General features: G+C 38.0%; 4 protein-coding genes and 1 non-coding gene across 5 annotated transcripts; 3 read left to right on the forward strand and 2 right to left on the reverse strand.

The window, feature by feature from the left end:
- Positions 1 to 33,366: 33,366 nt before the first annotated feature.
- On the reverse strand, positions 33,367 to 42,226 carry RERGL (RERG like). Its single transcript, XM_074826300.1, has 5 exons — positions 42,170 to 42,226; positions 41,984 to 42,040; positions 39,357 to 39,430; positions 36,589 to 36,737; positions 33,367 to 35,487 (listed from the first exon to the last, which is right to left on the reverse strand). Exons 1-5 carry the CDS (start codon positions 42,219 to 42,221, stop codon positions 35,205 to 35,207), a joined length of 615 nt encoding a protein of 204 aa, XP_074682401.1. The 5' UTR covers positions 42,222 to 42,226; the 3' UTR covers positions 33,367 to 35,204.
- A 91,517-nt stretch (positions 42,227 to 133,743) lies between these two features.
- On the forward strand, positions 133,744 to 346,129 carry PIK3C2G (phosphatidylinositol-4-phosphate 3-kinase catalytic subunit type 2 gamma). Its single transcript, XM_074825864.1, is given in 36 exon segments — positions 133,744 to 133,967; positions 133,970 to 134,204; positions 134,207 to 134,478; positions 139,960 to 140,042; positions 144,080 to 144,237; positions 147,522 to 147,604; positions 147,607 to 147,641; positions 156,003 to 156,105; positions 165,342 to 165,369; positions 165,372 to 165,411; positions 172,191 to 172,254; positions 176,825 to 176,947; positions 183,856 to 183,889; positions 191,815 to 192,010; positions 195,137 to 195,259; positions 201,293 to 201,374; positions 201,377 to 201,429; positions 206,990 to 207,104; positions 208,850 to 208,892; positions 208,895 to 208,979; positions 214,768 to 214,956; positions 226,223 to 226,316; positions 227,422 to 227,515; positions 257,601 to 257,782; positions 259,133 to 259,208; positions 259,211 to 259,239; positions 261,534 to 261,626; positions 263,787 to 263,916; positions 266,640 to 266,776; positions 269,447 to 269,508; positions 269,510 to 269,614; positions 286,893 to 287,049; positions 291,432 to 291,536; positions 340,134 to 340,224; positions 340,227 to 340,258; positions 345,977 to 346,129. Coding segments are annotated over 36 exon segments (3,834 nt in total). The 5' UTR covers positions 133,744 to 133,817.
- On the forward strand, positions 188,498 to 188,575 carry LOC141924894 (small nucleolar RNA SNORD36). The gene has a single exon (XR_012623695.1). It is a non-coding gene; the product is annotated as a small nucleolar RNA SNORD36 (small nucleolar RNA).
- A 2,931-nt stretch (positions 346,130 to 349,060) lies between the features above and the next one.
- On the reverse strand, positions 349,061 to 401,321 carry PLCZ1 (phospholipase C zeta 1). The gene is made up of 13 exons (XM_074825365.1): positions 401,308 to 401,321; positions 400,552 to 400,675; positions 396,459 to 396,693; positions 389,010 to 389,211; positions 387,241 to 387,385; positions 384,103 to 384,255; positions 373,488 to 373,715; positions 371,161 to 371,317; positions 369,409 to 369,525; positions 357,107 to 357,279; positions 353,946 to 354,078; positions 352,302 to 352,451; positions 349,061 to 349,143 (listed from the first exon to the last, which is right to left on the reverse strand). The coding sequence occupies exons 1-13, from the start codon at positions 401,319 to 401,321 to the stop codon at positions 349,061 to 349,063; spliced, it is 1,914 nt and encodes a 637-aa protein (XP_074681466.1).
- A 337-nt stretch (positions 401,322 to 401,658) lies between these two features.
- On the forward strand, positions 401,659 to 402,620 carry CAPZA3 (capping actin protein of muscle Z-line subunit alpha 3). The gene is given in 2 exon segments (XM_074825366.1): positions 401,659 to 402,136; positions 402,139 to 402,620. Coding segments are annotated over 2 exon segments (876 nt in total). The 3' UTR covers positions 402,537 to 402,620.
- The last annotated feature ends 125,530 nt before the right edge of the window (positions 402,621 to 528,150 follow it).

Below are 528,150 nucleotides of genomic sequence, written 5' to 3' on the forward strand. Positions count from 1 at the left end.
GTGTTTATTCTGGAAAAAAAAATATATTACAGAAATCAAATTATTTGTTGCTTGACATCACCATGGACAGATAATGTCGCTCTGGTTTTTGTTCATAGTCTCATGTATATATGTGGCTGCCCACTAGAAACAGAAAGAACATCAGCCATTCATTTCATTGGCTCGGAATTAACATGCCTTTTAAGTGATCATAGTCATTTTAAATGCAGCTTGATCAAAATACTGCTATTAATTTACAGTCTCAAAACAGAGCCTGAACTCATCTGGCATGTCTTTGAAGGAAGCAAACTGGGAAAAAAAGCCAGTGTTTTCAGTGCTAACAGCAGAAATGGGACTAATTAGTGAAATAATGACACTAGTTCTGTTGTGCTAGTAAAATCTACTTCAGATTTAATATCACAGGACAAGAGCAGAAAAATTCCAAACAATCTGCATGTCTCAGGCAAAATATTTTTAGATACTTGAGAATAAATATGTATTCTTATCTTCTCATTTAAGTGTCTTCTCATCTTCAATGTCTTTCACATTAAAATACGTATGTTCCTTCTGATATTTATCAGATTGAATTCCAGTTACAAAATATTGGTCTTCAAGGGCAGCCAAGGAACACTTAACACTCCTTGTGCAGAGGTACGGATCTGGTAATAGTCTCTGGCAGGTTTCTATCCCCTTTTCTGATCCTGTAGTCACCCTCCACTGGTGTCAGCTCTCCCCCACCCATGGAAGCAGATTGCAGGTTGTTCAGGTTTACCCTAGCAGCTAGTGTGCATAAGACACTTTTCTGGCAGCAATAATACAAGGACTATTTTCTTACACTTTCCATCAACTAGAAGAGCTCCATATTAAAAACTAAAACTTATTCATTGTTGGGGTTTGGGTTTGGGTTTTTTTTGGAAAATCAGCTTTCAAATAGTATATTTTATATATAACTAGATTCCGTCTTGTGAGGGACTTGTCAAAGGCTCTGTGAAAGCCAAATTGATTATTTCAGTGCATACCTTCACTGCCATCCTGCTTAAACATTCATTCTGAAAGATTTGAGGGACATGACTTTCTTGTACAGAATTGTACAGAATACTTGTAATCAATCTTAATATCTTTTCCGAGGGTTTTCCTTTGTAATTCTCTCTCATTGTTTCATCTAGTTTGGCTGATGATAAAATGACTATCTGCTGTTCCTAAATTCTCACCTAAAACAACTTTATGTACTGGAAATGAAAATATTGAATTTCTAAGTCTAAGATAACTATTGGAAATACTTAGCTATGTCCTTGGGAAGCTGTCAAAAATAAAAGATGCAAAGATAGTAATCATGGTACTAAGGTAAATGAAATATGGCTGAATCAACTACATTTTTTTTTTTTTTCTGAGCTTGCCCTGTCAATAATGCCATGTGTTTTCAATGTTGTTAGGACTTTATAATCTAGTTTTGTAAAACAGGAAATTACAGCCATCTTCGTTCTGAAACATTTTTTTGTGGTTTTTTTATGAAAATGGCTGTATCATTGATAAATCATGTTTGTACTTGTGTCTTCCATTAAATACACGCATCAAAATTTTGCTGACTGAATATAACTTACTAGCATTTTCAACATTAGAATAGGTGTATCTAACTACCAAATAAAATGGATTCTGGGTTAGATTCACATAATCCTTAGCTTAAATAGATCTTTGTATCAAAAGAACAAAAGACCATATACAAGATGATCTTTTGTGAATGAGGTATAGATGGAGAAAAGGAAGGCCAGTACTAGTGTCAAGACAGGGAGCCTCTCTGAGTCTGGAACCAGGGTCTAAACAAACCACACACATGACCACTGGTGTGGGATGAAGGGGGACATTGGGGGCATGACACTGGATGAGTGGGATTACGTGTTGATGTAGTGGGTTAGAGGAGAGACCATGAGACTTATGCATGTTGATTTCTTCATCATTACCCTTTGCAAATAGCCGGGCACTCTTCCAACTCCGTACTTGGAGTATGTTCCAACTCAGAAATGCAAAAGGAAAGTCCTTGTGTCAGACTGGAGTATGGATTTCATTTTCCCAGTTCATTCTCCTTCTCATGCAAAATTCAGTTACTTTAGCTTCATGCAGTTTAAATTAATTTCCTTCCATTAATATAAATAATGTCAGGGAGATATTAAACCATACATCTGTGTCTTTGCAGCCTGGGGATATTATAAGGTAGCAGTTCTCAGAGCATCTGAATGCATTCTGCAAAGGGACTTTTTAATGCGGTTATCCCAGATTGTCCTTGAAGACACCTCCAGGATCTTTCAGCTGAACCAGAACTGGCATGAATAATCAGTGTGGATGGGTGCAGAGAGGGAGAGAGGAAAAGGAAATACCGGGGTAAATCTGCTGAAGAATAAGGGCCCAAAGGCTCCTGCCACCAAGGAATTGTAAAAGCTTGTAGAGCTCCTCTGGTCTAAAGCACAATAACATGCCTGCTATTTTATTCCTTACTATTAGTTCACACCAGAAGTTACTGCAACACCTTTTTGAGAGGCACTGAGTTGATAAGGCTAGTCATCTCAAGGCAACTCATGTTACAAGCACAGGACATGAAAGTATTTCTTGGCAGAATTACCTTTTTATGGATCTCTTGTTCTGAAGTCTGATCCACTAACTTGCCATCCATGGATAAAATTTTAGGAATCCTTCTCCTTTGGATTAGTCCCTCTCATTACTGATTTTTTTACAATTTTTTATGATCAAATCCATCTTTTGATCCTGCTTCAAGATTCATGTTCAAAATCATATTTTATATACTGACAAAATGTTTTTATTAACTTCACTTAATACAACTTTCATGACTTAAAAGACTATAAAATAATTTATTGTTTGTTATAACATCTCTTAAGAACTGTCAGATCATACTATGCTTAGATAAATAAATACCTAGAGACATAGATTGTCTAATGCATGGGGCCTAATTTTCTGATCTTATAAATTATTTCACATTTTCATTTTATGAAGTGCAGATCTAATTCGTATTTGGAGGGGGAGTGTATGGATGAGTGACTTTCATGAACCATGGGCAATTTGGTAGCCACAACTGAACCGAGTGCTAACTTCTCCAAAGCTCATGGGCTTTAGATTGAATTCCATATTAGCAAAGCAAATCTAGTTGTGAAATGTAGAAACAGATTTGGAAATAGTCTCTTTCACTCTGCTATCTGGGTTTGCATTAAAAATTATGTCTAGAATAAATAAGGAATGAAGAAAGGTGAACAAACACCAGTGAATATATAGAAATAAAACATGTTTAGATTAAGATATAGATAGTGTTTGTGTCTGTCTCTTCGAATCAGGTGGTGTATGGGTTTCAGATCAGAACTGAAGTATATCTTGGGTTTGTGGGGTTTTTAAATCATTACCTACCTAAAGCCATCAACTATCATTGATCTCAACACAGGTAGTAATTCATCTCAGTTCATCTTACTACTTGTGGTAGTTGTGAAGAAATTCTTCTGAATGTGTCCTGAGAATAACCAATATAGTCTTGTCAGCCTGAGTCTTCTCACACAAAAATGAAAATCATTATAATGCAGTGCTAACTTTATGACCAAGAAATTCAAGCAGAGTAACTACCGCTAGTTCTTTCACCTGTAGCGCCAGAACGATCACAGCCTTGCCGTTTGCTTTCCAGTGGGGATGGTGTAGGATCGTAGCATAACAGTAGACACCTATATCATTACATGCCTTGATCTTTTAATTGCTTTAATCTACTTTCTGATGAAACATAGATGCCTCTCAAGAAGTTAATAGAGTTGGACAGAGATGAATTTGCTCTGAAATATTTATAAGAAATACTTGTGTACTAGGTACTACAGTGTGAATCTAAATGAGCCATGCACTGAATTTAGAGAAGGTGGTGCACAGCTGTATCCAAAGAGATGCTGAAGATGTAAAGCTCTTTATGTTATGGCTCAGGGCCCTAGTTACTGTAGCCACAGGATATTTGTCATACATTAGAATACCTATTACATTCATGTACTCTTCATATCTGAGAAAATAGACTGGTTTCAATATATTTTTATTATTCTATATATTCTGTATTAGGAAATAACAATTCTCTGCAACACTTCCAGAGTATTTGCTCAATAGACATTGAGCTGTAGAGGTTACTGAAAACATTGTTGAAACATAAATCAGACAAGAGCAGAGAGATTTGTGATGGCGTTGGGACAAAAAGTTTAGAGGAGAAATAATATTTTCATAGGTGTGGCCCTTTGATGTTCTCTGTATTACAGGATGAAAGACTTAGACTTTGTTCTCAGGTTTGATTTCTCACTCCATAAGTTTTTCAGATGAGTATGTTCAATTTTCCCCTCTGGATCAGATACATACAACAAGGATAAAAAAGTTTTGGATTGAAGATGCAAAACAAATAACATGGGTTTGGTCTAAAACTATTGCTTAGTTACAAAGTAGTTAGTAATTTCTGTGCATGTTCTTTCTATGTTGAATTATTTGATGGAAACATGACTGAAAGACATCACAGAAAGTTTGGGAATTCCTTATCTGTTGCATATCAGTGCACATTATACCTTAACATGGCATCAGATAAAAGTTTCAATATCCTCTCAGGTGAATGGAAAAGGGAAATGAATGCATGTATTCCCTTAGATCATATTGCTGTATGTATCTATCAAGTTTATCTAGACAGTTTTCAAAAGGCATGATGACTCCTTGGTTATGTCTTCAGTTGTTCACTAACGATTACGGTCAGATCAATTAATTTTAATAGTTTTGTACTTTTGCATAGGAAAGTTTCAGTTTTCCTAAATTAAGTTTCAGTTGAGCACCATGAATAAAGACCATGAAACATGAATCTCCATGTCTCATGACATGGAAGTAAGGCTTGTTTTAAAATTTTTAAAATCAGGCAGGTGACAAAAGATCTTAGAGTATATTTACACCACCCAATATATATATTAGAAATTCCAAGCTAGAATGGTCTGGTCTGTCTGTATCAGGAAATGCATTACTGCACAAAGATATTAATTCAGGTCCTGGAAGTAGTATCAAGAGTGAATTTACAAGCAGAGGAACGGAGAGGGTTGTCCTTTCCTTGACCCCTTAACACTGTCTGGTGGTTTTCTCATTGCTACTCACATAATACAGTAACAGATGTGTTTCTGTGCGCAGCCACAAACCTATTCCATGCAACTGGCACAATGTCTAGTTCTGCTTGTATGCAGGTTAACAGGAAACCATGTTCAGACAAATTAGCCTCACCTCACAGCAAAGCAAAATAGCATGCTGCTGTCCCAGTTAATGCTGCCTGTTCCAGAGATAGTTAGTTCAAAGCATTTTGAGGTTCTACCTCTGTTTCTGCACAGTCCTGCACTGCATGCTATAGGTACACTTAGCATTTTCTTGTGTGGATTTAGGCTCTTAAATCACTGTGTATCACCTGAAAAATATATTCAAGTCAGCCAAATATTTGTGAAGTACCATGATTGATTTTTTTATTATTATTATTTTATTTTTAACTGCTGACAACAAAATCAAAATTTCTGGAAAAATGAATGACCAGTCCCATCATCTTCCTTCTTGAAGGCTTTATTGAATAAGGCTTTTTTACCCCTCCCTCACCCCCAAAGTCCCCTCACATCCACATGTAGCTCCTGATAAATTCATAATTAGCTTAGATTTACTTTAAAGCTAAGCATGCGTGTCGTACTTCCTTGAACAGGATGTCCAAGGCTCTGATCTTCCATCACTTTGTATCTTCTGTATAATTTTCCATATTTATACCAGTCTGAATGCAGCAGAGCTATGAAAGGAACAAGGTTTTCCTGTTTATTTTCTGAGTGATGAATTGAGATTTCTGATAATTTAAAAAGCATTGCATCAGTTGACAGATCTTAATGAACTTGGACAAGTCACAGGAAACTGCAAAAAGTTGTCCTTTAGCACTTGACCAATTTTGGGGTCAGGGTAGGTAGAATCCTATCTACTACTTCCTATGAAAGCCAGGGAAGACTGAGCATAATTTAGGCCAGGGTTGACAAAGTAAGTCTACAAAGTTTGATTTAAAATCCCACAATGACTGACTCTCTTAGGAGCAGAAAATATTATTGTAGATAACTAGAGAAAGCAGATCCAACAAATTTGTTTTTTGAACTATGCTGAGAAATAGAGGCAATATTTCAAATATGAGAATGTTTTTTTGAATACTACTTAATTTTAATCCATCAATATGGATTTCAATTTGTGTGATTTCTTCTTGCATTCTGTCATCCACAATCACAATATTTCGCTAAAAGAGCAAGGGCAGAAGGACAGGTTTGAGCTCAACTTGGTTTCAGCATTTAAAAAGCTCTAAATCATCCAGCTATTCTGAGCCTTAGTGACAGACCAAACCAAATCTTCATACCTTGACATATTTGGGAATGTGGGAAAGTCCAGATCATGTATTGTAAGCTTGTGTTGAGGTATCAAAGACTTGCATAGGGTACTGCTTCTTCTATTTGTTACATTAATTGTATAAAATATCCCATATTTTCAAAACCCTTTTTCACTGAGCCCTGGTTTTGAGTTCAGCAAATTCATGAAGGAGAGTTGAGTCAAAAAACTTGGAATGTCCAAAAAGAATAGTCACCCAAAATACAAGTGATTAGATGATATTTTATGTGTCATGAATTAATTACCCTGGGAACTATATCTGAAATAAAACTCATGAATAGTTCAGAAAAATTGTGTCCTGTTGCCAGCCTTCTATGTGACTTCTTTGCAGCCTTACGAATGATACATCAAAATCTCAGTGCAAAGTAGTCTGTACAACTTTAAAAGCAAACAATTTCAAAGTGTACTAAAACTTTCACTGTATTCACTTATTTGCAGGCAGAAATGAGTGTTCTGTGTGTGTCCAAAGGGCAGTCATACCTATTATCAGTCTTAGCATATGTCCATGGAAAAGATCAGGCAAAGCTCAGCAAGTGAGCCACTATCTTTCTGGATGAGGAATAGCCTCTTAGTCTGCAAAGATTCCCTGGCACATTTCACAAAAGCAGAACTCTGTGTCTCGGGTCCCATCCTGATTCCTGCTTCAGTCAATGTACTCTAAAACCTGAAAGCCAGGAGGTTTACACAGGGTGAGCTATTCATCCCCTCTCCCATGTTACTGTGTTTCATTAAATTGCTGTGTTTTCAAAGGCTGTTTTACTACACTTTCATTTACGCAGCTGAAATTATTCCAGTTTTGCAATTGGATTTATAAAGTTTCTCAAATGTAGTAGGTCCATAGGATAAAAGATGTTTCATTAATGTAGCAATAAATATTAACACAGAAATATTGTTAACATGGTTGTCCAAGTTAATGATTATAGAAGCTTTACTGACTGGGAGTTAAGTGCTTGGAGTTGAGCTCTGAGGTTTCTCACACTTTTCCATGCACGTCAGCCCCTAGGAATAGAGTCTTACAGCATTTATTTTCAGCTTCTGCATGGTGGTTAACTGAAGTGCTGAGTTCTGCAGGTCCTCTTGTGATAGTAGGAGCTAATGAAGCTGCTCTATTTTAAAGAGCTTCTTAATCTATGTTAATACAGTGAAGATTATTATAGAAGCAATAATAATCATAGAGAAATTGATAATGACTAGAAATCAATGTCTGGCTTGTTAATTATAAAGCTTTTACTATAAAAAGAAATCATTTAGCAACTGCAATTAACCAGTTAGGAAGAATTTTTATTAGAAACTCCATTTAATGGGTCTTGTGGTTTTTAATGTACTGGCTGAACCATCGCTATTTTTATTCTAAATCCCTTTTCTATTTTGATGGTCGGGATGTAAAACCAGGTGAAGATTAAAACTTCCATATTTTTGTCTTAACAGAACAAAACATCTTTGCTTTCATGCACAGACATTCACCAAGACACATGGGTTGCACTCTCTCCTGCTTGGCGAGGGTACATGCTGACACATCCCACTTTCTCAGGATGACAACTCCAATTCACTGATTCCCAGGTCAGGATTAAGGCGAAACAACACGAGGGATTCTTCAATTCACAAAACTCTACTTTTATTTGTTCACAACAGATATTGGTATGAAACTGTCAGTAAGCCTTTCAGCCTCTGCAACAAGCAGTAAACTTCATCACATACACCAACAAACCTCACAACATACACCGACTAGCGGCAGATCTTATAACATGCCCTGACAAACCTTACCTTATACACAGGGATACAAGGATAGAGAATGGGACAGAAAAGGAGAGAAAGAGAGAAAAAGAGAGTGGGAAAGACAAAAAAGAAAGATTTCACCAGTACTGCTTCCAATGTTGGTCCAGCCAGCCTAGGGGTCCAGTTCTGGAGGGGCACCGCAACTCCGGGCTTTGACTCCTGTCCTTTTTTAATTACTTGCCCCTCATCTGGATGGGCACTTGGACTCATTAGGCTAATTAGGCATCATGCACAGTCTATGCTTCCAGAATTCTCTTTGCTTTGGTGCATGTGTAGTTTATACCTTCAGATTCTTCTAGAAATGGGTTGGTAGGCTTGGGGGTCGTTGGGGTGTTACTCCCTTCTCCCTGCAGGTATAAGCACTGTCTGACCTTTCTTCTTGGTGCATGCATTGTGAAAATGGCTCCTCTATTGGCTCTTTATGGAGTTGCTCAAGATAGGGAAGTTCAGCCCCAGAAAAGTGTGATCCCACCTCCATGGGACCTCCTCCTCTTACCATGTCTCCCTGCCATTGGCTGCACAACCTCAATGTGCTCACAGAGACTGTCTTCTTTACCAGAGTTCTTCATCAGATGTTTGAGATATATCTGTGGTTTCACTGGACTGTCACACATGCATAGAGATCACGTACAAGAGGCGTGCTTTTTCTTCCTGAGGAGGTAGGGTCTAGTATCACTGAAGACCCAACAGAAGGGCTTCCAGAGGCAGTCAAGCTCTCCAACCTCCCAGAAAATAATTCAAATAAAGGAAATGGAGGCTGTTGTAGGTCCAGATTATGTAAAGGTGTTTAAAGGAATCTCTGAGATTTTTTTTCCTCACTTTTTGGTGAAGCAAGAATAGGCTGTTGTTATGCTTCAGTTCCAAAGAAGGTCTGAGTGCCAAAAAGTTGATTGAGTTTTTCCAGCTATGCTATTTGGTCTAAAAAAAGATATTCTCTGTCTCTAAGTTTTGTCTTTAAAAATATATATTAATGGTTCTGCTACAAACTCAAAACGCTCATCAGATATACTTGATTCCTGTAATTGTACATATTGTTTTAATCACATCTAAGTTCCTTTTCCAAACTTATTTGAGTTCACTTATGTTGTTTATGCTGCAAAATTTCAGCTTTGACATGGAGTTTACATAAAATGATGAAACACAGAACTCTTGCTTTTGGTTTAGCTCTTCAGGTCTATTAAAATCTCCAAACTAACAAAACTGGACTGGTAGTAGCCTTGTTGGGTTGAAAATGTCTAAATGGGTTGCAAGGAAACTGACCTGCTATAGCATTGCTTGCATCATTTGGAATTATGACTGTGCTTTCTCCCCCAACCACACATCTTGGGTTAGTTAGGAGCTGGAACCAAGCTTGCCTAAAGTTTTAGTTTGCTCCAAAATAATCTGTGAGAACTTGGTGGGAGCTACAATTGAAATGTCTGACATTCAAGGCTTGGAAGCCTGGTCTCTAACAAACAGCAGTGCTCTTGAACAGAGGCTGAATGTATCCTACCATAAACATTGCCAAATTGGATACCATACTTGATAGATAGCATGCCCACAAAACATCCAGTTCCTATTATAGCTGCAAAGTTTTAGACTTCAAAGTCTTCACTTGAACTTCTGACTGCATTTCACAGTGACAATAAAAGATGCTTCTGCTTTGCTTCTGCAGAGCTGAGATGGGGTACAACTTCTTTTGCTTTCTGACTGAAGCTATTCATGCAACCTTGTTATCTCTATAACTTAAAGTTTAAAGTGTTGATTTGACTGCACACCTTTCGGTTGTGCTTGGATTCTGCTTGCAAATCTACTGAATTTTGTAGCCTACTTCCCTGTCTAACTTCAAGGTTTAGAAATACCCTGGATATGATTACATTAAGCCAGCAAATACTGGACTTCTATTGTATCTGTTCAGGGCTCCCTGCTTAATAGTGTAAGAGACACATTGCAGTACCTAAAAAAAAAACCAATCTGCAACATGGAGCAAAGGTCTAGTCATAAAAGCCCGTGTATTTAATCTAAAATTTTCATGTGCTTTATGACTCATTAATTCTTTTAATTTTTTTTTCTGGAAAAGCTAGTCATTTTTATTTACCCAGGGGATTCATGTAAGGAATTGGTGTAACTGTCAAAACTTAGTTTTCTAATAGAGAAATGGATGAGAGAATCTATGAGATTTCCACAGAAAAAGAAATTGCAATATGTGTGTAAGAGTCTGGTTAAGAAAGATAATGCTAAAGGGGTTCTTGCTCATCTACTGAAGCTATGAGAAATGTTTGTGATGAAACAAGAAGCTACATGAAACATTTCCAGGTCTTCTTTTTCATCTGTAACATGAAATTCACATCAGGTTTGACAAAAGGTTCATGAATCTCTCAAGGAAATCTGGTGTCAAGTGGCTTTTTTTTTTATTACCGACACTTTTAAACAGAAAAATTGCAAAAATTCAATAAGAAAGGCATCTATATAAGTGTAACAATTATTATCTAGTGCACAAAAAGGGAGACAAATATTGCCCTGGGCTCTCAACCTTTAGTGTTCTGTTGTTTGGGTTTTTTAATAATTAAAGATTGCCTATATTATTACAGGTATTTTCTTTAAATGATACCATACTATTTATACTTACTAATCTATTTCTATTTCAATTATTTTTCTCAAGCTAGAACATGTTTATAAGTATAAATATTTATCCCAGCTTAAATCAGATATTTAGAATAAGTAGCTGAATTAAATCTTCTAGGTAATGTCAACAAAGTATGTGTTCATATATTTGTTCAGTGAAAAGATATTTAGCCTTCAGAAAATGGGAATCTGACATACTCCTATTTTCTGCAAAATATTTTGAAAACTTGAGCCAACAGCAGTAGTAAGGCTGCTTATAGCAACCCCAAGCTGAATTTTGGCTCCTTGTCAGATTTCTGTTTCAGGTGGTTGTAATCTGCTATTCAATACTTTTCAATGTTATTTCATGATTTTTTTAATCAGAGAACGAGCACGGAACCAAATCCTAAATGATCATGTAAGTGATGATAATGATAGCATTCTTAACTTACAGTCTTTTGAGTGGAAAAAAGCTTAGTGCTTGTGTCTTTTTTTCTCAAACACTGTTTCAAATAAAGCATTCAGTTATCTTAAGTGTTTCTGATGAATTTGGAGCTGTAACAGTTTATGTAAACTATATGACAGTGTGCTTATTGGGACGCTTACTACCAAAATATTCTGCAGAACCCTGTCTGGAAGAACAGGTAGGAAATTATTAAAACTTTTTCAAATCATGCATCTTTCAGAAAACTCAGAAGCTTCTCTGAGTAGGTCTCAAAAACTTAATCCAGTTTTCAGGGAGGATGCTGCTACAAAATATGGAGGCAAAAGCAGAATAAATACTGGGAATGAGAGCCTGAAACAGAAATGTGTTCATCTGGGTTGGAAGTGAATAAGACAATATCAGGTTACAGGACTAGATAATCTCCATCCCAAAATTGTACAGGAAATGGTGCATGACAAAGCAGGTCCAGTAGAAAACAGTTTTAATAAACCATTCGAGCCAACAGTGGTACCATCTGACTGGAAAACAGCAAATGTAATATTCATACTGGGAAGGATTATGAAGGGATAATGCCAGCATTATTAGCTTTGAAGATTTTCCCTATCTCTGGCCAAACTATAAATCTGGTTTGGACCAGAGTAGGAGAAAGCCTGCCAGCAGAGAAGAACAGTAGACCCTAATGGGACTAAAGGGACCACCCTTCAAAAGGGGAATTTGTCTGAGACTGAGGTCCTCTTCAGGAAGTAGCAATCTGAAAAAGCTAGGACCATCAGTCATCAAGATATGATAAGGCTTTGTAAACTATGTATTTTGGAAAACTGCTTTTTGTTTCTAGGTAAATTTATCACTATTACATTAATTTTTTGCAAGAAAAAAAAAAAAATCCCAAATCTCAACCCTCTTAGATTTTGGAGGAGTCCTTTGACACTGTATATAGGTATTAAAACTTCCCAAAAGAAGAACCATGAGGTTCCAGACTCTCCCAGTCAGGTAGAATAACAACAATAAACTGCAGAGGTAGGAAAGGAAGCAGTGTGGAAAAGATCCCTGTTGTCTCAGCAGTGCTGAGACATGCCAGCTTTCTACTGTCCTGCGGCAAGGATGCTTAGAAGAGATCCTGTGACACTGGCTTTATGGATGTTATGATACACAAGAAGAAGGATGTCTTATGAGTCAAGCACTGAAAAAGTGACAGGCCAGAGCATAGGCGGTTCTTCTCTACTGCTTCCCTTGGAAAACTGTGGATGTTATTGAGGGTAGTGGCTGCACTGAGGAATTTTCTAATATACTTACGTTGATATAATCCTCTCTGTGGATATCCTTATTCTGCTGTAGTGGTCTCCACCTGCAACCTTACCTGCTGCTATAACTGCTAGGCAAGACCATAGTCTGCAATGTGCCTCAGTTACCCATCTATGAAATAAAAATTATGGCACCTCCATCCCTCACAGAGATGTCATTAGGATTAAATGCATTATAGACTGTGAGGCACTCAGGTATTTTAATGTAGTCCTAGAAGTACAATAAGGTACAGAGGAGAAAAAATGTGTGCCTCTGTAAATCATAGCTCTAGCAGTGGCATGTCAAACTCATGGGATGCAATCAATTGAGCTCAGATCCTGTCTTGGTCATTAGTGGTCTAGTTTAGGTCAGACCTTTTCATGAGACTTTTTCCATCTTTGGATCCTTCTCCAGAGTTTGGACAGTAGGGGAGTGGGGCAGAAACAAAGTTGGAATCAGCTTCCACTTGTATCTGATGCTTTTATTTCAATTCTTAAAGCGGGTGATGGAAAGAGTAGAATTCCCTGTTAGATGGGTGGCCAGATGAACTATAAGGAACTGTAAAAAACTGACTAAACAGAGGGATGCTCTAAGGACAAATTTAAGTCTTAGTGACTGAAAGGGTTTCCAGTCCTCTGAATGCTGTAGTGAAAAGTTTCACACAAGAACTCCAGTAATTCAAGATGCATGAGTTCAGAAGAGATACTGTAGACCACAGAGATAACAGTGTGTATCCCTGGGGGCCCTGGCTGGGCAGGCCACCACAAACAGATCCTAAAGATAGTGAATGTCACCATTCTGATAGTAACAACATTGAAAGAAAGGGAAAAGATTTCGTCTTCTTTTGGTGAGGTGAGACAACAGCTCAGGACCTCAGGATCTGAGGGGCCAGACAAAGAAAGGAGGAAGAAATTTGACTGCAGAATAGACAGGGAAGGTCAGAATACTAACCTCTTTATATAGAGTTCTCCAAAAGAAAAGGAGTGTTTGTTGCTACATGCAAAGCCCTCACTGTGACATACAACTCATTTACCCTTAATTTTCTCCCCCTCAGAGACCTGAGTTTGGTAACTCACTTTGGAGTTTTGAGGTGGGTCAGATCAGCTGCCAAGATGTTGGCTGATGAGCACTGGTTTTTGGGAAGCAGTTGATGCTGCAGAATGAAGCAGCGTGTGACAGGGGTGTTGTGCTGCCACCTTAGGGTATGTACTCCAGCAGCCCACTCATAACAACAGGTGCAAAAATGCTTCTTCAGAACATGTAAATCCCAGACACCAGGAGGATGTGGCCCCTGTGGAAGATGAGTGCACAGGTAAAATTGGAAGTACAAACCTAAAACGAGGATTATCAGAGGCAGATGAGAAAGCAGTAGCACATACAACTTCAGCGTAGCCTACTCTTCTCCACTGGTGTCACTCCATGAGACTTCATCTAGGTTTGGGACTTTCTCCTTGTTTTAAGGTTTTGGTGTAGTTAAGAATGTGCTGGTTGAATTTGGTTTAAAATATTTTAAAATTATGAGCAAGACCTATTAGAGAAAAGAAAAATCTGTGAGGCACTGACAAAACAGGAGAATATAGATAAGCTGTCCTTTGCTCTGTTCGATGGTCTCAGGGAGCAAAAGACTCAAAAAATATGAACTCGCACTGCAGAGAAGGCCTAAACCTCTACAATCTTCTGCTCTGTCCTTAAAGTTTTATTTTCTTCAGCTTCCTATTCCTATTTAGGTACCTTCTCATCTAGTTCCGATCTATGTAAATAAAATTTCTGTCTCTGCCTTATTTCTCTTTATTGTTTCTATGAAAATGGAAAGTCCATTTAAATTCACTGCTGTGCTGGATCTCAGCGCCCGCTGGGGAAGCTGAATGCAAGGGCTCAGCACTCCTGCCTGTCTTGAGCTCTGCAGATAATCCTTTTAAATGGAGGTTTGAAGAGACAGACTGAATTCTAAAGTGTTTGCAAGGGAGGAGGAAAGCATTTCAGGTCACAATCAAAGGGACCTGCTCGTTGTTGGGAACAGCAGAGGGGTTTGGCATTGCTTTCCATCCCTCTCCAGCAGCAGTCTACAGCCTGGCAACAGTTGTTCTATTTTATACGAAGGTTTTGGCCCTAAAGTTTTTCCCAGCCCCAGCTGGGAAGTTCAGCCAGAAAGATTTAGTCTGGATAAATGCAGGGTAAAATAGTTCCCATACCGGCACTTTTGGAAGCCTTTGGGAGCATGCAGCGAGAGTCCACTGGGACCCTTTGCAGTGCAAGGGGCCAGAGCATGTGCATTCACTTACCGCTTCTGAGCCTGTGTGGAAATGTGAAATGGTGCTTTAAGCAGTTTGTTCTGCACATCAGAAGTGGTTTCATTTCAGCTTATTGTGAAAAGATTCCAGTAATTACACTGAATACTCTTGAGTTAGAAGTTATGTATTTTTCTATGCTTATTGTAAATGCTAGCTACAATAACAAGTAAGAGGCTGTTCAGAAAGATGTTTATGCATGTGTGTGTTTATATATATTTCTGTGATTGGACAGTACTGTGTGTACTGAAAATAGAAATATATTAAAACAGAAGATGTTTTAGCCTTTGTAGATTTGATGCAATAGTGTTAACCTTGCTTTATAGGCTCCCTTTCTGAGTAGGCTGAAAAATTAAGTTTTATCCTGCTAAAGCATACTCTCTGCAACTCTAAATTAGAAAAAGAGACAGATTAATGAGGTGAAATATTAACCCTGGAGTGTAAGAATTGCTACCCGTGGACATATTTGTTCATTTAAAACCAATATTTTCATTCTATCAGCAGCAAAGAAACTCTTTGCCCTTTTTGTAACACTGAGGATGGGAGAGTTTGTTCAAATTAAACACTGCTAGTTTTTAAAAGACACTGTCAAGTGGGGGCAAAGGCCGCTTTGATGTCACCTTCTAAGTTTTCCGATTGCTGTAGAAACTTAATATAAAAAAAAAAAAAAAACAGAGAGAAGAGTATCAGCTATTTTCACCGCTGATAAAATTTCCTTGCTTTTTCGCCGTCATCAGTGTAGGAGCTCCCGCGAGGAGACGCGCGCTGGAGCAGGCAGGGAAAAGCCGTTTCCACCAGGTTTTTCCGCGCGGGCGGAAGGTCCGCGAGCGCGCCGCCAGGGGGCGCTGCGGGACCCGCCGGGGCGGGGCGGGGCAGGGCGGCGTGACCCGCCCCGGGGCGGGAGGGGGCGGCCGAAGTCCCTTATCTTCTGCTCCGTAATGGTAGTAGAGGGATTATTCCTGCGTGGAGAAGGGCTGCGGGTGTTCTTACGGCAGCTGCGGGAAAACGGCCGCCGTAGTGTTGGGGGGAATGGCACCCGAGACGTGCGTGGGGAGGAAGGTCGAACCGGCCCGCCGCGGCACCGGGTCCGCCGGGACGAGCGGCCACAAGTCCCGCCCGTGCAGGGGCGGCAGCCCCCGAGCCAGCGAGCCCCTGATGCCGCCTCTCCCTGGGGTCAAGGTTACCGCTCCCTCCCGTGGCAGCTCCTCGGCTGCAGCCCATGGAGACGTGGCGGGTTGGTTTTTTTCCCATGTTTTACTGTCCAGTCCAAAACGTACCCCTGAAATAACGATAACTTTCCCAGCTGTGTCGTCCACAAAAGTGTTTGCATTGGTATTTGTTCACAAATATTAGTTTGCATTAAATTTTGCTTTTCAGGAGTTCTTGCCTTTGAGTTTGTATTTAAATCAGGCACCCCACTTCCTGGAGTCAAGCAAAATTCATCTTCCCCAACAGCCCAACCTGAATATGCAGAATAATACAACCATTTATCGGCTTTGTCCCTACTCTCACCTGCCTCTCACTGCGCAAAAAAATTCTGGAGCACCCAGAGTTTCATTCATGTTACTTACAGGGAACAGATCCCGGCTTACAGTGTCCCCTGAATCATGTCCTGGTGCTGTCAGGGGCTGCTGTGTGGTGCAAGACAAAATGAGCCTGTGAGAGCTCTGACGCTACGGCCAAGCACAGTCAGCTTTTGCCTGAGCCTTGGCCCCTCTTAAGCTGCGGGTACAGGCATAGTGGCTGAGCCTCATTGTAAGTCACCCTCAGTGGAGTTGCTGGCCACTTATTGTGCAAACCGTAATGCTGAATTCAATTAGTGAAATATCTCAGTAGCTTATCTCAAGCGAGTGATGAACACGTGCTGTCTATATAGCTCATGTATAGCAAAGGAGATACATACAGCCCACTTCCACCTGAAGCACTTGCTGAGGTTTCCCAACAGCACCACGAAACTCTTAACCTGTGCAGAGTTTTGGATGCCACTAGGCCTTTGAACCAGCTATTTTCATTACATCTTGCTTCTGTAAATCTTTAGGGTCTTGTTCTGCTGGTGTCGGTGGAGGTGTACCAGCATGCAACTGGGTGTGAGAGCAGAATCAGCCCTCCGGACTTGTAAATTTTTTAGCTATGTGTTCAGAATTCACCGTAATTATACAATCAGAAGTAGTAGTGAGCATTTGCATGCATGAAAATTGTTAGGTAAGATGTCTCAGTGTTTACCTGATACTGTTTCATTTTATTTATGTCATGGAATAATTGAAAATGTCAGTGACGTGATGTACATAATGTGAGTAGCCAAGACATCTAGGGAATAACAGCTTTTTTTTAAAGATGTGCATTTTTTTCAGTTAATCAACCTAGGAGATTAGATCCCCTTCTCTTTAATTCTCTTTTCTGTTACAACATTTTTCTGTTTTTTCTGTTACAATATTTTTGTTTCTGGCAGGAGAGCTTCAGTATACTTATGCCTTGTATGTAGACAAATGTCTACAGCAGAGAGAGAGTGTGTATAGAAGTGATCAATATTTAAGCGCTTATATTTAAGAAGGAGGAAAAATATCCTTATCAGTTTTACCAATGGCATCCCCTCTTTCAAAAATGAAAAATACAGATAAGAGGTTTTCAAAGTAGCCTGCGGGCATCACGCACACAACTCCTGGAAGGTGATTCCTCCTGTAAGTTAAGGGGATTCTGTCAGCTGCTGATCCTACTTTTGCTTTTAAAGTTTGTAAACCAAGTCATGTGGGTTGCCCAGTACTTTTGTGTGCTTGGAGTGAATCACATCAAATGTTTGTGTGCTGTTGGCTTTTTTGTCTCTACAGTTTGGTCCAAACTTTCACTGTGTAGGGAATGTGTCGGTCCATTAAACTATTGCTTCTAAAGGACTTAGTGATCTGTTTTCTACTGAGTTACACAAACTGGGTTTTGTGGGTTTGAAAATAAGAGACCAAAAGGCAGTCTTTTGTTGAAATGAATTGTGTTTTGTTGATTTTAAGTCACGAACTGTTTGTATTCATGTTAATTTTGAAGAATAGCTATGCTTTTTCTTTGCAATGTGAAAGTGCAGAACTCAAATTTATTTAACAACATTCATTAAGTTACTAAAAAGACTGAAAGACTAAATACTAAAAAGTCTAAATATGCAAAAGATATTTACCCAGACATTTGGATTAGTGTTCTGAGAAGCTGAAAGCCCCCATGAACTGCATCAAGAATACAAGTTGTATAACTAGCATATTCCAACCTCCAAATGCCTTTCATGTCAATATGAGAGATACCATCAGGCCCTTTGAAAGCATCAACCTATTTATAAAGATACCATCAAAAAACCTGCCTGATGCAGGTGACTTATGAATCAATTATCTGGACTTCACCAATGATATATCTGTTCTGAATGTTAGAGCCATATGTTTAGAGCAACACTGTACACAGGTAGGCTATTCAGCATCCCAACAGGGTTCTTACCTTCATGTATAGGCCTGTCAAAAAGAGGGAGAAAAATGTCCTAACTATAGGACCTGTTTCCCAGAAACAGTTTGTTAAGGGAGAAAAAAAAAGTTGGTGGATATCAAGTTATATATAACTGAAGGTAGAGGAAAAGATTGATCAGGAGTAGTGTGTATGGGATTGGTGCTGACAGCAAACAATAAATTTAATTTATTTGAAAACTACTGAAGATGGTCAGTCAGATTGGTATTTTTAAAAAAGTTTGTCTTGTTTGAATGACTTAACAGGGAGACAATTTTTTTTAGCACAGAATTTAAGCTATTACAGGAAAGCATAAACAAACCTACTTGCACACTGAAGCAAATAATTCTGTAGATATTTCTGTGGACATTAGGTCCCAGTGAAGAATTTCCCAAAGGCAACCATCTAAACTGTTATGTTTTGGGTTTTCTCAGTTCAGGCACCTTCATTTCCTTGGTCCCAAATCCTCTTCCATTTCTAGATACATTTGTAAATTTAGTGCCTTTATGTTAGTGTGCTTATGCTCTGTTAGAGATTTGCTACTGGTTTGATAAAGCTGTACTGAGAAGGTAGCTAAAGGGGGTTTGTGAAACTCTTTACGTGCAGGACCTTATGCCAGTTGTTACTTCTTGCATTGCACTTACAGCCAGAGGCTCCAAGCTAACAGCCCTGCAAACAGCTACGTGCCTTGTCCTGGACTGCCTGCAAAATAAGGAGCAAGGCAGCTGAGGCTGGGAGTACAAAGTGGCACAGGTTGCTGAAGCAACTTACATAACATCACTCTCTCTCTGTTTCAGTTTAATTTGTTTACTTCTCTGAGGAGATTGCGATGTTGAGCTGTTGGACTATTAACATTTTCAGAGTTCTCATGGGAAGTCTACATTGTTACACATCAGCAACTACAAGTGACAAAGCTGGCAAATTGTACCAGCCCACAAGAGTCTACTCATCTTCCTTCCTATAAGAGTCATATCTTCACTTAATCAGTCAGAAAAATATCCTGCCACATTACATGACATGACTGGTGTTCTTCGCTGGCAAATAGAATAACTGAAGAAAATAGTGGGACTGTGTGGATAGTTGGTAAGTGAACTTAGGAAAATGTGACAAGTTTTAGATTGGGATTTCATATATGACACTGAGCTATAGTTTTCCAAAGTTACTGAAGATAATGATTATGCAGTTTGAAAGAGATTTTCAGAGGATCAGTCTTCAGAACTTTGGCAAATCAAGTCTCCTAAAAAGTGTAGCAAACTGTGTATCAGCCTGGTCCCCCTGCTTCTACTCACCCTCTCAAAAAAACCAAACACACGGAGGCTGTATCACCATCTTCCTGAAGATCCGAATTACTAGCTAGGTATAATTGGTGATTTTTTATGTCTTTTTATGATTGGTAACTGTATTTGGGACGGGACAAGAAAAACTACCTGAAAAAATCTGTAAATCTAAATTTCTTTGGCTAATATAACAGATTGCTGCAGATTATGAAATGGGCATGGGCTCACACTTGTAAATATGAACATACTGATAATTTGAGGTGATTGATATTTGAGTATGGATTAGAAAATGTGGCCTGAGAAAACTTGTTCTTTCTCATTAACTAAGAAAAGTCAGTTTCCTGGAAGCTGTATTCATTCAATGCTGGTGATAATACTGTCCCTAACCCCACAGAACAGTGACCTTATCAGCATGTGGAATTCATCATTTATGTTGAAGTAAGATTCTTCCCTGTGGATGGAGATTGTCCACTACAAAATCTATGGAAACTGTAGCTATAAGTAAAAGAGATCTGAAATGGTCCCCAGGTCATGTCTTGAGCCTTTCTACATAAGGTTAATTCTAAAACTGACTAATAACTTGGGATTTATAAATGATATGCATTGTTGTATGAGCCAGATTGGGTGCCTTCTTTCTGCAAGGTGCTCTGTACCCAAGCTCCCTCCAAAGTCAGTAGGGAGCTGTAAGGGCTTTAGAGCACCTCTGCATTCTGGCCATTTAAGCATTAATGGATTTGAGGAATTAAACAGCATCAAGCATAGCAAATATTGACCTCTCCTCAGAAAATATTTACCATCTCATTTATTGTTGTATGTCCCCTGCACTAGCATGATATGTTGACATTAGCAGCTATGATTTGCTAGGTGCACTAATGTTCTAAATTGACAAACTCATCTGTTTACTTAAAGGACCCTTGGACTGATTTCTAGATGCTTTGCTCATTGTAAAGGCATCTGTTCCATGCTAAAATGTCACTTTGCTTTAGGTATTTCTGGCTTTATAGCATAATTTTGAGCCTCATTTATTTTATATTAACAACTTGCCAATTTTGTGAGTAATAATATGGCAATGTTCGTATACATGAGGCATGTTGTAAGCTGAACATTTTCCAGCCCTGTTAAAAAAAAAAACATTTGAAGCAGCACACAAATTTTGCAAACTTGGAAACTGAGGCATACAGTTATAAGGGATTCACTGTAATAGGTTTTCACAGCAGCTAATACCCCTTTCCATGAAAGACTTAAGGACTTAGTCACTTAAAATGTGGGATGTTGGGCTTTCATGTAGTCAGGAGTTCTGAACCACTTATTTTCTATATAGAATCTGTGTTTCCTGATTTCCGGAACCTGGATCTGAAGTCTAACATCAAATGTGTATTTCCCACATCTCTTTCTCTGCCCATTACTAGAGCTCCTATGTATTTCTTTTGTAGAATAGTCAGAAAGCAGAAAAAAATTCTTCCCATTGTAACTCTTGTTCTCTGAGAGCTGTTCGGTGTTTGGAATTAGGATAAGCACCAAGCCCTTCATTTAACATTCTTATGTGGTATTTTGGCTCACCTTTACCTACTCATCTGTGACACTCAGAGGAAGCTGGAAGAATTAGGAAGAAGAGAAAGGGTCAGCTGACAGAACCTGATCAGGCTAATTACACATTCCCTTGCTGTGATTTCAAATAAAATGTAGCACAAATGCCAGATCTATCCTGCATTCTGGGGCTATCCAGCTTTAAAAGCCTGTCACTTAAGCTCAGACTATAGAAACACAAGAACTGGTCAAGATATCATTCATAAAATGCTTTATGCTTTGCTTCATAAAGATTGTCTGATAAAGAAAAATACACTAGTCAAAGCTCAACACAGATATTTACAATGAGGAAAATATTTAGACTTCTCTTCTCTTTCTGTCCCAAAGCCCTGAACAGAAAAGGGGTTCTTCCCTTAAACGTTTCCCCAACCGCCTGGAAAACACCTGTTTTCTTCTTTAAAGAGCAGCTTTGAAAAGAGTGTTGAAGTGATTCACAGAGACAGAATCAAGCACAAGTTGGTACACAGTGTAATTATGGAGAGCACATGTTTTAATGGTGATAGTCTATTAAGTTTTATAATCTGAAATCAGTGACATTTGCAATAATTATTATTAATAGCCCAGGTTCTTACCAGTCATATTTAAATTGGGCTTTATGGCTTGACTAACTAAAGTAATCAGCTACCAATGGTGTATTATATTAGCCTAAATCATAGAACAGTTGGGTTTTAACATGTGCGTTCAGTAGCTCTCTCTAACTACTTGTGCTGTAAATAAGGTAAAAATAACTCTCAACACTATTTACCCTAAGTTACTCAGAGGTCACTAATGGAAAGCCCCACTGAAACCCAGATACAGTTTTCCATAAAGTTTGGAAGGAAAGACTGTGGCTCTTTGTGACCCTCCATTGAACCTGAGTTTATGTAAGCCGATGCATAGCACCTTGATGCCAATTAAGAGATTTTCAGTGATTCCAGCACCTTGGCTTCAAGTCTCTCACCACCTAAATCTTGCATAACACATTCTCTAGATATTGTGCCACTTCTAATTTCTTTAGTGCTGAGATCTTTGCTGGGAAGATTGCTGCTAGTCATCTGAGAGAAAAATAAACAAGATTCAAAGCAACAAGAATAAAGCAGGTGAAGAGAGGCTTATGAAAAATGAGTACAACGAAGGACAATTTGGAAGGCTCCTCTCAGAAACGAGTGGTGGGTGGAAGTGCCTGTCTGCGTCCTAGTCATACCTGCTGGGGACTTGAGAACTTCATATAGTTTTAAATTGTCTGAGCATCCTACAAAAGCTCTTTTGATGCAGCAAGGGATGATATGCTTTGAGTAGCCACTGGGAAGAGTTTTTCTCAATAGAAAGGTGACACTGTAAGAGCCTTTTTTCTTTTTAAACTGTAATCATGCTTTTATCAAAGGCTTTTCTTAAAAACTGTTTTGTTTCTTAATACCCACACAGACAGCATTAGCTGGTCTCTTTTAGATAGTTTAAATGTTAAATTCAAAGTAAAAAGTTTTCTATTCTTTGGAGTTTGTTGTTGATGTTTGGGATTTTTTTAAGGACATAGCACATCCTGAACACTTTTCTTAAAGCTGTTTCTGGATTTGATGTAAGCAGAGAATATCCATTCACAGAGATAGGTCAGAACCTTTTGTAACAATAAGTGAAATAATTTTTAAGAGGTAAGAAACTAATTGACTCTTCAAAGCCACTTTTCTCAAAGGAGTTAATATCCACAGTATGCGTGAAATAAGCTTATTTTTTTCTTCACCATTACTAACCTGGCATCTCTTTCTTTTTAACTTGCCTGTGTGTTTTGCACCTAAGTGAATTAAAGATGAGCAATTCACAGAAGTAATGCATTTTCCATTGGACCATTACTGCTTGTTTTCTCAGCATGTTCTGCAGATCCATCTAAAGAATGGATCCTGTCATTGAAAAAGTCAATTGGTGTGCAAGGTGGTCAGAATTTACTGACAACAGATAGTTAGCACTATTGTAAATATAGAGTGTAAAGTGGGTATGCAAAATACAGTTTTGTTGGTCTAAATTTCAGTCTGTTAAATGGTGCTTTGTGTTATAGGTAGTAGGTGAATGTCAATATTTGCATTCATTCTAGATATTGCATGCTACAATGCCTGTTAGCTGTGTACCTGGCACATCTGTCAATTTTGTGTCTTGACCTCTGGGTCTGATACAAAAAATATGCTGTATACCATATCTAAGTGGAGTGGGACAAGACTCTGTTTGGAAGACAGATTTCAGAGCTGAAGTGAAGGCAGAGTTATCCTACCGCAATAGTTTTTGAATATCACATAATAATTGATATTCTAGCTATTCTTAATTTCGTACTTGTTAAGACATACTCATTTAGACCATTTTCATCTGGTTGTCTTAGCTTTCATCAAGAGTACACTGAAATTCTTTATAAATATCCTTGCAACGGGGTATTGCAAGGAAGAGGAAGAAATTTGTAACTGTCATGACCAGACATGTCTCCATGACTATTCTTAAGGACTTGCCAGTGATTGTCAGTACTGTCCGACCAAGTGGTCCACAGAAAGTGTCCTTCTAGCTCACTGGCTTTTTTTTTTAAGACAGGCGGAAACTTCCCACTAGCTCAGACCTTAGAAACTATGCTATCTCCACTGCAGCTTGGAGAGGTGAGCAAACGAAGGATGTATGTAACAAAACCATATGGTTGGAATAGCTGGAAGTCATCTAGTCCAATCCTTGCCACAATCAAGGCTAACTTTAGAGTTAGATCAAGTTGCTCAGAGCATTTTACAGTCAAGTTTTGAACATCTCTGAGGACAGAGGTTCCACAACCTTTCTGGGAAAGTTGTTTCAATACTTAATGACTCTCATTTTATTTCCTTATATCCAGTTGGAATTTCACTTACTGCCACCTGTATCTGCTGATCCATGTCCTTTTGCTGTGCACCTCTGAGAAGAGGCTGGTTCTGTCTTCTCTATAGCCCCCTAGTAAGTAGCTGATATGGGCAATTAAATCCCACTTTAACCTTCTCTTCTCCAGGCTAAATAAACCCATTTCCCTCAGCCACATCATGTGCTCTAGCCCCTTAACCATCTTCATAGCCCAGTGTTGAACTAACTCCAGCCTGTTTCTCTTGCACTGGAGGGACAGAAACTGCACAGTCTTCCAGAAGCAGCCACAGAAGTGCCAAGTAGACGTCAATCTGCTCTCCCCTTAATCTGCTGACTGTGTTCTTACTAACACAGTCCAGGATGCAGCTGGCCTTCGTAGCGACAAGAGCACACTGCTGACTCATGTCCTAGTGGGCCACCAACTCCTTTTCTGCAGTTTCCCTCTCACATGCTCAGTCCCCAGCCCATACTGTTGTATAATGCTATTGTATTCTAGATGGAGGACTCCACATTTGTTTTGCTGAACTTCATGAGCCTCCTTGTTAGCCCAGTCTTCCAGGTTGTCTCTGTCTTTTACCAGGGGTCTCTCTGAATGCTGGCTTCGCAGTGTCTCATCCCTTGCCCCCCACTTGGCATCATTCACAAACTTGCTGAGGGTGGGTTCTCTCCTGTTGCAGGGGCTGTCAATGAAGATGCTATGTAGTGTCATTCCCAGTATCAGCCCCTGACAAATAACTGTAGAAACCAGCCTGTTAGGCTTTGAACTACTGAGCACTGTCCTTTGAGCCTGACCATCCAGCCAATTCTCCATAGTCCTCCTGTCTAGTCCATCTTTCCAGTGTGCTTTTGACTGAGTCAAAAGCCTTGTGAAATTCAAGGTAAATTACATCCACTGCTCTGCCCACGTACACATAGATACCAATTTAATCATAGGAAGTGATCACACTGGTCAGAAACGATTTTTTCCTGGGTAAATATGTACTGTCTGTTCCCAGTCATGTTCTTACCCTTTATGTGTTTGGAAATGGCTTCTAGGGAGACTTGCTACATAATCTTCATAGGGACTGAGGTGAGGGTGGCCACTTCAGCCAGGTGTCCACCTCCCTGGTACAGTTCTTACTGAGGACAGCCAGGAGTTGGAAGAAGGGTTGGGATCTTAGAAGAGAATCTTACAACTGCAGAGGCTTGACCACAGTGCAAGAAATATGACAGCACATGCAGTTAGCTAAGCGGGATTCAAGTGTGCAGTTTCCTCAACAGTGAAGAAAATAGTTGAGATATATGCTAGATATGAAGTCAACTTTAGATAGTCATTTCAAATTGAAAAAGAAATATTCTCCAGGTTTACAGTCCATCTGATTTCTTTGATCACCTCTTTTTATGTACCTAGGGTGAAAATGAAAAATCTTGGGTAGCAAGAATTGCAGGTTCAATTCCTAACTTGGCTTTCCTTGCTTACAGAAGTATCTGTATAAAATGAAGATCATTTTGTGACAGTGAAATGGGGGAAAGCTGAAAATGTTAATATTGGATAGTTAGAAAAATTGCCACCAACAACTGATTATTTCAGTAGAACATTTTTTTTATTCATTGCTGAAAGTATTATTGATTTCTGCTGTATTTTTTTTTTCCATTTGGAAAGTACAAAGCCCTTAAATAATTTGAGTTTTCCCTTGTTCCTCAGAATTGCGGCATATGACTGATAACTGCCTTTAGAACTCCTAATAGCTAAATTACAATTATTATGCAAAGACCTACAATAGACAGTTATATGGATTGTTAAATGACTTTGCCTTTTTTGCAAACCATAATCATTTTCCTTTATTAGCTGAAGGATTTCATAATTTAAGGAAGATGAGAACCTATAAGTCACACTTTCAAATAAGGAACATGGATATTGCAAACATTAAATTCTCCCATAAAAATGTTAAGGCATCATTAAACTAGGATCAGATTAATACAATTCAGTCAACTCTAGATAGATATCTCCTGTAATAGGCTGAAACAATACCTAGTGATATAGGATGTATAAGATTTTACTACAACCAATTTATAAACCTATAAAACATACAGGTATCACTCAAAGCCATCATTAATTTTGTATGCCTTGTATTAAATCAAGTGAGTTTGGTAAGGAAAAATATTCCCCTCCCTAACTGTATCTCCCTTTCTGTATCTCCCTTTCTATTGTTAGCTGCTATCATAGCATCTTACTTCTACCGTAAGTCAGATGAGAGATTCCTTCTGGTAGAGGTTGACCTGAGAATCTGTGCTTGATTCATCCATCTGTTTAGGTGTCTGAAAGATTTTTAAATGAATTTTCAGGGCATAATTTAGTTCTCACTTGTACCACTGTAAATCTGGAGTCATTCTGGGTTTGTTCCAGAATAACAGCAAGTAGAATTTGACCCCAAGTTTAGTCAAATTAAAAACAAAGGCTTGCATCTCTTCTACTCAGCTGGGCAAAGGAAGGGAGATAGATGGGGGAAACGAGGGTTTGGACTAAAGGCTCTGTGTGTGTTCCTCCCAAAGGTACAAGGTAGCTCTGTGGATCCAGAGAGATGGCAATTTCAGAAAAGCAGGACAGAACCAATGAGTCAAGTGCTTTATTTATCATTGTGCCTTCCCAATCCTTCGAGTGCATACCTGCTCTGAAGAGTACAGCTGAGACTGGACTGGACTGCTTCTAATTCCTAACCTGCTCATTCAAATTATCTTAAATCAGTTTTCATGTGATTCTCAACAGGGCCCATGTGGAATATGTCTGTGTTACTTGGATGGTAATTTTGGCCCAAAGCATTGCCTAGTAAGCAAACAGTGACCAATCCTTTCATCTGGGGTAACAGGAAGAAAAAATGTTGGTTAATAGGAGGGGAGAGTGTTGCTGGCTACAGTGTCCTCTTATGAACAATCTTCAGAACTTCTCTTAGACCAGCATCAATCTCTCTCTCTCCCGTTTTGGATGGAAGCATATGTACTCTGTGGCCGAAGTGGAAATGCAGGAGTTCTGATACATGTTCTATTTGTCCTGTGACTTGTGCTTGACAAGTGCTAATATACACATTTAAAGTGTGGAATGTATTGCCCTACTTTGACCTCCGTTCGGGTATACCTGTATTTGAATATGTTAGCACAGATTTTGAAAAACAGAGCAGATTTCACATGTGCATTTGGGTGTGCATATGGAAAGAGAAGAGAGAGGGAAATGTTTCTCCCACACCCCCTGCTTCCCCAGAGATGTATCAGTGCGTTATGTTAAAAATAGATCAGGTCATCATAATAAGCCACACTGTATCTGTTCTATGTGTTAGTAATCAGAGTGTACATACCTTCTACTGCTAAATTTATCCCAATGAAATCCAGAGGTTGAAGCTGGACTGAGAAGGAAACAACAGAAAGGAGAAAGAGTAACTTGCTAAGCTGAGCACAGCTGGTGTGGCTCCTAGGAGGCTTATAGCAGCAGTACAGACAAAATCTCTTCAGAGGCACTGTTTAATGCCTAGATGGGAAAAAAAATAATTTAACTAGTTCTGTGAAGCCACACTAGACCATTCAGGACAGACAAACTTGTATAAACTGGCCTTTTATTTAACATAGGCTAAACTGCATGCACCCTGTACGTTTAAAGAGAGAAGCACCTACATGCACAGTAGTATATGTTTGTAAATCTGTATTAATGATCAAAAATGCAAGCAAACAGAAGGAGATTTCAAACATTTTAAAAGATGAGTATAGATTAGTTCCTCTGTAAAGCCTTACCATTTGCATCTAAGATAAGCTATGTGATTTATCTCAGTATTTGCAGTATTCCCTGAGGTCTGTATAGGACAGATCCCAGACTACCTCAGTCATTTATTGAATCATCTAATGCAATTGAATTCTGAGTGACAGCCAAAATTATATGTAGTTAGTAAAAAATGTTGTTGTATTTAATCATATAATTGTGCATCCATTTAGATCAGCCCAGCAGTCATAAGAACCCTTATACACAAGTAGCTTTACCTATGTGATTCGTCGTTAGTAAGTAGGAAAGCTCACTCAGAGGGCATTCTCATGCAGAGAATTTGAAGAATGAGGCCTAGCTATATGCCAGCAAGACACATTTCTAATAAACCGTTATTGTAGATGTGAACTGTGTTTAAATTAGGTTTTTTGCATGCAGCCATCTTGTTGCAAAGTAAAAGATGCTACCCTGGTGATATCTCACATGGAAGAAATTATGAAGCAATTTCTGTTATATTTTATCAATTTAACTGTATAAGGGGGAAAAAAGAAGTGTAAAATAATATCTCAGCCTAGATACCGATTGAACCTTTCCTGAACTGCCCTGTCAGTACATTCTTCCACTAACAACTTCTGAACCTGTTAGTAAATATCAGCCAAATTTGAAAGAAGAAGTAAAGTTTCAAAATGCATTGTTTTCCCCTGAGATTAATGAAAAAAAGTCTCATAATATGACAGAGATCCAGATTAGTGCTCTCAGTAAGGGGACGGCATTTACAATTCAGTTGCTGCATATACTCTATAGCAGCAGCCATCTGGTCCCTCGGCAACATGCATACTTCTGGGCTTCTCATACCATTGTTTGGATACTGTAGTGCTGTGATAGCTGGCGATGTGATGAGAAACTGGTGTGACTGTGGCCTCACAACAGTGGACAAAAGAAAGCTCACTGAACAACTTTGTTTAATTAAACTTCCTGTTTAATGAAGTATTTTAAGATTAGAGCCATTTGATGCAAATTCCTTCAGTTACAAAGACAAGGACATTCAATGGCAAATCAAGTCATAAGTGATGCAGAGATTTTATGCTGTCCATTTGCAAGTAATGAGCTTCGTTCATTCCATATGTCTAGTAATTTCTACCAGAATAGGTGACAAAGTGAGCTAATACCTTTGCTCACACACAAATTGTTGAAACATATTTTACAACTCAGAAAACAACTGATTAGTTGAATCACTACCTTGGGAGTCAGGAAACCTGATTTAACATTCTACTCCACCTTAGGCTTTTGGAGTTACCATAAGCAAGCATTTAAAACATGGCTTTGCCGCAGACTGCAGTGAAGCATCAAGGTCTGCTAGTTAGTTTTTAATGAGCTAGCTTGGAAGCGATCTGTGGCAGTATTCAGTTAACTTATCCTCAGCTTCATTTCCAGTTCATCCATTAATTTAACATGTGGCAGTTGGATTTCAGGGTGTTTCATGAAGTTCAGCAGAGATCAAATATAATCTAGCACCCTGATCAATCATATGAAATAAATTTAGCATTAAATGACCTAATGGTCATCTCAAGTTAGATGTTAATTATCTAACCATAGGGACTCAATTGACTTTGTAAAGTAGGACAGATGGGCTCTGTAGTGCTGAAGATGAAGGTCAAAACAGCTAGCAAGGAGTCCCAAGAGGCCATATTTGGAACACAATTCATCTCACCTAACTTTAGAGATCCCCAACCCTAATTACCTTTATAGTTGGTGGAGAGTTTAATGCCTTTTGGAGAGTGATTCATCTAAGTTATTTGAGGCATCACCTTGATGTGGTAGATTGTTTGGTAGAAAGGCATCTAGCTGAGATGGGAACCTAGAAGCAGACCTCTATATTGGGCAAGGTGAATCCAACCTTGGAGTCTTTCCAGTAAGTGACCTTCCGTATTTATAGATTGAATTAGAGTATCTGTACTACAGCTTATAGATAAGAGAAGAAACACTCTTTCCTAACTCTGCCTTAGCTCCCTGCCATGTTCCTCTGTCATGTTCTGGACATAATACCTTCGGGAAGCCGTAGAAAGACAACGTGGAGGTCCGACCTCTTATCAGACTAATAGGTGTAGCTGGGAAAATGATAAAAGCTTTCAAGCCCTTCTTGAGGATATTAATATGCATGGATGTTATGTTAACAGGACATCTTACACGAAATAGATGAACTTTATTTCAGTGAAACAGCTGAGCTCAGAAGTGTCAGTTGTGAGAAAAACCTTGTTGACGTTTGCAGTTTTATTAGTAAGGATACTGTCAAATGAAGCCTATGAAATGTCATATTGTTAAGCTCAGCATAATCGATATCAGAATTTTATAGTATTGGAAGGCAGGAGGGTTTTTACCTGTACTTTGTGAACAGCATTCTTGGGTTGATTAGCATTGATGTGTCGATCTGAGGAGAAGCTAAAACGCTTCATTGCTCACCGAGGAGGATGAAGTGTGAGCAAAAAGCCACGAGAGGGGGCTGTTGGAAGCAGTAAAGCTGTCGGGTTTCTACTCATTAAGCAGCGTGTTGCTTTTAAAAGGTACTCAGCGAAAGAATGTTAAACTTTCAAAGGCTCACAGTGTCTTTAAAATAAAGTTTCTTCTGGGAGGGAACTCGCCTGAAAAGTTAGAAATCGCTTTTGAAAAATAATAATAATAATAATAATAAAAAAAACTACACAAAGAAAAACCCGAGGGAAGCATATTTAAGAAGTTGTGTCTATTAAAAATGAAATCTTCACTAGATACCACAATGCCTATAATTTTAAGGTCAGGTGCCAAGTGTTTTAATTTTTGCTTCCTTTATATTTATTTCAAGTAGTAAAACATATCATGTAATATAGGTACAATGCCATTTTGCTGCTGAATATGAACATAGGAGTGTATAAGGGGACAGACCTGCTTAGATCATTTGGCTCAAGTCCCATAGTAACAGCTCCATTCTCCTCTTGTCTTGGTTGTATTACCTATTTCTCTGTACTGCTAGAGGCCTCCACTGGAAAAACTCTGGATGTTTTACAGAGTTCAGCAGGAATTAAATGCATATCTGAACTCCTAGCCAGTCTTAAAAAATGAGTGTAACAGTAAATGGCTCAAGTCATGTCAAATATATAGGGCTAAATGTGGATATTAATTATATAACCAGAGAGACTCAATTTACTTTGTAAAGCAATTAAAAGAAGACAAAAACTTACAGTCTGTTTCTGGAAAAGAGTAATGTCTTTTTAAAAATAACTTCCTACCCAGAATAGCCTGCCTGTCTCTCATAATACCAATTGCGGAAAAAAAAAAAAAAAGAAAAAAAACAAACACACTTAGGCATTTACAGCACTGTTTCTTTATGGAAAAATCAAACCCAAGTTTTAAAACAATAGAAGTTGACAGTTAGGTGCCCAGATCCACATTTAGGCACGTAAAGAGTCTTTGCTTTTCAAACTGGCTGAACAGGACATCAAAATTTAGCTTCCCCTTGTATTTATTCCCTGTGGGTAGGTTAAGGCTATGAAGAGGCCTGTGTTCCTGTGGACAGGTTTAATGAGGTACAGGGTTCATTTTTTTAACATAGAGTACAGCTTAATATTGTTCTGGATCATTCTAGTAGTCTGGTAGTCTGTCTTTTTTTTTTTTTTTTTTAATGTATTTCTTGCTTCAGAGTGGATAGGCAAGGATTCTCTTCAAGCATATTAATCAGAGCTGGAGTTTGTTCCTCTATCCATAAGCAAAGTAGATCTGTATGAAAACTTCATTAACATAAAGCACCTGCTCCAGCAGGCATCCTGATAGAAAATTAGCATATTCTTGGATACTTCCTGCACTTGAGTTTTGCTTTCAGGATATTCATAATACCCTCTTTACGGTGTACCCTCTGAAAATACCATTGAGCGATCTGGATCCAACTGCCAGTGAAAGCATCGTACCTGTTCAGGACGATAGCCACAGCATCTGTACCTCTCTGCCTCCTAGATGGACAGAATGCCAGGATCAGACATCTTCAAATACCTGCTGGTGCACCATCTTCAAAGCAGTGTAGTCAGAGAGACAGAAAGGAAAGCAACAAGACCATCCCAGCATGACTCACAAAGTCTTGGCACTTCAATATTCACCCTTCCATCACTTCAGAAATCAGCTTCTAGCAATGGGCTAAAAAAACTGGTAGCTACTTTTGTCTTCAGAGTATAGCACAGCATCAAAACTTCTGATCCACCTTTTTTATTGCTATCCTGATTTAACTATATTAGAAAGAAACAGCACGTTTAGTTGGTCTACTCAATACCACACTTAATTATTCCTTCTTCTGGGAGTATCATGCTTTAAGTTTTTCTGTGACGTTTTCCCCTCTGCCCTGTTGTGAATGTGTCTGTGGTGGGATTCACAAAAAGAAAGTTTAATGCATACAGACAGCAGGAAAAGGAGCCGAGGTTGTGTTTGTCTTGATTGTTTATTTCAAAACTATAGTGAGAAAGAGCTTCAAAAACCACCTGAAAGCTCTCTGAGAGACAGCACTTGGGAGCCAGGGGCTATTACCTTTATACTTCAGTAGAATTTCTTTGCTTTTATGTCACTGTTTCTAAAGTAAAAACAAGTTGAAGACAGGGAGAAAGAACATAAATTCTTCTGAGTGCCTTTCTCAGGCAAAATTTTACTGAAACTAGAAAGTTCATATAAACAAGGACTTCCAGACATGACAGCAAGAAACTTTTAACTCTTGTATGGCAATTTCAAAATCTTTTGGTGAGAAAGGATGGGGTTGTATGCTGAAACAATCTGTTGCCACTCTCTTCAATGAGTTCGATATGCTCTAGGTGATGTCACTGTCAAGGGTGAGCATCAAACATCAGTTACGTCATTTACTGTGTTATGCAAGCAGGGTTCTTGCTTCCATTTTCAAATGTGGCTGAGCCAGTAACATATTTACATTCATAAAACTCCAAGAACACTTTGCAATATTTATATATATATATATCAGTCTTTTAAGTATCTTATTTTTCTTTAAAAGGCCTTCACTTTAAAAAAAATAAATACTAATAAAATACTTAGAAAGGGAGAATATGTATCTGCTTTATTGCTTTAAAATTTAATTCCTTCCCAAATTCTGCACTCCTGTTCATCTGCACTTAGCATCAACAAAAGACAAGTGAAATCCTGATCCTAAGAACATAAAATTATGTTGATACTGCATGCTTTAATATGTTTAAGTCTAAATGCATCCTGCAGCTCTTCCAGCTGGCTTTCAGGTGAGTGCAACCTAGCACATGGGCCAGAAGACAGCCACTCCATGTTCCAACACTTAGCCGATCAGGACAAAAGGGTAAGGAAAACTGTGGGGTGTACTGCAGATTCCACCTATCTGGAAGACCATATTCCTATTAATATGAGCAAATCAAAACTAATTAGCTTCTCTGTGGCTGTCTTGACAAATTTTTAAAGGATGAAGAATTTTTAGGAAAATCTGTTCGCTGGATAAAGGTACATGAGGGCTTCTTCACTGGCTACAGGAAACACAGCCTAGAGGCTCTCTTTTGTGCAAATGTCTGATACCCAGATTTACTTTTTCTAATTTGAATTTCAGATCTGCACGGCGCTTCACTTTTACAGTAGTCAAAACAAAAAGTCTGTAGCTGTATACCACAGTACAGGAAAAAAAAACATTAATACGTTCATCTTATATCCAGTTTATTTGATACCATAGCAGTAAATACAGATAAAGAGTTCTCAAATCTGGCAATGCTAGAGCTGGTGAGATACAGCTACCTGACAGATCAACAGTCTATTAGTAGTTGCGGAATTCTGTGTGCTGGAAAGCTGAAGGGTGTCTATGAGTAGTCTTCAAGTTCAGCCTCATAAATATTGGCAATACAGTTAAATACACTACTACTGATATGGCAGAGCAACATCTGCATAGAAATAAAGCAACACTGTGCCTGTAGACACTGAGAACTATATTCCAACATTTGTAGTCTCAAAACAAGTGAAATAAACAGTATCTTTTCCTTAAAAAAAAAGAAAGTGATCTTTGGTCAACCCTTATTAAACAGTAAGGCTAAGATTATATAGCTTTTTTATGTTATCTTATGGGTGTGGAGATTTGAAAATCAGTATTCTGCTGTGGCTGCTAAAGTAATCTTATGAGTTTCAATGGAGGTAAAATTTCAGAGCAGAGGTAGGCTTCAACTCAGCAACTTACAAAGACTGAATCCCAGCTGTCCTCTGGAATGGGTAGGAGGCAGTAATTCATCTTCAGGTCACTTCTCTTCCCTTTCATAATTTCTATGAGCACAGCACTTTCAAACACACTGGGCTAAGCCCTTATTTAGTTGTCTACAGTATGAGCTCTGAATGTCAATTGACAACATATTTAGAGCTGTCTGATGTTTATTATCCACATTTGAAAAGTGTAGCTAACATATTCCTTAGTGCTCTCTCAAGTTGCATTTCAATACCATAGCGATGACTAGTTGTAACGACATTGGTCCTTAGGAAAAACACTCCATGCAAGATAGGAGCACAGGTCTTACCAGCAGGCTGACTTTTAAATCCAGGCAGACACCCTAAAGAACTTGTGCTCTTTATCAGTTCACATGCTTTTTGAGCTTCCACTCCCATCTAAAATTGAACAGGCACATCCACCTTACAGGTAAGGAAACTTTGTTATAGCTCACGAAAACTGCTCTGTGAAAGGGATCAGCCCAAGATGTTACCATGGCCTTACATTGGCCCTAAACATAAAATTATTTCACTAAACAATGATGTTGCCAAAACAGTCCAATGCTCACTGGCCAACATTTCACTAACATTTCAGTTCCCACCTTCCTCAACCCTCTCTACTTTCTTTCATCACTCAAAATAAAACAGGAGACAATACTGCTTTGTTTATCTGCTTCCCTATTTCTGGTGCCTCTGCAAGCCAGCTCTGCAGGTGAATACCTTTTGCAGATTTGGTGTCTAAGCATTTAATTCATATGAATTTCAGTGTTAGGCACCTTTAGGCTCATGAGGATCTGAGCCATCCTTCCTTGAGTTAAACACAAATACATTATCACATGAAGCAGCAGCAGTATTTTGCTTTTCTTTAGTGCAAGCGTTCTCACACAAAAAACCAACTACTTCTCAGAATTCTGAAGTAAGATTTTGATCAGCAAGGGTGAGTTTATTAGAAATAACTTATGCTTCAGTCGCACTTAGAAGCTCTCTCCAAGACCATGCTGGTGTTGAATAAATGTAGACTGAAAGTCTCATCTGAAGAACTTATAAAGGGTGAGAGGAGCAGTTTTGAGTTTAAGTGACATAGGCCTAACAGTAAATCTTTAGTAGAACTGGAAACAGAAGGTCAGGTCTTCTAGGTCTAGACCCTGTCCACTTGACCATACTATCTCCTGCCTTTGGTTTCTACTGTCTTACTCCTCCAGACATTGATCTTTGGAGGAAATTGACTGAGTCCCAAGAGCTGCCTGTGCTCTGTTATTTCAGCTTGTTCCTACTTGAAGACTAACCATCTTTTACACAGACTTCCTTCTCTTTCCAAACACATTGTTGATTAACTTGGCCATTGACTTTGATCCACTTGGTCGTCTCTTTTCCTTCGCTTTGAAATTTGAGGTGATATTCCTCAGGACTTTCATGAACATTGCCACAACTTCCTGATAATGTTCTGCTGCCGACAGTTCACAGAATTGACACTTGTTATCTATTGCCAGCTTCTGTCCTTCATCCCAGCCAACTTCCCTCATGTGGCATAAATCTTGTTTATTACCAACCAAAAATACTGATGTCTCGACCATTCTGAAATGAAAAGGGTTCCAATTAGAGAAAAGATATGTTACAATAGTGTGCTGTATGCTGTGCTATATAGAGTGTGTATGAAAAGTATTTATGTTCAGGATAATAGGCATTGCAAAAAACCCAAAAGACCAAACCAACCCCCTAACCTTGCCAAGTAGAGTTATAGTTTTCTACTTGCTGTAGTCAAACATCAAAGGATTTTCCAGATAAGCTATTCTCTATCAGTGAGTTTTCATTTTGGTTCCTCTACTCAGTGAATTCATGTATTTTTCATCCACTGCAGTTTTCATACTCTATACTGCCGAGTATATTGTTAGTTCCTGGACTTCGTGAAGAAGCAAGCTGATCATTATCTCCATTTGTAGATAACAGACTAGAGTCAAAGAGATCTGTCAGTGGCATAATTCAGAAGAAAACACAGGAATCCTAATTCCAAGCTTTTGCTAAAATTAGTCTTTCCAGAGAAACCTTAATTAAGAAAGTTCAGCAGTAAAACAGAGAGAAAAGTGTTGGTTTTTTATTACTCCACTTCTGATACAAAGAAAGGATTTCACTCTCATTTATTTAGAAAGCACCTCAGCTGATGCAAGAATATATGCCATCACATGTACCCAGACTTGCAATTTTGGTGATTCTTTTTGAAAGTAAGTAGATGTTTCTTACCCATGTGCACAATGTGCACAAATAACGTTGGGGTCACCACTAATGACAGTTTAGGAGACATTCATGGTATTATATTAATTTATTGTGGGAAATGCTTTCTTCAACCTCCACATTGGTGCATCTTCATTGGTAATACAGCGGGGGAGTAAAAGCATAGACTGCCTATGCCAGACTTTTACCCATGTAAATCACAGCAGACAAATTTATGGCATTTATTTAAATAGTAGCGCTGTAAGAAATAAGGCCAAAAATCCTGATGTACTTGGCTTTGGATACAGTGAAATAGATTGCAATTTGCAACACAGTTTACCTTCAGGTACCTTATTGTACCACTTGGATCCTGCTGGATTTTAATTGATACTAGGATGCCTACAGCTCACAGAAATGTTCTCAGCTTTTTTGTATGTTTGCTGAGAGAAAAAAAATAATGCCACTTACTTTTTATAAGCTCCTATATGAGACTCTCGGATCCTGTACAGCAATGCTTTTGCAAATGCAAATGATGCTCTGTCACTGATGTCGTAAACAATGATAAATCCATCAGCCCAGTGAAGCTCGTCTGTGAGGGAGAGTTTCCCCCGCTGTGGCTGAAAGAAGTTCAAATTCACATGCAAAAAGAATGTTACTGTTGTCACTTCAGAGCATTTTCTTTGTCACTGTGAATGTGAGAATGTTTTATCTTTTATTGCAAAAGATATTAATAGGTCTAGGTGCTGGCATTGAATTACGGTGAGTCCTGCTCCAAGAGCCTAATAAATAACCATCACTACAGATGGCACTTTGGATCACTGACAAATTCATTATGAAACATTTACACTTTGTTTAAGCAGTAAAATTGTGTAACCTGTACAGCCATTGCTTATGTTGAATATTCTGCAGTCACTTGAGAATGAAACATACAGGTGCCATCAATATTTGTATGGTTTCTGGTTATAGCTGATTTACATGTTCCTAATATTCTGACTACAGTAAGCTTAACCATTTTCTTTTTTTTTTCATTTGTTTTGGTTTTTCTTTGCATTGTTCAAGTCTGAAACAGTATTTACCCACAGGATAAATTTCTGGAGAGCTAGGAAAAGATCTCCTTTCAATCTGTAGTTGACTTTAATAAAACAAGTGATGAAAGTCACTCAAGTGATAATGGGGTTATACCAATCCTTGAATCCCTTCACCCCAAGAAACTGTCACACTTCTTATTTTCTAGAAATAACATCTGTCCCATTAAGCTAAGGAATGTAATTTCAAAACTATTTTAAATTAGCTTATCCCTGCAGATGATTTGGCAGCAGCTAGTAAGACCATGTAACCCAAGATAGATAAAATACTGGAAGCTGACCAGGAAAAAATAAAAATAAAAAATTGACTTTTGCTCTGGGAAAACACACCTTGAAAGTAATTTGAGGACTGTTTAAGTTTTTCCCTCACTGGTTTAGTATTTTGCTACTTGCAGTGTATAATCTTCACTGACATCCCATCCTGGGTGCCTTGATTAGCTCAGCATCAGGGCAGCGCTGTAGCATCATAAAGAGCTGGACTGGGAAAGCTGTAACTCACCATGAGGGATGGTAACTGAATGCTGGCAGTGAAAGGGGATGCATGAGAATGAAAAGATGTAACAAGTTTCCAGAAGTGTCTGAAGACTTCAGTATCTTTAATACAACAGTTTTTTAATGCTGTGGTGACCATGGAGCAGGTTTAGGGCCAGGAAAGGTGACTTGTGTGTGTCACAGCTGTTTCCTGGATGGATGAAGGGACAGTGAGCTTTGCAGAACAGGGATCCAGCTACTAGAGGGAAGCCTCAGAGAGCAGGAAGATTTCAGGAAGCAGAAACAAAAATGACTACTCTTCCTTCCCCAGTCTGGCCTCCTCTTGGGACCTGCTTTTCTTCCCCAGTGTCCATGGAATACAGGACCTCCATACCCCATCCACTTCTTTCTAGAATCACCAGTCCCATCAGACAAAAAGCAATACCACTACTACTCACTACATACTCCTCTGCAGGCACTAAGAAGTCAGGAAGAAAGCAGCAAACAGCTGGAAGTTAGGCCTTGTTCCTAAGGAAGAACTGGTACAAGACAGCTCAGTAGCGGTAGCAGGAGGAGTTGCCCTTAACACAGCTGATCTCTGGTCTCCTTAAAAGCAAAATGGTGCACAAACTGTAGCAACCAAAATCTCTACTTATAATCTAATCTGCTTTTCCGTAACTAGCTGCCACTCCCAGTGTTTCAAGTATCTTAATAAAGAGTCGTTCACATACCACAGGATTTTAATATGACAGTAAGTGGAAGCTATATACAGGCTTAGGAGAGGGGTCTGAGATAGGTGGAAGGAAGTCCACAGAACAGTAGCTTCTAACAGATTGTATGGCAAGGGAGAATTCCACAGTGTTACATGGCACAGTGGCTATTCCAGGATTCCCATTGCCCTGGGACAAGCAATGCTGTTGCTCGTCTCTAGGAAGGTAAATTTCTTTGGTGGTTCATTTTATGTGCTCACTGGGTTAAGTTTTTACATCCTTGAATTTAAGTCTGGGTCAGACTTTCACTGCTTTGGCTTTAGCATTAGCATTCATTATCCTTGTTAGTAAGAGGCAAGATCGCTGCCCAGAAGGGAACATTGCAACCGAGGTCTGCATGTGTTACACAGTACCGAAGGTTCTCTATTCCTGTAAAAGCAGGAAAGAAATTAATACTAAAAACTTTATTTCAGAGTGGTTTATTGTGATCAAAGTTCAGCTGTCAACACGTACAAGCCTGTATTATGGCTTTCCTTGGATCTGTTCTGTGCATGTGAGTCTTACTTCCAGGCCTGTCTACTTTGACCATTTCTGCAGGCATTCAATAAACTGCTTGCTTTATAAACTAAATTTCATGCATTTAGGCTATTTGAGAAAAACTGCATATAATCCTACAACTTATCTCTGTATTTACCTATATAAGACAGAAGTGGGAAAAGTTATTTCTGTTGGTAACATTCCAAAATGCAACAGCATTTAGAGAAAACTTAAGCAATGAAGGGCTCCTTCCATGAAATGGGAAAGTACTCAGCAGTTCTGAGCCACAACAAGTATGAAATTTAAGTCTTTTCAAAAAACCAACAAGCACAAATTCCAGGAACAAGACAAAAAGTTTGTAACCCCCCAACTCTTTCTACCATTACACAGGCAGAATGAAGAACAGCCTTTCTTTGCCCCCTAAAATTCTTACCTGTGAACAAGGGTCATAAATTTCCAAGTGTATCTGCCTCCCATCCAGGCATAAATGTTTAGTGTAGATGCATTCTAAAAGATACACGTTATCCAAAGAAAACCAGCATTAGTGACTGGGGATGGTGGTGAAAAGAAAAGGTGGCAAAGAGGAGATTGGTTAATACTGAGGGTTCCTTGAGTACTGTTTGTTTTTTTCAAGGGGTTTGGGTTTTTTTTGTTCGTGTTGTCATTTTTTTAGACAGGTAGGGGGTGTTGGTGGTTTTTTGTTTTGTTGGAGTTTCCAGGGGGTTTTTTCTTTCGTGGTTTATTTTGGCATTTTTTTCTTTGTGGAGTTTTTACATTTGTTTGGGTTGTTTTGGTGGTGGGTTTTTTGAGGGGATTTTTGTGGGGTTTTTTGGTTTTTGCTTTTTGGTGGGTTGGTTTTGTTTGGTTGTTTTTTGGTGTTTTTTTTTTTAAACACTGGAAACAAGCCTATTTCATTGTGCAACACCTGAACTACCCAATCCTTTAGGCTGACCAACACCATTTCACTGCGGCATTCCCATGGAAGTGTTGGTGCAATGAATAATTGTAGACCCCAGTTTTCCTCTTCCAAAATGGAGACAAAGGGGATGCACAATGCTCAGAATCAGCTAAATGCTGCTCACTACTCAGCTTGATACCAAGGCTCAGGATTATGAAAGTAGTAAACCAGCCTATATGTGAGTTCTGATTCTGCACAAAAGCTATTATTTAATAATAATGCTTATGTACTATGAAATCTGGTGTTTTAAGAGTTCTCATACTAAGTAGCATTAGACTAATAGTATTTATAGGATCATATCCTTAGACTAGATCCTAAAGTATTTCTGTAACATCAGTTCTCAGATTTAGGACTCTCTACCAGCACTAGCAACCCTGGGAACTCTACTGCAGACAGACCATCACTATTATTTTAAGCAGCAGGTTGTTCTAAGCAAGTATAACCAACTTGTGTTCATGGCACTAGTAGTCAACAGGCTGTCTTACAGTATAATTTCTCAGAGTTACTGAACTACAGAGACAAGAACTGGTGTTGGCACTACTGAAAATACACTTCAAACTGTGTGTAATGAGGTGATAGATAAGGTCTGTGATCTCTGGAACCCAGCATCTTCAGTTCAGCACCATGTTAATCTTAAGCATTCTCCATGCACATCTTAAAAGTTCATATGATGAACCAGTCCCAAGCTACCTCAGAGTATTAAATCTGCAGCCCCTTCGTGGTTTACATGATTAAACAAATTTTTAATTAATACTTTGACTCCACTAATAGTGGGATGATCTTTATTTTATTACACATATTCCCCCTTTCCTTCCCCTTCCTCCTCTCTAGAATAGAGCTAAACTTATCTTCCAACAAACGAAAGTGTTCTGAGGGTTTCATATGCCTTTTCTGAAACTTGCAGTACTGGAGGCTCAGAACAAGGAAATCTGTTTTAAATTGTAGGCAGCTTAGAACACACATGGAACACAGAGAGCACTACATAACTTACATGTGATAGTTTAGACCTAGATAAGCCATCTGGGACACAAACTGTCTTTTCAGTCTGTGTTTGTATAGTAACAAGTATTGGTAGAGGATTTATGTACAACTGTAACTATTTTCAGAATAAGTTCATTTGGATATATTCAATGCAATTCAGCTTAGTACTTCTATTTTCTTTTTTACGGAAATTGTGGGAAGGTACTGATTCTTGTAAAAAAGTGTTTTTGTAAAGAGTCCTTCACTTTAGCAGGGAAAGCGAGGTAGATAGCAATCTCTGTTCCTTGTTAAGTTTTGGGACTTCTCATGTCCCACCAGCTGGAGCAGCACACTTCCAAAGGGGTTAGTGTACCATTTAAACAGTGCTTCTACCCAGGATGTGAAAGTTCAAGTTCTGCTTTGCCATCTTCCCAGATCTTAGAAGTGTCTTATGGATCAGCATATTTGTTCTGGCATAAATGAGAAATTCTATCCTCAGTAGAGAGAGGCTTTCCACAAAGCTATCAAATCAGTGCATTCCTGCAAAAGCAGGGGGCTTTGCATTATGCTTTGATCAACCAGTAGCTGCTGATAAACAATCTGTTTCACCTCTCCTCTAGAGCTGAGAACGAGATATTCAGTAGTTGGGTTTTTTGGTTTGGTGTTTGGGTTTCTTTTTCAGTCTATTTCTTTATCTCCTCTCTGATTGAGCTTACTATAATCTACCCACGCTTCGCACATGCAGCCCGGTTATCTTTCCTTCCTAAGTCTCTTCACAGTTGCTTTGCGACGAGCACTTCGCCAGCCACCGTGCCCGGGTGCGCTACGGCAGTTTGAAGCGATCTCTCCACAGATAGCTGGCTTGCCCTTTCCCGTCTTCAGAGCTTGTATTTATTTCACCAGGAACTCCCGCCGATAAGCAAGAGAAAACTTAAATCTTTCTGAAAAGTTCTGTGAAACTGCGCTCCTACCCAACTTCTTGTTCAAATAAGCGTATGAAGCGCCGCATCTTGCGTTCCCCGGGGCACTCGCAGCGCCCAGCCCCGAGGAGGCCCCACACGGCGACACCCCCCCCCACCTCCCCTCCCCGCGGCGGCTCCCCCCGCCCTTCCCCGGAGCCCGGCGGGGGCCGCGGCGCTCACCGGCGTTAGACGCGTACTCTCCGATGAACCGCCTGGTCAGAAACCGCACCGCCAGCGCTGCGGGAGAGAAGCAAACGCCAGGTTTAGCGGGGTCCCGCCGCCCGCCCCGGGCCACGCCTCCCCTTCGGCCAAACCTGAGGTAAAGTCAGGCCGGGAGTTACCGGGGCCGGTCCCCTCCCGCCTTACCCGACTTGCCGGCTCCGCAACCGCCCAGCACGGCCACCTTCACCTCGGTCATACCGCCGCCAGGCCACGCCCCCCCGCCTCCATGTCTTTATAGCCGCCGGGGCCGGGCGCGGCCCCTCCAGCGACACCGCCCAGCAGCCCGCCTCCTCCCTGCTCCGCCCCACCGGCGAGGCCGGTAGGTACAGTTGCCCCCGGGGGGAGGGTCGGTAGTTTTCATCTTCTTTGACAGGCGCTCCCCTCCTCCTCGTCGTCCCCTCTGTCCCCCTGCCTCGCCCCCACAGCGCAAACTTTTTTCAGGCGGCCTTCCCACCGCCCGGCCCGGCGGCTTTGCTCCCCGGTGAGAGTGGCGGGAGGGTCCCTTGCCTCTTCCTTCTCGTCCCCTCGCTCCCAGCCCCGGGCCCTGCAGTGCACAAAGCAGTTAAAAACTGGGGGGCAAAAGGAGAAAAAAAAAAACAAAAAACAAAACAAAGAGATGGGGAAGACATTCTCTAGCGGAGGGGGGTGTTTATTTTTGCTCTAAGTTTGTTTTCAGGCTGTCATCATTTTGTACCAGGAATGTGAAAGTGAAGAAATGAAAGTGATTTTTTTTTTTTTTTTAAATTTTAAATGCTTCTGGGGTAACTTGCTAAAAATGTTTTGCACTTCCCTGGTGTTCTCTGCCCCAGGTTTCAAAACTCACTAAACATCTGTTCTTGCAAAAACTTAGGAGGGCGTGCCTTTTTATGTTTGTAAATGGTTTTATAGAATTTAAGCTTAAATGGTGAATGATGCTTAGCTGAAGCAGGAAAATATGACAGACGTGGAAAGTGAGGTACAAAGGGGCTAAACCCACAGAAAAGACAGCCTGCTGTACATCTGATTTTGTTATGAGGCTCCTCAAGTGCTCTTTAATATCTATTTAGCTCTGAAAGTTCATAAAATACTTGGGTGCATAGGTTTGTTTAGTTGGTCCACTAGTGAATTGCTCTAACATCCAGGTTACACTTGCATACTTACTCTGTTCATGTTTGTTTTATTTGGTTTATATAACTTGAATATCTATTCTGAAATTTTTACTCTCTTCTGATGGAACTGTTGGGTATGGTATAAATGCTTCAATAAAGCACTGCTTCAGTATGCTTGCTGGTGGGTATTACAGATACAACAGCCTTACATGAGCCCAAAAAAAGAGTCAGACAAGGTATGTGGATGTATGTTTGTGACAGCTGAAGGAAATGCTTTGTGGAGGAAAATGCAAAAATAAACACACAGATGCAACTTAGCTCCAAAGTCCCTGACTTACAAGTTGCTAATGGCTGGAGGTGTGTTCAGGGGATGCCCCTATCTTGCTCTATGGTTGGGTTTTTTTGTAGTTTTCTGCTATTGCTCACTCACAAGACAAAAATTACTGTCTAAAAAGAACTTTAGTCTGACCTTTTATGGCTATATTAACATTAGTTTTTGAAATAGAGGGATGCCAAGATCAGTAGGCTGGAGTCAATATTGGTATGACTGGCACAATTTAGTATTTTACTATTTCATATACATCAAAACCACTGCAACAGGAAAGTCTAAAAGTGCTTATCCATGTGCACCCATTATCAAGGTTGCGATTTTTGCAGGCGATTTTAAGAAATGGTTCTGATGTTTCTTTTAAGCAGAAGTGTGAGGTTTGAACCTGGCTGTCTCGCAGCTCAGGAATGTACTGTACTTTCTGTTGAAGTATGTGCAGATTATCACTACACCATGGAAAGGCTGATCAAGGCAGTTTTAACCCCTATAAGCAGTCCATGGTACAGGAGAAGAGAGGTTAACTCCTAAGAAGGAGTGGGCTGGAGATGCACTTCTCGGGTTGGCTTTTTCTCCTCCCTGACATTTTTTTACTCTTTGCTCATTCATAGCAACGTTGGCTTATTACAGTCCTGTCACTCATTCCCACCACTGTGGCATGGTGGGCCAGCACAGCTCTTTCTGCAGGTGTGTTGTGGAACTGAACAGGGAGACAATCACATTGTTTCAGCTCAATAAATTCTGAGATATAGCCATAGTGGATATTTCCTAGTAACTGGAGGAAGACTCGGGTCTGTTTCAAACACTCTTGCAGGCAAACAAAATGAGAAGGTGAAAGACTTCACTGTACAGGGAGTTTAGGCATCAATATTAAGGACATGGCAGCTTGTTCAAAATCAAATGCTCAGTACTGAATGGTGTACTTGGTATGTAAAGTATTGAAACTATTATTTTATACCCTTGGCAAAGTGAAAAACAGAATCCTGCTCTCCTGTTCCCTTTACTGGGACTTAACTACATGAACACTTCTCTCACCTAGACAGCAGATGGGATAACCAGGTTAGGGTGTTGCCTACATTAAAGAATATACTGTGTGGAACTTTTATTTCTTTTAGTAATACAAAAAAGTTTCTTAAGAAGACTGAAACAGTTTGTTGTGTATATTTTGTATGCGTATTCCGTAAAGCATTAGAGAAATTAAGTTTTAATTGAAGATTAAACAAGATGGATGTTTCTTTTGTGTAAGACTGTCTTTCTCCATCACTTCTCAGAACTAAATGGATTTGGGAAAATTTATAATGAAAGGAATCCCTGATTATCCACTCTAAAATAGTTAATTTTAATCTTATTCATAAACTTTTCTATCCATTTTCTGTTATTACTGCTGCATTTGTGTTTTACAAGTGTATATACAGAGATATTTCTTAATTCCTTCACACATTGAGGACAAATCTTTTGATTCTTTTACATGAACATCCACGCAAAACTCAACTGCAAATGTTGCTCACCCATCTAAACAATGCCATTTTTGACATTTCAAGTTACAATGAACACTTTTGTTGATCAGCTTATTGAAACACTTTGAATAACAGTAAGCTTGAAGGAAAGTATTGTCTGTTAGAAGAAATGTTGCAAAGTAAACGTACATTCTTTATGAATTATTTGCCTAGACTTGGCCTTTTATGTAAAAGCTTGTGGTTGTGATTGAACAGTGTGGCAGATGCAGTAGTAATGGCTCTTTAAATTGCTTCAGCCACTTGTTTTCTTTTCAGTGTGACTGTCCTTACCTACAATTTGTACAATTGTCTGTTTCAGTTCTTTCTAGAACTAGATCTGTGCTGGCCATCCCTCTGTACTGGAATGGTTTTGATTCCATTACCCACATCTGTAAATGTCTGTACAAGGGTAGAGGTGCATAGAAAGCAGTTCATCTCTCTAGTGAGCAGAAAGAAGCTTATCTGTTAGTTTTAGGTCTGGTGGTCAAAAATGAGCCTACTCTGTGCTGCTCAAGTTAGAAGTGAGGAAACTCTCTTTACATGTGTAAAGCTCTGCTATGAAAATAGTAGGCTTCTGATAGGTATAATGAAAATAAATTATTAACCAGATAAATTACTTTTGCAGTAAACAGATGGAGGATTGATTCTGAAGTGTTTAAGCTAAAAGTTTTCACAAGTCTTCAGATCACTGGTCAGGTGAGTTCACTTTGCATTTTATTCCCAGTTCTGTAGATTAGGACTTCTGTGACTTGATGTCAGACCTGTGGGAGGCAAAACTGCTTGTGAAGAATATTAACATCGGAAAAACATTTACTTTCCTTTTTAGCTTTTTCCATACAGCTTAGCTGCTGGAAATAAGGTGGAATTGGGAGTATATGACTATCTGTACTTTGTGTACAACCATCATGCTTTGATGCAAAAAGCACAGTTAGAAACCAGTGGCTGAAGCAGGTGCCAGCTGTTTGCTCTGTATGGCATACGATTTCTAAAGCTTGGTGAGGTTTGCATCCCTGCAGAATTAGTTCCTTTCTGGCTTATGGAGTAATGTTTTCCAGAGAAGATCTACCTTTTAAAGCCCACTTGCCACCAAATCTTCAGCTAGAGAACTGTAAATTTTACATCTTTAACTGCTTCGTGAACTGGCCTGCTAGAGGTCTAAAAGCACAACAAAGCTAACAAAACTAGAACAGGATTTTTAGCTAAATATGATGTTTTCATCATCTATAAACTTGGATACATTCCTCAGTGGGATACTCAAAGGTTTTATTCTTGACAGAAAGAAGACATGATACAGCATAATCCCACTTACGCTGTGTTCTCTTTGCATGGTGCAAAGGAAAAGATGAAAAATGCCGTTTTCCCCTTGAAAATGGTGAACTGCTCTTGGAAGCAAGTTGTGTTCAGTGATTGAAATCTTATCTTTGTTGGCCATGAGAAAGTGGAGGTTTTAGCAGAAATTACAAATTTGATCTATGATAAAGTACTGTTAGTACTCAAGAAAAGTCACATTGGATATGAAAAACAAAACTTCATAGCTTCTCACACATTTCTCACAGACTCTGAAACTACATATCCCCCATGGTATCAAGAAGGATTTTGCAGTCTCATGATATGCCTCCTAGCTGTTAACCCTTAGGAGTAAGGACAGTATGACAGGGTTAGTCCTGTTACAGCTGCCATTGCCTTACACCTAGCCACAGCAGTGCACGCAGGTGGTCAAACACTTGTAGAACTCTGCTCCCAAACAAAATTTGGACACCCACATAGTCTAGTGAGAATAGTTTATGGTCAGTGTTGTGGGAATGAAATCTGAGTCATCTAGACCTAAACCTTTATAGCATGTATCATCTATTGTTGATATGAATACATGTCTTTTCTTCATAGCATGAAAAATATGCTCAGAATCCTTAAAAAAGCTGGGTTGTGTGATTCTTGGGTAAACTGTACTCTGGGTTGTGAAAGTCCCGCACCGTTACATTAGTGAAAGATAAACTGTCAAGCTGATTTTCAGTTTCTTACTACAAGTACATAAACCATCTATTTGTTTAACATCTGTTCTACACTTACAACTTTGGGATATAGATTATCTTTTGAATGTGTAACTATGAAGGGACCAGCACATGATAAAGACCTCTACATTTCACTGTAATGCAAATATTAAAGCATAAAAATAGTCTTATCATATGGCTTGGACTGCCATATGGAAGCTTTGAAAAAATCTTTCTTGAATAACTAAGGTGTTAATGACAAGAGGCAAGGGATTTTAAATGGTATATTTCTTCCTTATATGTGATTATTGTAAATTCTAATTTTAGACAGAATTCTGCTCTGTTTGAGTCTCATGTAAGAGACTTTTCCCAGAAAACAGAAATCTTTTCCTGTGTAGTTAAACATTTAACTTAATTCAAGTTAGGCAAAATGTGAGTTGCAAGGCCACATGCTTGCAGAGGGTACGTATATCCAAGTACCAATATAAAGATTATACTTTTTCATTTTTAGTGGCATGGGAAATGTTATCTCAAGTTATGCAGGTCTATTTGTAACAAAAATACAAACCACATCTTTAACTATGTCTGTACTAAAATTTAATTTCTGTAATTTACATTAACAAATTAAACACAGTATACAGAGGAAGTTTATTAATAATATCAGAAGAAGTAAAAAAATTGAAATCTGTTTCTGTAATGTAATTGACCAGAAAACAATATTGCTTGTTGGAATAATTCAAAGTGTGGAAGATTTCCTCCCCCATTTGGCACTGGAAGAAAAATAGTTACTTTCCAGATAAGCTTTGCAAGAGTTTTAGAGTAAGATACGGAGTATCATCCTAGAGTAATTAAATAATCTTGTCATTGAGGAGTATTTGTTTAAGATTTAAAAAACTCAAGCTCAAGTCCCTGTCCTGAATCAAAAAAAGAATTTAAAATTCTATCCCCTGCATCCCAGGTGATTGCAATGCTCTTAGGGGATGATAACAGTTTTTATTCTCTGTCACTGATCTATTTATACAAGAAGTTTAAAAAAAAAAAGCTATTATAAAAAATACTGTAAGGAGCCCTCACATTTCAGGCAAGAATAACCTTTGCCACCCAGGTTATTGGGTGCATTGAGTTTTTTTTTAGCTCACCTAAATTTCCATGTCTGATTTGATAAGAATTTTGACCAAAGAAAATTGTTCTTTTTAAACTGTTTCTGGTTCTTAATGCTCTGATTGATATCTTAAAATAGTTGCCATTGGTTGTGCTTACAGACTAAAGTAAAAGAGAAGCATTTAAGCTTCGTGGTTGTATGGAGAAACTGTGAAGCAATGTTCAACAGTGGAAATATTTCGTTCAAATTTCCATACACAGTCAAAATTACAGAAAACCTATCTTGGTTTTCATAATGAGTCTGGACCTAGGGGTCAGAAGGATTGTTAGAAAACCCTCAGGGTGATCACTGTTGATTTTCAAAGGGCAGTTGCACTAACAGATATTGGAGTGTTCTGGCTAGAATAACATACAAGATTAGCATCATGTACCTTCATGATTTCTGTTGTTCTGCCTGTTTGGATGTTCACATTAAAAAAAGCCCAGAAAAACAAAAACAACAAACAACTAGTGAGCTGTCAAAAAAATCACACTCAGAAGAATACATAGTGAGAAAGTACTTATAGCATTTTCATCAACTGGAGAAAAAACCCCATGAACGTGCATCCTAGGAGCAATTAAGAATTGACTACATTCAGGAAAGAAAGAAAAAAAGATAGTCACCACTTTGTTTAATTAGTGTCTTTTTTTTTTTAATTCCTTAGGAAAAAAATGTGGGTTTCTGTCATGTGAAGAGGATTTAGCATGTTAGAAAAGCAATCCAACCTGTATTATATTATTTTCCCCACAATCTAGAAAAAAATGTCCCATATACAAAAATTGCAGGAACTGTAACTGATCTATTTTCCCCAAAGTATATGAAAGAAATAGGGCCCTGGAAACAGATGATACAAGCACAGCATTAGATTACAAGTTTTCACTGACAATGAAATAGGAAAAACAGACTGTAATTAACTTTGAAATTGATTGGAGAACCAGTCACTATTAAAGCTGAGGGCTGGAAATGATACCTAACCTATTTCTGCTGTGACTGCAAATGCTCTTTAGTGGTCACTGATGTTTGTTCAGTCTACATCATGATAAAAGTCCTACTAGAGTTCTTGAATAAGTTACAGGGAGATAAACTAGTGTTTGAATTTGCAGCATTTTAGTCATTCTGCAATAAAATGCTGACACGTGTTCTTATCTCAAGTAAACGTGAGATATATTGATCTGTAATGGAAGTAAGATCTTTCTGCATGGTAGTTAAGATGTCAGTGTTGAGCCATAATATTTTACCCTCTGCTTGGGGCCCTTCAAGTTTAATGTCAGCTCTTTCAATAGTCAGGAGAAGCTTGAGGTTGCTTCAATCATTTTAGAGATGAAGGAAGACTCCAGCTGAGCATGTTCTTTGTCATCTGCAATTCTCCCAACTCTCAAAATCACATCTGCATTTTTTGATTGTAGATATGTTCTGCAAAACCTGTGTGTTTGAACAGTATATATGAGCAGAGGATGGATTTTTTTTTTTTCCCAGTGAGGTTTATCTCTCTATAAATTCATGACTTGAATCATTATGGGATATGAGAAGGAGGAACTGTTTCTTTTTAAAGATTTTATGTTTTCTTATTATATATTTAATATATTTTTAATGTTTGCTTGTGTTATATGTGTTATAATGTTTGTCTGAGTTACATGGCACCTCATACTATCTTTTAGATGAAGTTTTTATTAGATCACAACATAAATAAGCAATTATTAATCTCCCAATTTCTGCTAGAATAGTACTGTGAAGTTCAGAGTGCTCTCAAGCTGAAGTTGTGGTATGTCCAACACATATTAGAGGAATAAAGTAGAAAATTAGAATAGTCAATGTTTATTCATAAGTTCTTGTTCTGCAGGAGATGTTCAGTTTCCAAATACATTGTGCTAAATGTATCAGAATCTAAACACTGCAAGAAACTACAGAGCTGTTTCCAGCACTGTGATTGCCATGGTTTGGATTCAGGAAAACACTCAAGAAGATTCGATGTTCATTTTAAGCTTCTAGAAGATTGCATCCAACTTTCCCCCTATTTCTCCTGTGTATTCATGTGACTTCTATAGTATTAAATGTTATGGTCTTGTGGCCCCTTGTTATTACATTTGGGTTTATGTTGGATCAATTAACTGACTTGACCCAACACCGGATCACAAACAGTGGTATAAAGAAGGGTGTGGGAGTATAGCCATGAGCAGCATGGAGAGCACACCTGCTACTTTCAGAAGTGGCCTGCAGTTGAAACAGCTTCAGCAGCGTTGGGCAAATATCAGCTGAACAAGTCCATGGGACCAGCTGGTCTGCATCCCAGGCTGCCGAGAGAGTTCTCTATCTTCTTTGAAAGGTCATGGAGAATGGGATGTCTTTGATGACTGGGAAAAGGTAAATTTTGCACCCATCTTCAGGAAAAGTACAGAAAGGACAATCCAAGAAACTGTAGGTCAGTCAACATCACTTTGGTTCTTGGGAAAATCTTGGAGAAAGTCCACTTGGAAGTTGTTTCTGGGCTCATGGAGGAGAGGAAGGTGACTGGGAGCAGTCAGCATGGATATCAAAGGTACTGTGATTTACCAACAGTAATTCACATCTGACCAGCCTGACTGCTTTCTATTAGAAAATGCCTAGATATGTGAATAAAGGGAGAGCAGTTGATGTCATTGCCTCAACTCCAGCAAGGTCCTCAATGCTGTCTCCCGCAGCATTCTTCCATCCATGCTGGGACATGATGGTCTGGATGGGTGTGCAAAGAGATGGGTAAAAATTAGGTTAGATGATGGGGCTCAGAAGGTAGTGGTTAATAGGTCACAATCTACCTGGAGGCCAGTAACAAGTGCAGTCCCACAGGGGGCTGAGCTAAGACCTGTCCATGACCTGGAGGAGGTGACAGCTTACACTCTTCTATAACTTTCAGATGACACTAAATTGGATGTACCAGTTGATACACTTGAGTGCAAAGCTGCCACTAAGGGGGACCCAGACAGGCCAAGGGAAGAGGCCACCTGGAGCCCAGTGACACTGAGCAGGGCCGAAGGCAGAGCCCTGCCCCGGGAAGGACGGGTCCCAGCAGCCACACAGACTGGGGGCTGCCTGTCTGGGGAGCAGCTCTGCCCAAAGGCCCCAGGGGCTGGTGGGCAGTGAGCTGGGCATGAGCCAGCAGTGACCCAGCAGCAGAGATGGCCAGTGGCCTCCTAGGCTGGCTGGAAGGGATCATCTCCTCTGCTCAGCCTAGAAAACTGCATTTGTTTTTATGACCCCTCTCCCCATGCAAGAATGCTGACTAACAGGAACAAGTTCAGCAGAAGACCACCAAGATGGCAAAGAACATGGAGCGCTTGCCCTGTGAGGAGAGGGACCTAACAACCCCCCAGTAACTGTGAGGAGATTACCGAGAAGTTGAAGACAGGATCTTCATAGTAGTGCATGGTGGGAGGGCAAGAAAGAGCACACTGGAATTGAAAAAGGAGTTTCAGACTGGATATAAGGGAAATCTTTTCTGCCACGTGGAGAGTCAGGCAGTGTAACATATTGCACATCCTCATAGACAAGCTGATGAAGTATAGGCTAGATAAATGGCCAATAAGGTGAACTGAAAACTGGCTGAACTCTTGGGCTTGAAGCATTGTGATCAGTGTCATAAAGTGCAGCAGAAGTCCAGTTGCTAGTGGTGAACCCCAGTGACCAATAATGAGGCCAATATTGTTTAATATCTTCATTAACAACCTCAGCAAGTTTGCAGATCGTGCAAAACTGGGACAAGGAGGTGATACACCACACAGTCGTGCTGCTATTCAGAGGGGCCTGGACGGGCTGGAGAAATAGGCCAGCAGGAATCTCATGAAGTTCAACAAAGGGAAAAGTCAAGTGTTGTACCTGGAGAGAAATATCACCATGCACCAGTACAGACTGGCAGCTGACCAGCTGCAAAGCTGCTTTACAGGAAAGGTGCTGGGGTCCTGGTGGACAGCAAGTTGAACATGAACCAGCAATGTGTCCTTGCAGCAGATAAAGCCAACAGCATCCTGGGGTTCATTAGGAAGAGATCTTATTACCTGATGGGAGGGTGTAAAGAAATGGAGCCAGATTATTCTCAGTGGGATACAGTGACAGGAAAAGAGGCAATGGGCACAAACTGAAATACAGGAAATTCAATTTAAATATAAGAAAAAAGCTTTTTTTACAAGAGTGATTGAATACTGGAATGGGTTGCCCAGAAAGACTGTAGAGTATTCATCCTTGGAGATACTAAACTCAGCTAGACAGAGTCCTGAGCAACCTGCTCTAGCTGACACTGCTTTGAGCAGGGGAGTTGGAATGGACAATCTCCAAAGGTTCCTTCCAACTATTTCTAGGATTTCCTGGGAACTATTAGTTTCTTCAGCTGTTCTATAATTCTAAAAGATTTGTTTTTCAAAAAAGTATTTTGATAGACCAAGGTGACAAATGCAAGTGAAGTGCTCTGTTACTTATGTTACAGGAAGTCAGTTGACCTGATTACATTTAAATTTGAGACTGCTTTTAGAAATTTATTTTTGTAATGTAATGCTATGTCTGTGTATAAAACTGTAACATGTAATAAGAGAACTTCTGTCCTTAAAATCTTAACTGTAGAAAAAATTATAATGACTTGGACCACAGGATGACTTGTTTCACTCTCTTTTTTTCAGGTAATATCGTGGTACCTGAAATTCTAAACCTACAAGACTATCCAAAGAGAAACGGTAATATTTGCATTAGTACAAATATCCAGTTTTGTAGAAGCATTTTTTATTTGATGGTAAACTTAGTTGTTCATTCCCACTGCAATTATGACTAAGCCACAAAAAACATCTTTAAAAGACCTTGGAAGTTCTTTAAGGGAGTGTTATTGCAAGATGTAATTCAGATGTAAAGGTGATGAGCACTCAAAAATCTATCAGCCAGAAAAGTCATAATATAGCTATGTGATTTTGCTTACACTCTCCAATAGGCTTGTGCACGTTTAAAATAGTCCCAGAGAATGTGCAAGTAGAGTATAATTAGAGTTATTTATTAGTGTATTGTAGTGTGTCATTCTAGGGAGAACACTCCAGTGGTTCTCAGTAAAATTGCCCTTGGAAAACTAGCAGTTAAAACCCTGTGGTTTTTTTAATAAGCCTTCTGACACTAAAGCTTACAATCAGGTTTAAATTTTTATGGTCAGTTTTTCTAATTAAATGCATAATATTTGCTACTCAATGTTTTACTGAATGTAGTTTTGTCGGAATAAGATGCTTATAGTCTAAGATAAGGGTTCAGATGTAGAGTTCTACTGCAGATAAAAATGGTAACAAGTAGTTATTTTGATTATGTTTTGTATCTAGAAAAAACCCTGAGATTCTGAAGTGATTTTTATGATCCAAATTACTATTAATAATCATATTGTTTATGTACCTTTTGAATTTTTCTCTGTTTGGGCAATGGAAATTTTTACAGTTTATCATGGCCAGCATTACTTGCAAGTTCTCACTAAGGGTTTTGTTTTGCTTGGTGCAGTAGAGAATGCAATCATTTCAGGGCTAGAATTACTAATTTAGAAGCATTGCCATTGGAATTAAAACAAAAGCCATGGAATATTTTTCTTGGTCTGAAATCTAGTAGGAGCTGGTCTGACTCAAAATTGACTTCATAGTGCCATGTTAAAAGTGTATCTTGTTGCTAAGATCTGAAAAGGACCTATTTTAATTAAAACTTGCTGTGCTGAAATATACTGAAAAACACTTTTTTTATATATATAACATAGGAGATCTTGCATCTTTCTGGCTTAGAACTGAAAAGTGGAAAACACAGCATGTTCACAGAAAGGTTTTGGGTTTGAGTTGTGGGGGTTTTTTTTTCTTTTTCTTTTTCTTGAGAGCAATGTGTAAATTTATTACTGAACCATTGTTTGGACTTTATTTGACTGTGAGAAGTTCTTGCACATAGACTTTCATGAGAAATTTATAAATTATTTTATTCTCATGCATATAGTGAGGATAATAGTAGTAAAAAAAAATAATTAAAGGTGGCTGTAGGATTGTGGAATGCCGGAATAGAAACAAACCCCAGGTATATACCACTACAGAGTGTATTGTAGAGACACTAGTGGGCTATATGACTGTGAAGAAAAAATACCTCAGGATTTAATATCTGAATCTTGAATTGTTCTAGATGTTTCGTGTGCTCACAGCTGTTGACTCTGCAGCTGAAAGAAGCAGGAGGGAAAAGAATAGAAATACATTCATCAGCAGGTATCTGCATGATGTAAATACCTAGTTACAGCCAGTTTGTTTCATACTTAATTTGTTGGATTTTTTAATTAGCTTAGGTTCTATATGAAGGTTTAATTAGTGTATGGAAAACTGTAACTGCTCAGAATCGTTGATATAGTGATGACATCTCAGTGTGTGGGGTGGGAAGAATCTCCGTTTCTGACAGAGCTTAGATAATTTGAAAAAGATGTACTAAAAGGCAGGAACCAAACAGACTGTTACTGAATGGATTTACAAGAGCAGACAAACCAAACAGGTGAAAAGACATCCCTTTTAGCATGTTATGCTGGGGACAATTTATTGTGGTAAAATGTTGCACTGAAGGTAATGAATTTTGAATTTGACACTTGCATAAGAATTGATTACGTCTTTCCTTGTCTTTTTGTTCTGTTTGCCTTTTGAGGCCTGTTGGTGTATCAGAATCAATCGTTGCCCAGAGGGCAATGAAATAGGAGAGTTTTAGTGGTGCTGCAACTTGATGATTTGCATTACAATGTTGCCGCTCCATTTAAAGGGCTCAAGTGTTTTCATGTAACTAGAGATCAGAGGGGAGTAGTCTGAGTTTGTTAAACAAAGTGTTGTGACTGTGAGCTAATTTAGAGGGTGGTGAGGGGTAGCCTCGGAGCACAGATGGCACATCCTAACACATTTTCCTTTGAGCATCCTGATAAACCAGTAATAATATTGCCAAAAATTATCAAGTCAGAAGGAAAACCGAGACGGCTCCCTTGCAATTTATGGCTTATTGTAAACCCATCACAGTTTATAAAATGCAGCCTTAGTCTGGGGGCTGTGCTTTCCTGCTAGATATGGCTAAGAGTCAGAGATTTTCTACCTTATTACAAAACTGATGTTCAGATTCCATCTGACACGGAGTAGGTTTTGTTTTCTATCATATCCTTGGCCTGGTCTAAAAAAAAAAAAATAATGCATAAACCCTTGTGTTTGTTGAACAGAAAACAAATGGATGTAGATCTCTAGTGATCTGAGTTGGGTCAACAGGAGTATTTTCTGTCTGTCTAAATCATACTGAGATTTTTTTATGATCATTTTGTGTGTCATAAGACTACCATTTATAAGGTAAATGCTATCAAGAGCCTCATCCTGTTCCTGTCGAAGTCAGTGGGTGTTTTTGCTATTGCTTTTCAACAGTAGTAGGATTGATGACTGAAACTGAGCAGCTGCTGAAAGGTTAGTTTTAAAGTAGAATTGTGGTCAGAAAAGTAAAGTGACCCTCTCAAGCTGATGTTCTGGGAGCATGTCGTGGTTTAACCCCAGCCAGCAACTAAGCACCACACAGCTGCTTGCTCACTCCCTGTGGGATGGGGGAGAGAATCAAAAGAGTAAAAGTGAGTAAACTCATGTGTTTAATAGGTAAAGCAAAAGCCATGCATGCAAGCAAAGTAAGACAAGGAATTCATTCACCACTTCCCATCAGCAGGCAGGTGTTCAGCCACCCCCAGGAAAGCAAGGCTTCAACACGTATAATGGTTACTTGGGAAGACAAACGCCATAACTCAAATGTCCCCCCTTGCCTTCTTCCCCCAGCTTTATATGCTGAGCATGACACCATACGGTATGGAATATCCCTTTGGTGAGTTGGGGTCAGCTGTCCCAGCTGTGTCCCCTCCCAAATTTTTGTGCACTGCCAGCCTACTCACTGGTGGGGTGGTGTGAGAAGCAGAAAAGGCCTTGACTCTGTATAAGCACTGCTCAACAATAACTAAAACATCTCTGTGTTATCAACACTGTTTCCAGCACAAATCCAAAACATAGCCACATACTAGCTACAGTGAAGAAAATTAACTCTATCCCAGCCAAAACCAGCACAGAGTACTACATTTATTTTTTTCTCAGTGACTTCCAGACCAAATCTGGTCTGTTTACAAGTCAAACTTTTTTTTATTGAGTTCCAGAACTGCAAAATCAGTCTCAGTCTGAAAAATCAAAACTGTTACTTCTGCTTCAGTCCACAGAAGATTCTGCATTTAGAACTTGGTTGACATGTTGCTGATACATGGCTGAATCCAGCCTGCCTTTCTATGTCTGTCCGAGGTCTGGAGGGTGAAAGCCGCCACAGTAAAAATGTATTTGTTAGGAAAGTAAACATATATGACTTGCAGAGGTAAGGAGACATACTGGGCAAGTAAAGGCCATTTTTATATCTTTCTTCTAGTTGTACCTACACTTTAATCTTTAACTTCTGCCACGATAACGATTTAATGTTTTCAAATTACTTTAGTCTGGGACTGCAGAGTCTAAACTGTCTTCATTGTAAAATATATTTTCCAGAAGTGCTTAAATTTTATGATAAAAGTAATGATTTCAAGATCAGTTTAAGACTTCAGAAACCACACCTGAAAGAGGTGATTCCTCCCAGGTCATGCAATTCCTTGTTTACTCTCAACAGTTCACCGAGTTACACAGTGATACAGATTGTAGAACTAATTCAGTTTATTATTTAAAAGTTTTTAACATTACATAATCACAAGAGAAGCTTCAGCTGTGCCTTAATCTGACCCTGACCTCAGAATCTTGATGTGGCTCCTTAGGCAACACATACATCATCTGATCTTAAATGTCTCGTTGGATTAATGTACTATAGGTGGAAGCTCTTACCTTCCATCACAAATGCACCAAGGGCAAAGAGATTTGTTTAAAGCTTCACAGCGATTAACAGTCCAGAGTAGAACATCATCTTTCTAATAAAGGAATAAACCAGGACTATTGTGTCGGAGTTAACAAAGTGAAGTAGCTTCCAGTCTAGTGTATTGCAATGCCCGAGGGCTGTTCTAGAAGTTCCTCTGGATCTTTACTGTTGATTATCACAACGAATAGTAGTCATTCCAGTGCCTGACTGTGTGTGTGCACACTTGTTTATGATGAAGTGCATATGACAGAAGCACATTTTTAAGATGTGCTAATTTCCACCATGCTTTATACCACACATGCTGTGTTGAGTAATGCTTTGTGGAACTTAAGTCTGCTCTCTGAAACTATAGCTATTTTTAAGGGCAGCCAAGTATTAATGGTTCTTCTGAACTGTGAGCATATGCTAATTGAACTCCTTGGATGCTACAAAAACTTGTCAGATTTTTACTGTGGGAAATTTTTTCATGCTTTCTCTAGATCTCAAATTCACCAGCAACAATAGGTCACAAAAGTATTGGTGATTGCCTTCATCTCTAGAGTTCTGCCTTTCTTCTGTGGATTGTAGAACTGTTTAGTGAGTTTATTAATCTACAGCCGGTGAGACTTTTTTTTTTAAATGAAGGTGTGCCTAGACAGGGGAAGATTGCCGCCCCAGAGAATGACTGAGCAAGCATGGGTGAGAGGTTTTTGTAAGATGCTGGGTGATATGAAGAATGGGATAGAGGAAGTGAGGAGTAGGGAGAAGGTTGGAGAGTGAGAAAGCCAAGAGGAGTAGAGAGCTTCCCTGAAAGGTGCTGCAACAGTTTTGGAGATGGTATAAAGAAAGAGGCTTTCTTGAAGATATGGAGGTTTGTTCCAGCTAGCAGTTGCTGACTGAGAAAGAAAGACTGTTGGAAAAGTTCTAGCCTTCAGGAACACCACCCTCAGAGTGCAGGTTGGTTTCAAACCTTTCTGTTTAGTGTCTTACCCTGCAGATGTGAATTTTCTGGGTTTGAGGCTTGGGTTTTGTTTGTTTTGTTTCATTTTTTTTGTTTATTAATTTAGGTACCCTTAAGAGCCAGTGTCAGAAACTGGAAGAATTTGGTATCTCTTGATGTGCTAGCTTTTTAAAGAAGTTAGGCGATTTGCTCTTACTTTTCAAATTGTGGTAAGGTGTGGTTGTATGTTCACGTGGTGGGATCCTGCTGTCCCTTTGTGCTGAGTCATGTAGTCTCTTCAGGAACTGTGATCTCTTTACCATTATGTAAAAAAGCCTGTGTGTGAACATGTAGTAAAACTGGTCTGTGCATGCATACAGTTCACTGAATCAAATCCATTGATTCCCCACTGTGTTCTACATTATTGTTTTGCTGTGTGTGTTCATAGTGCAGCTCTGTAGTACAGACAATGAAGTTTGTTTTCTGGAAATATCCAGGTAAAAAAAAAAAAAAAGGGCAAAACAAAACCAAGAAATAACTCAGCAGAAACAACAAAATCCTCTAGAATCCCTTCCTCTCCCCTCCGCCATTTGGGAAATCAAACAAACAAAACCACAACAGTGTAGGGAAGTACTCAAGTTAATGACATATTAACCCCATACTGCTTCTATGCTCTTGCAGTAGTAGAACATCCAAATGTTAAAGAACCTCCAGATCTTTCAAACAGTCATCTTATGGTTTAAAGACAGCCTCGTAGCAGAATCTTTTTGTGCTTGAGCTAATTGACTCGGATTTTTCTGCTTCTTCAAAGAAAGATAATGTGTAGTTAGTAGTGTGTAAATGAAGACATTAATCTAGAGGTATGTTGTACAAAACTTATATATGTCCTGTATGGACTTTCAGAAGTGGATGACCCCTAAGAGGCTGTTCTACATGATCAGATAAAAAACCTTTTGCAGGACAATTTGTTTTAGTAGTTTGTAATGACTCATCCCCTGTATGTGCCGTTAATCCAATTATGTTTGCCAAGAAGTTCTTATGAATAGGTACAATGAGGACAATATGATCTCATGAGCTTCCTGCTAAAATTATGTGTTTATAAGCAGGGACACTACATCGGTAAAGCTGAAGTATCATCATGGTTTAGGAGTGAAGACAGACATCCTCATTTTCTTCAAGGGAGATAATTAAACCTAAGGAGTCAGTGTTATTTTGCTTTTACTTGAATGTCATCTCTCTCTTTCTCATAGTACAGAGCTTGGATTTGTGATTGTGGTGTGGCTGATGTTAGACCAACACAGATAAATGATGTTTGTCTATTTCCAGTTTGTGCATTGTAACAGTAATATACTCTTCCTATACACTAAACAAATTAGTTTATCCAGTGTTTAGTTTACACCTGATTTAAGTCTTGGCTATCTTCCAAACCATTCATATACTAGAATTTAAGAAAACGTGTATGTAAATGACTGTATGGAGTTATGTGGGGGATGAGAAACCAGGTAAACAGGTTTGTACTGCATTTGTGAAAATTGTAAAATGAATGCAAAATGTCAAATGCTTAAGATTTAGGCCTGCTTACATGTAGCCTAATTCCCCAAAACATAGAGGATGTGTAGTTCTGCTGGGTTGCTTTTCAAGTTGTGAAATGTTACCTCTGCAAAACTGACAGTTTTATACAGGTGCCTAAATATGCAAGTAAAAGCCAAATTTTGCCAAACTGAGAAAAGGTTCTGTCCCTCTCCGTGTGTATCTCCTTCAAGTGTGATCTTTTAAAGTAATTCCTGCCAATATGTTTAATACAATATGAATAAATATAAATATTTTAATGTCATATTATGGCTATTACGAGTACTTGTTGATATAGCATTTTCAGCGAGTAATCTTGCTACATCAAGTGGCTGTTGGAATATTGACAGTTAAATTTCTCCTGTATTTTTTTGAAGGAATGTGTTAATATGCATTATTTAAGCTTTCCAAATTTTACTGATCAAAAATATGTCCAAATGTATTAGTTTAAGTTATAATATTTTAAGTTTCAGATTTTTTGCTTTTACAGTGGCTTGTAGTTTTCTATAACTAACACTTTATAAATCAGTAGGAAACATTGTTTTATAGTAAGAAAATTAGATAAAGCACAACTTGCCCAAAGTCAATGATACTTTTCATCTTGTTCCCTGTGGTGTTGATTTCTGTCAAAATCAATTGGATTTGCAGTTGTTTCTCAGCTCTATGAGAGCTTTCATAACTTCAGGGCATGTAAAACTAGAAAGGGTCCTTTAGTTTGTATAGTCTAATCCATATATAATTTATAAATCATGCTATAGTCCCCTCAGTTTGACACCGTTTACCTGTCCAATTAGGTCCCATGACTTCTGTTAACTTTATCTTTAGTCAAACAAGCTATTCATATCTTCCAGAAAGGTGCTCTGCCTAGGTTTTGAGATGGCCAGAAATGGAGATCTTGACTTCTTATGTGGTTAGCTGGTTCAAGTAAATAAATCTCCTTTACAGTTTAAAAATAATAATTACACATTCACTTCAGTCTGAAACTGACTGACTTCAGCTTCCAGTGGTCAGTTCTTATGAGGATTTTGGGTACATCTGCATTAGTACATCAGATTGAGGGTGCGTTTTGAAGAAGGTTTGCTGATCCTTTTTTATAACCTCCACCTCCCCCTTCTCCCTGTGCTGCCATTGTCATAGGAGAAGGTCCTGAAGCCGGTGAGCAGATTCCTCAGCGTGAGCCTCCACCAGCAGATGCATTCTGGGAGCAGGAGTGTAGCTAATGTGCTCCAGTTGCAGAGACATTTGGGACCAGGAAAGCAGGCTATGTCTGGTCTGAAATATCTCTTCCTTTACCTCCTTCCTCCCGCAAGCCCGTAATGGATGGGCATCAGGTCTTCAGCACCCTACCAATCCATTCCTAGTGGGGCTGTGCTGCCTGTTAATGTAAACAAATATTTTGTTAAAGGTCAGCTTAGTACATAGTAACTTCTATCTGTGAAAACATTTACATAGTGTGTTGTAGCATGATGATCTCTTGGATGATCTAGAAAGATTTCAAACACTTAAGTCTTCTGCTAAAAGAGGGGGATTTTACAGTTCATGTTTTTTCTGAGCACAATTTTCCATTTCTTCAAAGTTCTTTTTAAAAGTCTTTAAATACAGCTTAAAATATCTTTATTTTTAATTAAGAATATTATTCTTTTAAATGAGTGCTGATCAGAATGTCATGAGGTGCTAATTCAAATGTGATATGGAAGTAAAGGATATTCAGTTTAAATCTAGTTGTATAAACCACAATGAAACCAGAAACACTTCCCCCGCCCCGCCCCCCACCCCACCCCACCCCACCCCAGGTTAACATAGTTGTCTTCTGACAGGAATATAGCTAGTGCCAATTATTTAAGCCTTTATTTATTGACCTCTTCTCTTTACTTTGTTCAGGATTGAAATTCGGCCAGTCAAGGGGGAATTTTTTAGTGCGGGTTTTATGCTTGCATCCAGGCTATCCTTTTGGAATATAGGTAGACTTTTAGGTTCCTTCCAGTCATCTAAAATAGATTCAGGGCATAAATTGTGTTAGATTTGGATGCAGGTAGGCCAGAGAAATCAGCAGCAGATATATTTCTAATATTTAGTGTGAGTTATCTAGTGTATACTAATTTTAAGAGTGTTTATTTGTTGTAGATGTGTTTAACATACTCCTTAGTTACTAACAGACTGCAAAGTACTTCATATTGTTGTGATACTAGCCTGTCATCCTGCTTCTCTCCAAGTATACAAGAAAAATATACTGAACTTCTTGCCTTTTTGTACTTCATTAAAAATATTCCTGTCTTCGCATACAAATTTGCCTATTGCTAGGAATTCTTCTAGTTTTTCTCATTTAGTTTAGATTTACCAGCCAAGTTATAGCAGCAGAAGCTTAGATATTAAGAGGTCTGGCTCCTCCTCAGGCTCTCAGTTAGCTGAGACAATTAATTTAGAGTCAGATTTTGAGGGCATTTAAGTTGCTACAGATTTGGGGTTTTACATATTCGTATAGTGGTTTTCCTTCCTTCAACTTCTTGCAGTCTTGTTTAAAGAATAGGTCTTCTACCATTTGCATTAAATAAAACCAACAGTATATTGTTACAGGGGGAAAAAAAAACCCAACCTAAAATAGTGTTGAGATACTGTCATGAACAACTTTGGTAAGAAATTACTGTATTTGCTATAGCCTACTTAAGAAATAAAACTTGAGTTTGGTGTTACTACAAGTAGGAGAACAACAGTCCAAACTAACAGTGTTTGGGGTTTTATTGTTGATATACTGAACAGGAACTGAGTAGGCTACCTTGCTTGTCTGCCCATATAGCATATAGAATTTTGTATTTGTGTTACTACTTCTTAGGTGTATACTTTAATATTTCTCTTAGATGTACATTTTACAGTATCAGGAGATTCTTGTGGATAACAGAACTCAAAATACTAGTTCACCAAAGATCTAATTTAGAGTAATAGTGTCTTGTTATTGAGAAGCATTTAAAAAAAAAAAAAAAAAAGGCCAGCAAGCACCCTATCCTCTTAAAATCTTTAGAGAAAAGTTGTTGCACTTCAGTCTATGTGGTTTCTGGTTTTGAAGAAATGCTACAAACTGTGAGTCTATCCTATTTATAGCTGGCATTTTTTCTGCAGTTAACAAAATTGCTCATGCCTCCTTTCAAATACAGCTTGGCCACCTCCTCTGTATTGTTCTTTTCATGAAGAGCGTTCTTGACTTCATTGACATTCAATAATGTTGAGGTACGTTGCTAATTATTCCCAGCATGAATGCCTGCTTATAATTGCAATTTATCATGAATGCATAAGATTTGTTAATGATTTTTTTAAAAACTTTTTTTTTTTTTTGCCTCAAGTCTTGAGGGTTTTATTGTTTCTAAAGCTGCTGAATAACCTGCTGGTTTGAAAATAGTAGTTAATGCATACCACCTACTGGTAATAATTACATCAAAGCTTTTTGCCCCTTCTAGTGTGCTAATACTGTAGAGCTTTATGAATTCTTTCCAGCTAAAGAGCTCAATTTTCCTTCAGTGCATCAAACTTAAGAGAAGATTTCTACCAGAAAAAGTCTGACTTTCCTATATACCAAACAGGCATATATATATTTTGCATCTGACCCCCCAGGAAGTTCCCAGACATATTAAAGGCATTCTCTGGCAATATAGTATGTACATAACCTATCTCTTAATGTTAAGTAGGCAGTAAAGAGCCCTGAAACAGTTTTGCCGAAGCCAGAGCACTGCAAAGGAGATGGAAAAGTTGACTTCCCTAAACTAAATAGTGGCAATTTGCATGTGTGGTAGATATAGGCCTGGCTATGGACTTTTTATAACTTGGGCTTTCTTGTAGCTCAGATCAGGCCTGTACTAGACTCAGTTCAGTTTGTTCCAGCTGATTCCTGGAGCAGTTATTTAAAACTTGCTTCTCTCATGCTGCGCTCTGCACTGCAGCTCCACATTTCTCCTGAGAATGACTCCAGTTTGGTGACTGGCTCCACTGCTCTGGAGTTTTGTGTCTGGAACTGATTGCTTGTAAGTTTGGGAGCCAAATTTCAGGCTCGGAAGGAACTCTTTTGTGTAGTGGCAGAGTATTGAATTTGATTTCCTCCCCGCTTCATGTTTCTGAGTAGAGAATGTGTCCTGAGATGCAAGTGGCAGCAAATAAGAATATTACAAATTCTGTTAATAAAGATTATCTTTGCATATTTTAAACTGTAGACACTGGAACAAAATTCCTTGACTGTTCATGATACTTGTCACCGTGCTCTTGAGCTGTCTTTGGAGTGAAGTAGATCTCTCCAAGACTAACCAAAGGGATGGTTTTGGAAAGTCTTTACTTTCAGTTGCAGTCTGTGCTGGTAGTACGGATATGACTGTCCTAGGTTTGGCTAACTCTGTTTTATGAAATCCTCTAAGGCTATCTCTGAAGACCCTGGATTCTGAAATATCTCCACCTCATCAGAGCATGAAGTGCACTTGTTCTTGGCTTCAGGCATGGAAAGCTGTTATTTCAAGGCGAGGCCTATGGGAGACCCATACCAAATGTGTGGTGGTGATTGGACCTATCTGAACTGGAGGCTGTGGATGCTGAGGAGTACAGACATATGATCACTCCCAGGTGTGGCTGCCTTTGGCAACATTTGCTAATGCCTGCTGTTGCATCTGAATATAGTTTCAGTGCAGGTAGTGCTGCTATGTGATGAGGCACGTTGAGGTAATGGGCATCCCATTGGTATGTCTCTTCTGTACCAACCTAAATGCTACTTTCTATACTGAAATAAGCTAGACTTCAAAGTAAAAAGTTATGTTATAATCACTTCTAGAGGAGGAGAAAGCAAAAAAAGAAGATATTTGGATAGAACTTCATTCATCAGGAAACTCTCCAGTAATCCTATTATGCATTTTCGGCTCGCTGCTAACTATTGGATTCTTGATACTGCTAATTGAATTCAGGTCATAGGCTTTCAGAGAGCTTTAATTCCCATTGTATTGTCTGTATTTGATATTGTATGTGAAGATTCACGAAATGTGCAAAGCAGCAAGGCATATAAAAAAGGGAAATGGTGACATGAACTCGGAGTGACCAGACATTCAGAAAACAATTATGAAAAGGAAAGTTATGTTGTTTGTTCGCTGTAGCTTCTTATCTGGTCTGTGACCTTGAAAGTAGCATTTCTACTGCCTGCTTGCACAAAGCAGCTTCTTCCTCCACTGTGTTTCTCCATGCTCTGATTAGAAAAAGAGGTGGGATTTGCTGAGCAACCAATATGAAGTTTAAGCATGTGTCCCCAACAATTGCTTTAAATACTTTCAGGTAGTATAAAAAAGATGGGAAAATCTTCATGTTAATCTTAGATTATGTGTTCCTTTTGTGGAGGGGTGCTTTTCGAGGGATGGGCTGTGTGAGTGGTGGAAATATTTAGTATCTGAAGTTGTGTAAAATGTTGAAACAGTTCCTGCCTAAAAAGCAAATGCTACTATTAGGATGAGAGTCAGGAAACAGGGGACTCTCTACTAGCTGCCTAATCACTGTGTGCTGTGGAGTTCCCACCTGTGAGTTATAATATAGTTTGAGTACACCTAGACTCCATATTGTTGAGCCTTTGTCCAGTGGGACACAAACGTGAAAGGCCTGCAGGAACTGTTACCCTTAATCAAGGTGTAACAATAAGGATGGGGCAGCTATGCAATATGTAGAGAGATACAGGGCTCAGCTGTGAGGAGACATGCAGAGGTCTGTGTCATGTTGTCATCAGTCAGTTCTGAAAAGGTATTTGGAAGATCAGACATCTGAGCTTGTCTCTCTTCAGAGAGAAGGTGATTTTCTTCTGTTTTAGTTGGTAGGCCAAGTAGCATGAGATACTTACCTTCTTTCAGATATGTTGTGAATATGAGGGACGAATGTGGATTTTAATTTGAAATCTGTGCACATGAAGTATCTTGTTAACTGTAAGATTATTTTGAGTCAGTTAAAACAGCTGGAATGAGATAACTTTTTTTTCTTAAATGAAATCACAGTCTGAGACTGCAAGGCGTGCGAGTTGTGGCTTTTTCTTTTGTTCCCAGTTATTTGAGGTGGTTTTTAGCATTTTTGATGGCAGCAGAGGAAATGTCTTCCAGAGAGTAGTTGCCCTCTGCGCAACTCAAAGTAAAGTTGCATAAAGACTCTTTGCCTGTCTTGCTTCCAGGTCTGGGCATAATAGCACATAGGCACAGGGAAGGAAATGGGGGTGGAGGGTGGGGAACTGATGCACTGAGCACAGTGCACCCTTCCTGCAAGCTAGCGTCCCAACCAAACGCACAGCTGATCCTGTCCATGTTATGGGCCAAGCACACTCCTGAATGATTCTGGCCCAGAAGTCATGCCAAAATTACTTTTCCTTTCTTCCTCTTATTCCAGCTGCAATTTGATAGATGGAGGAAGACAAAACACAATAGCAAGTGATATATTTAGCATCATGGACAGCCAAAATATTTAAGCAGATTTATTGTTATCTTAAAAAAAACCAAAACACTGAAACCCACACTATTTAGACAAGTCTGTCTGCTGTTTTAATCTGAATCATATTTCTTTAAGAAAAGAGGGCATGTATTTTCCCAGAAATATGACCTTTATGTTGATATACTTCTAGTATCTGTAGAGGTGAAATGCAGGCAGATAAAGCAGTTAATACTGGCCTATGTTCATGTAAAACCTGTAGCGTCTTAGTAGGGAATAATTCATATGGCTAGGTGAAAATGGAGTTAAAACTTGAGAAGCTTGTACTCAGTGTTTTCAAGGGCCAAAGTAATTCCCATTTTGCAGCTGCAATAAAAGGTTCAGCAGAATGTCAGCTGGCTGAAGCTCAGCTTGACCAGGAAAAATTATTCCCAGTTTAGAAAACAAAACCAAACAAAAAAAGTAGTGTGCACTCCTATTACCACTTCAAGTTATTAGTATGATGGAAAAGGCTAGTCTGTAGTTCAGCTACAAATTCCTGGGATAGACAAAGATGATCTTGGTGCTGGTGCTTGCTGCAGCAGTGTGTGACATGAGATGGAGAGAGAAGGCTGTAGATCCCTTTGTCTAGACTGCCATCATCTGCCTTTCACGCCAGTCACCTCCAGGTCATAGAAAGGATTGCTGATGGATCTTCAGCATGAATTCCTTTGTGCCAGAGAGCTGTTTTAGTCGGAGCTCTGCATACAAACCTGAGCTCTGTCAATTCAGGATTAGCTCAAAAAAAAAAAAGTCTCTGGTGTATGTGTGTGGTTTATCCCTTGGTTATAGAGAAGACAAGGGGAAGAAGGTGCTTTGCCTGGGTCAGGACACATAGCCCAGGACCTCTGTTGGGTGCCATGGAGAGTTTTTTACCTCCAGCCACAGCCTGAGGAAGCATGAGTCTAATCAAATTTACTAATCCTGTCCCAGCAGAGACTGCCAGTCCCCGGGTGCCCTGCACAGCCCTGAGGGGAAGGCTGAGGTGAAGTGGGGCTGATGGCTTTTATTTCTTGGCCTGCTCATACAGGTATCACATTCAGAAGCTTTCTCGTTTGTTTGGAAACATCCATTGTATGTGGTTTATTTTCATCTAACTTTATTTATCATACTTTTTAAAAAAAGTACATTATCTACTTTTTCATTAAAAATGTTGTCAAGTGAAAAAAAACCCAACTTTTTCTGCTTCTGATGTCCTGCTGTTACTCCCCAGTGTTCATGTCTGACTTAAAGATTAATTAAAATAAATATCAAGTGCTACTGAAATAATTAATAAATTATACAATTTACATTCGATTGTAAGTGGAAGAATGCCTTACACTTCCCTTTAAAAAATCAGCATGGTTCCAGAAAGGAAGGAAGCATGCTAATTACAATGCCTCCATGAGACTTTACAATTCATGGATGAGGGTTGATCAGAAGATGCAAAGGAGGCAAAGCAAGCATTTTAATGTTTGATACTTCAGTTCTTCTAATCCCAAAGCTTGCTATTAAAATACATCACAAAATTTGTTGTGCATCTCCAGCAGTTTGATATTTCCTGAACTTTTCCATCTAGAAGAGTTAGAAACATTTGGGTTTGATGCTGGTCCCGTGTTACTTTTGGCACTGAGGTAACTTGCCTGGAGTTTCTCCTAACTTAGTGGTTAACGTGAAATCAGAAGTAGTCTCTTTTCATAGCTTTTTTTAACATATAACTCATGACCAGCATTTATGTACCTTTTCCTGGCACACAAGGAAAAGAGGAGAGGTTCTGCCTTTGATAGAAGTGGCAAATGTAGTATGTCCAATGCACAGTCATAATGTGTTGTTTATGAAACTATATGAAGTTGGTAATATATCTCTTAACGTATTTGTTAATTTGGAAAGTAATAGCATCTGTTAACAAACAGTGACAAGAGGAAAAATAGTGAAGTCTCTTCTACAGGGCTGGGTTTAAAGGTATCTTCTCTGAATCATAAAGTCATTTTAAATATACAATCATGAAAACAGCTGTGCAGAGTCAGATTGAACATCTAGCTTGGAGGCCAGGAGATGATGCCCAAGAGACCAGTGGAGGACCAATAAAAGCATGGTATTTTCCTCATATAGTCTCTTGGCCTCCAGCCCCGTGGCTCCTGAAACTAGAGGGTGTACTACCTTGTCTCTTCACTTAACCTTTGCACTGCCTCCCTCTTACGCCCATTCCTCTAGTCTTAACATTTCTCCTGTTCCTTCATGGTACCGAAGCACTAGTAGCAAAAGTTCTGAGAATATAGTGGAAGTAGCCTGAATGCTCATTATTTTTCTCCTGCTAAATGGGAGAGAGCCAACTGCAGTAAAAATCCAGCTCAGTTTTTGCCTGAAGTATGTTTATTGCTGTATGGGATTAGTCTGTGCTCCAAATGAGGAATTGGGAGGCTTGAGCATTTGCACTGCTGTGAGTTGTTGGAGATCTGAACAAGTCCTACACTTGTAAGTGTACAGATGTAAGGTTTTGGGGGGAGGGGGGCGAACTGTAATTTTTTCAGATCTGTGGGGAGTTTCATGGGAGCTATGGAAACTGCATTTCTGAAGTAGAGGCCTTTGTTGTTTCCTGCCAACCTTCAAACCCCTGTTTGATAGCATGGCAGGTTTACAGCCCCCATTAAAATGTTTTCACTTGGTGTTTTTTGTTTGTTTGTTTTACCACTCCTCATCTTATTAGTTGAAACTGTGAAAGCACTTTAAAAAAAAAAAAAGTGAATACCTGGAAAATATGAACCAAAATGGATGGTTTGGAAAAGTTTTATGAGTACTGAAGCTAGGATTTTGTAACTGGAGATTTTGGAGTTGGTCCTGTAGGAGTAGTGCTGTCTCTTCTGCCTTCTAGAGGAGCCTAGACAGGTTTCAAACTTTCATTTAAAAAAAGTCTTGAATTATGACCCAGTGTCCTGTGCTAGTAAATAGCTTGCCTAATACAGTGTGTGTTATAAATTCATAATGTTCTAGTTAAATCCTGTCACATGTTACTGTGTTATTTTAAGATTATTACCCTTGTAGTGCCATAGAAAGCTTTTCCTGGGGACAAAAAAACCCCCCCAAAACAACAAACCACCAACCAGCATTTCCTTGTCACTGTGATCTGAGTAAGAGCAGGGAAGTGTATAGTTGTCCAGGACTCCCTGGCATCTTTAGTAAATCTTGTGCCCTCCCATTCCCCATAGCATGTAATTTGATGCTCTAGAATGGTGAGATGTCATTGAAAATGGTTGTGTTTGTAATGTAGGCATTTAACAAATTATCTCAGCAGATGTGAGTAATTACATAAATTCAGTGAAGAAGGTGTCTGTTAATTGTAGTGGTCATTAATACACTTACTGCCCTGAATCTTGAACTGTTATAAGTATTGTTTTACTACTTAATTTCAGGCATATAGACATAAGTATTCAATTTACTTTCAGTGCCTGTTTTTGTCACATGCCTCTCTTCCATTACAAACGCTATATTTTTGTTTTAGTTGCCAAGCTCTTTTTTGAGGCAGGAAAGATTGTGCCTTTCCTAAGTATAGAATAAACTAACGTCTTGATTATGGTTTGGAAAAATAGAGACATAGTATCTAATAAATAGGTATGTGATTATACAGGGACTGTATAGTGTGTGTATAGCATTCATGCTCAGGAAAAATATTCTCAAAAAAATTTGGGGGGGTTTTCTTTGGGGTTTTTTGTTTATTTGCTTTAGATTTCAATTATCAACATTTATTATTTTTTCCTAGGGGAAGAAATGGGGAACACAACAAAAAGAATAACTGTTTAATTTGATAATGTTGATTACTATTAGGTTTTGACATAAAGACTCATTAACCTTTGTCCCCAAAAGCTTATCTAAATAATTCAGGATTTATATTGGGAGTGGGAGAGCAGAGGATGTGGATTTTTGAACTCTGTTGGAAGATCATTGGCTCTGCATTTAGAACAGACTTGACCTTTCTCAGGCTCAGGTCCTGGGTTCAGTGTTCACCAGACTTTCTCAATGCTTTTTTTTGTAAGGAGCGGGGAATCAACACTTGTCTGGCTTGAGAATGTTTTTAATGCAGGTTTTTAGTTTGTAAAACTAATACCTTCAGAAAACAGGATGTTTGAGGTGAATGTCATGGAAATAAAATGTTCTGTTCCATAGGCAATTTTGTGGAATATGTGTTGTTTCTTGCCTTGTGTGTGGAAGATAGACAGTGTTGGTGCTTGTAAGACTTCTTTGCAATTATTTAAATATTTCACTGCACTCTTGCACTGTGAAGAAAGACAGAATAACAAGATCAATTGAGGGGAAATATTCCTCTTCTGTCAATTTACTGTACTGTATGTCTGTCTTTGCAGCTAGCAGCAGTGTGGCTGACCATTTCTTATTCCATTTTCTGAAGAACAGAAGTGAACGTATCCATAGTCTCTTTCATTAGTTAAATCTTTAAATGTGTGTATATGTGTAATACATACACCATGCAGTTAAGTGGATTTGTTATAGAATGTAATACTTCATTTCTTATATTCTGCAGATATTGTTTTAAATAAGATAACAAAGATTAGTATGTTAGAGGGTATTTGTGCCTATTAATTTCTCTAACAAAAACTTACAAGGAATTTTAAGAAATGGAGAATATCATAGGTTTTAAAAAGGAAGTTTGTGTCAGGAACAAATACCAACTCTCCTCAAAAACTCTAAAGACAGACAAAACAAAATTCAGGCGTCAGTTATGCAAAGGAGAGATTCTTATCTGGAGTTTGAATTCAGTTCTTTGCACAATTTAGGAGAAGTTAAGGAATTATGAAAGTATCAGAAGTGTACATTCTTATTTCATCGCTATAAATTTCATATAAATGATTGCAAGGTCTGTATGGAAAAAAAAAGAGAGCATCAAACTGACCACCTAAAGAAATACATTCAGGCAAATTAGCCTTCACTGCATTAATTGCTGAACAAATTCAAACTTCAAAACAAGTAGTCAGAAAAGTGTTTCTTAGAAATAAACATGATCTGTGAGGAGAAGTTAAAGAAATAAACCTTTATTTTAAAAATTTAGATGGTGCAAGTTTCTTCATGGTTTCCTAGATTGGGTCTCATGTGCATCTTCCCTGATGTTAATTGGATGTACAATAACTTTGAGTTGTGAATTCTCTGACCACATGCAGTTGTAAAGAAGTACTGAATCAAGTTGACTACAAGTGAGCATCAAGCCAGCTACAGCACAGTTCGAAATGGGTGAAATAACCCATCTGCCTGAATAGCCTAAACTTCAAAAGGGAAAAGTCTGTTCTGTTCCTAAATTAGCAAGAGTTCAGTTTATATCCACTCTAAAGCTAAGCCAACAGTTTTTGCAAATAGCAATTGATTAGATACATTTAAGTGCTTCATTTTGGGGTAATTTCCAGGCTGAAATGCTCTAAGACCTTTTTAGAAGTGCTGCACACTCGAACATTTCAATTGATTGTGTGTAAATTGGAAAAAAATAAATCATGTACAAGGGATAGCTGGGAGATTCATCTTGCCTGAATTTAGGATTCTGCTTTGTAATTTTCCTTGAGTGAAGGCAGAGGTTGGATTCTCTGTGTGGTCAATAAACACAAGAGCTTGTTTACATTTGCATGCCAGGATTTCCATCCTAAACTCTGTTTCTTTCATTTGACTAAAAGTCTAGATGACTAGATCAGACCAGAATGTAGTTGTCTGAAGCTGGTTCAGCTGAGTCCTACTTTTTATGCCTAACTTGAGATATCTAAAAGCAAGGTCTCCAAAATATTTATTTTATTTGTTTTAAATGGTTCCTTAGAATGGCTTACCATGCTTGTCATAAAGATTCACTCAGATTAGTGAGTGAAGGTAGTAGAACAGAAATGAGAACAAACTGGTTGCCTTGAGTAAACTAGCACCTCAAAGGTTTGTATTAACTTAATCAACATTACTTTTTTTAAAAAAATACATCTGTTCAGAGTTAAAACTGTGAAACTTCCCAAAAAAGGGCTTTTGTTCTTGGCCTTCATTTTTTATTTTTTAATTTTTTTACTCCCCCGTCAGGCAGGGGAGCTTAACAGAGTGCCCCGGTGATATAATCATGAATGGTTTCATTAAATAAGGAGATTAGTAACTGTAGTGTGAAGCTTTGGGAGTTGAGCTCGCAGCGAGAACTACCAGGAAGTTCAGAAGATCTTGTCTGTGTAGGGTGGGATGCTGCCGAGCTTTCTGCCACAGAGCAGCCCCGGCGTAGGAAGGAGCTCTTGCTGGAATTAGCCTGAAGCAATGTGATCACTGAAGAACAGTCCTCTCTTGTCTGGGTGCTTCAGCCTTGCTGGTGTTTACCCAGTAACTGGTTTTCAACATAGTATTGGATTTAAGGATTTTTCACCCTGTAAATGATTAAAGTGTCTGTGTTTGCCATTAACAAAGGAAAGGGGGCGCGATTTGCAGGTCTGACAGCACAAAGCTGGGCTATTGGAAGGCCAATGCAACCCTTACCTACTCTTTATGCTATGCATCCTTGTTAATGTTGCTTTGAAATCTGTAGATGAGAAAGACTTAGAGCAATGTAAATGACTTATTTTGATTTGTCATAACACAGCTAAGACTTCAGAGAAGATGGGCACCACTCAAATGCTTCATTGAGCATATCAAAGGAGCACTTTCTTCTTCCATGCAGTGCACCTTTCTGACGTTTCCTAATTGCACAGATGTGAGTTTTTGCCAGGGACAGAGATGTATATTTAGTCCTACAGTCTCTCTTATTGCTTGGAACATTAATCAAATTAAACAGCGTAGTTTTCTAGTTTAGTTCCAAGAGAAATAGTTCACCCATAAAGAATTAAAATCCATAAATCCATGAAAATATAATTGAAATTCATTATAATTTCAACAGGAGAAGAGCTTCCCACTGGAAACAATGATTTTTATTTTTTGATGAGAGCAATTTTAAACCTTGGAATTGAGATTGTTCTCCAGTAGAGCAAAGTGACAGTGATATAACTTCACTAGCTTCAGTCATCTTTCTCTGTTGCAAGAAAGAAATTCATTGTTGCCATAGACAAGCTATAGTTTTAACTTTTTTTTTCCCCCCACAGGAGATTTAAATTTAAAATACAGCGCTGTACACAAGGTAACCAGAAACATGTGAAATGATACAATCAGAAAACAAAGCAAATGAGACTATCTTCACTTCTTGAAGCTGAGTGTTGAATGTGAGTGTGCTAAGCATTCTACAGAAGCCAGCTGAGATAATCTGTGCTATTACCTGTCTTCTCCAAGCTACCCTGGGAGAAGTTTTGTCTTGAAGGTTGGCAGGAAAGGCCCCTATTTTCTAAGCTGTTGACTATTGTTGTGATATTTGTAACCAGGTTCTTGATGGTGACTCTTCCTTTTCTGTACCATGAAAGTTGCAGGTTCCAGGTCTTTGAACTCATCCACGTGTTAGTTTATGTCTCCAAGAGCCTGAATACCATCCATTATATTTTTTTATAACACCCAGCCTTCCTTTGCTGTAGGTTAGAGAAAGAGAGGAAGGAGCTTGCTACAGTAAATGTCATCTTTGTATTTCTTGCTGTTTTAAGTTGGACATGATTCAGTATACATAGACACTGTCAAATTCCTAAAGTAAGCATTAGCCACTACTTATGGCTGAGAGATTGCTCTACTTCAATGTCTATATCGGAAAACAATTGTCATGGGGCTTAGTGGGTTTGCTCATCTTGATAGACAAATTATTAATTCTTAGCTTGGGTCTCTTGAAGTACAAGGAAGAAGGCTTCTTTCAACCTGAACTCTTCAACTTATGTCAAATGGACTGCCACAAATTAATTTTTCAGTGTTAATTAATATTCTGAAAAAAGTCGTGATCTGTCTCCAGTGAGACTGAGGGTTAGCCTCATAGAAGGACATGAGCAGATGATGCTGAAGACCTGTGTAATTTTTAATCATTCCAGAATTGCACTGGAATTCCAGTCTGATGGAACCTGTGCTCCCCAGAGTCACTGGGGGAAGAATTATGAAATCTATGATGGGATTCTCAACCAGCAGGCTGAGCATGAGGCTGCTTCAGGTAGCCATGAGAAAAGGCCAAGCTTGATTTCAGATAAATCCTCATTTCAGGGACTTGTATGGTCAACTCTGGGCTGCTGAAATCTGCCTGCTTTCACTGTAGTTCTAAGCCTTAAATCTTCTCTAAAGGCAAGAAAGTTAGAAATTAATATTCTTCCAAAAATTGCTGAAGACTTGGTTTTGTCTTTTCTTTTTTTTTTTTTTTCTTGAGGAGAACAGCTGTAGTTAGAGGTCATATTCCTCCTTTCTAATGTTGTATTACACAGTCCTTTCCTATTCCAGAGGATGCAAGCACATATCTGTTGCTGCTAAAAAGAATTCTGTGTCTTCTAGTCTAACACTGTGGAAGAACTTGTAAGGGCACACTGAGAAGTTGCTGCATTAAATACCTAAAACACTTCTTGCAATAGAAAGAAATAAATCCTCCTTCCAGAGAAGTACCCTAACCAGTAGGATAGAGAGATTCTTCCTTTTCTGACCCTATAACTTTTTAATTATTCTATGTAAAGAAGCATAGCTTGAAAAGTAGGCTGAAGGCTAGGTCCTTAGTTTCCATGTGTCTCAGGAATAATTTAGTGTTTATTAAAATTTATAGGCAATTTTCTTCTTGTAGGTCAAAAAACCCCTTGATTGGATTTTTCCATATTCACAGTGTGTTCCTTAATGGCTGTTATGCACGCACTATAGTACACCCTATTTTCCCAATCTCACTTAAACAAAAGTGCAGGATATGTTGTTCCTTGTCATGATCAGATTCCCCGTGTGTCTGGTAAATGTGCTGTACGTATAACAAGTTTACACCTCAGGAGAGCTGGGAAGAAAATATGCCTAGTTCAAATACACCTACAGTTTTTAGGAAGAAGGTGATGAGATGCTCAGGTTAACAGTAGTGAGGTAGTTCTGAGTATTTGCAGGCAAACTTTGGATCCAGTGCCATTACCTGGTGGGAACAAAAACACCACTTCTCAGGTCCCTATAGAGACATCTGATTCTTGCTTAAGCGCTATGTCTTGCTATAAAACTTCCTGTTCCTTAAGTGTTGGTGAGTAGAAGGAAAGGTAAGCCCAATTCAAATTGTCCACATAATATCCAGTTTCTCTGAGGTTTTGTGAAAATATAATTTCCGTGTTTTTTCCTGGTAAGGACCAGAGAGCATCTACTTGACAATAAGCAAAAGATAATTAAAATGTTCAAATTTATTCTGTCTCTGTGTATGTGTGAAATGTCTTTACTTGGCAAATCATGGATAAAGAGTGTACTTTTGCAAACTTTATATTTTAAAAACTTAGATTAGTTCAACAGAACTGATATTTTTCTGGGGATGTATTATATTTTACAGCAAAGCAGTAGTAGTGAGCAAAACATCATAATACAGGGTACTTCATCTTAATTCTGGAAAATTGTCCCTTTCTAACAGGAACATTCCAGCCCTGTAGCATGATCTCCCAACTTTTTGCTTCACCTCTTAAACTGCCAGAATTATTTGGATTGTAAGTGGTGAACATTACATGAGAAGAATTAAGGGGTAGAAAATGCCTTCAATTACCAGCTGGTTTTGCTGTCCTTTGGTGCCTGGAGGTAAAGGGAGCTTTCAGGTCCCTGCTGTCCTCATTAGTTTAAACTGAATCTTCAGCACCATCTCTGATCTGCCCTCACTCACCTACCTGTGATTGATCAGTCTGCTTCCAAAAAAGTAAGTCATGGATGGCACTGAAGAAAAAACATTCTATATGTACATCTGTACTGCTTCCACTAGCTGAGGCACCGGTGATCTTGAAACCAAGAGGCAACACGCTGGTGACATTAAACAGTGCATTTTTTTCAGAAAGCATTGCAAGTTTTGTCCTCTTCAATACAAAATTCCAGATCCCATTGGTCTGCAGGACAAATACAACAAATAATTAGATTAGATTAGATAATTCCATTATGATAATTAGATTATCATAGGTCAAGGACCTACTGGAAGAAGAGTATTAGTCTTTCAGAAAAATAAGCATTTTATAGCATCATTTTTTAGTTTTGTGTCTATAGCTTTATGCTGTTTCAGCATAGATATAAAGAAATCAATAAAGTAGTTATTATAGAAAACATAGATCCTGTTTTTCTTGGAATAATGCTGTTGCACTTTTCCTTGCTAAATTGGTCATGCAGAAGAGAGCATCTTTTAACTAGCCTCTTATATTCTACAGTGTTTCTCTGATCATTCTTCTGCATGGATTTCTATTTCTGAGTGTGAGTTTTTTGTTATTTTCAAAAATTACAAAAAAAAGCGCTTGTTGCAACTTTAAGGTATGTTTGTGCCTAATGTGCCAAGACCTTGATGAAATGTAATGTGACACATTTCCTTAGTTGCTATTTCTGTAAACAGAAAATCCATCTCTAGAGTGCATCAGACTTTTGAACAGTTTTAGCTCTGTACAAGGGTGCAAATGCCAAGTTAAACACTTCTCAAAAGAAGTACTTTTCTGTCTGTACAGGGTGTGGCAGGGAAAGGATTTTGTATCTTTTCTTCATATCACATATCTAAATTTTCTCTGTTTACCTTCTCCCAACCCCTGTGCAGAATCCAAAGAGGTGATTTTTTTCGGTGTTTATTTTCCTGAAGGCACATTTTCTTTTGAGTTCTGGTTTGGTTTTTTGTGGTTTTTTGTGGTTTTTTTGGTTGTGTGGGGGTTTTTTTGTTTGGTTTTTTTGGTGGGTTTTTTGGGGTTTTTTTGGTTTTTTTTTTTCCCTGTGCAGCTTTGCCTTAGTTTTCCTATCCTTTTTTTGAAAAGGGAACAATCATTGGGAATGAAAATCTATGAAGTGAGCCCAATCTAGCAGTATTTCTCTTCAGAGGAACCTGGTTTTCCTTAAAAAACCAAGGAGAAAAGAATTGAAAAAGAGCAAGAGAAAAATGAAAGGTCATTATTGCCTTTATCTTAACCAAACTTTTTTTTTTTTATGTGGTTCGCTGTTTGTCCCAGGGTTTTAAATGTAATTTAACCACTTCTGTAAATACGGGTTTGTAAAATCATTTTAATACATACATGCACACAGAGCAGAGAACAACTTGTGGGGGAGTTTGGGGAGTCTTAATGGGTCTCACACTGGATCTAAATGAGCAATATCACATTGATGTGATAAATATTGTCCTGGGATATGCAAAAAGGAGCATAACCTGAAAAGCAAGTGATGTGTTGTGGAAGTTTTAGCTGGATCATTTTGTCTAAGTTTAGGTTGGAGGACCAACTAAAGACAAGCAGTAAAAATGAGCAGAGATCTATTAGAATATTGAGTGGGCCTCAAGAAAGCTAGTTAGCTTTGAGAAGGCTACAGAAGGAGGACATCTATTCATCTATGTTCATCTATTAGCTGCTGCAGAGGGAGCAAGAATACTCTGTATGCTGGATGGAACAGAAGATAATAGGTTTTATTGCAGCAAAGATGATTTAGAATAGGCATTAAGAGAACTTGCAAGAATTTATAAAAAAAACCCAAAAAACCCCAAAACAAAACCAAAAACAACATAAACAACAACCTCCCTTGTTTCTTGATCTGATGCCCTGAAGAGTGAGACCTTTAAGAACAAGTTAAACAAATATCTGTCAACAATTGCATGAGATTGATCCATTGTTGGTACAAACAATGGATTAGATTATCTTCTGGGGTCCCTTTCAGATTTATGGTTTTATGATGATAAAGTTTTAGTACAAAACATAGATTTTTTTTTTTTTTTTTTTTTTTTAATATGGAAATAACTTAGACTGGGGCACATCAACTGGTGCTGAAAAAAACCCAATCATCTAAGTGTTAAGGGGAACTTGGTTTTAGTTAGTCATATGTTTTCAATGTTTGACATTCAGGAGCCTGTGAATGAATGAATTTTAATAGGATAAATATTCACAGAAAATAGATTTTATATTCTCATACAGCACTTTTCAAGAAATCAAATCTTGAGTTTGCATGCATATTGTATATATTGGCAGCATGTAAACAGAGTAAATTTTTTCTGAGTAATAACCAGTAAAACACATCTTGAATTTTGGCTGTCAAATAAACATAATCACTTACTAGTAAATTATCCACAATTAAAAACTATAAAAAAGAGAGACATAGTAATTAATAATGTCTGAAAAGGACAATATAATTAATAATGTCTGAAAAGGACAATATATTTAATGATGAGAAAGAAGCCAGATTATCAGATAAAATGGTTCATTCTGCTGTAGAGTATCAATCTAGTATTTGAGAGTGATTATTTTCTTTTGGAAAGCTAATTTCCACTGAATAGTGAGGACCAACAAAAAATGGTGACAAATAGGATCCAAAGAATGATGGAAAGGGAATGAGCAAAGCCAGTCAAAAACTGGAGAAGGAGCTTATATGTTGTCTCAATCCTGGTAAATGTTTTTTTCTGTAAGTATTCATGCTAATTTATTAGCAGTGTGTATTTAACTAGGAATTAATCTGCAGTGTTGAGAATTGTTTATCAGCTTTCCATAACTGCTTATCCAGTAGCTGAGTTAGGTTTGCAGAACTGATTTCATAAAGATGGCAGCTGACAAAGACTGAACCTGCAATGTAAACAGTCCCTGACTTATGGATTTAAAGTTACTGTTTGTTTATTTGTAGGTCTCTGCAAGATGTGAACTTCTCGTGCCTTCTTACAAATATTTTATGCTGTTGGATATATTAAGCTCCTTTCAGCATAGACTATCTATGCTGCAGTATTACATGCCATGATGAGTAGCAGCAAATAGCCAGACAGTTTTTAGTTGTAACTGTCCCAATGATATAGCAGACGTCCTTACATTTGAGTTACCTTGAATGTGCAGCGTTATTTACTTTTCTAATTCAATTTATTGCTGGTCATCAAAACAGTAAATTTCTATGTACTAGACATAGTAAATCAACATCTAGAGAATTAAATTAAATGTTTTGAATCAAGTTCTTGCAGTATCTCACAACAGCAAAACATATAACTAGGGAATGTAAAAAAAATAATGTTGTTCAACAACAGTTGCAAGCATGACAGGCTTCACTGAATGTCCAAGTTCTGTCTAACAGATCAGTGTTGTATAAAATTTGGAAAAACCTCTTAATGATAAAGTTGCAAAGAGCATCTTTCCCCGGGCAAACTGAACAACAATCAGATACTGGTACCATGTTCCCTTGGTTGTGTGTTTTGTTTTGGTTGGTTGGTTTTTAAGAATGTCAGAGCTATTGCTTGGAATTAGGTGGCTGATGCTCAGGCCAGTTTTGGAGATGCCTCATATTGTGTTGTGGATTTTCAAGTCTTCCCAAGATGTGTGAGATAGCAGTGTAGTTATTAGTTTGCACCGTTACATCCTTGAATTCGGCAGTTCTACCTGTGATGATGATGGGTCTGGAACCTTTTTATAACAAAAGAGGTTAGTCACAGTCTCTTACCCTGTTACAAGGAACTAGATAAAATATTAGCTTTAGAACTTTAGAGAATTTACCTGTAATTGGGAATACCTTCATGGCTACCATTTGGACATGGCTTCTTTTTACAATCAATGTTTTCTCTCAGGGTTGGCACAGCATTGCTTTCATGAAATGATGGCAGCTTCTGGGACCCTAAATGAAGCTGAGATTTTCATTATATCAGTATCCTCTGTTTGCAAAGCCTCAGTAATTTTGACGTAGGTTTTAAAAATGAAAATTTTTGTTTACTTTGTTCTGCTATAAAAGATGTCAGCATCTTGTTGCTACCATTCTGTATCTTAATAGCATAAGTAAAAAAAAAAACCCAATCTGACTGTGCAGTCTGGAGTAGACATTTATTGTGTTGATATGGTTCTCCATGAGGAAAAGTAGTGGCTATGTCTCTAAACCAAAGCTTTGATGCAGAAAGCTTGATGCTGTGCCTGCTGATCTTGTAGCTATTGTCAGGATTATTGTCAGATATGCTGTATTAGCAAGATTATATTTGATATATATGGTTATCTGTGTTTAGAGTATTTTATGAGACTGTCTGTGTACAGTGGGAATCACTATATAGGACAATGTAGTTTGTTTGGGGAAGTTATTTTCCTTCTCTGTCATGTAAGTTGAATTGTTTCTGCTTTGCCTAAGGGGATGAGTGTGGTGTCATGGTTTTTTTTGTTTGTGGTTTGGGTTTTTTTCTTACCCCATCACAAATATGGTTTCTTTTCTAGACTTGATCTGCAAGTAGTTTGGTCTTTATTAATTTGTACTTAAGTTATATGCTGCTATTCTTCAGCCACATCTCCTGTTTAACATCTTTATTGATGATCTAGACAAGGGGATTGAGTGCACCCTCAGTAAGTTTGCAGACGACACCAAGCTGGGTGGGAGTGTTGATCTGCTCGAGGGTAGGGAAGCTCTACAGAGAGATCTGGACAGGCTGGAGCGATGGGCTAAGGCCAACTGTAGGAGTTTCAATAAGGCCAAATGCCGGGTGCTCCACTTCGGCCACAACAACCCCCAGCAGCGCTACAGGCTTGGGGAGGAGTGGCTGGAGAGCTGCCAGTCAGAGAGGGACCTGGGGGTGTTGATTGACAGCTGGCTGAACATGAGCCAGCAGTGTGCCCAGGTGGCCAAGAAGGCCAATGGCATCCTGGCTTGTATCAGCAATAGCGTGGCCAGCAGGGACAGGGAAGGGATCTTACCCCTGTACTTGGCACTGGTGAGGCCGCACCTTGATTACTGGATTCAGTTTTGGGCCCCTCACTACAAAAAGGACATTGAATGACTCGAGCGTGTCCAAAGAAGAACAACAAAGCTGGTGAAGGGTCTGGAGCACATGTCGTACGAGGAGTGGCTGAGGGAACTGGGGTTGTTTAGTCTGGAGAAGAGGAGGCTGAGGCCTCATCGCCCTCTACAACTACCTGAAAGGAGGTTGCAGAGAGGTGGGGATGAGTATCTTTAATGAAGTAACAAGTGATAGGACAAGAGGGAATGGTCTCAAGTTGTGCCAGGGAAGGTTTAGACTGGATATTAGGAAGTATTTCTTTCCAGAATGGGTTGTTAGGTGTTGGAATGGACTGCCCTGGGAGGTGGTGGAGTCCCCATCCCTGGAGGTGTTTAAGAGTCAAGTTGACATAGCGCTGAGGGATATGGTGTAGTTGGGAACTGTCAATGTTAAGTTAATAGTTGGACTGGATGATCTTCAAGGTCTTTTCCAACCTAGATGATTCTGTGATTCTGTAAATTTTCCATCTTGAGGTGTGGGATCTGTATTAATAACTGAAAAGATATGGAGAAGCAGCACAAACATTTCCAGACTGCATCAGACTTGGGAAACTATCCATGTGTGGTACTTAATACTTTATGGCATAATAGTTGAGTGCTGGTAGGTCTGCCAAGGTCATTGACTCATGGAGGTCTGTGAAGCTGTATCTCCACTAGTCTCCAGGCTTGTTGCCATCCAAATCATCCTGGACAGCACTGTTGTAGATTCAGTGTTTGCTGAAGCCATAGATGGGCATGCACTCTCACCTATTACGTGCAACATTAGGGTCTTGCTACCAGCAGTGGGTCACAGACACCAAATGTATCAATGATGAATGTATTCTGGGACACTAGTGGCTTCCTCCTGTATCCCCTTCCTGCTCCTGTGCAGCCACAGGCACAACCAGGCATCAAAATGATTAGCATGTATGCCTCAAAAGTTTATCCCACTCCATCTCCTCCCTGCCTTTTTCCTTCATGTTTTCCAGAGTCTGTTTGTATCTTTTCTGACACACTAGTCCTCCTTTGTTTAGCTTTCCAATATAACAGAGTTTTGTGTTTGTTGCTGATCAATGGCAATGTGGCAATGATCAGTATCTTGTTAAAAAGGTTTGAAAACTTGCTCCTCAGCGGATGCTGTCTGCCTCTCACCCATATTTAACTAGTGAATGGAAACACATCACCCAACACCTACCTAGATGTCTTGGGTTAGTGTTCCTGCTCAAGAGTTAAGAGTTCACAAGAGTACACCCCATTCTGGAGTTCCCCATTGTTATACATGCAGGTGCAGGCAAACACCATTGCTCTAGTAGGAGGAAGTTTGCTGGCAAGACTGTGCATGCTCCAGGACCAGCTCCACTGGCACATTTAAACCAGAAGTGAGGATGTGTATCTATAGATACAGGATTTGGATTTTATACGTAGAAAATATGGCTCCTTTCTTTACATTGCCCCTCTCACCTCTCTCTTTTGTTGGTTGAGGCCATTTAAAGTCTTTTAGAAGTCACTCAGACCAAAACTCTGCTTCTGTTGGCTATGGCTTAATTTATTCAGAGAGAGACACAATGTAAACACAAGCTCTTAAGGTAGGAGGAAAAACAAGAAGCACTGTTATATGTCCTTATGTCTGTAGTAAACAAAAAATGAAAGTCATCAAGTATTTTTGTTCTTCTAAACCATGAGTCAGGACTGTTAGCTCCATGCATCTTCATGTTGGAAGGTATCTGTATAAGTACACTGAAGAATGCTTTTATAAAATACGGGGTGGGAGGAGATGTGAAAACAAAACAAACATAACCAAACCGCATTTCTGCATGGCCCTAAGTTGTTTCATGTGAGCTCCTGTGGCTGGGCCATGTCACCCTCCTTCCTACCAGGTCAAATTTATTAGACTATGGGGCATCTGCTGGCTGTTGTTGAGGTACTTTTGACCTATGCTTGACATGCATGATGGTCTGTGAGACTTCTCATAATACTGCTCAGTGATTCAGTGAGTTGCTTCTCTCGTGCCTTCAGCTGAACTAAACAGGTACCATAAAATGCTCTCTTCTGCCTTGTGGAAAGTATTGGACTTGGAGGCTGTAAGGAGGCCTGACTGTTAATGTGCCCTCTCCTGGCTAGTAGCAGATCTTGTTCTCTGGTTTTCTCCCCTCTGCTGTTTGGTAGCACTCTTAGGATCTTATCTTTTTTTAATAGTCTGTCTTCAACAACCAAGAAGCAGTTGTGTATGGAAACTTGAGCTATTCTCTCAAAAATTGAAGATGTTTGTCTGCAGTGGGAAAACTGATCTGAGAGAGTTCTTGGAGAGCTTGCTTTGCTGGTATCCCTCCTCTACCATGGCTGAGTAGGGCTTGCTCTCCAAAAGCTCAGACATTAGTACACTTTATTAGAACTAATCACACCAAAAGGCATTTTCAAAGACCTACAGAAACAATTATGTCATGGGAAGAAGTCAGGCCTGCAGTATTTAACTTAGTTGTTAGCCAGAAAATTTGTTCATGATATGGAAGAGACAAAGATGGACAAGGCAATAAGGTATAAAAAAAAGAGTGAGAAAGAAAGACAGGGAATGTCAAGGAACAATACTCAAGATATAGTTGTGGAGTGTGAACAAATGTTGCCTTTTTAAGCTTTTTTACCTCATTTATGCCAAAACATCAACATTTTAAAGGAAATTGTGTGGACGTGTGGTGTTTTATTTCAATATTTTGCTTGGAGTCCTTTCTGAGCTTTTAAAATGCATTTATCTTAAATGACAAAGTTTTCCAAAACAAAAATGTGTAAGTTTGTCTTCCTATAGCAAGAAAATAAGGAAAAGGGAAGTGTTAGAAATAGTCTAATAACATGATACTGGTATCTTGGGACTAATATCTGCTTTCCAGAATTTTGAAACCAAGACAGATGTTGCATGTTTCTGTAGCCAGAATACGCTCACATTTTATTTCTGTACAGCCTCTGTAAATTCAGTAAGGTTGCTCACGTGTAGCCGCTAGTAGAGCATTGTCAAGCTTCTGGATTTTTCTGACTTAAAGGATACAAGAAAGTGGAACTTGGGGACAAGGAAAAAAATAAAACCAAGATTTTAATTTCACAAGCCAGACCTGTAGGCTGAATCTGGAAAGGTTAAACTCTTAAGAAGGGGGTGTGTCTGTGTGTATATGAGTATATATCCACATATAGTTTGGTTTCAGATGTGGAACCCTTGCTCTTGGAAATTACTGACTTGTCTATAAAATGGCTAGAGCCTTTGGTATTGAAAGAGGCATTCTAGAAAAATAAATGTTGATTCCAAGTTTTCAGTTGGTTTTTGTTTTTTATAATGAACTACAAAATGCTTCTGTTGTTCCTGTGAGCAAGATGTGTTGAAACGGTGCAATGGATCACTACATAAGGAATGATAGTGGATGCGAATGCACAACAAAATGTAGAAAGGCACCACAGATGAGAAGCCAGTGTTGAGAAGGATATGCAATATTTGTGCAGATGTTTTCCAAGTCCACATCCAGTTGTGCTTCTGTCAGACTGAGTTTAAACTCCTTATTTTCTCCCTGCTTGTAGGTATTCTGGACTGGCCTGTGCCTGCACTGGCCGTTATTGCAGTGAGCTCTGCTGTGCATCTTCAGCACCTGAAGTAGAAAGAAATGTAGGTGCTGAAATGAAGTTTTAGTTGCGTTCAAGTTGGGCCAAACAAAATAATGCTACCATTTCAAGAGGATTGTTTGAAATGCAGAGTGCTGAAGTAGCTCTTGACTTCCCAAATGTTAAAATTTTATCGGTTGGTACTGGCAGGCCAACTATAAGTAGTAGTAATAACAATCATTTTATTTATTGGGCACCCTTCCATCGTTAATGTCCTGTTAGATGGCTCACAAAAGACATAATCAGCTGTTAATGTCCTGCTAGGAGCCTCATAAAAGAAATAAAATATAAATGCAGTTATATGCTTAATGGTTTATGCTTTTTCTTTCATGTTGATGTAGAAGATTACAGTAAAAAGGCCAATTTTGCATCTTCATTGAAATTAATGGAGTTTCAATGACTTATCCTGGATCTGAAACTGGTCCAAAATATGTTAATGCTTGTTCTTTAGGTTCAGTCAGCTGATGCTAGAACATTCCTGATTGATTTGCAAGGTACCCCAACTGGATTAATTAGAAGAGAAAAATACTGTTTCCCCTTCTAAATACTGCTTACTGCAAAACCCACTAGCTATAAAATGTCATGTTAGGGAGGCTCATTTTCCCCATCTTCCGACTAAATTGCTATTTCTTGTGCTCATTCTTTTCATCTTTTATGTTGTTCATTAAAAATGTTACATTTTATGCCCAGTATTGTTCACAGTCTACAAAGTTTTTATCACTTAGATAAAAGCAATCTACTTGATGCACAGCTGGTCTCCAGAGTGATCTGATTGCTTTTGTGATAGGCCTTAGACACCTAATGCTGTGCAGAGCACTTCTATGCTTTTTTCAAATAACTAAATTAAATTACTTGCAGTTGGACTTGTTTTATAACAAATTTGAAAATCTTTTTCAGATTTATGGCCAGTCTCTGTCATACTTTCTAACATTTAGTAGTATTGTGGTCTTTGAGTGGTCCCATTGATTTCTTGAGGAATGAGGTACAACTCAGCTTGAACATGACTGACTTTTCTCCCTTCTTGCACTCCACCAGAAGAATGAGAAAAAGGATCTCGCTTCTGGAGAGGAATCACAGTTGTACAGCCCAAGAGGAAATATATGCCTCTCTCTTAGTGTGGACTAATTACTTACTTAGATGCCTAATTACTTATGAAGTCTTAAGGTTGGTGCTGGGCCTCCACACTGGCTGTTGAATAGCCTGGCCACATACTTCTGTGAATCCTGTTCTGAGGTCCCTGATGATCTCCATGTCTGAGACACTGGCCACTCCAGTCCGAGCTCAGGATTTCAGTGGGTAACAGGGCACCTCACTATTAGGCATTAGAGTATGATGCCTAAGTTTTCTTTGCTGATTTAGTCCAAAAATGAGACTGGTGGTATCCTGCTTCTCTCCAGCATGATTCTGCTTTTACCATACATAATCTACTTGCTCTGAAAAAAATCAAAAAACTCTTACTGTAAAAAGTTAGTACGTTTGCCCCCAACATATTTTCATATAGTCTCAGCTTATAATAAAGCAAACAGGAGTCTTTTAAACAAACCTCTGGTATCGGTTAGTGCACATACTGAGACCACTTAACTGGTTTTCTTCTTTTTATTGAAGACTTTTTTTTTTTTTTTTTTTAAAAGCTACCAAACTGCTTCCAGATGGTATCATACATGGGTGGTAACAGTCAACTGGTACTAAATATACTTTCATCCACATTTCCCTAGGAATATATTACCTATTTGGCTTTCGTCCCAAGATAATAATATCATTGCAAATCACAGGTTATTAGGCTTCATCAAATTCTGGTTAAAGTTAGCCTTGGTCACCCTGTAGCCAAACCAAAGTTATCAGACTTCTTCGTCATGGGAAATGTAAATACCATTTAGATTTGATTCATTTTTACAATTTTTAAACGTATTTACTCTGACAAGAAATGTGTCATCCTCTGTGGGCTTGGAACTGTTTTACAGAGTCTTTTCTGTTGTTTCCTAAGCACTGTCTGGCTTTGTCCACACTTCATTAAAGGCATGTAGTGGCTCAAGAGGATTAGGATAACTCAAACCCAGCGTTTCTACTCCCAGTGGAAATTAATCTCTTCAAAAGAAAGCTGTGCAGGTTTTCTTCTTGCTTTATTTCTTAATCTGCCTGTAGCTCTGTCATCGTTTCAGATGGTGTTCAAGGACCCCAAGTGAAGCCCAGTATATCAGAGAGAGCCATAATCAAATATTTTAATATAGTCTTATATCAGCCTAATTACTCTATCTTTGGGCTTTCTAAATCTCTACAGTAGCAATGCCTACTGCTCTACATATTGCTGCAGGTGTATGAAATCTAAAAAGACTATGAAATTTTGCATTGCTATACGTGACCCAAGATAGGTTAAACTGCCTTTACAATCACTATGCATATAGTTGGCTACCTCAAGCTCTAGTCATTCTCAGTGGTGAAAGATCTTCTAGCACCAGACACTTGCAACCTGCTCTCAGCTGCTTTTGTGGTTCTCTCTTCCACTTCTTTCTTTCTCTCTCCCCCAGCAAGAAACACTAAATTGCAAGTCATTAAAGAGCTACTAATGTCTTTTTTCATGAGTAGAAATGTTGCACCCAAAAAGTGAATTTTCATGACCAAGCATAGTCTGTTACAGGAAGAACATCACTGCACTGTATCTTAAACAAAGTGGCCATAGATATAGATTTAATGGAGAGACTGAAAATAAGGAGGAAGTATACACACAAGTTTTGGCACTGTTCTCAGAAGCATATATGTCCAGAAAATTGCAGAGCTTATATTCCATTAGTCAGCAGCAGGCAGTTCTCAGCTTTGTAGTGTTATGAATGTGAGATCGCAGCCTAACCTAGCAGTGGAGTATACCTGTCATGTACAGATACGTGGTCAGCAATGGTCTAGGCTAACATGTTTTGGTTCACACTGACTGGATTGGCCTGTGCTCACGTGGAGGCAAGTAACAGTAGCACTGCTCTGGAGCAGGTAACTTCTTGAGACCTGGTAGCTCCTCATCTGTTTTTATACCTTGCAGAATTCTCCATTTCTAATTTTCATGAAACTGAAATACAATTCTTCTGCTCTAACCAAGAGAATATGCCTGACAATTCCCTGTGTAATTATACTGTAAACAACTGTAATTGTCCTTAATTTTCTTTTGTTCTTTATTTCAGTCTTCCCTACTAATCTGTGTTATACAGCACTGTATAAAGTAGTAATCAAAGAAATGGTAATATATTCAACATTTGCACTTAGTTTTGTTTTCCAAATAAGAAATAATTTCAGAGTGTACTTTGGTTGTACATGTTCATAGTCACCTTATTCTTTAAATAACCAGTACAGATTTTTGGCCTGGAATACTAGAGCATTGGGAAGTAGAAACCTTCATTGTTTGAGTTCTTTAATGACACATTTTATAAGCTTATAGAGAACAGATAAAAGCTGAGCTTAATAAATACTGAGGCTAGACCTGAGACTCAGCTGACATGATAGTAAAGCTATGCAAACTTCTCTTGTAAAACTTCACCAAGCACTGGGAAGCATCATGTCTGAGTGTGGAAGTGAAAATATCATAGTTTTGATGCCAAACAAACCTTTATATTTTATGTGGAATATTTTTTTTCTTCCCCAGCTGGAAATCATTAGGGCTATTATTAGTCATGAGGCAGGACCTAAAGTAAGATGCTAACATTTACAATAAATTTTCAGGTTTTTTTTAAATGCAAGTCTTTCAATTTTAATAAACCTGCTCCTTGCACTTTTCTTATCACATATATGTGCACATACACACCTTCTTTACCTTAGAAGAGGGCTTAAGGTCAACATTCTTTTTTTCAAATACCTTTATGGTAACTGCTTTCCACCACTGCCCCAGACACCACCATAGAGGAAATGTTTCATAATTCATTCATTATGTATAAGAATTTTCTTGCAGTTTCTCATGCTGCTTTTTTTCTGTTTTGTTTTTTAAATAAATCTCTCTTGACAGACATTGCAAGTAGAAGTCAGAACAGTGCCCTGCTCCGTGGGGAACCTAGTTGGGAAGGGTGGTGTGTAAGTCCATCCTACCATAGACCCCCCTTTTAAAAAACACTTCTTGTCAAAAAAACAAACAAAAAAACCCAACACACACACACACACACACCCCACCCAACAAAACAACCCAAAACTAAAAATGCTTGCATTTCAGAATTTTCATTAGGGATGGTTAACAGCTCTATAACTGTTCAGCTGTTGCCAATAGCATTTTCATATTGCACCTTCTGGGGGTTACTATCTTGCTATTTAAAAATAAATAGACTGATATATAGGCAGACACACCAAAAAGAGGTAGTATTACTGACAACTCCACTATAACTTTCAGCCCATTAACATAAAAGTCCACCACTAAATCTCTCAGAGTAAACTATGCAGAGATAGAAAAGCCCCAAGGTATTAAGAGTGATTTTGATATAAATTCCAATTTTATTTTATGACCATTTTACAGCTGCTTCTAGATATCTTCTCTCATAAACTACAAGGTATAAGGCAAATGTTACCTCTTTTTTTTTTTTTTTTTCCGCAGGGTTTCAGACAGTTGGTTTATTGTGACATGTTAGCAGCCTTTTCTTTGCACTGCACATTCATAAGAATGAATTTTAATGAGACTAAGCTAGCAGAAGACCCATAAAGAAGATGTGATTATGTTTTAAGTATTCATAAAAAAAGTTACATTAAATTTACACATTTTGATTTTTGTCTGTGACAGTCAAAAGAAATAGACTGATGGCATATGAGGCTGTGAAAATCCATACAATTGAAATGACTTTATTGTATGGGCTGCATATCCAGAAAACATTTCTCCATGCAAATAGGAAAGCTTTTTACTTGGGAAGGCCAGATGAAAAAAAAATATAATGCAGGAAGCCTCTGGCCAGTGCCAGAGTGCTAACTCATGTTAGCATCGCTGCTGGATGACATCACTCATGCACGTATGGTAATAGGATAAAACCTTTACTTGATCACTGAACAGGGATAACAAGTAGGAAAATAATAAGTTGTTGGTTTCCTTCTGTGGTTTAAAATAAGGATATATTACCCCGGCACAAGGAAGGCTGCTTTAGCATTGTATGGGGTGATGCCTGAAATTTGTGGCAATTCCTACTATGAGTGGGATCCCCATCTGCAAACTGGGGGGATACTTTCATATGTTGACAATAGGCTGTGAATTTAAAAATAAATAAATAAATTATCCATGAACAATGATGAATTACGGTGATGGGAATGTCACATTCTGTATGAGTTGTGTATAATGAATGAGTAGTAATTTCTCCAAACTGGTATTTTATTCTTACAAACTAATGTTGCTAAAAATATTCCTCCCCCATTTTTCTCATTGAAACTGGTTAAAATTAAATCTTGATGGGACACTTTGAGTATTGTGATGGAACTTAGTTTAAAAATTTAAACTCTTTCAACTTGTTTTACTAACAGTGCAATTCTAGGTTGCCTAGGTTTCTTCTCTTGTGCATCTTTTTACATAAAAATTTGTCAGTATTACCTGCTGCCTGTCAGCATAGGGAAAAAATATTGCATAAATAAAAAAAAAAATTCTACTACTTATATATAAGAAAAGTGTTCTTGCTCTACAAGAAATATTCTTGCTCTTGCTGTGAGCATGGTAATGCTACAAGATTTTTGATTACCGTGATATAGTTCTACTAAGCACCAGAAGATAACTTTTCATCTTCAGATAAAGACATAGTTAATCTTTTCATGTTAAGCAGGTTAGTAAACATTAAAAAATGATTTAATAGATGTTGTGTATAAGCTTTGTGAAAAAGCTAGCAGCATACTCAGTTATTCTTAAATTCCAGGCTTATGGCCAGGACCCTTGATGTGCAGAGGGAAAACAATTTTAATTGTACTAATGTAAGTTGGTAATGCCTGTCTAATAGCTATCTTCTCCTGTCCTAGTTGATACCATTCCCTACCGGTATGTTTAAAATATCTGTGTGAGCTGAAATCTTCCCCTCTTCAACATCTCCAAAAATGGCTTGATTAGAGCTAAATTTATTGTGCAGTTTTAGGTGCCTTTTTCCCCATATTTATTTTGAAATTTGAAGTAATATATTGTTAGGAATATCAAAAGCAAGCAGTTCACATTTTCTAATATTATTCTTTGGCTTTGCTCATCGCAGGTAGAAGATGAATAAACTTCTAATTTAAAAAAAAAATAATCAGCTGACAAAAAATGCATTGTTCAGGGAAATTAAGTCTTTGTTGAAAGTTTTGTTTGCCATTTGGGTCCTGGCATTTGATTCCTTGCTGGCCTGCCACAGATAGCTTCCTAAATATATACCATGACTCTTCTGAAGTCCACTGGAATGAAATGAGACTCAGTAGAAGTTAACAGTCTGATTTAATTTTCAGAGTATGTCAGTGGGAATATGGACCTTTTTTAATCCAGTTTATTCTTTTATTGCAGTTTTATTCAACTACTTAATTCTATCAGTCTATCACAGTACAGAAATTCTGCCTAATATTTTTTTCTTTCTTTCTGTATTTAGACATAATAGGATTTTTATTTGACATTTAAGACTTTAAAAAGTAAAAACACCCGGTAACTGATTTCTGTTCAAAGCCTTTTTAAGATAGCCAAAAAAAACCCTAACCCCTAATCAGTTCATCTTATTATAGATGTTCAGAGCCATATCATGCTGTGAACAACTCCAAGTTAAAAACTGTTTTGTGAATTTGAGACTGAAAGTCTAATAGCACATGAGTATTTGATATGGAAGTACTTCAGCTCAACCTTGTTCAGTCTTCCTAGTGGTTCAGTCAGAGGGAGTAGTTGGTGAATCCTGGTCAATCACTTTATTACCTTTGAAGTTCTTTGTTGGTCCCACATGGGACCCTGCCTGTTAGCAGGTCTAAATAGTAGTTTCCTGGTCAAATGGGTATGCATGCTCCCAGGCTGGTGATCTTTAAAATACCCCAAAAGATCTTTTTTGCAGCTAAGTGTGTATTTGTTCATAGACTGGACATATGAAGAAATAATAATTTTGTTTCAAAGTCTGCAAGATCTTCATCCCTTAAGCCCCATTAATGATTTTCAGTTTTTAGTATAGGATTAATTTCTCATAAATACAGATTAGCTCAGCATAAATATATTAATCAGTGTTAAATTATGGAAAGTTCCAGATAGTTTTATTCTGAAAGAACTAAGAGACCCTAGAAATGAAACTTTTCATGAATGGGTACAAAATCTCAGTTTCACTTTACAGTAAAATTTACTTGTCTCCTGCCAATCTGAGTGTCTAGATGCACAGTTATCTCAAATGTAAGCATCAGTTTTAGAAAATTTGATCTTGTATTTTGAAATCACTTAGCTATGGTTTAGATTAAGGATGTTCTTGATGATGCAGTCTTTCTACAATTTATTTACTTCTTGACTGAAAATAACACTTTACAAACAGTGTTGTAGAGGCAACAATAGAATAAAATTTTCCAGAGTAAGTAGTTGAAGGTATATACTAGTTATGTCTCAGATATCCAAATATTTTAGAAAAACTATTTCTATTATGTGTTGCATTCCCACCTTTCACAGAAAAAATAATCTATGAAGTACATGACATCATAGTAAATGATTAGTGATGTGTAGATCATTAATCTTCCACCGCCTATCAAACAAGAAAAGCAATTGAGCAATATTCATCATTGCAATACACCAAATAAAACAAGATGTTTCCTAATGTGCTTTATCCTAAATAACAGGAGAGTGTGAAATTATTCAGCATGGGAAGGGAACATTTAGTGCTTTTGCCCCAGGCTTACATGCCACTAATACCATCTAACTAAATTGATGTCGTTAAAAAGCGCAGACTCCTGGGGGGATGCATACTTGGGTTTAAAAAGTGGTTTATTTTGCTTACAGCTTTTTCCATTTATAGTTAATTTAAGAGGAGCTGAAATCTATTATTTGTGAATTGGAAGAAGATTGTCCATACTGGAATCTGTTTCCATTGGTTTAACTAAACAAGGTTATAATCTCAACTGAGTATTCAACTAGAGCATGTATAGATAACAAGGTAGACAAATACTCTGAGTTTATGGTACATTTGGATTTGTCTGACTTCTATTCTTTCTAAGATCCTCAGTAAATAAACAGATCTTTTCTTCCCCTGCTTCTCTTCGATAATTTTGACCATTGTTCTTTGGATAGGTGCGGTAATTCACAACAGAGTTTGAGGAATGCATTTTTGTATTTCCCTATTTTGAAACCAGACATAGCTCCTGAGGAAGAGGCTGTGGTGGTTTTTTTACTGTTGTGGTTGGGTTTTTTAATCTTATTTTTAACAGAAGTGCAGAACTGTCTGATCTTCCTCTTCTTGATATGTTAGCGCTTACACCTATTGTTCACTCAGGTCCTTCTGTCCCCCTGTTCAGCACTGTACTAGTTTTAGGGGGGGTCTGTCATGAAGGATTGCACAAAGTTATCCTTTATTTAAAAGCAAGCAAACAAAAACCCTAATCTGAATTACATAGAGAGCAGAGGTTGGCCTCTCCATTCAAGTTGTAGTGATTTGCTGTATGTATCTGGACTTGTTTAAGTCCAGTTTATGTTCATTTTATCATTTTGTAAATTTATAGCTTTGCAGTTTCCAGGTGCTACTTTAATTTGAGCCTCCAGCATGAGATACAAGTTCTGCTTACTCAATAGCTGGTTTCTGGCAACTGTGAAGTGGGGTTTTGGTGGGTTTTGGTTGTTTTTTTGGGTTTTATTTGGTTTTTTCCCTCCCTTTGTCCTTTAACATTCTTAACACCTAAGTCTGGCTCAGCTGTAGCTGAAAAAAACAAAACAAAAAAGAAACAAACATATCCATAGATGAGTGAAACAGCATTGCTGGAATAGACAACACAGCTCATTTTTAAAACTGAAACCTGATCCGAGGTTCTAACTACATTGTAACATGGAATCTGTGGCAGAAAATTTTGCATTTCCATATTTCACCTTACCCAGTGTCTTATGCTACCTTGAGCTCGTGGGCAATGGGGTGGACAAAGCTTCAATGAAGGGCAGTCTTTCTCCTGCACAGGTCTTCAGAAATCAGGACTTTAGTACAGGCTTCTCAGCTACTGTGCAGTAACAGGACATCCCTCCTGGTCTGGGACCCCACACATCAAACAGCCTGATGGTGAGTCCAGTGAGTGCATGAGGCACTTGTGGTCTATGTCTTGGGTGGGGAGAGAGCCAGGGCTCAGCAGGACCCATGCTGTTAATGTGGGGCAAACTCCTTCACCAGCTGTCACACACCGCCTTTATACAGCATCAGGTACCATCTCCTGACACAGACACCTCATCACAGGGTAGCTTCTTACTGGCATATGTTGATGTACTACTTCTGAGGAAACTGCTGTGATGGTAGCACTTCTCTTAAAAAGTCTTTGGTCAGATCTCACTTGTCTAAATTTTGTAAATATAGCTTTGTGCACATTGTCTGTTTAGCAAGGTGTACTTCTATTAGTATTTTGCCCAATTGGACTTGATCATTATGGTACCTAAATTACTGTTGTCCCTTCACATGTTGTCTTCAGCTTGATGAAGAACAGCAAGTTGAATGCATTATGTTAATAAGTTACTAGGGGATACTGCTATTCCTCTTGCTGTAACTGTTTGGAGAATAAATAGGATCTTTTGTTTTAAGTGCAGTAAATCTCACAAATACCCAAAGCATTAGAATATCAACCTGTTTCCCCCTGTAAAATAAAAACTTAAGTGTAGAACAGAAGATTTTTAGATTAGCAATTATAAGTTCATTTAGCCTATCCAATTTTCTGACAGTGTTTTTTTTTCAGTTTTCATGATGAAAAAAATTCCAGATGGTAAACAGTTTTTTCATAGACGCACAAGGTTGTGCTGTAGATCACAAGGATTAATTTTTATGTCTTACCGTAGGAATTTGGAACTCAAGAAAAACTGCAGTGAAATTATTGTAAAAGAAATGCTTATAAAGACTATGTAATGTCTGCAATAAATAATTTTATGATCACAATACTACATTTCTCATTACTGTTATCTATGAAAAATGGCTACCAGAAATATTTTTTCCCGTTTATTTTCTAATAGGGTCTTTTCTTTTTTGTTCACCCATCAGACCCACTCTTGTGGGTCTGTTAACTTCTGGTTTTGAATAAATTGAAACATGGTTTTGATAAAAGCTGTGAAGTATTTTACTTCACACCATCGAGTGGTAAGAACTTTTGAATTTTGAATTTTTGTTTTGGGGAAGAAAGGCCTCTTTGTCCGAGGAAAAGCACAAAACTAACTGAGACAATTTTTTATGTATAGTATATTAATATCCAGAAAGAGACAGAAGATAATGATGACTTATCCAAAGATGCTAAGAATAAGGTCAAAAACCTTTTGTACCATGAAGTGAAAAGTATCAAGTCAAACTTTGTCACTGTAACTAAATGCATATTCCTAACTTATTTTCATAGCTATGGGCACAAGACTTCCTTATTAATGCAGAGACGAAATATTATAAGTCACCTTTCATATCACTATTTTGTTCGTATTTTCACAGAATTATCTGCATGCCTATTTGTATGTAAACATGTTTTTATATGAGGATGGAATTTGCCTTGATTTCTGGTGCTCTTATTAAATACATCATAACAATAACTCTGACCTTGTTTTTTTAACTTCCTTATCTTTGCTGCTTTCTAACCTAATTACTGGAAAAAAATTTTATCAACCTCACAGTGTTGTAGTGAATGAAACTGTAATCTGTCCTTAATGACTAATGACAGAAAAAAAAGAAATTAGGGTCCTGTATGGTGTGGTTTTGTGGGTGTTGGTTGGTTGATGTGTTTTTTCCTCTTTTTTTTTTTTTTTTTTTTATTTTTCTTTTAAGTTCCAGCCTTCTTATTTAGTGATCAGTCTAGATCACTAATTTGGGAGTGGATGGGGAAAAGCTTGCAGTACCTGGTAGCATTGAAGTATTAATATCATTATGAAATTGATATGTGTAATATAGATAATGCACAGACTATATTTAATGATGCTCAGTCCAAACATACCTAATGGATTTTTGTGAAACAATGTCAATTCATAGGTTGTCCGTGGCTCTTGGGTTTTCCTAGTATGTGTATACACTATATAAAATATTAATTTTGAATTGTCCCTAAAGTAAATCTTTCAAGACAGTTTTGTCTGTGTGATTTGAAGCAGGCTAATGGAATACTATCCTGGTTTTGATCCTAGGCAAATTTAGAACCTCTTTATCCATTTTCACGTTTTCAGTAGTTTCGCTTTCAATAATCTATAGAAATATAATTAAATTTTTCTTAATAAGAAAAAAGGACTGGAGAAAGCAATATGCAGTGGTCTGTGATCTGTTATGCTAGAGTTGTTGATAAGAGGCAATTTTTTGTTTTCATTGCTTTACTGTTTTTAACTTTCGTATCATAATCAGTTTCATTTTATGGAGTCACTCCCTAACACTGATGCTATGCTTCAGTCAGTCAAATTACAAAAATTATGAATACATATGCTGTTGCTTCTCATTGCTGTATCTGTAGTGAATTGGTTTTTCAAAGTTAAACTGTATACAGTTGTCACTATAATGCTTGAAGGCCCCACTGGCCTGTTATGCATACCCGGACAACACCTTCCACCATGATACAATGGATGTGCTCAGGAAGATTAACTATAGGATGCAGTTACAGTTACACAGTTGTGCAGTACCATCACATACTAGGAAAGCATGATTCAGTACATTAATATGGATGTAATAAATGTATTAATATCAAGTCCCTCTATGACCGCACTAATTGTATAGTTATCAGTGCTTACTGGTACAGATAATATTAAATCAAGCTACTAATTTCAGTCCAGCAGAACAGGCCAACAGGAAACAGAAAAACAACATTTAACACTGGTTAGGTTTATAGACAGTAACTGAATCATGGAAGAACAAATACATTTATAGATTTTAATACTAGGAAAATAATACAATTGCTTCATATGATGGCTGATAACATAAATGATGTAAAGAAATATTTCTTAAGTCAGTCCATGATTTTCTTTGATAAACATAAGTTGAAATAAGGTTTTCAGCTTGTGTGATATGAACTACAAGACTTAAGAGTTCACACCAGCGAAGAGTCTATCCCACGAATTCTGAGATGTAATGCTATCAGAGCACATGTCAAAGACTAGTAGTTATCATTTGCAGAACAGAAATACATGTATTGCACTTAGACAGAAGAACAATTCCAGACTTCTAGTATTGATAATAGATGTTGTAGTTAAGATTAGAGAAAACTTTGAGATAAAATAATTTGTCTGCTGAAGTGAAGATACTAATTTAAGAATGAACAAAGAACGCATTTTCTAATTATATTTTTATAACTGAACTACTTCACACAAAATTGAAACATTGCATGCAGCGTCCTTACAAAGAGCTTTTAATAGTTAATTCTGGTAAAATCAACAAGGTAAAAACTGAAGTCATAAGGCGAGTGTTGAATGGCACTAGGTACTGGTAGTAGGATGAAGTGGGATCTCCTGAGTACATACTGTTTCCTTCCAGGGTGACATTGAGATATTTCTGTAAGGCAAAGCAAAGTATCTTGAACTGCTACTCACTGCATGGTTGTCGACTATCCTGTACTGGTTTAAAAAGTCTTTATTCCAGTTAGCGACTTCTGCCAGTTAACTGAAAATCAAATAACTATTCCTCTTTATTCTTAGTACCCACAGAAAAAGGCATGAAAATGATCCCAAAGTACTTTGTTCAAGCAAATAAGCATTAGAGATGTGAAGGAATCACTATCTTTTCAGGTTGACTTAGTTATTTCTTTATTTTTCAAGTAGTGACTAGATTTATAAATAAATAATAAGTAAGTATTTTCATTAGGTTTCTTGTGTAAACTACATTCACACTTACTAGATTCTGTATTCATCTTGGCTTATCCTGACTGTCAGGAGCAGTGCTGGTCCACAGCACTGCATTTGCAGGTATGTTCTCAGAGGGGAAGATGGGTAACTTGACCCAGTTGTCCCTCTGCCTCTGATCTCCTTTACTGTTATTAAAATGGTTGTGTCGGAGTCACCATTAGCCGGGGTCCTTATTTCTCCGTGCGGGAACAGAAACGACGCAACACCAATGTGATGATCAGGTCGTCCATCTTTTTATTATAGTTATTGTTCTTGTTTTTTTCTATTCCTTTTCTGGTTACATTTATACTCTACTAAGTTCCGTACACGCACTCATCTATCTTCTAATAGGCTACAGGTCATCTACACGCGCTGTTCACGCGCCTCTACAAGCATTTGCATTGGTTAATTGCAATTAGCACGTAAAGCCCAAAACTTGCCAAAACTCCCTTATCTCATACCCTGTTTTGCTCAGACTTGTGTGCTTTTGCTGACCACAGGTGTTTCTCACTTATCTGCTGTCTTGTGTGTTTTTGCCAGCCTTATTTTGCTGGCCTTGTCTTCGTCCTTGCATTCTTCTGTCTGCACTAACTTTCTCCCAGCGCGGCCCAGACTCCTACAATGGTTGTTTCTTATCTTTGAAGCTTCTGAGGCCTAAAGGATGATGTAGCAAATAATGAAAGAAAACGTGTGGGGTTTTGAGTCTGTAAATGACACTCAGAAGCAACTGTTTCTTTCTGAGTGAAGGGAGAGAGAAGAAAGAGAAGTAGGAAAAAAAAAATATGAGATTATTCTACCTTGCCTTAGCATCTTGTCAAGAAAAGATCCTTATGTTTTCCCCTGTTCAGGTTAGAAAATTGAGCCCTATTTTTAATCCCCAATTCACATCATCAGAACACCAGGTAGTTATTTCTAGCATCTGTTTGTCATAAAGTAAGGTATACCCTAAAGAGACACTCTTCATAAACACTGAGCACTAGAAATACTGTTCGTATTAAATTGGACCACATGAATAATACAGAAGTCATGAATTTATATTATTACTGGCATTTGGAGAAAATGGCAGTATTTCAGCCATTAAATAACAACTTTGCTTTATTTCTGGAAACAGAAAGTTATTAAATTGTAAATCATATTGGTGCTATGGCTCAGATATATTTCTGGTTCTCAAACCATCCAGACATATCTCAGCAATACTGTGTTGCACTAAAATTGTTTCCTTAAAGGTCTTCAGCCCACTTCTCTGAGATACTTGAGCCACAGCTGTACTATAATGGCATTATTTTATCATACTAGGTCTAGGTACCACTGTTTGTGGAGCCAAAGTATCATGGAGTTTTTGAGGTGGATTGACCCATATTGTGTTTGCTTCTGCAGTCCCGTGGCGTCAGAACAACTATTTAAAGTTAATGGGTACAGTATATTAAGTAGTATTGTCGCAGGAACTTTTTCTCCCTGATCTTTGAATTTTACCTATTTATGTATCCTTAAGAGAGTAGAACTTAAGCTTTACCAGATGATGACCTACATTGGTAAATAAATATCTCTGTAGTATGCACATAAATATCTCTAGTCTTTCTAGCTAGTGAAATTAAGTTGAGGTGAGTTAGAAAAATGTGTTGAAAAAGTCACTCCTTGTTGATGAGGTCTATAAGGGGCTTATGTCAGAATGCAGAGGAGGACAACAGGCTTAATTCAGGTAATTTCAGCACAGAAAACCAAAAGCTTCCCTTCTCTGCTTTAAGAAAGATGTTCTGAATGATCTTGAGAAACAATTTAGTCTTCCAGGACTTTGCTTTGTAAAGTACAGATGCTGTAGTTGCACAAGTGCCAAAAAAATGAGTATAAGAACTAGTAGACACTTTCAGTTTAAGAGGAGCCTCTCCAGTTCATATTGTTTTGGTGGAAAATAAACCAGATATGGTGACCATAAGAATAGAATGAAGAGGTTTCTTTGGACTTTCCATCAGGTCTTTTGTTGCTTTAATTGTTGTTTCAGAAGGGGAAAATGGAGAACATAAAGATCTGGTTAGAGAAGTCATCTGCCCTGAAAAACTCAGAGACTTGAATATGTAGGGGTTTCACACTTCTCTTCATCAGAGATACAGAAGACATCAGAAACCAGAATACTAGGCAGGGGAAAACAGTTACAGAAGAGTTGCAAATCCAGCATGACAAAAATAAGCTCCAAGAGGAAGGCACCTTTGGAGACTGAAAGAAGCACTGAGCAGCACAGGAGGCTACATGCTAGAGTTCAGGCTGTATACAGATAAGTTTTGATAAAAGTCAAGCTGACTTAGACCTTGTGAAAGAAGTCAAAGCAAATAGGAAAAGGTTTTCCAGGTATATGCATAAAAAGAGACTAAAGAAAGAAAAGCCTTCTAGGTTGTAGGATGGGATAAGATAAAGAGTAAAAATGGCAAAATAAATAATGTGCCTTGCAATCTATAAGGATGATTAGGCTGAGTGTGAGCTCAAAGATAGGAAAGAAAAAGGGGGAGAGGGAATGAAAGCTGAGACACAGAATATTTTGCAATAGGAATTTAATGACCTTGAAGTAATAAAAAGAAATTGAGGTTCAGCAGGAGGTAATTTTTTTTAAGGATTAAAACCATCCATTTCTGTTACAAAGTGCAGAATTTTTTTTTTAGAAAGCTGAGATTAAAAACTCAGTGGGCACTCATAGACTCTTCCTGAGCCGCCACCACTGTGGTGTGTCTGTGGGACAGGAAAATACAAACTGGACGTGAAATGAAGGCAGTTATTTCCAGAGAGACAGGATAGCTGTTGCCATTACATGAGCCATGTTGCAGAAGACACTCACCTGTAATATTGCATATAGTTCTGGTTCCAGGAACATAATAAACCTGGGCAGGGGTAGGAGAAGTACTACAGAGACGATGAAGGGAGATGATTTTTGGAGAACACGCCCAAGAAGGCAAGACAGAGCTGTTTTTCTCTGAGAGGTTTTTCTGGTAATAGAGAATTAAAATCAGAAACATCACTGCTGTAGAAGTTGTTATGCAGGGTTGAAAATCTGACATCGTTGGAATGTGTTTCATTTTGGGGTGTGGGAAGGGAGGTTATAATCCTATCCTGTTATTAGCAAATAAGCTGTCTATTTTATTTAAAGTCACAGGGATTTTTCTTTTTCCCCACACAAATATTCATGTAGTATTCATATCCCAATCTATTATGGCCACCAGTGCACCACAAATCATGTTAGTTGTCTTCTGCTATGAGGAGTGTTTTTATTTGAGGAAAGCTAGTCTTTCCACATTCCTAAAATAATTTACCCATTACCCCTTTCCTTCCTCACACATGCCTGAAATGTTCCTGGCTTTTGAAACATTAGGGTTGAAAATTAATTACTTTTTTTAAAGTTGTAATATTCTTTACTCCATGAAATAGATTTGTATGATCCACACGAAGACAAAAATAAGATTTGGGTTGTTCCACCGCAAAGTGAAATATAAAATGGAAATACATAATTAAAGCAATAGCAAGGCAGCCACAGTTTAGATTAAGACACTCCTCAGGGAATCAAATTTAAAACAGGTTAAGGCTCCTTTTTGGTGTCCCATGATGTAAAATATTGCTAAAGCCCTACTCTTTATACTTAGATTCCTTGTGCCACTTTAATCTTCTCTTCACAGAAATAAACATTTTAATAAACGTATACAGTAACACCAATCACTGATGGTAATTACTCTAAGTAAAATAGCAAATTTTATTGCAGCAAATACAAAATGGCAATTTAAATTATGTAAAGTCTCTAATGCCTTAATGATTTTAGCCCATTTTCCATGTTTGTACATGAAAGCTGGCTCCATATTTTTGCTGTTACCAAAGTTACAAGGAGATATTATTGGGCTTTAAATGTTTATTGTCATCTTAGCAAAGTGGCTTTTATTTTTTGTTTATGTTCTAAAAGCTTGGCAGAGTAGTGGCAATCCACACACTAATGGCTAATCTGGGTTTGTGCCAAAAGAGCAGTAATAGCTACAAGCACAGAAAAAACATCTGAAAAGTAAATGCCAAATTAATCCCTGATGTAACTCTTTTGCCTTAGTGCAGCTACACTAGAGAATACATTTTTCACAGTGTGCATCCTGTTACAATCCATTATCTTCTAAGGGGGCTTGCATATATCAGGAAAGTCGAACATACTGGGTTCAGCCTTTCTATCCAAAAGAATCCCAAATCATGCTGCCAGCTGTGGCCTGTGTACCCAGCTATTCAAAATAGCTAAACACGTTCAATCTCCCATTGAGAAGCCTAAATGAATTACACCTTTACAACTGAATTTAGCATGTTATAACTTCCTCTTGAATGCTGTAAAAACCTAAAGTGATAGGAAAGTCCCGCTGAAGTAAAAATAGTTGTATGTTTTAATGGTAACAATGTGATGATTTTTTGTCTTTGTTTAATACTGAATGCAACCATTTTGATACTTGCTGTATCTCATCTTTTTTTTTTTTTAACCTGTATGCTTATTTATTCCCACAAAATAAGAGAATAGTTTTCTTGGAGAGAATACATAAGGTTATTTATACTTGCTATGAGCTAAATCCTGTTCTGTAGAGAATAGCAGCATGCCTTTGCTCCAGCTGCGGGTTTTAAATTCATCATGCTCCACCCCGGCAAAAGGAGGAAAAAGGAGCATTTAATCTTCATACAAGGAAGTTTTTGAAAAATTTGAAAAAATGTTATTTCTTAGTGATGATCTACTGAAAAAAAGCTGCTAGAGGCTGAGGCACCCACCTCAATAGTCTATCATTAACAATTAATTTAACCAAATGGTAGGACACAATGCCTCACTGATTTAAAATGGATGACAGTAGAAAGTACCTTGGACTTTTTTTTTTTATCTCCCTTTCATTCATTCTGTATTCAGGAGTGTAATTTCTCCATGACTTTTCTCACCCTAGTCAGATGTATTGTCAGAGTATAGTGTGAGAAACTCTCGGTTCTTCTCTATCCACATGGGATTTTGTGTTAACCATAATAATTGAATAGCTCTGTTCAGTTCTCATCACTGGTTGTGGACATGGTGCTTCCCTGGCCAGGTGAAGTCTGTTAGATCTCTAGCAAGCTCTTCCTTTTTTTTCTGTCTTCCTAGTCTGCTTTTGATAAATTTTATCAATAGCACTATAATTTCTAAACAGAGGCACCAGAGCCTGTAACTGGCCAAATGTAATATTCATGTTCACTGTTTCCATTTTCTGTCTCTGTTACTGATTACTGCAATCAAGCTTATACGTTATCTCTCAGAAGTTTTATCCAGTCATAGCCTAGTCTTAATCCATCAAAATCCTGGCCAAATTCTTGTCTGGGTTTGCAATCATGCCTGTTTGATTTGGTTTTTATCAGAGTACTGCTGCTGTTACTTAAAGAATATTTGTGATCCTCTCCATCATTCACTGCAGATCATGATATCATGTATTTCTTGAACTGCATATTTTTTGTGGGTTGATGAGCATTTCAGCTGACCGATGCTGTTATTTTCCCCATGTAAGTGAATGACATTTGTTCCTGAATTCAGAGCCTTCATAGTGTCCAAAAGATTTTCTTTGGAGATATCTGCCAATACCACCTGGTTCAAATGCCGTTATAAACTCAGATTTCCACAGTTGTTCTAATAATTCATCAGGTCTATAACTGTATCTCTTGGGGAATGTAATCACATTTACCCTCTGGAAATCTATACATAACCCAGTGACCTGCCTGCTTTGGAAATCGTCATTGCATCTTTTTCCAGTGGCTGTATGACACTATTATCCCTTGTTTAAACATTTTTTTTCTGCTTTTTAAAAATACAATGATTTACCTATAAGACATTTGCTAAGATATGGTCAATATGATAGTTGAATGCAACTGATTTCTTGTTTTCCATAGACACGATGAAAATGTCCTGGATTATTTCCAATTACATTTTCTAGTTGTGTGGGGGTTTTGTGCTTTATCTGCTCCCTTGCTAGCAGTGATGTTCTTGATTTCTTATCTTTCAAGATTTCTCCCACCTTTTACTGTTTAATCATACTCATATTTTAAGTACAGGGAGTTTACAGCTCTACAGTCTTGTTGATGATTGTAGTCTAGATAGTCTACTAAGGCTGTCAGGCTCATTGTGTTCAATATATTCATCTTGCCACCTTGTTAGTAAACAGGAGGATGGCAAAAATTGAAAGTAACCCTTTGTTTTTATGCCCTGTACTCTGTGTGTTTTATTAAATTGTTACATTAACCCACCTGGGCTGCTTCATCCAGAAATCAGTTGGTCATTGACCCAGTAAGTGCCCCACATGTCCTAGGCTTTTCAGTCTGAGTGCTTTGTGTTGCTGTCTCTTGCTATCTTGGTCCTTCATGAAATGTTTGCCTTCATTCTTAGTCCACTTTCCACTGAATCCTACTATGTTGTTGTCATGAGCATAATTAACAATTGATCCAAAATCCTTGCTTGCTTCCTTCCTGTGGGGATGGAAGAAGCCATGAGAGAAAGCAATTCTTTCAGAACTTCCATGATTCCTAGCTCTATGCCATTGGTTTAGAAAAGGAGGTAAAAAAACCCCCTTCTGTCCTGGGTATCATTCTGAACAGAGAACTAGAATACGGTTCAAATAAAATTGATGTTGAAAGGGTGAGTTGATTTTAACTGTTTGAAAAATCATATGCAGAATGGCTCTAAAGAGTTTTCTATAAAGCCAGAAAAATGGAAGAAATGAAACTCTGAAGATCATCTTTCTAAAGATCTGAGTGAGAATAGCAGCGCTCTATGATAATCTAAATGGGAGAATAAGTGAGCATACTACATTGTCAGAATGAAATTCAAAATGTTCCTCATATTTTGTAGAAATCATCTAGAAGAAATTATCTGGGCCAGGAGATAAGAACTCTAGTGCTAATTGGCATACTTTGAAAATAAAACAAGAACATAAGTAAGAAGGTGGCCATGCAACAGTACTCAAGCTTAATCTGGCTGTTGTAGATTCCAAATAGTACTGGTCAATATTAGGTGGTTAAGAAAACAAAACAAAACCTTAAACATTATTTGATATTTATAAACAAGAATGGTGTGTTAGACCCTGGAGATAACTGCTCTTCTTCACTCCCAAATGGTCATGAGGCCTCAGCAGGACTAACACTGTGTTATTTTTGGATACTGCTCTTTAACAAAAACAGTGAGATTCTGGAGGAGGATAGAAAAGGTGAGGAGAAGTTTCAGAAGACACTAAAGTTAGACAATACCAGTCGATACATTTTGAGTTTGAAGACAAACATGAGCTTACACGGCTATGTGAAATCCTGCTCCAGTACATGCAGTTAAGATAGTGATAATAGTTGAAGTAAATTGGTGAACTTCCATCTGTTGCTTTTGTCTTATGACTAAAACAATGTCACATCAAAGCCATAAAATAAGTTAGATTGTTAAGGATATTACTATAAGAGTCTGCATACATTTTGCAGAACAGTATATGCTTTGCTGCAGAATTGAGAAAGTTTGGAAGTGTCTGATTTGCCTTCCACAACTGGAAGAGTAATATGTACGTTGAATAGTCCCATAAATAATTTCTAGAATTGGTTGTCTGTTTCCTCTTAGAGAACTATTTCCTTGGGCTGATCATTAGTAGGCACATAACTGACTCCTCAAAAAGGAATAAAGCATACATAATAATATTGAGCTGAAAAATCTTTTCTTTAAATGTTTTTATGTAATACTTTCCATCTGAGGTAATGTTAATGATTTAAGATTCACGTAGAGCTGAATACCAAACACAGTAAAATAGTGGTAATCCTTCCTCTGATTTCAGTGAGCTGTGGAGAGGGCACAAAAAGTGGACAATGTTGCTCCATATTACATCCGGAGCAAACAAACCTTGGCCATGACTGTTCCAATATTACTTATGGTTGTTTGTTGTTCCTCCCTCATCTGTACAGTGATGTAAGTGTATGTTTAGTGTCTGTTTGCAGGTTGCAGCACACCCTGATGATATGTGGTAAAATTAGATTAACACTAGAAGGGAAGACATCTTTTTAGGCTGACATTTCTGTCATGTCAAATATTGCATGTTCTTTCTCTGGGTGTTTGGCCCTCAACCATCTACAATAAGCTCTCAACTGTTTTACAACTCACATGTCTGTCTAGAGGCATTTGCTTTGTAATTCTGAAGTCATAACCTCAGACACTTTTTTTAGTACAGTTTATCATTACATTGATTTATTTTTTAAGTTATTATTTATTTCTTTTCCAAAATTATTTCTGTACCTCAGTATGTAACTCTGGTCTCCAGCACTGCATGTCTTGTGTAACCTCAATGTTGTCTGTCACACCGTGTTCTCAAAAATCAGCTGTATTTGCTGTAGGCCTGATACCAGTTGCTGAATTTTTCCCTTTCAGTTTCAATTGCATTTGAAAAGGTTTTTCTGTCATTGCCTATGATTTTTATTTTCTTATTCTCTTTGGTTTTTAGATTAGAGGAATATATTATCAATCTTCTTATTCAGGTGTAGTTGTCCTCTTTTCTAACAGTGTGCAGAGTGACACAAGTCTGTCAGGTGCCTCAGTTCACTGTTCTCTTTCTCCTCAGCAATTCTGTATGTTGGCTTGTGACTGGTGATGGTAGGGTCTGAAAAAGGAAATGCTTTTTTCTGTTGCACCTTCTGCCAGCTACTTTCAATTTACTGATGACTTGTCTCTGAGCAAAAACAACTGACCATCTTTGATCTGGTTGAGTGTAACACTTCCTTTTCCTGTTAGTGTGGTGATAGATAAATCTGTGTAGCTTTTGGGAAGCAGTTTTGAGAATGTCTGTCTCTGCTGCTGTGACAAAGATTCTTGGCTGTCCTCCACTGGTCTCACTTTTACTGGAATTGTTTTTTGTTATCTAGTAAAATGAGTCCAGCCTCCCTAGCTATTCTGTGGATGTTGTTCTTTACCTTGAACCGTCACTGCATCATAGAATTTTAGGCCATCTTCTCTCAATCTTCTAGAAAAAAAGTAGAAATAAATATTTCTCTGCTCTTTTCAGTTGCTTAAAACACACATGAAATTAAAAAAAAATCCATTTCCATTACTTTCAGCCACAGTTGGCACTGCATCCATGCATACCTCTAATTTCCTATGTTAGTCTTGGATGACTCTAAGATCTTGTGAGGGCACTCAGAGTAAAACAATATCTGTGCTGTTTGGTCCTCACTATTTCTGTTCTCCTAGAACCATAGGCCACAGATTTAGGATGGTTTTTTTCTTAGTAAAATGTAGAAGAATTTTGTTTATCAATTTAGGAAGAGATGTAGGAGAAATGAGGATGGCCTGCTGTGAAATGGTTGGATTCCAGCCAGAATTAAACTGAAAGGACACATTTCTAGCTTATGTCCAAAGCCACAGGCACTTGATGAGATACTCAAAACCTGAACTGGAAATAAGGTTGTTGAAATAAACTGGAGTGGCTCAGCACACAAGCTAGTTGTGCCACTGAAGTACACCCCAAGCACTGACTGTCAGATTTTTAATAAAATAGTTCCTGATCTCTCCCATCTTGCTGTAAAAAAGTCTGCGGGCCTAACTAACATGGGGAAGGATTGCTACTGCTCTGAAAGAAAAAACAAAGCTAAGCTGAAAAGCAGAGTTGCATTTTCTTATAATGATTTCTTCATTTGCCAGAAATTTGCCAGAAGGTATTCTTGCAAGTCTTGGACAAGTGTTTCTTTTTTTAAATCAGAGATCAAGTAGGGAATGAGGAGGGGGAAGAGCACTGTGGCTTCTCTGACAATTTGATTGTACATTAAGCTGTGATATTAATTCTTATGAAAGCAACAAGTCCTCTAGATAGCTTTATTGTTAGAGGTTCACACAGTTTAACAGTGCAGGAAGAAAACAGAAAATGAATTATGATAGGACTTTTATCACTTTAATAAACTTCTCTGGGGTACATCAGTAATCCACTCCACAACTTCTTCCACCCCCTCATCCCTTCAAATCCATGTATTCCACACTGACTGGTATAACATATGAAGAATGATACTACAAAGAGACTCAGAAATATGTAAAGATCCCTATGCCTTCCCTGAATATGTTAAAATAGTCAACAAAAACATGGTAATTTCAACTCCAGTTCATTTGATCTAATATTAAATTAGCTGCTCTTGGGATATCCTCTTTTTAATCAGTCGGAACACATTTGTATGCTCATATTTTTCTGTGGGGTTCATTAAGAGTTAAGAAATTGAACAGAACAGCTTCAAGTGCAGATGAGACACTTCCCCTTCCTCTCTTGCAGATCTTTTTGACCTTGTGATATTTTGGGCATCAAAAGGATGAAATCTACTTTGCTGTTTAGAACCAGGGCCATCACTGATGTCAGATCTCCAATATAGGGATGAAAACTCCATTTCTCAAACACCCCCTGAATCAGGCATATCAGAAACAGAATCAATTCAAGGTTTTAGTTTGGAAAAATGAGATGTAAAATTCTTGCAAAGAGGCAAAAATAATCTGAACTTTATTCTGAGAATAAGTCCATACGAGAAAATGAGAGGAGTGAGGTGGTGAGAGGAGCAAAGTAGAAGTGATGCATAAGTAATTGTGAGATTTTTTTTTTTTTCTAATTTAACAATAAGTTTTCTACCTCTGTAAAATATATGGTAAATTTCATTGGACTTTCATGTAACTCTGATAGGAGCAAAGAAATTCTGAAAAAGAACAGAGATATCTGTTACAGTGGTTCATCTTGCAAGACCAGAACCTTTATGGTAGTGAAGGTTGCTAGACATGCTCTTGTGGTCTTGTAATTTAATTTTTTGTGTGAAAACTAGAAAAAAGAAAATATTATGGACCTTCTTCTTTTAAAATAACCAAAACACCCAAAGCAAAAAAAACCCCTACATAGACACTGCAGGAATAAAAAAAGCCCCTTGAGTCCATTAACTTTATTGCATACAATTCTAAAAAAATAGCTTTGGATTAGCTGGCAATTGAAAATCCCGTAGGAATGGGTTAGCTCGTATACATGCTACCCAAGAGAAAACAAAATTGTCACATATTTTGCTTAAGGTGTGGGAGGAAAAATCAAATCAAATAGCATTTTACAAGTGCATATAATAACTTGAATTTAAAACAAGATATGTATTATTCAAGTAATTCTAAGCATGGTATAGTAAATTTTTCATGAAGGTTAAGAAAAAAATGACAGAAATATCATTTAAACTGAGTGTTTTTGATGCTGAACTTGAAAGTGGGGGATTTAATAGAACTTTTTTTAATATGACGAGTCTCAGATAACATCATATTTGGCAAAGTGCTTTATTGGTTTTTGGATTAGAGTTTTTTCATAAATTTTTCTCTTCAAACTAATAAAATTCATGTAGCTGTCAGTTTGGATTTGATCCCTATTTTGTTTTGCCTCAACAGTGTAATCTCAATCAGTCTAACTTATTTTTATGCTGCATTTATAGGGTATAAAGATGACAAATCATTCATGTCTCAGTGCTGGTATTCTATCAAAAGTTTGGATGAATATCAAGGCTGAGGACAACTGAGAAAGATGAGGCTCAGAACAACAGCAGCTGTGTGACAACACAGGCTGGGCAGATTCTTCCATCTTTACACCACTGCTCAGTAGCACATTGTGTTAACGGTCCCATACTAATCAGCTTTGCACTGGCGAAGTACCACCTCATGTGTTTTGAGCAAGGGTAGCACAATCCATGGGGAGGATGGATAATGGGGTATGGTGTATGGAAGTGGTGGGGTCTTTGTTTTAACCTTCCCCTTGCTCCTGACTTGAGTGTCTTTTCTGATGCAGTCTTTGCACCTTCTTTTGATGTTGGTTTCCTTCCAGACTTGCGACTACTGGCAAAAGGGGTGGTAGTGTTCATGAAATACATCAGAAATAACCTCAAGTATATGCCTAAACTAAGAGCAGGAAAACTCTATATAAAGTGCATTTACTCTGAGTACTTTCTATTGTATTGGTTTTATACAGATTTTAAACTCTTAAGAGAAGGGACTGTTTATTTCACCATGTTTTCATGCAGCACATGTCAGAATGAGGTCCAAATCTCAGGTGAGACATCTGAGTGCCACCGTAGAATGCTACAATAATAAGAATTAAATTCTGATAGCTTGAGAAATGTGAGTTTGTTTTCCTAGGAATTCCTATGCTTGTTTTTTCTTTTTCTTTTTTTTTTTTTTTTCTTAAAATAGGTTTTACCTCAACTTTCTGATTCAATAGTTTTTTATTTCTGGCATGTAAGATGATGTTGAGAAGACAGAAATCCCCTGAGCATCATTTGTTGACCAGGCAAAATGTTTCAGGGGAAGAAGTCACATTTTTCGATTACAGTTTCTTAGTCCCTAACTTGTGATGACTCACAAGCAGGCAGGAATGTTAGCAATGAATTTATCCTCTGAGGGTCCATCTCATGGGGCATTTGAGATGATTAGAGAATTAGGAGGAGGGATTAATGTGAAATATCAGGCAGAGAAACTTCTTGTTCAACCTTGAAATATCAACCTTTGGGAAGGAGTTGGAAGCTCTGAATCAGAATTATAATGGTCTAAAGGAGAAGGCTGAAAGGGCTTGGCATTTATGTGTAGCATTGGTAAAGGATACCCTGGGCCTTCACAGGAAAAGGGAAGTGATAGAAAATCAAATTAAAATGAAGAAATTGAGGTTGCTTGTCATGTGTCTTGGTTTCAACTGGGGTAGAGTTAATTTTCTTCCTACTAGCTGGTACAGTGCTGTGTTTTGGATTTAGTGTGAGAGTTAATGTTGATAGCACACTGGTGTTTTAGTTGTTGCTAAATAGTGTTTATCTGAAGTTAAGGGTTTTTTGAGTTTCCCATGGTCTGCCAGCAAACAGGTGCACAAGAAGCTGGGAGGGAGCACAGCCAGGACAGCTGACCCAAACTAGCCAAAGGGATATTCCATACCATAGAACATCATGCTCAGTATATAAACTGGGGGGAGTGGGCTGGGAGGGGTGGATCGCTGCTCAGGCATCTGTCAGCGGGTGCTGAGCAATTGGATTGTGCATCGCTTGTCTTTTCTTGGGTTTTATTTATCTCCTTGTTATATTCATTTCATCATCACATGAGGTTTTTTTGACATCACCTATTTCACTTCACGGAACATGCAGACTTGCCTAAGAAGTGAGGCAGAGTAAAAAAACCTAAAAGCACCACTGCCAGATTTCGCAGAAGAAAGTGAACAGGAATTGAAAAACTTATGGATGATAAATGGCAAAGAACATGTCAGTGACAGGAAGTTCTAGAAATAAATTTTCTGAGTGCGTGGAATGGAGGAACAGTAAATACATGTAAAGTAAGTATAACAATATTAAGACACGTACAAAATAAATACAGACATTTCAGTTATAAATAGTTAATGACAATAGTGAATAGCAGTGTAGTATTTGGGCTTATCTCTTAAAAATCATCACTTCTTACTAGTAAAGAATATCTAGTGATTCTTCACCAGGGGAAAGAGGTACCTTATCCAATACCATTTGGTTTGTGTTTGATCATTTACATGTTACTGATGAACTTGGGTTGAAATTTCTAGTCAAGTCTTTTCCCTTCTCTCTGCCCACCCTCCAATATGTGTGTTGTTCTAATTTTAAACTTTTGCACTATCAGCAGTCTCCAGAAATAAACAAATGGAGGAGTTGAAGCACAGAGAAAGTGACTTAAGTTTGCAGAGTAGATCCAACAGCTGAGCTCTGATCTCTTGAGACTCTGTCCAGTGCCATTGGGTACCAGGCTTGGATGACAACTCTTAAGCAGTTTTTAGGATTTCACCCCTTTATCCCTATGTGATTTGCCTTTCTCCAAAGGTAATACAGCACTTGGTCATCTCTTTACTGAGATTACAGAATCACAGAATCGTCTAGGATGGAAAAGACCTTGAAGATCACCTAGTTCAACCATTAACCTAACACTGACCGTTCGCAACTACACCATATCCCTAACTGCTATGTCAACCCGACTCTTAAACACCTCCAGGGATGGGGACTCCACCACCTCCCTGGGCAGCCCATTCCAATGCCTAACAACCCATTCTGTAAAGAAATACTTCCTAATATCCAGTATAAACCTTCCCTGGTGCAACTTGAGGCCATTACCTCTTGTCTTATCGCTTATTACTTGGTTAAAGAGACTCATCCCCAGTTCTCTGCAACTTCCTTTCAGGTATCTGTAGAGGGCGATGAGCCATTTCCAACACACTTCTACTTCAACTAGACCTCAACAAACCGTGTGAAAAGGACTAAGACTACTGAATCATTTTACTTAAGCTAAACAAACTCCTCATGGAAACAGACTGAAAGGATGGTTAAGACAACTACCATCTTTCCCAAAAGAGATTATCCTCAGCACTGGGATGAGTTTTATTGTCAATATTAAGGATATTAATAGTGTGTGTGTGTGTATATATATATATACATACTATATATAGAATATAGTCAATAGTATGGATATATTGCCCATACCAAGCCTCTTTAGTGGGTTGAAAGCACTTCAGCTCTTGGGCTGCCAAAGTGGCTGTGCTGGGTTTGTGTGGTGGGGTTTTTGGTAGCGGGGAAGGGGGCTACAGCAGTGGCCCCTTGTGAGAAGCTTCTTGAAAGCTCACCTGGCTCCAAGTCAGACCTGCCTCTGGCCAAGGCTGACCCAATTAGCGATGATGGCTGTGTCTCTGTGGTAACATATTTAAGAAGAGGAACCTGGGAGGGAGTTGAGACTTGTGAGGAGGAGTTAGGGGAAGGACACCTATGTGATCACTGAGGTCAGTGGAAGAAAGGAGGAGGAAGGGAGGGAGGGACACCAAAGCAGAGAGCCCCTCTGTATCCCATGGTGAGATGGCAGAGCCGCTCCCCTGACACCATGGAGGTCACTGATAGAGCAGAGATTCACAAGTGGCTTGTGAACTCCACACCAGAGCACACAGCTGTGCCTGAACGGGAGCCACGTGGAGCAGGGGGAAGAAATGCAGAAGAGTGCTTTTCCCCATCCTTGGAGGAAGAAGCAGCAGAACTGACCGCACCCCCCATTCCCTGCCCCTGCGCTACTGGGTGGAGGAGGTATTGGTATTGGGAATAAAACTGAGCCTGGGAAGAAGGGGGAGAGGTTGGGGGGAGATGTTTTTAAGATATGGCAATGCTTCTCATTGACCCATTCTGTCAAGTGGTGGCGGTGTTAGTGTTTTGAATTAAAGTGATGTTCTTTTTCTTCCCTTAATGAGTCTGTCTTTTGCCCATGACTATAATGGGTGATTCATCCCTCCCTATCCTTATCTCAATTTCCAAGCCTTTTTCTTCATTTTCTCTTTTCCAGTGCTGGGGTGGGGGGTAGGGGTAAGTGAACAGCTGCTCAGTTGCCCTCTGGGCTCAAACCACAACAGTGTCTCTTTTTTATACATGTTAAAGTTCTTTTAAATAAGAAATAGTTTAACCAATTTTTATACCAGCTTTTCATTATTTAGCATGAAAATTATTTTACTTCAAAAAAATCATCTTGCTATCTTCCTAAAGTATACTTTGGGTTTTTTTCTTCTGAGGCCAAGGCTGATTTATACTCTCACTAGCTGTGAAAACCCTGAAATCTCTTTCTAGCTGTATTGAAACTAACAAAGGAATTAAAATCCCTGATATTTATGTTACTTTTTAGAAAGTTGCTATCTCTGTATAATGAATTAGGCACAACTAATTAGCTAGGCACCACAACTGTGGAGTTTTCTGTTAACTGAACTTCAAAGCTTTCATACTGAGTGTTTGCAAGACAGTGTTCATGCTACGATCATCACTGTGTTTTTCTGTTGCTTTTAATAGTGTTGGCAGTAACATGAGGTATGCACTGATTTCCTTAATAGAAGCTGGAGGTGTGGGGATCCTGATGATAGCAATAGGTTTTCAAAACCTGCCTGAAGCATATACAAAACTTAACTAACACATAGATATGGTCAAATTTCATTAAAAAATTCCAGTTGTGAAAACTGGGTCTAAAGGTGCATTTTAAGTCAGATCCACAGGACAGACTTTTTAGTTTATCAAGGCTGTTCCTCTGGTAATAGGGACTTAATCTTCACAGAAGATTTAATGAAGGTACTATTGTAAGAAGAACCTATGTTCTGTGTTTTAGTGGAAACTTCATCACTTCTAATCATCTGTCAGCTTGTATTTCTCTCACAAATGTGATTTTCTAGATGAGGGATTCTGAACCTTTCCTTCACCACGGACCCCCTTTAAATACCTTTTGTGGCTGTGGACCAGCAAGACTTAATTCAAGATTTAAAGTCTAGACTGCATCAAATATTTATTTCAATTTTCTCATGAAGGGTCTTCAAATTTGGAGAGAAGAAGAAATAAGTTAATCTGTTAATGTGCACACTCCTATTATAGTATCTTTATTGCAATGATTCCATATGAACTTAAAATAATAGCATCAACACTCTTCTTGCTCAAATGGCTCATTTTTTGGTATTTGAATGTTCTAATTCCAAATTTGGTGCCAATTTTTACATTAAAATTTGATGATAAGTTTTTACAATTTTTCTTACCTCCCCCCTTGTTTCTCTGTGTTCAGTCACCATATATTTTTGTTTACAGATCCAGGGCCACCACTTGGAGGTACAGACTTCAGCCCTGTTGTAGCCTTAAAGAGGGCTGTTGGGTTAAGAAAATGTCTTTAAGAGGAAAAAATGCCTAGTTAAAGTGGGTCCAACCAACCATATTAGCACTAAATATACTAGTGTGTCAGGGCAGATGGGGAGTGTGGGGGGAGGGCTTGAGTATTAGAGGAGCATTGAGGGGAGGGGGCTGTGGAAAAAGGAGGTGCAGTGCTGCCGCGGGTCAGACCAAATGTTGCCGGGCTGGATGTTCCCCACCCCTGCTTTAAGCCTTCTCGGACCCTCTGTGACAACATCGTGGCCCCTCAGTGGTCTGCAGACCACACGTTGAGAACCACAGATCTAGATTATTCCTGCATGCGAAAAGGATTTTTAATTCATATTGTGGCATTTGTTCCTCTAGGGTGTACCCATACCTAATACTCCATCTGGGAGATAGAGACTAGCTTTCTGAGTCAACTAGCAACAAACAGGAGGGTAAGGGCTAACTGAGACGAAAAGGGCAAAGGCCTGTGTTAGCTTACATCCAACCAGGATTTCAGTCACCTTAGGCAAAGGGCTGAGAAGTTCTGGCAGCATGCTTCCCAGGAGCTCCATTCTTCAGCCAGAGGTAAAAACAGGTTGAGTCCCTTGCAAATAGTTGTTTGTTTGTTGTTTGGTTTGGGTTTTTTTTTTTTTTTCCAGTAAGCACATGATTTCATGCTTATAAATTGAAGATATACTATAACTTCCAAATTGAAAACTTCTTTTCCCATTTGATCAATTTCTTTAGGTTCTTCTGTACTCTGAATTTTTCTTAGGGGTATTTGCAACTTTTTCCAATGAAGTGTTGGTTGCAAGTTTAACTTGTTGCTTATTTTCCTTTCTGCTATTTGATTTGAATTTTAATATATTTAGCATTAATAATAGTCTCTGCCTTAAGGAATTTACAGTAAAAAAAATAGGGATCTGTACAATATGTGACCAAGAGCCTTATTTACAATTATAAACTCACTTCTTGCAGCTGTTGTGAAAGCACTTGTAGAATGGAACTTGAGTGAAAGGCAGTTAATAGCTTGGCTTTAATACAGCTTCTTCCTTATCATGCTAGTCAACACCTTCAGAAAAATATTATTGGCAATGGCAATAACTACTCAGTGTTCTCACAAAATTTCTGAAACATAAATAATATCTAAGGATGGTTCCCCCCCCCCTTTACTTTTTCCATATACTCTATTTTCTTCTGTACTTAAATCGGTGCTCTGATGAATGGATGCGCACAGAGCACTGATCCTTATCTTATTAGCCTCCTGGATCTGATCTTATCTCACTTAAAGACAGAATTTGGCTGCAGCTCAACACTTGCTGCTGTCATGCATGTTTCTGGGCATACTAAGAGCTACTTTGTCACTGTAATGGATTGTTGGATTGGGAACCAGCTCATCCCTATTCAGCAAAGAGCTGAGTAACGTGCATACTTTTAGGAAAGTGTCCAAGCTGTTGACCTTAGTGTTCGCTGCAGGGATGGTGTGCCCTGATGTGCTTTGCTGAACCTTGTACCCTCTTTGTTTTTTAAGCCTGTTTCTGGGATTTGTTCCATTCTACAGTACTGGCTGTGACCACTTTGCTTTCTCTTACATGTCTCATAAGAATTAAGTTTTGCAAAACTTAAAACATTATTAATAAGAGGACAGTGGGTTCCAAAGGGATTCTTTTTACCAGAATTTTAAAAACCTATGCCAGATCTAACCTATATGCAGTTGAAATATATGTAAATATACTAATTGTTAGAGATTAGTGAGACTTATGTGCACAAAAGAATTGCACTAACACAATAACTTTGACTTTACAGAGCACATCTTGGTGTATAGTTTTCATGCTTATCCAAACTTGGAAAGTGGTAATTTTGAAATTACTTGCATGTGGATATACAAACAGAAACTCATCCAAGATTAGGTGAACCTGGCAGAGAGGGGAGTACCTTGTCTGATGCTCAGCTGCCTAGATGGATTTGTTTCTACTGATAACCACTAAGAGCAGTTTATAATAGGTTAGATTTACACAGCCTATACTGAGGAGAAACTCCTTTTAATTTTATGTGCAACTCAGACTGTAAAGATGTGGTAGTTATTAAAGGCCTATAAACAATCTTGTTTGTTTGAACGTAAAAACTGTAACTCCTGATGTTTAAAGCCTTCCTCCTCTGCTCTAAGTCAAGAAAAGTTTTTAGCAATGATTGCTTTTCATGCTCAGCAGTTCCCTTTGACCATTGCTTTGATGGTTCACTGGTATGTTATAACTAGAAAACTGTAATATTTTTGAAGCTTACATTTTAAGAAGCATTAACTCAGAGGCCACATGTGGGTCAGCGGGACAACTTCAGTAGCACAAGCAGAAATAAGTATGAGTGGGTGCTGCATGCCTGGTTTTTTTTGTGGGAAAAAACACTCACTGAATCTTCCCTGTCAGGCAATTTGAGCAGATCTAGTTGCACAGTTGGACTCTCTTCTTGGACTTTGAGTAGTGAGGCTTACGTTGTGTCCAGCTGTCAGAATATTTTACGGATCAAGCTTGTAATTTTTCACTTGCCTGAGTTTTCTCCTGTTTAACCCTCAGTTCAGTGATCAGGGCTGAAATCTTTTTCTGGTTTCCTTTTCAGAAATGCTTACTTCATGTGAAAATGTTCAAAAGTATTTTCCTACACTAAGTTGAAATGCTTTTGTTTTCTTGTTTGCTTTTTAAAGCCCCCTAGAATAGAAGACTGCATTGCTGGTTCCTGCTCTGGCTCAGCACGATCATCACCTGGGGTGCTTTCTCTGTTTTTGGCTAGGAAACCCATCATAGAGTTTAGAAACTTTTCTGGTGGAAAAAGTACTCTATCAAGTTCCATATTCTCACAAAAGGTTTTGATTTTGAAAGATTAAGAACTTAAACAGAACAGAGATTGAGTTGAAAAATCCATAGTTATCTCCATCCTGGGATGTTCACTATGAGAATGGTGCAAGTTCACCTATGCTCAAAACCAAGGTGAGTCTTCCTGCTCTTCCAGAACAGTGCCTAGTGAATGAAACAGGTTTTATCCTATTTATAAAGCTGCTTTCACATAAGAACACATGAATTTTAGCTGTACTAATGGATAACAGATGTCACTGAAACAGGGAGCATCACCCATGTTGTGTGGACTCCCAGCATGAGTCCCCCCAATCGGAGTTTTATACAAGGAGGAAAGAAAGACTTAATTAGTTGCCCTCCTGCCCCTTAAATCTGCCCTATTATATACTAAATACAATGTCATAGTTAAAACTAAAGTATAGTGCACCAGTTGGTGTAGGATTTCTTAGCTCAAAATTCTGAACTGCAAGTGTCATGGTCTTGTCCCTCTTTTCAGCAAGATGTCTGCTAATCAGGAGCTCTAATGAACAACATTTAACAGCAACACATTCACATGCATACCATTAATTTTTGAAGTGTTTCATTAGTGCTCCAACTATGGTTTGCTTTCCTTTTTTTGCAACAAAGAATGGAGTGGGAAGAGTTCTTGCTAAGGGCCTGCTTTGCCAAAGCAGCTTGCTGAACTTCCTTCAAATTTTATTTTATTTTTTTTAATGTTACAAAATGCTGGAGTTCAAATTAAATGGTGTTGGAACAATAGAATCAAATCCACTCTCAAAAGCATTGAAGTCACTGGCCAAATATTTTATACTGAAATGGGACCCAGTTTTGCAGAACTAGCAGTGGAGTTGAAAGCTGTTTCCCAAATGCTACTTGCCTTTTGAGGGACTAAAAGAGCATAGTTGGGGTAGCATTACTGAAAAAGCTTTTTTTTTAAAAAAAAAAAAAAGGCAAAACCCCTCAAAATTAATTTTGGTTGAAGTTACCAGAGCTGTTCATTTGCACACTTCAAAGTGTAAGAATGTTGACATTTTTGCCCATGAGAAACTTGTAATACTTAGCATGTGGATGAGGATGTTTACCCAGAGATGGCAGTATAAAAGACAAAATACTGAATTTCTCTGACTTCTTGGCTTTGTGTTTCTTCTTGACATATTTTCTTTCCTTACAATTGTTCTATACTTTTTGTGGATATGCTGTCATCTTTCAGTCAGTTACTAGTGGTTAGAAACTAGCGCTCTTTATAGTTGTCTTTTTAAATCAAGGTGAAAAATAGCAAGCAAAAAAAATGTGTAGAGGGAGGATGATGCAGGAGGCAGCTAGGAAGGTAAAGTAAGGTCAGCAAAAATGTTGGAACAAAAAGAAGAAAGAAATCCAGTTAGCCCAGAGAAAGCCTAAAGGCATTGAAAGGCAGCTTCTAATGGTGTTATCTGGAACCTATGGTAGTCTACGGGGTTGGGGTGGTGTTGGGTTGGGTTTTTTTCTTAATTCTCTGGGAATTTGGTCAACTAAATGTTGGCCTCAAGTCACTTCCTGACTGGAATTAAACGTATTCCCAGAGGTGGTGAATTTTTCTATTCTCTTTCTCTGTTTCAGCTCCTTTTCTTTCCCAATTGTCTTTTGTATCCCATTTTCATAATTTATCAGTTTGCTCTCTACAGCTTTGTTTTCGATTTTTGTGATATCTCTCTGCTCTGTTTAAATTTTTTTTTTGCCTCTGCTGCACTTCTGCTTTATATAATGCCTTCTTTCCTCTGCTTATTTCTTTTTCCATCCTCTACTGCCCTCTCTGATGACTTTATCTTTTTTGCTCCCCTCCTTATTTTCTGTTCTTTCCTTTGCTCCTGACTTTTTTGATCCATTGCCACACAGCTTTGCCTGCTTTCTTTATTGCCCTTTTTCTTTCTTAATTTCCTTTCTTCCTTACATCTGGTAGTATTAAGACAGCCTATATCTTAATGTGTTTTCATACCACTGAGATCAAGGTAAAATAATCAGACCAATGAAATTATATGTGACTTGGAATTAAAGGCAGATTTCTTCTACACTTCTCATTTTCCTTTCTGAGGATAAGACAGAGATCAAAAATCTCTTGTACATCAAAACTGTTTTTCTAGTTGTCAAAGTGAGTTTTAGCAGTTGATAATTCCTTACTAAGTGATCAAATGTGCTTCCAATAAATTTGTGGTTGAGATATTTCGTGATTCAGATATTTTTTCTTGCTTGTGTTACATTAGTACCCTAAAATCTACAGTGAAGTTTGAGAGCACCATTATATATGACTCTTGTAAAACACATCCTTGAAACAGAGACAAGAAACACAGTAAGAAACATCCCCCTAGATACAACAACAAGTATCTAAGATAGATCTAGAGTCAAGTTTTCAGAGATTTTTAGAGCCAAATGTTTATTAAAAATCTTCCCGATGTGTAACAAGAAAGGGAGGTGAGCCAACAGGAAGCCCAGAGATGGAAATGGATTCACAACAAATCTCACAGGAGCTCTGATCATGGCAGAACAAAGAAAGGCTGCTGAGATCTTTAGTCTCCAGTCCCAGTGGCTGTCTATTTGACTATGGAAGATCTCAGTGATGAGGCTGCCCATTACACTATGTGAAACTGGTTTTCTTCTGCTGTGTTGCCATACCTCTGCTGAGGGAAACATGTGTTTAGGATGTGACAAACTTGGAATCTCGAGGATTAGGACTATTTGGTGTTGCTCAAGTGCCTTTCACCTTGAAAGGGATATGAAACCGTAGTTTGTTCAGAAGGCTCATTTTCCCTCTCCCTAATAGATTTCAATAGAGAATGTAGCTTTAGGGCTAACCCCTTCAAATACTTAATATCCTTAAAATAGCAATTTTTAGATATAGACTTAATTCCTTTCAGTCTTTCAGTAGAATATCCCTAATACCACACTCTTACATAGTGCTTTCCTTCTATACCTTTTGAGGAGTTTTACAAGCAAAGTCAGTATCATTATTCACATCTTACTACCACACTCAGCCTTACACAATAAATGTTTTAAATCTTGTATAACGTTTTTCTGCTCTGCTCCCCGAAGCAGGGGTAGAATCCTGGCCTACCTGAAGTCAGTGGAAGAAAGCCCCATTAACCTCCAGTGGAGCTAGAATTCCACCCTCAGTGCCTGTCATCTATTTTACTTTCTCAGTTCTTAATACCCTGGAAAATTGAATCCACTGAAGCAACATCCCCTTCAGGCCAGGCTCCAGGGAATTCTAGCTGAAATTCAGCCCTCAGAGATGTGGATGGATCATAAGCTTTTGCTTTCTGGCAAATGGAGGAACAAGGGGGCCCTGAAACTCCGCTATTTTTTCTGCAAACTTTCTAAAAGGTTATCACTCAAAGAGAGGAAAAAAAAAAAAAAAAACCAAACCAAAACAAAGAGTGTTTCTATAAGGGATCATTATTTTAAGTATTCTAGTTCTCTTTCAATAAGCTGTGTCTAGTTGCAAGAGGGTATCTCTTGCTGTGTCCAAATATTTGTGGTACAACAAAAGGGTTCAACAATATGGGACTGAGAAAGATAGTAACTGAACTTCAGCAGTTCATTGGAGCTTATAATTTCAGAGGTGAGGTAAAGAGCAATAAAAAGAAAAAAAAATCAAAAACATGCAATGCAAGATAGGTTTATTCACTGTCTGGTGCCTCTGTAGGCTTATCAGCACCAGCATGGCTTAAGCTGCTCTCGTGTTAGCGAAAAGGGGCACCATCTGCGATTCTATGTTTCTTCCTTTGGCATATATGTCTAAATAAATGTGTATCCAGTGCTTGACTGTAGTCTACTCAGTTACAGTCTTCTGACTGGAAAAGGCAAAGTGGTGCTTTGTGAAATGAAAGTGCAGGCTTTATGGTTAATCCTGCACGTTTTAACATTTTAGTTGCCCAATCTTCTAAACAATACTGAGGTTGGGACAACTTGGATAGTCAGAAGCTCACAATTTCTTAACTCCTTGTCATAAATTCTGGTTTCATGGCCCTTCCATGATTTTTTCTGCTTAAAGATTTTTTTGGGTACAAAAGCAGTGTCCATGATGGCTCTTACAACAGTTTTGAGCTCAGGAGGCAAGGGTTTGTTTCTCAATCACAATTATTTCTACTGTGTTAATAGCCCTCTGGGTGCTGCTCTTATGTGCAGAAATTTGCAATGGCATATGTCAACATGTGGCTCTAGGGCCCACAAAATTATCTTATGACCAACATAAATGCTGTAAAGTAGTTAGTAAATTCTACACTTTGCTTTTACTATTTTCTTAGCCTTCTTTATCTAATCTGTCATAATTGAATCTCACTAAATAGTTATTTTATGTTTAATAGTTACCCAGAAACTTGTATCTGAATGGCATTTTTTCAACAGGAAAAAAAAAAAAAAAGAAAAACCCCAGCCTACCCCAGAGAAATCTGATCTGAGTTTTGAATTTTGGGAGCGCAGAAGTTGTCTGGCTATGTAACAGCACAGCAAGGCCAATGCAAGTTTCCTTATCCAGGCTTCCATTTGCTTTCTCCTTCCCAATTTCTTTCAACAGTGAGCTTGAACACAAGTCACACAGGTGCGTTCTGAGAATTGTCCAGAAAATGTGGGTGGATAACTGACTTTCCATGTCTCTTCAGACCATTCAACTAATAAGAGGTAAGATGCATGCTTTTCGTTTTTTAGGACTGAAGAGTTTAAGTCTTTGATTATAGCTTGTAGATTTGTGATCACTTAACCCTAACCCCTTAGAGTTTACTAAAATTTTCGTGTATTGCTTAGTGCCTTGATTTAGGACTCACTAAAAACGCTTTGTTTTACTGCAGCCAGTTTTATTTGGCCTCACTGCAAGTTCTGTGTGGTGGTTTCCTGAACCACATCACTATGGAGGTTCTCTCTCTCACCCAAAACCACTATGTCAGCCACATTCAAAGCAGAAAGAAATGTATTAATTCAAAAAAGTGAATCTGATCAAAGTACTGCTCCCACTTGGCCTCATCACATGCACGCGCTTTGAACGTTATACAAGAACAACAAGATTTTCTCATACTCAGTGACTGAGTTAGAGAGGTAATGGGGGTTTGTTTGCAAGGAAAACTACATAAGAAAAAGAAGCTGGGGGGGGGGGGGGTGAGGCAGAGAAGGGGGGAAGAGGAGTCCTTCTGTTGCTTCTGTCTCTGTTTAAAATTGTAAGGGTATCACTTCTCATCATAAGGGTTCAAAGGGTTAATAGAAAGAGGGATTTTCATTGCATTGTGCACAGTACTTATGACAGTTTAAACTTTAAAGGACAGGTGAAAAGAGAGAGAGGGAGCTGAATGCTTGCATTATATATTGGCAAAATTGTTCATTCGTGTGAAATGCTGACCTCTGTCATCCTGCCAAGCTGACTGGGCCCTAGGGTGAGCGGCTGTTTGAGTGCTGGTTGCAAAAGTTAAAGCTGCCTGGGGAGTACTTTAAAAGGACAATGTCAAGGTTGGTATACCCAAAATCTGACCTATCATATTTTTTCTCCCTCTTACATCTATTTGAGAAGTTCATGTCATTCGTTTTTGTTTCTAAAAATCTTTTAACCTAAAACAAAATGCTTCAATTGCTGTTGAAGGCTAGTGATTAGGAGGAGAAGCTGTGAGAATTCAATGTTCAGTGTGGCGATGCAGATGTCAAGAAGGAGGAAAGATCCTGAAATAAAACACAAATTTGGTGACTGTCTTTTAATTAGGTGATAATTAGTAACAGAGAATTCAGGCTTAAATGGGTAAGGGATCAATGAAAAAGAGCAAGGATAATTTTTACAGATGAAAATATCAATGCAGATCCAAACAAGTTCACAATAAGTTAATTCAAAACCTTATTTTATTCTAATAGTTTTTATTCTGGTTCTATGTGCTGATTCTTTCTCGTTAATATTAGTTTGTTTTATATAATTCCTGCCATAACTGAAATACACCCTTCCCTCTTACTTTCTTTGCTTGATGGCCTAATTAAAAACACATTTTATCAGTATCATTTTCTTCTGTATGATATAGTATCTCAAGACCTTCATCGCTATTATAACCCTGCTATGCTGTTTTCTGTAAAAACTCTTACACATGTATTGTACCTACTTGAATAATTTCTAGTCTAAATGGAAAATAGGTGAAACTACATGTGCAAGACATAAAAGGAAAAAAAGCCAAGAAGTAGTAGTAAAATCAAAGTAATTTTTTTTTACATAATTATCATGTTTCCCAGAAGATGTAGGGTTAAAAAACCCCAAACAACTCAAAACCTGACCTGTAAGGATTGCAGTTCACCATGGGTTTACCCTACAGATTTTCAGAGCACTCAGATAAAATAATCATGCAATTTACTACATGATCACAAGAGAGCGACCGTATTAGAGATACACATTTGCTTTTTTGACCTTTCCAAGCTTTCATGAGTTTATCCTGTTTTCAAAAAAGTTTTCCAATGAACTGCAAGGCTCACTTCTGATTTCCCTCTCAGTTCTGAAAGACAAGCAGCTACTAAGAAACCCTGGTATGTCATAATCTCTTTACTATCCCCAAAATATTGTTTTTCCCTCTCTTTATGTTGGACAGACTTTTCTAAATCCTGGAGGAATAGATGATCTTGCTTTGCACTGTGGAACACAGCAGCTATGGTGACTGGGAGGAGAGTGGAGTACAGGTCTCACAGTAGCCAGTCCAGCCTCAAGGATACAGGAGTGGCCACAGAAAACAGGAAGAGTGTGCAAGATAATCAGTTCCTCCATCCCTTCCCAATCTAAACTGTCACAAATCATGCCATGCCTTGGGAATATAACTTTTGCGAGGCCTTTGAAGGGTAAACCAAATTCTAGTACTTGCTAACAAAGATGATGACTGGAAACCCCACACATACCATGCCACCTTTTTGCAAGACAAACCTCTGCAATAATAACTTCTAAATTCTCTTTCTCTTTGTAGTTCAGATTTCCCATATGCTCTAAAGCAGAAAAAAATCCAAGCAGCAGTAAAGAAGCTGTCTTGGTTAAAAGACACTGCCTCCTGCCAACAAGGCCATTTAGTGTTTATCTCTATTACATCCATCTGTAGCTAATTGTATAGTTATGGTAATAGTGCCCTCCAGAGGAATTTTGAAGGAATTCTAATACTCGGAGCTAATACAAAAGATGTTACAGGAAAATGGAATATTATTAAAATGATAAAATTCTTGAACCTCAGGGGAAAAAAAATCTCAATATCAAAGCTCTTTCAATTTTGCATGTGCATTTACATCTAAGAAAACCATATCCTAGTTACAATAGGCTGCTTTGTAGCCTGATAGCAAACATGAAGTTTACATAACTCCATTTGAATCAAGGATATAAAAGTAGATCAACCAAGCAAAGAATAAGGTATCTATTCCTAGTCTGCAGCAGACACAAATAATGTATTATGAGCGGACTCCAGTCTCAGTCTAGGATGTCTGGATTCTTCCTGGACTTGCTGCTATAATGTAGGCATGACAGAGTTAATTGAGGCAGTCAGAAGTAAGTGAAGATGTTCAAGGAGTTCTGTGGATGAGGTTTATTTTAATATCAACATAAACCATGCTTATATTCTCAAATTCCAGTATAGAGTTTTTTTCATGGCCATCAATTGTAACATGCTGTGACACTAGACCTCGAAGGAAGGGTATGTTACTGTGGTACAATGTGATATCTTATTTTAGACCCTATCCTGGAAGCCTGCAGTACAGCCTTCTGAGATGAAACCTCAGCACCTGAATGTCAGGTGTATTTAAATTTTCTTGGTTTTCTTTTTTTTTTTTTTTTTAAGGCTCTCAGCCTATAGGGTCAAATTTCTCTGTTTTACATTTTGAAACTCCTGTCCCCTCCTCCTACAGAAAACAACCGGCCCTTAATGAAAACTGAAATGACAGTGGGTTATGTATTCATTTGCTTTTAGGCATACTCCGGGCTCATGTTTGACCTGAACACTGCAGGTTTGCAGTCAGGTGTCTGGCCTCGGAACTTTGCATCAGGACAGCTCCCACACTGATGCTGCCAGAACCTGAAGGAGGAGTCTGGTGTTCCCATGCTTGGGATCAGATGGATCTGGTAAGCTCAGCATTTCCTTGGGAAAGAAGGGAGATGATTTGCTGCTTGTGACGTATCTCTCTGTAACAGGGTCACTGCACTCAGTTTAAAACTTCTTCTAAACTGAGGTTTCTTATTTTGCATGAACCTCAAAGGAGAGTGAAGTGAGCTAGGCATAGGCTGGTGGGGCATGGGTGACAAGAGATCACTGCTGAATGTAGGGAATGTACCTAACCAGAGCTTCCTGTTTTTTCCACTTTCCCCAGCAACTGTGGTGAAAAATGTGTGTCTCCATATCTGCATTCATGTCATCAGTGCACAGTGGTTTTGGCCATCTTGTAGGCCATAGTGGTGGATGGTACTGCTTGTTTCTTTTATAGTAGTTACCCACCACCCCCCACCCAAAAGTACCAGGAAATTACTGTCTATGTAGAGACTATTGAACTTTCTGAATGAGGGGTTTTCATGGGCTGTTGAATGCGTGGGGACGAGTAGAGCTCTCCCTTGCTTTCTTCTCTTCCTTTCCTAACCTAGTGCTTGCCAGATGATCTGATCTCACTGTGAGCTGGGAACTTGTCCCTGGAAGATACCAGACACCTGCAGAGGCCATTGCTCATGGATACTAACTCCTTCTGCTTCATCTTCCCCTGAGGTATCCCTACTTCATCACAATTTTCTCTTGCCCTCCCTGCCTGGGCCTCGCAGTTCCCACCCAATTGTATGTGTGTAGCAGCTCACCTCTGATGTGAAGCACTGTGCTGCTGACTCCCTTCTTGGCATTAATTTATTCTTGCACTTGAGAGGAAGACAGAGCCAGAGGAGCAGAAACAATAAGGTTTGGCTGGGGTCCCCAAAGTAGTGCAAGGCACAACACAAATCTAAGTCATGGTTACAGCAATGGGATGAGTACGTTTGGCATCACTGAGTAGGGTGTATGTTTATCACTGCAGAAGTGCTGCACTGCAAGTGTCTTGCCCAGCCCCAGTGGACACACCTCACCTGTTTAATTCTACAGGTCCAGTGAATAGGGTCTTCCCTGTTGCTCCCCTCGTTCATAAATACAAAAACATCATTAGCAAAACCACGAGCAGACTAGCGCAGGACCTGACACAGCAGTGAGCAGCTGCTATTTTAACAATAATCTGTTCAGGTACTACTGATGGGGAAGGTACTTTGGGATGATAGATGGAGCTGGATTCTCAGCGCTGCAAGTATCTCTTTGCCAGCCACTCATTCATGGCCTGGTCCAACTGTGGTTGGAGGGCTGCTGTGAGCTTAATTTCCACATAGCAGTTTGCAGAAATGTGTTTTATTGCAGGTAAGTAATCCCTTTGCATTATTTATGTGAAAACTCAAGTAAATTATTGTTGGCTTTCATGCTGCAGGTAAAGTTTTAATGAAAACAGTAATGAATGCTTTGCTGGCATGCATAGGCAACCTAAGTATGCAGCCAAATTAGCTATCCAAGCAGATGCTTTATATCCTGAATTACATATAAGGAATGCTGTTCAGTTGGTTTATTATATACACCCACGAACTATTTTTTTTTGTAAAAGGCATATGTGGGGTTTTTTTTAAAAGCAAGTGTTTCAGTCGTACTGCCAGCAATTATGACAGTAAAATTAAAGTCAGAAGAAAGATCTAAGAAGGTATCCATGTGTGAGAAGTTCAGGGAAAATTCAGAAATATTGCATTATTTAAGATGTAGTATTGCAATATATGCACTATTGCAAATATAAACAAAGCATCCTTGTGGAAAGGCAAATTGAGTCAAGGATGATACTGTGTAAGCAAGCTATTGTTTTGGCTTTAGATACCTGTATTTTTATGCTTGTGGAGTGAAAGGTCTTTATTACCATTTCCCCTTCCCTCTTATGTGGGTCACTTAAGTATGGCTTTAAATTTAAGTTAGGTCCTCTTCAAGGTAATCATAATATTAACAGCTCCCTGAGGCAGCATGGCTAGGCTAATATAACAAAGTCGCCCAGGCTCTATCACTCTGTCTCAGGTCTGCCAGAGTGGTCAAGCTCTGTGCATTGGGGTGTTCTCTGCTCTCCTGCTTTAGCAATCCTGTAGAGCCCTATGCACCATGAGCTGCAATGGGAGGGGGTCTTAGGAATGGTTTTGAGCCAGCACGCTAAATTTTCCACAGAAAAAAGCCTACCCTAGTGGCTAGGAAGCTTGTCTTAACAGTGTGCTACTATCACAGGTCTGTGGTTTTATATTTGTACAATCTATGATATAAACAGTTTCTGGAAGGTCAACAAACCCTACTGAGTACACGGGAATGACAAGGCTGAATTTCACAGGAAGCCATTGAGCAGGCACACTGGACTGGGATGACAAAAAGGATAGCATAAGAAAAGAGTAGAAAAAAATCACAGAGTAAAAGAAATGGAAGAAAACAGCACAAAGTGAAATTTATAAAGCTGTATGAACAAAAGCTTTGACTTTGAGCACTCCTCACCTTTGGGATGTTGGACTCTCTCAGCTGGAACATGTGGCTTGACTTCTTTTCTGAAACATTTAAGCTATTTTCTTGGGCCACTTAGTGTTTATTAAGCATTTATATGTATGTATACACCTATATTAGGCTTTTTTAGAGAGATCTATATATGCATATAATATACACACCTATATGCATGTATGCATATACATGTATGTCTACACACATTTATATATAAGCATACACATATGAGAGTGCATGTGTACATATGCATATATACACATGAAAATCTGCCTGCTTGTCTTATTTTAACTCTGTATTTTAAGATGGTTGTGATAAGATTGTTTTCCATTTCAGCACTTAATTTTCTCAGCAATTTGAATTTTAAAGGTGGAGTAATTGTTTCTACCAGAAACAACTGTGCTAAAGTGTGCTGTTCCTTTCAGAGGATCAAAGTACAAAAGGCATTCAAATAAAAGGAGAGATTAAAATCCGTAGTCTACATTTAGTCATGGCTAGTTTTGCAGTCTGTGCATGCCGACTGTGGAGGTTGATCTTTCACAACAGTGTATTTAAAACCTCAGGAGGGTGTTGGTAACTTAGTAACTTTGTATATTACATGTAGGTGTCAGCAGAGCCTGAGAGAATGTTTTCTATGTAAAACAAAATGTTTTCTATTTATTTTTCTTGGAAAAGTGAAACTTTGTTTCCCTCCCCTTCTTCTCTCTGTCCTTTCCCTGATTCGTTCTGTGCAAGTAGAGGGTGAGGAGTGTCTTCAGAATTGGAAAGTCCTTCTTGCCCTTCTTATGTCTCCTTTACAGGTGAATCATGTGACAGTGATTCAACCGCTGTATTGTGTTAGTTGCAACTTTTATTTTCTTTGCCCAGCAACATCTAGTCTGTTGGGTTTTACTAAACAGGTAAGAAAGCACAATCCCTGCTTGATGAAGCTTGTGAGAAAAAAATAAGGACCAGAAAACAGAAAACCAGATCTTAACATCCTTTTTTTTTTTTTTTTTTTTTTTTACCAGAACTCTTGTTCATCTGCTGCTTAAACACAACAAAATCTTGACATTTGTTTTCACCAGCACATGGAAAAAACCCTCTTGTACCTGTGTAGTTTTGCCGATAGCTTGTCACCACCTTGGTGCAGCAGCACTTTGAAGCACTGATCAGAGAGTAGTAGTATCACACCGTCTTCAAGCAGGATCTCAACAGTCACGAACCTTTCCCATAAAGAGCAGCCTTCTGACAGGGCCCATATATGTCAGTGATGATGATAGATATGGTGACATTCCCTGCAGCCAGACATAAAACCTAACAGTGATCTCTGGTCCTTGCCTCACAGTTTTGGGGAAATGACAGTAGGTGGCACTGGAGAATAGTAACACAGACGGCTGGATCTGTTATGAAATGGAGTAGTTTCCTTACTGGCTCTCTGTTTAGTCAGTTTTCTGGCCCCACTTACTGCTGAAACATTTCTCTGCATTCTCTTTGCAAGCCTGTTATTACTCAAAGCCTCAATGCCTCAAATGCAAGGGTGCGATTTGGGAAAGCTCCAAACTGTGTGAAGCAACAGTGAGAGCAAAAGCCTGCTGAAGATGCTGTGTTTCATCTTGGGGTGTGTTAGAGCACTGTTTTGCCAGCTCTTTACAGAATCACAGAATCATCTAGGTTGGAAAAGGCCTTGAAGATCACCTAGCCCAACCCTTAACCTAACACTGACAGTTCTCAATTGCACCATATCCCTAAGTGCTATGTCAACGCAGAGCTTTTTATCAGACTTAGCTCGTATGAGCACACTCACACATGACTAAATCGAACACATCTTTCTTTAATCTGAATGAGGTGTAGGTTCCCGCCAGTTGGTGGAGCATCGAGAGTATCTAACAGGAGGCATCCCAGGGAGTATCCAGTTTTCTTTGTCTGTAGAGGTTTTGTCCCACGCCAGCAAAAGAGGAGACGACAATTCTTGGTAGTATTAGGAGGAATTAGGGTAGAAAGTGACTCAGCAGTTTCCTGCCTATTACTTCGATGCCACCTTTAAAAGCCTAATAAAATCCTGAAAATGTTCAGAGTTTCCCAAGAAAAACCTTCATAACCTTCTCATGGAAATCACCATGGGGAGAGAGGGGGACGTGTCCCAGCTCAGTGCATATTACGCATACAGCCGTCTGTGTTTACTTGGGAATATGAGCTCTTTCCATGCATATTTCCTCTGTTTTCTTGATCGTCCTCCTTTTACTGTGTTCAATCACTGTCAGATGAAGCAACATCACACTGCCATAAACTCTGAAATGGCAGCTCCTAAAATTGGTGTGTTCTCTCTTAGGATTTCTTCACAGTAATCACTGGTAAGGACTACAGTAGAGCATGAATGCCACCAAATAGTTTGTGGAGCAAGTTGACATTTTAAGGGTTGGAGAATATATGAGGAAAAAAATGCATCACTTTCCACCAACTGAAATAAGTTTTGTCCTTGGCTAACTGCTTTTAAATCACAATTACATCATTGACAGCTTTTTGTTATAGTTTGAAGGGTGGCGTTTTCCCTGTAATGCATTATCAAATTATTACTAATTCAGTTTATCAGATATATCTGAGATTAATTATTAACTTTAAATGCTTTATCCTAATCTGTTCAGTTTTACTGCATAGCTTTTTATAACTGAAATACTGTTTTGCTGATACTGACTCCGTCACTATTTTTGAGGATGTTTTCCTGCTCACAACAACCTTGGTGTAGACTAGGATTGAGATTTTGAGAAATCTTGAGAATTCTGAATAGTCACTTCAGTGGAGCAATTTATACCTTTTTAAAGAATGGTAGGAAGCATGAAGGCAGATGGTCCCTGAGGAAACTCCCTCTGTGTTGTGCCTGGAGCAGCCTCTGCTGCTTCCTTTCATGGAGGATCCTGGGCTTCTTGAGGTCTAGGAAGATGTTTGTGACCAGTGCTGTATTTACTCCAGCTCTTCAGCAAGCCCTTTGCAGAAGGGCAAGGCTTCATCAGTCTTTGGGAAATATCCCAGCATAAGGATAGTTCTTCCCTTATTAGACTGTCCCAGCTCTGCACACAGAGGATCCAAAGCCAGTGGGCCTCTCTGCTGTGCAGGATTTGTACTGTTCCCTTATCCTGTGAGAAGAGCTAGGAACTCCTTTCAGAGCATGCACCACCAGCACAGATAGACATAAACTGTATAGAGTAGAGTAAAATTTCTGAATCCTGTTCTTTTGCAGAAGTCTTTCTAAGAGGCAAGTCTTTCACTTAGAGAACTTGTTATTTCAAGCATGTTTGATACTTGTACTGAAAGGGTGAGACCATCTACCACCATGGGTTTTTTTTTTGAAAAAAAAAGGGGTGGGGGGAAAAAAAGGGTTGGGTTCACAAATTGAGAAAGAGAACAGATAAAGTGTTACCTTTTTATTGTTACTGCTGTTTAAAATTTCCCTGAAGGAAGGCCTGGGATAGAATCATTACCGCAGTAAACCGGTTAAGCAGGAAGGAAAGTTTCTGACGAAAAAGTTACATCACCTTGATATTGAAAGCACATAGGTCATCTGAATGTGTCTGTGAACAGGAAGACATAGGAGACTGTATATTCTTCTAACAAATTATGTGTTTCAGGTAAGAGGTTGCAACAAATATTTTTACTGCTTAGCAAGTGGCCCAATTGTCATCTCCTGGGTTCTTGTAAAAAGGGAAAATTGAGCCCACAGTGCACCAAGCTTATATACTAGAATGCATGTGCATGCTGAAGTAAGGAAAGTATTGTTGTGTGCTTGGATGGCAACTACAATGTTGTGAGCATTGTGTTATGCTGTCCAATCTCTTGATTTGTAGTGTATATTTTACAGTATTTGTTGAGATTGTCCCTTAAACCCCTAATCTTAGAACCACATGATTATGTGAAAACACAGCTGTCATTTGAAAGGAAAAGGGGGGCTTCATAGCCCCCTGTAGCCCCCCATAGGAGAAAAAGCCAAACCCTCCAAAATGTGAATTTAGAAACCACAAGGCAAAGAAAATTAACCTAAAAACTTTTTTAAAAAAAGGTATTATAAATTTTACCTCATTAGTGATTTTTGAAAATTCAGTGTTATCAATGCACTTTGCACAATTCAAATGGGGTAATACTGGCTGGCAAAGGGCCAAATACTTTCCTGAACTTTGTATGCTGTTTTGAAAAGGATCAGGAGTTGGCCCTGCTAACACAGTGCTGTACGAGTGTGTACTCCCTGCCAGGCCCTCCCTCTGTCGTGACCCAGGCTGGGAGAGGGAGCCAGCTGCATTCTGCAAATCGTCTCCTTACTCGGGGGGACTTCCCAGCCCACTGAGGAGAACAGGGGAGCACAACTCACAGACCAGCCTTTGGCACTATAGCTAAACTGCATACTTTTAAAGGCCACTAGGAAAGCAATACTTCTCCTGAACAGTATGGAGAGTGTGGGAGATAGGCGTTGACATGTATAGATGGAGGTGGACTCTGTGTGTGGATATTTGTATGTCAGAGAAATATGGAATGCTACACATAAAAGCCTTAGTGGTGAATGAGCAAGGTTAGCTGTTAGACATTTATGTATCATTATAAACAGAATTTATTTGAAATGTTAAAGAAAAATATTTTAGAAACAATTGAAAGAGTGTAAAAGATACTCTATTTTCTGTGCCTCGATTAGTCTTCCAGGTAGCCAAACTTTATTAAGGAGATATCATTATTTTATTTCTCCTGAACCATTCCAATTTTCAAGACAGAAAAAAAGAAGAATAAAAGACATCATCTTTCTTGATTTACTGGTTATATCCTTTTCTTACTTGTTTTCTTTCTTTTATTTACCTACTGTAGAAATGAGAGAGGAAGTTGTAAATGAAAACAATGTAATAAAAAAATCCTTATTGCTATGATTATTTTTTTTCTGCAAAAAAAGGTGTCAATCTAAAAACATGGTGGACTTCAGGATTCACTCAGAGAAAGGTGCAGGGACTGTAATTGAAGTTGCTGAGTTGCTTAGCTCACCATTCAAAGCGGTATGCATCATTTTGGTTATCTGGCTTAGTGTAACTTCATAAATGCTTTTTTTAAAAAAAAAAAACATTTATGAATGCTTTATGGTTAAAGCGAATCAAAGCACACAACACATGGAATCACTAAGTTGAGTGCTTGAAAGAGCAGTGCAGCCTCTAACTCGGAGATTTCATTTCAGCCTATCTGACTTTTCATTTCTCTTCTCATTCCTCACTGTGAGTGACAGAAGCCTATGTCACCTAGAGTTTGACTTCAAATGAAACAAAAATAAAGTTGTGATGAATACCTTCTGTTTGTAATATAGATTTTCATTGCAAGGCACTATTATCTAAACTAATACACTATAGATCTTGGGGACATATTGGAAAAGCTATTTGTGGAGCTAAGCTTTAGCAATTTCTGAGCACACTTTTTATCTCAATAGTTGTTTGTTTTTTTTTTTTTCCTGCTAGGGAATACATTTTTTTAAATTGAATTATTAAATCAGACGTTTCTATTTCTTTTATGTGATAAAGTAGCCAGCACCACTGTGTACTTTACATGTAGTATTGCTCTTCTGTGTCATCTGTGCTTTTGGGCTACATTTGTATTGGTAAATGAAACAGGCCAAGACCTTGAGGGCAAGTGGCCTAGAATAGATTCTGGTTTTAAAACTAAACTCTATTCCTGAAAAAGATACCCTCATGCCTACTGATAGCAGTCTGCAGTACATGCTGCCCATCTGAACCATAAGACTACTTGACACAGATCAAAATCATATCAGGAAGTTTGCTGGTAGCAGGATGAATGATGGTGAGCTTCTGCAGAAGCTCTTGCCCTTGCCTGTTAATTTAATTAAAAAGGTGCAGCCTCAGGCTTTGAAGATATATCTGTTTTGAAAAATGAAGAAACAAAAAAGGCTGAAATTGATCTATTTATATTTGTTTTCCTTTATGCCATATCCAAGCTTTTGGGGTGTAGTTTTGAATATTAATTGGAGATCAGTGCCTTCTATGTTCTTTGACTTATGTTTCTGCACCTGATCACACTAGCATAAAAAGGGGTAGAAAATGAAGAAATTTGAGGCACGGAAAAAGAGGAAGGAGTGAATGAAACTGCCATTAAAGTGACCATTAATACGAAGCTTTCCTTACCTTCTTGTTTTAGAATCCTGCATTAAGTGTGCTATACGAGTGTAAAATAATGGAAATAATGTGGAGATTTTCTTAAATATTTGTCAGAATTACTATCTTAGTATTTAGATCAATTGTTTCAGGTATCCCGTTGCTGCTATTTAGGAATCCAGGATAATAATTTATTATTATTATTTAATAATAATATATTATTTTTTAATAATAAATATGCCTGGAAATAAGGATCAGGGAAAAGAATATTCAGGCTCTAGAGTAAGCAAATATTCCCACCCTGTGGAAAAAGCTCTAAAGCAAAAAAAGATCAAAGAAGTGTACTGCTTTCATTATACTAGATATTTTTGGGTTTAACTTTTATTCTGTGCTTCATTTCAGTGGGTATGTAGCTCCAGTTCTGAACATTACTCTCTTGGTCTTGGAACTATTGTAAGACTTCCCTGAGGATTAATAAGACTGAATAGAAGAATCATGGCATACTTTGGGAGGGTACCTTTCTCACACAATGTATTTCGTGAAGGACAGGCTGGAGACCAAGCATCTTACCCAATGTACCATTCTGGTTCTGCTGGAAAGGTCCATCTACGATTCAATAAAATAGTTGCTGAAGTCATCAATGATTTTTTTTTTTTTTCTTTTACGATTCATCACATCCACACCATCATGAAGAAATTTTTTTCCCATCAGATGTCTTTGGTCTGAATGTGCCTGACCAGCAGTTTTATGGTCAGCCTCTAGTTGCTTATGGTGAAATTTATCCTGAAAATTCTATCTCTCACTGGCAACAAGGCACAGTGTCACCAACGGTTGACTTCAGACCTTCTTTACTGTCTGATTACAGAAAGTTCTCTCTGCAGACCTCTACAGTCAAGAGAGAGAACTCTACGGAGGAAATAGTGTTAGTCCAGTCATAAATGCATTTGATTCAAATGTAGAAAGAAGCAACACAAATCTGAGTTTTCAAATAGGATTTGACAATATACATGCTCAATGTCCCATTTTCTTAAACAACTACCCATCTAGACAAGAAGTGAGAGATGGAAGTGGAAATGGGGAAGCTTGTTTAACTGACACTTCCAGAAGATGTAACATAGGACCTACCTGGCCCAACAGCTCTGGACGTGACAGAGAGGTATTTAAATTTTCTCATATTAACAGTCCTTAAAGTTCTTGATTTTTGTTTGTGTTTTTGCACTTTGTGATTTCACTCACACTGATGCAACATGGACTAGAAGCACTTGATTTAAAGACCTTATGAAAAATAAAACATTTATGCCTTGGGGGAAGCAAAAGCTTTTGCTTCTCTGTAGAGCTTTTGTCATGTGTCTTATGATTCAGCTGGCCAAAAGAGACTTCTTATTCACTTCTTTTTTGGTCTTTACTGCTTCCAAAGATAGAGATGCAGGGAAGTGTCAGGTATATTTTCCAATAATTGTGTAACCTGATTTCTTGTCAGAATTTCCTACAGTATTTTTATATCTTTACAAGGAGGAAGACCTCAAACAAACAGTACACGACTAGTTATGAGATTTTTATACAGTATGAAAACCTCCTAGTATCCTATTCCTTTGATTCTAATATCAGAAGAGAACCCAGCAAAACATAAAAAAATTGACATTTGAAGGGAAAGTGCCTATTCTGGCTAGCTAATGAGGATTTTATACTGGCAGAATCCATGTCCTACCTGTTTCATGTTTTAACCAACTTAAAATGTCAATGCATTTCTGCAACCTACCTATTAAAAAAGAATTAATTTTAAAATAATAGGGCTGGTTCCTCACCTAGTATAAAATGAATTACCTCCATTGACTGTAATGGAAACTTATTTTACACCAGAAGAGAATCTAGATTATCACAGAATGGTTTGAGTTGGAAGGGACCTTAAACATTATCTAGTGCCAACCTCCCTGGGCAGGGACACCTTCCACTAGGATCAGGTTGCTCAAAACCCCATCCAACCTGCCCTTGAACACTTTCAGAGAGAGGGAATCCACAACTACTCTGGGCAACCTGTTCCAGCGTCTCACCACTCTCATAGTAAAGAATTTCTTCCTAATATCTACTCTAAATCTATCTTCTTTCAGTTTAAAACCATTACCCCTTGTCCTATCCCTACACTCCCTGATAAAGAGTCCCTCACTATCTTTCCTGTAGGCCCTTCAAGTACTGGAAGGCTGCTATAAGGTCTCCCTGGAGCCTCCTCTTCTCCAGGCTGAACAACCCCAACTCTCTCAACCTGTCTTCATAGGGGACATGCTCCAGCCCCCTGATCATCTTCTCTGGGCCCACTCGAGCAGGTTCATGTCCTTCTTATGCTGGGGGCCCCAGAGCAGGACACAGTACTCCAGGTGGGGTCTGACGAGAGCAGAGTAGAGGGGGAGAATCACCTCCCTCGACTCGCTGGCCACACTTCTCTTGATGCAGCCCAGGATATGGTTAGTTTCTAGGCTGTGAGAGCACATTGCTGCCTCATAGTCAGTTTTTCATCCACCAATACCCCCAAGTCCGTCTCTGCAGGGCTGCTCTCAGTCCACTCATGACCCAGACTGTATTTGTGCTTGGGATTGCCTCGATCCATGTGCAGGACCTTGTACTTGGCCTTGTTGAACTTCATGATGTTTACATGGGCCCACCTCTCAAGCCTGTTGAAGTCTTTTTTGAATGGCATCCCTTCCCTTTATGGTCTAGAATGCTCCAATAGGCTCCTTTATGGGTCATTGAACCATATAACTACCACACAGGGAGAAGTACAGAAACATAGAATAATATGTGTTTGATAGAGATAAGATAACAAAGCTTTTATGGTCTGATATGAAACCTGAGGTTCAAAATAACAAAACATTATACTGCATCTGTGTTTCTGTTGAGCCAGATTATTGTCTCTGTGTCTAGTTTGGCTGACATATCCTGATCCTGAGATATGAAACATACTGTGTCCTGCCTTCACCATGTTTTGCATGCACTTTTTTATAATTATTTTCTAAAAATAGACCTATATAACTGTGGAAGCTGGACCCTATGACACACACTTTGTCTTTAGCTGTCTTTTTGAAGCAAATACTTTTATCTTTTTTTCATTCTTCCATCAGGTGTTCATAGCTCAATTCATGGTTTTTCTGTTTTTAATAACAATGTTGTATGGAACTCCCATGACTCTCTCTGATGCTATATCTCTCCTTGTTTTCTTTCTTTCAAAATCCCAACATAGAGAAGGAAAAAGAAAGTTCTAAATCCTCCTTTTCCCTTAGTCCTTGTTAGCATTCTGAATCATTATAAGAATCCTGAAGTAACCTACAGGATACCTCCACACTGTGAATATGAAAAGACAGTTTAGGTTCACCTTCTGCTTTTAACACCCAGTGATCACTGTATTATAAAGCAAAGGAGGAGACACTTGATTGACTTGTTTCTATGTCTGTGGATAGGGAGAACTATAGAAGTAAACATATATAGACCCAGACAGATGGGGAAGCAGGAGGAAGAGAAATATATCTGAGGATAAGAACTCTAAAGACTGATCCTGGGCACCACATTTTGGAAGCTGGGTTGAATATAAAAGAGGGGATTGAATAGGTGGAGAGACAAAAGGTTGTTGTTGCTTTTTACTTATGATAGGAAAACTAAAGCGTACTGACATGATGAAAAGAACAAGCCTTCTCAGGAGAAAAGTAGAAAATAGTGGGATACAAATGACCAGGAGGAGATTAAATTGTGGTACGGGAAGAAGAGGTTCTAGAGGAAGCAGGCATATGAGAACAGGCACAAACGCTTCTGTGACGGAGGAGGAGAGAATTATAGGGGAGGGAAGAGAAGAGAAAAGTGAGTCAAGGGCAGCTACAATCAAATGTGTGGGAGGATTTAAGTCAAGGAAATATTTGAGCTGTTTAGCTAGAAGAGGAAGAAATGGGAGAGACAAGATTTGTAGCAAAAATCAGTGTGGTCACAGGAATTTCTTCAGGGAGAAACAGCCATGTCAGGATAGAAAGAGAGCCAAGGCAAGGGGCTGACAACTGAACCCTGAGATGGTAAGAAAAGGAAAATTAGAGTTATTAGTTAATAACGTTAATGATTTAATTTTAAATTAAATTAAAATTTATTTAGTTTTAAATTATTATTTAATCACATTCTTCAAGCCATGAATTTGAGGATCCATACTCATGTCCTTGTGGCAAATCATCCTTTCCCAGTCTTGGCCATCTCCTTGCTTAACTGCTCTCTCTTCATTTCTCAGTTCCCAATTGCAGTTTTGTTCTTTTAATATCTTCAGTCCCATTCAATGTCATGTCCCAGCCTCACCTTTTCTTACCTGTGCCCTAGTTTTCTTAGCTCTTCATTTATCCACTATCTCTCTTTTTCCATGCACTTCTTCCAGGGCACTGTACCTGCTCTGTAATGACAGAACTGCAGGTGGAAAAGAAGCCCTTTTGTGTGCTGGAAGCAGCAGGTTTCCAGCCTTCCCTCCTGTGGGAGTCTCCATCCACTGCTCCTGTACGGTAGTCTTTAAGTTGTACCTCCTTTGCAGCACAGGGCCTGGGTGGTCCTCAACTCTGTAGAGTCCCTATCAATCTCCTTCCTGTTTGTCCTTCTGGCTCGTGGCTCCTCACCACCTCCTGCAGCTCCTTCACTGGCAGCTCAGCACTACAGCCAGAGCATAGCTTCCACCAGCAAGGCCACTGCAGTCCCCAGCCCCAGGGAGAGGCACCAGACGAGCCCTGCAGCCAGAGACCTGGGCTGCAGCATCCTTCCTCTGGACCAATGTGTCGGTTAAGTCTCTGCTGTTCACAGGGGCAGTTTCTGCTCCCCATGATGAAGATTGCACCACATGGTGTGTCATCACCATGACTGCATACTCCTCAGTGCAGGTTCTGGGCAACTTTAACACCCTTGCTGAAACAACTGCTGTAGCTTTACCTGCCTGCTGTGCTCTGCGAGCTATGCTCCTGCTCCTGACTGTAGAAATCACACACAAACACAGAATGCTTCTCTGAGCTTTTTCTGGCTTAGATTCCTCCATCTGGAATGTAGGGGTACACAACATCCCAGATGCGGACTTTCTAGAGCTTTGTCAATATACCTTTTTGTAAAACTGTTTAACTTAATGTAAGTGTGATCAGGAATGGGTGTTATGGGGGTTTTATGGCTATATAATTTTGGGAGGCCATTACTGTTACCAAATCATTCATAATTTCTAAATAGTGAACCTCCACCAGAAGTTTCTTATTACTGTCTGCTGAGGTGAATAGTAAGGTAGGTGTCTAACCAAGGTGGAAAAAAATGAACCAGTGGAGGTGCTATGTTTTCAGTGACTTTTGAAGGAGCTTTTTCAGCACTCCTTAGAATCAGGATGATGGGCTACTAATTTGTATAGCTAAATTTAATTTCACTCTCTTATTTCAACCCTCAGGCTCATCCATTGTTTTTTGTACCAGACATTTCAATTTTTCCCTTTATTGATGATGCTCTCTTATTATCTTTAAATTTTATAAGCACTCTCCTAATGCATGTGCTATTGTTGTTAATGAAAATACTACATACAATGAGACCCAACACTGATGTTATCTATAAAGGGTTTGTAACTTCTGAGCTTTCAGTTCTGCCATTGTGATCTCCCCACTAGCCAGCTCCCGACAGATCTTTCATCTTTTATACTCATCCTATCTTTTAAACTGTAACTAAAATTTCCCAGCCTGCATCTTTTCATGCATATTGCACTTCCTTGTCCAGAAGAAAAAGAAATCTTAAAATGGGTTTATTATTTATTATTACTTTTATAAATTTACATACTCATGTATAAATTATTATTAAAATGGTAAAATACACCTTTTGCCATATCTCAGTTTCCTCTTCTGTGACACGTCATTAGTTGCTTCTCTTTCTGAAGGGATTTAAAAGTTGGTGTCTCAGTTGAGCCTTGTATGTGTCTCTGTACAACAGTAGAATGGGCTTGCAGATACAATAGTATTAAGTTCTTTCCTGGAGGTAATGTTCTGACTGAAGGGTATTATGGCAAACAGAAAAAGGGGTGCTTTGACCCAAAATAGTGACTCAGACTTGTGCTCTCCAAGTTTAGAGAAAGTATCTGGGGATTTTTCATGTTCAACAGAATACACTAGCTTCCTCTTATCTGTCTTAGGGACTTTACCTGAAAGGTTTATGAAGTTTGAAGGGATCCTGAGCTTTCCTTCCAGGGCAGAAAGGGAGAAAATAAGGATTAAAACTCACTGCAGCATAAGCTTCATTTTGTCCCCTCTCCCTTTTGTAAACTAAGCATACATCTTCTACATTTAGAGTTATCTGGGCTCTGACACTAGGTGAATTTTGAAAGCTTTGTCTGGAATTCCTTATATTCTGCACAGAGAGGAAAAAAATAATTGTTAAATCCAGGGTAGCTGATGCTTTGTGACTTTGTGGGTTTTTTTCTCTGAAAGCATTTAGACTGCAGGCAAAATGGGGTTATTTGTGCTTATTTGGAGCTCTACCAAGTCAGGGGAGGGATGATAAGGTATGAAAGTTAGTTCTTATGGAACCAAATGTAAGTTTAACCTTATGCTCCTTCTGTTTCTGTTATCTAAATAACTGAGCTCTGTTTCTTCTGGTGTCTAGGTATTTTTAGGCTACAGGTTGGTCTATCCAGCTGGTTGAAGCAAATCAAGGAAGTAATGAAAACACTGTTGCTTTTTGCAATGCAGTGGAGAAGTAATGAAAAAAACTTTATTCAGGTAACTATGACATTTCACATATTTATATGAATTGAGTTGGTATCCCTGTGTATTGGGTCTGGCTGAGATGGGTTAATTTTCCCCATAGCAGCCGTCTTAGTGCTGTGCTTTGTAGTGGTAGCTAGAAAGGCATTGATAACACACCAATGTTTTGGCTACTGCTCAGCAGTGCTTGCACAGCATCAAGGCTGCTCCTCCCTTCCACCCAACCCCCCGCCTGCCAACAGACTGAGAGTGGGCAAGATCTTGGGAGGGGACGCATCCAGGACAGTTGACTTAAACTGACCAAAGGATATTCCATACCATATGACATCTGCTCAGCAATAAAAACTAAGAGAAAGGAGGAGGAGGGAGGGCATTTGTTATTACAATGTTTGTCTTCTGGAGCAACCACTACATGAACTGAAACCCTCCTTCCAGAGAAGTGGCTGGACATCACCTGCTGATGGGGAGGAGAGAATAAACCTTTTTTCTTTTCTTCCATCTGCATCCTTTGCCTTTATTAAACTGTCTTTATCTTGACCCACAAGTGGTTTTTTTTCATCTTATTTTCTCCCCCCTTCCCTGTCCTGCTGAGGAGGGGAGTGATAGAGCAGCTGCATGGGCACCTGGCATCCAGCCAAGGTCAACCCACCATATCTTCCATTCCTGAACAGTATCTACTTAAATATGGAAATGCTCCTCATTTTGGTTCAAAGATGAAAATGCACAAAGGCATGTTAATTCCAAAAATATTTTCTCCCTTAGCTGTCCCCTTTATCAGTGATAAATACATTTACCTCTTCAGTGTTGATGGTTTATAGTTTATAGAAACTTAAGATATATTTTCTGCCATTGTCTTGGACAATATTAGTGCCTGTGTAGCTCAAAGCAGGAAAAACGAATTGGAGGAACTGACTGAGAACAGAATTCCTACATACTGTCATGATGAAAAGTGAGACTTAGCAAGTGACAAAAAATCTTTTAATTATTGTTTACTGTTACAGTTAATATCATGGCTTAATGGGATAGAAATTTTTTTACTTTCTCAATCTTCTTTGGAAAAAGAAATTGTGTTAAAATCCAAGAGCACTAAGAAATACAAGTTTTTAGACCATCTGTGCAGATTCATTTTCCTTTGTAGATATGCACTGATCACACTATCAAGTTGTTAGCACAAATGCATGCTTTTTCCCCCAGAAAAGTAGTTGGAAAATGGAATGCTGCTTTTTTTTTTAATTAACTTTAATGAATTAACTATATTCAAGGTCAGACAAGCCTGCTTCTCTTAAAAGAAAAAAAAAAAAAAATCCAGTTTGTTGCCCTGAAATAACAGTGAATATATTATGTACTCGTATGGCATGGATGGTCAGCTTCAAAACATACTCATTCACATATATCTCAGTTTTCCTTTTTCCCCACAGTTCCTCAGTCTGAACCCCAACCCAATTCTACTAACACCAGATGCGTGAAGGCGCATTCCACATGACAGGCTTTCCTCTCAGATATTCAGATTTTTTTAATGTCCAAACATTCTACATTTAACTTTGCACTCTAATTATAGGAAAAGCTTTCTATTGATTTTTTTGTGAATAAATGAGTTTATTTACAGGGCTAAAAAGATTAATAGAATTAAGCCATTCTTGTTTTGCAGTAACTTGTTTAGTGTGCATCGCTAACAAATACTCTTAAAAAGAAAATAAGAGCAAACTTTGCTTTTCTTCTGTCAAATAAATGGGAAAACATTCTTAGGAAAAAATGTCATAAATTTGCCAAATAAGTGTCTTTCCCCAAAGAATCTCAGTAACTGGTTGTTTTATACATCAGAGGCAAGATGTATAATTCAAACTCTGTGTCATGCAGACTTGCACCTCCATCATGTAGCTCAAGTAGAAACCCATCATGTTTTTCTCTAGGTAATATTTGTACAGGTAGAAATCTATAATTGAAACATTTTGTTGTGTACAACTGTAAAGCAGTTTTCAAAATCCCTTTATAAGGTTACTTCTACAATTATGGCCATAGCTATAGTGAACATTCATCAATGAGTGGCTTCTGAATACGTTCTAAAGCGAGTTTGATACCAGAAGATGTCAAGCTGATAGTCTCAGGGTTCCGTGCTGCAAAATGCAGAGTTCCTCCACCTCCTACTGACTTCAAGAATGTGCTCTGCACTGCAGAGAAATACATAGCATTATGAAATCCTGTGAAATAACAAACTCCCATAAATGTTAGTACTTTCTACATAAGCTGAGTTGTTGCAGCACAGAAAGAAAGTAGCACAAGATTTTCTTCATGTAAGACTTGTGTAGTATTTCAGTTATACCTTGGAAGACTTAGCCTTTCAAAATTTTGTGATGGGCATGTTTTATCCACCTGCTCAGGCCAGAAGCCCTTTAATTGCTTGAAAACAATAGATAGCCATAAATGAGCAACACTTTCTGGAGCTGAATGTATTTTTATCTGAAAAGCGTAACAAGCAAATTTCTGTTCGCACATTATCCTAAAATATAGATAGTGTAGGAATAGGGAAGGAGATTAGATTTGCTTAGTTTTGAAATGACTGCCAGGAAGTTGAGGGGGTGATTTATGCCCTGTGTGTGTACATAGCCCATTAATTTGGTGCTGGAGAAAGGGTAGTGAAGTTTCCAGTCTTATTCAGTCCCTGGCCGCCTTACGGAAACAGGTTACAAGAGTGAATCTGGTGATAGGGGATAGCTTTATGTGTACCTTGTTTGCAAAGAAAATAGATTGACATCAACTACACAGGTCACAAAAGCAGCCTCTGTCGTATGATGATTTTTTACTATGGGAATAAATCTATCTCGTATTGGAGGTATTGTCAAGCCTCATTTCCTCCTACACCCACTGAAAGAAACATCCTGCCCCCTGGCTTTTCATTGTAAGAAACAGGCTTCTTCATTGGATTATTAATTTTGGAAGCCTAGGCTTTTTTCCCTTCTTATGCTGTAGAAATACATGGCGTAAAATAATAGTTCATACTGTTGTTTAAGAGGCTTGGGCAGCAGCCCTGAGGCAGGAGGTAACATAGTAATGCAGAACTTCATGTGAGAGAACTATGCTCAAAATACACTGTAATCAGATATGCTATAAAGTGCTACCAACTCAGAAGCTACAAAATGCTGCTTGAACTAACAAACAGAAAAGAATGCAGTATGCTTATTACTGGATGTTTGAGTTCAGCTGCTAAAATATTCAGGCCAATTAGTGAAATGTAAAGCTTCAGCTGGTACAATATGTACCCTTACCTGTAGCTGCAAAGTGTATTTTCTTAAAAAGCAAGTTTAATCTTGTTACGTAATGCCTGTGACCAGTGTTCATTAGGAAATGGTACCTCAGGAGGAATCAGTTTCTGCAAGTCTTTGGTAATTGGAAGGAAGAGGGGCAATATATTTTTACAGGTAATGGTATATCAGAGGGACTCAATGACTATAACAGTTACTGCTCTCTATAGACATCTACGTAAATACCCAGGGTTTTAGTAATGAGGATTTCAGATTGGGTTCTAAAAAGCACTGTAAAAATAGGGACTTCTAATATTTTGCATAGAAAGCATGTTCCTGTATTCGTTTTGACCAGCTGTCCTAGTCACAACTGTCTGTGCCTGTGCTTTTAGTTAGTTTTATGTTAAAACTCTTGTTATTTAAGCACACATTTGAGCACCCTCATTTCTACTGTGCTTGCTGTACATGGAAGTCTGTGTTTAAACTCCTTTTGGCTTCACTGAGGTCAAGCTCAGCACTGATTCTGTGAAGTTCATGAAGACTTTACTAATGGATTTCCTATTAAGTAAAAGCTGTAGTTATATGTATGCTATCTGATATGTAGTTATCTCACTACTGTACGAAAACAAAGTTTGAATTACTACCTCTTTCCCCTCTGCACAAAATTTTATTTCTAACAGCTCTTTATGTACTATTATTGTAGGTATCTTGTAGAACTTTTGTTTGGCTCTTATAAGAGAACTGAAATGCATACCTATTTAGACATAATTTCACCACATGTACTTTTCAGAATAAGAAATGCCTATCCTGCTTTTGACTTGAAGACAAACACTGGGAAAATCTGGAGTGTCGCAACAAGGTTCCCAGAACATACCCTTGATGAATCAAAATTCAGAATCTGCGTTTGGACAGATTCTTCACCATATCCTCTGCTTCTTACGCAACATGGTAAGTGATAGAGGTGTCTGTATCCTTTCACAATTCAGTTCCATGGAGATGATAACAAAATACATTTGTTATCTGGAAAGATACTTGGAGAGCAATCCTTTTGTGAGTGTTGAGTGCATACTTTATCAAACATGTTCAGTATATTTGCTGTAAAATTAAAATCATATTAAATATCAAACTTTGCTGTGTAGACCTCTGTTTTCTTTAATAACAACTGGGACCAATTCTGGCAGTCTCAAATGGGCCATAATTCCGATATTGTTTCAGAAGGAATTTAAGCTTGTGCCTAATTTAAAGTATAAGGGTAGTCCTCATATAGTCATGGAACTTTTCACAGCCTGGACTCTGTTTCCAAATTCAAGACTTAAGAGTCTGAAGTCATGAAGACTCCTCTGCACCCAAGGTTATATACAGGTTAGGGAAAGTACATGTCAGACATAAAATGAAAGGAGAAATTCCAACTGGGTGGAAAGAGAAGGAGAATAATTAAGATTTGGAACAGTTTGCCCACGGAGATCGTGGAATCTACATCCTTGGAGGCTTTTAAGGATTTACAGGACAAAAACCCTGAGCAAGCTGGTCTGAATTCAGTGTTGACCTTCCTTTGGGGAGGAGGCTGGACTAGATGGACCTACTGTGGTCCTTCCCAACCCAAATTATTCTGTCACTAGTGACTGTAGTAAGCTGCCACTGCCCCTGTGCATCCTGTATCTGTGTGAATGGGAGGATCCTTGATTCCAGCTCTAGTAATTTTTACTTCTTAAGGCACATATGCAAAAATTAAATAAATTAAATCTTGTTCCTCCTCTCTTCCTGTACTGTTTCATTAAGTGATACTATTTATTTTATTTTTTTCATGAATCGTTTCTTCAGTTGTCAAGTAATTATTTGGTTGTAGTGGACTGAATATTAATTTGACAGGTTGAAATCTGGAAATCCAAAGCTCTAAAGAATGTCAGTCACATATATTTAACACCCCCCCCCCCCAACTTCATAAAGAAGGTAGCCAAGACCTGCACATTTATTCATACAAGTTTGATTGCTTGATTTGGGAGCATGTATGCAGTTATTGGAAAGCCTGGAAAAGTAGTAGGTTGAATCATCTTGAATCACTATTTTGTGGATTCCCTGAAACAAAGGTCTGAGGATCTTGGGACACTTGAACCAGAAAGTAGTATTTCCAGCACTTCTGTCAGCTAGACGAGGGATCTACACTGAAGTTCTGTTTTATCATATAGCATCATTTACCCTAAAAATTGTTCAATTTTCAGTCTGCTTAACTTTATTTATGAAAATTCTTTAGAAGGCACAACTAAAACTTAAGAGGATATAAGAAAAAGTCCCTATCCTAAACTTTCTTACAGACTAAGTAAACAATAAGATATAGTTAAAGTGGGGAGAGGGAGTACACTTTTTTGTCCCATCTATATAAAGAATTGTGTAGTCATCCAAAGACATTTGGCATAGCAAGGAAAGGAAAATGGGTCTACAGAGTGCAAATGAATGATAGTAGCAAGTTTCAGATTTTTTTTTTCCAGTGAGTGACCTGAAAAAAATGCATGTTACAATTTTAATTTAGAATTCTGTGCCTTTTTTTTTCTGGTGTGTATAAATTTAGCAAACAGGTACTGCAGTTTACATGTCAAACCAGCTGTGAGGAGTTCCTTAAAACAGTGAGTTGTCAAAGGGCTAGATGTGTAAAACTGGTAGAAAATGTTCAATTGAACTGGCTTTCTAAGCAAAAGGAAAATGGAAAGAAAATGAAAATTTTCAGAAGGAACTTTTGAATCCATTGACACATTTTTTTTCCCTAGGGAAAATCAAACCAAAGCAAAACCATGCTAGCTATGGTAACCAGTTCTGTTTCATTTCAGCTTTGGTTTTATCACAGCCCCATCCCCTAGAAATGTCAGCTGTTCTCTGAAGGGTTTTTTCAGTATTACATTCCCTTAAACTTCCCTGCAACAACAATTTTGCATTTCTTGGTTTGTTCTAAAATAATAGCATAGCAGCTCTGAACCAGATATGCTGGTATGAATTGGCTGCTGTGGGTGGGAAATTCAGAATACCATTAAACCCAATGAAACTGATTGGTTAGGCTCAGTTTGAACCAGTTGTCTGAACCTATACCAGTGTAAAGTAGTCAACACACAAGTATGGGTTACATGTTTAGTTTCTGGGGATTTATATTTAAAAGTACGTAGTTTCCATTTTTATATCAAAAAGTTCAGTTAAAGCTTCTAATAAGAGCTCTTACAGCTGCTAATTTTGAAGCAATAAATACCATAAATGAAAATCTGAAAGGAAAATCTACTATGACTTTTCTATTATCAGCTACAGACAATGAGATTGCCTGAGAATTGTGGAGGAGTCCAGACTTTATTTTGCATTGTGAAACCAGTACATTACATGAAGACTTTTCACTGAAGAGTGAGATCTTTTTTCTGTTGAGAGGTATCTCAGATTTGCAGCATCAGTGTTGGTGCAGTGTGCTCTGCATGCCTGTAAAGACCAAACTTACCAGACATGTTTGCAATTTGACTGCCAGTTTATGCAGTTATTCTTTTACATTTTTTTCAGTTCTTCTAAAATGGACAGAGAGGAAGTGTATTGACAGGGTTGGAAAATGGCTTAAAAAGCTGACATAGCACTGGAGAAAATTCTCAAAATGCTAGAATATTTCTGAACAACAGATTGTACAAACTGACGTAGAGCTTCTTAGTTTATGTGTTCTAATATTATATATAATATCTTTCTATACTATTATAATGTGACTATACATAATATATTACATATATATAAAATAGGTATGAGCATTCATTTACTACTTGGTTATAGCTAAAAAGGTGTGCACAACAGAAACAGTAGCAAGTAAAATTCTGGAGCCTTCTTGTGTCATGAGCGGCAACAGAGTCAACTTTATCATCAGGCCATGTTTGCACGTAGGAAATGTAGCAAGATATCAGAGAAATGAAAAATAAATAAATTGCCATTTGTCTCTTCCTTTCTGCTTGGGAAAGTTGCTTAGCTCTTCATTCCCGCTACCTAACAAATTGCTAAATTCCTCTAAATCAGCACAGATTCGATGACTTGTAGAGTATTTGAAGCAAAAGTTTTTTAAAAAATAAAAATCAGGTCTGTCTTTATCTAATTGCTCTTGATGGAGCTAGTCTGCAGCAGTAGTTAGGAATTTTTAAAAAAATTCTGATTTTCTTTTCTCAAGTATCTAGCCTGGAATTCTTTAGCAAGCTGCTATTAATTTTTCCTGCTGTCTTTATTTACAGCTGGCTGTATCACTCATGATTTAATTGTAAAGATCCTCCATTGCACAAATCAATATCCAGTCCAGGAGGAATGCCTTCTAAGTCCAGGAATGCCTGCGAATCTGATGAATTCTTACAAAAGTAAGTATCTCATTAAACGATGGTATATTGAGTATATATTGTGTAATATAAGCTGTGCATTTAATGCACTCTGCTTACGTGCCATATAAACAGAACCACAGGGAGAGTTAGAGTATTACGTTCCAAATGCTTAATGTATAGTTTCTGAAACTCTCAGAACACACAGTGCTTATGTTCTACAGAGATGATGGTGTGCTCTAGTGCAAGGATTCAAATCCTGGCTCCTTCATACAAGCTTTGTGCAGCCTTGAATTATTTGTTTCACTCCACTGCTCTTCTGGTCCTTCTCATCTGTAATTCAAGGATGCTGCTACTTCCAGTATCTCATAGGAGTGTTATAAACGTGAGGGGGTATGCATATCCTCAAAGGGGGAAATTACCAAAGAGAGGAGAAACAGTATTATACAGCTGCGTACGAGGTGATTTTTCTTCATATCCAGTTGCAACAGTAGTAAAGCAAATGAAGTCAGCACTTTGATGATGACTGCAAGTTGAAGAAAAACACATTATACATACAAACACGTCTTTCTGAATGTATGTAGTCTATGCTCTGATTTGCATTCATTCAAGTAAAGTCGTGGTGGTTACAAGTACTACTGGACTCAGCTAGTTGTTTCTTGCCCTCTGGCAGCTCAAATTCAGCTGTAGTCAAAGCGAGCAGATTTTGTGTTGAAGCAGCTTAAGTGCAGGCTCTTAGCTATGCTGGAGGGACGGTGACTTTCAGCAGAAGGAGAGAAGTTGGCAGTTTTCTGTGGTAACTTGTTAAGCTGGCACTGCAGGAATCACAGCTCATCTGTTAGAGAGGTAAAGAGTTTTAGATAAAATAGTATATGTCTATAATTGAAAGGGAAATTTTTAGAAGCAGTTATATTTGCAGTATAGTGTAAACATTACCTGAACTAGCCTAGGGCAATTCAGCTTGATTAAGGAAAGTAATGTAGTTGTGAGAGCAAGTGTCACACTGTGTAAATTAGCTTTGTTCTATATCCAGCTTGGACACTTCTCTTCTTACACAGGTACACAGGTCCAATGTTCAGATGTTTATGGTGAATTATGGTTTGCAACTAAAGATGGAGACTTCAACCTTTCTAAGCCCACTCTTGTTAAAATCTCTGTAAAGCAGGAGCTGGTACAGCAGAGCACTGTGCAAAACATTACAACACTAGAATAGCTGAGCAGAGAATCAGGTCATACATAGATCTGTTAATTACATTAGAAGGACAGGGTGGGTTTTTTTTTTTTATTTTCACAACTCTCTTCTCATTTCAAACTAATTGCTAAAGAAAATGGAAATAATGAGTCATTTTATTGAGGGTGAGTTTAGTGTATTTCAGTACAGTGTACAGTATGTTCTAAACAGTTTTATTTTCACTGTATGGAAGAACACATCAATAGTGGACTGTTTAAATTCCTGCACTTGCAGAATCTCTGCACATCTCACTAGCAGTGAAACAAAGTCAATAATATTCTCATCTTTTTTGCTTTGCTCCTTCACTGTCATGCAGAAAGCACTGGGCTGCACTTCTGGCCTCAGCAGTTTGTAATTCTATACTATGCCGTACTTTCAGCTCCCTTTCTTCTGCCTCCTTATCAGAGTCCTGTATCTGAAATTTGAAACCCCAAACCATAATGATCCCTTGTGTAGCTTAACACAGCCTGCGGAGTTGCCTCAGGGTGAAACTTTTCCTATGTTTGGGCTATCTTTTAGTGCAAATTACTTTCCTCCAAATGTTGCTAACAGAGTGATTTGATGTACATGTGCAGAGTTCTTCCCCAGAAGAGTATTTGGAAATTGTTCAGGGATGAATTCTGATGGAAGTTCCCCAAGTTGAGACAGCAAAGGGAATAAATATTCTGCTGCTCCTGCTTTTCTGTAATCCAGAAAAACTAAAGTGAAGCCAAAATGGTGACATGATGAATTGTTCTCAGACCAGAGTGGTTGAGTGAAACAGACAACTTTGTGAAGATCTGTCAAAAGCTTTCATTTACGATGACATTTGACTGTATTAATGAGCACTTCACCCTGCCACCTACAGAAGCACCTGAAAGACTTGGTGATTTCTGGAATCCATTTAGCTTTGAATGTGATAGGGATAAAATACTTGTGTGCTAATGACCATTACACTCAGCACCACACCATTTCATCATCCATTATTTCCTTCTTATGGAGACAGCCTTGAGCTTACATCCTATCTGACTCACAAGTAGAATATCAGATCTCAAATATACAAGTTAAAAAAAACCCAGAAGACTGTGTATAGGCTGCAAGTCAATCTGTAATTAATAGAACCATCTGTGAAATTCTGATATGGAATCTCATTTGGTGTCTGGTCTTTCATTTTGCATATTGATCAGAAATCCTAGACTTGCCTCAACCTGCAGGCTTTCTTTCTCTTCCTACACTTCCTTTTTCCTCAAGTTTTTCTTACAGCACCTGTAGAGGCTATCAGGATTCATTGCTACCTTCTCCCAGCCCCTCTGTCATTGTAAGGTGTATGTTAGTTACTTCTCCAGCTGATTTGCTGCCGTTCCTTTTCCAGATGTTCAGTGTAAGTTCGTCTGGAGGCAGAACCCTGTCTTAAAGAGAGAGAGACTGCTTAAAAGAAGAGAGCAGTAAAACCCATATTTGTGTGTCATCAATTTTTGCCACTATTCACAGAAGTTTCTGATGTTCATATGCATCCATAGACTCTCCTTCTCTGGGTTTCCCAGCTGTGGGTGTGCTGTCCACTCCCATGTTTACACTTGTCCTGTTCTTGATCGTCTTTTATTTCTTGAAGGGTCATCTGCAGTTTCTAAAAATTCTTTGCTTTATCATCCTGTCATCCAAACCTTCTACATCTACCTTTAAATCTTGCTCTCAGTTTCCTATCTTTCCTTAGATTTAAAATGGATGCCTCTAAAAATGATTTTATGATGCCCGTCATGAAAGACATTATATAAAAATAAATTAAATTGGGGTTAAGCAGCTTGTGTCAAATAACTCCTAGCTCTCAATGCCAGCAGCAAGCCTTCTCATGTGACAGCAATGAATAAATCCTCCATTTAGACACTTTTGCCTTTAGAAGTACAGGCCGCAAACTCAGGTCATCCTGAAATGCCTAACAAGACAAAGAACACGAGTGTATATAAGAATATGGGGTGCTCTTATTTATTTTTTTATTGATCTGTCTGCTAGCAACAGATTGCAGTAATGTAGAACCTACAAAAGAATGTAGGATATTTATAAGATTTACTTCTAAACATGCCTTTTTATTTTTTTAATTGGACTTTTTAAAGGATTTTCTCATATATGTATTTAATTCCATCCACACTCTACCATGGTGTAATTTGCACAGTTACCTTACTGCTTTGCAGTTTAACCAACATATTGAACCAGGATATGGAATAGAAATGTCTAAAGGCTTATCATTTTGCTTCACATGCTTGCCTGTGACCTTATTGATGACATTTTTTTTGCTTTACTAATTCTATTGTCTGAGAATTGAGACCTAAATAAGAATTCCTTTTCACTCAAAGTGAAGTTTAAGCTATTAATTTTACACTGGGCAAAGTAATATCCATGCAGATTGGGATCATAAGAAGCAAGCATCTTTTGGAGGAATATGTTCTTTGTAAAAAAGAAACTTAATTTTCTCTTGTCACTGCAGATTAAATTTCTCATTCAGAGATGCTGCTCAGCTGAGTCCTTTTTTAAAAAACAAAAAAATCTGGTTGAACTTTATTAGGATTTGGAACTTATAGCACATCCGAAAACCTTGCTGTGGGGAAGCAAAATCATCTAGTGGTGAGGGAGTCTCAAGAAACAGAGGGATTTTCCTTTTCTCTGCTTCTGATATATTGTGGGACTACACAATGGCAGGGTAGAAGGTGAAAAACAAGTGTGAGGCAGTTCTGCAAGGATCATGAGAGAGTTCATCATTAGAGTCATGAGGCAGATGTGATTAGGTGAAATAAGGAGAGGAAGAAGTTTCAAGAAAGGTATAGGTAGGCACAACACAGATATGAGCTGAGGAGCAACAGAAGAGAATCTATGCATTGTTACAGTCCCAGGAACCAGGAGTCAGTTGCTTGGGCTTTTGCTTGTAAAGGGACTTGAGAAGATTTGAGGCATAACAGTGATACGCTTTCCACCAGTACAGATATTTCACTGTGTTGATGTTAACTTCTCTCATTCTTACATCTCTACTTTATGCTCTTAAAATCAAAGAATTTTGCAAATGCATGGCAGCGCTATCAGAAGACCTTGTTTTAGGTATTTGTTAATAATTCTTTTAAAAGAACAGTAGTCTTGCTCACCAAGTAATCAGAAGATAGGAAATGCCAGCTTTAAGACTGATATTTTCTGTGTGCGTGCTAATAGCTGTGCTTGGCATCAGAGATCCAAAATTTTTTACACCCTAGCCCAGACTCTTGAGACAAGACTATATGTCTCTTCTGCCATACCTTTATGCATACCTCACGGTGTTTACTTAGCAGTGAATGGGGAATATTTCTGGGTGAACTTTTTCTTCTAATTATATTAAAACCCACATCTTAAGAAAAAAACACAAAAAGGGTTGGTTGAAACATAATTTTATAAGTTTTGTATTTCTGAATAAGCACCCTGATATCTCTTTTTAAAAATACTGCAAAAAACTTTGCTATATGAAGAAGGCTAGAAAGGAAAATTATCACTAGGGCTCAGTCTTAAGGCTGTACATTCGTATCACCATATGGACTAAGAGAATAGCTAGCAGCAGAAACAACTTTTACTGAAATACAAGCCTTAGAAGGTGATGCCATTCACTTTTTTAATAGCTTGAATATCTATTTGCTAGTGGAATAGCAGTAGCCATCAATCTCTGGAGAGGAAGGCTAGCTAGGACAAACACAGAGCACAGAAGAAGATGGAGGACTGGCCCAGGTTCATTCTCAGAGACTTGGGATTTCTTCTCATTTAAACAAAACAGCATAAAGTTTTAGGTGTGAGTTGCATGATCTTTTTTTCATGTTATTATAGTTCTGCTCACAATAAAACCTTTGCTGATGCTGTCATGTCCGGTAGGTGGTTATTTCAGTATGGTTTGTTTTATTGGTAACAATTTTAATTGTGCACAGTCTAAGCTTGCTGACAAAGGGATTGAGAAAAATGCATTAGTGATATCATTCATGGCATACCGCTTGGCTGCCTTTGACTCCAATTAGTATTGAAATTCTAGCACGTCCAGCACAGAAGCACTCAGTGGTGGCGTGACTTCATTCAGGCCGCGATAGTCTACTGTTAGTCTCCACTCTCCAGTAGACTTTCACACTGGTCATATGGGGCTGTTAAAGGGTGAGCAAGTCCTGCTGATCACCCCTTGGCTCTCCAGTCAACGAATCAGTTTATGCATGGGAATCAGGATTGGTGTCATATTGCTGTCAGTGCACTACTGTGGTAGTGATTGACACTTGCTGTTCTTCAACCCTCAGCAACCCCACAAGAGAAGGGTCCTTCAAGAGACCAGGCAAGGTAGACAGCTGTTCAATTTCCCCTGTCTCCATTGTATTGTTCAATTTTCCCGGAGGCTGGTGCATGATAGAGAATGTGATATACCCACTCAATGTTATGCTCTTTGGCCCAGGTGTCTATGAGGTTGTGAAACCTGGGCTTCACTGCCACCACTGCTAGAAGTGCTCATGTGCCTGCTGCCAGGTACCAGGCACCAGAAATAATTATATAGAAAGTCATAGTTCCTGGTAGTTCCTAATAGTTCCTACCAGTAGACCAAAAACTATATGCCAAATTAGTGTACAAACTACTTCTAAGGACCTAAAAGAAAACATGGAGAGGAGTAATAGCCAGAGTGAATTTTATAAAAAGACATCATATCAAATCAAACCAGTTTCTTTCTACCACAGGGTAAAAAAGAGGAGAAGCAATACATGCCACATAGCTTGACTTTTATAAGACTTTTTGTGGGAGGCATCGGCCTGTCAGCCTTGCACAGCCTCTGAGAAACAGCTAGGCTTTCATGACAAACAGGCCTTGGGAGAAAGATAAGAGACTGCTGAGCTGTGCTAAGGTGGCAGAGGAAAACAACGGACAGCTGCAACACTAAAACTGTGGAAAAGTACTGAACTGTGAGAAGTTACCGCCGCGTGAACAGCACGTGAACGAGAAGATGATTGGTCTGCGCAGCGCGTGTTAGAGTGGTCTTATGCTGCTAGGAGAAAAGGTTGATAACTGTCTAATTGCTGATTTGCTGATTATGAAGTAAGAGCTTTGGCGAGAGCATAAGTATGTACTATTGGAAGAATAAACGGCTTTGCTTGTTACAACTCTCAGAGTTGTGCAGGTCCAATATCCTCCCGCAACAACTTTTGACACTATACTGCATAGAGTCCCAGTAACGAAACTGAGGTCTATTTAGATGAAAAAAAGCAGTTGCCAAAGTCATGGGAAAACTCTACTTGGGAACTCATTAACAGTGGTTCAGGTACATTTGGAAAAGGACTGAGTAATGCTCTGCAGAGATCAGTCCTAAGGAAGTGGTACTATCAGATATTTTTTTTAATGATTGAATAGAAAATGTGCTGATTGCGTTTGAAAATACCAGTAAGGTGATAGTGTACATTAGGAAACTGGATTAGAGTTCCATGCGGTCCTGATAATAGGGGCAAATGCTAGATGATGAACTCAAGTAAGAACAGTTCACTGCACAAATATAAGAAGGGGAACAAATGGCTAAGTTAGAGCTCTGCAGGTGTATATTTTTTTTTAATGGTTGGACTAGGTGATCTTCAAGGTCTTTTCCAACCTAGGTGATTCTGTGATTCTGTTATGTCAGATGGAAATGAGTTTGTCCTCTGTGACCTTTAATGTATTTGTTTAAAAAAAAAAAAAAAACAAAACCAAAAGCCCCTATATCTATGCTTACACCTTTTGTGATCTCTGATGGAATGTATGTATTTTACTTAACTACAGTGTAGTGTGGGTGCAGAACATTTACAAGATATATGAATTCCCTGTAATTGTGCTGAATGGCAGTTATGTATAGCACATTTATTTAAGTTTAACCATTCATTTGTGCTGGGGACCTCTGCTGCCTTGTGAGATATGAGTCTCTCTCCTAAGTCACCCTTTCCACAGTTTATTCATAGGATGAGTGGTTTTTTTGGAACTAAACCCAGCCAGTTTTATTCAGACATTCCATCAAAAGCCATTTTAGGTAGAAAGAAACATAGTTTACATCTGAACTCCGAGTTTTACATGTCACTCGACAAACCAGGAAAGAATCATCTTTCCTTCATGGCCCAGGGAGTTCTGAAACAACTTGCCATTCTGTAAATCTGTATAAATATGGAATATCCCTTTTGGCACTTGTGTGGCTGGAGGCTTGAAAAAAGCAACAAGAATCTAATTGAACATGCAGTAGAGTTGTAACTGATTATGCATATTAACTTGTTTTGGTGGTGAATTTGCCTTTGCAAAAACCAATGTCATTTTTCCTACCTATTAATCCCAAAGAATTTTTTTGAATGTAAAAAGATGTTTACCTTAACTCTGAAATAATTTTTTCATTACTTTCTCTGATTAAAATAAAAAGTAGAAGGGAAACAGTGAAATTATTTTAGTTCCAAGTAAGTTTAAGAGTGATAAACTAAGGCTGTATTATAACCTAGAAGAAGTTGCCAAGAGTGATGAGTGGACTAGAAGCTACTCTGAAGAGGCAAATAGTAATAATGAATTTCACAGTCATGGGGTGCTAGAGCACTTTGTAGGAACCACTCCAGCTGAGTGAGTAGAGCTCTGTGTCTGACCTTAACTGGCATATGATTTGAGAAGGAGGAAGACCAACTCGCAGATTCTTTTATCATCATTGTGTGAGCTGCAAAAGGTGAGAACTTTGATTTATTTGAGAATCAAGGGCCACCTGTCTTTCTGTGATTTTCAAACTTATAGTTAATATTTGATTTTCAGGATGGGTATCAAACACTACAAGTCATTCTGTAGTGGTGCATTCATAACCAAGATACTTAGTATAAATTGCACTAATTTGGGTTTGAAGAAGATGCATGAATAATCTCAAGGTTTGGGAGCATGTGCAGTTTGTTAAGGATATTCTTTCTCTGTGTCATTGTTCTGTTACAGAACTTAATGGTCAAAGATACAACTAAGCAATTATTCTTAAATTGTTTCACCAGAAAATATGCCAGAACCAAGCCGCATCAGTTTTCACGGAAGTAGGTGCCAAGTACAGGTTTTATATTATTCAATCTGCTTTGCACTTAACATTTAGTCCACTAGCACTTCTAGGAGAAGGAGAGAAGAAAGAAAGATGGAAGTGGTGAGCAGAGATAACCATTTGTTGTTTGGTTTCTTTTCCCAAACTGCAGTAATCATTCTTTGGGCAGCCATGAAAGTCTTCGCAAGGCAACCACCTGCATTCAGCTTCAACCACACAACACTAGTAATTTGAAGCAAAGTTTGGCTCGAAAGGTATGTTGGTTTTTTTTCCTCCTCTTTCTCTTCAGCATCCCTGAAGGAATAAAATTTCACCAATCCTTTTATGTAGCAATCTGCAGTAATAATCAAAGAGAGATTATTTGCTTTCCTGAGAATGCATATATTGCTGAACTCCAATTGAAACATACTGGGGAACATGTCTGCTTTGCTCCTTATATCTAGTGAGTTACTGGAGAGAACACATAACTGAAAAAGACCAAAGGTTACCTTTTATAGAAAAAAAAAATCAGTTTTGTCAGAATTTAATGCTATTTCAGGTGGTCAGAGAATTCTTATTTTGATTGGCCTTTCTAAGTTCTGAAATATAACGAGGGTAAAACCACTCAAAGTACTGTGTAAAATGAATTAGATCTGGATTACTTGTCATTATCACTGAGAACCAGGGTAGGCTGATAAAAACCAGACTCAGTCTGTGTTTGTGCATGTGTGATGCATACTTGTGTGTGTGTGTCTGTGTGTGTAGGTGCTTGTTTGTAGACATGCAGAAATGTGTGTAAGGACATTAGTCCTTACAGAAAACATTGTTTTATTATCATTTTAAACCCAGGAGATTCCTATTCAGATTATTTGAGTTTAAGCAACCTTGCAGTGGATTACTGAGCTTTAATGACAGTGACCTATGTTATTGATTTACCAATAAGTAGAAGAAATTGTGTTTGATTTAATAGAAATATAAAATCATAAGAAATATTTAGTAAAATTTTTGTTTGTTGTGGTTTGTGTTGGCAACCGATTGCTGCTTTAGAGTTACCTATACAGTCCCATACCAAGGCCGAAGAGATTGGTCATAATCATTTAGTAGAGACATTTGGAACCTAAGTAACCAAATACAAACTGATCTGCAAGTTGATTTATAATATATAGATAGGACCAGGAGAATACAAGTAGTTGTCAAAGTCTAGGATTAATAGAAACTTGGGGAAACAACCGTAACAGCTTACAAGTACTTGCCAAGGAAACTGTGTTTGTGTATGAAACTGTGTCCTTGGGAATTGTATATGAAAAGTTCTATATAAGATGAGTGATTTTAGTGCTTGGCGTGCGTTGTTGGTGAGAATACTCCCCTGCGCGCCCGGCCATCAATAAAAAAGTGTCTGCTTATCTGCATTAAATTGGTGTTGATAAGTTCTTTATTCCGGATATTCGGTAACACCTATGCTACTAAATGTGAGCTTTACTTCCAGCGGACCACACTGAATTACTTCCAACCCAAAGTTTGCAGTACAGCAGAAGCTTTGTTCTGGACAATGTTCACTGGCAGTGTGTTGACTCTGTTCACAGATAGTACCAATTACCTGCTTTGCATAGGTATGCTATCAGCCTGATACCAATATATGGGTCAGATGGGAGATTTCTGACAAAAAAACATAAGGGCTTTCTTTTAATTTCTGTTATGTGTCACCATGTGAAACACAAAGTTCAATATGTTACCTGGAACATTAAAAAAGGACTATAATGAGGCCAAATATATATGTATATTTAACATTTTAACCAGTTTATAGATAAGAGTAATTTAGTACTGATATGTACAGTCCTGGTTTATGTTATTAGCATTCTTCACTGTTATTATTATTCACTTAATTATTTTTTAAAAAACATTGATTCTTCTTGGTATAACATCATCCAAAAGAAAGTAAATTAGGAAACACGGAAGCTTTCATCACCAGGTCACTTCTTCAAAAATGATTCAGATCAACTTCTTGCTCTCAGTCTAGAGAAAATGAGTTGATGTTTGAATATACCTTCAGAAGGGGGTGAGCAAGTGTCCATCTCATGTCCTTTCTCACCCCATCCCCATATTACAGTAGCAAAAAGTACATGTCCAGTGACCATTGGAATAAGTTTTGTCTTGGGAAAGTATCTGTGGTACCTAGTTGTCATTTAACTGCAAGTTGTTAAGATCGAGACAGGAATCACCATGTGATTTCCATTGTCTGCATTAAATAGAGATTAGATTGTTGTCATAGTCCTTTCTGATGTTAGATCTGTGACAAGACATCCTGTGTTAGGAGATGGAAAACTTCATTTTTCCATATAGTGCTGCCAAAGAAGGGCTTGAGAAGAGTGGAGTGTTGGTGATTAGATATAACTATGGATGTCCATAAGTATGTTTAATGGTGGAAAAATTATTTACCTTTTTTAGGTCAGCATCTCTATCTTTTAAATGGAATAATATATTATTGATCCTTCTGCTGGACAGTTGCAGGTTTTCAGCATCCTCTGGCCTGTGAAATCAGTGACATGAATGAGAAGTTTGATACAAATGCATTTTGCTGCTTATATGCATATAGCATGCGATGAAGGTATTTTTTACATGCATATACTGAAAAGAGGGAGCCTCACTGTTGCGGATGAAAGTATTAACACGGTGATGGTTTAGCAGGAAATCTAGATTTATTAATAACTAACAGCAATTTATCATTACAAAATAATTCAGAAATGTTGAAAGAAAGAAAAGCGACTTATTTACAGATTCTAAAATGACAAGATTCACACTAACTTACTTAATGGTACCTTAATTTATACATATATACATGTGCATACACAAAACGTACAAACACACACACAGAGACAAAGTATTTGGATCCAGTAGAATGAAGTATGTACCCACACACCAAGAAACAGAGAAAGAACGGGTGAAAGAGAAGCTAGCTCAAAGAAAATTTCCCTCTTGAGTTTACAGTAAATACTCACAATGCCTTGGCATTCCTCAACAGGTGATAATTGAGACTCGAGCAGGTTGACTTTGCCCTGGCCTTCCATCAGCTCTGGCAGCAGACGACACCTTAAGGGTTTGGTACCTGAGAGGCATCCCAGCTCAGGGGAGATGCTGGTCACAGGCCCGCTGCGATCCAGGAGAGCTCAAAGGGTCTACCTTGTGGTCACAGTTTATAGGGTCCAAGATAATTGACTTTTGTCAAATACCTTCTGGTGCCTTCCAGCAGTTACAAAAGAATTTGATTAATGTGCAACTCTGTTATTGTTCCCATTTGACCACATCCCAGGCACAGGTGTGCCAGGCCCTTAGGAGTTGATGGGCCGTTATAGCTGTTTCCCAGCAATCGGGAGGGGCAGGAGCCAGGCTCCTTAACATTGTCAGTCCTTATCTCCACAGATTGGTGTATAGCTCGGGGGATGTGGGTGGAATCACACCTAGCACCAAACAGCCCAACAAGGAGGGGCAGGGAGGGGTGAGAATTGCACCACCACGTTCACACAACTTCCTGACAATCTCCTCTTCAAACTTCCAAGCCAATGATTGATTCTCTACAAGTTGCTCTGTCTTCAAACAGAAAAGCTAGAATATAGAACAAAGGACCTATTTGCTGTATATAGATCTGTTCTTACTATAAGACTTCAAAATTATCTGCTTTGGAACTTAATGATATGGTCAGGAGTCTATTCTGAAGCTTTAAAGCTTTTTGTGTGCTAAGGAAGCAAAGCCCTATGCCAATGCCATCTGGAGACTGCCTTCATGACTCTTACTTATATAACACTGTTGAAATCAGGGTACATAGTTAAAAGTATCTGTCTGTACATACAAATTACTATTATTTTACTATTATACTTAATAACCAATATAAGTGGTTACTTGTAAGTAATGTGCAACTAATTTGTATTTTTTTAAACTAGCCAGCTTATGAACTTTGGCCAATAACTAAATGTTCACAATTCTTTTGTGAATTCAGCCGAAAAACATTTTTTTAAGGTGAATACTTGCTTCCTTTCCTTTTGTGGGAAGCTGGCATTCTGTTATAAAATATTCAGAAAAAAAGAAATTGACTTGAACTGAGCAGTTACAAGCAGGAAATTTGGCCTGGGGCTTTACATGGAATCACGGGTCTTTCAGCCAATGGGTGACCTTTCATTTGATTTTGATTTTTTGAGACATTACATTTATCAGTCTTAACACTGTTGAACAAAAATCTTTTAAGACCCAAATTTTCAGGTAGATTCCTACTAAGCTTCCAAATAAGGCTTCTACAGGGAATATAAGGTTATCTTTATAATATAGAAACATATTGAAGCTCAGTTTTATACTGTTGAGCCAGACCACGAGCTTTTGTTGACAGGAGTGACAACTCTGCACCTTGCAGATTTTTCTCCACACATTGAAATCTTGAGAATTGAAATCAATGACAATGAATATGGAGAAAATCCAACAGTCCTCTTGTCAAATGGTGGCCCAGTGCACACAGGTTATAATAATACTGAATAATGACCGCTAGATTTTTTTTGACTACACACCTGTCCTACTCTGTATTTTAATTTATGTGGTCTCTAAGAGGCTACTCTTAAGCACAAACTCCACAAGTTGTAGTGGGTCAGAAGTGTTAAATTCCTAGTGGCTAGGTGGTATTTAGGAAGAAATGCTTAGTGGAACAGCATAGAAGCAGAAACCTTTATCCAGATACCATTTCCAGGGAGTGCTCTGCCTGTTCAAGAGGCCCATTTTTTTTAAGGTTGTCCCCACATAGTGATTATCTCAGGAAAGCATGAATTTTTGCACTGGAGAGGTAGCAAAGAACACTTAGGGTTTCTAACAAGACCTTCCAGAAAGGGATTTTTGTACTAAAGCAGCCAGCAGACAATATTTCCAGAAAGTTCAAAAACATTTTTATTTTCATATATACCAATGTTAACAGTGTTAATGTTTTACCAGACATAATGAGTTAAGTGTTAACGTTCTGAGCGTAATCACAGATGAAAAAAGTCAGTGGTCCATCATGATAAGAAGGTGGGGCTTTTTCCATTATTTAAATGCTTGTGACTTTTTAGAGGGATTGTGTAGTATCTCAAATAGAAGGGAGCCTTTTCTTGTGTTTAAGTATCCCTTGAAACTGTGGTACTATAAAATGCTTCATGTTCTATTGCTATGCTCAAAGCCTCCTTCAACTCTTTTGCAGTTTGACAGGTCTAAATGAGGTTTAATATACTGCAGTGCACTGTGGTGGCCAGGAGCAGAGACTGAGCATCTCTTGATGCTCCACATTTTGGAAATAGTTACAATTACCAGGTAGAAAGATTACAAACAAACAAAAATAGTCCTTCAGGCAGGTAACTAACAAGCTTGGAAGACAAATTAGCAGTGTGTGTACAGGCCATTAGAAAACATTTATTGTCTCAAAGAATTTGTGGAACTGTAATTAATAACCTACAATAGGGCTTAACCAGTAGGGTGAAATTTTAAGATATCTTGAAGTGAATTATTGATCACCCCTTTACTGTAAATGACACAGCTCTGAAAGCTTCAGGCCATGAAGTTACTTCAAGTTACTAATAACAGCAAAGAACATGAGCAGCTCTTGAGCTGGCATAAGTCATAGACCCAGAGTTTTCCTCCAGCTCCAAGGCTTGCTTGTGACAGAGCACTTTTATTGGAAAGGAGAGGTTCTGCTTGCTGGCAGGAGCACCAGCAAGTCTGTCAGGACCAGACAAAACCTAGTGGAGGAGACACAGACTATGGTGCATTGAAAACTGCAGTGTTTCCTTTCACTCTGGACCCAGTTCTGTTCAGTAGATCTCTTTGGATCTACTGAAACCTGCTTCAGCCACACTGAATTCAAGGATCTGAGGTAGTCTACAGTCAATTTTGTTGCTGTTATCTGAAACTTGTGGCTTTGGTCGTAAAACGTATTTGAAAGTCACAGACTTAGAGGCAGTTTATGGAAAATAAATTTCCCTCCCTCAGTATTCATATAAAAAGATGTGAAAAGAGTGTGCTTTCATTTTTAAAAAAAAATAAAAGGTACAAACTTTGAGATTTTTAAGATTCTTCAGCTATCTCAGACCATTATGAACATATGCAGCTACTGCTTATTTTTGTGAGTTAATCTGTGCTTGCTCTTGGGGAGAATTTGACCTGTGATCTATAGGATCCTTCCAAATTTTGGACTTTGGAGTATGTTATTTTATAGAAATCTCCACTAAGGTTGTAGTCTAACTAGTGTCATAGAAACATATGAATACCTTGACAGTCCTTCTATATAGTAATCACCCATTATATATCCAGGTGCTAAATAATACACATACACCCACCTTTTGCCCTATTCCATCAGATCCCCTTAAGCTTCTGGGTTCCTATCAGTCACACTTACCTAATTTCTCTCTGAGCTTCAGGGCTTCCTTCTTCAATCTGTGTCACATTGTTTCCAAATTCATCCCTCTCTGTCCTCTAGTCCTGTCAGTGTATGAGATCAAGGAGGAAGTTTGTATCTTATCAGTCTTGTTCTGTGGCTCAAGTCTTGTCCCTGTGATTGCTGTTCAGATGTGCTCTGCTATTTGTAAGGTCTCCAGAGGTGGCAGTGTGACAGATAAGCATGCAGTGACATTATAAAAATGCAGGGTGTATTTTGCAGAACACATAGAGTATTCATCTGCAGCTTAATGTGACTTTAAAAAAGTGAAAAAAATAAAAAGGTTATGATCTGCTGAGAGTCAAGACGGATGTGATTGACTATTGCTCTGTCTAGAAGTAGCAAATTCAAATCATGATATTCTAGCAAGCAGCTATGGCATGCTGGGTGCTCTTTCGTTGCTGGAATACATGCTTCTGATTATGGTAGCACTACAAAGTATTCTCAAGGCTTGAGGGGCTATACCAGTCCTCTAGCATGCATTGAAGCAGCATGATAGCTGTCAGAGGTCAGGTGCTCCAAGCCTCACAGGAGAAGATGGGCAGAAGACATGAGTTGTGAGCAAAACCAGCAGTTATTAAGTCAGAGCCATATGTAGCACAATTAGTGCTGCACTCAGGAAACTGGCATCCGTAAACTATTTTTGTGTGTCTCGTAATCATTTTTGTAGGAGCAACTCAGTGGGGTTCAGAGACAGATTCTGAAACCAGCTGAGAAAAGATCATCTGCTCTCAATTGTAACCCCTAACCCCCAAGTACTTACCCTGTCTTCTCTGCTGTAAAAACATTTAACACTCTCCTGTCAATACACTGAGATAAGGAACACAGATGTTTGTATAAGATCAAGCACCAAAAGTGGAGCTCAGTGCTTAGGTCTAAGACACATACATTCAAGGCCTAATGCATAAGAATGTTTTTCTTACCGTCACCCCTTTCCATTTCATTCATCTAATTCATCTTTTGCTTATTCCCACTACATGATAAAAGAGATAGTAACACTCCAGATGGGAATTCTTTACAGAACATCTGTAATGCATCTAGGTCAGCAAGATCCTGCTCCTTAAATGGTGCTATTGCTAAATCTCTGTATAGCAATCTAAAGCAGAATTAGTGTAAATTAATTCACATGTCAATTATCATATTTAAATTGAATCCAACCATAGCAGAGACATAAATTGCTCAGGAATTTTAGCTTTAGACCGCCACTATACTTCAATTAACTAGAAGAAAATGCTACTGTGGTCACCTTATTCTGAGCAAGCTTTCAATATTTGAATTCACTAATGTTCAAAATAATAGAAGGCTTTTTTAGCCAAGCAAGTAAAAAACTGTATTTTTTTCTTTGGAAAATAAAAATTTTCTTTCAAGTTTTGTTTAAGAGGGGAGGGGGGGAAAATCATGAATTATTTCATCACTGTTGGATTATGCTCTTATATTTTTTAAAAAAAAATATTTATTGTATGAAAGTTATAACAGTAAAATATGAACAGAAGATTTATTTTTTTTCCTTACTGAAACGTTTTGCTTAAGATTAAACTATTTTGCCTTCCCTTCACAAAGAACTTGAAAGTTTTGCTAGTTTAGTCCAGCCTAAAATGGAGTCACCTTTCAGATTCTTCTGTATCCTTGGCCAGATATGATTGCTGTCCTTTACTTCACCTTTGAACAAACAAATATTTTAGATCAGTACACATAAAAATAAATAGCCTGTAGCCTGGTTGCCTAAGCTGTGCCTGTCCCAGCCATTTACATTTCTAGAGATGCTAAGAAAAATAATGTCTGGCAGTTGTCCTAGCCACTGTGGAAACAGAAGCTCATCACCACTAGATGCCTATGTACTGTGCTGCTCTCCTTCTGTTTTCTTATTTAATTCTTTTCTCTCTCTCATCCCTCCACCCCTTCCAGGGTTATACCTGTTCATAAATGTCATTCTGTTTGTAATCCTTGACCAGTGAATTTGGGGTCATGCTTGTCACAAGCCCCTCAGTAACTTTCCCCTATAAGTTATACGGGCTGAACTGAGTCAAAAAAGGGCAGAATTTTTATGACATGGTGGTGCCTACAAGCTGGCAGTACATGCCTAGCATGGGCTGAGATACCTCCATGAGGTGGCAGGAATTAAGGCAACAAATCTGTGGGGCTGGAGAAAGGACTATATCTGAATGGGAACAGGTTTGGTCAGCAGAATGTGTCAAATAAGACAGTCACAGAATTGTTTAGTCTGGAAGGGATCTCATGGGATCATTTAGTCCAATGCCCCTGTTCAAGCAGGGTCAGCTGGAGCGGGTTGCCCAGGACTGTGTCTGGCCAAGTTTTGAATATCTCATCAAATATTCACACCTAATCCACAACCTTTCAGGGCAACCTCTTCCTCTGTTAGACTACCTTCACAATATTTTTTTTTCTTGTGTCAAGGTGGAATTTCATGTGTTCTAATTCATGCCCTTTGCCTCTTGTCCTGTCAGTGAGCACTACTGAAAAAAGTCTGACTCCCTTGTTTTCATTATTTCCCATCAGATATTTGTACATATTGATAAGATTTCCCCCTGAGATTTCCCTTTTCCGGACTGAACAGTCCCAGCTCAAGCTCTCTTCATACAAAAAATGCTTTTTAGTGACTTGAACATCTCTGTGACTCTTCACTGAGAGAAGTCCCTTCAGAGGGGTTGCAAAGGATGCTACAGGTTTTCTCCATTCTGTCCTCTTAGAAAAAGAAGCAGCAGAGAGGTGGTGGATGCAAACAGGTTCTGCTTCATACCTAGTATACAGCCCTTGCAAAATGGTGTCTTCTGTCTGCAACAAGAAAGCAGAGGCAGGGTTTACTGAGGCCTGGCTATAGTCTTAATCTATATATAGCTGGAAGGAACTACTGTGACAATCTGACCTCCTATATAGTACAACCCAGTGTAACATGAGAGAGATTCACCAAATAAAATCTCAGACCAAAATGTCCCGAATACTCTGAGAGTTCCTAAAAGAATATGCCAACTTTGGCAAATACCAAGCAAATCTCTCCAACATACATTCTTCCTATCAGAATACTATATCTCACTACAGGCTTCTCTTCCACAGCATGAGGATGAGCAAAGATGGTTCAGTGTGATCAGCTGTTAGAAGACACTTGTGCCTGGAGACTGACTTGGTAAGAACACTGGTATTTAATAGTATTTCTGTTTGTAATTGTTCATATTTGTAGTGAGCCTCCTGGCCCCAAAGGACAATTCCAAGACCTACTGGGGACAAAGAGAAAGAAAACTGGTTCAATGTGTTAGACTCTTATTTTCAGACCTTATTGATTGCTTAGCAAAAATCAATAATAATTTCTAGATCTGTGTAATTTTTCCCCATTCTCTCCCTTTCATGTCATTGAAACTTTCATTAGAGCTTTCATGTTTCTCATAGATTCCCAGGATTGAAGGAGTTGTGATTCTCACATGTTCATTGCTCTTAAAGAATTTTTAAGAGTAAATACTGTAAAAATAATGGATTTGCTCTTCATTATGTCTGTGTTTTCACAGTCGAGTGATGTTTTATTTAATTTTTTTAATGGAGACAAGTTTTGAACTTGGCACTCAAAGTGTATCTGACTGTAACCTGTTATGGACAAGCACTAAGTAAGATAGATTCCTCACTCAACTTTCCTTATGTTCTGTTTCATGCACTTGGATAGAGAAGCTGTTAACACTTTTTGTAATGTTTTTCATCAGTGTGTTATGAAGTACTTTGCCAAGAATGGTTAATGCCACACCTGTCATTTAGCAGATGGAGGAAAATGGAGAGGTAGTGACTTGTTCAAGGTGAATATCTGGTGCTTACTGAGAACCCATCTGGTTTCATAGGAGCATGGGCCAAAATTCCATTCTGGTCCTTGCTACAAAGAGATCAAACCAATCATACAGTCTCTACACACACTACTTACTGACTGTTTTGTGATATAAAGTGTGTGACCTTTTCCATTGCAAAGAGAGACTTCAGAGGGTATATGTGATAAAGATATTGAGCTGCAAATAAACTATGGTCCCCAAAGTTTCCTCTGATACTGTAGGGCAACAAATACTTTCTTTCTTCAACCACAAGTTCAGTAAATATTGAAAAAGTAAAAGCTCAAACTATGCTTGATCACTGTTTCCTACTTGTCCCACGGGTTGGTGATGGGTAGGAGAAAACTTTTTCCAGTAGTGATGACCCCGATCTGTGATCAGGCCCTGTGCTCTCAATTCCATTTCTAGATTATCTGAGAAAAAAAGGAGTAATAGCTTAGTGACAAAAGTTTGCTGTCCGTAATGTGCACAGCAGCTGCCTGTGATGATTTGCAAAAGGATTTTACAATGCTGAGTTGAGTGTGTGATAAAGTTGCAGATGAAATTTTGAGAAGATAAATGTAGATGGGAGGAAACAGTCTTAAATTCACATAAGAAATCATAGGCTCTGAGTTGACTTTTACCACCAGGAGTGAGTTCTTGGGGTTATAATAAATAGTTCTGAAAGTCAGCTTGGTGCACAGCAGCTGCAAAAAAGATAAAACAAATGTTGGGAGTTATTATGAAAGAAACGGAAACCCAAAAAAACAGTATTATGCCACAGTATTGGTGTAGGGTGTTCATTTATCTTGAATATGGCTGACAGTTCTGTTTCTCCCATTTCAAATATGATGTAATAGATCTTGAAAAAGTGAAGAGAAGGGCAGCAAGGATGCTCAGAGGAATGAAATGCCTTCCATATGAGAAAAAAGAAGTAATAATTTTCTTCATCCTGATTAAGAGATAATAGAAGATGGGTATTTTATAGATTACAAGTCTATGAAATTGAGGAGCACAGAGAATGTCTGCAGAAAAGGATCATTTACTGTACCTTCTAACACAGGATAAAGGAGCACGAAGTGAAAGTAGCAGATACAAACCAGACAAGAATAGGTATTTCTTTGTATAAGACCTAATTAAGTAATGTCTGGACACAGTCTGGTTTACTCAGGACTGTGTCGGGATATTTTCTGAATATCTCCAAGGAGGGAGACTCCACAGCCTCTCTGGACTACTTGTGCCAGTCCTCAGTCACCCTAAGTACTGCCTGTGTTTCAATTTGAGCCCATTGCCTCTTGTCCTGTCACCACTGAAGAGAGCCTGGCTCCACTGTCATTGCACCCTCCCGTCAGGTGTTTATATACATCAAGAAGATCCCCCCTGAGCTTTCTCTTCTCTAGGCTAAGCTCTCAGTCTTTCCCTATAGGAGAGATGCTTCAGTCCCTTCGGTCATCTTAGTGGCCATTCTTTGGACTAAATCGTTTAGGTTGAAAAAGATCTTTAAGATCATCAAGTCCAACCATTAAGCTAGCACTGCCAAGTCCATCACTAAACCATGTCCCTAAGCACCACATCTACATGTCTTTTAAATACCTCCAGGCATGGTGACTCAACCACTTCCCTGGGCAGTCTGTTCCAATGCTTGACAACCCTTTCGGTGAAGACTTTTTCCCTAATATCCAATCTAAACCTCCCCTGGTGCAACTTGGGGCCATTTCCTCTTGTCCTATCACTTGTTACTTGGGAGAATAGACTGGCACCCACCTTGCAACAACCTCCTTTCAGGTGGTTTTAGAGAGTGATAAGGTCTCCCCTGAGCCTCCTTTTTTCCAGGCTAAACAACCCCAGTTCCCTCAGCTGCGTCTCATAAGACTTGTTCTCTAGACCTTTCACCAGCTTCACTGCCCTTCTTTGGACACGCTCCAGCATCTCAATGTCTGTCTTGTAGTGAGGGGCACAAAACTGAACACAGTATTTGAAGTGTGGACTCACCAGTGCTGAGTGCAGGGGGACAATCTTTTCCCTAGTCCTGCTGGCCACACTATTTCTGATCTCCAGTACATCCATGTCTCTCTTGTACTGAGGAGTCCAGAACTGGACACAGTACTCCAGGTGAGGCCTTACCAGTGCTGAGTAAGAGGGGAAGGGTCACCTCTCTCAACCTGCTGGTAATACTACTCCTAATGTAGTCCAGGATACCTTTGGCCACCTTTAGCCTTTTTTACTTCAAGGGACATTGCTGGTTCACATTCAGCTTCCTGTCCAGGAGGACTGCCACGTCCTTTTCTGCAAAGCTACTTTCTGCACAGTCAGCCCCATGGGGTTATTCCTCGCAGGTGCAGGACTTTGCACTTCCTTTTGCTGAGCATCATGAGGTTCCTGTCAGCCCATTTCTCCAGCCTGTCAAGATCCCTCTGGATGGCAATACAACACTTTGGTGTATCAGCCACTCTTCCCAGTTTTGTGTCATCAGCAAACTTGCTGAGGATACAGTCTGCCCAATTATCCAGATCGTTAAGGAAGATGTTAAACAGTACTGGACCCAAGACTGACCCCTAGGGTACACTGTTAGTTACCAGCCTCCAACTAGACTTTGTGCCACTGATCACCACTGTCTGGGCCCAGACGTTCAGCCAGTTGATGGGAGTGACATTTGGCACCTCTTCCAATGTCATGTTTGTTCAAAGGTTATCAAGAGTGGCCTCATAATGATATCAGCCAGGTCCCTCAGCATTTATGGTTGCATCCCATCAGGGTCCATGGATTTATGTATGTCCAGTTTAAGTATTCTCTAACCTGATCATCATCCACTTCCTAGTTCGCTCCAGGTAATGCTCCCTGGAGGCCAGGTCTATGAGACAGCACCGTACCAGACTTCTTGTACATTTGCAGTTTTTCAGTGTTGTTCTTAAAGCTTGCTTCAGGATGTGCACTACAAACCTTCCATGGTATGGTATGGAAATACTGCCATGGTGGACTGCCTCTTGTTATGTTGGGCATTTTGAACTGCATCCCACCTTTTTTAATGAATAAAAACCCTATGTGTTTTAGTAGCGCTTTACAGTCATAGGAGGCTTGGAGTAGGCTCTCACTTGGTGCTATGCAGGGTGCACAGCTGGTTCTAACTATGGCTATTCCCAGTATTGTGAACATAAGCCTTCACGCCCTTGTTAACTTAGAGATCAAAAAATCACTTCCTGGAGCAAGCTTCTTTAGCAGTATTCACATACTCTTTTTCACCATTAAAAGAAATTAGTTTGAGCTGAAAGCACTGGCACAGTTATGTTGAGAAGGCACTTAGATTTGAAGCACCACCAAAATTATAAGGTGAGCCATGCACTGAAGAAAAGCCCTTATTCTTGTAAGCAGGACCACCTTAATATTTTTTTGTGAGTAGGTCAGTCAATAATATCATACCTAGTCATAACAGCTGTTTCTAACATAACATGCAACAACATCTTTGTGCTTATTCTGCACTGGGATGTGTGTTTGCAACATGTTATAATCCCTCAATTCTGTATCTAGCTAGGGCTGTAATAAAGATGGAGTAAATGGATGCAGTGGAATGGAGATGGAGTAGAATGGGCTCAACACAGGCTGTGCTAACCTAGGAAGGCTAGCAGATTACTGTCCCATATTACTGTGTCTTCACAGTTGTGAGTATTTAGCTAAATAAAATAGTGCTCAAGGTTGTCTGCTTGTACGATAGTTACATTTCTGATTGTAGCACAAACATTTGTGTTTTAGAGAATGTATTGATTGAGATGCTCAGTCTGCTTAGATCCAGCAGAGATGGAAAAAGAACTGTTTGAACTGGCTTGAGATGAAGTAAAAAGAATGAACTGGAACCTTACTTCTGTAATAATCAGATTTGCTCTCACTGGCAAATGTGAACAAATAAAACTGGCCGCCCATATATCGTTTTATGCACTGATTTTCATAGCTTGAAAACTAAACACAATGTAAGTCAGTGAGTGCATCAGAAGAACTGCAGTCCATTGGCCCATAGTCTCTGACACTGAGGTGCCAGTAACTATAACATGATGGCTAGTCAGATCCATGCAGTTAGGCACAGCTTAGTTAGGCAGCATGGTGAAAAACAGCATTTTAGAAAGGAAACCTAGCATTGCTCCATGGTAGGTGCTGCTGCTAGGAAACTGCAAAATGAATGCTCTAAGTATATGCTATATGCTTGTCATCTTCCTCCCATATAGACCAGCTGGGATCTAAGACTGACTCTCTCAAGTTGTTTGTACTTTTCTTTTTAATTTTCAAAATTATTGTACTATATTGCCTTGCTAAAAGCTCAAAAAAATTCGCAATGTCAAAGAAATACTGAACATTCATGGGTTGGTTAGCATTGCTGTGTTTATACACAGCTGTCAAGGATGTACAAGTATGAGGTATGTTTGTGTGATAACATGTAGGTATTACTATCTAGCAGTCAGAGTTCAGGATAGCATTAGTAGAGGTATTTTGATCATTGTTACAAGTTATTGGATTTGTTTCCTATTAATTATGTAAAATAATGGCTACTTTATACAGAAATTTCTCTAGGGTAGAACAAACTGATGAAAAATATGCTAATTTTTTGAACTAGTGTTATAACTTATGAAATTATTCTGAAACCTGCATTTAGGACAAACATGCTAATAAATGTGCTTACCTGTATGCATCAAGGCAAAAAGGCAAGCTCAATATGTCCAGAACTACTTTGGAGCTGGGTAATGTTATGAAAAAGATGTTATGCCTGGAGACTTTGTCAAAGCAGAGCAACAACTTGTATTAGTTATGACTTAACAGGATTGCAGGAGGAGTTGCCAGACAGCTACTTAACACACAAATTGCCTGGCTAGATAAGGCTAGTGCAGATTGGAAATAAAAAGTTGTAAAGGCAAAACCATCTGTAGGAGGAGGTGAATAGTAGGCATCTACGGGGAAATGTACTCTGGTATTAGCACAGAGAAGACCACCTAACATTTCTCTACTCTGTATGATGATATAAGTGCAATGACTCTTTCCTTCTGTTTGTCATACAATATATATATTGAAAGTCTAACCACGTACCACGAAACCTGTAATTTGGACCGTAGTTGCAACTCTAATCTCTGGTTGCTCAGCCCAACTAGGATACATGAGAACAGACACAATTTCTCTGCAAACAATTGTCCATTTGCTCTGAAGCAATCAAAATACTTTTGTAACTTTCAGCTACCAGACTGCAGTGGAAGGGAAAGAGAGAACCCTAATGCAAGGGGTCAGTGGGAAATATAAGAGGGGAAAAAAAAAAAAAAAAGTCAAGGATAAAGTGAGAATAAAACAAATAAACACTGAAGAAAGAATGTAAATTGCAATTTCCACTTTTTCAAAAAAACACATAACCCTAACTGCCACCAAGGACCATCAAGGCAATAAGGTGTTCATTTTACCAATTAGTAGGCTAGGCAGGGTATGAAAGTGGGAATTAAGGTTTCCGTTCTCTTTCCTGAAGATCTGACCCTACAGAGAAGGCTGTCAAAGGAAAAGCAGTTGCTGAAACAGTTTAAGCACGTAAACTTGAGAACTGTAAGAAAATCAAGTTTAATGAATTATGTAGTAATGTTGTCCCTTTTTATAATATACAGTTTTATACTTGTGACTTAGTATGGACTTTTGAAACATGGAGCTTTTCCAGATTTTTGCCTGATTCTCTGCAGCTTTAGTCTGTGAAGTGATTGACAAAGAGGGCATTGTAGCATGTACTTAAGTCCACCCTTCTTCACAGTAATATTTAAGCACTTGCTTAACATCAGAATAAAATAAATGGGATGTGAAGTTCAATAGACACTGAAATAGCAAATCACTTACTGGAGCTCTTTCACTTAGGAAACTTGTATCCTCCAGGTATAAGTGGAAGATTTTTACATCTGTGCTTTGTTGCAAATGACTACCAAAAAACCATGGAGATCCAGGCTCAATTACATGATGTCTACATAAGCACTTGTCCTCATTTTATACCAACATAAAATCACTGTCAGTTAAACTATTCCAAATTTATAGCATGTTAAAAAAATCCAACAAACCTTTTCTCTTTATCCAATTGTTATTAACTTGATGTTGTTTTCTTTTTTCTGATTACCAGACAGAACCTTGTCTCAGTTATTACAAAATCTAGAGGTCAATTGGAATATTTATTGCAAAATGAGGTATTTTTTCTCAGTTTGTTATATCAGAAAAGCATTAACTTCTACATGAAAGATATCTAATTATTAACCTATTTCAAATGCAATTAAGGAAGACTTTTAGTTAAGGCTGTTTAACCTGACTTTGAAAGGATACAAATTCTCTTAATAAAACTTGGCTTGAGATTAGGAAGAAAGCTCTACAAATTGAAACTATCAAAGGTGACTCTTTCTAAGTGTCCAGGAATCTGTAAATAAAAACAAGATCTTCTGGGTTGACAGTATAATATTTGGAATTAGTAGAAGTACAGTATACTATATGTATCTGTAAAATTTGTCCCTGATTTTGCAAACCCACAAGCCAAATGTTTACATGTTGAGGATATATATTCAAGCATGTGGTAGTTTGCAGGATTAGGTTTAGACAACAAAACTCATAAGAGCTTTATTTTAAAGTATTGTTGGCTGACAATTGAATGTTACATGCTTGCAGGAAAAATCTCTTAGGAAATCATCTCTGCTAACTAATGTTTTAAGGACAAATATCTAAAGAACAAATGTATATATGAGTGATACCTTGGAAGAAACCAAATGGCTATTTGAGCTGAGTTTCAGGTTGTCATACTAACTGACTTTCTAGGGCTTGGAACTAGAAAGAAAATGAAGGATGTTAGTAAAATCAAAGAATACTGATGTAGTGTGGATGTATTCCAGTGCATCCCTTCCAGAGTTATAATTCATTATGCTGAAGTATGTATTCCTTTGAAATATATGTTAAAACATAAAATTCTTATTTCAAAGATCTGTCACCTGTATTCAAGTCCAGATTTTAATCTTTTTCGATATTTCTATTTTGAATAGTCAGAAAATATACACATACGTACAACTGTGTATACATATACACATATGTATAATTGCACATATACATACAGATGTGCATGCACATGTAAATATATATCAATACACATGTAATAAATATACATAGATAAAAATATTCTAAATTTTTGTGTAAACCTTTGACCTTTTGCAAAATGTATACAAATTTAAAAGATGTTGAACTGTGCCTAGCTACAAAGTAATGCTCTGATTTTGATACTGTGTAGGTATTCACTGAACTTTCCTTTGTAAGCAAATTCTCAAAGGAGACTTTAGTGTGTAAAATGTGATACAGTCATAACCATTTGGAAAATTGAGGTCCCCAAGCTCAAATATGCATATATATTTCTTTACTGAAGTAGACCCATCAGTGTAGTTTCTCACAGTCACTTGAAATTTTAGGCCCTAAAGTAAGAAGATTCCAAATTCAAAGAAAGCTATAATCTCAACATTAATGAGGCATTACAATCCACCCTCTGCAACTGACACTCTGTAGATATTCCTCAGACCTATAATGAAGCACTCTTAAATTTGTTTTTGCTAAAGATTTTTACCTTGAGTAAGCAATTACTTGAGATCATTAACTTTTTATAAAGGGAACATAGGACATTTTTCAAATATTCATGCTCTGCAACAAATACACGTGTTACTCCAGAGCTAAATTCCTCTGGTTTTTTAACAAGGTCTTGTCTACACAGGGACACTCGATAAAGTTTATATGAATTGCTCAAAAGAGCAGGATTGCAAGTTAATGACATAGGTCAGATCACCATGCAGATGTTTTCATTCAGAGGCATTAGAGTGTACGGAGCTTTTTCAAACCTATAATATTTCAAACTAGTGTTACTCCTTTGCTTTAATAAGTGGATTGAAAAATTATGGATCTGTAATGTAATAAATTATAGTCATAAATATATAGGAAAGAAAGCAAAAAATAGGAACCCTTTATTTGTTCTTTGAATCCTTGTTTACTTATTCTAACATCTGATTAGATTCCTTTAAGAAGGTTTAAAATTGTGATCTTTATAACTGCCCCCTATCCCAAGGTTGCACGGGAATAATTATGTTGATTTTCAAAGCCAGCACTTGCATCTCTGGAAGGGTTGTTATCGTTTTTCTGATTCACCTCAGCACACTCTGAACTTTAAGGCACTGGGAGTTAACTTACATATACTAAATTAAGTACACACATACCTGCTTAAGTTTTGTACTCAACTGGAACTTCCTTAAGCATTCAGTTTTAATCAGACAGATCTTGAGATTCTCAGTTTAAAAAAAATTCAATAATTTGTTTGCACGTTTATATACCTATTCCAAATTTACTTGTTCGAAGATGTCTATTAAAAAGCCTTGGAGATAGCAATACTTCTGACTTATGTGACAAGCCCACTATCATTTTTACTAGTAATGATCAATATATAGAAAATTTATTTTATGAGGGATAATGCCTCTATAAAATGAAAATGAAAAAAAAAGAAGTTTAGGATATTTGGCACAATGTGGGGGTGGGATTGGTGCTGTTGGGGTTGAAATTTAAAGAGCGTTCCCAAAGAGTGTGTGCAGTCAGACAAATAGCTATTTTGATGCTCAGATAATCACTTGACATGCACTTCATTTTTAAATCTATTCAGAATGTGCTATTAATGTAGAGAGAAAACTTTGTAAATTTTTAATACAGAGTGTAGAAGTTCTAGAATGAAGTAACATTTTTTTATCATAAATAATTTAAACACCAAAATATCCTTCAAAGGTTCTGCTGGTACTTAAATATGTAGAGGGGAAAAAACCAAATACAAGATGTTGACTATAATTCTTTTGGACTTTTAGAAAATGTAAACCTTCTGTAAGAAATTAATCTCTGTCTTCCCTCTTTGGGACAAAAATCTATGTCATATGTCTACATATGGAAAAGGAAAATTCTACATGATAATATCCAAAAAGACAAATAGTGTGAAGGAAGTCATCACTCATAATGATCAATATTACATGATATTTTTGTATGCTTACTCTCCTTGATCTGGAATATGCTCCTTAGAAGTAGTTACCATATAAACGAAGTCTATTGTATAGTGGCTTCTATAAAATATTAAGTACTTTGTTAATTTCTCTCTAAATGGAGTACTATATTATACAGAAATTGATAATTCCTTAAGATATCCAACTCTCTTTGTGGAACAGTCTATATATGTACGTACAAAAATATATAAACTGTTGGGGTTTTTGATTGTTTAGGTTTCTTTCCTCTCCAGCAGTATAGCTATTTCTCTACTCAAGGTTACTCTTGTGTATGTCTATTGCTTGTGTACTGCTCAGAAATTGCCCTGCATGAATGTGACTTTTATAGACATAAAATCCCTTGTTCTAATAACCCATATTCACTTGTGAAGAAGAAAAATGCTACATTAAATCTAAGTGGTAGGAAAGAAATGTGAAAGAAAGGAAATACACTCCTCATAAATTGGCAGAAAGGTGTATCAACTTCAGACCAAAAGAGGGTCTAAAGTTCTCAAGAGATCAGTCAGCCATAGCCTTTTTCTCTCCAGAACCTCTAATATGAGAAGGTGTTGCTGTCTTTAATTACTAAAAAAACCCCAACAACTGACCACCACAGAATTCTGACCACCAAATATTTGAGGATATTTTGTGTAGTTCATTCTTGCTTTAGTTCTGTTCAAGGCAGGTAATGAGGAATTCATAACCTCAATATATTTTTATATGTATTTGTATTAATGACAGGTAGTAACCTTCTCAGTACAGCCAGCATATAGACCTTAAGCTTGAAAATAGAAAGTTCATCTTCTCTTTTTCAGGCATGAAATGGATGAGTTAGAGAAATGGTTTTATCAGTATATAGACATGTTGTAGTGCACTAAAAGGAACGTTTATCAGTACAGAAACATGGAGAATATTTATAGGAGAGCTTCTACTTGTTCAGAGAAGGTATTTTAAGGTTTAATGAAGTAATATAACTCTGCAGGAAACCCATGACTTTTTATTTATTTATTTATTTTCCTGAACATAGAGTACAGATTGCATTTTCCTTCCTCTGGGATCCAAACTTTTTTTCTTGAATTCCTCAAAGTATTTCTGAGATTATTCATCTAGAGATTTCTTTCATATGGTAATATTTAAAGATCTAAATTTATTATCAATAAGATTTAATAGTTTGAACTATATATATATTTTGCAGAAAAGCTAGTTGCAGAAGTACTCAGTCTACAGGTGTCAGATTATACAGCCTCCCACACAGTCACTATTTTTAGGAGGAAAATGGCTGTCTGCCAGCTCTCACAGAGATGGGTAGGAGAAAATAGTGGGGATAAATTCACTGTATCATAAAAACCTCAGAAAGTTTATGAATCATTTGGGTTCAAGTTTCCTCAGAAGTTTCTTTACAGTGCTTCTATGCTCATGAAGTTCAGACAAACCAATGTTTTGCCTCAAAATCAGTCTTAGATACCAAATTTGTTACAATTTTCAATGAGGCACATTTTGTGGAAGATAACTAGACTTCAACAAAAGCTATTCTATCCTTAGGAAACCATTGGTCACTAGCAATTTCAATGTAGACAGACTTAATGCATGGTGTGTTTTAATTTTGTATGAGCAGATATAATTTTCTACATACTCACTGGTACGAATTTTATGGTAAGAAGTTTCTGATAAATGATATGTGTCTACTGTTTGCTTCTTTTTTTTTTTTCTTTGCTATCAACAGCATAAAGTTGATAATGTGATTGAAGTGGCTAAAGCAATCTGCAGTGTCCTCTGTTTTATGGAAACCAGAGACATTACTGATGCAGTCAGGAAACTCCGTGCAATGCCATTGGTGAAAGAACAGGTAAAAGATTCAAGTTGATGTCCTGTTTTTCTCTTTAAAACTGGAGCTTGAATGGATATCACTAATTTTCTGATTGATCAAGGCCATTCTACTGTTTTACTGCATATTTTCCCTCTGATGAGCCTTAGGTAGAGGCACTATAAAAAAAGATTGCTGACAAAGTGTGACAGTGAAGCAACAGAGGACTTGTCCTATGTTTAACTGTAACTGATATGCTCCTATGGTTGTTCTTTCTTATTTCCATCAAACATACATATCTGTTTTGCCACATCACCTATACCAATTCATACATTTTCAAAGTATTCGATTTTCATATATTTAGCATAGGTGTTAACGATTAAAAAAAAAAAAAAAAAAAAAAAAAAGACCAGCATCTCATATAGTCCTGATTTTTAGCTGAAATGTTCACTTTTAAAACACTGAAGTGGGTTTTCCAGGAGTTACTGTATAATTGTGAACTGGGACTTTGGAGGGCAGTATCTGTTCTCAGTTTTGTCATCAGCTGCTGTGGCATGACCTTGGACAAGTCACTATGACCTGATTTACAGAACTTCTGAGCACCCAAAAATTCTTTTGAAGTCAGCATCTTGGAAATACAGTTGCTCAGCAAATTTGAAAATCAAGCCATTAATCACTTGGATTTAGTCTAGTGTAACCTTAAGTCATGCTAATTCTTTCATACCCTAATGAAATTCCCTCTTCACACTTTTTTTAAAAGTTTAATAAGTTACTGAGGAATTTTTTTTCTTTCCTTGTATGGTCTCTGTTTTGTCATTCTTTCTCACAGAAAATATTGTTTAGAAAAACATGCCAAACTGAGCAAGATGCTTGCATTCTCAGACCATTACCTGATCAGAAAACTTTTATTCTTTCTCTTTATTGTCATGTTTTTAGCATTTTTTTAGCCCATGGCTTGTGATATGTGTAAGAACACCTAGGACAGGAAAGTAAACAATGGGATAACTAGTGTTAACAGAGTTAACTACTGAGTGTTAATTAGAAACATGTCTAGCTACATAAGTGAAATTTAATTATGCCTGATACACAGTTTGAGGTCTCAAGCATAAGACTGGGGAAAGCTAGCATAATTCTTTTTTATAACATTTCTTGTGTTGCAGGAGTGATATATAGCAAATTAGTGATATACTGTCATCCATATACACTTACTCTTGACAGGTTCAAACCCTCAAATACTCATCATCTTACATTCTTCCTGAGAGGTGAATAGATTCACCAAAAAGCAGAAAGTATGTTAGTTGAAGAGGTGCCAGTGATGCTCAGAAAACCTATTTTCTTAAATCTCTGCATTCTTAACATCCATTCCTCTTAGATGGGGGCGGGGGAGAGAATAGTTTCCAATTTAGGTCAGGTACGGGACCCAAGCAAATAAACTCTGGAACATCAGTGTAGCTCTCTGCAGATCTGGGTTGTAAGTAAATCCCTGCACTACATTTCTGGAACAGAGGACACTAGACATCACAGAGCAAACATTGCTGCATGGCCCTGGGCAGAACCAGCTGTGGCCTATCTGGAATTAGTTATACGGGTGCTGTCTCTCTGAAGGCTAGCAAGTATTGTTAAGGACCAAGCTGCAAGAAACAACTTAACTCTAGGGTTTTTTTGTTGTTGCTCAGAGCTGACCAGCTGATTCACTTAAGCACCTTCTCTTGTTTCCCTTCTAGGTCATGACTCACTGTAAATCTTGTTTCTATAGCATCCTAAATCTTTTCAAGTCCACTTCAGCATCAATTACTAGAAGTCACTATTCTAGGTAAATTCTAGCATAAATAGATCTGTGACAGCACACATTTTATCTGGCATGTTGTTGATTTAAACAGAAATAAGAATATCTGAATTTAAGAAAAGCTCTTCCTGTATATTAGAGGGCAAAGACAGTAAAGAAAAAGATAAAAGAAGTAACAAGGGATTCACATGATCTGCTTTTCAGTTAAACTCCAGGCTGTCCTGAGAGGCATCAGGCAGATCAACATCTTCCCCTTGAGAAAAGTAGTTTGTCAACCCAGAATCTTTCTTAAAGATAAAGAGCTTGGTTCAGTAAAAAGATAGAGAGAACAGTAACAGAGTATGTTCTCCTTTAGGAAGGAATTAGAGCAGAAGAGATGTATTGGGACTAATTTGTTAAAAGATTTATTTTGGAGTTAAGAGATATTTAGTGTATTTTCTCTTTGAGTGTTCAGGTCAACTCTGTGAACTTGATGTGTAAACTGCCTCCTATGACTGACATATTTACTGAGTATCCTTGAATCAATTTTCAGCCCTAACCTCTCTGAATTCTAGCAGAGATAGATATAGTTCCTATTAGTGTGGCCTGTCCTGAGCAATCAGAAAACGCCACATGTCATGCCATGAAGAATAAGATAATGGAATAAAAACCTAAGACTACAGGTCATCCTTTTCAAGTCTAAGGTTTCTGTTGATGTTCCTGTTTACTTTTGTTTGTCTTCTGAGTCACTCTTATGCAAATACTGCTTTTATTTTAGAGATGAAGTGATTGTTATTAGGTAAATAATTGAATTACAAGCTGATCTATCTGTTGTAAAAACAAGCAAGAAATCTAAAACAAACAAAAAACCCCGCTCCAAGTGTTCCCAGCTTGCCACTGCTCATTCTCCAGCATATGTCTAATTTTCATCACCACTGTATAGACAGTCTCCAATATATACATTCTGCTGAATCAACTTCCATGTGCTTCCTGGCACAGAAGGAGTGCCTTTTTCTATTTTACCTATTTAAATTATAAGCTTTTCAGAGCAAGGAATGCCTCTCCTTATCTATATGTACAGTCTCCAGTGCAATAGAGTGCTGGTCCTGGCTGTACTCTCCAGAGGCTAAAAATGATAAGTGGTGACAATAATGATGGTGTTTGCTCATCTGTAATGAGTGAAATGATACTGTTCCTGAAAACCCTCTTCTGAATGTTAAAAAGATTCTGCCCTGATTGAGTATTTTATCACTAGTCTTAAAATATTTTTCCTAATATTCACAAAAGAAGCTGCTCCACGTTTCTCTTGGAGACAACTGACTAGATTGTTACTTATTTTTTAAAGTTTTTAAGTTATTGAGGTTTTGTTCCCTTAACATTCCCTTTCAGGCTTGGTTAGCTGAACTGGTTGTCTGTCCCTTGAAGCCTTCCTGTAAAGTTTGTCTATGACCTTGACTGACACCCCTCTCCCCCTTACTCCCTCCCTGGTGAAGCAGACCTGACTAACAACTGACTTCAAACAAATGGAGGAAAAAGAAAAAAAAAGTAAAAAAAAAAAAAAGAAAAAAGGTCAACTGTTGCTGCTGCTTGCTTTTTAATCCTTTGAGAAATAAGTGCTAGGACAGTCGATTAGACTTCAGCAATGTAGAAAAAGTTCAGTTTTGATTTTATAAAGAGCTTCATCTTTCTCAGCAGCAACTGAACTATAAATGTCATAAAGCAGTAAAATATATTTCTGCGTGTTCTGTAACTTGAATGCTGTTCCATTTTATGAATCACAGAATGGTTTGGCTTGGAAGGGACTTTAGGGATCATCTAGTTCCAACCCCCACTGCCAGGACAGGGGCACCTTCAACTAGGATCAGGTTGCTCAAAACCCCGTCCAACCTGGCCTTGAACATTTCCAGGGAGGGGGAATCCACAACTCCTCTGGGCAACCTCACCAGTGTCTCACCACCCTCACAGTGAAGAATTTCTCCTCATAGCTAATCTAAATCTACCCTCTTTCAGTTTAAAATCATTACCCCTCGTCCTATCCCTACACTCCCTGATAAAGAGTCCCTCCCCATCTTTCCTGTAGACTCCCTTTACATACTGGAAGGCTGCTATAAGGTCTCCCCAGAGCCTTCTCTTCTCCCCCAACTCTCTCAGCCTGTCCTCACAGAGGAGGTGCTCCAGCTCTCTGATCATCTTTGTGGCCTCTTCTGGACCCACTTGAGCAGGTGCATGTCTTTCTTACGTTGGGGGCCCCAGGGCTGGACACAGTACTCCAGGTGGGGTCTGATGCAAGCGGAGTAGAGCAGGAGAATCACCTCCCTCAACCTGCTGGTCACACTTCTCTTGATGCAGCCCAGGATACTGTTGGTTTTCTGGACTGTGAGCACACATTGCTGGTTCATAGTCATTTTTTCATCCACTAATACCTCCAAGTCCTTCTCTGCAGGGCTGCTCTCAATCCACTCTTCGTCCAACCTGTATTTGTGCTTGGGATTGAAAATAGAGATTATACACTATATGCAACTACCTCATGTACAGAATACTATATAAATATAACAAATCCGATTTTATCTATATTTATATGAAGACAATGGACTAGCTCTCCTGTCTGTATCAACATATGTAGACAAAATTAGTACTCAGTTGGATGTTTGATGAAGTGCCACCTCCTCCAAACCTTTCTTGAGTTAAACTCATACTGAAGCGTAGAGGCATTTTATGTGAATTTTGGATATTGACAAAATGATTCAATCCTGCAATATTAGCATATCTTGTCAGTCTGCTTGAATTATTTCTATTATATTAATCAGCATAGTACCCCCAAGACTTTTTGCTAGGTAGAAGAGAGGCTTTTTTCAGACACACTTGCACCACAAGTAAAGTGAAACTTTTGAGGCTACCTGTTACATCTCAAGTGCTGCAGCATTACACATTGGGTAAGGGAGAAATGCCAGAAGAAAAGTTCTAATTGTTTTCTCACCATGGTTTCCCGATTGTTTTAGTGTAATTTCTTGTGTGGTTTTGTGTGGAGTACCTTTTAACACATCCACTTGGCAAGCTCCATGTGCACATAATGCCTCGGGCAAACTGCTGCTTACTCCTTCCATTGTCAATTACATAGGGTGCTAGTATACGTTTGTGTATACATATCTGTACATGTGTGCTTTCATACTTTTAAAAAAATCTGAATGTGTTTCTATTTAATTCTGGTTTTATGGGAAAAAAAAAAAGAAAAAAAAAAAAGAAAAACAAAGAAATTTACTTCCAGTCTTCTGTGTTTAATTAAACTGTATTTATTACCTCATTACTGCCTCACTGCCAGTACTGTGCATTCCTGTACCATGGTTAAGAGAGTATGGAAGCAACTGGCACCAGTGATAGTTTCTTCTTAACTGATTACATCTCTTCATAAATGTGATTCATTCAGTCTCTAACCAACCTAACCCTGGGATTTTAAAATCCATTCAGGGGAAACTCTGGGCCTGCTGCACAATTAAAGTTTTTCATCTCTCTCTTTTTGTTGTTTTTTTTTTTTTCCCCTTCCTTTCTTACAGCAGCTCACAGGAAGTCCTTGGAGACCATTCCTGCCAGAACAGGCACTAATCTGCTATATATTAAATGGGCTACACTATGTTGAATTATAAGTGCTGTCCTAAAAATTTGTTTACTTTCAAAAATTTGAGAGACTTGAACAAAGGTTTCTGTTCCCATTTGTCTCACTGCGTTATAAAGATTGTGAAAACATATTTCTCAGCCTGGAGGTTGCTTTCCTCCCCTAAAGTAAGTATTTGACTTCTCTTCATATTTACCAGACAAATGCTGGCAGCTCCAAGCTGGGTACTGGGGGAAGAATGTACATCCAGCATGCATTTGTCACCTCTCCATGCATTGTAATATTTAAGAAGCATCTTGCTGAATACATAGTACTAGTGCGAAACATCCTCAACCTGCTGCAAAAAGATTAATGACTGTAAAGGATAGTAAACCTTTCAGGGACATGGGTTCAAAGAGTGCAAGCCATAAGCAATACTGAAACAGAACTAACTTGCTAGTCTTTCTGGTCAAGATTTGCAACTCAGTAACTTATTTCTATGTCACCTTGGCACATGCGAGTCTGCTGTTGGAGCCAGGCAAAGACGGGGCAGACTGAGCAGTGGCAGGGGAAGCTGGTCACTTGCGCTTGCCTTTAAGCCGAGGCCAGGTCCCACCCATGGCCCTGGGGCAGTGGGTGCGGCCTGTCCTGTCAGGAGATGCACTGAGCTACCTGCCATGACGGTTTTTCCTGTGTGGATGGGGAGGCACAGGCAGTGTAGCAATATTTAATTTTGCCCAGTGTCTGAGAAGCCTGGAGCAAACTCTGATTGATGGCAGTTATTGTACTCGGGGATTTAATAGAGGAACTTTCTTTTAAAAAGAAAAGAAAAAAAGAAAAAAGAAAAAAAAAAGTTTAATTAAGCTGGAAGCTGGTCGGTTCAGTCTGAACAACTGGCCTGACCTTTCAGCAGTCATAAGCACTCAGCAGTTCTGGCTGACCACAGTGGAATATGAGAGGTGGGAATCCAGATACTGAATTTGTTAGACATCAAGAGTTGTGTTTAGGCATCAAGGGCATAAACACCTCCTAAATCCCTGCACCTAATAGTTCCCGTTGGCTGTCTCTGGTTAGCTGCCTGCTTAAAGGCCTTTGAAGAGCACAGCTATTTTTGCTGATTTGACACAGGAATGGAGGTGAAATGTAGGCCACTCAAGTGGTAGTTGGTGCTCCCCAGCTTTGAAAGGATGCTGGGGCTCTGCCTGCTCAACATGGTTGTGGGATTCACATCTGAATATATCAGGCATGTAAAGGGAGGGAGAGGGTATTCTTATCTCTGTTATACCAATGCAGAGGCTGAAAACGTGTATGCACCTCAAATGTGGATAAGTAGTATCCTGACATGCCTAAATACTGCTGGAAATCAGGTCCTGAGTGACTTGTCTGAGATGGTAGAGGAAGCAGATGGAAGAGCTGGAGAAAGTAAATTCTGGTACTCTGAATCCCAGTCATGTCTTCTGTCATCATAATATTAGGATACATCCTTCCCCTTTCTCACCTTATTTTCTGTGAGTACTACCCTAAAACCATTATAACTGCTATCTGGTCTTTTCTGAAGTATCTGATTACTTTTTCCTTTGGGTTTTGTCTTTATAGAATTCACTTCAAAGTGTGGAAACACCAGACAAAGGTAAGTGTTATTTTTTAAAATATGTTAATTCAGGATGTATCATCAGAAAACACACACTTTGCTATTTGTTTGTATTAGTTAACTGTTATAGTTGGCATATTGCAGATGTTTACATATTTAGTCATATTATAAGGTAATTACAGCAAGTTAAAATTTAAGTGATTTAAAAATGTAAATAAAACATAACATTTTCCAAAACTAATCTGGAGATTCAAATATGGAGAACGAATAGTAGAGTGAAAGAACTGATTACAATTAGTGGTGGTCATAGCAGTTGTCCTTAATCCCAAGTTTTTCTGCAGAGAAAAGGGAAAATAAGGAACACAATGAAAGCCTAAAAAAATATTTTTGTGTATGGCTTTTCTACTTGGCTCCAATAAGTTTCATTCCTCCCTCCTTAAGCTTTAGTTCTGTGTTGGTTTTTGTTGTGTAAATAATGTGTTGTCTTAAATTATATACTGTCATAAGAAGAGTAGGTTAATTAACAGTAATGGACAAAAACATAGACCCAACCTTATTTAGTTCCTCAGTCAAAATTAGCTTAGACTCACTGGCTAATGCCCTGTACTGTTAGCATGCCTGCGGAGCACCCTGCAGACTGAGGGATGTGCAGGAGTCTGTTCTGTCACGGATGTTTGTGTTGGATTCTTGGAGGGGACAGCCACAGTGGGGCATGGGTCCTGCTCTACCCCTCTGTGGCTGGCCTGCAACATCAGCTGGGGGTGCCTACGTGGATGCTTTCAAAGGGACCTCCATCTGAACGTTGAGGTTGGCTGGAGTGTTCTGGGAATGCCAGTGTCTCTCCATTTTGTTTGAGGAAAAAAAAATGGCCTCTGAGATGCTTTTTTTTTCCCCTCTGTCTGCTTTTCTTGATTGCAGCGTGCTCAGAGAGGCAAAAAAGTGAACCAACCACAAAGATATGTGCAGCCTTTTAAACATAGAGGTGGTTCAAATGCAGAATTCTAAATGCCAGGCTTGTTGTTTCACCAATATTCAACTTCACGTACAGCAAACAAAGAAACAGCAATTATATTTGTAAACTGCCAGGAAAAGCTAAGCAGCTGGAGGGTCAGGGGAGTGGGGGGAGAACACGCAGGTGCAGAAGGGAGGAGAAGGTAAATACGGTTTTCAGGATTCTTCTCCCTTGGATCTAGTCATTTATCCCGTTAATTTTTTTAACACTCTTAACAGCAACTAATTGTTGATGATGAAGAGAATAAATAGTTACTAATCAACCTTAGAAACATCTTCCTCTGCACACTGTTCAGAAAACCTGGCTGGAAAGGATCTAAAACGTCCCTCTACTTAAAGGTATTTCCAAATTTAGACTTCATTGAACCAGCAGCTTCCTATGATTTATTGAATACAGTAAAGGAATCAGATTTTTTAGTCTCTACTTCTCTGCACCTATTTATTTACACCCGGATGCCTTCAGCTGTGAAGTGATGCTTCTTTGTTTGTTCTCTGCACACCCTAATTTCATAACAATTGCAGAATCCTTTTGGTAGTGTAATACTAGAAGCTGCAACTTACCAATTGCAAGTCAGAACTTGCCAGACCACTAGTCATTCAGTGGAGAAGCCTACATTCAAAGTTGTCCAAGGTAACCAAAATTCAAACTGACCTCTTTTATGCAGTGATATACATTTCATGTATGTTTTAACATACTACATGCCTTACATCTGCACCTATTAAATAAACTTCTAAAAGCCAGCAAAATATTTGTTAGGCTAATGAGTGTTAACAGAAAAGCCTAGCTATCATATCAAAGCTGGTGTTAAGGCCATGTCTGATAAAAACAAAGTGCAAGAGCAGTGACCAAAACTGATCTGCTAGAAGTTGGGCCTGATCCCCAAGAAGTGGGCAAAGCCATTCTACATGTCTTTTCTTTTGGGGATCACAAGCTTTCCTTAGTCCCCGTGTTCTTGGTGCTCACCTTCATGATAATGCCATGGGGCCTCCCATCCATTGACCTAGAGACACTGAGCCTGAGAGGAATCCAGATGATATTTTCACCTGCTGAAGCTAGAGTAAAAACCAACTAGGTGATAAGTTGTGCATTTCTGCTGAAATCACCTTTGTGTTTCCTTTTCCACCTCACTTGCTTCCCACACCATTTTACTTCATTATGCTTAGCTGGCTAGGATTGCAGGCTTGTGAAAATTTGCAAGCCTGTGTCCCAAAAGTAAAGTAAAATCGCCACCTTAGCTCAGTCATGGTAATTTTTGCCAGATCTCTGGGAAGCTAAAAAACATGCGCTATGCTTTCTCTAGCAGCACAATTGCAAATGAAGTCAGCATTGACAGCCAGGGAGGAGACAGACTACATTTCCCACTTGTACTGTTCTTTTCTGTCTCTTATCTGTATTCATGTTTATCTTGAAGAAAACAGGATCAAATTTGAACAGTAAGAGCAGCAATCACTTACTCCAACTAATAATTTCTTTTACCTCTCTTCTTCCTCCCCCAACTGATACTTATTACCCTGAGTATCATAAGTTTTGTTTTTCTTCATTATAGCTTCTACCACAAAAGAGAAAAATATTAAGGATACTATTAAAATTAAAGCCTTAATAATTTGTTTAGAAAGTGCTTTAATCTTTCTTTTAAAAAAATATCATCAGAAGTTTAATATTAGTCATTCACCATGGACTAAGCAAGTCAAAGATTATATTCAAAATATCTAGCCTTGATTTAGTGTTGCAATAACTGGCTCTAATAACAGTGTTATCTCTGTAGGCCAAATTATTCTATTGCTGTGAATAGAACAGTACTTATCCATGTTATGCCTAAACCTGGATCATGTTCTTTTTTCTCTGTATGAAGTCCTTAGAAGATTACATTAATGTTTTAGTACTCAAAAGTTTTTTTTTATTTCTTCTTAAATGTGAGGAACGATAGGCAGTTTCTAGATATTAGTACCTTTCTGCAGCTTCAAGTGTTCCCACAAAATAAAGAATAAGATTATTCACATTAATAGAGATTTAACATTGGAGTTTGCTGCAATCCAGAGTATGAAAAGACAACCTGCAAGCTGGTACAAAACTGAGTCCATGCGTGTTTCTCAGAAGCTGATGAATGAATGTTTATATAATGTCTACAGCCTTGCTACTTCAGGCAGGGATTTCACCGGATCAGACATAATGAGCAGCTTCTGGAATATGATCAGTAGTTCTCAGGAACCCATCCCAGAAAGTCTAGTATGCACCATGAACTGATGATATTGAATAAACAGTCTTTTCTAACTGAATTGCTGGAGTTGCTGTCTTTTTGAGTGAATGCAGAAGTCAGATACCTTGATGTCGATACATTTAATTAAGTCATCATTACATTTAAGGGTAAAAGGTTCACTAATTGCGCTTGGGATTTGATAGTTAGTCCTAGACCTGATCATAAAAACAGTCACCACAGATATTTAAAAAAAAAAAAAAGGAGGAAAAATTGAAAGTTTTTGGAAGGTTTTCCTATATAAAATTGAAAACTCCACTTCCTCCTTTTCCTAGCACAAAGACATTATAGTTTTGTTTTGGAAAAATCACTTTTTGTTTCAGAATATGAAAAAATATCAAGAGCTTTTTATTGATTGCATTTTATCTCTGTGTCTCCTGCATTGTTTTCAAACCTGAACATGGCTCTTCACCTCTAACTTGTTGCTGTGCTACATCCTGGTACGTTGTTTGGAAAGCCAGGGGTTTTTTTAACCAAGACCAATTTTTAAATAACTGCAAACCCCCTGTTCTCAAAAAAAAAATTAGACAGAAGTTGCCAAGGCCTTATAAAGTATATAGTAGCAAAGACCAGATACCAGGACAACAGGAAATTTTTAAGTTTCTTTCAAGGGTTAATTCATAGGATTCTTCAGCTAGTAGGAGGAAACAGTAAGGTAAATATGGGTGCTTGGAAACTGCATCTGATCAGTATGTACATTATAGCCTTTTCATGTTTTGCCATTTTCTTATTATAATAATGGTCTAATTAATGTTGCTTAGCACCTTTCCTAAATCTTATCAGTTTTTTTTCTGGGGGGTTTGTGTGTGGGTATAACCTAAACTGTATCTAGGATCTTGCTCTTTTTCTTCTCTCTGAAAATAAGTAGGAAAGAACAATATCAAGCTTCTGTTCCCCAAAATATGTTTAAAGTGTCAAAAGGGTCTTAAGCCTTCATTCCAAATTCTGTTCAACCAGGTATTTGTCATGTTTTACCCAGAGAAAATGTGCATACAGTGTCAGAGAGGGCATGTTTAATATGTATTGAATTGATGTCATCTGCTAGTGCTGTAACAGCACAGTACCTACTCTGTTGGAAGGTCTGGCACTAAAATAATATGTGATTTGTAATACTGAACTGAGAAGAACATAAGTTGTTTTCTATAAGGAATAAGCTAGTATGGTCCTTACTAAATTGTGAAGGCACCTGCAGCTGCATTCATTAACTCTTTCAGGGATGGTGAGGATTGTTCTGTTTCTCACCAAGGGTGAAATTTATTCCTTCAAACTTCATGTGCAAGGAACATGTGTCAGAAATAAACATATCTGGCAGCTGTGGTTAAAGTTCATTTCCCTTGGTCTCATCTCATTTCTGCAAGTCTCATTTCTTCTCATCTTCAGTGAGAAGGTGATGCAAAATAATTTCATACCAGAAATAAATTATGAGGTTTGAGTTGTGAGATTATTAATCCTGGTCACAATTCACTTTGTGGTGTGGTGTATTCATCATCTCCTAGATACTGGCTATGCCTGGGATACCTTTCTAGAAAATAAACTCTGGCATAGCTGAAGCTGTGAATCCTCTGTAGGAAGTCCATAGCCTGTGTTTTGTAAATCAGTGAAACACCATAGTCCTTTCTTATCTAAGATTTATTAATCATAAAAGTCATAAAAAGCAGTAAAGTTCTCTGGCTTCATGAATGGGCAATATAATTTCAGCGTACCAAATCCTATTCAGCAGCTCATAAAAATACAGTGAAAAGATGCTGATCAACTCTTGTGAGTAATGGACATTTACAGACTACCTAAAATGTTTGTCTCTAATTTAGTTAATTGCTACTGGGCTTAATGAGTGAAGGGGGGGGGAGGGGGAGGGGGAGGGAAAGAGCAGACTCTGGCATGGAAACCACAGAGTGTTTTTAAACTGAGAGCTGACAAGAGTAAGAAAATGAATGTAGAAAAAAATCCTGCAGCTGCAGACCAGGTCATACTTAGACATTTGCTTACATCTGAGGAAACCTCTTCCAGAGAAGAACTTAATTCTGGATCTCCTAATAATTAGATAAATAATGCTGAAGTTTCATTTGTCTCCTTTTGCTGGCAGCTGAACTGATTGTCCCATTGCTGTCTTCACCCTTCACATGCCATTGTAGCAAGAGAGACAGCATGTAGTTCCCACCCCAGGGCCTGCTTCCAAACTGGCTCCATTTCTGCAGTCAGGCACAGACTCTGCAAACCCACAGGTGAAAGGTGGAAATTTAAGAGAGAAAAAAGAACATTTCCCAGCTTCTTTCAGCAGGGAGTCTCATGGACATTATCTGCAACTAAGTGCAGACTTTTAACCTTGTCACATCTAGCTACATTGGATATAGTGAATAGGCATCTTGCATCTTACTCGCTTGCCTGGCATGATAAATTTTCTGATATGGAAGATATTTACCCTATTGTGTATGTTTCTCCTCTTTTATTTTTTTTTTTTTTTTTTTACCTGTCTAAAGAGTAGAGTATTACCTTCTTTCTGTGGCCTAGCTAATATATAATACATTTCCTCCTGTTCTGGAGGCAAACTCTGAAACATTGCCTTACAGCCTAAAATATGGATTGTGTAAAAACTGTTGGTGCCAAAGGGTACATTTCAACACACAGCAGGACGTTTACGCAGATTCTGAACTACCTTTCACTCTCTTTTGGAGAAAATGCTGAGAAGGTTCCACTCAGCAATCATTGACTTCAATAGGCCAATTTGCATACATAAGGTTTTTGCCATTACAGGACATCTACCTGTCTGCCACTTCGAACAGATTGGAGCCAGGAAGTCGCCTAAGTGGCTGTTTTTCCTTAATGTAAATAGTGTGGTGATTTTCAGATAAAGTAGAAAATACTGGTTCAAATAATAGTCCACTGATGTCCTCTTCTGGACCTCTTAAGAAGGCTTTATGTATATGACTATAGGTCATATTTACTTGGAATGTAAAACGATTCAGTCCAAATTAAACATTTAGTGTGGAAGGTAGTAAGTTGTTACATATCCAAGAAAACTGGGTATGAGAGTCAAAGAGTATTCTAGGGAAAAAAATCATTAGAGCAAAAGATTTATTCAGAACAATTATGGTGAAGGATGATAGATGGGGAAAATAGTAAAGAGAATAAATAAAACATAATTTAAAACAAATGCTAGACAGAGAAGTATACACAAACAGAGAATAAACCGACTGAGTTTTCTTAACCTGTTAGTCTCTAAAATAATTCAGTTTTCTTATATGGAAGATGATTACAACACAACAAGGTGTACTATTCTAGCCAGTCCTGAATGAGTGCAATAATTTGCTGTCTATTTTCAGTAGCAGCAAGCCCCACTATATGTCAAACTATTTTAATTTTATGTGTACCTCTATTGTTACACAGTTAAAATTTGTCTATTATAAGATGAAGACTGAAATAATTCCTTTGCACTGTTTGCAATGCATTTTGTGATTCAAGAGTTCTGAGTGTTTGCTAGTTTAAAGGCAAAAGGCATCAAAGAAGGGGAATAAAATTCCAGACCGAGGATATGTTTTTTGGAGACATTTCTGTCAGGTAGCTAAGTTCAGTGAATTGTGGTATCCGTCTCTGATGTTGGGCAGGATTCCTGCACCTATCCTGAATATAAAAAGCTAATATAAGCAAGTCTCAGGCTTCCTATTCCTGGGATTTTTTTTTTTTTTCAATAGACACTATTAGACAACTAATAGATGGCTGCTGAATACAGCGGCCAGACAAGTTTAGTGAGTATGTCAGGAGCGATAATAGTTGATGAGAGAATGTTCTTAATCATGTAGGAATCCATGAGTTAGAAGGGGGAATAAAAGGAGAATTTGGGGTACTCCTCTTGGAAGACAAATCATTCTGATCTTGGCATGATACAGTGTACTCTGACGCTTTCTCTCTCAACCTGTCCCTTGTCTGAGAAATGAGTGCTTGTATGAGCCCTTCTCACTTGATGGAGGCTGCCAGGACTAGGGATTTTAATGTACATTAGCAATCACACAATCCCTAGCTGCTCCAAAAACAGAGAGGGGGAAGATGGATAAAAGCCAGTAATTGCAGAAAAAGCACTGCAGAGCTGAAGCTAGAGGAAATAACGTAAATAAAGGGTGCAGCCTGCATTTAATGTATATTTGTATAGATATGTACTTCAGTGTCCATAGTTCTGTAATGTTGCCACCAATCTATGACCATCTGAATGCTATGTCTGATTGTGACTGCTATGGTATACATCTTATTAATTTTTGCCTACAGTTGCAACAGCTTCATAGTCTTAAAATGTAACCAGTGCCTTTTCTCCATTCTACTGCAGCATTGACAGTTCCCTTGAACTACGTAACTACTTAGCTGCTGAAATTACAAAATACCTACATAATAAAAATCCTTCCAGCACAAAAATTAACAGACTGAAATGGCATATCTGAGGCACAGACTAACTTGCTGTACTTTAAAATGCTTACTTTGAAAATGCCTTAATTTGAAAGCAGTGTAATGAGAGACTGTTAATGATACACTAGAAATGAGCTAAGGCTGGTTTCAGAAGCACAGATGGCCAATTGGCTTCAGTTGGTAGGTTATGTCATTTTAATTAAATTTTATTAGGAAGCATTTCAAAGCCATAGCTGATGTTTTAAGATAAATATGGTTCTTCATAAATGACCTATTGCTAACCTTTATTTCTCTCTCTCCTTTCATTGTTAATAGAGGCTGCTGTGACTGAGGTCACCATGGCCATCTCTAGTCTCATCCATGTTTACAGCACTAGCATTGATGTAAATTTCCAGCTTGCCCGCATACCTAAAAGCCCTTCATGTGCAGACATCAGCCTAGATTCCCAGCTCAGCTTCACTGTTTATGCTGCCCATAACATCCCAGAAGCCTGGGTGAACAGGTAGGAGGAGATCCAGCAGGGGTTCACAAGAGCTGTTATCTCTTAGATCACATATTTTTCACAGATATTGGAGTACCTCTGTTGCTTTGGTGATACTCCTATATTAATGATAGCGACTGAGTAAGTGGGTATATCTCCACTGCTTATCTAGCACAAAGTGCATTTACTTAAGCTTGACTGACTAGGAGACTTCCAGGCCCCATAGATAGATGGAGAATCAAGGAGGTGGTCTAGATGGTTGCCCTTGACCAGTGTGGAAGGATGGTAGCAGAAGCAATGTCAGAGCACTGGCCTTGATGGGTATGTGCACAAATACTTCTGTGACTGACTTGCTCAGCGGGAGGGAGGAAAGGGTATGTGCTGCAAGCCAAGAGAGTTTGGGCTGGGACTTTGCGTGGTCTCTGCAGTACAAGTAACTAGAAGGGTTGAAAGCTAGCTCACCAAGTTAAGCAGAGGGGTGCTTTTGCTTAAACCTGATCTGAATGAGGCTTTATCAGCAGATTTTGCTCTTGGTGTATTCAAACTACATTACTTGACTAAGCATGTGTATTGATGATCCTCTTTATAGATAGTGATTAAAATAAGTATAGTTTATAGGTCCAAGTATACCTAGTATATCAGCATAGCACAGGAAAGAAAAGAGGGGGACAACTTTAATAAAAAGCTGATGAAGTATTCTCTTCTGGATTGTTTATTTGGTCAAATTAGTTGTCTCCTCAAATAGCTTCTTTTCCTACTCTGAGCAAAACTGGTGTTCACCTACCACTCCAGTGTGATCAAAGTAGGACAGGTGACTACAGTCTGGTAGCATTATTTTTATGAGTCAAAATGCCGTTCTCCAAGTTTTTATTAATACTTTCCCCTTGCTCCCACTTTATCTTGATTCTAAATGACTGATTAAAAAACAATGAGATCGTTTGCATTAGACTGAGCAAGAGAGTGTACTATATAGCATTAGCTGTAATTAGCAGTTTAATAAAAATCTGAGAGAATTTGCATTAGTTAAGGTAATAAATACAAAACTATAATCGCTATCCTGATTTTTCAGATGGTTATACCATTCCCATTGTGTTTTATCTTTTGCCAGAAAAATGTGAAATTACATATGGCCTAAAGGACACTGATGACTTGAATGCTATGTTCAAGCATGTGAAAATGAGAATCTCTCCTCCTCCTTAATCTCCCTCTCCAGTCTTTGCAATATTTATAGCTAGCATGGACTTCTTAACATGGACTACCGCTCTGACACCTACTTTCCTCAAATACTTTTACTAACTTAATTCACATGCATGCTCCCCGTTCTTATTTCTGCACTGCATGAATTCATGCTGGCTATGTTACGGCTCTCATTTTCCCTTTCCCAAAGGTCACATTTTATGATCTTGCTGCTGTTCATAACATGTATTTTAATATATATTCCTGCATTATAATGTCAGAATTTTCACATCCCTCACTGTGTGTCTCGCATTATTTTTTTCTATCCATACCAGTATGTGATAAATAGCTTTTCTTTCAATCATTTAGGATTAGGGAGAGTGAGTTGTCTTATGTTTTAAAGAATCATGTTAGTGTCCTGTCAAATCCATCTCAAGTTCACTTTTGTGGATTGGCTGTATGTCAGTTTTTATATTTATGCTCTCAATTTCTTATTTCTGTCTTACTGTCCTCGTTGAAAAGATAGGCACAAACATTACAAGTTGCAGAATAATGTTGCAAAAACTGATTACCTTCCCTTCTTTATTGTATTTTCATTCCTTCTTGTTTCTTTTATCACTTTGTTGTTTTATCCCAAGCAGATGTGCCTTATTTGCTGCCAGTGACATAATGTTACTACCTTCATGTTTGACCACATTTGTTTGTACAGCCCAAAAAATTCCTATCTACATCTGGATGATATGAAGTGATCTTTGGGACAAGACTAGAGTCACGCCTTTGTGCTTACAAGGAGGCTACCTAGGCAAAATGCTCTACAAAACCTAAAAGGGTTTTAAGTGCATGTACTCTGAACAGCCTTCCTGACTTCAGTCAGACCGAAGCATTGTGTAAGTATTAATATTTACAGGATTAGGTCCTTATGGTGTGTAAATCAGGAATATGTCTGTATATTGTGTATCAGTACTTCTGTATAATCAACAATGCTTAATCATTTGATTGTATTAAAACCTGTTATTTCCTGCACTATTCTCCAACTGTTTGTAATGTTTAGACTCTAGAGGAAAGATGCCATATTTAAGAGCAGAAACATTTCCTAGTCTTATTAAGGTGGTTTTTTCCTTTCTCTGCATTGATACCTAATAAGTACTACAGATTCCCAGATCCTTTTCTTTGAACTACAAAAAAAAAAAAAAAAAAAAAAAGCAAAAGCATACCTACTACAATAATTATACTATGTTCCAGAAGAGATCAACAGACATTCTTGTAAATAAGGCAAAGCCAGGCACCTTCAATCTGCAAATGCTTCAGATTTCCTATTCAGATTTGATTGTTTCCCATGTTCATCATTCTTGTGGAGAATGTGGTCTAAAGCTGAGAATGGCAGGAAGATCTGGAAGTTACAAGACTAATTAAGAACCTTAGTTGATTAAACACTCTACCTCTATTTTTGACTAAAATTTTTAAAGATTTGAGTAAGAAGAATATGAAACCAACAGATAGCCCCAGACCCAAATTACTTGTCGATTAAGTTTCTGAAGAATACCAACACAGAGGGCTTTAATGCTTCCACTGTAATGAATGTATAGAATCCCTCAAGTACTAACCTGTTTTTTACAGATCAGGTGAAGTAAGTATAAATAAATTTATTGTTGACTGAAGTTGTATGATGATCAAGTTGCAACACTTCAAAACTTATGTCCAAACTTCCCTTGACTGTAATAATGAAAAATAATTAATCTTAACGACAAAAACATGGAACAGAATCTAGGTGTCTTAAGTACTTTTCTTGAACTCTGAATGTTAAACAAACAAATCCAAAATAAACACACACACACCATTAATACAAGATTCATTATTTTAAATCCTTTTGCATATAAGGATGGACCTTCACAAGTTTCTGAATGGTTAGCTTCATGCGCTGGACATGGTACATTGCAATTAATCTTTTTTTTCCTTTTTTCCCCTTTGTAGCTACGAAGTTTTCTCTTTTTCCTGTTCACTAACTTATGCTGGAAAGACAATATGTCAAGTGAAAATTAGCAAAAATATACTGGTTAAAAGATCCTTCTTTTTCCTGGCTGACTGGAACAAGAAGTAAATTTGGGTCTGTGTTTGATATAGGTTTGTCTGACAGATTTTACACATTGTATATTAATCAAAAAAAAAAAGAAAAAAAGACCCACATGTTTATTATAAATCTTCTTCTGAGCAACTTAAACTCCACAGAATTCAGAGAAACTTAGGAAGATCAGAGTTAGAAAGGAGTAGGATAGCCAGAGGAAGAGAAACAGGACTAAGCCAAGTGTGGTCCGAGAATAGCTTTCATTCACTGGAGGCATCCTAGAGGAAAACTGGAACCTAAAGGAGATGCAGCCAAAGGCGGTATTTCTGTCCTTCTTTGAGGACTTTGGCCCTTTGGATCTGCCTCTAGTAGGTATGCAATCCAGCTTGAGAACCTATTGTTTCTAGAAGGAACAAGGCTGTTGTGGGGTTTTTTAATAAGAAAGATCTGCAGTTTTAAAATGAGGACCTTAGTTTGAGACTGGAATTTTAGAGTAAAAGCTAGTAACTGCCTGTCACCTGCCTGTCTGCTTTGCAGAAAATAACTCCGTTGAAAAGCAAAGTGCACACTCAAACAACATTCATTTAAGGCAATGGGATGACAAAAAGCATATTTGCAATAGATGAGAGAGAAGTAGTATGCAATTTTTTTATGATTTGGCAGTAATCTTGTATTCTTCCAGCTTCCTGAGCATGACATGTTTATATTTACAATCTTTGAAATTTTTGGTATTTTACATCACTGTTTATTGTATTCTAAATCTGAAAGCAACTTGAATACATTATAATTGAACAAAGGCTATAAGTCATCTGAAAGGTTTTTTTTTTAAATTATAATTGAATACAGAGTGTAATTTGTAACTTCTGTTTGCCTTTAAGACACACAACAGTTTGAAGTTGGTCAAATGGAAGAAGACCTTTTTATGTTGAAACTGTTACACATCTATCTTAATGGAGATATTGCATAGTCTTCTTGCACAACACTCCTGAACAGATATAGGAATCTTAGTATGTCTGCCCTATGGTTAAGAAATATAATGGGTGCATTTCTCTTACGCATCCAAATTAGTTCTCTTAGGGCCTGCCATCTGCTTTGGTGCCTTAGTTGAGTCCATAAAGTTTGAGCATTGAACCCTCTATCTTTCGTATGACTAGAAAGTAACTGTTATCCTTTTGCTCTGTAGGAATTTTCACCTTGTCCAAATTTTGGTCAAATACCATCTTATGGTACATATGGGCAGATATAAATGAAGTATAGGGGAAGGATTATATTGCTTATGAGCATTTTTGACTTCTAAAAAGTGGCTGATGCCTTTCTGGAATGCATCTTACACAACCTTTTTCTAAAACAAAATATAAGAAGACAGAATAGAAATAAATTCTTTAGCCATAACTGGAACAGAAATTCTGCTGCTCTTCCATTTCCATGAAAACGCAGAGAAATCAGACTAAAGCTTCAGGGTTTCTGTTTAAACTTCTCCCTCTGCAAAATCAGTATTAAATGTCTGCAATTTCATCAAAAATCTTCTTGGAAAAAGAAGTAGTTAAGTATGTAGTCCTAATTCTTTCATAGGTCATAGATGCTTGTAAGAGGCTCTTAACATCAGAAACAAGATCTAGAGTTGTATGAAACTTAATAGTATTCATTTGTAAAAGCACCTTTTTACTTTTTATAGTTGCTTGAGTTTCAAAAATAATTTTCAAAATCCAATTCAAATAAATTCCAAAGTACAAACCCAAAAACTTGTATCTGTCTGACAGGCTTTTCAATATTTCCCTCAACCGTTGAAGGCATTCACATACTTTGCACCTCAGACTGATTGCCCTAGACTTGTTTAAGTCTCAAAAGAGAATGGGAGGTTCCTTGGACCTAATGACCTGAGGTCCAGAACAGGCTGAGAATCTAGGTAGCCAGATATGCCATGAGTTTTGTATGTTTTAGCTTGTATCAAGAACTGGATTTTGTGAACGGATGCTATTTTTGAGTCAAAATGCAAGCGTCAGATGAGTATGTTAAATCAACTAACAGTCTTACAGCTGGAGCTTTCTGTCCCTTTCTTTGAGTCACTGAAATATTCCTGGGCTGGCAGGGCAGGTTCTGCTAAGAAAGGAGATGTTTATAAAGCAGACATTTACTGCAGGACATGAACATGTTGACATCATGACAATAGATTCTGTTCTTATTCCAAATCTCACACAGCACTTAACAACAAAATCAAATGTTTTCACATAAAGACAGGAACTGACTGCTTTACTGTGTTGTGCTTACCACACTGTGACTTTGGTATAGTATCAGAATATTGGGTAGTATGGTGTTGCCAGAAGATCTTTCCTGTATGAAAATATACATAGGGAAGGAAATGCTGGGTTTAATTTATTTTAAATATTAAATACTTGTCACAGTTCTATAACGAGAAAATGTATTTTCTGCTATTTGTGCTGCTAACACTCTAAGAAAGAATAAACAAACAGCACCAAACTTGACAGAATAATCAGTATATTCAGAATATTTTTAAATACACAGAGAGAAGGAACAGTAAAGGTGATGTCATATTATCACTGACGGTGCTATGGGCCTAACTGGCATAATTTAAAACACATTCAGACACAGGCTAGTTTGGCTTTCCTACAGTAAATACATGTATATAAACATGAATTAATACTTTTTGCAAGAATTCAAGCTGGAATTGATTAAAAAATAGAGTATTTTAATGCAGTAAGTACTACTGTCATCAAGTGGCACCATTTCCTATTGTAGGAAGTCTGGGTCACTCAAAACTGTAATCATGATATGTTCACTCTTAATTATCTTTTGGCTATAACATCACCTTTATGAAACAGAAGGGAATATGTTTGCATAAAAAGTTTACAGAGGAGACAATTTCTTTTTTGTCAAGTTTCTTGCCTTGAGTTAAAGTGCTACTTTCATTCTAACCCAAATGTTATTTTCAGTTGATCACAGCCATTGAAAATGAATGTGATAAAAGGTCACCAGAAATAACTTCTATTACATTAGGAAGTCAAATATTCTCTATATAGTTAGGGATAAATCAGACCAAAAAATAAAACTAGCTAATTCAAAATGAGTCCTTATCTTGATTTAGGATTGAATCGAACAAGGGAAAAAAAAAAAAAAAAAAGGGAGAGTAGTGTTTTGATGATTAGGAATCTAGGAAGATAATTTCTACTGAAGACAAGACTTGCTTTATTTGCTGGTTTTCATGTATTTAGCTCGTGTTTTTAAGCACTTTAACCAGTTACTGTCTGAACTTTAACTTGATAGGTTTTTGTGTTTAAATGTGAACTTCTGTTGAAGTCTGTTATTATATTTAGTCTTTCCCGGAATGTTCTAAGCAAAGTTGGGAATTATTTGATACCTAAGGAGATTGTCTTGGTTAATGTTTCTTCTGTTTGTCCTTTTTTAAGAGTATACTTTTTGCTTTAGAACTTATGTGTTATCTTTGAAAACTGTGGTTGTCACCTTGGTGCAGAGTTTGAACAGACTTATACTATCTAGCACATAATGTATAAAGTTCAAAAGTTGATCCCTTATTTTCTCATCAGTTTCATTTTTCAGGCTGAGACCTCTTAATTATTCTCTTTCTTTTGTCTTAGCTGGTTGCTCTTAATATATTTATTCTACCCTCTCCTCTTTTCCCATCCTCCGTAATTTATGTTACTACAGACATGAAGTATGACATTAATATTAAGGCTACCATTCATCATCTCAGATACTTTCTTGGCATTGGGTTTCCCTCTTCTCCATATTTTGTTTGGCTTGTCTATCTTGTTTATACTCTCTCAGGGCAAAGCCTGTGTTGCCCCAGACTCTTCTGTGTTGAGTAGTCTTCTGATATTAGGCACTTGGCCTTTGAAACCAGCTGTATAACTTTATCTGACATCTGTGAATAGCACCTTCTCAGTGAGTAGCTTCTCTGTTCTTCTCAACTACTGTTGAAATTTTTCACCCACATGGTGTCTTATTTCTGGCCACTGTTCCATTTTTCTCTTACTTCTTAGTCACCCATTTGACTCAGCCTCATGCAGTCAGAAAGGATAATACCAACTGGATAAGCTCAGATATGCATTAACCAAAGTTCTTAAAAGCAATACAGATATTCCCCTTCTCTATGTATCATATATCATGGAAGGGAAATTTTGGTCCTCTTTGGCTCATACTTTAACTTGGGATGTCTAACTCTTGTCAGAGTTTCCAGGTTCTTTTCCTACTGGTGTACATCTGTTAGTGTGATATATTGTGTCTTAGGGAACCTCTGACAAGGATTTGCTTTCTACAATGAGGATATTGTGAGTTTTTTCATTGCTTCAGGTTCACAAGGAGTGTTAACAAATGTCTGAGTTAGAAAATGCATGTCTTGATCTTTTTTATCTTTGTCTCTTCACAGCATTAACGATGCTTTAAAGTTAAGTGCAACTCTTCGTCAAACCGTTTTATGTAACATGGGCAGAGTTGTTGGCCTGTAAGTGAAAAAGACAGAGCAAGCTATCTATATCATGTAAAACAGTTCAGTTTCCTGATAATTGTTTCTAATTGATTATGAATGAGGAAGAGGACATGATATGGAAAGCAGAGTTGAAAGCTATAAATAGGGACACATGAGAAGACAGTTAAGAATTGCTTCTCAATTTTATTCATGTTACTTGGGAAGAGTGGGAAATTGCTGTCTTGCTTTGTTATTCAGAGAGAGGTATGCAGATTTGAATAATTTCCAGATGTTTGAGAGTGATGATCTGAAATTTTGACACTAATGTTAATTTGGGGTACTTCGGAATTTCAGATGAAAACCATCTACTTTTTTTCAGTGGCTCATCAGTGCATTCAAGGAAACTTTCCTGAAGCCAAGAGAATTTTGCCAGATTTGGAACTAGGAGCAAAATCTTATGTTAATTTTACCTTATACTATTACCTTATTTTATTTCTGCTACCCATAATCCGTATGTTTTTCAGGCTACTATACTTTTTAAATACTGATTTCTACATTTGCTTATTGCTTAAGTATGACTATACCTTTTTAAAAATGCTGAGAGTTGCATTGTTCTGGCAGTCTAGATTGAATAACTGAAAATTAAACAGAATATATATTATTTAAATTTCTCTTCTGTTTTTTTCTTAACCTCAATTTTATGCAGATCTTTTGTTTTCGTAATGCTTATGTTATCAATGCAGAATAATTCTTTTAGCCTTTAATTCCTTATATTGATTTTGTTTATACAGAAAAAAGTAATTTCACTTTCCACTTGAGAAATTTAAGTTTGCACTGAATATATATGGAAAAAGCTAGAAATATACCATCCACCGTAAATGTTCTCTTTAGGAAAAAGAAAATACAGACTTGTACATGTCTGGGTAGTTACACTGGTTAGTTATTTATTAGAATTGTTCTAAATTATGATTTAAAATCAATTCATATAATCTATATAAACAAATTGAATGACCAACAAAGTTTACTAATGGTCAATACAAAGTTGAGATTAATATTGATAGATCTGAATTTTCTCACTAAAAAATGTGAATCATTCATTGCTGTTAAGTCAAAATCTGCCTTTAAATTGTAGCTGGTAAATACCACATCACCAGAGCACATTTGAACAAGAGAACGATTATCATACTCTACTCACAAGCAACTTTTAGTTTCTTAAGTAGTGTTTTCGTCTGAAGACACAAGACAGCAAATAACTAACTATTGGTTTACAGTTCACCCTTAAGGGTTGCTTATTCTGGAATAGTCCCTCACTAATAAGGTAATTCTAAAGCAAAAGTTTAACTAAGCTTTTCCTGCCTTTATCAGCTCTAGGGGTTACCACTGAAGTGAATGAGTTTTTATATGCCTCTTCTCAAGTACTGTGACCCAAGTTAATGGTTGGCAATACTCATCAATACGTTGAAGGGATCTGTCGGTTGCATTTTTCTTTGGAGTGCAACTCTTGTAATTTATAGCTTGATATATGTGTTAAGGCATCTAGAAAAATGTAGAAAGAATTCACTTGTGGTAACAATGCTCATTTTTTTAACTTGTATTTTGCTCTTTTCTGATTTTCTTTGAGAATCAACTTTCCTCTACAAATAAAGACTCTTCCGAGGGAAACTTTGCTGACAATAAAACTACCTGGAGTAAACAGTGCTTCTAAAAAAAAAATACAGAAGTGCTTGCTTGGACATGCTTCCCATTGTATCCAAAAGAGTAAGTTCAGTTTTGTATGACAGCTTAAGAAAAGACCATTCTTGAATAGTATTGCACTCAACTTGGGAGAAATATAAAAAGATGAAATACTTATTTCAGGACTTTGCTCTAATAAGACTGAGATTTACAGTAAGTGACTGACAGTCCCTTACAGTAAACTGCTCTTGCTGTGCCAGTAAGTTTTCCTTTCTTTCCAATACATTGGTTTTGAACTTGGCTTATATAACTGTTTGACACTTACAATCAAGTTCCCTAGGCCTGTTTAAAGGCTTTGCTGTACCCTTTCCTACAGCTTTGCAAAATCCTGCTCAGTATAGTCTCTTGTTCACAATGGTTGGGTTTTTTTCAGTCTGTGTTTGGTTCCCACACCCATTGATTCTGCTCAGAGTGGGGCAGTTAGTGATGACCACAATGAGCACCCTTCCCTCTACACACCACTTTAGAAGCTTTCTCCTGTTTTCTAACCTCTTCTTTCTACACAGCACATAGTGTAAGAGTATTTTAAAGATGCTTGTGGCCTTGAATGTCTCTGCAATGATGCATATACGGAGATCTAAGGTAAATTTTCTGAAGTGCTCTAAATATGTCTTAGTAGCACTGAGACATCTGAATTTAAATCAAGCCTTTACAATGATACTTAATTTTTATTTAGACTCTGTAGACCTGCATGCCCTCTGGGCAATCCACCCAGAACCTATGCTCAGCCTGTTCCTGAGCTGCGATCCCCCCTCACCCCCCATGCCATCCCCCTCCACAAACTCCCCCAATTATATACTGTGCATGACATCATATGGTATCAAATATCCCCTTGGCTAGTTTGGGTCAGCTGTCCTGGCTGTGCCCCCTCCCAGCTTCTTGTGAAAATTAACGTTATCTCAGTGGAACCCAAGACATGTCTCTTTCCTTATACTGAGACATCTTAATCTACTCCATATGGTGGCAATCGCCATTTAAAACAAAACAAAAGAAAACCAGAAAATCTGATTGCTTGTATGAATTTACTATGTTTGAAAGACCTTGGCTTCCATTGAACTTTGAAGCTGAGAGGCTTAAAACACTAGAAAATACATTGGACTGGGCTAGAGGCTTTTTCCCTCTATTCATAAGAAAAATCAGTATTACTCTCTTCAGAAAAATAGAGCATTCTTCTGTGACTTAGTGATTACAGCACTTAGCTTGAAGGAAGGAAAGAAACATAAATCAAATCTCTTCTCCGAGGACTGCTTGGGCATTTTATTCAATTACTTTTATTTTGTAGTTAGTCTGAAGAAGAGCACAGCACTCACACTTCCACTGTGTGTGTCTTTTTAAACAAAACATGCATTATGTTTATTTTGAGTATTTCTACCATCCTGGTGCTTAGGGTGAAATAGATAGAGAGAATGTCTTCACTGAGAATTTAACTTGAGGTGAAGTGTTAAGAGATCCTCATTCCCAGCAAGCTGATAGGTACTGAGTACATTCAGAAGCAGAGCATTAGTCATGATAACTTAATTGGGGAACACTTAGGCACCTTTGGAGGTAAATGGGTTAAGTGAGAATCCTGTTCTTGAGGGTCTGTGTGGTGCTAAAGGTTTTCTTATTTTTCAGCATTTAAGTCCCAAAGGAATGATTTTTGGAAGATATGAAAGCCCTCAGCTGCCTGTGGTGTATATTTTTTTAATGTATGCCATCAGAGCAAGCATGTTGATTTTCATTAGGTAGATCTGCAAGTCACTCAGTTTCAAAAATTTTACTGAAAAATGGCTACATTCTTTCATGGTACACACAATCAGCACAGTGAAGGGGATAGAGGGCTACTTTCCTTTCATCTGCTGCATAATTGTAGAGATCATTGCTGAAATGACCCTTCAAATCAGAAATAAAAGTTGAGATGTTGGGGAGGAATGGTTTAGGAATAGCATGTTCAACACCCCATAATCTGATAGCTGTGTCATTTACAATTATAGTAATTACTAACACAAAGAAGCCTAAATGCTTTTTCCTCTTTTAGCCAACCACAACTCCACAGAATTGTTCATTCGCTATGAATGCAATTGATAGACTGGTTTAAAAATAAGGATAGTCTGAAATTCCTTCTGAAATGTGAAACTTGAGAATATCTGAACATTCATCCAGCCTGCTTTTCCTTTTCTTTGGAAGATCATGAATAATTTTTTTGGTAAACTAGCTTTCATATTTACCTACTTAGAAAGCAGCAGGATTAAAACTGTCAGGTGATTCCTAATAGGTAATGCTACTAGTTAAAGTAATTGAGAAGCAACATTAGGACTTTGAGAGGCTGGTTCCTGCTCCACAAAAAAATTTAAATTTAATAATTGTTTTTATTTGACTCACCAATTTTGCAGAGAACATTAATAAAATGAGTAATGAACCCAACTTCACTCCCCTCGGTGCTGGAATGCAACTAAACATCAAGATTTACTTTAGTAGACTACTTCTGAACCTGAAAGTATGTATCAAGGAATGATTTGTACCTGTAGAGTCATGCTAATGTGTTGAGAGTATCTTGCATTATTGCAAAGATTATGGTATTAGGGTCTCTAAATGAGCAAACTCTGTAAATGTATATAAAGAGATTAAAGAAATCTGACCAAAAAATCTTTGACAAAACATTTCTAACTTGGAAAATACCACTTTCTCAAAAATAAACTTTGCTCAGAGGTGAATTTGAGTTTTTAAAAAAGTCTTAACATTCTCATGTTTAGGTTTTAATTTATAAGAGAAAGGACAGAAATAGGCTCTTTGAAGAAGCTGGTAACTCTGAGGTATTTGCCTGGGTCATCAAACATCCTTGTTCAAGTCCTTGTCTCAGTCACTGAGCCATTCTTCTCAAGGTCAGCAAAGATAAGGACAGAGAGAGGCATCTTTTTGTCTATTCAAATGCTTGTTAAAAAAAAAAATGTTTAACATTGGAAAAAAAAGTCAAAATTTTAAAAATAATTAAAAAATATTAAAATACAGTTCATTATTTCTGTCCCATTATATCTTATTGTTATTAAAACCACAGGAATTCCATTCAGGCTGGTTGTGGCTTCTGTTAAAAAGAGGAAAAAAAAAAAGTTTTGGGTTATCAGTTTTGGGTTATACCCAGGAATCTTGATCTTTGAGTGACTTAGGGCAAAAGAACACTTTATTTTAAAAGACTCTGAATTTACTTCTCTCTGTAAATTTGGTATCTATTTTCTCTTCCAAAGTTATTATTGTCATTGTATGGTTGCTTCTCTCCTTCATAGTTTAATTTTTTATGTTTAGTTTGAACTGAATATTAAAAACTAGAATTATTTTAACATATAAAGTATACAAATTCCTTTCATCTGTTTCAAGAAGTGTGAAGAGTTTCTCATGCTTTTGGGCAAGACCATGTCGAAGTCCCTTGCCAGATCAAATGGTTGTAGCTATTTTCTGAGATTTTAATACTCCAGTTCTTCCCTAAAAAAATACTAAGCAAAGTGTATGAAAAAGATATAAAAAACTAGAAGAAAAACCCAACAGCATATTATTTAACATTTCTTATTGCAATCTCTTCTCCATACCTTGCCCATGTTGAAACCACACAATACCTGAAAATGGTCTCAGGAATTTGGTCTGTTCAATTTGGGGGGTTTTTTGTTGTTGTTAAAGAGTTGTCAGTGAACAGATGTTTAGTGAATTTCAAATTTACTTAATTGACATTATTTCCTGAATTCTAGTAATATCTCTCACTTATTCTGACAGTATCTTGCAGTGTGCTGATTTATAACATGACTAGCTGATGGATATACAGGGCAGCTACTATACTCTTTATCAAATATGTGTTGGGATTACTGTTTATCAACTTTACATGTTTCTGTACAAATAGTCTCAGTCTTTACAAAACTGACATCCTGCAAATTTTCTCCAATCTTTGCCTAAATGTAGTTGTTTACCTTAAAATTATTGCTTCTAAACTTATTTTATAACTTTATGTTTTAGGCAAAAATTAGGAAATACTCAGGGACAAACTGCAAATTTGTTTCAAAACATCTGGAATAATCTTGATAATTTGGTATTTGTAGTATAAGGCACCTGCAAATTTATTTAAACTGGAAACTGTGGGGATGAAAGATATTGTCCTTATAAATGTCTATACAACATTTAGTATTACTTTGCAGTTGAAAATTATATCTCTAATTTGAATTTTCTAGAATTCTGTAGTATTTGTAATTATAATAAAGTAGTTCTTTCACAGTATCATTCCAATGCAGAAGAGTGTTTGGGCCATAAGATATGAGGGTTTTTATAGCTTAGCAGCTTTGGATATCCTTTAAATTTAACCTCAACTCTGAATTTCTGAGGCTTATAATGTCAGGTTTGGGGATAATTACATTATTTTTACACTATATTTTGTCCTCATTTTCCTGGTATGTCCAGTCTAAACAGTAACTCTAATATTACATACATTTGGGAATGAACACAGTAATGGTTGTAGCTGCCAACTTGTTCAGTAGGTGAGCCTCCACATCCACATTGCTCATCCTTACCAGGTAGCTGACTTTAGATAGTGGTCCTAAATCAATGCCAATAAAGCCCTTGATGGTGCATCTGTATCAAAATCTTATTAGACACAAGAGGCAGTTCAAAAAGTGTTTGTAAGCCTGTGTGCCAACTTTCCACTCCTTCACATCAGAAAAATGTGTTTGTCTCCTGGGATGAATAGTATAGTGATCTAGAGCTAATTAACAAATCAGAAACCCATCATTTGGGGATATTTGGGAGTTATAATGTCCGTCCCCCCGCCCCCCCCAGTGCCCATTGCTCTGACTTCACTGATTCTAACAACACAATTTATTTTGAACTGGTATTTCCAAATCAGAGCAAGCAACAAAAATTTCCTCTTGCTGGGGGTGGTGAGGGAGGTCTCCCATGCAATTTCAGGACACAGGCTTGATTTTGTTAAGCTAGGGTAACTTGAGCTGTCCTTAAACAACAGTGTCCTCTTCTGCTGTAATAAGACTGGAAGTTTATTTTAGCTCTGGTAATAAACAAGGTACAGCAAATACAGTACAAACTATCCCACTCAACTCCTTTCAGCTCCTTGGAGACTGATATCATACTCCCTCTTCCCTGCCATCTACACATAAAATCACCAAGGATCCTTCATGGTTACAGTATGGTTGCCATGAGTTTCTTCTTTTTGTGGAATAAATGTATACTCCACCTTATCAAATGTGTTGACACTTACAATCTCTAACATATTTGTCCTTAAAATTAATTCTTGAAATAGAAATATGGTATTATAATTATTTTACACCTAGATTAAATAGCAACCCCTGTCACACCCAGTGGTAAAGTGCAGAGCTGAGCTAGAATGTCTTGGCAGTGTGATTTGTGTCATGATCCCTGCAACTGCACAGATACCACAATAGCAGTCAGGCCATCAGTATGCAACCTCTACTGATCAGACTTGTACTAGCTACATAAAGATAAAATGTTTGTTCTCCTTTTGCTTGTCTTTTCAGCTATCCAGTTCCATGTTCTTTGATGTAATTTCAGTAAACCCTGTTCACCGATGCAGTGTTTCTGTCTATGTGTATTGCAGGCGGCTCATTCACGGAACTGTGCTGCTTAGCATGACGTTGTACAGCACGCTTACAACAGCAATGATTACCCCAGGTGTCTGCAGTACTGATACACCAACCTCAGTAACATTGCAGGTAAGAAAGCGAGAAAGCAAAGGAAAGGGTTTTTTTCTAACAACGCACAAAAAAAAACATTGTTCCCATAGCTCATCAACACCACACAAATTAAAACCCCTGTTTCCATTATAGCCCCTCAAAGGGAACATGTAATCTTAACGGATGGAAGTCTATAATTCTGCACAGTGGCAAATATGTATGATACTTTCCATATCAAACACCACCTCTGAGGACTAGGAAAGGTTTTTGTAGGGTAATTTTTGTTGTTATCATTTTCGTTCCAAAAATACTTTTGACACAAATTAATGACTTGATACCTGACTTACAGCTGCCTTTTCAAATCTGAACTTTTGTTCTGAGTACTATTGAATTGCATGCCATTATAAATGTGACATACAGCTTGCAATTAGACTGAATAGCATAAAGGATTTGTAAAGAAAGTGGCTACAAGCAGTTGTCAATAGACATCAGAATAGCTCTCCCTCGATGACTACATGCTGAGCACCCACTCATTCTGGGCAGAATGGTTCTCCCAGTCTTCAAAATGCGTTAGAGCTGCATGGTAGTTTTGCCACCTTTCCAGGTTAAATTAGCAACTGGATACTTCAAGGGCAAAGCCAATTTTTTGTTTTCTGTATTAAAAAGCTGAATGACTATTAGCAAATGACATGTAAAAGCAGATAATACAGATAAATGAGGCTGGCCTAAAAATAGCCTATTTTTAATAGGGAAGCAAATGGGGATTTTCTAGTCTGAGGAGTTCAAAGATGACACCTTAAAATAGCTTCCCCTATTAATAATAAAGGGAAGTTGAGACAGTAAATGCTATTAATTTATAATACCTCTCTGCTGAAAGAAACAGAACAGGAGGATCTCTCATTCTCCACCACTTGTTTCAGTTATTCCCATGCATGTGACAGTATCATGATTTGTGAACATGCTGGAAATGTCATAAAGATAAGGTTTCTGATGTGACTGACAAGACACATTTTGTAGGGAATAACCTTGTTAACCTTTAGAAGAGTGATGTATATCAAATACATACATTAAAAAAATAGATATAGATAAGAGATTATGGTGTGCATGAATAAACCAAAATGGGATGTGCAAATTGAGCTGAATTTTGAAGAACAACCTGAATTTTCATCTAAATCTGTACTCAGACCTCAAGCTTTGTAATTTTGGTTGAATGTTTTCTTTCTCTATATCTTAAAAACATTATCCTAAATTTCTGACATCCATATGGAAGTGTAAAGAATGAAAAATTGGTAGATGCTGTACAATATATATGAAATTGAACATCCAGATGTGAAATCAGGAATCTGATTTCCATTTCTTACACTGGCAAGCTACACATCAGAATTATCCCTACTTTTTCAGAGGAAAAAAAAAAAAACCTACATGGAACCTTTCTATTTAAGAAACACCTCATTAAAAACCAGGAATGGAGAAAAAAGGGAAGAAATTACTTCAGCTTTGAGTTCATGCAGTTCTAATAATATTGAAATACAGTGGGTGAAATTCTCCCAGGAAAGTCAGTGACAAATCTCCCCCTGATATTTGGGGCTGAGTTTATCATCAACATATCTGAGTAATATATTACGTACAGTGAACATCCTCAAAGAATTATTCCCTCTTCTTTCTCTCATATTTTGTATGCTTCCTGTACAAATCTAAGATAACATTTATTGACAGTTGTATCTGGGAATACATATTGCTAAAAGGACTTCTTTTTTGTTATTTGCGGGTTTTTTTTAATGAAGATTGACTTTCCACAAACTAATCTGGAGTTCATTAAACCTGAACCTGACAAAAGAGAGGTGATCTTGAAGAGCCAAGCAAAGACTGCCTGAAGCATATTGCAAGACTTTCGCAGATACATTCTCTCTTGCTGTAAGTTGTACCCAGCTAGCCCTGCTGATTCTTGGCTTGCTGTACTTATACTATTGATCACAATTAAATGTATCTAATTCTTTAAAACCAAAATTTTCCTCTGAAGGAGCCTAGCTTGATTGATCTGAGAAGTAACACCTCTAAATGAGAGAACAGATCACAGCAAAGCCTAAATGAGCCCCTGGAGATGGCAGTGTATTTTGCCAGTTTAGAAAAGGATTGTTTTTCTATTACTGTATCTTTTCATGTCTTTGAAGTGAGAAACTAATTTTTGATTCAAAACATAAGATTTTGAGGTGATGCACAAAGTCCATATCAGTATTAGCAAGAAAACCTTTGGGTTCTATGAAAATTAGCCTCCTCAGATATAGTAGTTAAATGTCATATGATCCTTAAAACACAATATGTCAAGTTATAAACAAGGAAAGAAGTATGCAAAGTTTAGCTTTCACAGAAAGTGGATGAAGACAAAGTGAAACAAAACACACTGTATATACTGAAGCAGGTTAGTATGCTCAGCTATATGTTATGCTATCAGTTAGGATTATGTACTGTATAAAATACTTTTGTATATTATCAGAGCGGAATTGGGAACACAGGTGCTCACAGAGAGCTATTATACTAATCACAGTTAATTGTGTGAATTAATCCTCCATCAAAGGCCGAAAGGTGCATTAGTTGTGCAATAACTAAATAACTTAAAGCCATTTCAGCCCTCTCAGTGGGTTATGATGTATCTGTTAAGAAGACTTTTCTGGCTGATTTCTATGTTGTTTGGGGTTTTTTAAATTAATTTCTTAAAAGAAATATGAGACAAACTTGCTGATGTATTTGATGTTTGCCTCAACTTTTAAAAGTACAGGATAAAATGTAAAATTATTTTTATTAACCATGGGATCTGTGATTTGGTTCTTTTTAAATTTCTTTTTAAATATGAATGGGAGGTCAGTATTTTATTGCAAATAGTCACTGTGTCAGGGCACCAGCAAGGTGCCAGCAAAATTTCCACCTTCAAAATATGCTCCAAAAGTGATTTGGGGAACTATAAGCCAATGCATCTGATCTCTATTCATGGTAAAATGGTGCGTTCTATAAGAAGAATAAGATCATTAAGCATTTAGCTAAGTACGGAGTAATTTGTCAGAAAAGAGCCATTGGGGCTTCTGTGAATAGAAACCCTGTCTCACCAACCTCTTTCTGTCCTAGAAGGTTGTCAGTGGGTGCATGGATATCAGGGATTTGGTGGACATAAGACATCCGGATGCTCAAAACACTTTGCTGAGATTCCACATCATATTGTTAAAGAAATGAAGTTGCCATGGGTTTAGAGGCAAAGATTGGATGTTTAATGGTGGCTATTCAGAATGGAAGAATCAACATTAAGATCTTTCAGTGCTCAAGGTTGGACCAGTTTTATTCAGTATCTTCATCAATAGCATGAAGAAGGAAGTGAGTGGGGAAATTTCCAGGTTTGCAGATTGTACTGAGCTCTGCCAGATTTTCAAACGCTGGACTACCAAGTGAATCGTCAGGGTGAAGGAAAGCATATTTGGGGTTTGAATAAAGGAATTCCATTTTTAAGTACTTTCTGACCAGGAGGAGTCTGTCAGCCTCTAATTTTTGTTGTATCTGTATCAGAGGAATTCTTTTTACCTCCTCAGCCATGATAGATTTTCATTAAAAAAATTTGTAACAACATACTGGTATCCCAGCACATTATTACCATGATACCTGAAGATCTCTTCCTTCCTTTTTATTTTTGGTATGTCAAGAAAAAGAGAGGAATTTAGGTAGCTTTAGTGGCAATATATCTGTATCATGATGCCTCAGGCTTACAGGCCTTAAATTCAATTTTTAAATAAATGGGTGTCTGGTTAGAAAACTAAGAAACCATTCTCAGGCTGTCAGGATCCTTCTGTTCCCTCTACTGAAGGCAGAGGGAACATGTGAATGGACAGCAAATGTTCTTAACCCTATGGTAAAAAAAAGAAGAAACAATGGTTAAAACCAGACAGCTGCATGGTTGTTCTTGTTATAGGCTGTTGAATCCAGTAGTGTTACGAATGCAAGGCTGCTGTGGCTCCTTGTTCAGCCATTGTGGCTCCAGGTTCAGCCATTAGTAAGCTGGACTGTGTATTCCTGATAGGTATATCAACACAGGAGGAAAGCAGTACCTCACCAGCATGCACACAAATGTGCAACACTGCCACAAAACAGATAACACAGCTTGATTCTGTTCCTCCTCTCTGCCTGATCAAGATCAGTCTCCTGGTGGAATATATACACATGCATACACATACATATTTTTATATATAGTATCAAAATATTGATTGCTTCAGTAGTTGTGCTCAGACAGTCTATCCAGTAGCTGGCCCCAGATCTTCCTGCTGTCTCCGGCTGCTGACACCCAGACATATGAGCCCCCAAGGTTCACAGCCACACTCCAATTTGGTTGCTGGTGCTTGGGCCTCTTCCTGTTACACAGGCATGGATTTCCTCAGTAGCTGCTCCAGACATATGGTCTTCCCAGTAGCTGACTCTCGCACCCCTGGCTCTCTAGTAGCTGGCTCAGATCACTGGTCCCAATGGCCAACATCTCTTGGATGTTTATTAGTGAAGGGATCAGCGGGACTGAAGGAAATGAACTTCACCATATGGCTCTCGTGGTCCTCACAGCCCTACACTGCTGCTGTGTGATCTTTGGTGTCATCACCAAACCAGCTAAGAGAGGAGGGACCAAGAGAATTCATTAATTACTGCCAGCTACTTTGGCTGACTTCTGAAAACATTTCAAATGTGAGCCTTTGATTCCTTTTAGGATTACTGTGTTTGAAATACAAACCCCAGGAAAGTAGCCATCTGAGATAATGGGTGCTCTTCGAACTTGATGCAGCCTGCTTGTGTGCAGTGGCTCCCAGTGTAAGGATCAGAGACTGGTTTGAAGCCAGGAAGATGACAGTCTTGTTTCTGCCATCTTTCTTTCCTTCATTCATCGTTTTCCTTCTACCTTAATTTTTCCTCTCTTTCAGCTTCCCTTTTTCTTTTCCTTTTTACCACTTTCCTGGTAAGAATCTAGCTTGACTACCAGTCATCACAGGAGTGAATTGTGATTAGAAAGACTACTTCCAGTTGGGTGAATAGTGGAACAGGTCTGAAGAAGTGCAGTGATGCTGCACACTTTGCTAGTCTGTCCACAGGAGTTCTCATTTGTGTTCTTGTTCTCACTTGTGCAAGTTATCATCAGTGCTGGGGGACAGAAATTTGCATTTGCAAGCTTTGCTGCTCTTTCCTCTTTTTGCGTTTTGTCTTGTTCTGCTGTAGTACTGAACATGAACAACAAAACCAGCTCAGAAGCATTTAAACTCATTTTTGCCATTTCCCCCACAAAAAAGTGATAATTAAGACTAGCTAATAAAGCTTGCACAGAAGCCTTTTTCTTTATTTAGCTAAGGGGATTAATGAAAATGTTTAATCTGAAAACTACTGAACTATTTAAGTTTTAAGATTTTTTTTTTTATTTGTGTTGAGAAGGTTATTGATTTTAATATAGCTGTTATATGGAGGGAAATTTAGATACAACTCTACCCAAAAAAACATAAACTGTATTTTTATCAATAATGAGGATTTATTAGCATCTTATCCCTATTGAGCCAAAGAAATGTCCTTATTAGTATAACAATCTTCAGATGCTATATGTATGCAAAACACTTTTACCTTAAATGTCCTATTACATGTGTATGTAAACTTTTGTTATAGCTAAAAAACTTAAAACCAAAATCTAAAAAAACCCCACCCCACTCAACCTTTAATTTCATCTCTGATCTTTAAAACATGTAAAGAGAAAATGGCATTGCCTCTGGAGTAAAGTCAGAGGGAAAAATCTGTTATTTAGAAAACCTGATACAAGGATTGATTTCTTATCTCCCTTTGCAAGCTCAGTGGCGGCTTTAGCAGCTTTAATCTGAACAACAGATTGTCTAGTTTGGAGGATGCTGTTTGAAAGCTTAAATCTCTGTTTAAAGTCAACATATAGAAGGGGTCCTTTAGATGAGCTGTCCTGCAGAATACCATCCGAACGCATAAGATTACCAGACAGGCAATAAGGTCTTAGGCCTACTTTTATCTCTTTTTCTGTGTTTCTTCATGCAAACACAAAGACAGCTATCAATTGTTACAATAGACATGCTGTGAATTCTGAAGCTGTTTCTTGAAATGGTTACCAAAATGATACTTTTCTTGAAATGATTACTCAAAGTCATGACAGAATTTGTATCACAGTTAGGTTCATCTTCTGCATACATTTACAAGCTTATTCTTCTAAAGGAAAGAAGTAAACATTCACTCTTGTAACAGTAAAAAAACATGCCCATTTTTGTACCGCTGCTCTCTGTTCCTAAATGCTTGGCAATTCAAAATTGCAAAGAAAAGTTCTCTAGTGCATACAGAGCCAAAGGAACTCATTGCTATGAGTTGTGAAAGCCACAATCTTGGCAGTTAGGGCAGGGCTAAGATAGTTTTTTTGGCTAAGAACGTCCACAAACATTGAAATAGAAGGAAGAAGACCTTAGAAAGAATGTAAACACTTGGATTTTGAGCCCTGCTTACACATCTGGGTAATGAAACGCTTGACTGGAAATGAGCTATTTACTTATTGCCTTCTACAAGGTTTCTCACACCTTGCTCTGAAATACCTAATATGGAAAGTCACAGTTACATTATGTTGTGAAGTAGATAGATCAGCAATCTGGTCAAGTATGACCAAGAAAACGATGTTCCTCTTGGTTTTAGTAATGATTTGTGTGAACTGGAGATCAGTTTGCATTCTCAAAGCTTGCTTTTGAAGGCTCTGATATCATACTAAGGAGATTGAGCTTTTCTTTCACAGGGAATTTATTTTTACGTTTTCTGATGGTATCAAAACCTAGGACTTAATATGCGTAAGGCAACGGCATTTGAACTGTTGACAAATCAGAGGATTTATAGCAAAAATTATTCTGTGGCATTTCTCACTGTAGTGAAATATGGTGTGAGGACTGACCATTTTATCAATATGTCATTTAGGTATCTAATACCTCTATGAGGAATTCGGTATTGCATCCTTTTTTGGAAGTGAATACAGTGAAGTACAACATGCTAGACCTTGTGAACAGACATAGAAGTTGCTGGGAGCTTTCCTTCCCTTTTCCAAACTCATACCAGTGCTAGGGATAATCACACTCTGTGTGTGTGTGCATGCACACATGCTCATTCTTGTGTATGTGCATGGATGTGTCTAAACCCTATTTTAAATGCAAATACCTTAAAAGTAGACACACCTGCATTAAACAGTCAAAGCAAGGGCAGGATTAAAAGCTATGGCTAGCAGTGTTGTGTGTCTAGTTGTTACAGTAGTTAGAGACAATGTGTAGCAGATAGATGTAACAACAGTTTATCCGGTGATAACTGCATCTTCTTTGTCTCTGTCAGAAAACCCCAGTACAAACAAACAAACCAACAACAGGGACAGTGGAGAAGAAAAATGAGAGTGCTGGGGAAGTGAAATAACCATATATGTGTGTCTTTTGACACTTCATTTTTATATGACCCAAGGCTGACAGATCCAGATTATAAGTATCACTTTTCTTATAAAAGCTGGTCTGCACAAAAATGATATCCTACCCAGAGGAAAACACGTACTTAGTGCAAAATCAGTGTACTGTATGGCTTGGCCCCTCTGTACAATAAAGTTTGCTGCTACACAAAGCTTCAGGTGGTTTTAATTTCAGACTGAAATTCTGATCTCTTCCAGACTCTCTGAGCAACAGAGAAGAACCTTGTGGTTTTATCTTTACTACTGCAATAATCAAAATTGTTCCCTTCCTCTGATACTGGGCAGTGCACCCAGTTGGGATCGAATGACCGTATCAGAAATGTATGCTGTGTTGAGGAGATGGAGATTTTCTAACCCTCTGGAGGTACTTGGGCTTCTGACTTCCAGGTAAGGGAAAATTAACCAAGTAGGAAAATTTAACAATAAACAGAATGATCATATGCCGATTAATGCAGCACTTAAGTTTGCTCAGGACAGTATCGTTCTTTGGTTCACTGACTGTGCTTTTGGTTCTGTTCCTGTGTCAAAGTGAAGATATAGTTGCAACTCTTGTGATGACCTTGAGCTGAATGTGCCAGCCCCGCCTTCTTGGCTGAGGTTTTCTATTTCTCAGGACAAAGAAAAGAATATTTCATTCTCTGTAGCAGATTCAGTCAGTTTCTGGTAACCGCTGATCAGTCAAATACTTAACACTTACATAGCACTCCATATCTTCAAACTACTGTACAGATATAAAGTGACTAATGGGAGATAAACTGGACTGAAATATGCTTCTAGATTATGATACCATGTAAATATGTGCAGTCCCACCTGTTACCTATCTTTTTGAAGTAGATAGGATGAAACTTTGAAGTCAGTGCACCACACTTTGAATAAATTCTGTTGTGAAGTTCCACCACCACTTCTTACGCTGGGAGCTGATTGTTTGTTGGAAGGCTTTCCTGATGCTGGAGGTAGTCTTTCCTATGATGTAACAGCAGATGTCAGGGGACAGAATCTGTGTCAGCAGTTGCATTTACTCCAAAACCTTGGGAGGTATTTTGTGTTAAGTGACCTACCTGTGAAAATATTAAATGTGTGGATGAAATGGTTGAGCAAATTTGGTTTAACAAGCCCTTGCTCATCTGGGTAAGCACAAGCTGCACCAGCTTTGCAATCTCAGTTCCATGTTGTACCTTTAGAAAAAAATACCTCATCAAAAGCTTTACTTGAGGAAAAGCTGTATACACTCACCTCCACCTTATTAAAAAAAAATGATTTAATAATATAAAACTGACTATCGACTGTTATTTCCCTCTGGATGCAATTTCCTAAGAATACTTGTGTCTCAGGTTTCTATGTGAACTATTAGCAGTTTGACATGTTTGCATACATGTCTTTTTTATGTTTAGTGGGAATGATGGAAACGAAGATTCTGAAAGATCAGATTCTGAAGCATGTTATCTTATTTACCATTATTAAATTACTAGAATCCATTTCAAATTTATAAAAGAACCATGAGAAAAAAGTATATGGGCAGTGTGTTGTCTTCCACACCCCAAAGCAGCAAGAGATTTTGGAATGCTTTGTCAGAGCATGCCAGGCTTTCAGATCAGACGTTTGTCAAATCTTGTTTCTGTGTATGGGTGGCATTTCTGCAAATGAAGAGCTTGATTGTTCTTTGAAGATGTGACTCTGCATCAGGGTGTGGTGCAGAATATCACTCCTGCCAGGTGCTTCACAGGATATTTAGTATGACTCAGCCTGTCACAGAGCTTCTCAGTAGGTAGTGGATGCAGTGTACACACTGTTCCTTCTGACTATCATAAAGATTGCTGGCATGAAAAGATGGAAGATGTCATCACTTTGCCTCTTCTGGTGACACCGTTGGGAGTGGCTGGCACCTGCAGTCTTGCCAAAGAACAAGTACTTCTGATCAGGCTCTTAGCTGGTTTGTCCCTTTAGTTTGTTTTTCACAAAAGATAATTTCAGTCAGGTTTGGGTGGGGTTTTTTTTTGCTTCATGCTAACACTACAGAAAGAAGTTCTGGATCACAGTACAAATCGTCTTTTAAAAAAAATTTCTCTCCTTCACATATCCACAATATTTTGTAGGTGCATGAACAACTGGGAAGCTAACCTTGAGAAACAGAGGGATTACATTTCCTTAGAGATGTCTAGGTCACGTGATTTAACTGCTGAGAGACATGTATATGCAAATTGAGAGAGTGGGTTGAAGGAGATGAGTATCTTCCATATAAATGGATTTCTGAGGTTTCTTCTCTTGGTTCTCTTTTTCTTAGATTTCAATCTTTTGAAATGTAAAGTAAAACTGGATAGAGTCCAAATTTCCTTCACCATTACCTTCATTGACTTTGGATTGTAGGCTCCATAACTGAACTGGTTTTGAAGGTTCATTCAACTCTATCCTGTATTATGTTTGGCACTGACAATTCATCAACTCAGTTCCTCACTTCCATCATCCACAGAACAGCTCTCTGGTTTCTTGTGATTACTGAGACATATGAACTTGGATCTTTCAGCTATAACACATGAGCAGAATATAAATGTTCTTTATATATTCATGTCTATTTTAAGGACTTATATTACCATCACTATCAAATCATAGGTAAGTAAAATAAATTAGAGCTGATCTTTGTCTACATGTATTGTTAACATAATGAAAGAATGCAGCTGCAGTAAATCAGCCCAAAAGTCAGTCTAGGTATCCTGTCTCCAATGGTGACCAAAGACAGATACTTAAGGCAGACAGTGTGAATGGGCCAAACATAATGACACTGCACTACTCTCTCCACTCTCTGACTCTCTCTAGTCATCTGCAGCTCAGAGACTTCCTGAGACAAAATTTTTTAGTTTAAGGGCCCTCTTGCACTTTTTTCCTACTATTTTTTTTCCAAATAAATGTTTCCACATAAACATTTGGCTTTCAGAATGTCCTGTAGCAAGGACCTCCACAGCTCAGCTCTATCTTGTATCATTTCTATGTACCACGATTTACCACATTGTTAGTAATACCGTAAAAGAGACCAAGAGTTTCCAATTACTCTGAATTTTGGATGCTTCCTTTGCTGGAAGCTTGCAGTGTCTTGAAGAGAACCTGAATTTCTCCTGCAGGTATGTGCTTACTCTTTATTCAGTTTAGAGAGGATATTCAAAATCACTAGTCACTTTTGCAAGCCTTTGGCTGGGGACTTGAAATTATCCTCCTTCTCAGAGCAAAAAAAGCAGCATCTGTCTTGATGATAAAACACAAGCTCACATTTGCAAGGATAAAGAAATGAAGATCATTGGAGGCACTTCCTCACTGCCTGTGTTAGAAGACAGCATCACAGAGCTTAAGGAGAGGTATCATGCCCATTAGATCAAGCCTTGTTACCAGCATCTGAGTTAGAATGCTCTTTGCAGCTTTTTGAAACTTCTAAATTGTTTTATTCACTGCACAGTTAAATGACCAGTTTAATAAAGTTTTTTGTTCTTTGAGCATGTCTCTCTTGCTTATGCTCTTCCACTTTGCAGGCACATCTCAAGGCAGCCAAATGATATCATACTCATTTATGCAGTGGAAAGGAAAAACTTTCATAAAATGGAAACACAATCATGGTACATTCACAGATAAATTTAGTAGCAACCTTGCATCCAGTACTTGCAGGGAGTGGACTGATTCTTAAAGCCCCAGAAGCCAATGCTTAAAAAAAAATTTTAAAAACCAGTGAATGTTTCTTTAATCAATAAATACGGGATGGAGGGGATGGCAGGGGGAAGTGTAGAATAAGATTTTACACTCTTAGTTTTACCTCTAATTTCAGGGAAGGATGATTATAAGACATTGCCTGAAAAATAAAATTTTCCCTAAGGCAGGAGGTATAGAGCTGGTCCCTCCTACTCAGTACTGCTTATTAGTGCCCTGTGCATTTTACCATTGACTTTACTTATTGAGTTTGGTAAAAAGCCAAGCTCTAGTGGAGTTAGAGCTTTCTATAACTGTATGTACACTGCATGGCACACTAGCCAGGGAAATGACACCAGTACAGTTGTTTATTCAGAGAATTTTCTTGATGACAGAAAGAAACCAAAGGCAATGTTAGAAATGCCATCACTTATGATGCGTTGCTAACATGCTATAGTTTTGTATATGTAGAGAACATCTGTACTTAAAATTTTTTGTCGCATTATTTTGCTATTCAAATTATCAAAAAATAAAGCCCAAATATATTCATTAACCCAAATAGCAGGATGTTTTTTCTGGCACGTCTAGGGTACACTTGCAGCCCTGTGAGATATCATGGCTAGGAATCAGGAAATCGAGCTAGAATCAAGAAACAGCCACCAAAGAAGGAGGTATGTCATTTTCCAGCATTGCACATGGCTGCAACCATTCTGAAGAGACAACTTTTTGATGTAGACAGTGGAGGTGAAGACACAACCTCCCTGGTAGGCTTAATTTTTCCTAGAAACTTCCTGCTAAATTCTGACTGTCAGGGAAGTGCACAGAAAAGGACATTCCTTTAAAACCATGTGCCAAATCAGATGATTTTGAGATTAGACATTAAGGTGTCAGAGGGGATTTGTACTACCTTACTTAATCCCCTGTATGGACTAGGCAGAGTAGATATGACTCCTCCCACCTCTCCTTCACCAGAGAAGATGCCCTTTCAGTTATAGCATCCCTCAGCCTTTGACTCTCACAGTATTATCATTGATTTTCATGTTACATAGCAGGGTAGCTATAGAGTTTCAGAGGTTAGGATGTATACCAATATATGTGAAGCTCACTTTCTAACCAATAATTATAATAAAATGTGATCGATTAAAGCCAGACTTTGTTCATAATTACACCTTTGAAAGCCAAATTGATTTAGAATTGTTGAATTGGATTGTAATTGTTTAATAAAAGCAGAATTTAAGCTGTTCCCTGAGAGTCTACAACAGAATGCTGTAAGCAACTGAAGAAAGAAATGCCTCAAACATTCATTAACACAGAAAACCTCAAGGACAAGTTGTGGCCTTTGGATTAGTCTGAGGAATGTCACCCAAGGAAGTGGGAGTGTATTGAAGGATGCACCCCCCACTCCCTTGCAGTTGCATTGTCAAACTCCTTAGATAAGCCTCAGAAGGGGAGGCATGGACTGAGCGGAAAACAGGTTGTTTTCCCTCAAGTACAAGTATGCTAAGCCCAATACTTTGTGGCTCTATTGTGCAAGCCAGACACCATGCTTGCCTTGCTAATGACTAATAGTCCTTCACAACTGAAGTGGTAACAAGAACTGATAAGAGCTGATCATTTCTGGGGTGACTGATAAGATCTCTGGGAACAGAGGAAAAACCAAAGCTGGGCAACAACCACCGACTCAACTGGAACCCATGTTCCACCTTTTTCCTTGTCTCTTGTGGAAATGAATTTGTGGAATACCTGCCCCTCCTCATCTAGTATGCTAATCAGTTAATAAGATGAACTTAAAAAGGCAACAGAAACTTTGCTGTGTGTGCAGCCACCACCCAGGATTACCGGACCTGAGAAAACGCTGGATCCAGGGGTGGTGATCCAGATTCCATTCCATTCCATTCCATTCCATTCCATTCCATTCCATTCCATTCCATTCCATTCCTTCTTATAGATTTATAAGAGATCACATTGCTTATTATCCTTTTCCAAGTTTAAATTGTTCTCTACCCAAGTAAAACATTTTAATGGGTCGTTTGGTGTCGTTTCACCTTAATTTAACCCAAGGGGTTCACAGAACCATTGCGATTCTCTGGGCTTCCAGTCTGGGTCGTGACAAATGCCCAACAGAATATTTATCAGATACAGCTAGAGCATATCTTGCCCTTTTGCATCTTGGTTTAAAAGGCTGTAGTTGTATATAAATGTGGAGAGCAAACATGGGCTTATGCAAAGAAATAAGATAAGAACAAAACAAGAGTCTACAATTAATTTGATACTTTCTACAGAACGCACTACTGATAAAACTTCAAAACTGCATTGTACATGAAATTTAGTGATGACTTATGTGGGGATGTATGCACTGTTAGGAATAGACAACTCTTCATTTTAAGCATCGAATGTGATTACTTTTTTTTACTGCCTGTAATAATTTTTAGCTTTCTTGACACTGTAGAACAACTAACAATGGACAACTATGTAGGATATGGTATGCTTTCCATACATAAAAGTGCAATCTGATCAGCAGGCTAAATCTGTAAATAATCAAACTTTTCATGTTTTATTCTTTTTTGTTTTAATGTAACAGAGAACAAAGTTTGTCTCTGGGGTGGGAAGAACCTTCTACATCATACAGGTTTCAAATGGAAAACTGCTTTTTGTTAATTTCTTCCTACTCTTTTTCTTTCCTAGGACATGGTTCACCATATGGTCTCCATGAGATCTTAAACTTATTACTAGTTGTTTTAGTCAGAATTTCTTGTATAAAATCTATGTAAGCATTACTTAAAGTATATTTTCAGTGAGTAGATTCTACAGATCCATCTGCCAATTGACCAGCCAAAGCAATAGCTAGTGTGTCTGACCGTGAGCTTTGCAGTGTGCGGGGATGGGGAGGCTTCACTTGTCTTATCACAAGGAGGAGTGAATATATTACTCTTTTTCAACTGAAAAATTTGAGAACCCAGTGTCCTTTTTACTGACAGTATTTGTTATCTTTCTTATCTTTCTGTACTTTCTTTTAGTCCTTGCCATTTTCTAATCTTCATACAGTCACACAGTGTTTTCTTTAGACGCCCTCAAAGGACTGAAAAAAATCACCAACGGAAAGCACATAAGCCTTGCTAATGTTGTCTGTGTGCTAGAACTAAAGGAATTCCTTAATCATTATTTTTTAAGTTTCTTCTCTCTGTCTAATTACTTTTAAAATACTTAAACTGCCAACCAAAACTCATCTGTCTATTCTTTTAAACAGTTCTTCCATACTTGCTCTCCTGGCCCAGTTGCACCCATCAGTGACATGATAGCCTTTACTACTTAGAGGGCTTTTTTGTTTTCAGTTGATATCTTCATTCCAGTACATTTGCTAGCTCAGCCTTCCCTGTTTCTACCAGACTAATAACATGAATTTCATGAGATCAAAGTCTGTCTTATTTGAAAATGCAACAGAACATAAAATGTGAAGGGAATTGCAGAAATATGTGACATGTTATAAATATCTAACTTAAAAGATGACTTGTGAAAGGCCACGCTGTTCTCTACAGAGATCCTCACATGCTAGAAAGTGTAGTGAACTGTACAGTTCTGTTTACCTGACAAATATCTTCCACATAGAGTTGAGACAGTGCAATAAAATTAGGATAGTAAAATTGTTAAAAATGAAATGCACTTCTATTTCTCATTTACAGTCAAGTCACCACTGGCAGATGCTAAAATCTCAGGAGAATTTCACAAATCCACAGGATGCCTCACCAGCACTTAGTTTACTGTTTGAATGTGATTTAGCTGAAAGGTACAGCTAGACAAATAGCTCCCTACTGGCTTTCTATATGAAAAGAATCAAAGACTGTAAGTTGTTCTTACTTCTAAAGCAAATTATAATCTGTGCTCATCCAGCTCAAAATTCAACTTTTACAAAAACCATCTTAAAGTCTCAAGGGAGACCTAATAATCTACAGCTACTTAGAAGTTTTAAAATGGGTGGCTGTCAATCATTAGCATCATGCAGGGAGGGAAGAACAAAACAGCAAAAAGGGTGTTGAGGTTAAATATAAAAGGAAATCAGTTTCATACCTTAAGGAGAATCCAGGTTGCAAGATGAGCTGTTAAGGGGAAATTTGAAGTCCTGCGTGTTGTGACCTATTGCTAAGGACTAGACTCAACAACAGTCATTTACAAATTGTTTATATTGCAGTAGTGTCTCTGAGTGTGTAAACCTGGAACAAACTTTTAAGAAGTCACAGTCTCTGTTGTAGAGTACTCATTACCTGAAGAGAGAATAAATAAAATTGGCCCAAAGAAGAAAGCTACAATATATTCCAATGCAACCTGGCAAATAAATAAGGAACACCTTAGTTCTATTCACTTAATTATTTATTGCCAAATAGGTTGTTTGTCAAGGTTAAAAAAATATAACTAGAAGGAACTGGAAACCTGGATGAAAATTACCATTTTGAAACTATGCAAAGAAAGAGTCATACAAGGATTTTTAAATGTTTTTATTTTAAGTTGCTTTTTTCCTAGATAAATTCTCAGAGATTTTGGTAGCAACCATAAAAAAACTAGGGAAGAGGAGTGCCTGAATGTCCTGCCTCTCTGTAGCCACTACCAGAGGCCACACGTCAGGAACCTGGTAATCTACAGTTCAGATCCTTTGCAAAATGGATCTGATCTAGATGAGCTCCTCTTTCTTAGGAGAGTACCGTTAAAGACTGGAATATTTAATTCATTGTGATACAGTCGTCTCACTTCTCTGCTCTCAGAGCTTTCAGCATGTGTAAATAACTACATATTGTAGCAAACCCTGGAAACAGCTGTCCTCTAATATCTGAACAATGAAGTTGTTTTTCTTAGGCCTAAAGTGATTTCTCTTGCATTGAGTCACATAGCCAAAAAATCAATTAATTGTGTCCTTTAATCAAGACTAATTTATGGATTGCTAAAATCAGATTTGATGCAACACTCAAAAGTTTGCAAGATTATTCACTGGAAAAAGCCTTCTAGGCCTAATTAATTACCTGACTACAAGATAGCATAGTTTCCAGGCATGTGAAGGGTAGGATTTTTAACTCAGATCTGCTTCTAGACCTTACCCTGTTATTGGCTTTAGCAAATAAACTGATGTATGTAAGCATGAATAGCATAAGCACCATGTAATACTAGTTGAGTTCATAAGTATTTACCATAGTTCTAATGTTTCTGAAGATATTAAATGTTTGCTCAGATACAAATGTGAGGGGGAAAACAAATAGAATTAAATATTTTTCTATTGTACCTGTGGCCCTGACCAACACTGAAATTCAAGAGAGCAATGGATATTACATCTGGGGCTTAACAAATTGTTAGGTAGTTAAAAGAGCACATTAAATAAGTTTTGACTTACAACAAATTAATTCTAAACAAATCATATGTTAGCTGTTGAATTTTCTGGAAAGGCTGGGATCAAAATAATTTTATCATTCTTTGTATAGCTGGAAAAATACGGGACTTTCTTTTATCATAGCATTGCATATATTCAAATATTGTCTGCTAGTAAGGACAAGCAGTAACTAAGTAATAACATTTTTCTGCTTGACTTGGTGCCTGTATAGAGCATATTTCACTCTTCAGTTACTTGTTGAACTAGGCGAGAAGGGAAAGGGAAAAACTAATTTCCATATTATCTGCACATGCTTGACACAGAGGTCTTTGGAGCAATTGCGTAATTAGAAGATAGGATGATATGAAAGGGATTAATTTTTTTTTAATATGCAGTCTCCTTCGAATATGTTTTCTTCTAAATAGCCATGTGAATATTAAAGTAACAACTTTATATTTGTAATAGGTTACCTAGAATAAATAAAAAAATAATCCTTGTAAAATAGGCTAATTTGGAGCTATCATGATAATTTATTTATAACATATTCCCTCTCTCCCCATTAAGGCCCTCTCAGCATTATACAATTATAAACTGTATTAAAAAAATCATCAAATATGTACCATAACAGACAAACAAAATAAAATCAGACCTGAGCTGCATTGTAAAAAGGGGGTTTGAAAATGCTACAGGTGGCAGCTGATGGCACCACAGAAAGCCAGGTCTTTCAAGTAAGTCGAACTGTTAGCCATTTTGTTTCAAAATATCCACATTTTTATTTGACGGCCTGTAGTTAGTTCGATGATCAAAGTGTACATATTGTTTTGCTTCAGCTTGTTTTATTGAACTTAAAAGCTCAAGTTTAGAGCTGTAGGTGCCATTACACTTCTGAGCACTTACCTTTATGATTTCTTCTCTTTCTCTCTTGATAGCAATGAGGAGTCATTGCCACAAATGTGGTACTATCTCCTGTGTTTCACTTCTGATTTATTTTTCTAGTGGATATACTGTTGGCAAAAGGTGTTGGATGGGAAGCTGGGAAGAGAGCAGTCTGTTTTTGTGTTGAGCTCATAAAGCAGTGGCCCCGTGACACCTTCTGTCATACATGATGGTTCTGATTTTAAAGGACTTTCTTCAGGGCAAATTGACAGGATAATCTGTGTCCTTTAGTCATTGTTTTTATATATGCCTAGACTGCCAACTCAGAGATTTTCAAAAGAGCCCAATAGCTGTATCAGTTCAGAGGGGAGGGATTCACTGCTTTTTGTGGGGCAGGTACTTCCCTCAGAGAACTAGATCAAAGCCCAGCAGCTCTTTTGAACAAGATCTGATTGACTGGTGCTGTTTGAAGACATTTTTGCCCCTTTGGCAGAAGTGACCACTCTTGCAGCTCTGGTGACTAAAAGGTCTGTATGAACATTTCCAGTTTGCTTCAGAAGACCAAAAAGATTCTTGGGATGTCAATGCATAAGCTTCAAGTACTGACAGATAGTTAAGGGTGACACTGCATAGCAGATATACACCAAAGAGCACATCTGTTCCTTTCAAAAGCAGGACAACTAACTCTGAACCAATCTAGGCAACTTCTGTGTATATGTATTCTCCATGTATCACGATTCATGTCACAAATGCAACACATGAAAAGGTGGAAATTATTTTTGTACTGTATTTTTTCAAAAGAAATCCTTAAAGGATTATTCATCAGCTTTCAAATGTTAAAAGAAACAGTGTATACTTTTTGTATTTTTCTCTGAAAGAGAGAAAATGTTCTGTTAAGAGTCAGTTTTGATCCGACAGGTTACATCAAAATTTCATTCTTTTCCTTTTCTAAAGAAAATTGTTTTGACCAGCTATATTATCCAGCCTTCTTTCACTGTTTTATCATTGCTGCTACACCATGTTTTCCTCTTTTATCATTTTTTCAGTTAGAGCTCCATCACAAAATCTGTATTAGGCTACAGCCACTCTGGTTTCAACCATAATTTGTTGACAAAACAGCTTATGCTGAATACTTACACATTTTCCCATCAGAAATGGCTGTTTCACCGACTAGGAGTCTTTCTCGGGGAAGATGTTGATTTTTTAACTAAATTTTCCTTTAGAAAAACTAAAAAGAAAACATGTTTTCCATTTCAAAATTACTTCTGTTTAAAAAATATTTTTTATTGTCTTATGATACAAACCAGAAGAGCTGACATTGGAATAAATTATCTGAAATTAACCCTTCTTGTGAGGGAAATTTAAGGTTTTTGTATTGTTGCTCAGAACAAAACAAGTCTTCAAGTGACTGTTAAAAGTTCCCATGGCACAGAAATTTCCTATTTCAGGTAAGAGCAGCAAGAGAAAGTCCATAATTTACTTCATATTTCAGTAAATTACAATACATGATAGCTCAAATTTTAAAACGGTATTTGATGATCAGGGTGGTTTTTTTCCCTGTATGACCCTGTAACAGTCAATGTAATTAACTTATCTGCTATGTCTTTCTTGACTCTTGTTACAGTAAAGCAAATGAATTGATTTTTCTTCCTATTCCATTTTGAGAGAAAACCTGTTTTTCTAACATTTTATATCAGTGAGAGCTCAGGAGAGTTGCAGTGGTTCAGTAGTTCTTAATGATATCTATTTGTTTTGCTCTAGTTTTCCAGATCAAGATATTCGCAGAACAGCAGTCCAACAAATAGAAAATATGTCAAATGATGAATTGTTAGAATACCTCCCACAGCTGGTTCAGGTAAGGAAGAAATTGATAGCTAAGGAAGTCTTCTGTCCAGATCAATAACTTCATTAAATAATTTTGATTCTTTCAGTTTGATTGATACATTGTAAGAGGAATAAATAAGAAAGGCTGGTCGGCTGATGCAATGATTGAATTAACAATAGGTCTGAGGTATAAGAGTGTTTTCCACTGTTTTGGCATGCCAATTAAACTTTTCTGTATACTCCAAGAATGTATTTACAAATAACAAACTAAAATAAAAAATGCATCTGAACAAGAACAATTTGACTATGACCACCAAACCAGGGGCTGGTGGTGGCAGGGCTTTGTTGCAGTGAAGGAAGCAAATGGTGTTGCAACAAGTCACAGATGTATACAGGGAAAATGGTCAGCACAGAGTAGTCAGGCCAATTTGGGTGTAGAATTGTCTCTTTATAGATGTACACTGCATTTCACTGGAAATTAATGTTTTACAAGTTATGGGCCTACTGCTTCCAAAGCAATCACTTTGTGGTTGTGTAGGTCCTGTGTTGCAGTTAAGGGGGAAGCTTTGAAAGCTTTATTCCCTTACTTGGAAACACTGTGCACGTGGATTTCTTACTATTCCACATTTCAGAGTTCCTCAGTGGGTTTTTGTGTGTTTTTAAATATATATTTGTATAAATGCATGCACATAGAAACACATACCTAGATAGATATATATGTATACATATATGAATACGGATTACACCTGCATAAATTTACAGCATTGACACAGTAGGACACTTACGTGACCTTCCACCTTCCACATCTTTTGTTTCACAAACAAGTTTATTTAGCAAACCAGATAATCAGATAAAAAATTAAATATAGCATTGAAAGTTTTAAGCAGGGAAAGAAAAGCTACATATTTACATGTATGTTAACACAGCCAGAATCAGGATGATATCTGCCTGTCTTGCAGATGGTGGCAGGCACTTGTGTTCTGAAGTTTCTTTGCTCATTGCATTGCTAGGGCATTCTCCATGTCAGACTGCTTCTTTCAAACTAAACGCTGGGTCATTTCTGATTAATATTTTTATAAAGGAAAGACAACCAAGCCAGCATACAAGTGATTCTTATTATTAATTTGTATGTTAAGGTGCTCAAGTTTGAGTGGAGTCTTGAAAGCCCTCTAGTGAAACTCCTGCTGAATTGTTCTCTTCAGAGCATCCAAGTAGCCCATCAACTTTACTGGTAAGATCGTTTGCCATTACTACCATAGCCATTTTCTGTTACAGTGAACTTTATCCATGATTCTATTGGTGTCAAACTCTCTTTTTGTTTAAAATCAACAGAAAACCCTAGTTTTTTTCCTCCTCCTTTATTCCCCTTTCAGTACTGGGTATGGGTAAATTGTATAAAAGACCTACTTATCTCTGCCTTCATCCTGCCCCTCGCAGGAAGGAGGGGGGGAAGTTCTGTTCACTTAAGGTCCCATTTGTATTTTTCTACATTTTTCTGGTTTGAGCCAAAAATAGTCTTCCTCAAAATTTGCAAGCTCCAAGCAACACTGGCTTGCTTATAAAGGATCCTGCTTTTGTAAGTCTCTGACCTCTCCTGAAGTTGTCAGACTTCTCATGTATGTCAGTGTATCTCTTACCCCTTTGCATACCAGTCTGACTTGTGATGGTAAAGTTTCTGATAGTTCCTTTTTGTGATTATACAGATGTAACAGTCCTGATAGTAACTGCTATTCACCATCTATCTCTACAATATAGGGACTATTGTAATTGTATTATCGCATGCGGTAGTTATTCTGTTTGCTGTGCTGTTACTTCAAGGCTCTCTGAATAGGAATGTGGCTTTCTGTCATCTGAACAACTGCCCTGTGATCTGAAAATCGAACTGTTATGTTTTGAGTTTTTTATGTTTTGTAATGATGGATGCACTAAGCTTTCATTTACAGTTCAACTGGTTCAGACCCCTTAAAGCAAAAGCTTTCCTCCCTGAAAAGGAAAGACAACAACTTGAAATGTAATCATCTGGTTGATGAAGTGTGAGGTCGGAAAGAGCATAGATCATACTTTCATACCTGCATGATCTCTGGAAGTGTTAGTGGGGATAAAACAGAATTATGAATGTGTTTGCTTCACTGAAATGAGTAGGATAACAATAACATGCCTAATGAGAATATCTGTCAAATAAAGAGGAATCATGTTTAGCAAGCCATTTTTCTGACAGCATCTGAAATATGCCTGAGATGTTTTCTACTATCTTATATTAAACTTACAGAATCACAGAACCACAGAATTGTCTAGGTTGGAAAAGACCTTGAAGATCATCCAGTCCAACCATCAACCCAACATTAACAGTTCCCAACTACACCATATCCCTCAGCGCTAAGTCGATCCAACTCTTAAACATCTCCAGGGTTGGGGACTCCACCACCTCCCTGGGCAGCCCATTCCAATGCCTAACAACCCCTTCTGGAAAGAAATACTTCCTAATATGAAGTCTAAACCTTCCCTGGCACAACTTGAGGCCATTACCTCTTGTTCTATCACTCATTACTTGGTTAAAGAGACTCATCCCCAGCTCTCTGCAACCTCCTTTCAGGTAGTTGTAGAGGGCGATGAGGTCTCCCCTCAGCCTCCTCTTCTCCAGACTAAACAACCCCAGTTCCCTCAGCCGCTCCTCGTACGACATGTGCTCCAGACCCTGCACCAGCTTCGTTGCCCTTCTCTGGACACGTTCGAGTAATTCAATGTCCTTTTTGTAGTGAGGGGCCCAAAACTGAACACAGTAATCGAGTTGCGGCCTCACCAGTGCCAAGTACAGTGGCAAGATCACTTCCCTGTCCCTGCTGGCCACGCTATTTCTGGTACAAGCCAGGATGTCATTGGCCTTCTTGGCCACCTGGGCACACTGCTGGCTCATGTTCAGCCGGCTGTCAATCAACACCCCCAGGTCCCTCTCTGACTGGCAGCTCTCCAGCCACTCCTCCCCAAGCCTGTAGCGCTGCTGGGGGTTGTTGTGGCCCAAGTGCAGCACCCAGCATTTGGCCTTATTGAAACTCCTCCAGTTGGCCTTAGCCCATCGCTCCAGCCTGTCCAGATCTCTCTGCAGAGCCTCCCTACCCTCGAGCAGATCAACACTCCCACCCAACTTGGTGTCATCTGCAAACTTACTGAGGGTGCACTCGATCCCCTCGTCCAGATCATCAATAAAGATGTGAAACAGGAGTGGCCCCAAAACCGAGCCCTGGGGGACACCACTTGTGACCGGCCGCCAACCGGATTTAACTCCGTTCACCACAACTCTCTGGGCCCGGCCATCCAGCCAGTTTTTTACCCAGCAAAGTGTGTGCCCATCCAAGCCATGAGCAGCCAGTTTCGCCAGGAGAATGCTCTGGGAAATGGTGTCAAAGGCCTTGCTAAAGTCAAGGTAAACAACATCCACAGCCTTTCCCTCATCCAATAAGCAGGTCACCCTGTCGTAGAAGGAGATCAGGTTTGTCAAGCAGGACCTGCCTTTCATAAACCCATGCTGACTGGGCCTGATCATCTGGTTGTCCTGCATGTGTTGTATGATGGTACTCAGGATGAGCTGCTCCATCACCTTCCCGGGCACTGAAGTCAAGCTGACAGGCCTGTAATTTCCTGGATCACCCTTCCGACCCTTTTTGTATGTGGGCGTCACATTGGCCAGTTTCCAATCTGTCAGGACCTCCCCAGTCAGCCAGGACTGCTGGTAAATGATGGAAAGCGGCTTGGCGAGCACCCCAGCCAGCTCCTTCAGCACCCTCGGGTGTATCCCATCTGGTCCCATACACTTGTGTGTGTCTATGTGATGCAGTAGGTCACTGACTATCTCCTCCTGGATTGTGGGGGGGTTGTTCTCCCAGTCTCTGTCTTCTGGCTGAGGAGGCTGGATTCCCTCAGTACAACTAGTCTTGTTATTAAAGACTGAGGCAAAGAAGGCATTAAGCACCTCAGCCTTTTCTTCATCACTCGTTGCCATGTTTCCTCCTGTGTCTAGCAGGGGATGGAGGCTCTCCCTGGTCTTTCTTTTGCTGCTCACATACTTATAGAAATATTTCTTGTTGTCCTTGATTGGTGAAGCCAGATTAATTTCCAGCTGGGCTTTAGACCTCCTGATTTCCGCCCTGCATAGCCTCACAATGTCTTTGTGATCACTGTGAGTGGCTAGCCCCTTCTTCCAAAGGCCATAAACTCTCATTTTCTCCCTGAGTTGTAGCCAAAGCTCCCTGTTTAGCCAGGGTGGTCTTCTCTGGCACCGGCTTCTCTTACAGCACCTGGGGACTGCCTGCTCCTGAGCCATAAACACTTCCTTCTTAAAGAGCGTCCAGCCTTCCTGGACCCCTATACCCTTCAGGATCGTCTCCCAAGGGATCCTGTCAAGCAGGTGCCTAAACAAGACAAAGTCAGCCCTTTGGAAATCCAGGATGTCAGTTCTGTTTCCCCCTCTCCTGGCCTCCCTAAGCTTAGTTAAACTGGATATAAAATGTCAAATCTAGAGTTCTTAAATATGCCCAGAGTGTTGGTAGTTTTCCTGTGCAATTACAAATGATTTCTAGAGTTCAATGGACAGTGGGAACATCATCGGTTTGCCTGTGTTTTCTTTAACTCCTCTCTTCTTCTCTGAAAAAAACTAAGGATCTGCAGTCTTCTTCCTCTTTACTTGCAGTGTAGACCTGTGTGGATCCCCAATTTTTTCCCAAATTTTGCTCGAGCTGTCTAACATTATAATCTTGGTTAATACAAAGCAGATATTCCATCCTGAATAATAGATATCCTAATCTGGCACAGTACAATTTAATGTGACAAAATAAATTTATTTTATATATAGCTTAATATGTAGCATAACTATACATACCCACAGTGAAGAAAATATTTCTCAATGTTCACTGTATTCACTGCCTTTCAGCTGATAGTAGCTCTGTTCATACTGGGTACCTCTTTTATTAGGCTTTTTGTTCAAATATTTCAATCTAAACTGAGAACTTAAATGGCACACATCTCTTAAAATTTTGCTTCTTATATTCATCACACTACACACATTCTTTTTCTTTGGTTACTCTGCTCCACCATGCTCTTCAGTAATAAACTGTTTTCTGCCTAACATTTCAATTTATGTAATTATTCATATTCCTGTTCCAGTATTTTAAAAGGCAGTTTCTCAAGTCATAAATACTATTTACAAACATTTAACAGTAATTTCATAGTTTTTATTAATAAAGCCTTAATAATAAAGGCTTTCCTTTACTCCACAATTTGAATTTCTGTCCTTATAAAAGTAATGGAAAACATAAGTTTTCTTCCACTTATCTCTAAAGATATTTTAAAAATAAGTTCAATGACTTGATAATGTGGGGAACACATGTGTGCATGTACACTCACATAACTTCTTCTAAGAAATGGGATTAGGTAACATTTTATTCTCAAGTGTTGCATTCTGTTTCATTACCAAATTAGGAATCAAAAAGCAAGGACTGGTAAAAACACACTTTAGTAACAAGATTATATTTATTTTTAATTGTAATGCATGACATTACCATTCCATTATTAAATAATACACCATTATGCATAGTGTACCTGCCCAAAATGAAACTTGAAAAAGAAGACTCTAATGTAATTCAGAAAACTGGTGTTGTCATTCCAGAACCATGGGGGAAAAGTCAACTGATTTTAACTTCCCTGTTTTACAACAGTATTGTAAATCTAGAAACTAGTTACCAGAAATGGTGGTGACTGCCAACACTAACTTATTTTAATGACAAATATAATCTATAATATTATTTCAGTTATTTAGAATTGACCTAATTTCCCTGCACACCAGAGATAAGCAGCTACACAACAATGATGTACCAGCTCATCATCTTTTTAATATTAATGTTGGATAATAAATTGTTAACTCCTTTCCATCAAGCAGTGATAAGTTTGTCTGATGATTTTATTTAAAAATTATGGGACAGTAATTGGCAAGGGTGGACAGAACAGGTAGAATATTCATTCTTGGGACACGTCTTTAGCCGTTGTAAATCAGGATAGATTTGGTCTGTTCTTTGCTTGTATCTGCTGCAGATTTGTCCCATTTAATTCTGCTATTTAGTGTGAAAAGGTAATTGATCGTACACCCTGTGTTTGTTTTTTTCTTATCATGTGTGACTTTTCCTCTCTCTAAATTCTTGTGGAACTTGAGCCATTTACATCCATCAGTGTTTCAACTGCTCGCTGGTACTTTTGAATGCACTCCCCTTCTCAAGGAAACTAAGATTGCTCATGCATACAGTGCCAGCACAGGACCCATGTACCACTTAAATCCCATTTTAGTCTTATTTCAAGAGTTCCTAATATCCATGAGGCATAGTGAACATTTATCCTGCCCCACGATCTTCTAGAAATTCACTCTGATTCTAGTCTTTCCCCTTCTGAGTTCCTGGAAGGGAAAAAGGCTGGAGCAAGTTTTCCTATTCCCTGGAGCTACAGTGAGAAGTTACTAAACTGGTTCTTGCAAAGCAGAAAAGTTGCTCGAGGGGAAAGAAACCTGCTGAGCCCCTCTGGGCCCTTCTGCTTGATGAAAATCTCTGTTTATCTCCTTGCTGCTGTGTTTCACGCACAGGTTGGTGGTTTTGTCAGTTTTTGTGCTAGAGTTTTAATCTACCCCTCTGTCTTTGGCAACCTGCCAACCTGTTTCCCACTTGCTTGAGTGTTTTTGGCTTTTAGCTGCTTTCACAGGTGGCAGCTGCACTGTACAATGGAAACAGCTGGCTGGGGCAGCAGGTGCCTGGGAGTATGTCTCACAGATGGTTGCCTTCCACAGGAGGATTGAATAACAGGGAGAAGTACAGTGTCCTCTAGGATCTGTGGCAGCTGCTTGAAGGTGGTGCTAAGAAACAGGTTTCATTGTCATGGAAGAGCACAAGTGTTTGTAAATTTTGGCAGAGCATGAGAATCTGGTATACTTAGCTCAAGAAAAGAAAAAGTCAGGTGAAATCTTTGCTGAAGGCAAAATGTCCTTTTAGCTTGTTTTCGAAGTCACTAAAACTTTATAGAATTTACCTAGTTTACTGTATTTCTCAAGTACATTTTGACTCTTTTCCAGTCCACATTTTATAGATAAGTAAGAATGTGAGATTAAAAAGGAACTCTTAATGAAATCCAGCACACTGAAAACGATTTGAATTAGAATATTGATTTCAAGGCTAGAACATAATATTTTATTTTAATTTCTTTTTCTATATAAAAAAGAACTGTAAGAAGCAAAAAGAACATAAGCAATGTATAAAAGTTTAAAAAGACCCCAGTTAAATAATCTGCTATTGGGAGGTTTGTCCCTCAATATTTTGTTTTCCAAAATTGTTACCACTTTGTTTCATTCAGCAGCATTTCACTCCAGCATTGAAACCGTAGATTATTGCTTCATATTTTCTGAAAGGAAAAATATTTTTCATTGTCAAAACTGGTCTACATTACCCATAATTTACTTGAAGACTTCAAAAGAAGGAGTAAATCAAGCAGATATTCATCTGTCCAACACTCTTAATTATCTGAACATTAAACAGGCGGCCATCCTCCAGCTCTTTCTCTTGCCATATTTTGATGTCTTTCTCCCACAGTCAGAAGTTATCAAGTCTGCTAATTATTAACGAACTTCCTAAATAGCTGTGTAGAGCAGGCTGAAAAACCCAACCCATTAAAATGAAATTAATGTAAATACAAAAGTCATCTATTTTGATTCATGTTAGTTCAGTCCTTCTTAATGATCAGCATCTAAAGATCACTTAATCATATATGTAACTTTAAACCTGTGAATAACCAGTCCCAGTATATGTTTGATCAGTTGTTTTGCTACTCTGCATTAGGATTTGAGTTCAAGTCTGGAGTTGTTCAATCTTACAAACCTTCTGAGAGTAACATGTCATTCAACCAAGTGATTATTATAAATTTCATCTGAATTCGGAGTACTTGATGTGATCATCACTGTGTTTTGGACTGCAGAGAACCTCAACCATAGAGTGGATTCACATCTAGGGATTTTAGTTCTGAACTCATAATTCTTACTTATGAAATAATTTGGAGACCTTTCTTTCTCTTAGTTACTTCTGTGTGTAGTAAATAACACCATTAGAACACTGTTTTTGTGAGATAATGATTTAACCATCTACTGTGCTAAGTGCTTCATTATTAGCCATGCAGGACTTGGATTATTGCATTGGAAAACAGATAATTATTTTGTTTCCTAATTTACAGACTTTCAATTTTCTCAGACTCCAGTTTTAGAAAAAGATGGTGTCAAATGAAACAAAGATTTTGTTGTGAAGAAGCACAAAATAGTAAGATAATTATGTTGGTTTTGACTTCCAGTATTTACAGATTGAGTGGGCAAATGGTACATTTAAATCAACAAAACCACATCTTACATTTAATTCAACACATTCTAGATTTTAAGAAAAAACTACTATTTTAGACTAATTTTTTTTTCTGGCTCTAAAGAAAGAGGAGTGAACTGGCTGTCACTGCAGCTGGAATTGATAAAAGGAGGTACTAGCTACCCTTGGTCTGTCAATACTGTTCAATAAAAGAGGACTGGGAGAGCAAAACCAAGTGCTAGACCTTTGGTCTGCCATAATTTTTAACTGCTGCCTTTCTCTCTGGCCCTGTTTTGGACTGCTTTCTCCAAGGTAGCACTGGAACATGGTTTCAGAATAGTTCACTCCAGGAACCACCCCTAAAAGACAAGATGGGCAAAAGTGCCCTAGCTTTGACACACTCTACCCATACTTGCATGCTCGTGTGAACCATCTGACACCTATAACACTGACCTTCAGTCTCTTTTAATCTCTCTACCGTTTGTGGACTATAACATAAACATCACTATTTCTGAAACTATGGGCTCAAATGCACGCACAGAGAATTATATCTTGTGACCACAGGGTGTAGCACACAGGGAGCAGGGAGACCCAAAGCCTGGTGGTGGGTAGTGAAGATTCAGTCTGTGTGCTGCAGAGGGAACTCACCCTACTATGTCTGTACCATTTGGCTTCAGGTTCAGGGAGTGCTCCATGAGGCTTGCTCTTAATCTTGTAAATGTACCTTAAAGCACAGACACATTGACTGAGATAATCAAAAGGCCTGGTTCACATGCTAGAAATGATACTTTCAGGAAAAGCTAGTCATATTTGCAGGTGTTCTACCTGCAAGTAGGAATATTTGTAAAGTTGCTGTCTATACTGTTTCATGTACAAAGGAGAGAATTCTGAATCCATGCCTCTTTGCAGTTTATGAGACTCTTTCCATTGACTTTAGTGGCCTTTTAATCACACAGTTATTCTCTGGGACTAAGAATGAGATATGTTCTGCTAGAACTAATTTCACTCATTTAATTTAAATGGCACTTTCCACATGACATTTATTTGCCAAAGAGCAAAGATATTGGAAGTACTATGATTTCTCTTTATAAATTGAAATATTCTGACTAAAATAATAAATATTTTTAACTTTTAAACTTCTAACTAAAAGGATAATAAAAATAAATTCCAAATAATTAAAAATCAAATTGCAAACACTATTGGGAAAAGTTAACAAAGAATGTAGACATGTTATTTTAACATTTTAAATATAAAGAGGTTGTTAGTTTTCCCACTCCCTTAAAAATTACCCTTTTAAAAAGAGGAATCTATTTAAAAAATAATAAAGCAATCAAAGTTATACCTTTTTGTAATTTAGTGATATGATATAATCTGGTGAATCCTTGACAAAGGACATAAATAATATAGTTGTGCATGTCTGGTTTTATTTATTTTAATTATTCTTAGTAGAATGAATGTGTTCTTGAATGTTTAGTAATCTAGGAATGCTACGTGTTTTTCCAAATTGGGTGCAAGCATGAAAAGGAAGAGGTAAGGCACCCTTGTGATCATATATCAAGGTGACAATGGAGTGAAGCATGATCGTTCACATCATTAATTGTAGTTGTGCAGGCAAGTATTCAGCCGCAGCTAAATAAGTCACTGAACATAGAGATAACTCTGTGCATGTGTCCCCTTCGGAACAGAGGAAATTCCATGCCAAAAATCATGGTTGAGGAGGATTAACATTGTCAAGTGCAACATAAATCTGTAAATGCTAAAGTTATCAGTGCATGTTACTATAATGAAAAAACACACCACGCTGTGTACAAGTGAACCTACTTAGAGTCAGAAAGATAAACTAAAAAAGGCGAAAGATTTAAAAAAAAAAAAACAAAAACAACAACAAAAAAAAAAAACAGAGCAACGGGCCTTAATTCATTTAGCTGCTTCATGATTTATAAGGTAGAACTAAGGAAAATGTTTTTCAGTGCATTGTTTTTCTAAACACTGCTTGTCTGATTTATTTTTGCTTTGGCTCCTTTTACATTTAAAAATGTTGAAGCTGACAAATCTAATTTTTCAGTTATGCTGGAAAACTCCCTACTAGCTTCAAGTCATATCTATCATAACTTCTCCAATAATGTAACTGAATATGAAAGATGGGTGTTGTCTTTTGGATATCCTTGTAGAAAGGAGTGAACAGATGACTTTGGTGGTCTGTTACTATGTCTCTGATGCTGGGATGTGATGGACTATAATGACCCACTTGTGGAGTTGAACAGAACTGAGGAAGTCGAGTGGGTGTTGCTGAGGAAGGGATTCAGAGAAGGGCTCTGTGCAGATGTCACACTAGGCTTTCATCTGTGCTTTTCATCTTTTTTCCATTAACAGTGTTTTATTGTTGCTTCCTTCAAAAATTCATCTTTCCTGACTGATACCTCACATAATCTTTGCTTGTCCCAGAGGAACATTTGGGGATGTAAACCAGAGTAGTAAATCAGGAAAGCTTTTGACAAAACATTTGTCTAGTTCTGTCACTTCAAATGGATAATTTTCAATCATGAATTTGATGGGTGTGGAGGGGTTGTTTTGTTTTTTATATTGTGGAAGACTCCTGGAAAATAATGACTGACAGTAATCCATGAAGCTATGTCTTTACACTGAAATTTGCTTTAGGTATTCATTGTGTAGGCCGATATATGAAGAGTGACCAACTTTAATAATCTGAAATGTCCAAATCATAAATAATAACAGTAGATGCAATTTAAAGATGGTGCAAATTTCCCAAATCAGATTTTGGGATGATTTTAGAGAGTGAAATCCTCAGTTGGAAAGCAAACAGCATGGAGAATCTCCTGTGATTCTCAGCTGAGCAGCTGGTGTGGTGTTTCACTGGTGAAATGTTGCATTCTGCAGCCAAGAGCAACCCTGAAGTTGAGAGGGGTCCTCTAGCTGGCTTCTCCTCTGCTCCAAAGTTGTGATGCTACTTCATTCTGACTGCTGAGGTGAAATACTAGGAGAGGGTGCTTCACTTTAAATTTGTTAGATATAATATCTAAAAAGTGTATTTTTTCACATTTCATGCTTGCACTTTCACTTTTTACCTTTTGTGAATACATGGAAACTATTTCATTATGATCTCCTTTGTATAAAGCTTTTGTCTATAAATGGCAATTATTGTACACAAAAAGAATCTGCAGATGTTTCAAAATTGCATCAGATTATGTAAAGCATTTTATAACTCTTGCTCTGTTGCTGGTCTTTTTCTCTTTACAGCTTAGCAAGCTTCTGTGTTTTAACTATAGCTGTTTGAACCAGTTTTTGGAAAAATTTGTCTTGAGCTACCCTAGAGAGTTGGTTTCAATCCATTTTTCTTTGAACGTGTGTCACAAAGTTCTTACTGCATGGCTTGAATAAATGCAGTGCAGACTCTCAGTTTCTTGGTTTGATATGTTGGGAGTCCTCATTCATAGTTATCATGCAATTGATCACAGCCTTGTCTGACAGGTTTGAGTTTTATCGGTTGCATCTTTAAGGAAAAGTATGAATAAACAGAGAGGCTTCAAGTGGATACAGGACATTCAGTGTAATGAATTATTGGTCATCTTAATGTTGCTTCAGTTGTATGTTTCTGTGGTTAATATTTCTAGGTTTAATCATCATTCTCCACCAGAATGAAAGCTGGGCCTTGGACCTTTGTCTAAATGAAACAGAAAAAGGAGAATCATGAATTAGACTTTGTTGAATATGTTCCATTAGTACATGATTTAACAGAAAATTACTTTGTGACTAATAGGAATTTTTCCGAGAAAATAAGTCCCTAATGTAAAACTGAATATAATTATTAACAGTTTTTTTTAAAAAACCTAAGTAACTAAATAAATAGAATAAAAAGCAATATTTCTAGGGAGGAGAGGGGGAGGATTGATAAAAGGTCCTGCCAGGTCAACAGTACAGAATTGTTATAATTCAGTATTCTTAGGTATTTGCAGATGATGAGTATTTCAGGATTAAATTCATAAAACCCTTGCTGTTTGAAAATATTTCCTTAAGCATTAATTGCTTTCTGAATGCTCACCCATATTAAATGGTATATTAGTCTGTAATCATAATGTTGTCATTTGGACGGGGACCAAATTAAAAATAAACTGAGAGAGGAAAGAAAGAATTGTCAAATGCGTTGTCTTTGCATGGCTCTTTTGCTTGAACAACACTGCTAACATGCTGTAATAACCTCCTTTTAAGCAAGAGAATTATGCAACGGAACATGTCTCACATCATCTCATTCAGTGTTCTCCTGGGAAAGAGCCCACTTGGTTGAAACTGATGTATGTTGGACCCTTGAATTAAATAACAGAAAGTGACCAGTGAATCTAACAGAATTAAGATTCCTTCCAAACCTAAAGCCTATAAAATTCTACCCAGTAGTTCATACAAGCGGTTGACATCTCAGTCAAAAGACAGACAGCTGAGTTGTTCTTTAGCTTTTGCTGTGGTGTCTATCAAATACACAGAATACTGTTTGGTAAAGTTCATGACATTATTTCTTTGTTTCAGAAAGAAAATACAGCTACAGGAATTGACTTTTATCTCTGAAAGGCCATTATTCCTATATAAAGTTATTCAGAGATATGTTATCACAATATTATATTGATAGTGGGTGGCTGAAAGATTAAAGTAGTTAGGAATTTCTCACTGAATTTTTTTTGTAAAGTGTTTATCAAAATCAAAGCTTTTTACAGAAACATTGAGCTTAGATGCAAACATTCAGATGGCATGTGAAGTGCCGGATGAAGTTGAAAAAAAAGTCTTAATACTTATGCTAGTCACTGGAGGTGTGAAAGTAGTCTTGTGGCTGAGGTAACCCAGTGAGTGCCACATTGAGCTGTTTTGAATTATTTACCTCCCTCCCCCATATAGTGTTGAAAATTATCCCATTCAATCTAAAGAAAGTCGCCAGCGGTTTTTCAACTCAACTCAGAGGAGATGCAATGTATATTTTAAGACAATCCCTAATACGAATGTTGTTATATCAGGTACATCTCCCTCTCTTGTTGTTCCTCTGAATTGCCCAATCCTAAACCATTAACATCTTGTCTTACTACTTAGCTTGAAAACACACCATCTTTTAAACATAATGATTTATGGAATACCATTGGCATCTCACCTGTGCAGTATATCACCTGGCTGCTGTTTAGCGATGGCTTTTACTTGACAGAAAACCCATTTGCTTATGTTAAAAAAAAAAAAAAAAGGTGTTATTAAGTGGATGGTGGGGCTTAAGACCAGATAAATTGCTGGCAGCATGTATAGAGGAAATTATTTGGTTGTAAATTTGATCAAAGCTTCAGTGCTGGAGAAGCTACTGTTTTTCATTTGTTTTTCTTTCTTTCAAAGAGCTAATACAAATAACCTCTACTGAAAATTTTAAAAGGTGAATATGAATTTGTTTCTATTCATACTGTGTGTCTACTCAGTTCAGGGTTTTAGTAGACAGTAGCAAAATAGCATGGTGGGTGTTGGTCTCATGAGAAAATACATTAGAGGACTGAATTTCCAAGGTGTGGTTGAGCCATGCTGTCCCAGTCCAATGTCGGGGGAGGTTTCGATATGATCCCAAGGGTGAGATTAAGACACAAACGAGGTCAAATGCCATACACCCAAAACAGTTTTTATTATTAAAAGTGAAGAGTGGTAGCGATAGTACAGCATAGAAGGAAAAGACAGAAATCAAGCAAGCATGAAGGATAGTCACAAGAATAGTCACCACCATGGATCCAGCCATGTCCCGTTGGTCCTCAGTCTTCAGTTCTTCAGTGGTGGGTGCACACGGAGCAAAGTTTTCTGTTGCCTTTTAAGTTCATTTTATCAGCTGATTAACATGCTAGACAAGGAGGGACAGGTATTCCACAAACTCATTTCCATGAGAGATGAAGAAAAAGGTGGAGCATGGGTTCTGCACATGCACAGTGGGGTGCACCACCCCTTGTCCAATTGAGTCCGTGGTCATACTCACCCTGCCTACCTTTGGTTTTTCCTCTGTTCTCACAGGTTTTTGCTGACTTCATGCTTCTTGAGCAATCATTGGCTTCTGGGACAGAAATGTTCACCACTTATCAGTTCTTGTCACCTCTTCAGTGGTGAAGGTACGAAGTCATTGGCAAGGCATGCATGGTGTCTGGCTTACACAATAGAGCCACAAAGTATGGAGCTTACACAATGGAGCCAGTGATTAGCGGTACTTATGCTTGAGGGGAAACATTTGGTTTAACTCAGTCCAGTTTACCCCCTTTGAGGCTTATCTAAGGAGTTTGTCAATACAACTGCAAGGGAGTGTGAGGGAGCATCCTTTGATACACTCCTGCTTCCTTGGGTGACATTCTACTACATTGGACTACTGGATGAGGGAATAGCTGTAGATATTATCTACCTGGATTTTCGACAAGCATTCGACACAGTTCCCCACAGAATTCTCATAGAAAAACTGACTGCCCATGGCCTGGATGAGTGAACAGTCTGCTGGATCAAGTACTGGCTGGATGGACCATCCCAGAGAGAGGTGGTCAATTTTAAGATGTTTTAGGAGATAGCTTTTAGAGATTGCCTGGCCCGAACTAACAAAAGGATTTCTCTACTGCTGACTGTTTTAGCTTCCCTTATAAGGATCTAGATAAACCATAGTGAATGAGCAAGTAAATGAACCGTCTTGTTAGTAAAATGAAGAATAGTAACTCCTCCTCATTAAAAGGGGAGAGTACTAAAATAGGTATTATAATAATGTAACATAGTAACAAAAATGAAATAGTCACTTGAATAAAGAAGCATTAGCAAATACACAAGTGGATGATCTTTTTGAAGCAGCACCATCCCTCTCTCACAAACTGAGATTTCCTTTCTCATCTCATCTAATAAATAGCTTGGAAAGTTCAAATCCTTAGACATAAAGGGAGGCTCTTAAGTATTCCAGTGTAAACAACAAAGCAGCCCTCAACATATTTCTCAGTAAAATCCCGTTTTATGCTTCCTACTCTTCATTTTTCTAGCTTGTGTAGCAGGGCTTATATCCAAGTGGATTTTTAAAAAAATATCTTTTTCCCTTATATAAGTGCTCGATTTTCATGTTCAGCTTCCCCCAGCAATTGTTCACAGTCTGTCATCCAGTGAAAATAAAGTAACTGTTCCCCCAGGGCCTCCTTCCGGTCCATTCCCAGACCAGTGCTTTCTCACGTGTATGCAGTGGTCTTCTTATATTTACAGATATACGTACACTGTTACACATGCTTTCCTGCATGCAGTCTTTATATGGTGTTTCATGTTTGGAAACTGAAAGCTTTCTTCAAGATTCACTTGGAAATGGGTAGAGGATGTAATGTGCAAAGCAGCATGCTTCTAGCAGTTGAAAGGGTTGAATCTGGGAATTCCATCCACCTAGCTCTGCAAACATTTCTCTCTCTTCTGCTTCAAGATCCCAATTCTTCTCCCAGGCTCAGAAGTTTGAGCAATCTTCACTGGTTTGGGAAAGGAATTGCCACAACATTGCCAGTATCTGCACAGAAGTGTGGAACTGTGTTTGAAGTGATGCAAAAGAGGCTTTAGGCAGGCTAAGAGGTGAACAGTAGTCACCAAGGGAACTGAGGATAGCAAAATAAAATATCTTTATAGGAGGAAGGATGCAGAAAAGCAAGAGGAAAGCAGACATAAGTTCTGCAGTAAGTAATATAGTTCTGCTGTGTTCTCTGAGAAATAAGAGAGTTAATTTTTCCCAGCTGTGAAGTTTAGATTCAGGTGAAGACCTCCTGAGAGAACTGGGAAATCTAGAACCACCTCCACAAAAAAGCATTATTCCCACTTATAACCTGTGCTGTTACTCTCCCCTCTCTATAGAGTGTAATTTTGATTTGATTGCCTATATTGCTACATGTTCCTCTGGAGACCCTTGTGCCTAGATGTGCAACAACTCTGTGCTTCTATCTCAGTCTAAGTTACTGATTCTAGAAAACAAACAGCCATCAACTTCCCTTTCAGAGGAGCCACTGGAGACTCTTGATCATTTCAAACAAATCCTGACTCTGATTGATCTGTCCTCCTTTGCCTGACATAGCTTTTCTGAGAACCTGGAAGACTGTAGGCCACGTAGTGGTAAGTAAATAGCTGTTCATTCAGAGAAAGAAGCTCTTACATTTTTTGCACTGTCAACACGCAAGCCAATGTTGTCTGGGCAGTGGCAAAGGCAAAACCCTAATCTCTGCTATTCTGTACCCAAGGGTAGTTCTGGCTCATGTGGTTTAGAATGTGTAAAGAATAATGTGGAGTCTTTGTTCATACCCTAAAACGGATCACAAAAATTTTCAAGTCTTTGCTGCTTCTGTGATAGTTGGGCCCCAGCTGGAAGTGCTTGCCAGAAATTGCCTTTCAATTGCTGTGCACTTGATGGGACTGAAGGCAGACTAGAGTGACATTCACAACTTAGAAATGCAGTTCTTTGCCAGCTTATTCATGTTACCATTTCTAAAAAGTTATGAGGGTCAAGAGAATTTTAAGTCTTCCTAAGGTGAATCATCATATCCTTGAAAGCCTGCCAGTCATTAAGTCATATCTTTTGAAACCACCTTGTGTTCTGGGGACTTATCATCATATGGTCAAATTGCACCTCTGTTCCTTCCCCCGTCTCAGGAACTCTCCCAAACTGCTGCTGAGGCCAAGCCCTCTGAACGACCTGAGCCAATACCAGAGCTAGCTCTGCTTTGAATAGGGAGCTGACCACGGGGCCTCCTGAGGTCCCCCCTGTCACATGTTTCTGTAAGTTACAAATGAACTCTGTAACTGTCTTGGCTTGTTTACTGATTCAGTTTCCACAGTCCTTCAGTTCTTGAGTCATCAGGGTGGTCACAGAATCACAGAATCATCTAGGTTGGAAAAGACCTTGAAGATCACCTAGTCCAACCATTAACCTAACACTGACCGTTCTCAACTACACCATAGCCCTCAGCGCTATGTCAGCCCGACTCTTAAACACCTCCAGGGATGGGGACTCCACCACTGCCCTGGGCAGCCCATTCCAATGCCTGACTACCCGTTCTGTAAAGAAATGCTTCCTAATATCCAGTCTAAACCTTCCCTGGCACAACTTGAGGCCATTCCCTCTTGTCTTACCACTCATTACTTGGTTAAAGAGGCTCATCCCCAGCTCTCTGCAACCTCCTTTCAGGTAGTTGTAGAGGGCGATGAGGTCTCCCCTCAGCCTCCTCTTTTCCAGACTAAACAACCCCAGTTCCCTCAGCCGCTCCTCGTACGACATGTGCTCCAGACCCTTCACCAGCTTCGTTGCCCTTCTCTGGACACGGTCGAGTAATTCAATGTCCTTTTTGTAGTGAGGGGCCCAAAACTGAACACAGGAATCGAGGTGTGGCCTCACCAGTGCCGAGTACAGGGGCAAGATCCCTTCCCTGTCCCTGCTGGCCACGTTATTGCTGATACAAGCCAGGATGCCATTGGCCTTCTTGGCCACCTTAGATAACATCTTGCAGAAAGTGTGCTCTCATCTTAGGAAGGATTGAAAATGGTGTGAGTGTTTCCTAAATAAGCAGTTTGGTAATAGGAGTAACATCTGTTAGATGGAGACTCATCAGTAACTTTCTGTAGTGTTCCACACAGGTCATGTTACAGCTGAAAGCTAGTATCATGGTGAAATGTCTGTCATCCCAGACAGACAAGAATTGTTAAATGATATGTTCAGCCCCAAGGAATTCCACTTGCCATCAGCAGTGACAATGTTGGGCCACTGCAAACACTCCATTGCACAAACGTTAATACTATTTTTTACCCAGAAGTGTAATGAAGTATACTTTCTCCTACATCTTGTCAGTTCCTTGATATATAAGTATTGACATTCGATTGTAGCCAGTGAGGGATTTTATCTTTTACGTTAGAATAAGAGCAAATGGCATAACAGTAGGAATGTTCACCTTTTTCTGAAGAAACCAAACCTGAAGGCAAGCTGAACAAGCCCAAAATTATTTAGAAAAAAAAAAAAAAGAAAAAAAAAAACAACCTAGAGGGGCTAAATTCAACACTGCTTAAATGAAGAGTTGTTTCTTATACTTTTATTCATTTGTTTCAGTCAGAAGTTTTACAAATATATAATGGAAAATATGAAGAAAAATTGCTAAAATGAAAACCTTTAAGAGTAATTACCCGATTGTTCCGTTCTGCCCACATCACCAGTCACATGCTGGGTTTAAAAGTTCTGCAACTAGGCAGAAAACATAGAATTTGATGATGATATTATCTGAAAAATAGCTGTATAAAAAGCCATAAGTGACAGCAAATGCTCTTTGGAATAAGAAACCAGTAGTTTTCAATTAGTATTAAATGAGAAATCATGTTATGTCAGCTGATATTAAATGGGTATAAATGTCTGGATCAGTACAAAATTATCTGATGTCTGGAAAAAAATTTAATTTACTGAATTGATATTAATCAGGCTCATTAGCTTTAGTGTGACAGCTGCCATCTTGGCTAATACAGAACGGATTGAATAGGGATTTCCAGAGCTAAATCCATGGGCGTGGATTAACTTAAAGAACAGTCGCTCATTGTGAGCGCTGTAACACATTATACATTTCTAACTGAGGGAAGATCTTGTTTGTACATCAGCAGGGGAAGTGGGGTTCTGTCTGGGAAATAAGGCATGAGCACTGGGCACGGAGGAGGTCAGACAGTAAACAAGATTTCAATGCTTTTTGGAGTTTGGCATAATGATAGCTGATAAACTTTGCTTACCTGGCCCAGCTAATTTCTGCTTTGACCTGTAGTATATCCTGTTGAATCTGGTATTAGAAGTCAGTATTTATTCTACTTAACCTTCTCCACAATGTCATTCCATTGTGTGTGATGATTTCTATCAGGAGAAGCATTTTTATTAATTAAACTTTTGTAACAGACACTTCTTAGCCAGCTACTGAGTGACTTGCATAACCCACAGATCTCATGTATGTGTTTTTGTTGATAGGGCAGTTTGTTGAAATGAATTTAAGCAGCCAGCATGGCAAATATTCTTGCAATTGTCAGTGGTTTGTTCTGTGTGTCACTCAGAAGTACATTGCTTGGTCACGGTATGAAAATGGAAAGTCACTTAAATAACGGCCCATTTTAATATAATTTTTTCCATCAATTTAAAGCTGACACATGCAGTCTTCAGCTGTGTTGCCCTGCTTTATCATCAAGAGTTTTTTAAACAGCAATTTAAAGGAGGTTTAAACAGTAATTTGCCTGGCTCTGCAAGGCTCACCCATGGCTGCTACCCCATGAGTATTCCCACTGCTTTGCTGGTAGAAATAATATGGCAATTATCCATATTAATTTTTGGCACATACAGGTTTTTTCTCACTCATCAGAGTACACATTGAAGGAGAAATGTGGTTGATTCAGAGGTATTCAAGCAATAAAAAGTAAGTGAGCATGTGTACAATGGGAGAAGGAAGTAAAGTTATGATTTCTGCCTCTCAGTCTGCTATCCAGCTGCACTCTCACATGGACTGAGCATAAGGACAGCACTCCTGAGTGCAAGAAAAGTACCTACAGCAGAGCCATTGAGTGTCAAAGCCCCAGTATCATTTTGTGTCAGATGGCTGATCTATATTTATTCTGCCAATGCAGTAACTGCCCCTGAAGAGCATGCTTCACTCTTCACCTTACTCGAGACCTATGGAAAGATGACATCTGCTTACTGCAATAATACTTCCACAAGTGTGATTGTGAATCTTGGAACTAGAGCTGAGCTTTTCATCACAATAACTAAATCTTAATTCTGCTTTTCTCATGAGCAAAAAAATGCCCAGGGCTGCTATTTTCTCCCATATGATTGAAAAATGCTGGCTATACAAGTACCACATGGGAAGGCGGTGACAATGTTATTAAACAGACCTATTTCCATGGCATTTACCTCTGTGGTATAAGAGCAGCTTACAAACAAATACATCAACCTATGAGAAAGTAAATAATCCTTTCCTCTTTTGAAAAGGAAAAAAAAAGCATAGAAAAAAAAATAATTTTGCCAAGGTCACCCAGCAAGTAAAATCAGGAATTCAAGATGGATTTTCATTATATCTGCCTTAAATTCTTCTGGCATTAAAATCTATTAATTTTAACCCCAAGACTATACAGTTTGATCTGAAGAGAGTCATGTGAGATTTCCTTGATAAAAGCTTAAGAAGTAATACCTTCTTGGTTAGGGGTTCATTAAAAGGGAATTTAGCTTATTCAAAAGTTTATTCAGATCTGGTCCCACAGTTGAATGTGTCTCAACAGAGCTAAGATGGACTTGTAAACCTAGATGAAACTTCATGTCTACTACCCAGCAATGAAAGAACAACAAGCTGTCTGAAATGAGAGATTAATTTCAGCAAGTCTCTGCAAACTAAGCCGACCTAATTTCACATAGGTCTATGCCTCACTTTCCTACTGTGCGTGCCCTACAGCTCTTCTGTTTTCCACGGTAACTAGGCCAGCTGTTGACTAGGAAGGTACCCTTGGGCCAACTAAAAAAGCAAAGTTTTCTCTTACTAATATCTTACAGCAAGCTTTCCCTGGTACGTGAGCTTAACTTCAAATTCCCACTTCTGTGTTTACAAAGCCAATACTTGGTGGCAATAAAGCAGTGAAATGGAAGGAACATCTGAACCAGACCAGTATTTAAAAAAGAGAGATCTAAGGATATTTCTTTCTCTGCTCTGCTCTCTTCTCTTACCCTTGCAAAAGATACTTTGCTATATATAAGGGGGAGTGAAAAATTAATAGACACCAAGAAAAGAGGAAGAAAAATAAAAGCAGGGATGAAGAAAGAAAACAGGCCTAGAAAGAGGGGCTATGAAGATAACAGAAACACTCTTTACGATGTAAATACTTGTTCGTCTGTCCTGCCACTGACAGAAATGAGCTGACCTCTGCTTTAATTAAATGAAAACATAGTAGGTATCATCTTGTTTGAAGAAGACTGCAGAGTAGCCTTATGCTTAAGGAGAGCTGCAATCTGAAAAGATTTCTCTCTTAGGAGAATCAGAATCATGAAAAGATGAAAAAGTGTTATTGGGACTCTGGAGACTCCCCTACTGAAAAGTCTGATTCTCTCTCTTCTGTTTCCTGAAAACAAATGAGTTTTACTAGTTATTTTTGGTGTGTAAAGGACTGTATGTCTTTATAATGCCACTTTATTTGAGCTGTGGAGGTTGTCTCAGAGTTACTCTTTTGACAAAGTCACACACACACACATGCACAGAGGTAACAAGTTACTGTGTCTGACTATCTGATTCATGCATCCTTTGTGGTTGTGCAGCATTGAGATGCTACATGGCAAATTGCCATAAAAAGAAAACTTGACATCTTTCAGAAAGCATACTATGTCAGAGATGAGAGGACTACTGAAAACAATCTTTTGCAATCTTGTAATTACACTCAGGTACCGTCATTGCTGAAACACCTAAAGCTGAAGGCTCTTTATACCTTCCTATTCCTGTGTAGGCAGTGATCTGAAAAAAGTTCCCTTTGCTAGATATTGGGAAAAGAAGATAAGCAGGGTCACTAGCTAGAGCAGAGATGTCCAGATGCAAGTAAAGATCCAGAAGAGACTGTGACACATCAGGAGGTCATGTGGGATCAGGATCCTAGTTCTTCTTGTACCTGTATTACCTGTGCTTAAAACACAATGGATCTACAGACAGGTTCTTCCAGAGTTTTAGAAGTGATGATGCCTTAAAAGAGAAGTTAACTCCACATGTATTTGGAATGTATCAAACCTCATTCATCCTTCCTCTACTGCTGACATCTGAGCACCTTGTCTGTAAAGATCTGACTCTACTTGAAAGGCAACCGCTTTGACTGTAGACATTTTTAAACAAAGCAAATTCTGGTAACTGAGTGCAGAGCAAATAGGGAAATTAACAGCCTGTCTCAAGATCTACAGCTCTGCAGAATAAATTCTTCTGAATGACATATTTGCAAAACAATGGCACTCTCTCACCCTATTCCTTCTCTTCCCATGCCCAGAGTGAGTCAAGAATGGTAATCCGAATACTCTAGGCTTATAAAGTACAGATCTGGCTCAGAATGTATGAATAAAATCTGGAACTGCTCCTAAAATGAGTAGCCAAATGCCATAATGACCTTACAGAGAGACAATTTTAGTTTTCTTCCTGAAGCTACTTCTGTATTAGTATGCTAAGAAAGTAAAAAAAAAAAAAATAACCCATGCACACACACACACACACACACACACAAACAAATAAAAAACCAGACAAGTATATACAGCACTGGATTGCCCAGTGGATGCAGAATCATACAGAATTAGTTCTGTGTCATACATTTTGTTTTATAGTGTTATGAGGGATTTTTTGTTCCAGCTGTGAAGCTAATGGGAAGCTACAGAAGTTATCCAAAGCCATTTTGGTAGACATGAACTACCCAAACAATAGGCAGATGAAGAAAAATATCTTCAGATTCTCCTCAGTGTATTGCTGTCATAACTGTGGCCTAGATTCAGATACTGTACAAAGCTTAGCAGCTCCACTGGCTCTAGTGGACTTCTTGAACCTGGATTAATTTTGAGGTTTATTTATATGGTTTGAAAGTAGAGTAGCTTAGTCACCTCCTGTATCCTATTAATTGCTGGCATATTTGGACATCATCCCATTAAAGCCATTGGGTCTGCTTATTTTAGTGGTGATTATCCCATCTAATCCCATTCATTGCAAGCTTCCAACGCAGTTACCCACTGGGAAGAATACAACAATTTCTGTTATGTCTGGAATGAATGGTGCATTTCAGTTTCTGTGCCACAAATTTACTCTAAGCTATTACAGAGATAGATGGTTGGTAGCTTTCAGGCTTGCTGATTCTGATGTAAGTAAGATACTGCATGAAATTCTGACAACAATATGGCATTTGTTCTGAGGAGAAAATCTGCAGTTTTGAAACAAGCGCAGACAGGGATGTACCTAGTCACATGAATCAAGCACTGACAAAGATGGAACCAGACTTTTCAAAATTAATGCCGGACCTGAATGCCATGTTTTGCATTGAATGCAATATAATATTGCTCCATTAATAATCTTCATGCAGATATTAAATGCAACATATTTGTTAAGCAGCTTTTTTTAAAATTTTATGCGGAATACAGTTTATGGAGAACAAAGTTAATTCTCTTTACATGAGGCAGTGATACTTTTTCTATTAGTAGTTGAGAACTGTTAGACCTATAGTTGCAAGCCTGAGCTTAAGTCACTCTTGGTATTAATGACACTTCAGGGTGAAAGCATTGCATTTCTGTAGCTTTGGACTGATGCTTTATTGGGGTGGGATCTTTGGCAGACTGTGAAACCTCACTCACAGATTCTGAAGTTATCTAAGGTCAGGACTGTTGTGTACAGATGTGGTTGGAAACAACCACTAGTTTTGTTATGTTCTGCTACAGGTATTTTTTGTGTTCATGATAATGTGTTAGTAAATTTGGTTCTCTGCTGCTTGCAGACCCCACTCAATGAAGAAGAGCAGACTAGAAAGAGACCTATGTTGCTAACAATTCATTTTATTATCTGGAGCAGAAAGAGACAGACACTGTTAGCACTTCTTTTTACTAGATTATTCTTGTAGCACTTACATTGATGTTAACATGTTCATTCAACAAATTGGAGAAGACATCTTCTGAGGATGATTGTTTCTTACCTTAGACCAGGTAGCATCTACTATCTGGTAGTGATAGGGGTACCTGTGCACCATTATACTCTCCTGTTAATTCTTGATACAGTTCATTTTCAAAGTAAATGCTCTTTCTTCTCCAGACAAAACCAATTTTGTCTGGGGGTTATTTTCTTAATACAGAAGTGTGTGCAACTAACTACAATATGTATCAAATAAAACATTTTTCTGCTAGGCAACCTTCACAGGGTTTGGCAAGTTACTTGCATAGCATAGCATAGCCTTTGTTTTCACAGAGCTGCTCATTTTTTGTGAGTCAGCAGGACATGCATTCCACAGTTAAAACATTCAGCAGGAGTGGGGGAACTGGGTTGATTGAATCTACTGGATCAAGTGATTTGTCTGGATGCAAATTGTGTTGCCTTGTTCATAAAGATCTTTGAGAGAAGATTAGCAAATAATGACAACTTTGACTCCAATAGAAGTGTTTCTCAAGACTAACCAGCATATTTTATGTCTGAAACAATTTTATGTTGTCTAAGGGAGACCAACATGTTAGACATCTGTTCTAAGTTGTGCTATAAGAAAAGAATCAGAAGAACAAAAGCAAATGTATCACAAGGCCTCTTAAAACAAAATTTCACTTTAAGCAGAGGTATTTTCCGTTCAAGGGTAATGCTTTGAAAAATGAGTCTCTAAAAGCAGCTCTGTTCTCTGAGAAGCAGCTGGCTGCAGGTTTCTTATGAGAGGTGTGAAGAGCCAAAAGTGGACAGGTGCTGCAAGCTACTGAACAGCTGCTTCTCTTCCATCCTAGAGACTTACTTGGTTAGAAAAGTTCAGAGAAAATATTGTACCATGTTTCACTCAGTCTACTCAAGAAATGTAAACTTTCATTCTCTTCTTTTTCTAGAATAGAAAGAAGAGAAGAAAGATCAGCAGCTGAGGCATAGTTCTGCCAGCCCTCTTGTGCCTCTCCCTTTCTGCTGACTTTGTACTTGGTCAAAGAAAGGGAGAGTGAAGGGGGGTTCAGTCTTGGTTCTGCCAGTCAAGTAGATGGCCTCGCACTGTGTTTCTGCAAAACTATGGAAAATGCTCAGTACTACACTTGGGAGAACTGCTATGTCCCTTCCATTTTTGTTGTACATTAACTTTTGTGCCTAATTGACTTTGCTCCCCATTCTCCCCTGTTGTTGAAAAATTGTGGTTTTTTCAACTGCTTCTCAGTTGTTCATTTGTTTTTACATCTGTGGCTTTCTTCATTTCCATGCCCCAGTAGGTCTACACAGAAGGGTGCTGTTGTTTTCTGTGTTTTCCTTTCTAACTTGTAGTACATAAATCACACCCTTCTAGAATCTAGGGTTAGTTTAAAAAGGGAGGTATTATCCTGTATCTATTTTTTAAAGGAGTTTGTCAGTGATAGCCTACGTGTTTCTCTTGAATAACAAAGGACCACGAGAACAGAGACACTTTAATGCTTTCCAACAAAGTTAATGAAATTAAATTCATTCCATTTAATAACATTTTAATCAATTTTTTAATTACATTTTTAATCATTTTTTAAGATGAAATTCAATAAATGAAGGTTTATCTCACTGGAGCTGTGAAGGAAGCTGGGAACAGAGATTACATTGCAACAAGTGCAACTGTTCCTTTCTGTTCACTGAAGCAATAGCTGCCATCCTACAGACACATTCCTGGGAGCTTCAGCAAGTTCAGTCATCCATCCTAGGTACTGGCAAAGAGATCAGAAAAGCCACGGTGATATTTGCCATCTTGGCACTCAGCTGCCTTGGAGTTTGGCTGTGCCTAAAGGGACCATGCCTGAGCGGACCTGCTAGCAAGTGAAAAATATAAGTTCTGCAGACTTGGCTGTACTCTGCAGAGGAGTAAGGGGAATTGCCGGCATAGGGGGTGGAGGACAACAGGTACTTGTTAGAATCTGTAATTCATTGGAATTCACAGTGTTTGTGCAGTCCTTGCTATGTTGATATCTCTGTCAAACGGATTATTCCCATTATCACTGTCAGGGAAGTAAAAGACTTATCCAATGTAGTCTTGGTGAGATAAAGAAAAAGCTAAGAAAGGTTTTACTTGCAGCTGAGTAATTAACAGCAGCAGTTGCCCACTCATCATCCTGGCACATCACAGGCTAGATGGAGGTATTAATCTTCAGCTGCACATTTTTGTCATCTCTCACATCCTTGTGTCTGCAGGTAACTTGCAGTGGGACTTAAGAAGCAGCAAAGCCCAAATGCAACCCCACTGGCAAACCACCCCCGTTACTTATCCTCCCGTTAAAGAATGGGAACAGTAAAATGTTTTCTTCAAGGAGTCAAAAATAAAATCAGTCAGGTGTGTGCTATAGCTCCATGACACAATAAAGCACAAAGAACAGCTTAGGAGTGTTGCAGGATGTCTAATGAAAATCAAGACAGATGGCAACCTCATACATGGAAGCTGTGCAGTAGTAGAGAAGTGTGTTTGTGTGCTTGTCTTTGATACAAAGGGCTGTGGAGAATCATTTTAAAACAATTATTGCTATAATGTGCAGCAGTCTTGTACTAATGTTCTCTTCTGTAACTTGTCCTCCCTCCAGCTTTGTGAAACAGAAAACAAGCATTAAATATACCTTCACAACAAAAAGCACATTGACTTCCTTGGTCAAATTTACCAAAGGTTGACCAACGACAGTATGTACCTCGGTATGTACCATAAGGCACCTCATTTTCATGGTGTGTCTCTGAAGTCAAAACAACTTAAGCAAAGAGAATGCAGTGTGTGTGTGCTGGTAGGCACAGCTTTTGTGTAATAAATACCAGACATGTAAATGAATTAACTAGAGTTACTACTCTGGCTTTGATACCACATGTAAATAACCCAGTCAAACTGTACCTTGCTCTTTCATAGCAGGCAGGGGTTAAACCTGCAATAAGATACTGGAGATCCTGGCCTTTTTGGGGGTTTCTTTTGCTACAGTGTGGTTTAACAGGCTACCTGCCAGCTAATCTGTCCTGTCAGGCACTACTCTCTGATTCACCCTGCTCCCCTTTCTGAGGGAAAGAAGGAACAGATGTTCAAGCAGCAGAGTTGTCTGAGCACCCTCACTCTTTTGCTTGTCTGCCAAATCCAACTCAGACAGCAGACTCTGCTGCAAGGCCTTTAGAGCACCAGCTTCCCTCTCTCCCCACACTACAGAAAGAGAATGAGGCCAACTCACCTGTGTTGGTACCAAGATCCATCCAATCTCATTGCTTTCCTTCCTTTTTTCCCCTCTTTTTTTTTTTTTTTTTCTTCCCTTTTAATTTATTTTTCCTTTTCTCCATAGCTGCTGGTTTTAGCCTTGTTTCTCCTTCTTGGACACAGCAGCCAACTCAGCCTGATCCATCCCACCTTCCCTTCTGCCCTGTGGCAAAAGTCTCTCCAGCACACTTGCATTTCTGTCCCTGGAAAACACAGACACACTCTTCTGCAGGTGCGAGTGTCAGAAAATGGGATTGGAGCCACATTGCGGGCATGTATGGGTCTATGCGGAAAGGAAGGGAAGCAGCTGCTTGCAGAAGTCAGGGGTGTCTTTCAGGGCACCCCAGAATCTGACTCGGATCCTCTGACTGCTGCTAAGCAGAGGCAGTCTAACTTGCTTCATTGCTAAATTTCAGGTCAGCATCCTTCTGTTTCCAGCCCTGTTGTGCTATTTCACAAAAGTGACCTTGGGACAGTGAATTCCCCTGTCCTTGCTGAGAATGAGGGCATTTGTCCCAAATCAGAGAACCCTGAAGAGTGAGGAAGTCTCCCTGTTGTTAGGAGCAAGATGCTCTGTCTAGGCCTGGCATAAAGCCAGGCTTTTATATTGAGTTCTGTCTTGCAGAATCATGTGAAAATTGTCAGAAAAAAAAAAACCACCCTTCACATACTTCCTTACTGGCAGCCTTGAGTTTTAAATCATTCCAATTTTGTCTTCCTCTGTCACAGCTAGGCATCCTGTTCTAACTTGAAAATTTCATTAGAGTCTTGAACATTTCTCCATCCTGCAGCCTCAGAAGTTGCAGACTTTCCTATTTCCTCTGAGTTCTCGCAATGGCAGGGTGACGATGAGCACGCCAGGGAACTGGGAAGACAGAATTACAACAGCATATTTGTTCAGTTGTTGAATAAACATTTCAGCAAAGCCTACAATGAGTCATCACATTAAAAGCTGTTCTTTGTATCCTCCTTGAGACTGCTTTTATAAAATGAATATAAAAGTCAGACCCAGTTAATCCAAATAATTTTGCAAATTAAGGTCTACAGGCTTTTAAAAGCATACCTACCCCAGTGGGGCAGCAGAAGACAGTTGCGTTGCCTGTACCTCAGTTGCTAGATGCATTTTGAGTGCAGAGCCCTGAGTCCCTCATGGGGAAGCACATGCACTGACAAAAGCTGACATGTGGGTTTGGACTGTGGAGAGTGTGCTGGGCTGCAGCTGGCATGGAAATGGATTTTACCAGTGAGATCATGATGACTTTCTCAACTTTCCTCACAGACTGGGCTCAAGAAGTACATGTGAGAGGATTCAGACTCTATACATCCTCTGTCCTCATATACGCCTTATGCATAAGGTATCTTAATCTGGCCCATAATCCTTTCTCAGGTTAAAAAGAAATCTTTATACTGTATGTGTATATAAACTTGTTTTCTGTGAACACTCAGACATAAGAATAATCAAAAAATGGATCTTCTAAGTTGATCTGCCTTATGCAGGGAGTAGCTCTGTTTAAAATAGGAAAACATTTTGGTTTTGATATTTTGCTTCCTGTATGTGAGATCCTAAGCCTTTCATTTTAGAGAAATAAAAGTTGGTTTAATGTTCTGTATATCTGAGAGGATTAAAGGGACATCTCAAACATGAAAAGGTAGCCTTCCTGGATGCCCTAAATATGTATCATTAAAAATGGAGTAGGTGAATGAATATGGCTTAGATGCTCAGCAGCCGATTCCAATGCAAGTCTAAGTGCAGACAGAAGATTCTGCACCCACATAACCTGGCCAATTCAAAATAGATACCACTGTGATGTCATCTTTTGTTAGGTGGACTTGCACTTGTCTTTGCAGGGCAGAAGTAAACAAATTCATTCTGCCTGTGCTCCAAAAGAAATACAAGCTGTTTAGCTGGACTGAGACTGAGCTGGGCTCTGCTTGGTAGACTAAAATTCCTGCCCATATGACAGTTTGGACCATGCTAGTCATGCTTTTGTTTAAAAAATAATCACCAAGCCTGTTCCTGACTTGCTGTTGAAGTGAACAGAGTATGTTTTTGTTTTAAATCACCTTATTTGCCTACAACTAAGCTAAAAGGCCACAGCAGGGTGTGATTTAGTACCCTAAGCATAGTCTATTTTAGGCAGTGTAGGGCATCTGAGACATCTGCATGGATGTGGCACACATGAGATACTGCCTCTAGCGGACCCATGCCCTTCCAAGGCAGCATCTGGAGGCCAAATGGGATTTCTTAGGATATCTAAAATGGCACAAGGTATCTGTATTTAAGCAAATGAATCCCATCCTGTGGAATCTTGGACTCTACTCTGCTTGAAATCTGGAAGAATTAGTTTATCCGCCACTATATATGCATGTGCTCTCAGCATTCTTCAGTTAGTGGAGGGTTCAGGATAAGAATACAGCTACCTCTGTAGCAGGGGTTTGCCTTCCACCAGGCACTGCAATAACAATTTGTATTTCTTTCTGATTCAAAAAGTAATTATTTGTTTTTACTAGTCTACAGAAAGAAATGTTATTTCAATCTCATCCAGAGAGTGCTGATGGTAAACTTCTCATATCTCTTCCCTTTCATGTCTAGGCATTTCTGATAGAAACACCACACATTCTTTTAAGATTTTTGGTACTCATAAACCCTTAGATGTTCAGAGGTTTTGTGTAACTGGAAAGGCTTTTTAGAAACCAGTAGGTGATATTATTCTGCATTGAATTATATCGGAAAAGAGGACCTAGAAGGATCATTGCCTTATGAAAGATGACAAGAATCCCTCATCACCAAAAGATGCATGAGCTGCGGTAGCAATATTGTAATGCCTTATATAAGATTTGAAGGAGTTGAAGTGTCTATAGGAATTATGATTTTTTTACCTTTAAATATCAGTGCTTGATATATATCTTGTTCCTGCTTTTTGTTATGTGACACATTCATATGTGATGTGCCTTGAAAGTCAACAGCTTTTTTGATTTCTGTCCTATGAAAATCAGCGTTAGTTGTTAGGTTTGAGTAACCTCATCAGGTGAGGGAAACTGCTTTAAGGTTCAGACATTTATAAGGAATTTAAGGTTTGAGATGTTCTTAAGGATGAAGTTGTGGGGAGGAAAGTTCAGACAAAAGGAAAGAGCAGTTCATCAGTCATTCAGGCAAAGGGAAATCCCAGGCAATGGGCAGGATGTCAGTAGAAATATAAAGCTGGTGATTCTATCTACACTTATAAAAATAAATCAAATGTGTACAAAACCTCTGGCCCACATAAGGAAAAAATTTCTCAGTGATCAGTTCAATTAACTAAAAAAACCCCTAAACTCCACAGTTTTCCTGGCCTAAATGAATGTGTAATTAGAGAAGAGTGCATGGTGAACATAAATAAATAAAGTATGGTTTTGGTTTTATTTCTGACTTTTGTATTGGTAATAACTCCAGTTCCAAAGCTAATACAAACTTCAGTAGAACTAAGAGCTGAGTTTTTGCTCTAGACCAACACTTACCATTAAAGAAAGGAATAAAGTAGGCTCATTTCACTCTTCTTAGCAGTATGGTCAATTTTAGAAATGTCTCCTCAACTTAAAATGGTGAAAGTTTCTAGAACTGATGATATGTCCGAGATTAAAGTGGTCTTTAAATGCCCCTCCTAGCTGAAAGATGTGCTTGGTGGTGTAAGTGTATTGACAGGAGAAAAAAAAATAGATTTAGGGATATATATTTAAGACTGGACTTCAGAAAATATGACTCATTTTCACTTTTTAAACTTTTCTTGCAGAAATAAGAAGCAATACAGGCACTGCACTATGTATGACAATAAGAAATGGCAGGTTCCTATTGATTCAACACACTCAGAATCTCATTAGTTATCAAATGGGACTTGAGTACTGCCAACAAATAAACAATAATTTTTTTCATTCTCTGCTGCCCAAAGTCACCAAATACAGATTAGTCTGGAGTCCATTTATTGTTCCTGCTAGAGGTGATATAAAATAAAAATCAGTTTTAGATACACAGATGTTTTTTCCCCCTCCTTCCTTCGGGCTGTTGAAGAATGCACGGAGTGAAGTTAATTTCAAAATCTGGTGTCAGAAACTACTGGCTGCTCTCCAATTCTGTGCTGGAAAAACCCTGAACAATGAGTTGTCTAAGGAGGGGAAACTTATCTGAATTCTGGAAGATGTTGCTAAAAAATTAAAAGCTGCAAGTGACCCAAAAAGAAGGGTTTGTTAAAAAATATCTCCCCTTCCGTCTAAGGTTCTTCAGGTAATTTAATTTTTTTCTAAGGTGACACTTCTTTCCTATAATGCTGTTTATATAAATAAACCCAAGATTTGACTAAAATTTGTAAAATTTTGTGCTGTTCTGAAAACAAGTAAAACATACATATCTAATGGGACAACTCTCATCATTACTCTTGAGGTCAGAGGATCTTATAAGCCATTTAAATTTCTTCATCAATGGTTTCTCAACCAAACTTGGAGGTGGTCAGAAATAGTGGAAACAAAGCTGATTAACATTTTACTGAAAGGAATGCTCACATTCAGCACCTAATCCCAAAATATTTGACTCTTGTAGAGCTGCAGTGTTTCTTGAAAACCTTGCTAACAGTTGTCCTTGTCAGGCTGAACATCCTCATTTCTTAGCAAAGCCAATCAGAGTGGACTGTACTTAGTACCTCTAATAGAGCATTCGGCAATTAATACTGCATGCATATCGTCAGAGATGCATTCCTGGCAGTAGAAGGCTCCAGGCATCTCTTCCAATGGGTGCAGCTTTTATATTGCATAGGTGCGTTTCCACTGCAAAACTGTTAATTTTCCAAAACAGCTGTTGTTACCTACCTGATATGTAAAACTGCTTCTTGCTGAGATCTCAGCAAGACAGACCAGAAAGCCAAATAAAAATACACCTGCCACTTCTGGTTATCATGAAAGTTATCATGAATTCTTTTTGCCTTGTTAAGGATTCAAAGATTTGCAAAGGATTTTTCCAAAAACTCTCCTTGTTGCTACTGAGGGCAGCAAAGCAAACATGGAAGTAAAATGACAAAAATATTTGCAAAGAGAAAAATCCATGCAACAAAAAGAAATAGCAGTGATACATTATACATTACTGATGCATAATTCAGATTTTTAGGGATTAATCTCAAGGCTGTGATACTGAGAAACTCAGCCTTGCAGTTAACACACCTACAGTTAGGCAAGGGAGATCACAGTGTTGAGGCAACAAGCAACAGATTGTGAAGTTGTCCAGCAAGGCAAAAAAGACATGAGGTGCAGTAGAGCAGGTGCAAGGCTAATCAGACTCTAATGAAGGGTATTGAATCTGAACCTACATGACAACATGAACTGGTAGCGCATCTAGGCAGAAAAAACATGAATCTGGAGTAAAATCACAGTTTTTATTTTTAATAACTGCACCTCAGTGTGACCTCATTAGCTGTCATAAGGTCACATGGATGCTACTAGCTACAGAAATTGTACTGCTTGTTTAAAATGTAGAAAGACAGTCAATGGCTTAAAAGCTGCTGTTAGGTCCTTTCAGGTTGCCATAATGATTCACATGTTGCAGGAGGTGTTAAAGGTGGAGCTCAACAGGCTTCAGCAGTTCTTCCAGGAGGTGAAGGTTTGTCAGCTTCCTCTGAATCCTCACTTGTTGTCCAAAGCATAGAGGCAGACGTAAGTCTAGCTCATGCAGTGGATTATGTTTTTAAATTTTTTTTTTTTTTTTTAGTATAAATGGGGAGAGGCAATGAATAGCTGCATTGAGTGGGAAATAATTTTACTGGTATTAAGCATGAGTCATATAGTAAACTGACATCTAGCCTAATCACCTTTAAGCTGGGGACCTTAGTTGCAGGCAGGGGTGAAGGGGACTGGTGAGGTGGGTGTTGCATGCGTGTCTCACCTTGCACACCAGCTACAGCAGAGATTTCAAACTCCGAGCATCCTGCTCCCAAATTAGCTGCCCTGCCATGGTGTTGGTATTGTCAAGGTCACCTGGCTTCCCTGAAGCTGAGACATGGTTACCATCCTGCCCAGGTAGCTCTTGGTGGCAGTTTTTTTCTCATCTAAGACTCTCCCCTGTCATGTATGGGAGCAGCTAAAGGTCTAGAGCTAGCTTTCTTTTTGCTGAGGTGACACTATGTACGTGCTGAGAATTGCTAAAATATTAAGTACTCACAGTAACTTGCCCATGTCTATGAACCCTATTAAAAATGGCTCAAGAATAAAGGAAACAACAATGCTCTTTAGTGTTACTTGACTTGACTTTGACCACAGTACTAAGACTCAGTTATTCATTGTTTAGAAATATTTTCATAAACAATATTATGGCAGGAATAAGCTGTTCTATCTCTCAAGAAGGAAAAGGTATCCAGCAGCAAGAGAAAACAAACCTGAACACCCATATCTATTACCAGTTATAGCTGCCTAATTGCAGCAATTTGTGCTCTGCTTTTTTTCTCTGGCTCATTATCCACAGTGGACCAGCTTCTACAAGGTGCTGATCCCTTCAATTGCCTTTGACCTGTGATTCTCCAAGTCATTGCTATTCAGCCTTGATCTGGCTGAGAACAGAGGTCTTCCAGCACCCCACAGGCTTAGGCCAATTGTGCATGATCTAAGTCAGAAGAATTTGAAGCCTGCTGCTTTTCACTGCTTTTAAGCTTTTTGGAAATAATGACTAATGGGAAGGTAGCTCACCATACACTTGTGCTATTTATACTGCACCAGCTTGGCTGGACAGATACAAAATGTTTAAATATAGGTATCTAAAGAGAGGCCTTTTTTTTAAATTTTTCTTATATCATTACAGGCCATTATCTTGCTATAAATATATGCAGCTTCTTGATTGAACTGTATGTCAGTATAATCATGCAAATCAGAATTTTTAAGTGCTTATAATTACCTAAATTTAACTAACTTTGGTGTCATCTATTGATTTTACTAGTAGCAAGCACTGCTCCCAGGTCTATCAATAATGCATTAACTCACAGTAAACTTTCAAGCACTTATTGAGACATTTCAACTCAATTCAATTGGCAAACTTCCATGGGGGTCAGGATTTCACCATCAATAATAGCTATTGCATGTCGCAGAGGTATGATTTGGCTAAGACAATATTTACATGCTTGTACCATGCTTTGAGATGTTTAGATGAAAAGCAAGAGACAGCTGTGTCTAGTAGTGTTTTTGTTCAAATTAGCCTCCATTACACTGCACCTAGTAAGGACGGCAGTAGATCCTGTGGGGCGCTCATTATTTCTAGAAACCAGGCCATTAATTTATCTTTGTCTTTGGTTGTGGTTTTGATTGTTTTTTTCTCCCCACTTTTCTTAATAATGATAATAATACCACCCTAACTCACAGAGGATTTGCAGTGCTTGGCTCATTAATGCTTTTTGAAGCCCTTTGAGGTCTTCGGGTGGAAGGAGCTGTAGGGCATGAGAAGTCAGAATTTATGTTTAATTAAGATAAATTCCATACAAATAGATTATGATTTTCAGAGTTTCCTGAATCCCTAGCCAGAGTGAGGTCACCAAAGAAATTAGCAGGTTCTTTGCTTCCATAAAGAATATATGATTCAGCATTTTTTTTTTTCCAGAAAATGATGGGACCAAAAGCTTTTCAGTGCTTTACAGATTCTCATTAGATCAGTCTTATGTACTTCATCCACTCAGTCACAGCCAAAGTTTATTGTTAATAGGCCTGGTTGAAAATGAAAAACAATGAGTGTAGAAAATATTATCCATCCATATAATCTGATTATTGAGTAAAACAAATTGTATGGGAGAAGGAATTTCTCATTTTCCTGACACAATTAAACAGTCAATAACATCAGGAATTATTTATTTTTGTTATCAGTGCTACTGAGCACTATTTAAAGATGGCACCTTTTTCAGAGATATTGTATTAGCTCGGTGTTTTGTATGTGACACTTGTTTTTCTCTCTCATCTTTTTTTCCCTGAAGTCATGTTCGTATTTTATGTCCAATGTTCTTCCATTAAAAATCTCCTTCATCAATGCAAATGCTCCAAGTAGAAACATCAGTGTTATTTTTAATGTATGTTCTTCCTCTGATCCTCAGTTCCTTTTGTATGGGAAATGTTGATTTGAAAGTCACTTAATTTATGTTTTAAACCTTGAGCTTCAGGATGTTTGATTTGGCTTTGCTGTTCACTTTTCCCAATTATTTTTGACACTAGAACTTTTAATGGAAGATGCTGAGGCAATGCACTGAAGTACCAGTGTTTTGATCGGTAGAGAATCAAACGACTTGCAATTTTTTTTTCTTAGTGGAGACAACCAGGCTAAAATATTAAGTTTATATTTTAAACCTAGTTTATTTACCACACTGAAGTCTCAGAGAAGAGATAGTTCAGAATGACTGAATCCATTAACCTTGTCCGTATGTCTTTAACAAATCAAAATACTGGAGTGTTAGAGACTGCATTTGCTACATAGAATTCTGGCCCTATTAGCCAGCACAGGGGAATGGCCTGAGGAAGATGGAGGTGAAGGGGACAGCAGAGGAACTCTGTCTTATTGGAGTTACTTGGAGGAACTGACTCTGAAAATAAACTATGGTTTATTTTCCTGTTGTCACCTAGAAAAGCTTCAGAGTTTAGGACAGTGCTGTGTCCATCCACAAAAAACAATACATTCAATTTAAAGTTACTTCTCTTTCAAAAGCAAAAGTCTTCCATAACAGTGGATACTGTTTTTAGAAATGAACACTGAAGTTCATAAAATGTCTGATGGATACAAAATGGTCAGTGCTGCCAAAGAGATTATTCCTAGATCTTTTCCAGTATCATTTTCCAAACCAGAAGTCTAAAATATTGATAAAAATAAATTAAAAAAAAAAGATTTCTAGGCTGTCTTGAATTAAATTGACCTTTAGAGCAGCTGCGATTCTCAAGAATGGAAGTATGCTTTCCAGGCATGTTAGGAGGAGGCTGGCAATGTTAAGTTTTTCTGAACATTTAGAAATCTGATTCTTATGCTATTTCATCTGAGAATCAATGTTAAATAGACAGGTTCCTACTTACTTGAGCAACTTGGGCAAATTGCCTGCTCATGGGGCATTTAAACATTTGTGCTGGTTCTGCCTAGACAGTATTTTGCCTGCCCAATAATGTTCAACAAACAACAACTGTTGAAACCTGGATTTCTTGTGGAAGTATTATAGCTGACATCACCTTCTCCTGTCAGCAAACCATTGTGTTATAGTATCTTTTACTTGTATTATAGTTCCACTGTTTATTTATGATGGATAATGCATACATAAAATGATAAGCACAGATATCATACTAAATTGTCTACTGACTGTATATGTGAGGGAAGGAGTGCAGGTAAGTGGAGAGAATAAGATTTTTCATAAGTTTAGGTACTAAGAAGACATGATTGGAGTCAAGATTACTTTTAAAAGAAAGAAAAATAAATTTGATTTTTTTTTTTTTTAAAGATGAGTTTATGTCTCCTCAGGTACTCATTTCATAGCAGTAAATGTTTGTAGATTGGAATACTTATATAAAAAGAATCTCATAAAAGAATAAAACACTTAAAAATACCGTAAAAGTCACATGTGTTTTAGATGGGGTGGAGAGGGGGAAATAAAAATAAGAAGGGCTTTTGTTTTCACAGGCTATTTACTCAGCCATGGTTGAAAATAATCTCTTCATTACTTCTTGTGGCTACAATTAAAGCCCCATTTCACTAAGATTATTGTTTGACTCACTCCATGGGGAGAACAGTCAACACTGCATCACTGTTTGAAACTGAATATGAATCATGTCACAGACAAAATATAAATTCATTATAAAATTCCCATTCAGCCTGCTGCAAATACCAAGTTGTGAAGCTTAATGTTAGACAAATGCTGTCATTTGTGAAAAGGGATCTAGCATTAGGTAGACTTTAAAATGTATCTAAATTAAGATCCTACTTTTGGACTAAATTTTCACAGTTTAATAATTCCATAGGAATAATAAGCAGAAAGGCTGCAGTTAATCAGTGAGTATTTGTTACCATTTCAATGGCTGCCAAAACTATTTCTGCATATGTGTGCCATCTACTCTGTCCTTTTCCAACACGAAAAGATAAACAGCAACTTTGAAGAAAAACAAAGCTATTTTGGTGGGGGAGAAAGTCCAAATGAAATAGAAGTTATTTCTGTCTGGTATTGAAGGGGAAACTTCAATTTCTTGTGCAATTTTCACAGGTAGGCAATGATCTATGTCAAGACATGCTGGTTCTGCAAATTATTTGATTGATGGACAGCATTTGGCTCCAAGAGGGACTGGATATGCAAATGATCATTTATAAGTGTTTATCTACAGGAAAAGGCCAAGGTCAGTTTTAGATTATAAAAGTTACCTGTATTACATTATTCATATTTCATGTAAACAGCAGTATATAAAAATCCTCCCTTTAACTTTCATTTTCATGGGTGTCTTATTTATCTTCCCCCTTAAAGAAAAAAAAAATGCTCAGAATTTCAGTCACTCAAGCCCCGAATTGAGTACTGCCTACTCCTGAATGTTCATTTTATTTATTCATTCTGCCTCTCCAGGTGAAGTACAGTCAAACTCCTTGAATTTTGTAGCAACTTAGGCTAGAATTTTCTAAAAACCTCAACATCATCAGCTTGCACCAGATTCTTAGAAGTAACTTCACACATCAAAAAGAGGGCTTTGGAGAAAATTGTCCATAGCTACTAAACTTTTAACCCAGTGCGATCCTGCATAGATGCTTAAACCTAGACGCATGTGGCTGCAGAAAGTACCTGCAGACAAGTGATGGCAGCTTCACAGTGTTGATTTTGAAATATTACTGTTGCGATTTATGCTGCTTAAGGTAGGCCTGACTCATCTGAAAGCTTTATTTCTCTCTTTTATGATTGTTATAGCAGAGCTGTAGCAGGGATACCAATTGCTTGCTAAAGAAATTTACTGACAGCAACAAGTTTACTATTTTTTACTGACTCTCCAAATCTTTTACTGAAAATAATCCTTTCATAAATAGAAGACTGATGTATCCAGATTACTTGCTGTATAAAAACTATTAAAATAAAAAGAAATTAAAAATCATTACTTTCTGAGCCACAAAGAGAAAATGAGAGAGGCTGAATGATCTGAAGGAACTAGGAGAAAGTATAGATGAGTTCATGCACATGGTGGGTGGTTAAGGTGACCTGAGAAAGACTCTTCCCTTCTTTGTAGAGATGGGAGTCGAAGCTTGAAGGCTTCTGCTTCAAAGGCAAATCTTACAAGAATACTATTTCTGAATGTAATACTATAGTCTCTCATATATACTAAGTCTTAATTTGATTTTTGTGAAGAAAGATCCAGGGATCGTCTGCAAATAATACTCTCTGCCTGACAGTCTTTTCCTTTCAGCACCATAGCAGCAGAAAGCCTCTTGGTGTCTGACAGATTTTCCACACAGCATCTTTCCTTATGAACTACAGAAGTGTTGGTATAGTTGATTTACAGTTAATGATTAAGGATAAAAGGATCAAGTGACATGCCTGTGGTCATACAGGACATGTGCTTAAGTAGACTTGGGTACCCAGGTCTTTCAAGTCTTAGGCTAATGACTTGCTCCATGGGCCACCTTTTCCACACAAAGGACATGGGAGATGATAATTTCATAGTCATGGGAACATGGAAATCACTTTTCACAGAAATGTGAAAAGCAGATAAAGCACTGGTAGAATGCCACTTTCCAGGCATGGTATAGTAGAGGAACCTGTCACCAAGTTAAATTGTTAGAAGTCCTTCCTGTAATACAGAGTTGCAGGATGACATGCCAGGGGACCACACATGGGGACAGGGACAGGAGGCTGGCAAGCCAGGTCTCAGTTCCAAAAAAGGAATTAAGTGCATGCAGTATAGACAGAAGATTCAAGTGAAGCATTGCAAAATGCTTGGCTTCTCTCTGCACTTCAAAGTCCCAGTTTATGTCATATTGGATCAGACTAATTTCTGCACTATCTACTATCCTTTCTCCCAGCTGCAATCAGCATCACATACTGCAGACAAATTTGTGTAGCATTCTAGACAATAAACACATATGAAATAACTTTATATTTCATAGTAAATATCTGATTCTATTTTTTATAGATTTTTACTGTTTTTTTACGTATTCTACCCACTTTGTATCTCATTAAATTGTTTGTCTTGTTGGTACCTTGAGGCAGTTATGTCCACAATATTGTTACTGGTGTTTTTATTTCTCATTCACAGAACTGCCACTTTTTACTAAGTGTCCTTTGTTTTTTGTTTCCAAAAAGAAAGAAAAAAACAATCCTGATCTACATTTTCTATTGCATTCAAGTCATGGTTTAACCCCAGCCAGCAGCTAAGCACCACACAGCTGCTCGCTCATTCCACTCCCCCAGTAGGATGGGGGAAAGAGAATCGGAAGGGTGAAAGTGAGAAAACTTGTGGGTTGAGATAAAAACAGTTTAATAGGTAAAGCAAAAGCTGCACACACAAGCAAAGCAAAACAAGGAATTCATTCACCACTTCCCATCAACAGACAGATGTTCAGCCATCCCCAGGAAAGCAGGGCTCCATCACACATAAAGGTTACTTGGGAAGACAAATGCCACCACTCTGAACATCACCCCCTCCTTCCTTCTTCTTCCCCCAGCTTTATATGCTGAGCATGACACCATACGGTATGGAATATCCCTTTGGTCAGTTGGGGTCAGCTGTCCCAGCTGTGTCCCCTCCCAACCTCTTGTGCACCCCGAGCCTACTCACTGGTGGGGTGGGGTGAGAAGCAGAAAAGGCCTTGACTCTGTGTAAGCACTGCTCAACAATAACTAAAACATCCCTGAATTATCAACACTGTTTTCAGCACAAATCCAAAACATAGCTGCATCTAGCTACTATCGGTAAAATTAACTTTATCCCAGCTGAAACCAGCACAATTCATTATATTATAAACTTTTAAGCATGTATTTTTTCTGCATGGAATGATCCAACAATAGGCAATATGCACTGACGTTCTTCATATATTTTTAAAGTTGAAGGTTTTTCAGGCGAACTCTTTTTTATCTGATTAGGATTGGTACAGATGGTGCCAGATGCTACCACACTAGCGAAGATCCACAGGGAGTCTGGACTGATAGAACCATTGAAAGAAAACACAATTAAAAAATGGTTCCATCATCACCATCCTCTGGAATCAAGTTACCAAGAGGTAACATTATAATGAAGCTTATTATGCATTTCATGTTTTACCATGGGAAAAAAGAAACCAAATGGCAGTAAGGCGCAAAAACAAATGACTCAGACACAAGACAAACAAGTCACATGCATAGAAGCCAGGGAATTGACTTAAATATCAGTCTCTTTCTAAGGAGATATTACTTTGGATCAGATGTATTGTAATACATTTTCTATAAAAATGTGTCAGAGATGTTTTGAAATTTAGTAATAAAGAGAAGCTGAAGTAGAAATTAAGTATTGAACTCAAAACCATTTATTTTTAGGTCAACTCTCTAAATACATATTTTATATAAACCATGAAAAGTCTCAGTGGATTTCCTGTATTTGGAAATGACCATGTCAATACCCAGAGTTTTAGAAAGCTGTTTTATCAAAACTAGTTAGTCATATGACACATAAGATCACGCTTTTCATATCATAGTGTGGGATCCCATGTAATGTATCTGCTTTTATGAAATGAGACGTTATGCATGAGCCAAAAATTTGGAAATTTTATTTATAGAAGCAGAGCTTTCCCAAGGAACACTTTCTATTAATTCTTTGTTGGCTGAGCATGTTCTGAGGCCCATGAAAAACCTTTTAATGTTTGTGTTACCAAGACAATTTTTAGAACATTACTCTGTGCTTACAGTAGATAAGTAACCAACATTTTATATTTAAAGGGGAGTTTTGAGTGTTTACCACTCTGAAAATGAAGTCCTTTTCTAACAGTTCATTAGTAGACGTATAGCATAAATATGTTTGATAAACTTTAGGAATTTTGTAATTATTCTATAGGCATTTGCTCATCCACATTTTCAGTAAGAACACTTAAATTCATAGTATATCCCATTGATTCAATTAAACAAGAACAATCTGTATAGAATGAATTTTTTTTTAACAAGTTTTTATGTTTACAGTGTTATGGTAGAAGTGCAGCCAACATTTCAACTGAAAAGTGACATACTATTAGTTATTGATTAAAAACCTGATTTCTTAATGTGGAATATTCTAAAACCAATTTCTACACATTTTCTTTCAATTTTTAAAACATATAACATGCAATTGGATCTGATTGCATAGTGCATGCATAAAATTACTACTATGCATTCACTTTGCACTTTGTGGTGTATGAACCTTTCTCTTTTTTTACTCCTTAATAATCTTTTACTCATACAATACTGTATTTAAGGTGCTCAAAAAACTAATGCAGAATAAGGTTTAATATCCTCATTTTACAGTTGGGTGAACAAAATCATAAAAAGCTTAGGTGTTTTATCCAAGGTTATCAAAGTGAATAGGTAGTACAGTTAGACATAAAATTCAGCCAACTCTTGTACTGTGCATTAAGTCTTCCACAGTCCTGTCATCCGTATCAGCCATTGCAGGTGGCACCCTGCATCTACAGGGAAACCCTGAATACCTAAATAATTATTTACCTTGGCTAATGTAGTTTTTGTCCAAAAACATAAAGATCACAGATTAAGAATGTTTTGGTTTCTATATAAATTAATTACATTGTGATTTAGATTCATGGGAAGGTAAGGAACTTCTGAATAATTTTCTGCATTTTCAGTTCTTAAACTCTAGTAGGTAAGATTAAAAAAAGACAAAAGCTATTCCTTATGCTTTGGGGTAGAAGAGTGATCATCATTTGAATCAGGATTAACTCTCCCCTGAAAGGGGACACTTAATATATGTGTTGTGAAAGAGGTTGGGTAGATTCTTCTACTGGAAGTCACAGTTTTTAAATACTTCCCACTGAAGTTAGCAGAAAACTTGAAATACATCTATGGGTGTCTGGTGAGCAGATCATTAGCTTGTAGATTTTTCTACATCTGCCATGGGCACATTTTTGTCAAAGAGCAATGCCACAATGTAATATTGTAGAGATAGATCTGACTGAGCCAGTCTACTCATGTGGAGCAGACTAACCATGAAAGTATACATCTCCGCCATGTAAAAGAGCATCAGAGGAGTGGGTTGTATTAAACGTGACTGCTAGACTGGTTTTTGGTTTAATCACTGTCTTGAGGGTCTCTGCACAACACTAGGTTTGATCCCATAGTCTATTCAGATTTGCAGATTCTAATTCTATGAGCAGAAAACAATTTAGCCTTTCTTTGTTTCAGTTCATTTCTGTAAAATGGGGTTTGCTTCTTTGGGTTGGTATACTGTGTCTTGATTGCTTGGGATTTGAGAAAGGCAATTGAGTTCTGGAGAAAAAAGACCCATGTAGGCACAGAACAGTACAGTGGGTACAAAATAAGCTACTTTCTTTACAAAGCAAATGGTTAAATTTGTGGATTTCCAATTAATTTCCAAGCAATTGTTTTTACAATATACATGGAGGGTATTGAACAGAAATGTCAGCTTCCTGCCCAGAAGCTTGCTTTTCTTAGATACATTTCACCTTAGAAGTTTTCCTTAGAATTCCAAGTATCTGTAAAACACAAGTGGAAAACCTCATGCAGAAAATTGTTCTTGCATTGTCATTTTGAAATTTGTATATTACTTGAGTACCATTCCTACAAACACCTGTCTGTTAAAATTTTAGCAATATGCATAGCATTTGCAGAACTACAATTTTTGATTTTCTTGTTAGCATCACAAACAAATATATCTGTATATTTCCAGTAAGTGCTTTTGTTTCATTAACTAGGCAATAAGGAATTTCTTTTATTCATGCGCTGGCTGGTATGTGGTTACCTTCATTCCGGGAGTCTGATTGACACAGTGACAATGTAATGCTGACAAATGCTGGACACATGTTCTACATAGATTTTGGAAGATTTTTAGGTCACACACAGACATTTGGAAGCATAAGAAGGTTAGTATCTATAGTAACGCACATAGTAAGCTTTAGAGTAATGTTCTGAAATTTCACAGCCTTTTCAACTCCCATGGAAAAAATACAAATGAGATTGTGCTTTTTTTCCTGAGTTTTCCAAAACAACATCTTTTTGTTGTTCACAAAACTCTCAAAAATATAAGAATAACTGGAAAAGAAATTAAAAGTAGATGTTGGAGATCCCCTTTCAGTCTAAAAAAAAAAAAAAATCTTGTTTGGTCAGAGATTTCAATGATACAATCCGTTAGTGACCACAATAGTAGACTTGACTATGCCAAAAGAATTCTGATTTCCATTCTAGTTTTTTTTCTAACAGACCACTGTACCTATAATCCAAAATCACCACTTTCTTCCCATATTTAGAGAAGAAACCAAATTTTCCAAACAGACATGGAGAAGAATTATATTATGCCTCTGTGGGTAAAATTACAAACTTTTTCATTACCTTTCGAAGCTTGACATCTAACCAGACTGAGCTCAGGGGTTGTTTCGCAAATATCTGATTTTACCTAAACACGACTGTGATTTTTCCGTGTTTGTATCTATCTGTGATGTAACTATCCCGTGATAAAGATAAATAAAATAGTGTGATCATGAATTCTAGTTCCTAATTTGAACATATGGAGGAATGAATTGGAATAGAATAAGAATAGATAGGACAATGGCAGTATGTGCAAAACACAAAGAAGCTGTTATAGCAGAGTAGACAATGGATAAATGATCCCTAATACTGATGAGTAGTGTGTGTGTGTCTTTCCTCCATGTTTCCTAATAATTTCCAGAACTAGTCCCAGAATTATGTTTGAACTAATTGTTCCCTTCTTTTTTCTTTTTTCCTTTTTTTTAAGATGGCCTTTGACCATTCTAGTCTATCTCAGTGTGAGTGTGTTAGACAGAAATAACAGCGTAAGAGTATTGATATGAGGGAAGCTGATGGGGATAATAAGTACTTCTAAACCAGGTAGTCAAAAGATTTAGTTGCAGTGCTGAGAATTATCATCAATCATTCAAGATATGCTCCCTTAATCCTACTTATTTGCTGTGGAAAGCAGAACAGAGTAATAAAAAAAGATACTCATGTATGCTCAGAGTCAGGTGCTGCATCCCTCACTCCAGCAAACCTCCTTTTGGAGCCCAACAGGAATTTCCTCGAGCAGTAATTTTACATGAACAAAGAATTATCTAGTTTGAGTGAACAACGGGACAAAGCAAATATATAGGGGACATAACAACCAAATTTAAACAGAAATCATGTAATAGCATTAGTAAAAATAGATGTTAATTTTATTACTTTACAACTCAGTCATACTACACCTTCTTATTGAGTCTAAAATGACTTAAAATATTGTCACTTCAATAAACAGCAACCATTTTTTTCCTGTTTCTTCTTGCAGTATATTGCTTTTAAACTATAGAATAAACAATACATTTTAGGACCTCCATTCATGGAGTGCCTTCATGGTTCCTTAGTAGAACTAGCACTCACACTTAACAGCAGGTTGTGAACATCATGGGATAATGGTTGTCTTCCTCACACCTACATGCAATTGAGCAGATACAGTATTAATGACTATAGTTCTCATAAACTGTATGCACCTTCATGAAATGTAACATATTATTTCTAACACAGGAACACAGGGATATCCCATTTCTACATCCCATAAATTTCAGGCTCTTTCAAAATTTGAAACCCTCAGCGCTATTTGTATCTACTAATTCCCACAAGGCAAATCCTGAAATAGGTTTAGCTCCTGGTTTCTTTAACAGCTCTTTATATTAGATTTTCATTTGACTTCTTATTAGATTTTTGTCTGAGTTCTTAGCACCCCCAAAAATATCATACTCTTATAATAATATTGATAAAACAGCAGCACAGTGCTTTCAAATCTTTAGAATTATTAGTGCTGACGCTGGGGTAGATGCTATACGTATACTTGTGAAGTTATATAGGTGGCTTTAAAGAATGAAAAGCATCTGATACAAGTCCTTATACATGCAACTGGTCTTTACACAAATTACACAAACTTCTTTTTTTTTTGTTTTTCTGTAAAATGAAATCTATGCAAGTGAATGAAGGCTTATAGAAAAGGAGTCCCTATCTGAACTGTTTATAATGGTCATCCCTTTCAGAATTTAGGAAGCTGCTTGCCACAGCTGTCCATTTTCTGTTCTCAGAGAGGGCTTTTAGTCATTACCAAACTCTTATTCCTCATAAAGCTTCATGAGGATAGGTCCTCTGCAGTATTCTGCATCTGGAGTATTTCTTCTGATGTAAATAAAGTGAAAGGCATACATGGCAGCTTTGAGAATCGCATGCTGTCAGGCATGGGCTGCAGTTCTTTCTATCAAATTCAATATGAGTCTTCAGAGAACCCTTTGAAGCTGATACGATTCATGCAGTCATGCTCACTTTTGCATTCATGATTGTATAACACCCCAACAAGGGATGAGTTAAGTTTTCTAATTTCTACCTTCATCTTTAAATGATGTCCAATAAGTCTGCTCAGTTTTGAGTCTGAGGCATGAATCGGTAGCTCAGCTCTTACAGATTTCAGAGGGAAGAGGAATCAATAACTTTGTCTTTTCCAGTTCCATGTACCTTCACAGTGCAGCAAATATGTTAAATAGTACTAATAACCTGTCCATATTTGGGTCTAGGAACTAATGTTTCAGAAGAAGTGTTGGAGGGAGACATATGATGTATCTAACCAATAGCATAATAACAGCTTGGCAGAAGGAATTATTCCCAAAGTCCCACAGGGAACTTTCCTACTGAACCATGAGATTTCTTTTTTTTTTTTTTTTTTTTTTCCCTGTAAATCATACTGGATGACACATTTTGTTAGTGGTAATAAAATACTCCTTCTTTCAATCTCTAATCCGGTCGCTACATTTGACCCTACATTCCCCTAAAGCAGTGAATTCTGCAGGTACACTTCAAACTGTATGAAAAAATGTTACTCGTTTCATATATATATTTCATATAACCGTCCTATTCTTTATCTTCTGAGTATTCTGTGGCAATCATTTTAGACCCATTTAGTTAAATAGGTGTAATATCATCCAGGTAATCATATGGGACTATGTCAGTCATCAAATGGTACGGAAGAAGGTGTCTGGCTCATGGTTGTACGTGCCATGCTTTCTTTGCTTTTGTTTTCTTCTTTCAGTTCTGACCAGTTCCTTTTGAACATTTCTTCTTTGGTGAATTAAGCAATAAGAGATTTATTTAAATTCTATACTAACCTAACTAATCCTAACTTCAGCAGTCTCATCCTCTCCTCTACCAGTCACTTCCAACACTGTCATCTATATTTTTTCAGTCAATGTCATGTAGTCTGAAACCTGATGGCAAGATATGGAGTAGTACAGCTCATGGCACACTGCAAATTCACCTTTTGATAACCTAGGTGTCCGTTCTTCTTTTTAAATACCTAGTCATCCTGTTTATTTACAACACTCACTGGCTTTTCTCATCTCTGATCTGAATCACAAAGACCCTCTTGTCTCTTTGCCAAACTAATTCCATGTCTTGGTGTGGTTTTCCCAGAATTTAAATCTGCTAAGCTGGTTTTCTTCTACAAAGTTAATTACTAGAGGCAGCCTAGCTATTCCATTGGGAAATTCCATTTTTTTGAAGGAAGTTTCAAAAACATGGGAAAATTATCTTCCCACACATCCTTCTTACGTCAGTGTTTTCCTATACTGAAAAACACTTAAGAAAGCCTGAGCATGTAGAAAAAGTAGAAGTACCTCCTTTTATTTTAAAAGTAACACATTTCATTTTTAGTGTAAATAACCTAAAATGAGTGCTACTGTCTCACTGGAAGTGTTTATTTGCAAAAAAAAAAAGCATTATTTTCAGGTATTTCTTTCTAAAACAGAAAAGTTGGCATACAGACAGGGAAAAATAAGTTCTATTTCCCTTCTTTGACTACATTGTATCTGCATTTGTTCCACCTTTTTCCTAAAAATAGGAAAAAGTGGGGAAGAAAGAACATAGGAATTTGAGAATTTCACATTTATTGCCTTTTAAAAATTTTATTTAGCATACTCATCAAACAAAGAGTCTAAAACTTGTAAGTAAAAACTTAAAGTATAATCACTGTTGATTTTTTGAATTTGTGCATGAACCTGCATTACCTGCTGAAAGATTCCATTAGGAATTTTCAATATGCCTCTTTATCAATTCATTTTTTACAGTTTAAATTTATTTTTCTGACATGATCGGTCTGGAGTTATTAGTTCATGTGAACTGGTAACTCCTAATTCTTTGCCACCCTCCACTTTCAACACTTCCTGTAGGCCACCCTCCAAAAATCTCCAACTGAAATCCTGGAAAGATTAAATTTCATGACTTAAAGCACCTTAATAGCCCCAATGATCTTTATAAGAATATACAGATGTTTAAAGATAGTCATGCACATAAGTCTTTGCATAAAGACTGAAAGGTGAAATATGGATAAAGACCTAAAGGTGAAACAATGTCACCTCCAAGGTAACAGGGCCTAAAGGGGTCTGAATTTATGAGGCAAGAAGTCCATCACTTCTGAAAGTCAAGTGTTCTAATTGCCCTGAATTAAACACCAAAAGCACGAATCGAGTCTGAGAACATATGAGCAGCACAAGTTGCAGTTGTGAGTTTCAGATGCACTTCTGTTATCTTTGTCTGCCTTGAAGAATAGGTGTTTATTGTTGCTGTTTTGGTGATTTCTCTAATTATCAAGCCTGGATAGTAGTTACCATTGGTCATTTATTTTCACTAACAGCCTCTTGTGGAGGGCATTCAATTAAAGCTTTCTGAAACAGGAGTAAATTATGTTCACTGTCCACTTTGTATCCTTAATTTTTTTGTTTATCCTTTTCAAAGTACCCAGACAGTTAAGGGACGCATGGATTTAATCCTATCCAGTTTTATTCACCCAAGTGTGGTGTTCTGCTGAATTGAGTTCCCTAGAACCCAGTTCTCATCTGCCACAACTCTCAGTATCCTCCTTGGCTTTTCATTCAGTTCAAGCATGGCATAAACTGCTTTCCTGTCTTCAGGAACAGACACGTTCTTGAAGGAGTTATCATGTATTCTTGTTAATAATCACCTGGGCTAGAGAAATTAATGCCTTCAGAGACACCAGTGGCATTTCCTCTGCTTTGGGAGATATACTACACGTGAGTTATTTAAGTGACTCCCTATCAACTTCCTGCTTCAGAGATTTCTTCATAGCCTCTTCTCTTCCCTCCTTTTCTTTCTATTAGTCACCCTGTGATTTCTTGTAGAATGTGACTCCAGAGGGAGTAAGTTTAACAATAAAACAGAACTAAAAGGGGAAAAAGACTGCTCACTGGCCATTTTGTTTATATTATTTTAAAATTATAACTGTATACAGAGGCATATATTTTCTCCTTCCTTCTCCCATCAGAAACATTTTATTGTATCATCTCTTTCACCAAAAGCTTTCTATACCTACCTTTGTATGTTCAGGGGGAGATGTTCTCACACACAGTCAAGTATGCGTCAAGCACTTTTAAACTAATCTCTTTTGTTTGGTCTTGGTACCTTTTTCCACTTGTTCTGCACACTACAACTTTGTCCTTTATCCTTAACTGGAAAGCATACTGATGTATTTAATTCGTGTGGGATTTGATCCCCTGCCCTAAGGAATTTCTTTGAAATTCTATTTCTTAATCACTGGTTTATTTCTCTATTTTGCCTGGTGATACACAAATCTCCTGCAACCATCTATTACTGTGTTTTCCAAATAGCCGTTTCATACTGAATCACAGAATCATCTAGGTTGGAAAAGACCTTGGAGATCATCTAGTCCAACCATTAACCTAACACTGACCGTTCTCAACTACACCATATCCCTCAGTGCTATGTCAACCTGACTCTTAAACACCTCCAGGGATGGGGACTCCACCACTGCCCTGGGCAGCCCATTCCAATGCCTAACAACCCATTCTGGAAAGAAATAATTCCTAATACCCAGTCTAAACCTTCCCTGGTGCAACTTGAGGCCGTTACCTCTTGTCCTATCGCTTATTACTCTGTTAAAAAGACTCATCCCCGATTCTCTGCAATCTCCTGTCAGGTAGTTGTAGAGGGTGATGAGGTCTCCCCTCAGCCTCCTCTTTTCCAGAGTAAACAACCCCAGTTCCCTCAGCCGCTCCTCGTACGACATGTGCTCCAGACCCTTCACCAGCTTCGTTGTTCTTCTTTGGACACGCTCGAGTAATTCAATGTCCTTTTTGTAGTGAGGGGCCCAAAACTGAACACAGGAACCGAGGTGTGGCCTCACCAGTGCCGAGTACAGGGGTAAGATCCCTTCCCTGTCCCTGCTGGCCACGCTATTGCTGATACAAGCCAGGATACCATTGGCCTTCTTGGCCACCTGGGCACACTGCTGGCTCATGTTCAGCCGGCTGTCAATCAACACCCCCAGGTCCCTCTCTGACTGGCAGCTCTCCAGCCACTCCTCCCCAAGCCTGTAGCGCTGCTGGGGGTTGTTGTGGCCCAAGTGCAGCACCCGGCATTTGGCCTTATTGAAACTCCTACAGTTGGCCTTAGCCCATCGCTCCAGCCTGTCCAGATCTCTCTGCAGAGCCTCCCTACCCTCGAGCAGATCAACACTCCCACCCAACTTGGTGTCATCTGCAAACTTACTGAGGGTGCACTCGATCCCCTCGTCTAGATCATCAATAAAGACATGAAACAGGAGTGGCCCCAAAACCAAGCCCTGGGGGACACCACTCGTGACTGGCCGCCAACTGGATTTAACTCCGTTCACCACAACTCTTTGGGCCCGGCCATCCAGCCAGTTTTTTACTCAGCAAAGCGTGTGCCCATCCAAGCCATGAGCAGCCAGTTTTGCCAGGAGAATGCTGTGGGAAACAGTGTCAAAGGCCTTATTAAAGCCAAGGTAGACTACATCCACAGGCTTTCTCTCATCCAGTAAGCAGGTCACCCTGTCGTAGAAGGAGATCAGGTTTGTCAAGCAGGACCTGCCTTTCATAAACCCATGCTGACTGGGCCTGATCATCTGGTTGTCCCACATGTGTTGTGTGATGGTACTCAGGATGAGCTGCTTCATCAGCTTCCCAGGCACCAAAGTTAATCTGATAAGCCTGTAATTTCCCAGGTCATCCTTCCGACCCTTTTTGTATGTGGGCGTCACATTGGCGGATTTCCAATCTGTTGGGACCTCTCCGGTCAGCCAGGACTGCTGGTAAATGATGGAAAGCGGCTTGGCGAGCACCCCAGCCAGCTCCTTCAGCACCCTCGGGTGTATCCCATCTGGTCCCATAGACTTGTGTGTGTCTATGTGATGCAGTAGGTCACTGACTGTCTCCTCCTGGATTGTGGGGGAGTCATTCTCTCAGTCTCTGTCTTCTGGCTGAGGAGGCTGGATTCCCTCAGTACAACTAGTCTTGTTATTAAAGGCTGAGGCAAAGAAGGAATTAAGTGCCTCAGCCTTTTCCTCATCACTCATTTCCATGTTTCCTCCTGTGCCTAGCAGGGGATGGAGTCTCTCCCTGGTCTTTGTTTTGTTGTTGACGTACTGATAGACACATTTCTTTTTATCCTTGACTGCTGAAGCCAGATTAATTTCCAGCTGGGCTTTAGACCTCCTGATTTCCGCCCTGCATAGCCTCACAGCATCTTTGTAATCACTGTGAGTGGCTAGTCCCTTCTTCCAAAGGCTGTAAACTCTCCTTTTCTCCCTGTGTTGCAGCCAAAGCTCCCTGTTTAGCCAGGGTGGTTTTCTCTGTCACCGGCTTCTCTTACAGCACCTGGGGACAGCCTGCTCCTGTGCCATTAAGACTTCCTTCTTAAAGAGTGTCCAGCCTTCCTGGATCCCTATACCCTTCAGGACTGTCTTCCAAGGGATTCTGTCAAGCAGTTGCCTAAACAAGACAAAGTCAGCCCATTGGAAGACCAGGATGTCAGTTCTGCTGCCCCCTTTCCTGGCCTCTCTAAGAATAGAGAACTCTATTATTTCATGATCTCTGTGTCCTAGTCGGCCTCCAATGGCCACATCATCCACCAGTCCTTCTCTGTTCACAAAGAGGAGGCCCAGCAGGGCACCTTCTCTAGTCAGTTCAGTCACCAGCTGTGTCAGGAAGTTGTCCCCCACACATTCTAGGAATCTCCGGGACCGGTCCCGCTCTGCTGTGTTGTATTTCCAGCAGATGTCTGGGAAGTTAAATTCTCCCACAAGAACAAGGGCAAGCGATCGTGAGATTTCTCCTAAGTGCCTATAGAATATTTCATCCACCTCTCTGTCCTTGGTGGGTGGCCTATAGTAGACTCCTACTACAACATCTGCCCTGTTGGCCTTTCCCCTGATTCTAACACAAAGACACTCCACCCTGTCTTCACTGCACTTGTATTCAAAGCAATCATAACAGTCCCTAACACACAGCGCCACCCCGCTGCCTCTCCTTCCTTGTCTATCCCTTCTAAAGAGCTTGTAGCCATCAATTGATGCAGTCCAGCCATGGGAGACATCCCACCATGATGGTGGAAAAGACCTGTTAGCTGAATATTTCATAGGTATGAGATAAAATCCCACTTGTTCTATTTATTTTAAGGCAACTTTTAGGTCTGAGTTTTATTTTTTTTTTCACTACTGAAGGTCACTCAGAACGCAAAAGCAGTTGTCCAACAATCTCTGTTAACAAGAGGAATTGCTCCAATCTCCTTGCGAATTAACTCTCAAGTGTTTTATCACTAGGGTCAGTAATAAACTCCTAACAAACCTGGAAAATCTGATAGTCTTAGAAATGGTATAAGGCATCAGGAATGCTGTACTGAGCACTTTCAAATATAGGTATTGAATGTGAAGTGTATAAAGGATTTAAATCCACTTTAACATTGTTATGCAGTCTGACTGCTGGTGACTTTGAGTGAAGGCTGCTTTATGTTTGTCTATCTGAATAGAGGATCCTAACTCAGCTCAGAAAGTGCCTGAGCTGGACACAGTAGTGCTTTGTAACCAGTCAGTATAAGATGGATATGGTTGCAACAGCACAGTGTTTGAATACTGCTGAAGACACGTATGTTCTTAAAGCAGAGTACATCTTGTTTCAGGAAGGATCTTTTATGGATTCTTCCAAAATATAAAATCAGCTGACTGTACAAAATGGTTGAAATCCTGTGACATAAGTGAATAAATTCTGTGGTCAGACTGCAGAATAACTAGTGATTGCAGCAGAGACGGGGGCGATGCAGCCAGAGTGAAAACCATCAAGAGATGCCTCAAACTGGTTTCTGCTTTCCTGTCACGAGTCTTGACAATTTTGTTGTTACAAGGTAAGGTTCCAGATGAGTCCCTGTGGCAGTACACACTGCAAATACTAGGTCCACAGTAAGAACTGTAACCATGTCTGACCTTAGCCGTCAACATTTGTGTTAGCTATACTGTCACTTAGCATAGCAATCCTATGGGACCATGTGTGATCAAATCTCCATGATTTACAAACTCACTAACTTTGATTGGCCCAAAATGAAAGGGTTTTTAGTTAATTCACACTCCCTTGCACTTTGAACAGACAAAGGGATACAAATAAATAGTTGCTATGGCTCAGTTTACATGGGGAAACTAGATGTTAACAGAATGATGAATCAGAGCCCTTAGCTTAGGCGAGCATTATAACATTATAGCTTGTTTTCTACTATATCTGTTAAGCATGATTAAATCTTGATGTAACCAATTCAATTACTGACAGAAACAGATAAATGTTTCAGAATAAGCTAGTCCAATGTGTGAAATATTTCTTTTACTACTGATCAAAATAAGGTGTATGTTCAACACAGTGATTTTACTGGATAGCTAATATTAAGGCTCTGATAGTGAAAAATAATGATAATAGAGAAGTTGATATATACATAAGAAGGACTAACTTAATGAATAAATAAGACCGTAATGGTTTAAGAACTGTCCTCAGTTACCTAAGGAATTCAGGAGATTCTTTCTAGATTGAAGTTTCTGCCTCTGAATATAGATGTTAATATAAAAATAATGTGGGTAAAACTGTAATCAGAAATGAGATTTCAAATTTGTAATTAGAAAACTTTTTATGCTGTAGATATCTCAAACAGCAGCAGAATTGGCAGAAAATAGAGATAAAACCATGTTATCTGGTATAGACTTGACTTTTGGTCATTTGGTTGAAGAATGTAAGTCAGAAATATTAGATGCATGTTTTGAATGCCTAGGCCATGTAGTTTGTCTGAGCCAAGGATGCTCAGAGCATTCAGGAATCTTTCTGTGTATTAAGGAGATAATGTCAACACTAAATTCAGACCAGTTTACCCAGGGCTATGTCAGTTGAATCTTAAAAACCTCCCAGAAACAGGCAACCTGTTTCAATATTTAATTATCCTCATAGTGAAGGGGTTTTTTTCTTATGGCCAGTCAGAACCTCAGCTGTTTCAATTTTCTCTCTTTTTCTTGCCTGGATCCATCTGTTTCATAATTTTCTATAGATACTAGAAGATTGTTGTTTGGTCTCCTGAAAACCTTCTCATCTCCTGGGTAAACAAACCGACCTTCTCAGCCTGTCCACACAGGGAAGTGCTCTAGCCTCCAAGCATCTTGGTGGCCCTCTGTTATATTTACTCCAGTTTAGCAACATCTTTCTTGTTTTGGCAGGGTATGGACTAGGAATTGCTAAGTAAAGGGCATCTACTGGCTACTCTCCCATGAATTCAGCCCAGGATGCTGTTAGCCTTCATTGCTTCCAGGGCTCATATTTGGCCCACCACTGGCTCACGCTTAGCTCATTGCCCATGACCTGGAGAGGCACAGTCAGTGAAGACTGAGGCAAAGAAGGCAATGAGTACCTCAACCTTGTCTGTGCTCCCATGTCACTAAATCACTAATAGGCATCACGTTCACACCTTCTTTGTTCATCCTTTGACTAATGATGTATCAGTAGAACTTCCTGTTGCACCTCATGTCCACCACCAGTTTTAACTCTAGTTGAGCTTTGGCTTTCCTAACACCCGGGCAGAGTTTGTGTATTTCTCCTTTGTAGCCAGTCCTTACTTCCACTTCCCATATATTCTTTTTTGCCTTGAAGCTTAGTCACGAGCTCCCTGTTTGGGCAAGCAACTCTCCATCTGTCTATTACTGGAAATAAAAGTTATTAAAAATACAATTGAGCGTAAATCCCTCAGGATAAATAAATTCTTGGTTTTTGGAAAGGTGTTTCAAATTTGCTAATTCACTTCTCTCTTCTATTCCTTTTCATAGCATTGTAATTACTGTTTGGTAATTGAAATTTAAACTGTCATTTTATTTAGATGTGGATGGATATATGTCAGGTCTGGGTGATTAGAGGAATAAAGTCTCAGCAAGAGGCTGTTTACACTTTTCAGGAGCAGACACATATCTGTGGAACTGTTAGAAAGGTTCCTTTGCTACAAGAAATAGAAAACAAATCAGAACATAGATTTGCTGGTAGCAACTGTCATTGAAGTCAATGGGAAAATGCTATCAAGTCCAGCAATTGAAGTATTTGTATTTTATACAAAGCTCAGAACTATTGTTCTATTATGAGGTCACTTAAAATATAGTCACATCATTTAGATTCTATGCTTGCTGAAGAGACTGTCATCTCCTATAACAGTGATCAGAAGAATAATAAGCACTGTAGAGTTCTCCTGGAGCATTCACCTTTCTTGAGTGGTTATTTTCTCCAGGAGAGGATCATTTTGTGAAATAGAGTTAATATACCTTTAGTAGAGCTCTTGTTACGTTCACAAATAACATTATCATCAGTTAAGAAGGCACTGCCTAGATGAAAATGTTGCAGTGCAGAACTGCTTTAACAACCGTTCATGGAAAGTACATACCTGTGTTTCAGTATCAAGATGGAAGGATACACCAAATGGCATACCATAAGTTTTGTGATGGGACTGATATCTTTCAATATTTTCATTAGTAACCGGTATGATGGGATAGAGAATATGTTTGTACATTTTTTAGCAGAGGCCTATTGTAAGAGTTTTTGACTGTGGTGAAAACTGGGATTAGCAGTGCTAGGCAGTATTTCAGAAAGGGATCTGAGAGTTGTACTACAGACAAGTTGAATATGATTTGATGATAGAATATTGAATTGGAAAGCATGAAATGTGAAGTAATCCTTTTGCTTCACATGACACTGGTAAAATTTCAGCTGGACTATTTTCAACATTTTACTTTTAGAAAGATGTGGATAAGGAGTCCAGAGAAATTACAAGGAGTCCAGAGAAAAGCAATTAAAATTATCAGACATCTGGAAAACAAGACTTATGAGAAAAGGTTGAAACAATTGTTTACAGAAAATTGAGGAAAGACATAATAACAGTCTGCAAATACATTAGAGGCTGCTGTAAAGAAGATGGGATCTTCATGTTCCCTTAGGAAAGAATAAGAATTAATAGGATGCAACACAGCAAGGTGAGATTAGGCATTAAGGAAAAAAACTCTGTGAGGGGCAGATGCTGGAACAGAAATTTGATAGGGAGATTCTAGAAGATCTCTATCGCTAAAAATCTTTGAGAATGGGCTAAATAAGCATCTCAAAAGCATGTTTATGGTTGATCTTGTCCTGCTAAGCAGAAAGATGGAGTATCTCTTGTGGTGCCCTTTCCAGGCATATTTTTTTATGACTCTTTATGTGGTTGCTTGAGATGTATTGTGCAGTTTTTCACTGTTTCATTCTTTAATATATGAAAGGAATACAATTGCTTGTGGTTTTTTCTGTGTCTACAAATATATATGATTAGTATGATTAGATATTTTCACTTGGCTTAGAGAAATGAGCACTCGTTCATTTATTTTGTGTGAGTGTGTTCTTCAATAAGCTTTGGCTTTTGCTGCAGAGCAAAGGCTATCAGCTTTCAAACACTCCCTAAAAGTTTTTCCTATTTACTGTATATGTCTAAATGCCACATAGTTATGTTGAATACTATCAGTCACTCTTGACTCAGCCAAAATGGTTTTAAAGCAGTCAGGGAATATATTGGGGGGCATATGCTGCTGAGCAGCTGATTTTTAAATTTCAAACAGTTCTGTATGGTTTCTCATGCACTGTCTCCTATGTTCATATGACAATTTGGGCTACAACTGTTTTGATCTCATTGTATCACTGTGTGTGACTTGAACTTTTCCATAACTACACTACTAGGAATTTTAGATTCGATCAGAGTAAAGGTCATTTGTTGTTGATTATCTCATATGCTTTTTCCTCTTAATATAAAAGTAAGTCAATGTATCATTCTTAAATGTTCTGTACTGTGAGATTCATAGTAGGAAAAACAAACCATTGTTGATCTTACAAGCTTTGTTAATCAGTTTACATCTAGTGTTTCATAACAAATCCTGATGATCTTACTGGTCTTCTAGGAATGCAGCATATTTCTAGCCTACAGTGATGTCCCAGTAAATGTTCCCATCACCCCAGACCAAGTTTGTTTTTGCATGATGATCTCTTCAGTTGCTTGAGGTTTCCTTTCTTTCTTCCCACTCATGACACATCATCCAAACATGCTTAATCTCCAGAGGAACTGCAAAACACATTCCCATGAAAATTTTAAATCTCTAAAAGCAGTACACAAGAAAAAAAAGAATAAAACCACCATAAAACTAGCCTTGCTTCCGACTGAATGACTTGAGTGAACTCTTTTGTCACAGCCATAGTAAAGTACGTCTTTAAGGTCCAGGACTACAATCAGACTGTCACAAACAGGGGTATTGCCTTTTTGACTGATTTCTATTATAAAACCAAAAGGCTCATTAATCTCATCTAGGGCTTTAGTGGGGAAAAAAAAAAGAAAGGAAAAAAAAAAAAAGAGTGAGCAAGCTGTGATACTGTAGTTTTAATGATTTTGGGAGACTTATTGGCTGTACATCTTTGGTGGTCTATCTCAAGCCACACCAGTTCTCTCAATGAGGCTTTTTTTTTTCTAGAAAAGATGGTACCCAACATTACCATCATACAGTAGTCATTCAAGAATGCTTCAATTCTGTATTTCGTCAGCATACTATAAAGAAAAAATATATCTTTTGGTCTTCTACAGAGATACGGTAAAAGGCTTTTACTTGGAAATAATTCATTGTACCAGTTTTGTTAAACTGATGCCTGTCATTTCACTAATTTGATGGAGGCAGCAAGTTGTAATAGATACAGATTTTAGGCCAAAGGATGCTGGATATAAGGTACTACAGGGCTTATACACAATCCTGGCAGTATGTTTTGGGGTAAGAAGTATTTCATGTTTATATCTTTTAGATAACTTTATGTGAGCAAGATATGTAGTAGATTTATGTTATTATTATCAGGCCTTTGGATGCATTGCATATATTCTGAATAAATGCTATCATTAATATGATCTTGGCTATGTGCCACAAAGAAGAATGTCAGTTAGAGATGTACTGGTTTAAATATAGACATACAGGCCGTGCACCAGGGTGAGGTTCATTTGCACGTGTGTGTATGATAAATTACAATGCTCATGCAACACCAGGGCATGCATTGCTTTTTTTCTTATGTAGGCTAAACCAGCCTGTATTGTTTGCTGATATAAATTTTCCCATGCATGATGGATGGTGACTTGACTTTGCTGCTTGTAATTTTGCTGGAGTAATTTTTAGACTATCCCCTTCTATGTTTTTATATTCCAAAGGAGTCTGTGAAAGCTGCAAGGAACATTTTGCATCTATATGCAGACATTTAGCCCTGTCAACAGGTTTTTCAGAATCCTTTATGCACTCTTCAGTGAGTAAGTGTCTCCTCCCACTGAAATTTTGCTTTTTAACATCACCGTGAGAAACGACTGTGTTGTTCCTTCTAGTGGGTCTTGTCTCCTATACTAAGTTGGTTTTATGTGTTTTTTTTTCATTTCAATTACAAAGTGTTCCCTTTATGAGAGTCGGCTTACCTCGATACATGCAGGAATGGAGATTCAGCATCTGGCTGGCTGTAGGGGTTACCTTATGGGAGAGGCTCTGATATCACAAGACCTTGAGCAAAACCAGGGAAAGAAAATTTCTACATGGTGTTTTGCAGATTAACAAGGGAGGACAGGCCTACCACCTTAGAAGACAGTCTTAAATGATACTGAGAAATTTAAGAACCTTGTAAAACTGCTTAAAATCATATTACAAGTAAAATTATCTATAAATAATATAAATACTAAAATATCAGTTAGGTGTTGAAATGGATCCTTTAGCAGCAACAGTAAGAGAATTGACTAATGTTGCAGTCATTGCATTATGTGGAAATTGGCCCACAGCCCAACCCAATGATGTTAAACACCCTATTTCTTTCAACAAAGTAATTTCTGATTGCAGGATCTGTTTTCAGCTAAAGTAGCTTAATGTGGGACACTTGGACTACCTCAGAAAGGGATATGTTTTCATAGTGTAATTGTGTCTCTTGATGCAGTAGGACATCAGAAACCAAATACTAATTTTGAATAAAATACATAATATGAGGCCTTTACAGTGGTAATTTTGACTTGGAATATTTTAGCCCAAAAATATAAATGCACTTGAGAAACAGATTTGGTTTTTAGACATTCTCAAGATGCTAAAATTCTTTCAAATCAGGATTTAGATTGGACTTCTGTCCACAGATAAGTGAAAATGTTAACAGTGCTAATTTTCTGGCTCTATCTCTCTTTCTTTCTTATTGGCTTCAACAAATTGACTTCCATGACCCTAATTGTATCAATTTTTTTAATACTTAATGTCTACTTTAAATACCACTGCTAAGCAAAAGATAAGCTAAAAGATGAAGGAATGAAAGAAAGTTCTGGGAAAATCTTGCTCTCTGAAATCAGTAATAGAGACAGTTTTGTAATTCTCTGAGAGTTACAGCACAAAACTACACAATAACATGTAACAGTCATACTGTAACATAACTGTCACAGTATGAACTCACATCTTGCATAATACTGAAAAATGTGGGAAGACAGAATTGCTATTGTGGACCCGCATTATTCCTAGTACTACCTAGCTGAAAATGAATAATATATTTTTAAAAAACCAAACCACCTTAGTGGCCTGGGCTGCTTTGAGGTGAACGACACCCATGGGAGCTCTGGTTTCAAAGTTAGCTTCAGTATAAACCAGGAAGAATTTCCAAACATAAGAATGGGAAGGCCACCTGGACATTTCTTGTGACATAGACTTCCATCTGCAGCCTAGAGTCTTATGGCAACTTGACTTTCTATGATAATACAAGGCAGGTGTTTTAATGGGAAAATGAGGAAAAGTCCTAGGAAAACTTCTCTGTCTCATTTAGGAATAAATCAGCAAGCCAAGTGGGTTCAGACTCAGTCCACATTTGAGGTTTTAGCATGAAACAGAGATCCTCAAATTTGTTTCTTCATTCAAGCTTCCCAAGAATATTTATTCAAGTTCATTTTGATTTAAGGGTTAACACACAATGTGTATTTCCTTGGAATATAGCCCTCTAATCTGTTTACATACCTCTGTGTATACAGTTGTGATGAGTAAATCACTGCAGTAGTTTTGTCTGTAAGAGGCCTTTCTGAAACTATCAAGTGATAGGATTGTTAGCAGAAGCCTGGCTAATCTGTTTTCTTCTGCAATAACATGCCATATAAATAAGAAAAAAGGCAAGACATGCCATCAGATTCTGCACCTCATCTACTCCAAGGTGAATACAGAGTAACTGTACAGAAAACAAGACAATGTATTTAGGTTTATTCTGTTGTAACTTGGGTCAGAAACATCCCTTCAAAATGGTGTATATTTAATGATAGCATCATATATTGTATTTTGTTGTTGTTGTTGGACTGTGGAGTTGTAGGAATTTTTCTTAAATTCACTTCTTGCCTAGTAGGGAGTTGATATTTATATCCCATCCTCTTCGAGAACTTCTAAATATTTCAGTACCAAGAGAGAACTTGTTTCCAGATTCACTTTCAGGCTAGAATCAAAAAATTAGAGCAGTGAGAGTTTAAAAAGAAAAGCAAAGAAGAGCCAGAAGAAAACATGTAAGCTTCAAACTTTTCCAGTGGTTGGATTTCTCACTAGGAAGCTCTTGCTGTGAAACCTGTCTCTGCCCCAATTAGTCAGCGACACCAGGCAAAGCAATAGAGCACATTGAGCAAGGGAGAGATGAAATAATGAGGAAGGTAATACTGAAAAAACAAATGTGAATAATGAGTCAGAAATATTAACTCTCTTGCATGATTTGCTATTTTTGGTGAAATTTCTCATGTAATTGTTCTCTTTTTGAGGGACCGAGCTCCCTTCATCTTCACATCAGAGATGGAGTATTTCATCACAGAAGGTGGAAAAAACCCACAGCATTTTCAAGAGTTTGTGGAGCTTTGCTGTCGAGCTTATAATATAGTCAGGAAACACAGCTAGTTACTCTTGAACCTGCTGGAAATGGTAAGAAGCTTGAGGATAAAACCAAAAATCAGTTTTCTCTGGTGTCCTCTTCCCTTTTACCACTTCTCTGCTGCCCCCAGTAGCACTGTAATTTGAAGAGGTATCAGCTGCACTGCTGGAAATGATAGTGTTGGCACTTCCTGTGCAAAGAAACTCGCCAATTTCAGTACTAATTTCTGAGAAAAGACAAGCTAAGCTGCTTGGGTTTTTTCCTTTTTTAATACATTATTTTTTACAAAATAGCAGAAAACTGCAAAAGAAGCTGGGTGCAGGTTTCACATTCAGGAATTTCACTCAGCCCTTTTTCTAAGTCTTCAAGAAACCATTTATCAATCCTATTCATGGTTACAACAAGACAAAGGAAACTAAATATTTCACAGAGTGAGTGATATGACAATACCTAGCAGCACTGCAGCTAACAGTGATGCCATTGAATGGGGTTGTGCACATTTCCATACTCCCTTCTTACGATGGCAAACTGGAAAGAAAAAGCACTAGCCATGTTGATACAGGTTTTACAATCCTTTTGTATAGGATTTTAAGATGTCTAGAAGTCTTTATCCCTTAGGTATTCCTACCGACTCATGTACTGTGGCACATTCCATAACTGCTTTATGTCTGTTTATTGTGTGTGAAACATTAATGATTTTTCCCTTTGCAGGCAGCATGAGAATATTAAATTAACTAATATTTACTAGGTTGCTTAGTTAAATATTAAATGAAAACTTATGTCCAGGGCCCTGTGCAAAACCTAGGTGACTGCTCTATGAGTGGAAAAATCTATACAACATTATAAACAGAACCCCTGCTGAGGTTGGACTACAGACAAGAAGTTGCTCTGTAAACACTACTTTATCATCTCCAACTTCTGCTATGGGGCGGGTAGAAATGACAAGGATTTGCTCATCCTGTTTTCTTCTGTCTTGTCATGCAATGATACGGTGAGTGATTTCCCAGTATGGAGCAGGAAGGATTGCCCCACATCTCAAAACCCTGCTTCTAAGGTCACAAAGGTACAGCAAAACTGCATTCTCATCATAAAGCATAATTGTGCACTGGAAGGAGTGCAGAGTGCAATTGTAGGAAATACTGTCTAAGTTAAAGTAAAGAGCCTCTGGAAAACTCAGGAGCATCCCTGCTCTCTCATCCACAGCAGTAATCCCTGCATTTCTGAAAAGGTTGCCTAAAACTGCATGCTGCAAATATAGCTACATCTTCTGCCTACCTCCTTGTCCCCAGTGCAGTCTCTTTTTCTGCAAGCAGCAGAGATAATGATGTTAGATTACTGTGGGATAATAGAGAGAGAGTGTTAGGAAAATGTTCCCGGCAGGAGCTCTGAAATAGAACTAGCTATCTCTGCTGGGGTATAGCTCGGGTTTGTCTATATTCAGGACATGCCACATCTTCTTTTGTTTCTGCTGATCTTTAAGGAAAGGTAATAGTGCTGAGCTAAAAGTCAGCATACAGATACCTTTTAATATTTGTCAATGGGCTGCAGTTCAGTCAATTGTGTTGCATGTCATATATGAAAAATAACTGGCAGTGTACTCACACCCCATCAATAAGCACTTCATATCAAACAAATTAAACAAACAAGGCAAGTTTGGGAATGCCTTGTTTTTTCCAGTGATGTTTGGAAGGGTGAGCCTGGTTCTGCACTTGAAATGAGGTGTTGGTCAGAAACTGCAAGTATTAAAATGTTTTAGTTGCATGGGTCATTTCCAGAAAGTAAATAGACTGTGAAAAATTTCCACTTTGAATTCATTTCCAAGCAAAATATCAGATATTATCCTGAAGGGGCAAGATAAAGTAACCACTGCTTATTTGTATCAATGACAGTCTAAGATTTCTCTCACTGTCTGGAAATCTGCATCATTAATCTTTCCTTCCCTTCCCATATTCTGTTTTCTGAATGCTATTTATAAAACATGGTTAAAAAATCTAAACAATAAGGCTATTTCCAAAAAGTACAATACTTGACAGGAGTAGTAAACTGTGCCCTGGATGGTCAGTAACTAGAGGTAGTTTCTAGCAAACCATGATAATGAACAATTTGGGGTTTTTGGCCCAGTTTGGGAATTAATGCTTTTTCTTGGTGGTGAGCCGCGTGTTTCTAGAGCTGTAATGACATTTGCTACTGGGAGTAAGAAATAATCCATGAAGTTTCCACCACTTTCAAAAGCAGAAACATCTGTGGGAGACCCAAGAGTCTGCTGGCAGAGTTCAGCTGCATAAATGTCTGTAGTTCCTCAGCTTTGCTCTCATTAAAGTTTCAGTGTGAACTATTATAAAGAGGGTGATCACAGGACACAAACAGCTTTTGACTAGTTTAAAGAAATGCAAAATCCATTATTGTTATAATGATTTTTCAGGCAGAAAATTATTTAAAGGGGCTTAGAGGTGGTGCTAGACAGCAAGTAATTGATCCACTTGCCTCTGTTGTGACAAGAAACAGGTTAACATAATAGTATAAAACAGGAGACAGTACCTAGACAGAGCAGATCTAAGACTCAAGAATCCTGTATCCCCAGGACACAGTGGAGTCAGAAGACCTGGGATAGCCAAGTGTGGTAGGTCATGACATATGTGTAGCCAAATGAGGGGAGCAATGCAGGCACTTAAACTTAGGCATCTAGTGACAGTTGAGTTGCCCTAGGTAACCTGTATTTGTTTTCTGCACAGTTGTTCCATGTATCATCTAGTATTGCTAGCCACAGTGTTCAGAAGCCTCCTCAGTCAGGGGACTGGAAACACAAAAGATGAGCTATATGAAGCAAAAGGGATGAAACAGTATAATAAGCTTCTTTGCAGCCACCAAAGCATTGTGTAGGTACTGCCCAGCTAAAGACTTTTTTTTTTCTTCAGCAAGTTGTTTTCCACCTTCTGCAATGCAGAGAAGCTTAAAAAAATCTGTTTTTTCAGTTGCACTAGAGATCACTCTGATTATGTTCATATCTGGCATTGTTCACTTTTCTAATGCAGGGCAAGAAGCTTGATTTACCTATGCAAAAACTACTTTTTTTTTTTTTTTTTAAAGGGGACAGGAGTTGTTATAATTTTTTATGAATGGGTTGAAGGCATACAGATAAATACCATTGTGTGTACTTAAGTGGTGTCATTGTCCCTGCTCTCAAGTCAAATAAATTCACCTCGCTGAGCTTTCTACCTCTCTGCTCCTTCCTAGCCTGAACTCTGTGAGACAGCAGTCTAACTGTCCAGTGGTAGTACAGATTGGGTCTGATATGAAGCAAGATTTTCCTCATAATGCCAAAAAGAAAATAATATTAAAACTTGACTAAAAATATTGAGAAGGTTTGAAGCAATAAAGAAAATACACCCCCCCATCTCTTTTACCCATACTCTATCTGTCTCTTAACCAAACCTTAAAATAAAAGCAGTGATTCCGTTTTCCTTTGCTGTTACTTGCAAAACACAGTGGGTCTTTCTGTCTGAGCTAGACACAAATATCAATGAAGAATGCACAGCAGTGACTGCAAATTCAGATACATTTCCTTCTAAGCAATGTGAAGGAGTGATTTTTTTTTTTTCTCCACTACTCACAAAGCATCACTCTCAACGTACTCTGATTATTGAGAAAAATCAGTAGGTTTTGAAGTGAGTAAAATTTTTTGTTGTGGTTGACATTTGAAAATGTCTGGAGAGAGCTGTATGGGCAATTGGACACACTCAGTTTTCTATCCTACTGGTGTTGTTACTTTGCAAGGGGAACATTTGCATTATTTGTCCTTTGAAACTAACTAGGCCAACTGACTAGAACAGCTCCATTCCTCATCTATGGAGAATGATACCCTCTCCAGAGGACGGTTCTCAGTACCCAGGTCAGGGCTCCTGTTATGAATCAACATCTAAAGAAACTTTTCTCCTCTGGTGACTGTAAAGGGAGTGAATCTATGATCCCTTTCAAGGAGTCCAGAGCAGTGATGGTGGAATCAGTAGTTATAAATGAGAAGGTGTTGCACTAAATTGGATTGGGACTAAGATAACACTGTGAGCATAAAAGAAATGTGGTTACTATTGTTCAGGTGACTGTATTTGGTCGCCTTCCCTTCATCACCATTAGAAGGCTATGAAGGAAGCTTAGCAATGCACACATTGAGATTATGATATCCGAAGAGAAAATACATAACTAAAACAGATTGGTGATTTTGACCCATGCTTCTTTCCTGTATGTCAGTGTGAAAGTTTACAATGCAATATATTCACACTCTAGCATTGCTCTAGCATCAGAACCTTTTTCAGATCAGCAAAACTTTGTGTTTTACAAGAAGACCTTTTGGTGTAAAAGCTTTCTTAGTTAGGCCCATTTCATTTAAATTTCTTTTCAGTAGACCAGTAGACTAACGATATTTCTTTACTTCAAGATGCTGCATGCAGGATTGCCTGAGCTAAACAGCATTCAGGATCTGAAGTACATGTATGATAACCTCTGTCCTCAGGACTCAGACCTCCAGGCTACAAGTTACTTTGCAACATAAAACCAGAAATACAATCCAGAAACCTCATCTCCTTCACGCATGAAGCAAAACTGTCAAATTAAAAAAAAAAAAAAAAAAAAAAGGCAGCAGCAGATTTTGTGTTATGTTAAGAGGTTGTAATCAGTGAAATTACACAAAAGGATAATTGGTCTTTACATGTTTACTTTTAAAAAGTCCATTCCTTACGCACGTTATAACCAATATCCTCAAATTTCTGGAAGAAACATTCGTGTATTTGTGGTACACTTGCAACAAGCCACTTAAGTGACTAGAGATTTCTTTGGTTTTCACAGTGAAACCATCCTGGTTTATATCTAGTCAGCTTTCCTTTCTGCTTTTAAATGCAGCAGCTATATGCCACAGGATTTGGACTGCATAAAAATCTTCAACTTGTTAATGCACTGAGTGAGGACCTGGGATTCCTGCATTTTAGTCCCTTTTCTGTTCTTTTGACCTATGTTGCCTCAGGCAAGTTACTTTCCCTCTGTCAGCTGTACTTTATCCATATGCAAAATGGTACTAATTCTTCCTTTTAAGCACTTAACAGATCAATCACCCAAAAGCATGGGGTGTGAATATAGGTATGTTTAAAACTTGATTTTTGTTAGGATAATGAAATCTTTCACTTGTTTGTGACAATAATTGGGGATTATTGAGGAGGAGCTGCAGATGGTGTGTATAAAATCAGTTTGAAGCCCTCAGTCCTGATCTTTCAGGTCAGACATCTGCATTACATATAATTCCAACCTTCGATGTGATGATGCTCTAGATGGAGCCAGTGGAGACTGGGTTTGGAAACTCACTTTCCCATTCTAGGCACAGCATGAGAAAAATATCTCCCTGTCAGAGTTTGTCCTGTGCAGCACCATCATTTCCCAAGGACAGTCTGTGACTTCACACACCCTGGACACTCATGTACACATGCAAAGCAAGGCAGACTCTTCTGACCTCCTCCTCTGGTGCAAGTGCAGGGCACATATCCAGTTTACAGCACTGGACTCTGAGTGAAGGGCTGCTTTCAAATTCAGAGCACTAAAGGACATTCCCACAAAGCAGTACAGTTCTCTGCAAGTGCAAACTGCCTTGAGGCAAGAGCAATCCCATTACCCCTCAATACAGCCAGAGGGCACATTGCAATAAATAACTGAGGTGAAAGCTTGAACTGGAGCCGCTGAGCCAGCCTCCTTCCTATTACAGAGGCCCATATGAAGGTTTTGGGCAATTTGAATTCTGTTATTTATATGTCTCCTTTTTGTGTATTAGAATTGGAAACTGAGGCAGCAGGTTCATAGAAGGCTGGAATAGAGACCTAGAGAGTTTAAGGAAGACTATTCTTTGACAAGAAAGAGAGGAACTTCGAAACAAAATTATTGTTCCATTACTTTTTACACAACACTTAGTTCCTTCTCCTTTAACACTTGTTTTTTCACATGCTTTCACTCTTGCCCCTTAGCAAGATTGTTTTATTTTAAAATTTAATTACAGCTTCACATTTACCAACTCCTACCTTATCATTTCCTTTTAAATTTTACATATTCCCAAATTACAGACTTATATTTCCTCTTCAAATAGGAGATATGCAGTTTCTAATTAAATTGTAAAAGTCTTGATTCTGTCAAATAGTTTGGGTGGGTATGTCTTGTCTCGCATGGGAAAACCCAGTTCATTTAATTAGTGAAAAAAGGCTAGGATATGCATAACAAATAGTCAAATGTGAGTCTTCAGAGTGAAAATTGCATTAGTGTCATGCAAGATTCAGAGCTAGTGCCCAGTGTTCTTCTGGAGGTGGAAAGGATCAATATGCTTTTCAGTTGGGTAGGACTAACGTTAAGATTAATAACACTGAAGTCTTGCTTAGCTGGTAGACAAAAGATGAAGGCTGGGTTCAGGACAGAGTTGTAGCTCCATGATATTTCTTGGAGTTAGGCAAGGTGGTTGTGGTGTTTTGAGTGTAAGGGGGAAGGAAGTGAGGGACTTCAGAGTGGGAATTCACCTGCAGTCTTTCGCAGCCAAAGCATGTGGAATAACAGCTGGCATTGGGAAGGAGATGTGGCTAAACACTGTTTTGAAAGTAAGAAGAGTTGGTGTGTATAGGTTATAGGGGCCCAGGAAGGCTGGACACTCTTTAAGAAAGAAATCTTAACGGCACAGGAGCAGGCTGTCCCCAGGTGCTGTAAGAGAAACCAGTGGGAGAGAAGACCACCCTGGCTGAACAAGGAGCTTTGGCTGCAACTCAGGGAGAAAAGGAGAGTTTACAGCCTTTGGAAGAAGGGGCTAGCCACTCACAGTGATTACAAAGATGCTGTGAGGCTATGCAGGGCAGAAATCAGGAGGTCTAAAGCCCAGCTTGAAATTAATCTGGCTTCAGCAGTCAAGGATAAAAAGAAATGTTTCTATAAGTACGTCATCAGCAAAAGAAAGACCAGGGAGAGACTCCATCCCCTGCTAGACACAGGAGGAAACATGGCAACGAGTGATGAGGAAAAGGCTGAGGTGCTTAATGCCTTCTTTGCCTCAGTCTTTAATAACAAGACTAGTTGTACTGAGGGAATCCAGCCTCCTCAGCCAGAAGACAGAGACTGAAAGAACGACCCCCCCACAATCCAGGAGGAGATAGTCAGTGACCTACTGCATCACATAGACACACACAAGTGTATGGGAACGGATGGGATACACCCGAGGGTGCTGAAGGAGCTGGCTGGGGTGCTCGTCAAGCTGCTTTCCATCATTTACCATCAGTCCTGGCTGACCGGGGAGGTCCCGACAGATTGGAAACTGGCCAATGTGACGCCCACATATAAGAAGGGTTGGAAGGATGACCTGGGAAATTCCAGGCCTGTCAGCTTGTCTTCAGTGCCCGGGAAGCTGATGGAGCAGCTCATCCTGAGTACCATCACACAACACATGCGGGACAACCAGATGATCAGGCCCAGTCAGCACGTGTTTATGAAAGGCAGGTCCTGCTTGACAAACCTCATCTCCTTCTACAACAAGGAGACCCACTTATTGGATGAGGGAAAGGCTGTGGATGTTGTCTACCTTGACTTCAGTAAGGCCTTTGACACCGTTTCCCACAGCATTCTCCTGACAAAACTGGCTGCTCATGGCTTGGATGGGCACACACTTCGCTGGGTGAAAAACTGGCTGGCTGGCCAGGCCCAGAGAGTTGTGGTGAACGGAGTTAAAACCAGTTGGTGGCCGGTCACGAGTGGTGTCGCCCAGGGCTCAGTTTTGGGGCCACTCCTGTTTAACATCTTTATTGATGATCTAGATGAGGGGATTGAGTGCACCCTCAGTAAGTTTGCAGACGACACCAAGTTGGGTGGGAGTGTTGATCAGCTCAAGGGTAGGGAGGCTCTGCAGAGAGATCTGGACAGGCTGGAGCGATGGGCTAAGGCCAACTGTAGGAGTTTCAATAAGACCAAATGCCGGGTGCTGCGCTTCGGCCACAACAACCCCGAGCAGCGCTACAGGCTTGGGGAGGAGTGGCTGGAGAGCTGCCAGTCAGAGAGGGACCTGGGGATGTTGATTGACAGCTGGCTGAACATGAGCCAGCAGTGTGCCCAGGTGGCCAAGAAGGCCAATGGCATCCTGGCTTGTATCAGCAATAGCGTGGCCAGCAGGGACAGGGAAGTGATCTTGCCACTGTATTCGGCACTGGTGAGGCCACACCTCGATTACTGTGTTCAGTTTTGGGCCCCTCACTACAAAAAGGACATTGAGTTACTCAAGTGTGTCCAAAGAAGGGCAACGAAGCTGGTGCAGGGTCTGGAGCACATGTCGTACGAGGAGCAGCTGAGGGAACTGGGGTTGTTTAGTCTGGAGAAGAGGAGGCTGAGGGGAGACCTCCTCACTCTCTACAACTACCTGAAAGGAGGTTGCAGAGAGCTGGGGATGAGCCTCTTTAACCAAGTAACAAGTGATAGGACAAGAGGTAATGGCCTCAAGTTGCACCAGGGAAGGTTTAGACTGGATATTAGGAAGCATTTCTTTCCAGAAGGGATTGTTAGGCATTGGAATGGGCTGCCCAGGGCAGTGGTGGAGTCCCCATCCCTGGAGGTGTTTAAGAGTCGAGTTGACATAGCGCTTAGGGATATGATGTAGTTGGGAACTGTCAATGTTAGGTTAATGGTTGGTCTGGATGATCTTCAAGGTGTCTTCCAACCTAGATAATTCTATGATTCTGTCTTTTTTTCTTATTCAATTCATATCCGCTATGTAGGGAATTACTTATCTAGAAATTAGCAGTTAAAATTTAGAGCTGAGGCAGTACTGTGACTGTGATAGACTAAAGGGTTTAACAAGAAATGATAACACAACTTTCTGTATAACATATTTGTCAAACACATTTCACAACAAATATGTTGGAATCCAACAGTAATCCCTGTGCCACAAGAACAGACCTCATCTCTTCCCAATTTAAACTACTGATAAGTAGTAGTACCCTTTGTTTATAGGTGTTCAGCTAATTTTGAGCCCAAAAGAGAACATAGTCTAAGCTAATTTCCATCCATTTTCAAAATAAAAGCATTTTCTATGAATATAAAATTAAATCCAAATTCTTTATAAGCTAGAGTTAGTACAAGAGCTTTCTTTCCATGGCTTTTTATTCTGTTTTCCTGTGCCAGTCCAGGGAGAACTCCATCTGAATGTGTTACTTTTCTCCATCAGCCAAGCTGCTGATATCATTCTGTCACTGATACATTCTAAATAACTTTTGTTCAGGTCAGAGTGATTTTTTCCACTTGTTTTCCATCCCTGGATGGCTGACCAGGCTTGGCCTACCCATGCAACTTCTTCCCAATCTCTGCTGGCTGATCCATGGGCCACAGTAAAGAAAGCAGTATATATTAATAATATTCTGAAAGGATAATGTAGTTTTTTATTTACTTGGCAGGTATTGCATTGCTGGCAAGCAATATATTTTCCATTTAAATCTATATAATGATATTCATAAAGTGTAAAAGTTAGTGGGCCCATGAGAGGAATTATGGGAACCAACTCAGATTGAACAAAAATTCCCATTCCTTATGCACCCCAAGCTAGAGACAAAACTCAGCAAAGGCAGCGGATCATCTGCCTGAACTGCATGTGGCAACTTCCCTACAGCCCTAGAAATAGATTTCATCCCTATGGTTTAGGGAAAACTTGGCTCTCACCTTTCTTCCTAACACGTTTAAGCCATCATGTCTCACAAACGTTTTTGGAAGCAATTTGTACTCGGGTGGTGTAGGACACGAAATGGAAAGAGGCTGGATATCTCTGTAAGCCTAAAGCTGATTACTAATTTGTCACCCACATATCAGCTATCCCAGAATCATTAATCACCAAGAGTGGTTGTTACAGAGGTTCTCAAATAAACAAGCAACCACCAAAAATTAAAAATTTATTATTAACACAATTAACTAGCCCTCCGCAAACTACAGGTTCAAATGTCTGTGAGAGGAGAACAGAACAACTTCCTAGGGTTTAACGACAACCCAAAACACAGAACAAAGCACCACTCCCTAGGGTTTAATGACAACCCAAAACGCTCTATCACTCACCTAACAAATGAGGGCTCTCAACCTTGAGGACCTGCTCAGGACAGGGTTCGGACCCAAGTCACCTCAAGGAGTTTCTTTGGGCGTCATCCGGACCCAAGGGGAGAGTCCTCGACCACAGCATGCTGCCCCAGAGGACAAGCTCAAAATGGCTCCCCAGGGGACTCCATTTATACCCAGGCCAAATCTGACCTGTAGTCAATAGCGGCTTCCATTGGCCAAAGGCCCCAACTACCATAAAGCCCTGAGAGCAAAGGCAGTCAGGAGCTGCTACACTTCAGCAGACAAGAAGCCCTATTGACATCGGGCAGGTGCACCTGCCACAGTGGTACATGACAACTTCAGAGCTTTTATAAAGGGAAAGCTGGAAGTAGTTTTGGAAAGTACTGTAGGAGTTTATTTTTCTTCCAGCAAATTTTCCCCCTGTAAAATTGGTTCTGAATTCATCACCCACACACACTTCCCTGAATTCTAGTAACATTTTACATTTATTGGCATGAGGTTCAGGATAAGTTGGCTTTGTTTCTCCTCCACACTACCCCTGAGGAGTTATTCTGTCCACAAGAAGTAATGGGCAAAAATGTTTAGCAGTGAGAATTGAAAGTTTAGCTGCTTATCTAGAAAAACAGGGCATGCCTGAAGTCATGGCAATGAAGTTAGCAGACAAAGCAGACTTCCTTCCGAGCCAGAGCTGAACCACTGTTCCCTTCTGGTTCTCCGTGAAGCAAGAAAAGAAATATATAAGCCAATCTTTCGTGAACTTCAGAAATGGCTATTTCTTTTGCCTTTGAACAGATGAGCAAGCCCAGCAGTGCAGCAGCAGGTAGCCTGGTTGCTTCTGGCTGTGCAGGACTAAGCTAACCCATAGTCTGCTCTATGTAAGGTCTGGTATGGTCTTGATATCACTTATTCTCTGTGTTGGTTAATACAAATGAATGGAACTGCACTTGGGCATTTCAAGTTCAAAACCTATGTGTCTTTCAATTTTCATAAATCCACCTCCACAGCTTCTACACAGACCTAGGAGTCTACGTTATTAAGGTAGACTCTCAGACTTTCTTCCTAGCACTGCCCCTGTCCTCCTAATCGTGCCTGCTGCTGTTTTTCTGGGTATTGTGCTGCCACAACTGGACTGTTTTTGTTCTTAGCTAACAAGTCCTTTCACGTGCCAAAATAAACCTTCCCTGGGGCTCCTGTATCTTCCTCCTAAAAACACTTATTGCACTTTGCCAGGTACTGTGCTACTGTGTTCATGGAAGCCTGTCCTATCTCACCCACTCCAGCTGCCACATCCTCCATGACTCCAGAAACAAACTCTCCTGGTCTCTCCATATAACCTCTCAGGTTTTCATCCCTACACAAAGGTTTCCTTCTAGCTCACCTTCACTTTATTAAGGCAATTGCCTGTACAGCCTATGCATAAAGCGCCCAGTGTTCCACTCTGCATCTGAGTGGAGCAAGTAATGCCCCAAGAGGCTGACTTAAAATTATGTAATATACATGTTTGGCAAATTGCATTTTATTAGCATCATGGCTTCTGTATGTTTGAAAATTGTAATTAAAGTTTTTTTTTCCTCAGCAGTCATGGTGATGCCATTCAAATCATAAGTAGAAGCAGTGAGTCTGATGTGCGTCACCTCACAGAATCTCAGGATTCAGGTAAAATTATGAATTTCTGAGGGAAATCTTGAAACCAAAACATTGTTGGTATTTTATAAATATCTATTTAACAGACCGTGTCTTCATGTGTACCCACAGTCTTAAACTGCAGACAAACGTTTGCAACCAGCCTTACATCTCTCTGTTCAAACAGTTTCTCTATCTGCATTGCTGGTCTAGATGCAAGTATTTTCTCAATGAAAGAAAACAGCTTGTGCTTTACACGGGTTAGATTAGATTAATGTCCCTTTCCAGTCACAAAATCTATAAGGCTGTCCTTCTTCATTGCTGGCTTTTGAGACATTTTTATAGAGTTTTGTTCAAGCAGGACTGGCTTTTGTAACACATGACTGAAATGTTGATGAGAGGACAAGGGAGAGGACATTCTGAAGCAGATCTAGGGATGACTGACTTGTACATCTGCAGCAAATTTGGCACATGTGGATGCGTCAGATCAAAAGTGGAGTCCATGCATGCACCCACATAAGACAGTCCTCTGGCAGCTCTGAACCACACCAATGCTTTCTCAACCGCTATAGTGTTTTTTGTCTATGACATCTGACATGAATGGGGTTAGCTTCATGAAAAAAACCTGCAAAGCTATAACATTGCACTATTTCGACTTTGTCCTTTAAAAAACCTATGTGACACTTGACAATGGCTATAAAAAACAACACCTTCTTAGGGACTTCCTTGTGCACTGTATATTAATATAGGATTTGCACAACAGGATCTAGATCTCCTATTAAAACCCCTAGAAGTAAACCCACACAAATAGTAAATAAAATTTATTTACATGGATCAAAAGCCTCTATCACAATTCCTGTCAGTTCTGTGAAGCTACATTTAGGATGAATTTGGCCCACTACAATTATTTTCACATCTGAACACACCATAAAATCTCTATAAAGAGATAAATTAAATTGGAAAGAGCAGCACAAAAATTATTTACTATAAATTATGAAATAAAACAAGATAGCAAAGTAATCTTTGCACAGATGAACCACTAAAATATAATTAGTGAGACTCTGTGAATGACTGAATATACCTGAAATAGCTTTAACATGTCTTGAATAAGATATGATCTTGGCATACTTTTGAAATCCCTGTTCAGCTCAATCGGGAAAAAAAAAAAAAAAAAAAAAAGCAAAAGAAAGGAAAAAGAAAAGGGAGCATGTCAGAGAGATTGATCTATATGACAGGAAAGCTGAGAAGATTATTAATGGGTAAAGAACCTTTCTGTTATAGGTAACTAGTCTGAAGGCAGTCCAGTATCACAGTACCCCAAAGCACTACTATTTCATATTTCAGATCAGATAATGATGGATGGATGGATGGATGGATGGATGGATGGATGGATGGATGGATGGAAGGAAGGAATTGGAAGCCCAGGATTTAAAAACATGATTGACTAAATTAGGCTGCTAAAACAATGACCTTATTTTCAAGTCATGAATCATTGCTAGTCTTACTGGACTCCCAAGACTTCTCTGCAAACTCACTAAAATGGATTTAAGTCACCTACTTTCAAAAGATAAACAATAAGTTAAAGTTATATTGTCCCTTACTACAACAAAGTGAACTGAACCCCAGATTTTAGTTTTTACTATACACAGCTATCTATGCTGTAATTTATTTTCATTTAATTAAATGGCTGGAACTTTCTAAGTTAAAGAACAGTTAGGACCCTATACACTAAAAATTATGGAAACAAGGAGAAAGACTACTTCCAACATCTGTAGCTCTGTGTGCATCTCCACATCACCTGCCTGAATTCACAGTGACATCATCAGCACGGCAATCACTTAAATATACCCCTCCCACCAACTAGAACTTTACCAGAAGTGTATCAAAGTCACTTAGCTTTAAAAAGCACAATAGAAAAAATAAAGAGGGTCTTACACTATGTCTTGAAGGTAAAGTTTGTATAAATTGGACCTGTCAGTGGAGGCTGATCTCAGCTGTCAAGGTGGCACACAGAAAACAAAAGACAAGTCTCTTGGCACAGAGACTTATTGGATGTTATAGAACAAAATGAACATGCTTGAACTGCAAAACAAAAGCCAGAGCAGCCAACAGAGAACAGTTGGAGCTACATAAGTGTCATGTGTCTCATACAACTCATTAAACATTCAGCCTCATTTTATTACTGGCTGGTGCTCATATAAGCTCCTCAGTTTGGCCCTGTTTAAGGAACACAATTGCAATCCAGTTTGGGATGGAGGCGGCATCAGTGTATGCAAGGAGAACCTGCAATTGTTAATAAATGCTTTATTGTCCTAGTTAACAAAGGCAGTGAAAGATCTCTTTGCCATAGCCATTACTTGAGACTTGAGCAATTGGGAATTCAAGAGCACATCTAGGCAGCCAAACTCATTATGAAACAGCAGACAGGCTGCTTCAGCCGAGAGATCGCACACAGCACCAGCTAGACCTCTTGAGATATCCTCAGCAGCCAATTTCACCTGTCTTGTGCTGTGGGAGCACTGCCAGCTTCCCTCTCCCATAGTCTGGCTCCAGGAAAGCACAGCATTTACCAGTTAGCCTTGTGACAGACAGTGTGTTACAAGCTGAGCATCACCCCACCAAATGACATTGCTTCTTAAAATACAGCATACTCTGCTGAGCTCTTCCCTGTTCATAGACCAGTCATGTCAGACTTGAAAGAAATGTATGGATAATCAGTCAATAACACCAGGTTGACATACTACAAAAAGTCATGCCGCTGCATGATGCCTTATGTCTAACTGGTATCAAAATGCATCAGCTGAAATGGCCAAAACAGTCATAAAGATTGGTTTTCTATATGGCCTGGAAAAGGCCATTACCAGCCATTAAGGAAACCCAGTTTCTGTATCTGTCCCATACTTGTAACCATATTGACTGAGCTCAAAGGAAGAAAGCAAGTGTTAAATAATGCAGAACATCACCATTATTTTGAATTAAAATGAATTATTTTGAACTAATACATAAAAAGAACCTATTGCATGCATAAATCAGGGATGAAATTAGAAAACACAGGTAAGGAGTGAGATAGAAGAAAGTGGTCTGACATGCAGTGCTCATTTTCTTTCCTGTTTATACATTGACAGTGAGATGTTTTGTTTTCTAATTGCCATCAATCTGAATTTCAGTGGGAAATTTATCCTTGAGCAACAACTAATTGCAGGGCAGGCAATCATTGATGACACTAGTCAGTATTGGTGCAATTCTGTCTGGTTAAAAACATTGGACTTTTCTTTTTTTTTTTTTTTTTCAGTTCCCAGCAGAAAGGGAAAATAAAAAAGAAAAAAAGAGCAAGTTTCCAGACCAGTTCCAAAACAACTGTTACAGAAACAACATCTGATCTATCACATATATAAATTCTCCCTTCCCCATTCTGTATTTTTCCTGTTCCAGGATGGTTTTCATGCAATGCATTGCTTTCATTGATTTTTCTACTAAGATGCATTTACAGAGTTTGATTCCATTCCCACTGAAAAAAACATTTTTCAGTTTCCAAGCAAGAAGGATAAGTCTCATAATGTGGAAGAAATGACTAAGCATATCCTGTTCCTTCTTTTGGGTGGAGGCATTGAGCCAGCTGTCATCACTGCCAAAAAGGTGTGTCCTTGAATTTGGGTAAGTAATGCAGCTTACCTGTCCCACAGAGAGCGGAGAAAATATAGATGGGTTTTACCACAGTATACCAGGTAATGGCGAACACAACCACCTCTCCTCAATATCTATCTCACCTCATGATTTTGCAGTGGTAAGCCTGAGTGGGGTGGACACGAGCCATTTTGCACTACTTGGTCTGAGACCTGGGGTTCTCCCCTCGGGGTCATCATCAAAGACAGTCCAGACACTGCCTGTGTGAACTAGACTGGTTTTCTTATGCAAACAGGGCTTCATTTAATTAGACCAAACCTGTACTACAACCAGTATTATATATTTGCTATACTTGGAAAAATAAGAACTCAGTCCTGCTAACCTTATAACAAAACAGTGATCTCTCCTGAGGTGGGCTCTGTTCTGCCCGCCTCCTTGTTAAAGGAGTAGCTGACCTTGAGACCCCAGACAGAAAAGTCCTGCTCCCCTGCATGCACATTAGGATCTGTCACTGACACACCGGCCTTAAAACCACCACAGGGTGAGGAGATGACACGAGACAAAACAATATAGTTGTAATTAATTCTTTAAATAGAAACATATCTTTCAAGAAGCAGAAGGAATAAGAAAGGATGATGAGAATGAAAGATCTGTCATCACCCACGAGGGTTATGCACTAGGAAGAAGAGGCTTTTTAGAGAGTATGAGGACTGTTCATCCTTAATAGCAGGGAGGATTCCCACATCTTCCTCTCAGCCTCAGTAGTCACCTGTGCACTCTCTGTCACACTCTTGCTCTCTCTTTTCCACATGTGCACTAGAGCTCTTACAGACAGGGTTGCAAGAGCAGGAAATCAAACTCCCTGTCCTCAGCCTTTACTCTGTCGTTCAGCAGAGGAGGCAGCAGAGGGGAAGTTATAATGAATAAGCCATGTTAGCTGTATTTTTCTGAAGAAACCAAATGTGTAACCTCTAGAGTGAACAGGGGCTAAAATAACCACTAAGCAGACAAAATTACAGTGGTGTCAGGTACTATTGACAGCCAGAGAGCTAGTCCAATTGCCATTTATCCTAAGGAAAGGAATTCAAATGAATTAAAAAATAACAGAGTGTGTACATACAACTGCCATAATATAATTTTTCCAGGCAGCCTGGATACCAACACTTCTGAGTTTCTGATGTTTGGACTGGAATTTTAGAATACAAATCCATCTCCAATTTCTTCCCTTTAGAGACTACAAAAATGCATTTTTAATTACATCCTAATTAGAGAAGAGCCTGAAACAGACTCTTGAAGAATTGAGATCTTATGAAGAAATCACTAAGCTGGGACTGAGGTGCAGTTCTTCAGTTGTTATTCTCCTTTATGAACTTTGACAAATCACTTAGCCAGACTGTACCTCATTTCATTTCTTGTTGTATACAAATAAGGACAGGGAGGGATAGGGGATGAAAACGCCATGAACCAGTCAATGATGAGTTTTTTCCAGGGTTACAAAAAGCCCATAAAAATTGGTTCTTCCCTCCACCATGCAAAATAATTTTTAAGTTGTGGGGCCTTTTTCCTTTAAAGTTGCAACAGGGAAGGTAGAATCCTAGAGCATTAAAGACAGTGTAACACAAGGGGAGTTATGTTTTAAGGTAAGGGCACAATTCAGTTGTGGGGCTCTGTTAATTTTGTGAATTGCAGTGGGTCATCCTGAGAAGTTCAGCAAGAATGACAGATTTCAGAGGCTAAATTACATCACTAAAATTCATCTGAACACCATGTTTTTTCTCCCCTACCAGCACTACCAAGGCTTTTTTCTGCAGTACTTAAGTTTTATAGTGTGAGTGCTTATATTGAGTTGAGAAATTTCTCTGTGGGAGCTGGTGTTTTCATTTATAAAAAAACAAAAGTAAATAAGTTTCTAAGCAAGCTGAAAATAATGAAAAACATGGGAGGGGAAAATGCATTTCTAATTGAGTATGTAATATGAAGTCTGAAATAGACACTATGGGCATGGCTATTGCTAAAATATTTGCTCTTGCTATGTAATAAATTGAGCATTGATGGAAAAAATAAAATAAATAAAAGGAAGGTAAAGAAAAAAATAACAGAGTTCAGGGAGTCTGATAAACATGGAAGAAACTTCTATCACTTATATTTCATAATAAAAGACAGTTACTGTTAGCTATACTCAGCTGTTATATTTTAGGTTTTCCCACATTCAGTGCTAAATCATAGTCTCTTTGAAGTCTAGGTGATTTTAGCTTCAAATGATAATAAAATATACATACAGTAATTACTTCCAGTCTATCCAGCTTGGGCAGATGGACTTGAGCTCAGGCCCTGCACTTTTAGAAACTGTCATGCTCTACTTGCACTCTGTTGTAGGCAAAGACCAAATGGTGGTCTGTTGTAGATACAGGACAAAGCTGCACTGACTTCAGTTGAAGCAAGATTTCCCTCCAAAGATTGATTCTTCACTCACTGGTGTCAACACAGAAGCTGTCAAATACCAAGCAAGGACCCTGGAGAACTTGTAGCATTTTTCTATGCAACTTGTGCCTGTGTGTCCCAGCACTCTGCACTGGAAGTCAGCCACCAAACCCTACTGCAGAAAGACTCACTGTGCCAGTTTCTATTCTCTTTTATCAAGGAACATAATCACTAGAAAACTGTGGGTCCTTTCTTCTTTTTGAGTAACAAAATTAAGGCAATTAGTGTTCAAATTTCTACCGAAGGTGAAATGATTTTCAGAGTAGTCAAGTATGTAGCTATTTGCTTTACCTAGATGGTCTTTTCTAGCATGGTGGAGACTACCAGATCTATATTCTATCATTTGTGCAATGTTTTCATTAGCAGCACTTTAAAATAGGCTCTGCGTTACACTTTGCACAATGCATGAGAAATATAAACAGCAAGGAAGATGCTACACAGAAGACTGACAAAATCAATAGGGAAACTATAATTTAATAATACATTACATTTCACACGTGGACTGCAAAGCAATGTGAAAACACTAATTAACTGTCACAGCACTACTGTTAGGGAGTTAAGTATTAATCTGTATTCTGCACCCTCAGATTTTTCTTAGACCTTTCTTCTTGGTGACAGCCTGTTTTGATATCTGGCACCAAAGGGTACTGGAACCTGTCTGGTTTTCCAGGGCCAGGGTTGAATGCCCCAAGCCAACCATCTGCCTGCTTTAGCTACAGCTTGGGTTTTTGAGCCTGCAATGTACCCAACGTCAGATAGTCAGCTGTAAATACATTAACTGACTATCTCATTGGTTTTGTCCTGCAAGACAGGAAGAGGTGCTTATAGCTATCAAAGAGCCTAAATGCAACTAAAGTAGGAATGCAGCTTGTGGCAAAAGTTTTACATTGAGAATGAGCAACTGCAGCAGATCGAAACACTACGTAACATGAGCAAAATAGCCTACTCTCCAGAGGGACTATTCATGAGGACTGCGATTCTGCATGGAGAGGCGTACCATATGATAGTCTGTTTGGAAAGCTTCGATCTTCCTTTAGAAGAACAGAGAGCCAGTTTCTCTACTGCACTAAATGGACAGAAGCCCACTGAAATGCACGGAGCAGTAATCAAACATGCCAGAACTGGACCTCGGTTGTGCACTATTATAACCAATAGCAAATTGGTTATGATTTCGGAATTTTGGCAAAACAGCCTGAATTATTAATATTTTCAGGAGATATAAACTCAACAGAAGAAAAATAAACAAGATTGAAATAAAAATGTTTTTGATAGATTTTCTTTCTTCCTTTTTTTAAAAGGGTCTTTATAAAAGGATGTCTGTGAAATCATTTCTGATATCTGCTCTCACTCCCTTGTAGTGAGCTTGGTATAATGAAATGCCGACAACATTCAGTATAATTCAGAATTCACCCCACTGGGAGTACTGAATCAGTATTCATGTTAAAGTAAATTTAGCATTGATTTTTAATCTCTTCATTGCTAGGAGCACAGTACAAATTCATAAATTTTAATTTTTATTTTACTTTAGTAAGTGTAATTACCTACAACATTTATAAATTAAAGCAGTGTAAGAGAAAGATGCTGTCCTGATCAAAATTCATAACCTGCTTCTATTGGGCATTCATTTTATTTTATATTGATCCTAACTAAGAGACAGATGATTTGCTTGTGTAAAGGCTGAGAGAGAAATCACCATTCATAGAAAACTACAGCCCATATTAAACGTGAGTTATTCTTCAAAATACCAAAAATTAAGGCCCTTATAAGCTCATAAAACAATGAAAGCTGTGGGGGAAGGATGTATTCTTTTCATGGAAATTTCTTCTCTTCTGCAGGCTCAATGAACTTAATTCCTGCTCCAGACTGACTACAGCTTTACTACGGGGCTTACTTTCAAATCAAGAGTGTTTCAGGGCACCCTCAGCAAACAAGAGCCTCTAGGACCACTGTGCTCTTCCCAGCAACCCTTTGTTTGTTACTTGGCAGCTTGGCATGATCAGCCACCTCTCACCTCAGCTGGACTTGAGCATTCTCCTTCTGACAGGACGGATGATAATAGGGTGAATGCCATGAAGCAAAGATCTGAGTGAGCTGCCTAGGGTATGGCAGCAGCCTAACCCCAACAATGAGGGACAAAGCATAGACTAAAATATATGAAAATAATTTTTCAGGTGGGTAATTAGCACGTGCTTGGCTGGTCTTCCTCTGATAGCTGAGCTAGCTCATTTACAGCTAAGCTTGCCTATTTCCGCAGTTCACTGCAAACAACTGTCGACCAGGTGCATTCTCTTCCGTGCTGACCAGAAGTAGTGCATACTCAGAGCAACTCAGCTCATTATTCTTGTTCTCTGTTTTTACAGTCTAAACTCATTGGGTCCTGAATATGGACCTTATGTGCTACTGGTATTCTATAGTGATGAATTTTCTAGGCCAAAGGGAAGTGGGTTTTTTGTGGTTTATTTTTTTTCCTCCTGTGTTAAAAAAAGGTTTTGCCCTGAGTCTAGAACTGGTGTCCAAACTTTAAAAGGCAGAGTTCTTGAGCAGGAAAAAAATAATTCCTCTCTAACCATACTGTTTGAGGCCAGGTTGTGACCTTCGCCTCCACTAACTATAGTGAACCAGCTGATTGGGTTACCTGTCACATAGCTTTCATCAAACACCCAATAAACACATTCTTACCTCTGTTTCTTTATTGTCTTCTCTGATTTTGATGTCATTGACAACAGAAATAAAGGACTTGCCCTTCAGACTATATTGACTTGGGACACAACTGCAGGAATTATGAGGCGGTAATTTATTTCTAAACTTTATTACAGACTCAGTTCATGCTTTTGTATAAGACTTTTACACCGAGATTCTCTGCAATAATTAGGCACCTAAATATTAGTGAAATGTCAAAATCTTTCTAAAGACCTGGGATTTTAACTCCCTTATACATCAGCTCACTCTCACATGTCTGCATCTTTGGTTAAAGTCTGGTTTGGATTTTCTGTGACAAGATTTAGCCTTGTATATTCCTAACACCTAGGACATCTTTACATTTTCTCCTTGCTCCTTTGTAAAAGTTAGAGCAACCATTAGTAATTTCCAATAGTCGTAATGTTTTTAATATGATAATGGCATGTCTTAATCAAATAAACTCTACACGGGGAATCTTCCAAAGACTGAGAAGCCAGAATGGGATTTATCTTGTTCTGATGGATTAAAAAAGATGGTCCCAGCAAAAGAGATAATGAAGCCTCTGTCTGCAGAGAGATTAAATTAACTTAATGGACATGCAAACTAAATATGCAGAAATACTTGCACTCCTTTCTGAAATGTGGATAAGTGGTGATCTTGGAAACTAGCCTATCACTTGGGGCACATAACAACCAGCTGAACTGTTGTGGTGCAGAGTGCAGCTGCAGGCTTCTTTATGAGATTTTATTTTGTCTAAAAACTGACTACGGAAGATTATTTTCAGTGCAGAACTAGTGCAGTGGAAGACTGTAAACATTCATAGTATATATTTTATGGTTTATGCTCTGGCTCTTTATGCTGTAATGCCAGAAATTAGATTAAATTAGGCACTGGACAGAAAGGGAAATGGGTTCAGTATTTAGATAGGCTAAGTGAACAATGCAGAATCTCATTTAGTAGGAAGTGAATTACCACTATCATTAATAATGTATGCCTAGGCATTAACATAATGTTCTGTTATTTACCTGCTCCACTCATTGTGAAAATGACTTTAGAAGTCATCCCTAATTTTCTTTGCTTGTCCAAGCACACATTGTGCTTTATCATGACTCAGATCCTTTCCTCCAGATTCTTCTCCAAAGATTTTGTTTTGTAAAACAAGAAACCTGCCACAGTTTGTGTAAATAAAGTTTTACTTTGCATATAGGTATTTTTATTCAAAAAGAAATTAAGCAAGGCTTGGGAGAGTATGTCAAAGTGAAAGAAACCTACAGGTCACATTAATAACACATTTTTCAGAGACCTTGAGAAATCAGAAATAATTTGTTGGTATCTTTATATCTTAAAAAAAAAGCCACCTGAACACTTCAGACTCACCTTTGCATTATTCCATTTAACATTATTAAAGAAGTCCTTCTTAGAAAACAAGTAAGATTGGTAATCCACATACCTAAAGTCACAGATGATGAATCTTCTGCCAAGGTATTTTTGCACCGATTCAGGAAGAAGCCAAGTACAAGCTCATTCTGAAAGAAAATAAAAATATTTTAGGGAATATCACATGTTGTGCTCTGTGCCATAAATTACTCACCTTCAAGCAGATTGCTGCTAGCTTCTAATGTATATATTGGAGTTAGCGATAAAGGAGAGTGTTTCCCCTCTGATCATGGACAAAGATCCCAGGGAATGATTTCTACAGAGGCACTAGGAAAACAATGGTGCCCCTTACCATTGTCTCAGAGATGCTGCATTGGTACCTACCTGGCCCCTTTCTGTCAACGCACTTAGAAACAGCAGTGTGTCACGTGGACCATAGATTTGCATTCTTGCTTGATCTCCAGTGTCTCGAGATATGTATTAGCAGCTGCAACTACTTTTACAGAGCAGTCCATCTGTGAAACAAATGCAGGAGAACAACTTTACTGTGTATTGTGTAGTCAGCATGAAATTTGCCCTTGGCACAGGACTGACCCCAAGCATCTGACCTAATGTGTGCCTCCCTGAGGCTCAGATATTGTGCATACTTCCCTCACATGGTGGTTTAATGGACACTCACACTGAAAAGCTCCATACAGAGTTAACTTCTACCAGAAACCAACAGGGAGTGAAAAGGATGATCATATTTTGCCATCCTGTTATCCACCTTATGTACTGCACTATAACTTTTATTTTTATGTACTGACCTGTACTGCTCTAGTGAACATATATAACAGGTACTTACATTCAGCTGTAGAGAATTAAAACAATAAACCAAATTTCCAGATTTGGGTATTGTGCAAGGCAATAAAAATGTGAATTCTGAAATGGACTCTTATGATTCTGAATCAAAGGTAGGCAGTAATTGCATTTTATTAGCTTTTTCATAAAGCCATATTTCAGAATGGCTATTCTTCAAGACGGTTAGAATCGCTACATTCATACTGATGCTACTTGGACTGACACTGTAATGAATGGGTAGAACAAGAGACTTTTCAGATTCTAGCATTAAAATGTCACCATTGTTTTTTTCCAGGCAATGGAAAATAATGTGTCTCTTATCGGCAAGATGTACCTCATGCAGCATTTGTCTTGTTTCAATTTGACAAGATGTGGCATGATTTGTGCAAGGAAAAAAGAAAAGGCAGAGTTTAGTGACAAATGCAGCTAGTGAGGAGTTAACATGTTTACAGCAGACAGAGGAGCAAGATGTATATGTTCAGCATAGAGATAAGATTTAACAGTCCAGATTTATATTAGCAATTGCATTTTATTTTTCATTCTACTGTTTGTAGTTCTTTGTCCCACACTGATATTTTCCATAAAAGAAAAATCAGGTGGAAAAAAAAAGGATAAACCAACAGAATTGTTTTCTTTGAATTGAATGACAAATCCTTAAGCTATTAGCAGTGGACTGCCAATATACCTGTCTGTTCTGAGCATGACTAATTATTCTCTCATCTCATGAAGATAGCTCACAGGGGAAAGCCCATACACCTGCTTCAGCTTTCACTAGCTTTAAACAGCTGAGTTATTCCCTGTGGGACCTCCATTTGCTCTTTCAGCACAAGTCCCAAACGTAGGAAATCTCAGGGGTTGAAATAGTGTATTTTTGGCAGCTCAGCCTTTATATGACAGCATGAAAATTCACTGAGAAACTTAAGTATCCCTTTGAGTTCAAAGATCTTGAGAGAAGTGGGCAGGAGGTGGAAGGAAGGATACACTGACTGACTTGAAAGAGAAATAAAAAATTCTACGCTGAGCAGCCCGGTGTTCTGCTTCCTCTTACTCTTTCAGCAATAAATGGAAATATATGAAGTTTGTAAACGGGAGGTGCAAAGGCTGTTTCAGGTGATAGTTCCAAATTCTCATTTCTAAAGGAGACAACACTGGAAAAAATCATATTTGGTTTAAGTACAGAAGTGGAATTCATGTAGATCTTACATCAGGCATGAACACAACAGGCATGTAAGTTGTTGGTGCCACAGCACTGATTTCAAAGCTTTCCTTGCTGGCGAGTCCATTGTACTCAACAGGTATTGAAACATGTGGGAAAGCAGCAAGGCTGATGTTGGCAAATGGAATGCAAAATCATAACTGAACAGGTCATGTTGCAGGGGCAGATGTAGAATTCTATTCAGGGCAAAGTGCTTCAAAAGCAGTGAGGGAGATCTATATGGTTGTGGCAGTGAGCATTTTGCACATTGTTTTTCATAAGACAGAATTTCTCCCTGAGCTGTGTTAATCTGCCTACTGCAGGAGTCCACTGTTTACATTCCCATCAGCAAAGTGTGTAAGTACCTTCTTAAATTCACTGTTTGTCAGCAGACCACCAAAGCACACACTGAACTTTTAGACTATTCCTAAATCAATAGGACTTCAGCCAATTGGACCCCAGTCAATGGGACTGAAGTGTATGCTTAGAGTTAAGCATGCATCTAATTACACTGCTAAACAGAAACGGACACATCAAAGCTTTGAACATATGTATGATCAACAGCACACTGTATTTAAGTGGATAGAGTCCACTTTAAACAATTGCTGTGACCATAGGTAGGACTCTTAGAGACTCTGTGACAGTCTCAGCAGATAGGCAGGCACTAAGGATGACCACAAGCACTCACCTACCCTTTTTTCCCCTGGAATTCTTACCTCTAAATCAGTAAATGGAAATTCCCTAAAATACTGCCCATTTAGGAGTTTTTAGGAAAACCTTCTATCATTTGCCTAACCACTCTTGCCTATAAGACAACAATCTTTAATAGGTAATGTTGATATTTTTCCAAGTCACTCAATAACATTAGCCTATAGGGGAGCAGCCAAGTATGTATGGGTGCTTCAGTGTTAGTCTGGCTAGAACTCACACATGACCTTTTTTTCAGCCATTATACTCAAAAGGGACAAGTTCCACCCTCACTTAACCAGGATACAACTGAAATAACCAATTTCAGTGGCATCAAGGGAGCTGGCACAGCCCTTTAGCACAGTAGAATTTGTCTACTGCTCTCCATCAGACTGACTAGAAAAGTACTTTGCTGTTAGTGAAATACAGCCAGTTTTCAAGCCAGATTTAATTTCGTTAGAAAGAAAAACAGCCTCTCCTCTGCTTTCAGCTTTCTTTTAAGCTGTGTTGGAGTAGATTTGGGGTCAGAGAACACCCATGCACCTGTTATACTTTAACAGGATGGGGAATCAGCAGGAAAGAAAGAAACCAGAAAAACCTGACCTTGCTGTTGCTGTTATAACTTCAGGAAAGGACAGTGGAAAAGAGAGGACTTTGAACCCTCCCCATTTTAGCTCTGCTGGATGCCTTGCTGCAGGAGTACGAGAGTGGTGGAAGTTTAAGGGACCCACATACCTCGGATGCACTTTGTACCACCGTGTTATGTACCTCTATACAGGCACCACGGGAGCTATTTTCTCATCTCTGCAAATCCCAAGTAGCGCTAGTGAATAAAATACAAATGAAATATGGGAAGCTCTTATCAAACTTGATTACTTTTACAGTGTAAAACATTAGTCACTCTAGAACAACACTGCAGTCCTGGTTTTCACTGCATGCTTGAAAATGAGTGAACATAATTTACATCATTTCCATTTACATGCTCTTTAAAGTCCTTTTACACAGCCTATAAGTCACCATAAAGCTGTTTACAAAACCTATCCATAGCTGACACACTGTCACTGTTTGCTTACCTGCTTGCACTAGGTTTATCTTTTGCCCCAAAGTCCTTAGTTAACCTGGATAGTTAGAATTTTTTATAGAGTCAAAAGCCAATATACCTCATTTCTTTTCACTGATTAGCCTACTGTGCACCTGTACTTACTATTATGCTTGCCAACCCCGCCCCCACGATAAACAAACCCCTTCAAACATCCAAGCCCACTGAGATTGAACAAAAAACCAATCTATGTGAAAGATGTGGGACAAAGAACATAAGTTTATTTAAGGCTATGTAGTTTTGCAAGATTGGTATGTACATCTAGTGTTTGAGCTGTGTTATCAATACTATCCACAAGTTAAATGCCACTTTTAAATGATAAGAGATGGGAAGATTATCCATAGAACGTTACTATCTGGCTGATAGTACTAAATGCACATGGTTGCTATATAAAACATTGCTTTAGCTTCAGTTTTAGATTTTTCACTTGTAATGTCCAAGCCAGGTACAAGCTGTCTTTTCAAGATAAGCATGAAGACATTCAGCTTTGTCAATGATGCTGTTTGACACCAGGGCCAGGAGCAGAGTAAATTGATGGAGACTTACCTTGCTTTTTTGTCCCTAGGGAGTGTACAACCCTCCTACAATATAGCAGTAAAATGACAGGCCACTAGGGCAGGCTTAATTTATATGATATGTTATGAGATTTGGGGTTCAATCTCCATTCAGCCCATCACTCTGTTGGAGTTAAGAGTGAAATAGAGAAAAATGTAAAAGTGGTCAGCAGCAGCTGCCTTCTGTCACAGATTTGATTTGTACATTGTTAATGTATATTTTTGTCCTCCTCCATGTTACCAAGCTTCTATTTATTGTTTCTTGTTGCTTCACCTCTTATTGGTGGCACCACTTGGTTGTTTTGCCATTTAATGAAGCAAAATCCCAGAAGTGTAAGCACAGCTGAGATGTTGCCTTGCTGATGTAGAAGACCCAGGCATTTCAACTCATGCAGCTGATGAGCCAGTCAGTAATGGTGCAACTGGCACAAAACTAAATATTCTTACAGTATGATCACACATTGCCACTGGTTTGAGAGGAGTAGAAGGTGCTGAAACCTGTTTTTGATCCTGTATGACAATGAACGTGCATCAACTTTTGTATTTTAGTGACTGATGTAATGAATGTAGTTTGTTGTTTATGTATACAGTCTGGTGGTGCAGTTATTTATAACCAGGTGTTAACCTGAATTTAGGAAAAGCACTCCTATTTTAGGCAACTCTTCAACAAATGTCTAAGAAGTCAATGAATGAGGCTTATGCTGAAAGGAAACCACAGACTTAAAATCTGCTTTGAACAGGGATGGCCATGAACACATTTAAGCATTTAAACTGGCCCAATAGCAAGTATCTCCATCAGTTGATGTTTCTGCATTTATTGGATCTGATACTAAAATTCAGAGATACAGAAAAGTGGCTTGAAGTTTCTATTCTTTAAAGAAACATTTAATTCCATTTGAGCTACAGTGCAAATGAGAAGGCAGCTATTTTCCACCTCTCCTCCTTTATTCAAACCATTTAGCAGAAAAGGTCAGTGACATTCTGACATACTCTTAATTATAACACAATTTTCATAATCAGAACTTAGCCTGGACTAAAAAGCATGCACTTAAGGCATGACTGAGGAAGGAATTTGGATATAATCCAATTCTTTCTTTATTTCTAGGAATTTTATTTACTTAATTGGTAGAACCAAGCATGTAGTCAGTCCTGTGTGGACTGGACTAAACTTTTCAGAGTTGAAAATGGTGTCTAGTCAATCAGGGTAATGTGTTTACAGTGATAGCAGGAGTATTTTATAATGAAATAAAAGCTCTTCTCTCCATCTCAGACAATACTCCAACATACCATACAGCACAATACAGCTATGATACTGTACAGGTACAATTCAGCAGAAAGAAATGATTGTGTCAAGAAAGTAAAGGGAACCGTGTTCTACAGGTATCTGCTCTTACAAGATTTCTCCACAAATTTCTGAATTAATTATTTATTCCTTCATAGTTTTACTATTTCATAGGAATGACAGTTTGGTAATGCTTGAGAACACACAACTCACTAAATGGTTTCTGTCAGGCTCCCTAGCAATTTGAGAAAAAGGACAAATTTGACTGCAAAGTTGTCCAAGGCATGAAGAGAGACAAAATAATTGTATTTATTTTTATCAAGAAAGCGTCCCAGCGTGGCTTTCTGCTCAGAGTAAAACCAAGAAGACACCATGACACTTTTAAAAGACTCATACCAAAGGGAAAAGTAAAAAAGAAGCTTTCAGCTGGGAATACAAAGGAAATTACCCACTGACTGGTCTCCTTGTTCTAAGTGGGTCAAAACACACCAGTATTTTCTAAATTTCTCACATCTCCCAGCAGGAGAAGCATATTGAAATAAAAATAATGATTCAATGTTTATAGAGTATCAATAACTTTAAAGGTTATCATCTAGAATTGCAGGTTGGCTGCATGGTGATAAGCAAGATGATTTCCCACATGCAATAGCACTTTACAGATGGAAACAATCTGCTCATTACTTCATTTATTATTATGCCCTCCCAGTCCAGCACACCAGTGCAGCCCTCTTAAGGCTCAAAATTGTTTTCTTCTCGTCATGGTTTGGCACTATAGACTGTACCAGACTGGCACAGTTTTCAGCAACTGCATAGTCCAGAATGTCTGAATAGCCCCACTGGACTGGTTCAGAGCCACACGAGCTTACATCCCCAAGCAGATCTGTCCACAGTCCCCTCTGAATACCCTGTTCATGATTCTGTCCCAGTGTCCCAGCAGCAATGTGCTGGGAAAACTTACCCAGCTCTGTGGGTGCATGCTGCAGGACCATAAAGGGAGAGGGAAAAGCATTAGGAAGCCCATTGCAAGGCAGCATGCTGTGGCTGATTACTAGCCCATTCACAGACCACGGAGCAGGAGGCAGAAGAGACCTTCTGCGCGTGACCAGGAAATGTTTTTATTACTATCCCAGGGCTTTAAGCAGTCTAATTTTTCAGCTGTAGATTAGGCTTCTACACAGCAGTGCTTGGCCCAAATTGAAAATCCGTGTACCTTACTGCCCAGAGCACAGCAGAAGATACAGAGCTCTTCATTTCTAGGTCACTGGCTTATATCAGTTTTTCTTCAGCTGTGACCAAAAGGCGCTAATGTAAAATAAACCCATGACCCTAACCTGAGTGACAGAAATTGCACAACAATTAACCCCAACTTGTGCAGTTTATTTGGCAAGGTCAGTCAAGGCAGACAAGCACCCGTGTCAGCTGTCCATACCAAATGAAGTGTAGCTCTGTGAGCCAGATATTTATCCTCTTTGGAAATCTTTTCAGTTTCAACTCAGGGCACAGAATTTATATTCATATTAATAAGAAAACTTCTTTTTGTTTTACATATGGACAATTTCCTCTTTAATCTCCATTACACAGTCATGGATGGGAAAGTTATACAGTTAGGCAGCAAACATTTTTCTCCTCCTGCAAGATGTTTGAAATTTTGGAGAAAAAAACATCCTGTTGTATCCTCTTTTGGCATCCTAGACTGTCTATGCTATTAAACCAAACCAGCCCTAGTTTGTGCTATGGCCCTGAGGCCACAGGACATAGCATGGCTTACCTGGAAGAGGTCCAAGCTCTGCTAGAGAACGTGCCAACAGTGAAACAGCAGGGTCAATGCACGAGCTTGTGCCTTGGCTCCCTTGAATTTACCAGCCTCTACGTAAGCCTAGGATCTAATGTAAAACACTGTTTTTTCCTGCCTGTCTGACAGCTTTCCTGTCAATGGCTGGTCACTGGAGGTTGCTCTTTTCTCTCAGATCCTGGTGTCACTCTCAGTAATTGACCATTCAACTTCAGAAGCAATACAGCATAATGATTTAACATCCTCTTGGGGTGCATGGGGCCTGTTAGTTGCTCTTGACCCTGGCTTTTATGAAGCTAAGGTGCATAAGGCTTTGTCCTGGGCCTGAAGAGTCAGTTGTTTGTTACCATTTCTACTTGTCATTTTGAAGCAGGAGGAGAACATCAAATCTTAGAAAACAATAATGAACAAAAAATGAGAAAACACCAATTTTAATGGACACAATGTATCATTCTGATAATATTGAAACATATTGGTTTTGGTCTTATGTTTGCAAAGCAATTTCTTCTGCATGTTAACTAAATTTTGAAATTAAGATTATTTCTGGGATGAAAGAATGGAACTTTTCATTTAAAAACTGTCAGAATCAGACTTTTCAATATTTCAGAACTTACTCCTTTTTCAGACATTACATTCATCAGAACCTTCTCCTTACTGTCAAAAATTCACTACTTTTGGATGGCAGCAAAGGAAGAGAAGTTTTTTTGAAAAATGCCCTGCCAGGTCTAATAAACTGTTTTTCATTCTTTGTCTTAAGTTCTGATGAATGCTACAATGGCTTCATCTCAAAACAGCTGCATTAGAAGATGTGTCATTTATGTAATTTATTTTTTTCTTTCAAATGAGGCCATGGAAAGCTTCCTGAGTCTTTTGGTACTATGCTATTAAAAGTCATATGCAAATAAAATATACTGGAAGTGCTCACATTAGACAGTTTCCTGGATCCACTTAATAGCTGCTTCAGATAGAGATTCAAATCCTTCACTCTTTTATGTTCAAGATCTGTAAAAGGTAAATGCCATGAGTGGGGAAACCTGCAGAAGAAGAATATTCATAATTCTTGTACTGTATTTGCTGAAAATACTTCCAGTTCTACTTAACAGAAGAAAGTTAGCACTTTCTAAGAGTTTTTGCAGGTAGGGGAAGGGATGGGTACAGTGTCCAGAGGATCATTTATCCTCTGACTCTGATTCTTTTAGTAAGTGCTGATATTCTGTTTCATACTGTATCACTTTTTCTGTCTAATCATTAATTTAAAAGAAGCCCCAAAACCCCACAACCCTAGAATTCACTTATTTGCATTTTATGGTATCTAAATACCTCTAAAAATTGCCCCTTTATGATCCATTTTTTGCACTGTGAACAGCACAACAGGTCTCTGATCTCAGCCCAGGGCCTCATGCTTGCAAACCCTTACCATAGAATATTGAATACCAAAGCCTTACAGCAATGATATGACATTTTATGAATATATTATTGGTTGTTTTTTTACCTCAGTTTTTTAGAGTGTAGATAAGTTTTTCAGAGCAGGTTCTGATTACATATATAATTTCAGGCGCTAGTATAATAAAAGTAATATATGAAAGCAAATGTTTGTCATAATAACAAAATCAATCCCAACAAAAGCAATAACAATAATAATAGTAATGTTCTTGCTCAATTTTTATAAAGATTAATTTCATTTCAGTTTAGTAAATAAACCACGTATGGCCTTATGTCAATTTTCAAATGTTTGGTAATGGAAAATGTCAAAACCCCACATTTTTTTTACTTGAATCATCTTTGTGTTTTAGAGACAATGCACATTAGGTCAGTCTAAAGGTTAGATTTTTAACAATACACATAATCAAGTTACATTAACCTTGACCTGACAAGGACTATTTCTCTGCCAGGTTGAAGGAGCATTAGAAAAGCTATCTGTGCTAAATTGCATGTAATGGGTTTTATGATACGGATTGTTAATATTGGGATTCATAACTAGTATCATGCTATTATGCTCTCATGTATGTGATACAGAAAGGTAGAAGTTTTGATCTGGTTGTATTTCATGTTACACCACCACTGTAAATAGTTAACTGTTTCTGGTTTACAAACCTATTTTTTCTGGTACAACCTTGTTTATCCCCTAGATCTCAAGAGATATCTGAAGGCTTCAGACAAGTGACTAAAGAGCCATCTAGCAGTGCAACACACTGAAAAGAGACACTTGGCCGGTCTTTTGAAATGCAGCTGTGTAAAATACTGTGAGGACAAACTCAGCGCTGGTATAACTTAGTCTGCAATTAAAACAGCAAGGGGCCAGGATGATAGCATATTTATGACCTTTTGATTATTTTTGCCTATAGCACTGAAAGATCAGGGCTCAGTTCAGCACTGTAGAAATGAACAAGAAGAGGCGATTCTTGCCTCACGAAAGTACAGTGGCAGAACACATAATGAGGTGGCAGAAGTGATATGACCCAGGATCATGACATATATGAGCTGCACGGATAAAAATAGAGCCCAGGACATTTGGCACACATAGACAGGCTGTGAATGTTCTGGGTTCCTCCAGGGCACAAAAATGACTTCTTTCAAGAGATGGTAGGGAGGATCTGTTTAGAAGCAGCTTAAAATTAATTAGACTGTATAGCACAAAGAGAGGACTCTGGCTGTGAAATGTAGACATCCTAAGCACAGTGGCCAAACAGAAGACAGAGAAACTGCTGATTGATAGCACCAATAATTGCTGCAGTGAAGGACAATATGAACCTTGTGGTAGTACTGAACACTTCTTTAAAAGACCTTCATGCATTTGCTGAATTGTGCCTATGGCTGAAACTGACTTTGGACTTGTGAGCAGACTTGTGTTAGAAGAGGTTAACTTCCCAAGCTGATTTTGAGCTTTGCATCTACCATAAGTAGATCAGAAAAATATAAACTTGCACCATACACACACATCCTGCATAGTGGATTCCATTTCCTACTTATTAGCCTGAACAGCATCCTGTGTATAAATTATGTCACTTAAATGCTTTGTTGGGTGAAAAGATTTTTTGCCTTTTAAAAAACAGTAATTAAACACAAATAATACTCTGTCTGAAACTAAATAAGAGGGAATGTGCTAGAGTGCAAGGGCTTGCTTGGGGCATCTGTGCTTTGATTTATTAATATGGGGTGAATGTTTTCATGTCAATAGCAAAATTTCAGATGCTGAGAACTCTGAGCTTTTGCTATTAGTTTCTTGCAATCACAGTGAGTATTTAACACTTGTATGAAGCAGACTCATATTGCATTATTTCATCCTAATGAGACATGAATATACACAATTTCATGAATCAATACAGAGCAGTAACCAAGTCCTTTCTGTTAGCAGTTCCAATTATTTTAGCAATATTAGGCATTTTACTTTTAAAGCATACATTCTCAAACTGGTTATGTGGTTACATTATGGAACAAGACTTTTTCTTTCCTTTGAAGCATCTGGCATTGACCAGAGTTGGAGCTTTATAACACACAGACAGACAAATGGTCTAATATGGTATGGCAGTTTCCTATAAAGAAATAATTAGATTTTCGTTATTAGAATAAAATCTGGAATACATAAAAAGCCTCAAACTGATGAAGATCTGTTAGGAAAAAAAACCAGAATTTTAGCATTAAAGAACATACATATAAAGAAACATCATAAAATGAATTACTTTAACACAGTCTTGGGGAAAGATCATACAGTGACAGGTTACTGCTGTGACTGAATTATGACAGTAAAGCTCTGGACCTCTTAGATACAGCCTCAGTATAGGCAAATTAACCCTCTGTGAGTTCTGGAACTCTTTTTTGCAGTGAAAATGTTGTGAGGGATTTTATTAAAGGTAGATTTAGCTTAAAAAATGGCTAGCACTATTTTTGAAATTCACTTCAGGGTTTCAGATGTCTATGCGTTTCTAAAGAGAAATATATTTTCCTTCAAAGGGCTGTGCTCACCACAGGAGAATGTCATAAGTAGGTACTTGTTAAATATTTTATTTTACAACCTAATAGTTAACGTTCAAATATCTCCAAATCAAAACCATGATTCAAGCATTTTCAGCGTTTAGTGAAATTCCGATTCTCGTCCATTGCTGCAAACCAGTTCATGTGAGCCAGTCATAATGAGTCAAACTGGAGTCAGTTAAAATACTGTCAGGTAGCAGAAAGATTCTGTAGAATTAACTAACCTAAAGCCATTTAACTGAATGCCTCTCACAAGCTTGGGGGAATATCAAATTTGGATCTGAAATTCTTTTATCTTTTAGAGTCAAAACCATGTTGTTTGTAGCTATTTACTTCAGGTCAAACATCAAAGACCTTTCTATTTTTCAAGCATACCCTTTGAATCTCATCTTGGTTCAAGGAAACTGCTTGTCTTTTCAGTCACTTTATGTTTTGTAGTAGATCAAGCTTGAAGAGGGGTTTGCATCAGATGAGTCAGCATGAATGTTTAAGAGAGGACTACTTTGTTCTCAATGGTGTATACAGTATAATGTATATAATATTTGCAGAATACATAACTCCACTTGCATTACCAAAGCCATGGACAACCATTACATAAGGCAAAACTGCTCTACATAAGACAGAAATAAACCGTGGGACTCACTGTCCCAGGAAACTGTGAAGAAATAAGATTCAGAATATGAGAAGCAGGAACAGACGTGCACATGGATAAAAAGTAATATTCAGAATTATTGCTAAGAATGATAGCATATTTTTCAAGAGATATTAAACTGAATGATGCGAGGCATAAAGTATCAGTTTGTGGGGCCAGGATAATACATAAGATTATTGCATATTTCTCAGCTGGGGAGTATGTGCATCTTTTTTGTAAAAAGGTTGATCACGCCTGCCAGTGTCAGAGATTGGCTTGTTTCTGTTCTGACCCAGTGTGAACACTCCTACATGGATTTAATATATGGATTTTGCTATGAGTTTTGATCAGCATCATGTAGAAAATAAAAAATATTAAAGGCCCTATCAGGAAAAAAATATATAAAAGTTAGACTGTCACAATGTTACATGGATTCAGTTTCTTCTGGGGCCGTATAGAAGGCTTGACAGAATATGTTGCATTGTCCTCGCGTTTCTAAAAATATGTCTGCCATACATCTTCTCACATTTTTATCTGTGCACGGAGAGAACCATTTAACAGCAGAATAACATTCACTAACATGCTGCCTTACTCCAGGAGGGCATGTGATGGAAATTGCTTCTGGAGATGGCTGTGAAGTTTTGAGAGCTGGTTGAATGGTTTTTCCCCAAAAGTGACCACATTGCAGGTTTGCACCACCTGAACTAGATATAGCTGTATTGGGGAAAAGGGAGAGGCTGAAAAGAGAAATGATCAGAAAGTCACATTAAAAAAAAATGTACAAAAGAAAATATAGGGTGATTTTAACAAAGAAAAAACTTTCTTTAATGTAGTGCCAAGTGCCAGGGAATTCAGTTTGTAATTTACAGTCTTTGCTGCACAGAAAGAGAAACTTGCCTGGATAGCACACAACTCAAACACTGAAAGATCACTGCAGTGTGTGAAAACTAATAATGCACCATTATAGCATCATATAACAGCCTCTGATTTCTATTAGGCTTCCTAATTTTGTGGCATGCTTTCCTTCTGGATTCTTTAATTAGCTCTTGATTTATTTTTCACTATAGGGCATGAACTGTTCTTAATGGCTCCCTGCTAATAGCTGTCTGCCTGGTGTACTTTCTCTCGGGTAGCTCATTGCTTATGGCACTGCTGTTCATCCTGTGATCCTTTTAATTTGACACAAGCACATCTTCTATAAAGCAGGAGGAAGAGTATATAAGCTCATAGAAGAGTCATTAAAGATCAAAGCAAATTAAGGCAAGCAAAGAACATAATGAATACAGAGTCGGATATTTTGTTGAACCCCAAAATGGTGGCTCTTGTGATTGACTTCTCTGTATCCAGCACTGTCCACTCTTGGGGGACAGTCTCTGGAGCCGGAGGCTTTGCAGAGCCTGCCACTGACATCTGTACAAGCATGTGAATCAAATTATTGTGTTTAACAGGAAAGCACTCCAAACTTTCCTTTATTTTCCTGAAGAACAAACAAACAGAAGAGGTGCTATTTATGCATCTGGTTTGTTTCCATTTCTTGACCCTTGGTTTCATGGATGCAAGAACCAAAAAACCCCAGATCCTAAAACCTACCTTACATAAGCATGAACCCACATACACACCAGTCGCCGCTATTTGCAGCAATACAGCCTATCCAGCCCATGAAATCCAAAGCTTAAAGGAGTGCTCTTGCCATAGCCTGTCTCATGGTTTACCTTGAGGTAGTTATTCTTCATGAGCTGGATACCATCAGCCTTCTCTCAGATGATAGAGACAGGCAGAAAATTTCCATGTGTATTTTGAAGAATTCCAGGGTAGAATAACATGTGCTGTCTTCAACAGGTAGGGAAGAGTACCCTAGCACATTTTTTTGGTTATACTAATCTCATGTGGACTTGCATGTGCTTGCTCAAAGCTCTTGCATCCAATTCATTATTTAGCTGTGCATGATGTGTTGCTAAATCCTTTACTCAATTCTTAAAAGCTCTACCCCTGTGGAGCTGTTTAAGATGAAAAAAAGAAAGAAATTTTCTTCCCCTATCTCTCCCCATCTCATCCCTGTGCAAGGGGAGCCAGAACACACTTCTAATTTCCTAGAGTTTCAAGATTCTTCATCAGAAAAGAAAAAATAGATTAACACTGGTCTTTGAAGAGTAAGATGCAGTACTCATAAAAAACACTTGCCCTCTTGAATTCAATTGCTGGTTAAGATCTATTTAACTTGTGATGCTAATTTTTTTTTTTTTTTTTTTCTATTTCACTTACTTCTACAGCTCTCTGAAGATATTCTGGATAAGTTCTGGTGTTACAGAACAACAGCCCATTAGTTTCAGGCAATATGGCGGGAAACTTCTACCAAATTGTCAGGGGGTTTTGATTTTTGGCTTTTTCCCTCCAGTTTTGGACTATATCTAACCAGTTTACAAGGGCTGACAATACCCTTCACTTTCCTCATTCCCTGTTCAAAGCTGAGCAAATGCTTCACCTGTCGTTTTAAATTAAATTCTTATTCATGGGTTTCTGTGAGTGGATTGGATTGTGTACTGCAATCAATCGAAAGCAACTCCGCCCATTGCATTAGCCTAATTTTCATGATCTCAGACGTTCTGGCTAAAGTCTGTAGCTTAATAGTTGCAGCTATACCAGAAAGAACATTCTACCTGCAGATAGCTCCCAAGCTCGTCCCCCCCAGCTGAAATTTCATTCAAAATACTGTATGAATTTATCATACAACAATTAGGCATACTAAACTGAGGAAAGAAGATTTATGTGTTTTTCTTAATGTAATACAAGGAAAGGTATCTCTGAACTGATTTAGTTAATTATCTTAATTATTAATTACATTCTCCAGAAACAGATACATACAGACTATTTAATAAATGACACAAATTAACACTCAAATGGAAAACAAGACAACAAATCTAATTTCAAAATATTCGTACAAAATCAATTCAGTCCTGATTAATTAGTTTGCATCTGTAGTGAACTTTTCCTTTTTAACTCCTATGTATTTAATTTAATGCATAGTTCAAACACTTCCTAAATCACTGAGACATGATTTAGGTTATAGAATCAGTAACTGGGCCATTTTATAGCAAAGCAGTTAGGGATTTTGCAATATTAGTATGAGGCATATTAACTTTGCAGCTAAAATCAGCGCATTTTAATTCACATAAAGCAGGCCTATGCTTATAAACTAGTATTAATACAGACATCACTATGAAGAACAGCTGATACCAGAATACCACTCTTTAAACAATTCAATAGTTTAATGGCTTGTTGTTCTTTCCATGGGTCTATTAAGATTCTAAAATGCTTTTAACACCCAGATTGCTAATCACATACTTTAAACCTAAACAGAGGCTTTCATTGTCATTGTTGCAGATTTTCCCTGTGATTTATTTTAAATGATTACATTTAAAATAAAACAGAAGTATATATTGTTTTCTCCCTCTCCTGATATTCTGTTTTCTCTGTATTCAATCCTCTCTGTTAGAATAGAAAACTTTAAGCAATCCTTATGTCATGTTATCAACAAAGAATTGAAAAATCCTCTTTGCTATTCTGATGACATCTCTGAGAGTGTCTTTACAGCAAGGTAGAACAGCTCTGATTATGGTTCTCTGCACTTTCTTTCAAGGGCAAACTGGCTTAAGGAAACCCTCTTTCCCACGGCCTCCCAAAAGCTGGTTCCTAACTATGTATGAAGCAGTGGAGTACATCAAACCCATGTGTCTTATCTTTTTTAATTTTGCGGTTTATTTTTAGAGTGGATTAGTTCACTGACCTAGTTTATCACATGGTATCTGATTGCCCTTTCTGCTAGCATTTTTAAAGTTCATCCAAAGGATCTGTGGTGGAACTTTCTCCTTGAACTCTCCAAGATCCCCATACACCTTCTTTTCTCTACAGCCACATTATGTTTAGCAATAGGCAAAGAAGTTGTTAAGGTCATGGGTATTCATTGCGGAGATCCTCTTGCTACCTAGGCCATTACCATCTTTGCCTGTACCTAAAGCTGACTCTGCCTTCACAAAGATGACAAAAAGTTTCTCCATTAGTTCAGAGCTCTGGTACCCCAAGCTGCTTAGAGAATTAGTGCCTAATGGCCTACAGATGAGAAAACTGATGTGACTTATACAAAGGGCATCAAAAGCACAGGTTAATCAGAAGAAAACAGGAAACTGTCATTAACTAGAGTAACGTTAATTGTGAATCACACTATTGCTCACACACAGTTTTCAGGCAGAAAAATTATTTTTTTCCACGACAATATCCATTTATCACACAGATTGGTGTCTGACCTACTTCTCAGAAAAGTGAGTTAAATATCCAGGATTATTGAAAAGTAATGACTTTCTGCTTTCCACCTGCTGAACTGACTTTGAATTTCAGATTTGGCTCACAGTCTTTCTACAGAACTGTCAAATTACATTATCAGATAAAACATGTACAGACTGGTTGGCTGCTTGTGTAAATAGAGATGGATGAAAAGATTGGCTAACATTTCCAAGAGTGACTAGTGATGGTGCCTTGATTTTTAGGAAGTAGACATTTCTTATGGGACAGGTATTCTGAGGGCTGGTGCTTATATCTTTTTTGAACACATTAGCCTTTCTCCACAGCCTTTTAAGAGCACATACACTCATTATTACTGACCAGTTATCCAAGTCTTAGTCTTGGTATATATAATGATAAATATTCACCCCAAACTTCAGAATAATTTTCTTTAGCGGTCCTGATGGCATCCTCCTTCTCATTTCTCATTGGAGTATAATGAACAAAATTTATTCTCATGGGACTCTCCTATGTTAATGAACATAGTGTTTCATTTATATCAACTTTTCCATCCATGAATTTACCAGGCTCCATTTTAAAATAAATTGGGTAGTATGTCCCCAACAGGTTTTAACAGACTTTTCCAGAATACTACTGCTTAGAGGGATAGACCTTCTCTAATTTTCAGCAACATTTATTCATGGACAGTTGATATTGTTGTGAAGTGATAACCCTTCAGTTTAATACCTTATTTCCCACTGTGATAGCATACAGGCAATAATCATATTCTTTTTATCCCTTATTTTGCTAGGCTTTAAAATCCAGGTTTACTTTCAGACTAACTCTGATCCCATGGGCTGAGCACATCAGGTACTCTCCTGAAGTGCATCTTCCAGTCTAGTTTCCCTACTAGTCCTCCTATGCGCCTCTCCCAGAACAAAGGACATTCGTCTTCTCTGAGCTGGTGTCATGTGAGGTTTGTACAACAGTATGAATGCCTTAAACAACATAAATTCAAAGAGTAAGCCTGCCTTCTGTTCCTTTGAGGCACATACATCATGATCTTTACAAACTGCTTGAATGCCGCTGAAAGAAAGTTTAGTACTGATGTTTTGTCTATGCCCATTCAGAAGTCACCAGCTTTCACTCATGTTTCAGCTGTTTGGGAGATTTTTTGCTGGAATATCTGCAGCCACCTGAGAAACAGGGATTGGATAATCAGTTTGAGATTAGCATCATGTTTGGAAAGGAGCTACTCTCAATTGTCCAGTTTTTCAGCTGCTGGCATTTGTGATTTGGAAGTGCATATGCTCGACCTGGGCAATGACAGGTACTTAACAAATGCTTCAGGTAATAAATAAGGCAGCTGAATCAAGCAGTACTCCCCTCAATCTGGCTGCTGAAGATATGCAGTGGTGCTTTGCTGGTAATTTTCAGATCCACCATGCATCTCTTATCCATGGTTTCTATGAGTTGGTTAGATTGCATACTGCAATCAACTAAAATCAACTCCATTCGTTACATTGGGCTAACTTTAATCCCTTAAAAATAATTTTAATTGTCCATCCCTTTACAGGCACATTAAAAATGTCAGGCAGCATGCCATGCTATGCTGACATTTGAAGACATCTGCAGAAAACCAGAGGAAATTTATGTCCAGAGGTAAGATGGGTTTCCAGTTTCTAGTAAAAGTGTGTTGTCAGGAGAAGAGGAAAGGAGGGAGGGGAAAGGATCAAATTGAGTTTCAAGGATCAAACTGAGTTCAGGGCAGATGCTGAAGAGACAACAATGTTTCATTTGGCACTAGGTGCACAGAACTGACAAGCAAACACAGAAACTCTTGTTTAACTCTCAATTGGTGCCTTGTTTATCCATGATCTGAGGGTGTGACCTTCCAGAAGGCTGTAAACTGTGAGGCTTAACACTGCTGCTCATCAGCTCATAACAGTGAAATGAACCAATGTGAGAAGAATATGGTACATAAATGAGACCACAGATTGTTGAACATGTGTTAAATCAAGAATGAGAGCAAAGGAATTTGGTAAAACACAGAACGCTTTATGATCCTGAAAAGGGTCAGTACATTACAGTCCAAACTCCGGTAGCATTATTCTGTTGGCTAGAAAGGTGATGGTGAAGAACAAATGAACATTGTTTTGCCAGAAATATTTGTGACATCGTTCATCATTTCATGTTGTTTTTAAACAACAGTAGAGGCAATGTCAGTATTATTGCTCAAACCAAACTCAGACAATTGCTAAAAGCAACCTATTTCTACAGAAATACAGAGAAATACTGTTCTCCTGTTTCCACTAGCAGAAAATAGGGGTTTTCAGCAGATACATTATATGATTGAATCTGAAAGATTACAAAAACTACCTTGTACTTAGAATAAGAAATAACTTTCTGTTGGTAGTGTTTAACAGTCCAGTGACAACACTCCTTGCCTAGAAAAGAACTTTTTAAAAACAATAAAGTGTTTTTGGAAGTAGTTATGGAGAAAAAGGACTACAAATTGTGAAGGATTTGAGAGCTACTCAAAGTTATGCTAATCATCAGAACTTACAATTTCCTTGGCTTTCTAAGGACAGCTTGAAAAACAGATTACAGGAATAAGCTACAGAGTGACCATGAGAAGTGTGTAACTGGATTTTTTTTTCACCTGGGCTTTTTGTATAAAAAGGAAGTAGGGAAAAATTTTTCTGAAGGACAGGAATAAGGATGATGTAGGTAATGCAAAGCTCACAAGAATCTCAATATATTAACATTCCTGGGAGCAGATCAGAAAATGCTTATACAGAGAGGTAAGTTCTGCATGGATCCAGGTATCAGGCCATCTCAAAGTCTTTATTTTGAAAGTGTCTGGATACTCTTTTCAGAAGCTAAAATACTAATAGCCACGAAGCCTGATGTTCTGCCCATGTTTAAACACTTAGAAATGTTAGTTAATACATGTGTTGAATTAACACAAATTATGTTCAAACATGAATACAACTTAGAATAAAGCAAAAAAAAAAAAAAAGCTCAAAGAGAAATGAGATCCATGGAAATTCCTGAGCTAATGACAAGAGACTTTCTTCATACAAATGAACATATATAATACAAACATACCCTAAGAGTATTAAAGAACAAAATATGCACCGTAGCAACATCTGACTTTTCGACGTGATGTAATGATCTCTATGGACAATAAGAAATCTACATTTAAGCATTTTGAAGGAAATTGGAACAATAGCTCTGGAGTTCACTAAAAACATTTTAGCAGAAAATAGTTTCAAATAAGAACAGAAGCCACAGCACTGTACAGATCTGTACATAATGCTAGTTTTGTTGGTAAGCAGGACTTGAGTGGCATTTCCACTCTGAAGGCCTTTGTTTCCTTAACACTGATCCTAAAAAGAAATGTAATGTGAAGAAGGACATGCTGGCCTCTGAGTAATACCTATAGTTTCTCTGGGCTGAACAGGATTTCCTAACCCTACTATGAACCTCTATCAGGCAACAAAACAGAACCACAGAATCATCAAGGTTGGAAAAGACATTGGAGATCATCTAGTCCAACCATTAACATGACAATGACCGTTCTCAACTACACCATATGCCTCAGCGCTATGTCAACCCAACTCTTAAACACCCCCAGGGATGGGGAATCCACCACTGCCCTGGGCAGCTCATTCCAATGCCTAACAACCCATTCTGGAAAGAAATACTTCCTAATATCCAGTCTAAACCTTCCCTGGCACAACTTGAGGCCATTACCTCTTGTCCTATCACTTGTTACTTGGTTAAAGAGACTCATCCCCAGCTTTCTGCAACCTCCTTTCAGGTAGTTGTAGAGGGTGATGAGGTCTCCCCTCAGCCTCCTCTTCTCCAGACTAAACAACCCCAGTTCCCTCAGCCGCTCCTCGTACGACATGTGCTCCAGACCCTTCACCAGCTTCGTTGCCCTTCTCTGGACATGCTCGAGTAATTCAATGTCCTTTTTGTAGTGAGGGGCCCAAAACTGAACACAGTAATCGAGGTGCGGCCTCACCAGTGCTGAATACAGTGGCAAGATCACTTCCCTGTCCCTGCTGGCCACGCTATTTCTGATACAAGCCAGGATGCCATTGGCCTTCTTGGCCACCTGGGCACACTGCTGGCTCATGTTCAGCCAGCTGTCAATCAACATCCCCAGGTCCCTCTCTGACTGGCAGCTCTCCAGCCACTCCTCCCCAAGCCTGTAGCGCTGCTGGGGGTTGTTGTGGCCCAAGTGCAGCACCCGGCATTTGGTCTTATTGAAACTCCTACAGTTGGCCTTAGCCCATCGCTCCAGCCTGTCCAGATCTCTCTGCAGAGCCTCCCTACCCTTGAGCTGATCAACACTCCCACCCAACTTGGCGTCATCTGCAAATTTACTGAGGGTGCACTCTATCCCCTCGTCTAGATCATCAATAAAGATGTTAAACAGGAGTGGCCCCAAAACCGAGACCTGGGGGACACCACTCGTGACCAGCTGCCAACTGGATTTAACTCCATTCACCACAACTCTTTGGGCCCGGCCATCCAGCCAGTTTTTTACTCAGCAAAGCGTGTGATCATCCAAGAGAGTTTTGCCAGGAGAATGCTGTGGGAAACGGTGTCAAAGGCCTTACTGAAGTCAAGGTAGCCACAGCCTTTTCCTCATCCAATAAGTGGGTCTCCTTGTTGTGGAAGGAGATGAGGTTTGTCAAGCAGGACCTGCCTTTCATAAACACGTGCTGACTGGGCCTGATCATCTGGTTGTCCCTCATGTGTTGTATGATGGTACTCAGGATGAGCTGCTCCATCAGCTTCCCGGGCACTGAAGTCAAGCTGACAGGCCTGTAATTTCCTGGATCATCCTTCCAACCCTTCTTATATGTGGGTGTCACACTGGCCAGTTTCCAATCTGTCGGGACCTCCCCGGTCAGCCAGGACTGCTGGTAAATGATGGAAAGCAGCTTGACGAGCACCCCAGCCAGCTCCTTCAAGCACCCTCGGATGTATCCCATCTGGTCCCATAGACTTGTGTGTGTCTATGTGATGCAGTAGGTCACTGACTATCTCCTCCTGGATTGTGGAGGAGTCGTTCTCCCAGTCTCTGTCTTCTGGCTGAGGAGGCTGGATTCCCTCAGTACAACTAGTCTTGTTATTAAAGACTGAGGCAAAGAAGGCATTAAGCACCTCAGCCTTTTCCTCATCACTCGTTGCCATGTTTCCTCCTGTGTCTAGCAGGGGATGGAGGCTCTCCCTGGTCTTTCTTTTGCTGTTGACGTACTTATAGAAACATTTCTTTTTATCCTTGACTGCTGAAGCCAGATTAATTTCTAGCTGGGCTTTAGACCTCCTGATTTCCGCCCTACATAGCCTCACAGCATCTTTGTAATCACTGTGAGTGGCTAGCCCCTTCTTCCAAAGGCTGTAAACTCTCCTTTTCTCCCTGAGTTGCAGCCAAAGCTCGCTGTTTAGCCAGGGGGGTTTTCTCTGTCGCCGGCTTCTCTTACAGCACCTGGGGACAGCCTGCTCCTGTGCCATTAAGACTTCCTTCTTAAAGAGTGTCCAGCCTTCCTGGACCCCTATACCCTTCAGACCAACCAACCAAGAATAAACAGTGAGCTCTGTCTAATGATATGAGTGATCTGGGAGATGAAGTTGAACATAAATTAATTTTGCTGCTGGTTGCAAATGAAAAAAATATTAAAAATAATAGTGGAAACAGATCAAGATCAAGAGAATAAAAGTAATTTCCAGAACCCTACAACCATCTTGGACAAATGAAAAGTGTTTCCCCAGGGCCATATAGATCTATATCCCACAGTAATTTGAAGATAAAACAAGCAAACAGTTAGACATGAGGTTGCTATGAGAGATGCCAATGAGAAAGGACAGATCTTGGTGTCGTAGTGCAGAACGAAAGTAGTTCATCTTTATAAGGCTTTGATAGGAAAATATTTCTCTCAGGACATTTTTTAAAAGCTAGAATACAAGTTCAAAGAACAGTTCTCAGTAGGGGTACTTGGGAGTGATTTATTCGTCAGGAGTGATTTATGGTTACCAAAACTTAAGAACAGACTAAAAAAGACACAAGACAACTGTGTAAATATTTGAGGCAGAAGACAGCAAGGTTCAAGAGCAATTATTTAGGACATTGAGCAAGAGAGTAAGTAGAAGTAATGAGAGGTAATTAAGAAGCAGAAATTGCATGCATCAGATAATGAAATGCTTTCTTACAAAGGGAGATTGCAAGCTGTAGAATAATCTAAAGAAAAGTGGAGGGTGCTCTGTACAGTTTGAGAAATTAAAAATAGTCTGGATCAGGCATATACAGACTTTTTTAACAAATTAAGAAATTTAGAAGAAAAATAGTACAAGGTGAAGACACAGATAACAGTGTCACTATTTCTTCATGCGTTTTTATATTCACTTACTATCTGTTCCTAGACAAAGAGAGAAAATAACATGTATGTGACAAAAAGATAGAAACAGAACAACAGCATTTGCTTGTGCTTCTTTTCTCAAAGCCTGATTTTCTTTCATGTCCTCTAACAGACACCAATGGTGTTAACCCTGAGTGATTTCAAAAGAAAAGCAAAATGAGGATTTGTCTTAAGTGTTAGTTCTCCTCTGTTCTTTATTCAAGAGAGAAGAAATTCTGGGATCTATGTTTCTAAGAGTCCAAACTAGATCAGTCTTATCTCAGCCAGTGTCATGGACTCTGCAACGAAATATTCATCTGAAAATTAAATGTTCCGAGCACAACAACAACAGGGTTGAAAGCAATGGAATTTTGCTTCTTTACAGGCTTGGTGGTAATTCTGGAATAAAAGTTTCAGAGACTTGTTCATGAAATTTGCTCTCTGCATTCTATGCACCAACATTGCTTATCTGTAGAATAATATAATTATAAAGCATGACTGAACCATGATTTCTTTCATCTATGCAAAAAAATGGAATGTAAACGACTTAAACATAGTAAGTAATACATCATGTGGTTCAGGAATCTAGAACGTATCTTGTCACCTCCTTCTCTTTCGGAAAAAACCTTTTATGTGATTCTTGCTCAAATCTTTTGCTGGGAGTTGTACATTTAATACATTCGCACTTCTGGTTATGCAGTTGATGCCTTTTATATTATTTTTGTAGCCTTGGTAAGTTTTTTATATCCACATGGCGTTATGTGGAACACCCAGTAATCTAGTCCTGAGCATTGGTGAAGTATTGGAGGGGTGTCAGAGCTCAGGAGATAGACTTAAGCTTTGAGTAACCTGGGTAGGGACACAAGACATTCTAAGACATCTTTTTCTTTCTTGTTAATTCAGAAACAGTAGTAAATACACACAAAGCTGTGTCATTACTTGCTGGAGCTAAATTCTAGCCCTCCTTGTCTGCTACTGCCAATGGTCAGTAGAAGACAAGAGCCTGTTTTACCCAGCAGTTATAATCACGTAGATGCACAGCTTCTTCCCCATTTCATTTGGGATTGTGTCTATCCTAATACACAACTCTTTCTGGATCATCAAGACAATAAATTATTCTTTTCAAACAGGGCATCAGAGCTACATCTCAGTTCTTCACCTTTTTGAAAGTGTTTGATTCTGCTTTCAGAGCTCTCTAGAAATAAAGGCTTGGAAGCGAAACCCTTATGACCTTCTGGGTATCACAGGCCAGCTTTCATTTTATTTACTGCATTTAAGCAGAGATAGCTGGGCTTTCCTCTCAAATGACTGAAGCAAATCAGAAGCATTTTACATAGTTTTTAGGAAGCCCGGAATCTTTTGGGATCCAGCCTGTTTCCCAGAGCTGTCTTTCTCCTTACAAGAAAAAAAAAAAAAAAGAAAACAAACAATTTTTGTTAAATATTTAACAAATAATATTTATTCATTTCAAAAATCCCACTCTCTGTGTGCCTTGGCCTAATTGGAGTGGGATTCAGTTTAAAACTAATATGAATACATATATGATGTGATGGAATTCAGTTGCCTGATCATGGCTATTTCAAATACCATGAAGTATCTTGCTTGATCTTCAGTGACCACTCGAGAATGGTGCCAGTTTCTCATAAAGCCTATGTCATGTTTCCAACTTCATACATAGCTTTTGTCATCTGAGGTGACATGAAGCAGCAGTAATTTAGAAACCAGATCCTAGTCTAGATACCTAAGCTCTCGTTTTGATCAGTGGAGACTTAAGTCCCAATTCATTTTCCTAAACATATAGGAGATGATCTAACATGTCCCATCTGGTCTTCAGCTGCCACTGCAGAAGGGGAGGGCCTCATGTAAGGCCTGTGTCATGTCTGACAGTTTATGCAGATATCTTAAGCATCATATGTGTCCCAAATGGTGTCAGACACCAATGTGTGGGCAATTTAACCAGGCCAAGCAAGGAGATGTCCATAGTATGATGAGTTGAGTCTCTTCCAGCCTCCCTCCTTGACAGCATTACAGAGATCTGCTCAGACTTTACTGGGAACTTACATACCTACCTTATATATGTACCAGGATGGGTCAACACCTTGACATTTTGCCCAGAACCGGTATGTTCATTGCAGGGCATTAGCTGTGATGCTTTTCTTCCGTCTTAGTGACTGAGGGTTAGTTTTTCATGTTTGACAGCCAGGAGACCTTGGACAGTGTTGGTTGGATCACTCTTTAGAGATTTTGTGACTCGGGACAGCTCTAGACCCTATTTTTGCCAGCATAGTTCTTCCCATTAGAAATGAAACATACCATCTTTTATTAACAGCTAGACTGCACAACTCCTTGCTACTGTACTACAAACAAAGCCAAACCAGGAAACCTGCACTTTTTTTTTTTTTTTCCAAAAAGCCTTATTTCCCCTGGGAGAGAAAGGGCTGGAATAAACTACAGTGACAAAAGCACTGGTTTTTCCTTGAATTAACAGCACCCACATATTAGGCACTGTTTGTCCATTTGGTGCACTGAGAGGCTGCCTGCACAACAGGCAGGTTGATGAGGATGTTGAAGGTATTGGACTGCACAAAGTACATAAGCTATATTTGGAGATTCAAATCAATAACACAGATAGAGCACCTTTGCATTTTTATCATAGTAAATGACAAGGCCATCTGGAGGCTTGCTCTGCTGACACTACCAGATTTCTGAAAGGTAGAAAATGCCTGCTCAGAAATGCTTTCCAGAATTTCCCTGAAACAAAATATATGTTGTTCTAAAACAACATTTCTTTTGATTTCCCTGCATTAAATTGAGATAAACTTCATTTATTTTTTTGTTGCTTTGATGTTGATGTCTGTGTCAGTGACCTCTGTCACAGTGCATCTTTGTTTATGTACATACCCGGATGCATGCACGAGATAAGAAAGAACTTAGGAATGGGAATGAAGTAGCTTAGAGAGAAGAGGGGAGAAAAAATAGAATCAGAAAATATAATAAAATAAAAAATATCTTGCAGAGAAGCAGTTAAATATTTTCAAATTTTAGGTGAAAAAGTCAGTTGTTTGGGAAAAAATGCCTTAATTGTGCAATCACTTCTGTCTGGTTGCTTTTCAGTTTTGTTGTGCCAATAGCAGACAGTGCAAGGTGCACCACAGCAAGATAGTGGATTATCTTCTTTTGCAATTATTATTTCATTTTCACTTTCATTATTTTATTTTTCATTTTCTTTGAAGTAATTTGAATATATTTTGTGACAGGAAGGCTAAAAGCTTAGTAGCAGAGTAGAATAAAGGTGGTCAGTGCTTTAGGATATGCAGAGCTCAAAGAAAAAACAAAGAAGGGTCTTCAGTGCCACGTTAGGATTTATGAAGGAACAACAGAACCACCCGTTCACACAGCAGTCCTGTTAGTCCTGAAGGTTTATATATCTTATTAATCTGCTTTTGAAGGAACCTCTATCATTGTCTTAGTGCTGATTATTTTCTCAGCTCTTTAAATTTAGAATTAGCCCAGAGGATGTTCTCTTTTTCTAAGGCAGAGGCTGTATTTGTTAATTAAGCTGCAGCTTACAAAGACAGGGTTTATCCTTTCTCTGCTAAGTTACACAGGGACTCAGAGAAAGTGAAAGACAATGTAGCAGCAGTGATGGCTTTTCCACATTTCTTACTAGTTTTAATTTAGTCAGGAGGCAGCTAGTAATCTACACAGGTTACTGGGGTGAAAGGCTGATATCTTCTGTGGATTTTTTTTCTAATCCTCCTTTATTGGATAATAATAAAATCTGCCTCATGTCTACACTTTATATATAAACATTTTGCTTTTTAGCTGTGAAGATTTTTTCTAACCATTTGCTATAATGATATGATTTTTAAAGATGTAAGAATATCTCAGTATTAAACATTAAGGAATATTTTGTAGTCCTTTCTTCATTATGTAGAAGATAAATTCTCACATCAGTGCATATAAGAGAAAAACACAACTTGAAGCTATAGGAAAACTAAGAGTTAAAGCTATTGGACAAAGTGAATGATTTTATATTTTTTTAATTTGAGGCAGTAGCTGAAATGAGAACCTTTCTAAAGCCTGGATTTCTTTTTTTCATTGAAGAAGGGGAAGAAAACAACTGAGATTTGAAAATGTCCAGGAAATTAATTTTGGGGGAAGAAAGGAAGTTATTTATAGAGGAGGAAAGGAAGCATTAGTTAATATAAGTTAACTTTGATCTTTTTTTTTTGTCAAGATGGTTAAAAATGAAAAATGGGGAAAAGAGAACAGCAGCCGGAACTATCAAATGTTCAGGAGCCATCAATCTGTTTCACTCTAGGACAAAAGGTGGAAAAATATCTGCATGTCTAACACTTAAAAGAAACTGATGACATGATTTAAATTTGAGGCAGTAGTCACCTAAAAAGAAAATTTGGTGTCACTTAGGAAGAGGCGAGTTTTTAAAAGCTTTACAACAAGTTATCCCTGAAGTGCATTTTTTAAAAAATCATAAAACTTTCCTGAAAATTCATATGCATAAGGCTCAATATTCATATTGGCTGCTAAATTGCATAGTTTAATATATGGCAAATTTTGAAGTAGTTAGGCCTTTCATAATGCCAACAAATAATCCATCCTTAAAGGGGAGTTGTGGATGGTTAGTAATGATCAAGGGAAAAAAGTCATTAGGATAATGCAGTTCCTCTGGAAAAATTAATTTAATTTCATCCATTATTTCCCAGCTACAATGAATATATTTAAAATTAAATTACACAGACATAACCTATCTGCATGGGTCTCTGTAAGTAAATATCAATACTTTTTTGGTTTGGAAAAATAAAATTGGAGTGAAAAATGGAACGCAGCCATGACAGATACATGTCTGTATTAGGTTTTCAATATTGAATTACAGATGTGGAGAGAACTAAATTCAGAGTATTATTTTCGCTCCCTCACTTCCCCTCATTCTTAAATATTTTCATCACCTCCTGCCTGACTTTAGAAGAAAATAACATTTCAAATATAAACTGCTTTTTTTTAACATATATACAGGCAGTCGTAACTGAGTTCCTTAAAAACATCAGTCATTATCAAGGTCAAGTAGGCAGGTCATTCTCTGAGAAAATTGTTCAGTTGTGGCTTGTTTGTGTTTGAAGAAAGTACAGGGAGTCAGCTTCTAAATTCAACTCAAAATTTTTTATTGGCAGATCAAAACCACTGGGTTTTTTTTGTCCATAGGCATAGCAAGGAGAGCTATGGCATTTCAGTTGGGAACTTTGTTTTATACCTTTTCAGCTTTACAGACTTTTATAGTTTGAATTTATTCACAAGCATACACAATAGAAGATTTAAGACAGTAATTTAAAGGAAGAAAACTCCCTTTATTTTTGCATTAATGAAATGACTACAGAATTAAACATAAATATAATTCAATATAAAACTTTGGTTTTTTCTGTTTTCTTGATCGTATGTACATGCAAGCTGTAAAGATTTTGCAGAGTAGTTAAAGTGCAAAATGACATTCCCAAGGTACCCTTTGATTTTCCCTCTGGCCTGGGCTATGGACAGAAATCAGTGATTTTTGAGCCATTAGTAATAACAAAAGAGGGTTTTGCTGGACTTTAGAATTAGTTATAAGCCTGCTCGAAATCTTACTCTGTGTTTATAATGGACCCACCAGAACAGATTAGTGAGAAAATGTTATTTGTAAAGCGGGGTAGGGGGTGTGGGAGGTGTGGGAAGAAACAATCACCAGAACTAAGACATCTAGTTGGAATTCAGTTTAAATTACCTCTAACAGTCTGGCTGCTGATTGCTACTATTCATGAAAAGTGACTTTGTTTTAGTTCTGAAAGATCCCAGAGCAACTGCTCTGACTTGAGTTTTCTTCTCTGAATTGCTAAAATATTCTCTTTTTTGATTTTCTCTCTTGACTCTCTCCACCCACTCATCTCTTTCAACATGTATTTAACTGCATTCGAAGGGACAGTGAGGAAGTAGTTTTCTGTCCGTGTTTCATGCAGCCACAGCGCTACTGCAAAGTGCCTTCCTTAGATTTTGGGAGGAGTTGGCTCATGGAGGAAAGCTGGTTGACTGAAGGCTAGAGAACGTGCCAGCATTGCTAGCAAGGTACAAGGAGCAGCTCAAAGGCATAGTGACGATTTTATCTGACTTTTTTTCAATTCATCGAATGGATTCTGGATACCCCAGACCTGTTAAACAACTGGGGGCGATCAGCTTGGATTCTTTCCCTGGCAGGTGAATGTCAGACTGAGCCTGTTTCAAATGCAAATGACTCTGCCATGATCTGTGCCTTTGTTGTCTTGAGGTGTGCAGTGGGGCCCAGCACTTGTGACTGTACCCTGGCCCATCTGGGCAGCAAAAACGGGAACAGAACTGGACAGATGCAGCCATCCCCCTCTGTTGCCTTTGTAGTCCATTACCTACCATCTGGGCTCCTCAGACCAGTGCCCTTTGCAGCTGCTGCTGTCCTCAGCTTTCAAAATTAGCTCTGACATGGTCCCTGGTTAGGCAATACACTGCTGGGATGATCTATAGAGCCTGACATTTTACAGGACTCTCCCTGTACAGTATTTCCATGCTTGAGATAGTGAAGATCATTGACTTGGGCCTCAGCAGTTGAGCTGATAAGGTCTTCTTCAAGAATGACACCCCCACTCCCCCCCCCTTTATTTTTAACCATGTTCCCTTTTTTGTCTGTAACAACTAAAATCTGTTGACCTTCAAGTTAGCGTGACGCTTATCTGTTCATTGAGAAGGGAAGAGCTCGATTACAGTTAGGATCCTGGTTGCTTGGACCAGTATTTAAGGCTACATTTCTTTCTCCTGATTTTTAAGAGACTGTTCAATTTACTGTTATTTGTAATCCATGATTGAAGTTTTAGTATAGTCCTGGATCAACAGAGAACTTTCAAATGGACAGTGTAAACTATAAATTCTGTGTTAACAATATGGTACTCTGTCTTAGGAAAATACCTGTTAGTTTCACTGCCATTTAATGGCATCCTTATTTTGGCCACTGAATCCCATCTATCTAAATCCCATGTATATTTTAAATCAGATGTACTTTGGGGAGCTTAGTGATAGTAATGTTAATTGTTCAGATAGTGCTGACAATATGTAATGATTTGAGTAGTACATCGTTTGATGCTGTATAATGTTAACAATAGCAATAATAAGCTTTGCAGTTGACCACATCATTTGCCTTGAAGGATCATTTCAGAAAACAAAAAATAGAGATTTGTTCTGCAAGAACTCGTTGCTCACACACACAAGCACTGTTTTTCTTCCCAATAGAGAAGTTATTTATTGCTAGGACACCAGCAGTTTCTCGTATCACAAGGATACGTGGTTGATAGTGCCTGTAGAAACCCCCATATTTCTAGACACATACTGTGAATAATCAAAATCTGAGAAACTAGTTTATTCTGAGACAGGTAAAATTACAATGGGAAACATGGGTTCATCGGTTCCAAACATTTTAAGATCTCTTCTTTTTGCCTGCATTTTCATTTGTATTCTGTCACTGGATTGCCTATGAACTGTCAAGTAAACTTGTTGCCTAAAATGCTGATAATGCAATTAAAATTACTGATATTTTGATATGCCTTATTTTGTGCTTTCTGATTGCATACTGTGTTACCAACACAAAGGTTTCTGCTTAATTATAAACCAAGCACTACGTAACATACGCTGGCAAGATACCTGTTCCATATTTTTTCATTATTATGTTTCTTGTGTTCTTAAAGACTTTCATACTACCACTGTGTTTTCTGAGTAACTGTAATGTTGCTTTAGGAATAACCTTACAGCTGTTCAGAAGATATCAAAAAGCTCTCCACCCACCAGCATTAGCTTATGACTGAGCCTAGTTAATAGATCAGCTCTGATCTTGAGTAGCTACCATGAGATGGAATATCTGGAATATTGTTCAGTAACCTGAACTGGAAAATTAAAGAGAGATTGCAGCTGTGTGATGGGAGAGATCGGAAAGACTGTTGTTATAAGAATCCTGTTCTGCCCATATTACTGTAGGAAATGCTCCTGGCTCTTCTGTAGTAATATGCTTTGTGAAACACCCTTAGAAACAATCAGTTCTCCCCAGCATCAACACTGATACTTAAGGATTAAAATCAATAGGATCTTACCGGCTAGAACCCAGTTTCTATGCATTGCTCTGGAAAATGGAAGGGCTAAACTTTGTGTCAGATTAAGCTAAATTAAAGTAGATTGAGGCTTAAGGGTTTTTCCATCAGAACATAAAATATTAGAGATAGGCAGTTTTACCTTGTTCTTGTATTATTTCATTTCTATTTCCCTGATTCAATATTAAGCTGAATTCTAAGAATTCCTTTTGTTTACTGCACTAGCACTCCAATTTAGCCAAGAGAATACCAAGAATGTAATATGTTTCTGTGTCTGCTTAAAGTCCAGATTTCATTTGGTACTTTTTATTTGTTTTCATTGCTAGAACATGGGCATTCATATTTATGACCATTTTATTTTTCAGCGCCTCCCAGATGGCTCTGCCCCAAGTGCACACGCTGAATTCTATCTTCTGCCAGATCCTTATGAGGTCAGTCAAAGGAAAACAAGAACAGCTCAAAAAGTTCTGACCCTACGTACAATGAAATTGTGAATACCGTTCACTTTCCTCCACCATCTCTTGCTTGTTTGCTTTTCTTTGCCCACTCTTGAAATGAAATAACAATACAGCATTTAGAGCTGTTGCAATAAGGACGATCAAAATGAAGGAACATAACATAAGCTGAACCACAAATGGGGACAATCTTCTGGTTTGCATCTTTCTCAGAAGTGAAACAGTCTCTTTATGCCTCTCTCTTCAGGAAAGCAGCTGGATTATTCACAGTGCTCTATCTTACACCATAACCACAGGTACACACTAGCCAAACGAGACCAAGCAGCATTGCACCAAAACCTAGGCTGTTTTGATTGTAAATTTATATAACATCAAAAGCATGAATTGAACAGATGCTGTTATTCAAATTTACACTTGAAAACAGACAACCAAATTAGTTGTCACTGTCCTAAATGATAACACAATGATCAATAGCCAAGTTCTTTTTACATCAAAATGCTAGCAGTTCACAGCCATATATAATTATTTCACACACCACTGAAGTGCTCATGCCTCTGGGGTGAAAAGAAACATTTGTATGGAGAAACATTTACAACAGAATGGGAAGTGGCATAAACTGTATTCTTTTGTAAGGGTGAATGAGATTCAAACAGTTGGCGGGATTGGAGATTATAATTATTACATATAACAGATCTGCTAAAGATCTCAAAGCAATTTACAAATGCTTCTTGAGCAGGCTTTAAAGTAGAAGGCATGGAAAATATTACCACTCCACCCTGTTCCATAGATAAGATATGGTGAAGCTTTAGGCAGCTGAGGCTAAGAGTCCTTATCTCCTAGTTTCCCAGTCCTGGGGCTTTAATATTTTGCTTTTTCTTTTCCTACATGTATTTGATTACAGAAGTTACCTACTTACACTGATGAATTCCACCACTTCTGTAAGGAGGCTCCTTGAGGAGTATTGCTGCTTACAGCTGAGACAGATTTCCCTCCCTATGGTATTGCAGTGGAATAACAGGGAACTAGGCTTTATATTTTTGTTATGTTCTTTCCTTTTTTTGCAATCAAAGAGACAGTAGAATGAGTCTAACTGGACTGTTTAAAGAAATTCCTTTATATTTGAAGGATATTTACAGCTAAGAAATATAATATTATATAATAACATTCATTATGAAGTATCAAAAATGTACTACAGACAAGAACCAGCCAGCAACACTAGAAGACAATTATCTTTCTAATCATTATTAGATCAAGTTGAATGTAAGAAAGTCTGAAATCCTGTCTGCAGTCAAACAGTAGTCACTGGGAGGAGAATTAATTGTGGTGGAGACGCATTCCACTGCTGTTAAGAGAAATTTCATGAAAACTTTTATATCCTTTACTCAAAACTTACAGCCTTCTTCACAGATGCTCAGTCTTTTTCACCAGGAACTCGCAGTGGGGACATATGGTTCCATTGAACTTGGACATTTCAAACCCGATGCTTGTGCTGTTAGCAGCTCTGTTCTTCCATATGTGATATCATTCTGTATGCATTTTCTGTCTAAGGCTGGTAGACCGAGGCAGAAGCCGCCCCAGGGAAGAAAAGCTACTAAAAATATAAGTCAGCTGTCTCTTAAGTTAGTTACTGTCCAAAACGCTGTGTACAGAAATGTACTAGCCTTTTTATGAGTTCATAAGTTTTTATTAAAGCCAAATGGCTGGAAGGAAGCTGTATATTAATTTCCCTCTGTGTCTGAGACTGAGAAAATTCTGAAATGTACTTCTCTTGGGTATTTTTGTTTTTAGTTTTGTACTTTTATTGCTTATGGCTGCCTACAGCAAATTATCAGCCTTGCAAAAGTGCATTTTAGTTTTGATTTTTACTCATGTGTGTGAGAGTAAAGATGTGAAAGTCCAGGAGGGCTGACAATAGAATGAACTATGCCAAATGTTTTGGAGTTGCTTTTAACAAGCACTCACTCCTTTTTTCTCTTGTTCCTTTATTTGGATTTTGGAGTTTGTTGCATTCACACTGATATAACATCGCATTAAAAAATGATGGTTGAGAAGAAGAGGAGAAAGAACACAGAAAAATGGAATGAAGTGTAAAGAGAAAAAGAATAACATATCTGGTTATAGAACACTGTCAGAAATAAATAGGAGTTACTCAAGAGTTTCCAGAGTAGTTTAGTCAAAACTACAAAAATTAAAAAATTGAAAATAAATCTGAATTATTTAAATTTAAACTCTTGCCCAGAAAAGTCACAGTAACCAGAACCAACTGCAGTGGAGTCTTGCTCACATGTGTAGCATTTGCCCTGAGACATGCTTCAAGGTCTCAGTTGCCCTCGGTTTACCTCAAGTGCCTGCATGTACACGCACTCATGGAATGAGCAAACTTCCAAGACAAAGCTGAGTGTGCATTGCCATAATGAAACAGAACGAGAGGGAACTCTCTCCATCCTGCCCTTGGGACGCAGACAAATGTGAGCAAATATATCTGGGCGCGTCAGCCTGTTAGTGCTATCGCAGTTGCCATCAGAGCAAAGGTGATGCTGGCTGCACCATTCAGAATAGCCCCAGCAAGCCTGATAGGGGGGAGGAGGGGAGCTGCACCAGGAGCCACAGCCGCTCCCTCCAGCACCATGTGTCAAAGCTAATTTGGACAATTAAGAGGAAATCTAGGAATTGTGCCATGACTACCTAAGGAGAAGCAACTGTCCCACATATGTGATAAAAATGTCATTAGACTCCTGTAGGTCAACAGTGCTTCTCATTTTGGAGCCAGCAATACTTGAATTCGAGCCCTAACTGTCCCACTGATGTGCTGCATGGCCATGTATAACTCACCTCCATTTGATCTAGATGTATAAATAAATCAGAGGCAAGTATTCTTACTACACAATCATTTCAGGGTTTAACTGTTCTGACTGTGAAATTCTGGCAGGTGGCATTTGTTTTATCCACATACTAATTCAGCTATCTGCAGACCTTTTTTCTGTCCCTACATCCTGATGATCTATACCTTGCTCCAGCTAAATTTGCAATACCATTTTAGAAACAGTTTATTGGGATCATTTGAAAACTGCCCACCCTGTACTGTAAGTTCTGTCACTGCTCAAAACTTAAAGCTTCTTTTTGTCCAGAGATTGAAAGTTGTTCATTACCCCAGTTCATGCCTGTTGTGATCCACTGTAATAAAGATTTCATGGCTCTTACAGCTTACACGTACACTTTTTGGTGATTTAAAGCAACAGCTGAAGATGTTGTCTTTAGTATACTGGCAAAGAAACAAGGCACTTTTCTATGATGATATTAGTATCACTTCAGTAATCGAATCACAGATTTATTCCAAATTATGTTATCTCTTACCGTATCTGTCCTTGCTTTTTGTATTTTCCACATCATTTCACTTTGATTTTGGTGGGGAGATGCCACTGAGGGACAGAGAAGCTGGAATTTTTAATTCACATACAATTTGATGAAATAGGCACCATAAACATCAAAACCAAAAAGCACCAGGTGCGATTTTCATGACAGCTGTTCCAAATTATGATTTCCAAAGGTTTCTAAGTGCAAAAGGAAATGTTGCTCCCGGTAAGACCTTTCTAATAACAGCCAGTTAAAAAGAGTGAGTGGGACAGTTTTTCTTTCCCCCACAACCTGTGGCAGTGGCTGTTTATCCCCACAGCACTGATTATCCCCCTACACCAGAGAGCTTGGTGTCCTGTCTCTTGGTGCTGGCTGCCAGAGTAGCCCGATGTCCTGTCTGTTTAGCGCTCTCTGCCATATCCCTGCAGCTCCCAGTGCAGATAAAATCATTCTGTGGTCCCACAGGGTCAGCAGAGGCCAGCTAGGCTTGTCTGGGACAACCAACAATTTTTTGCCTCCTGGGTACACCTGTGAAGTTCAGAACCACCTTTCTTTTGGCACTCAGGGTGAGGAACATTGCTGGGGCTGAGCCTTCATAAATTCTATCCCTGTCTGAAGGACATCTCCCATGGCCATTTCTGCTCCTTCTAATTGGAGGTACAGAGAGGACAGGGCGCAGCAGTCCAGCCTGCAGAGATCCAAGCTAGAGGGGACTCAGTCTGACTTTCCTCAGCAGTGCCATATGTATAGACTGCATTCAGATTGCACAGTTCATCCGAACAGGCTGCATAGCAAACGTCTTTTAGGCAGTTTCACTTTCCCGTTCTCCTGAAGTGACAACATGTCACTGCATTTGCTTTTTAAACTGCACAGAGATATTAAAATTTAAAGCATTTTCCATTGCAACTAAAATAGTAAAAACATTTCCAGCCATACACATTTTAGAGTAAATGTACTTCTCTTAACAAAGCTTAGCTTTCAGGCCTGAAACTAGCTGAGAGCATTCTTTCACATTTTATCAACCCACATGCAGTTCACTCAGCAGTTTATGATTAATGCAGAGACTGAAACACAGGAATCTGTTGTGAATGCAGCTCATTCTTATTAGCCTATTACTCCAGACTGTTTTTTTTAAATTCAGAAAATACACCATTTACATTTCATAATTAACCTCAGTGTGTTCTCATAATATTAAGGTAATTTCAAGGATATTTAAAAAACTACAGGCCTTAGTAATTTTCTAAAGAGATGCTAAGAAAGCTGTCTCATTTAATTTGAGAAGTATTTACAGCACTCCTTGAGTAACAGAAACATCCAGCAGTCCAATCTCAGAGATGTTCCACATCTACAACTTCTGCTGAGTGGGCTGAGTTTTCTGTCATGTTTAATATTTGATGACTCCATTAAAAAATGGAAGCATTTTTATAATGGGCATATTTGGATACAGTTAGCATCCAGAATCATATGTAAAGTTATTTGTATTGAAAGAATAAAATTATACAGACAATTTTCAAAGGAAAATTATTATCTCTCTTATGATGTGGGTTTCTTGGATCTTTAAAAGCTATGATATCTTATGGAAGTCTTGGTTAGAAGAAAAATTGGTTTTGCTTTGTCTTGGTCTTTTTTAATTCTGGTATGTAGAACAAATTTAATCACAACTACAGCACTGAGAAAAAAATCTGAGGTACTGTGCATTGATGTGATACACCTTTATAAGATGTATCAGTGCAACATGAAGTTGCTTTAAGGCACTACTAAGGAACATGTAACAAATACAATATACACAGGTTAAAAAAAAATTACAGCAAAACTGTTTTCCTGTTTTTTCCTGACTTTTGCAGAAGAACAATACAGAAGAACAAAGCATCTACTATGGAAAGGGATTTAAAAATTATAATAATCTACACTTTTACAGAATTACCTATCTTGTGTTTAGATGCTGCTGTCCATGATGAGTACCCTCCATCTGAATCTCTCTTCCAGAAAATCAACCATATCATTCCCTGGAGGATCTGATATTTCTTCATATTTGAGTTCAAAATTCTGCTTAAGTTAGTTTCAGTTTTCATAGGGAAAATTATGTATACTTATTTTTTTCTCAAGCTTTGCACAACGCAGGTTTCAAATATATTTACGAATGCTTGGTAATCAGATTTCATAAGCCTAAACTGGCAGAATCTTTTATACTACATAAGGTCAAATATATTTCTGAGGTAAATTCACTAAGTTGGGTGAATTTGTCTCATAGTTAGTAGTTTATAATTCTGGAGGGCAGTTTAAAATAATTATTACAAAGTTGTAATCATTATCCTGAATGCTATATTGAAGTGTTTTGCCTGTCAAATAGTTTCACAAATTCGTATGGTTTTTTTCTGTTTCACTATATATTATTTCAGGTTGTGTATGACAAAGTCACAGAGCTCAAAGGCCGTATACTGAAGCTTGTTGTGAAAAGCAAAGCAGCATTTATGGGAGCTGTTAACATTCAGCTAAGCAGCATCCAGTTAAATGAAGAAAAGTGGTATCCACTGGGAAACAGTGTAATTTAAATGTTGTCTCAGATAATTCAATTATTTATCTACTAATGTTTCTTTATCCCATTTCCCACAGTACATTTTGTCTCAGATGCCCTTGAGAATATGCAGTCATCTGCTGATCCCATACCTTAACATTTCTAATCATAAGGCTATTGTCTTAAAATTGCTACCATCTTCCTGCAACAGATTCCTGTCAGTGTGAGTTTAAGAAATCACATGCTAAGAACTTGTAGCAGCATGCAGGTGATTCTTATGACAGCAATAAAGATTTTTGTTTTGTTCATATTAAATAGTACTGTAAAAATACTGAATTCTGTACACACTGAAGTGTGGGGCCTAATCCTTTGCCCATTAATTCCACTGACTGTTGAAACAATGCTGATAATGGTTTAATTTATCAGCATCTGGTATGACTCCACTGCATATGATGATTTTACCAGAGAACTGTGGGATGGTTCTCTGGGTGCCAATACATTTCAGATGTCTAGCAAATTTGATGTTAAATCTTATATAATCAATACAATTTTTTAAAAAAAGAACTTAAAAGCTTTGCACTTTACACATTTTGAGCAGTATATGTTGGTGTGCTTTTAACTTTTGGTATAATGGGACATTCAAATCAGGATATTAATTTGTCAGTAAGATATGTCATTGTTTCTTTTATTCTGACATCCAAGAAGCAGTTTTAACTGGTCATTTGTGAGAAGAGAGGAGGAGGGAGAAGCTAGTATTCACAAAGAAATAAAACATATTGAATGTGAGCTTTACGTGTGGTATTTATTTAAGATCATGTTATAAGGAATCTTTGTTCACCAGTTTTACCACATTGCATTCTCATATTGCATAAGGGAAACAAGTCAATACATGCATTGACCTCAGGGCTATAAAATGTATATATACATATTAAACAATGAACATGAGTTTGAGTTCACTGAGGCTAATTATGGGCTCTGTTCTTCAAAGCATTTTTACCTAAATTGAGGAAGCACTTAAGCACATCTTTAAACATTTAGCATGTGAGTAGACATAATGAACTGTCCATTATGGCCAGGCTCTTATACACACATAGCTGACCATGTATATATACCTCTCCAGGACCAAGGGCACATTTTAAAGGCACAGGAGACGTTGATTTGATCTGATCTGCTCTAAAATTTAAAATTACCATAAACTGAATAGGTCTGAAATTTTCCTACCCGGTGGAAAAGTGGTCAACAGAGGAATAATAATGCCAGAAGCTGAAGATAATTGCTGCCTTCTCCCAAAGGACACTCACAAATCAGTCTTCAGAATGTAATGTTGTACAAAGCTCCTGAAGTGGGACTAGGAGTGTTCTTTAGGAAACTAAACAAGTTGGAGTTTTTCTCAGCATCAAACCAACTGAATATGTTACTTGGTCAGTTTTTATCTGAGAATAGATACACCACATCGCCTGGGGAAATTAAACTCCTCCTCAGTAAGGGGAGGTTGGGGGAACTCCACTTGAATATTAATATTAGTATTCTTCAGAGCTGAAAAAAGGTATAAAATATTTACCGTGTGAAAGGGATATTGGCTAGCATACAGATATGATCACTGCAAAGATCACTGAGTCTAACATTTTAGATTATAGGCTCTCCTGGGTAAAGAATCAAGTGACTTGTCACTCAAGCACAGAAAACACATTGAAGTCAGCTTACAATGTTATCAAATTACCTGACCTCACAGTTCAATATTGATTTTAGATTCCTCTTAGTCTACTGTCTTGGTTTCCTTATTATAACTATAATGCAATTTTCTAATAGTGTTATTTCCTGTGACATTTTATAATAATTGTTTACCGCATGCCCTGATTTTCCATTTTAGAGCAACATTAAATAACATAGCATTAAAACAGCATTAAATAAAAAGAGCATTAAAATAAAATATTACCAGAACTGTCTGCGAACATAAGCAATACTGTTTGGTATTAAAGGAAGAAACCTATCAATATAACATCCTTTTTTGAAAAAAAAAAAAAAAACCAAAAAAAAAAAGCCATGTTTGAGTAACATATCTGCAATTAACTAGGTAGATATAGTCCTGTGGAAGCTCAAAAATACTTCAGTTTTGTAAGGAAGATGGGAGAATTGTGTCTTATGGGCAAGATCTACACTGATAGCTGTGTTAGGCAAGAAGTTGTCCCCAGAGATCTTAAATCACAGAATCAACTCTTGCCTTTTCTAAAACTCTTCTAGTCTACCTCAAAGCATTGTGCTTGCTATTTCCTGAGTTGACCATAAGATGTATCCTAAGCTCCCTGCTGCTATGAGGAACATAGCCCTTTTCAAATCAGTCCATGAATTTTTTGTCTTTCTTTAGCAGCAGGAGGTTCAAGACTAAGCTAAGAATAGGTGCCAATATTAGCATCTGACTTTTTATCATTTTAAGAGGTGGGGTTTTTTCTCAAAACTTTTTTTCCAGGTAGCAAAATTACAGTGGATATTAAAGAAGTATAGCCCAATCAGAAGCTGCGGTTATTATAAATTTATAGGGGACATTGTATGTGTAATTTTTCTGGTTCTCTTGGAAAGATACAATGGTAAGAAATTTTGTTCAATAAAAATGTCAATGTAACACGCTCATAATTTTTCAGTCTCAGATCATAAATACTAGACTATTATTCTCACTCAGTAATTAATCATAATTTTGAAATTGGCTGCAAATGAAATTGCTAACTGAATTTTTAAAATATCCAAAAAAGTTCAGTCTTTATGAATTAGTTCTAAATAATGGTAGGGCCAATGTCAGTAGCCATTCCTTATTCAGGATACCATTTACTCACACAAGAAGTCCCATTAGCTTAATAAATAATTAAGAACGTGCCACTCTGGAAATCAGACCACTGGGTTGTTGCAAGACTAATAATGTTGCTTTATTGAGCAGGATGTGATCCTCCAGAACAACTGCTACTGCAGAGCATCATTAGTAGTACCAGACTTGAACAAATAGCGATGCAGGCTCAAGTTTGCCACCATCTTTCGACAACAGGGGAACATTACAGTAACCTGTAAATATAATGACACTTTATTAGTGTATTAAGCACAAATGCAAAGATTATGGTGGGAGTGTTTTTATGACCTACTATGCAAATAAGGCATAATTTATGATTCTCTAAGTAACCGTTTAAAATAAACTGAAAGGATACAGAACCCAAATCCCATTGCTACTGTTTTCTCCTCTACCTATACAGTATTTAAATTCTGGCATGTTTAGACACAGTGAAAAACTGCAGTATCTTTCAGGATGCAGTGTTTTTGCAAACTGAAGGCTTTTAGTCCAGTGATATTTAAACATGGGGAAAGCATACATTTTAACATCCAAAGCTGTTATGTGCTGCATGCATAGTTCTGATTGAAAATTAAATAACTTGTGAATCAACAGTGATAGTGCCTTGGACAAGAATGGTGTTGCAGCAGTAATGCACTGTCTAGCTGAAGCAGATAAAAAGTGTAGTGTAGTATCTTCTACCGTGATATCTCAAGTCTGTTAAGGATCTCCTTTTACATATGAGTGATTCCCAGTATCAGAGATAAGGCATGCCACAGAAACTACATGTTCACATGGTTGTTGAAGCATTTGGAGAAGCTATAGTTCTCAACTTCAAACTTAATTAACTCACCTGATTGGAAAACAAAATAATCCTCTCTCCAAAACCCCAAAATTGTATTGCTTTATATGACTGTAAATGTCCATTAGTCCATAATAATAAACAATGTCACTTGATTGAGTAAAAAAAGGTTCTGTGTCTTATCTATGTGTATACAACTGCAGTAATTTAAGTATCTGTTATGAATAAGTATCTACATTCAGAACTCCAGTTTTCAAAATCCTCCTTCAGGTGTGTCTGAATGTGTGTGCAGTCTTTGGGCCCCTCATTTATTTGGGTTTGGGCTTTCTTGATTCTTTTATACAACATGAAAATTCACCTGGCATCTAAGGTTCAGCTCCTGGGCAGCAGATATGGAAGCTGAGTCCAGGCAATATACTTTTGAGATCAAGTTTTAGAACATGGACACAGTATGTGGAAGACTTGGTTTATTTCCTATCCAAAGATACACTTCAAGGACTAAGACTCATTTCTAAAGACTGTTCTAGCCCCTACCTACAGGATATTCTCCAAAGTGTCCTGAGAGAAATAAAACTTCTTTTTTATTTAAATTGTTCCAATTTGTATGAAATAATTAACTATTAATTGATCCAGTGATAATAGCAGTAATAATGGAACTCCTGTCCTGTATTAGTATTCTGCATGGCAGACTCATTGGGGCACGGACTATAACCCAGGACCCTCCTCCTCTTGCCTTTAAGCACCCAGCTAGGGAATTATTGTCACCTTCAGCCCCTCTGAGTATACCTGTTTAATCATTGCATGAAAAATCAAATACTGCTACAGATAGGCAGCAAGCACTCTTCCCCAGTGTAATCTACAACTGAGTTGGGAGGTTGCTGCTGGGGAAAGGAAGGCAGTGATGATATGCATTTGAATCCTTTCAAGAAAAAATGCAGGGGAGGGTGACAATGGCACAACTTTGTCCCACTGCCTGTCAGAGAAAAAAGGATGTAAGCACTGCTCAGCTTTTAGAAGCAACTTGCCCTCAGAGGACACCTAAGGGATATGAATCCTAGGGAAGGAGGAACAGTCCTGTAGTGCAGATTAAAGCAGTCAGAGCTGTGAAGAGTAAGATTTAAATCCTAACTCACTCTTCAGCATGGTTTAGACAGTTCTTTCCTAAGAAATCTAGACTGTTGTGACTCCCTCTGTAAAACAAATTATTTTCCCCTTTCATTATTTAGGGAGCTTAGGTACCCAAAGCAAAACCATAGTTCCAGACCTGGAATCCAGAGGTCTCAATGTTAAGCATTGCAGTAAATTTTAAAACTATCTTTCAGTTCATTGTTTAGAAGCCTTTTATTTATGCCTCTGCACATCTTGATGGCATCTTACATTTTTTTTTTGTTAAATGGGGGTTGGGGCAATTTGTTTGACTCTTTATATTTTTTGTACCTACACTCATTTCCTAGTATTTTGAATTACTCCACTCAAAATCTTTTCTGTAGAATCTGCCTGCTCTTTACTTTTTCAGAATATGAATCCCCATTTGTGACCGAAATTAATCATACAGGCACATTAGAGACACACTGAAAAATTATACATAGAAAAAAAAAAAGCCCAAATTGATGGTTTTACAAGCATATGTAAGCTTTAGTATTTAAATTTGACTCAGACATCATGAGTTGGCAGGGTTTGGTTTTTTTTTTCATTATCCTGAAATATATAAATAAAAGGAAAGTGAAAGGTGATCAGTGTAAAAATTTATGTTGGAGAAAAGCAAGGGTGGTTTATGAGTAATGTCTTTGTTCTTCTGTAACTCCTCAACCTCAGCTAAGAATCACAAACAGCTTTATGACTTAAGAACCTGGATAGAAAAAACATTAAAAATCCTGTTAAGCTTAATAAAAAAGGCACAGTGCCCATTGACAGCTCCAACATTTTGCCTTCACATCTTCATTCACTAATAAAAGTTGGTTGGTTGTTTTGTCAGAAATAGCTTTGGAAATTCAATATAGTAAACAGCCATTTTACATAAGCCTTTCTCCTTGGCCTACTGACTTCACTGTCTGCTCTTTATGTGCAGCCTATTAATCACATAAGATTCCAGAAGCTGTATTGGTACAATAAAAGAAATACTACCAAGAAAAATACCATAAATATTTTGCTTAATTTATATTCTTCATTGTCCACTCTGAAAAGTTGTGGATAGGTTAGCCGAGGTTCTTTTGGTTTTAATTTTGCTTGTATTTGGTTTTGAGCCTAACAGAGTAGAAAGTGCATGAAACTGTTGCCTTTATACTAGTTCTGACTAATCTCTCTTTCTGTTTCCTATTATAATGAGTTGAAATACCATCTGAGCACTTTCTGTCTAGAAAGGAATACTGCAGTAGAAATAATTAACTGTCATTAATATTTTTGATTTCTACACTGTGGATTTGCATTCAGAGACTACAATGACTAAAAAAACCATAGTTTTTCCCTCTGGTTATACAATTCTCCTTTAGGAAATAAACATAATGCTGTACTCTATCAATACTACAGTAATGATAAAAGTCTAGAATGTTGTAGACTTTTTTGAGCTCTTACAGGTGCCTCACATAAAAATATTACCTTTACTCAGGCTAAGCAGTGGTAAAGTGTATTGACCAAGGAATTCATTTGCAACCAGAGATATCTCATCCTCCACACAGAAGCGTATCAATGCCAGTTCTGGAACTTGGACAGTAAAAGAGAAGAATTCATCCCATCTAGGGCTCAAAGCTAATGAAAAGAGAAAATACACAGTATCAAAAAACCGTTTCATTTATTCTACTTAATATCTGAATTATTGTATCTGCTATTACTAGTCTGAACTGTTAAACATTCATTCTTTTTCCCTAGATTTCTGTGCCCATTTAAATAAATTATGAGACTTCCACTGACTGCAGTAGTATATAGGTCACATCTTTTGTATAGATTATGGAGTTAAAACTGTCAGACGGAAGGTCTCAGAGACCTCAGAAGCTAAATAAAATAAGGTAGTCAAGCAATCACTTGACTAGAAGTACTAAAAGAGGATATGGAACAGGAGGTGGATGCTTTGTCTTGAATAATGTTCATACAAAGAGATAAGAAATTCAGGGACTGATTTGAAACATGAACCATCTACAAAAAGGAAAAAGGAAAAATAGAAGACAGAGGCACAGAAGGGAGATAACAGGGAACTTTTAGTCCGACACATCAAGAAGATCTTATGACAAAGGTACGGGAATGCTCCAAGACAACTACAAAGAGTACACACTTCACCTGTCAAGCAATTAAGGGAGTAGTCCTACTAGAAACTTCATATGAGCTAAGTGATGAAATCACAGAAATTTCTTCAGAAAAAATGTCTTTACATTTACCAGTTAATGTCCTGGGTTTGGATGGGATAGGGTTACTTTTCTTCATATCAACCTGTATGGTGCTATGTTTTGGATTTGTGACCAAAACTGTGTTGATAACACACCAATGTTTTAGCTATTGCTGAGCACTTCTTGCACAGTGACAAGGACCTCTCTCTTTTTCATGCTGCAACCCTCCACTCCCCATCCCAGCGAGGAGGCTGGAGGATCACAAGAAGCTGGGAGGAGACACAGCTGGGACAGCTGACCACAGCTGACCAAAGGTGTACCCCAAGCCACATAACATCATGCTCAGCATAAAAAAGCTGGGCGAAAGAAGGGGGAAGATGTTCAGAGCTACAGTATCTGTCTTCCCAAGTAACCATAACACATGACGAAGCCCTGCTTTCCTGGAGATGGCTGAACACCTGCCTGTCAATGGGAAGTGGTGAATGAATTCTGTATTTTGTTCTGCTTGCATACATGACTTTTGCATTACCTACTAAACTGTCTTTATCTCAACCCAAGAGTTTTCTCACTTTTGACCTTCTGACTCTCTCCCCTATCCCACCAGTGAGAGGGAATGAACGGCTGTGTGGGGCTGAGCTGCCGTCCAGGATAAGCCCACAACAGGGAGTAAAGATCATGCATTCCATCTTCCTTTAGGAGAGTGTGACTAACTAGGAGAGTTTGTGCTTCCTTAACCTACTAGTCTACAAAAATGGTACATAGCATGAACTTCTGGTACAGATTTTGTGTCAGAAGATCCTAGTCTAGAGAGAAATAATTGCAGTCTCTGTAAGTACGTAATGACTTGGGATGAAAAAATGGTAATTCCTATAAAATATTATTGTTCTTTCTTTGCAGTCAAGAGAATAGGACTGATACTCACCATTGCTTTTTATAACGCTAGATTTCTTTTTTGCTTGATCTTCTGGCACACCATAAATTTCTATGGTCACTAAGGGGTCAGCTTTGTTAGTCTTCGACAGGTTACTGGGTGGTAACTGATGACCACTGATGAGCTGGAAAATTAAAGTTGTAATGTGTTGAAATAACTATAAGAATGAACTTTACATAGTAGCCATATAGCAACCATGGTAGCAAAAACTGTTCCATAAGAAACTACTATGAGAAGCACATATCAGCCATAAACTGTTATAAAAATACATATTAAACACAATGAAATTAAAAAGATGGTGTTTCCCATTTAATTTAATTCTTGGCTAATGTCACAGAATTATAGAATCATAGAATGGTTTGAGTTGGAAAGAACCATTAAAGATCATCTAGTCCAACACCCCCTACAATGAGCAGGGACATCTTCAACTAGATCAGGTTGCTCAGAGCCCCGTCCAACCTGGCCTTGCATGTTTCCAGGGATGGGGCATCTACCACCTCTCTCCGCAACCTCTTCCAGGGTTTCACCACCCTCATTATATAAAAAAAAAAAGATATCATGCTTTAAATAATAATATTCAGATTTAAGTTTTTATTCAGTAACTAGCCATAAAAATTATATCTGGTTACCATGAAAATAATAATGTTGGAGAAACCAGTCTCATGATTTTTGTATTTTCTGAGATCAAGCTCATGAATTCCTGTTAAAGCTGTGTCTAGTGGACCAGCACTAACACCTATGGTGACATCAGCATTGTGTTACAGAGTAAGTAGCAGACTGCTTCACCTGTGTTCCTTCTCTTTCACAGTAACACATAAAAACTTTGCATTTAGTAGGCTCCCTGATTTTTTTTTCCTTAATTTAGTTAGCTACCTGGAAATTTTGCCTCAGACTGCCCTGTTATCTGGCACCCAGCCTACAAAAGGATTTATGAAAGTCACAACTTTGTCTGCTTTCTGACTAGGAGATAATTGGAGAGAATAACCATCTGTACAGTAATCTGCTTTTTAGAAATCAATGTATGGAATGTATCAAGTGAGATATACAAGCCCGCAAGCCTAGGTGAAGGATATGACTCTTATGATTCAGATCTCAGGACTAAGCATCAAAACTCATGATACAGATCCCTATTGCCCTGTCAACCACCAAAAAATCAAACCCCACAAATTCCACCTTTTGCTTAGGTATTTTCTGTAACACCTTGCTCCAAGAAAATTTCTAGCCTGAAACATTGAAGAGCAGTGTCTTAGCAAACACTGATGCTGTCCCCTGTCTTCCTAGAAAATGCCTTCACTAGAAAGCTTTGTAAGGTGCATTCACTGATGAACTGCCCACTTAGAACCAGGAGAGGTTCTTTGACATGCCCTGAATGATATGATGAGAATTCAGCAACATTGGCCAAGTCCTGTTTCCCACTCTTACGCCATTGCTAGACCCAGTCTAAGTCTCCCACAGGGTGGGAAAAGAACAAAATCTTTTCAGCACACTATGACCCAAATCCATATATCCAATTTTTGAGGCCCAAGGTGAAAAAGATATACAGAGAGAGTAGTAAATAACATGGTGGGCTCAGAAGTTTACACATGAAATACTTTGAATATTTGTATTTCTGCTTCAAAGGTTATATGCTTCTTGTTGATAGGAATTGTGGCACATCAGGTTACAAAGGATACTGAATTCAGTAAAATCGGGCCCTGCGTGATTTTTGTGTTCACTTATGTTCTTCTCTTCATTCATTCATTAATTCATTCACGGTCAGTCTGAGAGATTTGACCAACAGATGTTTTTTATCTTTGCCCTCTGTTAAGTAATTTCTCCAGTCAAGTTAGTAACTCTTCTTTAGCAGAAACTGTTTTTTCTTTGACTCCCACTCCTGACTCTTTTTGTCTTGGCAACCACTGTTTCCTGCTTTTTGCTTCTGACTCTATGAATGGGGCTTTCTACACCCTACAGTCCCTCAGTTTCTTTGTATCCTTCACTACCCAGTCTGTTGTCTCAGTCTATGTCCTCAGTCTAAAAAGCTGCCTTTCTCTTTTGCAACTTCTTCCAAACTCAGACATTTCCTTCCCATTGTCAATGATTTTGTCTGTCTCCTGCATTACAATTGGGGATTTTTCCTCATCTTAATTAACTCCAGCTTTATATAAATAAGAGCTAAAATAACTGATGTATATGCATGGGTGCTGGAAATCATCCAGTAATGTCTATTCATAATTGGTATGCTCACTGTTAGGACACTAAAATGTTCTTGATTCAGTGCATGCATTATGTAAGTATTTTATAATTGTTATTAGCTAATGTTTTATCTCCACTATTTATTTCTCTGAAAGGATCAAAATAGCAATTATACACTAATTTTATGCTAATTAAACAGCATTTATGCAAGTAGTGTACTGTGTAATCAGAAATAGCACTTTTTCATTGGGAAAAGGTAGTTTTCTAAGTAGTGAACCATGACTTCAAAAAAAGGGTTTTTCTAACCAATTATTTTTAAATGACATGCATTTCTAATATTTTTAAGAAGTAAATCAAATTTTAACTTGGGAGAAGTAGAAATGATTTAAAGTCTTATTTATTTATCCCCCTTTTTACACTTATTTATATCAGTTTAGGATGGTAGTCCTTTATGTATGTATAGGGAGATAATGAAAATTAAAAGAAGCATAAAACTTCCTATCGTACCTTTAAACATTTCCATTTGTCAATCAGCATTATAATAGCACGTGTGGTATTACTAATACTTAAAGAAAATAGCACCAAAATTGCACATGCGATTTCTGAGTTTTCAGAGTGCAGTCCTCACAACCGTAACTGATAAGTCCCTTTGTCAGCTACACTTGTGACACAGTGCAAGTAATATTTACATTTCTGATCAAAACACTGTGAAAAATTTTGTGTTTTTACAAACTCTTAAAACTTCTGAACACCTACATATTTTTAGCAAACATAAGTGAACTACAGATGGGAAACCATCCAAGCAGCAGGAGATACTATATGAGAATTTTAACATGTTAAAAAAAACTATATTAGACTTCCCAACAACCAGGAATGGGGGTAAAATAAGAAACAAATAATAGATAACAAATAAATCTGAACTACAGAACATTTGTTTTCAGATTTTATGGAACAAACCAACAATTAACTAAGCTTACCCTTATTGACAGAGACATTGGTTTACTGTATCTTCCAACATTTTGCGGGGTAAATGTTGAATTGTGGTTTCTCAAGAATTCTGGTTTCAGAATATAGCCACAACCACCATTGTCTAGGAATTTTCCATCTTGCAATTCCATTTGTAGTCCCGGTGTCTGGAAGTTTAAGGCCACTATAAAATTAAATAAATATTGATTTTAATGAATTAGAGTTGATACCATTTTATAAAACAGGTCTCTGACGATAATAGTAAAACCAAAAGCAAATGAGATTAAAATATGTATATCTTTCAACTCATATGTAAGATCCTGTTATTATTCTTAAATGTAGCAGTATTCAATAATGAATGATTCGTGCACAAAAGAAGTACACTATTTACAACTACACCATGTTTTAAGAGGTAACCTATAGATCTTTTTGACACTGCAGTGTGTTGTGCATTTTCCCTTTTCTTTCTAAATTAGATCTTGGAGAATATGAAATTAGAGATATTTTTTCTCCATAAGGACTAAATTCTTACACTATTTTCTCTACGGCAGCAAGACCCTGCACCTCAAACCTGCTTACAAAGTTCTGGAGCAGAAAGCAAAAACATAGGATTGTAGCTAACCTTAGTTATGGTGCAGAATACATCACAAAAGCATGTCACCCAGAAGATCAAGAAGATTTAGAAGATGTCATTAGAAGATTTAACTCTAAGAGTTAGAATATTCAGTGCAAATACATGTAAGTTTATAGAAGTAGAAGCAATTTTAAAAGTATTCTTAAATTTATCTGAGCAAACTCTCTTCAAGCTTAATCCTCCAGTACTGGTGTTTATTGTTAGTATACACCTGACAGATTTTCCTTTCCTCGGCAGCTCAAAACATTTTTGGTTTGCTGCAGCAGCAGTAATAAAATAACACACTTCTCATCAACAGGATATTGTAATTCATGAGATAAAGCCAACATTGAAATAGACCTGTTTAATGAAATTTTCCCCTATTCCAGTATATTGGAGCTTCCTGTCACATTCAAAACAGAAAATGCACAAGTCAAATCAACGAAGTGATAACATGACATGTGTTAAATAGAAAATGATAAAAAGTCATTTACTTGATGGCTTGGTAGGAAAAAATATTAAGACTTTATGGAGCACAAGTGACTCCTCATAATAATTCAGGAAGAGGACCTTATTACATGTTCCTATGAGATAATATAAATGTATTGAATGAGTATTTGGCAGAATTCAGATATCCTTATCTCATGTATCCTTATCAAATGCAAGAAATTTGGATATGTTTCAGTGCAAAAATTACTTGTTTCTTCACTGCTTTGATGATCCTTTTAAAAAATTCTGTAGTAAATGACACAAGTAGGAACAGATCTGTAGAGTGAAACAGCTGGTACTATGGACCTAATGTTTGCACTACGCATGTTTTTGGTGGGGTTACTTCAGAAGACCTCTAGCCTGGTCCCGTGATCTCAATACCAATTAATGGCTGGAATACATCAAGTGCTCCCAGAGTACACCCTCTATTTCATCTGAAAGGAATCCCATCTACATTAGCTAAGATTGCTCTGCAACATGAACTAATGTGCAGAAAGTAGGAACAATTGGGAACCTTGCCTAAAAAAACCACAAACAAACAAAAAACCTAAACCCAACAACAACAAAACACAGCATGCGCTCCTGCTTTGAACTGAATGTTAACATAGGTGCCAGCATAGGTTCTGTGTCAAGGAATATGCAAAGGATCTTTAAGCTTATTTTATCTTTGACAACAGAAATCAAACTTCAAAATGTTTTTTTCCCATCCCACACCATTACCTTTTTTAAAGAGCACAGGTGTTCTCTTGATATAGTTTTAGTAATGGTTCACAATTTGTTTTGTATGACTCAACACATCATCCAGAAATAGACCTAAATGTGCTATATGACCCTTCTTGTATCTTAATACATTGATTCAAGAACTACAAAGAATGCTACAGAGCTGCAACCCTGAGGCCCCTTGAAGCCTAGGTCCTGGAATGATCTACAGATAACCCACGATCTTTCAGTCCATAGGTAATTTCTATACCATACTTTCAGAATATGTGGTTTTAAAAGTGTAACTGAAATTAGGCAAATCGAACAGTCATAGCTTCAAATAGCAGCTTCCACATGATGAAACAAATTACATGATTGCACATAATGAGACTGTTGCTAAATTTGCCAAGCTTCATAGGCTACTAAGCAAGAAAATCTGAATTAACAACAGAAACAAGCAAAGGAGAATACTTTACATTTTATCACATTAGGAAAATTACATTTGGAACACAAGTGAAGGGCAATGTTATTATGGTTGATATCTTTAAACATCAACATGGTATTTTTGCTTAATTTAATTTTACCTTAGAATAAGTTAAAAACACACAACAGTACTTTTAATTTACCTACTGATTTCCTGGTATTGCAAGTTATAACACAATTAAGGTAAGTGACTATGAAATTTTGTATTATATTCTCTGAGATGCAACTGTTTACAAGGTTCATAGCTGCTTGGAGCCTCCTAGGGCAATGTTTTATGGTATATTGTTGATGCACAGTTTTTCTTTTTAATTAGATGCAGTTATAACCCTTACACTTCTTGAGAAAAGACAAAAGTTCATAAATGAAAACCTATGTTTTCCATTGTCTAGCAGTATGATCTTAGCAACATCTTTCTGCAAGGAAGACTGAATTTCTACACAATGTTTCATTTTTGTTTTGCTGAATTCAACAACAGAACTGTCAATAACATGCTTTGTACTGTTGTTTTATGAAACAGTAGAAATTTAATGCATGTACGAAGAGAACTTTAAACTGATGGTTCCTTTTGGAAAGAAGCCCAAATATGCTTACTATGAAACCATCTTAACTTACTATGCTTACTATGAAACATAATCTTAACATATGGTTTTCATGGAAAAGTACAGGCACCTGAAGTTTAGCACCATGTAAGTTAAAACTTTCTCCTCAGTCCTTCCATCAGGCACCAAAAGCCTTTTAACATTGGCATCTGAAATGGATCCAAGTCGTCCTGGAACCATGATGCCAAATCTCCCCAGATCAGAGTATTTAATATTCAAGTCTTCTTGCAAAGTGCCACTGCTGCCATGGCTGTACCTGTTGGTCCCAGCTGTAAATAACTTGATATAGCAAATGCAAGTTAAGAAATAGTCTAGCTCCAAAAAGATGAAACAATCCATAATGCACAGAGGAATACAAAGGGTATATTTCATCCCAAACCTCTGTATCACAAACAGTTAACTGAAGTCAGTCCCACAGCTAATTGCAGAACTAGCCACATTCTAAGCATTCAAATACAGTACCTTCCATAAGCACTACCATTCAAGGCAAAATTAATTTTTAGACTGAAGGCAAAAGCTTTTGAAAACCAAAGGGAGCACTGGGGTTCTTAGATTTCAAAGTGACTGTGATTTGCAGGCAGTCAAGGAAAGCTGCATGTCTTTTGTCTGTGATGCTGCCTCTCAATATTCCTATTGGGACTTATAAATTGTCATTTCTTATTTTTTATTCTTTGCTTCCTAGTTCAATTAGCTATATTATGACCCTAAAATTTAATATATTTTCTGCATTTAAAAGGGAAGATTTGAAAATGGATAAGAACACATTTATCACCAGTTTTCCTTAAAATGAGTCACTTAATTGCATTTTATGCCATTTAAAATCCATCTCAAAATGTCTGAATTTTATGCAGTCTCCAAAAATATCATATGCAAAAAGCACTCAGTGCCAATGTTCCTATCCCCATGATTTACTTCACACATTTGAGTCTAAAGAGATATAATCGATCACACTTCCAATCCTTTGATCAGTCTTGTTGCCATCCTCCCAGCTCTTTCCAGTTGTCTATGTTCTTAAAATGGACAGCTCACAATGAATGCAATGCATCTTCTGTGCCTTGGATATCCAAAATTTGAACTGAATTCCACACAGACTGGAAAACACTATGAAAACAGGACCATATCCTAATGATCTGGCGTATTTTGTCATTGGTTATGAGATGGTCTATGTGACTGGATTTGAAGACATTGCGTTCATTCAACATTAGCACTCCCAGCTGGGCACTGACTGTGTATCCTTTCTTCTCACATGCAGGTCACATCTGCATCCAAATTTACCCATGACTGCCCAAATTTCCAGAAATATTTTCAGAAGTCCTTACATCACTGGGTAGTCCACATTACTTTTTTCAAAGGTACGTAGGTGGCTTTTAAAAAATTTCATCCACAGACTGAATAAAGGACATGTTAACTGATTATGAGTTGACTCAAAATGTGGATGAAAAGGAAGTGTATTCAGTCATCAGATTACATTGAAACCAAATGGAGACATCTGAAGGAAGGATAAACTGTAACATGATGACAAATTGTCACCTGTTACATATATCACGAGGCAAGCATTCATTTAATAGAAGCAGCATACATAGCAGGAGGATCTGTTATCAGTAGTAAACAATTTCTATCAAACTAAAATATGATAATACCTTCATCATCTGAATGATGAATATAACACTAATTTCTAAGCCCTGTGGAAACATTAACTATCATAACACCCTCAAGTACAAATAATATTTCCCTCTCAGTATTATTCAATCTACTATCCTGTCTGATGGAGTTTGCATAAGAGAAATCCAATGCATACTGTAGTGCCCTGTAAACTCTTCTCACTGACAGCAGATGTAAGGAAGATAATGTGTTCTCTCACCAAGTGGTCAGAACATGTAACCTGGAAAAATGGCAGAACATGGTGGTTTTTAAATACCTTTTTCATCTGGGTCTGAGAAACTTGGAAAGACTTGCAGCATAATTAAGACTCTCTGCCAAATTACAACAACCTCCTTGGGCAGCTCTGAGCCTGAGCATTACTTGCTGTTCTGGTCCTGTTTTGACATGTCACTCTGATCCCCACTGACATCTCTGGGTGCTTGTTAATTCAGGCTTGTGGACATACTGTCCAAAGTCTTTTAAGTGTCCTTAGCATCCCCTTTACCTTGGACTTTATGAGTTTTTTATATAGTTATGCAGCTTTAGTTCTCTTGCCAAGCCAGTGAACAGGTGAGATCTCACTCAAACTTTATGAATAAGGACTTATGTCTACCAGGAAAAAAAAAAAAAGTATAGAGTGATTGGTTCACTTACAACACACATCAGACTTAATGAGTTAGTATAAATTTTGGCATACTAACTGTCTCACATCTCTGTTTCTGACCAAAAACTTTGGTTAAATTGTATGTATTTTTTTCCTCTCCTTAAAAAATAAAATGGGTCTTTAGCTATTCAGACTCCAAATTTTATAAAGCTTAATTATAATTTCTGGCTTTGCTTATCACTGATGCATTTTGAAATGAATGCTCTTATTCTACAGAAACTTAATTCATGAATGACTTAGAACATGAGGTATTCTGCTGTACTAAGAGGGACTACTCTTCTGAGAACTGAGTAATATGCATAACTGTTTGCTCAGCATGTGCAGTCAGTCTGTCCTTACTGTCTTTGGGCCAATTCAATACTGTTTCTCTAAAGACACTGTCATTAGAAATGTTAAGAATTCATTCATTCTAATGTTCATAATTGCTGACATTGTTCCTACTTAATTACAAGTAGCTCTACTGGAAAAATTATATCAGGTGATTAAAAATCATCCAGTGCCCAAGTATATCTGCAACTAGTTTAAATTAGGACCTTCTTTTGTGAGATTCTCATGGACAAAGTACCTAAACCATTTCTGATAAACTATCAAATCTAAAATCTAAATAGATTTTTGCTGTTTAATTAATGTGTTGGTCTGAAAGTTACACTTCAGTGTAAGTCTGAGCACCTTTTGGTTGTCACTTCACTTATTTCATACCTGAAACAGGTACGTTTCAAAAATAATTTTTTAAAATTTGTTTGCCTTGTGCTTATTGACAGAACAGTATGTATTAACAGCTTCCCCTTCCTGTTTTAGTCTGGGTCTCTAACACAGGATTTAGAACAAGGTTAGCAAGGAGTTCAGAGACAATTGTGTCCCTGCAATTTTTTCTGTCTTTCTTTAAAATTGACTAGATTTCAAATAAATTATTTAGTATTCTATTAGTTGTCTGCAGTTGTGGGTTTAGTGAAGATAGCTAGACAAGTTAATGATAAAATGAAATTTGTGTTTCCTTGCTTTTAAGTGAAATTCCAGTAATTATTAAACACACCAAAAAAAAAGCTACCTAAAAAGAAGGAGGTTCCAGAGTAGTCCAAGACCTTTGTCATAAACCTGGCAGTTAGAGACATTCCTGCATGAGAAACATGAAACCTTTATTCAAAACACCTCCTAACCCTTGGAGCCATTCCAAAGAAAAGGTGAGTGTATTTAGGTAGCTTCATATATCAGGGTGGTATTGTCCCACCTAAGTTGTAGATGTCTACACATGAGTCAGCTGCCCCACTACAGCTAGCGAGGATCTAATCAATGAAGTTGAAGGGACAATGTAACCAAAAATGGGTCTATACTTTAAGTATGAGGTTTGGATTATGCAATTCTAGTACCTGTCCCCTTGGGCTGGGGTCTTACGGGAGCAAACAGAGGTAAGCAACAGTTTTTGGGGGGTCCGTAAACCATGATGGCCATGTGGCCTATTACAGTTGTGGATATTTTTCCAGCTGCATGACTTTGTTAATAATAAACACACTTCTTTGTTTGACATCTTAGTATTTCCACAACACACTATTCAACATTATTTAGTAAGATTTATGTCAGTTGTGCAAGATCTAATTTTCACTTCCCAAAAATGAATTTTCGGACTGTTAAAATCATACTAGGAAGACAGTAATAATAAGGTATCGACCCCTGTGCCTTTTCTGCAGCTGATCTATGATGACTAGTCCTGTCCTTCACACCTCAACAAGAGGGAGTGGTCAACCAAGAGACACTTTTCTATGTCTTCTCATTTCATTCTTCCAGGGCATTGCTTGGCTTGGGAGCTAGCAGGAAATCTTTCCTGTCTTTATTATAGCACATTCTCCATGAGTCAGTTGTGGAACAAGGCCACAACAAGCCCAAACAGTCAGCTCTAGACTGGAAGGATAGCTGTACAGAACAGTCTGGGCATGTTTTTGCCATGGGGTCTATGATGTGTCAGGCTCATCCCCTGCCTTTGAGCAGAAGAGGTATTTTAGTCTGGGACAAAATAGCAAAGATAGCCAAAGCTCTGTTTAATGGTTGGAGACTAACTATTAGGCTTTTAGATGCAGAAAGATAAAATGCTGTGATGTATCTGTCTTTTCTATGTCATAGGTAATATTTAGTTAAGTCATCTGCAAGGTTTTAAGGATCACAATGTTAGATTAAGAGTGCTCACTTAATATCTAACTGCAATAATGTATATTGTGAAGAGCTTTGAGGTATTCTAATAACCTAACTGGACATAAAAATAAAAACATTAAAGCATGTCACTTCACAAATTTCACTAGAAATTCAAGCAACAATTCAAAGCTATAATGTAATGAATATTCTGTTTGTTTCAGATATTACATTAGCTGTTAAAAAAACCCATGTTATAGAAAATGCTTGCTTTACGCTTTTGCTGTTATAAAAAAACTTCCAGTAAAAATAATAACCAAGAGTATAAAATTATCATGCTGAAAAGCTAATTAAATCTATAAGAAAAAGTAGTATTCCACCACCTTTTAATAGAAGAGCCTGTGTTTTTCTTTAAATTCAATTTCATTTTTTCATAAATTCCTTTACTAAATTTGACACTTCATCACATGTTCCAACAAGTATAGTGTTCAGTAAGATTGTGAGAATATCTAAACTTCCCATGACCAAACATAATGTTTATTTAGAAAAAAAAAAATCAGTCCTGTTGTATCTAGTTTTGCCATTTGTCCAGTGAGAAAGGTAAACACAGTTTCACAGAAAACGTACAACAACTGAAAACTCTAAAGTAAATTATTGATCCTGTGCTCTCTCTTTCTTAATGAGGCTTTCCAAGGTCTGCCTCTTCTTTAAGTTCTCACTCACTTAGAATCCAAGCAAGGTCAGACTTAATGGTCATTTTAAGTTGCACAGGTGAGGCATACCAAGATCTAAATAAGTGGGTTTCTTTTTCCTAGGTAGCTTCAGAGGTTAAAACCAGAACTTTTTATCACTCATCTTTTTATGTATTTTTTTTGTCATGTTATTGTACACAAGATTTAGCCACAAAACAGATGTGACAAAATTGCCAAGCTGCATTTCAATGTCACAGGCCAAAACAAAATCTATGGTAAGAAAAGATCCATCATACAAATAGTGGAAACTTCACAAGAGCGTATAAATTTTTATGAGTGTTCCAGAAAACATAAGCTCTATATAGCCTCTTCTAAAACAAAATTCTGTACCTGCTATACCATATCTTTCTCATATAACTTATGACATGTTTTTGTCATTCCTGTAAATTGTTTTGATACATGGATAATGTTTTCTACTGCATGTAAAGGATGTATTCAAAAGGATATTAAGTCCTTCTATTTTTATTTTCACTGAGGTTTGGGGTTTTTTTGCTCTGTTTTTCTCAGTCAATATAATACAAGTGATATCTGTTTATTTAAATAACTGTCCTGAATTTTCTTTCTGTGCATAAATCTTTATATTACATTTTATTTACTAAATAAAAAGGAGATATTGATACACCAAATTAGTTCTTTCCCATGCCACACTGCAGTTGTATGCAGGAGGCATACAAATTTTCCTAGACTATAAAAATTATTGTAGGTATTTTTCTCCATAAGACCTCTTTGTTCACAAAACCTATCCTGTTCTTACAAGTCTCAATTTTCAGAGAATGGACACTGAGTGCACAGTGATATCCAAAAGTGATTTTGTGAAAACTCAGTACTTTTTACTGTGGTTTTTAACTTGCCTTCCTCTGGAAATCAGATTTACACAATTACATAATTCTCATTCTCACCCCCAACAAATCTTGAGCCTGTAGGACAATTTCATCCTGCTTTAGCTGAATGCCAGGCTGCTCCAAGTTAATATGTTTTAACCAATTTAGAGAAAATTGCTGGCAAGGTACAGAAGAGAGCACTGTTTTGGATCTATCACTAAGGGAAGTGAACGAATAACTCAATTCTCATCATTTACATGATGCAGATGCCTGGCAGGGAATATTGTATGTAGGTTTGAACCTATATTTTCTTTGCCCAGGCAGAACTTTCATGGATGTTAGAGGAACTTAAAGGTAGGTGAGGATATGCTAGCAGGTGTGGGGAGGGTGAAAGGATCTGAGGAAGGGGAATAGGTGACATAGGAGAAATCTGAGAAGCCCATGAACAGTTTTAGGGAAGTAGCAGAAGTGATCTGGTTTGCAGAGTGCAATGGCAATCAGACAGGGAGGGTATGTGGGCTATATGGACACAGGACAGACACAAAAATTAAGAAATCTGTGTTAAATCAGTGGGAGAACATCAGCAGAAGATTCACTGAGAGGAGCTTTGGGAGTTGCATTGTGAAGCGCAGTTATATTTCTGCCAAACAGTTATCAAAAACAGATTAGGGAATCAAGAACAGATCTGACATGGGTTGGAAGTAATATATGTGGAGAATTGCTTATAATCAGCCTATTCTCATGAGAAAAATATTTCTTTAAATGAAGATGCAAATGATGTGACCAAGAGGTCAGACCTAACCACTTCCTGCGTATTTTTAATTCTTCCAGGAAGGGGCCCAAAGCCTCTATACAGAAAAAATCATATGCAAGTTTACTAGCTTTTAATAGCAATATAGACAGCATACAGAGAGTGCACCACCCCAGGTAAATAATCCAGCAATAGCATGACATCAAGCTAAGTGAGGATCAATCACGACAACAGAATATTTCAAATGATATAGTAATGGAGAGATACTTCTAGCAATGGCCTAGCCAAAGTCCAAATCTGTACTATAAATGTGCATTTATAATTACACAGACACAAACAAAATTTACACTAACTAGTGATTTTTTTACCCTAGTGTAGTTGTAAAACTATACCTCAATACAACAGTCAGGATGAGAAGCAGAATTTGTAACAATGAGAGAATTTTGAGGGGGTCTAAGTACCTTTCAGTTCTTTCATGGAACAGCCAGCACTAGTGGCCAAATTCACACACTCTCCCTAGTTTCCCATTGTTTACTACATTGCCTCAATGTGTGGCACTGACAATATGGCATAGCTCGGAGTGTGGGAACACCAAATGGTAACAAATTTAGGCCTGGGTATATCCTCCACCGTTTGTGGTAAGGACCACAGATGTGGGAACAGTGATATCTCTCAGTGGAAGCTGAGGCATGATGCTCCTTCTAAGCTCTATAAGTGTAGGATAGTAGCTGTGGATACATTAGGGGGTTAAACAATAGATAATATGCATGTGCATCATTGATTGGAAATAGCACACTGAGAAGGTAACTTGAAACGGAAGATATTCTGGGAGCTGAGTCTCCAGGAACCTCCAGGACCCTACAGGCAAAGTGATATCTGTGCCCATCTCTGTATGTGTATTGTAATATAACAAGGTGAGACCATACGTTTCATCTCTCAAAACTGGGAACATACAGCAAACTGCCCTGCTCACCCCACAATCTCCCTTAGGTGGCCTTGGTATAGAATAAGAATTAATAGAGAGAATATATATGTGGATGCAAAAAATATTGTTCTCTACCTAAGGTTGAAGAAAGTGTAGCAAACGAATGTAGAAATATATTCTGTAACTGAGAATCTTTTAAACTGAAGAATAAAAAGATGAAGGCAAGACTGTGTCTAAAGCCATAAAAGGGGAAAGTGCTTACAGGTGAGAGGTTTTACAAACCTCTTTTGAGTACAGAAGTCATGCTTATTTTTAACAATTTCAAATTAAAAACTAACTTGAAATGTGGAAAAACAGAAGTTATTATTATTTCATTGCTCAAGGAACTAATCTGCTTTGTACTGGAAATTAAGTTGTTAACCTATGTTGCATCTATGCAGCCACTGGAGACTCCCAACAGTGCCCAACTGTACCTGCATGTTCTACTGACCAGGAGCATTTGAGTGCTTCTTTGCAGTAGCATATGATAATCCAGGAATTCTTAGCATCAATATTAATTGTTATGCCCACATCTCCTGCATGTGTGCCACCCCAGTTGCACAAAACCATTGAAAACCCACAGATCCTTCAGATGAGGCTTCCATTGCTGTATAAAAATTCCTAAATCACACATATATATCCTTCCATCACCTCTTCTAAGTCAATGCTACAGGGCAACCTTAGGAAAAAGCAAGTGCAATTGCATTCCAACAATTCACACCTTTAGTTAAATAGGGAGCTGCTTCTATTCCCTTGTAAACTACAAGTAACTATAAAGAGTGCTAGACCTCAGCTGAAATTTTTTTTTTTAAAAAGAGAATAAAAAAGAGAACAAAGAAATAAATAAAGGGGGGGAAAAAAAAAAAAAAAAAGCAGCAGCAGCTACCATTCCTATTTTCCCTTTTAAACATGTTCTATTTATACCTTAGCTACAGCTAACAAATAAGGATGGAGGTTATGTAATTTGATTAACACAGCATGTGAAAGAATATAATCTATTTTGATTTCCTTGAAAGGTATATTACAAATTTGTTTTTTGCAGTACTGTGCTTAATGCACAGCACACTCGTTTTTACCTCAAAACCTAAGTTAACAAAATTAATCATTTCAGCCCAAACAGAAAGGCAGTAAAATAGAAATTATAACTCGGACTCTCCTTACAGACACCCACAGATAAATATCATAGAATTATCAATAAAAAAGGAGATAACATATGAAGAAAAAGAAGAAAATTCTGGTTTAGCTGTTGGAAGTTGTTTATATTTATGCTTTTGCTACACTGATTCATAAGATAAAATCATGCTTTAGGGCTAGAAGTAATGCAAAATAAGATTCAAAGCTTAAAAATGTATTGTTCTTACTAGTGTTTTTCTTGTTATCCAATAGGAAAAAAGGTAGTTTAAAGAAATTAATGATTTATAATAAACTGGGATATTTGGGATAATTAGGGCCTAATTGTAACTAATTACAAAAGTAAATAGTTGAAAATAATATTCCCCTTATTTATTATATACCAAAATTCCTGGATTCTGGGATGAAAAATTACTAGAATATGTAGACTGAAGGAGAAGTTGAGATAACAAAATGAAAGTCATACCACCGAGGAAAAATATGTAACTTACATAACACAAAATAATACTACAGGAAGGAAAAACTCTCGTATCTGTATAGTCTCTGCAAAGCCTGGAACACAACATTCTCTGCAAATGCACATACCCATTTGACATCCCACATTCCAGAACTCTTGTGGATTATAATTTGAAGAGTTTGCTCTTGTTCCTTTGGGGTAGATTCTTGTAATGAATCTTGAAGTATGTGAAACAAATTCTTTAGCTGAAAAACAGAATGATAAAACCTTGGTAAGAAAAACTTTATTAATAAAGAGTTCCTATTTGAATAAATAATAGTAAAAATACAATAATCTGATACAGCAATTTTTTTTTTTTTTCACACAATGAGTATATCGTATCAATGTATTTCTACTTTAGGACACTTTTATGCATGTTAAAATTAGCATATGGGCCACTTTGAGATATGGCTAAAATCCTATTTTAAAACCTTAATATTTCGTGTATATTTGAATCTGATAGTATTTGTGTGTACAGTGCAGACTTTTATTAAAGGTTCAATAACCAAGAATGATTCCTTCATGGAAATGTTCTGTTTCATCACCTCTCTGTTAGGTAAATATATGATTTTTACACTAAAGCATGATGTATTCTCATGGAAAATTAAAAGACAAAAACCAGAAAACTGATCAAAAAGCCCACTCATTCTTTAATAGTTCAATAGGAAAAAAAAAAATCCTAAAATGATCTTAGCTTGATTGTCGTTTTAAGGTTTAAATAAAACAACTGAATAATCTCAAAACCAGTGAACAGCACATTTCTAAAAGATGCTTAATTGGTTCCTTTATAATCTTCAGAAGATGTTAACTATTCAAGTAAGTTGATTTTCTTCCACCTAGCAGTGTTCCCCTTCCACAAAGACATAAACTATACAGATGTGGAAAACTTCAGATTACTTCTATCTACACTATTCCTGTTTAGTAATTAAATCACTCTGATCCTTTCCATCCTCCCCTTGCCCCCCTTTCTTTTTTTTTTTTTTTTTTTTTTTTTTTTTTTTTTTTAACTAGATCTACTTTTATGTTCACTAGATTGCTAGAGAGACCAGAGAGGACTCTGACTGTGGACAGGTGTCAAAAGCCTACTTGCTTTGATGCCATTCAGCACTGTTCATCTAACCAACCGTTGAATCATCTCCACAAAGTGGTGGATAGCAGCTGGGCTGGCCCTGAATGAATGGGTCTATGGCAGACTTCATTCTCATGGTCAGTGATCTCTGTTCTTAACAATCCCTTAAGGCTTTTGGCAGACAGCTGGAGTTAAAGCAGAAGAGTGCACTGTATTGGCTGCACCAACTGGAGATGCTCCAACACAGAATGAGTTTTGAATAATCCAGCTTGGCTGGTATGAAAAATCTGGTCCAATGGAGCAAACTGCCTGCTATGGGGTTTATTCATTCCGTCAATGCAGATTCTCTTATCTGCAGTTGTCATCAAAGCCAGGGGTACTGTATGCCCAACTCCAGTGAGTACTACAGACCATACATGGAGTGGGGTGTGAAATCTATTCCACACATTTTCAAGTATTGACTGTAACTTCTAAATTATTTAATGCAAAAAATAATGAATCAAAAGCTATTAATACATCTTGTATATTATGCTGATATTTGTTCTTATAAAACTACATGAAATTAAAACAAAGCTGAGTTTCTGTTTTCCTTACAAAACCAACCAAAATAAAAAAATGCAGTGCAAATGACAAGCTATTTCTAACATAATGTTATAAAAAGAACCAAATAAAATTTGACAGCATGTTTCATAAAATTTTACCCCTTCCAATACCTAAGCAGTGAACTATAGCAACATTGTAGCTTTTATCTGAATAAATCAAAAGAAATTACCTGAATGTTTTACGAATTTCCGTGCTCGAACCTCTCCAATGGAATTATTTTCAAAGCACTTCTGATTAGTTAGGGAATGCTCAAAGCTCACAAACTTCTCAGATTTGGTATAAACCACAAGGTCTGACAGAGCAATGGCAATTTTCATCTTCTTCATCTAATAAAAATAATAATATAAAATAATGGAAGAAAAAAAATCACAATAACACATATTTCATTAGTATTATTAACCATTAGAAGAAACTATTGTTTTGGATGCAGAAAGCATGGGGAAATTCACAGTTAATGAACATTTGAGCTTAAGATATGAATTTTGATAGTGAGAGTTGATCCAGTCAGAGACAATTATGGTTATTGTCTTTATGTGCATAGCAATTGTAGGATGAATGGAGAGATGCTTTCACTGTTTCTTAGCACAGTGTTCTGTTGGACAGCTTTATCGTTTCCCTGCTTCTGAGCCTGTTATGTAAATTAACATAATTTATCATGGCTCTCGTTTAAACATTTCTCGTTTAAAATATATGTCCAACTTTATATTTCTAGATATATAAAGTACTAGAAAAGGTATACTGGTAGGAAGTACTTGGAGAAAAAAAAAAAAAGAACACGAGAATCTATATATCAATAGCATAAGCTCAACTACAAAATGTAGATTGAGGAGAACAGTTTACCATGCCAAGCAAATCAAACATAGGTATATTCCTCCAATCATTGCTCTAAAGTTAGGAAATCTCTGTTCTTCTTAATTAAGATGGAAAGTTATTTGTTTAGTCTTGCTCCATTACTAAAGCAAGGAAAAGCAAAGGCTGCTGCACATTGAAGTGACTGAAATTTTACAAGGGTCTTATCTCTTAAACTGAGGAACTTTTTAACTAGTTAGTGGTAGGAGCCAGCAAAAAGCTGATGGTGTTAATAATGTTGTATTCTATTAAAATTTTTGAAGACTAATTCTCAGCTGACAAAATAATAGGGATTACCTGTTTGTGACTCTTAAACTACTTGAAGTTCAAGTGCATTAATTATTCTGGGGCTATGTACCATGAAGAGCAATAGGAGTACACTGTCACAAAACTCCTGTATAATACAGCGCTCTGCATATGGAAGGCAGTGACACAGCCAAAGCCAACAGCATCACTAGGGTATCTTGCGTGTTGATTCAAATGCTCTCCCATTTTCCAATAGAGCAATAGAGTGGGACCTCAGAAGAAATACTCCCACTCCAATAGAGTAGAACCCCAGAAACCATTTTCTCTTCTGCCTGTGAAACATGACCAGACATCTGCTGTTGCTGCTGTTGATCAAGATGTATGTGGTACATGTTTTGTACAGTAATGTAATGTTACAAATATATGTGACCCTATTATCTGGAAATCTGGGCTTTTCTCTTCAAAGAGGACTCCATCCTTCCTCAGAATTTTTCCTTAATCTCTCTATACCAGATGGAAAGAGAAAGAAACAAAGATCTTGACCTTCAAATCACTTAGAGAAGAGACAAAGAGGAAGGGACACTGCCTCTTGGCTAAAACACTGAGCCCTGAGGAGCATTGCTAGTCTACCCGCACTCAGATAATTCAGAGCATGATGTGCAAAAATGACTGGATACTGGGTGCCTTCTGCCTGCTTAAAAAACTGGAACAAAGGATTTCATACCCTGATGGACCAACAGATTTCTATGGCAGATAATTACTACTTGGTTAAAAAAGTAAGTTCATTTTGACTATCAGAAAGAAGATTACATCCAATTTTTACACTTTCAGAACTAGTATTTAATGTCAAGTCTCTACATGATAAATGTAAAAATACTTTTCTGTTATAAGTTCTTAAAAATGTTTTAGTGCAACCAGAACTCTACACCAAATTTTGTGTGTAAATCCAGAACAGAGGCAAATAGGGGAATGGGAACTCTTAAAAATCTCCAAGATATACTGGTGGACTGTGGGAAGAAATATTAACTCTGTCCTTTATCATCAGGAACTGTTAAGAGTATTCTCCATGCATAGCTCCAGGAGGAATCTGAGACCAACAAAATAGTTGGGCAACTTTATCTTAGATCTATTGTGGTATTGAGCACCTGGGCCAAGCACAAGACTTGAAGGTGAAAAATGTATGTGGAGTTTAGGATAGGAACACAGGGAAGGGTCTTGTAAGAATCAGGAAAACTCTGAAACCTTGAACTAAAACATATTATCTCAAAATATATTGCTCCAAGTAATTTTAAAGCCTACCTTTTAAATTTAGTTTCTATTTTAAGATGATGTATTACTTTCTTTTAAAAAAAGCTGTCATACGTCTATGTGTTTTCTAAATTCAATAGAGACAAAAGTTACCTTTGCCTTTTTTCGAGGTGAGGGTGAATGTATGTGTTCACGTTTTCTTTTTGAGGAATGACTCCTTGGGTAAAGAGGGGCTTTTTCATCAGTCTCATCTTCGTCGGACAGATATTCAAATTCAGAAATTACTCCTGTCTCACCATGACTGTCACTATTTCTCCTGATCATACCTTCCTCAATTGTTCCAACTTTTTTATTTTTTATCAGAATTTTGAATTTTAATGCCTGTAGAAAAGAGGTTAAAACAGTAGTAACTAGAATTATGTATGGATTAATTGTAAGTTTTCATATCTAGGTATTGCTTAACCCACTTTCAAAGATGTTTATAAGTATAATGAAATGAGGTAACACAATGAAGTAAAGATAGATATCGGTAAAGCAGAAGTCAAACGCAAGTAAAACAAACAGAACCTGGGAATCAAAGCATACATCAGAATGTGAATATCTAATGACAGGAAAAAATGCTCCCCACCACACAGACACACAGATGCTGAAACAAGATTAAGGTAGGAAGTTAAGTGTCAGAGGTGATGGCCAGATAAGACATATGAGGTACATTTTTTTACTATGCATGAATTAATTTTTATATATAGGCTTATAGACATGTATCTGATATTAATTTGAAATTTTTTTTAGCTATCATTGCAGCTGCGGGAAATCTGTTACTCTATTTGATTAGTACATTTGTGCACATCTGTCCAGTGTACCAAATCAAACTTTTCTGGTTATGTCATTATATAGTGAATCCTCATGCTGATCTTACCTGGTCAGGGAAATTAACAGAGTTTGGTAAAAATTCATTAATGTTATCATTTCTAATAAGATGGCTTTCATCTATGTACTTGCATCCTATGAGTTCAAATTTCACTTAGATTTATGAAATAATATTCATAGTAAAACAGCTCTTATGTAGCAGACATTCATCTCAACCTCTGTACACAAGAACTGCCAGTGAATAACAGGACTGACATATGTTCTTTGATAAAATGATGCACAAAAATATTCCTTAAGTTTCATATGAAAAGGAAGGCTATGCTGCTGGGAAGGTTTCAGAAACAAAGAAGAAATACTTACACATTAAATAAAAGATAACTGAAATGTTGTATTTTAAGGTATCTATTAAGCAAATATGAAAAGCATGGATGATAGAAACATATACATAAAACCAAAGCTTTATATAGAAACTAGAGCCATAGGCAAAGAAATAGTCCATTTTTTTACATTGCAATCTCCATTGCTGATAATCTCCTATCACTTCAGATCATATATTAGTAGTTTGTCAGTGCGCCAGTGGAATGAGATATCCTATGCTTAGTATCTATCAATGCCATGCTAGTGTAAGATTTGATTAGTCTCTCTGCACTGGTGATGCAGAATAAGGGTATCCTTTAACATTTCCTTCATTTCTTATTGATGCAGTCATTTTTTTCTGTGATATTTTTAGAAGAGTTTTAATATGAGTAATGTTACTCACATTTTTAAAAAGTTCTGAATTCTCCTTTGCATGTTCATATTTCCCAATATTTAAAAGCAATTCTATCAATTTTTGGTCTTGCATTTTGTTATTCATAGATAATATTTAATTCTACAAATTAAAAAAAAATCAAACTGGCATATAACAGAAAAAAACCTTTCAGTGGGTATATTACTGCCTCATATATGTAAACCTGCTTTAAGTAAAAAAAGACCATAGTCTGTGTCATCATATAAAAATGGGCCATGATGTTTTAAGTCAGATAGTTTCTAAAATTCTACGTATGAACTCTTAGAGTTCATAAGTTCATAAAACCATTACAGAAAATACTCTAGCAAGAAGAAATTTTGCTATATTTTGGCCAGAAGCAGATTCCAATAACAGTTAACCCAAATCACTGAAAGTGAACCATGAACTGAAAAAAGACTTACCATGGATTTTAAGTCTGAGCTTCAAATAGATCTTCAAAAAAACTTATAACAAATGTATGGTTACAGAATCAGTGACTAAGTGAAATTTGACTTCTTTAAATAGTAATCAGCAGTGCTAAACACGTGGCATCTTTTTGTACAAATGTCTAAATTTTTAAGCAGGTAATGAGCTGAAAGTCTGAACATTCACTATAACTTCTCTTTTCTAGTCTAAATTTAAAATACAAAATATTTTTTTTAAAAACATGGTTACTCTGTTACAAACTGTAAGCATACTAAAAAATTTAACTGTGTAAAACATAATAAAACTTCCTTAGAGTACAATGGAACTGCAAGGCTGGCATAAGCAAAAGCCTCCAAATAAAATCAATTGGAACAAATGATTAAAGGAACAGAACTTAGTTCTTGCACTAAATAATGTAACGTACAACACAAATCAGAACAGCTGAAGGAATACAATACTCCAGGACAAAATTACGAGCAGTTTGGAATGGATCAGGCAAACCCACCTATTGAACACTGCAATTAATGTAAAAAGGGACAAAATTCAGTCCTCAGAAATGTAGAGAACAAGCCCCGTGTCTTGGTTTTGGCTGGAATAGAGTTAATTTTTCTTCTTAGTAGCTAGAATAGTGCTGTGTTTTGGATTCAGTATGGGATTTGGTATAAGAAGAATGTTGATAATGCATTGATGTTTTCAGTTGTTACTGAGAGATCAAGGACTTTCCAACTCCCCATGTCCTGTCCATGCTCAGGTGTACAATAAGCTGGGCAAGAGCCCAGCCAGAGCACTGGACCCAAATTAGCCGATGGAATATTCCATATCCTGTAAAATCATACTCAGTATATAAAGGAGGGGTAGCTGGGAAGGAGGGAGTTCTTTCTTGCTTTAGGGATTGCGTTTTTGGGATCTTGGTCTTTTCAGAATTGCTAGCCAGGAACAGGCTGAATATCAGTCAGTGAGTGGTGAACAATCACACTGTACATTACCCATTTGTACTCTCTATTATTGTGATTGTTTTATTTTATTTCAATTATTAAACTGTTTTTATCACAACCTACAAGTCTCCCCTTACCCTCTAATTCCTCCCCATCCCAGGGAGAGGGGACGGTGAGCGAGCAGCTTTGTGGTGTTTGGCTGCCAGCCGGGTTTAAACCACGACACCCTGGATTTGGGTCATGACTAGTAAAAAGATAATATCTTCCCCTATTTAAATTTAACATGTTCTTCTCTTTTCTCCTCTCCTGACCAGCTGTACGTGCTTAGTAAGAGGAATATCAAATCCTGAAAATCTTGCTAAGTAATAAGGTTAAAATTAATTGAAACTTTTACATAATTTTCTATTTCAAGAATTATATTACTGTCTTAAATACTGATATAGGGTAAAGATGCCACACCTTCTGTGAAGTCTAACATGAGGGAAGACTTTGAGGCATCGACACAATTTATCTTGAATGAAAAGAACAGGACACTATTGTTAAATACAACTGTTAAAAAACTCCCAACACCAGCATTCTCCAATGATTCAAGAAGAGAATCATGCTTAGTAAAAGTGTGAATGGGTGTTTTTGTGTCAGCCTTATAAATCACAGTTATTGAGACATTTCAAATCAATACCACCAGTGATGTCTGAGCTCTAGCTAAATGTTAGTTAAAAGTCTAGTTAAATTAATTATATCAGGAGTACCTTTTTAGCTATCTCATAGCAAGTTTTCATACCATACAGTTATCTAGTGAAAATCCCTTACATTGAAAATTTCAATTGTCTTGTGCTCTGTAGTAGACACAAAATACATGAGATAATCTTTCTAAATGTTCTTTTATTAAAAATACCAAAAAGCAAAACATGCCTAAAGAAGGCAATTGGAAGGGCTGACACTGACAGGCTAATTTTCTGGATGTAGTGAAAACCTGAGAAAATCCTGTCTAAAAGTCTGTGTGTGCTAAGAAACACTCCATCCTTAAAAACTATTTTGCAAGATATTATTTCTCATTCATCTACCAGAAAGAGTCCTACTCAGGAACCAAACTTTAAAGATAAAGAGAGAATCAATTTGCTAATGGTTCAGAGGCTTGACCTATTATGACTGTTGGCAGTAAGGTTAGATCCCATTGAAAAACAGGACCCTTAGCTGGTAATGCTTTGTCCTGTTTTACCTGAGAACTCCATCAGATGTTAGAGAAATATGAAAATACACATGGACTTTCCCAACCATGCAATTAAAAATACAGCTGACAGTAGTCTTGGAGAAAGTTCTAGTGCAGATGATTTTGCCTTTCTTAGAGACTTTTAAGGCAAAAAATTAGAGTGTAACTGATCTCCAAATATGTTGCAAATAACACTGTTAATCAAGCTGCCACTCATGGTTCAAGAATCTGCAACAGCTCAGAGTCAGAGAGTAGCAAGGGTCAGTAGCTGTACAAGGTGACCCAGGAGCTGAGGGTGACAGCAGGGCAGGCATGGGGCAATAACCTCACCAACCAGGGCAACAGCAAGACAAGAAGAGCAGGTCTGGTGATGGTAGGCAAGTTCAGGAAGCAGTCCGGTGACTGCCAGACAAGTCACAAGGTAGGTCCAAGGTCAACCCAGGAAGCCATATCATATAAGCACAGAACGGCTGAGTTTGGAAGGGACCCCTGCCAACCATCTAGTCCAACCTCCTTGTTCACAGTAGGGTCAATAAGAGTTAGGGCTGTGTCCAGTCAGGTTTTGAGTATCTCCAAGATGGAGACTCTATAATCTCTCCAGGCAACCTGGTCCAGTGCCTGAGCACCCTCACAGTAAAAATTATTTTTCTCATGTTTAAATGGAATTTCTTGTATTTCAGTTTGTTCCCACTGCCTCTAGCCATTTCCCTGACAAAACTTTGGGCCCATCTTTCTTTCCTAATGAAGCCCAAGATAATGTTAGCCTTCTTGCTGCCACAAGGGTACATTGCTGATTCATGGTTAACTTGTCCACCAGGACTCCCAGGTTCTTTTCTGCAAAGCTACTTTCCAGACAGCCATCTCCCAGCCTGTGTTGGTGCATGTGGCAATTCCTTCCCGGATGCAGAACTGTCAGCAAGGCAAAGCGAGGAATAGCAACTTGCAAGGACAGGCACTACATACAGTGTAGCTCAGGCAAGGACCAAAGACAAGAATGAAGTAAAATGCAGCTCTCACGCCAAAGTATGAGAGTGCGTAGGTGGAGGCCCCAGATGAGGGCTCTGGCCTACAATTTAGCTGTTTTCATGTAAGTCTGGTCCAAGGCTAAACAGCTGTGCTATATCAGAGACAACATATCAGAGATGACATTGTACCTAGGCAACTAAATCTCTGGTGGGTAGGTTGGAAGGGAATCTAAAGGAAGATTACAGAGAAAGATGGTTACAGGTTGGTCAGGATAATTAGTCCAGTGTACTCAGGGCCCTCATGCACAGATTCCCTACCACTGTTCAATTTTCCAAGATGATACATTGCCAAAAGAAGGATCTGATTCTTATGCACTAAACCATCAACCTAAGACCTACCTGGTTGATGATATAAAGTATGGCAGTGTTTTGTTTTGAATTACCTTATGAAGTTTTAAAATATGGGGAAGTTATTAACAACAGGTAAGTGACTGTCGTATGTTCCAACACATTTCTGGGGAAACCATGTTTCCTCAAAATGCTGTAGAGTGCAATGCCAAGAAACAGTGTAGGAATCAGATGAGACTTCTGTAAGTGCACACTAGAACCTAGAGAATTTGACTAGTATAATCAACTACAGGGTGAACATATGACTAAGGACAAAGAATTAAAAAAAACTCATCCTGAAATTTTCTGGGGTTTGTGTTTCAGGGCAAGTCAATGTGAAAAAGCAGATATCAATAGCTTTCAGTGACCATCCAATTTTCTTTTCTGGATCTCCTTGTGATTTTCACTTAGACTTACAATGGTAAGTCAATGGTACATCATGCATGAGCTGTGGTCCAAAGAAGCACCTAAGAATGGTTTTGCTCTGCATTTTGATACTTCTTCCAGACACACAGAGTCATCTCAGTTGACAAAGTTATAGTTCAAAACCTATTTGGAAAGGAAATAGATTGATCAGACAACAGAGGAGAAAATAATTTCCATGGAGATCTCCAAGTCTCCAAGATCTAAATAAGAAACTGTAACTGGAAAATGTTTCTATGAAGTGTTTGGAGAAACTATGTGGTACTCCACTTCATGTACAGGCAAGGGCACCATTTGATTTGGATCTCGAAGAACATTGAGAAGTGGGTATTAAAAGGAAGCCTTTCATGAGCTACACGTACTCCTTCATAAGAGGAGCAAAACTACGAACAACAGTAGCTGTCAGATGTGGAGGATTTCCCACTCAAAAAACACCATGTTTCAGTCTCATGTGACAGGGAGAAGCTGGATGTTGAAGGTCCTTGCCAAAGAAATCTGAGAGAAAAGGGAAAGAGGGCTAAACTGGTTAGTCCAGAGTCAAAACTTTGAGGGACCCTATAAGCAGACTGTTAAAAAAAAGCCTAGCAAAGAAGGCAATAACACAGGTCACAAACACAAGAGGTGACAACTAAGTGATCAATAACTTATTGTGACACAGACAATCAGAGGACTTGAGGGACAGAAGTATACCCATTGCATTTAGAGGCATGTAAGGCAGGTGTGGCAGTAAAAAAGGTTTGTGCTGTGTCCCTAGGGATGTTGTTAGATTGGACTATTTTCTAACAAAGCATATTATAAAAAAAAGTCTCTGTGGTTATTGTGAGTTTCAGTGAAGAGTGAAAGAGTCTCTATCCTTTCAATCCTTCCCAACTTCCTTGCTAAGATCCAGCCAGAAGGGAGGAGGATGAAGCTCAGCTCAAGGTAGGTGAAGATGACAAAAGAAGGTAAACAATATTGTAGGGAAAATGGAGGTAAAGCACTGTAACTCTGATCCAAATACCTTAATTTTTAAACTCAGAGTAATTCAATTCATATATATATATACACACATAGTAAAGTGACTTGAAATATATTCACCTTAATACTGAGATACTTTAGTATGACATTCATATTACTTTATAATCAAGTAAATATTTTACCATATAAGCAATTTATCACCTATTTTATTTTGCTATAAGACAGTGTAGCCATCTAAAGAAAAGATGTAACATTAGAGATATTATAATTCTAAATTAATATTTAGAACAGACTTTAAAATCATATCCAGTAAAACATGTTAAGGAAAAAGCTAATAATCTAGGTGAAAGGAATGTGTGTTTACCACAGAACATGCTGAACTCTACAAAGAAAACTTAAGACCTGTTAGTAGGCTAAATTAGAGCATATAATGATTTCTTTTAAAAATGTTGCTTTTTGCTATATTTTCTATTTTTTTAATTTCAATATTCACTGAAAGATACGGGTACATATATAAATAGAGATCAGTTCCACAGGAAAGTTTCAAAAGAGGAAACTGATTTCAAAGCTTTCCCTTTTTGTTGCATATGAATTTGGTTGCACTAGAATTTCTCTAGTAAAAATACTCATGTAGGCAAGTACACCAATTCCCTTGAATGCATTATTCATAGTCATTTTTTTCAAAATGAGTTATCAGGCTATCAGTCTTACCAGCCTCTAAGCAAATGTATTTACTGTGCTTGAGCTGTGCCAACGAACAAACACATCAGTCTGTTGAACAATCTCATATCTGAGCAATTACAGTGAACTTTAATCATCCTGACACTTATTATATTTTATTGGACTTGTATTAGAAATCAGAAGACTGTTGTGTTTAAAGACCAATGCCTTTACTCTGTTACTGGTGTTAACACTTCTGATACAATTTTCGTAATGGAATGTTGGGTTCCCGTAGAATCATACCAGATGCGATAGCTTCTTCCCTGTTCTTGCTAGTGCTCGGTCTTGAAAAAAGTGGAACCATATGCGATATAGGTGACAACTGTTTTTTTTTTTTTTACACTAACTGAGAATCCTTCTCATGAACAGCATTTTAGATTCATCATTTGTGGTTCTGTAACATCTCTTTTGCATCGCTTAAGTAAAGCAGGCTTAAGACTGCATCTGGCAGTTCAGCATCTGGCTTACTCAAATGATAATGAATTTACCCAGGCCTTGAATATGAACAAGGTCCCATGCTTTAAGGATGTGATGCCACTAAACTCCTTTTGAATGCAGACCAAAAGCGGTTCTTCAGATACTAGCCAAAAGTCAAGCTTACTACTCTATTTACAAATTCAGTCGTAACTACATATTTCCATTGCAAAATAAAATCCTAATAAGTTTTCTTATGTGCCTGATCAAAGCAGCTAAGAGAAATGGAGATGATCCTAATCCTTGGTTGTTCTCAACATAACGATTTAGCAAATTCAGACTTTCGTAATTCAGCTGAGGACAGTGGTATTGTTTAGGTAACTCTTACTTCTTATATACGTATGGAATACATCTCATATAACCTTAAAAGATTAAAAGTTCAATAGAATGACTCTCACCTGAACAGCATGCGTTTAAGTGAGGAATAAGTATGGGACTAGCAATGCATTTTCAGACAGAAATTTTACAGAGCTGACTTATGAAAACTCTAAGCTATGAAAATACTATTTCCTTATATCACACTAAACACATGGTAAGGGACATATCTCATAGAAAGCAATATTTTTAAGTATGTGATTCAGTGACTCCATGATTCAGACGCAGTACACTGATTTTGTGTTTGCTACACAGGACATATGATCCTTGGACATCTATTAGACTGAATGCAGCTATGCTTTGAGAAGCTTTAAAACAACCCTCATGTTTAATACAGTTTGGGGTTTTTTTTCATTTACAGAGCAGGTTTCAAGGTTGCAAAGTGATATTGGACAGTGTGATATAAAAAGTATAATGTTACAATCAAAAAAAAATGTTGACTTACTGAGAAATTTATTATATACTTACAACATTGCTATGAAAATATAACAGTATGGTAATACTTTAGCATGTCTTTTGGATACACCACTTCAAAAATTTTTTTCCATGACAAATCCTTTACAAAATACATCTATTAGAGTGTTGTCTTTCCTTATGACAGTGTTTCCTCCCCACATTTTCATTTGCACTATTCCTTTTTCAGTTACTGTACCAAAAAAAAGGTATAAAATATATCTGATATATCACTGATAACAGTGAGAAGATTAAAAAAAATCTTTTGTCCTTGAAATAAAATTCTGTGCAAAGACTGGAACAATTGGAATTTACTTGGTTTAGTTTGCAATAAAATTTTCAACACCCATCTAATTGCCTTTTCTGACTTCATATCCCAGGGGTCTCAAGCCACCAGCTGAGAAACACCACCCCAGGGAGAAACACACTGAGAAAGAGAGAATGTTTTTGCAGTAACAGAACTTGATGAAATAGTTCCATCAACATTGTTATTAACAAAAAATGTAGATCCAGGTTTCCATTTCAATAACATATTTAAACCTCAGGAAATTCTTTCAATCTAAGGAACAAAAGACAAATTAGCAGAAAACAGATACGCTAATATGTTTAACATGAAGATTTTTAAATTTTGGTTCAAAGCAAAATGTTGTTTAAAAATTTATACTTTGTTTCCTCTTTCAAAACTAAAACACTGGAAAAGGAGGAGAGGAGAGGAGAGGAGAGGAGAGGAGAGGAGAGGAGAGGAGAGGAGAGGAGAGGAGAGGAGAGGAGAGGAGAGGAGAGGAGAGGAGAGGAGAGGAGAGGAGAGGAGAGGAGAGGAGAGGAGAGGAGAGGAGAGGAGAGGAGAGGAGAGGAGAGGAGAGGAGAGGAGAGGAGAGGAGAGGAGAGGAGAGGAGAGGAGAGGAGAGGAGAGGAGAGGAGAGGAGAGGAGAGGAGAGGAGAGGAGAGGAGAGGAGAGGAGAGGAGGAGAAGGATTATTCAGTTTAACCTCTAAATGTTGACTTTATAGGTCAACAGAAAATTTGAAACTGCTCATTATAACAAAGTTTCAATAACTTGAAATTTTGAAAATTAAATTAATCAGGTGTTTGCATAGCTCTCAGATTCAGAGTTCAGATTCAGTAGTACTTTCTTCTGCAATCTTTGGCAAGTCATTCCCTGTGTATAAATCTGCCCTCTTTAAAGGCAGATGCTCTTTTCTCTGTTTAGGCTACCACATATCCGACATAGGACTACAGTAGATGAACCACACTATGACAACTTAATTCATTTTAAATAATAATTTAAAAGAATCATAGTGATTTCTGTATCATACTCAATTTTTAATACGCAGGTTTATTCAGTATTAGTAAGTATGGTTCAAAATAACAACACAGATTACTACAGCTGCCATGTTTCTGGATAAAATAAACTGCAACCCACAAACTTTACTTAACTGAATTTGTATATAAAATAGACTGAAACAATGCATCCAAAGCACTAGAAGTTGGACTGATGTGAACTGCAAGATCTAAGGCTTTGTAAAAATGTTAGTATGTTAGCTTTTAACAAATATATGCTTCAGCATTGTACTGTAACAGTTTTCCTTTAAACAAAAACTTCCACATCAATCCACATGATTAATTTTTGCTTTTTCTGTTTTCTTTATTTTGTCATGTGGTTTTTTGTGTTGTTTAATTATTTTTTGTTACCACCTGAAGTGTATTTCAGACACCAGATGAGCAGTTTCATAAATTCTGTTCCAGAACCACCACAGTTCTTTTCTTTTTTCCCTCTTTCACAGAGAAAAATGCAATGTTATTACCTCAGGAGAAGGTAGTTGAGTCACCACTGTATCACCAATTGTTGAAGTAAGAAGTTTGTCACCTAGAATACTTCCTAAATAGTCTGCCATTACTTCCTGTTGCTTAGGGCTGCAGTGGTTCTCCAAAGACAGTATAACTGGGTAGTCAGAAGCCTGGAAATACAATTTAAAGGCTTTTATTATTAATAAATAAAAGGAGGACTACTTGGTTTTCCAAAATATCTTACAAAAGTCCCCTTTGTAATCTGGATTTTCTTTTATTTGCAAAACTTTCAGAATATATGTCAGTCGTTTCAGGTTAGTAACACCATAAAAATGTACACAATATTTATGGAAAAGAGAAAGCACAATTGAAAAAGAGCAAAAAATACATCCTCAGGAAGTTCAGGGGGGTTAAAACAGGGCTAGACATATACAGAGATGAAAACAAACTACTAGGGTAATCAAATGAAGGTCAGTTAAGGTCAAAATACTTCATTAGAGAAACCAGGTAATAACTGTGCTGATCTGTGGAAAGCACATATTAAAGTGTATTTCTCCAATAATCCATAGAAAAAAATTTATCAGAGGCATTTAATATACTGATTAATGTTGGATGTAAAGAAAGTAGAGAGAAAATAAGTGTTAAATCAGCCAAAAATCAGGCTGATTCAATTACACAAGGCAGAGTACAACCTGGAAGCAAAACATAGAATTTCTCAGAGAGTTAATGGCTCAGCTGATACACAGAGCTTCTAAAGAATGATACATTGGCTACTGTGTGTCTGAAACAGCAGTTCTCAACAAATGAATTTACAAAGAACAAAGAGAAATTATAATTTCTTCTGCCAAAAAAAGAGTATGGGGTAAAACCTCCCAGACACACTAAAGCATAAAAAATGAAGAGTTAATCTGTTTTCCATTTCCTCTCTTTCTATTTTGAATTCAAGGCCTGATAAAAGTTACCATCTACTGCGGCCTTTTTGTCAGATGACTCATTAGGGTAATGTCCCTTCTGCCTATCTCAATTAATTTCAATTTCAAACTTCAAAATTTCAAAGGAAACTTAATTCCAAAAAAGACTTAAAACATTACAAATGCTAGAAACATCAATGTTGACCATCTTGGTGTTTTTCAAAATCAAAGAATTCTTCATCTTTTCAGACCTAATATCTGCTCTTTCTTTTGCACCTAAAGGTTGTATCTCAACTGCTCTGAAATTCTGTTGACTAAGTCATCCCAACAGGGAATTATCACATCGGGTAGATTAACTTTTTAGGAATAATGACTAAGTTTTGTGAAAAATAATTTCAATAAGGGGAAATAAGGGAAAAGAAAAATAGAAAACAAAATTATTGCAATTTTCATGTACCTATAGGAAGAACTTGGAAGCTTTGACATAATCGTGTACCTTTAAATTTACATGTGATATATTTTAGTGATAGCTCCTTTAGTGGCTGGCATCTATCCTAAAGAGCAATGAAAAAACAATGATAAGCAAGGCAAAACTGGCTTTCATCTAAATATAAATTTTAGCCACCAGTTTACTGTCAGAGACACAGATTTAAATTATTTCTCTGTTTTGTGGGGGAGAGTGCTTATTTTGTGTACAGAATTTTCTTTATTGTTTGCACAGTTTTATTAAGAGAAGGGAGAATTATTTTGTTTTGAAAAGGTAAAATCAGATTCTAAAATTGCAATTGACAAAGTAAGCCAGGATTAAATGTCTTTTGCTTTAATTTATGACAGATTTTAATTGGCTACATTTTGACAGTATCCTTAAAATTTGCTCAGAAATCATTGTCTTCACATGTGCAAGCTATGCATTTTTTTTATAATATCACAAACTTTTCTTTGGACTCTTTACACCTTATTCATCACAGTATTTGAGCAAGACAGGTGAACCATGGGAAATCAAGTAAAAATTAGAGAATAGTTTAAATGTCCATTTAGAACGTGTAAAAAACCTCATAAGTTGACAGTGGTTACTAAAAACAAATACTGTCAATAAAATCTTTGTTTGGGCAGGACCTAAGTTGTCAGTTTCCAGAGGAAGTTCCATTTTATGTTTACCCTATTTTTACACTTTTCCCCTAAGCATTTGCTATTGACCACTAATAGAAACATACTTTAGTCTGGATAGACAACTGGTATGAACAATTACCTATTGTGATTTTAGTATCTTATTGTAAATTGTGTTAAATGAAGTTTTTATTATACCTATGCACAATACGCTGTGTATTAGCAAAACCAAGAGTTATATCTAATGAGTTGTGAAGAATAGTGAAATAACCCCACAATTTTGTTTTCATTATCTTTTAAAATCAAATTTTATATAAAAATCACAACAGAAAGAATGTAGCTTTCTTAACTCTGAGAAGGCTATAAGTATATATGTGTAAAAATCCCTATAATTGTATGATCATAGGCATATATATTCACACACATAATGCTGGCCTGAAGACAAGAGTTATCTTAATAGTCATTCAGGACTTCATCTGAACAGGAGCTTTGCCAGAAACCTATACAAAGGACTGAAACAGTGCCAAAAGCTTTTCAGCTTTCACTGCTTTGCCAGAGATAGGCAGAAGAGACATTACCCTAATGAGTCATCTGACAAAAAGGCAGCAGTAGATGGTAACTTTTATCAGGCCTTGAATTCAAAATAAAACGAGAGAAAATGGAAAACAGAGTAAGTCTCAAACTCAGCTATAATCTAACATTTTTCTATATTTCATACATTTAAGCACAGGATACAACACAGACTGATAGCAACAGAAGAATAAGTTAAATAAAAGGAGTAAAACATCAAACTGATTCTGAAGCTAGTTGTTCATTTTATATTCAGCTCTTGCTTAAATGACCTCAGGTGAGAATTCCACCTAAGAGGCTGAGTTAAGATCTGAATGTCTCGCACCAAGTTTGGTTTATAATCATTATCAGCAAAATATGTTTACTGTTCCTTAAATAAAATTTTAAAAATATATTAAGAACAGATTTGTTTCAACAATGCCCACTGCCACACGCACCATCTCTGTTTTATGTTCTTTTACCCTGGAGAATGAATCTCTGACAACTATCATGTCCCTGGGCTTTCTTAAAGCCACAACACATTTTAACCAACATATATTTTTAATATATGTATATATATGTACATACCACAAATGCATACTTGTCTATCACTTGAATTACAGAATGAAATGGAATTTTGCTCGTTAAAGTGTGACCATGATACACAACAGGTTCATTGTTTGAGCCATCCCAGCAGTCAATTTCCAAGCAACGACAGCCTTTTAAAAGAGCACTTCAAAAGAAAAAGAGAAACAATTTTACAGTCAAAAGAAAGATACCACACTTTCTTATATAAGTCGCTGTATTTCTGATTACAAGAACATTTAATAATTACAAAACCCCCTACTTTTTCATCACAAAAGAAATCCTATAGAATTATACAGATATGAGACAGAGCTATATTTTCTGTTGTTTATCTTAGGCATGTTAGGTAATAAACTTTATTATAGCATTAAGGAGTAAAATGTTTTATCTGAATAACCTTCATTAAAAGACTGAAAATGAGGGTCAAAGATTTAAATAAAAGAATTTTGGAAAGATGGCAAATTGTTGCTTAAAATAGAAGAAGAAATATTTGAGATGGCCTTTTTTATTACTATTCCAGGGTTTGTATGCAACTTTGAGAATCATTATATTTAAAAATAACAGCATCGCACTTACAGAATCAGGTTATGCTTAGTCTTTACATAATTCAGTTGTTCTCCCCCTGCCTTATTTCTAAGAGGGAGTGCTAAAATTTCTTGGATGCCTTAAATTTACTCTGTTTTAACTTTTTAACATGTTAATGGCACCCCTTAAAGGTCTTAGGTTTCTAATATTTGGCTTGTACTAATTTAAACATTTCTTGTAGACTATTTTACCTAATTACCAATCTTTTACATGCTGCCCTTCACACACTAACAATGACTCTAAGGTGCTTCTAGCTTATTTTAGCATTTTATATTTTCCTTACACAAATAGTAGATAAAGAAGAACAGAGAGGGTTTTATACCCTCTATGCAATTACTTTAAGCAATGTAGTATTAATATCATAATATTTTAAATACTGTTAGAAATAAATTCACTAGTGGTTCTGGTAGTCGCAAGCCATTTTAGAATATCCAGAGAACAACCAAAACAAAAAAGTTCAGATAACTGAGGGTTTCAACTGCTTTCACTTAACTAAAGTAGTACAAAGTAATAGGAATGCTGGACATCTGTCTTCCAAATTCTTCATATTTTCTGTCCCTCTCTGTATTGCCTTTATTACATAATTCATTTGCTCCTTTCCTGATCATTTCTTCTAAATGTGTCTCAGCAATAAGGCATTCTGGTTTCCGTCTCCTCTTGGAGTCATATGCTATGTAGTCAAAGACAAAGTTTCTTCTCCCTCCTGGCTACTATAGTGCCCACATTTTGTTGTTGTTGCTGTTTCTAAACTAACCGCACTGCAACATACACCAATCACAGATATCCTTGACATACTCCACCATACTGTGCCCTTATGTGCTGTATACTGATCAGATTAGAGTTTGCTGAGGAATTTTACATTTATTTCAGGGAGTTATTTATTTTTGCATGGCATGTTGAGATTAATAACTGATTTAATCATATACTATGCAGCATACTATAGATTTAATTTGCTGCAAGGTAGATTTTTGAGATGTAAGTGAAAAAATAGGTTGTTTCCAGACTGTGAACAGATGGTTTGGCAAATATATTGAAAAGTGTACACACAAAATGAAATAAAACTCTCACATTTTCTACTTGTATTTGTGATGGTTTTGTTCCTTATTGCTAAGCAGGATTATACGTGACTTAGTATTCATTAAAAAAAAAGACAATGTATAAAATATTAAAAAACGGTATCTAAATACCTGGTATATCCCCATAAATGACTGGGCCCTACTAGTTGGTCAGATATCAAGTAGGTGTTGTGAGAAGATGAAATAAAATAGTCACATAATGGGTGGTTCATATCTTGGTAGACAGTCTTGTGGTCGTTTCTAAATATCGAACAGTCTTCTGAGCTCATGTACCTTATAAATCCTTCAAATGACATCTGTCTTCTTTTCCTCACTGAACAAAAAAGAAAGCAAAAAATTTCTGGTATGAAGTTATAACTTATATATGTGAAGATATAACTGATATTTATATCTGTGTGCTTTCCATAATTTTTAATAGCCAGTTCTGAACATTGCTAAAGGTTATACAGCATAACATTTTCCTGCAATTTTAAAATTCATAACAAACAATATAAACACAAAAATCAGATGTGTACAATTCTGGAGCTGAATTGCTGTGGTTCAAAATTATGAGAGGAAATAAATGTGTTCTGCCATTTTTATTCTTCTATGGACACCAGTAAGAAGAGTTTGCAGTAGCCCTAACTAAATAAATACAAAAGAAAATATTTGTTGTTTAATTTTGGAAAGTAACATGCCAGTCAATGCACAGAGGATCTTCTTTTCTCTGCGGAAAAAACAGGAATTGTTCTCCAAAATGTTAGTTAGAGACTGTCGAAATAATCTTGCAGAAACTATGATTCCTAGAACCAAATATATTCCTGAGTGATGGAAAATTCCAATTAAATACTGATGAAATAATGTTTAAATTAGAAGCATTTGAAATAAAAATAGTATCTTAGCAAAATAAATGACTGCCCACAAAGATGAATTGCAAATCAAGCTTATTATATTACTGCATCTATAACAAAATGTGCTAATTGCCTCCTTACCAGTGATAGTCATCCCATTTGTTTTGTTTTTGACTGATTTAATGACAAACAGATCCATTATACTGTCAACTGCTGCTCCAATGTCATGCTTCAAATGTAATAATTTTGTAAATGATATAATCTCAGAAGTCAGCTTTGCTTCAAAACATAACCTAGTTTGAATTAGTCAGGGATTTTGCCTAGTTCTGGCTCTAAAATAACCTTATTATTGTCACCATGGTAGGGCAGTGATAATTAAACAGTAAGTAATCCAAGATTCTTTTCTGTTAATGATAAAGAGGTCAATGTATACAGAGTTTCGACTCAAAAAAAACCCCAACCAAACCCAAACACCAAAACGCAAAGCACTTATCTGATCTGTTAATTCTCAATACAGTGATAAGAATCACAATTTACAGGTTAGAATTGCAATTATCAATGTTCAATATGTGTACAGACTGGAAGATTTCTATTTGAATGAAAATTTATGAAAATCATTCTGATGATAGGAACACAAAGAAAATAATTATTTCTATATTACAAAATTTTTTTGAACGAGAAAACTTTGCAATGTTTTAAAATGCTAAACAGAAATAGAAAATAAGGATGAAGACCATCCAGACATCATACATACATTGTTGTCCTTAACCATAAAAATGTTATTCCTACCAGAAATCTGCCAAAGCTATACTTAAAAACTTCCATTGATGAAGAATCTACAACCTCGTAATCCTGTTTCAGCACCTAAGTAATTTTATTGTTAGAAAGTTCTCTATAATGTTTACCCTGAATCTTCCTTGCTGTCCAAAATATTTGTCCTGTTTTGTACTATTCCTCTCCTTTTTTTCACAGTCTTATCCACATATGAAGGCTGCTATTACACTTCCACTCCATTGCTTTCCACAAGAAACAAACCAAATTCAGTGCATCTTTCTGTTTAGGTTAGGTTTTCTTGGACTTCTGATAATTTTCATTGTTCTTTTACAACTCTTTCCATCTAGTGAACTTCCTTCCTCATGTTTGATGCCCTAAATGGAATGCAGTGCTTCTCCTTCTTGAACTACATTGTTCTTTTTTATATCATCAATTTGCCAAATCACTCTGACTTGTAATCTTGTTCCCTATTATACTTGGAGTCCTGGTGTCAAATTTGAATTTAATAAAATTAATTTATATTCCGTCATCCAGTTTATCAATGACATAACTGAAGTACTGTCTAGCAGGAAAATACAAAGACAGAAGCAGAGTCATCAAATGGCACTACACTGTAAATAATAGCAGGATGCACCTTCTTATCATCACTGTGCCTCTAATCCTATCCATGCAAGTACTGAATAATTAACAATATTAAAAAAAAAAAAAAAAAAAGAGATATATACCAAGCATAAAAAAATAAAGTGCATTTGTTTGGCATGTTTTCTTTAATCTCGTTCAATGACTCAAAACTTCCATTCAAAATTAATAAAAAATTGAGATAATCAAATGTTTGTGTAGAACAAAACTGATATTTGGATGTTAGTAAGACACAACTGTCAGGTGTGAATCACATATCCACCACTTTCATTCCATCAAATGATTCCTTCAAGCCAAAAATGAAAGCTTTAGCACACACAAAAAATATGGTATGCAACATTTTGCCATTAGACATCTAAACTGTACAGTAAAAATGGAAGAGTAATGTATTCCATACTGTTCCTGAACTAGCCACAGTACACTCAGAGAGTTAATTCAGATTATCTGGTTCAATAACATTGAAAAGGCTTCTGTCTCTGCACACAAATGTTAGGGATGCACTAAATGTTATAAACAGACTTATCAACATTGTATATAAAATCTAGTCACAGTTTTCATCTTAATTTTGACATACTAGTGCTAGCAAGTTTATCAGATAGCGGTTGTTACTATTAGCAAACCAGTCAACCAAGTGTCAAAATCTGCCCTTTTCTCTTTCTTCAATACACAGGACAAGGATGGCAGATGAGTCCAATCAATTAAGCTGATGAAGAATATTCTATACCAAATTCAGAATGACAGTTACACAAAATGGTCTATCACAACACCATATGAACCAACTATCACGTCAGTCATAGCTGGGATTTCCAAGAAATATGTTTGAGTGGAAGTATTAGTTCACTAAAGAGGGCATGAACAATACAACGATTATTTCATTCAGTAAGATTATTTCCAATTAAAAGACAAAAAATTTTATCACAGATGAAGAAACAAACAAGTATTTGGCTCAGCATTTGAAATTTAAACCAGACATTAAATTAAAACAATAGAAACTTTAGTTGATATTTAAAATGTGTTTTCTAACTGACTAAAGAATCTTCATTGTTTAACTGCTTTATAGCTTTTAACTTTCCCATCAAAATAGATAAAACAAAAGAAACCTTTTAAACTGGTAATTTATAATTAATTAGTAAACATATTCATTCTCAGAAAGAGTAGATATATTCAATAACATATCTTCTAATTTGAAAGGCAACCTCAGAGAGTAATGGCATAAGGAATGGAAGGTTTTGTAGCTATTACTGGACAGTGACTCTTAATGAAACACAAAATATCTTCTGTTTCTTGTTGAAAGAGTGGTCCAGTTTCTTCTTTCCACCACAGTGGGAATGAACAGCATTGATATTCCAGGGTTATTATCCCAAAAGGAAGATTTTCTCTTTCTTAGGTTTATTTTTCTTAACCAGTTATCAGTTCCACCCATTATCAAAGACTGGGAACCAAAGGAAACCTAAAAAGTTAAACATCTGAGATTCATGTTCCACAGAACAAAATAACAGCTTGCAGTAAAATGCAGTTAGCTCTGATTTCCTTTTCTTACCTTAGTTGCAAATTTTGCCTCAAGTTATGTTCAGTGAAACATCAGGAATGTTACACCACAACTTGAAGCAAGCTTCAATAACAGAAGAATATGCATATTACAGAAACTCAGCAGAAATGTTACACCACAACAGGAAGCAGAAGAATATCCATATTACAGATTTAACAAACCCCCACTCATTTCAGAGTTCTCATGACTCAAACGGGTGATCAGGCACCTATGAAGATCTTATATAATACTTCTTCTTCAGGTAAGTCAAGGGGACATATAAGTCTTTGGGTTTGTGGGGGCGGGGCTGTGCATTATCACTAAATGACTCAAGTGGGAGAAGACACTATAATAAGCAGCCAAGCAAAATGGCAGATAAGAACCCTAAGAAAAATAAGAAATGGTTTGTAATGACCAACAGCAAGTTGAAGAATAGAATATATAGGACAAGGGAAAAAGACAAATGACAGAAGAAAGCAGAGAAAAGTGAGCACCATGAAAATAGATAAACTAAAACACAGAAAGAAAAAAGTAATAAATATATAAAAAATAAAACAAGGCTCTTAAAGTAATAAATGTATGAGGTTTTTGCGTAATGGTTTCAGTATATTATTTTGATTACTTTAAACACTCATCAAAATATAACTGAAGCTTTTCTTTAAAAAAACTACGGCAACCACACACAAACCCTTCCAGGGTAGCTAAAGCAAGAAGAAATTATGAGCTCTGTAGGTATGACTGACTCAATAGGAAGAACTTATTGGTTAGAAAAATATTTTGTCTGCAAAGTATTACTGAAATCTGGAAGAACCCAATTTGAGCTCCAGATTCTAGGCTGAATAATGGTGCTAGCTGCTTCCCTTCTACTGCAACAAGAAAAATGTCATGGATTCACTGAGATAGAGTAAAAGTTAAACAGCATAAAAAAGAAACTATAAAAGTGATGTTTAAGGTGTGGACAGGCTACGGGGAGGAATATAGAAACAGTGCTTAGTCTTGACAAAATGGTGTTCCGAAAGCCAAAAACCAACCAGAATTGAAATTGACAAGGCACATCAGTGGCATCATGGAGCACTTTTATTGCTGCACTGGCTGCATCTAAAAAGGAGTAAGTGGGCCTGCTGTTGAATAGGATAGGTGGTTTAGTGATGACAAACACAGATAACGCTAAAGTACTCAGTGCTGTCTTTTTCTCAGTCTTCATCAACAAGGTGTAGGCTTTGTGCCTACAGAGAGGGTTCAGGGAGAAAAGAAACTACCAGCAGATAGAGTTTAAGATAAAATAGAGGTTACTGTAGAGAACTCAACACATAAAAATCCATGGGACCAAATGAGATGCATCTGAGGGTGTTAAGACTATTGGCTGATATCACTGCAAAGATATTCTCTATCATCTTTGAAAGGCCATAGAGATCAAGGGAGGCCACCATGACTGGAGAAGAACAAATGTTGCACTCATTTTTGAAAAGGGCAAGGACTTTCTGTGCTCACAGCCCAGAAAGCCAACCGTATCCTGGGCTGCATGAAAAGAAGTGTGGCTATCAGGGCAAGAGAGATGATCCTGCCACTCTACTCCACTCTGGTGAGACCCCACCTGGAATATTCTGTCCAGCTCTGGAGTCCTCAGCACAGCAAAAACATGGACCTGTTGAAGCGGGTCCAGAGGAGGACCACAAAAATGATCAGAGGGATGGAGCACCTCTGCTATGAGGAAAGGCTGAGAGAGTTGGGGTGGTTCAGCCTGGAGAAGAGAAGGCTCTGGGGAGATCTTATTGTAGCCTTTGAATACTTAAAGTGGGCTTATAAGAAGGATGAGGAGAGGCTTTTTAGTAGGGCCTGTTGTGATAGGACAAGGGGTAACAGTTTTAAACTAAAAGAGGGTAGATTTAAGCTAGATGTAAGGAATACATTTTTTACAATGAGGGTGATGAAACCCTGGAAGAGGTTGCCCAGAGAGGTGATAGATGCCCCATCCCTGGAAACATTCAAGGTCAGGTTGAATGGGGATCTGAGCAACCTGATCTAGTTGAAGATGTCCCTGATTATTGCAGGGGGGTTGGTCTAGATGTCCCTTCCAACCCAAACTTTTCCATGATTCTGATTCTATGATTCAATTCAGGGAGCTATAGGTTGGCCAGACTCACTTTCATCCCTGTGAAAATCATGATGCAAGAACCCTTGGAAGCCATTTCTGGGCACATGAAGGAGACTGTGGATCTCTGTGCTTTGGGGTTTTCATGTTTTGACTAAAAAAAAAAAAGCACTGAGAAACTTATTCTGAATTCATGATTAACCTTGCTTTGAGCAGAAGGCTGACATAGCTGCCCTCCTGAGTTCCTTTCCATCTGAACTGTTCCATAATTCTGTGACAGTAGAAATCTGTGTTTAGAGACCTACTCTCAGAAGCTGATCAGAGAAGAAAATAGAAATGGCATTTCAGCTTGGGAGAGCATAATTATTAATTATAGCTTTAGCCCCAATAACATGGAGAATGACATCAGCAGACACATGATGGAAAAGAATAATAACCAGACTCCATGCCTGCTTTAGATGCTAAGGATCCACCATATTTGCAAGACTGCTTCAATGCATCCCTGATAACATTACCAATCATATCCAGCTGAGGGAAAACCAGTGTAACTATCTAAGGTTTAGCTACATCCTTAGAAGTTGTCTTCCTCTGTGAAATCTCTATTATTAGATGACTTCTACATTTAAACTTTCTGCCATATGACACTCAAATATAGACATATCAAGTGCAAAAAGTATGATTCATGGAGAGTATTCTATTAAAACAAATTATAGGTTTAAATAGTATGAAATGGAAGTACTATATCAAACTCTAGTAGCATGTATTCTTTCAATTTGTAAAATAAACTTTAAGCAAAAAGCTTGACTATATCAGCAATGCTGTAACAATTAACATGACCCCCAAGTAGGATTAGAACAATCATGGTGTAAAATGTGCTTTGAAATGCAATAGGTTTAAATAAACTTCTTTCCCTTTATTGCAATTGTGAATCACAGTACTGAGTAGTTAAACAAAACTAAATTACGTAACATTAAATTCTGAGATTTTCTAGTCTTCAGAAATGCTGTCCTCAGTCTTCAGATTTTAATACTGAAATTTTTTTTAAAAAATCAAATCAATCCATTATTACTGATTTAATTATAGTTAATTTCTTCTAAGAGAAATATCCTGGTCTGAACAGACCAGTTGCTAACAAAACATAATTTCTATTTTTTTTTATCTTTATAATGTAATATTTATATTCCTCTAATTAATTAAGCAAAATTATTTTTGAACACTTAGTTAAACAAAAAAAAAATCAGTCTGGCTTCCTAATAATGGTCATTCACATGTTTCAGTGGACATTAAAAAGATTTAGTGCAGTTTATATTAGCTCATCTACAGTATGAAAATTGCATTTTGTTTGAAGCAATCTACATGTAGTTTTGGACCAGCCTGTTGCAACAAGGAGTAGGACTGACAGATCTGGTAAGTAATGTAATATGCTATCACTAAGCAATATGCTGTGTATGCTTTATTAATGGTTTCTTATATTATTACATTCACAATGTTTAAAGATCTGAATTTCAAAAAATTAACATTTGGTACAAGTGCTTACAAAAGATATTATACAACATACATAATTATAATTGCTTACATTAGTTTTCTTTAAAATGTTCAATTTGCATAGTCAGATGAGTATTCAAAAATATAAAGGCAGTCACTGACAGAAGCACAATAAATAAGAGCTAGAAACCAAATGCTTGAACTATGCATACCTTCTTCAATGGGTTCATACTTCAGAATAATTTCTAAGGCAGTTGTTTCACAAGCTTCGGTTTCATATTGTTCTCTTCTGAGAAATTCAATGAGGTCAGTGGTAGCCAGAATTTTGCAGTTTGGAGAATATGCACAGAAAAGTTCACGAAATTCAGATCTGTGTACAAGAGCTCGATAAATTGCTCTGAAGTCTTCTATGTTAATCATATGTGTCTTACGTTTGTCAAGTGTTTTCTGAAAAAAAAAAAAAATCAAAACAGTCAATACAAAGATATGCAATGACACAAAGATACACACAAAACACTATTATAACTGATCATAAGAGTGAGAATAATAGAGAAAACCTCAGGCAACAATGACTGCAATACATTATCAAATTATATTCTTCTATTTCTATCTGCAACTTTTAGATTTGACTTGCTGTGTTAAAACTATTTTATGCAAACTAAAATGTACCATATGACATAATTAGCATTTAAGCAATTACAATCAATTTCTATATAACACATATGTAATATTAAAACTCATTATCTAAAATCTCTAAAATGCTATGCAGTAAAATAAATCTGCAGCATAAAAATTATCAAGTGGAAAATATATTTAATATAATACCTCTCCAACAGCAGTTTAAACTGTATTGTAAATACTGTCAGTTAAATTTACATAAAACACACAGAAAACAGTAATCTAAGACATGAAATAAGGATGACCAAATTATCATGAGATCCAAGTCTTTCAATCCATCAAATAAGAAACAGTATTAAAGTTTGAAGACAAGATACTTTATAATAACCTATGACATTGTGTTCTATTCTTAACAAGCCAGAATGTTTAACTCAGATTAATTATTCACACTTTCAGAATTCTTAAACTGTAAGCTTGTTTTCATAGACCTTACAAAATGTTAGCATATTAATTAATCTCAGTGTTTTAGTATAAAAGCCACTAGAAAAATCAAAAGGGCAAAAGAATTTGAGTATAATAATACTTTTTTGCCATTTCTGCCATTTACATTTTTCTCAGGCTTAACCATTTTATTTATCCTTTAAAATTTTCTACATGAAATATGTAATTGTGCATATGAAATATAGAAGTTTCTAACATTTCAGATTGTATTATTCTTAAAAGTTGTTGAATTAAGATAAACTTTGGAAATTTACTGACAAAATTACAAAAATCAGAAATAAATGGTGATTCATTGCATCATTTATTATCACTGTAAACTGATCAAAATTCATAACTGTTAGCTCCTTAAACTGAGACTACAAAAAGTTAAATCTCAGCACGTAATAACATGGCACCTACTACGGTTAGTAGAGCTTCCCCAAAAGTGTCCATAAATATGGAATGACTTACTTGAGCTCTGGCTACTCTTTGATGAAGACTCTTGATCAATACTAAATTAGATTAGATTTGAAAAGATGCCATAAAAGCTAAAAGCTTAATGATACATTACCAGCTTCTTCCTATGCAGTACAGTTCCTACTAAGAGATGTCTGAATAAGTACAATAAAAGCAGTACCTTAAATAACCAAAACAAGTACAAAAGTAAATTTTGTAAGGAATTCTAGCCAAAAAATTTTACTTAAGTATTTTCTTTGAGTTTGTGAAAGAGAATTGTAATGATCATTTTTAACAGAAATTACCAGCAAGAAAATAATTCAATGTAAATGCCAATAATACACATTTCATTACTGCTTGAGAAATCCCACATCTAAGGTTGATATCCTCAATCTAATTTTTAACATCTTTAAGAAAACTGCAAATTTACTCATAACTTAAACAGAAAGAGAAAATACCAACTTATTTTGGAGTTAAACAATCTATCAGGACTCAAGAGTCATTCACTTAGGTATTAGCACAATGTGAAGCTGGGCAAAAAATTAAATTTTCTATCTTGGTTATTGCTTGATGAAATACAGGCAATACTACTACACAGGAAAACTTTTCAAAATAAAGTTATGAAAATCATGTTAATATAAAAAAGATTGTTATAAAATTTTTGTTAGTAGATTTTTATTTTCTTTGCTAATATCAAATCTCTGCTATTCAAACAAAGAAGTACCTTGACAGTCTTCAGAGGAATAATATAAAAATGTATTATTCCTTAAAAAACTTAATGTCCATTATTCTGATATTGCTCAAAGGAGCATTACAGTAAAATAAATTCAAAGAGAATAGACAAGAACAAAGCAGCTTATTCTTTAAAAACTGTTTTCTATAAAATTTAGTCATGTATAACCACTCAATTAACAGTTGATGTATACTTACTGACGATGCCAGTAAGATTTCCTTCCAGACTGTTCTGCATTTTTACATATTATTATACTGATGAAAATTTGAGCCCCAAAACTGAGTATACTCAAATGTCTCTCAAATAGCAAAGAATATCTAACAGTACTGCTACAAATAACTAGATCAAACTGTTTAGCATATTATATTGTTAAATATAACTAGATCAGACTTGTTCTATGCAGGTCACTTCCTCAAATAGTTACTCTCCTCTCTACCCACAATTGATCATCTCTCTCAAATTTCTGTCATAAAGCCAAGTAGGTAGAAAATACAGGAAACAATAACAAAAATTTCAAGTTCTCATGAGATCTTCAAGGTTGTCAATTCTCTCACTGCAGTGCAAGTTCAAAAACCACAGGCAACCGCTTCAAGAAGGGTTGAGTTCACACTGCCAGTTTTACCTTGGCTTGACAAGACAGAGAACAATGAGAGAGGATCACAATAGAATGAGGAAATCTTAAAGTCTTCCCTCTGCCTGCCTTCCTGTCAGCATGTGATCTAAAAGTTTCTGACTTGCCATAGTTAATTCTCTTCTGTTGAATCTGAACAGAGTCAACCATCTGGTTACAAAATTCTCAAAGAAATCACATATATGTCTAGCCACTTGGCTTCATTTCCTTAAGAAAACAGCTTTACCAAACAGTTATTTTTAGTTAAAAAAAAAAAAAAAAAAAAAAAAGAAGTAAAAAGAAAAATCATACATCTTTTGAGTAATTACTAGGGGGGACCTGAAGAACATGAAAACCCAATTTATCCAAAGGCACTCAGTTTTGCAGTATTTGCTCCTCGCTGGGACTGCATCCATTTGATGGTAGTTTGCTTACCTACACTAAATTAACATATTAGTAAGTCCAATTTCTATCTGTATCATGTAACTTTCATAGAAATCTCTTAAATATTGCCATATCTCAAGGCCACATCCTTTCCCAGTGGTTAGAGTGCAATTCCCATCCATTTGGACATACCCCTTAAATACTTCAGAGGAGAGATATAGTGGAAAATTGAATGAGCAAGTGTTCTGGATCTATGTTGACCTGAAGCCTGAGCAGATCAGACAACTCCATATTGTCCTCATATTGGCAAAAGGGTTTTTAGGAAGTCACTCTAAGGCTCTTCCAGCATCAGACAGGCATGTCTGGGCTCCTTAGCTTTGTCACAGCACTTGGATGGGATGAAGCCAGAATGTTTTAACTTTTCTCAAGTGAGGCCATGTTACAAAAAATTTGGGAATCAAGATCTACATATTTTCCATTATCCTACACTATTTTGGTGTGGTGAAGAAATGGTGTTATCTGGGTGTCAGTCTCTTCTCCCAGGTAACAAGCAATAGGACAACAGCAAGTGGCCTCAGGTTGCGCCAGGGGAGGTTTAGATTGGATTTGGGGAAAAATTTCTTCACTGAAAGGGTTATTAAGCATTGGAACAGGCTGCCCAGGAAAGTGGTTGAGTCACTATCCTTGGAGGTATTTAAAAGACATGTAGATGTGGTGATTAGGAACATGATTTAGTGGTGGATTTGCCAGAGTTAGGTTAACATTGGACTCAATGATCTTAAAGGTCTTTTCCAACCTAAAAGATTCTATGATTCTATTCTATGATTCTAATGCAACAACTCAGTTATCTATTTTACACAGAAACAAAAGACCTGGATGAGCCAAATTACTTGCTGATTTTGCACACCCTACTAGCATGATATTAATTTCTCAAAACATTAGTTTGAAAAAGTCAGCAGATATAAAACACTTATGTAACTGGACTTCTAAACATATTTAATTGCTTAATCTACATATTCCTCACCTTGAAAACATGTTTCACATGTTCAAAATCAAAAGGTATATGAAATTTTTCAAGCAGCTTCATTGTGCTGTCTAAATCAATCTTCCCAGTCCTGAACTCATTCTGAACCATGGACAAAAACCACGTATGAGAGATCAAGTTAAGGAAAATTCTGGCCCATGTCATTTCCTTTTAATAAGAGGGGGAGGAGGAGAGGTTTAATGTTTCTAAACCTAAAAAGCTTGCACTCTGATTTTCTTATACTCTAGAACATCCTTGTCTGATTTCTGAGGACGGAGCAGGTTCTGAGGCATGCAGGAAGATATTTTTGCTCTATGCCCAGACACTCTGAGGGCAAAGGTGACAAAATAGCCAGTGAAAGCGGATGGTGTGAAGGAAAACAAGGGGTGGTCAGGGTGAAGAGAGGGGAGCAGTGAGAGAAAGGAAATGTGGGAAGGCAGAGGGGATTCAGGAGCTGTGGGCAATGGTGGGAAGAGGACTGCCGACAGCAAACCTCAGCAAGGTGAGTGGGCCCAGCATTGTGCCTACCCAACCAGCCTCGACTGACCCCGGCTGGACCAGGCCAGACCAGACTGGACTGATTGCCCCAGGCCTTCTTCTGCCACCCACCTGGGGTGTCTCATGCATACCAGGCCCAGGCCTGTGGGGAAAGAGCCATGCAGGGGGAGGTCACACCATGACAGGTGTTGAAGGGCAGGGAGAGGAGGAGGAGGTAGAGCAGCAAAAGGAGGAGGAGGTAGAGCAAAGGGAGGATATCTGTTCTCCTCCATGGCACCTCTGAAATGCCTGGTCCGGTCTCTTCACTGCAGTGTCGCTGGCAGCACTTGGCAGGACATCAGCTGAGCTTGCTCTGGTTCCTGGTAGGGACCTTTCCCTACCCTCGATCCTCCTGCTCCCTCTCAGCAGTCCCCAACCTTGGTCCCCTAGCAACGTTGCCCCGGAGCTACTGTGAGGTCACCAACTGCAGGCCCCAGCATAGGCCCCATCCCACCATGGCTCCCCACAACCCCTGCCTCCATCTTGTGCCTTCTGCCTTCAGCACAAAGCGACCCATATGCCCTCCCCTCGCCTGCAGTCTCCAGCTATTTGGGTAGCCCTCACCCCAGCATGTGCATGAGGAAGGAGCTGCACGAACTGGAGAAGGCGTCTCTCATTTGCAGCCTACTGTGCCAGTCTCCTCCTGGGGACTTTGGTCAGGTTGTCCAAGATCTCTCTGCTCTGGTCAGAGATGACAAGCCGGTCAGGCAGGAGGCTGCCTGCGTGCGAGCCTGTCACAACAAGAACAACTTCACCCCCATCCAAATAAATGGGCGCACTGTGCTACTGACCCACTACAACAATTTAGGGGGAAACAGCTTCTTTGACTCACAGGACAAATTCTCTGTTGAGTTTGACCACCTGTGTGGGGTAACCATCAAACCCCAGCTGCACAGTGTGATTCTAGATGTGGGAAAACTGTGGTGAGGGGCTCTCCAGAAGGGTTTGAAGGCCTGTGTGAGCTGCCACTTTCCTGTAGGGAACTGCTGCATGTTCAAAAAAAGCCTGGGGGAGAGGCAGCTGTTTGTGGCCTGCATTGAGGCTCATCAGTACCATCAAATCACTGGAACAGCCTTTGGATGTCAGACTGGACTTTTGCCCTGGCTGCATTTACCACTCAGGGTACAGGGATCTTTCTCCTCCAGATACACTACTTCAAAGATGCCAACCTCCATGTAGCTGTCAGTGAGTCTGTGCGTGAGACTCTAAATGTGATAGACCAAAGTCAGTTTGCCAGAGATTTTGTGAAATTCATGAAAGCTGAGGACACCAAGTTTCATATTGCCATTCTGGAAAACATTCAGGCTTTGTCAGAGGATATATGGGGGGAAAATCTGCAGAGGAAACTCCCTGTTACTCACATTTTTATGAACTGGAATAAACTATTTAATGATCAGCATCTGAACACCAATATCTGCAATACAGATGTGCCTCCATGCTTTCTGTAACACACTATTTGATATGGTGGCCTAAATTAAAAAAAAAAAAAAAAAAGGAAGAGAAAGATGAAATGGGGGTGTTCAGTTGATTTATTTCCGAATTACTCAGGAGAGCACAGAAACTGTCATTAGTCAAACACCAGTTTGAAAATAATTCAAGTCTGTAGTGACTGAAAATAATCTGCTGTCTTTTTTTTGTTTTCTTCATGTACTTTTCAACTGCTTCTAGTAATGATCAAAATATCAAAAGCAGTACAGTGCTACAGGTGAGCTAGCAAGCATACTCCGACTTCCCTTTGCAGTTTTGCCCAATATTATTTCTGTAACTTCACACTACATGTAGCATTGGTGGCAAGGAAATCGGTAAGGTAGTTTGGCAAAAATATTGAGGCATTATATCTAGATATTTTCATTGATACTGAAACCCAGGAAATTCAGCCTTCAGGCTTTGCTTTGCATTCCTCTCTGTATGCACAAGAGACAATCCTAACATAGTCATATGAACAAGGGAGATCAGTACATGGGAGGAATAAATTTCTTATAGCTAGCACAGAAGATATTTCAGGATTGACCAGGGATGTACACTGGGAGCTGCAGCATTACAAAATAAAACAATGCTACTTCCCTTCTCCCAGTGTTTATTACTAATGCCAAAGGAATGTATGTGATTTTGTTTTACTTTCAAACTATGACAGTGATATTTTGCTAACACGTTTATTACAATAAATGAAATGCCTACCACACTTGCTGCTTTCTGTAAACATACCTTTTAATCAGAGTTTTTTATTAGAAACAAAGTTTGATTTCAAGCCATAATGTGACCATTAAACTTTCTAAAAATATTGACATGAAAATTTAAACATTCCTACAAATATTAGATATATATATAATGTAAACATAAGGTTTTGCTTTTGTTCATCACTGTTGGTGGCGATTACATTGTCACATGGGTTGAACATGCCCTTTTACAAATACTGATCAGTGGCTTTATAGATTCACTGCTCAGACTGGCCATGATTGCTTTCATTGTCTTTGTTTTAAAATGTAGTAAAGAAAGAACTATGCATTGTTATGGATTTGGGGATAACAAACATTGTGCAAAAATGCCATCTTCAGATTACTCTGCTGATGCAAAACTAAGATTTTGCATCTGTACTCACACCTGATTTGGGAGGTTCCTTACTCTATACATCTGGATATGGTAGTTAGTTACCCAGAGAAATCAATAACAAAAAAGTGTCTAATATAAAAACCATAATTCTACATCATTCTATATTGCTGATGATAGTCATATGCTCAGTTTTTATTAATAAGCATACTAATTTACAAAGCTTTATTGCAGAAGATGAGGTGGTAGTGTTGCAAATATTTGAATGAAATAGAAATAAATTAAGTAGCTCCTTTGATATATACTGAATTTCTTTAGATTTCCATTGACTACAGCACATTTTTCATGTGGTTGTTCATCTTTATGGTCACTCAGCACAAAGATTCTGGGAGTGTTGTACTAATTTATGTGCAGAAAGGCACTCATCACGCAGTTTCCTTCCCACAAGCAGAAAGCAGACTGCTGCCCTTGTAACAATGTCCCTTGACAATGCCTTTTACAGTTGCTCATTTGTTACAGAATCTGCATCATGCACTTGAAGAGGGAGAATGATGGATCATGGAGAGTATATTCTGTGGTCCTTCAGTTTTTCACAGAAAGCTGCATTACCTATGGGACATTCTCTTTTCACCCCACAGCTGCTACTGAGATCCATCTAGCCCTTTTAGTGCCTATCTTGCTGCTGGAGACCATTCAAGGAGCAAGCAGCTGTCTTTACATGGTATTTATTTGAATATGTGAACATTTCTTTTTTGAAAATAAGAGTGATTGTATTAAAAATGTTATACAACCCAGGGCTGCTATAATGAAGATCGCCTGTTGTGAGTGTAGTTCGTGTCTGCAGTACAGAATAATAGATGAAATTTTGGATGTAAATTTAAGTGCTAACAGAAACAGGGACATAGCAATAGAAACTCTGGATTGTAAAAAAAGCACTTTATTCAAATAAAATATGGAACATGAACTAACAATATGGAACAGTAGACAGCAATGTAAAAGACTGAGCAGTCAGATAACTTTCAATCTCAACATTTATTCCACCAGATCAATCCCTTATGAGATGCAAATACGTGAAATTTTTCAATATATTATTCTGTTATGTAGAATTCTCTCTTCTTTAAAATGGAGTTTCGATATGGCAAAACTGCAGCAAGGACTGCAAAAAACCATTTAATATTGTAGTATTAAGTAGTTTTGCTATCTTCCCTATCAGTCTACCTTTACCATTTTCCTTCAATTTCTTTTCTCTGTAAAAGAGGGAATCTGTGATACCAGAATCTGCAACAAAAGCTGCTCAGAGGGAGGGAGTTTGGGCAGAGTAAATGTTCTGATCTGGCTGAAAACGCTTACTCATTTTTTGCAAGGTCTATGAAATTAATTTGGAAAAGGTAATTACAATACAGACTGTCAATTCTCCCTCTACATTTTCCATGATGGGCTTGGATTTTTTTTTTTCTTTTGGAAAGTTGAAACTTGTGGAGGAATTAAGCATTATGAGAAGTGAAGGTGTGCAACTCCATTGAAAACTTTACTAAACTTTTACATATACACTTCCATGACTCCAAATATGTTTGACATTTAGTTGCAACTTCTTACTCTTTTGCCCATACCAGAATTTTTTTGTTGTATAGGGAATACATTCCAACTCACATTATCTTTATTCTTAAAATCCCCTTCTTTTTCTATTACTTCGAAAACCACTCACATTCTTATAGTTGCCTGTGAATCCATCTCTTATTGGCATCAGTACCCCATATTTTAAGAAAATAAATTAAGAATAGGCATATATAACTAAAACAAAAGTTAAAGTTGTCAAACTGTATCTTACAATAGGTTTCTACTGCAGCCAGGGGTATTGCATATCTAGAATTAAAGCTATATCTACTTATTTGCAATCATAACTATGTACTGTTAAAGACTTGCTTTATGCCTGCAAAAATACCTTATCATCCGGTAGCTTTCTGTAGTATGCTTCCAGTACTGCTTTCAAGTTCTTCTTATCTTTGGTTGTTACTGAGTAGCCATGGTTATTTATGTCAAGGAAAAGATCACCTACTCTATCAGTTCAGAACATTTACACAATGAGATGTAATTTTCTTTCAAAACAAAATCTGAATTTTCTTGGAACTCTGCGCCTCCATTTACAGACTTGCAGACTCATTGGAATCATAAAATTGGCACAAATGTACCTGAGCCAAATTGGCTCAAATTTTTGATGTCTGAAAATAATTTTCTATCTAACATTAATTGTTACTGCAAAGAAAATTATCATTTTTATTACACCAGTAACACTAGAGCTTAGCTTGGACTTCATTGTGAGCCTCCAGCTGCATTAAAATTGGAAGAAAATCAGCACTTTAATATTAGTATTTAGGCTGAATATTTAATGTTCACATTATAAAGCTTACTTCATGTTTTGCTAGTACTGCAGCAGGTGAAAAACCTTTCAAAATGAGGACACTTAGCAAAACAAGTTTCATAATTTCATTTTCAAATATATGTATTGAATTGAAAGCAACTTTCTTTGTAGTTTCAGAATGGATAAATCTTTAACAGTCACTAAAGACTCAAGTCATCTGTTGGCAGAAAGTAAGGTCTATCAATACTCCTCCTAGTCATCGGAAGAAATTCATGTTTTCCCCCTTTACAGTATCCAAAAGCAGTACTAATTCTTTCTTTGCTTCATTCATGGATTGAAAACACAATATTGTAAAAAAAACCACTTCTACTTGTATGTTTTCCAGACTGTAGTCTGTGTTAAAATCTTCACTGTATTCATTACTCCCTATTCCTTACCAAGTTGTGGAGAAGAAAGGAAAATATGATTTTGAAACAGAGGAAATGTAAGTGAAGGAAATACAATGAGTGTTCTGTCAAGTGTATCTCTCACTGATTTCAAACAACCAATGCATTAATGATCCAGCTATAGTAAGACCAAATTCAAGGATTATTTTCCCTTCTACAGTAAGAATGGCTTAGTATGTTCAACAAATATGAAAAAGCACATTTATTACATGCCAAGTGCAAGATATCTTCCAAATCTGTATGTCAGTATGCCATTCTTACATAAATAGTGTATTTTATAACTCTTGTTAATGAAAGATTTGGAGTTATTAAAAATGTGGAGTAGTTTCAAAAAGTCACTATTTCAGAAATTAACTATTATGAACTATTCAAATCATAGTATCCTGGGATTCTTCAAAGCTGCAAGTGATATTGGTTATACTAAAACTTATGAATTGTCACCATACAAAACTGAGGGAATAAGAGACCTAATAATACTAATTAAAACAGATGACCCATGTTATATTAAGTCATCTATGTAGCAGATTATCTTTGAATGGAGCAGGAACTACTACACATCCTTAAATTTACACCCAGAAAATATCCTGAGATAACAGGATCCTAATAATAGGACCTGATTGGTTTTGGTGGGGGCTTTTTATATTATTGTTCATATAACACATTTGGAAGAAAATGGTGTATGGGTCCTAGCTTTTTTCTAGATGTAAGTATAGGCTTTTCAGTCCTGAACTTTATACATAATTAAAGGTTTGTATTTTCTATTTGCTTGCTAAGGTACATAACTCATATACACTGCTTCTTAAATGGCGTTCATAACTACTGTGTTGGTAGCAAGAGCAGCTGAGAGCCTTTCTAAATATTCTTCCAGAATCAGAAGGCTGAAAATTTAAAGTCTGAATGACAATAATCATAGTCATCTCTTCTAAGTTTGCTGATAGTGATATAACGTCAGAGTTTTAAAATACAGATTGCAGAACAGACCTTTGTAAGGCTCTACCTATGTATCTCACCAGAATTGCATATGAGACAAATCTCTCTCCTTAGGGCAATTGAAGTCCAGTGTCTAATATGACATTAGAGAACTAGCAACCTGGAACAAGAAGAATAAGGGAAAGAGCATAAGTGGGGGAATGTTGAAGAAAAATGTGAATAAAGCAAATTCACAATTGGAAAAAGGAAGAAAAAAGAGACCAGTATTATAATCCCACTGTTCTGGAACTTGAGGAGACTGTCCAGAAGAGTAGGACTGAAATCTCAGCTCCCTCAACTGTCTTTCCTTCCTTAACTTTTGGGAAAGTCACATGGATCTAGATTCCTAGAGATTTCAAATCAGTACTCCAGTATGTGAGATCTTCAGTGTTTCTGTGCCCAGGAAAGCTAACATTTCTTCCTGATTTCATAGGTAACCTACAAGAGTGTGTTAAAATGGTAAATAAATAATACAATAGTTGGCTCTTAATAACTAAGATAGGGAATAATTCAATTATATGTGATATGTGTGCAAAGTAACCATGAATCCAAATGAAACTCTCTCATAGTTAATAAAAGTTTGTTGCACAAAACACAACAAAGCATTAAGAAACAGGATATTTTCTATCCTTATTGAAATTTAGAATTATAAATTTATATCCCCAAGCACACTGCTGTGTTCTCATGTATGACATCTTTCTTTACCAGCAACGCTTCATGATCTACCTACAAAGATCACAGATCAGTGCACCAGCCCTTGCAAGCCTACAGCTACTTAGGTATGCTCATCTCAAGCTTCGCTGGCAGGGAGCACGTGTTTAGGTAGGAACAGCCCTCAGGGGCAGACTGGCGGTGAAGCAAGGGATCAAAAGTCTCTGCTTATTCACTTAATCATTGTTTATTCTTAAACACATATTGTTTATTCTTAAACACAAGAAGTTTGGAGGCCCAGGGAAGACAAGACACTGACTACAATGCTGTTTATGTAATTTCACTGTTATCTGACTTCTGAGACATAGTCTGTCCACCAAGGAGTTAGACTTTAATCCAAATGCATGGGACAAGCCATACTAAATCCTATACATTGAAAGATGAAAATATGAGTTTGTGTTCACAGCCATGTATGTTCATGATCAGAGACTGTCACAGTGGCCCATTCACCCACTAGTCCTCCAGTCATTCTGCCTGGGCACATGGTGGACTGATCATTTCCTATGGCTCATTTTTTGCCCACATGCCCACATTTCTTTCCTTTGGAAGTGAATGTGTAGTTTGGGGTTCTGTGGTGACAGGAGGTTTGAACAGGACTGGGGAATGTATCCAAATGTGGGAATTCACTGGCTGAAAGGGTCTGAGTTCCTCAAAGGGTTAAGAAAAAAATATATTCACCCTGCAAGACACTTCTCTTTGAGTGGGGAATTGACAGCTAAGGCTCCTAGAGAGTGGTTTCAGTGGAAAAAAAAATGTTTCAATAAATGTATTTGGTTTCAGACAGAAATACTTTCTGTCTGGAATAAGATAATCAAAAGGAAGGTGAAGATGTATGAATTATTAGAGATTTTTTTTTTACCTTGTACAGTTTTGGGGTTTTTCTACCTTGCACTGAAGATACCATTAAGAGGGTGCCCTCTGAGAAGCTCACCACTCAGAAGTCAGACTAACAGAGTGAGAAACTCTTGTACATGCCTTTAACAGCTGTGTTGTCCCGTATGTATCATCAAGCAATTAGGACTCCATTAATCTTGAAGCAAGTGCCATAGACAACTTACCTTTAAAACCAGGTATATTTCAAGTCATAAAGTTTCCTTATGCTATCTTTCTTGCTTTATAGCATTCAACAGATGAGAAAAAGCATTTTTTGTTTCTAATGTTTTGTTTCTAATGCTCATTAGTAAATATCTTCTACAAATCCCTGTGATTATTTCTGAGGAAAACATTTTTGCCAGTTCACTAAAGACATTATTAATTTTACTTAAGAACTTTATTTCACACAAGACTTCCCATTTACAACTTACTTTTAATTATATCCTCATTAGTGAGATATGAGAAGCACAGCTTATTTCAAGTATTTATTATTCATTCTTGTATTGTTAATGAATTAATGCCTGAAGTGCATCTGTAGTAAAAAGTCACCTTGTTCATCAGTTTTGCATGTCCATAAAATAAATGTGATTGCTTCAGGTACTGTATTACATAGATTCAGTACCATTGCTTTCCATATATAACATCTACATGCAAATTTATTCTGTTGTTCTTTCTTAAATATTTAACATTATCTGCTAATATATTCTTGCTCAGACCAGTTCCTCTAGTAATTATAATCGAGTGTGCAGTATGTATTCACTGAGCATCTATAGTTCCATTCTTTGTCTTTCCATCAAAAGGTCATTTGAAAACACATCAACAACATGCTTTCTATGATCTGTAAACCCTGCAAAAAACAAGCTGTTATTTCAGCCTCTGGGCTGTAGCTCCGTATGCCTAAATCCATTACAAAACATGGATTTAGCTGAAGCCCATAAAAAGCATAATTAACATTTTGGTATTCTGTGTTTGATAATTTATTTTCCACTATCAAAGTTACATAGACTGCCAAATGCGTGATACAGATTATGGGACAAACTGTGCTTAAAATGCAGGTTTTTTCAAAACAACGTGGTATGTCCTGTGAAGTATTCATGGGGAGAAAGAGAAGATTAAAATGCATAGGCTCTATTCTGCCTTCAGCTGTTTGCTGGCTACTCTGTTTAAGTCCCAGTTCAACAAAGTACTTAACTGCTTGATTAATTATAATCATTTGACTATTTCCACTGGGAGGAATAGTATGATATAGGTACTATGATGCTACAGCTGGTTAAATTGGATCATACAGAGCAGAAGAACCTGATACAGAAGGTACAGCAGAAAGATTCCCTTCTTTTGACTGTGAATATAGACCTGCCTGAAGAAAGCTCCTGCAGACCAATTTCCAGCTCTTTGTTCCAATCTGTTTTATAAATTAATTCACATTTTCCTGCTCCATTTTGTTGTCTTAGTCTGTGAAACATGTGAATTATGAAACAACTCATTTTCTTTAAATCACTAGATCCAGGAATGGACTTAAGAGTCTAGAAGCTTCAGTGAATTAAATGATAAGCATTTATTTCTCCTCTAGTCAAATACACAACAGTCAAGTGAAGTACCTATGCAGCCCAAGGGTATTTAGGCTCTAAGCTATAGCAAGCTTACTCACTGCAAGAGTGTTCAATATCTTCTTAATTTAAGGAGGATCAGCTCTCTGTCTCATTCTTCCAGTGGAGGGCCCTTACAGTTACATTATGGACTGGCACTCAGAGGAAGCACACACCACTACACCTGTGGAAAATGTGTTAATGTGTACCACAGAATGTGCAGTTTGTGGGCATAAAAAGAGCAAGATTAACATAATTCATGATTTAGCCGGAAGGTAGCTAGAGAACTGCATTCTGATCACTTCTTCTGTACTATGAAGGTACAAAGCAAATTATTTAAACTTCCCATACTGCTTTTGTGAATTCAGTAGAGTATAATTATTTTTAATGATGAAGTAATTGACCATTATGTATTGGGAAAGTACAGGAAAGACTGTGAGCTACTGAGACTCTGCAAGAATAGGGGTTACTTATGTGTCTTCAGATAACAGGAGGAAGGGAGAAAATTAAGTGCAGAATGAAGAAGAAAAAACTTGGATTTTTCCCTACCATTAGCATCTTTATGCAGTACTTTTTTTATAAAAAAAAAAAAGACAAATTTTAAGCTTTTCCTAAAGATATTATAACTATTAAAAGGATTTATTTGAATTCTGTGAATATGTAGGACCATACCAGACGTCAAAGCATTTGCAAGTTTAACCCTGTAACTGAGTAGGTAATTCCAATGTCTATCTTCTTTTGATACTGAAACAATATTTCTATAAGCAAAAAACTGGAATGGAAACAAAAAGTACTCAATATATTTATCATCAAATTCTTCATTCAAAAGTCATTTTTATGCTTCTTTTCCTGTTTCATTAAACCCCTCATAGGCAGCATAATCCTCACAATTTAACTCCCTAGAAGACTATCCTCTATTTAATTTTTTTCTAAAAGACCAAACTAATAACTATGTTGTACTGTAAAAATGTTATCTAATGACATGATGAAGTGCTAAGTAGAAAGGAAATTGTCATGGACTGTAAGATTTGGGTCAAAGGACAATTGTTTGTATCTCATTAGTATGATGAAGTGAAATCTGAAATTATATTAAATGTTTGTTTAAGACATAATTAGTGAGGCATTTATGCATTTTAAAGTATTCCATACAGATCTGTAATCTCATGTCAACAGTGGCAGAAATGTTTTCTTGGGTCCATTATTTGCCTCCTCCAGAGGCAGGACAGCAATGCAAAAGCCAAAATCTATTACTCAGCCTTTGTTTGCTTTTATTCTTTTTGCCACTTCTCTCTTTTCTCACCTGCGCAACCCTGACTGCCAAGAGAGCTCAACTCAGCCAGTCTTGTTTCCTTTCTGCCTTTACATACCTGAAGAAAATTCAAATAAAAGCTGAATTAGCATCATTACTTTGGACCATGTAGGCCAAAAATCAACTTCCAGGTGGCGTGCCATGAGTACTAAGTACATAAAAGGCTGTTTCTCAAGTGCACAAGCTAACTGCTGGATGGTCTGTTTGCTCAGGCTGGTCAAAAGGAGAATAAAGACTTCACGTATGAGACTGCAGCTGGACTCTGTTTTTGATGTTGGAGCTGGCATGAAATAGGAGTTTCCACTTTTCCCTTGGGAAGTTGGTCTTAATGTCTTTTTTTCCCCCCAAGTACATGCTGTGGGTGACTTGTGCTGTGTGCTCAGTTTAGTGGTTCACCCACTGCCCAGAGCTCTGAGCAACCACTACATCCTCTCTTTAAAGCAAACTCTGGATGCAGAGCTTCAGACCAAACAGTAGAAGCTCTCCTTCAGTATGTTGGGGGGAAAGGATCCTGTTTTCCACTGGTGTATAGAACGGAAAGAGGGCTTGGCAAGCAGCCCAGTGAATGAAAACACCCACACACACAAAAAAAAAAAAAAAAAAAAAACAAACAAAAAAAAAACGAAGACAGAAAAAAAATCTAAATATGGGGGGGAGGAAAGAGTGCTTGTTCTTAGACTACAGTAGTGCCTGACCTGTTTCTGAAAAAAAAGCAGAGAATACAATAGATGTAGGAATTATATACTTCTATCAGACTGTCAAAATAAGGACTGAAATCCTGAAAGAGAAAAACCTTAATGGAAAATAACATTTCAGAATGTTCAGAGTAAATATGGTGTCCTCTAGATGGCATTGTGCTTAATTAAGAACAATGCACAAAAATAATTCTATGAAACCTATTATCTGCATGTTTTACATAAAAAGGAGTGATATTTCCCATCCAGCATGTAGCCATTATTTAGAGTGAACAGCTGAAGATAATTACAATATTAAAACAAAAATCTTATATGACCAATGTCTTGCTAGTTCTAATGTCAAAAGAGATGTTAACTAAATATTGTGCACTAACTATGTTGCATTTGGTATTAGAAAAATATATCCTTTACTCCCTTAAAAATGCCATTTTACACTTAGATCAATTTTGGATATTTTCATCATTTTCATCACAGTTTAGCTATTCCATTATATACCAGGTGAAAACCTGGTCTCAGGGTTTTACTACTAGTGTGGCAAGTATTGATTGCTATCTGGATTTTGGATAGTGGCTTCTACCAAGTAAGACTCTCCCATCCATTTGGTATTAAATCCATGTAAAATCTTTGCACAACAGATCTTGGTACTGGGATATCAAAACAGCAACCAGTCTAGTTCTTGAGACAGATTCATTTCTGCTCTGTCAGAAGAGCTAAGATCCAGGCTAATGAGATTACATGCAATACGGAGCTACTGCAGCTAGACTGATTTTAGAATTCGTGTTGTATCTCTGATAGCATCCCCAGCTGTGCTGCATAGGATAACTATGTCGGCATTGATGTTGCTATCTCAGGAATCACTGCCAATGCATTGTGGGCATGAAATGTCTTATATAGGACAGGACAGGCCTGCCATTAGAAAACATATTTTAAGGGAGGAAAAAAAGGCTATATATAAAAACCATAAATGTATATATATATACACACTTTGAGATGAAATAGAGCCAGTAAAATTAGGAGAGCTAAAAATCATAAAAGGGCTAAGCTTTAACTCACAGACAGGATGCAAACTGTAGTTACTTATTCCATGTTTAATGTTGTATCATGGAAGATTCATCCTACGCAGATTTCAGATAATCCTCACAAAAAACAAGGTTGCAGTGAAAGACATATTTGAGAAATTATTGAAAAATAAATGTATCTAAGCAAAATGAAGCTGAGTATGCTGGGTACATCTATAGCATTTCAGCATAATAAAACTTTTACTTTGAAAGAAAATTTAATGATCCGGTAATAATTGGTTGACAGCTAAACTTTTTCCCTGGTTGCCAAATAGATTTACAAATATGCAGCTAGAAACACTGATTTAGCTACTGTATCTAATATAATTACAGAACATGGAAACTTTATGAGCAGCATTTGTTGGTGTCTGCGTACATTTTAAAAAAACAACAAATACTATGTTTTTCAGAATAACGGCTTTTGAAAATACTGTCTGATCACATAAACACTGGATTTAAAGCATTTTTAATCAAAGATCACTGTAAATATCTCTAAAATCAGAGTTACTATGTATAAACTTACTATCCTCATAATAAGAATCTATCCTACATTAAAATACTCTCATATTTAATCTAATTTGTTTATAAAAAGACATCACTTATACAAATAAGGATAGCTTTAGAAATAATATTTAACTTTTAACTATTATTTATATTAAAAGAATATTTAAATGCCTCAGTCATGTCAACGCCTACTTTGCCTCAATCTTTAGCAGTGGAACTGGCTGTTCCCTGGACACCCAGCCTCATGAGATGGGAGACGGGGAGGGGAAACAAGTTGAGGTTAACACAGTTGAAGAAGAGGTGGTCAAAGACCTGCTAAACCACTTGGATGCACACAAGTCTGTGGGACCAGATGGGTTACACCCAAGGGTGCTGAAAGAGTTGGCAGATATGCTCACCAAGCCGCTTTCCATAATTTACCGGAAATCATGGCTACCTGGGGAGGTCCCATTGGACTGGAGGGTGGCAAATGTGACACCCATCTGTAAGAAAGGCAGAAAGGACGATCCAGGAAACTATAGACCTGTCAGTCTGACCTCGGTGCCAGGGAAGGTCATGGAGCAGGTCATCTTGAGTGACATTAAAAGTCATATAATGGACAACCAGGGGATCAGGCCTAGTCAGCACGGGTTTATGAAAGGCAAGTCCTGCCTGACAAACCTGATCTCCTTCTACGACAGGGTGACCTGCTTATTGAATGAGGAAAAGGCTGTGGATGTAGTTTACCTTGACTTCAGTAAGGCCTTTGACACCGTTTCCCACAGCATTCTCCTGGCAAAACTGACTGCTTGAGGCTTGGATGAGCACACGCTTTGTTGGGTAAAAAACTAGCTGGACGGCCGGGCCCAGAGAGTTGTGGTGAACGGAGTTAAATCCAGTTGGCGGCCGGTCATGAGTGGTGTCCCCCAGGGCTCAGTTTTGGGGCCACTCCTGTTTAATGTCCTTATTGATGATCTAGACGAGGGGATCGAGTGCACCCTCAGTAAGTTTGCAGACGACACCAAGTTGGGTGGGAGTGTTGATCTCCTCGAGGGTAGGGAGGCTCTGCAGAGAGATCTGGACAGGCTGGAGCGATGGGCTAAGGCCAACTGTAGGAGTTTCAATAAGGCCAAATGCCGGGTGCTGCACTTGGGCCACAACAACCCCCAGCAGCGCTACAGGCTTGGGGAGGAGTGGCTGGAGAGCTGCCAGTCAGAGAGGGACCTGGGGGTGTTGATTGACAGCCGGCTGAACATGAGCCAGCAGTGTGCCCAGGTGGCCAAGAAGGCCAATGGCATCCTGGCTTGTATCAGAAATAGTGTGGCCAGCAGGGACAGAGAAGGGATCTTACCCCTGTACTCGGCACTGGTGAGGCCGCACCTCGATTACTGTGTTCAGTACTGTGTTGGGCCCCTCACTACAAAAAGGACATTGAATGACTCGAGCGTGTCCAGAGAAGGGCAACGAAGCTGGTGAAGGGTCTGGAGCACATGTCGTACGAGGAGCGGCTGAGGGAACTGGGGTTGTTTAGTCTGGAGAAGAGGAGGCTGAGGGGAGACCTCATTGCCCTCTACAACTACCTGACAGGAGGTTGCAGAGGGCTGGGGATGAGTGTCTTTAACCAAGTAACAAGTGATAGGACAAGAGGTAATGGCCTTAAATTGCGCCAGGGAAGGTTTAGACTAGATATTAGGAAGTATTTCTTTCCAGAATGGGTTGTTAGGTGTTGGAATGGGCTGCCCAGGGAGTTGATGGAGTCCCCATCCCTGGAGGTGTTTAAGAGTCGGGTTGACATAGCGCTTAGGGATATGGTGTAGTTGGGAACTGTCAGTGTTAGGTTAATGGTTGGACTGGATGATCTTCAAGGTCTTTTCCAACCTAGATGATTCTGTGATTCTGTGATTCTGTGAAATGATGTGAAATATCTCTAAGAGTGAGTATGTGTTCCAAAAAACTTTCAGACTGAGTAGCGGCTTGGGGACATATGAAGTTTGTAGTTATGGCAATGCCCATTTAGAAACCTAGACAGAAAAAATATAAATATTTATTAAAGACATGTTTATCCTGCTTATAATAGTATTGCATATTCTCATAAATTCCCAAGAAGAAACTGTACTTGTACCAGTGCCGTGCATCTTGTACCTTGTATCCCTCCTATGACAAGCCGCATCCTAATGCATTAATGTAATGATACAGAAATACTTGCAACTACATACACACACCTCTCAAAATAAAAATTAATAAGTAAAATACAAATTGGCTTCTTGAGCAAGGTCAAACAGCATCAGAAAAATCAGTTTACACCCATGAGGGGAATAAATTTGTAGCAAGTCATAATTCAGTCTTAGGTGGGAGAAGCAGTAAGCCCCTGGAGACAGAATGAAGTCTGCCCAGAGAGATGAGGTGGAGTTAATAGTAGAGCACTGGCATCCAATAGAGAAGAGCTGCAAACTGAGCTACCATCCTCATTCCAAGTGGGATCAGTTTTATCAAAAACACAGTGAGATCAATGAGTATACAGTTCCTACACAGTGGCTCCTGAGAAAGGTTATGGATGGGCATGGGGTACTTCTGCAAGTACTGTTCAGACAGACCATTGCTGCCTTTCCTCATCCCTGTGCATGTGCTCCTGCAAATGAGGCTGGAGGGGAGCGAATGCCTGTGGTTACAGCAGGCTGCTCCCCCAGATATGCATTTTTCCATAAGGCACATTCCACATCGCATGGACTGGATATGTGCTGTACATGACAGAGGAGGAAACATCCAACTCTCAGGAGAGATGGTGGCCAAAAATAGCCTGCTGTTGTTAAAGCAATTTAACTGGCCTCCCTGAGGGGTCCTTGTAAAAGAGCACAGCCTGAAAAAAACAATAGGGCCACAGCTTCTCTGGGCCTTTTTTCCATTGTTGGACCAACCTCATGATAAAAACATTTTTTCTTATATTGAGTCAGAATTTCTCAAGTCCAACTCATGCCCTCTTTCTTTTGTCCTTCCACAGTTTGACTCTAGGACTCTGAGCCTGTCTTCGCTACATTCCCCCATGAAGCAGTTGTAGTCAGCAATTATATCTCCACTTTGCTTTGTTCTTTAGGGCTGAACAGCTGTCTCTGCCTCTCCTTATACAGCCTGTCCTCTAACCAACCTGATGACCCTTTGCTGGACTTATTTCAGTATGTCAGTGTCTTTCTTGTACTGGGGAGCCCTTAACTGGACATAGTACTAAAGGCACAGTCTCAGAAGTGCTCTAATAGAGGGTAGGTGTTTAGACAGCCCATCATTACTGAGCAGATTGCTTCCAGGTTTATGAAGAATCTGCCTTGAAATTGCATCTACATGTCACTGAAAGCAGACAGATAATCTCTTTGTTTTTACTGCTCCTATGATAGCAAGCCACACAGCCTAGAGAAGCAGGAATTAACTATATTACAATGCAGAGGGGTAAAAAGCTTGTGGAAGGTAAAAGAGGAATTACTAGGGACAGGTTAAAAAAATGGGACTTGGATAAGGACTGGAGGCAAATGGATTCTGTAGCTAGCAGCTTGGCCTGTAGCTCCCAAATATTATTCTGTTTTTTGCATGTAGCTCAACTCTGAATTTATTTTACTGTTTGTATATAGCTCTGAAATTCAATGCCAAACTATAACTTCCTAGTCTATGGATAGCTTTCTGTATGTCAATTTGCTATGACCTTTTGCTTTGTTTACTGAAGTGACAGACATTTGTACTGTGTAGCTAAATGATCCATTCTTGTGCATGAAAGAAATATTGATGGTGTCTCAGATTTCAGAATTCTTGCTTTGGTCAGTTTGGCCTTTGGAAATTATATTTAAATTTTCTATTTAAAGAAGAATATATTGAAAGCAAAGCACTAAGATGTTTACTTTTAAGTATTCGTACTTTCTGATACATTCTTTAACTGTACAATCATACACTAGTTATTTTCAGCTTGTCTGGCTGGTGTGTTGGTTAGTTTGCTTTGCATAAGAGTTCTGTTTCATTCATTACCTTGTTTCATTCACTTGGATAAATTTGGGATATAATTTAAATTTTCTCTTTTTTCAACATAAAACATGTTAAGATAAAAGAAGAAAGAACTTTATTTTGAGGTGGCCTATTTTTAAAATAGATTAAACAGAATGCTATTGTTGTATAGAATGCAAAACAGAATGGTGCCATTTAGTAGCCCTGACTTCATCAGCAGACTATCAGCCCCAATTCGCTATACGTAACTGTTCATCTTTGTCTTTGCAAAAGAATGCAATACTTTGCAAAAGGATTTGAATGGCCACTGCAAGTTCTCATTTCTGTCATCAATTAACTGAAACATTCTGGATGCAAAAGAAAGGCAGTTAAACCATTAGACCTTCAGTGACATACACTCCCAGCTTTTCAGTTACTGGATGTTTGTTCCCAGTCTCAAAAAGATGGACTATGTCTCAGGAAATCAATTCTGTTCTCATTTAAGCCAAAGGACCTTGCTTTTGCTGAATATCCTGCTCTTTCTTCAAAAAGATTTATTACAAAAGATATAGAAATTCTAATGAGATTCCCTGAAAATTTGGATTCCCTGAAGGCAAACCCTGCAGTGTAAAGCCTGACTCTTGCAGTGGTGTCTTAACACATGAATCCCTAAAAGTTGTTGCAGATCTCCACTGGGGTCTGTATTAGAGCACACAGGATTGTGGCCTAACCTCAAAAAGGAATCTTCTGCAGTACTGACTATTGGTTTGGCTAAACCAGGAAAATTTTTATTTCCTCTAGAGATTAAAATCAAAAGCATGTTAAGACTGAAACATCTAATCTATATAGTGTTAAAAACACACATCAACTTCATAAATTGCTAGGTCATGTACCAGAGCAGAGAAGCAATAACTTTTCTCTTTCAAAGAGGTGAGCTAAGTAAAAGGAATTAATCACCACAATGCTCCTTGATATTCCTTCCAAATATATCCATTTAGGGGTAGGGAGAGAAGGAAATAGAGATTAAATTTCACTATTTGTACAGCATAGAACTGTCACAAAGAAACCCTGGGTACAGTTATTCGTCAGGCCTTGCTCTCTGTACTGCTGTGAAACTCGTTCTGAACTGATCAGTAAGCTGGACATGTTCACCCTGGCATACCTCTTCTGCTTTGCCAGCTCCTAAGAGGGGAAGAAAATGCATGAACTGTAACCTCACCACCTCTTTCTGCTGCTGTTTCTCTGCTGAGAAAGCAGGCAGGGAATAGAGAGTGCTAAGAGAACCTGTCGATGTGATTTGATGCTATATAGGATGTGCAGCTGAAAAGCCTCCACTTGTGTTTAGGGAAAGGCCAGTAGTAATCAAGACTCAGAAGTTTTAAGGTAAGAAGATATTAAAAGCAATTACTCTAATTTTAGGTTACCTTCACAAACTGAAAATATGTGACCTTTATTTCATCTATCTTTTGTGATTAAGGATTGTTTATGCTCTTGTTGTTTGTGCAAGGAAAAAGCATCTTCCCTTAAAATATCAAGCAAGTACTTCTAAGAAGTTGACAACTGACATAACTAATTCTCATTCTCCCTTGGGGCTAGAATATTGCAATTTGACTTAACTTTGGCCTTGTGAGCCTGAAAGTACATGGGGCTGTGGGGAAATCCTTAGAAATCTCCAAAACATCTCAATTATTTTTGGTTGTAGATACCTGGGAAACAGGAGTTTTCATCTTTAACAGGACTTGAATAATTAAATCATGATTTTACACTAAAGGCTGAAAAGTTGGTTCCCATGCTCATTTTGGGATCAAAATTGGGAAGGAAAAAAACTAATGATTCCAACAGATGATACACCAGAAGTCAATCTTTTGTTATTGAATTTCAGTCAGTCACTAAACCTTTTGAAATACAGCTTTCAAAATGTTGTACACTCACTTATTATGGACAGTCACATATCAATTAATAACAAGAAAAAAAAATTATTTCCTGTCCTTAAGGTTATCAAAGGCTATCTAAAATTTATGAATATCCTTCATCAACTTTTCAATTTGTCAGTTCCCAGGGGTTCCTATCCAGAGTATTTTATCTAGCACTACTGTCAAAGTGGTGAATGAGACTCCACTATTCATAAAGCAAGTGACATCATGTTGTTCTGAACACTGAAGAGGAGGTTGAAGCAGCAGCCTAATCTTAGTGATTTTTTTTCTACCCAGCTCCTTGGACAGCATCTCTGTGGTGTGAATAACAGTAGGTTTAGTTTGTAGATCTTTGCTCACCAACAATAGTTCAAATTGCAATTTCACTTTGAGATCTAAATACAGAGGAAATCCAAAATAAAGTTAATTGAAAACCAAAACTAGTTATATGAGTTATATCTTTTGAGTTCAAATTATGTTTATGACACAGCAATTGTTCACTCACATTTGATTTTCTTGAAAAAACTTGTCTTTACTCCAGTCTTTGTTGAGAGATCCCCAGATGTGTTTTAGTGTTGTGATATTTTGGTTTGAAGTTTTGTTTGTTGTGATTAGTCATCAAGAACTCACTTGCTGAGAAACTTAATGTTTCCCTTGTGTCCCTGCTTAGATGGTCATAATTCATCTGATCAGAAGGATAATTTCTGCTTGAGAGAAGCTATCTCCATTTTTTTCTGATGTAAATCACATTTACGTTGAACTCAGACATCTTAGAAGTATTCTAGTTCTCTTCCCTGTGTCTTTCTGACTCAGTCAGATTCTATCTTAGTAAATTTATTGTCTTCCCTAATTTCTTTATGGAGTCTCATATTTATTTAATATGAGAATCTCTCAGTTTTTCACGGAAATATGGCTGGATGGTTTTATGCATTGATTCTCTCATATGATCAACCCTCATGCCTTAATAAATTACACTGCACTAGATGCAATTGTTGTACTGTATTCTCTATTTCACTCCCCTAATCAATGGGACATTATCCTAAAATTTATAATTAATCATATTATTCACTCAGTTTTACATCAGGAATTGTCTGTCTGTTCCTTTGTATCACCAGGCAGAAGTGCATGGGACTTTTAGAACAGACAGTACAAGATTTGGCTGATTTCCCCAAGCAGGAAGAATAACACATCTAACCCAGAATGTCCTCAGACATCATTTGCATTTGGACAACTCATCAACAAACCACCAACAGTTCAACATCCAAGAACTACTTTGCTGTAACCCATAGGCTCCTGCTAGAGTGTCCCAGGTCCGAATAGCTCTTCTCCAATTCTACTACCTCCATCTCTTCAGATGAAGCAACTTTCTTTATAGAATTGGTTTATTTCTACCTGGATTTTTGAAAAGCATTCAACACAGTTCCCCATAGAATTCTCATGGAAAAACTGGCTGCTCATGGCCTGGATGAGCGTACGGTCTGCTGGATCAAGCACTGGCTGGATGGACGGTCCTAGAGAGTGGTGGTCAATGGAGCTAAATCCAGCTGGCAGCCAGTCACAAGTGGTGTTCCTCAGGGCTCGGTGTTGGGATCATTTCTGTTCAACATCTTTATTGATGATCTTGATAAGGACATAGAGTGTATCATCAGTAAGTTCACAGATGACACCAAGTTAATCAGTGTCAATCTGCATGAAGACAGGGAGGCACTACAGAGGGATTTGGATAGATTGGATCGGTGGGCCAACATTAACGGGATGAGCTTCAACAAGGCCAAGTGCCAAGTCCTGCACTTGGGCCACAACAACCCCATGCATCGCTACAGGCTTGGGGAGGTGTGGCTGGAGAGCTGTCTGGAAGAGAAGGATCTGGGGGTTCTAACTGACAAGCAGCTGAACATGAGCCAGCAGTGTGCCCAGGTGGCCAAGAAAGCCAACGGCATCCTGGCTTGTATTAGAAATATTGTGACCAGCAGAAGTAGGGAGGTGATAGTCCCCCTGTACTCTGCACTGGTGAGGCCACACCTTGAGTATTGTGCCCAGTTTTGGGCACCTCAATACAAGAGAGATATCGAGGTGCTGGAGCGAATGCAGAGGAGGGCAACGAAGCTGGTGAAGGGCCTGGAGAACAAATCCTATGAGGAGCAATTGAAGGAGCTGGGACTGTTCAGTTTGAGGAAGAGAAGGCTGAGGGGAGACCTCATCACTCTCTACAGCTACCTGAAAGGACATTGTAGAGAGGTTGGTGCTGGTCTCTTGTCACAGGTAATTAGTGATAGAACAAGAGGGAATGTCTTTAAACTCCAACAGGGGAGGTTTAGACTGGACATTAGGAAAAAAATTTTCACAGAAAGAGTGGTCAGACAGTGGAATAGGCTGCCCAGGGATGTGGTGGAGTCACCATCCCTGGATGTGTTTAAGGGTCGTTTAGATGAGATGCTGGGGGATATGGTGTAGGGGAGAACTTTGTAGAGTAGGGCTGATGGTTGGACTCAATGATCCCAAGGGTCTTTTCCAACCTGAATGATTCTGTGATTCTGTGATTCTGTGATTTGAACAAATTCTGCCATCCTTGACAGGAACTCTGCTATGATCTCACTGACAGAAAACTCCTCCACAGGGTCCAAGCTTCTGTTCTTAAAATGATCTCAAAAATTGGCTGTTGCCAGCCATTTTTTAATCAGAAAGTTGAATAGCTGTTTAACAGGGTTTTAAGGACAACACACATGTTAATATTTCCTAGTTCAAGCTATTTTTTCATATTTTTGAATCTTTCACGTAGATAAAGATGTGTCTGATTGCTCTCTCCTAGACAAATTCAATATAACATTGAGGAAAGAAAAACTGTTCTATTTTTCCATATTACTTCAGCAGCTTTATACAGAAATACTTTATATTTTTAACAGAGATAGTATAAGAATGAATATTTTCCTGGAACTAAATTTACAGTGATAACTTTCTGAGATACAAAGAAAATTAATGTAAGCTGATGGAATGTGGACATTAGGTATTTTGCATCATGTCTACTGTCTGTAGGGTTGCTAGTAATACTTCATTGATAAAAATACTATATATATATTGAAAATTGTCTTTGGATAGACAGCTACAAGACAGCTACAAGACAGCACTATATCAGGAACTGTGAAACAAATGTTATGGGTTGGGATTGAAGAGTGCTGGCAAGCTAATTTGCAATCACAGATGTGGGGGCAGACATATTATATGTATCCTGAACTGTTCTGTTATGCCATTCTGTACAGAATTATTCTGGGTATAAGTATTTGATAGAGCAGTAAAACGCCAGTGAAATTGATGCCTAAAACTGGATAATACAGTTCTTTTTTTTAAAGTGGCTGGCAAAAAGAAAAAAAAAAAAAAGCTGTTTTGCTGAATAGTTTGCCTCAAATTTGTTAGATAGTGCTTGGCAATAGTTACCTGCATAATGAATATGTGCACTAAATTACACTATTCCATTGTCAATATAGTTTAGAATTTTTTAAAAGGTGGTATTTTGTTTGTGTTTTGTAAGACCCTCAGACTTATTTTACAATGGTGCATACTCTCACAATCAAAGTAACCACAAATTCTGCCTTCAAAGTCACTGTTATTCAGCTGGCATGTCTGCTCAACAGACTCATTATTTATCATAATTCATGTAGGCTTGACGTCATATATGAAAAATGGTAAAAAGTAAGGAAGTATGGTTTATATCCACCAAAAGTTTCTAATAAAATTTTTAGATATCAAAGTTTAAACAGCAGTAGCTGTTGTTGACTTCAGGTTGAGTTGCAAGGGTGAGAGGACAGATTATGCATCAATTTAACATACAGCAGATCGGATTAATTATAATGACCTCATCAGCATGAGAGACACCAAAATTTAGTCTTATGTCCAATACACAAATTTAAACAAGTGACTGCAAGTCTACTGTATTATATTAGGAAATGCAAGCTTATATATCAGAAAAAAAAAAAAAAACACCACCCTCCTCACTCTTTAGTTTTTTAACAAAAAGGCAGTATTTTCTGTTGTAATTTACCTAGGTATAAATCCATAGTAATTACCAAAAGGAGATTATGAAACTTTGCTAGCAATTGGTATATGTGGTGTTTCACCTTCGTTTGTTTATTAGTTGGTATACCTGCATCCAACTTTGAAGACCTAAAGCTTTCCATAGATGGGAGAAGATTCAGCCCTATTGCAGCCAATGAAATCAGAATTCCATAAATTTCAGCTATGACACAAATAATTCCTTTTTGGAATAGCTGACTGTCAAGGTTATGGTAATATGTATCAATTCAATCTCTTCTGAAAGGTACTCATGGAGAATGATTTAAATCTTGATTTTAAATCACATGCTGTATTTGTGTGGTGGGGAACTTACATGTCTATGGGACTTCTCTGCAGAATACTGCATCCTGTCAGTCCTTGAATTTGATTGATGATGAACATAGACTGCTCTCAAGTACTCATATAAAATCCCACTGACTTCCATATTTGGCACAAAATGTACTGAAATTTTTGAAGAGGCATATAAAATTAGTCTCCCATTATTTTTATGTTAGAGAACATTGAGCACACGAGTTTGTACTTTAAAGTGAATTCCATGAACAGCATGATAAATGGAAGATCTGGATTTCCAAACATTTTCTAAATCACTTGCTGATTTCTTTTTGTTGTGTTCTACTCCACAATTTTGGTTTTTATTTACATAGTTTGTAAAAAAGTCATGTATTGATATTAAATTAGAAATTAGTACCTTTTTGTAATCCCTAAACATGAGTTATTATTTAAAATACATTAATATTCAGTTTGTTCCAAGTGATACAGATAAATCTTGTACCAACAACCAACAATTTTCCTTTTTTTCCACACCACACCTCCCATATAATACATAATGAGATCACAAATTTGGGTCTGTGGAATCTCAGAGCAGAAAAGCAGAAGGTAGAGGGGAGCAACCAGCAATTTTTTCAGTATAAAAAATTGTTTCATTCTTTATACAAAGATTAAGGTTAGCTAAAACATATTGATGCAGTGTTTAATGCTGCACAAAGCATTATTATAGACATTATTTATGTTTCAAAAAATATAAAAAACTCTCATTTAATCAACACCATCACACAGTATAAAACTGATCAACCCAATCATGCTATATTAAACTTGCATACTGGATCTGTAGAGCATCATACAAATACTGTCATTCTGAGTAGATATTTGAGAAAAGTTTATCAAGTGTAAATATAAGAGGTTTGTTTAAGTTTTACTACCTCTTGCACTGGGTTTTTTTTACATTTTGTCTTTTACTGCTCTGAGCTGAGTTTCTGATGATAGTGTCAAATCTGAGGCCTATTTAAGTTGTTTCAGTTTAAATGCATAAAAATAAATAATTTCCAGTTATGTAATTACTGTCAGTCCAAATATCTGTGTCTTTGTGATTTGCTTTATAACTACTGTCACTTTTCCATGACTATCAGGCATTCAAATACTGGTAGTCTGGCTGAGAGCCATCATTAGCAAATCAAAGCAGATGTATTTGTATGTGTATTTTTTCTTCTCACTCCTCAGAGTTCTCTGTACTGCTGCTACCTTAGCTTTTGACTACTGCCAAACCGTTACTCTGCCTAGTAGCAGACATTGTTTTGTCTCAATATTGAGATTTTTCAGAAGTAAATTCCTAATATTAGGAACAGAAAAATGGTGTCTGCAATGCTTTTATATAGCCTTCAAGAAAGCCCAGTGGCAAAGCCATGATTCAGATGAATTTGTCTGAGTCATGTTCTGGAGAGGCCCCTCTCATTCGTGTTCCCTGGATTTCTCCCTATACCAAGGAGCCTTCCTCTCCCAGGTGCTGTCTCATCCTCAAGTGAGGAACCATAGCAGATATGCCCTCAGCAAATACTGCTGTTTCCCACTAGAATATAGTTATTGGCAGTTAGATTTCTTTGACTATTACATGCAATTTCCTTACAAAACAGTTTTTTCCTTGTTTAGTAGGAACCTTCAAAAGGAAATACTATGATTAAGAGTTCTTGAAGCGAGATCTATGAGATGTCATTTAATAACTACTTCACCAGAGACTTGAGGAAATGGCCCACATACTTTGGGCCACAGCTCTCTGTCTGTTGAATGAGGATGAAATAGTCTTTTTTCTTTTAACCTTTTGTCATCTGTTTAGCTTGTAAGCCCCTTGGGAAGCAGGTGGTGCTTTGCAAAGCGTAGGTCCTTATTTCAATTGGAGAACCTTCAGGACTGAATTCATTACAAGGGCCAGAAAGAATAGGGACTGATATTAAGCAGATTAAACATTGCATCAATCACTGAAAAGGTGAAAGATTGCTAATAGCCAATTTTCACTGAAGAAACAAGCAGAAGAAGGGCATGTTTCTGTGCAATCATACATACTCATACATACTCATTAACTCGGCAATAATCATACCTTTGGCTGATTGTGTTTCAGACCTGAATTTTATTTAGCTGAGGCTACAGTCATTATCAAGACTCACTCCTCTCTTTCCAGCTTATTTTTCAAGTTTACTGTATTGATAAGCCTAAATAGGTTAATTTTTGCATCCTTCTATGTTCTTCATGAACTAATGTCATCAAATTTGTGTCACGACTTTATTTCCTACTGTAAATGCTGACATCCGGAATGTGTAGATCACCAGTGTGTTTATATTTAAACTGCGTGGAACATACAGTTTTGCAATAAAAGACAAAGATGCAAAAAACCCCCCATCCAGATATTTTGGGAAGACATATAAAAAACTCAAACCCAGTTTAGGGCATGATTTACTTTAATAGTTGATAAAAATGTGCAATAAAACTCTGGTTTGCTTTTGTTTAATTTTTTTTCCAATTCTGTTGTCCCCAGCTGCCCTCAACAAATAATGTCTAGAAATTAAACTGTCTTAATATGGAATATGGAATAAGGTTCTTTGTAGAGTGAGACAGAGTAAAAGAATCTTGAACTTTATTAGTTGAAGTGATACTTATTTTTTTAAAAAGGGTAAATAAACTAATTTTTTTTAAAGGGTAAATAAACTAATTTCAGTATGCATTTTGAGAGGGGAAGGGAAAAGAAGGCGCTAAATAGGTAAAGCAAAAAATAATCCAGTAGAAAGAAAGATGATGAAAAGAGACAGGACCAAAATAGCCAAGGTCAGAAAGAGAGTAAATAAGTGATTCTGTAGAACGACAACTTTTATTCTGATTCATTGCTGGTTTGTCTACTTAAAGTCCCAGTTTTACACAATGTCTTATGCATTGCATCCTGTCTTGTACACCCAAGAAGAACAGGTAGCTCTGTTGTATTTAAAAGCTTTCAATTTCAAAATGGCTGTGAAGAGTAAAAAAAAAAAAGTGATCTTAAAAACTCTCTTGACCACAAAATTGCTTTCAAAAATTTGTTTTAGTAGGGCAGCCAAAAGTTATAAACATAAATAGCATTCAGTATTTATTGACTTTTGCCAGCAAAGAAAATATTATCTCAACAATATTTTAGAAGACCTTTTATGAAAAGTTAATGCAGTATATATATTTAGGTCTTTTAGCCATTGAATGTGCCATTTGATACCATAAATTGTTTGCTTCTGAGTCCCACAAAAATGTTTTTTCAAAAGGACAATAAAACTCCAGATTACATGTTTTTATTAGAGATATGGGTACTGTAAAATTAACTGCTATAACTACAATGGCAACTTAAGGGGTTTGGGAAGCACACTAAAACACTCTTAACCTGCACTAATTGCACATCCTGGTTTTATCTTGTAAGGATATAAATTAGAAGACAGCAATTATCTGTGGTGGCATAGCACAATATTCTTTTGAGCAGAGGATAAGACAGAAGACTAAAATAATAGTGTGTAACACTTGATATGTAAGAAGTGCTGTGTAAATAAAAATTCTTGTGAACAACAGCTTCCTGACACAATATACATCTCAGCTTCTTTTCTATATATATAAACAGCAGTCAAAGCTCAAAGCTAATCATTTAAAATTTCAGGCTTCGAGGAAGGGCAATGCAGTATCTAATGTAAGTGTTCAGTAGACAGAGATGTGTCCCTCTGGATTGTATTAGGAACATCCCTGCCTTGTGGAATATTTGAATTAGTGTCATGGTATCTCAGCTACTGTACCACCTGTAACACTTGCTGTTCATGTTTTAGGGGTGGCAAAATTGAAACACTGAAACTGTAATCTTAAACTAGTGTGTTCAGCAGATTAAGCCAAGAACCCAGGAGAGGTCAGTCTTGCAACTAAATCGTGATTTTTTTCCCAGGAACACACTATGTCCTTCACAACAACTGTTTTGTTCTTAAGGAGTCTTTAAATAACTGTTGTGAGAAGCTAAAGGAGGTGATCACTCTTGTTAAGCGAAAAAAACAACAGACAAAAAACAACTAGTCACAGAATATTCATACACAAATGTTCTTCCTAATATTTATTGTTTGGCTTCCTCAGGAAATTTTCCAGAAAAAAAATTATATGGTGCCATATAATATGTATATACTCTGCATATGTAAAGCTATACACAAATCTAGGCATCTAGGTAAGCAATCAATATTATAAAATATACATCTTCCTTTCTCTCCAGCACATGGGAGTCTGTAACCACTTTGCCTGAGGTCAGTTCCAGTGTAGTACTTAAACATTGAATGCTGAGTGCTCAGAGTGCTCCTGCAGACAGCACCTGAAGTGGTTTGTTGAAGTTAGCATTGAAACTGGACTTCCATAGCACTGAATCAGATTTACACAAAATGAGTCCCTTGCTTTTAACAGATATGTGATTACAAGAAGTACATATCGCACAGTAGAAGTAACTGAGCAACTGTAACTGGTAGGTTGTGAGAGTCCTATTTTCCATTCATGACATCTGTAACTGAATTGAACTATTTTTGTGTTTTGATAGATGAATATGATAGGAAGATTAACCATGAAATTCAAAATAAGCAAGTAGAGTCATTCAATATTGTGTTTATCTGTGGCAAGAAATACAAAGTACACAGAACAGACCAGGCTCATCAGAAAGAGCAAGAACTCAAATGATATGATGTTGGTACTTGATTCTTTCAGTTGTGTAACAGGCTACAATGTAATAGTGATAGGATATCCTCCAGCTGTCCTGGAAAATAGGAATAGAGGGTTTTATTATATGGTGAGAGTGTAATAGTGGATGTGTCATTCATACTGGCATTTGTTTCCTCTGCTCACAGAACACTATAACATACTTCTGGATAGAGTAACAATACAAATAACTTGCTCTCTGTTTTCAACTACTAGGAAAGTAATGGCTACTGTGCATTCTACTTACAAATTTTATACGGTAACAAAGCATGTATTATCTTTGTTTATAAAAAAGGAACACTGGTAGCCACAATGAATGTACCTAATAACTTAGATGTATATTTTCAGAATAGTACCCACAAATGCCCTGTTCACTGCCTGATCAGGGGAAGCAGGAGGACTCTCAAATCATATCTAGTGTGCTGCTTAAAAATTGATGCTTTGTTGTTTCATAATTGAAGAAGAAGCAAGGAAAATGATTACTTGGAAGAGATACAGCACATCCTAACTAAATGACCTCCATTATTATTGGCTTTATTAATAAAATTACATTTTTGCTGTTATCTCAGTATCTGCCAGTGAATATCATGCAATTACTACAATTTGCCACTGTCAACAAACTATATGCTAGTTAAATAGGCTCAGCAGATAGGAAATGGAGGTGTCTGTAGAAAATGCTAGTTTTTTACTAGTAATTCAGAGGTCAAAGTAAAGTAAAAAAAGAAAAATAATCATTACATAGATCAGAAAGGGTATTAAGTTAAAGACAAGGAAGAAAGAGAAAAACTATAGCAACACTTTTGTTGGAAATTAGTATGACCGAGGAGAAAACCCATGGGAAATTAATAAACAAATGTTCCTGAGACAGAAAGTCCTATCTTGCTCCTGGCAAGTCCATTTTGTCTTTATAAATAGCATCCAAAGGATGTAGGTCATGCATAGCAGTCTAGTTAAGCAGTGTCTAATTCCAGGCATCTAAAATTTGGTCACATCAGAGTCTGAATTAAGATTCATTGCGAGGATTTCAGTGACTCCACTGGAGCAAGAGTACTGAGGAACAATCAGACAATAGTTCTCCCCTGTCAAATTTACTTGACAGTGAAGAATAGACCTGGGCCTTTCTTGGGTTGTTGTCCATTCATTACTTTACATATGCCTATTCAATAGAAATTCCAAAATTAAGCCTCCAACTGGAAAGGAGGACTAATGGGGAAGGGAATGGTACACTCCTATTTACTGTCATAGATTGTGCAGAAGGGAGGCCACAGCCTGGTATTAAAAATTATCCTGAGCTGCTTTTTTGAGTCAAAAGAAGAATAAAATACCAAATTAATGAAATTTTTTTTACTTGTGATGTCTTGTTTTCTGCTGTGTTCTTTCAGGTAATTCAACAAGTAATTTCATGTGATCTGTGGAACGGTAGTCAAAAAGTAACTTCTTCAGTGGAGTTCAAAGGACAAAATAGGTACAACTTTTTCTCCATCAGACTGTTTTCTTCCAGACTAAAGAGAGATAAACAAGGTTGTTATATTCTAAATCATTGCTATCAAACTTTTTTTCCCCAAAAATCTTAATTAGATTTTTAGATAACAAAGCTTGGTAGATTCTCTCAGTATTGTCAGCATTCATTTATAGGTATGTTAGGTATGTCACATCATCTGTGGTCTTTATTTTGGAACAGTTCTAATGCTGGAAATCAAGCTGGCTAGCAAGAAACTTAAGAACACAAAAACTGTCTTTTGGAAGAGACAACAAACTTCCATCTGCTTTCAGATGATCAATGAGCTCTCCCTAAAGGCAGAACTTCCTAGATGGCCACTGCATAAGCAATGGCAGAAGAAACCAACCTCTCCAGGCTGCCAGACAGATGACCTATGGTTTCCCATTTAAAGGACTGAGCCGTATTAGTAGCCACCAATATAATCCAGAGGCATTGAGATAGGTAAAAAGAGTGTATGAGAGCACTTTTGGGAGACTATATGGTTTGAATAATGGAGCACAAGTTTTATATTTCTTACAATGATAAGAGCTTGTCACAAAAATTTTTGTAGCACAATATCTTTCCATGACTCCACACTCCAGAATGCAGTGTTTTCTGTAGAGTGGGCTATACTAAAATTGTCAGCGTTAAGTGTAATTTGTTCTGTGATTGTTCCTGACACTGCTGTACCAATCTATTCTCTATTGGTCTAGCACCACAGCTTTCAGTGGGCCCTTATAACGTTCTCTTACAGCCAACAACAAAAGCCAGTTGATAATAGAAAGACTAGATAGAAAGCTAGTGAAATATCAGTTAGACTGGGTACGTGCTACATAACTGATGTTATGGTGATTTTGTTAAAGATTTCCAGTAAGATGATAAAGAGTATCTCAGATTCCAGATAACAGAAAAGAGCAATATTTTGCTAATTTTTTGTCATGCATGATGGTTATATCCAGGCCTTTTCGTTGCTTGTTAATGAATCATGTTTTTCCTGTCCAAAACTAAAAAAAAAAAAAAGTATTAACTGTAATACTTTGCAATAGGATAATAAACTGCACAGACAGTCCTGGTCTCTTCAGCTTTCTTTTTCTTTTACTGTTTACCTGAAGTGGTGATCAGTATTTTAAGTCAGGCCAACCATTTTCTCACAGAAAATATGGATCAGGTCTTTCAACGAGCAGATGAAACAAGCTGGTTGTTGCCAGCCTTGATAAATTTTGCTTAATTGGACCTGGCAAACGAACAACTAACACTGTGATGTGGCCTTAATATAGCACCTACTGTTCTAAAACTTTGTCTGTAGTGCAGTTGTTACAGCATACAAAAAAAAAATCTGCTTTCTGCATTTAAAGTGCTGCAATAATTTATTCTAGAGATTCACAAAGAAATTCAATGGTTTTTTTCTGGGGGAAAAAAAAAAAAAAAAAAAAAACAAAAACCACAACACAAAAAAACCACAACCAAACCAAAACCCACAACTCAAACTAAGTTTCTTTTTACACTTTTTAGTCTGTTAACAAATATAGAGTGTCTGGGAACAATCTGTTCTGGAGAGATGACCCTGCATATAACCTCAATTAACCATTAGAAACTAGAAGAGCCTTTTGGAGCCTACAGTTATTTAAGACCTAACACTTAGACAAAAGATGTAAATGATGTTATTTGTTTCATTATAAAGCTACAGTAGCAAGGTCTTAGCTGAGCAAGAGCAGGTTCCTATTCTACTGATCTGTACCAGCCCAACAGGATACAACCTCTGTTTTATAATTATCCATTTCAAAAAGACAAAATTACATGAGTGCTAGATTATGTGAGCCATATAAGCATTTGACCTGATGCCAAACCAGGAATTAGTCTCCAAATTTCTTCAGTCCTAGAGCACTGTATTCAACCAAAAACCACCCACTGTTTCCAGCATAACAAAGTAGAGACGACAGACAGCACCATAGGTAGGCACTGCTGCCAGAGACCTTTTGCATCACATCAATTCTGTACAGAAATAATAATTTTTTTCTTTTTTTCTATTGCTTTTGTATTTATAAGGCTGTAATGTCTTTGTTCTTGATCCTCTTGGATCATTGCAGTTAAAAGGGGCAAGAATTTCTGAACTGGTTGTTGATATTTTGTAATATGCTTAGTATTTTCTTGTTGCAGCATACATTGAAAGATAAATGACATTTAAATATATTAAAACTTAAAAGTACCCTGATTATCAAGTTCTCTGACAGTTTAAACAGATACAGCTTCACTAACTTGTCTGAAATTAATCTGTTTTACACCAGCAGAACATTTGGTCCCACAACTGCAACACAGCCATTCCACAACAGGGTGAACCCAATGTTTACCAGGACAGAGATCATTACCTTTGCTTAGTGTTGGTGGCATCACATACACCTTCTCTGACTGATTGTGGGATTTCAAGCTTACAGCTTTAAAAATATTCTTGTCAGTGACTGTGATGGGCTGACTCTAGCTGGATGCCAGGTGACCAAAACATTTTACTCCTCCCTTCTCAACTAGACAGGAGACAGAAAATATAACAACAGTCTTGTGCATCGAAATAAGGACAGGGAGATCACTCACCAATTACCATCACGGGCAAAGCAAACTCAACTTGGGGAAAATTAATTTAATTTGTTGCCAATCAAATCAGGGTAGGGTAGTGAGAAAATAAAACCAAATCTTAAAACACCTTCCCCCCACCCTTCCTTTCTTCCTGGGTTCAACTTCAACTTTACTTACAATTTTCTCTACCTCCTCCACCCACAACAGTGCAGGGGGATGGGGAATGGGGGTTGCGGTCAGTTCATCGCACATTGTTTCTGCCTCTCCTTCCTTCTCAGGGGAAAGACTCTTCATTCTTCCCCTGCTCCAGTGTGGGGTCCCTCCCACAGGGGACAGTTCTCCACAAACTTCTTCAACATGAGTCCTTTCCATGGGCTACAGTTCTTCACGAACTGTTCCACCATGGATCCCCTCCATGAGGTCAAGTCCTTCAGGAACAAGACTGCTCCTGTGTGGGTCCCTCCTGTTGGGTCACAAGTCCTGGAAGCAAACCTGCTCCAGCGTCATTGCTGATGGGCTTGGCCTTGGCCAGCGGTGGGTCTGTCTTGTAGCCGGCTGGCATTGGCTCTATCAGACACAGGGGAAGCTTCTAGCAACTTGTCACAGAAGCCACCCCTGTAGCCCCCCCTGCTACCAAAACCTAGCCATGCAAACCCAATACAGGGACTTACTTTGTCTTGCCCACTCTCACATCATCCTTGTACTAGCACTAGATTATTTTCTTGTAAACTTTCCCCAAATCCTTGGTAACGTCTGCAGGTGGCAACCACTTAACACTAATCTACTGTGACAGGAATACTGTATCAGCCACACCTATTAAGTGATTTGGTGGAAATGAATTGGAAATGAGTGGTGGAAATTTGCCTAAGGAAGGCAAGCAGCATCTCCCTGGAAATGCTAGAAGAACAGCTGCCTGCAAAGGTACAAGCACTCCTTCCATAAAAGTTCCAGAATAATTAAGGTGATTACAAGGGGCCAGACCCAGAGAAATTTGATTTAAATATGTATTTTGAAATATATTTTAGTTTTCTTTCAAGAACTTCTGGTTGTGAAGTTGAAGAAAATATGGTCATCTTCATTAGATTTGAGAAATCCTGGACAACCTGGCTTCTGTGCTTCAGGGTGAAGGAATCATACAAAGCAAGTATTTATAGCTGCAGTTTTAGTTGAAGAATCCATAGCAAAAGGAGTTGTAACAGACAGTCTGTTTTTTTAGGGGATATTTAAGGAAGGGAGTGAGGATTCACTCAGTAATTTTTTTTTTTGTGGGAGGGAGTCTGTGTTCTGTTCAGTCCTTGCAAAAGAACTGGAATGCTGCTGGGGTTTGCTGTGATCTGACTTACCAATTTACCAGCTCTAGTCAGAGCTCTGGGTAGAAATGGTCTCCAGAGAGTAGATTAATGGGAATGGCTAATGACAAACCAGATTCACAAGAAAAAGTGGTAGCAGGCAACATATCCATCAAAAACAGCAGCCGAGAGCAGCAACTTCACTGTCACTTCCACTTTCTAGTGAATGCTGACCACTGAGGGTGGGGTGGGGAGCAGCATTCTCAAACCTGGATCCCTGCTACGCCCTGCCCTTGGGAGAACAGTTCCTTCTGCTCAGGAGCTGGTTTCATCCACATCTAGACACTAGTGAGCATGCAAGGTACTGCTGAAGATGGCTAATGGCTGGTTAGTTTTGCTTTCATTCATTGTATTCTGAGGTGTGATGGTATTGCATATTTTGGGTTGTTTTGTTTTCCGAGTTGTTAGTCTTACTGAGTTTCCCTTTCATCTCTGCGCCCTGGTAATGTTCTACTTCCATAAATCAGTTTAACTCAATGTTTGGAAATATTCATATTCATGAAGGGTTGAAATGTGGTTCTGTGTTTTGTTTCATATTGTTTTCAGTAGTTTTCCAGTGAACCTGGCCATTGTTTTTGCCAGCAGTGCCTGTCAGAAAGGTTACAGCAGTTTGCAAAAATCTGGCTACCACTTTACTGGATGTAGATAGCTGGATTAGTGAATGTGGGATTTGCTGTACAATAAGCACCTTTGTTTAGGGCTTGGGCAAAGTCTGGAAGCACTGGCACTGTGTCTGATTCAAGGTAGCTATTAGAGTCTTTTCATTGACTTTAATTGGAGCTGGATTAGGGCCTAATCATTAAAAAAATCTTCATCCTGCAGTGAGCAATGGTCACATTTGACCTCAAAATTTCAATAAGAAGCATTGGTAGGGGAAAGCTAGAACATAAAAGAGAGAAAAATAATATTTTCCTGTCAAACAATGAATGATAACTATATGTAGTACAGTGACCATATGCCTCAAATTTGTCTTGAACTTCCCAAATTTTTTTCTATGCACGATCTGTCCAAATTTGATTTTTGGCAGCTGCCAGAGCACAATGGAAGAGAAGGCTGTTTGTCTGCCTTTAGCTGGTGTGGGATTTGCTGTTGGCAAGCACAGATGACAAACACTTCAGTTCTGTGACCAAATGTCTTTGCCATTGTTTTTATTAGACTGTGGGATGTTTTGCCTGATAGGAGACAAGATGTTTTTGACAACTTATTGCAGTGTAATAAATTAATAAAATATCAGAGAATAACATATTTTATGTATATGTATGTATATTTTAATACATAGAAGTATGATATATTAGTTTGTATTTTTTTTAGAAAGGATTTCACAGTTTACAAAGCCAATGCTATATCATTGTTATAGATTTGCAGTGACTGTCCATCTGTGTCTCTTGCTCTATGCCTTCAATTTCTTTATATTATCTATGTACTACAGATGAAAGGTCCCATGCTTCATGCCCTGTGAAAGTACAAATGGAGCATGTGAAGTGTAATGGAAGCACAGCTGACCTGAGCCAGGAAGATTAGTAATGCAGAAAACTCTAAATGCTGTAATATTACTGATGTTGTTATAATGAATTTCTGTATCTTAAACCTGTTTTTATTTTTAGGGAAGTAATTTTTTTGACAATACTATTAAGGACGTGTGTTTTGGTTTGTAATGAATTGTAACTTTTTGTTGTATTCAAAATATCTGCTATTTGGGACACATGAGAAGAATAATCTCTATTAGTTTTATTATATCTACCGATATGAGGTCAATCAGATATGGCAAAAAAGATCACATTAATTTATCAATGTCAGTAGCCTGTAGTTACATGTCCTATGAAATGAGCCTATCTGTTTTCTGTCATAAAAACCTAAACAGTATTCTGGTAACTTTCATTACAGGAAGAAGTTTCTTTAGCAGATTTTGATCATGCTTCTTCTCAAGCATTGAAGATCTTTATTGCTGGCATACAAAATGCTAGTTGGGTTTTTTCTTTTTTTCTCATCATGAGAGCACTATTATTTGCGTGAAGTTAAATGTGGCAGACAATTGGAGAAACTTCAACATTGAAACAATATTGTTCAGCCTGGTGATTTGTACATAAAACAATTTATTCAGTGTTCTGATAGCAAAAAAAAAATGGAAGTTATTGCAAAGAAAATCTTTCTCTTTTCTTGTTTTGTGTTTTCCTTCTCTCCAAGGCAAATAATTTCAAGCTAATCTCTTTGATTCACATACTGATGGACAAATGTGTCAAAATTGCTGGAAGCGAATGCTGTAGGGCATGTGTTTTAAGAAGCTCTTGATTCATTTGTGTACTTACAAGTTTTCTATTTTTATTCATGGTGAGCATACTTCACCATGCCTGTCACACCAGCTCAGAGACTGAATTGAACTTTTCCCTTTTAATGGTTTTATCTTCTGAAATATCTGTAAAGCGTATGAGTTTGTTCTTTTTTTAAATTCCTACTGGATGCGTAACTACACATTCATTTTAATTCACTATGACTACAGCACATCTTTGCCATCCTCAAAATTGTCTGCTCTTGGTTATACCAGATAAAACTCCTTTGCCAACCGAATCATAGATACAAAATTTTGATGTCTGTGCTCCTCTGCCTTCTTTGATCTTTTGGGGCTTTTTTACAGTTGTGTTTAGTAGCAATTAAACAGGTTCAAAGCATGTTCTTGCTGTTTTCATGCTCTTGCTTCATGTGTTTTTTATTTTATGTGCAATGAAACTACCTGCATGACAAATACTTTGCAACTCAGGCCACATTTTAGGTGTCTAAATAAGAAGTTAATGACCAAACTCCTTGTTCTTATTGGGAGAGGGGGTGTGTGAGAGCGTGTGTGTAGTAAGGTGTGTGTGGGGAGGTGAGTAGTAAGGTGACCTAATTATCATATTTCTCTGAAGAATATACTAGAATATACAGAATTTATTTTAAGATTTTACTTCTACCTGAGGTGACAAAAATTTCTGTTGTCTTCAAGGAAAGTTGGTTAAGACCCTTGTAATGAATACTAAGCATCTAAGACTAAGTGGGGGTGGTGAAGAGTCTTTGGAAAAAAAAAAAAAATTATATACACTGTTCTGAGAATGGGGGAGGAAGATTGTTTGAAGGAGGCTTCAAGCAGCAAATCATTTAAAGAAAGACTGCGGGACAAGAAAAGTGAAGAAAACCATGGCCATTTCCCACCTTAGAGCCTAGGTTTTCTCTTACCTAACAAAAAAGCCTTAGAGAAGGAAGGGATTAAACATTTAGACAAATGATGTACAAGGGAGTCTTAAACCTGCTCAGACCTGGACTTTTTTACAGAGCTCTCAAAAACAAGAGTAAAAAAATTAAGAAAGTGAGCACCAGTAATCATCAAGCTGTGGCAAACAGGGCTGGAAAGCACAGCCCTACAGAAAAATGCCTTTTCAGGGAACGGGGAACCTTTGGGCTACAGAGGGAGAGAAAAAACATTATTGCAGGCTCACAAAAAGCATCCAAAAAAAAAGAACAGAAGATCAGTCCCAAGATAAGCTCTGAATGCAAGGAAACTACTTCACATAAGTAAAAATTAATTATGCCAGAAGAGAATATTGTTTTAATTATTTTGAGCAGAAGATAAGCAGGGTACCTGCAGGACTGTTCTAGGCCTTGAAGTACTTTGAGACATTTTCCATAAAAAGCCCTACAAATTCTGAACTGATATTCATTCAAATTATGAAGTGTGCCACACCCATCTGTTGCTTGTCTCTTGTTTTGGGCATATTTCAACGTTAACAGTTTCTGCTGTTTCTCCATCACCTCATTTCTTGGTAACGTCTTTTCTGTGCAGATGCTAAGGATGACAGACTGCTTCCCAGAATTAATGGGACTCAGCAGCAATGTAATAAATGCCTGCCTCTCACCCCAGCAGGAAGCATCCCTCCTGTTTGCTGCACAGCTTTGACTTTCAGCTATGTACATGGAGGACCATACATTCTTATATAAGTGCAATTTCTTTATGGATCATTTAGTGCTACGTTCATAAAAGCATTGCTAGACTTTTAACTTTCAAAATTGCAGAATTCAGGGGAATTTAAGGTAATAAATACGTCATGTACCATAATGTGCATTACCTTTCCCACTGTTGTATAATTTTCCTCCAAACATCAATTTTAGCCACTTGTACACTTATCAGGATGTGGGCTGAATTGGTCTCTCCAAGCCAATATGATGACCATCATGTAATCAACTCCTCTTTTCCATTCACCATTCAAAACAAAATTCAGATAGAGAACTCTTGTTGATGTAATTATTTCAGGTGACAACAGAGGCTTCTTGCTTTGTTTGTTAATCAAAGTAAAATAAATAGATTTTTCATGTGGAAATCTGCAGTATTAATCAAGTTTACTATAGAACTCTGTAAATCCATGCTTATGTCTTCTCTGAAAATGGCTGGGCCTATTATCTTGCTTCTAGTGCATATGCAAAAGTCATGCTGACTTCAAAAAATAATTAGTACCACCACCACTTAAAAACTTTAATAAACAGAATAGACAGAATAGACTATTTAAGTTGGAAGGGACCTACAACAATCATTTAGTCCAACAGCCTGATCTATTCAGGGCTGACCAAAAGTTAAAGCACGTTGTTAAGGGCATTGTCCAAATGCCTCTTAAACACTGACAGGCTTGGGGCAATAGTACAGAGAGATACTAAAAAATATATTCAGCTATATTTTCAAAGGGGTATTTTGAAACCAGCCTCCAGTTTTGTATGCCTAGTGAGCTATGTGAACATCCCAAAATCTGTGTGCACAAACAGGATAGGTGTCAACAAACTGTGAGGCTAACCACCATATCAGTGTACACAAAATAGTGTCTTGAATGATGGAACCTGCTTTACTTTCCTCCTCCAGCTCTCTTATTACAGTCATTATGGCCATCTCTGAGCCCTCTGCAATCTCCCCAGAGTGAGCTACAGACTTCTTGAATTTTGCTTCATCACAAGGCCAGGACCTAGGGCTGGTGTTGCACTGCTGCTGTCGTGGGACAGAAAATGAGGTGAGGGGAAAGTACAAAACTGAGATGAGGAGTACCCTCGGGCATCGGACATCCTGCTGCTGCCCGCTGAGGCCACCTCCAGCCCTGGCCATGACTGTTACCCCCAGCCTCCCCCCACAGCAGCAGGGAGCAGGCTGGCGTGTGCTCCGACATAGCACCAAGCAGAGAGCAGGGCTATGACCTTCAGTGAGCCCCTCACAGCCGGGTGCGCGAGGTGCTGCCTGCCACATGCAGAGCCAGTGCCGTGATCTTCCTCCAGCTGCCAAATGGGACTGTGTGATTATTTGACATCCCTCGATGTCTGGTTGAGCAACAGAATTGCTGTCTTGCTGCTTAAATAGGTAGCTTTTGGCAGGTCATCAGTCCAGATGTCAGTCACAGCAGTGAATTTTTTCCAGTAACTGTATCCAGATGTTAGATTTTTAAAGCTTTCTTATGCATCCTTTTTAATGTTTCTGTTCGGTTTCAGTGCTGGTTCTGCTGACAACCGCAGTGCTGCTGGCAGCCTAGCACAAGGACTGCAGTATTACTGTGGTAGTACTTTGTCTTTCTGAATGTCCTCCTGCTTTCAGTGATATAGGATGAAGAATGTGTGCTCTGTCTTGCTGAGGCCAAATTCATAAATTCTTCAGAAGCAGAAGAGCATAAGATCCTTTCAGTGCTATCAGAGGACAGTTACTGATTCACACCACAACCCACCCACACCTCTGATGCTTCTCTTATAACAGATGTTTGTCATTACAATAAAAGGTAGAATATATTTCTGTAGATATTTTAATTGCAAACCAATATTGAGAAGTCACTGACTATAACAACAAGCATGCAATTCAGCAGTTGCCTTCAGACCATTGTTTAGCTGCCCAAAAGGATGCTATAATGCATCTTTCCTCTCAACTCACAGATTTTACTCTAGTCTGGTCTCTAGTTCTTTGCTAGCTGTCAATAACAAAAAATTTCCCCTTCCCTCTGCCCATTGCTTCAGCCACCTTGAATTTTGGACAGCTGCAATGTTGTGAGTGTAGGGGTGGGAGGTCATGTCAGGGAAGAACAAGCGATGGTTCTTCAAACACCGTGGGAGAGTGAAAGGGCCTACATAGAAAATACTAATTTTTCCCTTTTCATTTTCAAAATTCCCAACTTGTGGGTGTGTAAATGTATGGTGTGGTGCTATTGTGAATCATGTTGGAATAATATGATTCAGCATGTCCTTAAGTACTCAGTTTCTATGGCTAAAAATAAGAGTCTTATTTCTTTAAAAGAGACTGTTCTATATTTGTTACAGAAGAAGTCCTCTAAAGGTGAGGAAGCTAGGAGCCTGATAACTGCACCAGCTGTTATTGGATCCCGCTGGGAAGTGATCAGGTGTTCCCTGTAAAGAACTAAAAAGAGACATTTCAGGGAAGGATTTTTTTTTTCTTTCAGAAGATTCTGAAACTGGAGAACTAAATGCAAAGAATCTGTTAGAATAGGATAAACCAATGTAAATGTATTACACAACTGAGTCAAAGACTAGCAGGTGCAAGACAATGAACAAAATTGCTGTTTTGTTTTGCAGCACCTAGCTGATATTTTTAGCATACATTTTAAACCCCATTTAAACCACTGATCTATTACAATCCTTTGCTGTGTGCAAAGTAAAAAAAAATTTAGCTATTGCACTCAGTTCTCTAATAAGTCATTTATATATGCCAGTGCTATCTCTCTAGCTGTTAGTTATAGGTAAGAATTATCTTTTTGACAGTAAATGTTATGACAGAATGAGTCCTTGACTGATGTTCTGATTGCAGGCCACATCAGTAATAATAAATACACAGAACTCTCCTGCAGGTGTTTTCTCACGAGTGTTCAAATATCTCTAAGTGCTTTGATTCTTCCCATGTTGGGATTTTGCATAGTTGATTGTTTGGGTTTCAGAAAAGTAAAAGTGCTTTAAAAAGATTTGTAATGTACAGTACTATACCTTACTTAGGGAACTTCAAATTCCAGTTAGCAGTTGGCAAATGTGTATGGGTGATTTCTCTTAAACAGAGTAGGCTTTTGAAAACCAAGGCTAAATTCTGGTCATGAATTCTGCTGGTTATAATATTTTACAAAACACAAAATTACTAACCATGGCTTGGGCAGAGAAAGCTCTATCTGAAAATTTTAACTTCTGTATAGGGAACAGTAAACTGCCTAATCCTATTCCTTTCTATCTGCCTGACTGTTCTGTTTTATCAAAAAAGTTATTTTCCAGTAATTCATGTTTCCATCTTCTAATAGCTTTAGCCTGATAACACAATGGCAGCATCTATGTATTTCTCTTGTTTACTGTGGTATTCTCACATTCTATCACAGGCTAGAAAATACTTTAATAAATAAGAGGCTTGATTGATTATACAGTCAAGATACAACAACAAAGCCATAGCTAGAGGATAAAACATCTTGCTGGTCAAGCTGATGGAGCTTTGAACTTTTACCTAAATCCACAAAGCCAACAGCTAATTGGAATGGTACAGTTCACTTACATAAATCTTTGATACCACATGGTACATTTTATCACAAATCACAATAATAATTCAGAATTGTAGCATTCTCTGTAAAATATAACACCCTTGTGATCTCCTATAGAAGACTCCACAACAGTGAGCTGGAAAGTGAACAGCTACAGCAGAGGATATCAGATAGGCACACTGTAATTACTAAAATTTGGCCAACAACACATCACCTGTACTTTTATTAAAATAGTATGTGAAACCTTTTGAAGGAACAAACAAACAGCTTCCCTTTCATCCTAAAAACATGATTAGAGATGTGGAGGTGGTACCATTGGCAAGAAGCAATATTTATTTTTGTTGGAATCCTCAAATATATCCTGCCAAATGGTTGACTAATGATACTATTTAATGGTTCAATAATAATTCATGGAAAAAAATACTGTGCTGTTGTGGCTTCTGGAAATGTAGTGGGTTCTGTATGTGGTGATCTTCATACAGTCCTCAGAAGGGCTGAGTCATGATGAAAAGAGCAGGGTTCAACTCAGGATTACAACTGGAGACAGAATGATGAGCTACCATAAAGCACACACAATTAAGAGAGTTGATAACATTAGGAGTCTGGCTCATAGATGCTTTGGAGCAGGTTTGTAAATCATCATTTCTTTAGCCTGTGCCTCATCCTTATCTTTATTCCTAATACCATATGAGAGAACATGATCCTCTCCTACACCAAAATATAAGGCAATATCTGCTAGCAATGGCTTTCTTCATAATCTTATTGTTTATTTGATGTTTAACAGTAAACATAGTTTCTAGATGCTACAGTCCTAACCCCTAACACCAATTTTAACACTTGTCATACTTCATAGCACACAGATATTTACAGGACCCACAACCAAACAGTAAAGGTATTTAGTGCCTCTGTACTTAGCAATCTCTGCTGTACCTTCTCAAAAGCTAGAAATTCTAACCCTAGCCACATCTCCATACCAGGATCTCCCCAAACACTACAGGAACACTCCATTACGTTGTGATGGCTAGAGACTTATAGCAATCCATTCCCCTCTGTAACTAAGGAAAAGCCACTTCCCTTACCTGTACCAGTTCTCACACTTGCGTTGCCTTCTCTGCACCACTTCAGTAACTCCTCCTCTGTAACTTTGAAGGGCTCTATTAGTTGTGGAGTGAGAATTATTCACTGTGATATCAATAAAACTGGAATTAGGGGTAGGTTAGGAAACTGAGAGGCTGAGGACTTGTGATCACTTCTGAATGCAACTAAGTCCAATATCTCTTGAAGTAAGGAAACTGCAAATTCTTGTTGCCAGGAAGTCTTGAAGTTAATTCTGATAGAGTTCATGCTGGTTTATGTTGAACAGTTAGAACAAAGCTATGTCAATCTTGTTAGTCAGCTGTACCTGAAATAAAGAGGTTAAGACTGGGCCAGTTATGTGCTTACGAAAAAAGAGACAGATTTCAATAGATCTATCTTTCTGAGAAGTGATGCTGATGGTTTCTACCTTATGCTCCAACAGTTTAGCTACAGAAGCACATGCTGATCATCACAATACATACTTGCTTGTCTTCCCTCCAATTTTGTTCTCTATAGCAGGTTAATGGCAGAGGAAGATATGTTTGTAAATGTAGGAGATCAAAGCATTTGATATGTGATGAATTATTATTATGCCCAAGAGACAAATGGAGACATTGGTATCAGCAAGGAATTATAGCTCTGTTGTAAGCACCTTAACTTCTAATCTCTACCCAGATATCGAAGTTTTGGGGTATACTGGAGAAGAACCTTGAGGAAGACACTTAACCTCCAGGTTGCAACTTCTCTCACCTCTCATGTAATTTCCAGTTCAACATAGAAAGGGAAAAGGGTTGACACAGGAAGCATCTCCTTATGCGAAGCACAGGAGGCTAGTTCCTGAGAGAGAGGGCACTGAGCCTACCTGGTTGGAGAGAGTTGTCTTCTCCTGACTAATATTATTTGGGCAATGTGGCCTCATTCTCTCGTTTCTGGTGGAGGAAAATGATAGCAGTTTAAATTCTAAATTGCTGTGGCATTCATTGAGCTGGCTGACAGCAAGCCTGACCTAGCTACCTATGGGCATAGTCAAAGGACATGTCTACCTTCTGTCAACGGCCTCCCAAAGCAACTGCCTATGTCTTGTGCCAGTTCCCCTAACAGGTCATTTGCCTGTTTAAAAAAATAAAAAATAATAATTAAACACACACACACCCCCAACATTCTTTGAAGGACATGTTTGCATTTATGTTATCTCTGTTGTGCTCAGAGAGTTAGTTAGCTTGTGTGTAGTTACCATGAGTCATTTAATCCAAAAATAGGATTTGCACACACATTTTGCAAATCTGCTAACAGCCCACATTAGTTCTGCACTCAGTCGTGTTTGCAACAACGCCTTCTGGGTGCATATCCCTGCTTTCTTGAAATCCATTTTGGTCTTTCCTATTTTCCACTTGTTCATATCTCATCTTTTTCTGTTCAGCTGATTAAAGAGATGTGTTCAGTCACGGACTTCAGTTTTCATATCAAGGTGACAGGGAAAGGTCACTATTTCTAGATTATCTGATATATACCAGTTCTTCTGTGATACCTTTGTATCATAACAAGAAAATTAAATTAAAGAACACCTATGAAATTCTACACCCTTAGAGTACTAGAAAAATAGGATTTAGTAGTCCTAAAGCTTCATTGAAAAGCTGCCGGTAAGTGTACCTGTGATAAAACAGCTCAGGTACAACAAGTCATGTAAAATACAGTCACTTCGAAGACCAGAAACTTAACTGCATTTATATACATATATTATAATCCTTAAATGGAATATGGTGTATTTTGAAACAGATATGGTTTTGATGCCTTTGTCTTGTTTTAGTAGATACAACTGATTCAAACCCAGTAGTCATGAATTACAGCATATGAAGTAGTATATGAATCAAAAATGCTAAACTGCTCATCATTTAAAATGTCATCTGGGTTTTTCTAGACAGGGACATCTTGTTTTCTGATTGATAGAGAAGTTTGGGGAAGTTAGGGGTTTTTTGCATTATTGATTTTTTTTAAATAAAAAAAAAAGCTCTTCTTTAAATGTTATATTTGTGGTGTTCTGTTGTCACAGCAATTAGAACTGTTCAGTTTCCAAATAAAAGCTGTACACTTGGGATCAGACCTATACAGATCAAGAAAGCCACAGACTGTTTGCTCTGCCATAAGACACGGAGATCCTCTGGCACACACAGAAAACTTGAGATCTGAGCCATTATTGGAAACCATTAGCATAAATACTCTGCCGGGTCATTGACATCTGCGTTATCAAATCCCACTGTGGGACTAGATATTCAGTACTTAGATCATGTTATTAGTCTATCATATCATAATGAAATAATCAACAAAAATGCATGCCTAGGAATTCCTGAGTTAACATAGAACTGAAATAAAATTAAAACCACACAACTCCTCATAGTTTGGTACATGTTGCATAGTGGACTGCTTTAATATTCTAAGAGCCAAGCTTTGACTCACGTTTAGGCTGATCCAAGACTTGAGTGTGAGTAGAGCGGGTCCCGCTCAGTTCATAATGCTCTTTAAGTATCTAAGTTATGTACAGTAACTGTATAACAACAATAGTTGCCAGAAACCAGCTTCCCTAATTCCATGCTCTAACCTTTGTTGACTGGATTACATCTCATCTCGGAAAGATTTTTATATGTTTCTTGATAAAGACAGTTCAAAGCCATCCATTGAAATTTCCTGGCTTAAATATACCTTTCCAAAGAGGAGACAGAGGTACAGGAGGCCAGAAACTCCTTAAGTTATCTTTGATGCCAAAGAATTTGCCAGAGATGTAATCATAGTGAAAAACTCAGTGATAGAGGTTAATATCTTTTGGGAGAGAGGAGGACTGCAGGGGCAGTTTAGACATCTGTAATTTTCATCTTATAATTCTCAAATACTTTTGTTTTAACTCATCATCAGAAGACCATCTGTATCATTAGGCCATTGTAGGAATTTTAATTTTTTCAGGTGTAGGGAGCTAATCATGACTCTTTCAGACTGTGAGTGTATATATGTTTTAAATGATACAGCTGCAACAGCTAGACACTGGGGAGAGGTGTTGGGGACATGAGTGTTTTGGTCCTCTAGCCTGGTACAAATAAAGCCAGCCATAAACTGAGCAGCATATGCCTTACCTTAAAATCATATTTCACTACAACTATTTATGGTGTTTGGTCTGATATGTCCTATTGCAGAATGTTTCTCGGAATTAACTGGAGTAGGTGTTTTAGTAGAATTAATCTTAACCTAAGTGCCCTGATTTGACAACTTAACAACTGTGGAGTAGCAGATAAATTTTACAAGTGTCTTTATCCTACTAATTCAGGCCAGTGTTATTAATAAGGTGTGTGAGATTTACAGTAAGGCCTTAGGAGCTAGATTTAACAGCCAGGAAAACTAAATTTTGTTTGCTCTAGATTCAAGAGAGAATACTAGATTTTTTTGGTTTACTTTCCAGTAAGCTACTTTACAAATAGCGCTGTAAATTTTACACTACGGCTTCAATTACCAAAGGCTTTAGGCACCTGAATAGAATAAGAAATTTGCATGCAGATGAATACATGCAACATTTCTTTAAAACAAATAAATAAAATGTCTTACAATAAATAAGAACCCAAGATCCTCCATGGGTAAAATATGTGTCTCACGCATATTGTGAGAATTATAAACAATACAAGGAAAAGGAACAAACTCATAATTCTTACCCAGGAGTAAGTATGCAACCATCAATAGCATCTTACAGTTTTCAATATTTATGATATTTATATAATACCTTTCCCTCTGCCATTTCAAAGTGTTTTCTTTATATTAAGTTTCACAGAATCTTTCTGCAATTATATTATCCTCATCTAGGCAATGGAAATGCAAAGGTAACAGTAACTGACACCTAAAGAGAGAGTGCCACACTCAGAATTCAACTAACTCCTACCTTCTTGCACCAGCTCTTATACACATACTCACTTCTGGAAGTGTCTATTCAAACATGGTTTTTTTTCACTTTATTCTGAATTGTTTTAAATATATTCTGCTTCTGGAAAAAAAAAAAAAAATTATCACCAAGTTTTCTCTGTCAACTCCAGTATGCAGCAGTGTGTCTCTTCCACACCTACATTAAGACACTTAAATATACAGGAAAATTCTTTTCTATTTGGCAAAGTATGCCAGGTTCATTTATTTTGGTTGTTGTAACATGTGGCATGTTTAGTGGCACAATAATTTGGGGTCTTGGTGATCTGTATAGAGATGTCACCACAAGCCCAGTATGAAAGTCATGATATGATCATTTTCTCTCTTGGAAAATTCACAGCAAGGTGGAGATACTCAGCATATTGAAAGCAGGGCTTTATGCAGTACTCACTGAAGAATGTGCATGCTCCTATAATCCCCTGTGGCATCTAAAATTTCCTTGGAAACCTCTCCTGAAGTTACTCTGAAGTATTTGTTCTGTTTGTGAGATCACAGCTCACAAATAAACAAGCTATAGAAGCTTTCGGCTTTGATCCTATTACCCTGGTACTGTATAAGAAGACACTATATAATTACTCTTGAAACGCTGGGCTAAAGTGTTATTACTACTAATATACCCTAGAATGCTGGAAGTAACTATAAAAAAATGCTGAAAAATATTAGACATAGTACAGAGCACAATTTCACTTACAGATTGTGTTTATGCTTTCTGTCACTAGATCATCTAATTAGCAGCTCATGACATCACCAGACCTTAACCATTTTGGCTGACATTTTCTACACTATTTGCCACAGGCAGATACTGCTGTGGCTCACTTTCCCATTGTAAATAGAAAGCCATGGAGCCATTTAGCTCACAAAAGTGTTAGGAACTAGTTTAACTAACACTGGTTATGCACTTAGATATTGTAATGTAAGTAGAAAAGTCCTTGTGGAAATGAAAAAAATTTGTTCTCAGAATGTGGTTTGAATCTATGTGAGGCCTGGGGCTGCACACTGAACCAAATGTTGAAAAATCCTTAGGCAGCAAGCACCATCCATTCTGTGCATGACTGAGTGTGGAATCTAGAGAAAAAATTAATATGTGATCATGTAATTAAACTGTAGAATAATTAATATACACAAGGGAAGGATAACTTCAAGTAATCTTAATTCAATTTTTTTCCTGTAGTTAATTTTGCAGCCTTTATTTTCTTTCATTGTAGGTTTTCTCTAAGTGATATATGGTATAAGGGAAAGCAGAAGTGCAGTATTATTAGCTGATTTTATTCCCCTTTATTAAATGTTAACGTAAAATCTGCAACAAAGAATGCAATTGCCCATTTACTATTCTACAACAGTTCAGCTGTCTTTCAATCAAAGAGAACTTCTTGGTCACTTAACCAAAAAAAACTAAGTCAGAATCTTTCACCTTATCTGTCAGGCTTCTAACCTTCTTAAGCATATGCTTGAACTTTGAAATTCTTAACTCTGTGTGCAGAAGTCATGAATTATTTCTAGTTCACTAGGAAGGACACATCTCTATTGCAAATGTTGCTACTGCCTTACAACACTGGTATGCCTTAACTTGGTTTCAACAGAATTAAAATCTATAGAGTGCTAGGAGACGGGACCAGAGGGTAATCTTTTAGATTTATTATTATTTATATTGACCTCCCATCTGAAAGTCCCATCAAAGCTCAGAACGCCAGTTATGATATGAGAGCACAATTCAGCTTTCAAACACCATTCATAGTTCACCTTTCCTAGGATATACTGCAACATATAGCTCATCCCACTGAGAAAGTAGTCATGAATATGCCTTTGCAGATAAAATGAGCAAGCACACACATACAGGTATATTCATAGTCTGTACCTATATTAGTATCAAAAATTAGTACATTTTTCTTATTTTCTTGTAGACTTTTGTTCAACTGCATTGTGAAATACCCCAGAGCTATCTATTCATTAAGCAACAAGCACTTGTCTCTTCTCAATCATTAACTCTCATTTTATGCCTAGTTCTCAGGCAGTTTCATGCTTCCCTGTGTTTCCTAGAGCTCTGATCCTGGTGTTCATGCCCATACACAAGCCTCGTTAACATTCCTCTTCAAAGGCTGCTGGGACAGAGTATCTGTGCAGATACTACATAGTGTAAATTCAACGAATAGGCTTCCAAAATACCCAAAGTATTGTCATAACATCAACAGAATATGTACAGCTATCCTGGGGGAGCAGCGGTGGGGGATACAATTCTACCTGCTCAGAAGTGAAATGCAGAGCATGTAAAAAGATGTTTGTTCACGTGTATCATTATTACAGGCAAAGATAACTCATTAGTTTTAAAGATTCCTTTTTATTCTGATGGCTTTAAGTATAGAGATTAGTGATTATGGCTGCTCTCATTTTCCTGGTCACCTTTTTCTCTTCTTACAGGACTGGAAATATGACTCCACTGAAGCTGTAATTTCAGCTTTCAGTCCTGGCTAGCTCAGCTAAGAAAGCGAACAATTTGGGGTTGACTTTTTATTAAAGACATCAACACATCTCTCAGAAGTCAACAGCAAATCTCTCATTGAATTCTGTTATGCAAGATCGGGTTCTAAATGGGAAAATTCAGCAGATATATACCAGTAACCAACAGAAGAATCAGACTACTTAGGCAGACCACTTTGAGGCTCTTCTTTCTGTTCCTCCACACTCCAAAGTAAGCACTGTGGTAATTTATTTTTCTGGCTGAGAAAGCATTTGTTTAATAGCCTCAAAAATTTTGAAAAGATCGTCTTAAAAAAGGTGAAATTCAAGACCTAGAATGTACTATTATAAAAAGAGCAAGAAATAGTCTTAATGATTTTGAAGGGATTTGCTTTCTAACAAGTGAAAACTTTGATAAATACAGAGGATACTTTTTAAAATTCCAGTTCTTTGTTCAATAAGTGAATGTTTTTTACCCAGATTTAAACTTTAACTATGTAGAATCCAAGGGATATGACTCAACAGCGAAGTTAAATAAATACCATACTGTTCTTTTGATATTGCATTACAGTAAGAGCTGAGAAAACAAACCAGGTTAACTTCTTCGTCTAATCCCATGCTTTTCACATTAGAAATTTTATATGGCTGGCTAAATTTTTTTCTCAAAAGTCATTTCACAGCAGTGTTTTCAAATATTTATTCTGAGTAGTTGTTAATATTTGAGCTATTTTGGTTGTTACTGTACACAAAGGTTACCTAGAAGGATCCTCCTTCTGCTCCTTCTTAATTTTGCATGAGCTTCCTGAACTACAAACTAAAGAATTGCTGTAACATGTCAAAAAGTGAAGTCATTCTTTAAGGATTAAGGTCAGGAAGGTATATGTGCATGTCATGTAACTGTTTATGTTCTTAATGTCATTTTGCCTCATGATCCTCACCATTTGCATCATTTGTTTCAGCAGATCTTTGTACTTGTGTTTTGCTGCAGACTACAATGTCATCTTAAATAAGACCTACAGGATTCTTAAACATAGACATAATCATTGGGAAAATACAACTGTTGAGAAGTCTCATAAAAAATTAAGATAAATATTGATAGAAAAAGTATTGTGGTATCTGCCAAGCTGTTGCTGTGCTGTAAAATCAACATTCTGTAATGCCAACACAATCGATCAGCCAAATTTTTCTCTATATGTAATGCAAGCTCTATACTTCACCCAAACCTCCTTGAAAATTCTGGCTAAGCTTATGAAAATGAACATGGTTTTAATTTGGGGATTGTAACAAAATCTGAACCCAAGTAAGTTTCATATTGGTTAAGAATTTATAAGAAAAGAGTGAAATAGAACTGAACAGGATTTAATTTTTATCTAGAGTATAAAAGTAAAAAACTTGGAAAATTTCACTTACAGTGGGTAAAATAATCTTTCTTATCATGGAATGTTATGGAAGAATACCTGACCAAAGAAGAGACTGAGACTGTTGTCAGCCTCATTTAGAATTACAAATGTTTACTGTCATTATTTATTACCATGAAATTACTGAAAGAAATCTGATGTGATATGGCCACAGTCTGTGTTAAGACCACACTCTATGTTAGTCCCTGATGCTGTTGTCCTAGATGCATAGTAAGTAATGCATCTCATTGGACACACTCAATTTTTCTGGTGAAACTTACAGTTCTAAATGTGACACCAACTAATCATCAGGGAAGTATTTAGCAGTTTGAAAGAAACACCTAATTCATCCAATAAAATGTCAGATTATTACTTCTTCAAGTCACTGAGATTTTATTTAGCAAAGGTTTATTCCTGTTCTCAGCCATATGACTGGATTTGCAATTAAGGTCTTTGTTTAAATTTTTCAAAACATCATTCCTGTTTATACATCTTCTGCAATTCCATTTTTAAATGTAATTGCTTCTAAACCTCAGAGGATATTAACAGTTGCCTGAACTGATATGTTTTAATACTAAGAACTGTGATTTAAACTACTAAAGCAAAAACCAAAGCAAACTAGATACAATTCTAATCATATTCTGGCAGCTGATTCTTTTTATTTTCTATCTGTATGTCTTATATTAGTGTCTGAGATTCAGCTGGAGGTTTACAGTTTCATACACTGCCAGTGTTTACAGGGATGATGTGAAAACTTAAACAAGCCATTCCTGCATTAGAAACAACCATTCCTTCACCTTTACTTAGGGTGAGGACACTTTCTGTTGAGCCTTACTATTGGAAATTGGATTGCATATTCCTGGTCATCTCGCATGTTTTTCTAGAGTACTCTTCTGACTGGCAAAGCTATCACCAAGCTTGTAGCTGTATCTGCAGACAACTCTGTTCAATAGAAATGTAAGCAATAAATTTTTCAATGTCTGCTGTTAGAGTAAAGGACACCTCTGTAGTGCAGATACCCTAAAATGGCAATGGAAGGCTCTTTCCTCCTTCACTGACAAGTCAAATTTTCTGTTTTCTTCACAGATAGATGGTGGAAATGACAGTCTTTAACTTAGAGAATGCCTGTAATGTGTTTCAGAAACTGATGAGAACAATTTCTTATTACAGAGAAATAGAGAAATTACATCCTCTCTAGTTTTTTTTTTTTCCCATTTTCTTTCTAGCTGAATTTAGTGTATGTGCTTATTGTCTCCACCCACAACATTTCTTAGAGCATAGTTTCTGCTCTGTTTGAAGACACCCATGACATTTACGATTTGTACGGACATACTAGCATAATCTTCAGAGAATGAATCTTGATACAGGCAAAGATATATCATCAATGCTGCTTTAATAGCAGCATGATTCAACCAAACTTTACCATACTCTAGCTACTGAAACTTCTAGATTATGAGGAGTTTTAACAACGCATCTCATTTCATCCTCTCCTCAGTGTCTTGCAGTCAGCAAGCACAAAACTCTGGAGATTTTATGTCTTATAGAAAGTCCTGGTCTTTCTTGATTGATTTTTTTTTCTTCCTTTTACTGTTCCTTATAAAATACTGCTGTCATTCTCATATATACATATCTCTGTGTGTGTATAACATATGATTGTAATTATTTTAATAGGTGTGTTCTTCAAAGTTTCTAATGAAGTGTTCTAACACCAGTAACTTTTTTACAATACAAGTAATCTGAAAAGCATTTTGTAAATTCATTCCACCTGTCCTACCGTGAAGACCTTGCTGGTGTCTGAATGATCACATGAAAAAGCATTTGTGTGTTTTCTGCTTTAATTAAATTCCCCCAAAGAGTAGTTCCATTTTTTCTCTTTCAGAGAGCATCTTATGCTCGCTGAGGAACAAAACTATGTCAAACAAGAACTGTATATAGAGCATCTTAAGAGAAAGTGGAGAGGTAGCAATAAACTGGCTGAACACTCCCTGGTCACAAATTAGAGCAGTCTCAGTTACCCCAATTATGTGTAGCTGCCTATGGCTTGAATGAGTCATTTCAGCAACTGGGGATCAACACTGGGGTACTTCACCTGCTGCCCTTTCCATGAGACAAATCCTCTTTTTCAGATTCCAAAAAAAGCCTGGTATAAAATGCTTTCATCATCTCTCCAGCACCTGTGAGTTTAGGCAAAGAGTTCGTGCAACAGCTGAGTCACAAGTTCTACTCTTTCAATACCATCCTTTTTCTTTATCATTCCTTCTCTTTCAGTCTACAGCTACTTTCAGTCTCATAACTGTCCCATCACTGTTGTTTCACTTGTCATCTAAGCTCTTTTCCATGCCATTGCATTTTTGTGCTTCCTGCTCTTTCACAAACATATTCCATACAGCCCTTGAGAGAACTGTCTCTTCCAGTTCCATCATGACAATCTGCTCACTTCCTTTTTCCTTGAGTGATGCTTTTCTTCTGCGTGGTCATTTTCTGATCTACTCTGCCTTACTGCATCCTGACTGTGCTTTCAGAATACAAATGCATTTTCCTTGTAGTACTCTTTTCTTTCCTTGTTACATTTCCACATTGTTCACAGTTTTCCATGCTTGAGGACCTGACTCAGCGATTGACATCACATACCTATTGTCCAGCAGTCCTTCTAATTATGTCACACTGGGAACTGTGTTATGAAACCTAGACTAATTACCAAACTTTTGTAAGATGTGTCTATGTAGGCTAAGTGGAGCTGCTCCAGTGAACTGCACCAGTGAATCTTCCCAAGGTGGAGACACCCTCACCTCCTCCGCATAAGAGCTCAGGCACAAAACTATGTGACAAATGTTGTAATTCTCAGGTCAGTAAGATCCTTTATTAGCCACACTGGGATGTGTTTAAGACATTCCTGGTTTTCCTTTTCTTATTTCTACCCTGGAGATTTTGCCCAGGCCAGCTGTAAAGAAGTTAGCTCAAGAATAGAAACAGTCCAGCTGTGACAGAACAGAGTTACATTTAGACTGATTTTCCCACTTGCTATTCACAGCTACAGGGGGTGTTTGCAACCAACGGTGTAAACAAACCACTTTTGTTTCCAGGACTGATAATCAAGACAGTCATGCTAAAAGAGTTCTAAATCCTGAGTGGGTATAACCACCCATGTTATATACCCACCTCCCTTTTTCATAGATCCATTATCCTCTTCACTGGATTTCACTGAGATGTTGTAGCCAGTCTTACTGGATGAGTTAGAAATGTGAATTAACAACATTTGCATTAGCAGAGGCTTTGGAAAAGAGAAACAGCAGAAACAAACTAAGTTTTGTAAAACTAGTGGCATATTACGTATAATTAGCATGTAACAATGATAACAGTTCTGAAAACCTATAGTAGTTTATGAAATAATCTAAATTTAGTGTAATTAGTTCACTAGTACTTACACAGTTGATTTGGGGATTATGGTTAGAAAAGTCTTATTTCCCAGTATGAATAACATTTTAGGTGTAAGAGAAAAATATCTTTTAACAAAAACCCAACTTTCTTCCTTTTATTATAGAAGAAATAATAAGGTTTTAGGTATTCTGTATGATTTATTTGCACAAAAAATTACCTTTGATAGAAGCCAGTTTAGCTTTACATTAAATATCCTAAACAGATCTCAGCATGACGACAAATGAAAATGAAACGAATGGTGGGTAAAAAAGGGCAAATTAGTAAGTAGTCCAGTAGTTTTGAACATCACTTTGAGTAGAAAAAAAGCCATGAATGACTGACATTCTGTGTTTCTGATGGTATTCATCAATATCCTCTGTGGTTCATGAGCTGCTATATCTTGAATAGCCAGTGACCCTTTTGGTTTGGACAAAAATCCTATGCATGTACCAGGAAAGCTAAGATGCTCTCAGCAGTTTAGGTTTTTTTTTTTTTTCTGTTTTTTCCCTTTTCTGTCTTCACTCCCAACTCACTTTTCGGTGTATATTTTTTCTTACATACTAGTGTAGGATTACTTGGAAAATTTAGAAAGAAAACACTTCTGCAGTTATTTTTTCTTCTGAGTAATGTAGTGCTAGGAATGATGGCCAAAGCAACATTTACATATAGAACAGCTGAGCAAAGTGTTGTAGGGTGGGGAAAAAAACCCTAAATCAAAACAAACAAACAAACAAAAATGTGACAAAGAAAGAAACAGAGAAACAGAAAATATTATGAAAGCATATAGGTTACCTAAATAGCAAATACATCTTTGATATATCACTTCAAACCAGTTGTATTCTTTCCTTTTCTTAACTGTTTTCTTTTTCTGTTTAGAAACCCCTTTTCTGTAAATAGACATTGCTATTTTCTGAGTCCCTTTCAGCTGAAAAACACACTGCAACCTTCAATCCAGCACACTGCTAATTTATTCTGTGGAATCCATTTTACTTCAAGTGTTCTAATTCAGCAAGTATACTTTCACAGCAAGCAAAAAAAAAAAAACATTTTCATTCTCTGCAGCCTCCTAACTCTCCTAACTTCAGCTGGGGTTGTTCACAGAATTAGTTTAGCAATAATTTAAGTACATTTGGGGTCTTCAGACAGAATTCACTTTTGTTACAATCTCAAGAGCTGGAGACTAGAAAATTATTTTTTTTTCCTGTAAGCTCATGACTTCAGTAGGAAATGTTGTTTCTTCCTGTACTATACAAATCTGCCCTGTTTGAGCAAACCTTAGTCGCTCTGTCCCATATCTACAACCTCTCCCCAAAGCTATAATGATGATACTTCTCCTTCCAATAATTTTCCTCCTGAGGAAGTTCCTTCTTCATGAGAGTGGTCAGAGCACTAACTTGGAACTTTTTGAAAAAAGATGTCATGATTTCCAGAATAACTACCCCAGAGCGTATCATACTTTAGATGTGTCTTAGTATCCGATACGGACTGAAACCACTCAGTTTCTCCACTCTCAGGCTGAGCCATGTGCAATACATCCTGGGTACTAGAGGGATCATTTCTGCAGTCTAATTCAGAGCATTTGCTGGCCATACAAGAAGAGACACCCCCAAGGCTTCTGGAAATGGAAATCAGACAGAATTCAATGTTGTCATCAGAAAACTCATTTGATCTCTGGCCTCTTTCCGGGAGCCACTTGTGCATGTGTGGAGACCAGTATTTCACATATAGCCTGTCTACTATTTAGGGAAGCACCAGGGCTGTGCTCATGTCCTGTGGCCAGCCGGCTCTCACGGGGAGGTAGGAGGAGGCTTAGCACATACAGTGCTTATCCCACCTCTTGTAGTAGCTTGAGCAGCCTAACTTGGAGGGCTTGGCATCGCTGATGCAGCGCATGAAACAGTTACTGCACATCAGCTGTAAATGTGCCACACAGAGGGAACCACTGGCAAATGTTCAACCAGACCAAGGTACAATTGCCTCTAAAATAATACAAGGCATTTCAATAGCTGAAGAGCTGGGACATCAGCAACAGAGGGATATGAAACTTGTTTCCATCAGCTTCTCAATCATCTTGTAGAACTGCATATTTCCATTTTTTCCTCTCTTTTCTCCTCCTTTTCTGACCCATATATCCTTTAATTGTTTGTTAGGGGATCATCTTTTGGCCACATGGCTTCTTGTTTGTTTTCCTTGCCTGACCTCCAGAGGGATCTGTCAGATAGGGATTCTTATGTTCAGCCCATAATCACTTGAAAATCTTTCCCAGCTCATGTCACTCTAGTGTACTCTGTTCAAAAGAAGCTAATAGCTGTATTAGATTAGTTGGTTTTATTATTTTTATATGGCTATTCATTAACTTCAGATGAGATTTTTAAAACACCATGGCAAAAAAGGAAAGGAAAAAAAACTCATACAAAATTACACAGGTCTTCTGTTCTATGCAAGTCAAATTTTGCCCTATACCATATGTCTATAATAAAAAGTTTTAAGTATGCATTAAAGAGAACACCATGAATAGCTCTGTATTTCAGAGTTTGATTGTAATTTTCTGTTATTGCAAACTACTCTGTCACTTTTATTCTAGATAAGGATCTTCAGAAAGACCTGAATGTGTATCTACATTTTTGATCTTAGACTCAATTTTATTTGAGATCATAAATAATGATGACTTTTAGCTTTATGATGACTTGAAAATCAGGTCAATATTTAAATCCTGGAGAGGATGTTGTCTTCTATGAGTGGATTCTGCAAATATATGGTCTATCTGTGAGACTTCCATTTTGCAAGACGATGTTCTTTCCCAAGCATATTTATGACTAAATAAGTTAGGCTAAAGCTATAACAATCTTTGCCAACACACTGCCCTTGCAAAGGGGGGAAAAATCCACTCCTAGAAGGCAATTGATTGAGTTCTTTAGCATGCCTGAACACAACTATACAGAACAGTGAATAGTTCAACTTTGTTGCTGCATTAGGCTTGCAAGTATAAGCCAAGAACAACAATAAAAATCAGAAGTAGATGTTACTTGATGCTACTATTGCCACTGTGCAGTTCGATAAGTCAGAAATATTCCATAGCTTATAAATAGAATTTCATCCTACTTCCACCACTAATAAATAAATAGTTGTTAGTTTGATCTGCAAACCCAATTGTGGGCAAAATACCATAATACAGGGATGCTTGCCAAATGCGATTTGGACACTGACCATACTTCATGCAATTGTTCTGAAATTTTTTTGTTGAATGAGAACTGACACACAGTTATTAAAAACAATCCAATATTTGCCAAGCAATAAAGAGAATACACAACAGCAACATTCCTCTTTGGCACGGGAGGACAGTCACACACAGTCCTAAAGAACTTTGTGTCTCTCTCAGACTGTACTGAAATATGTGTATGCTTTGTCATGTGCCCTTCTTTCACAGGGCATGGGCTTGTGTCAACGGATGAAGGTACTAGACAATGTGTGATTTCTACTGAGCATCTTTTGAAGGTGGATTTCCCAATGAAAATTACAAGAACTCCAGACACTCTTGTAGGGAAATAGAGCTTATGAATTAGCTTATTTTTGCTTTGTATTAAGTATAAATGTGAAAAGATAACAGAAGCAACGCACTGCGGTGTCATGGTAATGATACATGTGCATATAGAAAGATAGTAAGTTCAGCTTTATTGGGTTCATCACCTTTCATTCCTTTAAGAATGGGTGATGAAAATGAGAAAAAAGGATTGGAGTAGCTTGTTCCAGTAAAGCATTTCTCTGCTGCATCAAACCATATTCATGACAGTTTCAGAACCCTTACATCTCTTTAATAAATAAACCAATGATGTATATAATGGTATAGTAATAAAAATGCTAATTATTTAATATAGGAAGCAGTAGCCCCATGTTAATTAGTAGGCTTAGGGTTTTTTCCAATGCAGTTTTATTTTCATGAATAATACTATGCTGTTTCAACAGAGAACGCTTCCTCTTTTGGATTTCACAACTCTCCAGGGCACACTAGAGAGTGAATCAGTTATGCCCAACATGCAAACATTAAGCAAACAGGAGACTCATTGAAGTTATTTTGGTACCTTCTCTTTGATTTATATGGAGTAATTTCAGCAAAACATCCTATAGGAGGAGTGCAAAACTTTTCTGCACATTATGTTCTAAATTAGACTTACTTAGGGAAAACATATATGTCATCCTCAGTATTACTGTGGGGTATTAATTTGATTTGGGAAACTATATAAAAGATTTTATGACTAAAAATGTCTAAAGGAAAGAAAGGAAAATCATTATAGCATTTGGTATATATTCTCTAAGGTTTTGATTGCATGTTAATAAAGCTTTGTAATACCTCTGTTATGTAGATATTTTTGCCAACATCTATATAGCTTGTAGGTAAACTGAAGATAAAAAAATTACCTAAATTATACTACCAGTGTTGAAGCTGTCCTTATTTCCCTTCCAGTAATCTAAGCAATGGGATCCTTCATAGTGTAAACACAGCCTCTAAATTCCTGCACACTTCTGGGAAACTCTCTCCTAAGTTGTAAGAAATATTGAAAATTATTACCTCTACATTAATATCCTGGATTGCACACTAACATTCTTCTAGTCAGTCCCTCAAAAACATAAAGCCAAATTCCACCTACATTTAATTTCAGTACTAAATGCAATATGCATTTTTTAGTTTTACATTCTGTCTTCACTTTATTTCTCTGAGATGGTGAATAACAGTTGCAAACTGTTTTCCTCTACTAATATCTGTTTGACTTGGAAAGGGGAGGGACAGAGAGAGGAGATGTTGGTTGAAACAGAAGAACATTTAAGAACGTAATGAAGATCTTTAAACAGAGATATGGCATACAGCTGTAATAAGTCTCTCGGTGGTGGACCAAATCTTCTTGTTTCACTGTAATCCTGCTGACCTTGAAAGACAAACTACATGATCTTTTCTGTTGTGTAGATTCTGTCCCATTGCGTGACCTGAATAAAAGCAGCCTTTAAAAATGTAACATCACAGTGCTATTCTCAAATCGTAAATTGTCAGGTCAATTATAATTTACTCATAGAGAGAAAAGATAATATAATTTCAAAAGAATATTACAGGGAAATCTTCCATAACAATCAAGGAAAATATATATATTATGAGTGATTGCTGGTGATTTTATTATTATTAAAATTATTATACTTATTATTGATTGCCAGACACTATTCATTATAACACAGGTTGGTTTTAATCTTGCAAACTTTTACTGAAATGGCTAAAATTTGCTATACTAGATATCTACCTCGGTCCAAATGTTAAGTACAGCCTGAGTCACATGATTCAACTGTATGAGTGAAGAAGGATAATAAAAAATTTTTTTTTCAAGTTATGCTCATTGGGAAAGTGAAATGTATTAGTGTAACTGACAGCGAAGGGTAGTTCTGACATGAGGGAAGATTCACTGGATGAGGAGACTGAAAAGAGATGCAGGGAAAGGGACCTGCAGTGAGTTATCTCACCATGATGTAGCACTGGATCCCAGACATACAGCAGATCACAAGGAAGAAAACTCCCCAGCAAGACCAAAGAGAGGGTCTATGTGACTGGGAACAGCATAGTGTGGAGAGCATGGGAACGAGGGAGAAACAAGCTGGACAAGAAGCGGGGGGCAATGGACTGGAGGCTGGCTTAGTAAGCAGCCCAGAGGAAGAGCTGGGAAAGAGCTGGGTGCAGTTAGAGTTGTTTCTGAGTCATCATTTTTTCTGCGATCAGCAGGTAAAACCCAAAGTGACCCATCCTTCTACAGATCAGGTCTGTGGAAAGTGCTGAAGTGCATTACTGTTTGTTGACTGTGATGCCAGTATTCAATTAATTGGAATTCCCTTTTTCAGTTTATTTAAATAAAAAAAAGGGTGGGAGGGAGAGTTTCTTTCCCTTCCTTGACATTCATTTAGGTAGTGTGTCCTTCATTCACGTATTATGGTCCTTTGTATTATTCTTTTATTCAGCATTCATGAATACCATGGCATCCACAGCTCTAAAACTGTGCTTCTTGTCAGTAAAGCAAACTAATTTCTCCCGTTGCCCCAAAGAAGTCTGGTAAGCTTCATGCATGAATAGAAGCAGAAATAAAGAATTAAAAAATTAGGGTGACAGGAAGCAGGTTGCCTAATATGAGAGGCAGAGACGTTGGAGTCAGTGAGGTTCAGACAGGGACTTAGAGTGGCTCAGAAGAGCAGAGACATCACAAAGAAGTTGAAAGGCCAGTGCATCAAAGGAAAAGCAAGGCAAAAGAATGACCAGTTATGCGCATGAGTCATTGGAAATGGCATTTGACAGTCCATGCTCAGCACTGCCTGAAGGTATACTAGTATAAAAATGGCATCGCTGTACTACTTTCTAAATCTGGTAACATGAAAATATAAACACCTTCTCATGTCTCATTAAAATCAATGGCATTAAAGAAGGATTAATTATGTGAAAGGAAGAGATTTACTAAGGTGTTGTGGTGAGTTGCCCTTCTCTAGACGCCAGGTGCCCACCAAAGCTGCTCTGTCACTTCCCCTCCTCAGCTGGACAGAGGAGAGAAAATATAGTGAAAGATTTGTGGGTGGAGATAAGGACAGGGAGAGATCACTCACCAATTACTGTCACCGGCAAAACAGACTTGACTTGGGGAAAATTAATCTAATTTATTACCAATCAAATCAGAGTAGGATAGTGAGCAATAAAACCAAATCTTAAAACACCTTTCCCCCACCCTTCCCTTCTTCCTAGGCTCAACTTTTACTCATGATTTTCTCTACCTCTTGCCCCCCAGAACAGTGCAGGGGGACAGGGAATGACAGTTGTGATCAGTTCATCACACATTGTCTCTGACATCCTTCCTCCTCAGGGGCAGAACTCCTCACACTCTTCCCCTGCTCCAGCGTGGGGTGCCTCGCACAAGACAGTGCTTCACAGACTTCTCCACGGGCTACAGTTCTTCATGAACTGCTCCAGTGTGGGTCCCTTCTGTGGGCTGCAGTCCTTCAGGAACAGACTGCTCCAGTGTGGGTACCCCGTGGGGTCACAAGTCCTGCCAGCAAACCTGCTCCAGCCTGGGCTCCTCTCTCCATAGGGCCACAGTTTCTGCCAGAAGCCCGCTCCAGCGTGGGATTCCCATGGGGTCACAGGCTCCTTCCAGCATCCACCTGCTTAGGCGTGTGGGGTCCCTCCCCAGGCTGCAGGTGGATCTCTGCTCCACCATGAACCTCCATGTGCTGCAGGGCACAGCTGCCTCACCATAGGCTGCCCCATGGGCCGCAGGGGAATCCTGCTCCAGGGCCTGGAGCACCTCCTCCCCCTCCTTCACTGACCTTGGTGTCTGCAGAGTTGTTGCTCTCACATAGTCTCACTCCTCTCTCCAGCTGCAGTTGCCATTCCGCAGTTTTTTCCCCCCCTTCTTAAATAAGTTATCACAGAGGTGCTACGACCGTCACTGATGGGCTCAGCCTTGGCCAGCAGCAGGTCCATCTTGGAGCCGGCTGGCATTGGCTCTGTCAGACAAAGGAGAACCTTCTAGCAGCTTCTCACAGAAGCCACACTGTAGCCTCCCAACTTACCAAAACCTCATCACACAAACCCAATACAGGTGTCTTGGTGCCTAGCTCAAACTAAATAGGTGGTTTACTGTGCTAGACAACTTTGAGTATCTTACCCTACATGCTCTGTTTCCAAAACAGGGAGAACCAAGGACAATCTGCAGCCTTTACAATGGATATTTTAATTGTATTTTCACATTTTTAAGCCCAAATGCAATCATACAAATAATTGCCACATTTCAACTGACTAGATATTTTTAAATGAAATTATTTACACAATGGGAATGCAACTGATTTACACAAAAGGCTTTGAACAGTTCTTTTAGTAACATTATTGTACAGAAGTGAAGCTTTTTTGAAGGGAAATTTTAACACAACGGCTTTCAGCAGCTGCTCTCAAGCCTCTGTGGTGCATTGTATGAACTCTGCCTGCAGTACTTCATGCCTAATTTCCTCTAACTTGATATTGCGTATATTTGTTGAATAATTGGTGAAAATATATCATTGTTAAAAATGTTTACTATTCTATTCTAATGGGAATAGAAATAAAAGGGTAAGGGCAAAAATATCTCATTTTACACAAAAAGCAGCACAACTGCACCCTTCAGAGAGGCTTCACAAGGAACTATGAAAATTATGCTGTTGAGAAATTATTTGGCTTCTTTCAGATTTCCTTACTGCTTCTTTCTTTTTTTCATGTTGTGGATGTTTGCATGAAAACAAGAGGTCAAGTTCTGCTCTCAAATCATCATAAATTTGAAATTCAACAGAGTTACTGTAAACAAATAGCAGTGTAAGCAAGAGAAATCCCACACTGGCTTTCTGAGTGTGTTTTATGGCCAATGACCTAGATGTTGGAATGAATTTTTACCCAAACTGCATTGCACTCAGACCTCTGGAATTACGCTTCAGCCTGATTTTTAAAGGAAAACCTCTCAGTTTTCTTTTCTTTCTTTCTTTCTTTCTTTCTTTCTTTCTTTCTTTCTTTCTTTCTTTCTTTCTTTCTTTCTTTCTTTCTTTCTTTCTTTCTTTCTTTCTTTCTTTCTTTCTTTCTTTCTTTCTTTCTTTCTTTCTTTCTTTCTTTCTTTCTTTCTTTCTTTCTTTCTTTCTTTCGTCTTGTTTTGTCATTAGGATCCAGAGGATGTCTCATTGCCTAATTGATGAACAGTCAGTGTTGTGCCTGGTGGTGTAGAAAATGTTGTGCTGATGCCTCCTTTTGTCCATACGTTCTGTCTCACAGCTTATATACCAGTGCCTTAGTTTCCTCAGCTCAGTAGGAATGCAAACTACTTTTAACAAAAATTTTGAGGACCACTAAATGATACCTGAAAAACGCTTTGGTTGCAAGGGGCTACTGAACTGCAGCGTATCATTATTGGAGCAACAGCAGAATAGGTTCAGTCATTTTTTATCCAATGCATCAGAATAAACAATAGAAGTTGGAACAATGTGCTGTTTCCAGAATGTGGTTTTAAAGAATGTGTTACAAGATGATGATGTTATTACCATGGTTACAGATCCATATAAAAAAGTGAATGCACTAAATACTATTATGAAAATTAACTAAATATTAAGCAGCAGTTTTAAAAACAGGTGTGTAGGAGTCAATGTTTTTATTTTTGTCATTTTAATTACTCTTAATATTTGTGGAAGCGGCAGGCTGAAAGAGCTATCCAGAAAAAGGTGTGATGCCTGGTTTGTGCTTGAAAAGCAGATCTCTAGGGACCACCCAGATGTTGATAGACACTTTGTGGAGATCCAGTACTCTTCACCACTTATCTCCATTTTCTCCTGAACTTATTTAATATGAAAGGGAAAACCATGCTATAGGAAGAAATGTGAACACAGTGTCCTTCAAAAAGAATTGTTTTATTAAACCCAGGATCTTACACAATAGGTGACAAAAAGCTTGCTTTTTACAACTTGCAGATGAGATAAAAATCTCTGCAAGCTCAGATAGTCATGGAAATTGTGGTGTGGGTGGTATTTAGTTATCTATTTGACTGTGGTAGCACTTAGAGCCCTTAGTATAGCAAGACGACATGATATCCTAAGGGGCTTCTATGCTGTTAAGCTCCCCAGCCTTGGTTGCTCCTATTCATAGGGCAGGTATGCCAGGGCCTTTCCAGGCTCCTTTCTGAATGAGAAAACTTACTTTCTGAAGGAGGAAACCAAGGCAGGTTATCACAGTAGTTTGCTTCATGGTTCACTCCAGTCAGGAAAGATGAAATAGATGATGCCAAACGGGCTCCTTGAGCCTGGGACAGACTTCTGACATGATGCCAGCAGGCCCTGTGCCTGCAATGACCAGCACATACCCTCAGGACAGGCTGCAGGGCAAGCAACACAGTGCTTACGGCTCTGCTGGCTGCACTACAGATTTCACATTTTTTTTCAGATTATCTCACTTTATTATCACTTTGAAAACACAAAATATTCTAGTTATGTCTCAGGACTGCAGAGCCAGGAATTGCTTCCTGAGACAGATGAGTTTAGTAATGTAGGTGTAGCCAGACATACTTTGCACTTTTGATCATCATCATGAATGTATTCCCTTCTATCTGAATACATTTCAGGAAAAGATGGAGCTATTGTTTATTAACAAACATGGAATGTTTGGTATAAGTGTCCACTTTCTTTAATCATAAAGGGGACATGCAATTTATAACGCATACATTCAAATACATGACAGGTGGTTGTCTGTCAGAAACTTACACGTTCTCTAAGAATTTGTACCTAAAAGGGTTGAGCTTCGGGACAGACTTGGCATATGGTAAAGAAAAGCTGTTTTTAAAATTGTACTGCCGCTATATCTAAATATAATCCTAAAAAGAGAGAGAAAAAAATATCAAAAAACAGAACTGTAATTATGCTTACCAACCTACTTCGTTTATCAAAGCACATTATAAAATGAACAGAGAATTTAACTCAGGGAACCTGTACCACTTTCAATTATCAGCCCTATAAATTACACCACCAGTGAAATGCAATGAGATCAAAGACTCTGAACCATTTGATTTTCTTACATATGAGTGAGTGGCTATTGGGCACATTGATTACTCACCAGTGCTGAATAGCTAGGACAATATTGAACTCTATACGTGTGGCACCACTGACAATGGCGGAGAAATGAACCAGTGGATACTCTGGAGGTTTGTTCAGCAACAGAAGGCTGGTGTACAGATAAGCAAATGTCTTATGAATGTGCTAATGAGTTTGCCTCCTATCCCCATCAACTAAAAACACTGAGGTTAATTTATTTTTCTTTGTCTCTCTAGAATATGTATCATCTCTATAAATTGAAATGCAGTCTCTCAAGTGTATTAAGAACAATTTCTAATTTCTAATCTCTTCAAGGCTTCCTCCAAAATTTGGATTATACCAGTACTGGGTGCCCTATATTATTTCAGTATATATTTCTTACAGACTATTCAACTTTGCTTTCATCTGTCTGAATAGAGAAGGTAGATGATTTGCCAATATTTATGAAATTAATTTGACAGAAGTTTTAGAAGAAATGATAGAAAATACTGCCTTTAATTATGAGGCTCATCCAAGCCTATTAGTCTTTATGTTTTCTTCCAATATCTTTTACTCAGGTCTTAGATGTACAATTCTGCTTTTGTTTTTTCACATACACTCCTGAATATCTTATATATATACAGTGGGAAAGGAGGCAGGGAGAAGGGAAGGAGAAAAAAGACCATGTGAAGGCCTTTTTTCTCCTGTCCCTCTGAAGTGTTTTGACACATATGCCATGTGCTAAATAATCTGTAAATATTTCCAGCAATGATGGCAGTGCTTCTTCCTATGCAGGAATGAAGATGAGCATTGTAGGGCGCACAGGCTCTGCACCAGCCAGCTCCACTGAGTCAGCTGTCGGGGCTTCAACTGGTACCAACTCAGCAGACAAATCCTTCCTTCTCCTCCTCCTCCCAGTAATAAAGACAGTAACTGAGAAATCACAAGTCCATCCATCGGCTTGTCACAACAACTGTGCATCATTCCTAATTTATGGTGTACTATAAACTGACAAGCTAGCCTTGTGTTTTTACCTCAGACTTTAACCTTGTTTCTTTTTATGTATCTGCTTTTACACATGAAGATGGAGATTTTGCTAGTCACACGGCCTGCCTGTGTGAAAATCTGTGTGTGCCAAACCAAGTTTTTTACTAAGGAGAATTTTAAAACAAAGAGTAGACAAGAGGCAGTTCAACTTAATTAATGTCAGAGTTTGTACAGTCTACTGAATGTGTAAAGCACGATATAATTGCTAGGTATTATCACTAGTCTTGAGTGAGTAATTCATGTTGAATTCTGTTTGCCAAATGTCATCTCTCTGTTTGTGAACTGTCATTGAAAGAGCATGGGGGGTTTTTTTTCCCAAAATTTGTGCAAAACTCCTCTCTGAATAGCTTCTGTCAGTAATTCTTAGCCTGCTGCTTATTCATGAGCAATTCATTGCAAGTGCCTGATAGTTGCAATTTGAGCTGTTTTGACTGCCCAGTTAGGTATTTGATATACTTCCTTTCAGACATTTGATGACTGTAACTTTGAACTGGGTAGTGTAGATACTCATCCAAGCTAGAATTAAATTTGCTTTCCATGGGTACTGACTAATATCTGCCTTAATATGAAATGTAGCCCTGTTTTAACATTTATATTGTGGTAGTGACTAGGAGTCAATCAATTTGAGAATACATTATTTTGAGAATGATACAAATATTGAGTAAATGATAGTCCCTGTTGCAAATTATTTACTGTATAGAAGAAAGGACTGAGCTGTCTAACATTCTTGTCTGCAGGAGAATAAATAAGAGTTCCAGTATAGTGATCGGAAATTGGAAATGAAAGTGAAATGCTTTTACAGAAAAGCATCCAGATTTATTTATCAAATAGCTACAGATTTCTGTATTTCAGCAAAATCTCTATACGTATGAAATACACCCTAGCACATTATGGTAACTGGACAAAGGGAAATATATTTAACATTTTCTGAAGGGAAGGGAAATTAAGATGTAACTCTGGAATGCCAAAGGGATGTGCGCTAATTTCTAAACCATTTGCCTAATCATATCTCAATGCTGTTCCATGCTGAGAGTGCACCCAAGGTTGTGTCAACTATTGTTGCCTGCAAAGTAGTTGAAAACTGTGAACAAGTCTAATATAAAAAATTATTTAATCTCTGAAGTCCCTAAAAATCCAAAAGTAATATCTCTGTGAAGATCACATTTATTATTAAAGGGGTTTCTTTAAGAAAATAAAATTATATAACTGTTTGCTACTTGCTGATGTCTAAGCAGATAACAGACCAGGATATTATGAGAGATCCAGAAGAACTGGATGCACTAGGTTCCCTTCACTCCAGTTAAAGTATGGTTGGTTTAATTCAAAACAAAAAAAGCCCAGAAATTCTCTGCAGGAGAGGGATTCCTTTTCAAGGAAAAGAAACTATTAAAGTGAAGGTTGAAACCACTGTGTCAATATAGCAAAGCATGTTTATGGAACAGAACAGTCTCATCAGTCTCATTGTAGCTGGGCTTCTTTCCACCTAATATTTTTCAAAATAGTGCACATTCTTCATTCTTTCTAATTAATCATTCTCTTTTACTTTGAATAATTTCATTTTTCTGTTTCTTGAATTTGAAGTAAGAGAGTATTTTGGAAAATTGGTGCGCTTACCTCATGTTGGAAAAAATACCTTCTGCTCACGCAGAAGGTACCAGGGAAGGTGGAGAGAATAACCTGTTATAATTCATCCCTGGTGTTATCATGCATCACCTCTACTAAGTATACAAATACTCTGTTCACTGCAGTTCTTTGTACAAAAGAGGCACAGAAGGCAGAAAATCCCTTACTGTATATGACCATGAAAAAACAAATGCTAATATCATTGAGAACAAGGAAAATTTACTGCTTTAATTTACTGAGAAAGATTATTTGCAAGAGCAGCCATTTGAATGGAAGAACTGGAACGACTTTGTGTGATGGCAGAACTTTCAGATTATGGAGGAACTCCATGTGTCTGAGTACAGTTTACTCACAGGTAATGGAATTTCAAGATTTCTGGAGTATTTGTGCACCTATAAAGGAGATAGACAGGACTGATATGAATTCTAGCTACTTGGACCTGATCTTGCACTCTTGGAAATGAGTGACAAAACACCTACTGACTTCAGTGGAAATAAAACCAGCAGCCATTGAAAACACATATTGATCCATATTCTACTCTGCTGGATGTCTTATTTTATTCCTCTTGAATAAGTATGTAAAGAAGGCATTTATAAGTATTATGCCATCTGCTTAGAAGAATTAATAGATTTTTCATTTTAAGAATCCATTTCTCTTAAGTATCTGGAGTTTCAAGAAAGTGAAATAATATAAAATACCAAACTAAAAGAGTTCATGGCCTTATTCTGTCATGATTTATATCCAGTGCATATTACTTGACTTTACTGGGGTTGCCCAGACATATGTTAGGATAATTATGGGGGAAAAAATCTAATTGTAGTGTACAGTGCTGGTTTAAGCTGACAGATAACAGATTGTTATGTATAAAACATGTGCGTACATACAGTAACAACATGTTAAATATCTTGATAGATAGATAGTGTTGGGAGGATGTAAATTAGAGTACCAATTATTCTGTTGCAGTGGTAATGAAGCTTTAGTGTCTTTATTCGCATGCATCTATATTTGTGCAGCTAACAATGACTCTCCTTAGGGAAGCAGATTGAATGGCTTCATGTTGACCTCCAAGCTATTGCTCCCACTTTTAAAAATTTGTGTGTTAAAGATGCATATGTGTGGGAGGAGGACACTAGTGACAGTGTAAGAAAACAGAACAGAACAGTATAAGCAGTATATTTTAGAGTGCTTTATTACATAAGAAAACTAGGGAAGAGGGGACTTGAGGTAAAGAAAAATAAGATATGGGAAATGACATACAGAACAGTGTTTCAGACAGGAGAAATACCACAGAGAGCCAGGAAATTGTCATCATATGTAACATCAGTCTCAAATACTGATTCACTGCTCTCTTTAAAAAGGTTTCTTTACGGATCTGCATTCCAGTTATTTGTCAGTCTAACAAATATGAGAACAAAGATGAAATGTCAGTAAATATATCAAGCTCTTGCCTTCTTCTGTATGTTGTGCTTTCACAAACTGCCAATCCAATCTACCAATTTTCCAGCTTGAAAGATGTAACTTATTTCAGATATTGTAGGAGCAGGTTGCCAGTAGCAGGGAAGGGCTTGTATTGTGGCAAAAGCATGTTCAGGTTAGATGGAAGGACCAGATTCATTCTTTCTAAAATTTCCTTTGAAAGTTGGATGGCTGTTTCCCACAGATTTTAAAACTTTTTTTACCTCTTATCTAAATAACTATTAAATCATGCCAATGAATCCCCCTTCATAGTGTAATAAATAGCTCAGATAACATTTTGAAACAGCAGAACACACTTCATGCCTTCAGAGATGTCAGGAGATGGTCTCACAGGCTACAAAGCCTAGTGAAAGCTGGAAAGTATCTGGAGGAGTGCAACAGTCATATATTGGATTTACGTCACGAATGACAGAGGCCTACAAGAGAGAAGAAGGACACAAGAAGAAAGATTGCTAGAGGAATCTAAAGGAGAAAAAGGAAACTTTTTCAACAGGATTAACTGAAACACCAGACAAAAAGTATACACTGTCCACTTAGGTCAGAGACCCAGACAGGCCAAGGGAAGGGGCCACCCAGAGCCCAGTGACACTGAGCAGGGCCGAAGGCAGAGCCCTGCCCCGGGAAGGACGGGTCCCAGCAGCCACACAGGCTGGGGGCTGCCTGTCTGGGGAGCAGCTCTGCCCAAAGGCCCCAGGGGCTGGTGGGCAGGGAGCTGGGCACGAGCCAGCAGTGACCCAGCAGCAGAGGTGGCCAGCGGCCTCCCAGACCATGCCAAAAGGGACACAGACAGGAGCTTGTGGGCGGGGAGGGATTGTCCCCTCTGTTCAGCACTTTCTAGACCATACCCAGAATGCCATGTCCATTTTCAGATCCCCAGTACACGAAAGCCATTGACAAACTGCCACAGGTTCAGTGAAGGGCTGCCACAATGGGCTGGAGCACCTGTCCTGTGGGGAGAGGCTGAGAGCTTGGAGAAGAAATGGCTTCAGGGGTCCTAACAGCAGCCTGCTCAGCCCTGCAGGGGTATCAAGAAACCAAGACAAGCTCTTCACAGTGGTGTGAGTAAGAGAGACAACAGGCTTAAACTGAAACAAAAGAGGATCAGACTGGCCATGAGGAAAATCCTTTTCCCCATGAGGAAGCCAGGTAGTGGCTGCCCAGGGAGTCTGTGCACTCTCCATCCTCAGGGGCAGTCAAAATGCAACTGCACTCAGAACTCAACTCTGAACAGCCTGGTCTGATCCAAAAGCTGACCCTGCTTTGAGCAGGAGGTTGGAAACATGACCTCCTGTGGTCCCTTCCAACATGAGTTATCCTTTGATCCTTCGATTTATGTATCTCCCATTTGAATAACATTTAAGAAACTCTTATTTTTAAGACTTTTTAAACATCCCTGCAAAATTCACCCTGCACCTAGAAAACTACGGCAGAGAGGATGCAATTCTTCTGACTGAACTTACACTACCTATCTAACTTTTGGGTGGTATATGGTAATTGCCAACACTCTCCCCTTATGCTGGGCACATTTCAGGGGATACCATACACCAGAGACTGTTCAGAACAAGATTGTGGAGGTGACCATCCTATTTTGGGCAGAAGAAAGCTTGGGCATGTCAATGCAAATTGGCCACATCACCTGATGCGGAGTCAGGCAGTGGACTCTGGCCTCTGTTACTAACTAGAACAGATTTAGCCTGTTAGAGCCTCACAATGGAATCCATAAAGGATCTTCTCTAGTAACATTTGCTTCTCTAAATTATATAGATATAGAATTCCTATCTAAATTATACTAAGCTACACAAGTTCAAGGACCTACCAATGACTTGCTGCAGCAGCCTTGTTCCCTGTACAAGAGGAGAGATTAGGGAGGGTGATGAGGTGCCCTCTGAATCCATGGGGTTTCTGCGGGAATCAATTTCCATTCCAGACAGACTTTGTGTGTCTCCTCTGAATTTGGTCCCCTCTCAGCTTACCCACTGCTTATAGAACATGAGAGGTCTATCTCATTACTTGGCCATAATTCGGTGCAGGAAATAAAAACATTTCAAGTCCAGCTGTAATACATGCTGAGGGCCTTTCTGAAGGATGAAGTTTGATCCAGTATTGTGGAACCCACTGTCACATAGAACAAGGAGAGGTAGGAGATAGTTCTCAGATACATGGTAAATTCTGACATTGATAAGGAAGCCAACAACTTGAAAGACTCTGTAGGATATGCTGAGAATTTTAACAAAACTAAGGAAATAACAGGGATTTCAAGGAAAGTAGGACAGATTCCCACCTTGCTTTTTCATTTCATTTGAAAATCAGACCTAGAGAGTATATCAATCAAGTATTAAAGATATGAGCACTGGGAAAGAAGTTATACATCCTGGATGTATCTCTTCTTTCTTTAAATAACATTTTAAAACCAAAAATATTCAGTGTTTAAAATATCTCCAGCAATATGCAGAAATTTCACCATAAAATAATAAAATTTGACACCAATTGGTGTCTCAGAGTTCTTGTATGACATTCAAAGAGGGAGGGTTATAATAAACACCTAGGTACAACAAACAGTATAATATTACAGATACATTGCACACTTGCTCTCTTAAACTTGCTTTTTTTTAAATAATCTTTAGCATCATTTTATCTATAATTATCAGGTGGGAGACTTCAAAAAAAATGAGTGTATTACAGTGGATTTGTCTGGTCTTCCTTAGTTATTAAAAAAAAAATAATAAGGGAAATCATAGACAGATCATTAAATGCAATAACAAAGCAATGGAAAAAATAAAAGGAAGACATCTGTTTCGTGCAGGATTTATATTTAGTGCTGAACAGTGGGGATTTTTCCCCTGTAGTTTGGTCACTGGAGGAGGAAAGGATTATAGGAACATTTGCAGTGGGATACAGTATTATTTAGGTTTGAAACTGATGAATTGTGAAACATTGATGAAAATGAAGAGTGCTACAAATCACTGGTGTTGAACCCCTTTTAATCATAGTGAGAAGCTGACAATTGCAAAGAAACTAGCTACTTTCTAGAAATATATTGCTACAGTTTGGCTTGAAAGCTCTTTTTGTGAGTCACTCCATCTCTTCTGTAAATACTCCTTATTAGAATGACTTGAACCAAAACTGTTGATTCTGACAACCCTGAACTTTGTGAAAGTCCTTATTTGAAATCAAAACTTCTTTGCCACTTGGGATCATTTCAAATAATAAATAGATAAAGATTTCTTCGTGCATTAATGTTTTAAAAATTAAGCCTTAAATTAATTAAAAGCTAGCATGGTTCTATGAAATGCACAGAAATAAAGCTACTCTGGAGTAAAACAAAATACTCAGTATTATATTATGTGTTTTATTTCAGAGTAGGTTACTCCAGAGTAGTTTCATCTCTGGTTAGGAACAAAACAGAAAAAAATCTTAAATATTTAATCCCTAATCAGTCAATTCCAGTCAATCCCATGTGTGGCCTTGTGTCAGTTGCCAGGCCCAGGCTTCCTGAAGGAGATGTATCCAATGGGGTGTGTGTTCGCTATGATTAGTCTGTACAGTGAGAGGGCAGTGTCCTCTCTGGGACATTAGCTGGTTCTTCTGCGGATAACATCCCCAGTGCTGCTGTTTTCTCAGCCATATGGGACTGTCAGCCAAGATAACAAGTCACCCTTACCCAAGGCAGAGAGGTTGGTATGAATGTGAACAGTTAGGTAGCATGGTTATCACTGTATGTGGTGAAAATTAGATGCTGACCCAACTAGCAAAAGCAAGATGCAAGCAAGAATACTGTTTACCATATGATCGGTACATTAAAGCTAATATATTTTAAAAAGAAGCTTCTTAAACACTATCAGTCTTCACTCATTATGTGCGTTAAAAGTTAGCATGTATTTTTAACTTTATTTTAATTAATGACTTAATGTGTATGTATTTGGTAAAATTGTCTTTCATGTGCTTATTGACCACATGAATTTTACAAGGAGCTTCTGTATCTACTACACCTACTAATATCTCCTTCAGCAAAGCAAACATCCGGTTTTTTGTAGTCATATTGGTGAATTAAATGCTAATAGGATTGATATTGGCAAAGATATCACAAAGAAAATATATGTGGAGTTCAGAAGTGATCACATCTGTTTAACATAACACATCTTTAATGGGATATTTGGACAAATTGGAAACTGTGATTAATCTATTTACATTTTAGAAGTTTTCTAGTTTACATAATTACCTAAATGATTTATTAATTGATAAGAACCAGGCTTAGAAGAGAAGGTGATACCTTTATACACAGTGATATAGCTGGATATACCAGCTCTGAGAGACCCAAATTATCATTCAGAAGCCACTGACCTCAATCTAAGCACAGTTCGAGAACTGTTGCTGTGAGTTAAAACGACTCTATTAGTCAGATTGGGACTTGAGCCTAACTTGAGAGAAAAAGGTGGTAGGAATATAAGGAGCAAGAGGAAATGCTCCAAGGGAACAGGTGAGAAGGGTTGTTGCTGATGAGACACAGAGGATTTAGAAGGAGGTGAGGACCATATGCACCATCCGACTTATAACACTACAGAATTCATGATTTTTGGACCAGCCATCTCTTCCTTTCTTAGTAAATGAGATTTCCTAATATACCCATTGATAGAAAATAGCCATGAACAACATAAATGTTTTATATATCCTAATTTCATTGCTTTCTTAATATTTTCTATGATATCATACAGATAGAGATTAGAAGTAGAGATGAATAGACAGATACAGATATAGATAGACCTATAGTCTATACCTATCGAGGTAGCCGTGCTACATTAGAAAAAAGCTTTGTCAGTGTGACGTTTCAAAGGCTTTGATTTTCTTTCTGTAACTAAATTGCCTGCAATTAATTTCTATAAACTTCTGCAGAAAAATACTCAGCTTTCTATCACACTGAACCTTGGTCTGAGGTGCTGCAGATTTTCAAACTCTATAAAACAAATGGTAAGCAAAACATTCTAACCTTCTGATTTTTTAGAGTAATTTTCCTTGTAACTTCAAGGTTTTTCATCAAGTAGCAGAGGCAATGTCTAAACTAAGATACTATAGAGGTACCTCCTGGACAGAAAATACAACTGCTTATTGTAAGAAATATTGCTAGAAAAAAGGAGAAGAAACCTGTTAGAAGCCCATAGTCACAAACAATGCGTACTGGTCCATAAAAGCAAAGAGGGGAGTGACCTTAAGAACGTAGTGACAGAAGGAAAGCTGGCTGTTCACGGGGGCAATGGGGTTTGCCTCAGAGCACCAAGAGCTCCACTGCTCACAATTTGAAAGGGGCAATACATTAAGAATGTTTCCAAAAACTGCTATGTGACCCCTTCCAACAGCCAGACGTGAATTTGGATTCTGCTTACATTAATAAATTAGAAGATCTTGAGTCACAGTGGTGGATAGTGAGAGAATATTCTGGAGGTATAAACTGTATATTTACTGTGTCTTTGCATCTTCTCTGGGCATCTGTTAGTAGCTGTGGTCAGAGAGCACAGCCACTTGCTGAGAGCTGTTGTGGCTCTCCTTACAATCCTACGCACTTGTCTGATTGATTTTGCAGGTTGAGTTGATAGAGGACACAGATTTAGAGGGTGAGAGGTTAATAGATGCACATGGGAATGGATTTTTTAACCGAGAAAAGTACAGTGTTGGTTTCCAAATATTGTGACTCTTTGTATAACCATTATGGAGCCCCCTGATTTATACAAGGTTTCTGACAGACAAAACAGCTACAGCATTGTTAGTTCAGGACTTGCTGTGCTATGTGAACTGCATCACAGAATCACTTGTTAAGGATGTGAAGGAGCTAGTGGTATGTTAACTAGTATTATCAAGCAATCTAATACTAATTAAAATTGTTCGTTATTGTTTCACAGTATTAAATTTTAATTAGAGTGCATAGATCTCTCAACTACTGTAAAGTTAAATTAAATAATAGAATTTTAATTTCAAATATTAGCTGTCATCTCACTGTATTTTCAATAACTTCAGCAAGCTTTGAAGTGCACTGTAGAATGGTACCAAAACAAAACCTATAATGAAATATAAAGATAATAGTATTTATTTATGTTAAAGTGAATTCCTTTCTTACATTCCTTGAATTTAAGCTTGCTTTTGTAATCTATCCTGTTCAATTATTTCTGAGTTCCTAATCAGGGTTACCTATCTCCTGTGATATATTGAATCACCAAGGAAACTGCCCGTTGTTTAACAATTAACCAAGTTCATTTCTACTTCTAGCAATAAACATTTAAGACCTTTGAACTGATATTTGCCTCTGAGCTTTTAAAAATATACATCAGTATAGCAAATAAGTTAGCTACTGGAAAATTCAGGTTTCTTGCAGATATCTAGACAAAAGTGAAGAAATCACTTTCTTTCACAGGTGTCTCAAAAAAAGCAAGGTATTGCTTAGCCTTAAGGGCTTGTCACTCTAAATCTACTCTAAAAATGAAATAATGTTTTATTCAAAATGGAGGATTTATCAACAAATACATGGAAATGTACTGAAAGCTTCCAACTGTGGCAAGTTGGCAAAGCAACACATTTTGGCATTTTATTCTCTCTGTACATATGTTTCACTCACTTAAATGTCATTGAGAATTAAGGCACACATTAATCAAGAGAGTCTACCACTTTACAACCAGGTTTGTCACCCTTTGTCTAACAAGTAGTCCCATGGACATTAGTGGGTGTAATCCTGATTCTGAAATAGTTAAGAGAAGTCAGTAAGCACACATTTTCAATAAGGACTGTAGGTTTGTATCACTCACTGTTTCCTAAGGAAAGAGTCTAAGTATAGTAATCTGATGTGGCTTCATCTTGATTTCTTGAATTAATTTATTTACCTAAACTCCTTTGGAGTTTCACTTGGACAGCCCTGTAGTTCTTTTGTTGTTCCCTTAGCCCAAGTAGTTTATACCATCCCCTCCGACAACCCACTGATTACTTGGGCTTATTTTCAATTATGCAAGGGAAAAGAACCACAGGCTTCTTTTTTTTATTATTTTTGTTGTTTATAGCATTTTAATTAACCCCAAACCAGAAATCTTGCAATTTGCAGCTGATGTGCATGCTTTCTGCTGCTAAAAAAGCAAAAATAATTTGTCTTTAGTCTGATAATGCAAATATTAAAATAATAAAAGAATTTATGTCCTTAAAAAATAATTTTGCCAACTTTTATCATGAATAGGGATACTTGAGCTCCCTGTATTTGAATAGGAGAGTTTGTTCAAAGCCAGGCAGTATAATACAGACTCCCAGCTTGACTCCTGCTCTGTTAGCACACATTACGCAGCAGCATACATACTGCTAGCAGCTACTAAAGACTGATCTACCGCTTTGTTCTGCAGCAGCAGGCCGGTCCTTTAAACTGTATGAAATACCGATACAGTGCAAGAGCCTCACATTTAGGAACTGCTCAAATAAAAAATATGTCCACATATGACTCATTGGGCCTTATTCTTAGTTGCTGACAATGAATGTGAGTGTAGCATGCTGTTTTAAACTCTCTCAGGAAAACTTAATAATCTGGCCAAAATGCATTAGTTTATATTTGTCAGTCTCCTTTGCATCTTTATAATGAAGTGTTCTTATAAATCTATGTTAGTACTTTTTATTATGAAAAATAACACGTGTAAAGTTGAGATTGCAAGAAATTTTACAGGCACCCTTTTTTAATGCACTTAAATATTCCCATTTTTTCAGTATCATCTATCCATTCATTTTAATACACCAAATTAATAAATGCTTTATTTTTTGCTCTGTTGCAAACAGGTAAATGGAAATTAGAACTCACTATTTGCCATTGGATTATCAAGGAAAAAAACTGAACGGTTGCTATAAATGAAGTAATATTACTTACTCTAGTCAGTGAATATTACTTACTCTAGTCAGTGCACTTGTACAGACTATTTCCAATTTTACCTGTGAATATTTTATCCATGGCCTAGTAAATGCTTTTTCACTGATACAGTGGTGTGATGATCATTGGTGTAGTGATCTCTATTCAATGGAAACAACTCACCTCTAAACTAGTTAGTCTGAACTGCTATACAGGCTTATCATTATTCACACAGCATAAGGTTTTCAGGTAAACAGTAAGCTTCGTTGCTTCCGCATTTTGGATTCCTCACCTTATACAATGTAAAGCTGACCTAACTGACAGAAAACACTGAGTGCCTTTATTTATGGTACTTCAAGGGTAGGCAGACATCAGAAACAAAGATGTTAAGAATCTAGGTGATTTTGATACTGCAATGTACATGTGCTATGAAGGTAGTCTGAATGCTATGGTCACAGTTCTGTTCTTTGGTAACCCCAAAGCGAAGAGGTCCTGTAAGAACCAAGAGGAGGGACTCCACATAGTCACACAATACCCATGGGAGCACAGACTTTCATAAAAACATGTATAAAAATATTCTCATAAGGTGATAAATTGGTATTTTTTGATTTCTAGAACAATAATGTTGGTGAAACTTTTTTTGAATTGACAGAAACAACTCTGACTTTAAGCTGCTTCTCCTTCAGATGTTACTGGAAGGAAGTATGTGACCTTTTAGGAAATTTATGATGTGAACTGAACTGCCTTTAAAATTATAATCCTTCAACTGTCAGCACATCCTTGCAAAGTTCAATAGATTCATAAATAATGGAAGTTAATATTTTACTACAATACTTCTGTAAATTATAAAGGCAGATATATATGGGCTGGAAATAAAAACACAATACTTTTTACCATTAGTATTACTTCAGGTTCAGAAGGGAAAAAATTCCAAGAGTCATATTCAGAATAAAATTTTTACTCCTGATGTTAGTAATTTATCTTTTTATTTTAAGAAAGTTCATTCTTGCATTTTCCAGTGTGCTGATTTAGTCCTTTTGGCACTTACCCAAATTCAAAAGTAAAATAAAGCCTTGATGCTGCAGTAACATTTCCAGCCTCCTCTTTATCTCCATTGTATTGCAAATATTTATCCTTTGCTCTCATGCAGCCTCCCACTCAGAACAGTTTGCCAATCTTTTTAAAAGCTTAGGTCAGGAGATTCTTCTCAGCACAGCAAAGCTTTCTTGGAAACACAGGAAAGGTCATACAACAATAAGAGTAGCATCAACATTTTGGCTACAGGCCTTCATACCTAAATGGTTATGACTACTACTGGCATAATCATTGGTTCAGTAATAGATGCTTACGGTGAGTGCTGTAATTTAACCTTCCAAAACCAGTAGTGATTTTTCTAGGGGAGTTTTGTCTCAAATAGGATTCAGAAAGGTATTGTTTGCATATATTAGTGAGCATGTATTAACATGTTAGTTTTATCCTTTCTTTACAGAGTTGGGAACTGAGGTCCCATAAGACTAAGGGTCCCTATCAAATAAAGGACTTGGTATCCAGAAGTAAAGGTCTGTAACTTCTAAGCATCTGCCCCTCCCTAAACTGTGTTAGACATACTAGTTGCCAATATGTTGCACAGAGAACATGTGATATTTCATAATAAGGTTTAGAACAACTAGTATGTAAAAATCAGCAGCATGTCTAAAACCAGCACATTTAACAAGCCACAAGCTAGTGTCAAGAAGTAGGAAAAGGTAGTCATCAGTCTTGCCCCTTGGAGGTGCTGGGAAGTAGATTCTTTCCTTTCAAGAACTACCTTTTTTCTTTTTCTTTTTTTTTAAGAGAAGGGGGCAGTTTTGGTCTAGTTTTCAGATCCTACTGTGGATTTTCAAGGGAGGCTTCACCTCACAGTTGCTATTCTGCAGTCTTCCCATAGTTCATTAAGAGAGCAGAGAGAGAGGCAGTTATCTCTGTCAGCAGATTCATCCTACTGCATGATAGAAGACTAAGACAGACAGAAAACAGTCACCAGAGACATCTGTTTCGTCTGGTACAGCAGAGGATATAAACCAAAGCTGGAGGAAGGTGTTTGATGCACCTGAGAAAAAGCTACACACAGGTCTTGCTCAGTCAGAAGTGGACAAGCTGTATTCATCCATGCCCAGCCTTGTCCACAACATTTACTCCTCCGTCCATTTTCTCAGGAGGGAGCAGTAGCTGGGATTTATCCATCTCTGATGCAGGTAATAGCAAGTCAGCAGAGGTTTGATTAGGAAACACCTACATGTCAAAATGGTTTCAGATTTCACTTGTCACAACGGAATCCTGCTGTACTGCCAAAAATTGTAAGCCAGCAAGTCACACTGGCAACATGACTTCCCTCTAAACTCTCAAATATGTTGTGAGAACTGTTCAGCTGCTTATGATTGCCCCAGTATCTTAAACATTGGGCACTCATGTTCTATTCTGTTGTTATTAAAAGAAGTTGGAAGCTCAAGCAAAAGAAAGAAAGGTCCAAAGGAAAGTAAATAAACATAACTGAATGTAGGTTAGATTAGACAGAGGAAATTATTTAGCTATCATGTCCTGTTTATCAGAGGGCCACAGCATTCAGACTATTTCACCAATAGTTATAACTAGCCTTGGCTTGGGGATGGACTGGTAGGCTTGAGGAATCCTCTTTCAAGGACTAGCTAGACACATGTTATTTTTAGCTTTACATTCTAAAACACTCACCATGGATAGTTTTAACTAAGCTTAGAGTAGTCTGAGCATCACTCAAAAAAGCTTTTAGGCAATGACTTCATTGCTCAGTTATATTCTCGGGCACTGACAATTTCAGACAAATGACATTTCAAAAAACCCACCGTTTCTTATGCTAGACTCAACCAAGTACAATTGAAAAATTTCTTTAGACTTTAAATATCCAGTTTTATACACAATGAAAATCTCTTCTCCTTTCACACCATTCAGACAGGGGTAAGATTCCCTGCTTGAAGATTTTCCAAAAATTGCCATACCTTTTCACCCCCAAAAGTTTAACTAGTGCCTGTTTACTGTATGTTAAAGAAATTTTCTGCTGTCTGAATTTAGTCACCACTCTGGACCCTGTTCTGTAAGGACAACTATTTAAAAATCAAGGTTTCAACATTTGCAAAAAAAGCCAAGACTGGCAAAACTAAAAAAAAAAACCTACTAGAACAGGATACACCTGTGTATTTTCCTTCCAAAGTGAATAATAATCCTGGTTAGCCCTTTATTTTACCACACAACACTAAAACTATCAGGATTGTCCTTTTATGCAGCAGATATGCATCCCAGTCTCATAGCTCACACTTGAGAAGATTTACTATTCAAAGAGGTATAAAAAACCCCTATAAGTTTAATTATGTGTCTGTAAGGAACAAAAGCAAAAAAAATGTGATGAAAACAAAACATTATGAGCCTTTATTCCAAGTAGAATATAATGCTTTCCTTTCTTTTTATTAAACTTTTCACTTCTTCATTTACATACTAGTCACTGCTTCAAGTTTGCTAAGGCCAGCAAAAGAGAAATCCTTTTTGGTGCAACTGAAATTTTAAAAAGCTATTGGACTTTGATTAATGCAGAATTATTAGCTATATTTCTTATTACCATACTTTCTAAGAACTGTGCCAAAACAGAGCTTTCTATTTTCTATCTTTGATGTCTTCTTGCAGTTTAGACAGAAGCATATATTTTTACTGCAATTTTTTTGGTGCCCCTGACATGTTTTGTGCTCACTCCCTCTGAAAAGATAGCCTTATGGATACATCTGCATTGGCGTGGGTAATGCCACAGGAAGGATGTCAAAGCCAGAATTGGTACCTGGCCATAGGAGATGAGGTTTAGAGTACTCCCAGGGCCAGCTCTGGAGAAGATTTCCTATAATTATTACAGAAAACTTTGACATATAGAGCACTCTTCAGCAATATCCAATATGTAAAGCAGCTGCATGCAGTGTGAAAGGTCTCTGGACCTTGAGCTGTCCCATCTACCCTCTGAACTCCAGTTTTCTTTGTAAAAGAGCCCTAATGACACCTGACACAAAGACAGATAAGATTCCTGAGTCCTGGGAAAGGCAGGTTCCCAGGCAAGCCTCCCAGAAGCACTTTGATGGGACTAGTATAGACACAGGCAGAGTGTCACAAGTTCAAACCATTCCACAATTTAGCCTGAAAGTGCATGCCATAATTTTCCTATACGCTTTGTATAATACTCCCTGCCTCCATTGAATCTTGTGTAAGTTAACTATTGTAAAGCTCTCTGGAGCTTTAGCAACTTAAAAATCTTTTAAGGAAAAAAAAAAAAAAAACACAAAAAAGAAAGAGAACTTTCTCTTTGCAGAAGGGAAAACTCAAAATCTTCACTCACTTTTTCACTTTTTGAAGGGTGTCTGGATGGATGCATCTCTTGAAGCAGATGTACTGGAACTAATACATAATGACTGACCGACATTCAACCTGCAACTCTTCAGTGTTAGTTAGCCTAGATTTCCCAGGCTTTTGATTTCACCTAACTCTGGGCATAATTGCATGAATTGGGCAAGCTTTTGTTTTGTTTTTAACAATTGTTGGTGATTTTTTTATTTGTTCTTCCAATGTGGCCACAGAGTGTTATATTTGCAAGTTCACTGTACAATAAAAAGATTTGTCAGTCTACCTCACACTTTCTTTCATTGGCTTCTGGGTGCTTTTTTCTTTTTGGCTTCACTGTTTTATTAGTACCATAAATGTTCTTATTTGGTTCGCCAAACTTTTCACAGCTAAAGCCTAAACTGAAGCAGAGACATTGTGAAAAGATAATCAGTCTGAACAACTTAAAATGCGTGAGCTTCTATGGGTTAAGTAGATATCTTACACACATTGTACTCACTTTTCAAATCCAAACAGCATGAGCACTTTGTTAGGATTTTCTTGAGTTGTGGTTAGAGTATCTTTAGGTATACAAGAAGGACAAAATCATTAACTGTACATGGAAAGTTTTCTCAATTTCTTGAACAATTCTTTTCTCCCTTCTTGCTCTGGTGAAGGATCAATCAGGAGCCCATCATTGCTGACAGCTAAAACAAGGCATAGTGTTCCCTACCACTTGCTGCTGTGCTTTAGTACAAGAAGGAGAGCCTATTTCTTTTGTTCTTCATTACATTCATTCCGCATCATTTTCAGATGCAGTTGAACTGTCATAAAACTTTGATGCAAACAGCAGAATTGTTGTCTCAACGTGAGCACTGAACACGTTTTACACAGAGCCTGCCCTGCATGGCCCTAATCACTGCAGAATAACTGACTTGTGATTTATATTCTTCTGTGAGCTAATCTGAGGGGAGAAGTTTAATATGGTCACTGTCCAAAACACTACAGCTCCAGAATATGCATCTGTTCATGGATAGCAATTATAGTGACTTAGATGTACACCTATTCATCTTTGCTATTTGTAATCCCATATGGTATATCAAAACATCCTTTGCAGAGTGAAAAATCAGGTTCAAAAGCCACTTTGATGTGAAGACAAAAAGCCTGATTCTTCTTTTGGACGAGTTTGAAGTCAGTCAGTTGAAGACTGCACTGGAATTCCAAAAAATAAGCTCTGTCCTAATTTCACACCCATTTTCTATCATTTACTTTTACTTAGTGTCACAATTTAAAATACATTCTCAGGCAAACAGTAGAAACAAACAAAGAAACAACGGCCTCAGTACTTCCCTCAAGAAATTACTTCCATCTAGAAACAACTTTATTAGTTTGCATAATTTGCTACAATTATTTATTCTCAAACCCACATATTTAAATATAATTATCTGCTGAGAACCTCACAGTACAATCAACATTAGCTACCAATGGTGCTTTTTTTTTTTTTTTTTTTTTTTTGCAATGAATAAGTTACAGAAATTGGTGTTTTAAGTGAAGGCAAAGATGACTAAATTCATTTAAATCATTTCATATTAGTGAGAAATTCTTCATCCTGCACAGGCTTATGTAAAAACCAAACTGTTTAGTTTCTCTGCAAATTGATAGATCATCTGATAACATCTAGAGAAACAGAGTTAGAGGTAGGGTCTATTCCTCCCATGCTATGATTGACACAAGACTAGAGTGCTAAACGAGCAAAGTGGTTTCAAACCAGGGCTACGACTTTGACATATTTAGTGTTCCCCATTACTTAGTAACTCCTGAAATGGCCAGAGTCGGCACTACAGCAAGCCAGCCCCAGTTCCCTGGGCAGGAGCCTGCAGTGACTTTGTCCAGCACAAGGGCTGGTCTAACACCTTTGCTTTAAAAAGTAAGACTTTTCTGTGCTCTGTGTGGAACCCTCCACCTTACACTGTGATTTCCCCGCTCAACACAACATTTGCTTTAAAGACCTGACCTACCAAGTATCTCTCCTGTCTAGAACAAAATATATTTTTGTAATTAGAAGGAAATAAAATGATAACAAGGAAAGAAAAGCAGGAAGATCTAAGAAAAGATAATACAAAATGTAGAAACTTTCATTAGAGTGTAAGAATCACATATGCAAAGTAAATTGTTCAGCAAGTGTATCAACAGGCACCATCTGTGGATACTGACTTGCTAATCATTTGTAAATGAAAAGAGATAATTCTGCACAAAGACAGGAGAAAGGCAGGTGTGGAGAAGTTGTTGGTATGTAACCAATTCTTTTGGACTTCCCATAACACATTTAACTCAGAAAGACAGAGACCATTTAGGGTACACCTACAAAGGTTACATGGAAGTCACATAAAACAGAGAACTCCCCTATAAAATTAGGAAAGGAAAGAAAGGAAAACCAAAAGAACAACAAAATTTACTTATTAGAAAACTAACCTACAAGCATATGCAAAACCAAACAGGCTGCCACAAAGCTTGAACAATGCCTTTCTTTGCTTACCAAGGATCACACACTTTCTGTGAAACACACAGAGATTCTGACTACCTGAAAACTACAGTAAAAGCAAACCTACATTACGAAATCAGATTACAGCCCTGTTTGGTGGGGGTTGGGAAATCCAAAGTTTCCTCTCAGGATGCCCATACATTTCAGTGAACAGAATGCTGTTCTTATAAACTCAAGTTAAAATTTGGAGTTGTTTTGTTGGTCTTTTTTTTTTCCAAAAAGAGACAGAACACTTTTGTGTAAAATCAACAGCAAACCAGGATAGACTGAAAAAATTCCAGAGAGATTCTCCAGTTTCAGTAAATCAGTATCATCCATACTATGAAATGAAAAGATGTAACTATTAAAGCTGCTGTATAACACATCTTCAAACAAAGCAATGTTTAGGAGTAGCTGAAAATGCTAAGTGTTTTTTAGTTTAATCAAAACAGAAAATAAGAAGGAATAACTTTAAAATTTCTACCTGAAGTCACAGGGTGTTAAGAAACAAAAGCAAATCTGAGCATAAAATCACTGGTTTTTGCATACTCACACAATCTTTAAAACTAAGAAAATGCAGCAAATAAAGGGAAAAAATCATGATGGCTAGAAGCAGCTCAAGTTCAAACCTATGTGTGCCACTGGAAGTGCTTAGATTGTGCAATAGACTTATTTGTTCAGCATTTCTGATTTTGAAATTAGGATCTAGCATTTTAACACCGACTGGTATCAGAGTCTTTGAGCCATGTATTTACAAGATACACTGCAAACAATGTTTAAAAACTGGAAGACAGATCATTAGCAGACCACAGCATAATCTAATGCGTTTCCTTTCTCAGTATCATTATCGACACAATCCTCCAAAATTTCTCCATGTAGCAAAGGTTCCTCTATGACTACTATGTGGAAAGGACATTGTAGACTGTGAAATACAAATAAACATTTTTATGAGTACCAGTGATGTTTTATCCCAAGTGTCCTGTACATGTTAAGCAGCAACCTGTCTTAGGGAATAAATATTACAAAGGATGGCTATGTAATTAAGGCTAAATTGAGATCAGGTGACTGTTATTTTTTTCCTTTTTGTTTTTGCTGAGCTATACGATAGCTTATAAATATTCAATCTTGATAAAATACCTGAATGAAAGCGATGACTAAGAGTGTGCTACCTCTTAGATAACAAAAAAGTCTTGTTATGACACGCCTGAACATTTTGTTTCTCTGACAGTCTTAGAGAATCTATTGCAAAACCCAGAAAGAACAGGAGTAAATTGTATTAATACTTAAAATGAAATTAACTGAATTTTCTCTGATGTGTCTTAGAAAACCAATTATTGCCACTGTCAAGCTGAGAAGGAGAGTACATGTACAGCCTGGTTCCAGTGGCTAAGTAGCAAAATGTGTTTTTCTTTCACACAAGAGAAGACTTGATTATTCTGAAGTCCTGTATTTCTCAGAAGTACCTGAATTACAGTCCAGAGGTGCTCTAGGACTATAACACTGCAGTGTTTCACAAACAAGTTTAACCTTCATTGACTAGCAATAGAGTTACATCAGTAAGCAGCTGAGGTTGCCAAGACTGGTTAGACTCGTTAGGTTGACACAGCCTATCATTTTCTGCTACAGGAAACTCACTAATGCCAAGGACAGCCAAAATGATGCTTTAGCATCTAGTGTCATCAGCCTGAAATGGCACTTGTTTTCTGCTCAGAAAAAATGACAGTAACTTGAAACAGTTTTGAACTGCTATGTAGTGTAGGAAGCTTTTACTGCATTTGAACAGGTGTTTAAAAAGGCAGAAGAGCCACCAGTACCTCATGTTGTACATCAGTTAACGTTATTACTTCCATCTTACATTTGAGGCTTTGAGGGAAGAGGAAAAACTTGGTTGTGACTCACAAGCAGGATTTTTACTGTGATTAAATATTTTTTTAATAATGAAATGCCTACCCCTAATATTAATGTTATATTGGATTAAGTGCCTTGGTACTCCCATAACTTGACTACTGTATACAACTTGATTAGACAAGGTCCTGCATTGAAAGATCTATAACCCTGTGTTGTATCAAATGACTTGCATCTGCAAAATTAGAGTAGTTAGATTTCAGTATGAGTACTGAATTGATCAGATGTATTGCTTCTGGATGCTAACTACAGCAGGTTGTACTAAAACTTCTTCTAAACTCACCAGGCCATTTTTATTTTGCTCTCTGTAATGCCTAAGATATTTGTAATACAGCCAGGCCTCAAGATTGTAACTTTGTAAACAGTAGACACAAAAAAATACAAGGAACATGCTGTGGGCAACTGGTTGATTCTAGAAAGAGTGAATGGAAAGTGGAAGAGAAAAAGGTATTTAGACTTAGTTAAAAATCATTTACACTTCTAAATCAAGAATTTGAAAGTCAATTAATCTGTCATTCATCTGCAAATCTTGGGGATTTTTTTTCTTCTGAACCAGTAGATAGCATTTTACTCCCAGAATAGTACCAGATGAAAAATAGCGACGTTAAAGAGTAAACAGAGAGAAATGAGTCAGTAGTTACACAATTAGATTTGGGCACCAGTGGCAATGTGACAGAAGTTAAAAAAGACTGGAAAAGCAAAAAACAATTTTTCAAAACATCTGAAAATGTTAAAGGTTCTATATTATACAGGGCTTTGCACCCTTAAAGCTTATACTAGGCTTCAGTCTGTCACAAGGATTCTTCATGTTACATACGTTTTCTTTGTAAAAAAATTTGCAGCATAGCCACAGTCTCATGTTGCAGTGATTCTGTAACCAGTGCCTGGTCTGCTTACCATGAACCCATGAATGTATCAATAAACCAGATAAAGGCCCTACCCAGATGGAGATGGGAGGTAGTTATGGGTTCAGCAAGCTAAAAACAGAGCTAAAGCTTTTCGACTTTCACACTCAGTAACAATTTGTACAACCTGTGTCTGTCCAGATGATTATGTCAGAGAGGAAATCGCTGTTCAGTACCCCAGAGGGTTGGTAAGCCTTCTCCAGAGAACTGGCAGTAATAGCCACATTTACACCTGAAATTGAAACTCCAAAGATATTCCAGTAGAGCACAAAGAAAGTCTTTCAGATCGCAGAGTCTCTGGGTAGCGTTAGCAGATATCCTAAACCTCCAGTTCTAAAGGCCGGAGAGCCTTTAGTTACTGTTAGGTATTCTAGCTAACAGACACTGGGCAATTAGAAAGGTATCTGATTATCAAGTGAACCTAGGATTGCATTTATGTTTGCTCTGCTTGTTTAGCTGCTTTTAGTAGTCTGGCTGATATCCTGGCATCAAATCTTGCTCAATAAATGCAGATGTGTGTATTTGTGTGACTGTGAGGGGGGGGTTCTTCTAACTACTACCCTGGCCCAGTATTTTGAGTGCAAAGTGCAGTGAGGTGAAATAGGCAAACCCAGGTTACTCCACCTCCATGAAGGTAGCAAATAAAAATAAAGCCAAATATGTGGAGACTTTTGAAGGTTCTGTGTTTGCAGAAATATCACAGACATAAGCTGGTGCTATCTCTGCCAAGATGCTTAGGGCCAATGTGAGTGCTGGCACACACAAACATTGGGTGTTAGGGATATTTCCTCTCTGGCAAACAAGCCGAAGCAACAAGCAGAGGAGTTATTTACTCCTCCTGCTTTGAGCAAGTCCAAACAAAATTCTCAATTTGTTGAATAGAGTGCAGAAAGTGAAACTAAAATGGAGTTCCATGCTTCTTCAGTGAAAGACTTATTATTTTCACTGTATTTCCTTATACAAACATCACTCCTAGAAATTGAGCCAATGTAAAACAGAGCAACACTTGTGTCTGGGCGTCCAGTTCTCTGGCCAAGATAAAGCAGAAAGTTTTGGTAGTCTTCCAGGATATAAAACGCAATGCAGTGCTCAATATTATGCGTGCTAATAAAACTGAGTAGAAACTTACATAACCACATGCAGTAATAACAGCTTTCCGAAGCTGTTCACTGAGGGTCAGTATGCCAGGTGCAAGTGTTGAACAGGAACAACTGGGTGAAATGTCTGGTTTTGCTAGAGAGCAGGAGCAAACTACATTTGCACTAACCCTAATTAAAAGACTCAGAGGCGCTACATGCCAGTGACAAAGCTGGTGACAGCCACACATAGTTTTATATAATCAGACTGCTGCACTCTATTTTGCACAAAATAACCCTCTGTACAATGGGCTACATGGGAAAGGTGCATGGGAAGACAAGATGGAAAAAACAAGGAGGCCTGGTTAAGGGGCACAGTTTTCTTTATTTTATCACTTAGTGGTATTTTGCACTTCAGCATTAGGCACAGGCATCTGAGTTGCACAAGGAGCTGTCAGAGCAATGCAACCACTCATCAACTCACCTGCAGCAGCAATAGCAGTTTTGCACTTGTTTGTGGTAAATGTTAGTGGTGGATAATGAAAAAGGAGTGCATTAGGAACCAATGGCAATAGAAAACTTTCAATATACTCATGTGTGTGAAATGGGTGGTATAATAGTTTTAAGTGGACAGTTAGGAGTTTGGGGGAAAGGCAAAAATCATCAAATGTGTACACTCAGACTTTCAGTTTCAATGGGAATATTGTCTGGCTACAAACTGCAGGAGCAAGAATCCTTTGTCTAATTTATTAGCATGAAGTTTTCCTGTTCAGTGTGGAATAAGAGCCTTAAATTATGATATTAAACCTTTGAAATGGTCCTGAAAACACAGGGATTCAACAGTACACACAGGGCAAAATACATTTGCCAAACTTTCTATTATTACCTCTTTTAAACTATTTTAATACCACTTCACCTGGGAAAGAAAAGAGTCCCTTTTACTGTTAATAATATATTATTCTGCTCTTTTCATCCTTATATTTTGCTTTCTAATTACCTAAATGTCATGCAGGCCTAATAAATTGGATAAAGGGTATTGATTTCACCTCTGGTTTTTGTAGTTAAACCATAGAGTCAATTAATCTGCATTGTATATTTAGGAAGATCATCAGTTATTAAAATTGTAAGAAAGCAGACAAAATTAAACTGAAGAGTATTTCAGCAAATGAGTCCATATCTACTATATATTCAAAAGATTTTCACATGGTTGTGTTTCAAAATAGTAAGCACTGGAAATTATTGGAGACCTTGAGGAGATGTCGGTTTCATGTTTTATCTGCCTTGAAAATCAGGCAAATAAATGGCTCAGAATCATAGAACCATAGAATGGTTTTGGGTTGGAAGAGACCCTAAAGATCATCTAGTTCCAACCCCCCTGCCATGGGCAGGGACACCTTCCACTAGACCAGGTTGCTCAAAGCCCCGTCCAACCTGGCCTTGAACACTGCCAGGGAGGGGGCATCCACAGCTTCTCTGGGCAACCTGTGCCAGGGCCTCACCACCTTCACAATAAAGAATTTCTTCTTAATACTTAATCTAAATCTACTCTCTTTCAGTTTAAAACCCATGTGCAGGACCTTGCACTCGGCCTTCTTGAACTTCATGAGGTTTGCATGGGCCCACCTCTCAAGCCTGTCAAGGTCCCTCTGGATGGAATCCCTTCCCTCCAGTGTGTTGGCCGCACCAGACAGCTTGGTGTCATCAGCAAACTTGCTGAGGGTGAACTCAATCCCACTGTCCATGTCACCAACAAAGATGTTAAACAGCGCCAGTCCAAACACTGACCCCTGAGGAATGCCACTCGTTTCCACCAGACATCAAGCCATTGACTGCAACTCTTTGAGTGTGACCATCCATCCAATTCCTTATCCACCGAGTGGTCCATCTGTCAAATCCATGTCTCTCCAATTTTGAGACAAGGATGTCATGTGGGACCATGTCAAATTCTTTGTACAAGTCCAGGTAGATGACATCCCTTGCTATTCCCTTATCCACTGTGCTGCGTTTGTGTGTATGGTGGGGTTTTTGGTAGCGGGGAAGGAGGCTACAGCAGTGACCTCTATGAGAAGCTTCTCAAAGCTCCACCAGCTCCAAAGTCAGTCCCGCCTCTGCATCAAGGCCAAGCCCATCAGCAACAGTGTCTCCACCTCTGTGATAATGTATTTAAGAAGGGAAACTGGGAGGAGTTGTGAGGAGGCGTTCCGAGGACACTTAGGTAAGCACCGAGTGAAAAAAGAAGGAGGAATGGGGGAAGGTGCACCAGTGCAGAGATTCCCCTGCAGCCCGTGGTGAGAGGGCAGGGCTACCCTCACCACCACCCATGGAGGTCCACTGTGGAGCAGATGCCCACCTGCAGTCCACCCCCACGCCAGAGCAGGTGGATGCACACGAAGAAGACCAGAACTCTGTGGGAAGCCCCCGCTGGTGTAGTTCAGCACTGGAAGGATTGCAACACGTGGGATGGACCCACGCCAGAGCAGCTCAGGAATGTCTGTGGCCTGTGGGAGGGACTCACGTTGGAGAAGGTTCATGGAGGACTGCCTCCTGAGAGGGACCTCATGCTGGAGCAGCAGCAGAAGGCGAGGAATTCCCTCCTTCCCCGAGGAAGAAGCAGTGGCAGACTGACCATAACTCCATTCCTTGACCCCTGCACCACTGAGGAGGAGGAGGTAGAGAAATCAGGAACAAAGCTGGAGCCTGGAAAGAAGGGAGGGGTGGGGGAAGGTATTTTAAAGATGTGGTAATGATCCTCACTGTTCCACTCTGTCTTTTAAGTGTTGTTGTTAGTGTCTGAATTAAATTGATGTTGTTTTATACTTACTCTGAGTCCATCTTTTGCCCCTGACCATAATGGGTGAGTCATCCCTCTCTGTTCTTATCTCAATTCCTGAGCTTTTTGTTTTATTTTTCTCCTTCCCATTCCTGAGGGGAAAGGGATGAGTGTATGGCTGCGTGGTGCTCAGTTGCCCTCTGAGTTCAAACCACGACATCCACCAATGCTCTAACCCTGTCACAGAAATCCACCGAATTTGGCAGGCATAGTCTACCCTTAGGAAAGCCATGTTGGCTATCACCAACCACCTCCTTGTTTTCTATGTGCCCTAGCATAGTTTCCAGGAGGATCCACTCTATGATCTTGCCAGACACAGAGGAGCGATTGACTGGCCTGTAGTTCCCTGAGATCTTCCTTTTTTCCTTTTTAAAAATGGGGGTTATGTTTCCACTTTTCCAGTCAGCAGGAACTTCACCAGACTGCCATGACTTCTCAAATATGATGGATAGTGGTTTAGCCACTTCATTGGCCCGTTCCCTCAGGACCCACAGATGCATCTCATTGGGTTCCATGGCCTTGTGCACCTTCAGGTTCCTCAGACGGTCTTGAACCTGATCTTCTCCTATAGTGGAAGGTTCTTCATTCTCCCAGTCCTTGCCTTTGCCTTCTGCGACTTGGGTGGTGTGGCTTGAGCACTTGCCAGTGAAGACTGAGGCAAAAAAGTTGTTGAGTACCCCAGCCTTCTCCATATCCCAGGTAACCAGTTCTTCCATTTCCTTCTGAAGAGGGTCCACATTTTCCCTAGTCTTCTTTTTATCGCCGATGTACATTTATCAAACTTCCCAGGGTTTTGACATTTATTTAAAGAAAAAAAAAAAAACAAACCACAAAAATGCACAAGACTTAAGAGTTGTTGATACGAATGTATATATATTTAATTTTCCAAAATGCAATTTGAGATAGAACAAGGGAGGGGGAAGATATTGCTGGTCATAATCTGGTCATAATGTTTTACCACTGCCTTTGATATCTAAATACTACATGATTGTGATAATGTGCAAATAGATGGGGTTAGTCCAGTTGATGGTGAGCCGTCAGCACTGCTGCTGGTGTTACGGCTGCCCTAGCACTGCCACGGCCAGTGCCCAGTGCCCAGGTCCAGAGCCAGAGCACCACGGCCAAGATCCTAGTAGGGTGGCTCTTCCTCAACCCTGGAAGAAAGGTGCTGGTAGGGTAGGGAGACCTGGGGTTGAAAAATGGCCATGTGGGGTCATGCAGAGGCTTCCCCTCCAGCAGGTGGGCTGGGAGCTCCCAGACAGCCCCAGAGACCTGTGGGGCCAGGACAAAGGGAAGAGGGAGGGAATCTGCCTGTGGTGCTCCTTCAAGGGTGGAGTACCCCAACCGAGCTAAATATGTGAACATGGTTAAATGAGGCTAATGCTTTCCTATGACAGGGAGGGAGAGTGAAGTTAAACATATCAAAGATGTTAATTTACTGCAGTGCTAGTGGCTATATAAGGCAAGTTGGCTGCACAGATTAAATGCCAAAAAGCCCTTCAGCAATGATTAGTTTGTGGCTGCACTGACTGCTGCTTCAGCTGTGATCATAATCACCTTCCTCACCAGCCCCTGTCTGCTCTTCAGTTGTTTCTCATATTCTGCTTAGCTATTGCTTTAGAAGAGTTTTACAATGAGCTCTTCAACGTGTTTGTACAGCACATACACAATAGGGCCCAGTCCCTGACTGAGACCTCCCGGCACTAGAGGAGTACAAATGGCAGTAGTAATTGCATACTCAAGTCTCTCACTGGAGAAAATGTGAGCCATGGCAGGAGTGAGCCAAAAGAGCACCAAAGAATTGGGCTTGTTTTCTGCCTTTGTTTTTAACTTTTCTTTAATAGTAACATTTGCTTCCTTTCCAAGGAATATGACTGTTAGTGCATCATTGCATTTCTAGTTTTCTTTTCACTCTCATGTTTTCTGATTCTCTAAAATAATCCGAAGGAACCTGAAAATGTTTAATCTTGAAAAGAAAAAGGTTATAATTTCAGGCATAATTTAAAATGTATATTTTCAGAGGCAAATAGCATTCTTAACTTTCAGTCTGAGGCATTTGGTAGGACATACAATAAAATATTTGCATTGTTCTCATCTTTAATATATGCAATGGTTCTGAGGGAAATCTTCCTTCTGGTCTTAAGGATTTCTAAAATAATATCGGGTACTAGAAAAGGAATTTTTCTCCAGACTAGTTTAAAAACTGTAATATTTTTTCTTCAGTTAAGGGACTATGTCTAGAATCCTTTTAAATATTAGCAAATTTTACATGCTGGAAGGATTGCATTTTCTAATTGAAAGCAAATGAAAAACAGCAGTAAAGGTCATTTTTTTCTTCACGTTTTATTTAAGCAAATAGGTAAAAGGGAAAGGTGATTAGGAAACTCTGAAGTTTTGTTTTAAACTTTTCAGTTTCCTGACTCAAGCATAAACACACAGCCAATTCTGTCCCCATTAATATGAAATGCTGCCTAAGGGATTCCACTTCCCTTAGGAGGAACTGAATCCAGATTCAGGGTATACACAGCAGCACCAGTTCCACAGAGTAAACCTACTGAACAACACATGTTAGAGAGGTTCTCTGGAGGTTTCTGTTCCCACCTCCCACTCAAAGCAGGGTCAGCTTTGAAAGTAAGTCAGGTTGCTGGAGGCCTCGTGCAGCTGCATTTTGAAGGCCTCCAAGGATGGAGACTCCACAGCCTCACTGGGCCCCTACTTCACTCCAGCACCATCCTCCTGGTACACTCTTCATACACTAGACAATCTAAAACGGTATTTTGTTATGTGGCATAAATTTTACTATCCAGCTAGTACATAGGTATGCAAAATCAGTACAATCAACAATTTGAGCTGGTAAAGAAAGGTTTGTAGAAGATAACTACTCTCCTTTGTCATATCAGTAGTGTATTTTTTTTCTATAATATTCTTTTTTACGTTTGGACTATGTTAAACATTAAGAAAAGAAAAAAATCCCAGCCACATTGATGCAATTCATACTCTTTATTACTTCTTTCTGTGATTAGTCTTTTTCTAGATCATCCAAAATAGCTTGGTTTTAATCACTGTTGCAATCACATTTCCATTGTAAATATGAATGGGAGTGCTGAAAGGGTAAGAGTCAAGAAGTCCTGAAGGGTAGCGCCTTGGGTTTAGGCATCAGAACAGCTGTATCTTTTTCCTGCCTCTCCTGCCTACCCTGTGAAGTACACCCGAGCTGTTTCATCTCCTAATGCTTTTCACCATTTCTATTTTTCTAGGCCCTGATTCTGCAAAAAACAGAGAAGACTTGCAAGATTGGCGACTTCTTTGAAAACTCTCTTAAGGAAGTATTGTCTCTCTCCATGGTTTTCCACACCTCTGACAGTACAAAGAATGTCACTGAACTTTTGGAGGCTCTCCCCTAAAACTACTAATTAAAGATAAAATTGAAGGTTTCAAAACTGATACTTCAAAAAATCAGTTTCATTTCATTAATGCACTCTGCACCCCTCCTACTTCAATTAGGATTTTTGTCACATATGTTAAAGTTCATTAATTATCATACTTTGGGATCTTGGCAAGGAGTTTGAAAATAATCACAGAGTCTTTGGAGATTTGGTTTCAGAGGATTGGTTCATTATACTCCAAGACTGTAGCATAACTATCATGCTTGTGTTGTTTGACAACAAAAAAAAAAAAGGGGGGGGGGGGGGGGGAGGGGAACATTTAAACCAGATTTTTTTTCTTCATTTTTTTTGTTTAAACGTATTTTCATTGTCACTCTGCTGTGAAGCCACGCAGTCAAACATCAAAACATTGCCAGCTGAAAAATCCAGATGTCATGGAAGCTTAACTAGCCATATTAATTGCTTCACAATATATACACATACAATTAAAATCAAGATTCTGAAAGGTATTACTCTGTTGCTCACCTAATTGATGTGCTATTGATACTAGAAAAAAAAGAAATCATGCTTCCTACACATATAGGAATACTGTAAGAAGTTGGAGGAAAAGAAAACATAGCAAATATGATACAAGGTGAGTTTTTCTCTTCTGAGAATGAACGATTACAGACAATTCCAGGCTGCTTCTAAAAGACACTGCTGACACTCTTGAAGTAGAATTAGTGGATTACATCTCCCATTACCAGTTCAGATGGATTCTGACATTATTAATTTCTATCTCTAGATTACAGGTCATACATTATAAAGATAAAATATAACAAAGGAGGTCATGATAGTTGGGGATATGAAGAGGAGGGAAGCATATGTAAAGCTAGTGGGTGAAAGCAAAACTGAGCTGCAAAACTGTATTTTTTTTGTTGTTTTTTGTTTGGTTTGGGGTATTTGGTTTAAAAATAGAATGTAGACATTTTGTCCGAGTTCAGTACAGAGAGATCCCTGTGAGAGCAGTTGTTGTTCTTCTGCCAGAATATCAGACACTTCTGTGCAGCTCTTCTTCCTTCTCCCCATCAGTCCCTGTGATCTATGATTCATCCTCCAGGGGAGAAACAGTGGAAAGGGTAGCGCAAAGCTTGGTAACTAGTATGGACTACACCAGAAAAGAGATGCAATGTCAGCAATATACCCAGGAATAAGACCCTTAGCTAACTCACATAGCTCTAAAGGAAGTGTATTGCCAGAAGATGGGAAAATACTGTAGGTTCTCTGCCTTCCAGCAGGTCTCCAGGATACCTATCAGGCAGAGAAGGAGCCCATGGCCCACGGCTCTGGCTTTAGACTCTCTCTGCAAGGAGTTATAGAGCAACTCTAAGAATTTTCCTTCCCATACTTTTTATCAAAAAAGTCACAATCTGGCCATTAAATCAAAATTTAAATCACACATTTCCTCCCATCAGGACTGGCCTGGCTTCTAAGTTGCCTTTATAAACAAACAACAGGGAGATATTGTGGCATAGGAATAGAGAGAGGTCGGTATCTGTCTGATGTTAGCTGGATACAAGAATCTAGTGTTCCTTTGGAAGTACCACCCTTCTTTATCTCATACTGTTGACAAAGTCATCTCTGGGAAAAAGGGCTGCCCCATTTAGTCGAGTGAGGATTTGGAATGCAAAACGTCACAAATAAAAATCCTGTAGACAAGGATGAACTCAATTATTATAAACTTAAGAAAAGTCAGTTTTGAAGGGCATATCATAGGATGTCATAGGAGCATATTTAACACTCAAATCCTCATCTGGAACAGGTCTCAAGCCAATAGTAGTAAGCTCAGTATCTGGCTCATGATACCACATTAGATTACATTTTTCATTCCAAAGAATTACAAATTACTTTACAAATTATATATACAGCCTTCCTAACCACTTAAAAGCAATTGCTGATGGGGCCAAGCTCAACCAGTGTCAAGAGCCGGAAGAGGAAATGTAGCTGGTGGAAAACTGAGGCTATATCTTGACTGACCAAGGTTCAGTCTGCTACTATATGTAATACTGACAGGTGCCACCCAAAAAGCAGTTGTCGCTGCATGGTGTGATCCAATAAACAATGTAGAGGTGACTGGAGAAAATTATGATTGTAGCTTTTAAGGTTCCTTTTGTATATAGCTAAAAAGGAGAAATTTTTACCCCCAAATTACCACAAGGTTCAGTATTTGGTTTTCAAGATCTTATGTGAAAAGAAAACATACCAAGTAAATTGTATGAAACTCAGCATCTGTATCTCAGAATAGTGAATGGCTTAGTGGATCTTGCAAGACTGAAAGTGTCTGGGTATTTCAAATGTGATGCTTATATGACTAAACTATCCCCTCTGGGAACTGAGTTAATGTTTCAATTCCAATTCAGTTAAAATATGTCTTACTGGCATGACAAGCTAGAGGAGTGTTGCCAGAGTCTGAGGAAGGTATTCCAAGTGTTTGTTCGGGCAGATAATGCACTAAACTGCTGTTATTTCTTGTTTCTACATCAAAAAGGAAGCGCTCTCTTCCAAACCTACTCCTACAGCCACTGGAGACCACAGAAACAGTCAGATGGTTTTTCAGCTCTTGGTGTGTGACCAGGATGACCATTGTAAGATGGCTGTAAGTTGAATCTACAGTGAGATACAGGACCTTTGAGGCTGAGAAAACTGGAAGATAAACCAGAGGAGTTTAGTAAACAGGATATAGGTTATAAAGCTGTAAAAGACTATGAAGGAGAAATGGTCTTAGATGAAATCAGCTACTAGTGTTCTAAAGGGGAGGAAACAACTGAGGGACTGAAATACTGTTGTAATAGTGGAGACTTCTTTCAAATCCATCTGTTATCGCTCAGGGGAAAAATCAGAATGTTGCACTCTCTGAGAGAAAATCAAGTTGTTTTCTGAGAGAGGGAGGAAAAGGGCGACTGTGTTTCAAAGCTTTTTCCTACTGAACAAAATATGCTGTGGTCCCTCTGTCTTGCCTACTCCTACCAGCCAAAGGGGCTTTTTCCTCCAGGTGACCAGTGCAGAACTGGAACCTGGTTTTTGCTCTGGGAAAGTCTGCAGCGACTACCACATTTTCTGAAAATACTGATTACAACCCCTTAGTTAAAATTAGAGATATGTTAATTCGTCCTTTAAAAATTAGCAGCTTCATGCAAATTAAAAACAGACATCTGCGTCTTCAGTCAATGGTACTTAGTTTATGCACTTCACAAAGCCTGTTTTACCGTCTCCCCAGAGCCACAACCTCCTAAAACACAGCTCCACCACTGATCACAGGGTGTCCAGCACAGCTCACCTCATCACTAGTGCCTTATACATACCTCTTCTGTGCTAGGGAACTCTGTAGCTTGGCAGTGACCATTTCTGTCATTTTGTTTTCTTTAGCGGGGTGTCAACCTCTGATGATTTGAAATTCTGGGCCTGGAGCCAATCCTCTAGGCTTTTTGAAATTTGCTTGTCACCAGTGTAAATCTCAGGCCACTATTGTGGACAGGTGACAAATTCTCCCTATTTAAGGTTGTAACCAGCTCTCAGTGTATGTGTTGCTAGTACAGCATATGCACGTAAATCATACTGCTAGCATTGAGGATAAACACTGACACTGTTTGAAAATGTTTGGTGGTGTGGGGTCAATGATGCAGACAGAACAAACCTTTTCTGAGTTATGTTATCACTGAAAATCCACAACCTATGCATTTTTGTTTTAATTCTTTTCTAAAGTGTTACACTGTGTTTAGGTAACAAATTTTAAATGGCTTTACAAAGATTCTTGCTTAACAGTATCTGCAGTGCTGCTTCATTATTGTCCATAATACTCCAGTGAATCGCAGTACCTGCAGAAAACTGACAACAGTTCTGCCTTTGTAGAATATCTACTGCAAGGGGGAAAATAAGCTTAGTGGAAATATAAATAATAGATTCTAATAGTCAGAATTGTTCATAAATAAGAAGATATATACAGACCAATATAGTCTAGTGAAACAGGCACTGACTTGCTGGATGAAGGAATCACTTTGTCATTTTTTGGCTCAGTTTCCAAATATGAAATATAAACTGATATGATTCTTATCACTCAATGTAAATAAAATTCTTCAAGAATATGAATAAAAATGAGTGTAGAAATGCTAATATATTATTTTCTAGCTACATGCACATTCTGCACATGCAACCAGAGAGTGAAGCTGGATTTTTGCTTTTTGCACATCTGTGCCACTAGTGGAAGTTTTGCAAGCCAAATTAGGTCCTTGGGGACATAAGTGCATTCCTACTGCTCACAATGTGTTTGTACTGTTGCAAAGTGGCTAAAACTACTAAGCAATTCTGCTCATGTGTGTACAAAAAATAACAGCCATCATCTTACCCTGCTAGCTGCACTGGTTCTTCAGTGGTAAGCAAAGGAAAAATTGCACCCATAGTATGAGAAATTGGGAGATACATGATCCATGAAACACAGAAGCAGTTTACAGCCTTATCAGGATGGGAAGCGACCAGCTCTGCCTGGAGAAGCTATTGGCTTCTACCAGCAGAATATTTCTGCTAATTCTGCTTGTTAAAAAACTGTTCTCGAAATAGCATGAGGCTTCATTTAATTAAATGTTAGCCTGTTCCTGCATAATTTATATTTCATTTTGGTCAAAAGTCATCTGAGAACCCCAAAATACTGTGGCGGAGCTGCATGCTAAATTCTGCCTTCATTTATATGGCTGCAGTTCCACTGAGTTCTGCAGAATACTGTGTGATGGTTAGGTCTTGTTAAATTCATTTAACATAGAAGATGAAATATTGGAAAGCTGAATAACTTGCCCAAGGTCAGTGACACAACGGGAGCTGAATTACCAGGAAATGACAAGTTCTATTTGCTTGCTGAATTCACTAGACTCATTGAAAATTTAATTTCTGATCTGCTGACTCATATGTAGCCACCTAGGTGTGCCCTCAGTATAGGTCATAAAAGTCTTTCTAGGGACGCTGCTGAATTACATCTTCTTGTTTGGGCCTATTCTGTGTGTACATTCAAAAAGGATTGCCAGGTCTGGTCATGGCAATAGCAGCTGTTCAAACTGAAATATGATGCTGTTCCTGCTGCCATCAAGCACTACAGTTTTTCTATTAGTTAATATTCTCCTTTAAACAGATACTCTCCTTTAAGGTTAACCACAAAAATGTCTTTAACTTAAGGAACAATACTTTTCAATAAAGATAGAAAAACAAAGTTAGAGGTGTATATTTACACATACTCTATTAAAACAAATAAGCTGAAGGTTTTAATGCACTCTTTAATTTTGAAGTGTACGGCTTTTAAAATGTTTTTAGAGTCTGTATGACTCAGGAGAACAGTAACAGCATCTATATACTTTTTTTTCCCCTAGTATTCCAATCCAGCCCAGGGTCATTCTCCTGCCAAGAGTTAAGACAGCAAAGGACTTGGCATCAGCTCTCACTAAGACTTTTACACATGCTTATGCCCAATGACTAGTCCTATCAAAGCTAACAGAAATGTTCATATTGTAAAAACTTAAGCATATGTTAAATCTCTAACAGATCAGGGACTACATTAGCACTGGTTACTGCTGACTAAATACAGGAAAACCACATAAGTATTAGAAGTAATCTGACAATTTGCAAACAACTTTGCAAATAAAATTAGACTATATTTTTGCAGTGTTGTAACCCCTTGTAAATAACTGATCTATATATATAAATGAGCGAAATATGTTATCCACAAACAAATGACCTATTCACAACCATGTTAATAAGAGATGTGTACATAGCTACATGGTTTTCTATCCACACATTAACAATTCTCTGGTATTTGATCGTGGCACTGAAATTAAATGTTCGAATTAGGAAGAACAGCTTTAAGATCTTATCTTTTTTTCATTAAAGAGAACAAAATTACTTCCATCTGTAAAATCAAACTTCTACCTGCAAATCAATGACAGCTAAATATCCTAAAGGGGATCCTTTTGCTTACTCTAGAGGACAGAAATTACTCACTTTACAATACCTTACTCTTTTAGGTGCTATCTGAGCATGGTTGTTACACCATGCCCGCTTTCCCATACCCACTCTTGGAGTGCAGACACTGAATAGCAGCCAGGTTCTTTCCACCCATCACACATTTCAGGAAGGGAGCACATTGCAGAGGCTATGTCATCAGGTTCAAAGAAGTTGCTGGTGAAAGTCTTTGCATATCTCTGAAGAAGCTGTGTGTATATCATGAATGAAAGTCCCCTCAGAGAATGTCTTGAGGAATAAAAACAGCTTTAAGAAATCCTTCTTCTTCCTTATCTGGGATGGGCAAGGCTGCAGCATAGCTGAGGTGAGAACCTGGGCTTAGATGTAGCTCCTGTCCAAACAGAGGAATCCCCCAGGCAGGTTTCTCCCCACTCTTGTTCACCCAAGTCTTTGGCCAGCAGTGTCACCCAAAGTCAGTGCTGCACCGTACAAGATCAGGCTTTAAATGTGGGCAGCCAAAGCCCTCAGTGCAAGTGGAAGAGGTGATGAACCCTCTGCACTTCACTCAGAGACTTGATGGCAAACATGTTTGAAGGCTTACGGCAATTTCTTCTTTGAAATTCCTGTTCAATCTTAACACAGTTTTGGATAGAGATTATCTCCAAAATGTTTAGAATATGGGGTAGCCAATGGCTTGATGAGATTGTACCCCCCGTTTCTTACAGGATGGTTTTGAACATGTTAGGATGAATCTGTGCTCTCTGGGGAATGTCTGTCATTTTTACTTTTGGATTTATACCTTAGAGACATAGTGCAGATAAATTTATTAAAGGTTATCAGGAGGTTAAGTAAAAAATGATGAGGGCAATATTGCAACCTATGTAAGTAAGTGAGAGCATTTTATTAGACACCACTACTTTAGTGTGCAGTATGTCTTTGTGAAAAGGACTGGCATTCCAACAGTAATCTTGACTAAGAGTGGGTAGCCACACTTTCTTCTAGGCAGGCCTGCAGAAAGCATCTGCTTATGCTATCTAGGAAGAAAGAAGTGTGCAACTGCTTTCAGGATTGAAGAGCGGCAGTCTTTCCCACATGAGTCTCACTTCACTTGAGAGCAAAATCACATTTTCTACAAACCTGAAAACAATGTTAGTAAAGGTCATTCTTTGCAAAACTGCATTCTTTCTAAAGATGACCTATGCATGAAAAAAAAACAAAACCATTTATTAAATGGTGAGCATCACAGCAAAACCAAAATCTGAACATGTACATAAACACAGGGTTGGCAGCTGTAATTGTTTTAATTTCTGTGGCTATTTAGCATTTTGGAGAAAAGGCTGTCATGAGAATAGAAAACCCCTTCACAAAGTGTCAGAGTAAACACTGGTTGTAACTCCTAAAGAAAAATCTTTATACTACTAATATGTTTTCAAAATTCAACACTACCAGAGAAAAAAATTCTATAAGAACTTTCTATTTTTATGTTTCATGAATCAGAAAGGTCACAAGCCCAATGTAAAAAAACATGTCTTGCAGGCGTGAAGGGTAAAATGCTGAACATGAGCTGTAGCTTATTAGAAGATACTGCACATCATTTGTCACAGGGATGTATTCTTAACATAATAAAGCAAATCCAGGGGAGATTTGCCATCTGATTTTACCCTCTGTTACTTGACCATTAGATGCTCATTCTTCCATTTCTTACTGGAAAATTTTAAAAGCATCTCCTTGTCCCTACCATGATACTCTCCTGACCTTCCATACTGAGCCGATCCATTTACTGTACTTGAAAAATCAGAACTGCCTCCTCTAAGTTACTGAGTACATGTACCAGTGCCAGGAGGAGAACAGTAGGGTTTTAAAAGATGGTGGGGATGAGGTTTGACAGTAGTAAAGGACAGAAAGGAGAATGTTTGACAAGCTTTTGACATCTAGTAAATTTAAGAGAAAGTTAATAAACTGAGAGCAAACAGGGAAAAAAAATGCGGATAGAGAAGGTTGTTGGGTAGACATTAAGATTTGAACATGTTGGGGCCAAGTAGAAAAAGGAACTGGAGACAACAGGTACGAGTGGAGATCTGAGAAGTACAAAAACTAGAGTTGAAGTATTAACAGCTGTGCATTAAATGTCAAATCCTACAGAGTGTATTTAGAGTCTGGTTCTTCTTTCATTTATAATTGCTTAACATTGATGTAACTCTACTGAATCTTGATTATTTTTTTTTAATAGAGCCAGTGATTCCTTTTTCAAACCATCAGATCTGCTGATCTGGGATTTTAGCCATAAACAGGAAGTCAGGAAGTGCAAAAGACCCTTTTTTTTTTTTTTTTTGGTAAAAGAAACGCTATCTAGGGCAAAAGATATTGGACGTTGTTGTGGTTTGAGCTCAGAGGGCAACTGAGAAACACTCAGCCACTCACTCCCTCCTTCCCCCCCAGAGCTGGGAAGGAAGAAAGCAAAAGACCCAGGAACTTGAGGCAAGGACAGGCATAGGCAAAACCAGACTTGTTAGGGGAAGAAAAAAAACGTAAGTTTAATAGACACTAACAACAACAACACTTAGCAGAGTAAGACCATGAGAAGCATTACCACATCCTGAAAACACCTTCCCCCACCCCTCCCTTCTTCCCAGGCTCAGCTTTGCTCCCAGTAACCCTACCTCCTCCCCACCCGCGGCTCAGGGAATGGGGGGTGAGGTCAGTTCTGCCGCTTCTTCCACCTCGGGGAGGTGGAACTTCTGGCATTCCCCCCTCTCCCTGTCCCACAGGGGACAGTGCTCCATAAACCAACTCCGACATGAGTCACTCCCACGGGCACGTGGGTCACCCCCGCGTGTTGCAGTCCTCCCAGCACTGAACTGCAACAGTGGAGCCTTCTTCCCACAGGGTCCTGGCCTCCTTCGGACACAGTCCCATGGGTCGGCATCAGGCCCCCCACAGGACACAAATCGGCATCTGCTCCACCCGTGACCCCCATGGGTGGCGGAGGGGCGGCCGCAGACGGGGGAGTCTCTGCTCCGGCGCACTTCCCCCCCTTCTCCTCCTTTCTTCCACTAACCTTGGTGTTCACATAGATGTTCTCCTCACAACTTCTCCTCACAGTTCCTCCCAGGTTCCCCTTCTTAAATACGTTATTGCAGAGGCGCAGCTAATTGGCCCAGCCTTGATGCAAAGGTGGGTCTGACTTGGAACCGGGGGGGGGGGCTGCAAGAAGCTTCTCACAGGGGGGCTCTGCTGTAGCGCCCTCCCCTGCTACCAAAACCCCTGCCACTCACTCAAACCAGGACAACATCTGTTAATCTTGATTGTTCTGACTAAAGCCTTCACATATTCCCATCCTGTTAGTTTCATACCGTTTTCTCAACACTAATGTGAAAGGGATAGCTGAGCATATTTGCATGTGGACAGAGCCTGTAAACACTAGTTTCCCCTTACAGATAATGACTAAACCCCACTTTCAGTGAAACTAGAGTAAAATGTCAATAGTTCTACTGGATCAAGGAGGTGATCTGATTCCAATTAATATGAAGACAGCAGATTGTACCCAACTGAATATAAAAAAAGTAGAAAATTAGCAGCCTAATAAGTAACCAAGCAACAGAGGCAAGACGTTATTGCTATGAAAACCTTAGCTTTAATATCCACTGATTTTTATCCTAAGTTTACAGAGCTAAGATTACATTATCCCAGGCTTTTGCCAAGAAAGGTCCTGTATCACTATAATCTTTTGTGGTTTTTATTCCAGTCAGCATCTTTCTTACAAGGACTCCACCAGAGTCCCTTAGTCTTTCCTTTCTTAGTTGCCTAACAGAGCTGAGCTCATTTAACATCTGTCACAGATACCATGCTTACACATCTTAGCACAATGTAAAGATACTCAAGTTAGCTTCTTTACAGAGCACATTATTCTGTGCAGAGCACACCAGCAGATGCTGCTTCTGGCACCCTACCTAATCTGTTAGAAATATCTTGAGTATCTCAGCTTGGTACTGCACTGTGTGGTTGGAGACATATTATCACTCGCTTAACAACTTATGTGAATGCCTTGGTTTCTACTTCCAGTATCTTAAAATGGGGTTATTCTGCTTCCTTACAGGAGTGCTATAGGGATGAAGTCATGCATACTACTGATGTACTCAGCATACTGAAAGAAGCCACGCAACACTCCACGGGCGTCCTGTGGGTGGTGCAAGCTGAGCCAGCCGCTCGCAAAGGAACGCATTCCTCTGGCCTCCCAATGCCCTGCCTGCCTTTCTCCCTTCCTTCTGAGCACAAGTCAAGCAGAGAATCAAACATGGAGAAACAAGAGAAGGAAGGATTTCTCCCTATCCCCAGTCAGATTAATAGCCATTCAAGCATACAGTTTTAAAGGAATATGTAAAGCAAGAAAAGAGAGAAATTACTAGATTGTGAAAGGGAAAGTATGGAGAGTAGCTTATTTAAATTAACTGAGGGAATATTTACACTTCCCATCGCTGAGATTTGCAATTCTGTAGAATAATGTCCCAGAGGAAGTCATGAAAACCTCATCACTGAGCCATTTTAAATGAGTTGGAATAGCTCTAGAGTGAACAACAGTGTGGGGGCTGTGGACTGGCTTATGGTTCCTCTCTCTCTTTTTCTAATCAAGCACACTCCCCTTATACCTCTGTGGCATGAACTGTGGGATAATCCATATCAACACATTAATGTATTTGACTTTTAAAACCTGTATAGATACTTCTCCCAAATAAATAAGATTACCAACAGGATTAATGTACTGTTGTTTGTCATTCTTCTGTTTCCTGTGATCATATAATAAAAATGTTAGTTTAAAACTTTTGGCTCATTCTTGAAGGCATTTCATGATGTGGATTCCCCATGCACACACACATATCTGTTAAAAGCTTTTCCCATAACTTTGCATAGTACTAAATATCTCCTCTTTTGTCTAACCCTAGGAAACTTTAGGTAAAACAAGATCTCTGTGGGTCAAGATCCTCTGTATTCTTATTGTGCATCTTAGCACAGGCATTTATAAATTAAACACTGAATATTTCAGAGGATTTGAGTTGGCATTGCACAGCCCTAGAGACAGAGCCCATCTTGGGAATACCCCAAAGGGATCCTCTGCAGAAGTGATGAGAACAGCTGCATCGGAGGTCACGATTTCCCGTGCCTCTTTTGACATTTCTTTGTCTTTACCAACTGTAGTTTTAGATTTGATAATTACCTAAATTGTGCACTGTTCTTCTGCCTCTAATACCTTGTGCTGAAATTGTGGAGTAGCTTTTTCAAGTGTTTGTTCTCCCATCTATGTACCAGCTGAGGTAAGTAACAAGGTCTAAATATGTAGGCTTTGCATTGTACACAAGCTTACTCACCTCAGACTAGCTAATTCTGTTGCTACTCTACAGAATTAATTCCACTTTAGCTTACTATGATTGTTTACTTTATCCATAAATATCTCGATTCTTTAGCAGAAAAGTTATTTAAATTGAAATGAGAAAGAAGGCTGTAAAGGATGTTACTAGGAAGAATACAGTAGTTACTGAACCCACTGAAGTTTTTCCTACTATTTCAACTAGAGACAAGATTATGCTTCACTTTCTATTGGAAAATTATGTTTAAAGTTTCCATGAAAAACATCTGCTGTATTCCACACCAGCACTGGCAGTCATTCAGCAATAGATTAAATCACTCATTCCATACATGCTAGTAAATACAGTCTCCCTTCTGCTAAAGTTGTTATTGACCATGGCTTATTGAAGGACTCGTTTTGTAAAAGTCAATTTCTAACTTTTTTCAATTTGACTACTCTTTACAAGTAAATACCTTACTTTTCTCTTTCTCTATCATTTGCACCTTGAATGCAAAGGTTGCTTCCAGACACCCGGTGGTTTGGAAAATCAGGCCATCAAACCTTCTCAAACATAACTGAACATTTATTTTAATCTTGGCTTTTGACAATGATGCAGACATTATTGTTCAGAACCTTTTGTTTTATCACAAAGATCTTATTATAACATGGGCAAAGGTATCAAGATCCCAACTCATTACTTTTTACATTTTCTGTCTTGAACTATGAGAACAGTTCATTAGAGCAGGGTTGCAATATAACAAGCACCAGTCATTCCCTGAGCAATGGGGCACATTTTTGCAGCTCACACATCAGGAGTGTTTTACATATTTGAACGTTTTGGATAAAAGTGGTTTAACTATTTATCTATCTTAAATATTATTTTTGCAAGTGTATTTCATTATTACTTTTTTGCAATAAGATAAACTGAGTTTTAAGGATCCCTAGCAAAGACAACATAGCTAAATGTCACCAGAAACAAAACTAAAAATTACCCTGAGATCTGTGGTTTCCTTATTCTAGCCATGAGCAAAGGAATTTCAAGGGGAATTAGAGAAGTACCTCAGTCTTGATGACACTGTGTGGACCTTGAGGTAGTTATGCTTCATGGCATGTTTTTACACTCCTGGTCCACCAGTTACCTTGAAATTTTCCAGAGCACTGCAGCTGTCTTCTAGACCATCCATCCAGCTCTCATAGGTGCACACCCAGGTCTCATCCTGGAGAGAATTTGGACATGGCTGGATATGCACTTGGACCTGAGATCTGAGGAATGTTCAGGGAGTTAAGACAGTGCCTTAAAAGTTGGGGTTTATGACTTTTGAATTCTGCTTCCATATTTCTGTATTCTGAATTATGGCTTAGCCAGAGCCAGAAAGAAGAGTTTCTAAAATATTGACATTTTTGATAGTTTTCTTGTATTCACCTCAATACTCAGCTTTAAACTTAGTCCAAGTGGACTCCAATATTTAAAAACACATTAAGTTCTTAAACCAAAAATCATCTATCCTATTTTGTGTTTGACTGGGTCAGGATTCTGAATTTGCTACAATGTTGATTTTCATGCCAATGTATTTTGAACTTCCAAGACGTACAGGAGTGTTTGAAAATGTTTACTTGCATACTTGAGCCTTGTACAATAACTACCATTATTGCTTAAAGACCTCTCTTCACTTTAGTGTACAAAGAATCAGTTGCAGAACACTGCATGGATAAGTTGTAAGTCATTAGTATCTCTAGGCAAACTTTGTATTGCCAAATTTTACACTGCAGAAATTGCTCCTTCTATGTAGTTTACAGTGCTCCTACTGGTACTTAAAGATTCTTATGTTTGAGAAACTGAATTATTACTTCTTTCTTATGATAATTCATGTAGTTTTATAGATTTTTATACAGAATAGATATACTAATGTGTAGGGTTGTAATTCTTCTATTGTATCCAGCAAGCAGACCGCTGTGAAATAAAATGTCTATTTACAACCTTTATTACAATAAAACCTTGTCTAAACTTCAAGAAACAGGCTGTCTATACTTACGATGATTAAAAAAACCCACATTATGAGTGAGGCCAAACAGTATCTTTCTGAAACAACTAGGAAACTCCTAAGAGTTGTCAACAAATGTGTCTTATGAATGATGTCGTGTATGAACAGAAAGTAATGGGACTTGGATATGCTATGTATGCAAAAGGAACCTGACTGGAAAGTATAATCCTTATGCCTTTCTTTTGCTTCTAATGCAAACAGTAGCTGAGTAAATGTAAAAAAAAAAAAAAAAAAAAAAAAAAGTCTGATTAGAATGAAACCTCTGCAGCACACAGACTGAGGCTTTCAGTCACCAAAAATGAAAGTAATGAAAATCAGGACATGAACACTCACTGTGCCAGGCTTTGGGGAAATAAAAGCTGCTGGAGAGTGCACAGCAGCAACCTGCATAACTCTGCCCTCATGTTAGAGAACCCAAAACACAATTCCACCGGTGGTGCTGCATGCAGTCTTCACAAATATTTGATTATATCTCCTCTAAGAGCCTAACAAAATCTAAATGAGTATTTGGGAAGATGACTAATAGCTTAGCATGAATATTCCAAACAAGCCTTCCTAGGTATTTGTATAAAGCCACTCAAATTAACCTGATCTTCTGTGTGTGTCTGTACATCTAGATTAGTGCATTTTCATTCCTTTTATTTGTTTCATAACATGCATATATACCTGTGTGCAGGACAAACGTGAATTAAACAAAGAATAAGCAATTAATTTACAGCATATAGCATTAATATCCAGTAGAACATTATACTTAAGAGTAATTTGTTCCCCTTCAGATTTTTTTAATTAGCTGGTCCCTTTATCAAGCTTAACCCATCACACAGATTACTCTTCCATTTGCTTAACTTTAATCTCACATGTCTCATTAAGCATATGGTAGACAGTTTGAGGCCTTATAACATGCCAGTCTTGGATATATCATTCTCTTCACCCCGTGAGAGTAGAGATAGCTGAAAGATCACAAAAACAGCTCCAGTGGAAAAAGCTATTAAATTTTATTAACCAGGGCCCTGAACCAGGCATCATTACTATAACAATGCAAAGTGGAGGTAAAATATCACCTCATCAGTGTGATAGTGTTTTACAACCATTTCATACTTATGCAAATGATTGCATATGTGAAAGGCAATAATGAATTAATGGACCAACCACATAGTAACATCAAGGATAAAAATGCAAATTTATTTAGGATTCACTAGAGTGATAGAGCAAAATTTTAAACTACGGAGAGATTCTTTTCCCCAGCAAAGTTCTTCCTCGCATTCGCATCACACGGCTATCATCAAATTCTAATATGCCTTCAGATGGATGTGAAAAATGTTATGATACAGAAAATTTGTAATTGCTACAGGATGTATTAGTTGCTGGTGGGATAGGAAGGTGAAACTCCAATGAGTCGACAATCTTTCAAATAAAAGGTTAAATTTCATTCCTTAGACTGTAGGAAAGGTAGGGTTTTGATGAGAATCTCTCCTGGATGACTGCTAATCTTTTTGTTCCGCACACAGATACACTGTTGCTTATTGTCATGGTAACAGGCAGCTCTACTCCTCTCTGCTTCTGCTTTTTCTTAGGCTATGGACACCCATGCACTTCTCCCCAGGCATAATCCTGTCATTCTTCCAGTCTTATCCTGAAAGTTTTGCATTGGCCCTTGCCTTTCACACTTGATAATCCACCCCTTCCCAAGGAAGGGACCTTTCTTTGTTCTCAGGGACAGGACACAGTGATGCGAGTTATTTTTTACTGTCCTGCCATGGAAGGTACAGGCACCAGCTCAAGTTCATGCTCTACTTCATTGTTTGTACAGGTGCAATGGGATCACACTGCTTGGCTCCCAAAACTCAAGCTGACATTGGAGCACATATAATGTGACATAGGCATACACGTACTGACCAACACATTATTGTAATGAATAATTTTTATTAAGTAGCTGGAATAATGAACTAGAGAAAGAAAGATTCAAAATGAACAGCCACATTTCAAGCATGTTCAAACTCATTTAGTCTTTCACTTGCCTGCAAACCCTGCCCACCTGGCTTTCTGAGCAAAGTGCAGGGATGGACCCAAGCACTCATCCCACTAACCAGCCTGCTTGCACCTGCCTGCTGTGGCTCCCTCCCCTGCATTCCTTTCTCTATTTGCTCTGTTCTGCACCCTAAAGACCCTTCTTGTATTCAGAGAAAAGGACAATTTGTTTCTGCCTAGATGTGTAGTTCTGCTAACTAGACAGACCTCTCAGAGAGAAATATTTATCCTGCTCATAATGCAAACACGCCACGCAAGTGACAGCCTTTTCCAAACTATTACGAGTCACCCAGGATCACCCCCACGCTTGTCACACATACCTATTCTCAAAATGGAACCACACATTGGCAGATTTTTCAGTCAGTTCAGTGAAAGGAAAGTGGCCGATAAGAAGCCCAAGGGCTGTGCTAACCTACACCAACTGGCAGTGCTCCCAGAGGGAAAGTACACCAGCTGGGGAGTGGTGTGTGTGCTCCACTGGCAAGCCTCAGCCCTCCCTCCTTTGGGAGCTAAGAGGGGGAACAGTGCAGGACACAGAGACGGGAATGCTGTGACTGCTGAAACCAGTTATCTACAAGGAGAATTGCCACCTTGCCAGAGCCAGGTACTTTTTTAGATCCTTTGGATAACTTAAACAGCATTGTTAAATAAACTTATTAACATTATTAAACATTATTAAATAAACTTATTCCATCAAGTCTGGAATAGACAAGGGTATCTGGCAAACAGATTTCAATATAATATTGACTGAGAACCTTTGCCCTCAGTTCTAGGCCTTTTATTATCATCTTGTCATTTTTTTTCACTGGTCTGGCAGTGTAAAAAGAATCTGAATTTCTGATGTAAAGAGCACAGCAGAAAAAGAAACAAAAAAAAGTTTCAGACCCTCCTTACTTTTCATTAAGGGATAAAACATGGTGAGGAGGGTGCTATTTATATTCCTTTTCTGACCACCTTTGTAATGAACAGGCCAGCGCAGCCAAGAAGCATCTCTTGACTCATTCAGTTAGCATTATTTTTGCTTATCTTGCTTTTTACCTAGGGCTAGTCTCAGTAAAAATTAGGTTAAAACCTGAATGGAGACGTCAGGCTTTGGTCCAGTATGTTTTCTGGGTGAATAAGGAATGAATGAATGTATGAATGCATATTTAGTGCTACAGGCAATACCTGTCGTATTTAATAATAATAATGTTGTGTCCTTACCTAAACTGCTCATTTGAGGCTCCCAAAGCAGTTAATAGTTGCAATAGTCATATAGTATTGTTATTAATTATGATTGTGTTTACAGATACAAGTTGAGATACACAACTAAGCACCTTCTCAAAGCCATACAACACAATCTAAATCTGTGAATTCTTGAGAAAAAGATAATCTTAGCAGTGACCTCATTTTCATCTTGTCATGATCTAGACAGTTGACCTTCCACTTGTTATGGGCCATATAATTTGTCCATAATTACTGTTAGCAGTAGGAATTCAAAAAAGCTAGAGAGGCTCAAAGGACTTGTTGCCCATGTACAAAACTAAAAACAATAGAGAAAGCCACTGCTGCAGTGGAATGTCAAAGGGAAACAGTCTTTCTCAACCATGATAATCCTACAAAGCAATTGTAAGTGACATTGGGCTTTACATGCTGAATAGATAATACACTACTAAAAAAAAATTAGATGAGTAGATTTTACTTTACTTATATTTTCTATTATAATCTTTCCTTTCTCTCCACTTTTTTTAGCCTGTCTACATATCTCCCTTATGTGCTTATACACAGAGCCTTTCTCAATACACAAGGAATCTATTAAATCTTCTTTGGAGAAAGTAAACATGCACGGGAAGAGATGCTGGTATTATTCTGCACTGTCTCACCCAGCTCTCTGAATGCAAGTACAAAATGTGAGCAGAAGTGAATAACAGCTAGGGGCAGGTTTTCCATGTAAGAAGGAGCCCACATTTACCCCAAAGTGCTTGTGTCTCCAGCACAGTTTCTATGTTAGTGCAGCAATTGGCGCATATATGAAAATCCTGTTATGTGTACTGTAGATGCAGTGACAGCTAATGGCATCAGAAGCAGGAAGACAGACAGCACAGTTGTAAAAAAAATGACTAATAGGAAAATAACTTAGGATGTCAAGATTGAGGACTCCAGACTGTTGATGGTGTACACAAGGAAAAGAGAGGTGTATAGAAACAGAAAAAAGAAATATCAGTGCACTGGCCAAGACAGAGGCAGAGCTTAGTGTGGAAACTCTTCAGCAAGATAAATAGAAAAAGAGGAATTTCTTCTCTTTTAAATGCAGCTGTAGAGGAGGGAGTTGTATGCCACACACCCCTTTTATTTTTACTGGTGCTTCACAGAGAGTCACAAACAGGCTGCCCTGTTATATATGATCTTCAGTAATCTCACTCTCATAAACAAATGCACTAAACCAGAGGATTGATTGTAACTTGTTCCCAGATAAAACATTAAGCATTTGGGCCCACAGTCTGCAGTCAATTTCCAGACTCTGCAAAGGTGAAGGCAGACCTGAGTATTTTTTCTCATTCCTAAATTATTACTGGCTCAAATGTTCTGAATACAGATTAGAAGAATTACCTGATTATATTAACCTAGGGAAAGAGTTGAATAAAAAAACATGATTGTATTTCAGGAAAATAGTCTCCATTAGAGAGTAAAATCTCTCTCCCTCTCCCCCACTCTTGAGTACTTATATGCAGCATGTAGAGCTTTTTATAACCCATTTTTGGAGTACTTGAATCCAGTTAAACATTGTCTACTCTGTTTGAAAGATTATGAAGTCACCCAGGACTCATCTCCTAGGACAGCAATAAACCAACCCTCCTGCCAGTCATAAACACATAACATGCCTGCATTTAATGTTTGCTCTGTTCTATTTGAAATGTTAATCATCTCTATGTAAATTCTAGTATACTGAAACTCAGTTCATATTAACTTCAAGTTACCTGATTTAGATACAGTAGAGGACAACCATTTATCGGCCTTTTTTTAAAGATCAAAGAAGCTTGTCCCTAAAATATGTTCCATAACATGCAAATGAATCTTAATGTCTCTAATTAGATTATAACTTGAGGGTGCTTTCTGCTGTTAAAATAAAGTGTTACTGTATCATAGGCTTAATACACTCCAAGGATCTGATTTCAGCACGTCACAACCACACTTCCTACCCTGGTCTATGACTTGCCTAGCTTCACGGGTTTTGTTACAAAAAAATTCAGATCTTTTTTCCGACACCTCCTCTTCAGCTCTAACACTGATGACATTGTGGAAATGCTTGCAGGGACAAGACTCCTTCATGATAGGTGTACGAGTTACGGTGGCTCTGTTGTGCAACACGTTCAGCAACTGCTTATGACAAGGTCTAGAAGCTCTACGTACTTGCTGATGAGTAAGAAATTAATTCACACTTCAAGCTTATTCTCCACTGCTGTATAGGGAGATAAGTGTGTCATGGTGGTTATCTTGCGTTAAAATCCCAGGGGTGAGAAACCATTATACTTCCACTGAGAGGTAGCAAAGTGAGGTCAACACTACATCATATGCCTGCAAGTGACTCCACCTGCTATGTTTCACAGTAAAATGAGAATTTGCTGTCTCCATGAAGCTTTAAAGTGGGAAACAAAAATACAACGTAGTCATCATGTAGGAAAACATTTTGTTTAAGTTGGAAAGAAAAGCCTTAGTCACCTGGTGCAAATATATGTATTTAAAAATAAAAAGGTGTGGTTGGCAACTGGACTAGCACTTCCATTTCCACAGGGAATACTGCAGACTCTCAAACAGAAGCTACTTGGTAAGCAGGAGGTGAGAACAGAAAATGTGCAGAGATGGCTGAATATTTGTTACAAATGCAGCCCTGCTTCATGCTCATGAATCATTTCTTAACTGATCCTGATTTCTTCAAATACACTTGTTGATATGCTACAGGGTATATCTTTAAAGCACCAGTACTAAGAAGCAAATATCATTATGAGTTATGTGCACAGGAAATAGGAAATCTGACCCATCTCTCTCTACTGTCTTATTATATCAAAATATTATACTGTAAGTTTGCTGGGGGTTTTGTCTGCTTGTTTCTGCGCTTCTGGTGGTGTTTTTTTAAATTGTGATCTCTTAAGCTATTCCTCAGTAAGCACTGGAGTTTTTATTTGGGCACCTCTAGGTTAATATTAAAATCAATGTAAATGTTTTTCAACTCATTCGTGATAATTAACTTAAGCATTTGGATTTTCTGGAAACACTGAAGTTGAAGGTCACTTTTTTTTTTGCACAAACACTGGATGGCACAAAAGCAGAGAAAGAATTTGTATCTAACAAAATTAGAAAATGGTGCTAATGAATAAGAATTGGGGAAAAAAAATTAAGAACTTTAAGACGTGTGATTATTTTCAAGTATATCCAACTCTTGCTCACAGATATTCGGGCAACAGATACTGGGGCTGCACAAATAGCAAAATAAACTCATAATTCCTATTTTTCAGCATGTTAAAAACTCAGTTGTTCATTAAAATAAAACAGAAAGAGGTTTTAGACTCAAATGGGTTGTTTCATTGTGTATTTTTCCAAGTATGTTAGAATACTCAGTTTGCATGTTCAGCACAGATATCTAAGAAGAAAAAATGGGCAGAATAGATTTGAGGACTTTCACTGGCAATCTGCAAGTTTCAAGCTGAAATCTGTGAAGTGCAAATGCTAATATTCTTGAGTAATCAGATAAGAACCTGAGTATTAGTAAAATATAGACCTTTGGTGTAGGATTTGTCCACAGGTTTTTTTAATAGTTGGACAAGATGAGAATGGGCATTAGGTGGGTAGTCCAAAAGTGATAGGCCCAGGGCAAGGAGAAGGGTCTTCAGATGGGGCTCAGATGGATCCACTCAGGCTGTAGGGACATGGACAAGGACTTGGGCACTGATGAGCTTTAAGAATGCTGACTATGTTCTGAACAAGCTAATGAAAGAGGGTGGTGGCAGAGTCCCTAAACAAAATAAAAGTTGTGAGTCTAGGAATTAGAGAGAGAAGCAGAAGGCTGTGTGAGTCTAGGAGCTAGAGAGAGAAGCAGAAGGCTGTGGCTGAGGTTTCCTGCAGAAACTATAAGGCTAGTTTCCCTTATGAGAAGGAGCTGGCAGAGAATTAGAGAGCTGAAGTCTTTCAACAAAGGTATCCTAATATTTGAGCTGGAATGGTCAGAAGAGACTGGCTCATACAAGACTTAACAAAGTGGAGCTTCCAAAAGGAAACTTTCCATATGACTCATGTTTTTGCAAGAGCTGAGAACCTTACAGTGTCAACAGTGTGCAAGCAATGGGAGAGCAGACAGATGAGACTACACCTGAGCCCTACATACAGATATGCAAATTTAAAGAGAACCACCCAAAAAAATCACAAGCTTATGGTAATAAAGAAATAGATTTACATGTAAAAATTCTAGGTCATTCTTCAACAACAGCAAATCTCTCACTAGAGAAACCTTGCATATTCCTCACTGCTAATTTAAACCAAAAATATAGTCGAGTCATGCCAGATATAGACAGTATTACAAGATCTACAGGTCTAATCCACTTTCCTGTAATATGAGTTGAACAGCATTTAACCTGTATGTTGCAAGTTAGTGTAGGCCCATTTGAGACTGAGCATTTTAACTTCTTGTCTTCCTAAAATCAGTCATACTTGTGTCAAGATGAAAAATTGTAGTGGAACAGGAGAACTAAGCTTAGTACTTAACAAAAACAGGATATAATGAGAATTCTTTTTGCTCATCTACCAAAACACATTTACTTTGTAATTTTCTCATGAATAACCTTCCATGACTCTATTTGACTAGCACATAGTTCATTCTAAAATGTTACGCATGTGCTTCTAACCCTACTTTAAAGCAATGTTGGATCAGATGTAGCTGAAACCAGCAACAGTATTTTGTTTCTAATATGTCAGAATAAACATAAAATACTAGGTTTATTATTCTGAGGTTAAATTGCCTTTTGGTTTTAGTGTGGTTATTTTTATTCTAGTAGTATCTATAGCGTCTAAATGACACTGGGCCCTCACTGACCTCATTATGGTTACAGTCTGGGTCCATTTATGTAGGTGGTGATGTGTGATAAAGATGAAACATTTGAGTTTTGTTTTCTGGATGTTCACTAAGTCATTTCCAGCTGGATTTCTTTAAGCCAAACTGAAAAACTTATTTTGCAACAAACAGGCCTGAATTTATTAGCCACTCTTTTTCTCATTTATGTCTGGAAACATGAAATATTTGTAGTCCACAGAAGCCTGAAGCTTTACTTATGAATAAATTATTTGTAATATCCTGATTTATTGTGGTGTTTTGGGGCCATTTTCTTCTGCCTGAGTAACATCAATTAGGGTCAATAGCATCTGCCCAAGGTAATCTGATTTCACTCTGGCCACTTGGAGCTATAAGAAGTAAAATGAAGCTCTGACAATATCAGACACTTTCTGAAGACAGACCTTTAATTTTATGCTCGTATCAAGCAGGAAACATTGCAGATAACACATGAATATCAAAATTTTATGCTCTCTTCCACAGAAAGCTGATCTAAATGAGTTTAAGGTCTCTTAAACTATTCTGTGTTAGACATCTGGAAACAGTGATTTAGAATTCATTACATTATCCTGAATTAGAAGATACTTGAAAATATAAGTGATCCAGCACAGCTTTAGAAACCTGTCCTAAAATGTCAGGTGAAAACTCCCTCAATTGGTCTCTAGTTTGTCGAATTTGGTCACCAACAAGTGATTCTGGAGTTAGTAGCTTTCTCAGTGGGTCACAAACTGGAGACCTGGAACTGACAAGCAAAAAGAAATAAAATATGTTCCAATTGGCACTAAAGGCTTGGTTTCCTCTGTAATTTAGCGGACTGTGGTTAGTCTGCTTCAGCTTTGATCTGCTATGTAATTGTTCCTTCTCTGTCACACGTGTGCTTCTGGGAGCTTCTGGTTCTTGGCAAGCTTGAAAATCAGGCAATTTATTTTGGTAACTAAGTATGGACATAGGAGCCCAGCTTCATATATTTATTTTCCTTGCTGATAAATCACTGCTGGGCAGCTTCCTGTCAGCAGCACAAATGCAGTGAAGGGCTATACTGGAAATTAAGAGCTTTTGGCCAAACCAGGACTTCACGACTATCATGTATTGCAATATTGATTTCTATTTCTTTATGGATGAGATTCTTTAAACATTACTGCCTGCTCTGTATATTTAGAGAAGGAAATAACTACAACATTTCCATTCCAGAAAAACAGCTTTGTGGCCTACTCTCTGCTGAAATCCATTAAGTGACTCTGCAGGGTGGGAAAAGAGGTTGTTTTTTCTCTTTAGGTTATATATTTTACAGCTGTGTGATAGAGTATGAGTCTGTCTGTGTGGTCAAGGCCATCCACCTGACTGCTGTGTTTTTGTCCTACATTTGTTTATATCGGCATCCCTTGTGGATATCATAAAGCACTTATTTTCAAAGCACTGAAATTGTAAAAATATGCTATTCTTTCAGAAACACTTTGTCAGTGATAGGGAGGTCATTGCCAAGATGAGAGCGAATGTAGCAGAGGCTTGTTCCTTCAGCTCCACCCAGCTTTGCGCAAGTTTCCAGCAGGCTTTTCAACTGTGCATCTCTAACTGGCTCAAGTCAGATGGCTGATGCTGAAATTGCTGTTGTTGTAAGGTCAGCAAAGGCCTCGGGTTTTGTTTGTTGTTTTCTTTTTCCTTGATTCTAAGCTCTTTCCTGTTGTGTTATTGCATAACTGGAGCTCTTGACAAAACACGTGTCCCTAAGACTGTGCTCTCTGGGAAGTGCTCAGTTTGAAAAGAAAGTTGCCAAGTTGCAGTAACAGCATTTGTATTCTGGGCAAAAATTCATTTAATGATTTTGGATTCAACCGTGCCTAAAGGCTTAAAGAAGCATTTTTACAACAGAAACAAACCATACCAAATACTCAGTAAGCTGTTCAAATGTCTGTGTCATTACTAGGACTTTCATTTCCACTGGGACATAATGCTGGGTTGGGTTTGTTTGTGTGTTTGCAATGCTTGAAATACGTGACAGGCTTCTGGTTTTCCTCTTCATTTGTTCTTACTTCTTAAACAGTTGCTAAATGTTACAAAGACACACTGTTTTCTACAGATGCTGAAACACACAGTGAACAGTCCTTTTTGGTGAGCAAATTAGATTCTATGCACTACCTTCATTTGAGATTCCCTACAGATTTTGGTACATACAGAATCGCTAAAAATAAATTTTTAAAAAATTAAAAATAATTCTTATGATCCTGCTTAAAAGTTATGTATGTTAAGGCTTGAAACTTCTCATTTCCTCTTCAGATTTTCTAGAGTTTTATGTTTCTTTCTATGCAAGGCAAGGTTGTCTTGCTAGACCTACACGTGGTATACATTTTGTTTAGCTTTGTGTTCTATGTCAACTTTACCAGTCAGACATTACACTAGTAATCTGGTCCCCATAAGGCTGATTTTTTCTGAAGACTAACAGAGCACTGAATAAATGTTTAAGGGATGAAACTGTAAACACAGGGGCTGTAGTTAGCATTGATTCTTTCACAGGAAAGCATTTGCCAAAAGCTCCTTGTGTCACTTATTTCTAATCATATTTCTGCTTTAGATAACCTAACAAATATCTCACGTGAAGAATGAAGTAAGTATCATTCCAAAACCATACTTGTATTAAATTCTATGATGCCTGTGGAAGTAATTGGGTTTTTACTTTAAAAGTACTTACCCAATACTTCCTGTCTTGGAAATAACTGCAGTGCCTTGATACTGAAAAGCAATGAAGAACTATGACACCAAAGGAAGTGGCAAATTTTCTCAATCTTATTTTGTTACTGTTTTCTAATCCTGTGAAGACCTGTGAAATACATTTATTTATAGATTCCTCTCTATCACCAGTGTAACCAAGCTCTTCTTCTACAGCTAACTCTTTCATTCCTGGCAATCACAGTAAAAGTAGCTGATAATTTCTCATATTTTTCATGGAACATTTTCTTTGCTTTCTCTAGTTTCCTTAGGAACTGGCTCTAAGCAGCTTATATATATATGCAGTATAGTAATACTGCACATGTCCAGAATTGAATCAGGTTACTTTCAGGTCTGCAACTGAACAGGTTTTTTTTCCCCAGTGACAATTCCTTCAAAACCAATTTTATCTTTCTTCCACTTACATTCATTCTTCTGTTTTGAGGTTCTAGCGGTTCCCTAGGAACTGTCAATCAACACCAAACATAGCTTTACTAGGTGAACATAGAAACTATAGTCTTTTCATATATATGGCTGAAACACTTGAACTCTTTTGGCACAATTGTCCCTTGCTCAACCGTTTCAGAATCAACCTGAATTCTCATCCAGTTAGATTTATCTAATATGGAGTTGTCTATCCCGTTATGTTATCTCCCGTGGGAATGTGGAAGCATCTTCTGATTTCAGTCCTCTTTGGGTAGTTTCCAGTATTTTTAGCTATTTGCATTCCGCTGAGAATGTTGCCTTTCTTCCTTCTTGTTACCTGCAGCGCCTACAACCATGTCCTCTTCCACAGTTTATTGTTATGCTTGTCTTTTATAAAGGTGTTCTGGTGTGAGCATTTCTATGGTACTAAAATTATTACACTGAAAATCTGGCTTTCTCATTTCTCTCATATATCTTTTGTTTGACTTCATAGTGTTACTGGAAATGACGTATATTCTGCTGGTGCCATAAACAGTGCTGCTGGTTTACATGATCTTTCCACTAGTGGCCAAAAAAATTTCAGAAATTGTTCCCTGGGATAGCTGAACTGGTAAAACATGTTTTTTTCACAATCATGTAAACAGCACTGAACAACTCGTTAAAAAAACATATTCTTTCTCTGCTTGTTTTTTGTTACAACAGGCAATCTTTATAAGTGGTGGTAGAAACAAAATCTGTCTATCATCAAGCATGAATCAAGCATGTCCTTTCCTCTGCAAACTTTCTCCTTTCCTGTCGACATTAGTAAAGGGACACATAGATGATAACAACTGCATTGTCCCATCTCCTACCACAAATATTAGGACATTTTTCTGATACTCTTGTGGCTTCTTTGAATGCAGTTTAATACACCCACTTGGGTTTACATAACTTCTCTAGCATGGTGGCCATGTGGCAGGGACCTCCGGTGTTGCAGCTTGCTGTGAAACACCAGCAGTCTTCAGGGCCTCCGGCATATTGCTGCTTATTCTTGTTTTCTGTTGAGCAGGGTTGCTTCATTTTTCTGTGCTTTTGCAATCCCCTCTGCAGTTGTCTTTGTTATAGGATCTATTTAAATGTCCTTCCCCCTACCCTTACTCAAGAATCCTGATTTTCTTTTTCTGTCATTTCCTAAGATTTTCAATTTTTTTTTTCTCACGATGTTTTAGGAATAATAATGCATAGTGGCAAAGCGTTGAGAAGTTCATCTCTTCAATTTGCAAGTCTGCCATACGCCTTCTTGCCCTCTGAAACCTGAAATATTAAAAAGTTACAGTAGAGTTTAATGTTCTCAGTAGGTTGGTTGATGGAAGGAACAAGAGCACGCTGAAGTGGCATGGAGAAAGCAAAACAAACATAGTGCTTATGTGGAGAAATAAAGCAGCTGATCTAGACTTACAGAGGAGCATAGATGCCAGTGTAGAAAAAGAAATCATCAGCTACAGAAAGAGAAAAATGGAAAGCTAGAAGCCAGTTGTAACGGAAGGCTTAGTACTGGAGAGAGAGAAGAATGGTGTCACATGGACATTAAACATAGAAAATGAGTGGGCAGGTAGAAAAAAGAAGTGATAGCCTGAACAGGCTGGAGGGAGGGAAGCCTCATTATTCACAGCACCAATCTGACTTCTCTGTGGACCAGCTGGAGGTGCAAAGTTTTGCAGAATTTATCACAGGAGAGGACAGGTGCACAGCTGGTGTTGAAGAGAAGATGCAGCCTTCGGGAAAAACGAAGAGCAGAGGAGAGGTCATTCTGTCACAGCTTTTACCTGTTTCTGTGCTATGCTGGTCCTCTTTAGGAAGAGTAGAAGTAAATGAAGGGAGAAAGCAGTTGAGTTAAAGGGGAATACTGGGAGAGGCGAAGATGATGATGAGGAAGCAGAGTTCAACGCAGAATGAGCATCAGTCTTCAGAGGTAGAAAAAGGAAGTTGAGAAAGGGAAGCAAAATGAGAAAATAAAAGCTAGTGGGAGCTGCAGAGCAGCAAGGCAGGAACGAAATAGGGGGAAAGAAAACTGATGTATTAGTGAAAAGCGGTATTTAAATACTGAGCAAACAGAATACAATGCTATTTTTCTGTAAGATTCTTCTGGTGGTAAGGAAGTTGGCTGGTGAGGTAACCGAATTAAAAAGTTTAGGGCAGTTGGTGCAGGAGACAACAGTAATTCTTAAGTCAAAAGAACTCCAGAGGCTTTCGGGTATTTAATGCCAAATAATGAAGGGGGAGGAGGGGGCAAGCTACAGGGACTGCAGGGATGCTAACTCTAAGTGAATAAATACTTCAGATAAGATATTTTAAATATGCAGAAATCTGTAGAAAAAAAATGAGACTAATATTGCTCACTAAAGAAAACGTAATTTCAGAAAACTGGAAGTATAAGCATAAAAGGAAACTACTACAAATCAAGCTGGGCTAACCTTTGCTACAAGCTGGGACAAATGGAAATAACTGGAGAAAAAGAGATGTATTAACAGCACTATTTAACCAGGGAGCTACAGACTATGTGTGATCCATGAACTACTAAATGTTTAATGAAAGATAAGCCTGCTTTCAGTGAATACAACTCTGCCACACAGGGCTCCTGCCTCCCCTGGAAAAGAAAGCTCCACAAATCAAAAAAAGGTTGAAAACCATTTGAATGACAATAGTTTATGATAATATCCAGAGCATGACAGAACAATACAAGCATAAAACTTAATATACAGACTAGCAACTGAGATTATGCAAGAACTAGTGAGACAATTTGCAGTGGGTTTCTGGTTGTAACCAAGTGACCCGTTGTCTTAGAGAATGGAACGCTCTCCAATACAGCAACTGTTGTCAGTAATACTTGGTGCCAGCAACTGGCTTAGTGGAACATTTTTAGTTTCTCGTTTACAACTTTGTATCTTTATCTCTTTGTAACTTTGTATCTTTAACTCTTGTATCTTTATCACTTTTACATATATGCATGTTACCCTTTTTTTGTATTAAATACTCCTTTTTTATCACTAATCTAGAATTTTCTTTAATGCAACTTAAAAGCCTTACATGTGGGCACTAGCAGAGGTAAAAACAAAAGATGGCACAGAGAAATAAAAGACTAAAAGAAATAGTGAGTGGAGACACCATGGAGCAGAAACTAAAAAAAGTTCAAAGCAGATTAAATTCTCCGGAAATGGAGGATATGGTTGGAGGAGATTCAATCAAATAACGCAATTTTTCTTTAAAAAGGAGATAGGACTGATGAAAAGGAAGACGAATTAAGGTAACTCTCTTTCTGAGTACTGCAAGACCAGAAGCACCAGATTGCAAATGGGAAAACCTGTGCTACAGAGATTTGAGAAAATTTTGTGCTCTTGGAAAGCTTGCAATATTTAAGACACAGCAGTTGTATAACTGAAACCAAAAAGGAAATCTTTCAAGATACTTATAATGTTTGAAAGTACTGTCAATCGTGTAATTTTCAAAATCAGATCTGAGATCAGAATACTACAGGGATCAAGAGACCCAAAATTCAGAAAAAGGCTTCTAGAAGAACACAGTTTTAGCTTAGTAAAGACTGTGAGAATTAACTTGACTGCAGAACAGAGCTAGATCTGATTACAAGTTTTGAAAAAGAAGCCAGCTGATGCTACAGAAGCACATCACAAAATGAAGTAGCAGAACAGATCTGAAGATTCAGAGGTGAAGTCTAAATATGCAGTGAACCAGAGCGAATTTCAAGAAATAATGGAAGAGACTGATAGGAAGAAAGTGCACAGCTATATTCATAAGAAGCAAAAACATTCTGCAAAACTTCCCATCAGTGACTACAAGTGTCTTTAAAAGAAATATTCTATATGGGGGGTTCTTTGTGGGAACTGTTCAAATGATAGCTATGTTTCAGATCAGATTTGTCTCCTCTGATTACAGAGAGCAATTTATGATATAGGTCTCTACTTCTGCCTGGGGAAGAATCCCACTGTTGTTAACAGAGTGCTAGTCAATGTAGTCAGAACAGTTCAAGGTGTGATTCAACTGAGCAGATATAGGTACCTACATCAGAATAAGAAGAACTGCACCATAGACTATATTGACTATACTGATTAGCCCACTGTCACTGTAAAAGAGGCCTTGGGAGACACCTTCATTTTGTCAGAAAAACACAATGAATATGAGTTGGACACAATTTTGCAAGTAAAGTTTCAATAGCATTTTTTTCCAGTTATATACCTATCCAGCATAAGTAGGTAGAGTTTTACCTACTGTCATGCAGTGAACAAAATATTCTTACTGTGAGTAAAATGTAAATCAGATGTAAAGGAAACAAATGTGAAAGAACAAAACTCTGTCTTACCTCCCATTGTGAGAGCTGAAGCTACAGAAGAACAGGAGTTCATGAAGATAAAATGAAAAAGATGTGCATAGGCAAGCTGAAGTACACAAAAATATAGCAAAATAAGAATATAATTTCTAGTAAAACATCCGGACCACAAAGAAAGTGCTAAGGCAACAAAAGGTGAGTGCTGTTATCATATAACAAGTGTTGGAATAGATACTAGCTCGTATCTAAATATACTCAAGGAAAATTGAGATGAACAAGTTAAGAGGTGGCCTGGATTTGCCTATGATGCTGGGAAAATTACAGACTAAAAGTAATTACTTTCCTCGTTATTCTGCTATAACACTATTAAAGAATATCACTGCTACACTGGTAATCCTATGTCTAGTCCATAAAGACTGACATACATATTACACCAATTGTGGTAATTACAAGAAAATGGACCATGATTTGCTTATGACATTAAATGTCTTGCAAAAATAGTATCACTTAAAGCACTTCACAGCCAAGGTATCCACAACATAATGGTTTTATGGAAAATGTCATCACGATTATAACAAAAATCTCAAGGGTGAAACACACTATTATTTAGCCTTACCCTGAAAACAGACTATCAGTTGCTGAAAGTTTAGTGGGGATAGCTTAGAATTCATTATATAGTTGGTAGTGTTAAATACAAAGATACTGCGAATTCTTACTAGCCCCAGTAAGAAAAAAAAAAAAAAAAAAAAGGAGAGGGAAATGCACATGAGAAAAGATAGGAGAAAACATCACATAAATGAAAGCCCTTGCAGCCACAGGGCTCTCTGTATATCTTACATAATGCAAACCACAGGTGAAGCTTTTCCAGATATTCCACATGAAGTTTCTCCTTATTCGTTCAAGCAATTACTGAACAAAAACAATTCTTAGGAGAAACACAGGTCATCTTTTGCTTCTTCCAGAACAGAGAAATCTTCTGCATCTCCTAGAGTTTGAAACAGAGCAGGTTTTTGAGGAGTTGGACAGCAGCAATGAAGAGAACTGTGTGAAGAAAAGCAGATGCTGAAGTCTACCAGATACTGAAGAGATCTGTGAAACAGAGGAGCCAGCTGAGAGACAGAGAATTTATTTATGGTTTACTGTATATGATTTTCTTCTGGATGACTCAAATGAGAGGGTTATTTGAAAGATGAAATCTCCTGGCTTCAGCCAGCTGTGGCTAACAACTGCTAGTGAGAGGACAAGTGAGATGCTGAGATCACTGTATTTCCCCCATAAATTCTTTCCTTCCTAATACTATTTTAAACTAATCTTGGTAATAAACACAAATAAATAATGTCAGTTGACTGGTGTGTGAAAGTCACAGACAACCATTGTTAGGTAGGCTTGAGGGGTTCATAAACAAGAAGGCTGTGAAATGCTGTGAAAAGGAAGAAAAGAAGGTTCCAGCAAAGCAGCTCTTGATATTGAGGCCTCAATCTTTTCTGAGATATTGAATAGTACACCATCAGTAAAAGAAATCTGAAGGTCCTGATTATGACATTCATCATTTCAGGATGGAAGACTGGGCAAGAACCTCATCATGGTATGCACGATATGGACAGTAAGGTAAACAAGTTGTTACAAAAATTGCACCAAGATGATTCTGACAAGATGATGCTGGTGTGGACAGTAATAAGCTCTTTTGCTTTTCTGATGTTGCCTGACAAGGAAAAGCAAATCTCATGCTCTGGCTTTGGAGTTTGTTTTGTATCAGTCTGACGGGATCTTTAAAAGAAATCGGCCTCACATAAGGATTCACTGTCCCAAAGGTAACAAAATTTTCACACAACATATCTATACCTGGAAGTCATTAATTGCAGCTTAAAAAAAGGTTTGAAATGAGCAAAACTGCTTTTTCTGTCACTCACAGATTACAAAACTTATTACACTGTAAAGTAACACTTTGTTTCTACTGCCTGAGTAAGTGCAGGCTTTAGTTCTGTATCTTGCAGCCTGTGAAAACAGTCTGCTAGAGTGTCTTGTACTGCTGAGAAGAAGGCTAATGACTGAACGCTTGTTCAGTCAGATTGATGCTTTACACTAACCCAGAAGAGGACTACTGTGCCACTTCTACCAATGACCCCTAGAAAAACTTGCGGCCTTCAGAGCTACCAGACAGGAGCCCTGAACTGTTATCAGGCTATTTAGAGAAAATGAGAGGCTCCATTCTACCAACAGAGCTGTCTGCAGAGGCTGTGTTAGACAGCTTTTTTCCTCTTTCTTACTTCCTCTGACCTAGACTAATTGTTTCTTTCATTTACACAGAGATACCCTGGCTCCAGAGAACATTAATCAGTGTATTTGCTGATTTCCCCCACCCTGTCTTTCATGGAGGAACATAGCCTAAAAGGAGTGCTGCTACTCTTCCCAACCCCTGTGTGGGAGCTAGTTATGCAATGACCTCAGGATGAGTTGGATCAGCTTACTGATCTGATGGGAAACAAATTATTTGAGAGGATTTATGATTTATTTTCTACAAGATCAGCAAACTGATCTAATTCACTGCAAGATTGGTACAGAAGCAGGAAAAACTCATGTTTAGGGACGGGGCAAAAAGGAACCCTCCCTTCAGAAGCAGCTCCCTCATGAGAATATGTAACATAAAACTGCATCGTCTGCAAGAGTCTTTCCTTGCGATGTTAAGCACTATATTGTCTTGCTAAACAGCATAAAAAATGTAAAGTCACAGACTCCATGAAATAACCTAATCCAATCTGATTCATATTGACAGAATACAAAGAATCAGTCCTGATGAATACAATTCTGTGATGAGGTTTTAGGTGGAGCATCGGGACTGCAGCCCTCTCCCTGCTTCAGAGGCTACTGGCTTTGTCAGATGCTATGTTTAAATGTAGTCCTTTTTTTTCTTGGCTCATCATATGTTCATTGTCACCTCATACCTGTTGGGAGAGGAGTGGGTGGATTTCTCAGTCTTATTCAATGAATGTTCTCCCAATGCTGGTTTTTAATTAATCCCATTTAAAGGGATTCATTGTTTTGTGGGCAGGGTTCTTTTGCCTCAGGAATTTTAAATGTTTTGATTATGAATGCATTATTGAGCCAAAACGATTTTTTCTTTAAACATCAATAAACTTACTGCTCCCTTAGTACTCCCTGACCCTGAGGGAGTTGCTAAGAAAGCTACTGTCATGGGGAGGAGAAGGAGAAAGGAAAAAAGGTGAGGTCAGAAAGGAGAACCATGGGAAAAAGCTTCGTGGAACTGTGTTTTTACTTTATCCCAAGCTCCCAGTCATGGGTGGCCAATACACTGGTGGGAGGGCTCCACTTTTTATTGGTGACAGAAGCAGCAGATAGACCAGGCCATACATGCAGAAAGCAGAGAACAGTTGTGTCAGTGGTGGTCACCATTTCAACAGTTCGTCTTCAACTCTTCTGAGAAAAATAATGTTGGCCAGATGAGAGCATTCTGATGGATTTCTCTTAGTCTTATAAATAATCTTATAAATCAGATTGACCAGTTTCACATTTGGAATCATTAGCTCATTTTTAAAGTAAACAAGAATGATGTGAAAGGTACAATATGCAGTATCTTAAATTATGCATGGAGTTGTTACGGTGATATAAACTGCTTTTAAAAGAGATTTTTACTCCCCTTAGTGATGTGGCTTTTTAAAAAGTATTATTCTCGAGTCCCTCTTTTAAGAGCATTCAAGCACTTATCTGACTGTAGAAAAGACATACTCTTACTGAACTTTGTGAAAACTTTTAGACTAACTTTGAAGAAAAAGTTTTAACGATGGAACCAACAGCAGTCTTCAGAAGGAAAAACTGCCAGCACCAGCCTGCACAAATGATGCAGGTGTGGTTTCCCTCATACTCTGGAGTTCATGGGCTCTGGTAAAACCCTGGGCTCCCAGAAACCACCATGAGTTCATGGTGCATGCCACCTTGGCAGGATTAGTATCTGTAAATACAGTTGTAATGTGCCTTCCACGTGTTCCAAAACTAATACTGAATTTTATTTGATGACTTTAACATAAAATACATAAGAGTTGCTGAACAATAGAGTAGAACCAAGATCTTCCATCACTCCCTGGATGAGCTTCCTATTCATGAGACCAGCAAGTCATGTCACCACCCTATAGCCCAATAATTATATTTGAAAAATAATGTGGCTTCAAAGGGGGTGGAGAAGCACCTTCAGTATACTCACAGAATAGTCTCAGCTTCAGAAGAGCCTATAGCTTGGAGCAAAAGCATTTTCCTGGGAAGAGAGAGACATGGTTTTAAATGCCCTTCATCCTTCAGGCTGAAGATGTTTTCTGTAGTGTTTGTGGTGGTGACTCTGCCGTCAACTTGTTTACTAGAAGTTATACAGAAACTGATCTTGTAAATCCTTCTTAGGTGTGGCCTGAATGCAGTCAATTTATCAGGCCTCTGCAGCACTTGGAGGAATGCCTTGACTGAGAATTCAGCCAGACTCTGGCATGTTTTAGGTGCCATGCTCTTGGTTTTACCAAGATGGCAGCAATTCTAAACATATGCAAAGCAGAAAGAAGGCTGAAAGGCAAGGTACTGGCAAAATTTAGCTGCCTAAGGAGGGCGCTTGCCAAAGCCCATGCTGGGATTAGGCAGGATTTATGCACCTAAATCCTACCTAAATATCTAATTTATTGATCTGGACCAATGTAAGTCCAGCTGTGCTGCATGTCCTCCTCTGCTGAAGAAGAAAATTGATTCTGCGTGGTGAAAGGTATCCAGTGTTCTGGAGATCAAGAGCACTTGCTCTTTGCTTTAGTTAGGCTGCATGAGACGGTAGCAGGATATGACCATGACCACCTCAGGAGCCCAAAATGCATGTGATTTCCCCCATGCTGTTGCCAGGCAGCTTTCCACAGCCCATCAGAAGAAGAGTCATTATTCACTTTTACTCATCATCCAAGGGCTCTTGGTCTTAAGAGAGAAGGAAACTGTTTATAGAACAACTTGTGTTTTCTCCAGTGAATCTTTTTTCTGGTAGTGTATAAATCTGGTATGCTGTCAGTGAAGAGTGGAAATGAAGGGTATTGTTGGACAGGGAGGAATTCCTCATATATCCAGTTTCTTAAAGATATTTAAGATCTGCTCACATGTTCACTGCTCTTCAGGTCTGGAATATTTCGTATGGGGCAGCTGGGTTTTAAGGCTTTGACCACACGGCGTGGCGGGGACCAAACCACAGAGCGACTTGTTCTGTCAAATTTTATTTTTCCCAAGGTGTTCAGAATGGGAGAGGGGGCAAAGCTGCTATGCTGAATACTGTCAGCTGTGAATTTCAAATGTTTTTGTGGATACAGGAATACCATCAGGCTTCCCAGCTTTACTCCCCATTCAGAAAGC

Source organism: Strix aluco, chromosome 5 (assembly GCF_031877795.1).
Source record: "Strix aluco isolate bStrAlu1 chromosome 5, bStrAlu1.hap1, whole genome shotgun sequence".
Lineage (NCBI taxonomy): Eukaryota > Metazoa > Chordata > Aves > Strigiformes > Strigidae > Strix > Strix aluco.

What these genes read in the sequence shown, in the direction of transcription:
- PLCZ1 (XM_074825365.1), bottom strand. An exon ending in CAATGTCTCTGTCAATAAGG is followed by an intron (nt 354,079 to 357,106) that starts GTAAGCTTAGTT and finishes TTAATTTTCCAG; the next exon opens with CTCATCAGTGGTCATCAGTT. An exon ending in TAGCGTTATAAAAAGCAATG is followed by an intron (nt 352,452 to 353,945) that starts GTGAGTATCAGT and finishes TCTTTTCATTAG; the next exon opens with CTTTGAGCCCTAGATGGGAT.
- RERGL (XM_074826300.1), bottom strand. Translation starts at nt 42,221, where the DNA reads ATGACCGAGGTGAAGGTGGCCGTGCTGGGCGGTTGCGGAGCCGGCAAG. An exon ending in AGAGTACGCGTCTAACGCCG is followed by an intron (nt 39,431 to 41,983) that starts GTGAGCGCCGCG and finishes TGTATCTTTTAG; the next exon opens with AATGCATCTACACTAAACAT. An exon ending in CATATAGGAGCTTATAAAAA is followed by an intron (nt 35,488 to 36,588) that starts GTAAGTGGCATT and finishes TTTTCATTTCAG; the next exon opens with AATGGTCGAGACATCAGTAT.